At 43.9% G+C, this 543,907-nt stretch overlaps 4 protein-coding genes and 1 long non-coding RNA gene across 13 annotated transcripts; 3 read left to right on the forward strand and 2 right to left on the reverse strand.

Moving 5' to 3' along the window:
• The first annotated feature begins 74,094 nt into the window (after positions 1-74,094).
• On the forward strand, positions 74,095-318,393 carry NFIA (nuclear factor I A). 5 transcript variants are annotated; one of them, XM_050712197.1, is made up of 13 exons: positions 74,289-74,366; positions 79,975-80,506; positions 208,885-208,950; positions 234,020-234,094; positions 243,259-243,376; positions 245,742-245,869; positions 261,769-261,855; positions 262,894-262,932; positions 271,425-271,553; positions 285,208-285,386; positions 287,920-288,085; positions 295,311-295,402; positions 317,743-318,393. In XM_050712197.1, exons 1-13 carry the CDS (start codon positions 74,340-74,342, stop codon positions 317,758-317,760), a joined length of 1,656 nt encoding a protein of 551 aa, XP_050568154.1. In that variant the 5' UTR covers positions 74,289-74,339; the 3' UTR covers positions 317,761-318,393. The 5 variants fall into 5 exon arrangements, with proteins under 5 accessions (XP_035420374.1, XP_050568154.1, XP_035420375.1 ...); XM_035564481.2 differs by lacking the exons at positions 261,769-261,855; positions 262,894-262,932 and having other exon boundaries at positions 74,095-74,366; XM_035564482.2 differs by lacking the exons at positions 261,769-261,855; positions 262,894-262,932; positions 295,311-295,402.
• Positions 318,394-340,037: 21,644 nt separating this feature from the next.
• Positions 340,038-359,807, reverse strand: TM2D1 (TM2 domain containing 1). Of its 2 annotated transcripts, XM_050712204.1 has the most exons (7): positions 359,585-359,807; positions 358,531-358,600; positions 356,543-356,651; positions 352,242-352,333; positions 348,718-348,791; positions 347,388-347,506; positions 340,038-341,273 (listed from the first exon to the last, which is right to left on the reverse strand). In XM_050712204.1, exons 1-6 carry the CDS (start codon positions 359,747-359,749, stop codon positions 347,396-347,398), a joined length of 621 nt encoding a protein of 206 aa, XP_050568161.1. In that variant the 5' UTR covers positions 359,750-359,807; the 3' UTR covers positions 340,038-341,273; positions 347,388-347,395. The 2 variants fall into 2 exon arrangements, with proteins under 2 accessions (XP_050568161.1, XP_050568160.1); XM_050712203.1 differs by lacking the exon at positions 340,038-341,273 and having other exon boundaries at positions 345,725-347,506.
• Positions 359,714-360,952, forward strand: LOC118256930 (uncharacterized). 2 transcript variants are annotated; one of them, XR_007708596.1, is made up of 2 exons: positions 359,714-359,852; positions 360,672-360,952. It is a non-coding gene; the product is annotated as an uncharacterized LOC118256930 (long non-coding RNA). The 2 variants fall into 2 exon arrangements; XR_004781394.2 differs by lacking the exon at positions 359,714-359,852 and adding an exon at positions 359,882-360,386.
• Positions 360,953-367,004: 6,052 nt separating this feature from the next.
• Positions 367,005-507,661, forward strand: PATJ (PATJ crumbs cell polarity complex component). The gene is given in 45 exon segments (XM_035564351.2): positions 367,005-367,134; positions 368,196-368,251; positions 368,334-368,500; positions 369,524-369,715; positions 371,050-371,189; positions 372,974-373,172; positions 374,842-374,970; positions 376,464-376,676; positions 379,995-380,106; positions 381,837-381,925; positions 383,014-383,178; positions 383,461-383,590; positions 389,454-389,530; positions 392,279-392,335; positions 393,729-393,863; positions 396,312-396,497; positions 398,157-398,270; positions 412,390-412,599; positions 413,488-413,601; positions 416,310-416,681; positions 417,824-417,944; positions 419,618-419,774; positions 420,875-420,946; positions 421,827-422,004; positions 422,896-423,006; positions 424,103-424,180; positions 427,178-427,292; positions 450,927-451,123; positions 458,249-458,340; positions 467,414-467,486; positions 470,880-470,972; positions 475,409-475,480; positions 475,958-476,075; positions 476,649-476,782; positions 489,148-489,231; positions 491,202-491,395; positions 493,209-493,356; positions 494,540-494,626; positions 497,359-497,476; positions 498,920-498,957; positions 499,219-499,341; positions 500,434-500,538; positions 503,881-503,984; positions 505,648-505,771; positions 507,515-507,661. Coding segments are annotated over 44 exon segments (5,706 nt in total). The 5' UTR covers positions 367,005-367,134; positions 368,196-368,229.
• Positions 507,662-514,824: 7,163 nt separating this feature from the next.
• Positions 514,825-535,411, reverse strand: KANK4 (KN motif and ankyrin repeat domains 4). Of its 3 annotated transcripts, XM_035564350.2 has the most exons (11): positions 535,344-535,411; positions 526,701-526,783; positions 524,518-526,428; positions 523,467-523,578; positions 521,883-522,113; positions 521,206-521,293; positions 520,023-520,242; positions 518,118-518,260; positions 516,736-516,936; positions 516,252-516,370; positions 514,988-515,658 (listed from the first exon to the last, which is right to left on the reverse strand). In XM_035564350.2, exons 2-10 carry the CDS (start codon positions 526,714-526,716, stop codon positions 516,272-516,274), a joined length of 3,021 nt encoding a protein of 1,006 aa, XP_035420243.1. In that variant the 5' UTR covers positions 526,717-526,783; positions 535,344-535,411; the 3' UTR covers positions 514,988-515,658; positions 516,252-516,271. The 3 variants fall into 3 exon arrangements, with proteins under 3 accessions (XP_035420241.1, XP_035420243.1, XP_035420242.1); XM_035564348.2 differs by having other exon boundaries at positions 514,825-516,370; XM_035564349.2 differs by lacking the exon at positions 535,344-535,411 and adding an exon at positions 530,046-530,064 and having other exon boundaries at positions 514,988-516,370.
• Between the last annotated feature and the right edge of the window lie 8,496 nt (positions 535,412-543,907).

Here is a 543,907-nt window from a genome sequence, read left to right on the forward strand (position 1 = left end):
CTTCCACTTCTTGTAAAGAGAAAGTACTCTAGATTTAACTTTAAAAAAATCATTTTTTCTCCAAAAAATTGTTGCTGGGATATAATCAGCATAAGTTCTCTCTGATAGATTTTAAGATCTGTGCAAGACCTGTTTAATTGCTTTAGCATGTTGTTGGTTACTCGGTCCCTTTCAGTAGTGGGTGAGGTCAAACTGCACTACCACAAAGGTCCATTCTGCTCTTAAAAACCAAAGCCAGTGTTAGAAGGGCTTGACAATCCCTGAATCTGCAGAGAGGGGTGACGTGTGGCCAGCCTCCTGTCCTGCTGCTCCCATCCCTCCTGCAGCGCTGTCCTTACCCCACATACACCCCGGGGCAGGACCAGGCGCAGGATCCCAGTGCTGTCCTTGTCCAGCAACGCCACGTGGACACATCCCTGGCACCAGAGACAAGAGGGAAAACCAGGAGCCCCGTGGAGATCCGGCATGACGGGCATGGCCGATGCTGCCTCACGGGCTGGCAGGGCCAGGTCAGGCCAAGGAATGCTCGGCGTCTCCTCCTGCGGGGGAAAAAGATTGCTCACATTATTTGCTGTAGACTTCGGGCTAAGTCCTGCTCATTTTATTTACAGCCGTCGACTTGAACAAGACTACTCATATGGGTAAAGGAAACAAGGCTTTGGCCTCCTGACAACTTTAAAGTCCTAGGATTTATGTTGCTTGCATCCCTCAGAAATGTTTGCAAATGTTGACGCGCACTCCTAGATTTTCGCTCATAAAAATGCTGCTCGTGTTTTGGGGTTTCTTGGAAAAATATTGTTAAATCACTTTCCACCCTTAAGGTCCATTTGAAATTCACACTCCCAAGGCCATAAAACAGCACTGCAGGTTTGGTTTAAACTGGCAAAAAGCAGGAAGCCGAGTTTTAGTACGCTGCTCTCTCAGCAGTAGGTGATTTTGAAGACGGCTTCGGTGTCAGCTCTGAATATCCCATCTTGCACTGGTCCAAGCAGGACTCTGACAGATTTTGCTTTTTCGCTTTGGCTTTCCAACATTTAATTTTATTAGCTGGGGAAAAAAAATGAAAAAAAGAAGTGGAAATAAACTTTTAATGGAAGTGTATGAGAACTGACATGTCAGGAGCAATTACAAATACACACCGTGCAACGTAAATCTGCAGGCACTCTTTATGGACTGGAGGCTTTAGCTCAGTGCAGTTTAATGGCCTCAAACATTCTTGTCTGGCAGTTAAAAAAAAAAAATTGTCTTCACCATGATGTATACCTAGAAAATATGCATATTTTTCAGCGTGACTCTGTTTGAGTAGAGATTGAACCCAGCACCTCTCCCTGAGAAGCCTGACCTCCTGTTTGAACTTGGTACTTTTGGGCTGGGTCGGTGGGGCTGCCCGCTCCAGGTTGTTCCTGGGGGCTCCATCACACCAGGCTCCAGCACGGGGCACTCAGAGAGTTGGAGCCACTGCTTCCAGCGAGCTGAGAGCATCGGCATGAGTGAGGGGTCAAGATAAAAACACATTTCCAAGGGGCGTACTAAGGCCCAGAAGGATTTGTGTGCTTCCACTTTCCTCTCCCAGTACTTGCACTGACTTCTGTTGTTAGAAGTAGTATTAATTAAGAGCACTGTGATTGCAGTGAAACGCAATTCTGCATGTGTGCCGTGCCATGTGTTAGCAGGGGATTAGGTAAGGGTGCTCTCACAGCTTCTGTAACCACCGTGATGTGTCCTGCTCTGTACGGGGCTGCCATGGGGCTCGCAGCCCCTGCCCCTTTTGGGACCACATTGGGTTGGTCACCAGGGAAGTGGACGAGCTGGATTTGGGGCAGGCTCCTCCTTCTCTTGCAGCTTTAAGAGAGATGCTGTGAGTGTGAGCCGGTGCAGGTATGGTGGTCCTGAACCACCCAGCTAGGAGAAGACAAGGGAAGGGGTTGGGCTGGATGGAGCAGGAAATCCAGAGCTTCAAGTGAGGAAGGGAGAAGTGTCCCAATGCCACGACCACCAGCCTGTGCTGCGTCTTTGAGGGTGGGCTGAAGGCTTGGGTTCCCATCGAGGGGAGGTCAGCTGGGAAATAGGGAATTAATGAGCCTCTGCTCCACCTGCTCCCATGGCCACAGCACCCTGTAGCACCCCTGGAGCCTCGGTGGTGCCGTGATGCTCTCCGCGTGTTGGTGTCGTGAGGGATTGAACTGAATGCTCCTGGCACTTATTATAACATACACTGTTGCCACTTTTCTAGGTGAAGCTTCTCTGCCACTTTGCATACTCCTCTCAAGTGGTAATCACAGTCTTCTAGGCCAAGGAGAGCCTCTCGATTCAATGCGCTTTGTCCTGTCAAGCTGCTATTAAGCAAGACAAAACGGTGCACATCATATTGTGCAACTTCTGTTCTAGCCACAGCTTACAACAGGCCTGGGAGAAGGGAATTGGATCCTGATCTCCTATAGGACGAAGCAGCATTGCTGTAGCCCTTCTGAGCTCAGGGATGTAATTACAAAATGGGTCTATAAACAAAAATTCACCATTATGGAGCAAATAAAACCAAAGGGTAGTTAATCCAGGGATATATCACACATCAAATTAAATCTCACTTTGCCTGCAGTAATAACAGAAATAATTCATTAAGATAAACCTCTAGATTATACACAGCATCTGGAGATAGAATTAAGACCTTAGCTGTGAGTGCATGTGCATGCACACTACCTCCCTGTCCCCGTCCCTGTCCCCCCCCTCCTGAACGCCCCCAAAATGATACCAAAATAAGAGGCGGTTTAGAGTCAACTGTTGAGCTTTTCACATCCATTTATTTCCGGTACTTACAGAGAAAACAAATGTGATTTCCAAAGAGAGCTGTTTGTGGAAGGGTAAGAAATTCCCACATCTTTTTTTCTGCAGAGGAATGTAATGCGATGTAGGGGCCTCTGTGCAGAGCCAGGACCACTCAGAAAAATGTTGACATGCAACCTTGGAACTTGATCTGACTTCTTGTGAAGGCAGTGAGATTTTTTCCATGTATTTCAGTAGAACCTGAAAGTGGTCCTTCCATCCTCTCTGTCTCACTTGCGGAGTGGAAATAATACAGGTAATGAAGATGTTAGTGGGCTGTTTCGAAATGTTAATTATCTTAATGCTAACCGTGGGTTGACAAGTTTCATCCGTAGAAGTTGGGCATGACAACAGAGTTAGAACTGGCTCTGAATATGCATTCAATCTGAATATATCTGTGTTAGGCCAGAATAGTACTGACCTGGCAGACACGATCCTGTTGTGGAACAAGGAAGATCAGCATGTAACTCTGTAGCCCACATTTAACAATTTTCAATAATATCAGCTGTTGTAAAGCACTTCCTTCCTATATTTTTGAGCAGTATTAAAGATAGACAAACTGATAAATAAAATCAAATCATGAAGTCTAAAAAAAAATCTCAAGCAGAAATGGATACAAAAATTTCTTATCCCTAGTGTAAGCTCTTGGGGACAGAAATTCTCTTTTCCATTTGTAATTCAAGTGCAGACCCACTCCTTACTCTGCACCGTCTCTTACAACTGTCAGGAATGTGCCACTGGAAGCTCTCAAATGTTTTCATTCTCAATAGGACGTTATCTCTGTTCCTGTTCTTGTTCCAGACAGTGCTTTCTTGTCTTTCATTCAGAAAAAAAAAAAAAAGACAAAAAAAAAAAAAGACTCCTTCGGACATGCCCTGGACACTGTTGTTTGCTCTAAGAGAGCATGCTAAAGAATACGCTAGACAACCCTCTGGCAGGAACAAGCCTGCTTTTTGGACAGAGCGTCTCACAGGGGATTTCTCAGGGTCCAGACTAACGCTGTTTCCATGAACCCATCAGCAAACCGTATGTTAAAAATGCCTGCTGGCAAGAGTTCTAATGGTGAAATTGGTAGCCCAGAGATAAATCAGCCCTTACCCATTTCTGAAGGCACACTATTACATTCACGCTCATTTTCTTCTGGACCTCTCTAGAAATGCCCTGCCACCTTGTTTCCCATCCGTGCCCTGCACCAGCTGTTACCAGCAAATGGGTTTTCCTATGGCTCACACTGAGTAATGGTGGGCTGTAAATTAGGGCACGCTTGGGAGCTCCCAAGGAATAGCCACCATCATCTAATTACATTTATAATTAAGGTTATAAGGAGACTAAAAAAGTAAAGAATACATGTGTGGACTTCCAGTAAAATGCGTATTTGGAGAGGATTGTCAGGGCTCACAAAATATGCTAGAGAGCATGGGGCAGATTAAGACAGTATGAAGTCCTCAATGAAAGATGACTGTGTACACAAAGGATCTGACAGTAAACCCATGGGAAAGGAGAGCGATGAGTTTGAGATGCAGGCATGAATCCAAAAATGAGGAGAGACATAGCAATGGGCGCCTGAAAGAGCAGATCAAGAAGACGGGATCAGAGGAAGTGGGAAAGCCACAACAAAAGCCAAGGCTGAGAACTGCCAGGTCATAGCATCTGCTGCAACAGAGCTTTAAAATCCCCTGCAAATGGGAATAACTATTAACTTACATGTACCACTGCGTTGAATAGGCTTAAATCAATGTTTTGCCTCCAGAAAAGACCCCTGAAAGGGTCCTCTGCTCAGTCTGGTGACAAATGTCACAGACTTCTATCTTCAGAGAAAAAAAAATCGCTGGATTTGCCACAATTTTTGCTGGAAAAAAGCCTGAGAGGTCAGCCAGCACATTCAGATATCCAAAAGCACAGTCATCTTTCTGATGTTGTCCAGTTCAATCTTTAGGACCTCCAGTGATGAATAATCTGTGACCTCTCAAGACGACCTATTCCAGTGCTTCACAGCTCACGTTCAAACCCCAAAGTCCTTGTCACTCCCATTGCCTCTTACCCACCTTGGGGACTAGGTTCTCGAAAAGGAATTTGCTATAGGAAATAGGAGAAATGCCTGATTTTATGAAAAAAGAAGATGCAGAGAGGAAAGGGATGAATTCTTCTCATGTCCGTAACCAGGTCATGTTATCTACAACTCCAGTCATTCTTGTTTTCCCTTGACATACCTCGAATTAATCTATATCATCCCTGAATCATGGTGCCCAAAACTCATTGTTCAAAGACGAAGTTGCAAAAATAGATTTCCACCACTTTAGCTGCTTGCAAACAGAACATGAAAAGGATGCTGCTAGAATATAAGAAATTCAAGAGCAATTTGTTTGCATGAAACAGAATTAAAAGCAGGTGAAAGAAATGGTGTATGGGTGCTGTGAAGAGAGATTTAGAATTGAGCTGTTTGGCTGAAAAAAACTGAGAACCAGGCTCAGCTTCATTGTAGGCAAATTATTGCAAGCCTATCTGTGGCTGAAAACTACAGAAACCTAGGAAGAGGTTTCTGTTTTGGGAGGTTTCCTCCAGTCTAAACTATTGCCAGGCTGGATGTTAGCAATGAGCCTCTAAGTTAATTCAAAAATAAACCCAAGTCTTCACAACACAGGCTGAATTGTGCAGTTTAGCAGAGAAGCACACACTTAGAGGAGAGGCCTTACTTAGTTCTGGATAAGACCGTGATGGCTTTCAGGTTGGAATATGAAGCAAGCTGCCCGCCAGAAACAGGTGAACTTCCAGGGATGCAAAGTCTGGTGTGAATTAACACACATGAAGTCACCGGAGCCTGGAAATCAAATGAGAAAGTGTGCATCAGGCTTCTCACTCACCATTTTTATGCTTTTACTGCATCTAAGACAGAAGAAATACTACATCACCAGCTTTTTTCTGGCATTACTTTCTGCTTCCACTTTATTTTGCAAGCAAAATCATCAAGTGCAAAAGGATGAGGAAAAGTAATTAAAAAAAGCTAATGGAGTTGGGTTGGGGCTAATTTGATAGATGGGCTTGAGTGGTTCGGTGTCAGAGTGTGGCAGGAAATGCAAGTGAGCGGGGCCAGATGAAGCAGCCATCTAGGCCTGGGGATGGACAAAGCCTTGGAAACAGGGAGCTGTGGCAGTGATGTCAGTTGGAAGGTAAAATAAGGAGAGATCAGATGGACAGCTTGCTTTTCTGTTCCTCAGCTGAAGGCTGGGCTTTGAGGTTTAGCTTTGCTCTCCATGTTCTCCAGCAGGTTCCTTACGTAGAGCCCTGGTACCGCTTGCATGGCACGTGTCCCATGGACCATGTCTGGTCATGTTGGCAGGCCCAAACAAGTGAAAGAGTGACCTGTACACATAGATTCCTCTTCTAAGCCCACAATCAGAAACATTAGTGATTTGCCTCATCCCTCAAAGAGGCCTTGTAGTGTCTGAGATACCCCTGCATCACATCCCAGCCCTTGGACTGCATTTTAGAAAAGGTGCTTGTTCCAGTCCCTTCTGAATATTAAAACTCCTTTTTTTCTTTTCTTTTTTTTTTTTTTTTTGGTTTCCTGTGTGTGCCGGAGCATTCGAATACCAGATTATTCCCCAAACATTCCTCGTTTGTTTATTTGTCCATTCCTATAACTGACTTGCGTCTTCCAGCCTGTTCTGACGGTACCTTTCCGCGTGATCATTCCCTCTGCTACAACGCCAGCTTCAGGGTACTGGTACTTAAACCTCCTGTCCTCTGCAAGGTAACTGAGCTTCCACACTGAGCACTGACACTTGGAGTTTTGAAACTATCACTTGCTTAATAACTCTACATCCGTCATTCTTGGATGAAATCCATGGCAAACAGAATGTGAGAAAGTGAAAACTAATGAGCGTCTTCAAGAAAGGATAGGGAGCTTCTGTTATTTCATTTAGTCCTAAGAGTTTAACTTCTGGCACCTCCATCACATTTCCAAATGGTAACTAAAGGTTGTTACTTTTTCAAGTTGTGCTGTGTAGCACATTTCATCAATTAAAATGCACCCTCAATGTAAAATCACAACAGGGCCAGCCTGGCATGAAGGATGCTATCATGTCAATTTTTTTCTTTTTTTAAAGGATACTTTTGTTTCAAATTGCTGAAATCTTTATAGAGCAGATTCAAATTAAAGAAAACACAGATTTAAATATAACCATGGAAGGAATACAACATGCATTCATCTTAGAGTACTATGCAGTTTACACTCCAAGTAAGCTAACCCTGCTTTGCGTGCTGTAGTTTAATGGTGTTTCTAGTGATTATTATTAACTTTGTGCTAACAGGATATAAATATCTCCTTTATTATGTGCGATCTTGTGCAATGACCCCATATTGGTCCAAAGTTTCCAGAGCAGTGTTATCAAATGACACTTTCAAGCCATTGAAGAGATTTAAGATAAAAGGCTCAGCAATGCACAGCAGGTGGACAGGGAGGGTGAGCGGCAGAGTAGCTGGGGTCCAGCTCCAGCCCTGCTACTGTCCTCCTACATGGTTTCTGGTCAGAAACACAGTCCTGTGCTCAGCTGCCATGAGCAAGCTTCCCTTGCTGCTTCTCACCCTCTTCTATTTACCTGGGATTAATGTTTGTGGGTAAATGTTTCATGGAAGCACCGAGCATTACTGTGTCTGCTTTTTTAATGCTGCATCTCCACAGCATGCCCGTAGTTCTGCATTGGTATGGAAGGGTGGGAACAGCACATCTGAGGCTGCTCAGCAAATCTGAACCACCCTCTCTCCTCTGTCTTCCTTGGTTATTTTCTTTCCCACTGTATTTCTGCTTGTGGTAGCTGGGGAAGGACAGGACGGGTAAAGGAAGAAAGTAGGGAAGCACACTCCAATGTGCAGGTTAAAAAACTCACTACAACTTCAGTCAGCTGACAGAAATTCAAATTGCAAGGTTACAAGTTTAGGCATTTTTTACCAGTAGATTGAAATGAAAAAGAAAGTCCTCTTTTAGATCCAAGACAGCATTTATCTCCTTCCAGGTCCCCACATACCTCTTTAAAACATTGTCTGCCAAATCCTAACTCGAAGAGAAATGAGGTAAAGCACCTTGCTCCGTCCACAAGCAGCATTCTCTGTTTTGCCTCTTATTTGTTCAGGCTGAGCTTTGCATATTTTTGTTGCAGTTGCTATCAGATAACAAACTCTCATGAAAGTCTATACCTAATGAAAGTGATAGATCAGACGTCCACCTGGCAGAGAAGGCCGGTGTATTACTGTGTACCCAAATTAGACTTTGGCCTAAGGCTGCTTTGAGTCAGACTGCAACAGAAGTAGGAGTTTAGCAACCCCTGTCCCTTCACAGTGGTACATCTTCAGTCAGCCCTGGTTTGGTGCTGGCTCAGCTGTCTCATCTGTAAGTGACATTAGGACCAAGGGCACGGATACAAAAGAATTCCCCACACAATCCGAAGGAAATCTTCTGTATGCGAGAGCAGAAATGTAAAGCTGAAATGATGTTCAAATCCTGTGGCATTCACAGAGATTTCTTAGAAGTGCTCTGAAAACAAACTGGGTAATGCTCGGCTTCTGTTGTATTTAAAGTTGTCAATGTTTCCTTTGCTTTCTTTTTACATCAGAAAAAAATGGTATTGTGATGATTTCAGCTGCAAGAGTGATCAATAGGAGAGGTGGGTCAGCCAGCTGAACAACCTCAAACCTTGCTGATCTCCATGGTAATTGTCATAGAGCTGATCTGCACCAGCTTATGCAAGCTAAGAGTATGGTCTTTCACTGCTATTTTAGTAAAGTTTGGGAAAGTTTCAGATACTAATTTAGTGCCACATTTTGCTGTCTCTTTGGTGAAGAGTGATCCTCCACAGAAATACAAAGCACTTCCAAAGCTGATTTACTCAAAAAGTGCATTGATTTTGCTGGAGGAAAAATTTTGCTTGACCTCAGAGTCCCTGAATTTCCCAAGTGCACTGGGTTCAAATGAACACATAAGTGAGACTCTTCCTGAGCCTAGAAGCAGTGCCGGGAATAATTTGTATTCACAACCATTTTCCAGATCAAATACAGGACCAAGATTTAGGTCTGGTGGAACGAGGTGGGGACAGAAGTAGGTCAGACTTGGAATGATGTTTTACCGGACTGTGTGCTTCAGGATGAGTGCAGAACCCGAGTGTCTGTAGGTCTGCTACTGATTTCTGTCTGAATCGCTTCGGAAGATTTCATCAGCAAAAAAGATGCACTGGTTCCATTTTAACAAGTCTGCTCGAGGGCTTGTGAAATAGATTTTTTGGGTTTATATGCATGTCCTCCTTACTGCAAATACTCTGTGCTCAGAAAGAGAAAGAGCAATTTTTCCTATTGATCAAGCGAGTGAACAGCCATTCATTTAGCAGAATATCTGTATGTTCTGTACAATTCAAATGCTGCCTATTCAGCTAGTCAAATATCTTTGTTCTATGTCCAAGTAGGCATTTATTCATCACTACATAGCACTGCAATTCAAAAGCTCAGATGTTTAAAGATATATATAGGCAATATTTGGCTTGCATTGGCATGTCTAAATGACTTGGACAGCTAAGTCCCATTGGGCATCTAAGTCCCTTTGTTAAAGGGAAATAGAAAACTATGTTCTGGTAGGTAACCTGCAGGCACCTACATCACTTCTACTGTATCTCCTGGACGTTTAAAGGATCTATTTTCTGTAACTATCACAAGCATATATAAACACGTCTAGATGAATAGAATAGAGTAGAATAGTTTAGGTTAGTTTAGTTCAGTTGGAAGGGACCTTCAAAGATCGAGTCCAACTGCCTGACTTCTTTGGGGCTAACCAAAAGCTAAAGTATATTATTAAGGTCATTATCCAAATGCCTCTTGAACATTGATGGGATGGGCATGTCCAAAGACTTGGTATTTGCTGGTATAGAACCAAAATACGTATTTAATCAACACGTACAAGAGTTTGACTGAGAAGCTACAGCTGGCATGCTGCAGTTGATGCTTATTAAACATATAATCATTTCAGGCTTACCTTGTGCTTCTCCATCTGTTTGTATCTGTTTGTTTCTACTCTATCTTCTCTTATACTCAAACAACATGAACTGTTTGAGGTAGGGACTGTCCTTTCATTGATTTTATACAGTTCAGCAGAGCCCCAAACCTGCACCTGAACGGAGAGATGGTGACAGTCATCATGGAAACTTTCTGTGTTGTACAAGGGGGCTATTTCCAATACTTCCACGTGATGGATTTACTCAGAGAATTACTTGAAAGGTGTTTCTGTTATGTATTTCAGTCTGGACCTCTAGATCATCTAGTCTGATCTTTTGTATGCCACAGGCTATAGACATTCGTCTTTGTATTCCCAAGTAGAGAAGAGTGGTGTATGTTCAACCAGAGATGATATTCTGGAAAAAACATCCAGCCTTCTTGAGACGAGATCAAAGGGAAGAAAGAGGGGTACTTTTCTAGTCTCCCCAATAGTTTGTTCCAGTGATCTGCTGCCATCACAGCTGGAAGTGTTGTGCCTTGTTTCTAATTCTAGCAATCTCTTACGGGCATGCCTCTGTCTCTGCTGGACAGTTGTATCTTACAGAAGTTAAATAATAATAGTCATAGCAATGAGTAACTACCTGGTGACTACCGACGTGATATCCGCATCCAGTGAGACAGAGCTCCAAGTGACACAGGTGTTAGTATCAAATCGAGACTGGCTCAGTCTCTCTTGGCAATAATAAAAAAGCTGCCGGTCTTCTTGCTTCATCAACATCTACCTCTGGAACACTGTAAGTGTCCTTTGCCTTTATACAAACAGACAAACAGAAGGGACACTGACCTTTCTTAGTCCTGCCTGTGTGACACCTGTACAAGCAGGATTACCTATACATGCCTTATAGTGCAACTTCTGATTTTAACAGGGAATTAAGTTCTCCCTGGGCTCACGGTCACCACCTTTTTCAAAGTCATGCTGCCAAGGAGGAGAGAAAATCATTACATTTATATCACTCGGTTCCATGGGCCTTTCATCTTGCTCTCATTGTGGCAGGGGTTTAACTTTTCACAAGGCTGACACGACAGCCCAGCTTGCAGCAATTATTTCCCGAGTTTGTTTGGAGCAGGGTTTAAAGCATCTCCAGAGGAGCGCCCTTCCCACGAAGCACCCTGTAGACTATACAGTGTGCTGTGCTCCCCAGAGCCTGCCAGCACGGCAGATCAGCCCTCGAGCCATTTTTCCTTCTGTCTCTTTCTTCCCCCCTACAAGGTAGCAGCTTTGCCCAGGGAAGGTGCAGGGAGCAGAGACACACGCCACGGTACTATCTTCAACTTGCTGTTGTGTGTGTGTGGTTTTTTGGAACCGACTCAACATATGTGAAGGAGAGTTTAACCAGAAAAGGAAATATAAGCAAAGTGGTTGCATCCTTTTGCAATCAACTATTTTCAAGGCTGGCCGTCATCTTCTTAATGAGAAGACTTTTTCCAGTTACCAATGAATAGTTTTATTTTACGTAATTGCAACCATTTCAGTATGGCAATTAAGATAGAATGTTACCTTTGGGATGGGATCAATTAAAGGTTTGAAAATTGAATTTGGGATCATGATTAGTCTCTTTTACATCGCTTTAGTATTCTAAAATATATAATTGTATGATTCAACCCTTTTTCATACATATAGTAAATATAACCTTTCAGGGTTTCTTTTTAAGCAAAACCAGATTTTTAGAGGCCTACTGGTAACTAAAACCATAGCATAATGGGGGAAAAGGGTTTCCCTATTTGATTAGAGGAGATTTTAAACTTACAGTACATGAAAATGTTGAATTTAGTGTAATTGGTTGTCGGATTTCTTCAGAATTGAAATCATTATGCCCTGGCCGCATTCCAAGACATCCTTTCTTTATTTTTTTTTTTTTGTAAGTTACAATTCAAACCAGTGTGGAACACGCTATAATGTTGTAGTTGCTCATGTAATGTCACCGAAGCTGACTTCTGAATATAGACAAAGGACTTCATGTACCAAAGTGCTCCACCGGTGGAAAATTGATAGCAGCATGAGATATGCTATTACAGGCTTTTTGTTCTACCTCCAAATTTGTGCTGACTAAAGTGCTTTTGTGCCTGCACAGGAAAAAAATCTGTCTAGAAGAGGCTGGAAGCTTAAAACAAATGCGGCACGGAGGGCATAGATTCTTAAGCAGGACTGTGTGAATTTAGCTGGAGCTCACTAAATAACAACCAAAGTGCTTTATTTTTGTCAATTACAATTTCCTGAAAGGACATGAATCACAAGGAAAATGATCAAGCAGCAAAGAATAAAATTCCCTCCAAGATCAGAAAAGTAAAACGAAATGGAAGAATTAAGCAGTGTTTCCTAACTCTTGTCAGTCCAGCTTGGAGTTATTGCCAGGTTTGTACACACCACAATCTATTCAAGCGTTTCTGAGAGATAGGAACCAGAGATGCAGTTTGAATGCAAATTAAGCACGCACTTTCTTCCAAAGCAGCTTGAAAAAGTCAGCGTGACCATGGATATACGCCCCCTTCCTCCACCCTCCTTCCTAATATAAATAAATCAGCCAAATAGCACCATCGCCACTGCCCCCACACCCAAACTGGAGAGAAGAGGCCAAAATAAACATTGTTGATCATGAGCGATTCATCTAACCTTGCATTAGCGATACTGGTGGAGTGTCTCAGGAGCAGGAGAGTGTGCAGCGAATGGCTCTTGTGTCGTTTGGGTGACTTTGCAGATCTTTGCAGGTGACTTTGCAGTGGAATTGCCCTTGGAGAACCATGATGGCCATGGGACAATCCTTTACCTACTCCAAATAATGATTTTTTGGAATTTGGGCAATGAAACTGGGGCCCTTTTCTGTTCCCATCTGAAGCAAGCAGAGGCAGGCAGCCCCGAGCAGCTGGCCCTTCCTCGCAAGACCCCATGCAGGACTGTGATGTCTCTACCTTTGGTGCTCTGCTCGACATAGCATTTCCTGCTCTTCCCAGCCATCACCCTGACGTTGTCACATGCTCGTTTTCCTTCCCACTTCAAATTAAATAAGTGTGTTCCCTCTCCATTCATTTTCCCATTAGCCCAGGGCATTATGCACTCCGTGTCCCTATATGGTACTCAGCCCCAGCACTGCCGCAACAAGCGAATCTTTTTTCTTAAACACAAGGCTGTGTTAACACAAGGCTTAAACACAACACTCTAACCTGGCAGGGTTTTTGCTTTGAATTTTCATGTGAATCACAAGGTGCAAGGTCACGTAGTTACAGACAAGGTCACTTCCACTCACGGCAGCGACAGTGGGAATGAGTAACCTCCTAACTGCCTGCAATACTTGGTCATATTTATCTATATTTTTATTGGAGAATTCATTCACCTCCACCCTGATAAATTGAGCTGACATCCTGAGGGGTAACTAAATGGCAGTTACAAAACAAATGGACCAATAGTCTATTTAGCCCAGTCAGTGTGATCAGAATATATCCTTCAAAATAAAATACTACTGGATGGGGTATGGGAGTCCTCCAGATGGCCAAGTGGATAGCTTTCTAAGGTCAGCATGAATATTTAAACAGCGTTTTTTACAGTGCAAGCATTAAAGGCACAAAGTTGGAGCTGCTCATGGTATCCATGGAACCCAGATCACTGGCAAGGATACCTCTGTACCAGAGAAGACAAAACAGCCAGGCTTATGTGATTATTGAAGAATATCTGCAATGTATGTAATTATCATTGTATTTTAATCATGCAGGTTTTTCAGCTGTGGGGTTTCTTCATGCTGGCTTTGTTCTAGGTGACAATACATTTGCCACGTGTAGAATTGGTGCTGTAGGGACATTAATGGTAGCAAACTGTTAAAATCTCGGTGCTTACAGTGCTTTCATGAATGGCAGTACCTTCCAGAGAGGCTGCATTAGGCTGTGCAATATCTTTTGTAGACTCCTCAGTCATCACTGCATTTAGCTGACCATGCTTAGCTGAGACTTGCAGTACCTGGGGACATAACCAGTGGGGACATTGTCCAAAACCAGGCATTTGACGGCGTGCTTCCTACTATGAAAACATTTAGTCTCACTCCTTTCCCAGAAAGAAGCATGTGCAAAGGTAGTACAGAACTTGGGAGCTAGGTAACCGCACATCCATTACTCTGAATTTTATACCCAGGTCATTACACCCTTCCTTTCCAATCAAGCGTTGTTCTTCACTTGGATGAGCTCCGTTTCTTTCCTGCCAGGATGTTACTCCCGCGTCCCCTGGGATCCTGACTCTATGTCCCCACTCATGACACCTCAAGCATGGTCTGCTGTCTCCCAAAGAATCCGTGTTCTGAAAATAATCCTGCTTCTATTAATTCCTCCCTTGAAAGACAAACACAATAAGAAATGAGTTAATGCTATTACTAATCTAATAACCACACACTCATCCTAAAATCATACAGCCGTCGTTTACAGACTCTGGGATGAAAGCTCCCGAGGGTTCATGAACTGTTCCTAACAGGTCCGTGAAGGGCAACTAGTAAAGCAAACTTATTCTCTTTAGCCTTAAATTCCTTATGCATGGATCTGCACCTCCACTGGAAAATCTTTTGCAGCAGTCAAAAAAAAAAAAAAAGGAAAAGAAAAGAAAAAAGAAATCTGTCTTCCAGCTATATGCAAGATCTGAATTCATACTGGATTATTACATAAATACACAGCCTCGTTCTAAAGACCTGTCAGTCTGGGTCCATTTGGGGTCTTTTTTTAACCTTTATTTTTAACCTTTATTTTGCAATGAGGTCACTGCTATCCAAAGGCTTTGAGATTTTCCGAGTTGAGGTCAGAATTTTGCACTGTTAGCTACAAATCGACATGGCCCTGGTTGCTATTATCACGTTGTTGATAAGATGATCCTTTTGGAGCCGAGTGATTTGAACAATGTGATTCCAACATTGTTAAAAAGTAGGTGACTAGAATGAGATAAAGGGGAGCTCTGATCCCAGGTTTTCTCAGCATATGTTAGCACTATTTACCAGGGAAAAAAATAAAAAAGACTATTATCTAACAATGATCATTACAATATACATGCTGTTTCTTTTATCTTTTGAATATTACTTTTCTAAACAGACCTCTGGTGATTTCTTCTTTCATTTTATTTCCATCTGTCTTGCTGAGACTAAAACCCACGAACTGTGCATTTTTTCAGTAAACATAGTGTTTTCTGTATTGTGAGATTTATTCCAGATCGTAGCACCCAGAGTTACTGCAAGACAACCAGAAAAGCAATTTCTTTCTTGCCTCCTTGCTTGCTTTCCTACCTTCTCTCTCATAGCTGTAGCAAAGACATGACAAATATGGTGAATTTAAACAGATATATATTTTTAGACAATCTCAGAAAGCTTCTTGGAAAAAAAAAAAAAAAAGAAAGCCTTTAGAAGGCCCCTCGTAGTACCTTTTCTGTTCTCTGTCACTGGATGGCTTGCTGGGTCATTTGTCAACTTTCTCATCCATGATCAGGAGAATTAAACTTTATGCAGAGTTTTATTTTTCGGGTCTGGCTGCTCAGCTCGCAGCAGTGGCCAGAGCCCCGCGTGAGGTGTGCTGGCCATATATACCTGGGTGTACAGCTGTGTGCACGCCTGTTGTTTCTGAAACAGCCCCGGGCACTTGGCGATACCTCTCTGGTACACAACTGCCACCTCGTTTCAGGAAGACGGAGATGAGGAGGAAAGGGATCGCTCCAGTTTCACTCTGAGCTGTGTCAGCAGCAAACATGAGCGACGCCACACCAGCTTGGCCAGCCCAGTTCCACCGTGTCCCTCCAGCTGCTGTCCTGGGTGCCAGAGACCCCCTGTTCACGCAGAGCAGTAAGGAGAAGGCTTTCTTCCTCTTCCTCAGCCCCTGCCTCAGACCTGCATCAGCCCTGCCCGTTTGCCAACGTGCCCAGAAGGCAGCGGGGCCTGCTGGTGAGCTCTATCCTGCTTCCTGACCCCTGTGCCCAGCTGCAGCCCCGGTGCCTTTCCTGGGGCTGCAGGCCGAGCAGGCGGCGCTCCTCACCCCCAGCTGTCCCTCAGCTTCCTGCGCCAGCCTTGGGTGCTACTCAGTGATTGGGACCATCTCTCCTGCTCCAGACACTGATGAGCTACATCTGGGTTAGATTTAAATCTCCCTCGTAGCCAAAATCTTTCCCGACTCAGTTATTTGAAATAACTGTTTCCGTCCCAGACTCCTTCCCATCTTCCCTTCCTGTCCGTGACAGAAAATAAAAATAGAAACAGCAGTAAAACACACTCTCTAGAAGCTGTCTGAGAGGGCAGTTACACATTTTAGTTAGTAAATATGATTGCTTGTGGGAATTACTCCATTCCAACCAAACCAGCAAGAGGAAGGGCTGAATCCGTCTGCCTGGCGCTCGGCAGAAGCGCACCTAGGCCAGGTCAGCCTGTGGCCCCGTTACACTCTGTGGTAAGAAGCAGGCCCTTGGAGGCAGATAAATTACATTCAGGATGTGCAAATTTCTCTCCATGGGCTATCAGAGGATATTAATATGACCACGGTCCTCATGCAGGCACCTTGCTTCAGTATCTCCTTGTAGGTCGGGTGACCGAAGCCAAGCGAAAACCTTGCAGCTAATGCCCAGCGCATGGCACCAGCTTCAAGTTAGCTGTGCTAAACCTCCCGAAACTTGAGCGCTGTGATTCCCAAGCCAGTTGCTTTTCTGGGCTTTGTTTTTTCACGTAGGTTTGTACGAGCCGTCAAAGATCAATATTAAAGTTAAACAAAGTCGTGTTAAGTTTCTAAAGCAGTGGCGTGTCTGGCCTAGCTTCGTGGCAGCTAGCAACATTGGAGCCAGAAGTGTAGTGGCAAGTTTTCTGTTCCAAGCAGGAAAAATTGGGAGGTGATGAAATGAGTATTCGCCTGAGGCTCTGGAAAACTGGAGACAGATGACGGTGCATCATATTAGGCAGGCACTTGCTGAAGAGCAAGAGCATGCACTGATGGATACTAGCAGCAGGGACACTTGCTTTCATATCACAGCAATAGCTAGTGGAAATCATTATAAGCCAGAGTCTGTACAAAAATGACATGCAAAAAATGTTTTGGAGTGGCTACTTTCAACAAGCTGAAGGGAGCAGTTGCCTTCCTGCAAAGCAGGCACCTCCTGACCTACTTCTTAATAGCAGCTGAAATCAAAGCCCCTTTATGCTGCTGAAGGCCTTAAACTGGGAAGCTGTTCCAGCAAGCAAGAAGTCCCGAGGCACTTCTCCTTGTCCCTTATATGTTCTTTCTAGCCTTTGGCTACTCATGGAAAGAAATGCCTTTCTACTTAAACATAGTTTGACTAATTAATCTATTCCATCTGTTCCTTCCTCCCAAAATGTAACCATGACACAGAAGTTTCCGAAACAGATTTGGTTCTCATATTGATAAACAGGTCACAGAAAAACAGGAGAGCGGGGAACGGGGTGAAGGGAAATGTTGGGATTTTAGCTTTTATTTCATCCTGACTAGCTTCTGACTCTCTTTCATGCAGACGGCTGATTTGCACAGTATGCTGCATACATCAGGGCAGTCAACAAAATGCATCTGAGATCATTTGTGCAACTAGATCAGAAAAGCTAATCGCTGCTTGCAGAAAGGCGCCAGAAAGTGCAGTGTGTTAAAACAGGGTTTTGTACAAATTCCAGTGGAATTAAGTAACTTCTTCGGGTATTTCTTGTAACCTGGGAGTTTCCTCTCTAAATAACTACCAGAGTCTGCTTGTCTCTTACACAGACTAGTAAATAGGGATTCAGTTTGATACATTTCTTAAAACACTGAGAAAGAGCCAAATGGGTTAATTTTTAAAAGTTCAAAGTGCACCTGAGTGGCTGTGCTGAGGCTCGCCAGCTCACAGCTGCTGCAGAGCTGAATGCAGCACTGTGTTGCCATGTGCAAGTTTGCTCCTAACAAGTTAGCCCTGCTGTTGTAGATCAAATGCCCTTTATCTGAGCTGACAGCAGGTAACTGATCAAATATTACTGAGTTTGCCTTTAAATTTTAACCTGCAAGAGTTACGCTGCATGCTGTCAGATTTTATGTTTCGTGACATAGGATGCCACAACCAGGCAATGCAGCACAGCATAATGCAACGTGACAGCTAAATTCAAAGGAAAAGACAGTTCTCCTGCAACAATTAAGCACTCCTGATACTCCGAGCACAACTCCAGTGCTTTGTGCTTGCTGCAGCCAGCCAGGTGTCCTCATAACAAGAATGTCACCTGCAGAGCCGCCAGTCTTTTTGAACATACAAAGCTAGACCACTGCCTGCAGGTTTCCTGAACTTTGCTGGGTTATCCTCCACAGTAGGATATGACAACTTTAAATATGCTTTATTATTTTCCTAACATCCTGCTTAGTCTCTATTTTTGTGCAGTGGAGTTCTGTCCATGTTTCTCCAGCAATGCAAAGGTAAATTATCGACAATTTCCAAACTTGAAAGGAAAATAGAAAAAATACATACTTTCTAGCAAAATAACTGTGCTCACTCCAGACTGTATGTAATTTGGATAACCTTGACAACTAACACAATAAACAGTGCCATGATTTTAAGTGAGGATGAGCTAGCACGTTAAAATCTCTCTGCCAAATCTAATACAAGCGCCAAGCCTTCCAGGTGTTTCATTGTGTTATCACACAGAACTAACATAATTTTTTCTTTCAGTTCTGAAGAGGTGGTCCAAAATGTTTAAACTACAGTAGTTGCAACATGTCAAAGAGGGAATTTATTATCTCAGCCCCAATAGGTCTTAATAAGCCTTACACAACTGTTTAGGCATTTATTCTATTAACGGCTGTTCATTCCAGTGGCTTCACCTGAATATTCATGATCTTACTATTCCCAGTGCTTCAGTGTAGCAGCTGTTTGAAATCCACAGCAAATGTTCAAGAGAGTTCCACAAATATAAACACCCTCACAGCTGAATGTTTGGGGCCTGTGCATCGCAGAGGAGAGACATGAAACATTTATGTGGAGTGATTTTTGGAGGACGGCATTTACAAAGCTTAAATAGTCCTTGCACATTTGGGAGCACTTCACTGTGATTGGGACATTACCATGGAGGACAAAGAGTCTGGAAGAGCCTACAGCCCACAAAGATGTTACCCTCGCCTCTATGTGATAATTCAGCGTAACAGAGGATTCCTGCGAAATTCCAGATTCAGAATCAAACCTAGGCAACTGCAATCCAAGGTGGGTTTTTTTCTTGCCTTATTGGCATGGGTTTGCATGAGGATGGAAACGGCACATATAGGAAGAAGGTACCAAGGAGGTAAAAAGAAGCAATGTACTCAAATAAATAAGTTAAGCTAAACACAGAAGGAAACATCATTATACAACAAATCTTTAAAATATTGCTATCACCTTCGCTCATATGTGAACTGAGTGTCTAACTCAAGACTCCACTTACATAAACCATTTGTCTCATATTAAGTAGAAAACATGTTCTGATGGAGTCTAAGCAGATAAGACACTCTAATTAGCAGGCACATGGAGGACATAAAGAATTCAAGCTCCTCTCAGAGGAGTGGGGATGGGAAGCGGAGCTCTCTACCTGGCGTCCCATCTGTTCTGCCTCTGTCTGTGTGGCTGGCGTCTAGAAGTTGTCACTGGCTCAGATTATTGGTGGTCTTTGCAAAATTAATGGATGGATTTAGCCCACTTCTCAGAAGACAGGTGCTCTCCTGCAGGAAAACACTCTTGAGGGCACGAGAGGATGATTTGCTCTGAGAAGATGGAGCAGAGGTGCAGGCAGCAGGACCAGCGCTCACAACTGCTGCTGCTCAGTCAAGGATGCAGCGGGAGCAGGAGCAGCAGTCGTGCAGCTGAGGACACTGTCCCAGGACCTGCAAGACCGAGATCTCTTCCTGCTCCCCCGATCTCCCCACTCATGAGGACTCTGATGCTGGGGATGGTTTTCACCACAGGAACTGGAGAATGGGGCAGGGAAGGGAAGGAGGCAGGACACATCTCCTAACACCAACGTAAAAACATTCCCCTTTCTGTTCGGGACGTGGGTCTACATTTTAGTTATGGAGATTTCCCTGCTTCTCAAACTGACATCCATGTGTGGACAGAGAGACTTCTGATGGAAGAGGAGGAATAGAAAAAATAGAAACTGGGCACACAACAACAACAAAAATTGTTTCCCGTCAGCTAAACTTTCCAAATTGGAGATTTTGGCGTGACTCAGCCCATCCATTTTTCACAGGACTTGTTTTAATACATTGGCAGATTTGTCATAACAGCAACATTAAGTTACAGTTAATTAGATAGTTAAAATGTAGTCAGGTTACAGTAAATGTTAGCCTAGACATTGGAAGTACATATATGCACATATATACATATGCTGTATACACAAACATACTAGTTACGGGATTAGCACCAGTTAAGACCTTCCATAAACTATTGAAAATGACCATATCTCACTTTTGTATAATTCAGAGAGAAGGAATTTCCTTTCAGAGACTATGTGACTATGCTGATTTCACAAAAAAAAAAAATAGAGTTCTAGTGTTTAAAGGAAACCTTACAACAGCCACGGGATTTTCGGTAATGTACTGGGGAAGGCATTGTTCATATACAGACCTGATCTCTGTGAACAGTAACGGTTCCAGGCTAATAATGAAATAATCCATTTTTACTAGATGAAAGAAGAGGGATCAGAAAAGTAACTCGATCTGTGGGTAATAATGGTGCCAAAAGCTTATAATGGAAAATATCTGAAGAATCCGAGACTCTCTTTGAGAGATATGAATGATTTCTTTTTTCTTGCGAAAAGTGTATGAAGAACTTGAGAAGAAGTGCCTGACTGAATTTTATGAGAAAAAGCTCTGTTTGGGGGAGAAAGCGGCAGTGTCGGGTTGCAGCCAAAACACAGCTCGGCCCTACGTAGCAGGAGGCACAGCTGAAAGATGCTCCAGCGCCTGCACTTTATGCACTCACACGTTGACTTCTTTCTTTCTTTCTTCTTCTCCTCCTCTAATTTTTTGTTCTCCAAAAAACAAAGTTTATAAATTAGCAGGAAAAAGTCCCTGTGTCTAATTTTCCGTCTGTTAACAGAGTCCATAATTCACACCATAATGACCTTTCAGCAAAAAGAAAATATGGGGTACAATCACTAAAATCAGCTGAGGACTTGCTGCTTATTACAACAAGGTCAGGGTCCTGCCATTCCTGCCCAGCTGCTTTCATTGGGCAATTAAACCACATTTCATACAGCAACCTCCCCGACATGCAATGTTCAGTTTACCCCACCTGTGCAAAGAATCCTTACTCAGATAACCAGACGTAGTGACATCTCAGGAGCTTCTCGGCTGAGAAAGGCTTGCATGAGCCCTCCATTTATCCAAATATTTTTATGTCCAAACCCTCAAAATAGGGCCACCTAAAGGATAGTGCAAACAGGACTCAAACAGATTCGGGAAGTCTTTTATGAAGGTAAATGGTTCAAGGATTCCCATTTCACAGCTGGGAAAATTGAGGCACCGAGGGACAAAACTTGTCCCTGGTGATGCAGCAGAGCTGTGCTTACCGGGCTCATAGCACAGCGGGCTCTCGGCAGCGCTGTGCTGCCTCCCTGCACGAGGAAAAATCAGAAAAGTAGGTTTAGGGTAGGTATAATGAACCTCTTGGCAGTTCCTTCCATTAAAATTGCCTTTATTTTCTGCAGTTTCATCTTTTGCTTTGCAGGCATGCGTGTACTGGTTACTGGGAAGTAAATAATAAAATTGGGGGCAACTCTCTGGCACGTTAATTTAAAGTACATTGTGAAATCTAGCCCCTCTCTCTCTCTTTCGTATACACATAAAACCTCCTTGCTCTGTAAGCGTGCATGTGAGTGGATGTGTAATGCAGATAAATCATTGGATTTCAATGACTACTGGGCTGAGATTGAAATAAGAAATAGCTTGTTGATTACTAAGGCGATTAAAAGGATCATCTTATTGATTCCCACCCAGCCAGGCACAGACCTCAATAATGAACATCGACTGGTTTAATAAGGGAAAAGGCAAGATTTACTGGACACATGTGCTTTTCATTAGAGAGAGCTGAAAGGAAATAAAAAATGCTGACCTACCAAGTCATGGGCCACTGTGCCTCTTACTCTTACGAGTGCAGCTAGTTCAGGAAAGTGGGTAATAGAAAGCAGTATGCGACGGCACAGGGGCAATGCCTAATAAAATTACTGAGACTGAAGTAACAGAAACAAAATTATTTTTGTCCATATTTTTTTTTGTACTGATTTCCATTCCCCTTGCTTAGAGTACAAGAATTTGGATTTTGTCCATTACCAATGAGAGCTGACTGTGCATTAAAAAGTCCAAGGTGAGATCTCGCTTCCTCCTTAGATCCACTGGGAGATATGAGATACATAGAGGAAATCTATCTATCTAGGTTGGTACTAGGAGGAAATGATTATCTTAAAGATATGCTTGGGATTGAAAAAACATCAGTTTGGGCATTTGTGTTATACAGGAGCCCAGACACGGGTCCTATTTGTTCTTGTAACAGTCACTGGCTCTGTGAAGCTCTCCTTCAGGAAGACTTCCATTTCTAAGTCCATACCACAGGTATAACTGCAGCTACTGGTACACGTGATGGGCAAATTTTTCTTCTTAATAGTCAGCAGCAGAAGCTGGTTGTACAAAATACAAATAACCATACCTTCACGTGCGTCATACCTCAGATAGTTTACACCCCTGCCAGAGGGCTCATACTTGAACCTAACTCCTCAGATAACACCCACCTCACCTACACCCATGTGTAACCTCAGATAACACCCACCTCACCTACACCCAGGTGTAACCTCCTCAGAATCGGAGGCTCGGCGGAGTACAGGAACCAGGCTGTGCAGGAAAGACCTCATTTCTGGGAGAGAGGAAGCAGGTTGCTGAGGATTGGAGACATTGTGGGCTGCTAAGGGAGACAAGACTTTCAAACAAACACCCCTTCCTATCACCCTCTGATTCACCTAGCCCACGGCGCTGCTGAATCACCGGGTTTTCTACAAATAATCAAATACTTTGAATATCATATACATGAAACATGATGTTCTTACTTGCGAGCCCCACAGAGAGTATTCCTTTCTGAAACAGTACAACGTGTGTTTTCTTTGCCCGCTTACACAATGAATGATGAGGAAATGATGAAATTTAGTATTGTGCTCACTTTTGTTCTGTGTGAGAAGTGGAGGTTTTCTTAAAGCATTTAAAACCAGAAGGGCCAAAGTCTGCTTAGACTATAAGGGCAGATCCAAAGCACCTCCACTAACCCTAACGGGGTTACCGAAGGTCTGTCACCATGTCACACTGTAAGGAAAAGAAGGACAGACCTACTTAGTAAATTAATTCTGCTTTAACTTGAGGAATTGGTACAATACTCATAGATATATCCATCTGTGCCCTCTGTGAGGGACTCCCTGTCACTAAATCCTTTGGACATCCTAGGAACTTGGTTGATTTTTTTTTTTTTGTGCTAATGGTCCTGTTAATGACCAGTGGCTGGTACCAAGGCCACTGCATTAGCACGAAATCCCTTCCTGCCCACATTTCCTACCAGTCTTGGTGGCCCAGGAATTAGGAGCGGGGTGCAGGACATTTCTTTCTTTCTCAGATGGAAGCCTTTGGGTAACAGCTCAGTGGGAGTTTAGAGACTCGGCCTCCTAGGGAACCAAGATGCTGATAAGCAGTATCTGCCTCCGGGCAGATGCTCCCAGCTCCCAGGAACTGCTGAGCTCCAAATTCAGCAAGAACCGGTGACACTGATGTGACATTCAGGTGAGAGAGGCCAGTGTTGAGGGCACGAAATATGCCTCATAAGTGATATCTCGCCGGGAGCTGAGAGCCCCTGCCCGAGCAGGGACGTGTCTCCGGCCACCCCGGTGCCTGGCCCAGAGCCAGGCCTGCCACTGCCACTCAAACCCAAAGCATCCAGTCCCACCGCCAGGGAGCAACGCGGGTAGCACCTCCGAGCGTGACTTCCCTCCTGCTTCTGCTGTGTCCCCTGTTCTGCCCAAGGATGGTTTGGATAAGTGGCTGTAGCACGGGCTGACACAAAGGTTGTTTTGGTAGCTCGGAAATATTGCCTGCACAGATAGCCTCTGAGATGCTCATATAAACCAACACGAAGTGCTATGAAGCCCTCTGTGGGCACGTCTCTTTCTGCTTACAAGTGCCCTATTTAAATCTAGCCTATGGTTGAGTCAGAAGTGAAATGCAGCTGAAGGGCTCCAGAAGCACTGAGGAAGGATTTCAACCCAGCAGAAATGGCCAGGCTGCCAGTCACACCAGCCATCTGTCTGCTACCGCTGGCCAAAACCTACCAGGGTCTGCCAAAAAGGACGGGGATGTCTCACCTCGAGTCCCACCACCTTCATCCCCTTCCTGAAACCCAAAGATGGCATTTCTAGTCATGCACAATCTAGTGATTTAAGAAATGTTGGATATTGTGCTGTAGACTGAAAAAACAAACAAAAAAACAACAACAAAAATGCCTTGTCTAGGGAGACTTCTTCCCACAGCTGATTTCCCTCCTCTGCCTGCTTCCACCCGAGAGGTACCGTCAGGCTGAGCTTCCCCTTTCCAAAGCTGGCATTGCCAACTTCCAGCTGAGGTCAGAGTTAAGGCTTGTTCCTCTTGCCAGAGGAATTTGGGCATGTGTTACATTTCTTCGATGCTGGAAATGCAAAGGAGTTTTCTTGTGGAGGCTGTTTCTCGGTGTGATCGCTTGCTATAATGTGTGGGCACAAAGGGGTGTCCAAAAACTCCACTTAGCCAAATATTTCCCTGCATTTTAAGATTTGCATGAGTGGGTTTTGTACTTAAGCAGCCTTTAATGTATTCAAAAAAAGGTTTGGTTGGTGGGTTACATAATAGTGTTGAATCTGACCCAGACGTGTTGTCACAGCACTGCTGTCAGATAGATAGTGAGCTGTCAGATTGAAATATTCGTTAGTAATCTAGGTTATTGGGCCCCTTCCTTCAGCAATGCGCCCAGCAGAAAGCAGCAGTGTTAGGAGCTGGAATTACAAGGTTCCTCAATGGGGCTAAATATTCTTCTCAAATCACTGCCTGATAAAGGGAAAGTTTTCAGACGTACTATGTTCTTTTCCAGGATCAGCTTCCAGCTATTTATTTTTTCACCGTTCTTCTCAGGCTGCAGCATGGTTAGAGGTCGTAACATCACAGATAGAGAGGTCACAGATTTCAAGGTATTTACCAGAAATATGCCCAAATAGGAAGGAAAAGGACTCAAGGACTTGGTTGTCTGCAGTCAGCCCTAGCAGCACATAAAGCACTATGCCATCAGGCACTGTCATTACATAGTTGATCTCTAATTAAAACCTTAAATACAGAGACTAGATAAAGTGCTGACCTTTTCCACTGAGAAAAGACTAATTGTTCTTTGTTGTTAAAGATGCGCTAGGTATCTTTAAAAATGTAATCTTGCTCACTCCAGGACGCTTTTTTTTTTCTGTTAGAAAGGTTCTGCTACAGAGCCATTGATAGGAGAAGCAATTAGCTATAAAAAAACATCTTATGCCACGTAATGACACTTGCGTACATTTGAAAACATTTTATTGCAGAGTTCTTAGCTACTGAAGCTTGAATTCTTATTTTGCACAATCTTCTTTTTTAAATCAATTTGGGTATCAGAGACCAAAAATGCTAGCACTGTCTTGGGGAATATTTCTCAATTAATGAATTTAATGACTTTTCATGGATGAATCTTGCCACTTTGCCATGTCTATTCTTTACTCATAATGCAGTGATCCTAGCGTGCTGTGACTGCTTGATGCAATATATACCACATAATATATCTGCTATCAGTATTCTCATTACAGAGGGAGAGAGAAGTGAGATTGAAAAGTGAGAGTAGAACTGGTCAGATCAAAGTAAAAGAGAAAACAGTGAGGAGTAAAAAAAGACTATGTGGAAAACCCATATTATCAGGACCTTGAATTCTCCCCAGCTTAAAGTGACCCAGGTAGAAAAATGACTTAATTTCTGTCCTATCGAAAGACTACAGCCCTTTGATCAGAGAAAACAGAGACTGGGGAAGGAAGTTGGGTTGTTAGGAAGACAAGGCATCTGTAGAAGATACCAATCTGAACCAAAAAAATATGTGCTTATCCTTGGCTGGAGCGATCTCCCACTTCAGTTCCTCGGGGCACAGGCTGTGGTCGGCTCTCCTGAGTTGTTCCGGCTGCATTTAATGTTCTTTGCACCAACTTCAAGGCAAATAAGCTCCTGTCTCATAGAGAGAGGCACAGGGCTCTCTCCCCTTGTGCACATCACTGACACTCGCCACTTTGAACAAATTTCGCTAATCCAAAGCTTTTTATCTGAAGCTTTCTGCTGACTGCAGTGATGGCTTAGGCAGTTCCACCAAAGGCAGAGAAAGGCTCCCGAGCTTCCCACCAGCACTGCATTGAAAGGACTCCAGGAGGTCCCTCCTGATAAACATCGCCTCTGTTTCACATTTGTGTGTATACATCTGTCTGAGCTTTGTTTCAGCTTGGTACTACTTCTTTTTATTTCATACAGGGAATCTAACTCAACCTATAACAATGTGCTTGATTGTGCTTTGTGTTGGTTTTGCTTGCATGCAACTGAGTAGGAATTAAACATGCTCTGTAGTATCTGCTCCCGCACAGAAGGGTAATACAAACTTTGCCTGAGCCGTTCAGCTCCTTTTCTGCCATGTTTTCCTGGTTGTCTTCACCCTGGGTACCACCAAAGCTCATTTTGCTGATGCAGGTGTACGAACTGACTTACAGGATGGAGAAAGGCAAGGCACCAGCTTCACAGCAGTTCTCTTCTCTGAAGTTTCCCCCACTCGCTCCACTCCATTCATTTTTACTCAGCTCCTCGCTCATCTGAAGTCTGCTTTGAATTATTCTGGGCAGTATGGGCTGATACTGGCCCTCACTTAGAAGACTCAGATTCATCTTCCTTTCTTTAAAAATCCTGCAGGGCAGAACTGATTGTAAATGGTTGAGACCACTTGCATCAGATAATTTACTGGGAACTGCAGTCTCTTAGGACTCATCTCCCCAGGCAGCAGTGTGCGCTGCCGTGAAATGAAGGATGTGTGCACCCCGGTCTCAGCGGTGTCTGCACCGCCAGGGTGTGGGACAGGCCGTACTCCACTGGGGATGAGCTCTCGGGTGGGAAACGGGCAGCCTCTGAGCCCTAGCACAGAGCCCACGGGGAAGATGGAGCAGGATGGGTGCCTGCCTCCGGCCGCAGCACTGTTAGTGGTACAGGGACCGTGCTGCAAACCAGCAGACTGGAGCGTGCTCCCTATTTCCACAACACTGCCAAAGAGAACAAAAAGAGGAAGCAAGAAGAAAAAAAAAAAAGAGAAAGAGAGAAAGAGGCTATAAATCCCCCAAACTGTGCAAGATAAATTAGTGTGAAAAGTCATGAGGAACCTGCCAGGAAAGAGTTACTTTGTGCCATTTTGCAGCGAGGAAAAACAGCCTTAGGTTTTTCTATTGTCTGCAGGTTTTTCTCTGTGAGAACAGAAGGTTGGGCACAAGGTGAACTGTCAGGAGGAAAAATCGAGGGAATCATAGAGAAGATGGGCCTTGTACATAATTGATCTGACAGAGTGCTGCCCACTCCATCATTGTGGCTGAAATATGCTTGGCCTCCTGCGCAATAATGCATGTGAGTTTAGCAGCGCAAGAGTTGGTCTATTAGGGAGTTTGTTTAACCAGGAATGCTCCCAGCCCTGCCAGCACCGAACGTCCCTTAGAAATCACAAAAACTGCTCTCTGACTGGGAGAAAAAATCCTGCCGTGCTAACCACTTTCAACAGCAGGCATAAAAACAGAAAGTGACTTCGGGTGAAATCAAGGGCTTGTAGAAGTAAGAGCAATATCTGCGTTGCCTTCCACAAGGCCAGCATAATGCTGTGCTCCCTGCAGACTTCCCTCATTGTTTCTCCCCATCAGATTTCTTTTTCCTTTCCTAATCTTTTGGTGGAAGATGTTACCATCTCAGTGAATTGTCTCCCAGCTGGCCTGGCAGTGTGCCCTGTGGTCACTCATAACTCATCGTAGGTGCCTTCTGTAGGGGGTGCAAAAGATCTCTGAGGATTTGGGACTTCAGACCTGGAGCATTATTATAATTGTTAAATATTATAGCTTTATAATAATAATACTGACAGGTGAAGAGGCAGAGCTTTATAATAATAAAACTGACAGCTGAAGAGGCAGAGCTTAAAAGACCAAGATACGCCAAGCTAAAAGTTCTGATAAAAGCTGCGATTTCCAGACACAAGCAATGATCGTGTTTTAAAAACTCCAGGTGCTCCAGGTCTGCAGACCTTTTCAAGAGACCTCTCTCATGCTTTGCTTTGAATGAAACCTCGACAAGTGGTTGAATACTCTGAAATGATGACTGTGAGGTAGGTGCTGAGAGCTCCCAGACCGCATGGGGATCTGAGCTCAGGCTGCTCGGGGCATGCAGATCTTGCTCTCTGCTCCTGGCAGTGCAGAGCTGTGGAGGGACCGCTCTGTTTTCCCCTGCACCACGACTTATGCCACCTTCTGCTAAGACCGAGCGCTGAAGTTATCATTTACAGTCCGTCTCACGGTGGATAAATCAAGCCTGCAATGCACCAATGCTGCAGCAGGGTCACAACAAGCAATTTTCTAAAAACTGTGCTGACATCATCAGATTTTTTTTTTTTAATCCTTACCATTTCCAGCTAAAAAAAAATCCATCATAATTATGAAAATGACTTGTATCAGACCTCAGAATAATCTTCCCATAACTAATCGCTACTGATCTTTAAACCAATTGTGATTTATTTTGCCCCTCAGATATTCCCTCTGGCTAATGTTGTTGAGAGCTGTGATCGCCAACTCCAGACTCAGTAATATTGGCTACAAACATTTGACAAAAAAGGGGTTAACAATTTCCATGCAGGGTGAAGCTATAAGGAATTAGTGCTCCAGAGTGTAGAACATTCACTTTTACAGTAGGTGGTGTTCTTGTTACACTTTCATACATGCCAGGCTAATTAACTGTCTTAAAGACCACATCATTAAATTATTTCCCCTGCTTAAAACACTGCAATGTTTAATGTACCCCAGCAATTCAATTACATCTAAAACAATATCCTAAGGATGAACTACTGCAGGGTGGCATTTAGAGGAAGTTTTGTGCTTTACCTCAAATACAGGTAAAATACAAGAGAAAAAATAGAATTCGAATCCAAAACAGTTATGCGAACAAAAAAAAATCTTCCACAAAAACTTGTAAGAGAAGGTAGCTACTGTAGGCTGGGTAATTGATTTTCCCTTTACTCTTCTTAGTAAAAGTTCAGTTGAAGACTCTAAAGAGTTTTATTTTTCCCTCAATACTTGTTAAAAACTGCCCATTCCAACTTATGATGCATTCATATATTTTTGTTGCTTTATCTTCCTTCCCTGATGCTGATTCTCTTAAGAAAAAAAAAAAGCACAGTGAGATTTCACTATTATAACACCCTGGAAAAGGGCAGTGGGTCCTGAAGGCACATTTCAGACCTTGCTAGGGGGTCAATATGCAAAGGTTTCTCGTACACACCTCATCAAAATACCTCGGATTAATTTCTCAGAGGAAAAGCAGGCTGCATTCTGGCTTGGCCACCTCCACGCCAGCATCATTTCCAGGTAGCAGTGATGCATCTCCCGGGGCAGGGAGCCCTGCACAAAGGACGCCGCGGCTGCTCGAGCCTCGCTCCTTGTCAGCAGGAGCTGCAGAGGTTGTCCTCTTTGTGCCGGGGACGTGGAAACACGCTGCTTGCTGCCAAGGGTAGGAGCAGCTTCAGCAGCAGAAGCTTGTGTCACTGGCGGAGAGCACATCATCTACTGGATGTACAGAGAAACAAGGATAGAAGTGACTAGAGGAGTAATTCTGACTGCACACGAGCACAAAAAGCCTTTTGCCAGCCTGTCCTCTGCCATCTCCGTGTGGTATTTGAAGAAATACTGATCCCTAATGTCAGGGAACCAAGCTCCGTGCACTTAAAGCCTCATTGGTATTTGGGGTAGGAAGCTGATGTTCTAAAACTGATTCTTTTCCTCTCAACGCGTGCACAAATTAATCAAATTATTGTTTAAAGACTTACAAGGCACCCTTCAGGTCAGAGCACAGAGTTTAGCGTTACAGATGGGATAGGACCCTGCTAAAATGCAAATTATTACCGCAGTCATTTGGGTGGAGTTCATCTTCAGCTTCACTTCAACAGGAACGCAGTCATCTGAATAGCTTCGGTGACAACCTCTGTGTGGGAGCTGCCGCTTCCTGCCCCAAACCTATCTCATTTTCTAAGGCATTCTGCCAAGCTAGCCGAGAGTAAACGTGATCTCAAAGACAAAACCCGGTGAACCCCAACTCAGGTAGCAAACCACAACAAGGATGTGTGGGAACCAAACCCACAGACAGAAGCCACAAATCAGAATAAAAGCAAGATAACCACGTAATACCGAAAAGGCCTCACTTAGGGCAGAAGAGATATCTTAGCACGTAGAAGAGGATCATGATTTTACTGTCTTTTGGGGGAAGAACACAACAGGATAGTTCTCCTTTTGGCTAACTAAGAAAAGTTAACTCAAGTGACCATATACATTTCTACTTTCCACCATGTAATCGATCGCGTAGGAGAGAATGCAGTCAGGATCTGGCCCTACAGCCCCATTTTCCTGTGTGACGCCATCCCATGGGCAGATGTGTCATTATTATGTGATGGGGAGGGACTTTGCTGGTGGACACTTCTGGTGCTGGAAGGTGGGAAGATGCTCGTGCTCTTGGCATCGGGAAGCAAGGTGGTGTCTCCAAACAGTTCATCCACTTCTCAGAATTCATGATCTTCTCTGGTGGGCTGGGTCCGCCTTTAGGAGACGAACTGACTGTTCCCAGCTTAGGGGAAATGAAACGGAACTGCAGTGTCTGTAGGAGGCTGTGAGCTTAGGATTTTAGCATGGAAGCATCAAGTTGTTCCTAATGCAGCCATACCAATGAGAAAGCCTTTTCAGATTTTAAATGTCTAAATTTAGAGGGTATGTAGCGCCAGGGTTTTGGCTGATTTCAGCTGTAAAGGATTCCCTCACCATGAGGAAAGCTTATGCACGGGCAGTAACTACCAAGTAGCGGCTGCACTGCAAATCCCACAGGGACGTGCTTTTATGGCCAATACTCAGAGCAAGCTGCTTCTTCACCAGCCTGGTGGTGGGTGAAGCGTTCTCCTTGTGCAAGTCTATAAAGAGGTCCACGATCCAGCCAGGCACCAGTGCCTGGATGCTGCTTGAATATCTGCAGTGAACCCAACCGAGGAAATGGCCTGTCAGAAAATCAGGCATTGGGAAAAAAAAAAAAAAAAAGTGGGGGAGTGGGGGCTTAATTTTCCATTTTCACTGAGCTTAGTTTTCTGATCTCTCACTGCATGGTCAGAGAAACACCTGTGCTGGCACAGGGGGAGGGAGTGCAAAGCACCATCTGGAGAGCACGGGGGACAGGAAACCCACGTTGGTTGCACAACGGGCCTCTGCCAGCTTAACTAGGCATGGAGCGCTGGTGTTAATCAAGACCTTGAAACAAGCCTCAAGGCAAACAGAGCATGGCATCCACGGGATTAACCACAGGATGAAATACTTCGCTGACCATATGATGACCCACAAGTCCCTAAAACGTAGATTTACACTGAGATACCTGTGTAAGGATGTCGTCAGTGGCATTATAGGGAGCTGAAGGTGAAATTCCCACTTTGCAGTGGTTTGAAATACATAGTTCGTGGCTGTCTTAATTCACAATAACCAAGTCAGAACATAATTGTGCACCAGAACATCCATAGATACGGTTTCTAAAATTCATACAACCTAATCCCTTTGTCACCTGCTTAAACCTATGCCAAAGGTTTGTGATTAGGTCTGTGCTCTCCTGGTGAATTCTGCAGTGGCAAACCAAGTACAGATGTGCATCACCCTCGGGACTACACTTAAAGCCCATGCATATGCATTTTATATAATGTGCTGCATAGCCTTGCATTTTTTTTCTTTCAAATTATTCTTTATAATTTTTAATTAGTTTTAATATATTTATTTGTCGTATATGTCCCAATTATTTATTTAGTATTTTATTCCAATTTTATGCCATCGTATACTTAGGCAAGTCTAATTTTTTTAACCTTCAGTTTCTGGATCTGTTGAACAAATAAATTGCAAATGTCAAGATCATTTCCTTTCTCAAGAGTTTCCTAAACCCTAACCAGCTCAAGTCACATGTAACATAAAACACACTGCATGAACTGTAAAACATATGCATGCATAACAATCTTTTTTCTAGTGTAGTTATATTTTGTGCATTTATTCCCTTGAAGCAGTCAGTAAAATATTTCCAGTAGGAAAACATATCCTGACAGTAACATTTTTCATTCAACACTTCTCCCTGTCCTTGTTGAAAAGTCTGATCCTTAAAAAAGTGGAGGAAGGGGTTGCCGTATATGTGGAATTGGTATCTCCAAGATCTCAGTTAGGCTCTTGACCCAGACATTATGTATCTGGGCTCTGAGCGTGTCCCAGTACTATGGCTCTCACTCAGACCGACTCATAAACTGCCTTAGGAACCAGTTTCCTGCACTGATTTTAAACCCTCACTTTTACAGCTTAGCTGAATGTCCAAAAGGAGTGCTCAGAGCTTTGTAAACCAGTCTCTTAAAAAAGCGCTGCTATGAAATACCTTTAAATTACACCAAAGCACACTGAAATCTGGAAAATAACTTCTCTACGAAGCGATCATGGTCTGTATGGGTAGGTTACTTCAATCCATTAGGCTGTGGCTGTCCCCTGGCTGAGAACCTGCTGCAATCAGAGATCCTTGCAGTAGCAAAATTACCGATAAAATAAAAATCCTCCTGGTAACAAACGTAACCGTAGCAAACCTAATTCAATGAACTTTGGCTTGCTGTTGTTCCCCTTGCAAGCCACACACCAGTCCCTGAACCACAGCAGTGGAGGGCAATGGGGATGGCCACCAGTCTGTGCGGGTATCACCCTGACCACCCTCCTCTCCCAGGACCAGCATCACGGTAGGGAGGAGTCAAGGACAAGGTGCTCCACACGCCCCAAAGCCACGTAACAACAGCCTGTTGTAAAATCAGTTGTGCCTTGTTTGAGTCCTACGTGTATTTAAAGTTGTTTCAAGTATGCTGGGCTGTTCGGTGCAGAAAATAGGCTTGCTGGGGTTGGAAAATGGGCAGTGAAGCCAGCATGCACGGTGTTTGCGCCTAGCTAATTGAGTATCTCAGTTTAATTTCTGCCTTGAACCTGTAACAGAAGGTTACAATAGTTTCACCACGCTAATTTTACTTTAGATGCATATGAGAGAGATGGAAGGAGGTGCTAGCACACCCCCATTCCTAATTTGCAGTTATAATTATTTTGTAATAAACACAGCTCTGCAGATACGCCTTTGAGTGACAGAGCCGGAGACCAGAGCTTCTCTTCGTTACATGCATTAAAGGTGGTGGCAGTGACAGCGCAGGAATCCCATCCCTGCCTTGCGCTGTCCAAGGGGACGATCATCATCTCAGCCTTCCTAAGAGCAGGAAACATTTTCTTTGCTCTCAGAGCGATGCCCATGGGGTGGGAGCTGCACAGCCCTGTCACTTAGAGAGCGCAGCAAGGCCGTGCTCCCGAACAGTCCTGTTGCAGCCAATTCCTGCAGCACCACCCGGGGGGTTTGGCTGCCGTTCTTCATTGCCTCCACGAGAGGAAAGAACGGAGACAACTGCTGCAGAGGATTCGAGTCTGATGTGCCCCGCTGCTACTCCAGTTTAAATGAGTGTCTCTTGCTTGACGTGTGAGATTCTTCTTCAGAGCGTCAAAATAAGTCAATAATCCATGTCAGCGTGCCTCTGAAGTAGCACAGTTCTGTTGCACCTCAGGGCACAGCGTAGCACTGGGTTTTAGGCTCTTTGCTGAAACTTCACAGGGGTGAACTCGGCAAACCTGCATCTGAACACGCCGAGCCCCCTGCAGATCCTCACACCCAAGCACTTGGGTTCATCTTCAGGTAGTTGCTGGCATTCATCTGGATTTTACCATGGTCTGGAAACTGAGCCCAAGCTCTGTTTGGGTGATGGCACTTCCATGCACAAGGCTTTCTGTTGCAGGGAGCAGACAGCCGCTTATTTGGAGGCAGCCCACAAGGGAAGAGACCAGCCTGTCTGTGCATGATGTGGACAGCAAATGTCATTGTAAGGAATAAAATAAGCAGGTGTATTTGGTCCAAAATGGGGCACACACATATTTTGCTCCAAAGCCTCGGGTGCCATAAATTTCTACAGTTTTGCTGGAGATCACAGCTACACCAAGAAATGGCCAGAATATCATGTGTACAGCTAACCTGACAGCCAACTCACAAACTGCTCCTTTGTCACCTCGGGATGGGTGCACTGAGCATACCCAAGGGAGCCAGGGTACTATCTGACAGTCTCTGAGAGAAACTCCTACCGCGTTGTGTACCCTTTGCAACTCTTTTACGGGCCAATTCAATGCACTCACTTTCACAGGAACGTGGAGCTGTGCTTTAGCAGCGCCAGCAGATTGCATTACCTTGCCTGCCTGTACAGAAATCACACGTTTCTCTCCGCCTGCAATCCCATAGGTTACAGCTAAGGTCAGGAGAGAACAAAAATGATACTTTGCGATCCAACATTTAGACAGTTATCAACTCATAAATCTTGGTCCGACCGTAATGGTGAAGCGTGGGGCACTGCAGTCCCGTATGCACAGAGATGTCTGCGGGAGCAAAAGAAAGGCAAAACTGTGCATAAGACAAAGACTGTATTTAGCACGTGGCAAGCCAGACGTGCCTTTTCCAAACTATTTTTATTTTCCTATTTTGCAGTCTTCATTTTCTGCGTATCTAGGTGGGAATAGAAGACCATGTCACCACTTGGGATTATTTATAGCAGTTAGCTAAGGAGTAATGATCATAAGCAGAATCACTTAAAGAACAACATTGAAATGTTTTTCATACTGAAAATAAATGACTCACTCCTTTGTATTTGGCAGCTTGAAATGGGACCTCTTTCCTTAATGACATTCCTCCTTTGCAGTGTGCTTATATTCATTTGCTATTGTGCATTTGTTCATACTACCAGTAGTACTTGGCACTTACACTCCATACTGTTAATTCAGTGACTTTATGAACACCGATTAGTTAAACCGAACAGTATCCTTAAGAGGTTTAATGTTTGCACCCGTTTTTCAGAGCAGAAAACAGGGAAGGGTTAAGTTTCTTGAGAAAAAAGAAAAAAAAGCCTTCTGCAAGTCACAGGTGAATTGCAATGTTCAGAAGGGGTTTGTTCCCCCTCCTCTGTCACCAGAACTGATGTCAGCATGGCAGGTACTGTGCTAGATTTCTGTCACAGAAGACCAACCTGATTCACAAAGAAACGTTTGGGATTTTGGCCCTGATATGGCTTTGCACCCTCATCCTCAAACTCATCTGGGTAATTTATCTAAACTTCATGAGCCTGAAATTTAAGCATTTGAAGTTGTAGCTACTCTGCAGGACAATCCTTTCTCGTCTGTACCATCTGGATCCATCCATGCTTCTCACAAGCTCTTCCCAAAAAGATGCTGGAGCCACTGGAAGAATTCTGGCCTCACTTGCATTCGCTCAGCTTCCCTGTTAGGCGATTCCGTTTATTTTTCTAGTCACTATTCTTACGTTGGTACAAGGCATTAGCACAGTAAGGACACTGCTGAATCAACCCCCCGGCACAAAAAGTCCTCAGGGAGTCTCCCATTAAACTTGCCAAGTAGCCCAGTCTCTCTGCAAGAACCTCGAGCAGAACCACTTCCCCAAGACCCCTTTCTCGCTCCCTGCTGCAGAGAGCCCTTCGCACTTCTTTGCAGTGAGATGCACCAGTTTGGGGGTAATTCATTCAGCAACTGTCAGATCTTTCTAACTGCTTTATAGCTTGTCCTCCCCGAGCATTCTTTCAGTAATCCCTATACCAAAGCTGAACCAAATGCGTGTTTATGTAAAACAGTCCATGCTATATGCAGCCTGTGCTTTTTGCATGACCTTTAGTGTAAAATGCAATATGTCTGGTCTCAGTTATGTTATTCTGTCAACATGTTCCAGTTTGGGCTAAGCTGGAAGCAGTGCTCCCTACATCTGGCTCAGGAAGAGAGGACATCTGTGCAACTAGTCTAATAAACCAGAGCAATTCAATGAAATATTGTTCTAGTGTTAGGGAATGAAAAGAATTTTTGCATTGCAAAACACAACAAATGCTGACTTCTACCAACAAGAGTGACCTCCAGAAATATGGGAGATAAATCAGCATGAGAGAAAGGCGAAGAGATGTTAAATGATGCTCTTATTTCAAATATAAACATCTCTCAAACACATAAATCATCTCATTTGATTTAAAGTTATTTAGTCCACATGGAGTTAGATAATGTCCTCCTTTTAAAAATATCACTTTGGAAATTTATGGATGAAAAGTGCTAATTATGTATTTTTAAATGCATTTTATAATTTCATTGTATGAATCTCTTTAGGACATAATGCTATCTATAAATCCTTTCCCTTCTCCTACCCAGGATTTTGTGAGGAACGCAATTGCTAATGCAGTCTAAATTAGACAACGGCATTTGGTGAGGTCAGAATACTATTGCCTGGAGGATCCCATTTTATTTTCTTTGGCCATTTTTAAAAGGATAGTACCTTACACTTATTCTAATAACAGTGTACAGCTCTGAAGTAATTCATTCAGCGATTGCTTTTAGCTGCTTTACAGTCTTCATCAGCCCTATTTATCCTCCTTTTCTGAGTACTCTCGTCGAACAGTGAAAAAGTTCAAAGCGAAGTAAGCTCTTGCCATCCTTTATTAAGTAACAACCCCACTTCTAGAAGATACCGGGAGTCACTTACAACTGAGAAAAATCCCTTTTTGCTCTTACATACTGAGTTTCATGCCTGACTTGGGGTAGGAAGAGTACAACAGTGCCAGATTTCTCATGCCGTCCTTCATACTCATCTCCTGTTGATGTAATTCTTGAACTTTCTCCTGGAGTTTCTCTACAAATCTCAGCTTTGCCATCCATTCTGCCCAAGCATACCTTGCCGTCATCTGCCTCATGAAGAAATCCCAGGAGGATAATGCTGCTCTTTTAGTTCAGAAGTAGGTCCAAGAGCCCACCAGGCTGTTTTCCAGCTCCCAGACAGTTTGCCATCAGCAAACTTCTCTGCCCCACAGCCACGACAGTTGGTCTCCACCTCATCTGTCACCCTAAGGCCCACATACAACCAAGTTCATCCTACTCATTGCCTTTTGTAGGACTTACTTCCATCTGTCCCACTCCCATCGATAAACCTTTTTCCAAAGAGAGTGAAGAAGAAAGCCCAGTGTGGTGTCAATGAGCAGGGAATACAAAACGTCTCTGCAGTGGTTGCTTGCAGCATGTGCTGAATAGGCAGTACACCTTCAAGAAAACCAAATACAGTCAGTGGCAAGATAACTGCAAGTACAGTGGGTAATATTTGCAGGATCTCTTTTCTTAAAAGAGACAAAAAGGCTCTTAAAAGTTTCCTTCAGGCAATTTGATTCTCATCCAAGAACTTTGAAGAAAAAAACCTGCCCATATATCTTGCTGCATTCCTGACTATCCCGGGACATACTTCTGACCCAGTGGAGCGTATCAGTCAGGGACAAGGCAACATCGGTGCTGAACCTCTGACAGCGTGCCTTATGTTAGCATACAGGAATGTGGGAAGGGGAGGGGGGTTACATCACATAGCCCTGGTGTATAATTGATGAGTGTATTAATATAGAAGAAATAATGGTCCAGCAGACCAGGCACTCAAGGAATCAACAGTCTCCTTCTCTGAGCCCCTCCACATATCTCTGTGGGTCCCATGTTGGATTGTTTCATCTTTCTGTACATCCTTTTCCCAAAATATGCTTTGTTCTAAGTAGTCTGTGAGGACAGGGACCTTGTGTGTGTTTCCTAACTCATAGAGTGCAAGACAGCTTGGACATGGAGAACCAAGGGGTGTACGTGCATGTCTTAACTGCAGACCTCAGAAGTCTCGTAAAGAGACTAATAACTTGCCTTTTTTTTTCCTAAAAGGAAAATAATATATTTTTCAGCTATAGAAATGCAAAAGTATCCAACTGAAAAAAATGCAGGCAATTTTTCCTCACTGAAATGTACTGGGTTTAAGTTTATATTTTTATTATTTTATTAATAACTTCCAGATGGATCTTTGAACTTTAAAACTTCATTTCAGAGTGAATTATATTGCCTGCCCTAGAAGTACTCAAAAAAGCTCTAATGGAAGTAAAGACAAGGCCAAACTCCCTCTAATTTTCCTAAATTCCAGGGAAATGTATATCTGAGCCTGTATTTCCCACTCCAGAACCACTTCCTCTCCTGGCTCCAGAGAGCAGCCCAAGCTCAAACATATCTGAACTTTGGCAGCATCTACAGGCAAAACTCTGCCTCGTTTCTGGTAATAAATGTCATTGCACGTTTCAAAAGCAACCAGAAAGCTACAGCCCTTGTTGAATATTAGCTTCAAAACGATTTACCCTGAGTGGGTCTGACTGCAATGAACAGCAGTTAGTAACATGTTATGGAAACGAAGGGGGGAAACCACACTGAAGTTCAAACTTAGCAAAGGACCAACAAATCTCTCTCATTTAAGCAGAGCTTAATGACAAGAGTGAAGGAATGGCATGATAAGGCAGTGTGATGCTGGTATTGTGTTTTAGCTGCATAACTGCAGAAACGCCGAGGCATGTAAACACGTCAGTCTGCTTAAAAGCACGTAAACACGTCAGTCTGCTGCAAAACAGTCTGCCTGAAAATCATAAAAACCTGCAGAAGGTCTAACCCCATTACTCCTGCAGCTGTTGGTAAATACAACGGGAGCAGATTGGACTCCAGGTTTTTCAGGATACCTGCTGCACGTTGTGGCACCGAGCCTCAGGAGCGTTCCCACCACATCGGGTTTCCCCATGAACTCTTCCACTCCCTTAAAACTGCTCAAAACAATCGCGCTTTAGCATCATCTACTGGGAGAGACGGGCAACTGACTGGGAGGCTTGAGCAGCGCATTCGTGTGCGTCTGACTCCAGCAGTCCAGGCAGAACAGATCATTTTTCTCTTCAGAAGCTGCAATTTAAGGAATAAAGCAAATGCTTCGGTGCTAGCGCAGTGCAGACCAAAACACAAGCTTTCTACCCTGATGCTGCTCCCTTATTCCAGCCTCTGAGTCGCAGCACCCGAAGCAAAGAAGCCAGGAGGGAGGGAGCAGCCGATCTCACAGATCGGATTGTGCTATAAATTTTGTCACAGAAATGCGAGGTCGGTTGCGGCGGTGCTCAGCGCCGCAGGGCCCGGCGGCTGTGCTGTCTGCAGCACGCCATGTGCAAGACAATCTGAAGCTTGCACTTTTCACCGGCGGCACCAGGCACCCAGCGATCCCAAAGTGCTGCAGGCGGTAATCCTGCCTGGCAGGTAGGTGTTATCCTACATTGCAAACAAGGAGATTTAAGGGCAAGGATCCCAGCAGCACTTAGGTGCCTCTCATTGACCGCAAGCTTGGCTAATCACCTGAAACCAATAGGATTTCATACCTTTAAAAATCCTGTCCAGGGTGATTTCTCCAAGGTTCATAGGACAAGGGTATGAGAAGCAGCATCCAGATCCTAGGAGTTGCAATCCCTTTAATTATTTTGGATTGTGAATCAACGCAATTTCTAAATCTCCCCAAAGGTCTTGACATCAGACATGCCATAACTACCAAAACCAGTATGTCCCGCATGTGGGCATGAAGGGTGGATTCACCTCAGTTACATTTAACTGTCTAAAAACTAGATGTCTATCCTGAAAAAGTTATTAGGATCCCCTGGCAGTCAAGGAAGAGAGAGGCACTTTCAGGAAGCTGTTCATCTTGTTATCACAGGGTTGCTTCCTTGGGGTACAATCTGTTCACCTGGCGTTAGCTCAGCACCTGAAGCAATCCGTTCAGAACAGGAGCTTAGGTTTGTGGTGCATTTTTGTTTGTTTTTTGAGGGTGGGTGGGAGACACGTACATTTTGTCTGCAGATCTCCATTACTGTCTTCCAGTCTGCATTGTCCCGTCTCTGGGGGCTGAGTCGCCATGTCAGTGGTCTCCTCTGGGAGATCTTCCTCCACCACAAGCAGTAGAACCTCGGCTTGGCTCGGCTGCACATCTTCAGCCCCAGATAGCTCAAACAAGGCAGCCAGCTGCAAAACCTCAGCCCCCACAGACTGTTACAGCATGACAATGGAAGTTATTCAGAAGAACAAAGTAACAGTTCTGGTGATAGTCCACGTGTATCAAAAAATACTACATGTGCTTTGGAGTCCAGTTGAGTGACCTGTTGACTAGAGATTAAATGCACTGACTCATCAGACCTCCATAATGAAGGTCAGGTCTTCTAGATGAGGGGTCTGAAAACTCCTGTAGCTACTAAAATACATGGCTTGATTTTTCAAGTTCCTCAGCACACGTGTGATCATTGAAAAAAAAATCTGATTAAAATCCTTTAAAAATTATTTTCCTTCAATTTTAGAGGGAGTTTCTTTGCAGAGTTCTTAGGTGGCTCCTATTCCTTTTTCTTGCCATCCATCACCTGGGTCTCTGTCTGCACATCTCTTCCTAGAAGCATTGGAGGCCAGGTAGCAAAATCATCATAAGCCATTTATGGGAGTTTCAACAAAGTTCTTTGCAAAGTAAGTGCTGAGAATATATGTGGGAACACACAACTCACTCACTTTGGAAAACCTGTAAACTTGCTTCCTAAAATCAGTAGTAGCAACCACATATTTGGTGTACATCTCACTTGAGATACAGAAAAGTTTGCTCTTTCCCTCAAACTGTTTCTAACACCCTGTATAAAAGCCCAGGGCCTGCAGCTACAAAGCTGTTATTCTGAACTTTCTTCACTTCTATCAGTCCCAGCCTGCATCTGCCTTCAGCTCTTGGCTCTGTAGGACACAATGTCATCACCTATCATGTAGAAAAACTCTTTAAAAATGGAAAGCAGGCAAAGATACCACACTGCCACCAACCCAGTAAGTCACAGGGCAGCCCCAGCCCCGTTGGGACAGGGTGACCATGCCTGGAAAGGTGGCTCTGGGTGGTGGCTGCTCCAAGGACGGGCAGGGAGCAGACCCCTTCCTCTCTGCCTGCACAGCTATGCACACAGATTCCTCTCCCAAGATGTTTTGGATTTTTTTGAGCAAGATGTAAGGAATACTCCCCAGCTGCACGCTGGCTTGTATTGAAAGACAACTAACATTTCACAGCTGTTGGTGGCTAGCGTGAAGCGTGACAGTGGGACTCCCACCTCACAAATCCCACTGCAGCTCTTCGAGAAGCCCAGAGCTAGAGGTGCTGGGACTGACTTGTCCTCCTCCATGCAGCCAGCACCTCTACAGACCTGTTCCCTGTATGGATTTTGGGAGGCTTTGGCCTCCCACTGACTCCACTGTCTCTATGTTTACCAATATGGTTGTTTTTAAACTTCAGTGGTGGCCCTTACTGGGTGCTCTCCGTTAGCTGGTGGGTGCATTGGTCCCTCTGCAAAAGGAACTCCAGCGTCCCTGATAGGTCAGAGACACTAAGTAAGTGGATAGGAACTTTGCTGAGATTGCCTGCTTGGTACCCAAAATGTGGAGTATAATTTAGTATTGAATTTGAGAACAGCAGCAAACAGCTTCACCCCCTTTGTTGTCTCTGCTCCTTGCTGGACCTTGGCTCCCGAGGCAGCACATGGACATGGTGACTGCTGCAGGGGAAGATGAAAGAGGGACTAGACCCACCCATACACATCTAAAGTCTTTCTCTGTTAACAAACACTGTGTCAGTCTGGCTCTGTAAGTCTTCTTCGCTCTTCATTAATGTGCATCTGGGCTCGGGGGTTTGTGAGGATGAGGGTGGTCTTCTGCTCCATGCCTCGTCTTGGAGGGCAGGAAGCTGAAACGTCCCCAGTGATGAGCTGCTACCTTGATCCCATTACGGCCTCGGTTGTATTTTGGATACATCCAGTATTTAAGCAGCTCAGTCAGCCTCATCCCTTGAATGCCTGAAACTCTTTGAGGTTTATCTTCCAACTTCACCACGAGTTTCCTCCTCTGCAGTGTCTAATCGATGCTCTGACAACTTTGGGGCAGCCAAAGGTCAACACTGGGAAAGAAAACAAGGAAACAAGCCCATGCACATGGGCAGACACTTGAACTGCTTGTTTTCCTCCACTGTTTTTTTTTACAGGGCTAACTTTAACTCTGTGTCTAAGTTTTTCCATCTGTAGAAAAGTCTCTTTTTGCAAAGCTCTGTACAGATCTCTATTCTTAGTGTTGTTATGCCAATATGTAGTTGATTTGCCTAATTCTGCGGTACTGTTCTGGAGTATTTGGAGATTAAAATTTATACTTCTTGTGACCTGGTTAAGGAGAAACAAACAAGATAAAAATAATGGAGCCTCGGATGCAAATTAATTCCCGGAGTTATTAATACGTACGCACTACTGAAGATAAAATATATAACCATCTGAGTACAAAGATGCCAAAATGTGGCTTACTAAACGGCTAAAAAAAGAAAGGATGACACGGCCAATGATAATTTAACTAGTTCTGACAGTGGCATGGGACCTGATTGCTGCTGCCTGAATACGGTTAGCAGTTTTTGCTGCGTGCACTGGCTGGGTTTGTATCTCCTCATTTACTTGACATCCCATGCTAATGCAGCTAGGATGTTTAATGCTGTTTATTTGCAAGTCAGTTTAGGTGTTGCTACTACGAAGGGACCAAACTATGCATATGGGGCTTACAAGCATCTCCCTGAGCCTGTGAGGGTGGCAAGACGCACTGGGACAGGTCGGCACGCGGCTCTGTGTGCTTTGCCAGCCCCTCAGCACCCCAGCCAGCCTCGCTGGAGTCAGCAGAGACACTCCCAGGGACTTGGAGCCGGATTAAGCCCTAAGAGAGGAGCACAGCCAGGCCTGCTGGCTCAGACACGCAGGCAGAAATGACTTCAGTATGCAAGGTAGATTGAAATAGCAGACTACAGCTTCGTAACAAACATTTGAAATAAGTAAGCCCCAGTTAAGCGATGCCATGTCCGTGTAGGGATCCTGCTAAGTTACAGGTCAGGAGATGTCAGCCACAGGATCCACAGATCTGTGCTTGGCAGAGCTCTAGAGCTCAACACACAGAAACTCACACGACAGCCTAGGGGTTTTATCATGCTGAGAAAAAAGTCAGTTTGGCCCTGACCAGTCTGGTCTTCCAAGAAGCCCCTCCTCGGGTCTTGCTGCCCTTCTAGCTGCCACGGCCTGCTGGGACTCACCTGTGAAGAGACCACCAGTGGTTGCTCCCAACTCTTATGTTTTCAGGACCTAAGTGAGCTGGCACCCAGGTTAATCAGAATTTAAGCCCTGCTGGCTTCCTCTCTCCCCATCATCATTTCAAATTGGCCTTTAGGAAAAAGGAGTGGCAGCACCTCATCCAGGGCACCTGCCCCTGCAAGTCTCTTACCTAGAGGAAATAAATTCCTCCTCCCCAGCCACCAGGGGGTTTACTTTCTCCTCTAACCTCTCCCATCAGCCTCAACTACCAAGTTCAAAGCGTTACTGGTTTTATCCTTCCTCTGAGAAGCAGTGCATAGGACACCTCCTCCCCTACAGGCCTAGAAATATCTGTACCTGGAGCAGTGGTGGAATTTTAATCACCAGATCTCTTTTATTGAACTTCTGCTTCAAACCCCAAAAATGAAGCATGGCTTTAAAAAGCAGGTTCAGTGCCTAATATCAGCACCAAGCCAAGAGTGCTGAGGAGGACAGATGCTGCTCAGTACTGCTCCTCAGTATGACGTGGTGAGACAACAGGGTTACGTGTCCTCCAAGGTTATTCCAACATGGGCACCTCTCCACTGCCTAAGCTAGCGTCTCAGGCCTAGCACGTACTTTAACCATTTGCCAATGGTTATACAAACATACAGAAAGCTCAGTCTTCAGTAGTTTGGTCACAATTCTGCATACAAACCCAACTGAACCTACTAATTCATCTCTGGCCAGCCATAAGAACTGCCGACAGAAGCGTACCTGCTCTCTGTCCCTCCAGCCTGGGAGAGACAAATCCTTCTACCAACCCCAGGAGCTGGCTCCTTATCACCTACAACATTTTACTCTGGTTTATTGAGCATAAAACAGTCACACAATCATTTTTGCTGCAAAACCAAGTGAAACAGTTTTCATCAACTATAACCTATTTTGTGTCCATGGAGAACTAAGAAAATTTACATAGGTGTACACACACACACACTGACAAAAAGTCTTCTCAAACCTGTACAAGGTTTCACACAAAGTCTGGCATTTGGAAGTTGGGTTTTACTTTACATAACTGCTGTGTATGCAAATCACATTTTGGATGATGCTAGTATTCTTCCTAACTTGATCTATATCTTATTTAGTCAGAAATCTCTACATCATTTTTGATGTTATGCATAGAAGCGACTGTACAAAGACAAGAAAAAAATAAAAAGCCTCCAGCTCAAAATGATGGTAGCACAGTTGTGATACAGAAGAAACTGGGAAATATTTTTCTGCTTTTATTTTAAAATTCTGCCCCTCTTGACTCCAAAAAGGTCTTGAGATGTCTAAAGCATTTTAGGAAAAATAAAAAAATGCTTCTTATTTGTGACTTAGATTTGAAGTACTCTTTAAAAACAGGCCTTATTTCTTGCCATTATTATTTCTGTTGTATTTCCAGCATGACAAGAAAATACTTGCCCAAAACACTAAAAAAGAAAAATCTCTCAAGACAGCCTGTTCTTGCAAGATTTCTATCCCAATATTTACAGGCCCAGGAGGTCCAGATAAGCTTTGGATGTGCATCAAAGCTCCTGGATGGTTATCCAAACTGAGCACAAGCCTTGAACCTTTTGAAGTTTGTCCATCACTAGTTATCACATCCAATTTCTCCCCTTTTATAACAAGAATTATAGTCTATGTCTTCAGGAAGTTCTTATGCTCTTCAGTGACTCCTAATTTTCCACAGAGGGATATGCAGAATTTTGATAATGTCTTTCAAAGTCTTGCCCCTATTGTTTTTCAGCATTTACATGTATTTTTCTTATTTAAAACTTGAAACACAACCCGAGTTCATGCTTCTAATGATTACCTTGACAAAGCACCCGCAGCTCTCCCTGCTGCAGAGCCGAGCCTGTAGGTTCAGGGCCTCTCCGTGGTACAGACTCAGCCTTTCACCACTGGGACCAAGGCTCAAGTTCATCCTGCACTCTCAAGTGAAATACGGTCAGCAGTTCCCACTCGGTCCCCGGTGAACAGTAGCTCACACAATAAAACTATCATACCTAAGTCAGCACTACTGGCAAGCTTTTGAGAGAAAGGCCTTGCGTGCTGGCTGATTTACGGGTTAACCCACCAGAAGATACTCCCTGTAGGTCAGGTGTGATGAGGTCATTGACAGGGCAATAGGGATGAAGTTTTTGACTGTAAATTCCCTATGTTTCAAAAGCTGTAACAGACAACTATAAACAATTCGGGTAAGCATCCTCCATAACTCAAGAGAAATATTCCTACTTTACGTACTGCATAAAGGATTGCCATTAGCTTTCTTGTCTTTCTTTTCCCTTACTGCATGTCTAAAGTAAGGTTACAAGAACAGATTTATTCTCCACAAAGAAGTTTGAGACTATCTTCTTAGTACTTTCGAGTTCATTTGCAAAATTTGGTGGAGATTGCTTCAATTAGGGTCATCTGGTCATGTATCCCTTGATCCTTTGATCACCAAAGCAGAAATACCATGTTGGTAATCTCTGGGCTACCATTTGGGTTAATGAATCGGCTTGACTTTAATTCTAGCCTAGATGTAATCCTTTATAGCTTAATGATTTGTTCTAACATGAACTCCAATTTAATGTAAACAGTTTCTTTATTTAGAGTGAAAATTCTTTTTTATAACTTGTTTCTCTTCCTAATTAATTCTAGAGCAATTAAATCAAACCTTGATCTGTGGCAATCAAGATTAAATCATAGTATAGGTTAGGCTGCTAATATCGTCTTTGAGTTCATTATTATCAAGGCTAACAGTAATCAGCAAAGGAAGGAGAAACTGATGTAGTGAGGGTTACGGATCTGAGGACTTGTTCTCATTTTTAATAGCTGATCTGATTTAATATATGATAATACTTGCACTCATTTAGTAACTGTTTCCCAAGGAACTCAACATACTCTCCCAAAGTTAATTTATTCTCACAACACTGATGCGTGGGAGGTAAATATTATCTCCCAGGGACACTGAGAAGTTTTGGGGCACAGAAGAGTTATAGGTTGTGCAAAGTCACAGATTGGGGCTCAGATCTTAACTCCATTAACAAATCATTAGCTAGGAGCCTCATCGTGGAGACTAGTTATAATAAGGAAGGAATAGCATCTCATCCCTAAGCACTCATGAAGCATCCTGCTTAAAATGGATTTGTTGGCCATTGCATCCCGGCAGTCCTCAGAGTTAAAAGCTTCTGTGCTATTAGCTAGCTACCTAAAAAGATGTCCTTACATCACACCTCCTCAAAAGGACCTGCCATTTAGCTCTGCCCTGCAGTTGCCAGGGAGAATTTGCATTCCGAGAGATCAGGAAAATATATTTGTAAATTGTTAACAAGATGGAGGCCGATGTATTTGACTCGTATTACAGTTCTTAGTTCTGCCTAAAGAGCCTGGCCTGACCACGTACCTTCTTTTCAAATCAAGATTAAAAGGACAATGAAAGGGACTCTTCACAGCCCTGCCTGTCCTCAGTCGAGGCATTGAAGTTCCAGACTAGCCCCAGCTGAACCAGTTCTCTGCCTGAATCCCTGTACATAATTATATTATCCCATGCTGTGGCAGATTAATTCTGACTGTGCAGGAAACTCCTACTCATTTGGGTCATTCCTGTGTGGAAGGGACCGAATCACCCAAGTTCAACTCCAAACAAGGAAAACACGGGAAAGCATCACAATGTTGTTTGTACTCCAGTTCTATATTAGCTCGAAAAAAATTACAGCAGTTCCATTTTCAATTCAGTGTTATGCTGGAAAGGTTGCAAATTAATTAGAATTATGCCTTCTTTGTGCCAAGTGATAATTTACTGCAATTAATTATCAAAAGATCTACTGCTGTCAATTACGGTACTTGCTCTTTGGGGGGGAGAAGCTATTTACGTATAGCTGAATTCTGTAACAAAGTTCCATTTTACTTTTATTGTTTTCAATTAAACTATCATCATTTGCTTTCCTTCTGCCAAACACAATAAAGACTCGTTAAGAACTAATCATGCTACTGTGACCTTTTTTTTAATCCAAACACTAGCTAGACCTGCATTGAGTCAACACTCCTATTGTTACACCTGCAAATTGTACATAGAGAGGAGCATACTTCAGAATTAATGAGCACAGCTGTGGTCTCTCTTACATTCAACACTTGTAAAATAGACCTCTTTAAAGTGCCATTATCACAATATTGATAGAGTTATTTATAGTACTGCAAACGTTCCCAGTCATAACAGAGTCCTTGTTATCCCCCACAGCAGTTCATGTTGTTGCCATCTCCTGGACTCATTCCACAGTTTGTGATAAGGCACCAGGTGGACAATCCTTCACAAATGAACTATAAAAGACAGGAGGAAAACTTCTACACAAGCAAGTTTTATAGCTGGGAATAGGTCAAGCTGTCAAGACCCAGCCTGTGTAAGACTTGTCATGTTCCTCTTCTATGTGGTTTCCCGTACTGTGAAGTGATATATATGTGAAGTAAAATTACAGGCGCTACAAGCTGCAAATGATCTGGACGGTATTGTCCAAATTAGAGCCGCTTTTTGTGGTTACTACTACTGTTTTACCATAATTCAGTAAAACAGATGTAAGTTCAAACTCTTGGTGTCAGTCGCTGAAAACAAATATCACAGGTGCCAACTTTGGTTGCTAAGGGAATGCGAGCTTCTTGAGCTCTCAGCGTGTGTGCAAACAGCTAAAGATTGTCCAAGGCAGAGGTTCTGCTGTCAGCAGGAAGGTATTTGCCTTTTTCAGGTGTCTTGCTAGTCAGCTTGGTCTCCTGACACGTTATGGAAGTACCAGCCAATCCAGCCTAAACGGGGTCAGTAGGAGACCTAACCAGGGCAAATCTTCCCATCTTGTAACTCCAGCACTAAGCCTGTACTTATTATATTATTTTATTGTAATATTCTGTATTATTCTGTGTAAAGTTTTGTCTCATTTGGGTCTGTATCCCTCTGAAGATCAGGATACAGCCTTTGTAGGGATACATTCATGAGAATGTCTCCAGAGCCATACCGCAGACCCAGCAAACAAGCGATAGTGAAATTCAGTGCAACTGCTCCAGCCACCTGAGGATCTCCTCATTCTGCAACCAGCTGTGCCTTGAGTTTAATAACAGGGGGTTCAGCTGAGCATAAGGGTCTCTTTTGTAAAGGAGTCTCAAAGTTACATTGCTGTGGGAGCTTTAGAGGTCATAGATGAAGGGTCAGCATGGCCATTTGCATGGATTCTCCCTCATGCTAGTTGGCGAGAAACGAGACCAGGACAAGTCTTGTAACTTGCAGCCATTACCACCAACACTTTTACTCCCTCCTTCTTGTTGCAATGCTTTATTTCTTTTACTATAGGGCAGGAAATAACTTTGCTCCTGAGGCACCGTCCTTTATCCAAGACAAATCATTTTATCGTAATTTACCCTTGATTTTGGAAAGAATTGCAGAAAAACCACAAGTCCCCAAAGAGCAAAAATTCAACAAACACATTGCTACTTACAAATTATTTCCCCAGATCCATCTTTTTCATATCTTAAGTGCTTCATGGCTGAAATGTCAGTTCTAAAATAACCTGATGTTCTATTTTTACTCTGAATTTAAGAGAATACTTACATTGTACAGGACAGCTCAGAGCACTCAGCAAGCAATGCTTATCTCACAGGTGTTGCTGGTTCAAACCTCTTGCAGGCAAACAGACTTGGGTCATGATTTCCAGCTGATGGCTGGCTTACCTGAAATTATTTGTCAGCTGTTCCCATATCCTCGAGGAAGTGAAGATGGTGAGTTTCTGCCCTCTCTGAGGTAATGTAGAACAGCAAAAAGTACTTTACAAAATTTAGAAGTGTCCCATTCCCCCTGGTTTGCATGTGTCTATCTAGATTTTTTCAGTGAGGTTTTGAGTATCTATGGGCTTCATTATTTGTAAGGATTCTTGTTGTATCTGGTTATAGAAAAAAAATAACAAAAAAAATGTCTAGCAACAGCTAATGAGTTTTTGTTTTGTTTTGGTTTGGTTTCTTCTGAAGCACTTCTGTTTCTAGGCTTACTTAATGTCTGTTGCATGTAGCTATGTGTATTCTTGCTAGAACTTGGGGCATCTCTGATTTCATTACTGTGTTTATCCTCAGCTATATTGCTATGGTAGGGGAAAAAAAGCATGAGAGAGAAAGGAAAAAAACATCAAAACTTTCTAGTTACTTGGGATCTGGATGAGCGTTCACATCTTGAGTTGCTTTTCAGGATTTCAGCAGTGTTTCTGTTGTTCACCCAGAGTAAACAAAAGGCCCTTGTACTTTTGTGGAAGTGAAAGAGGGAAGGCTGGTAACGAGGGCAGTCACCTGGGACCCTGCTCTGCCATTTTCCTTTGAATGGGTGACCTTGTTAAAGAAAATGGCTCTTCTAGAACAGTGCTCTTTGGGGAAAAGCTGGAGTTGGGCTGAAGCAAGAGATGGAGTTGTACGTTGATTTTTGTTTCCATAAACTTACTGAGGAACAGCACGCAACTTTGGTGCACATGTGATTAAACTAATCTAGTTAAAATCAGAAAAGGATTTCTCATAATTCAGTTGGAGTTGTTTTTAATGTTTGGACTTTGGTCAAGGACAGCTTTATTGATTGAATTTAATTGCATATATTTTCCTGTCCATTTATTGAAGCCTATTTTTCAAGTCACTTGAGAGGCTGCTAACATTTCAGAAAGGGGATATGCCAAAGCATTGCTTTAATTCATTATCTTTTGGACATACAGTAGTTGCTACTTGGCCTGAATTAAATCCGTTAGAGAATGTGATAGTATAATTACTTACAGGTATCCAAAACTGCTTTTAACCAAATTCTCTAGGAGGTTATACATAAGATATGCTTTGCCCTTACATTGAATGCAAATGTCTGGGATTTCAATGATAAATAAATATTTCAGCAACCGAGGGACAGATTTTTCTTGTTTCCATATGTTGCTGATGGACTAAAAATCTTGTGAGGTCTTATTTTTTCCTTAATATATAAAATAGAATTCTTTTACAAATTAGTTCAGTAACTCTTTCAAAATGTGTAAACACGATGACCCTTGAGGTAAAGAGGAAACCATCTGTGATTCTGACTTGCTTTTTTCTTCCAAACCATGTTCAATCCTCAGAGGCGGTATAGACACAACTGCACATTAGCTAGATTGCCTCACAGCGTGTTCCAGTGGCACAAAGTCTGAACTTCCAGAAGTTAATGTCATCCTGCTTCAAATCCTAGGAAAGGGCTTAATGTTTCCAGACTGGAAGGATGTTCCTACGGACTGGAGAACCCTGCAGAGAGAGGGCAGCATCTGCATTATTCTGCAAGCAGCGCTTGTGGAGGGAGCACTGTTGCTGTTAGCTCTGTCCCTGCTATCCTTACCTAGTTTCTGCAGTCTTCCACTCCCAGTCATATCTTCCTGCCTTTAAGAAGTTCGCCATCTAGCAAAGAAATTGTGTACGTGAGTGTCTTTAAGTACGTGGGAGCTTTTGCTGGCAGTAATGGACCTGTCCGAATGTTGGGCTATAGCTTTCCATAAATGCCATCATCTTGGTGCTAGCAAAAACTGGAAGTAGCAAGAGTTGCAACTGTTATAAATGGTGTTTATCAGTGATGGGCTTAAGTAGAAAATGTGAATCTATCTATAAAACTTATAAGCATAGAGTGTTTTTCAGGTACTGGACTATTTTGTAGGGAGGTATGTAAGGCCAGACTTGGCGTAGTTTCAAAAACTGCAAATCAGACACAATTCAAACTTTAACTCTTCCTTACGTAAGAAAGCACAATGCTTCCTTGACGTGAGGGGAACATTCCCACAAAAAGCCCTGTTTTTATCTCCTTCTTTTAATAGACTTGTAGTTAACAAGCACAGCTGAAATACCTGATGGCTGCAGTGCCTCCCCTTCCCCCAGAACACCTGACATTTAAACGTTGCCTGATTCACAAAACTTTTGCTCAGGAATCCAGTGATCATATCTGATAAAAAGCACAAGGAATTCCTTTCATAAGGAGCTGAACCACAGATGGTGATGTGATTTGAGGGCCACTGAACATCAACAGTTTCACCAACCGAATCTGAATTACAGAAACACCTGCATGACTGCATCTGCAGACTCAGCTAAATTATGCTTCCATCCAGCCACATGACATCTAACACGTAATTCTTCTGCATTTTAATCAAATGCATTGTAATGCCAGTGTAAAATTTCAATATGAATGCACCTTAATGTAAGAGTAACTAATGGCTGCCATCCATTAGTACCAGTTAAGAGACATACTTCCTACTAGGCAATGAGGGCACAGTTATTTTAACTCATTACCTGCTTTGTAAATTACACCCAATTGCACGTGAAGAGGGGATGCTCACAGGACACCACTGGGGATGCGAGATTGAGCACGTGAAAGTTGGGAAGCGTTTGAAAGAAGGCTGTAGAGCGGGCTTCACAACCCCCTTGCAGTGAGATGGATTTTGTGTGTGCTGCCCAGATGGTGCCGGTTCCTTATAAAACTTGCACTGACTTTAGCAGCTTAATGCTTAAAAAAATAAATAAAAAATACTTCTACTGAGCATGTGCAAGCTCTGAACTTGTGAAGGCTTTTCAGATTTGATGGATTTTCAAGGCTACCGTAAAGCATCTCTTAAGAAAGGGCTGATGCAGGCCAATCTCCTGGTTATTGCTTCAAGCCGTGACGTCGATAGGCCTTTTCAAGGACAAACTGCCAGAAACACTGAAACATATTTTTTTTTCCTAGTGCCTTTTTTTAGAGATAGATGAATTGGCTTGGATAAAAAATTTCCAAAAAAGAAATCAGCCTGATGAAAAAATGAAGTGTGGAGAATGTCCTCTGATGGCTAATACCTGGTAAAGTTATAAGTGTTGAAAGTCTGCTTTTTAAACAGGAAGAACTGGTCAACCTTGGGTGACAGATAACACTGCGAGTTACTGCTTGCTGAAATTGCTGAGTGTGCTGGTTGGCTTTGTTGTAAGGTCTGTCTGTGGTTTAGCCTTCAGAAGCAAGTCCCAGTGCCTGTAGGACTGAATTCAGCAGACTTTTGCCATGATATGAGGTTCTGCCCACGGGGTGGCTGCTGGGATGGGGGCAAGATCTTATGAAAATGAGATTTCCTATCACGGTACTCTGTTATTGGCATGTTCATACTTCTAGTGTACCATTAAAGCAAGCCAGAAATCATAGTGTGAGGTAGAAAGTGAAGACTTTAAATAAATTCATTCCTGAGAGGCTGGGTATTGAAACACAGTGCTTCCTGCCTATGTTTGGCTTTAGTTCATTGGTCCCTAGTGCACCCAGAATTATAACTCAGCAAATATCTCCAAGCATCATATATTTAAAACACAAACAAACAAAAAGCCTCCAAAATCTTGAAGTGTGGCTTAAAGGTGGAAAAACTGCTGGCTGGAGAGGCTGGCGGACCACATCTTGATTTGGACATTTCCTCTTTCTGATATGGGCACACATTCATTCCTAATTACTCTGAAATCAGAGTAATTATTTTCATATGGCTAACAAATAATGATGATTCAACATTTGCATGTCCCTGAATTGCAGTGGAGGGGGATTACAGATGGTACAAGATGCATCAGTTTTACAAAACATATTGAATATTTCAACTTCTTGATGGAAAGTGTTCTGTCATCACTTAACTTACACGCATATAAATACTGGTGTAGAGGGTAGTCCGCAGTAATGAGAACCACTAAAGATGCAGAAAACAGGTACACAGAAATAAAAAGCAAGTGTTCAAACCTCAGCTTTCCATTCATTTTCATAAGAACTGATCAGCAAAGCTCCAACTATCGTGCTTAGAAAGTCTGTGGTGGAGCCACAGACAGAACTCAAATGTCCACATTACGATTCATGCCTTAAAAAAACTATTCTTTCTTCAGTGGAGAGGCTTTACTGTATACTGTTGTATGGCAAACAAAAGAGATTATGCAGAATAAAGCCACTTTATTCCATAACCTTGGATTCCTGTTTTTGTCTGTGAACTCTTTACCTTGAGCATGCCAAATGCACCAAGCAGCTCCCATTTGAAAGAGTGAGAAGGAAAGGGAGGTTGTGTTTGGTGGTCCTGGTAAGTGCAGTGATTTCCAGTAACCACAATGTTTGCCATGAGTGAGCTGGATCAACTTAAAAAAATAAAATCTGGTCAAGTGCCCAGCAAGGGGTTATTCTCATGTCTGCACCCATATGTTAAGTCACACTGACAAGCATTAGTGGGAGCCACGCGCATGTGGATATGTGAATAGCCCCAAGGGGAGTTGTGTAAAGTAGTATGCGACTACACAGAGATTGCTTCAGTTGCCACAGTAAAATAATCTACGGAGAGAAACCTTAAAGAATGTTGTAGATAAATAATTTAAATAAATTTGCACATAATGGAGGTAAAAAAATGAAACAAATATAAACAGCATTAGAGTCTACTCATTGAGCTGAACAGTTAACAAAAACTAGCTTTTAGAAATGAAGCTGGCCCACGTTTTCAGAAATGGCTCTTACCTGAGTTCTCTAATTTTTAGAGCCTCAGCATGATGCAACTGAAAGGGGACAGCTTTGGGGAATCCCATTTCAAAATTAAGCTTCCACCAGAGCAAAAGCAGTCACAGCTTGCAGCTCCTCACTTCTGGAAACAGTGACCACTGCAGCTGCATAAATAAATGCTAAGCAATGTCTTTGGCTTACTTAGAACAGGAGAAATAAGGAAGCTATAAAGGGCTAAGATCTTTACCCTAACTCCAAAGAATTCTAAGAATTTTCTTTCTTTGTTTTACTATTACTCTATATTCTAAATAGAAATGAGGGACACAGCAGAAAGGTCTCACTGATGAGACGTGAGTTAAAAAAAAGCACTGCTAAGTATTGCTCTGATGAAGAATACAGGACATGAAATAGTGGCAGCTCCACAATAGGTCAATGGTAATGATGCTCCTGAGGTTATGCAACACTGACAGCCACCCTATAAATGTCAAAGCCTTGCAGAATCTCCCTGAGAAAGGTTTCCTGCTACCTGACAAGCCTCTAGCAGCAAGTCTGCTGGGCAGCAAAAATCTCTGAAGAGTTTCTTCTCTTTCTGCAGGCAATCTTCATTTTTTTTCCCCAAAGCCACTGCCTAGTTCAAAATCCCATTGTGATTTGGAGAGTACTGTCCTCACTCTTAGCTGAAACAAAACCTTTCCTGACAGTTACACATAAATAGGTGTAATGAACAATGAAATCATCAGTTAACAGAGCAGACAGCAATCATTGCTGGAGGGGTGATAAGAGCCCATACAAACAACCTAAATTGGTGGGATATGGAGTGGATGATGAGTAAATAACGTGTATAAATCAGGTGTAATTGTGATCGTGATCAGTGGTTTCCATCCCTTGTTCTGGTGCCCATTGTGGAATTCAGCCACCTGCAAGTTCTTGCAGAGCCCTGTGTGTCTGTGTAGGTCTCACTGGCTTCAGACCCAGGTCCAAATTGCTCCAGCACCATGGCTCTAGAGCATCCCAAGGCGAAGCAATCCGTAAGATTGACAATGAAAGCTCTTATCTCATAAGACATCCTTTTTCAGTGGTCATTTATACCAATAGCCAACTGTTAATCCTGGTAAACCAAACTTGTTGGGTCCATGCTGGTCAAAGCACTTGACAAAAGACCTCGTGTTCCAGCTGACACCTGCAAGTAATTACACGCAGAGATAGGGGTGTGCAAAAGAACAGTTTGAGAGCTGATGCTAAGAAGAGAGGTGCATTTCTTTTTGGAATAGACTGAACTGTTTTCTGATCTCTAAGTGCCTTAGGGTCTTGGAAATCAAAGTAAATACAATCAGTTGCCAGATGTTCATCTGGAAAAGTGACAGATCTTCAGTTATTTTCACCAGTTCTGGGAGCTGATTCCACTTCCCGGATGATACAATATTTTATAAGGCTGTTGTATGAGGCACAGAGCAAACGATCTAAAGACATCAGAAAACAGAATCTGGGGGCCCACCTTTTTCACAAAGCATTTCATCTACCTTCCAACACTTCTTCCAATCTGCCTCCAATGTTTTGGGATATCCGGACGTGCACGATGCATAGCAAAGACAGGCATTCAGTTTTAAAGGAAGCTAAAACATGGCGGGTGACTCCTCCCTGAAAACCTCCTGAAGAAAAGAGGGGAGAAGATGAGAAGATGACTGCTCTGGAAAGTACCAGCCAGCCACAACCAGGTAGGATACTTTCAGTTATGTTCCTGTTTAGTGAATATTTATTGCATTGGCACTATTTGAATGTTTCTGAGTTCTGGTTAGAAAAGGAGCACTGGAAATAGATTCACCTTAAGAAGTATTTATTACTAAGAGTCAGAATGCATGTGATGTTTTAGTACTGTTTCTTAAATCTGCTTTGATAAAATCTATTATCAGAAATTGTTTTAATCTACATTGATATAGTAGGTATCTAAAAATGTTAAGCAGAAAATAATGTGGCAAACAGAAGTGATGTGACAGTCTATTTTGTCTTGTTTTCTAGAGTTCCAGTTCTGGAAGACAACCTGTGCCCATCAGACCGCTTTCTATCCAAAGGCAAGAGGAAGACCAATTTACATTCACAGATTGAGTGATAAGCCTCCTTCATATCATACCACCTCCTCCTGGGTTTACCAGTTCTTTTAAAGATAAAGAAATTCCTCAGATTACGTCCCTCCCAGCAAATCATTTCAGCTTGTGTTTCAATTTAAGCTGCTGAGTCAATGAGTGGGACAATTTTCTGCTTAGAGTTAATTGCCAGCATCACTGCAAGCTCAGAAGGCAGGTCAGCAGCCACTGGATCGATCTCTGCCTAAGTCCCTGAGGCTGTCTAGAGGTCCAGGCTTTGCTATTGCTGACATTTCCGTGTCCTCCCTCCAAACTTTTGGCATCTGAGTTACCGCTTAATAATGCTGCTCAGTGTTTTGTTGGTTTTTTTTTGTTGTTTGTTTGTTTGCTTGTTTTTTAATTTGGCTTGTAATTGAGTTACTGGTACCTCTTGTATGGACAAGTTGTGGCTGTGGTGCATATACACAGACTGAATACTGCCAAAGACATTCTTCACTTATATATGGCTGATGAACAAAATGGGGGCATTTCGTAGAGGCTTGTGCTGAACTCGCCCTAAAGAGAGGTGCTCTGGGACTACCTGGAGGCACGTTTACCTTGCAGCTGGTGGAGAGAGTGAGGGAAGGACAGACCCTGGGTGCTAAACCCCAGCTAGGTAGATGGTTAAGAGACAGCCTCAAAAATAATGAGACGGATACACAAAAAGGTGCCATCTCCTCAGGTATCACAAAAAGATTTGTCATCTCTACTGGCTCTACTTTGTAAGGCTTGCCTCAGTCACCTGTGCTGTAATTTTACAGAGGGTGCTTAGCAGAGACTGAAAATGTTATAACCAGCAGGAATGGCATCTTCCCTGAAGCATCCCTCTCCGGGGAAAATCCTGATCCTCACCAGCTGCGGCTGCCGGTGCCGCTGCCACAAACAAAGGCGGCTGCTGACCGGCAGCAGGGGTGGCTGGAAAGCCCACAGGGAGCGGCAGGGGAAACCCAAGCATGAGAATAGTTAATATCAGATCTGGTCACCTCCATCTGTATAATTAGGAATAACAGCAGACATCTGGTAGTTATTTTTCATGGGTTAGCAAATATGTTTAAGGGCAGAAATGATTGTGCTGAACCTTCACTCTGAGCTCCTGCACAGAATCAGGCGATGCTCTTTGGTTTTGTAGCATTTAGCTCCCGGCTTTTGTCATGGCCCCGCAGGCCCTGGGGCTAGGCCGAGCTGTGCATAGCCCAGGTTTAGGCAGGCCCCCAGGAACATAATCACAGCTGACGGAAATTGGACAAGGCCTCTGCTTCTCTTCCTTCTGCAATACGCTGAGCTGAGACTGGAGGCACCGTGTGGTGGTGTCGTAGTCTCCAAACGTCTTGTGTTTGCTCACAGTTTTGGCAGTTGTTGAACTTTTCGGAGGGGGGAGAGGGGAAGGTGCTGGTAGGATGTAAAGGACAGGTAGTGCACGTGTCTGGGAAGTGCTGTGGCAGGTATGTGAGGTCGCAGAGGCGAGAAGCTGGGCGAGCAGCAGGGCTGGCAGCGTTCCTCAGGGGAATCAATTGCTGAGGCAGAAATGCTTCAGAAAAAAAGAGGTTTGGGGTCAACTCTCAGTCTAGTGTTCTGTCTGTGGCCTGCTCCAATCCTGGGCTGTCTTATTCAGTACATAAAGCAGAATTCCAGGTGCAAGATTCCCTGGGCTGGGGTCACTGCATCTCCTTCCCTGGGAGCAGAGGCACAAGCCCCCGAGGGACCTACTTCTTCTTGCCAGGAGGCAGGCGAGGGGTGGCAGATCTGCCGGTGGGGGGCTCCCACATCGACACAGAAATTCAGTCTCTATTTTTTGAGATCTGTTACTAGAGATTTATAAATGTGTGATATCTGCACACCTGGCGTGGGTCTGTAGAGCCTGTGAAATGTGTTAGGCTTGTTATTACTTGATTATTCCTCCGCACAGGTGTACGTTCCTGCTCTGAAATACTTACGAGACGTTTCTGCTGATGTGTATAGACTCACAGCTTTGAAGGCTAGAGAAAGCCCCTTGATATGCTACAAATCACTGTCTGCTATGGCCCCTGCATTAAATGCATTACCCTGTGTTTGGTTACAGCAGGTCTTCCGGTCTTGCTTTGAAAACACCACAAAAAGGCAGTGCCTACTTTGTCCCTTGAAAGTCAGCCTTCGGCCATTGGTGCTGGTAAAAACATACACCTCAGTTCTCACTTGAATTTGCTCAACTGACTTGCAGATATCCATTTTTCTCTGAAAGATTAAAAATGTCATCAGTATCTAGCAGATAGTTCCAGAGAGATCTCATAGATACTTAAATACTTACACATTATACTCAGGTCACGTCTCAGTCTTCTTTCCAGTAAGCTAGGCAGATTGAGTGCTTTAAGTCTTTCACCATTAAGCACTTCCTTCAGCCCTGAAATCCTCTCTGTGGCTCTTTCTGCACCCTCTCCAGTTTTCCAGCAGTCTTTTAAAACTGCGAGCACCAGAAACTGCATAATCTTATATTGTCTGTATTAAAACCAATTGTGTTTGAATGGGCTCGGCTCATCAAGCAGCCGAGATCGCTTGGAGTGTCATTCTCATCATTGTCTGTCACTCCACCGATGTTCCTGTCATCCTCAAATTTATCAGCTGTGAATTTGCAGTGTTTACATCCAGATCGTTGAAGAAAACATTAACTAGCATCTGACCTGATGCTGATCCTGGTAAAACTCTCCTGTTTGATAACGCTTCCTGATTCATAGCTACTTTTTAACAGGCTGTTAGCCAATTCCTAATCTAATTAGTGCATGCTCTGTTGCTGTTTCTAATGTTTTTTGATCAGAATATCACACAGTGTTAATTCTAATCTCCATAAAAAAAAACGAATATCACATCTCTTCATTGACCTTTATCATTCAGTCTTTACCTTCGTCGTATTATTTGATGTGCCTCATCAAAGAAAGAAATTGGGTTTGTCTGATAAGCCTTATTTCTCCTAAAACTGTATTTACCATCATTAATTATATCTCCATTCTTTATCGTTTCGATCCTGTGGCGGCTTTTCCAATACAGGGTAACAGCTGATGGTGCATTAGAGGCCTGTCTTGGAGGTCAGGACATGGGTTACGAACTCAGCCAAAACAATTTATTTCTTACACCGGCTCCTTGAAAACCAACACGCATCACTGCAGTGCCTCCTTGTTTATTTACATTTATCCATCATCAGGTGATTAAAAATGACTCCTTGCCACGCTGCCTTAAGCGTAAGCTGTGACAAAAATGACAAGGCTGTAGCAGGGCGTACTGGCCACTGTTCTCCACGTGCTTCCCAGTGACCACTGGCATGGAAATCATTACGACCGTAGACTTCCAGGGAGAGCTGCGTGTTCCTGGAGCACACCTTAGAAGAATGCCATGAAAGGGCCGATGATGAAATATCAGCTATCATGTAACTATCTATAAATGTTAGATTTCTACAAAGTGATTCCACTGAATTGTAATTAAGGGTTTGAAAGTCGAATGATTTTAAGTGCTAGTTTTAATTACCGCTTGGTGAACTTTAGTGTGTTAGGATTGTCACAACTTTCCTTTAGAATTAGTGTCAAGCCAGGCAATACAGTGGGAAATTATTAACTCATACTTTGGTTCAGCAATTATCTGCATTACAAGGTTTATGCAATTAGCTGTTTAAGATGTCATTATATTTTGCCATCTGGTACACAGGAGTTTATGCATATGAACAGGCACGTGTTGAAGTGATTTTCACTATATGACTCTTGATCTCAACCCAAATCATCACTATAATGAGTGGAAGACACAGTGTACAGTACATTAGTGGCAGGTGCATACTATCAACTTCATTTTAATAGAAGACTTTCATGTTTCCATTTTTAAAGTATTCTGCACAAGTGCTGAAAAATTAATTGCTCGTTTGCAATTTAGCAAAAACTGAGGACATGTTATTGCTAAATGCTAAGGAACATCAGTTTGCAGGAAAGCGGCCACTAATTTAAGTTCTTCCCATCTGTAAGTTCAGGCCAATTTCTTCTCCAGACAATAAGAAAGTCTCACTGAAGTTGAGCATAAAACCCTCTCTTGTTTCATGGTGAGCACGCTGAATTACCTTTGATAGTCTCACAGCACCGAAAGCCTCTTGAAGCTATTGCAGAGCAAGCTGCAAGGATGCCTTGAAGGATTCCTCGTGCAACAACGTCACGGGGCTCATCTCTGTCCTCCGTCTCCCCTCCGCCTGGCTCACCGCATCCCTTTTACCTGCTGGCTCACGTTTGAGACAGAGATTTTAAAACTGAGTTGGGGGGGGAAAGGTCCTGCTGCCAATAGCACACCACAAGGAGATCCTTGCTTCCAGGCAGGACAGAGTGTAGATATTAATAATGACATCACTGTGTACTTTGATAATACCTGGTGTTTCTGTTGCACGCTCGGTCCGGCGTTCCAAAAATATTTGCAGTCTTTAATTTATTAAATTGCATGCAGATATTAGCCTCGTTTGACACAAGGAGGCTGGGCTCTGCAACTGCGAGAGACCTCCCTGGTCCCGGGAAGGCTGCGCAGAGACTGAGAAAGAGCCACCAGAGGGGACAATACTCACGGAACTGCGGTGCTGAGTCCTGAAACTGGGCTGCAGCTGCAGGGTTGGCATTTAGCTGTAAAGGTGTCCAAAATGGCTTGCGGCAGGGTGAGGGTTTGGGGTTGGGGAGCAGGGGACAGCTCCTGCCACCTCCTCCTCCGAGCTTTGCTGAAGCAGGACTGCTCGTGACACAACACAGATCGTGTGGGTCTGCTGGTAAATCCCATTTCTTGGGATATTTGTTATTTGGGGTTCTGGTGTGCCTCTCTGGATCCCCCCCGTGTCTCGGGGCTGTCTCAAGGGAAGAAGGTGCCGTGCCCAGGACGGCAAAGCATCGGTGCCGCGTCTCCACCTGCAGCCACTGCAGCTTCATTATTGAATTACATTAACAGGCCGCCCTCTAGTGTCATATTTTATTACATGGGTAAAAAAAGAAGGGCCGGGCAGGTAAAAATCCGTGTCTTCGCTCGGTGAACACCAGCCAGCGCGTCACCCACACGAGTGGCCACGGAAGTGCTTTTAGAGAGCATGTCGGGACGCCCTCTGCCAGGTTAGAGTCCCTAAAACTTGGTGTGAAAAGGGTTTTTTTTGTACTGAGGTTCAGGAAATCAGTCCCCAGAAGCCAAAGGAAGGTATGTCTGATCTGCACAGCCCCTTGCTAAGGTGCAGGATTTGCCCGTTCCCTAGAATCGACATTAACGTTTCCATGGCAGGTTGCACCAACACCTGGCACCGATGTCTGTCCGTACCCCTGGTGTGATGCGTTCAACCCTTGTGTACGTGCCTTGGTGTCACTTGGGGGAACACCGGGGATCGTCCGTCACAGCAGCACACCGCGGGGCACGAGTCCCCGAGGGCACCCGGCCGTCCTCCGCGTCCGTCCTGCGGGGCGCAGGGCTTGGGCACGGCCTTCGAGGGGTGGTGCTGGTGGGTGAGGGTGGGGATGGGGATGGGGATGGGCATGATGAAGGTGAGGATGAGGATGAAGGTGAGGAGGGTGAAGATGAGGGTGAGGGTGAGAATGGGGATGAGGATGAAGATGAGGATGACGATGAGGAGGGTGAGGATGAAGATGAGGATGAGGAGGATGAGGATGGGGATGGGGATGGGGATGAAGATGAGGATGAGGAGGATGAGGATGGGGATGGGGATGAGGATGGGGATGGAGATGAGGATGGGCATGAGCATGGGGATGGTGTTGAGGATGAAGATGAGGATGATGAGGGTGAGGATGAAGATGAGGGTGACGATGAAGGTGAGGATGAGGATGAGGACGGACCACCATCTCCCCAGCAAAGCCGGGTTGCCTGCAGCCAGCACCGAGCCGCCCGCTTTCCCTGGGGCCCCCCGTGCTTCCTCCTCCTCCTCCTCCTCCTCAGTCTCCGACGGGGCCCCCGGGCCGGCACCGGCCGGGAGGGGGCAGCGCGGGCCCCGCCGCCACCGGGATGGGACCGGGGGGGACCGGGGGGGGCGGCGGCGGGGTCGCGCCTCCAGGGGGCGCCGCGTGCTCGGCGCGCGGGCACGCGCGGGCGCGCTCGCGAGCACGCCGGCCCCGCGCACGTGAACGGCCACAGCTGCAGGCGTGCGCGGTCGGGCACACGTGCGAGCAGACAGACGTGCACGCGTGTGCACAAGCATGCAGGCAAGTGTGCACACAGATGTGCACACGTGCACGTGCAATCAGGCATGTGCGTGCACAGACTGCACACAGGTGTGCACAGTTATGCCCGTGCATCCACGCAGACTGCACGTGTGCACACAGACCGCACACATGCACATACAGTCATGCCTGTGCACGCACACAGGCATGCACGCAGACTGCACGTGTGCACACAGACTGCACACATGCACATACAGTCACACCCATGAATGCACACAAACTGCACACATGCATGCCCCCATGCTTAGACACGTGCACGTATCAGCACACATGCACATGCCTATCATGCACACGCACATGCATGCATATGCACATGGCACACACATTCTCAACCAGAATTGCAGCCCCACACCCTCACGCAGCATCGGGGCTGGCTGATGGGGCCCCGTGGTGCTGAGTGGGGCTGGTTTAGGAACAGCCCCAGTGTCCCTGGGCCCCGTGGGGTGCCGTAAGCCGTGGGGCACAGGGTGCATGGGGAGGGAGGGCGGCCCTGCTCCGCTGCGCGGTGGTGACGTTTTATCAGGCAAACATCCTGAGCCGTGTTTTGCAACCCCGCAGCAACGCAAATGGAATTATTTATTATTGTTTCTTCTTATTAATTTAATTAAGTTTTGTTGGTGTAGCATTTTTCCCCCATATTAAAGGAAATGAAGTCAACATCATTAAAAGGAGTGGAATAGGCGTATGCCAAAGTATTTGTAAGAGCACGTTAAAAATATTCTAATATGAATTCCAGCTGTCTCGCAGTCCACTGCGAACTTCTGCTGAGAAATCCAGCAACGCCACGGCTCTGCTGCTGCTGTCCTTGGGCTGAATGCAAGTTTGTGGTACCAAGGGGAAGAAACCTTCGCCGTGTCCTACACTCACACTTTTTAAATCAAGTTAGATAGCCATTTACAAGGGCCTTCGGCGTCCCTTTCGGAGCAGATCTCGTGGTGCTTGCAGTTAAACGCCAATTGCACCGCCCTCGTCTGCTCCAGAGGACGGCAGAGAACTTCCTGAGGCCTGGCCAGGGCTGGGGGTGTGTGTGTCCTCGTGTGCTGTGCACGGGGCGGAGGGAACGTGTCCCACGGCACTCTGCTTGTGCAATGGCACCGGGATGCTCCTGCTATCAGGGGGTGCTCTGCCCCCCATGCCTGGGCACAACGCTCCGGCCCTGCTGCACATGCTGCACACTGTGCACACTGCATGGTGCGTGCTGCACATGCCGCGTGCTGCACATGCTGCACATGCTGCACGGTTCATGCTGCACACACTGCACACCTTCGCCCTCCCAGGGCTCTGGCAGAGGGGGCGCAGAGTGAGGGATTGGGAGCAAACTGCAGAAAGCCCCGCGTGCTGCTTTACTTTGGGGGGCTTATCACAAGCTGCAAGAGGTGGGCACTTACAGGGGTGTGCAGTCACCTGCACGTGGCACTGGGCTCTCAGCAGCTCTTGCACGACTTGAGGCAGTCGCATCAGGGGGGCTGGAGGATTCGGGCATTCCCAAAGCTTCTCCCCCTGCAAATGTGCCCAGAACTGTGCACAGCCCCTGGCACGGGCAAAAAAATAAATAAATAAATAAATAAATAAATAAAACAGAGGTTGTGCCAGCCCCTAAGTTACAGGAACAGTGCTGACTGCTTCCCGTAGTGGGTTTCATGTGCTACTGTCCAAGGATGCAAAGGGGAGCACCCACGGCAGGGCCTAATGCGGTGCAGGGGAGCAGCTGCGTGTCCGAGCCCCCCAGACCCTCACCCAGCCCGTGGTTTTTCCCCGTCTGACTCACTCAGTGACACGTGTGTGTGTGTAGACATGTGCCGTACACACGTGTGCATGTGCATGCATGTGCATGTGTGAACATGCATGTGTGCACATGCATGTTTGTGCATGCGTATGTGCGCGCGCGTGCACACGTGCATGCATATGCATGCATGCCTATGTGCATACACGTGTGCGTGCGTGCGTGTGCGTGCACGTGTGCGTGCACCGGCGGTGCTGCAGCTGCGGGCACAGGCTGGGGCCGGGCAGGGGGCGGTAGGGGCGGGCGGGGGGGGCCGCCCCCAGCTCCCCCCCCCCCCCGGTTGCTGCGGGGCTTTGTGCTGCAGGGGGGCCGGGGGGCGCCGGCTCTGGCTTCGCTCTGCCTTTCTGCCTCCAGCCTTTCCGCCTTTATATTTGTATGATTTTTATTTTTTTATTATTTTTTGTAACCGGGGGGGGTGGGGTGGGGGCGGCCCCGGGCTCGCCCCGCATCCCCCCCCTGTGCGCGGCTGGGGGGGGTTGGGGGGGGCGGGAGCTGGAGCCGCCGGCTGCGGGGCCGGAGACTGCGGCAAAAGGAAAAAAAAAAAAAGGAAAAAAAGGAGAGAAAAAAAAAAAAAAAAAGCCCGAGTCGGGGGAACCCCCCCGGCCCGCGGGGCGGCGGCGCTGGGCGGCGCGGAGCGAGCAGCGGGGCTGCGCGGGGCGGCCGGAGCTGCGCGGGGCTGCGCGCCTCTCCCTGGCTTCCTTTTGCTTTTGCTTTTTTCCATTTTATTTTATTTTTTTTTTGGCCTTTTTTCTCTCCTTTTGCTGTACCTTAGATGAAAATGGCTACCGCCGGCTCCGCGAGCGTTTGCGAAGGCAGGAACGGGCAGGTTGCGAGCTTTGCTTCTTTCCCTAAAAATACCCCGAGCCGGCCAAATCCGCGCCGCAAACTTTCAAGGCTTTTTTTTTTTTTTTTAAATTTTTTTAAATTTTTATTATTTTTTTTTTTCTCCCTCACCCCCTTCTTTTCCTTCCCCTTCCTCCCCCGGAGCGGCGGTGCCGGGGGGCCCCGGGGATGGGAGCGGAGCCGCCGCCCGCCCTGGTGCGCACCGGGCACCGAGCACCGGGCACCGGGCATCGGGCATCGGGTACCGGGCACCGAGCACCGGGCACCGAGCACCGAGCACCGGGCAGCGGGCACCGGCGGCGAGCATCCCCGGGCAGCCCCGGGCAGGCGAAGGCAGCAGCGGCGGACACGGCGCTCCCGGGCCGGGATGCTCGCGTTTTTGGGGGTGTCCTTGCAAAAATCCGCAAATAAAAGCGCGAGCTCCCGGATCCCGCATCCCCCGGCAGCGAGGAGCGAGTAGTTAATGCCCTAAGTATATGTACTGCTCGGGCGGGGGGGCGGGGGGAGCCGCTCGTGTGTCGCGATGTATGGAGAATGTACGTGGCTATTAAAGTGACGTGGGAAAAGCTGCTCGGCGAGGGGGCTCCTTCTGTGGCGAGGACAAAGAAGAAACTGGAAGCGATCTTTTAAAATATTTTCCATTCATAAAAATGGCAGAGGGCTTATGCACCAGTCTATTTCTGCGTCTGACTGCACAGCTAATACGTTATTGCCAGCTTCAGAAGATAATTGTAGTGTCGGTGGAGACCTAATAATACAGTAGCACATGTAATTTTAAACAACACCTCATTGTTTATTGGGATGTAACTTTCCCAAAGTTTATTTGTAGCATTAAGAGATTTTAAGTGCAGAACAAATTGCAAATGAGCAGCTGCGGGGCGATGCGCGTTTTGTGTGGCTACAAGAGTTTCTATATTTAGTGACAAGCTGAATCTGAAGAGGATTAAAAAAAAAATAGAATATCTGTAAGGAAATGCTTATTTCCTCCCGGAGGAGAGGGCTGGGGGATCTCTGGGCTCGGCGGTCCCCCTCTCGGAGGGAGGAAGGATGCCTGCGCATCCCTGCAGCGCGCTGAGCTGCGGCGCTTCGTGCCCCTCGTGCACCTGCTCGCCGGGCTCTGAAACACCCTGTCCAGCCAAAAAGCTGCCAGCTGCCTTGGGCACGCTTAGGGAGGTGATTCTGGTGCCGTGATTTCTGTGCTTTTTTTTTTTTTTTTTTTTTTTTCCAGGAGATGGAATAAAAGCATAGCTGAGCGCGTCCCCATGCAGGGGCCACCTGTGCGGCGTGCTGGCTTACCCTATAGAAAGCGTCCGGCACCCTATAGGGGCTGGTGCCGCACGGGGCGAGCTGTGGCTGGGCTCCCTGCTCAGGGTCTGGGCTCCCCCCTCAGGGTCTGCACCTCTCCTTTCCTGTGTTTTTAAGAAAACTCTGCAAAAACAAAGCAGCCTCTCCAGAGAGACCCGGTGGCAGCGCAGGGTGCCCGTCCCAGGGATCTGTGTTGCCAGAGCGTACGATGCGGCAGGTCAGTGAATTACAGTAATGAAGACCTCACAAAATTTCAGGTGCAGAAGCTGAGACGTTTGTTTCGCTGCTGCGGACGAGCCGTAGGCACCGGGCGAGGCAGAGCAAGCAAGCTTTGCGGTTCCCCAGACGACTTTTAGGCAGGAGCATGGGCTCTTACAGGCAGCCCTTGCACACCGGGGGCACACAACTCATGTCTGACCGACCCCTTGCATGTTATGAGTTTGTCTATGAAGTTAGGAAATGCGGGGAAGTGAAAAGTTACTGGTCACGATCGAAGTGTATTGCTTTTTAATCTCTGAAATTTCATTTAGGTTAACTTTTTTATGATAAAAGTGTTTCTTCTGCATTACTTGCATTAGTTCCTCTCTCTCCTTCCTACCAAGAATAAAGACCTGTCCTGTTTTAAAGAACACGTAATTTAAGGCTGGAGAGGGCAATTTTTATATAATTTTTATAAAAGTCAGAGTGGGGAAAAGTTGAGGTGGAAAATTTCCCTGCTCCGCAGCCGCGAGGAAGGCGATCGGCGCTCCTACGTGCTGCGGGTCAGCGGGGCTCCGACTATTTTGAAAAATAGCGGTGGAAGAGATTTGCAGACGAATTATGTGCTCGTGCACAATGCCAGACAAGCCGCGCTAAAGCCTGCACCTGTTAGCACGCTCCCCTCGCCAGACGTGGGGCTAGGTACGAAGTTGGCAGAGGGCTGCTGCGAAAAGGCCACTCTCAGCCTTTTCTTCTCCTCCCAGGACTTGGGCACAGACGAGGAGGGCGAAAAGCGGCTGGGTCCGCGCGTCGCTGCTTTGTTTTGCTTCCCATTGGGGGAAATAATGGCTGGCTCTTCTTTTTAAAAGTTACAGACCCCAGAGACAGGCGTGCAGCACAGGGCAGGAGGGAACGCATGCTAATTAGGGCTGAAGCAGCACTGCGGATCACAAGCCGTGGAGGTGAGCCCGCTGGCAGTTCTGCACTCGATTCCTGCTTCCTCCTAAATGCAGCTTTCCCTTCTCACACACCTCGGTGTGTGTCACCTGGCTGTCACAGTGCCCCGCTAGCAACTTCGTTACGTACAGCTTTATTTTCACACCAAGCGTTCAATCTCAGCTTTTAGGAGTGAGCCCTAAATGTGAAATGTTCCCATAGGAAAAAGAGCAACAAAAGAAACGCGTCCCTTTGGGAAATGCATCGCACGGACACGGCAGTGCGCACGGGTAATACACTGAAATAAGCGTGTGTGCACGCACGTGCAGGATCTGCCTCACCGTGGTTACATAACCCTTGCACAAACTTTCCTAGAGCAAAAAAACTTGCATGGAGGTGCACAAGCTCAGGCCCAGCGTGCATACACCAAAGTGCCCGAGAAAGCAGGGGATGGAGGCGGGCAGCAGGATCGGGGCTGTGCCCAATTCACCCGCTGTCACCACACAGTGGTTTGGTACCACCGAGAGGTGCCCAGCAGCCTCCAGCAGAGACACCCACATGACAAAATATTTCTGGGAGTCCCCTGGACATGCTCACATCCCGTCCCGGGGGCATTAGTAGGGTTTTATGCAATGGGATGGGGACATCGGTGCAGTGCGTGGGGCCATGCCGCAGGGCTGTGCCGCGGGGCGCTGCACGAACCCACCCGGAAATTTCGGCTGGCAAAACCACCCTCCTGTCACAGGGCACTTTCACTTCGTGGTATTTCCACTTTTCCAGCTGAACTCTGCTCGTGCGGTATATTCATGGTAAAGCAGTGTTACAGCTTGTCGTGCTCCCTGTTAGAAGGTCTGCAGCAAAACAAAAGGGAAAGTGCTGCCTCTCCCGCCTCTCCCGATCCTGTTTTCTCCCTTCCCGTGGTCTGCAGGCTTTGCCCGATAACTGATTTCCTCCGCAATGCATCTTGCAACAGGCTCAAGCCCTGTGGAAGAGCATTACGAGTCCGCAGGCGTTTCTGTGGGCTTTTTTCATGTGTGGCCGTGGGGATGAGCAGAGACCCAGGGAAGGCACGGTCAGGGGGAACCTCACAGCGCTGCAGAGAGCACTGACCACCGCGTAATTCCCGTCCCCCTGGCTTCGGAGATCCACCTTGGGCCCACACCCCAAAATCTGGGCCTGTCTGGGGACAGGTCTTGGTGCAGCCGCCCTCGTCCATCGAGCAGGGTTGGCAACGCTCGTCCCACTCACCTGCCGGGAGTCCCGGCAGCGGGCAGAAAACGCAGCAAGCAAAACATTAATATTTGTACGTGTGTGGTGGGGTAAGGTGAGAATGTCCATCAGACACATCGGGCTGCCTATTTAAGCTACCCCCTGAAATTTGGAGATTTCAGCTTCTGCCCAAAGCTTCTCTCGGAGGGTGAGCAGCGTCTGCAGGACGCTGGGCGTGTTGCCCTTCCGTCAGGGCTGGGAGCCCAGGAGCAAACCCCGTGCAGGCACGACCACCACCGGCAGCCTCGCAGGCTGCTCTCAGCGTTGGTATCTGTGTCCGATACAAATTTCAGGAGGGCTGACGGGGCCGGGGGGCAGTGAGGCAGGACACGTCGCTGCCTCCGTCACTGGTCGTGGGACGATGCAGCAAGCACGAGGCTTTGAGCCCCCACTGCCACGGTGGGATTTGGGGCGGCTTTGGGAGGCCAGGGCCAGGCCAGGGGCTCGGCACCGAGCCCCCACTGCCCTCGGGGGGTGTCTGCACCGAGCGGGGCCCAGGGCAGCAATCCCAAAGCCACCGGCGATGCTCAGGGCCCCGCCGGGCCGCGTGGCGCCTGGAAGTCAGGATGAGGCCTCGCCTGCTGGCCGCGGGCTGCTGCCAGGCCGTACGGCGTATAGACCGGCCATTGTCCGCGCTGATCCCTGCCCAGCTGACGGGCTATTCAGAGCGCTCCTCCGGCCTCTCCAAAACCCCAGCTTGTTCTTCGCCGGTGACAGCCATCCCTCCCATTCGGCGTTCCCTTTGTACGCCTGATAACGTGGTGGAAATCCCTTATTATGCTGCTTTTAATAACGCTTTCACCCGGCGGAGGGACATGATGTTTTAATTTATGCAGCACGCATCCATCCTCCGAGAGGAACCCTCGCAAACCCCGAGCCCTGCCGAAGGACACGAGGAGTTTGTGGGGTTCCCCCGTGGTTCCCAACCTGTGCCCCGTCCCGTGGGCTGCTCCGGGGGGGGGGGGGGGGGTCACCACGAGGGGACCGAGGTCACAGCGAGCTGCGCACACACGCCTGGAAACTGAAAATCCTCCGTGAGCTCGCTGCTGTGGGGTTGGCTTGGGGTTTTTTTTGTTGGTTTTTCTTTTTTTTTTTTTTTTTTCCCCTTTTTTTCGCTGTCTGCTCAGCGCGGCGGCAGCCCCGTGTCGGTGACTACCTGCTCGAGCGGATTAAACGCGGTGCGTTGGGAGGGATAACTGCGCCGCTCGTTAGGTTGTGGAAGTTGAAGTCTCACTTTGTTGTAAAAAAAAAAAAAAAAAAAGTGATTAACCTTCAGATCCATTTACTTTTTTTTTTTTTCTCCCCCCAAATTAATTTGCATTATTATCACGCATCTCGGGGCTTCCAGTTTTAAGAATATAATGCTTCTGCTGTTAATGAAGCGGGCATCCACGATCAAGGGGAGCTGAGAGCTACAGACAATTGTTTGTTTGCCTTTATTTCTCACGCCCTTTGAAGGTTTTTCTTTTTTTCTCTCTCTCTTTTTTTTTTTTTTTTTTTTTTTATTAAGTGACTTTAGCAGATTGTACCCTCGGAGCTGTGAATAATAGGGTTATTCTACAAAAATGGCCAAGGCTAGTTAAGACACACAAAGCCAGGAAATCCTTTCAGGGATGAAATCAGGACTATTTTAGGGGTGCTGGGTAAGTTGCAGACTTTGCAGCCCGGCGCTCGGCTGCTGCAGTGCTGCCAGGCACGGCCGCGGCTGGAAGGAAAAGTTCCTCCCCCGCCGAGGGCTTGCCCGGCCGCGGCCGGCGGGGGGGGGGGGCAGAGCGGGGGGGCGCGGAGAGGGGGCTGTGCAAAGCAGAGGGGGTGCAAAACAAAATGGGGGTGCAAAGAGGGGTGCAAAGCAAAGGGGGGTGCAAAGGAAGGGGAAGGAAACGGGGGAGTGCAAAGCAAACTGGGGGGTGCAAAGGGTGGGAAAGCAAAGGGGGGGGTGCAAAGGGGTGCGTAAGGGGTGTGCAAAGCAATGGGGGGGGCGAAGGGGTGTGCAAAGCAAACGGGGTGCGAAGAGGTGCATAGAGAGGCGTGCAAAGCAATGAGGGGTGCAAGGGGGGGTGCAAAGCAAATGGGGGTGCGAAGAGGTGCATAAAGAGGCGTGCAAAGCAATGGGGGGTGCAAAGGGGTGTGCAAAGCAAACGGGGGGGTGCAAAACAAATGGGGGTGCAAAGGGGAGTGCAAAGCAAACGGGGGTGTGCAAAGGGGTGCAAAGCAAAGCAGTGCAAAGCAGACGGGGTGCGCAAAGCCGAAGTCGATGCAGAGCAAACGGGGGGGGCGCAAAGCAAAGTGTGGGGGGGTGCGGAGCAGAGGGGCGCAGAGCAAGGGGCTGAGCAGAGCCGGGGGGGGCCGCCGGGGCCAGGTGAGTTTGCCCGTGCCCGGCTGCCGGTGCCAGAGCAGGGGCACCTCGGGGGGGGGGCGCAGCGCCCCCCAACCCCCCCGGCACTGGGAAGGGGGACGGGGGGGGGTCTCTTGGTTGGCGCCCCCCCTGCTCGGGGCTCCTGTGAGACTGCGGAAATCGGGGGGGGGGGAGGGGGGGGGGGGCAAGGGGAGGGGAGGGTGCGGGAGCTGCCGAGCCGGGCGCAACTTTGGGAAGTGCGGGGCGCGCAGAGCTCGGCCGCGGGAGCGCGCCTCGGCTTTTTTTTTTTTTTTTGGGAGGGGGGGGGAGGGGGGGGGGGGGGGGAGGGGATTTTCTTAAAAAAAGGGGGGGGGAGGGCGGGGGCGGGGAGGGGGGAATTTTTTTTTAAAAAAAAAAAAAAAAAGGGGGGGGGGGGGTGGGGAATTTGTTTTTTGAAAAAAACCACAAACCAACCTTAACGGCAGGCGGCAATTGGCATGCGGATTTCCTTTATTCTCTTCCGGGTTCTAACGGCTTGCAAGTTTATTTAGCTTTAGCTTTAAAAAAAATCGCAATAAATAAATAAATTTTTTTTTTTTTTTTTTAATATTTTTTTTTTTCTTTGATTTTTTTTTTTTTTTTTTTTTTTTTTCTTTTTCCCCTAAATCCTGGACATTGTTGCCTTTTTTACAGGCAGCTTTCCCGCTTTCCCTTACCCTCACTAATTTCCCATTTTAGATCAGTAATGATGTCAGTCACCACATGCTCTTCCGTGAAGCTTTTCGAGGAGAGCACTTTTAATCTTTTTTAGAGTGATGGTTATCGTTTTGCGGGCGAAAGAAGGGCGAAGGGGGGCTTCAGACAGTTTTCTGGTCAGCGGCTCCGCGGAGGCCGCGCGCCGGTTTCGTTTTTTTTTCTTCTTTTCTTCGCTTTTTTTTTATTTTGCCAGGGGGGTTTCGGGAGATCGGGCTGAGGGTTGCGGCGGTTTTGTTATGTTTTTTCTTGGGGGGCCTTCGTTGCGCGGGGCGGCTCGGCGGGCCGCGCGGCGCGAGGGGGGGCGGGCGCGCGGGCTTCGCATACAAAGGGCCTCTAGCTTTTCATGGGCGGGGGGCTTCAGTTTGGAAGCGGCATCGAGGCGGACGAGGCCCGGATAATCTGGAGCGGCGCGGGCGGCGGTCAAGTTGACGCAACGCCACGGACGGGCATCGACACATCATTCCCTGCGGGGCCCGGCGTTGTTTTCTTTTTTGCGTCCGTTTTTGAACTTTCGGGCTGGGGGGCGCGGCGGGGGCCGGGTTTCCTGTTTTTTCGTTTTTTCTATTTTTTTTTTTTTTGTTCTTGTTTGATTTTTTTTTTTTTTTCATTTCGGGGATTTTCTTAGGGACTTTTTTTTGTTTGCTTTTTTTCGGGGCCTGCGAAGGGGCGGGCGCGCGCCCGGCGGGGGGGGGGTTATTTCACGCGGGGTCGGCGGTGCGCGCGCCGGGGGGTTTCTCCGGATTAGCCATTTTTTGGTTTTGCACCCAAAATGTTAAAAACAAGCGTTAGTATTTTTTTTTATGTCTGGCGTAAACGGGTTTTTCAGCAAAACTTTGGCGGGATGTAAAAAAAAAAAAAAGCGACCGATTTTTTTAGTTCCATTTTAAAACACGCGCGGGCTTTCTATCTCTGGCCCGGCTGGGGGCCGCGGGCGGCGTGCCGGTCGCGGAGGCTGGTGCGCGGCGGCGGGGCGCCCGCCACGGGGGGCCCCGCCACAAAGGCCGCGGCACTCGGATAAGCAACGCACCCTAAGGGGGCCAAGGCTCGCCGGAGCGGAGACACAAACGGGGGGTATCCCAAACAAATAAATAGCGGCGCGCTCCCGCTGACTTTTAAAAATTTGCAGTCCAAACTGCAACGGGGGGGCGGGCGGGCGGGGGAGACAGGCGTCTTTCCCATCTGGGGCTCCCCACCGTTGAATCTCTGCCGCGGATCCCAGCGGGGTTTGGGGCGCGGTCTCTCTTCTCCGGGGACGCGCTTGGGGGGCGCCAAAGTTCGCTCCCTTTTCATCCCCTTTAGGAATCGGCCGGGCGCCGCCGGGGGGCGGCGCCGTGGGGCGCGGATTTTTCCGTCGGGGCGCGATCGGGGGCGGCGGGGCTGCAGGTTTTTCTTTATCTCTCTGAGGATCCTTTAAAAGGGCCTGGCAGGCCCGGGCGCGGGATTCGGGGGGCCGGACAGGGGGACCACGGGGATAGGCGGGACGGACTGTTAAACAAATATAACCGCGCTTGGCGGACGGTGGTGTTTGTCCCCATGCCGTTATATGTCATTTTTTTTTTTATTTTCGGCGGGGGGCGCCAAGGGGCCGACTTTGATATTTTTCGGTGGTCCCGGCAAAATCATCATATAGCCGGGCGCCGAGGCACTGTTTATCTTTTCCAATTGTATTCTTTTATTTGTTCGCGCTTGGCCCCGACCCCCGGCGGCCGCCGGTGGCGGCACAAAGCTGGGCGCGGGAGCGCTCCGGGTTTGGGGAGGGGGCTTGTTGGGGAGGGCGGGTTATTAGGGGTGGGTTATATTGCGAGGGGGTTATTGGGGGGGGTGGCTATGGGATGGGGGGGGAGCGAGGTGAGGCACAATTCCTGCCCGTGGCGGTGGATGTGATTTAGTGAAGCGCACAAGCACCGCCAGCAGAGCGCTCGGGTTGAAGTGACAAGTGGCGGGGGCTCGCCAAACTTGGGAAACCGCCGGGGCTCCCCCGGTTCCCCCTAAAACCCTAAAGACCCCCCCCCCCCCCCCCGCAGACCCCCCTAAGCCCCCTTGCCACCCCACCCCCCCCCCACACACTTGCCCCCCATCCTTCCCCAAGCCCGTCCGCCGACCTCCGGCATGCGAGCCTCCCTCGGCGGAGGGGACGGAGGGGCCGACCCAAAATATTAAAAAAAAAAAAAAACCCTAAAAACTAAAAAAAAAAAAAATTAAAATAAATTAAAAATAAATAAATAAATAATAAAAAAAAAAAACAACACGCACACAAAGTTTGCGGCGCCCCCGCGGCTCTCCCCGCGGCCGGGCGCGCTGCGGGGCGGCGGGGCGGAGGGAGGCGGCGGCCGCAGCCCCCTCCCCGCCCCTCCCCGCCCCCGCGGGCGGCGCGGAGCGGGCGGGCGGCGCGGCGCAGAGCGGGCGGCGCGGAGGGGAGCGCAGCGGGCGCGGAGCGCGGGGGCCGCGGCGGCGGCGGCGGCGGCGGCGGCGGAGCGCAGAAAGGGGGGGGGGGGCGCGCAGCGAGCAGCGCGCAGCGGGCAGGCAGCGCTATGCCTCTCAGCCCGAGCCGGGCGGGCGTGCCGAGCGCCTAGTGCGGGGCAAGTCGAGGCGGGGTTAAAGTTCGGCTCATGGAGCGGCTCCGCGCCGGCTGCAGTTTGGCAGAGTTGGAAATGTGAAAGCAAGAAGCAGGCTCGGGGCTCCCCCTCCTCTCTCCTCTTCTCTCTCTCTCTCTCTCTCTCTCTCTCTCTTCTTTTTTTTTTTTTTTTTCTTTTTTTTTTTTTTTTTCCCCTCTCTCTCTCTCCCTCTGTCCCCCCCCTCCCCCCTCCGCCCCCCTCCCCTCCTCTCCCCCTCTGTCTCCCTGTGTCCCCGCACACGCACACCTCCAGCCCGCAGCCCCCCGCAGCAGACATGTATTCTCCGCTCTGTCTCACCCAGGTAAGCGGTGCCGGGGCGCGGTGGGGCCGGCGCTGCTTGGGGGGGGGGGGGGGTAGGGGGGGGTCGGGGGGGGGCGCGTGTGCGCCGGGGCAGGGGCAGGGGGCGGCTCGCCGAAACTTCACTTCGGTGCCTTTCCCTTGCATCTCCCCCCCCACACACACACCCCTCTTCTCTCTCTCCCCTTACCCCCTTTCCCCGCACGGCCATTTGCGGCGGCACATGGCTAATGGCGCCTACTTATTAACGGCTTAATTAATGGGGGGGGGGGGGGAGGTGGGGGGCCGTGCGGGCGCGGGGCTTTGCGGGACGCCCCCCGCACCGCTGCCGCCGCGGCCCCGCCGTGCTTGGTCATCCGCGATCGATGCCGGCGCCGGAGCGCCCCGGCCGCCGCTGCGCCCCGCGGTGCCCCCGCTGCCCTCCTTCCCTCCCTTCCCCTTCCCTCCCTTCCCTTCCCTCCTTCCCTTCTTTCCCCTTCCCTTCTTCCCCCTTTTCCCCTTTTTTTCCCCTTCCCTTCCCTGCCCTCCCCACCCGACACGCCGGCTCCCCCGCCCCGAACTCCGCACTTTTGTTTACGAGCCGGCGGCGGGGGCGGCCGGGGGGGGGGGTGGGGGGTGGGGGTGCGTGGAAAAGGGTTGAGGGGGGGACGACACGCGGGGGGCACCCGCGGGACACGCGGGGCGCGATCGGCCCCGCACGGCCCCGCGGAGCAGCGCGCAGCAGCCGCGCACGGCCCCGGGGCGGCCGCGCTGCGCGGGGAGCTTGGGGAGTTGCGCGCAATTTTGGGGGGGACACCCCCCGCACACCCCCCGCACACCTCCCGCACACCGCCCGCAAACTTGTTTAGGGGTGCGGGTGCGTGTTCTCCCCCCCCCCCCCCCCCCGCCGCCGCCCGCGGGACTCGGCGCAACTTTTGCGCCCCCCCCCCCCCCGCCCCCGGGCCCCGTTTGTGGGGAGCTGCGGCCGGGAATGGGGGGCCCGGGGGGGGGTCCCCGCGGTGCCCCCGGGGTTGCGCGGGCCGCGGAGCGCCGCCCGCCCCCCCCCGCCCGCTCCCTGCTGCAGGACGCTAAATTGCACACCTTCAATTAGCAGGATATAATGGTTTAACGAGGAAACGCTTTGTGGCGGACTCAAACCCCAGATTATTTCCTCCTGCAGGAGATTTTTGCCTACATTATTCTCACTAATTTAATTTGAATGCATATTTTTGAATTTTTTTTTTTTGATTTTTTTTTTTTTTTACATCCCGGTGAGAAAGCCTCTCCGGGCTCTTTCTGGCCAGGAAAAAAAAAAAAAATAAAATAAATAAAGCGAGGAAAGGCAGCGAGAGGGCAGGCGGCTGCCCAAACTTCGGGGGGCCCCCCTCTCCTTGCCCCCCCCCCCCCCCCCCCCCCCCAGGCCGCCCCGTCGGGGCGCCCCGCTCGCAGCGCTCAGCCCGGAGCCGCCGCCGCCCGCCCGGAGCCTCACGGCCGCAGGGGGGGGAACGGGGCCGGGGGGGGGCACTTTGCAGGGCACGGGGGCTGCGGCTCCGAGCAAGGGCCCGGCCAAACTTCGCTCCTCTCCCTGCCAGCTCCGGGCTCCGACAGCCCCGGGGCTGCAGGGGGGGAGCGCAGCGCCCTGCCCGGGGGCACCGAGCATCGCCACCGCTCCCCGGCCCCAGCGGGGCTCCTCGCCCTCGGTAGGCCCAGTTGCACACGAAGGGGAGAAAATAAAAGCCACGGGCCCGTTGCTCGTTGTCTCAGCCCCCCCCCCCCCCTTCCTCTATTTTATTTTTTTTTCCTACCCCCCCCCCCCCCAAAAAAAAAAGCCCAGACAAAAGCCAGCAGCGCTGCTGGTTGTGCAAATCTCGCATTCTTGTTGCACATTTGGAAAAGTGAGGCGAGGATTAGAGGCCTCCTGACAAACTCTTCCCTCGGAAGGATCAGTTAGGTGATTCTGTCATTTTCGGTGGAAAAAGGGGGCAAGTCCCCGCCAATTGCAAGCAATTTGCTATTTTCCCTTTCGGGACTCCTAGGAGCTTTTAGTGATAGGAGTTTCGGAAGGGGGATTTTTTTGTTGCTGTTAAGTTTAGGTTCAGATTTAAAGGGAAAGCTTTAGAAAGTGGGTTAGAAAAGGAAAACAAACAGAAATCATAATTAAGAGTGTATTTATCCAAGCAGTGTAACTGAAATGGCATGAGCATTTTGTAGCAACTGTCAGGAAAATCTAAACATCGTTCCATTTACATATCTGCTGCAGATCTAGGGACGAGTTGGGGAACATATGCACATCTCCTAATAGATTTACAAGCAAATGGATTGTAAAAATATTAACAAGGGTCGCTGTAGCTGGCTTAATTTCAAAAAGATCAGCTCAAATACATTGTTTCAAAAGACTCCTCTGCAGCGTTACATTATGGCGAGCCTCCTCGGTCGGATTTTGGGGCTCTTTTGTCGTGCTTTTTTGCACCTTTCTGCAGAGCAGCCGAGACTTGCGGTGCGAGCAGACGCAGAATCATGCGGCCCAAATTCGAGGTGCTGCTTAGGAACAGGCAGCGCTCTGCGGAGCTCTGTCCTCCAACTTTGGGGAGTATCGCAGTGAAAACTTTCTCTTTATTCTCGCTTTGCCAGTTTTCCCGTGCCTTTTATTTTTAGGTGACCCACCAGGCACCGAGGGGGGAAAGCAAATGTCTTTATCAAATACTCTGAAAGTTTCCCTTAGAGCTTACTTGGGGAAAGGCAAAGATCACCTCCTTTTTGCACGAGTTTCTTAAAATCCGTGTGTTTTGTAGCGAGGCTGCAGACAAGTCTGCACATCTGTTAGCACACTTGCATTGACACATTTCCAAAACTTTTTTTTTTTTTTTTTTGCTATAATAACACTGAAATAAATAATTGTATTGTGCAGGAACCGCTCCCCCCCTCCCCGCTTCCAGCACAATTTGTTTGATCCGTCCTGAGTGCTTTTATTTCCACCTCGCCTCTGCTAATATCTCGACGCCGAGATTTCGGCGGCGCGCTTTTACAGAGGACCGTGTCTAGGAAGACAGTTTGAAAGTTAGTCTGTTTATGAGTCATTAACCTTTTCTCGCCGTACACCATTTTGAAAAGACACATTGGAGCCTGGCACGGACGTGCTCACCTCGAGCCGAGCAGCGCCGCTTCTCATTTACTTCAGCCATGGGACCGCTTCAGAGCAGACCCTGGCTGCACACCGAAGCATACCTTTTTTTTTTTTTTCTTTTCTTTTTTTTTATCCCCAGATCTTTTAAAAGTTTTTTTTCCCTCTCATTTTTTTTTTCCTTCGGGTGTTGCTTTTACCTCCCCGTTCAGGTTCACGCCGTAGAAATCGGCTTTAGCGCAGGTTAAAGCAGCTCGCTCTTGGATAGCATCCAGCGTCGAGCCAAAAAAGTCCCGAGCACATGAGATCAGTCAGGACAAAGCGCTGCTTAACGCAGAAAAGTTAAAATATTTCAGGATATACCCAGACGTGTTCAGAAACCATTAATGCTTAAAGCGATCCCCTGCCTCATTGTAGGTCTGTCCAGCGTCTGCTGTGTGTACCTTAGCAGATAAACTTGGCCTCGACAAAAGGCCTTTTTTCCTTCGTGGCTCCCTCCGAGCGGGGCAGGGGAAGGACAGGAGGGAGCAGAAATGTGGATTTATTATTTTTAATAGCTCGCAGGGACCTGTAGTTTTTATCTTTCTTTCCTGCGAGAGCTCTTTCTCGGGGGGGAGAGCAGCTCCATGTGCTCTGATTGTGCCTTCTCCCACTTCTCGAATCTACCGACTGCAAACTCGCAGCAATCTTTTTTTTCTTTTTTTTTCCCTAAACTTTGCTGAAATTTGAAACTAAGATCTTTTCCAGTAGAGGAGGGGAGTTAAAAGAAAAAAAAAAAGGAATGTGTCAATCATTGGAGTGATTTATTTTATTTTACCTGCTTAGGTTTTAATAGTCATCCATAGTACTTCTGATTGCTGCCGCGCTGCTGCTGTGCTATGATGAAATATATTATGCCATTTGGGGCAGTTTCTAACAATCTGTGTTTAAAATGAAAATAAATGCTGCAAAACTACATATAGATTTAGGTATTTACAATTTTAGGGCCTCTCAGAATAAGTGCAGTGAAACCTTTTGGGAGGCCAATAGAAGCCCTTGAATTACGACAGAATTTTGCTGCTGGGTATTTCTACTATTGATTTCTCAATTTTTCATATTTTTTTGCAAACAAAACGTAAGTTAAAATAATGTATTGAAAGGACGTGAGATGTCTGCTTTAGTAATATTTACAACAACCTGAAATGATTTGGGTAGGAAACGTACTCCATGGGATAATTAAAAAAAAAAAAAGTTAGTTAAGCTGAAAAATCCCCAGTGTTGTCTTGCAAGATTAAGCACTGGTTGGCTTTTGCCATGCTGGGGGAAACGTTGTACAAATTACTTTTATTTTCCCCGCCTGGAGGGCCCAATCCTGAGGTGTGGAGGCGCTCGGCCTCTGGAAGCAGGGCCGGCCCTGCACGCGGCGCTGGATCAGGCCCCACAGGCTCTGTACGGCCCCGCGTGCACCGTGATACGTGTATATGTTTATTGTTTTGCGTTGTATTTATTTTTTTTTTTTACAAAAGAAAGGGGGGTCTTTCTTGCATTTTTTTAACGTCAGCATAATTTTAATCGTGATTACTTTTGTGTCGAGGAAAGGGGGTGATCTCTAACATGTTGTTACACAAAACAAGCAGTGTCTCTGGATGGCAAAAGTAACTTTCCAAGTACGGCATTTTCTTTTTAAATATGTGAAAATGTGACACAGCGTGTTTAAAAAAATAAAAAATAATTCTTGACCTATTTGCACGAGTCACGCTAAGGTTTTCTGTCACCGCAATTTTCGATTTTTCAAGTCTCCTTTTATTTTGTAGAAAGTTTGTTGTGTTTCGATACGCTTTAATATCAGATATTTTTTTTTTCACAGAATATAATCCTAACTATTTTTAAAAAAATAAAACTTTGTGTTTTCTAAGATTTTCACATTAGTGACTGCCAAGCAGGCGGGATAAATGTGTGGACTGGCTGCGGTACTTTCTTCTCCCTGTATGGTTTGGGAAACAGAGAGAAAAGCTCCCTTCATTGTATTCCTATATGCAGCTGTATCGGCAAGTTACTATACCGCGCGCTGCTATTTCCAAATATATCTTAGGGAAAGTTTTACTATACTTTAGACTTCCCCATACAAACATTGATTGGCATCGAAATGTTTAGAATTTGCCAAATTGGCGGGCATATGCTGGCTACACCGCAAGCAGCGGGGTCAGGGAGAGAGCAAAGGGAGATACGCGCTCTGCGAATGGGCTCAGGTCCCCGTGCCGCAGCGTGGCTGTTGGCTTTTAACTCATTCTCCCCTTTTTTAAAGAAACCTGAAGTTCGGGAGGAGGGCCCGATCCTTGCCCCATCGCCACCCCGTCTCGAGTGGCCGCCCGTTTTTCCGAGGGTCGGGGCGAGGAGCGGGGGCAGCCGTCGGTGGGCCGGGAGGAGACGGCTGAGCGCGGCCGTAATTCTTGCCTTCCCCCCGTCTGGAGGCTTTCATCGGGCTTTGTTGGTGGTTTTGCGTGACATTGACGCTTCTCTGTGACTTTTTCAGGATGAATTTCATCCCTTCATCGAAGCACTTCTGCCTCACGTCCGAGCGTTTGCGTACACGTGGTTCAACCTGCAAGCCCGAAAAAGAAAATACTTCAAAAAACATGAGAAACGCATGTCAAAAGAGGAAGAGAGAGCCGTGAAGGACGAACTGCTAAGTGAAAAACCCGAGGTAAAGCAAAAATGGGCATCCAGACTTCTGGCAAAGCTCCGGAAAGATATCAGGCCTGAATTTCGGGAGGATTTTGTTCTCACAGTCACAGGAAAAAAGCCTCCGTGTTGCGTCCTTTCCAATCCAGACCAGAAGGGCAAGATGAGAAGAATTGACTGCCTTCGCCAGGCAGATAAGGTCTGGAGGTTGGACCTCGTTATGGTGATTTTATTTAAAGGTATTCCGCTCGAAAGTACTGATGGCGAGCGCCTTGTAAAGTCCCCACAGTGCTCTAACCCTGGGCTGTGCGTACAGCCCCACCATATAGGAGTTTCTGTTAAGGAACTCGATTTATATTTGGCATACTTTGTGCACGCAGCAGGTAAGTGCGTTTATATACAACTTCTCCAACTCTCGCGTTCCTCCCGGCTTCGGCGGTTTCGGGTGCTGGGCCCTGGCCACGGCTGCATGAGCGGCGCGAGGCGGGAGGGAGCGTGGCCGCCGGCATCGTCCGGCCCCAGATTCGCCCTTTTTCGCTGGCCTTTCTCATGCAGCTGCTTAAAAGCAGCTTCGTTTTTCTGGGGTTAACGGCAGTTGGGCGTTTTGGGGCATCCTTTCTCAGGTGTTATCCAGGCTTCCTATTTTCTGCGGTGGAGGGAACGCAGAACGATCTATTTTTTAATTTTTACTGTATAAATAAACTTTGTATATATCAAGCCTGAAAGGGCTAGGGGTTCCCGAGGTCAGGGCTGCCAGGCATCCTCACCCACATGGGAATGCAAACCCCACACGGGGAAAAAAGGGAGAAGAGTCCCCCAGTAGGCAGCCAAGGCAGCTGAGTCTGGAAGGTGCCGCAAACAAATTTGGGGTCGTCATTTTGGGACAACGACGTCAACAGCACTTAAAAAAAAAAGCCACAACCTGAAACATCAGTTTATACATGAAAAATACATGCAGTTCTTGAAACAAACTCCTCGTTGGGTAACATTGTGCGTGGGGAGGGCTGAAGTGTTTTGATATGTGATGAAACTGAAAATGTTGGGGCCTCCAGCACCAAGCTCAGCCTGCCCGGGGGTTGCCTCGATGTGTTAGAGGATGTGCAATGGGTTGGCGGGATAAAAGAGTGTGCTATTGTATGTCCTTTGAGTGATTGTATTGCAGAAAAATGTGAGCGTGTGGAGTGCTAGGCCCTGGTCTTCCTGTATGGGATGTATGTAGGATGTATGTAGGGCTGACCTGCAAGTGGAGGGGTTGGGCAGGCCGAGACAACAAAGAAGAGGGGCGAGGGTGGGATCATATTTGTGCAGGCCATGTATATATAAATATTTATCTATAAGAAAACTTAGAGAATTGTGGCACTGGGAGTTGGCATTTCCGACACCACGTTTTTTTGAAGGGGAGCATAGAAAGTTTTGAGCATCCCGAAGTTTTCTGCACCGGATCCCTCTGGTGCTCGTGGAGACGTGCAGCTGCAATGTTCTTGACGCAGCCTGCGCTCGGGAAGGACTTCCGAGCATCCTCGTGCCATTTCCCTCCGATAAGCTGCCAGATTTGCTTTGCACTTAGGTGCGACGCGGTTAAATCATAGTGCACGTTTCTGGCAGAAGGGAGCTAGGCAAATACTGTGGAAAGGGATTTATTTGCTCTGCGATTTATTACGTGGCATGCCGGAGCAAGGATTACCGATTGTGGCTAACCAAAGGGAGAAGAGGGTGGCGGGCACAGCCCCAGCCGAGGAGCCCCGGGGGGCTCGCTGCCCTGCTCGCCTCCGTGCCCAGAGCCGTGCTGGCAGCCCGGGCACCGCCACCTTTCTGCTGGTTAGGTTTATTTAGGGCACGGGGCCGGTAAGTGCCGGTCCGTATTGTGTTTCCTAAATGCGGAGCAGCCTGCTGCAAAGGGCAGGAGGTGCCAACAGAAAGCAGCGGTCTGGGGTGAGCCTGCGGGGAAGCTCCCAGGGACACGGGACGGGGAGAAAAGGGAAAATACAGTAGTGTGAGTGCTGCGAGGGACCGGAGGGTTCTCTTCCTGTTGCAGTAGTCAGGCGAGAGACGTTGTAAAAGTTCAATATTGTGATTAGGGATATACCATCTTATCAGCGTGCTGTTGGCAAACACTCGCCTTGATAGCGAACTCTTATTTATTTCTGCGTTCATTGTCAACAGGCAGTGATTGCACTAATTGTTCTCCGGGCTAGCTGTTTGCCGTAGAAAGTTGGTGCGAGGCTTCAGATCTTTCCCCGTGGAGATTCACGGTTTTGTTCAGGCGGCAAACCCGCTTGTGCAGACCACGCCGCTTCATATTTTGGCTGTTGTTTGCTGCTTGTTCGCAGCGCATTGTGCTCGCAGCGCACTGGTGCGTGCTGCGGCTTCGCTGCGGCACCGCGCCGCCGAGGGGGACAGAGCAATTTTTTAGAAAGTAGCACAGGGTAGCCGTCGCCTGTGTCGCTTCACAGAGGTGTGCTGGAAGCATCATCTGTAGGCTACCTTTTCTTTTTTCCCTTTTTCCTCGCTTTTTTCCCCCCTCCGATGTATCCCAGCAGTCTTTGTTACACCTGAACATTGGCCAAGTTGCCAGCCATTGGTTCCCGCAGACCCGCAGTAATGGCAGCTTGTGCCGTGTGCGCAACAGGAAAATTACAAAAGAAAAATATTAAGGGTCCTTTGTCTCAAACTCCATCAGAGCTGCCTCCAGAAATGTATGGACCCGTTAGCTCTGGGGAGGATGTCGCCAGCACAGATATTAGGTAGGCTGGTCAACTTACATATAGCGGATTTGACAAGCATCTGCTATAGTACAGAAGATTTGTAAACACTAAACAATGTTTTTACCTCCTTAAAAGTTTTGAGAAGTTGCCAGTATTGGCAGGAGGCACAGACTCCAAAACGTGCTTGAAGATATGTGCCAAAACCATTGTGACCTTTTCACCCATAGTGCTTGCTTCCCTTTTTCTTCTCCTTTTTTTTTTTTTCCCTCTTCTTCTTTTTGTTGGGGGGAGCATTCTTTTCCAAGATGCCTTATTCGAGATGACTTCAGCAGTGAGATCTCCCTTTCCTTCTAAACATGTACGATAATTATTGCTTTGAATCCACGCTTTTTCTTCAGTAGGCACTATCATCTGTAAGAGAACACATGTGCTCAGATTTAAATGGTGCTTCTTACAAAGCTACTGAAATCAATTATTCTCTTTAAGAACTGGCTAGAAAGAGAAAACAGAAATATGCAAATACACAAACTACATGTCATTTTCGTTAAAGAAAAAAAAAAAGGAGAGGAAAGGAGAGGAAAGGAAAAGAAGATCGGTGTTTTGTGAATTAGAGGTTGACCAAAAAATGTATTGAAATTTAGAGTATTGCTCTCAGTTTGCAGTTTCTAATCTGCTTAACTAAAAGCAGGCGGCATTTTCATACCCTAAACTTGGGTTTGCTTTTTAGTTTTCACTTATTCTGCGCTTGTATCAAATGACAAGTTGGAAACCATTGTGGCAAACCGTTTTCTTTGTGGGAGTCAAACAGTAAAGCTAATTTATGGCCAGTCCTTTACCAGATGATCTGTATCAGAATCTACAATATACTAGGCACGTGGCAAGGTCACAATTTAAGTTGTTAAGGTCACAACCTTAGCCACCAGGCATTTGACCTTTTAGATAAAGTTAACCTTTGTTCATTAGTAGGCACTCAACCGAGAACTTTCTGGAGTTTTTTACTGCTTTGGAGTTCCTTCTGCTAATGTGATCAGATTGGAGGAAAGATTCGCAATGGAAGTAGTTAAATTTTGTGAAAGGTCACAGTTTTTAGAGACTCCATCAGTGGGCAGAGCTGGATGGCAGGCGACAGGAATTGACACTGCGATGCCCGATTTATTTATTTATTTATTTTTATTTTTTTTTGACAGACCTCATTACGTGCTTTGGGAGAGAGTTCAACTAGCCACATATCTGTGGCGGAGAAAATCTCTTAATCTTTTGGACAGGTGTTTAAAAACCTGAAATTTTAGTAAAGTTGGGGAATGGCTTTTTATTTAAATGAGCTATTTTTTCTGATTCTCTTAATATTTAGAACAGGAGTCAGAGAAGAAGCAAGAAGTCAGCCTTATTCCTGCGACTGTGAAAATTTACTTAGGGTCTAAATATGCTCTATGGCCAATTGCCTGGGTAATAGTATATAACACACGACCTTGAACTTTAGGCAGGCCCACTTGATGTTTCAAGTGGCAGATTTAAAATATTTCTACTTGGACCATCACAAAGATGCCCCGGTAGAAATAACGTGAAGATTGGTTAATAAAGCAAACGACTGCAGATAGTCAAAATACCCATGGAGGTATCACTTAGCTCCGCGTCCGAAAGGTACATCACACTTTGCACCGTAATCTTTTAGTACAATTGTTATTGATTGTTGCTGCATTAATCCTGCTAATAGCCGCAGCCGGTCCGGCGCGTTGCAGCGGTGTGAGAGGTGTTCTGACAATACCGTACATCACGGAAAGAGCTATCACAGCGTCTCCAGCTCCTGCGATCTGCTTTGCAAAAGTCTGGCGTTCGGCTGTGGAAACTATTGCCGGCTCACATAGAACGCACACCATATTGTTTACTTAATTACGCCGTAGCGGAGGCTCATTTTTAATTATTTAGATAACTTCCTCGCTTTGCTGTGATAGCACATTTATTATTTAATTTAAAATCAAAAGGGCCGCGCTACTGTTAGTTTTTGATGCATTTTACTTTTGTTTTGGCTACGTTATTGTCATTCCTTCATACAGTAATCCAGATAGCCGTGATATGCAGATTGGCCAGATGGTCATGTTAACAGATTGAGAACCCACTTCCCACTGCTAAAGAGCAGGTGTAAGATCAGTGCTTTTTTTTTTTTTCCCCTTTCCTCCCAAGTTTCAACCAAAATGCTCTTTAGACAGCTCATAATGGTAGTTAAAAAGGGGCACATTTCAAATGATGTTTGTTCTGTGAAGATAATATGTAATACATATGTTGTTTTTACACGTATCTGAAGACTTTTAAAGCATCCGTGACATTTCCTTCTTATAGAAGGCTTTTGAAAGCATAATTCCAATACATGGCTGTTCCAGCATACATCAGAAACGGTCTTTAAAGTTTTGTTTGTGATGTTAATAGTCCCTGTGCATTTCTACAGAACACACGGATTGCATTTACTTTTTCCGAAAAATGTTCAGCCAGCTTTGCAGCAAGTACTTCATACGTGTTCTGTGTGCTGGGCTCCCTGTGCATGTCCAGGGGAACCTGAACAGTTTGGTATTCAGATGAGATTTGGGGCTCATAGGGTGTTTTTTTCCATTCATTTTGGCCATTGTGAGATGTGTATAAATTTAAAGAAAGAAAGTGAAGTGAGGTTGTCTCATAGCTTTTCTGTCCTCAAGGAAAAGGCAGATTTTGCATTATTGCAAAAGGCTGGTAAAAGGTTCCCGTACAATGCCAGTGCTGGAAGCCTGCATCTGTATCCCACTTGGAAGTGGATGGGGGAGATGCAAGCTGCAGCTCCTCGGCACCCCTAGTTCCCTGTACCCACCCATCGCCGGCGCGCATCCAGCTGCACGGCAATTACACACCCTGCGTGGCGCAGAAAGATATCTCCATCTATCGACACGTTCTGTTTCGGGGAGTGGGGCTGATGGCTTTCTGCAGGGCAGGAGATGACAGAAGCAGGATTTAGGTCGGGACAACTGCGCTCCCCGTGCCGTTGTAACCGAGCCGGTGAGTATCCGTGATAATGCGGACACTAACTGGTGCGGCACTCAGGACGGTCTGCTCCATCACGAACCCCTGGCAGGAGTTCAGTCATGTGGTTTAGCTTTCCCCTTTCTCCAACAACAACAACAGCAACAACAAATAAACACTGGATGAAGACGTGTGTAATCTGCCCAGGATGTTTTCCAGGTGATGGGTTAGGCTGGGAACGGCCTGCTGTTTCCGTGCCTTCCTGCCCAGGCGGGGCTGGAGGTGCAGGGCTGGGAGAAGCCCTTGGATGGAAGTCGGCACATACGGAGCAGTGAGGTTTGTGTGTTGGTGAGAGAGTTACCCAATGCTGCTGGCTTGTCTACAAGCGACTGCACTTTTATATTTCCCTTCTTTTCCACCCAATGATGAATAGCATTAATTTAGATCTATTTAAGGCGAGTGTGGGAGAAACCACAATCTTTGTTGTGGTCACTGCTGTACACAGCGGGGCTGAATGTTTCTCTTGGTTGAGGCCTCAAAGCTGAATCTGGAGAACCCAAAACATCATGTCAGCTTTTCAAACCCTTCAAAGAGACACTGGAATCCTAATTGTTCATAAAACCCACTATTTATTATTATGATTATGTATTTTCAATGTTTCTCTCCATTCGGATGTAAAGGAAAGGGCATCCCTCGCGTTGCCTGCCTGGAGCTGCTCTGCAGCTCCTCCTCCCCTCAGCACTTCCACTTCACGTAGCGGCCCAGGCAGCCACAACCAGCAGACAAAACCCAGCTCTCCCAACCCTCAGCCCTCCTCCAAGGGGCTGTGCTTGGCCATGCGCACCCCAGAGCACGGCCCCCCGGGGGTGTCGGCTGTGGGGGCTCAGGGACCGTCCTGTTTGGGGCTGCTGCTGGGGCGTCCTTGCCCAGGGCCGTGGGTCCGGCGCTGCCCCCGCCGCCGCTCAGCCCGGCGTGGGCAGGAGCTTGAGCCGCAGATTAAATTACAGGCTGTAAATTCAGGGCAAATTATTTTAGCCTCCTAACAGCAACCGACCCTGTGTGTTTCCTTATGATGGCGAGGACTCTGGGTAGAGGAGAGTTGTTGGTGGGGCTGAATCGCTTTGGCTTTTCTGTCCATGTGGTGTTCTTTACTTCATGCATTTTATCTGTGGTTATTGTTAATTAATGGTAACCACCAAAAAGATGGCTCGATAACACACGATGTACAGGGGAACTTTGTCCGAGCCACTTCTTATTGGGTGGGAGCATTTTGTGTGACAGTCAGGTGAGTCCCCTCACCACACTGTAGTCCAGCTGGAAGAGATAGCAGTGTATTTATATATTTTTGGGGAGCCTTTCTAGCCCTGTGGCTCCACGTGTGTGTCAGGGAATGGGTTTGGGTGGGCGAGCTCAGCCCCGTGCAGAGGCCTGGCAGTCGGGCACACAGCAGGAGGACATGGCTGTCGCGGGGCAGGTCCATGCCCGCGAGGTGCATGGGGGCCTCCATTTTGTGTGCCAGGCTCGGGTGTGCGAGTGCAAAATGGAGAACGGAGCAGGCTTGCTTTGTTTTTGTCGAGCTGGGCTTTGCCCGCTGGATGGGGAAGGTGGGCTGGGGCTGGCCTGCACACCAAGGCTCTTGGAGCTTAGGGAAACCTTAGATTTTTGAGAAAAGATTGCAAATCTTAGGCTCTTTTTAGAGCTGGGTCTGTCCTGCATGCTCGCGCCTATGGAAAAGGAGCTGGCAGGCTGGTCGCTTGCTTTTTCGCATTCGGGAAAAGTGCCCATAGCCAAGCGTGGAGACTTGTGTTGCCTATGGTCCCTGAACCCCCTCAGGGCACGCAGGTCCTTTGGCAAGGCCCGGGAGGGGTGTCCTGAGGGTGTACCTCCATGGGTTCCTCCTGGGGGTGCCTCTGTCTTCTCCAGGCCCTTCGTGTCCACCCGGCGAGGTGGCCCTCGGGCTGGTGCAGAGGGCCCTGGGCAGGCATTTCTTCTTCCCCGTGGGCTTTGGTGCACATCCGTGCCATCGGATTAGCAAGATAAGATCAAGACAGATTTAATGACATGCTATTCTGAAAGTTTCCTGGACTTCATTGTTCATAACTTGGACCCAGATCAGGTTATTTACACATGAGGATTAAAAAGCTGCAAACAACTGTGTGATTTTGGGGCTGAAAGCAATTAGCATATGTGGGCAGGAGGATATACTGCATGTCTGCGTTCCTTTAAAATATAAATCACAGTTATTTAATTATGTTTTGAGAGGGCAGATTTAAGGATATACTGCAAAATGCATTACCTATTATACCAACATGATAATCTTATTAACCTTGCTTTCTACTTTTTAATTTTATTGTGCACCCTGTATAACTCTTACGATATCAAAAATAATTACTTGGAGAATACATGATGTCAGAGGTCCGATATGACATTTATCTTCACAAGTGAGGAGACGGCTATCTCGTGCATTGCATAACAGCATGGCAGGCATCAGATGGGGCCAACACCACAGAAAGGAAGCAAGATAAATATTGTCAGATGTTATTTCATGTACATGCGTGCTTTTGCAGATTTGTGTTATAGCTGAAGGCCAGCTTGACCAAACTTACTGAAATTTAACGTCCGTGGGCCTCCCCAGGTTCCTTGCAATATAAAGGCTGAACACTGTACTTGCATGTATAACACAACACTCTTAGGTGAGCTGATATTTCAGGGTAGCTCTGTATATTCAGCCCCAATCCACCCAGTTGGATCTGCTGTTAAAACCGTGCTTTCCATCCTATTCCTCCTAAGGGCAGTGCCCGTTTCTCTCTTTTTCTGTCCTTCTCTCCTAATGTGTGATATGTGTTGATATTTCCCCCTTATTTTGTGAGGGAATGGGTGAGGGTGATGGGTGAGGGGAAACAAATGCCATAATAATATCCCTTTTCAGAAGAATATAGTTTAATTTTGTGTGTGCGTGCAGCAGCTGCCATTGGCAAGCTGTCGTCTTTGTTGCCATGGGCTTTTTTTTGCATGCGTGCCAGAACATGATTGGATGTTTCAGCATGTTCATGTTTTGGGGTGAGATATATCTGTAGTGAATCACAGAATTATCATTGGATTGGTGGGTTTCCAAGGCAGGATTATTCAGCCAGGTGAGCTGATGGCGTTGGAGAGAGCTGCGCGAGCCTGGTACCTGATGGCTGTTTGGTCAGGTCAACGGTTTAAAACTTGCTGGTGCTCCAGATTTTTTGATGGTGTAGAAAGGTCATTCAAACCTACCGCTGTGTGAGTGCTTTGTGCACAGGAGGACGTGTCATGGAGGTGTCCTCCAGCAGGACGCCCAGCGGGCACACCAGGAAGGCCACCAGTATTACCTGGGGGGGACCAGGGGGTGGTTTTGCCCTGCCCTTCTCACCTCACTCTGGCCGATGCCGCGGGGCTCTGCATGCCGGGCCAGTGGCACCAGTGACTTTGTGCTCTCTGAGACCCCAGCCAGTGATGCACGGTTCTGCGGCAGGCTCCGGGGCAGGGCTTGCTGTGTGTTTGCGGGTGGATCACACCTTTCCATGGGACGTAAAACCAGTGCCACATTGCCTGCAAGAGCTGCAGGTTGCAGCAAATCCTCCTGACCCTGCCACTGCGGCACTGTGCCGTGACCACAGAGATGTAGTTATTTTTCCTGCTCTTTGGTTCCATCCATTTGTCATATTAATAACGTGCTCATAGCATCAGTATCTAAACGAAGAGTGAAACCCGCTTTGCACCATCCTCTGTGATGCATATATCCCTTTGAGTCCCAGCCGTCATCACCCCACACTAAGGTACATGGGAGTGCAGTAGTGCTCATCAGCCTGGGATGCCTGCAGGCACCATCCCTCGGTGCAAAATGCGATTGCAAGCTCAGGAAATATTGCACAGGGAGACATCTCCATACAGTCCTCTGGGCTTGGGCCAGTCCTGAACTGGGACCGTGGGCAAAAGGGAAGTTTGCAGGGTGAGTGCAGGCGGTTTCCACAGCCTGCTGAAGATTTCAGGGCAAAGAACTGAATGCAAAGTGGGGTGTTGAGACAGCTTTATTCATGTTGTGTTTTTCTGCGTCTACAGATTTAGTCTTGTGTGTGAGGTACAGATAATGAGCTGCATGAGCTTTGTAATAAACAGCGCGTCTGGTTAAATTACCGTCGGAATATTTTTGTGTTTAAAGCCAGTACATGTGTTACAAAATACCTTGTAATGCACTGAATGAACAGGGATGAACCCCTGTGAAGGTATCAAAAGACAAGTTAGATAGTTACTACGTGTATTGTCAAGATGAACACTTACTGGAGATTTTAATACAGAAATACATTGTCAATCAGATTTCATCCTAAGGATATTCACTGAAATTCTTGTCTGATCGTTTTACCCAGTACGGCTTTAATTTGATATGGAAGGAAACAGCCAAATCCCTCAGTGATGCTAGAAACTTAGGGTAAAATTTAAATTTAATTCACTTCTTTTTTTTTTTTTTTTTAAGGCAGTGTAGTTTCAAGTAAATTAGAAGAATGAATTCTTTGTATCAGGATGCTTTTCTAAAGCACAGCTAGTGTAGTGATCCCTTTTAGGGAGAGATAGCCACTGCAATGCTTGTATTGTGTGATGACAAGGACTTTTCCTGACGCGATGAGGACTTCATTTAAAATAGCCAACAAACCAATCTACATTTGTTTCTCTGTTAAAAAGTTAAAAGGAGTTGTTGCAGAGCTAGAAAGTAAATCCTGCAGTGTTTTATTTTAAAACTCCACAAACAGCTTGCCTGGCTGTGGGGGGATCAACCTCGATAGCAGCCAAACCCTCGCAAGTATAGCTTGGGTATTGCTGGAACAGTTAGAAAAAATACAGGGCAGTTGGGTAAGAAGTGGGATTTTTGTGGTCAAGATGTGTGTGTGTTTTTTTTTTTTTTTTTCTCCCGTAGAGAAGGACACCAGCTTCAACAGTTCTGATTTGGGTTGTTCCTAGGCAGATGCAGTTATAAACAGCCAGCCGGGGAGCTCAGTGTAGTTTGGGGATGGACACCCGCACCTCGAAAGTGCATCCTCAAGGCGTCTGCTCTTTCTAGTATCAGTACATGAGCGTGATGTATAGGTGAAATAATCCACTCAAAGCCTGCTTTAAACAGGGACACGGTTTCATTTTCTGGTCAAAAGCTAGAGCTCAAAATCACGATGGAGATTTGAGAGTGAACCAGTTGTTTTCTGCATGCACGGCCTTTAGTAATAAACCCGTCTATAAAAAAGTGAAGTTTTGTGTCCCAGCAGTGTGCAGGCCAGGACACGAAGCCCCGGGAGGGGGACAGCACGAGCAGAGGTCCCTGTCCCGGAGCTAGGCTTGGTTCTCTGTCCTCGTGCCAGCAAGGAGTCCCCAGACGAGCTTCATGCGGGCTCGTTGCCCTTGCTGGGACCTTTCTGCATGCAGGGCTGGGACCTGAGGACAATTTGCCGTGCATGTCTGCACGCCATGGGGTGGGACAGCATGGCAAGAATAGCTATGTGAAGTTTTCACTGGTAAAGCTCAGCGCTGGTGGGGTGTTCGGTGCCCTCGTGCTGCGGCCAGGAGCAGGGCTGGGCGCAGGGAAGCTGCCAGAGCCGGCGGTGCAGAGTCAGGAGTCACGGGGCGTTCGGAAAGGGTGGAAAGATTGGGAGTCCGAAAGGAAAGCGAGATGTTTGTGCACGCCGCTCTGCAATACAGGGCGGCAGTATCTCGGAGTTGGAAAGTCTGCTTCGAGAGCCTCAGGAAACTTTCTGTGGTCACACAAGCAATACTTAACGTTAATAATATTTCCTCGGTAAAAGGGGTGAAGGATTTCCCAGGCCGCCTCGCCTGTGTTTTCACACAAGCTTTGTTTGCCGTAGCAACTTTTCAAGGGAACTTTTCAGCTCCGCGCTGGACGCACGGGGGCCGCCTGCGCGGCTCTCGGCTGGGTCGATGGGCACGAAGGCATTTAACATTTTAATTGCCTTCCTATACTGATTGCCGTGATGACCTGTTTGTTTGGATTATATCTCTTTTTCGTCTTTTTTTTTTTTTAAAAAAAAAAAAAGAAAACAAAGGAAGTACAGTGCTGCGCACAGAACAGTTATTAAAAACAGTTGGGAAGCATATAAAAGGTACTGTTTGTGTGAGAAACGGGACAGCTGTGATGGTCTATTGGGAAAGTGTGTACAGATGGTGGTAGGGAGGGGAATGATGACTACATGGCTGATAAATGAAATACAAAAAGCATTAAATTGGTGATCTTTTTAAGGAGTACATTTTTGGTTAGCATTTTTGGTGCATCATTAGGGCTCTTTGTCTGCCTCTTATTTAGCCAGGAAGTGCGACGATCTTCACACATTTGTGGCTCTGATTTTGTTTACAAATAAGGAGTCTGTTTAATAAATTACATACCACGGAATTATTAAAGAAGATAATTAAGCGCAGGGTTTTCACTACGTTGGGCATGGTGCGGGATCGTCCCAAAGACCTCACAATACCACAAATGCGGTTGGGCGTGAATTAGTTACAGTCACACGTGGGATTTCCTGGAGCTTACACAGATTTCTTTGTTTTGCAAGAAGTGGGACCAGCGGCGCGAGCCGGGCTCAGGGAGCGAGGCTTTGGCGTTTCAAACCTTCCACCAAAGGCAAAGCTTTGCACGTTTTGCCTTGGTTTTACAGTGCCGGACAGTCCTGAAGGTGGTGGCACACGCAGTGACTGGTGCCTGGCAGCAACATCAGGTTTTTTAAACTAATCAGTGAAATAATCTCCGCCGGTGTTGCATCCCTTTTCCAGCTGAAATAATTGCAGGTTTCCCCTTACACATTCTCGCTCACCGTCCGGTACTGAGCTTCTCTGCTCGTTGCTCCTCGGTGCCATCAATGGTGAAAGCATTTTCCTTAATAACAAACAGCCTGCAGTAACGCCGTGCTTTCCCACAAACAAGCCCCGTGTCCGGCCACCCCGCGAGCCCCAGCGATGTCGTTGTCCCTTTCGTTCCCCACGTGCTCGGGGTGCTGGATGCCGGGTCTGCAGACCCAAGCGTCCGCTCCAGGGCTGATGGAGAGGGGCTGCCCCGGCTCGGGGTGGATGAGGATGCAGGAGCCGTGCACGGTGTGCGGGGCTAAAACACCTCCCCAGAGCCCTGCTGGTGAAACACCTTCTAATTTCACTTTATTTTACCTTGTGCCACCAGCACGGCCCTACCCTGGCAAATTCAAAGTGACAGCGGGACGCCAGGGCTGGTGGCCGTGGGTAGAGCACCGGCAACTGCAGCACTGGTGGAGGCACCCGGTGCTGCCAAAAGGGGGTTCAGGAAACCCTCATAAGAGGATCGTGTCCAAAGGGAATTTTTCCAAAGACCTGTTGGCTGCAGGTTCCTCTGCGCTCTCAATTTTGTCGATTTAAAAACCGTCCAAAAGTTTAATGCTGCTACTTCGGGGATTGTTTGCTCTCCTGACATGCTATCACAAACATGTCTTGTTACCAGGCTTGATGAATGACACGTTTCAGTGTGGCTTTTTTTTGGGCCAAGTAAATTTTCTTTCGCGTTTTCTCGAAATGTGGAAAAAAAGAAAGACTTAAAAAGGTTTAACGTGAAGAAAATGTATGACAACTTGATAGATTGCTTGGGACTTCAGTGCAGTAATCGTGCAAAGTAGGTTGTAATTTTTTTACAGATGCAATGTATTAAAAAGAACAATAGACAAAGAGACGTATAGCATGGGGCTGAAGAGACCGTCTTGGCCAACCTCTGCAAATTTGTTCCGTATTTCAATTATTTAATAGCACAAAAACATTTTTATTGCAGCACATTTTTATTGTAACACTGTACATTTTCTCAGCTGATCAGATCTCGAGTCATTTATATTTTTTTTTACGCCTTGCCCCTAAGTTTACTTCACCTCTTTAAAACAGACCAGACCATTTTACTTGCAGTTCATGGTGAAGGGCCAACTTAGAAATACCTGGGCACGCATGAAATGCCTCGAGTTGATTCCTTCTAATAAATGTTTTGTTTTTCACCAGTATGAACTCGTCCTCTTCTATAGCTTCACTAAGTGGAGAAGTCCAGAAGGTCTCCTAAGGGTTGTGCTGGTGGGCACCACGGAGGCAGGAGCAACCAGTCGCTGCTGTAGGTGCCACTGCCATACTTCTTGATGGTCCCAGCCCAGCTTCAGACCTGGCCTTGCTGCCAACAAAACAAGCTCCTCAGCCGGAGACGAGGACTTTCATTTTTCCCACTGCAGGGGACTTGGTCCTGCCCAGCAGAGGACCCCCAGCGTCCTTTCGAGCCGCCCTGTCCCCTCCGGCGGCCCCGGTGGTGCTGCGCCCGCGAGCAGCCGACAGGAAGGGAACAATTAAAAGTGGAAAGCTATTAAGCAGTCAGGTTTTTATTATGCTTTAGTGTTTTGTTTAAGTCTGTTCTTAATTGGTTGATTAATGTAAGCGAAGTCCTTCTCTCCCCCACCATCTCTACAGATGGCAAATGGTAGGTCCCAACTGTCATTGTGCGCAAGAAAGGTTATGGTTCAAAGTCAGAGATACAGAGATACCACCATAATCAATCATAGGAACTTGTCTGGCTGTGCCCGGCCAGGCAAAAGTTAGGCCTGGTAGCAACATTCCCTCCAAACCCATGCAGGGGAATTTCTGTTCTTCGCTCCGTATTTAGGGGAGACGCGTTTCTGCTAGCTTCCCGCGGCCACGTCCACTGAATCAGTCCAAGCGGAGCTGCGTGGCTACAGTGAGGGTTAGCACGGCAGTGGCTTCCCTTCTCCTGGGCATCTGCCTCGCTGGCGAGCTCTGCACGGCATCGGGAGCCTGTGCCCGGCAGGAGCACGAGCCCTGCTCACCGCAGCATCGGGAGCTCCGCGCTCACGGGCTCTAAATCGCGCCCAGAAGGAATCAAAGCGTACCGCCTGCTTTAAAGAAATGCCTTCAAATGCATGTCTTTGAAACTTTTTTTTTTAAACCTAAGAGGATGATTTATTAAGGCTAACTTCCTTCTCAGGATGAAGCTTAGAATTATGTTTCTGGTATTGATCCATAAAGAGGATTTGCATTTTATTCATACTATAAAAGTGCTTTTAATGGAGACATCGCGGTAATTGAATTTATACTGTGTGTAACTATCGAAGTATCTTTTTAATTATTTTATGTTATGTAATACAATAACTAAACCTAAAGCCTGTGAAAGGGGATGTCTGTACTCTGTCCTTAAGAGTAACATATATAGCTTTTAATATTCTAACAGTGGAATGCAGTTAAGGACATTCTTTATTTGAGAAAAAAAAAAAAAAGAGAGGGGAGAGAGAGAGGAGAAAGATTTCATTACATTCAGCACAGTATGAGACTAAGTCAAAGTAGTTTTGCTAATTAAATTCAATTGCTATCCATTAGACCAATGGAATGAGATGAATCTACCATATAGCTGACACAGCACAGGTATGCAATTTGGCTAAATGGCCATTTCTGAACTGCAGCACGCGTTTCTCTCTCTACTTGCTCATTTTTCGAGACTCACAATTTCTGCACAGAAAGAAGTTGAACAGCCACCGACACCTCTCGCTTGGAGAGCACGGCTATGTGTCTAAATGGGCAGTCTCACGGGGTGAGCAGGAGCTGCTGATCAGTTTGGAAATGTACTGGAGTAAGCTTATAAAGCCTGAAGCTGCTGGGGAGATGGGTGGTGCTTCTTTTCTCTCTTTTTTTTTTTCCTGTGTTCATTCACAGATACTTCCTTTCTCTGCCCATCCAGCTGCGTTTGTGAGGCTGCTGGCGATGGGCTGCTTGGTTTCATGTAGGAACGCAGCGGTTGCTGTAGGAGCAGGTCCCTGTCAGTCTAGGAGTTACCAAAATGACTTGAAATTCAGTTAGTAGGGTAAGTTTGCCCGCGTTTTGGCATACCATGCTACTTTGGGAGATTCTGCATGTCAGACTGAGAAGTCTCCTACCCCAGTGAAATGACAAGAATACCACTCAAGCATTGGCTGAGACAAAATTTTGACAGCCAGCAAGCCTGTAATGCTGCTGAGTGCACAGATTTACACTTCCTGCCAAGATTAAAACGGGCTAAACCCAAAAAGGGTATTAGGGATTGTCACTTTAAGAAGAAATAACACATTAGTGCACTGCGCTGATGCGAGAGCTGCGAGGATCTTTGGAACACTTTTGCTTCCTGGGATCCTGCAAAGCTCGTGTGTAGTGGTCAGCGTGGTCGGGAACGTGGCGGACTTGCAGAGTAGGCAGTTAAGAAGTAAACTTAGAGAAACCTGGCTGAAAAATTTTACACCTCCCCTCCTTCGGTGCTGGAGATCAAGTTCCGGTTTTGCCTCTCACCGGATAAAATCTCAGCACAGTCCTGGGGGTTTGGTGTGAATAAAGTGTCCAGGCTGTGCCCCCGAACTTCACTTTCTGCTTCTGATCAACTGTGACAGTGTATTTCCTTCCAGCTATCTCTGTAATTAGTGAAAGGAAAAACAGCTAAGCTGGGCTGAAAAAAGGCTCGGCAAAAAACGTTCATTTAAGCCTCTCTCGCAACATGGTTTCCTTAAATTTTCTTCCAAGCACAATTGGTTATGCTTTTTATGATAAATCTTAGGGGTCGGGGTATTTGCTCAATGGAATCCAGACAAATAAATGTGAAGAAAAGCATCCTGCTTTAAAAGAAGGAAACAATTAAACCTCCTACTTTGTTATTTACAGTAACTACCTTTTTTTAACAATTGTAGAAGTTCAAATGAAAGTAGCAGTGTGAAGAGGGAAATGTGGGAACTTTCATTTGTCGAGACTTTGCATTTCTTCTGCTTTATAGCCATCAGAAAAGAGATTGTTGTGCATTCTATTAAATACTGCCAGTATGATTAATTTAAAGGGTTACATTTTATTGAACCCTGGTGTAGATGTTCTTTGTCAACTCACATTCACTGCTAGTTAGAGTGTGTGTCGCATTTATCAAAACTTTCTGGAGCCCCTCTCACCTCATTAGCATGTGAATCTCTATTGAGCAGTTAATGTCCGTTACAGCGAGAGTGCTCAATTCTTGTTTTCAATAAGCCAGTTGTAAAATGTCAGACTGTCACTTACAATATAAAAAAGCAAAAATGATGGTATTTGTAAAAATGTTATCACCTCATAAAAACAAATTGTAAAGACATGAAAGTGATCTTGGTATGCTTTGCTTTCAGAAGTGAGTTAGTACAGCTGCTTTAAATACCAGTTGTCTGGATTCCCACACTTTCCTACCAATGGAGAGGTTTACACAAGCATAATTTAAGTTACAATTACCCTAATTAACATCTCATTTGCATAAATTGTTGAAGTCAAAACAACAAAGAATTGCTTAAGAAGCTTAACCCTATTTGTCCAAAATAAAGAGATGAGTTTTCACTTTGCAATCAAAATTGGCAGGTTCATTATGTCCAAGCTAGAATACAAACTTGAGTTATACTATTAATTAATACTTTACATTTTTATGATTGGGCTGTGCTACTCCTGTTTGCAAGGTGCAGGATTTCAAAACATCCTCTCCTTGGTACCAGGGATGCCGAGCTGTCAGGTGGGGAGTCCCCAGCACTTGTGCAATTAGCAAAACCCGTCTTGGCTGCTGAAAGCCGTGTCCCTCGTCCCGCTCCTTTGTGCAGACCCTGGGTCCGTGCTGGGGAGGAGGGAGAGTCGCATCCAGTGCTGTCTGAAAGCTCAGCTCCTTGGAAAGAGGGCTTGGAAAGCGATGGAAGGAGGCCAAGGGACGGCAGTGACAATGGCAACGGGAGGCAGAGAGAGCCTCTGTCCTCCCTTGGCAGAGCTGGCCGATCCCTGGAGGTTTTCAAAGTGTTGAAGGCCAACAGCAAGTTTTGACTCTTGTCTTGGAATACAGAAATCCAGAAAAAGATAACTGCAAAATAAAGTTTTGATCCTTTTTTTTTTTTTTTTCTAGTAAACTAGTAAGTAAACTAGTAAGTAAACTTCTGTTTATGGTTTTGGGTCGTTGTTATAGGAACTTTGGGTGCTTGTCGGAAAGTTCTGGTTCTGTGCTCCGACCCGTCCCGTTTGAATGTCTGACTTCTGGTAGCTGTGTGCTACAGGCAAAGCGGATTGTTAGGGCTTAATCCAAAGCTGCTGAAGACAAAGGGAGATTTTCCCTCAGACACTTACTGCCCTGGGTAGATTAAAACTGTTCCACCCGCAAGTCCCGCTACTTTTCTATACCTATTAACTATTTGCTGCAAAAAAAAGACCTTTTACGTGCCCTCTTGCCGCGGTTCACCTTTACAAAAGAGCTCCCTTTGCCTCTGCACGTATGTGGGGATGGCTGTGGGCGATGCCGAGCGATGCTCGCAGTGGCTGTGCCAGTGCTCAGGGTTTTTAGCAGGGATGAGGAAAGCGGAGCGCGGTGGGACGCGGCGGAGTTCATTAGCCCGCGGGGACGGGGACGCGCGGCGGGATGCCGCTGCGTGCGGGTGGCGCGGGGTTTTGATCAGCTGTCAGGTGCCCGTCTGCCACTGCTAATGAAAGCGTTCCCAGACGCCGGGGCCATATTTTCCTTTCCTGTATTATCTCGTTGCAGCTTCATTAGCTAAGTCAGAGTGAATGTGCATTAGCCCAATAAAACTCTTCCCGGATCCCCGTGATTTAACGTCCCCTCCAATCAGTGCCCTGTGGATGGAGATTATCAACCGGCGCCTGGACGTGGGTGCTGATCGATTGAAGCGCGCCGGAGCAAACCGGGGTGTGTGCCGCGCTCGGTTTTAACTCGAGGCTGAGCCTGCGCCGAAAAGCTTTGCAAAGCAAAGATCACAGTGAACTTATAATCATAAAACAGCTGAACCAAAGATGAATCTCGCCTACCGGTTTTGCATATTTTCTTTTTTAAAGATTGCATTATAATTGAGCGGTTGACTTTCGCGTTGCGCTCTTTTTTATGAGCCAGTGATTACACAGTATACAGCGCTTACGCTCTGAACATGAATGAATCTGCCAGTTCTACTACAGTACTCTTTATAAAATAACAAGGCTTACCAGGTGGCAAGAATTGCATAATTGAATTGGACTGAATCCTGGTTTTCCCAACCCAGAGCGGTTACACTTAGAAGTAAATTACAATTAAAAGAGACAGAATGTTTCCATTGTATTAAGAATCCTTAATAGCAAACTTTTCATCCATAAGGCTCTGTTCTCTTCCTGAAGCGTGAGAGAAATTGCTGTATGTGTCTAACTACCATTAACACTAATGGGAGCAACGTACATAAATCCCCACACGACGAAGGCAGAACAGACCCCAGATGCCTTTAAAGAGGAAAGTGCTTGTAGGGGATGAATAGAAGCACGCGAGTCTGTTGGTCCCTGTAACAGCTGCTCTGAAAATGTGCGAGGTCTAAATCTGAGGTGTGGGTTTTTGGTGAGTCTTCTTTAGCTTCGCTCAGTGTCGTTTTGAGACCAGCCCTCTTCTCCTTCGTCTGGGCCCTGTCCTCAGGGTGCAGAAGGAAGCAGATCCCGAAGTGAGGGAAAGATGCTGGGGACAGATTGAATCCCACTAAAACCACTATTCATTTTAGGCCTTTAGAAAGTTTCAAAAAAAAAAGCCCGGCACCGTTGGCCAAGAGTAACCAAGCTGCTCAAGTTCTGCTCACCACTTCCTACCCTTCAGAGCTGGGGATATTGAGAACATCTGTCTGCAGATGTGACGAGAAGAGGAGAGTGTGCCTCCTTCCCCTCCCTTCCAGAGGACCTTTGGGGTTCCCTGCCTCTTTGTTTCTTACCCTCCCTGTCCCCAGAAAGCCTGTCAAGCAACCCTCACCCAGCCACGCAGTTGGGGCAGCAAGGAGAGCAGTTCCTTCACCCATCCCGAATGGCCGGGGACCAGCACCCCCATCCCAGCTGTGCCCTGGCCATTCGGGCATGGGCATCCGTCTGCCATGCACAGTTACCCCTGAGAAGATGTTGATGCAAACCTCCATTTTATTCAAGATCCTGTTCCTCCTGAACTTTCTGATCTGCTCTTCTTGATGGCGATGCAATGCACTGTCACCTTGCCATTAGGGCTAGGTAATTAATAGCTGCATAATAGAAGTGAAAGCAGTTGCTCAGCAAAATGAATGATGTGCACTGCAAGGGAAAGCACTAGAAAGTAAAGCAGAGCTGGGAAGTATTTAGCGGGGGGAATTTCTGCTTGCCCTTCATTAGGAGAAGCTCTGAAGAAATGTAAAGTGTGATCGCATTAATCAGAAGAACTGGCATCACGCTATATTCTTCTTCGTTATTTGGCATAAATTGCAGGGCATTAAATGATTTAAATTATGCTTATACCTGCCATAATTTTTTGCTGATATTTAATGAATACTGGGACTTGTCTTGGAGCATTGGTCACACGCTGACAGGTAAAGGCTGGATGCAACTTCTGTTCTTGCATGGGCTCCCAGCATGGACAGTGAGAAGAGGACAAGTTTTGAGTGAATTTGTTACAATCAAAGCTCTAAAAAGAAAAATTCATTGTGGGCCTGCCTTCCTTCCTTCCATTCTTCTTTCCTTCCTTCTTTCCTTCTTTCCTTCCTTCTGTCCTTCCGTCCTTTTTTTCCTTCTATCCTTTCCTCCTTCCTTAATTTGCTTGTAAATTTTCACAGAGCACGTGTTTGTTTAATCCGGCACTGATTGTCAGAGGTCACTGAAAGCCATTGCAGGTGTCTGTCTCTTGTACCCGTCCCCGCCTCATGCTTGTCCTGTAGCTCGTATTTTTGCAGATGACCCCAGCCCTGTGAAGGACCAGGCAGCTCTTACTGCACCTCCGCTGTTGTCGTGACATGGCCACAAAATGCCTGCGACCAGTCAAAGAACAGCTGTGTTTCTGTACTTTGAACAAGTTGCAATCATTTCTTTTTCTGACTTTTTAGAAGCCCTGACTGACACGAGCATATATAATGTCAGGAATACCTTTATATGATTTTGTCTGTCCTGGTACTGTAGCGTAATTAGCAGATTCAGACTTGTTCCTGCTCTTTCCAAATGCAATTCTTCCTGGGGAAAGAAATTAAACCGAGGGATGATGTAGGTTTTTGCAGCCAGTCAGATGAAAGTAAGTGGTGGTTACAATTATTCAAAAGTACTTGGAAAAGTATTGAATATGGTAATCCTTGATAGGAGAAAGCACTGGGCTGGTTAAAGCACGTGGCTGGAAATGTGCAGAGGTTGGTTCCCCTTCCAGCTCTGCCACAGTCTTTGTGGCCTTGGGCAAATTATTTAACTGGTTCTGTAATAGGAGAGTTTGTCAAGAATAAAAGTGGGAGTGCCTCTGTTCCTTTTTGTTCTCTTTATTTGCCTGGCTAAGATTTTAAACTGTGCAGAACACAGACCTGCGTCGTGTATGTGCACAGCCCAGCTGCAGCACAGATCACGGTGTTACGGGGCTGCGCGGGGCGTAGTTACCAGTCTGCTTCAGACCACATATCAGAGGTGCAGGAACTTAATTAAATGTAGCAAACTATAAAACTGGTATGCTCAAAAACCAATGTAAATGACACGCACTCCTCCACTGCCCATCTGCTCAGATGGACTTAGTGCACCGGGATAATGCTGTCCTTGTTCCCCTTAACCTTCCCCGGTCGCACATTGGCATTGTCTGTGATAAACAGGGCTGGAGCCATTCCTTGTGGTGTTACCACATACACCTGCAAAAAATTAAGAGATTTCTAATGCCTTTTGCCTCTGACACGTCCCTTTAGAAAGGAAGTCTATTAAAAGTCGTGGAAGAAGGATAATTTTTCAGGGCTGAGTGGTAGGATCCTGTCCCGTTGTTTTATCAATCCCACATTGCAGGGTTTAAGAAATGGTCTGAAGCTTTGCTCTCCACTGGCACATGCATCAAAAGTCACCACAGGACTTTTTATTAAAAATGTTGGCTTCACACAACCCAGAGCTCTTTCAGAGCTTTGAAAAGTTAAAAAATCGATGATAAAGGCCTTTTTTTTTGTTTGGTCTTTGGCACGTGTATTTGCAGTCTCTGCTCAAAATCAGGTGCAGCACACAACTGGCGAACGGCTCCTGCAAGTCCTGCCCTTGGTCCGTAGCATGTAGTTGCTTGTGTGTCTTCTACAAAATCTGAAAGGCAAATGTAAAGGAGGCAAATAAAATAATGAAGGGGTTAGCACGCAGAGTAGGAAGAAAGGGTTCAGCTCGTATCCAGCGTCGGGTGAGGAGCTGTGGTCTGGCCCTGCAGCATCAGGATAGCAGCACCCAGAGCTTGTTCATCCTAAAAGACGGATGTGGGACAGTGGCAGGCATGGTACAGTGCAAGAGAGAAATGCAGCAAGGAGGATTCGTGGTGGGACAGTCCCGGAGACCTCAGCGGGGTGGGACTGGATGTTTTTCCTCTGGTTTCAAAATTTCTCATGCATCCCTAGAGCCCTTGTCTGTGCCATTTTCTGTGTTCCCACAGGGCAGCAGACACCTCATTTTGCCTTGGGTACTGTCCCTACAGCACACCCAGAGCAGTTATTGCTTTAAGAGGAAAGAAAAGCAGATCGCTTTTGGATGCCCAAAGAAACCCGCCAGTTAGGAACAACTAGACTTGGAAAATGGCGAGTGGAGCAAGTGGATTTCCTGGGAAATCCATCGAAGAAACACCTAGCCTGGGATTTTGTGGTTTTACTTAAAGTGAAAAGTAAGAGAGGTCTTCTCCTTCTGGATCCATTTTCATGTCCTTATTAACTAACACTTCCCAGCAGCGAGTGCTGCTTGGTGTGAGGAACCTCCCCATAAGAGTAATGCAGTTCTCACAAGCCAAAGAATTTGCATGTCCAAAAGGGATGCGTGTCATAAATAGACTGTTTACAGTAGACTTAAATTATATGATGAGCCATATAACAGCAGTGAATATATCATATCACAAGCCCCTGCCAACCATGCATGACTACTATTTGCTTCTCCTCAGGCGGTAAACAAAGTTTTCAGCTGACCTACTGTTTAGGAGAAGTGCACTGAAACAGAGATAAGCAATGTCGCTTGTAATGCTGTAGTGGAATAAAATCTGGCATAAATTTGCCTAGAAAGTAGAAGGAATGCATGAAATATTATTTCTTAGTTCACATACGACTTTCCTGCCAGCACGACATGTAATATTGCATCGCTAATAAAAGGGAGTTTATTCCTGCTTCTGGAAGAGAGCACCACTTGAACGGCATTGCAGTAGGGAAGGGGTTCGTGTTCTGCTCGGGCGGCTAGCACAACGTATATCATCTGAATATCAAATTATTTAAGGTAAAACATGAATTAAATATTTGAAAATGAAGACCAGGAGGAACGCGAGAGGTTTAAGAAGTGCCCCGTACAGTATTGAAATGCCCTGGGGCTCCTGCTGAGCTCAGCAGCTCTCCGAGCAGCCCTTTCCTAGCTCAGGTTCAGCGGTTTAACGTGAAGGGAGAAAGGCACATCTGGGTTCCCAGGACAGATCTCCACATCACCTATGGTTAGAAATGGGCTGCTAGGGGGTTTGGATGTTGGTGTAACACACCTCGGACTAATCCAGTGCCTAATGAGAACGTTGTGCATGGCAGCTGGTTGTTTGTTTGTCCGCCTGCTCCTAGCCTCTTACCCTATTTATATACCCACACATGCAAAAAATATGAGAGTTAAAGAAAAATGTCAACCATATGTAACATACATGGAGATTAGTGACAGTAACAGTGAATTCATTGTGGTTTTGGCAGTCAGGACACCACACAGGCCATATTTTAGAGTTTTAGACAAATCCACATGTATTCCAGAGATTGCTGTGGATTTTCAATATGTGTGGCTCATTAGATACGCAATCTGCCTGCTATTCTCTCCTGTCACACAAAGCTGATGGCAGCAAACTGGCATCTTGGAGATGTTGGTAGCGCTACAGATTTTAGCATTAATGCCAGACTTGGGCATCCTGGAGCTGTGCGCTCTTCTGCAATGTGAGGGGTGTGTGCCCACGACGCCTCCCGTTGGGGGGATTGCTGACAAGTAGGCAGGAGAGGGCTGGTGTTGGTGCTTTCAAGCAAAATACGACAATTAAAGTCCAGCTTGTGTCCCTGATCACTGTTCTTAAAGAAATTGTAAACAGCTAGCCAGCCCTAAGCTCAGATTTTTCTGAGTCTGTTGTATCACCAAAGCAGAATGAAAAGTTACAGCTTTTGTGTATTGTTTTTCTTTTATCACAGCTTTAAAATTCTTTTTTGGAGGGTTATAAATAAGCATACAAGATAAACTCTTCTTAGAGTCCTAATTTTCCGTTTAAATCTTAGCAGCTCCATATCCCTGTGAATATGTCTGTATAGAGCAATTGCTACCAGCAAAAATCTAATAATCACATATAAAATATACACCAGGCAAGAGTTAATTTTATATAAAAGTACTAAACTCTCGCTTAAAACTGTTTGAGTTCAAGCAAGGCTACGTTCGACGCGGGGCCGAGTGCTTAAATATAGGTGAAGGAAATTCTGGTCTGCTAATTTCAGCAGAATGTTTAAAACAAAGTGTTACTGTTTAATCTGGGCACATGATGGGTGAATGAATGTTTGAATGAAATGACATAATTGTTGGTTAGCCTGTATAATTTGGAGAGCGTTCGCAGAAGTTTAACTCTCTCTGGATGCAGGGCATCCTCAATGCGGGTACGGGAGTGCCTTCCCTAAAGGCAGGGTATGGTGAAATACCGTCTCCCATTGCATTTAACAACCTTTTGAGCTATGGGCTGTGGCCGAGGCTGGCTTAGCAGTGCGCTTCAGTTCAAGAGTGTTATCCTTAACCCCTCTCCTCACGTTGTATATGATATTTAATGCGTCATCTTTGTTTTAAACAAACAATACACAAGCTGTTGCTGGCAGTGGTGGGAAGCTGGTGGTCCATCTGGAAAGCAGGGCGATAGATGAGGGGGGAAAAGAGAATGAAAACTGTTTAGGGGTGTATTTGCATGTGTAAAACCCTGGAATGGGAGCAGAGTATTTAGTAGCTTTTTAAAAAGCAGTTTGAAGACAGGGAAGATTCTTTGTCTGTGGAGGAGTCTATTAATAATAGACATTATTTGCTTAATACAAATGTGGATTTTGATTTAAAAAAAAAAAAAGCTGCGGGCCCATACCTTTAAAAAAGTTGTTTATTCATTATTTCTGCTGTATTAAATCCGTTCCCTCTAAAATTAACCATTTTTCCCTGACAAAAGTTCAGAATGGTATAAAATTAACCAATAATATAGCTTATTAATTAAACCAGTGGCAAAATAACTATTTCAGCTTAACTCTCTCCACAGGATGGTTACAAGTCGGGTTTCTGGCTGATTGCTTCTGTCATTCCCAAAGACAGAGCACCCCACCTCAGTTTACCACTGCCCAGCGTGCATCCAATATGCCATTTAAAACCTTGATTATAACCAGAGAGAGTTCATTGAAACCAGAATAAGTTACAAAATAATTAATCTTCCCTGCCATCTTGGATCCCCTCTCTCCAGCATCCAGCCAGATGTTTCGTATTCACTGTACGCACGGCGCGCTGTAATCCTGGTATTTACACAGCTCGCGTTTTTTCCTCCGTCATTAGCACTCTGCTTCGAGGTTACACATTTTGCCTTTGCTTAGGAGATCACAGTCACTGCTAAATGGTTCCTGGAGGACAGGTCAGCGCGGTATGAATGGCTCTTTCAGCGCAAGTATATTTACAAATTAAACTCCTTTTTGCATGCAGCAGAGTTTTGCTGCTGCGCTCAGGTTCGGGCTGAGCAGTGGACAGGCATCGGGCTCTGCACCGAGCTTTCCCTGCAGCAGCGAGGAACCTCCCCTCCATTTCGGTGCTGCCAGGCCTGGAGATGATCTATCGAGCAGGTGTTTGTAATTTAGGGTTCACTGCTGTTCCTGTGGAAATCAGTGGAAAAAAGGGACGGCGACGGTTGAGAACAAAGTGAAAAGGCAGCACGAACAAGGCTGGCATTATCCGCGCGGCTTCCAGCCCTAGATGCGCTGTGAGCCTGCGCTGTGTGTTTTGTAGAGAGCTGCATCTTCCACTGTTAAAAAGGACTTCAGTAAATGAACAGGCAAAAGACCTGAGCGAGGAAGTTTGAAAAAATATATATATATATATAAAACCTAATTGGGGCTCAGCGAGCAGTCTGACATTGCTGCAAATCCTGCTCAGAAATATATGTGCTCTGCTTTAATGACAGCACATAGAGTACTGCTGAGATAGTGGAAAATTTTACAGGGAGTTTTGCTTAAGGAATGGCTTTAACTCAAGTTACCTGTAGAGTACAGTGTCATATGGAAACACTTAGGGAGCTGTGGAAAACTTTCTGAAATACAGTGGAATTTATCTAGCAAAGCATTTCGCGTACGAGGAAGGAATATGGATTACAATGGAGTCAGTAAAGAGCGGGCTGTTGAGGCTTGGAGGAGGCCGCTTGCAGCACTGCTGCTGCAGATGAAAAGTACATATGTAACTGGGGGGGGTACTCCGGCATGTCCACGTCTGGTATACATTTATACTATTTGCCATGCACGTAACCTTGTTATATAAAACAGAGCCCAATAACCTCAAAAAGACGGACGGTAAAAGAAAGAAAGGTGCGGGGAAGCGGATCTGCTCCCAGCCTTGCAGGCCCGGGAGCAGAGGGGCCCGTGCTGCCCGCAACACCCGGGGGTGAGGGCCTGACCTGCAGCTCGGGCCTGGGGGGCTGGGGTGCGAAGCTGTGAGGAATGAAGCTGAGGGAAGAGCTTAAAAAGACAGAAAGGGGCAGCTTTGGCTGGAAACAGAGCGAACGAAGAGCCGCTTGGCCATGCAGGCGTGGTGCACTGGGTGCACAGGCCCCGCAGCACCCTGAGGGGCCCCAGCAGGCTGGGGGAGAGGGCTGGGGGGAGACCGAAGGTTTTTCAAGTGTGTTTCGTTGGATATTTGCTCCCTAAATGCTCATGGCACTGGTCGCCAGAGCATCTGGGCACTTCACAATAATTAAAACTGACAAATCCATAAACAGTAAACAACAGGCTACCCACTCGGGCAGCCAAAAACCCACTACTGCATAAGCTCAATAGCTGCACCCATCTGCCAAATAAAGCCCTCGCCGCCGCCTCTCACCCACGCAGGCCAGGGCAGTGCCAGTGCCTTCCCTGCCGTGACCCCCTTGCCTGCTTCCCCGCTCACGCCTGGGCTGGGTTCGGGAGGGTAAGGGGTTTATTTTTAGTTTATTTATTTTATTTATTTTTTCCCACCGCAAAGTGGCAACAAGTACCGACACCCTTTTCTCTCTGACTTCTTGGCCTGCTAACCCTTTCGCAACACAATGGGAAGGCAACCGCTTGCACCCAGGGGAGGGGATTTAATGACTGGAAAATAGAGAGAGAGAATTTACTTGGAAAAACTGTGGAATTAAAGTTCTGGACAAAACATGCATCACTGATGCATAACACTTTTGTTAATTGGGTCTTAACAGGTTTGTGACTCAGGCTGTAATTATTTTAGAAATGGGTCACACCAGGCAGCGCCAGCGGAGCTTCCTGAGGTGTAAAGCTGCGGCCGGGCGCGTGTGGCTCGGCCCGGTGGCCGTCCAGCCCCGCCGCCCCCCAAACGGGGCTCCCCGCAGGCTCTGCTGGCCTGGGCCGGCCTGGTGGAGGTGTTTGTCCAGCTCCGTTCCCGGCGCGGGGCCCTCCTGCAGATCTCCGTGTCACGTGCTGTACACGCGATGCCAAGCACGCTCGCCGCTTCTCCTGTGCTATTGTTTTCACTCCTGATTTTTTCATGTGTTTTCCTGACCTGCCAGAGGCACTAAATCTTGCTAATGCCTCCCTGCACTCTAGTCGCAGAATGGGCTGCGTGAAGTTTTTCTTTTTTTTTTGACTAAAGCGAGATTAATTAAAATATAAAAACGCACCCGACTGTGGTAAATCATTTCTTCTTTTTACTAAACAATTGCTCTCTGCTAAATCCACCTCTGCTTTCCACTGCAGAAGTATCTCCACGCAAGCAAAAGTCTTCTAATGCTCATAAAGCAACCGAGATATTATCTCTCTAATTAGCAGCTGGAAAAAAAAAAAAAAGAGAGAGAGATCAATTAATGCTATAATTAAAAACAGTGCCTTTAGATCTGTTGTTTGTGGTGAACGAACGCGGCTGTTACGCTGTTCGCTGGTGGGATGTGCTGGTTTTTTCCCCAAAAAGCTTGGAGCAGCACTTTGCGGCGGGGCCGGGGAGCCCGGTCTCAAGCGGCAGCAGGAGCAGGGACCCCGAAATGTTCCCAGCAGCGTGGCCCACGCCTCCTTCGTGCGGCTCTGGGGAGGTGTTGGGGTCTTGCAGCCAGGCGAGGGGCTCAGCGCGGTTCTGCAGCTCTCGTTTGGCCCTTCCCTGTGCAGGGGTAAGCTGTTTTTCATATATTGTAGCCTGGGAAAGCTGTGTTACTGTTAAAAGAGTAACCATATCCCTTTCTGAGCTGTTGCCAAGCAGATGTAGGGTTTTGGAAAGTTCCCAACAAACTTCCACAGCTGATACTTTACTGACTTGTTCTTTCTCCCTTCCCTCTACTTGCACCTATTTAAATAACCAAAGGACATAATTTGGGGGAGGGAGCGTTGCTCTGCATCTTCTACTTGTTAAATATAATTAATTGAGAGTGACCAGTTAGTCAATTACAGTGTACAGCTTGCAAAAGAAACGCAGAAATATCAAATATTACTGTTTTACCAAAAAGCTCCCTCTTCTGCGCTGAATGCTTTCTTGGAAGAACTAGCCGAGTAATGAGGAAAATTGAGCCCCTTCAGCCCTTTGTGCGATACGGGGCTGCTTCTGCCTCTTGCCAGGGCAAATATCTCATTTACTTTCTTAATGGCAGGGCTAATAATTTGGGAGGTGGATGTGAAGGAGGAAGAAATAACAGCTTTTAAAAGCTAGTGTCGATAAGAAAGCCGGTGTAAATGCAAATCTCCCTTGTGTGTGTGAGTGTGTGCGAGGAGGAAAACGGGGCACTTGAAATGTGGAAAGCTCTGGCAAATCATATATCACAGGAAAGGTTTACAGGAGTTCAGAATATAGCGAGGGGTATAGATGTCAGGTTTTCTTACACAATAGAGGGTCTTTTGTTTCCGCGCTGCCTCTTGGCAGGAGTCTCCGTGCCACTGCTGGCAATTTCCTGTCCATCTTTCACCGTGCAGCAGAGCCGGAGCAGGGGAGTAGTCCCACGTTTTTGTTTAGACTATTTTTTTAATGCTAAGCCTTGTCCTAAGCAGGATATCCCTGTGTATGTTTGGAGTTCCTGAACTTCTCTGCAGCAAATTATCCTTAAAAAGCCCCTTCCATAACACCCAGTCTCTAACTTCTCTCTGAAAAAAAAAAAATAATAAAAACAGCCCTTGTTTAATTGCTTTTGCTTGTGAGAGCTTGTACCTCACTGCTTAATCCGCCTGCTTAGTTTTGAAGAGCAAAACCAAAAAGCGGGGACTCTCCAGTGGTGCCACTGCTGCCGGAGGACCGGGTGCAGGACTCTGTCCCTCGGGCTCTGCATCTGCCAGGGCTTGGGTCTGTCCCTGGTCCCCAACCCTGCTCTCCAAAACACTCCCCATGCACACTCGAGAGTCGATCAGGCTCAAGGGCCCCGTGACAGTGTCTGGCTGCAGTCAGGGCTGTATGGTTCTCAGACACTCTCAAAGCTCACGGGCCAGCAGCTCTTTTTTATAATTACTTTTTTTTTTTTTTTTCTGGCTTTCCCAAATGATCTCCTCGGACGGCCCCATCTGCATTTGTTGACATCACGCAGTAAATCCAAAGTAAAACTAAAACCGGGGCACGGTTGCTAGCTCGCACGGAGGAAGCAGAGCAAGCTCAAACTGCAGACTCGTCAGGCCCAGCAGTGGAGTTAAATACAGAAAAATATACCTGTGAAATACAGCAAAACTGTGAAATACAGGACCCTGCTGTAATGAGCTGAACGGAATTTGGTTTTGAAAATGCTTCCTTTTCTCTAAAACTTCCATTAACTTGGTAGAAGAGCACCAAGAAAGTCGGAAGGAGTGTGTAAACCGGTGCGAATGCCAACTGCTTGCCACGAAGTTTCTCGGGAACGTGACACCCCCGGCAATCCGTTTTTATTTAGGTTTAGAAAACCCTTCAGATTAGCAGGTCGGCAGCGCGTGCATTCCTGGTGACCGCCGCCGTGCTGCACGGACATCGGCTCCGAGGGTTCAGCCCGAGTGGAAAGGGAAATGTGCCGGCTCCTGCAGACCTCGCTGGGGTTAAAGGAAAGCCACGGCTGCGGCGCGAGCGTTGCTGTCCGCGCGCCCCCTGCTCAGGCATTCCTCTTGGTAACATGATCTTATTTCTGTCTGCTTTTAACAGATAGGCGAGGTTAAGTTATGTTAAACATGTTGTACTAAGTTTGATTCGCAATGCTTCAGTCTGGTTTTCTTCCTTGATTAGCTTTAATCAAACCCTCCGCATTACATGACCTTAATAAAGCTATTTTTCCTGACAAGTGAAGACTGTCTTAACAAGCAAAGCTCATCTGGCCTGAAACTAAAGCCAAGTCAAGATGGTGTTTTAGGTCCTCATTAAAGTCCACAGCATGAAGTAAGAGGGGAAATGATGAAATGGTGCTCCACCAAACCATCCCTGCTTTACATTTAATTAGAGGAATTATACGCAACCCAGTAGATGCCTTGGGAAGGCAATCACCATTGGGTTAATAAAGAGTCCGGCAGTATAAAAGGGGGCAGCTAAGGCTTTAGCGAGGAGTAAATTAACACCAGGAGCCGGACGGACTTCAGGATCAGCTGGGAAAAAACCCGTACGGTGTTAATATAAAACGAAAGGAGCTGCTGAGCCACCCGGCCCTGGTCCGGGGCTGATGCACAGCGACCCTGACATGCTTCGGAGGGAAGGCTTGGCATGTTTATTCTCCCTGCAGTCCTTTCCTTCGGTTACTGCTGACTCACGCAGGTTGGGTGAAATATTGACGGCCGTGGCCGGCCAGGCAGCGAGGCGAGGAGGCGAAGGAAAAGCCCCGGCAGTGAGTGATGCCACGGGGCTTGGCAGTGGGTGAGGAAATCAGCCACATGCAGACAAAATGCGGTCAAGCAGCCGCCCCACACAGAGGATGTCCCTTGCACTCATTAGCATTGTGTTTGTAACAGAGCTTATCAAAAAACAGCCAACAGACATAATCTGTGGTTTACGCTTTCTTTCGTTCTCTTTTTTTTTTTTTTTTTTACTCTTGTTTTCCTTTTTTTTTTTTTTCTGAGGGTTTCTAAAGGATGTAATCCGCTCTGTTTTTATTGCCTTTGCCTCTGGACGTGCCGCAGCTCCAGCCAGCAGTTATTTCAGCGTCTCTAGCCTCCCTGTGAAGGTCTGCACTGCTGAGGGCTTGACTGCTACTAAATTGTAAACCGCAGTGCTGCCTTAACCCTTTTCCTTCTGCGCAGCTCCCCAAATTTTGGGTGTTGCAGGCTGTTTCCATTAGAGGAGAAATTGCTTACGGAGTGTGGCAGTGCTTCGGTGCAGACCTGCTTGTTTAGAAGGGCTGTGGAAAGCCCGGCTCCGGCAGCACAGCGGGAAGCAGCCTCGGTTGCTTTCAGCGGGGCCCCTTCCCCAACCTGAGCCCCCGGTGCTTTCTCCCAGCTGCACCAAAATGTATTTTTGCACTTCGAAAGCTCCTTTCTGCACAGCCAGGAACCTGCCATCCACGCGGCCCCTACAGGCATTGCACCCAAAGCCTTCTGCTTCCCTCATCTCCACTATTTCATCCTTAAAGTCCAAGTTTTCCTCTTGGAAACAGAAACTTCTTGCTCTGGTAGTCTCAGAGCCCCCTTTTGAGCACAGTTGAATTTGCAAAGTGATTTCCTGGCTGGGTACATCCCTCCCTTTCCTCCACATCTCCCTGTCTGCGGGGAGAAGCCAGAAACATTTGTCCGCCTGCAAGCTGTGAGCTGAAAGGAGAGCGCCGTCCTTCTCCACACCGGTCCCACTGAAAATCAGTTCTTTGCTTGCTTGTCTAAGATGATATTTGCAAATAATTTCCTAAAAAGGCAATCTAAAAATGGCACTGTTGTTACCCATATTTGTACACAGGCTCGTGTGCGACTGGATTCCTAGGGCTTGTCTACACAGGGACAATTGAAATTAATGTGAAATAACTTTAAAGTGGATTAGCTAAACTGCATTACGTCCTTGTGTAGACACTGTCATTTAGAAATAAAACTGCCTTAATTTGGTTTAGTTTAATTTGCTTTAGCAATTTAATAAAGACACTTTAAGTCTGAGTGAGGAGTTTACATAGGGATTTAATGCAGTTTAATTAATCCACTTTAAATTCACAATTTTAATTAATTAGGATGAACTTTCCTTAAGTGTTCCCCTGTCGAGATAGCGGTGCAGCATTTCCAACCACCTGGCAAGATGACCTGACGATTCCTGACTCTAAAGAGCTGTTGCAATGATGCGTGATCGGTCCTGTCCCCAGAGTTTGGTACATAAAGAAAGTAGTTTCAAAGTCCTCCTGCTCTGGCCACTGCCGGGAAGTCCTTCTCTGCCCTAAATTACCTCTGGAGAGCCCAGGTTCACGCTGTAACGAGCCACCGTCCTCCCAAGTGCTTTGGGTTCTCGTGTTGCCCGCAAAACCATAAGCAGAAGCATCTGTCTCCTGTGAAAGGGAGTTGGAAAGATGTGTCCCGACACAGAAAAAGGCACAACAGCCTACTTCAGCTCTGCACACGAAGCGTCGTGCTTTGCTGACCACTGAAATGGTTTCAGTTTCTCACCCAACTTACGCAGCGGTTTTGTAATATTGGCAAACCCACAAAAAACCCCTTCTGTGTAGGCGGAGCGAAGTCCTGCAAACCTGCGTGCTTCTAGGGTGAGGCTGGCCAGGTCTGCAGAGCTCCCGTTGCCCTTATTTATTTACCGGCAGCAGAAATTCCCTCTCTGCTCGTTGTGCAGATGACCTCTCCTTGAGACGCCGGCGTTGCTCTGAGTGCACATCCTCAGCTTTCCACTTCCCACAGCCCATCAGCAAGCGTGGGTTTCCTGCAGTGCTTTTTATTAAGGGAATTGCGCAAAAGTTTCTTTCCATGAACCGGAATGTGTCCTTGCTCTCCTCCCCCAGCCCCTCGCAGTCTCCTCTTGGCCCCACAGCTCCTTTGGGGTTTGCCTTCCAAGGGGACCCCTTTTGGGGCTGTGGTCTTCCACGTCCCTCTGAGTGAGATTTCAGCCCTCCCTTACAGCAGGTTGTAGGGAATACACGGTGTGTTAGTGCTTGGAGCATCTGATTACTTATTCAGGGATTAAAATATATCAGAATGGTGAAATGTGATCCCCCCTGTGATATGCCCTGCCTGGCAGCTAATCAGTAAATTGTAGTTAAACACAGGGCTTTGCAGAGCTGCGCTCGGTTCCTGAGGTCTCGTTTGGTAGGGAGGGCTTTAGGGGGAAGTAAGGGGCAATCAGTTGCAATTTGCCTTTATGGGGATGACAAGTAAATGTGAGAGATTACTGATGTACCCATCTGCACGTCACTCTCCAAAGGCCAGTGGAGAACAAGGCACTGTTTCACTGGGTGCAGACGGGCAGTCCCTGCCCCAAAAACCTCGCATCAGCTGGAGCAGACAGGGAGGAGAGCTACAAGTCCAGAGCAGAGCCACGGCAGCACCAGGATTTGGGGACTGCAGAGACCATCCAGGGAGCTCTTTAGGAAGCTGTTAGCTAGTGGGAACAGTGAAGGAAATGAAGGGGCAGATGAGCAGGGCTGAAATACCCTGTGTGAAGAGTGAAGAAGCCCAGCAGGTGCCGATGGCAGGTTCAGGACCTTCCCCGAACCCCTCCAGCCTCATGTCAGAGGTAGTGGAGTGGCTGCTGGGTGCTCGCCCACGAACACAAAGCCGGGAGCATCCGCACCTCCCTCCTCGCCGGGGCGTTGGGCACAGCTCGACCTTGGTTGTAAACATTAAAGTGCTTTTTTATGATTGCTCCGCCGGTGCCAAAACCAGACACACGCTTGCTCGCTGCCTCACGTCGCGCTCCCGTGCTGCCATGGCCCAAAGTGACGTAATTTATTGAACAAGGGGTCTGCCACCAACTGCACACTCAGAAGGGCCAATTTTCATTAGAAACCTCTCTTCTGCGGCGCGTGGGTTATATTCATGGCTAAAGGGAGCTGGGGAAGAGTGTTCCTTGGCTTTTCCACTTGGACGTGTCTAGGCTAAACAAAGTAGGGAAAGTTTTCTGTTGCTAAATGCCTAGTAAGCATGTGTTTATCCTAAATTTAGGGCTAGTCCATTTTCTCAGTCATGCAAGGGGAGAAGGGAGTTAAAGCCAAATTGATGGCAAGTGTCTGGATAGAGACGGTCTTTCTAGCCGTCATAAAAAGATTGCCTTTGATAGGGATTTTGTTATTTCACTTTGGAAGTCATTACAAGGGGAGATCTCATATCACTGTAAAGTTAGCCACTAGATTAGCTATTCATATATTTTATTGGTAAAAAATATGACAGGGGGATTATTGTGTGAGAACTTTGTGGAAAATAAAAGAGATAAAAGCAGTTTAACTGTCAGTACATTAAGGCTGTGGTTAGCTCTGCATAGTGTTACTGGATGGAAGGAGACTGGGGCTCTGAGGACTGACGCTGTTCATTTCGGCTGGTCGCGTACCATGGTAGGGGTTGGCGAGAGGAAGGAGCCCAGGTAGCTCAAAGAGGAAACAGCAATTAAAGATGAAGAAGGGGCTTCCCTCTGGGTTGATTTGGCCAAAGTGATGGAGGCCCTGAAGCACACCAGCAAAGGGGCAGCTTGTTCCTGTGTCCATGCGGAGGTCCCCATCCAGCTGGGCTCTTGGCAACGTGAATGAATATGGTGATGGCAATCGCATTTGTGTAGCCCTCCCTGCACATCTACTCTTTTATTTTCACCTCCATTTATTATTTTTTTTTTCATTTGCCCACATTTTTGGCTGCAGACGTTCAGAAGTCCTGGACAAATGGCTGTGGTAAACACACAAATTGGTTGCACAGCGAGCGTGCAGGGAGCACGCACCGGGCTGGCCACAGCCGCGCGCGCCGCGCGTCCATCTGCACAGCACATGTGCGCGGGGGCTGAGGCACCCAGCTGGCTCCTGGGCTGGAGATGGAGCCTGGCCACAGAAGGTTTAAACGGGACAGGAGATTGTCACATGAAGGCCCCTTCCCCAAGGGACCCTGCTCTGGCCATGGCACAGGCTCGAGGCTTGTCCGCTTGGCCGTGATGACGGGAAGGTAAGAGGGATGCAGATGAAGTCTGCGGGATGGAGGCTCTGCTTTGGGTTTCGCTTGGGTGGAGTGCAGAGTGGGAAATGTGATTTAGGAGAGCACTTGGTTTGGAGAGCTTGAGAGGCATGTTTGGGTCCGTGCTCTTCAGCACGGAGCTGAGCTACTGCTTATAGAAAATACAGACGTTGTATTGAACAGATGTCTTCATCGCTGGCTACACGCTAATGGAAATCTGTGTTGTCACTGTCACCAGCAGTGCAGGATTATATTCTTAACATATAGCTGCCTTTATGTGAAACCAAGCTATACAGCACCAGAAACTTAGATGATACTTGGTTTAGAGTCAGACCTTACGGTGTTCCCATCCAGCCGCGCTCTTCCTAAGTTGAACTACAAAGTCCTGTTGTGTTTCGTGGGCTGCACCGTTAGAGTTTGCAGGTTTGGACACTTCATGTCTTGATCCATCCTGCTTTGCATGCCAGAGTGTTTTCATTAGCACAGCATTCATGCATGTGAGATTGTCGCTAACTGATATAATTAACCAGTGTGTCAAAGGCTATTTGTTTATTGCACATGCAACGGCTTTTCTGTAGTAAGAAACCCTTTCTGCTGACACAGTGCGAATGGGAACATGCTAAACTGGAGGAATAGCCCCGAGCTGGATGTGGAAGTTATGAACAATGATTGTACTTAAAAGAAGAGAAAATAATGCCATGGATTTCAATGGGTTTGACTTAAGGTGATCAGTGTCTGAAGAAAGGAAGAAGGGGATGAAGAAAAAAGAGTTTGTCAGATAATTTCTCCTAACCCATGATTATTTTTATTTCCTATAAAGTAAGCTGATCTTTGGTGATCAGGGAAGCCAGATGATGCCTAAAAATAAATCTACTAACTGCGGGGCAGAAACTGTTAGCATCCTTTTTGGAGGCAGCGATAAGGCGCTTGCTCTCCAGCCTTTAAATCAGCCTGTCCTTTGTGATCCCTGTTTCCTTCCCACTTCTTTGCTCTTTTTAGCTCACAAGAATAATGCTATTCAGGAACACAAATGTCTTCTGTGTCAGGTGCCTTCACTATGAACTCTTTGGGCCTGCTGTATATCACGTCTCTGCCCTCATTTTGGACATCTGTGCAGCTTTTAAGGGATCTTTTCAGAAAATCTTTCTTTTTAGTTATTTATAACTAAATATTGCTGGGGTGGGCCTCCCAGCAGGACTTGGCGATTCCTACACTGTGAAGTGTGGACCGTAGTGTCCATGTTTTAAGTACTAAAATGTGTAGTTTGCAATGCAAAGATGGGAAGGCACATCCGTGAAGGTCTGCAGGAAGTTCTGAGGGTTGACACTGGTTTGTGTCCCAACAAACCTGCCAGCTGCTGCTGTGAAGAAACCCAAATGTATGCCTTAGCTCAGTAAATGTCAAAATCTCTCATCCCGTTGTGTTGGAGGTATCCCCAGATCCCCACTTAGGCTCCCTCTTCTTTCGAATCAGCTGTTTCTGCTCCCATGACTTCAGCTCTGGTGATGCGCAGCCCATTGCTCCTGTCCTGCTCTGCCTCCCTTCATTCGCCCCCACGGCTCGGTGCCTCTCCATAGCTACTTCTTCAGAAGTAGTTAAATCATCAGCATTATTTAACACCATCAAAATTGACTTTTTTTTTGCTTCCTCCTCTTCCCATCACTGTTTCTCCTTCCTCCTGTTGCTGGAACCACTGCCAACTGATGGCCAAAACCTGGGCTCCATCTTCAACTTCTTGTTCCGCAAACGTGCAAACAATTTGTACCTCCCCGTCTCTCTCTTGCCTTGCCCGTCCCTCAACATATGATTGCTCTTTTTCACTCGTCCCGGCTGCTACAAAGCTGTAAATTCTGTGGCCTGGATTTTCTCTATCTCTTCCATCCAGGCCGTCCAAAATTCTCTAATGTAGATACCCGATTTTATCCCTGGCCTTTGACCCTGGCTATGCCATCCTGTGTTACGGATCCATTCATTTACTTCTTGCTCCATTGAAGTGTCTCATCTCTGACTCCCAGACACATTCTCCCTTAGCACTTGCACATCTCCTTTGCCCCCTCTCCCTTCCTCCTCCAGCCTCCATTGCCCCTTGATCACGAAGCTGTGTCCTCCTCACCCATCACCTCCCCTGGCCCCATCTGGTCCTTTCTGTCCTAGGTGCAGCCTTGTGGTGCTCACCTCCCGGGTGTCCTCAGGCCACAGGGCTCGGCCATGACACCACACGCTCCTTGTGAAGAAAAACCACATTCACTGCGTGTCTGTGTGTTCCTCCCCTGTTAACTTTTCACCTGCTCCCTCTTAGCACTTTGTTGTTGTCTTTGGCTTATCTCTCATGGTAATCTCTGCAGGGCACAGTGGTCTGTGTGTTCCTATAATTCATACCGTGCCTGGTGCAACGCAGCCTTTATGCTGTTGGGTATATGGGAACATTTCTAATGCAAACAACTCATAGCTAGGAAGGGAGTTAAAAAATTAGAAAGGACTCCAAACCCATGTCACATATTCTCTTGCAAGGAATGGGGAAAAAAATTGTTTATTCTGGCCCCAAATTTTAATCACCCAAGGGCTGTTAAGATAAAAATAGTCAGTTCTGCCTTCTGTTTATGGTATACTTGGTTGAGTGCAAGCCAATTTTGAAGCTGAACATACTGTCTGCTATTTTTGCTTGATTTTAGATTCCACATTTTAAATAGTTTCTTTAACAAGAAGCATATTTTCACTGATACAAACTTAGCTTGAGGAGAAGCATCCTGAAGTTCTAGCCATATTGAAGATCAGTGAAATGTAGTAAACTCTGGTTTTAAGGGTTTTGTTTTCTCCAAGAGCTGAAATGAAGAGTGTGTTCTGGCAACAAGTGCTGGCACGTTGTTCATTAAAAGCTCTCTTCCGAGCTTTGGTTCCCACACACATGTGCCCTCATTCTTCAGCGGAGCTTCCAGGCAAGGGCATTGGCAGTGCTCGAGTCTGATCTTCAGCCATACAATTTGTCTTAATTGTCTACTAGCATCTAGGCAAGACTTAGCTCACGGGTGGCCACAGCAAGGGGCCACATGCAAACCGATGAGCTTCTTAATGTGGCCTGCCCGGCAATCGGATGATTTAATTATCTGTGCCCGTCGTAGGCTGCCTGGCTGCTCCCCGTCCTGCCTGCCCTCAGGCGCGGCGGGCTTAACCACATGCAGCCATGGGGGCAGCTGCATTTGATCTTCCTCGCCAACGCGAGGGTCCGGCCCTGACAACAGCCTCTCTGTTCGGTGCTTTCTTTCCCCTTCTTTCTTTTCTGCTTCGTTTGGCACCGTGCCCCCAGAATCATTTGTGTGTAGGGGAGGATGAGAGAGCTGGATGGCAAAAAACTTCGAACATGGAGTTGGGTGTTGACAATCCCGATGATTAATTGATCCTCCGAGGATCCAAGATGATTTGCTGAAGCATCAATAATAGAAATCCTGTCATTATCCACTATTTACTCGGTCTTTCTGCGGGAAGACATCCTGTCTCAGTGTGTCTGCATCACGCACGCCTCACACGGGGCCGCCTGCCGTTTGGGGGGCACGAGGGCCGGCCTGTCGCCCGCAGACCTTCTTTCGCCACCCAGTGAAAGCTCCTGGAGCTTCTGGAGAACAGCTCGATCCCCTGTAACCAGCATGAGGCACCGAGGTTGGGCCAGGGCTGGGTGGGGGCATGGCCTGGACATGGGGACTTTTCACTGCTGACGGCACCCATACTCGGGCCGAGAAGAGCTGGGCACGGGGCCTGCTCACTGTAGTGACTGCTGCTCTGACCGCATGTCAGGTGAGGTGAGAGAGAAGCAGCAGGAGCAGGAGACCTTGTGCCCGGGGCAGAGATCAGGGGTGTCTCCGAGCGTGACCTCTTGCCATCCTGATCTCCTCTTATCTGCCCCGGTCAAGCGCAGCTCCTCGCCTGTCCGTACCTGTGAAGCAGGCTTGGCTGCCTGCTGTTAGCAGGGGAATGAGAGAGGGTGATGCCCTGGCGGGACAGACTGACCTGAGCTGTGCCACAGGCTTTTCCCCGTGTCACTCTGTGAGTAACGTGTTACCCGTCTGTGAGCTGGAGAAAGGAGAAGCTTTCTGACAGTCATTATTCCTTTGTCAAAGCGTGTATCTTGCTCATGTCCAGGGAGGTGTCTGCTTGAGGGCCTCTAAAGTATTTGTGCTTTCCTCCTTAAATGTGCTCAGGATGAGGCTGGAAAGTGCTGTGCATTGGTGACGCTCTTCATGTAAGCACTTCAAACGGTTTGGGGAACCTCGAATAATCCTTCCAACTTCTAGTCTCTAAAACGATCTGTGTCTTACCCCTCTTCTAACCCTCTGACTCTCCAGATATGTGGTTCCACTGCTGTGGGTGCCTTACACATTTTCGGGTAGGGAGATGTGGGTGAGCTGTGTCTGGCAGCACAGCGCTCACCAGGTGGAGTGCAGTTACACAGATCTACCCCAATCTTACCCAAGGATTTTGTGGTATTTTTCATCTGTGGTAAATGTAGGGGGGTCACCTATTTATAGTTGGTGTAACTCTAACGCTGGGCCAAGACTGACTGTCCTTTGGGTAGTTAGCACATCTCAGACGTGCTGGTAGAAGGTAAAGTATTCAGCGTTACTAGTGCCTTAGCACACACCTTCGGAAGCACTCGTGCTTCTCTCTGCATTTTGCTCTCGTTCACAACGATGCCGGGACTGATGAAGGTATTCCACGGAGTCAGGAAAAGGGTATGGCAGGGCTTGGCTTTGCGAGGCACTGGGATTCCTTCCTTCAGGGTGAGAGCCGAGCTGTGGGCAGTGAGCAGCCTTCGCGATGGAGCTCAGCTCCAGGATCCAGTTCATGGGCTTGTGTTGATGGATTTCACAGCTCCATCTGGAAATGCTAATGTCGTCACCAGACCAGGGGACATACTACCAGCACCACTATGCTTTTTACTCTCCTTGTTACAAAGGTTACCTGCGTGGCAGCCTGGCTGAGGCCATGCCGGGGAGAAGGTGCCTGTGTGTGCCCTGCTCCCTGCTGCGGTCCAGCTGCACCCTACAGCCACCTCCGCTGTGGCTCCAAAATTTCCCCGCTGCACGGCGTGCAAGGCACGAGCAAACCTGCACTGGCGAGATGGTATGGCAGGAGGGGACAGCTGATTTTAATTATTTTATATATAAATAACTTTCGGATAGTTTGCAAGTTTGGCAATGGCTGCCAGCGTAACAATGTGACCTTGTTACTCTTACCCCATTCCTCCGAGTGTTTGTCTCGCTCACTTGTTTTTCCATATCTTAAATTAGCTTGCAAGTGGTCGGGGAAGGGACCGGGGCTGCCCCTGCCCCTGCCCGGCCCTGCGGCTTCCTGGGGCTTGCAGGACACGACCACACAAGGACAGAGAGCGAGGAAGCCGTGGTTTGGGGTCGTTGACGCCTGTGGGGTATAAAACCCAAGCTGCTGGGATTTCCCCTGGGGTTGGTCCCCGTTTGGGCTCTGCAGGGTTTGCTTTGTGCCGGCCCTCGGGGCGCACGGCTAGGACTGGCCCTGCCTGCGAGGGGGCACGGAGGTGCTAGGGGGAGTCCTGGATTTTAGCACTTTGGGGGGTTTATTAGTGTTGACAGTGTGTGAACTTGACATCCTTTGTAATAATGCGGTTTTTAAATCTGCATTATTCATGCGCGCTTCTGAATACCGGCCCACTGTGTAAGTTGGGGGGGGGAAATTAATTAAATAAATGTCGGTATCCTTGAGGAGCACGTGAGACTTCACATCGCAGAACAGCTCCGGCGGCTTTAACCACCAAGGGGAGCAGAGGGTGGGAAGGGGAAAGTATGCACTCACATGTATATCCTTTCCCTCATCCGTAGCTGAATTCCTGATGAAAACTGAAAAGATTAGTTAGACAGAAATGAGTCCAGCCATACAGATCAGTAATATTTCATATTTTTGTTAATAATTGTAGCTTGTTCTCCCGCTCTTTATTTATGGCACAAATGAATATGGTTCTGAATGAATTCATCACAGGAAACACCCTTTTACTCTTAGGTTAATGTTTAAAATTAAACCAGAGAGCAGATGGCTAAGGATGCACTGGCTGGATAAACCAGACAACTGCACCGGTGGAGTGAAATGTAATTACACCCATGAATATTATTTGCAAGGGTAAGAGATAGTTATCAAAGTTGTGTTTCTTCTTCAGCACACAGCGAGGGCAGGATACAACTGAACAAATAACGCCAAGAAGGCTAAATGCAAAAAGTAAACGCATTTTTAAAGTCAATCTCATAGGCGTTTCTGGGGAGGACTTGCCTTTAGCTCCGTAGCTGGAGGCTGCAGCCTCCCAGGCTGGGAGTGATGGCAGGATGGGACAGGGACGCGGGCGCTCCTACGGCATCACCCAGCATGGAAAGAAGAGCAGGAACTGCAAGAGAACACGCTCTGAAGTTAAAAAGTGTGCAAAGAAGTACAAAATTGCTTGATAGGTCAAGTTAGCGTTTTGTTATTATTTCTGTGATTGTTTTCAAAAGTCGGTGCTGTTTTAGAGTGAAGGAAGTGGCCGTGCCTGTGATGGAGGTCACAGAGCTCATGGTCGAAGCACTCGACTGTGTTCGTGCTCGGTGGTTACATTATTCTCCAAATTATTGAGGTGCTTTCTCTAATTTAATACATCTATGCAGGGCCTTCAAAGTAAAGTGTGTTTATGTTAAGTGGCAGAAGCCTTTCTTCCAAAGCAAAGCAGGGGAGGGCAAGACCTGAAGACCCAGACCCCACGTGCTGCAGGCAGGAGGACTGGGAGCTTCTCCTCAGGTGGGTGCAGCGGGCGGCTGGGGAGGTCGGTGCTGCCATACCCGCGGGAGATGCTAAAAAAGGGAGTTGGGAGTATGGCGGTGATGTTGCCCAGGTCTGCACCGCATGCGCTCACTCACAAAGTCAAGTGCACGTACGGTTCTTGCAGCACTCCAGTGATTTTGAATTGCTTGACATTGTGGGAGCACTCAAATCTGAGTCGCTTTGAAACTCAAGAGCCTACGCAATATCTGAAGCACAGCTTCGTTTAAAAACGGAGGCAAACAGCATCCTCACCTCCCGGTCGCAAACACGAGGCTGTGTTGTTACACACACGTTCAGCACAGAGGGAGGGGGGACGGCAGGGAAGTCAGCGCAGGCAGGGGAGCCCGGCAGCCGCCAGCGCGCTTTCCCACTGACGCTGAGAAGCAACGAAATGAGATTGCAGCCCATGAATGTCCCGGCGTTGAGAAAGGGGAGTTTAGAAATAGCCCCAAAGATAAAGGAGGGCATTTATCCCCATGATTGTTTGGCAGAAAAAAAGATTTCCATAGTCTGCTGATGGTCAATCAGGAGCATGCGGCAAGGGGCCTGCTGGTTGTCTCCGACGGAGCTGACGGTTTTACTGGTCGAGTTTTGTTTCAGCTTAATGAAGTAAGTACTTTCCTGCGCCCAGGCGCTGACGGGGAAGGTTTGTAAACTCCTTGCCTTTGTTGGGGTGACTGAAGTATTTTTTCTTCCTTTTACCCAGCCATTTTTGTTTCTTCTCAAATCCATTGCCAGAGACAAAGGGTACGTTTACTGTAAAAAAAAAAAAGAAAAGGAAAAATAAAAAAAAGGCTGCAAACCTGGTTTGCGTCTTGAGTCCTGAAAAGACCATGTTTTATGCAAGGGAAGAAGAGAGCCTGAGAGAAGGCCGGAGGGAGGGCGAGGGGCGGGGAGCCGGAGATTTATGGCCCGGCGAAGGCGAGCGCTTCCGCTGAGCATCCTGCCCGGGTGCTGTGCCCTGCTCACAGCGGGAGCCGAGGTGCAAGGAGCGGGGCAGGGCAGCAGGCACGGGTCCCTCCGCGTCCCCCCGGCCTCTCGCAAAGGCACCGCTCCGGAGCCGATGACCTGGACCTCCCAGTGTCAATTAAATTATAGCGAGCCAACGCGGATGTTTAGTTTGAAACCATCGCACGAACTGAGGTTTCGGGGCTGTTTCTTTTTCGTGATGCGGAGAAGGCTGCCACTTTTTGCTATCAGGCTGCTCAGGAGCCCTGCCTGTGTGCTGTGACCGTGCTCAAAGAGAGCATCGGCAGCCCGAATCCTGCCCGGCAAGGCAATAGTAATTGAAGATATTTAAAAATGTATGTATCTTCCATCTTTCCCATATGGGCTCCTTAGGCAACATGACCTTATGTGGCCATTATCTGACCTCTCTTACACTTGGATTACTCGGTACAAAGCAAATTTATGGTTGTTTATTCTCTCCTCCTATCAGCTATTAGTGCCTAATCATATGGTCTATCGATCATGTGATTAATCGCCTGCCTAAAGAGGCAGCAGGTCCCGGGGAATGCTGCACTGCACCAGCCTGAACTTCAACCCCTTATACAAACCGGCAGAGCGCAGGCATCCGTCACTGCCGGCAGCCCCAGGCTGGAGCGCGGCGGCAGCGCCGGGAGGCAAAGCCCCGGCTTTCTCCGGCAGCGGACTTTGCGTTCCCCTTTCTTAATGGATAAAACTCCACCTACGGTTGTAAATGGGATGATTTCCAATGCATCCTATAAATAATGATCAAAGAGGAAAATATGTGGGCCTTGTTACAACAGTGCCCGCTAGTGCTGCTATAATTAAGGGTCTGTCAGCATTTCTATTATAAACCCTTATTTTCAAGGGTTTATAACTCGGCCATAAAATTTTGCTCTGGCTGAGACTTGGCATAAAACGTCCCAGCATGCGACCAGTTTTTCTTGTTACCAAATTGTTAAAAAAACTACCGATCAGCCCTATTTTACTTGTAACAACACCCATGCACCTTTGTGTTTCCAGAACCGTTCCTACTTCTTAAACAAGCAGCTTGTTATTAAAACGAAATTAGCATTCGAAAACCGAAAGCGTGCACCAAGCCCCTCTACCCTTTATTTTCAGCACCTGAACATGAACACGTCATTCGCTTCCCGTGCTGTTGAGTCGCTGCTCCGCGGGTCCACTGGTGCAAGACACTACGGCCGGCCTCGCGCCGCACTCCCCGCAGACATGTGGCAGGAATTAACACTGGTGGGCTGGCTTCAGCTGCTAGTTATTGTGTGTGAATCCAGGCACTGCGTGGACTTGGGTGCCTGGTGTGCTTTGTTTTAGACAGGGCACTGAGCCACCTTGCTTTCTGTTGGGTTGAGTTATCTACTTAGGGATTTATCCTTCTCTCCGCGCACGTTAACTGCTGCTAATGAGAATTGTGGCTTTGTCGAAGGGGAGGATCTGGAGTTCAGTTTGAGTGAAACTGAGGGAATTTCATGCTAAAAACACATATTAAATTTTTAAAGCGTAAGGTTGCCATACCTGTACAGCTCTGGTTTCAAAGGGAGCATGTTCCATTTCCAGAAACATGTCCTTGATGTGTTAGCAAAGGACAGCAAGTTGGCTCAAAAAGATGCAGCCACTTAAAAACATTGATTCTCCTGGGACAACACGCCAAAATGCAAAAATAAATTAAACATAAGCAGATGCTGTGCCTCCTTTCCATTTTTGGCTAGCACATCCCATTATGGGACTACCAGTGGGACAACTGAGAATGACTGACATTTACTCAAACTTAAGGCCTTATTGGACTGCCCTGGCACTTGTGATAAAAATTCAGGTTTATGCTGGTATTAAATTTGAATGTTTTGCCGACTTGTTAAGGCATGCATTGCATCAATATAGTTCTTTATTCTGTGCCAGTTTTATACCATTTCTGTTTTTTTTTTTTTTAAAAGGACCTTATCAAGTTTATTAACATAGCCTTGGATTTTCAAAGGAGCACGAGGGAAATACAGACCCAGCTCCTACTGGAAATCACAACCTTAGAAAACCAGAGTTCCTTCCCTGGCAGCGATCCCACATATAAGCTCTTTCCATTTCCAGAAAAATCATTGAGCTGAGGCTAAGAACGTTCATCTGGTGCCTGTCGAGTGCATTGCCTGAATATAAACACAACGATTCTGGAGCAGAGAAAGAGCCCGCGACTTAAATGGATTTACACTGGCTAAGAACCTGGCCTTCTACACTCGACTTCTGACATTACTTGAAAGTAAACATTGAGCTGAACTATTCAGTGATTTAAACGGTGGTTTAAGATGCGTGCTGTTACCATGCTGTTGCTCTTACGGTGAATCTCACAACATTTGATGGTTTCCTTAAGGTTGCAGGTATCCAAGATTTACATGTGCATCTCAGCTGTCATGAAAAAAAAAAAAAAGAAAAAAGAAAAAAGGCTGAGTTTCTGACTCTTGAGAAAAGCCTGAAAATGTTCCTTGCCTGCACTTTAATGGAGCAGAAAGCAGAAGGCAAAGAGAAAAAGCGAAGTTTGAAAATGCCATGATTTCTGAGATGTGACATATGCTTTTCCTGTGCTCCGGGTTGGCAGGAGGAGCGGCATGGTGGATGCAGCCCCGCCAGAAAGCAGGTGCGGGAGCCCAGGCGGGCTGCGCTTCCTCCGTTTCAATGGCACCACATCGGCTCAGCGCCTTTTCGTTACTCCTGTGCCTCATTGTGCAGCAGATTGCTACGGTTTGTTTGCAGGAGATGCAATAAATAGTTGTGTGTGTGCCCTAAAATTATAACGTTGCTTGAGTACCGGTGAAGATGAGAGCCCTGAGGCTACTGAAGGGCGCGAGCTGTCAGCCTACGTCGACAGTTCGCACGTACGGGTACATGCTGGGGAGCTGCAGCAGGGCCAGAAGTGAACAAAGTGCTCGCTTGTGGGCCAGAAATCATGGGTGAGCAGTTTTCAGGATGGCAGTGCTGGCCCGGATGCTCCTCCAGGCTGTCCCAGCGTGGCGCTGGGTGGGGACCTGTGTCCCCAAAGGGGCCGTGATAGCCACTGTAGGGCTCTTCCTTCTCCAGCCCAGGGCTTGGCCCTCCCACGGGAGGGCTTTGCAACGAGGCCTTGGAGCCTGGGGCAGGGTTCTCCACACCTCCTGCCGGGGTGCAAAATGTTGGGCACCTCTCGCATCGTCCGAGCGTCACCAAGGGCCCTTCCTGCTTCAGGACAAAGCAGGACGCCTTCTTTGCTCCTCTCCGAGCTTGTTACTGATTTAACTTCAACTGAGGGTACCCTCCCCACGCTACACATTTTGGGGCAGCGTCACAGAGAGCAGCCATCCCTGCTGCACACGTGGGCTCCTGCAAGCAGGGCGCCGGGGCAGGGGCTCCGTGGGCACAAAGTGCTTTTGCAAAGCTGAGCGGGGACTTTTGTGGGTTTATACCAGACTGGGAATTCCCCCCCGAGTCCTGGAAACGCTTTCCTCGCTGTGTGAAAAGTCTCCCCAGAGAGGTTGGGTTGTACAAAAATTGCATCCGGCCCCTTAAACACGATGATTTTAAAAGCTGAGCAGAAGGCCTGAGCTCGGGGCCGGCCGGGGGGATCAGCGTTCGTCCCCCCACCAGGGAATGGCTGGTTTGCAGCAATTTCATCGTCACAGTTTGTCTGGGTACCGTTGGAAGCAGAATTTGTCAGTTCTGAAGTGCACAGATTAGAAAGGAATGTGGAATTTGGAAACGTGGCAGCTTGTAGCACTGTATGGTTTAAATTAAACCTTTTTTTGGAAAGCAGAATCGCTGTAGGCCACATTGAGGGGGAAAGCAACAGCAGAGAGGGCTGGCTGTGGTTTTTGCTTTGCTGTGTAACTGGTCCACTTTCTCTTGTTTTAACACAGATTTAAAAAAAAAAAAAGAGAGAGAGAGGAAAAAAAACGCCTTTGGACTCCTTCCGCCCAACCACACAGCTTCTCTGCTGACCACAAAGAGGAAGCTTGGTGTAGCAGCCGTAGGATTAATACCCACTGTCTCTTAACCCAACAGGGTGTGAAAACATTTTATAAGCTCTCTTTTCCTTTTCGTGTTGATAGCGCGGCGAGCATTTGGGCATCTTGAGACGCGCACGCTCGCCTTTCGTTGTTGCCTTTGGAGGGGGCTGTAAGTCACTGCGGCCAGCGCTGTGGTCTGGGGGCTGCTTGCACCCACCTCCCGAGCCCCTGTGTCGCGAATCACCAGCGACTTTGTTCGTCTTGCTGAAGTGACAGGAAATATAAAAACGCGTCTGCTGCGAGGGCTGCCCGGCGTAGATCTTGATCAGTTGGAATATAATTGTTCTTAATGAAATGGAGACGACTAGCTCTTAACTGAACAGCCTTTTCTTCTTTAGAAATAATAAGATTAAGATTATGGATTCTATTAATCATTTGATCAGCTTTATTCATTCATCTTGTTTCCTTTACATGCAAAAAGCCCTGCTCTGTACATGCCTTTATCTTTTTTGAGATGATGACATTTACATATTTCCTGGTGCGGTAATGTCCCGGGCGTAATATACAGATTGCTCCGTTCCGATATTGTAAACCGACCATTTCCATGTGCTAAGTACTCTCGGCGATGAAGATCTTAATAACGTGATTAACTAACCCGAGCCTCCGCGCTCTCGCAGAGCCTCCCTTCCCCGCCGCAGCCTCGCGGCCGGCTCGCTTACCACAAATGGCATCGGCTGCTGGGACGTGCCGGGACGTGCCGGGTGACCCCGGTGACAAGGAGGTGTCACATAGCACAGAGCAGGGACGTCAAAGGGTAATGCTGATGACCTGCACATTAAGGGAACCTGCTTTCTTGGCGTCGTGCGCCAACGATGCTGGAAGGCTGAGTTCTGAAACGTTTGGGGAATTGTTGGGAGAGAAATTTGCTCCTCCGCAGCACAGCGACAGCATTGTTATTTCTTGCGTGGATGTGCTGTTGGGGAGGTTTTATTTTGTTGTCATTAGAGAAATCTCTCTGTTGTTATAACGCTTTCTATGTGTGAAGAAATACAGACATAATGTGTATCTAGTCCATTAAAACACTCTTTGGGAGCCTCCACCTGTGGCACAGCCTCTCTGCACTGCCAGTATTTTGCTGAGGACTGGTGGTATTTCCTCTCCCTGTGCGTTGGATGGGTTAGGAGTTGCAGGGAATTTAAAAAATAACTAGCAGAAGGTTCTCAGTAACTTCTGCTGGCTGAACTGGAGAAGTTGCACTGTGTCTTGGTCTTTTTCATCTTGGTAGAATTATACTGTAACTAATTGAATCCATTGATCACTGTCTTGTTTTTTTCCATCTTCTTCTCAGAGGATTCATTTCATAGTGTTCCATACATCAGTCAAGAAAATGGCTGCAGTGGAATTACCAGGGTTGATAATAAAGGTAATTTAGCCCTGTTGAAATTATTTTTTATGTATCTAAGTAGGGTAACGCATTCACACATGCTGCCTTAAATCTAGCAATGAAATACCTGCATGAGCCAGACTGCGGCATCCCGACACAGCCCTTCTGATGACCACGGACATCGGAACAGCCGGCTGAGGGACGTTTTGCCCTGTGATAATGACCAGACAATAAAGAGCAACTTTAATTTGATGAAAGAACTGGCCCAGAGCAGGATAAATAACTTCTGTTTTGTGCACTTCATGGGGCAGAGAGTGTTTTTGGATTAGATAGCGAGTGCTTAACAAGCAAGAATAGCAGTAAGTGTCAGGGGAAGCAATGTATGTGGCTGATGGCTAGAACTCTTCTATGATTTAATTCAGATATAGGAGCCAAAGCTGGCCTCAGCCAGGAGGGCTTTATTGTGGATGTCTGGTGGTGGCACTTAGCCCTTACTAAGTAACTGTTTGGAAAAGGATTCTCATACTAGATTAGGGTTGGTCTCGTCAGTAATACACGAGACAGGATGTCAGGAGATCTAAGCTGAGGTCTGCCACAGATTTCCAGTACGATTTAGGTCAAGTTATCTAATCTTGCCTGCTGAGTTTCACCCCGAGACAAGGTGACAGGAGAGTGCATAAAACGTTTACTTAACGAAGAGGCATTTTTACTCTCGTTCTCACCCAGGTCGAGGGCCGAAGGCAGGCGCAGGCGTGCAGAGCCACCGGTGTGCACCCCAAGGGGCAGGAGCAGGGGTGAGGGATGGTGGCTTCCAGTGCCACTGTCACTGCTGCTCCCTGCTGGCTCCCCAAATGTATTTGTGGGACCGGGGCCACCTGTCTGGAAGGTGACCAAGTCCCCGGCCAGCAGAGATCACCCTGGACGGGGCATCCCCTGGCTCACCCGGCAGCAGAGCGGTGGTTACAGATGCTGCAGGGCTGCATGCAAGCACATGCCCTGCGCCTAGATCAGCACTTTTGGGGACAATGTATAGTATTTGCAAATGGGAACTGACAATGGAAGAAATACGGCAGAGTGAAGGGTTTAATATAAAATATTTATACAGTAAAGGTCTTTCATCTTTTGTCAGTCACAGGGTAGGGAAGTGAGGAATGTATTGGGAGTACATTACCAAGAGTATGTTATAAATTAAAATCTCAAATTGAATAATACTGGCTGCTAATGTGTGCCGCGTTGGAAATGAGTCACTTCTGAATCAATGTAATTTACTGTGCCAGCTGAAAGATATTTACAAAAGAAGGTGTCTTCTTGTTGTTTTTTTACTTAGATTTTATTCAACACTTAAGGATAGCCTATACTGTCAACACCAACTCATTTGTCGTGGAGAGAAAGTCACAGCCATTAATAAAGAGCTGATGCAAAACCACGTATAAAAGAGAAAGGTAGACTTCAGGCCACATGAGTGGTCAAACAGTTTATACTCATTGTTTCCTCTCAAATTTAATACTGGTAATTAGTAATACAGCAATTTTGCAGAGATTAGATAGTGGGAGACAGCAGACAGACTATTTTCTTGTAGAACTATTGAGCGCAGTAATGACTGTGTCCTCCTAGCCCACACCCTTTTGGTAGCTTTTGTTTGGGCTCTGTACCCTCAGCAAAGTGACTGTGTGGTCCCACGTTGAGTTCATCAGAAGGTTGTCATTATCTCAGGAGGTTCGTCTGGCTGGTGATATCACTTAGCTGAGGCTGAGATAAGATTTATTACCTACGGTTTAAGGTGCAAAGTGGTGTTATCAACAAGGTAGGACTTATCAACAGGGTAAGACTTTGCAAAACACAGGTTTTGAAAGCTTAGTAGCCAAAACCAGAACAAAGCAGGTTCAGAAGCCAATTTTCAGAAGCCAGAATTTAGATTTCTGCCCCATTCCTCCTGCCATTGATTTCCACTGCTTCTTCAAGAAGGATGCTCTGGGAATCCTGGTCTCTACTAAATCATATTCTTATTCCACCTCTGCTCTGCCCAGAATCTGTGATCCAAATATTTTGCGCTTAGGTTCACCTCATCTAAGTTTGTCTGTCAAAACTTGGGTGCTTGGTCTAAGGAGGTTGTCTAGGCTGGTTCTGTTGTTTGGTGAGATGGGAGAGGCACTCCCCGAGGGCAGGTTCAGCCCAGCAAAATATTTTCGCAACTGCCTGGCTTTCATTGTTGACTTCAGAAAGAGCAGAGACACCTCACTGGGAAGTGCCCAACCAGCAGACAGCCGCATTTAGGTGAGACAAATCTCGCCTTCAGACTCTCTGCCCTTTAGTGTTTTATCAGTGCAATAGAAATAGCTTCAGATAAAGATGGTGAGAGCAAGCAGATTAAAAGATGGGAAAATATCCAAAAGGAGGGGGATGTTCACAGTAGCTCTTACAAAGACTGCTGGAACTTTCTTCTTCCTTTGCTTGTTAAAGATACGTAAAGGTAACTGTAGACACTACCAAATTAGTTGGAAGTGTGGTGATGCAGGTGATCCTCTGATGGATGCGGGGACAGGCTTCTATACATAATAAAATATGTATTAAGGTCATATAACAGCAGCGCAGTAGGGAAACTGGAGTATTCTTATGCTATACTTTTTGGTAGGAATATTTCTGCTGGGTTGCATCACTGTCTGTAAATTTTATTGATTATAATTAAGTCAGTCTGCATTGTCTCTGAGAACCTACATGGGTTTAAAAATCAATACTCCTTATATTCATTAGGGGAACCAGTTTGAAAAGGGATTACAGTGGGAACAAGCAATGCATTTATAGCTCTGTGTTTGTGTTTACAAACCATTAAATGCTAGCCTGCTCGACAGTCCTCGTTTAGGGGTCAGAATTATTTTTTTTCCCCGTCTTTTATCCCATGAACAATAATGAAAATTCTCCCTCCATGGTTACCTGCTGTAGCGTGCACCCGCTGGCTGGAGCTGTGCTGTCTCAGTGACTGCCTCCAGGTTCCTTCCAGGGCCATGGAGACAGCCTTGGACAAGCAAGAACATGAGCAAATGTTCTTTAGTGAATCCACTAAAGTCCTCTCAACTGGGTCGTTTGTGTGGTAGCATCCCGGTGTCTTAAAGGGATTTGTCAGTCCTCTCACTTGACTTGTTCTTTACAGAAAAAAGACGGCATTTGCAGTTACTGGAACCTCTAATGACCATACTCAGGGAAAGTCAGAACAAAGAGAAATTGCAGAGGGTATCTGGTATTACTGATTTATGGATGAAGATTAAGGCCAGATTGCCCTGTCCTTATTCCTTTAACAGCCTGGTCCGTAGATAGACTTCCTCTAAGTCAATGGCTTCCTTATGTACATGCTATTTATTGAAGATAATGTTATCTTAGTCTGGGACACTAAATATGTATAGCTCACCTTAGGGAGAAGACGCGAAGGATCTTTGATGATACGAAGGGTGTGAACACTAAGGAGAGTGAACGATAATTTAGGTTGGGACTTGGGAGTACAACTTAAAAACATAGCATCAAGGAAACGCACTAGATGTGTCGGACTCCCCAAGGGTAACGTTAAATGCCCTTCAGTCTGAGTCATTTGAAGGCAGGAGAAAGGACTACAGATGTCTTTGTAGGGTTCGTTCTGGGCACAGAGGTGGGCTGGATGATGTTCCAGTGCTTTTTCTACCTTCGTGTTTTGTGCAGTGCGTTGATTCATATTTGATTTCGGCATTAATTGATCTGCATAATGCACAACATATTGCACCAGTGATGCTGTTCTAATGTTTCCATACTGTGCCTTAGTACAAACTATTGTGGGCTTTACTATTTTTGATTCAGTTGACTGTATCGGTGATTTCAGTATTAATGACGCTCTAGCATGGTAATGAAATAGCACAAAACGAGGCATACCTTTAGCTCTGGAAACCTTGCAGCACCCCACAAAGAGTCAGATTCATGCATGGCTCCTAACTGTGTTTGAGAAGCCGTTGGTTGGAGCGTGTCACCATCCATCCACATCCCAAAAATAGCCATAGCAAAATCGGCATTTAAGTGGCAATATGAAAATACCACAGGGGCAAGACCAAAGAAATCAGGGCCTAAGCGCGATTCAAAGTGGTTTCAAGATTACATTGCAAACCAACTTTCTCATCCTAGACTCTGCTTTTCTACCTCACCGACATTTTGATTGTCTTAATGCAGGGAAGCTTATAAAGAACAGCCTGAGCTTTGTTTTTGTGCATGGCCATCTGATACTGTTCACTACTACTAAGTGCACACATATGCAAAAATACATAACATAAAATGATCTGAATATTGCTGAAATGTCCAAGACAATCCCATGCAAAACTGGAGAGCTTTTTTTTTTTCTTCTTTTTTTCTCTTTTTTTTCTTTTTTTTTTTTTTTTTCTGGATTCCAGCCTAAGCTGCTGTAAAGATCTGGCCAGAGCTGGCTTTGGGCAACAGCAAAACCTGTAGGCTGGGCTTTAAAAAGCACACAAGGAGTTGCGAGAAATGTTCTTCGGCTGTAGTTCTTTGAGGCTGTCATTTAGATAGAAACCACTGCCCAAAGCTAGAATGCCCCGGAAATTTTTCCGGAAGATTGGAAGGGACCTGAATAGCCAAGCTTACCCCAGGCCACCGACAAGTGAAGGTCTGGTGGTATCTGCCATGACAATATTTTCCAGTGTGTGCACTCAGCTGTAATGATTCATTAGAAAAGAAGTTTAATTGTGGCCAGTAGTCGAGACTCTTTCTTTGTACTCTCTTATCAATGTTTTCCGTTTGCAGCAGGACTTGGCTTGTTTGTTAATACTAAGTTCTCCGTTTGTTTGGAAAACAAGGCTTGACTTATCATAGTGTTTGGCAGGAGAGAAGAAAGCAGAAATGCAACCCCCCTGAAGCCCAAGAGCAAGTAAAAGGAAAAGTTAACTTTCAGGAAAAGTAACTGTCAGTATGAACTGGCACAGCTGCACTGAAGGAGGCAAATGAGTGTCCAGGTCTTGTCTGCATCAAAGCCATGTGCAAGACTGTTATGCAGAGACCTAATCTGACCAGTGACTCAGGGAGATTCAAGGCAGTTTTACTCCAAAGAAATGTTTTAAAAACAAAAACTAGTTTGCTTGCACATTTTTAAAAACCACAGCCTTGCTCAATGTAAAAATTATCACACGTCGTTTTTCTCAAAGTAGCAATCTTGAAGTTCACAACCTGCTGTGCAGCTTGGATTCAGTTATACTACCTGGTGCGTAAGGAATTTTTTTTTTTTAAACTACTGAAATTAGTGACTGTTCATGTGACTCTTGTATATTCAAAATGAAACTTTGAATTGATTTTCTCCAAAACGATCTGCCACAATGGGGGGTGGCATTATTGCCATTTTGCCAGTGAAGAAAGGGCAGTGATAGCTGGAATCTGGATCATGCACAGGGCTGATGCTAGAGCCCACGTCTTCTTAATGGCAAACAATTCGCTTTTAAACTCTTCCCATTGACCTTAATATGGCCAAGGTTTGATTCCAAGTGTTTATTCTTGATTCCAAGCTCAAAGATGCATATTTTTAATCTGAATTTGAATGTACGTTTCATGGCTTATTCATGCTCAGAAATATTTCTTGGCAGAGTCACCTAGACTGAGCAAAATAAGAAGCTTCTTTTAATGCAGAAATATTAAACAATGTGTGCTGGAGCACAGAAAGCTATTTGGACACAGGAAAGCTTTATAAACATAGATTTGATTGTGATTGAACCAAAAATAGTGGTATTAAATTAAGGTCTGTTTAAGGCACTAAAAAAAATCTGCATTTTCCAAACTGTTAAGGACAAAATCAATCTGCAAAAGTATTTTAAGTTTGTAATAAAAATATCATTGACAAAGTAAAGTGAAAATAATAAAATATATTTGAAGTTACTTGGAGGTCTTCTTGAAAATTTATGACCTCTTTCCAATTGGAGCTCGTTTAGTTGAAAAAGCCATTTAAGAGCCTGGAAGTAGATATTCTTGTGCCTTGCAAGAAATGAGCTACAAAGCACGTGTGCACTCGGTAAGAAACACAGGTACCTTTGATTAGGCAAAACCTTGTTTTTTATTATTAATGTGAGCTGTAGTAATACAGTACATATGTGGTAATACAGTATTTATGTTTTTTTTAGTGCAAAAATTGCTGTGCTCAAACTCGCTAGCTTTACAATGCTACAAACAGTTTAAGATCTGTCCTGATGACACCAGACTTGTGTCCTGCCGCCCCGATGCCCTCTACCGCCAGTGGAGGAATGTCGTTTTGAGAATGCCTTTGTTCTAGCCCATCTTCCCAACACCCAGTTAAAGGGCAGCAATGGTTAGAGTCAACCACAGGCTGGTTTGGACCTCAGATTTGAGCTTTTCAGCCAACAGGAACTAGAACTGATAGCAAGGCCACAGCATTTTCCATTACCATAACTGCTGTTTAGCAATGTCTGGTTGATACAAGGATCGTGTGTGATTGAGGCCATGTTCATCTCTTTGCAAGAGGAAGAATTATGACATTCATAGATTGGAAGAGAGTGGGTGATAAATAAAACTGAGGCTATCCAGAAAGCCCCAGGGAGCTTCCTCTCTGCAGAAAGAATAAGAAATTTATAGATGTCTAGAAATTACTGTTGAGCTTCTTGCTTTTTTTTTTTTTTTTTTGTTAGCCTCTTTCAGTCATATGACTGGAGTTCAATTATCAGCACAATAAATATTCTTGTGAATCGGAGCCGTGTGTTGGCAGCAAATTTCTGCTTCTTAGGAAGGGAGGAGCGTTTTGAACTTACTAAAACTAATAGTTTAACATCCAACTTGATTTCAAAGTCAGAAAGAGGCAGAGCCCAAAATATATGTGAACTAAAGGGAAGTGTGTTTTGGAGCAGTCAAATGCCGGCAGGTTAATGCAAACATATTTTTGATATATATATATATATATTAATATGACCTCTTTGAGCTAAAAAATATAATGTAACTGTTATTTTCAAAACAAAGCATAATGGTTTCTAAACGACTCTTCTTGCTCCTTTTTGCAGGAGGCTGCAGGGCAGAACTACTACCTGTAAATCAGTTTAATAGACCAGTCGTTATGTTAGGAAATACCACTGATATTGTATTCTCTGTCACCCAGGGTGGGTTGTGCTTGCCAGATGGGAAACAGGAGAGATTTTCGTTTGTTTTCTCCATCTTGACCCTTCTGGAGTGGTTGCTGGGCTCATTCAGAGTATTCCCTGGAAGCTCTCATTGCTTCTCCAACACAGCACCAATGGGCTGGGGCTGGGCTTAGCCCTGCTCCATCCTGGGCAGGAGATGAAGTGTGTCAACAAAATGTGAAGTTCCAAGATAATTCGGAGTCCTGGAACGTTTTGATTCATTTATCTACCACTTAGGCTTGGCACATGCTAAAAGTTCATGTCTTCCCCAGTATAGTCCACTGCCTGACCCATAGTAACTTGTTTTCAGAGCTGTTCCTGTTTGGCATTAAATTTCTAGATCTGTAAGCAGTTTCTCTTAATTTAAGAGAGCCTTGACTGTTCTGGGCTCAAGAAGGTCTGACAAGAGGGAGCAGAAGTCATCCCAACTGTACACCTTTGGCCAAGGGGACTGTAATTCTTGGATCCAGCTAACGCAGTCTATTTTAAGAGTACAACTTGGCCTCTTTACAGTAAACTTCTTCGGGGGAGAGTTCATTGCACCTAGCAGGCCTCCGCCAGTCTGGATCCGCATCTGACATTTGAACTCTGTTGATGCTCTTAACACATTTGTCAGCTCTACGTGTATGCAGCGAGATGCTAAATGCTTCAATAGCTTCCCATTTCCAGGCAATTCAACGAAACCTGATTAATTAGTAGCTTTTAGATCAGACCCCTGTATATAAGTAATTTATTAATATTTCAGGGACAATAAAAGTCTCCTGTGTTGCAGGAACACAACTGCAGTAGCACTGCAGTCGTGGAAGCAGCTGCTGAAGCTAGAGGCACCCACTGCAACAGACTGGGGAGTATTGGAGTGGAATTTTACCAATGACAGTTTAAAGAGTTATAGTTGTCTACAGAACAAGGCTGGAAAATCTGCAAAAATCTGTTTTCAATTATTGTATTTTTTTTTTGTTCAGCTTTAATTTCTCCAGAGGAATTTCAGTGCAGTACCTTAGTGTTCCTTTGTAATCCTGCATTCCTGTTGCTTTATTAAATACCTGGAGTTATAATCTTGTTTATGAAATCGTTATTATCTCTCCAGTTGCAAATTGCAGCATTACGTAGAGGAGTGATTATGGCATGAGGCATGGAAAAATCGGATATGCAAATGGAGCAAGTTAAGCATGATGATGGTTCAGTCCCATAACGGGCGAAAAAACCTGCACTTTCTTTGCTGTTGAAGTATTCAAATCTATACCAACTTGCAAATGGACCTCAGTTTTTTATATAAATGCTCCAACTAGCTGAAACAAAACAAACAAAAGAAAAGAAAACAAAAACAAGCTGTCCCAGAAAATATATTATAAAAATAGATGAACTTCTATAAATAGAATAGTTTTTCTGTGGCTCCAGAGCAGAAACTGCTTCTTTGGAAGCCATACAGGCAATAGTCGAAGCATTTTCGTTATATATTGTGTAAAGACACAATTTTAGAAAACAGAATCATCAACTTCAGTTTTGAGTACGCAGCATTATTAAATAATAAGTGAAACCTAGCATAGGTTTTGTGATTGAAATTGCTTTAGAGAAGTAAAAACTTAAGAAAATCATTATCATATTGCAGATCTAAAATGCTTGATCCTCAGGAGTAGCTGCCTTGCTGAACTACAGACTGTTGCTGTGTCATATTTTTACGAAGCTGCCGTGCAGTCGAGCTGGCCTTATCCTGGAGTCTCTCTGCCAGCCCTGTAAGCATTCCTGGCTGATCCCAGTAGTGGGCAACCTCATTTGGAGGCTTTTTTCCCCCTTGTTTTTAAGTGTAGGTTTAATGATGGGTTGCTTTGGACTCTTTTATGTCTAGAAGGGGAGTAGGGGAATATAAACAATAAATGAATCTTACTTTCTTGCTAGCGTCTTTCCCTGGCAGTGCTGTTAAAAGTGTGGCTTGTGCTCCCCAGCATTAAGAGGATTGTTGACCAGCTTTCAGAGTTGACAGGGTCACTTGAGGTACTGTGACAGGGCATTTAGGTACAGTAGTTGATCCTGTGTAATGTTAACCCAGGAAGCCGGGGAGAAATTGGGATGATCTTTCTCCTGATTTTTCTTGCCTAATTAAGGGTGTAGAAAAAGCAGGCATTGCAACATAACCAAATGTAATTAAAGAGATGTTGTCTGGCATGTGTCCACTAAGCAATTCCACCTCCCTCCCCCTTGTTTTTAAATATTTTAGCTCGTTTTTTGAGCACTTTAAACCTTTGAACAACTCCAGGGCTCGTGCACATACCAGCTGCCGGCATCAGGGAAGATGTGCAGAGTTTACATGGTGGCTTGCCCGGGATTTCGGCGCTGTGCGGAGTTCCCTCCGTCGCTCACTGGTGCCAGGATCCAGAAATATCGGGCAGGTTGGGCCAAGAGGAAGTCAGAGCTGCATTGCTGAGGGAGGGAGACGTCTGGAATTCCTATTCCACCCTTCACCGCTCTAAAAAGGGATATTTTGTTTATTTTTTATTTTTTTCTAGCGGTGCTCTGTCCCGTATTTTTGCTCTGTCGCCTGAGGGAGAGCCAGAGAAGCGTGTTTTGGGGAAGCCGGTGGGGCCAGCAGATCCAGATGATGTTGGATGCTGACATGGAAGCAGCTGTGGCACTTGGTGCACTCACAGAACACCATAGCTGTTAATTCGATAAAATAGCTTTTCCAATTGAGATATCCATCCTGGGACAGCTGATCTTTTGTACTGCGCAGCCCAATCATGTCTTTAAAGCAGCGGCAGCACCAGAACTTCCTGGAGGGTGCCTGCACTTCACTGAACAGTTTGGCAGCTACAGCAGAGGCCTGAGGGATACTTTCAAATTTCCCTGTAATTAATGAGCACCTCTGCACTTATGGCAAATTACAGTGTCTGATGTAGAATGTTGACCTACAGCTGCCCCATGCCAAGTAGCCTATTTAGACCTATTTATTTCTAAATAGAGCCTGTAAATGATAACGGGAAACTTCACTATTGATTCATTTACTCCTAAATGCTTCCTCTTTCAGGTATTGAAGTTGAAATAATTTTCCATAATCATGTACTTAGGCAGATCCTTAGATTTATTTTATATTTATTATGTAAAAATTCTCAAGCTATTTAACATTCCTGTAAAGCCAAAGAAATTAGAGATGGAAAAGGCTTGTTTGATCTTGTCTTGTCAGTACGCAGCCTTTCCTATAGAGCACTGATTATCTACTTTGCTCCTAAATATCCCAAGTAATGCAAAATCTTCCATTTCCCTAAAACGTTGCGCTCCCAGAAGTTTCACTGACTTTTGCTACAGCCATGTAAGACTGCAAATTCTTGTATAATTGTCTCTTTGCTTTCACTTATGTGCTTACTTTGACATTATATTTCCTCATTTTTTTTTCTGTCCTGATAATTCCTTGGTTTTCTTACTGTGTCTGTCCATTTTTCTGAAATGACATTTATTTCGTGCTCAGGCTGCTTCCAAATTTCTAGCACCTTTCTTTGTTTCTCTGTTCTTCTGGAAGTACATCAAACATCTGTTTCGTGGTTATGTATGATTTCCATTCCCGTACTATTTTTCTTCTAGCAAAGATTTTAAATAAGATGGGGCTCACCTACTGACTCTTTCCTTTCCTGGGAGCATTGCACTAAATGAGCAGGTTCAGCTCAGGAGGTGATTGTTCCTGATTTTCACATGTTGCAAGAAGTTTTCAGTCTATATGATAACTTCAGAAGCCAGACAAAATAATGCTGTGCATGTAGAATTTTATGAGAACTTGCACAAAGTGCTTTGCCAGAATCTAAATATATGCCCTCTATTGTTCTATTAATACTGTAATTCTACTTAATATACACCATAGATATATCGAGTTTGTCAGAAAATATCCTTGCTAAAACAGTAATACTAATTGAGTCAGGCAGCTCAGTTGTCTCCCTTATGTGCTTTGATTTTGTTCTGTTAATTTTTTAACTTGTAAACATCAGTTTGGACTGTTATTGCCAGGATTACTATTCCCTTCTTTCTGGAAGATTTATATCACATTTATATTTTTCCAGTATTCTGATCTCTTGCCATTTTTCCATGAATTTTTGGAAATAATTATTCACGTTTTGGAAGGCTTGTTAGATAATGCAGTAAGAGTTTTTGTACAATTAAGGATGGTAGGTTGTGGATAATAATTTTAAGCTTGATCAAAAGTCCATGGAAGCCAAGTCTTCTAAGGCTTAAACTACTGTATTAATTTAACAGAGATCTGACTTTCTTTCTCTGCTGCTGATTTTTTGTCTCATCTTTCACATAGGGCATGTCACCTTTAACTTGGGATCACAGGTTAAAGCAATATAAATCAGCACAGGTCCACTGAAGGCCATCGTGTCTTTTGAGAAACCAGCCCCTGAGGGTTAGGTGCCTTCCTTTCCCCATATATGCTGCTGGGAGAAGAACTACTTTCCTCACAGGAGTGTTTAAGGCTTAATTTTTTATAGCATATAAAGTGCTTAGAGATGTTTGGATGAGGGATGTTGTGAAAATGCAAAGTAGTATTATTGTTGATAAATTATTTAAAATATTGTGGTCCATTGAGAAAATACTAGTTTGTAGGCAGTGAAGTGGTTAATACGATTGCATCTCTTACAGGTTTCACCAGATACACTCACTCACTTACAATGGATAATTGTTAGCTCTTGTTGTGCAGATGCTGTTGCAGATGGAGCCCTGTACCTGCATGCATAGCAAATGAATTAGACTGGCAATCCCCTTTATAAAGCATAAATATGTAATTTGTTCAGCTGTTGTAATTAAATATGTATGTGTGAAACAGCCACCATTCAGGTCATTAATGATGCGCCATGCCAAATTAGAGCTTACAGACAGTAATGTACATTGTTGTGCAATGAGGGAATTGCAAATAACATAGCTAAGCCTTTCCTAGTAAAGTGATGGATTCAGTGGCTTTAAAAGGAATATTTATATTTCCAGCATTTTGATTGCTTCAGTCTATATTTACATTGATGCTCAATGAAAAAGATACAATTGGATGAATTTTTTTTCTGTATTTGTTTTATAGTCTTTGAACATGATAGAATACCCATTAGGTACGTGTCACACAACATTTATTGGGTGTAACATTTCATACCCGTTGGTAATATGCTGAATATGTTGCTATGATCATTCTTAAATATATAGTCAATTAAGATCTGGTAAGTACCTTTTCTTCTGCATAATGTAGACAAAGACCATATCAAAGCACTTGGACAATTTTAATGCTTTCAGTGTATCTGCTTTTTAATCTCTGGACTTCAAAGATATGACTGGTAAAGAAATCCTCACTGTGGTAAACAATGTACATATTTCCATAGAAATCTGCCTGATAGAATAATTGTTGTAATGAATTAAGCTTGTCAGTTTAGGTTGTTTTTTTTTTTTAATTTTAAATGCATGATTACTTAAACATCAGGCATTCTTTCTTCTGTCCACATTATTTCTTTCTTTATATTTATCAGCGAAAAAAAAAAGAGTAAATGTGCTTAAAAAAAAAGAAAAAACTTGAATCTCCTTGAAATAATAACAAGTTAACAGGCAGCTGTTGTTGTAAAGCAGCTAAGAAGCAGAATGAAAAATCGTAACTCACTACACCTTAAACGCATCGTCAATGATCCTCCCTAAGTGTGTTTCCTTGTCTGTTTAAAGTAGATCAAGGTTTAACATATATTTTGTTTTGATGGTCGGTTCCGAGTATACAAGAGCTAATCGTCTTGACCTTTCAGACAAACAGGGCAGCAGAAGGAAGCATCTCAGAGTTAATTCTGTCTTGTTCGCAGTGGGAACAGAACATTCCTCTGTGATCCTCTTTCACATGATTCGCCTGGGCCTCCTGGAAGCCAGTCCTGATACTATTAGTGCTGGGCTTCTTAGGTCTAAAGGAGATCGAAGGTACTGACATCACCAACTGCTTGTGGGTTGCGTCAGGCTGGACAGGGCAGGCAGAGTTGTGAAGACTTATGTAAAGAAAACAGAATAGAAAATGTGCTTAGTTGATAGGTTATTTGTGGGGTTTTATAGTGAATTTGCAGCTTTTTAAACCTAGACTAAGAAAGGAGTAAGGAGTAAAGATCTTTTCCATATTAGAACTACAGCAAACTATGTAACTTGCTGCATAAAATCTACTTTATATACTGTGTGATAAAAGTCAGATATTTCTGTGGCTTAAATGCAAATATTAAAGGCAACATCAAAATAGTTATTTGTATAACTGTCTTTGCATTTTAGTTAAATTTTAAGAGTAAGACATGCTTTCCTTTTTTTCATTCCTTCCTTCTTTTCTTGCTTCCTTACTAACTCCACTTTCCTTCTTTCCTAGAGACATTTTTCCCAGAATAGACTTTTTCCTGTTCGGTCATAGTAAAGTCTGTTTGAGCTGCAGCATGAATGAGTCAGGTGTGCAGTGGGTTGGTGTGTCCATTTACTGCATTCTAACACTATGATTATTGGTGTATTGGGAAGCTGTTTCACTGATGACCACAGTGTTAACAAACCTGATGATAGTCGGGCTTCCTGTAGGGTCCCTCTGTTTTTTCCTGGGCATTTGTGTAGATTGTGTCAGTTCACCAGAGCCATGCATTTGCCGTTATATTCTTCCTGTAGCTTCGCAATGGCGAATGCTAAACAAAGCAGAGATTCTAGAAGGTATTTTCTCTTTTCCTTACCTTTCTCTAGTGATTTTTTGAGTATCGGAAGCTGCTGATTCATGAGTTGAATTAGTTGGATGTAGCTACCCTTATTTGGTGAAGACTCTAAGTAATGTTTGGTTTGGTGAGAAAATTTATTTTTGTATCCCTTAAACAGCGTTGCATCACCAACTAGCACTGTATATTTCAAAATCTATTAATTTTTGCTGCTGAAAGACATCCCATATGCGACTGCTTTTCTGTTGTATCTTTCCAGCGTGCGCAGGCAGTTGGCTCTGCAGAGGAGTAGCTGTTTGCAAGCTTTTGTGTGCATGCACACGTTCCAGTCCAACATAACATTTCGGCTTCAGAAACGGGGCCGGGCAGAAGGCGCCTGAACTAGCTGGTGGCAGTAGTGAGGCTTATTTAACGAAGGGTTAACGTCTTGGGCCAGCCCGCGGGGAGGCCGCGGTTGTCCTGTGCCACCGCGCTGGCTGGACAGGACAAGGGTGAGCGGGCGTGCTAAATAGCTTCACCAGGGCGAGCGGGCGCGTTAAATAACTTCACCATTTCCTGGGACGGGCGGCAGCGCAGGTGGCGGCTGGCCAGGTGCTCTGTGATAAGCGCCTGAGGGCCAGGCCGAGGCGAGCGCCTTGCTCGCTGGCAGTCGCTGCGTTGGCCAGTGCTGCAGTAAACACTTTCCCTTGGATGTTGGTTTTCTGTTGTGTCTGGCAGCCACAGAGGGCTGCTTGAACTTTAGCCAGAGGCAAATATTTATACATCAGAGCATGCAGTGTTCAACGGGTCCGGCCTGCGAGCGCGAGGCGCGCGGCGTGCTTCGTCGCTGGAGTGGAGGCGTCCCTTTTAATTGCACCCGCGGTGTGGCGAAGCGGGAGCGTCCCGGGGGTCGTGGCAGCGGCGTGGGCTTTGAAACCCCGTGAAAACATCGCCCTCCGCGCCTGGCGGAGGGGACATCCTGACGGGAGCCGCGCGCCTTCAATTCCTGTTGGAAAGTTTACAGTTAATATTTTCCCTGGAACGCTGTCAAGCTTTTGACAGTGCCTGAGTGTATGCTGAGCTGTGAAATTGAGACGCGGAGCAAGTTGTGAGAAATCTGTTTCTACTCAAATCTGCAAAGGTTTATAAAAACTTCAGCGGAGGGGGAAGGAGGGGGGAATAAAAAAAAAAGAATTAAAAAAAAAAAAAAGCCCTGCGGCTGGGGCTGGGGCTGGGGCTGAGGCTGAGGCTGAGGCTGAGGCTGAGGCTGGGGCTGGGGCTGGGGCTGGGCTCGCCTCGCCGGGCGCGCGGCAGGTCCGCCATTTTAAGGCTGCAGCGAGGGGCGAAGCTCTCCGCTCCTTACATGGCGGCTGCCTCGGCGGCGGGGGCCGGCCAATGGGGCGGGCGGTGCCAAGTCACGTGACGTGCCACGACGGCACTGACAGCCATTTCCTCGTCTCTGCAAACTTGGGTACCTCGGCGGAGCGCTTTACCTTGGCGCGGGTGCCAAGCGCTCACCGCCGCGTGTGTCTCGCAGACTGGCATTTGTCCATAAAGTTATTTTAGTAGGTTAAAAAAAAAAAAAAAAAGTCTCCGAGCGCACTTGAGCTCTGCGCGTTCTTTATGTAAAATGGATTTCCCTTGCTGGCCTGGGGCCAGGAGCGCGGAGCACGCGCTGGGCGAGGGGAGCGCTTCTCTGCAGAGGAACTGGTGGACTGACACACTCTAATTTTTTGGCTCCTGACCAGACAAGCTAGATGGATGCCAAAATTCAACAAAATAACACATTATTGTGTAATAGGAACAGTGCTCAAAGTGAGCAAGAGCTCACAGGAACTGAATACCAGCACTTTTTTTTTTTTCTTCCCCCCCTTGTACAGCAGAAGCTCAGAACTGGCACTTTTAATATACGGCTTCAATGGAACAAGGAATAAATATAACTGCAATGTAAAGAATGAGGAATAACGTAGAATCGGGAAGACGAAGGGGGGAAGAAGACGGGGAGGAGGGAGTGAGGGAGGGAGCGAGCGAGCGAGACGGAGAGAGTTAAAATTACTTTTGTGAGACTTCCTTCAAACATGCTCCATAGTGCTCAGGGCTGGTTTAACCCTGTCTTCCCTGCAACAGATCCCTAAACTGCCCAACACATCTCGGTTTCCCATTTAACTCCTCGCCCATCAGAAGACAAACAAACACATGTTACGTGCAGCACCCAGAGCTGCACCGGGGCAATCAGAAAGGTTGGAAACAGTGCAAAAAAGCCTTTCTTGAAAAACTTTTTAAATTTTTCTTCATGTTGCATCTCTGAAAGAAAGGGAATGTATGTAGAAATACTGGTTTTCCTCTTGAAATAACCAGCATTACCTAGGTTTGTTGTTACTTAAACACTTAGTATACTTTACTTGTTACACTTGAGTAGCACCTTCTAGCACCAAGCCAATGTTACAGTAGTAAGTTAATTAAACTTCCCTGAGAAGGTAAGCAGCGTTCAGTAGATTCATCTGTGACATGCAGGTGTCTCCGGGACTGCACATGGCAACTCTTGGAAAGTGCAAAGCAACACAATAGGAAGTGAAAACCAACACAGCCGATGGAAACTCCAAGGGGTCGTTGGGTCAGCAGCATGTAATTACAAGAGTTGGAAGTTGGCCAGGACGAGTATGGGCATTGTGTTGGAGAAACACCATGTTTCCCACACCTACTGAGAACTTTGTGGTTTCAGAGCAGTTCCCGAACATCTCCTGGGCCTCCCACCCTCGGGGAGCCCTGCCTGGGAGAGCATTCCTGGAGGGACCATGAAGGAAGCCAGGGCAGACCACACTCCTGGGGAGACTGTGGTGGACCAAGGGTTGGCTGCAGTTTCCTACTGCATGGTGGTGGACATGCTTACAAAGATTGGGAAACAACCCTCCTCAGCCCTGAAATGACCTCTTGCCAGAGCACAAGATCTAGAGACCATTTCTATCATCATATTTTCCCTAACTCTCTACATCTCATGTAGGCAGCTTGATTTCTCCACTGGCGCAAAGGCTGATTCTTATCCTTTCAGTGCTCCCCTTGGGTTATCCCTCTTATCAACCATGTATATTTGTAAGACAGATACTGCTGCAGCAGATAAACACCGAGACCTAAAACAGAGACCTTCTTGGGATTGCATCTTGAAATCTGTCTAAAGAGGACAAATAAAATAAGATCATGCATAGTTTCCAGGCTGTGTCTCAAATTTGACCTGTCAAAGAGAAATAAAGGGTCTAGGTTGTCTTGCTCCCGCATTAAAAGAAGCCTGCCATTTTTTTTTTTTTTGAGGAATGTGGTTTGTTTGATAGATTTTTCATGTGAGAAATGCAAGTAGTTGCAGAAGGTGCTGTTTTGGGCTGAATCCCCACTGTGCTGTGCACCACTCTTTCCTATTGTCCCTGCTCCGAATTGCTTGCAGGCAAGAATAAACCAACAACTCTGGTTCGGTGTGTTTGTGGCCTTGGGGAAAATAAACTGTATTAATGATATGTTATATTATTTAATTTGGATTTTTTATGCCTTATCAAGTGCAGAATAGAAAATGCAAAATAAATAATAAATTAAAAATAATGATATGGGAGTTAGAGTCATCCTGGTGTGCAATAACATTAAGTGTGGCAGTAATTATGGTTTGGACTTTCCAAGTAAAAAGCAGATTTTTTTTCCTCATAGCTGGTTTTATATCCTTCTGGAACAAAGTAAAAAAATCTTCTGGCAGTTTTTTAATTGAGGTTTTGTAGCTTTAATGGTCTAATACTATAAAGAAGTCAACCCTTCTGCCAGTTTTTTAAGGCCAGATAAGGGTTTGACATCATGTTAAATGCAAGTGTGTCTGTGTATGTGTACCCACACACTCTCTCTCCCTTTCTCTTTCTCTTTCTCTCTCTGTCTTGGGTGGAGGGAATACTTCAGAGCAAATACTATTACAGGATTCAGAAATGTAATAAGTTCTTCTTCCCTACTGTGTTTGGGTTGTTTCTCTCTGGAGCTGGCTGATAGACTTGTGTTATTGTAGAAGTGACCCAAGCTGCAGAGATTACGTTTCTGAGCCTGTTTGCGCAGGTGACGGTGCAAATGCCTGCAGTGTGGAGCCGATGTACAAAGATGGACTCGGACCCCGAGGTGGACATAGTTAGAACTGCATGCTGGCTGTAACCATGCTGGAAATTGAGTATATCTAGCCTGACCAACCCACTCCACGTCCACAGGTAATCGCAGCACTGCTCAGGGTCCTGGGCTGCCCCACAGTTTGCTTTGTAGAGCAAACTTTCCCTGGTGGGCAGGGAAATACTGGGGACTTCTGTATGTTTGCTCTGGAGCTGCGGCTTTGTGGCCAGGAAAGCATTAGAAGTTAATACAAATTGCTTGAGCTTTACACCCAGAGACTTAACTTGCCTTGGGTTACCATTTTGGCACATGGGGCTCAGGAAACATCCAGCTCTGCAACGTATCCTCTCTGTCCTGCGTCCAGCTTTGCAGCACATCCCCCTGTGCGGTATGCCCTTCCCCAGGAAAGGTCTGGCTTTTGTTACTTGAAAAAAATTAGCAAGCTATCAAAAAACCCAACCCAAACCAAAAGGCAATAAATCAGGGGGTGAAAAAAAGTAACTTGCAGGGAAACACAAGGCTATAGGTGGTGTGCCTTGTCTCTGAGCAGCACCCAGGCAGTACGGTGGCACTGTTAAAGCTGCTACGCAGTGTGGGCGTCACAGGAGTATCACTGGACTAGTGAAACTCCATCAGCTTCAGGGATGAGTTTACATGGATATGAGAGGAGAATCTTGCATTGCTTCTCTCTCCCTTCTTTTTTTTTTTTTTTAATGTGTTAATATGTTCTTTTTTATATTAAAAAAATAAGAATGGAAAAAGAGTGCAGGTGCAGTAACAATAGCTGATCCCAAACAAACAGCAATTTGCTCTTACCACTCTGCAAAGATAAAGCATGTCATGTACATTAGCAAAAGATAACTGACATTAACACAGTAGGCAAGGTGATTACGTACCACACTATTGACTCTGTGTGATCATTATTGCTATTTGGTGGGTTGCTTAAGTGGGTACCTGAAGGTTAAGTAATAACTATAGTAAGAATGAGAGGGAAGCAGAGAGAATGGAGAAGGGAAAAAGAAGATAGAAAACATTGACACAAGGTTAAGATGGAGGAAAGTGGATAAGTAGGGGTGTGGATGTCTGAAGGGAAAGGTGAGGTGGCTTTGCGTTGGTAAGTGATATTTAAGGGCTGTGATGGAGCTGGTGGCTGAGTAAATAATGCATCCAGTTCTGCTTTCCTTGAGATTTTTGTTTGCAAAATAACACAAGTAAAACACAACTTTGGGGGAAGCCTGTGATTGTTACAGTAAAAGCCAAAAGAGAATCTAATCCTTTTCTGAATTTTCAAAGAGGTGTTCTCCCTCTTTAGCTTTGAACAAAATCCAAGATGGAGTACAATGTCAAGAGATAGGTGTTGTGCGTTGCTGGTTTGGTTTGTTTTATTTTGGAATAGCCCCTTTCAACTCATCTACATTTGAGGCTTTGAAAATGATTTTTTGTTGTTGTTTTCATACTCGGAGTGTGCACAGCCAGAGAACTGGTGAGCATTGCACGGCTCTGATCCAGCACTTTGATGGGAGTCCATGGCACCACTCTCACAACCTGAAGCTGAGGGTGCTCGTAGGGCTTGTGGGGTAGTGAGCACCTCCTGCTCCTGTGGACTGTCTGCGGCGTTCTGCGGGCACTGCTGCTTTACGGTGAAATAGTAACTGTGCACTGGAATCGATGATTAATGCCAGCTTTTCTTCTGGAATGCATTGCTGACATTATAATATCATGCCACAGAATCAAGTTTAATTTCAAATTGTATTAACCTATTTACGAAACATATCAAGGGGACATTTTTCAAGGGAATAGTTCTCTTCTTTATATAGATTGAGAAATAAAATACATCTTTTAATATTGCGTTCTCCAGGCACCAGGGCTAACTATTTCACTGAAATTAATATCTAAAAGGGAGTCATTGCAAATTTTATATTGACGTGCAGAATGTAGCGTTATGGGTTTTTAGGGTGCATATGCACAAAATATGTATGTGCATTCCAAACTAGCTAATAGTTCTGCAACTGGTGAACATAAATTTTAATATCTATATTTCCCAGCTTGTAGCAGTGTTGTCTGAAGTCTGGGATGACTGATGTTAATCTCCAACTTGTTTGTGGCTTTCCAAAAATGAACTTGAAGTAGAGTAAAATTTGATGTAATTCCCGTTCTTATTTACATTTATAATAGAAAGTGCTACGTGGGATCTGTAGTTTGAGAAAACTTTAAAATGTAGCCCTATTCTTGTATTGCAGAAGGAAGAATATGCAAGTATGCTAGCTGTTAATTGCATCGCTGTTCTTAGAGCTTGCACTCAGGTGCCTCCCATGTCATAAATTCATCCTCTCATGCTCTGAAGTTTGGAGTTTTAAAACATTAAACCAAACAAAAGAAAGGTGGAGGTGATGGTGCCATCTCAGTTCCTTCTTGGAGAGCGGCGTTTGGGGAATGGTGTCTTACAAAGACACAAATGAGAACTGTAGATTCTGATCTTTATTGTTTCTCTGGAGTTAGACTGAAATTACACAAGCCTCGTAGCTGAGAACTTTATAGGTAATCCCTTTGAAGACAAAGTATGAAAGCCTGGCTTCGCTGAAGGGAAGAGGAATTTCTGCTCTTGATCTCAAACTGGCTAGCAGGTCGCTCCCCTGTTCTGTCTGTGGAGTAAGATGTTATGCAGTGCAGCGCTTCCCAGTATACCCGAATCCATGGCTTTTGTTAGGCTAAGGCACGTTTCATGGCAACATAATGATTTGGAGCCAAATTTCAGAGATGCTGCGACCCCCCCAGCCCCTGCAGCTTGCATTCAGGTCAGTGGAGCTGAGTCAAACCCTTCCAAATAAGCGGCGTATCAGATGGGGATGAGGCAACGGCTCGCAACACGCAGGAGTTTATTGAGTGTCTCTCTTGCGCTGTAGTTTAGCCATGAGCACTGGATTTGTTTGAGAGCAAACAGAGACGCACTAATTGATGAGAGTGTTATGCAAATAAAAAAGAGAAATGGGATGGGTAAAATAAAGGAACTGTAAAACACTTTATTATGCCTGGAAAGCCAAGCTAATCCCAGAGGAATTCTGCTAGGATAAAATGTTAGCTGCTTTGACATTTTAAGCCTTTAAGAGTTGTCTTGGAATTTTCTATTTCGTTTGCTTTTGTTACTTTGTTAGATCCGTCTACAGCAATGTGGCTTGCATTTTCCTCCCTCTGCCTTTCTCTTCCCCCTTGGCTGAAGGTAGTGGAGCTGGCGGGGGAGTGAAATGGTTAAGCGAGTTGAACCTCAGGTGCTTTGTTCTTGTGCTGGATGCCTGCTGCTGGGAGGCAGGCAGAAACTACCCGCACTGAACCGCAGTGCTCCTGCCGAGAGCCCAAGACGTTGCTTACCCTACAAGACCACAAAACGAGTGGCTGCAGCTGAGTAACCCGAGCATGCTGCAGAGGCCGAAGCACGGCAGAAAGCGGGTGCATGAGCTCAGCTCCTTTTCTGACCTTTCCTCTCACTGCTTCTTCCACCTTTCATGGACTTGATCCTTCTTTCACCTCAGATGGGTAGGCAGGCAGGCTGCTTTAATGAAAGCAATACTGTGTCAAGAGGGATTGCTGGCAGAACCCTTCCCAGCCAGTCTGACCTAGCACCTCAGCAATGTTCTTGGCTTTGGCCAGCAACAGCTTGAAAACCCAGGTCTGTTTCTGAATCCAGATGGTGGTGCGTTGCCATATGTCAACAACACATGTCATCCTGATTAAAATTTTAACCACATCCATTCTGCCATCCCCATAAACCATCCTCGGCCCACTGCATGGCAAAGGTTCCTTCCACGCTGATGCTGTTCCTCCAGCAGAACCGCGCCGTCGGTGTCGGTGAAGGCGAAGCCATTACTTCTGCGGTGATATCTGCTCCCCGACCAGCTCGGTGCCTCCGTGCTCCACCTGTGGTGGCCCACCGTCCTTATCAGGGCTGCTGGAACAAGCTCCCTGCTTCAACTGATTCTGGAGCATGGGCTTTAAATGTTGGAACCGAAATGGAAAAAAAAAATAAAATAACCCCCAAACCTAACTTATTTTAATCACTTGTTAGGGCCTGTTGAGTTGTCTGTTAGGAAGTGTCCTGCCCAGCCTTGGAAAGGGAAATAACATATTCCTGTTGAAACACAACCTTGTCAGATTGCCACTGAAAGAAATGTTGAAGTTGCCGATCTGTTGAAGACCAGCTGTACGTGGGGTGCATGCGGCTCAGCTTACCTTTATTTCTGAATGCGAAGATGTAGCTCTTCCTAAGCCAGGAACGCAAATCCCCACACCTCCTGAGGCAGGCTTCATCTCTGGCTGGCAGGAAACGTCCTTCAAGGAATTTGGTGTTAAAAAAGCACCTCCCGTGCTTTTCCCTTTGTTTTAGGAGTCAGGTACCAACAGACTGCAGGGGCAGAGCACGCTACAGGCTGCTGAGTGGTTTTGGGGACTGAGATAATTTGCGAAATGGAAGTGTTTTCCCCAGTTGTGCCTCTTTCATATTTTAGCTGGGTTTCTTCAACATCTTCAGCAGAATATTCTGTGATTCTGTGATCTTCCCCCTCTGTAGGTAATGCTCGTGTGACTTGTATCCATTTGGCCAATTTCATTCCAACACGTCAGGCAGATAAAAGCTCTCAAAGACACCAAGTTTCTACTTTCTTTTGTTAAAAATGGTGGCTGAGCGGGGAAGGGGCACCCCCGTCTGTATCCTCCCAGCAGGAGCGTCTGCAGGGTGAGCCTCACCTTTGTCTGTCCGGCACGGCCGTCAGCACGCGGACCCTGGGAGCAGCCACACACAAGCTGCCTCTCGCTCCTCCAGATGTGAGGGCCATAGGTCGGGACGGGAGGAATTGCAGGGAAGGGGAAGATGAATCATAAAGGAGTTGGGGGAGAAGCACAGGATGTTGTCCGGGGAGGAATGAAGACATGTGATACAAATCCACAGGAAATGAGGCTTTGTTTGCTCTGATGGTTGTGGAACAACTTGTCTTTCCGAGAAGAAGAGGAGCGACAGAGTAGGGGAAAGAATCTAAGATGGCTTTTGTTGATTAAATATTTTCTTATATATTTTTTCCACATCTTTATAGTGCGCAGGATTTACATTCCCTTTCTGAGCTATCTTCCAGTAAGGTATGCAAACGTAGCACTGAAGTATCTGGCCCATAGCTTGTAGAAACCAGGATAAATCGATGGTAGACATCAGTTGTCCATAGCTGAACTTCTTTGCAAACTGTGTGGTTTGGGAGAGTTGGTTTAAACACCGCATTGCTCCTGTCCCCGGGGGGAATTTGGAGTGTTCACCTTCTAAACAGAAACACAGCTTGTGTGATTGATCTCCTAAATCACAGCAATTTACCTAAAGGGTGTATTATAAATCTTGTAGGAATTAGCTTCCTAATTTCCTTTGGAGTGGGGTGGGGAAAGATCTTTTGGAAGCCAAGGATGGTGAAGTGCTGAGCTGCTGCAAGGTCTGGGACCACATGCAGCTCTCACTTCCAAGCCTGACTCTCTCCATCACACAAACAAAATCAGTATCCCTGCTCTAGAGAGGAACCCAAAAGCACTTGGAGGTAAGATTTTGGACAGGAACATGTAGGGAATTAACTCCATTTCCTACTTGGTATTGCACGTTTGTGTTTCTAGAGCAGGCACCCCCAGTGGCATTTTCTGTTTTTTATTTTAAGTGTTGGAGCTATAACATACAGCCCACGGTCTTAGTTCTCATGTTGTCACCCTATCTGCAGAATTGATGAGGTACCTGAAAGAAAAAAAAGAAGAAAAAAAAAACAAGAAAAAAAAAAGAACTTTTCTAATACGCCATGCACAACCACCTGCAAAAGGAAAAGAAGATATTTGGATCTCATTTTTCCAGGCAGTCACATTTTTCCAAGACAATGCCAAAAGCGTGCTTTCAGTTCTCTTCCAGTGACCGATTGCTCGTGGGTAGTATGCCAGTGTAGAGAGATGCTATTTATGTAGCAGAGCTCATTACTGTTTTTTATTTAGTATATATTTGTACCAGCTATTGAGTTAGATTCCTGGCTAGCGTAAAACAGCACAGCTCTGTTGGCTTCTGTGATTTCCATAGTTCAGAGTCTGGCATATTTTTTATTTTCAATGTATGTTGACTGTCCAACCTATTAAAACCCTTGCTCCTAAACCTACACTGTTGTCAAATACACTGTTTTTTGCAGTCCTGCTCTGGTTAGCAGTGGAGGAAATTAAGTAGCTGTTGCGATGATTTTTCTTCCACTTTCTAAAGTCAGCTCTAATTTGATACATACAATAAATACACAATTTAAAGGCCTTGCATGAAGTTAGATGTGGAGGCTATGCCTAGTGGAGAGATCAGTGTTTACATTTTGCCTTTGACCTGCTCAGGGATTTGGGGACTTGCCTGTGTCTCAGTTTCCTCTTCCATGAAATGGCAATAATGCCGCTCGGAGCAGCGGTGTGAAGATTAATTAGTCAGTGAATGTCAAACCATAGATTTTGTACAGCCTAGCGTTACTGTTTCAAAAACTTTCTTTTCTGGGTTAAAAGGAAACAAGCCTAAGGATTATTGAAGTCTTAAGCAATATTGTTGGATGTTTTTCCAGTGACGCAAATACAGATATCGTTTTTAAAAAGTTCGAAATGGACATCGATAGTAAATAAAATTGCTGGCCAGTAACCGGCAGCGGTAAAAACAAATTTGATTAAGCATTAACTGTGGAGAAACCTTCTTAGAGACAAGTACACCGTGACTCCTGCTATATTGTTTGTCCACGTCTCCAATGTCTGTATAGACTCACCACCAAGGAGCGTGCTGCCAGGTGGGTCCCTCTGGTTTCCAGCATTCCGGTGCTGCGCAATTAGAATGGGCTCGGGCAGGGTTTTGTTCCTCACGTCCCAGAGCAGGGCACTTGAGAACACGAAAGTCCTGCTGCAACTAAGCGTGTGAGGAATGTTCCCACCTGCAGTGCAAGCACCCACTGGCTCAGTGTTGGATGCCGATGATGATGCCCTGGCAAATGCCACTCAAGTGCCAGTGTCCTTTGGTAGGTTGTTGGTGGCCATGGAGAAAGGTTCTCGGGAGCAGTAAATGGAGAGTAGCTGTGGCTTTCAGTCTCAGCCATAAGCGGTGGGACTGCCTGAAACTGGTTTGAGGGCTCACTTCCTTATGATTAACGTCCAGAAGCGATGTATAAATAATATCCATTGTCCTGCTTAAGCTCACAAAATCTTGTAAACCTGAGGGAAAAGCCACCCCACCCTCAAGCTAGCCCCCGGGGACTTGTTCCTTGCACGTCCACAGCGATAGGTGAAAAATCACGTTATTTGCGCCGTCTGCTTGAATGGGACAATAGCACTTGCAGTCCTGGCATCAGAATTGCGTAACTGATCTCCGAAATTCCTACCTCTTTGCAGGCTTTAGGCTTATCTCCTCTGTTTATTTCAACCACGATATTTGTCCTTTCATTCTTACTGGATTGTTTTCTTTAATGAGATTTATTCTCCAGGTTTGAAAGGGAAATCCTCCTTTAGTTTTCTCAGAGTTAGGTGTTTAGTCAAAACGAGTCACATGGGTGTGTTTTTCATCGATGGAGAGGGACGGATGCAGCTGTAGAGGTTTCCAACCTATGCCGGGAGCTGTGTTTGGGAGAGGAAGGCTGTTTGTCTGCTCTCTGTCCACCAGTGTCCTGGGAAAGCTTGGGTAACTGACTCTGACAAAGGGCCTGACTCGTATAGGTAAAGTGAGGTCAGGGACACCAGCACACATCATAAAGGAGGCAGAGCTGTCGGACCTATCGTGCTTGCAGTTTGTGATACGAAGGAGTTAAGTTTCCTAACCTGACACAGGGGTAGCACCCTGTTACTTGCTTGAAAAGATTTTTGTGTCTGTGTCTTTCTAAACCAGTGTGTTTTAAATTCACTGCAAATAATTCTTTCAGCTGTTTCCTAGACATCCTGTCACGCAAATGGATAAAACAATATAGCCAGCTCAGTGGAAAAAACAATAAATTATACAATAAAAATGTATACAGTGTACTCTTTGTGCTAGGGCCTGATTTGTCACTGTGTTACTCCAGTTTTACACCAGCAGAACTTGGGAATTTGCACGGCACAATAGCGGAGTGAGAGAGTCGTGCATCAGGCCTGCAGCAGCAGGGTATGCTGGAGTTCTAGAAATGATTAAGAACAAAATATCCATGAAATCATGCATATGAAGTTCATTACTTAATAGGAACGGTGACTTTGGTAATGTTAACATTTATGAAAATATTTCTGCTTAGAATGTTTTCATATGCGTGTTTAAAAACTGGAATTCCACCATTTGCACAGGAATGCAATTAACGTAATAAATCAAACTGCACTATTAAAAAATGTACTAAAAACTTGTGGAATTAAGAGAAACGGTCTAATTTTTAATCAATAAGCCAGGGTTAAATTTACTGTCCAGGCAGATACAGTACTACTTCCACAAGCTACCATGCAGGCAACGAATTCGAGCGCTCCCACTTTTGCTGTGGGGCACTTGCCCCTCTCCCATGGTTAGCTTTGGTACTGAGACTCCTAAATGCAGGCCTGGGGGCCTGGGCACCTGGTGGAGCTTGAAGTAGAGGATAATAAAGTAAATAAGATGAAATGCCGACAATTTTATGACAGCAAAGTGCAGGTGAAGTGCGAGGATGAGGTAGGAACACGGAAGTTGGCTGTCTCCCCACGCGGTAGCGGTTTGACTCGGAGCGGGGAGGTGTGCGAAGGGCCGTGTCAGGCTCTGGTGGCACATCACGGCTTATGAAACCCAAGAACAGAGCGCATAATGCAGGGTTTTAATACCTCTTTGTGCCCGTTCCGGTTTCATTTCCTCCCAGCTTGCTTGGCCATCACCCTACGCACACAACCTCTTTCCCACATGATGTGCCTATGAAGAAAGGTGAATTACGTGTGAGGACAGATGAGTAGGCCACGCGGCTGGCATCGCGGCGTCCCTGGGAGGCGTTCTGCAGTCTGTGCTGGGCACCTCTGCGGCAGTGGGAGCGGTGACTTTCTGGCCAAGCTGCGGCCCACTCGGTGCAGAATTGGCCCACGGGGCTCTGGGCCGTGCTAATTACAGAGGTGAATATGAGTTGTGCAACCTCTGTGCCAGGCTCGGGTCTCCGAATACCAAATGCGTTTCATAGAAACCCTGGAGCAGCCACCGAGCCTCGGGTGCCAATCTGCTCGCATTGAAGCGCCGATGTGCTGCGAGGAGTGGGGGATTGGTGGCCCGGTGCCAGACCTGGGCTGCCAGAAGAGCTCAGAAGTTTCCTGATCCTGCTCCCCACCTCCCGTCTCCGAGGGGAGCTGCCGCCTCTTTCCCATGACAGCTTTGTCACCCGTCCAAAACGCAGGCATTTGTCAGGATGTTCTCTCCTTTCCTGTGATGGAAGAGGCTCCATTTCTGCCTTGCGGCAGGGAAGGAGTTGGGCTTTCGTGGCCTTTGCATGCACAGACCCCAACCAGGCACCTCATGTCAGCTGTAGATGAGGATTATTTTAGGGGACAGGCAGCAGAATATCCACATGGGATGGCAGCGTGTTCGTGCACAGACTCCTGGATATGGCTGGGCATTTTCTCTCAGACACATGCCGTGCTGGTGTCCTGCAGGAGTGCCTGTGTGAGCTGCCTCCATCCCCAGCCGCTGGCTCTCCGGGAGCCGATGCGTTTTCAGATACCCACTCCATTGCCTTGCCACGGCACAGGACAACTCATGGTGTTTTCTCAGTCAGCGGTTATTCCCCAAACCCCAAGTGCACATTTCCTCAGTTCCACATTCACATTTTAATGTCAGCCCACCTGGACTCACACAGAATAAACGAGACATGTAAGCCTGCAATAATATAAATCCAAAATAACAAAGAAGAAAATGGTTTAATATTCAGACCAAAGATCCTAGAAATGTGTTTAATGATAATCGGAGCACCTGAGTGGGTATCCCTTGCTCACGCCAGGACCAAATAACAGCCCAAGTGCACAGTGCACAGTTGGGCCCTCATTTACTAAATTACACACCTCTCAGTAATGTTACCAGGTCAGTGGGTGAGGCAGCTGTGGGTTAGGACACTACAAATCTGACAAGAATTAATGTATTAGTAATTCTTTTTAAGCCCGTAATGTATCCACGGCTTCCAGGGGGAGGTATTTTCAGATAAGAAATGTGCAAGTCAGTTGTTGTATTAAGCTGGCTCTCATTAATGGGAGCCTTTTTTTGCCGTTGTTTCCAATTGCATTACCAGCAAATTCTGCTCTTCTGGAGATTAATGGCCTGAGCATAACCTGTGGCGGAAGTGTGGCCCTGTGGCAGAGGCAGTGGCAGGGGATGCCACCAAGCTGCCTTGCACTGGGAGAACGCCAGGACTCGGGTGTGTGACATGGCACCGGAGGGCACGAGTGGGCTTCGGGCGTGTGGGAAGCCCCACTTGCTGCTCGCAGGGTCGGAGGTTTCCTGAGAGCCTGATTCTGGATGTGCGTGCCTCAGTTTCCCTCCCTGCAAACTGGTAGTCAATTGTATCACCAGTTTCCTGCAGGGCGGTCTTGGGGAGTTACATTAATTTCCGCAGTGAGTTGTCCAGATCTGATACTGGTTATACTGGTAAGAGTGTGTGTGCACGTGCATATAACTGACATACACCCTCCCCTTCCATTTTTCAGATCTGAAAATTGCTCTGGCAAAATCCCTGTGGCAAAATTGCATTTCAGACAGCCATTTGGGAATGGTTCTCCGTTTCTAAACTGACCACTGTCCCAGGACTTACAGACCCATCTGGGCACACGGCTGTAGCATGGAGACTCCTTCGAGATTTTTAAATTGTTCACTGGCTGCAGAGATATTCATGGTTTAAATCAATGTGCTTCAGCTGACTGATGAATATTGTCTCCCGAAAAAGCCATTGAATACCAAATATACTTTTAAAACAGGATATAGAAAAATATCTGTATGCAGGCAGTCCCATAATTTTGTTGTAAACAAATTTGTTCTACAGCTCACCTATGCTGTAAGTCAAAGTGCTGTCATATGCAAGGTGTCTAGGCTAAGATGTGTTTGCAAACTCTTATTTCAGCCTGCAGAAGGGCTTCTTAGGTGTCCCCAGATGGTATTCTTACAAATCCCTCTTCAATTAAGCGATTTTTTTGCAGCACCAACTTGTTAGTATGGCTCACTTAGCCGTCCCTTGCATTCAGAGTTCCTGTCTGTTTCCGGAGGTCCCCTCATTTCTACCTTGTCTGTCACAAAGCTGTTTTCTTGCATATGCTGAATAATCAAATTTTTATTTTGTCCCTGAAAGATCATTAAACTAAGAACCGTCACTAGAAATGTATATTTAGAAGAACAGGGGAAGTGCCAACGGAAAAATGTGTCCGTGCAACACATTCTTCATTGTGTTTAAGTACAATAATGCCCCGTCTTCTTCATATAGATACAATGCTTTTGTTAACATTGGGTTTTTATTAAGTTACTGCTTTTATTCGTACTATAGCAGTATGCAGACACAGGGAATGGGACTGCAACCAACTCTTGGGCTCCCCCACAGTTGTCTGAAGGAGCCTTCAAGCGAGGCAAAATGGCTTTTGCCTGGATTTTGTCCCCTTCCTCCCGCAGAGCTGGTGTAAGAGGGCAGCAACCTGCCTGAGAAGCAGCTGGGTGACTTCAGCTGCACCACACCTCTGAGGGGGCGGCCAGGTTTGCTTGTAGAAGTGGGTTGTGTGCGTCGCTCCTTGGGCAGCAGTTCAGCCACGGCATGGTTGGCTTTGTCCATCTTCTGGGGGCGGCATGGATACGGTGGGAGGTGTGGGCAGCAGGAGCTCAGGGTGCTCAGGAGCTCACTTCCTACCTCCAGAAGTGTGTGCAGGGTGGGGATGTGCTTGTGTGGGTGCCATGAGTGGATTCCTATGCCCCAGGGATGCCTGGTGAATGCAGCTGGGCTCCACTGGGGCAGAAGGGAGCAGCAAAGACGGGGCCTTTCACCACATAAAGACGGCAGGCTGGATGTGGTTTGGGTTTCCAGCACAGAGGCTTTCCCTGGTTCTGCACCCGGGTGTCCAGTGCAGCCTGCCTGGGAAGAGGCTGTCCCTCCACGGGTGACACGAAATGTTGTCACGCTTTTATCTGTGTGCAAATTAAATGAGTTAATACGGTATTAAAAAAAAGCTTGTGTTTACATTGTTGTTCTCCTCTAGGGTAACAATCTACAAATTGATCTAAAAAGATTATATTTGCTTCAGGGGAAAAAGAAATTGTATTAAGCCACAATCGCACTAATTATTGACCGGGGGGAGCTGAGCTCTGGGTATCACCGAGATTATAATAATTACAGGGAGCTGTTTTTTTAAAAGCACTGTCCTACGTGGCTCTGAGTATTGAATTAAAGTGAAAGTTTTATAATAGACTTCATCTCAGCTGCTAGTTAAAAGGTCTGGGTGAAGAACAAACAATAAACTGAGAAGTAATAAAAGATAAAAAAGATAAATCCAAAGAAGTGAAGTAAGCATAATCTTTCAAGTTATCATTTAATCCAAACCGTGTCTACAGCAGAAACTTTGGTTCAAGTACCAACAGTATGTATTACTTCTAAATTTGTCATTTTGTGTACAGCATTTGTGTACTGGCAAAAGGCTTAGTGTTAAAGGCATTTCTGTCAAAACAACCCGTTGCTTTGGGGGACCTAGTATGAACTTTATTGGCAAAAGCATTTTTTATTTGTATAAGGTACAGTTACAGTTGAGGAGTTTGCCAGCATAGCTGTACGAGGAATTTCTTTGCCAGGCTGACCGAGCCCAAAGACTTTTTCAAAGTAATTGCTTGTACGTAGGGTTTGCTTTGCTCTTATTAACAGCACAGCTCCTTGTGTTTGTGGAGAGCGCTGGGCGCTGAGGGCAATTGTTGTACTTTACCCGTGGAAAGCCAGCGATGCCAAAGACGTGGGTCTGATCCTTCCCTCCTACTTTGCTGGATGTCGGGTAGCACAGCCGAGCACTGCCCGCGGTGCCAGGGCGGCCGAGCCGCGCACGGTGCTTTGCTGCTGGAACGGCTCCCATCCGAAAGCGTCAGCCAGCCTTGCGCTGCGGTGCTGCACGGAACATGCGCTAGAGAAATCAGAAATAAGCAAGATTTGGAAAAAAAAAAAAAAAAGCTTTAAAAATGGTGTTTTACTATAATCTTGGTAGTTTCAGGTTATAGGCAGGACAGGGATTATGCATAGAGGCAGCATGCCTCCCTAAACCGCCTGGTTTAATGGGTACACAAACACAATGAAAATACATCTATATATCTCACTTTAGCCATTAAAACTTCGACAACTATTGCACTTTTTAATGTGGAACAGTGTCACACATCCATCGCATTCAAACACACAAGCAGTGTTTTCACCGATATGGTTAAGTAACCCAATACTTTCTATAGCTGAAAGATCAGTCGAACAAAGTATCCATCTAATTAAATCTAATCAGTCAGTGCACAAGCTTACATTGTGGTCATCGCCTTGGTATGTACGGGAGTTTTTGAAGCAGTGAAGCAAGGGGCATGAGATTGAATAAGTGTTAGATGATGAAAGGCAAGGGTTAAAAACTTTCAAACTACAGTGTTAACATTTCTTCCCTGTCATCAGCTATCTGATATTTTGGTATTTCAGGGCGGGGGGGGGGGGAGAAAAGGAAAGAAAAGAAAGAACAAACTAAGTATGCATGGCATCTAGATCCTGGGTACAATGAAGCAAATGCTCAGTAAGCTGCACAGTGACTAAGTCAGTCTATATGCAAAGTTAGTTACATCTGAGTGTTTATGGTAGAGATTGCCATGCCTCTGCGATAGCGCTGTTTTAATGATGGAAATTAACACTTCTGTAACTTTTCGGACTTCTGGCCCGAGTGTTTCAGGCAGGAAGGTGGTCTCGTGCAAGACAGAATTTTATGGAAGGTCAAAGCTTTGTTAGGAGCTTCTGCACACAGAGCTGCATCTCTTTATGAATAATAAATACCTCTAATTTCATCCATTAAACCCAGAGAAGCCCTCCTCACAGCAGAATAGCAAGAGGCCCTTCCTAATAATCCTAATTTTGGGGGGAGGATTTTGAGACTTCTTCTAAAAACCCACCTAAAGCCTCAACAGCATGAGGACCGTCCGAGCCAGGAGCGAATTTTTGCTCTTACGTAAGTGGGCAAAGCGGCGCGTCGGGGCAGACTTTGGCCGTAAACTTGTTGCTCATATGAACTCTGATGATACGGCCAAAACAAACCTAAATAATATTCAAGGGGCTGGGGCAGGTTCGTGGTGCAAACTGATGGAGGTCCACGGAGATAAACAGAGCCCTGCCGGTGATCTATGCTGTGGGGCGGCTCGGCCCCAAGTCACGTCTCCCACTGAAAGCCCCGCGAGGCTCAGCCCCGTTGCCTCCCTGCAAATCTGCTTTGTTAGCTCCTTCCTTCTCGTCCCGGCATGAAATGAGCCGGGGCAGCGTGATGCAGAGGGCTGTGCAGGAGATGTTGCAAGGCTGCTTTTTGCTTCACGTCATAAGGACTGTTTGCTGTTTTGCCTCTCCGGGTCATCCTGCTCCAGAGAAGGTAAATAGAAACACCAGACTAATCCCGTTCCACGGGTCCAAAATGAATGGTGTATGTTTAATCCCGTCTCTATCATTCTACCTGTGCAGGAGAATATTTTCCTTACTGCTGGGTAAGCCCAGATGTACACCATCTGCTTGTCTTATGATCTTTGACATGATTGAGAGGCCACCAAAAATACCCAGTGATTGCATAGTTTTCAACTGACTGGTATAAAAGGAGAAGATGTTAATAATCAAGCGAATAATATTTGCTATTTCGAGGCCTCCTGAAATTCTTGTAACATATATTTTGAAAGTAGATGCTAAACATTGCGTGTGCTTAAGCCTTTGCATATATCTCTTCCCTTAGCCATATGTTTGAATACACAGTTTCAGATGAAATATTGCAGAGTCTATTTTAGGTGTGTTTGAAAAACTCAATAGCCTCAGATTCGCTGCCGTAGCCTGCTCTTGAAAGCCGTCTCACTCCTGACTTTCTGTGGAGTCGCAGGGTCTCGAAACCAAATATCTGCAACACAGTTTATACCTCTGGGGTAGAAGTAAAAATATCCTTCTCTGTGCACTTTTGAGCGAAATACTTCATCCATTACCGCTTGGAGAGAGCTTGCCTCTGCAAGGCTCGAGCGCCTGTTGCCAGTGCAGAGATCAATGGGAGCCCGAGTCCCACAGCATCTTGCCAGAGCACCGCTCCAGATGTCCGATAAAACTCCACGGGGCTCTCGTACTTTGAAAATAGCGTGGGCTATGTGAATCGCTGTTGCAGTAATAAAATTGCACCTACTCCAGATCTTGTCTTCTCTGTCCAATTAAAAGAGCATGTTTTCTGCTTATGGTTTTTAAAAGTTGGCTGGCCAGCTGGGTTTCATTCCTTTCTCTTTTTTTTTTCTCCTTTTTATTCTGATATTTTTCCCCCCTTTTTTTTTTAATATATAACATTTGAATAGATGTTCGGTGCCGTTCTCTTTGATAGTTCATATGCTGCTTTATGAGCATGGCAAAAACAAAAAAGGTCAGTTAAAGGTTAGGAAAGACAGTTATCAGGCCCCTGTAAGTGAGGTATTTTTAAGGCTCTGCTAATTGGCAGCACAGTTAAAGCATCATTCATAAAATAGTGTGCATTAAAATGACCATATCCATTTTTAAGTGTATGTAGATTATTCCTTTGCCAAAGGGATTAACTCTACCTTCTCATCACTGCCTTTAGACCGGGGTGTTTTTCCATGGGAGAGAATAATTTTGGGCATTTTGCCTACAGTATCCAGGCTTATACCCCTCGCTATTTAGCTGTTACAGCTGGGAAAATCTGGGACTGAAAATGTAGCCATATAATATGGCAACAGCCAGAACAATAAGACAGGCAAATCTTTTAAATCTGTACTTTATAAAACATCTGTTAAAGAATATTAAGTCAGAAGTTCTGTTCACATATTTGCTGTGTTTCGCTTATTAAACTTGAACATTGCAGCTTGCCTTATTTTTCTTAATAGAATTACTGATCGAGCTTAGTAGAAAGATTTTTTTTTTAAATCCTCATTCTTTTAACCTTCTCCGAAGCCTCTCGAGTAATGACCTGCACAAACTGGCCTGAAACCTCAGCAGCTTTTACAAGGGCTGCTGGTTATATTCACCTGGTTTGGAGGGAACCCTAACAGATTTTTTTTGCTGATCTGTTTGCCCGTGTGCTGAAATGCAGCCATAAAACGCACTCGGTTGGTGTACAGCCTGCATTTCAGCCTGCAGGTCTTTTTCTTTTGTCTTCCAACCGTCTCTCATTCTGGGTCGACAAATTCTGGTTTTCCTGGCAACTTCGGTGTCCAAATCAACATCTCGAACCTCAGTTAAAACAACTGCACGGTTTGACTCGCAGGAATTATGAAACAGAGAGGAGGCAGTCCAAATGTAATCCAAATTATTCCAAATGTTTACAGTATGTTTGGCCAAACCTTGAGAAAAATGTACTCCAAGGCCTTTCCTCCAGGTAGGTTCCTTAAGAACTCCAGTGGTAACAAGAATCCTGACCATACCTGCTGTGGTTAGGAAACCAGAGCCACTCTTGGTTTCCAGCTGAGTCTGATCATAGTGAGGGAGGTGGGAAAGCCCTTACAATTGCACTTGCAGTGGGCATGAGTGAGTGAGGCTTGCCCCGGTGCCGTACACTGGAAAATAATTCTGCAGTTATGGGACTCCAGGACCAGTCTGGCTCTGTGACCCAAGTGCTGGCATGCTGTGCTAATGGATACCGTACAAATTCTTTCGATAGATAGAAAAAAAAATAAAGTGATTATATGAAAAAAGCCTGTCGTTAGTTTTTCTAGCACTAGTTTATAATAATGACTAGACTGTCAGTTGAAATAAAGGCTTCGAGTATATAAGATACACTTACATCCTGTGTACTGCCACAGCTTTTCCTGTAAGCTGATGGTTTACAAACATCTTTTAGTTGTATTACTGTGGAACAGTATTCTAGATTTGATCAATATGCCCACTCATATATTCATATTCTAAATACATATATTTAACATAAGAATTTTACCATATTTTATTCTGCATGAGGACTATATATTTTTCTTACCTGGGCACACTGAAGGGTGACTAGTTTTCTATCCTGATGCAGTTATACTCAGTAACAGCATATATAGACTTTACTAGATGCTTTACTAGTTTACTGTGGCAGTGTGGTATTTAGACCACTGTTTAAGTGAAGTTTGCCAGTACAGTTAAAAGAAATTAGAGACACCATCATTGCTAAATCACTTTACCATTCAAAGAAGAACTGTAAACATATGCATTCATTTAATTATAATAGTACCAATTATAAGAGAAATTGTAATGCTGAGAGTAGTAGCTTTTATGTGATCATAATAATGGCATATATTTATCTTGGTTTGGCAAGTTAGGTCTTTCTTTAATAGTTGGCTTTGCTTAAATAGAATGTGGTTTGTTAAAACCCACACTAACCCCCACACCCTTCCATTTGTTATTGCCCAAATAATGAACAATAATCATGTGGTATAAATGATTAATGTATACATGGCTTAGCAAGTATCTTTGAGGTTTAGAAAGTGTTTTTATTTTCATTCTTGTGCTGGACTAAGCTATAGCACAATTACATGTTATTCTTTGGTATTGGATAGAAAATCTCTTTGCTTCACTAGAAGTGATACGAACTCCGAGACCGAGTCTGCTCCCTTTGAAGTTGATAGGAATTTCACCGCCAGCTTCCACAGAAGCAAGCCCATTGTTCATAAAGCCGTTTGCTTTGTGTGTGTTATCTGTTAATCACAATTTAATGTCAAAGTCAAAATAGCCCACTTATAAAAGCCATAGTCCTGTCTTTGGATTATTTTTTTTTTTGCGATTAATATTTTGTACACTAGGAAAACACCACAAAGGAATATGTAAGAAGTCTTCTGATTGTACTCACAAGCTAAAATAACCTCACTCCGTGTGCACTGTAATGCTTTTACCACGTGTTTGTGGATTCGGGCACTTTCAGACCGGAGTTTAACAAGTTCTGTATCTCTCTTCTGTTTACTTCTGATTTCCTTGGATCCTAATCAGTCCCAGTGATAAAAAAAAAAACAACAAACTCTTCCCTTTCAAGATTAATTTTTAAAGTGTCAGCTATACAAGACTATTTTGAACAAGATTACACCAAACAAATGAAGGGTGCTTTATCTCGTGTGACACAGCGAGCGGCACGGTGTTGTCACCGCGCCACAGACAATGCCGTCCATTTATAAAAGAATTCAAAGAGTTAAAAAATGCATTACTTGAAACTTGATATAAAACCTGTGGCCAAAGCGGGTTATGGGCTGGAGCACTTGATTATTCTTTTATCAATAAATAAGAGTGGCATACAGTTAATTTCAGCACTGTAATTGAGCGGTGCATTCTGGGAAGCTGAAAAGCACTGTAAGATGAGGAAATGTTTTAGAGACTAATCATGAGAAGAAAGGAGCCTTTCATAGCCCTTATGATGCTGTTGTCAGAGCTAAAGGCAGATAATGATTCAGTAATAATGGCACATTGTGAATATTTAAGCTGAAAAGATTGGGACAAAATGAGCAGACATTGTTGGTTTGCTAAACCGAACAGTTGGTCCTTGGGCTCCCAAACTATCTCAACTCAAATTTTGGGCTCAGAAGTTTCAAAATTAAAAAAGAAAGCTATTTTCAGGACAATCGCACGGCTGAGGGGCTCTGTGTGCAGCCCGCACAGGGCCTCTTCATTTACTTTTTTTAATCTGAAATTGATAGTTGAGATTTTTTTTCCTGACTCTGTGAACTGACAAAGTATAATATGCTGCAGACTGTGTAAATCTTCTTCCATTTAGGTGCCAGAAGAAAGCACTTCTAAAGAAAATCAGTTTTAGTAATGACCTAAAATATTAAATATAAAATGGAGAGTGTCATATTGCAAATAAGTAGACTCATTTGCATTTTGTCTCCAGGGCATTGGTAGCGCTATAAAGAGACATGCAGCTGAATTTATGTACATTGTCTTTTTTCCTCATTACTACATTCTGGATCTGTTAGTTGTCTTTCTTTAAACATCTGTTAAATGCAGTTTCATGAAGCCGTACGTTCCCATATGTTTGGGAACGTTATCAAAGCGCAGAGCTTTTGGCCTCCTTTACAACCTTTTGTCTCGGAGAAAAAGGTGGATGAGCTCTGGGGCCGGATTCTGCTCCAGCCAACGGCCAGCAGCGCTGTTGGGCTCAGTAGGAGCCAGATAAGTTTTCTAAAAATGCAAAGACCAGCAGTGGTAGGGACAAAGAATATTTCAGACCTGGACCTCCGTATGTAGACTTTAAAACTTTGTGTTGTTTTTTTTTTCTTAAATATTTTAAAGGAAAAGTGCAAAATTAAAAAAAGAAAAAAAACCTGCTGAAGCTCTTAGGGCAACTTTTACTCTCCATAATTTTCTTCCTTTGTAAATCTCAGAGAATTCACTAAGTTTGCCTGCGTGAGGACAGGCAGGGGAAGCTGTCTCATTCACTTTTACAGGCACAGTAAGCACTAATTTATTATTATCTTTACAGTGACATAAACTATTCCAGCTCTTGTATTTCTTTTATAGAAACACTTTTCATGTGCACTTTCACACAAAGGAGAAGAAGAAACAAACTCCTGCATCTATACATCTGTTTTTCCTTGAGGAAAAGCAATTACTTCTAATAAACAGCTTCAAAACTTTAATCAAAATACAGTTCGAAAAAGTTTATCTTTTGTGCAGAATTCTTTTTAAAAACATGCTTAGTCTTTATGGTAAACAGTCATTTTTATCTTCATGCTTTAAATCTGCTTATTTATTTAGCCAGACAATATTTTTAACTTTTTTTCAAGTCACTATTTTTATTCAAAAGTTCATTTCAGAGTCATTTATATATGAAAAAAAATAATAATAATCACAGGACGAGGTCTTTCTCCGGGGAAAATGAACATTTCTGCACCAGTCCACAGGCGCTGCAGTTGTCTGTAATAAAAAGAGAAACCCAGTTTCTCCATGGTTTCCAGGGCCCCAGTCCTGCATACTTACGCACTTACTTCACTCAACTACTGGAAATGAGATCACCCGCAGCACTCGCGTGTGCCGCTGCAGGGCAGGGCAGGGCGGCTGCCGCACGGCTGCTCCCACCACCGAGCCAGCGCCGCCAGCGCTGCCCTGGTCCCCCGTGCCCTTGGCCAGGTGGACGAAGCCCGGAGCAGCATGGGCAAGACTTTCCTTCTGGTTTGTACGGTGTTGCCCCCTTCCCTTTCCCCTTGACTTCTCGGTTTGCTGCAATTCCCCAGGTAAATTTTGGTCTGAAGCACTGATTTTATTCGGCTTACTTGGGTTACGTCTAAGGGCCGGTAACTCTACTCTTCTCCTAAAGGCTTTCTTTCATTTGCCTTGCAAAACTCGGCAGTCTCCCTGCATCTTGCACATACGTACTGGGCAGGCATTCACCGCGTGGTGTGGAAATGCATCCTTGGATTTCAGCCCCCTCAGCACCAGCAGTAGCGGGATCCAGGGGTTTGGTTTGTCCGTATAACGGGGTCTGAATTATTAAATGAAGCAGTACTACTAAAGTCAGTAAAGATCTGGCCCACAGATCCTTTGCCAAATGTAGTCAGACCTGTATGCAGAGTTTCAATATCCCTGGTGTTTGGGTTTCTTTTGATCTTTCTTACCAAGATAAAAAAGAACAGATTAGTGTTGGTCCATCTGAAAATTTGGGAGCCGCGTTGCAGCTCCAGTACGAACTGCAGTAGCACATACAACCCCTACTGACAGCACGCTGCTGCAGGGACGTCAAGGCTCAAATTTCCCCATTGCTGCCATCTTGGAGCCTCCAGTTCACTCCATCAAGAGAAATTTATAATTGTCCAGTCTCCGGCAACTAAGCCTGCGCAGGACAAACAACAATTCCCCGTTTGTTTGTTCCACACTCTCTCTTCCTCCATCCAGGCCATCTGAGTTGCCTGAGAGCACTTCACGTGTTGCCCTTGGATGAGGACAGCTCTGCCTGGAGCATGTCCAACTTGGCGTGGAGACGTTCTCATAAAGCTCCAAATGATGCTCTTTGCCAGTGAGGAGGGAGATGAGGAAGGTGAAGGAAAAGATGGCGCCAAGGTCATCGTGTTTCGGCCTATAGCAACTTGTTTTTGCAGAAAGACACATTTCTCTCCCAATTTTACTCTTGAACGCCGCTCTTAACAATGGTGATGATAATTTCATCAGTGTCACTGATACTTGATATTTCTCATTTACATTGCATGTTTCATCTTCAAGGCTCTTGAAGTAATGAGCTAATCCTCACAACATCCCTGTAAATATTATTCCCCCCTTAAAGAAACTGAAGCAAGGAAGTTAAGTAAATAATGTACGCTATTTATATTATGATGGCTTATAGGGGTTCTGGTGAAGGTCAGGTCCTCCTTGTATGTAGACATTATATAAATAAGAATCTATATAAGTAAATTACTCCCTGACCTGATGATTTCATAATTCAAACATACAAAACAAGCGAAGAATAGAGGAAAGGGAGCTCTATCAAAAACCCAAAATGACAAGGAGATTAAATGATTAAGCAGAAGTAATGTCTGCAGACTTTGGCTGAAGTCAGATCCAAATCCATATATGCTGGGTATATTTATCCTTTCAGAGATGAGGACTGTAAAGCTGAGATTATTAGAAGTTGCTTTTACTAGCAGGTGACACACTTGCCTTTAAATGTTAACAAGACCTTGATTTTAATTAAAACATATTAATATCAAGGTTTATATTCATTAGGAATGCAGAATTACCTGCGGGAGGCACAGTAACAGTAACTCAGTTTTAGCTGTTAAACAGCTTTTTGAAAAGTTTTTAGCTCTCTCTTTTTGGACTTTTAATTTTTTTTTTAATTTTTTTTTTTTTTACTGCTGAAGATCTGTAGTTAAGAGTCAATTAAAGTGAAACTAAGGTTATTGTCTTAATTTCGCTCACAGCATTCCCATACTTCAGTGCCCTGTTCTTGAAACAGAAAGGGTTTTTAGAGGAATGAGGGTGAGCAAGCACATTTTTTCTAGAACGGAGGAGAATTATTTCTTGGTTCTCATTAACTGAGGCTTCAGTTCAGCAAAACACTTAAGCATTTACTGAGCTTTCAACAGGAGTCCCATTGCTTTTAATTTAGAAGAATTTACCTTTGTCACAACCTCTGCTTAGAGTCAGTGGCGTGTAAGCACCGGCTTAGAGTTCGGCATGTGTTAATTGTTTAAATATGTTTAGCCCTTTCCCCAAAGCTGTTGTGAATGTTTAATGCAGTATTTACACTAGTCTTAGCACAAGGACTTGTGCTGTAGGATTGATGCTTAAACATATACTTGCTCTGGAGTATGTGTCAAGTGCTTCACTTAAATTTTCTGCATTTTTACATTTCTACTGGGACTTGACTGTAAGTTTGTGAGAGAAAGCACTTTTCAAAATACAATGTCATTTAACATGTAATAAAGGCAACTCTCTGACTAAAGCTTAGAGTAACTGGGAGAAACCCTGAACATCTGCCGTGGCTTCTGTGTGGTGGCAGCAGCACAGGACACCGCTAACGTGCATCTCAAGTGCCCGACTTTTCAGTGCAAATGCAAGTTATGGTGTGCTAAGAGCTCAATGCTGCAATGAGTACTTACCTCTCAAAAGGAGAATGTGCTGAAAAAGTAGCATGTTTGGTACTTCAGGAGTTAACAAAAGTAAGGGCAGATCTGCTTAGAAAAGGACCAGAGGGGAGGGGGCCACTTTTTTGTGAGAATACGCTAAAAAATACAATTTGTTTATTTAATATAGCTATCTCTTTATTATTTAAAGGAAAAGGTTACATGCAACGTATTTGGGAGAAGCTTTTATTTAACACTTGGATGCATTTTACTCTAAAATGAATGCTTGCTCAAGAGTCTAAGAAGGCTTCATGGGAAGAGCAAAGCAATCTAAGCCATATGTATTGGGCAGTTTGCCAGTTGTTTGCCAATATGCCCAGGCCACCTGGCTATATATGCAGCCAAGTATGCCATTCTGACTAGCCAGCTTTAACCTTCAGGCTGCTTCTTTTTCAGCTCTTAGGAAACTCAAAAGCCCTCTGAAGTGCGCTGCCTTTCCCCCATGCCAGTAGTTTGTGTGCATCCAGACGCAGGCGGCACGGTCGCACTGACCAGACAGCTCGCAGCACCCATTTTCAATGAGTTTCGTCTTTTGTCTAGAGAGCAGTTCAGTAGTGTTGAACCAGGGCCATAAGATGAGTCTGGAGATAGCAGACTGAAACCTTTACCCATATGCCATAGTTAGACACTTTGACTGACAAGCCACAGTTTTTGTTCCCAATACTGTGGAGACACTGTTTGATGGGTGTGGTTTAGGAAGGATTTTGTTTAATGTAGTTCACCACTATAATTTCTTTCCCCCAGTATTTGCATGAATTGTGAAAGAAGTGAAGCATTTAGCATAGCTTAGGCATTAATAGCATATTGTTTCATTATTGGGGTAATTTATTTAAATGTTTATTCATTAAATTTCACTTGCAGCCAAAAATATCTCAGCATTCTATTAATCTTTAGTTACATTTCGGGTTATGGGCAAAGCCTAAAACAAGTACAGTATCCATGGCAGCAATTTAACATTTAGGAGATATCAGATATAATTAAACTATTCTAAATATTGAAATTAAGGTAGGAAGGAAAAAAAAAAGATTATATTCAATTCAGTAAACACAGCATGGGAAGTTTTGGTGTAGCAGCCAGCAAAATCTTAACTCCATCCAAAGTAAAGGGCATGCAGTCTGCATTAATTGTCTTCTGCTTTAATAGAAAGCAGGCCGGGGACAATATAACGGGGGGCCTTTCCCTCGCTTTATAGCTTTTAATAAATACAGCAGTGATGACTGCGTTGGCAGGCTGGGGAAGGCCAGCATGCTTCTTGGAGCCATGTGCAGCGTGTCTGCTTCGCTTTGCAGAGGTACACACAGTTTTCGGCAAATGTGCGCTGCAAAAAACTTTCCGTGATCGGGGCCCGGGGCCCGTGGCTCAGCTCGGCGTGCTGCCTGCCGAGCCTGCTCAAAATGGCCACACTCGCCCCTGCTCACGCACCGACACTGTAAATCCGACACGGCCTCATTTCCAAGGCCTGCGGACCTGAGGGCCTGATATTTGAAACTCGAGTGCTCTGGATGCAGGTGGGATTATTTGTGGAAGTAAATGAGAGCGCTTCGATGTCCTGCGGCCCCAGCGCCTGGTCAGGTGGCAGCAGACTTTTTTTTTTCTTTTTTTGGCAAAGTAGGGCATGGAAAAACTAACCCCCCCCTTTATTTTTTGGCACAAAATTGAAGGTGAAACAAAGGAAGGGAGGTTGTTCCTTTTGAAAAAGTCGTATCCCGGACTGGGGGGAACTTAGTGGAGTTGGTGGTGAAGCCGCACAGGAGCAGCTGTACAAGGGCAAGCGTCGTGCCCACAGCCCTGAGAGGCCCGGCAGCTCCCACACTGCCACCCACACCTGCTGCAGCATGGCACCACGCAGAGCCATGGGCACCACGGGTCCCTCCAGCTGTGCCGAGTTGCCGTGAGGGGTTCGTCGTCCCTTCGGGGAGCCAGGCGTGTTGAACTGCATTAAGTCAGGGCCCACGCCGGACTGCTCGATGAATCCTTTTGGGCAGGCCCGCCCGGGGTTTCCTCTGCTGAGGACCACCTTGCGGGCCTGTCACTTGTGAGCCCTGCATTCTAGCTGCATCCGTGTGGCATCGGTGACACGTTCAATAAAGGCCCGGGGAAAGGCGCTGTTGCAAATGTGGGCAGACAGACATAAAGGGAGCGGGAAAGTGTCCCGGTGGGCTTCGCAGTCTGTCAGGTGAGAGGCAGCTGCAGCCGCCCCATCTGTGCTACCTTGGCCCACGACGGCTGTCAGCCTAGGTAGCCCGGGCTATGATGGGAGAAGCAGAGCAGAAATTGAGACAGAGAATAAAAATTAAGGTTAAAAGGGGGAGTAATGTTCTACGGGCATTCTGGGGATACTCACAGGTCACAAATTTTCACTTTCAGTGTTCCCTGGTCCCATTTTGTGTATGGCACTAATATCTGCCTGGACAAATACACCCGCTACAGTTTGTATCGTTTGTTTACTCAACCTTGTATCAATCTGTGGTGATTTCCATACAATATTTAATCTAAGTGATGGACTTCGGGTACCATATCAATAGTACTTCATCTATCGCTAACTTCACTATTGTGAATCCATTTAACGTTTTTCAGCGTGGGTGTGCACTGCACACACTCACACTCTTTCTACATTGTTACCCTGTTACCGTCCTTTTATTTGGATCCGGTTTTGTATTCAGCTAAAAAAGATTAGTCATAAATAGAAGGCTTGTCATCGAAAAATTTCCAAGACCTTAAATTTTGAAAGGTTATTCATTAAAAGTTGTTTAAATAGCAGCATTATACCACCGTATAGTATTTATAATATTAAGCCTATGCACTTTAGTTTAATCGTTCTTCACCAAATCTTTTCTGCGAAAAGGACTGAGAAAAATGAAGACTATATATACTTAACAGCAATACTAGCCTCTAAGGACCAGATTTTTTCTTCCACCATTTTTCACCATCTTCCTCTTCCAATAAACCTTCATCCCATCCGAACCACATGCTGTATTGCAAATATGCAAAAACACTAAAGGCTTAGTTCCCCTCTGCTTGTAAACACAGCATTCCCATTAGTGGTGAGTCTGCCCATGCATTTCAGGAGGAAAATGGACTCTGAAATGCTTGGGAGAAATAGCAGAGCTCTCATTCATGTGGCTTGGGTTGAAAAATTGAACCCACTCAGCTTATTTACACCTCCATGCCAAAAAAAAAAATACAAAAAAGCACTGATGTGCTGGCCACGAGTGCAGATGAAGCAAACTAATACGGATTTCCGTGGTCTAATAACAAACAGGGACATTTGGACTCTGTTGCCAATTCTGCATGATTGACTGTTAAGTCCAGAGAGACAACCCTGTCCCATTGAAATCAATAGGATTTTTTGCCGTTGGCTTTCCTGGGACAAAGATTTCATTTCCAATAATCCACCACCTGATTTTAGGCATGTCATTTAGTAACTGATTCATTGCCAATTTGCAGGAGAAACTTGCCCTACTGAAGAAAATACTCTCCTTTTTTCTTTTTTTCTCTCTTTTTTTTTTCTTTTTTTCCACCGGCTCTACATCTAGCAATACTTCTCTTGCAAAAGGTATCCAGTCTCCTTTTAGTTGTTTTTTGTTGTTCTTGTAGTTGCTTCATTTTGTTCTGTTGGTTTTGAGTTTGGTTTTGTGTTTGTATTTTACTACATACCACAATATGGGAAATGGTCCCTCCAGGCATGGCTGTTTTCAGACAAGGATGTGGTAAGTTAAGGATGTATGTTGTTGTGTTGAATTTCATCACGCCTCCACACGTCCTCAAAGCCCTGTGACATGCACTGACTTGGAACAGCTAATCCACACCTGGTGACAGGCTACATCACCGTGGCTCAAAATTTCAGCCTCTTCCCTTGTGTATGGGAAGAGGTCATGTTCCCCTTGCCTGCTACAGGATGCTAACAGATATAATAGTCAGGACAGGGAAACAGAAGGATCTGTTAGAGGGAGTTGTCATGATAAACAGGTGTGATATTCAGGTTGCTACTTCAGGGAGTCTCAGAAAAGGAGGCTGGTTAGCTGAACCCAGGCAGATGGTAGGGTATGCCTCTGCACAAGGCACAGACTGAAACAAATTTTAACTTGGTTATACTGGGGCAAACCAGAACTGACTGCACAGACTGGTTTGGGATGACGTAGTGGAGAACAGCATGAGCTCAGTAATTTGTTAGAATTTTATGTTCAACTTTTATTTCATTATAAAGCTGATCACCTTTGTCTGAATGAATGCAAATGACTGCAGTGTGATAGACAGCACTGTTGTGGTTCAACTGTTTTGGGTGCTGAGGTTTTCCACCTCCCGTAGTGGTAGGCTTACTGCTCATTCTCCAGTTTAGCAATACGTGACTGTTCACGGAGATCTTTAAGCAGGATCAAAAGTCAGTCTTTAAAGTTTGGGATTCACATCTCTGCAAGTAAACCTGCAGAGGATCTGGCCCTGAAAAGCAGTGTTTGGCCATCGTGTCCAGCATAGCATTTTCATGAGTTCAACTCTTCTGATTATGGGAAAGAGGATGCTGCTTAAGATCAGAATGCACAAGCAATAATTTGTCATTGGCCTTTACTTCTGGGCCTTTATAAATTTGAGTATGTCGCCTTGATAGTTTTAAAAATTACAAACTTCCAAAAGTCAGTAACTTGTAGAATATTAAAATAATAATAATACAGGAATGAAGAAACTCTCAGCTGTTTAGTTTTCTTAAATATTTGGATTAGTAAATTAAGACAAACCATTGAATTAATAAGAATTGAAGGCAAAAATACATAGTGAGATAAAATAATAGTTTTGTGCACATACATTTTTTTCATTTACAATTGCATTTTTAGAAGTAGGGTTTCTGTTCATAGTTTTCAGTTACTTCAGTACAGGAAAATGTTGATTTCCTCTAAAATTCTGTCAGCATTGATATCACAGTTTTATCACAGTTATTTATAACCAATACACCAACCTGAATATAATTAACTATATATAATTTGCAGGGCTTGCCAAATAATGAACAGTTATTTGCTAAACAAAGTATTTGTGTAATTAAAAAAATGTCAGCTAATGTATTAGAAACATTTCATACAGCTGGCTAAATAGTTCAGAATGTATCAGTGAATAATATATTAATTCACTGATGTATTACGTACCAAATAAAGTATTTTAATGAGTTAAATTGCATTTGGCCCATTAGAGTTGACTCCAACTCCATGAACTGTGGAGAACCACCTTGACTGGAAGGGAGGGGAGGGCACTCCAGAGGAGGCGTTATCAGGCCGTTCAATATTAGAGCCTGTGAGTAAGGCAATTAGGTGTATGCTTAGGACCGGTACTGAATAAAGAAAGTTCTCCGAGTTACTGTTCTCCCAAGGTCTTCCAAATGTGGTAGCTGGAACCTTTCTTAGGCGTAAAAGTATTTTTGTACTTCTGCATTTGCAAAATCAATATGGTGCCGTTAATGCAAAGTTCACTTTTCCAGTCTGTAATTACTAAGGTCAATATTATACAGTCATTATTAAATAAAAAAAAGTTCACACCCTGTATCAAACCAAATTTCAGTTCCTGCGTTCTGTAAGTCCAGGTTATAACTTTGCCATATTAATGAGGGGTAATTTGTGCAGTACCCCCAGCTAGGCTGTGCAGGTGTATTATGTAAGTGTTCTCCCATATGGTGAGCCTTGTCTCCAGCAGCATACAGCACTTTTGTCTGGTGTAACCACTCTCCTTTACCCAGGTTTTATACACCTCATTCAATATCAAGAGAGGTCTAGCGAAAGGGGAAATCCAGCCTGCGCTTTGTGGCTGTCTCTCTGTCCTTTACCTGTGAAGGTCTTAGGGCAAGATGCCTTGGAAATGAATTTTTGTCAATGATGTTTAAGGTCAGTATCAATTCCATGAGATGCTTAAGGGATTTTGTGGCTGTCTGTTGCGCTTTTACACTGTATTCAGGGCAGGGAAGCAGGAAACATAGAGAAATAACAAGATGGGTTTCTGTACACTCAGTATTCTTAATAAATTCAGTAAATGGCACGCTAAACTCATGTAACAGTGTAGTTTTTACAGTGGGGAATGCCCGTCTGAAGGAGTAGTCCCTGTGGCGGAGGGCTCCCGGATCACTGCTGCGATAAGCAGCAGCGCTGTCTGCTGGGTTACTTATCCGCGGCACCAGGATCGTCTGTTGTTCAGATGTGTGAGCTCCGGCCTCCGTTTCCGTTCACGGTTGCCGTGTATCATCGCAAGAGTGATGATAACGCCTCTTCAAGGTGGCATTATAGTGACAGTTTAACATGGCAAACTTCTGCTTGGCAAACAGACAGCGACTGTTAGCCAATATTGGCTGAGACTCGCTGATGATACCGCGTAGCGTATCCTTAAGGAGGATAGTTCTTTGGACTTGATCCCGCTCCGTTTTCTGCCATGTGCCTCTCAGTCCGAGGAGAAAAAAGAGCAAATACATGCATCCACCCTTTTTTTTATAGGTGCATTCACCCTCCTTTTTACAGGGAGGAATGGCTTCCTATTATATATAGCTCGCTATTTTCTTACCTTCTAGGAAATGGTCTGCAGTTTGCAGATCTAGAAAGCACGCTGCTGTGGTGCTAAACAAGGGTTTTAGCATGAAGCTCATCATTTTGAACACAGGGACTTACTTGCTATTCGTGGGAGAGTCAGAAAGCGCGTCCCAGTGAACCCTGCGAGGCAGGATGAAAACCTCCTCTCACGTTTGTTTTTTTTCAGCTAACTGAGTTCAGGTCATCTCTGGCCTGTGCTCAGTAACTCTGCTGCGAAACTCTGCAGCTGCAGACTTCAAACATTCCGGTTCCTCCGTCCAAACATGCTGTTATATCTTCCTTTGCCACTAGAGTACAAAATCAAACAATCTACATGTACTGCTTATTAATCCGTACTATTAACTTCTACTAAATAATGCATTTACTATTATTTCAGATGGCTACTTTGTTACCAGTTTAACTTCCTTATTATGCTCTCAGAATGCCTCTGTCAGTAAAATAACTTTGCACATGTTTACAAGCACACTTAAATATATTGCTTTTATGTATAATGTAAGCGAACATTTTAACAGGAATTCCATTTTAGTATCTATCGTAATGTTTTGATGATCCCTTCTGATATTTTCTGTGTACTGTGAATCTCATTCCACGGGTAACGCTGCCTTGCTGTAAGGTTGTTCTTATTTTACAACCTCATTTTGTGTGCTTGATGACATAGCTGGAAGTGTACAGGCCCCTTCTAGACAGCAGTCTCTACGATAGCACCTGCAGCGTATGTCCTCAAACAACACAGGGCTGCAGATTTGCAGACACAGTTTGCTAGTTACATTGAAATGTCTGGATCTCAGCTTTTGGACTGCCGTTTGGCATCTGGAGAACTTGGTGTGTGCATTTCCATGTGCTTTGGTCACATGCCTCTGGGCATGTGCATGGGTTACGACGTGGGTGGAAGTGGAGTTGCATCTTGCTCGGTTCAGAAAAACATCGCTTCAGAGAAACTTTGTCTTGGTTTGTTTTGGAAGGAACCCTCTCAGATCTTGGCTTGAGGCAAAGCTGTCAGGGTGAGGGTCATGACGAGCTGTACGATAGGCGTCAAGACTGCATGAAAGCCTGTGTCATGAGCCAGAAAAAGTGCCGGCCTGAAGCCGAGTAGATTTATTTTATCCTCGCTGCAGCTCAAGTCAGATCGCCTTCTCTACAGCTTCAATGGGAATTTACTGTCCCTTCTTATGTGTTAGCCCCTGACTTCTCAGGAAGATGCATCTTGCCACGTGCCCTGTGCTAGCAGGAATGAGCAGGGACTAGTCTCTTCTCCAGAAATACATTGTAAATTGTTGGGCCAAAATAGATGTGTAAGTAAAGCTTAGAGGTAATCTCTTCTTAAGTATTGACCCCAGGCCCTAGATTTATAAGCTTATTCCTGCTGTCCCACCAAAAACTAAAATACTCACTCCAACATGCAGCATTTACATAATAGTTTGGTGTCGGTTTATAAATGCATGCACTTGTATTTTCTCTTTGCTGCAAAGAGGAAAAGAAAAAAGAAAAAGAATATCCTCCTGAGGACTCGATTCAGCCTGGCCGTTCAAGTGCAGCGCAATTTGATCCCTGTATCTCAGAAGGTGGATTCATCGCCCGGGGAGAGGCACATCACTTTCTTGGGAATGCCATGAAGAAAGCAGCTGTAAAGTGTCTGCAGGGCTGCCCAGTGAGCAGCTGCTTGCCGGGTGTCCTGGCCGTGGCCCTGCCACGGCCCAGCAGCTCTGCCTCCTCTGCCTCCTCTGCCTCCTCCGAGGAAGCCGGGGTGCCTCGCACTTCTGCAGCACCCCCTTGGGGCAGGACGGCGGCTGCTGGGCACCTCCACTTCTGTCTTTCGGGGACCTGCAGCTGAGCAGAATCGATTCCTCTTGGGCTGGAGGGAAATAAACAGCTGCAAAGTGAGTTTTGAAATAAAAAATGTAAAATATGTAGTATATAAAAAAGAAAGTTATTAAAAACTTTAGATAAGATCAAAACATTCCAGACGTTATGGTCTGTGTTCCTGCAGAGCTGTGTAAAAAACGCTGGAGCCTTACAAAGGGGAGCAAGCAGAACAGTTCATATATGTCAAATACTTTGGACCTTGCAGCCCATTAACGTAACAAATTAAAAATAACAGATGATGGTCTTACTCTGTTACTGTAGCACCATCATATTTTCGAAGGCAGAAAATGTTTCTGATTTTTGACAACAATCTCATCAGGTTTTTACAGGATATCTTCAGAGGTTTCTTTAGTGCTTTGCTAACATTGCGACTTTCAGTATAAAATATGCTCTAGGATTTACACCCCAGCCATACACTTTATAATTGGAAAAGGGTGTTCCTGTGGCTGAGATTCAGCTGCAAAATCCACAGGATCCAGAATCAAGCTTTCATTTTGAAGTAGATATTTAATATCCAAATTAAATATGAAAATAATAGCTGAGATATGAATATAATGAGTGAAACAGATGATCTGAAGCAAACATGAGATATTTCTTTTTAAATTATAAACGATCAAAATCACACCTATAGTTATTATTTTCCCAGTCTCCACATAAGGTCAAAAGTGCCTTCAGCTACGGTGATGCAAATCTGGAATACTTTCAGCAGAGTTACTGAAAAAGCAGACTGAGTTTGTTGATGAAGAAAAAGGAATGAAGAATATATGGCCTTTTAAACACCTTCTTTCCATACTGTGAATTATTTTAAGGTTATTTAATCCTTGCTATATTTCATATCAGCTGCAGAGAGTTTTTGAAAAAAAAAAAATCTCTTTTAAACCTGTTGCTACAGTATGTGATCAAATATTTTAAAGGCCAGGGCCGGGACTTGCCAGTTGCAAAAAGCACCTCTCTTAATTGCCCAAGTATGAAAGTCAGATGTCCTCAAATACCATTTGAAAAGATAACCATATTTTTTTCAGCTGTGCTGTAGCCTCCATATCTTACTGTCAAGAAGCTTCTTTTGGGACTGAGACAGGTCACGTTGGAAGTCAGTGGCTAATCAGCTCCCACTGCACATTGTCTGCTTTCAGCTTGAATTATCTTAGGCAGACATCCTGGCTAGCTGCAACACAAACCTCTGATGGCTTAAGCCTGAGAAGACCCGAGTTTGGCAGCCAGTAAGTTAGAGATGAGGAGAGGAAAAGAAATCCTATCTCTTCTAGTGCTTTTCCCGTCTTGGTTTCCCCACTAGAAATCAATAGGATGGTCGATAGTTGGTTTTGAGTTGTTCACTACATGCTGGAGTTTTCTGATGTAAACCTTGGGTGTCTGGGTTTCAGATGCTCTAATGTGTCAGAGGAGGTTTGATAGCTGCCACAGTCATCCCAAGTTACACTTTATGTCCAGTGACAGCCCTTGTAACATGAGAAGGGAATTAATTCAACAGTTATAAGCACAGATCAATCTTATACATTTACTGCTTTGGGGAAGGGGACAGGTTAAAATTTTTACAGAAATTGGTTATGGTCTTTTTTGAACCAGTGCTGAAAAAATGCTTTGTGAGATGGGGCTGCATTTCAGTAATGTTTTTTTTTTTTTTTTTTTTTTTTCTGCACCAGTATTTCTGGATTCATTCATAACTCCATGAGTATTGGGTTTTTTGCTCACCTCTGTGTAGATATTATTCAGCACGAAGGTATCATGGACTGGCTGAAAAAAAATCTCATTGATTAAAAATCACCTATTCAGGATTCTTTTGTTACCACTTTCAAAACTGGAAGAGCTAAAATAGTAATAATATTAGATACATAGTAATTTACAACATACGTTTTCTGTTCACGTGAAGAACCTGCATCATGAGGGAAGTTTGAGTTGTGAGAAATGTGTAGGTCTTTTTTGCATTTAATGAGACAGTCTTACCAGCATTGATACAAGAGTCTTCTCCTGTGCATCTGTGTAATACAGATTCCTCTTCTGTGACAGTGGTTTTATGTCTCTCTGACTTACCTACTCCCACCTTTGTTCACATCTCCTCTGCAAGAATACATTTCCTCTCTTGCTTCTTGAGCTAACTTGGTTATTTATTCCTAAAGCATTAGGGTTAGGGTGCTTTTTCTTCAGTGGCATACTTTAAAAAGTTTTTAAAAAGGATTACTGTCTGTATGGATGGCATGACTACCCAGAATTATAGTAAGTTGTGCTAAAAGATTATTGGAAGAGAGACCAAATACAGGGGAGTCATGCAGATGCCTCCACATCTTGTTGGTGAGGAATCCATGCGGGTTACTGTTGTCTTTCTTCTACTGCTGGCAGATTTGGAGACGGGATATATGGCTGTGCACTGTATAGCAGTTCCTCTGCAACAATAAGGCATTATTATAACTCATCTTTGTTTACTTCACCTTCTACGTACTCTTATTCATAGAATTGTAGAATGGTTTGGATTGCAAGGGACCTTAATGATCATCTAATTCTAACCCCCCTGCCATGGGCAGGGACACCTTCCGCTAGACCAGGTTGCTCAAAGCCCCATCCAGCCTGGTCTTAAACAACTCCAGGGACAGGGCATCCACACCTTCTCTGGGCATTCATTCCTATGGTCTTAAGAATAGCCATTTGCAGGGCTGGACACAAATCATTCTTTGGGCTGTCCTTATCTCCACATGGACCTCATCAGTTGGCTTCAATGGGAGTTGACTTCAACAGAGAGCAGCTGAAAACTGAAGCTGGATCATATATATTTGAAAAGCGTAATGCAGGCATCCCAGTCTTTCTCCCAACATAACTGTTGGTAGTTTTGGCAGGGACTTCAGTGAGGGTGCTGATCCCTTAAAGCATTATTTAAGTGAGTTCCTTGGATTTCAGGAGGAATGTTAAAGTTGTCCTGGCTTAAATGAATATTAACTGCAAATGTGATTTTTAGATCTAAGAAAATCAAAACACTTAAAACAGGCCCAGAAAAGTCTTTGAAAATTGTGACGATACATCTTTCATATTACCAAAATGACACTGTTATTTAAAGCACTGAAACTGCTCTTTGAATCCTATTTCAATATTTAACCAATAATGTTTAAAGATGTGCACATGAAGCAAGTATCTTACCCCAGTACACTTTTAGATATCAATCATGCTGTATTAATTGAAAGGATTTGGTCTAATCTCATAAAGAAACAGGCAAACTCTTGGCTTTTCTCTAAAGTAAAAATATATCACTCATGTCATCCATTACTGTGCTATAATTATGGTAAGTGAAGCAGAACAGAATCGATGGAGCAATTTATCAATGCATTCCCAACTATTCTAGCATGGCTGACGTCATGCGGCTGCAGATACTGTCCTTCAATATAAAAGATATCCAGCAGTGTCAAGACTTTATTCTGATCTACTCCAGCATAATATTTTCATATTTAATATTGTCATTTCAATTATGGTTTAATTAATTTATTTCATTCACTATGAAATTACACTTAATTAGTTGGCTTTTAAATTTTTTTTCCCCAAATTAAAATTTCAAAAGGGCAAAAAAAGAGGGAGAATAAAAATCCCAGACATTATTTAATTCAGACTTCAAGGTCAAAAAACCCTTATAGTTTAAACTTTATGCTAATAGAGCATAAACTTGATCTTTTCTGTTCCACTGTAAATTATTTCAAGATAAGAAGCAGAATATAATGTGTGTAGTAAGCATTTCCAATAGACATTTGTCTTCAGATATTAAATACTTCCCCAAAATGTCATTTTAATACTTGGATACTGTTTAGTACCTTCAAATATTTGCCTTTTTACACACTTGCTTTTGCAAGTGTTGAATTTTACCCATATATTATCTTTTAAGTTTTATTCAAATAGGTCTGACAGAGTTAAAGCCCGTGTAGACTAAACTTCAGTAAAGCAGTCCTGGTGATAGCACTGTTTGTTCTGTAAAACACTCACCCCGCATTCCTCCTGAAGTTATTAAATATGTTTACACTACATTAAATATGAAAAATGAACTTCTTCAGTGCAGGGATTGTTTAGAACACTGGGAGAAATACCGCTGGAGCACCTTGCCGTACCCCTCACTGTGGCACAGGATGAGGCGCTTCCCCCGCGTGCCTGTCCTGCCCGCGCTCCCGGCCTCCGTCTGTGAAACGGTTTTCCTACTTCGGGGCCAACGTGGTTTCTAACAACCGTGCCTTTCTTCAACTGGCACAAAGTCCTCCTTGGGATTTTGGCACCACCGAAGTGAAAAGCGCTTGGTCCAAAAACACACTGATCTTGTGGGGTGGGGAGGAGAAGGGAAGTGTTTGTTTACAACTTGCACCAGCGTTGGGCTCTCTTAATAAACCAGGCTTCGTTAAGATGTCTGGCTGCTGGAAGGGATTTTTCTCATCAAACTTTTTTTTTTTCTTTTTTTTTTTTTTCTGGGAGAGGAGCACATGGAAAAGTTCATCAGGAAATTAAAGCTGTGAAAGTAGTTTTTCTCACACAACAGCTGCTGGTTTACGTGGTGTTGTGTGTAGTCTCCCTGAAAATCCCTGTCATCCCCCGACGCGGTGTTTCCTTTGCTCCCCGGTGGGGTTTCCAGGGCTCTGTTAAACGGTGGTAACAGGGAACACGTCCTCTATGTCGTGCCGTCCATGGTCTCCCCGTGTCACTGCTGGCCCTGGGGGAGCATGGCCCCCAAAAGGCCTTATGGAGACCTTGGCTTTGGGGGTCTCTGCTGGGCTTCACCAGCCCTGTGCCCGGAAAGGGTTAAGGCACGCGGCGACCGCGCGGCCTCGATGAAAAGCACAATGTCCCCTGCTCTTTAAAGATGTACTTGTAAACCGTCGTGCTGAGTGGATTTATGAAGGGTGAGTTTACCTGATATTACACGGTATTGTTTAATTTGGACTATATTTAACCAGCGCTGTGTTGAAACAGTGTCGGCGAGCTCTGAGAGCTTGCCAGGCACATTCTCAAAATGGTTGCCAAGCTGTAAGATGGCTGCCAAGGTCTGACTGCACTGAACAGGTCCAAAATGGTGACCAACTTCTCAGAATTTTCCTGACGATTTTTTTTTTTTCCCCCAAAATAAGGAAGATGCTGGACTTGGCACCAGCCTCTTGGCACTACGATTTATAGTGTCATCCAGAGATTCAAGTAGTTACTGTGTTCTTGTTTCACAGCACTTGGCAGAAAGCTGCGTAGGGGAGGACGTGAGGTAAAATAGCCGGTGTAAAATAACATTAGCGTTTTCCTTCCTTGGCTAAAAAGTACCAAACACGTTGGGGGGATTAAAAAAAAAAAAAAAAGAAAGAAAAAAAATAAATGGAAGGTAGGATATTTGAAAAGAAATCGGCAGAGAGCAGCTTCGACCAAAGCTTCAGACTTTCCTTTCGGGCTGTGTGTCTAAAGTGGTGCAAACTTTATCTCCAACAGGTTTAAGATTTTTTTTTTTGATTTTTTTTTTTTTTTTTGCATTTGTTTACTGGAGTTTATAGCAGTTTCTTTCTGGCAGTTGTGCTACTTAGCAGATTGAAATAAAATCATAAGGGTGAATTAAAACACACTGCTGTTAGTGCTGATTAGAATTTTAGCTTAGTGTAAATACCGGATGCAGTGTCCAACTTTTCAGGGACTTGGCATAGACTCAACAGGGATCTCCGGGCTGCACAGGAGACAGTGTGTGCTTGCAAGCTTTTTAAATACTTGGATAGGTGAAACTCACTGCTTCTGCTGGCATGCTAGCTAATTTGGGGTCTGTATAATGCATTACGTAGTCCAAAGTGTCTGTAAAAAAAAAAAAAAAAAGGGGGAAAGGATAAGAATAAAAGGCAAATATTTTGATCTAAAAACTTTAAATGTATGGATTTTTATTTGTGTTCTTAGCATCTTGTGCTAAATGCTTGCCCGTGCATACAAGACGTAAATATATTCCTAGCTAATTTTTGGATTGCACTTGTAAATAAACAAATTGCCTGAGGACATGTTACTTCGAAAATATTAAATGGTTCTTTATGCAGCTGGAAAATATTTGTTGTTAAAATAACAGAACAGTGGAGTTTTTCTATGCAAATACTTGCATTCAGGTGGATTGCATTAGTAAATTCTGCATTCTCATAGTCTCACTCTCAGCCCACAACTTGTCAATTTTCATCTGTTAGCAGTTTTTGGTGTCTCGAGTTACCTCTGCGTATTTTCACCCTGTAACGAAACAACGGAAAAGCAAGCATTATCATCTGGGGGTGATGCAGCAGCTTCCCTCAGTCAGTCATTTTGAAGTTATTAAACCAGCCAAATGATCAACACCTAAGTCCAAATGCTTCATCTCCACTACTGAATATCCTCTACTATTGCTGCGTCAATAGGTCACATCATTTCTTCTGCAGGAGTAGCAAGAAATCTCAACTGTACTTTGCCCTTATCCATTTGCTTGAGGGAATTCACAGGGATGCAGATGTTTTTCTCAACCATATCTGCTGTTTATACCCACATTTCTCCCATAACCTATGCCTTTATGTCTTTGTAGAGTTTATAAACATCCTGCTAGTTCAGATTCACCCTCTTTCACTGGCAACCTATATATCCATAGTACTTCCATGGAGCAGGGTATAATTTTAATGATGAAATTTGAACTCTTGGTTCTTTGGTGAAAAGATTAGATTAAAAACTATTGGATAGTGGTCAGGGCACATGGAGTTTAATTGAGCCCCTTGCATATACTGAGTTATATAGCAGATTCTCTGAAATTTGTTTTCCGGATGTTTCAATGTTATGCATTATCAAAATTTAAAGCAGTTCAAATTCAAGAAAAGTGTAAAAGAAAAAAAAATCTATTAGAGTCTTGCTTATCAATGTGATAAAAAAATGTGGAAACTATAAATGGACTCTGACGTCCTTAGTGAATAAAGATTAGAGCAGGATACTGGTGTCATGGTCTCAGTTTCATCTCTCTTCTGCCACTTTAATAAAAAACCTATGAATTTAAAGGACTCTTTCATCTGCTTTAAATTTAAAAAAAAAAATAGTTTTAGGAAATTCTAAACCTAACTACACTCTGCATACCAGCAGAAAAATCGTGCACCACCACTTTTTTGACTGAATTTAGGTGTTTATTTTGCTATATGATTCCTGCCTTTGTGTTAGAGCTCTAGGTAGACAAACCCTCATCATCTGCTGCAAATATAAATTACTAAAGTTGAATTTGTTTTATTCATATAAATATTCAAACATGCCTAGTTTATGAAAACTGAACATAACCCCCGAACGTGAAAAATTTGGGAACCATTAGGACACTTCTGTGTTATAGTTTGTACTAAATGATCGCTGGGCCATTTTATCCCCTCATATCAGTGTGATTCCTTGATGTAAAAATTTTCTTTTGATTTACGCACCAGTAAGTAGGAGGAGAATTAGGTCTGTGGTACTTTGATTTAAGTAGCCATTAGTAGTTCTAGATTCTCATGTCATTATACACTTGTATAATGAAAATAACTCTGTTGAAACTAATGAAAATGTACAGTGAATATTGTGAAACTGGTAGGAGTGAGAAGAGGATCAGGTCTTTAGTTTACAACTTCTCAGACCTGAGAGTTTTTTCTCCATGAACAGAAATGAAATCTTTCAGAAGCTTTTGGCACTTTTGCTTGTTTGTATATTCTTCATGTACACATCATGTGCATCTGTGTGTGTGTGTACATATATATGATATGTGTAAAAGTACTTTTTATATAGTAACTTTCTGCATAGGGCAACCCAAACAGCTGTTATTCCTTTTTATAGCTTCTTTAATCTATGTGCCAACAAGTCAGTTTACAAAATCTGTTTTGTTGATGACTGCTGCGATAATAATTGTGGTGTTTTGTGGCTTGGCAAAAGCCTGGGGTCTCCTCCGAGGACTCTTGCCAAAGCCTTTGAAGGGGTTGAGGTGGATTCACTGCCAAAATGAGTCACCACTCTCTATTTTATTTAGTGTCCTTCTGCCAAGGCCTTAGACACTTTCTGTTTTCATTCTTTTGTAGGCTTTCCTTCCCACATTGTGGTTTCCTTCACAGCCAGAGTAATGTGTTTGCCAGCATAGGTGAGAGAGTGTGGCTGACTCTCCAAATGCCACTGCTAGACTATGCTTAAGGGTTAGTGGTTTAGCTATTGTGCTTTCTCAAAATGAATGTGCAAGATTTAATTATATGTCTATGAATTATAAATAATAAAGACTGCTGCATCTGATACAGCACAGTGCAATAACCTAGATTAAGGTCAAGGGATTTCAGAGGTCTGTCAGTGTTTACTTCTCCAAGGCTCTGTATTACCGCATCCTTTGAATTATTTCACTTGTGATTGGGTTGGTCAAATCAGAGATGAGTTGCTCCTTTAGAGTAAATCATAATATTTTTTTTTGGTCTGAGGCTGGCCTTTCTATTAAGTTTCTTCTCCATCCAGAAGCACATAATCATTCTGTTCACAGCCAAATAACAGATGCATGGTAGTTATCATAACACTTTGCATGTCCCACCCAGATGTCTCAAAAAATTTGAGAAACCAAGATGAATGGATGTGACATTCTGACATCCTTCATGCAGATGTGAAAACTGAGGCACAGAGAAGTGAAGTGATTCAGTCAAAGTTGCATAGGAAGTCTGCGTGAGGCCTGGAAACAGAACCCACATCATCTGACTCATTGGCCTTTGCTTTAACCACAAAAACTTCCTTTTTCCCGCTGTACTTAAAGTGATATGTTTTGGCCTTATTCTAGATAAAATGTTAGATGTAGAGATGGCCTAGATATCCTTACAGTAAAATGTGTAATTCCTACTCGGGTGATGTTGGATGATATGAGTCATGACTTATTACAGTATCTGTGGCTTTCTTAATGCTGTGAGGTTTTGGTATGAATGAGGAAAGCAATATGGGGATTTCAGTTAACTGTTAAATAAAATTAGAATGGAAAAAAACACGTGGTGCTCTGAAGAGTAACGGCAGTATTAGCTTTTCAAACAGATTTTCTCCTCATCAATAAAATGCTATGCAGTGAGGTAGGCAGATGGATAGTTCAGTACTGACGTCTGAACCTTGGTTTTAAAGGGCCTAAAGGAATTAGTCATGTTCCCAAAAATCATGCCCTTAACTGACTCTATATGCACAGAGTGGCGTATATAGGTGATCCTGCAGGATTTTGAGTGGCACACCTGTTTCTCCAGAAGGGATCTATGTGAGAGCTTGCTGTTGCTCCTCAGTGTTTGCTATCAAGCAAAATTTTTCTAAGTGCCTATTTTTGAACATAAAAAAAATACAAATGTTATCAAACAGCGTAGTCCTTTGTGTAGTTATGGCTCAGAGCCAAATCAGGAGAAGTGCTTTCATCTGTCCTTTCTTGTGTCTTTTTGCTGTGTGTTTCACTCTTCCTTGATCGCCTTCTCCCCTTCTTGGGAGATCAGCACAAAGGCCGCGGAGCCCTCTGTCCTGTTCAAGTCTGTAAATGTCTTGGCCTGGCAGTCTGGTTTGGGCTGAACTTTACTCAGAAAACAAGTCCCAGAGATTTTCTGTGTCCTTATCAATGCATAGATCTTATATCCCCTCCATGCAGGGAAACATTCTCGTCTTCATTCTTACACCTCTGCAGCTTCATTGTTTGTTTGTTTGCTTTTTTATTTCATACTGTTTCCCCCCCTCCCTTTGTCTCCTCGTGCATCCCTCCTTTATTTGCTTCATATATCCATTTGCCAGCTGCCTGTTTTTACTTCGTTTTGACTATCCCTATTTGTGCTCTACATTTTAAACCCTTCTTTCTTCCCTCATTTTTGATGTTTTGTTTTCCAGGCACAAGAAAGCGAGTCGTTGTGTCTTGCTCTACCTAAACTGTCTTCAAAGAGAGACAGTGGCAAAAACGATGAGTCCTAGCTAAGTTCACTTAGCAGGAGTCCACACAGACAAAATTCTTCTGCCTGGAAGCACATTATTCACCAAGCCATTTGTCATTGCCAATTAGTAGTGAATGTTCAGGTTGGGTCATTCGCTATCTGCGGTTAGAGAGCGAAGGATAAGGCTGTACATCCTTTGGAGACAGAGCCCAGGTCCCACCTAGGGAAACCTTGATACACCTGTCCAAAGTTCACTTAGGATTGGTTTTCAGATTTCAAACATAGATTTTAATTGGAAAGAAGAGACTGGTCTCTGATCTACAGTACAAATTAAACTAGTAGTAAACTGATTAGGCCATTCTCTTTTTTATGTTACACGACATCAGAAGATAGCTACAGCTCTTTAAATAGTTACCTACTACTAAGATCCAGTGCAAATAATGATGCAGCTATCACAAAACTAATTGAATAAAGGAAGAAAAAAAAAAAGAGAGAGTATCTGTGACTTCGGGAGATTTCCAGAGACAGATTTTATCCCTCTTCTTGGGCACAGTATCAGGAACAGGTTTGCTGCCATTCCCTGTATCAGACGCCTTCTTACTTTTAATGAAGCTTTCTAGTAATTTTAATTTTCTTTTAAGAGCTGTGTCCTTTCTTCTCTAGAAAATATGTGACGTTCTTTACTCAGGTACTCAACTTTACGTGCTGTCTGGCTGATTGTGACTGAAACCAGTTCTGAGTAAAAGTTAGAGATGATTTGTAAAATTCATCAGCTTGCACGGGTAGTCTGTGTGCTGTAGGTTATAGAATTTGCTTCACCAGTGACAGCATTAACAATGCAGGCTTTATTTACAAGAGGTTTATAGTGTTACCACAACTGATAGAAATCTCTGTAGTTCCACTGCTTTTAATGGAATTATTCCAGATCTAGCTGAGGATCTGATCTGTAACACAAAACTCTACATTTTAAATTACCACTGCAGTTTAGAAGAGTTTAAGTAAATTCCGGGATGGAGCACATAGCTATAACTGGGAGAACTTATTATAACTAAAAGGCAAAGCAACTTTGCTGTATAGTTAAATTAGGATTTTTCACTCACTGATCTGTTAGAAGCAGCTAGACTGAATTAGCCTGACCTGGGAAGACTTAAAGACATCATATAAATTTAGTCCCTTCCCCCTGCCCTGCTATTGTTTTTATAGCATTTACAGGGTACAGTAGCTCTAATTCAAAAGGAGAGAAGTTAGGAGACAGGAAAAATCTAAGAGCATGTGGTATATTCTCCATTCTGTAAATACACTAGCTAAAGAAATTATTTCTTTACCTACAGATAAGTAGCAATATGAGTAGAACAGGAAGAAGACTTCAGTTCAGTAAAAACTTATAAAACACAGTAACAGAGCCTGCACTATATCATATTAGAGAATATATTGCTTACCTCACAGAAGTAGATTGAGGGTATTCATGACCACTGGTGAATTCCCTCATGTGTAGTAATCTCTGATTATTTGCACCTGAAATTCTTCACCAGCATAATGCTCTGTAGCTGAGGCTTATATAAAGTTCAGTTTTTATTAATTCAACCTTACAAGCACAGTACTTGGTTCACGTTCATGACTGCAATTATTTATTTAAGTAGAAAGAGATATCTAGGAAACATTTTGTGGATTATTCAGAATCTCAGAGGGCTCTTTTATATACAATATTTAATGAGCAATTTACTTTGGAAAATAACGAGATTTATTGTGGGTAGCTATCGTTTACCCAAGTGATGTGGTATAAATAAAGTGGAAGCCACTTTTGAAACTATTGTAATAATTGGAACACTGAAAGAAATAAAAAAGAAAAGATTTTTTTTTTTTTGGTGTGGCAAGCCATAAAATGTACAATGGTGTATCAGAATGAATGAGTGGCTGTTCAGAAAGGAAACTTTCTGTGCAACAGAAGGCTAACTGCTGAAATAATGGAGCCATTCACAAACATATTTTTCTGTGTAACAAGTAATAAGATAGTTGGACAATAAAGTCTCCTCAAGTACGTAAAAGATTTTTAAAAAATTAACTGAAAAAAAAAATAAAGTAAAATTCCATCTTCAAGACCGCGGTTGGATCAATTAGAAAATATTTGTAAAAGCCGATCTGGAAGTCACTGTGTGCTCTAAAGCCTGCTGATGCTCACAGGATATGTTGCTTTCTGCACTCCTGCAAGAAGCTGATCCCCACAGACACCTCCGGCCTGCGTGGCACGTTTTGGCTCCAAGTCTGTCCCTTCCCTTCACGTCCAGAGCTCTCGGACATGGCGAGGTACCTGCGTGTGGCCGGGGCAGACAGCCACCTGCCCTGGGGGCTGCCGGCACGCGCAGGGAGGCCAGAGCACTGAAACGAGGGACCTGGAGATTGCCAGAGGTACGGCCTGATCCGTCAGGCCTGAGCTTCACTTAGGGGTAGTCTGTGAGAAAGGCTGAGAGGTTCGACCCTGTCAGTCCTGAGCACATAAATATTCAGCCCCCAATGGCTTGTTCTGCTGTTCTTTAAGCTCAGCGTTACTTTTAGGCTCTCTTCAGATGTGCTCCATTATCTATGTCTAAAACAGGGGGGCCAGTAAACTACATTCCTTATCATATTACATTATTGACATTTTCGTTAGAGCTGAGGCAGTATTTTAAGTCTAAATCATATTTTTCTGTGGTTTATATATTTATTAAAGTTACATTTGGGACTTGGATGCATATAATACACTCTTTCCTTCAAGGGTTTGAAATAAACAAAGTGAATAACAGAATTACCTCATACCTGTTCGTATTTACGACTGGTTGAGGCCGGAGCTCTGAAGATTTACACTTGGCGGTAGAGTAAGATACTGTGCTTGTCCTGCTCTCCTGGTAGGCCTAGTAAATCCTAAGCTCTTTGAGCCGAGGGCTCTCTTTGTACCATGTTTATACAGAGTTTAGCAAAGTGGGGATCTCAGGGTGGCAGTCCTTATTACCAGGTGCAGGACTGATAATTAGCAATACTTACACCTGGCAGCAAGGTCCCAGTACAAGGTTAAAGGATAAGAGCCCTCTCCTAGATTATGTGAAGCAGGGGCAGTCTGTAGTTACAGGAAGAGTTTCTGACTGGGTTATGGTACCTCTGTAAGGCTGATAAACCTGCAAAGTCAGACACTTGGTGCATTCACCGCTCCAGTGTCCTTGTGTCTTCAATAGCACATGGCAAATTGTACTGGAATAAATACTGGTTATTGCTTTTGAATAAAGAGTGGAGAAAAATCAGACAAGGCTTTTGCCTAGTGGTGGAGATTAAGACAGCCATAATTTATTGCAAGCTTGCCTGTCATGACTAATGGATTCAGCCCCTATTAACTGCGCTGTGACACTTAAACTGACTATTTTTCTTCAGCTTCTTCCCTCAATTTTGACCAAAATGCATACCTACAAAGAAAAGACATTCATTCTTCTTTTCTCTAAGGCAGATTTTTGATGTGTGAGATTAAGGGGAACTTCGGTGGCAAAGCACACCACAGCACACATACTTGACCCAGCCTTTGTCACACGAATGCTGTCTTTTCAGGTGCTCTGCACAGGGCCAAGGGATCATAACAGAACCAGCTATCACCAAAGACTCTGCTCTCACGCAGTACATGGGCCCCGTTTGACATTTTGAATCTCACCTTAAAAATAGGTGATACAGCAATTACTGGATGCAGTAATTGGGGTGCCATTGCACCATTGCATCTGCCCAGAAGTTTGCATTTCAAGGCAAATATATCAAAATATATATGACTGTGTAAACTTCTGTAATTTCTCTGGCTGTCTTCCCTCTGTCACCTTTCCCCCTCTCCTGCTATTCCTGTTTTATTTATCCTGCCATAATAAAATCCGTCTCTCACAGAGAACAAGCAAACAAGAGACGTGCAATAGTATGCTGACTTAGGACTGAAGATGGCAACAGGATGAGAACTCCCACCTTCCTCTTTGGGGTGAGCGTGGTGCATCCCTAACACCATAGTGATACCAGCACGAAGTGACACGGGGGGAAGTCCAGCTGCTTCCAGCTAGTGCCCAGCGCAGAGCCAGGCAGAGAAACGAGCTCACGTCTAGCAAGCCTGTAGCGCCAGGAGGTGTAGAGGTGGTTGCTTTTGGAGCTACAAGCTCTTTGGAGGAAGGATCTGTATTTTTACAGAGAATTGATGGATTGATTTTATCACAGAGATTATTTTCTAAACTTCTTCAGGGTGAGAAAACTGTTTTAGGAAGATGGGCCAAATTCTTCTAAGCCTTGGAGTGTTGTTGGGCACTGCAGAGCAATGAGGAGTTGGGTTTTATCGCTGACTTTGGACACTTATTTTTAGACTTAAATTTGCTAAATGGAGAAATTCTTTTCTTGGCATAACCACAAAATAACTTATTTCTGAACATGTTAAAATAATTATTTACTTTTGATAGGAATTTGAAGGGGACGGAAGAGCAAACTATTTTAAAGTCTTGCATGTACTTTTCTAACTAGATCATGGCTTCATAGTAATTTGAGAAGGCGAACACAGTTCACAATTGAGGAGTAAGTTAAAAAAACCTGAGTTTGAAATTCATAGGAGGAGAGAGACTTCCTGCTTTGTTCTTATGGTTTGGCATCAAACCAGTCATATGCAAATTTTAAATTGTGCTGCTAAATAGTTAAATAAGCAGATCTAAAGGGTGTAAGGTTCCCAGATCCTTTGTAATATCCACACACAGCCCATTTTATATCTTCTACCAGTACATTCCGAATCACTTTTCTGATTTTATTGAAGAAAATGTCTGGAATTTTGATAGGAAGGACTTGAAAAAGATAGTCGAATCTGGATAAAATATTCATAGATATAAGAAGTTCTAGTACCAGGAAAAGGCTGCTGCGTGCCTTCATGACTGTTCTTCTAATTTCGTAATTTCTGTTTTCCCTGTTTTCTGTGCTGTTTGTTTAAATAAACTCTACTGGTTCTGTCTTTCACACATCATTGCTTTTTGCTTCAAAGGCTCCTTTTAATAACTCATTCTTTGGTTTAATTTTCTTTTGAACATGAATTGGGCTTCACCAAACACTCTGTATACAGCTCACACCCACAGATGCTGAGAGCAGGGTTGATTCAGTGTACATGTAATTGTGTACGGAGTTACTCTTTGCTGGGCTGGCCGATAGAGTTAAGTTTTCAAACTAGTTTCCATCATAGCTCTTTATTTTACCAATCCCATGTTTGGGGCTGCAACTTTTCCTCCCTCTTTGTGAAGAACAGACCACACTCCGATTTTGTACAAAATCTTTTCCACCATATGTTTTTAGTAATTGTATAGTAGGGAAAAATCACTTTTCCCTTGTCAGACATTTCTAGTAACACTTTTTTTGTAAAGGCCTTCGTCAGAAGTCAGAAGTGGCTGAAATTTGAGACTATTCATAGAAATAGTCCTTTGAGGAGGTTAAGTTTGAGAAAGAAAATAGAAAATATGGTTAAACTGTGATTGAAAAATCACTCCTGAGCGTGTTCCTAGGAGCCGTGCCCTGTGCTAACAGCAGTCTTTGTGTTTGTGGCGCTGGGCAGGAGTCCGAGCGCTCACCCAGGAGCAGCGGAGGCCGCGTGCTGCCCGTGCAGGACGGCTTGCAGAGGGTGCTGGGCATCGGCCAGCACAGTGCGAGCCTGGCTTTGGCTGCGTTACGTGTCTGCTGCTGCACCTGCGCCCTTCGGTGGGCCGTGGCTGTGAATAGAGTATAGACAGAGTGGTCACACGGTACTCGGCGTGGCTGTTTCCCAGTTTTTCATTTGCTTTTTAGGTTTTTATACCTTGTATGCCATCAAATACATGTCTCTTGCTGCTGTTCCTCATTTCTTGCACTGGACCTGCACTGTACAAACTACCATTGGTGGCAACTTCGTGGTGGGGAAGACAGAGGAAGAAAATCACGTTAAAAATGCACATTTTGACACTCGGTAGGCAGAGGCAAATCGGGGCATAGAGAGGAGGTGGGGGAACCACAGGCAATCCCAAAAGACCGGGAGCAGTGCTCTGGGATGATGAGGTCATTGCAGCACGTCAGGACTTGGGGCCAGGTAACTGAGGCACCTGGGTGATGATGGGAATTAGTAATAGTCTTTGTGTCATTAATAATTTCTGTTTTCCAAAGGCTTTGCAGGCTATGGGAATAAGTGGTTAAGTAAAAGGTAATGCTGGTTCTTTTCAGTGTTCCCAGGGTCTGTAATGGGACCGGCCCGAGGCCCTATAAATAGCTTAGAACATTTTCATCTGTAACATTTGGTGTAAATTGTAACTTTCAGAAACTTATCTTTTATGTGGCACAGTTTGCTTTTATGTTCCTACTGTCTAATCTTATCTTCCCATGTGCTGAAATATAAAAATTCATTGCAATTATCTTTCCTATAGTAAGATATCAAGGAGTTGGTACATTGTAAGGGGACCGAGTCGAAGTACAATCAACACACATTTTTTGGGTCTAAAAATATCGGTGCTTCAAAGGTCGGCTAAATGATAAATCCTGTCCTGAGTGTATATATAATACATACGAATGCACACTATAAATTTGTTTTATAGATTTTCATTGAAGCGCTTCACAGGCTGATGATAATTTCAAAACGCTGTGAGTTTATCTGAGGTCGCTGGTACAGCGTGCGAGGAGGCAGCGAGGCGTCGGGAAGGGCTGCAGGACAAGCCGCACGTAGGCGGAGGGGTTGCAGCCCTTTCGGCCGAGGGGGAGGCAGCGGCTTGCCAGCATTTGGCTCTTTGAACATGGCAAAAACCCATCAGGCTTTTTCTCTAAGAAGTCAGCCAGACAGCAGCAGCCTTCTCCCGTGGCCAAAGTCACTCCTGTGGGTTTCAATGGGAACGGGCCCTCGTGTCGCGCTATTGACTTCTCCTTTGTTCAGCTGCGGGAGCGCGGGGTGAGCGAGTCGGAGCGCAGCTGCTGGAAGTTGTGCTGCCACGGGGAAGCTGGAACGCAATCCGTGCGGGCAGCGGGATCCGCAGGCACCGGGAGCCAGCAGCGTTTCGAGCAGAGAGCGGGCAGAAATTCTTCCAGAAGGACTCGCCATCGCACGTCCCCCCATGCTCTTTTTCTTTCCATGGGAAAGGAGGGGTTGGACCAAGGCATTGTAAATAATACAACAAACCAGAGGCATTTTTAGATGCTCTAACGCTAAACTGGATTTTCTCTAACATACATCCTGTACTCCTCTCGGGATGGTATAATTTATATAAGTTAGTGCTCTTGGTATGTCTTTATTAGGAGTAGGAGCAACAGTCAAAAAAGAGGTAGCGGTCAAGGAAGCTGAAGGACTCTCATCTCTTTCTCAAAATAATAAGTATTTTTAAGTAGACCCAGTGTTTCTTCTACCGGACTAAATAAAGCATTCCAGAATAAAACAAACACGTCTTCCCATTTAGGCTTTCATTGCACAAGTCCTGTTGAAATTCATACTAAGAGGGCTTGAGAATTTCCCTCCCATAGACGATCCCAGTGTTCGGCATTGTGTCCTGCCCGCCTCGCGCTCGGGGACAAACACAGCTGGGTGCTCAGGTCTGTGCTCGCCGGAGCTACGGGGAGAGCTGCCGGTGGTGGGAGCTCATCAAATGGAAACGTCTCACGTGCATTGTCTGCGTGACTGTGAGAAGCACGTCTGGTTTTAACTACACTTTCTGAAGTGTTACAGGCAATACAGTTGCTCTTTTCACTGGATATTGCTTACTTTTCTTCGGGATCACAAATATTTGAATACAATTATTCAGTCAGCTGGACATCTTTTTCCTCCCATTTCTGCTCAAACAGTAGTAGAATTTGGTGTTGATTTAAAAGACTGTCTGCCTTAAAGCAGATTGCAGAGTTTGCACACTGTGAATTGTAATTAAAGTGTAAGGGGTGCTTATTATGTCAACAACTGGCATGAGAACCCCCGAGCAGCAGGTGACCCCAAACATGTGACGTTTGTGACAGCTAGGATCCTTCTTTCACTGGTTTAGCAATCTGAAAGACCAAATTGAAAGAAGCCCAGAGGCTGTATATTTCATTAAGTCCCAAGGGAAGTGTGGGATACAGCTTCCTTCTGCTTTGCTGGGACGTAGCCAAAAACTTTCTAGAGGCTCTGTTTTTGACAGAGGCTTGCTGAAGGGGGGGGGAAAAACCTTCCACCAATCACCCATAGGACCATAAATTTGACATTTCCCACAGTTTCTTTGAGGCACTGATGTTGCTGTGTCAGCAGTATGTCCCAAATCTTGTGTTGTATTGTTTGAAAAGGAACAGTCAAACTTTCAGGGGAGCTGAAATGTTTTTCTTCATTGTCCAACAGCTCCTCTGCTGCAAAACCACAAAGGATTATAAAACACACCTCTCAAACCGAGGGCTGCTTTTATCCAAAGTAGGTGCCGCGCACATTCACAGAGCCTACATCGTTTTCTGAGGCAGCAGAACACAGACGCTAACATTTCATCCGCGTTACAAAGCAGGCAGTAGAATATCATTTATAGACACATCAGACCCAATTGCAGCATTGATAAGGAAAGGAGCCTTATGAAAATACTGCGCTAAATTTAGCTCCAGCGTAATTCCAGTTGGGTTATGTAAAGAATAAGCTCAGCCCAAAGACTGAATTATGGGTCGTAGCGCAGCCTGTAATTTATTTTAAAATAATCCTAAATTCCGTGTTGGACAAATTCTTCATCCTCAGCCCCTGCGCCGCATCCCTCCGGTCCTCTGTGAGCGGCCTGCGGTGCAGCCAGCAACCCTGGGGGCGGCCGGCCTTCCCTCAGCCGCTGCTCCACGCTGGGAAGACTTCTCATCTGCGTCACTGAGTTCAACTGAGTTCTTTCCAAAAGGTTTTAAGCAGGAAAATGGCGAATACTGTGCTCATTGTGTTGCTGCATGTTTTCTTGCCCTCACACAGGGATCTCTCTGCCTTTCTATCCCACTGTACTGCAGCGTTTCCTCTCAGCTCTTTCACGTGCCTTCTGATTCTAGATACTTCCCTTTCTGTGAAAGCACCTTATCCCATGACAGGAGAGGGCATTTTTGTCCTCCTTGAGTCAGTTTGCATATATATGTTTTCAGTTAGTCTCAGAAGGAAGAAGGGTTTAGGATTCTTGACTCCTGAACACGATCGTCGTCAGTTCTGCCACTGATCTAGTAAGTAGCTCCAGTCAAGTTACTTAACCTATTGAGTCATGCTCCCTCTAGATACTACAGTAGCTAATATTTTATGAAGAAAATAGATCAAGTTAGATAAAGATAAAATAGCTTTAATAGTACTTCTATTTCAAAGGGGTATTTTGAGAATTAATGTTGACGAAATTCTTTGATCTTGGATGAAAGATGCTTTAGAAATGTAAAATATCTTTGTTATTTGTCATCTTTGGCTGTGCAATTTTTCTCAGAAATTAAATTTTCGAAAACGCGCGGAAGGTTTCAGTGTAGCTCTGATTGTTCAATTTTTTTTAGAAGAGTTTCAGAAAAAGTGACAGGGTTGTTTATGATTACACATAGTACAATATGTTAGTTTAGATGCGAGCAATCCGGAGTTGTTAATGTAACTTCCCGTGGCACTCCTGAATTTGGCTCCATAGTTTGATGCTATAAATAATAAAATAACCAAAATGCTGAGATTGTGAAAGTAGTTTCTGAGCCCTTTCTGCATAGTTTCCCTCATATAAAACCGTGTGCTGTTACCAATCGCACAGGATTGCATCATTATTTCTAACCCTACATGCAGCGCGTGGTCAGACTGCCACCGACACAGAGCTGGGTCCCAAGAATTACTTGAGCAGAATCTCAGCTCGGGCCGCAGCAGATGTCTTTGCATTTTCTTTCAGTGCAAAATGGTAAAGACCTGCAAACAACCTCTGCCCTGCCAGAAAACAAATGTACGAAAATACTGTTAAAAATGGCAGAGGAAATAGTTGTAAGTCAATGAGGTGGTTACGTTTGGTCTATTTTTAATTTTTGGACAACTGCTTTATTTCTTTTGAGCGGTCAGCTTCTAAGTGAACCCTTTTCCAAATGTAACATTGTACCTTTAACTTTTTGGAAGGTTTGTTTCTGAGAAAACATTAATAATATTTTTATCTGGGAACAGTTAGCTTTTTAGTCCATCTGAAGTTTTCAGCCTCTATAACGTACTGCTTGCTAAAAGGCACACTCAACAATGCATTAAGTGCAATAGAATATTCCTTTGCAGGATTCCCTTTGTTGCAGACATTATTTATGACATTTTAGTCAATATTTGCATGGCAGACTGTCCAAAATTATTTTGTTTTAGGCACATCACTGATAACTGGACCCATATTCTTTATCATTCTTTTACATTCATTAGTCACTCTGTAGTGTTTTTAACATTTTAAAACACTCATGCAATTCAAAGGAAAATAGATTTCAGCCAAAACGCCTTCAAAATTATCTTTTTTCCTTTGAGTTATTCAGCGATTTTTAACACTTCGTATGTTTGATGTTTTTTTCTTTAGTCTCAGCAAGGCAAAGTTTTTGCAGGCTTTGACTACACTAAAGATAGGATTTTGATAGAAAAAATGTGAGGTAAACTGAACTTAATGTGAAAATGTTATCAGACATGGTGTAAGGTGTAGCCAGCCAAAAAAACTGGCTATTTGCCTTCTGTGTAAAAGGTAATTTAAAAAAAAAAATTACAACAAAACTAATTAGCAGATATTCTAATGCAAGAAAATGTTGCTGTTAGTAAAGTTTCTTCAATATGCCAGAAAGCAGATGGTGGCAATGGAATAGCGTTTTCTTTTGCCAGCTTTTCTATATGCTTTCTAAACCTGCAAGAGCTTTTGCTATTCAGTATTCAAATTTCTGACACTCTATGATCTTTTTCATCTTAAAACAGAAATAGAAACTGAAACTTAAAAATGTAATCAAGTCAAGCTGTCTGTTCATTGGATCATAACCATGGCTTTAAAAGTTTGATTAAAATTTTGTCTACACAGTGTAGTTACAGGTTCTGAGAGCTCTGGGCTTTTCTGTTTTTAATTTTCTCCCTCAAAATTCAGTTTTTCAGCACTGGGACCAAGTGAACAAGGATTTTAGGTGGTATTTTCAGAGTCAACACTTCCATCTTAATCTTTTTCAGTGTGTGTGTGGAGGAGGGAATCCTACCTTTTATATCTATATACCGTATTCTTTCATATATTTGTAATGATCCACCGTCCTTTGAGATGGAGATACAGTTCCATTTCTCCATTATTTATGGCCGTTGTACCTTAGATTTTGCTGTAACTCAGTGTGGTATCAAGCCTGCAGGATGTTACTTCTCTCTGAGTTTTAACTTTATCTTCTACTTGCGTGGCTTACAAATACAGGAGAAACACAGAACAAGTAGGCTGCCTACCAAAAGGCTGCTTTTTTTCTGCCCGAGTCTGTGTTGTTGATGCCAACATGATACTGATGCAACAAAACACGTCCTGATTTTTATGGTAATTCTCTGTTCTTCTTTGCAGTCTGCAATATTGTGAGAGTAGAAACATATCCATGGAGCAGCAATCAGTGGCAATTCTTTGTGGGCAAAATCCTATGACTTTTCAGTTGGAGAAAGGCTTTGGGTTGATGGCAATATTTCTGCAATTATTTTCAGAAACAAGGCAAGAGAGGGCAAGGTGGGTAGGGAGGAAAGGGAGCTATCAAGCAGTTTTTTCTGCTGTATAATTTTATATATACGGATGTTTTTTTGCCAGCAGTTTAATTTTGCATAAAGCTTAAGAAAACCTGAAATGGAAATTTTTCACATGCCACGTTGAACTCCTCAGAGTGCACAAAACAAGGAAAAGACATCTGCCAGAAAAAAATAAAACAATAAAAAATAAAAATTGGCCACTATAACCAAATATGTACTTAGCAGGGGCTGAAATGGGAGCCAAGAGGAAAGGTGTCAGGTACATCAAAATGAAAGAGGGTTGTGAAAACGGAGCAGCTAGTGTAGATCCATAATAAAAAATAAATGCATGAACTCTGTTCAGATTGCCCCTTCTGTAACTTGGTATTCATGCTATTGACAAAAACTCCATGAAATATTAGTTCACCCTTTCATTATTACTTAAATAATCACACATATTTTTATTATCAACATTATTTTTCCTTGCGTGAAACAGAATAATCCTTAATAGGAAAAATGGGCCAATTTCTCCAGGAGTTAGCTTTTTTTAAGTATTTTTTATTCTGTTTGAGGTATGGATTCTTACTTAAATTTTATGGTTAAGAGTAGGAAAACGTTACACCTGTCCTTTAGGAGAACGAGGAGAGGGAGAGGTTGACGGAGGAGGAGGTTGTTGACGGAGGAGGAGGTTGGGGGTTTTGCCCAGTGTGTTTATTTGGTGAGGGTTTTTCTTTGTTTTTGCCGGCTGATGAAGTCTTGGACGGCTCCGGCAGTGGAGAGAACTTAGCAAGAGGCACAGGCTGAAATATGTGAATGCTCTGATGGTCTCCAGAAACAGCTAGTTTATTAGTGTGATGTTGAAAAGGCGAGCCTCGGAAAGCAGGTTCAGAAGGCTCCGCTCATTGTCAGGAGTACTTTTATTTGGCCTTTTGATGGAGGGCAGGTTTGGACAATTCTTTATTCCTGCCCGCTATGGAAAATCTGGACAGCCTCCTTGGTCGTGACCTTGCAGCAGTGCGCGTCGTGGCCCAGGGAGAGGCACCGCACCGCGCTACTGCCCGGGCAGCGAGGATAAAGGATGAGGATGGGCACTGCAGAGAATAGCCTGGGAATATGCATCTCCCTGCCTCGGGTCCCATAAGGATGAGTTTGTCACAATAAATAAATAGCAAGAGGGTGGGGGGGGATAAAGATTAATTGGGTGACTGTACTACAGCCAATGGAGTCTCACCATATGGTGGACATAATCCTGCTTTGCTAATGTTAGTTTACTCACCAGTGTAAAATTGCACAAAAGCAGAGCTGGAGACTTTTACCAAAGCGACCAGATCTGCTCATCACTCAGTTTCATCTTCACTTGCCTTTGTACGTGATGTAAGGCATTGCAAAAACTGCAATTTAGCCACCTTAACTATTGCTGTTGTTATTGAGTTAGAATCTACTCCAGAGAGAAATGCAGAAACAATTTCTTATTCCTCAAAATATCCAGAAAAAAAATGCAAGAGAAAGATAACCCGAGAGTGACTGGAAATATCCCTTCTAGGTGACTTTGGATTCACTCTAGCAAGTAATTTTCTAGATAATGTAGTTGAAGGCTTTCTAAGCCAGCGTTGCCGTTGCCATTGTAATGGCTGTATCGGTGGGAATGATACTTTATTATCAGCAGCGGCGGCTTGATTGCTCGGCTCCTGGCTTTTTACTCCTTTTGGTAACTGTGCTTCTGAAGGTAAATCACTTAACCTCTATGTGCCTCCTTCATCCCTTCGTAAAGCGGGCACAGTAATGCTCACCTTTCCCACAGAGGTATTGTAAAGTTTAGTTTAATGTTAATAAGATGTTTTAATTTCCAGGATAAAAGGATGTTCTATAAATACACATTAGAAGTAATAATACTTTTAATGTATACCATTATTTTATAACAGTGCTTTTCTAGTTTTAGAAATTTTTTATTGGTTTGCAATTATTACAGAATCCGTTTTTGTTAATTAAAGATTGACATTCGGGCAAAATTCGTTGAATTGTTCTATAAATTCCGTTCTGCGTGCGCTGCGCATGCCCAGAGCCGTGCTCACCTGCACTTTGGGATCATCAGTACGGCCCTTCGGCTTTTAAAACAACTCTTCGATGCATGTGCTCAGAAGTTTGATGGCTCCTAAATAGAATGGTTCAAATATTTCAAAGCACTTGAGATTCGTATAGTGTGAAGCAATTTAAAATTATTGTACTGCAATTAATTTTAAATAACTGAGCACTGCATATGTCTAGAAACCCATACAGATCCAAATGGAAGCTCTCTAAAAATTGAAATGATTCAATAAATTTAAATCACTCTGAAGAAATGGATGTAAGTACTGTAAATCATTTTGTGAGGGGGATAGGCAAATTTTGTAGAACTGAATCTGAGGGTAGAGACTCTAATTAGATTTTTTATTTTGGGGTTTATGATGGTGAAATGTAGGTTAATTTATATTTCCTAGGGATATGAGGGCAGCTCTTGTTGATCCATATGGTTCCTTGTAGCTCTTACATAGGCTGCTTTTTTTTTTTTTTCATTTCCCAAGATTACAGAAACTTAGCAATCCAACTTTGCACATATTTTTTTTCCATTACAAATATCTTTCCCTCCAAATCTGTATAAAAAGACATGAGAAAAATATTGGTCCACAGCTAGAAATGCCAAGTGTATTTTTAAATGCAGCTAAAAAAGTACTGCAGAATTAAACGTTGTACAGCATGGAAGCTAACATTTTGTGGAGCTGGGCTGCTCAATGAATATGAATTTCCATCAGCCTAAGCCACCGGCTCAGGTAGGGCCTGTATCTGCAGATACCAACGCGGATTACTGTCTGATGGTGCTCTGTGAGCCTACAGCATGCTCCCGCTCCTTTCCCCACAGGCGTATTAGAAGGATGCTATCTGATGGAGGAAGGCTGGTGAAAATACTGACGCGAGACCTATCGAGAGCGGTGCCGTTGGCTGTAGATCAGCTCCAGGAGAACGGGCGCGTGGGATCCTCCACCCCGGCTCTCGCTGTAGGGCTTCGGTTCCTCCCGAGCACCAGAGCCAGGAAGTGGGGCCGCGCACGGCCCTCGCCAGGCCCTTCCATCCCACCGCTCCCCTGCCACCTGCGGAGGGTCGGGACGACGCGGCCTCGCTCCTGGCACGCGCGCTTTCCCCGGGGACGTTCCCTCGCCATGGCCTGGCCACCGGCCTCACGGGTTGGCCAAGGCCCGTGGCGGCCAGGGGGCCGCTCCGACGGCCCCTGTCACTGCCGGCAGGGAGGAACATTTTGCGTGGGGTTTGCTCCAGGGCTGGTGGGCTCCTCGGGGCCGAGGAAGCACGGAACGCGAGAGGGGCCCCTCTTCAGGGTCTTCCTTAAGGCCTTACCTTACTTTTAGACAGTTGTCATTATCTTTGTCTAAAGGTCATGGCTAAATTGAATAAAAGGAAAGCTGTGTGTTCCTGTCGATGCACAATGGCAGTATTGACTTTCCTAATCCAGTTTGCTGAGGGGTGAGAGAATTAAATTAGATATCTAAGCACAGAAATTGAGAGCCTTTGAAAACAAAGATAAGGAGACAGCCTGTATTTTCCTTTTCCTGGGAGCTCTGGGCTCAAGATTTTGCAGGTGTGTCATCTGATCCATGGCTTGCATCGATCAAAACTGTGCCAATGCATATTTAATTAGCAAGGGGACCCTGGATGCATTATGGCCATCATCCCTATATTGAATGGACTGTCAGACTTTCTGAATGCCTCCCCACCCCCCCGCTTCGTTGTTTGGGGAGCTTCTGCATTTTGTCTGAGCAGCTAAAAGTTTCTTTGTTTTTAGCTGGTGATGCATACAGCACCACTGAGGAGAATACAAACAAGTAAAGTCCTAAAGTGTTTATTTTGTCTAGGAAAAAGGGCTGAACCAATTTGAATCCTCTGGGTAACGGATTTTTGTATCTCTTGGAATTAAAAAAACAGAGTCGCATGATGTTTACTTTAAGAATATTTTATTATAACAAATAAAATCTGTGCTGTGGGATTTCTTAAGGAAGCCTTTGATGACAATTTGAATTAAGTCAAAATTAACGTTTGCTACTGCAAAGGAATAAATAGAAAATGTTCCAGAAATGAATCAGTAAGCAGGAATCAAAGGCTGTAAACTGTTTTAAAAACAAACGTTTAGAAGTGAATCAAATACTTGTTTGTAATATCAAGGAACAAATATGGGAATACACAGATTCCCCGCATTCTAGGCTATCACACGATAGCAGTAAATCATTTATGGGCTAGTGAGAACAAAGAAAGTTGATTTAAAATGAAACCATTCTGATACAGCTCTTGGGTCTCATACCCTTCTGGTTAAGTTGCGTGCTTTTCTTCTTGCCGATGACGAGGGAGGTAACCCGAAATTTTCGCGTCCTGAGAAGTTAGCCCTGGAGTTGGGGAGATCTTTGTTTGCATCCACCTTGTTACAAAGCCGCCCCGGCAGACAGTGTTGCCTGATAAACAGATGTAATACACAAAGTCTGCTCACAATAAAGAGCAACAGACTGTGGGCACATGTTTTGGTCTCATTCAAACTCATCAGCATAGTCTAGCTAGCTGTTTTGTTGCTAGTCTACTTACGGGGTAGCTTAGTAGCGTCTTACTGGTGAAGTAACAAGGAGGTTTTTTGCCACAAAAGTTTTGTGGCAAGGGCTCATGGGAAAATCATTTGCATACATCTTGTTACAAAGGCTGACTACTTCCTGGCTTAGACAAAGTGTTGCCTGATAAACAGACTTAACACACAAATGTCTGTCTGGAATAAACAACAGCAAGCTTCGATTTACATTTCCATTATCAAAGATAATCTCTTTCCCAGTGTACAGGAATTAAGAGTCCTTGCCTGATAAAAAACCAGGCTGGCATGGCGGGGATTTTACCACTGCAGAACCCGTCTTCGTCAGCTGAGGGGCTGTGGCGTACTGTATTGGGGGGTATAAAAGAAAACTGGAAATCTGGTATGGATATATGTACGTGTGACGGTGAGGTGGATGATAATGAAGCACTTTGAACTCCCTATAAAAGTTGACTTGAAAGCGATGGCTAGAGTTAAACAGAGACCCAGGCCTTCCTTAAATGAAATAGTAGTAGCCACCAAAATAGCCATAAATAATAATTGTAGCATATATAGAGCAATGCATATGTGTTTACATTATAATGTGTAATGAAGGGAAAGTGAGTGTAAAAAGCCTCAGTCCTGTTGCTGGTTTCTGTTTGTAAATCCCTTAAGCTCACCACGTAAGGTTGTGTATAAAGGAGCATGATTTAGATTTTTTTAAACATATATAAATCTTTGGTAGAATCCATGCCCAAAATTATAGATGAAAAATTTATTGCATGAACACAACCCAGCCATATAAATATTTTATTACAAATAGGACTCTGAAACTTGAATAAAATATGTCAGTTTATTATACGGTATTTCCCCCCCTAAAACATGATATGAATGGAAAATTTAACTTGTGCACTTCCCCGGTGCGCCGAGGAGGTGCGGGGCTGGCAGAATCGGACAAGGAGCCCGCTCTCCTTGGCCGCAGAGCAGGCTCGGCATGGGCAGCGGCAGCGCCGGCTGTTTGTTTCGGCACGACGTGGCCATCGCCCGCGTGCCCGTCTGCTGGCGAGGGCTCGGCTTCGCTTGGGGCTGCCTCTTCCTGGGTCGGAATAATCTGTCACCCGGTGAGGCGCTTTGTCCAGCAGGCGACGAGGCTGGCCCCGGACTGCCACCCGAGGCTGGAGTCTGCAAAGCGCGGCGTGTCGAGGAAGTGCGAGTGTCCAAGAAAACGTCCCGTTTTTCCCAAGTCGCGTAGCCAAGGAGTAGTTTAACGCTGGGAAGTGCCATGACGCTCGGCGCGGGGTTTTTTTTTGCAGAGGAGCGTAACAGCTCTTCACCGTCTGTGTCGTGGTCTACGAAAAAGAACAACATTGTCAGTCTGTTGACATTGGTCCTGTCCACGGGCCAGACTTTCCTGGGAATGTTTTATTCTCTCCAAACAATGGAGCGCTCCCTTCCAGAGCAGCGAGCCTTGCCTCCACGCAGCCGTCGTGCAGCCGGGCTGTAACCCACTCCTGCTGCAGCCGAAAATTAAAATTACATCCTGAAAAGTCCCGAGCTTTGGCTGGGGCTGAAGGTCCCTGCCTGCGTGTGGCTGGAGGCCGTGCAGACCTAGGGCTCGGGCGCCACTGCCTTGATTGCACTGGGGAGCCAGAGAGGAACGGAAAATAGAGGTAGAGAGTGCTACTTCAGGAAAACTAGCCTGTTTTGTTGCTGTTTTCCTTTTTTTTTTTTTTTTTCCTTTACCCCTTAATCGTAGTTGATTCTTGGAAGTAGAGGGTAGAATTTCTTTGACATTATTTTCATTTCATGGTTGCGGCTGGTGCCAGGTCTGCTCGAGCTTCTCCTGGCCGGTAACCTGGACTCAAGTGTCCGTACTCGTGCTAACTCCAGCAAGTTGAGGGTTAAAAATCCCAACCACTAACTTTTCTTTAACTAAAAAAGCCCCCAAATAAAACCCATTGTGCTATTCAAGGTTAAGCTTCCTTAAATATAAAACTAGATTCCTGGGTGATTTTTTATTTTTTTTTAAATCAGCAATCTTAATAGTGGTTCCTCACTATAATATTTCCAACTCCATCTGAAATCATTTAAATCCTCCCCTTAATAACATGCACTTTATTGTAATATACAGATTCTTTGGCTTCCTACCAGCCTTAGCTTAAGGCACCAATGAAACTCGTTGCCGCAGGGGGCCATGGATTCAAGAGGGGCTCGCATCTACTGTATATTTTGTTTTGTATGTTTTCCAATGGCTCTAATTATTGCAGGTGGTAGAATTTAACTGGCGGTGTTGTTGCTAAAGAAAATAGGCATAAAGTGTATACTGTTTTGCAGAGTGGCTATCAAATATATAGAAAAGAGAAAATCAAATGAATTGTTAAACTGCTCTATAGTAAGTGATTTTATTGATTTAATGCAAATGCTTATGAAAACGATCTTCCATTTATATCAATTATGTATGGGCAAAAATTAATTTATTCCTCCGGTCACCTGTTTGGCTAACTGACTCAGCAGGACACGCTTTCCCCCTCCTGTTGTATCCCAGCCCGCAAAAGAATAAACATTCAGAAAACTGGAATTTTAAAGTTTCCATGTGCAAAACAACAAAAAAGCCCTGACAGGAGTTACTGCCAACTGCTGAAAAAGCAGAGAGCGAGCTGGGGAGGGTGAGCAAGACTCGTCCTAGGCAAGACTGTAAAATACAACGGCTCTGATTTTGCCAATCCCTTAACCATGTGGCGGCACATTTATATGTACCGGATCATCTGCGGCATCTGAATAAAATCAGGGAAGCAAAATTCTGCATATAAACATTTTGGCTAAGTGCCTTAACTCAGTCTTCTTATCTGGGGTTTCCACAAGATGCCACCTTGCATAACAATGCCGAGCGTACGCTTGCCCAGTGCACATTTTCGGTAGCCTTCCGTGCTCTCTGCCGCAGTGCATATTGTTTTTAATTCTGCCTCCTCCTGCTTTTTATTGCCCCATGCCTCTCTGCGAAGAATACTGCTGAAAGCTTTCGTTGTCTTTTTTTTTTAGAAATTAGTATTTAATTTCAGCAGAAGGGGTGGGCTGCAGGAAAACAGAATTTAGCAAAATGTATCACAGTAGCCAGGGTAATAAAAGAAGAAAGTTAAGATTCAGTGTGCAAACAAATGCCCTGTGGTCAGTAGAGGCTCCCTTTTGCGCCTAGTCCTGGTGTTGGAAAAGCAGCCCCGAGTGCAAACAAAAGTACTTTGTGTCTCAAAACCCAGGAGCAGTTCCCGACGTGCGCGCTGCTCACGGGCTGCCGAGCTTTGCTGGGCGAAGGTGCCAGGCAGGGGGCTGGAGAGCGTCAGCTCCAAGCCCGGCTCCGGCGTGTGCCACCGTGCCCTCGTCCCTCGTGCTGCTTCACCGGCTTCGGTACCATTTCGGGAGGAAAACAGGCTTTGAGTCCCATATTTGTGCAGCAACTTTTTCAAATGCATCAGTTGTTGTGGGATTGTAACCCTACTTGGAGCATAAAGCCCAAACGCTGATTGAGCTGGGGCTTCTCGAAGGAAAACAAAATCCTGGAGAGTAAGCGAAAGCCTCGTGCATGCCCTGTAAAATGAAATACATCGGATGTGGGTTTTGAATGTTAACTCAATATTTTACATTTCTGATATGTTACCTTTGTGGCTACCTTTGTGCCATCGGAAACGTGAAACTTCCTGCCAAAATCTAGTGTCCAGAATATAACAGCAGTGTGCCTCTGACCCGGTAGCCTATCTGCTGTCACTGATTTCAGCTTCGTTAAAGATAGCCCCAAAAATGAATATTTAAAACAAAATTGCAGAAGTAAATTATTTCATTGGATTTCATTGTAGAAATTTTTAAAAAATTGTAAAAGAGAGGAAACAGGCTCTGGACACATGGGGAAGCATACAAATTTTTAGCAGAACTTCATTTATTTTAAATAGAAATATCAGGATTTAAGCTTTTTTTGCGAAGTATTCTGAATATTCATATTTTGAAATTTATCAAAATCTGTTTTGCGAGCACATTTTTTTACATGTAGTTTTTAATTTATACAAGATTGTCCTCTAAGCTTCTGAATGATACCTAATGCATACAGTCAGCAGGTAAAAAAAAAATTTGAATATTTAAAATAGGCATTTTCTTTATAGTGCTCTGCGGTAATTAAAATCTTCATTTGCTTAAAAGCAAGGAACCTTTTTAAAGCAATAAATTAGCATTGCTTGACCCAAGGTCACTAGTAGTACTGCTTCTTCCAGCGCTATTAATACCTCAAAGAAAAAGAAGGGGTGGTGTTATCACTCTGTTGCAATAGAAGTAAGATTTTCAATTTAATCACAGTTAAGTGTCATGACCTTTTGATCTTGCATTGACTTCTCACTGAAATGTGGTCAAATTTCAGACAGCTAATTCTAAACTCTGCAAAGTCAAGGTGAAGTCAGAAAATAGGTTCGCCATGAATTGAGGTGTTTTTGATGCAGTAGCTAGCAAGTGGTTTCGTTTCCTAAGTTTTGTTTCACTGCAAAAAACTTTTTTTTATGGGCTCAATAAATTACAAAACAATTTCTGGAGGAAAAAAATGAACTTCTCTGTTTTTATGAATTGAAAAAACAGTAATTTGAATTTGCTGGTTTTATATATATTTTTTAAATTTATATATTTTTTTTCTCCCATAGGTAAAGACTCATTTTTTCCAGTTCTTAGTGTTAGAAATAATTAAGAAGGAAAACAGTATTTGACTAAAGCTTCTACTAAGAATAATTTTCAAAGTGAAGAGCAATCATCTTCACATAGAGTTAATAATGTGTAAAAAAAAGCAAAACATTCATATTTACACACATCCTTTTATAGGTCATTTTATTATTTCAGGCAAATATATTGTGTTCATTGGAGACTGTTAGCTGGGAGTTTGTAGGACCCATTATTTGTACAAGTTCTAAAGCAGTTCGTCGAGTGTCTGATCTCATTTATAGCACTGCAAATCAGGGTAATACCGTTCATTTCAGTGGTCTTGGAGCACCGTAACCACTGCGAAAGTATGGCAAAAATCATCTCTTCTATCAGTTTTGCAGATTTTGTTTCAGAACTGTGTAGACAACAATCTCCACGACTTTGTAGTGTTGCTTAGTTACCTTTATATGCAAGCTTCAAAATCTGTTTTGAGACTTTACTATGTGTTGGATTAAGGCTCTGGCTTGTATACAACATAGAGGCTGCATTATAAAAAACATGTAGGAGAGTAGTTTAAATATGCCTTCTCTAAAAAGAAGGATTCTCAAAGCTTAATTTATGCAAACACACACACCAAGCACTCTGTGTAGTGCCGTAAACAAGATTCCCTTTTTTTTCTAGCAAAAAATCTTACCTAGGCACGGGACTTTTGCATTATCATGTCCTGGTGCAACATTCTTGTCCTTAGTTTGTACTCTCAGCCTTTTGAGGAAGTCTGGCGCCTCTGATCTATTTTCCACAGCAGACCCTGTAATTTTTGGCTGTATTTTATGTTTTTCAGATTCAAGTCAATCTGAAAGTCCCAGCCAGCCAAGTGAAGCTGATATTAAGGACCAGCCAGAAAATGGTAAGTTCTTACCTGCTGCTCCTGCTTTGGGATATTAAAACAGCCCATATTTATTAAGAATTTTTCCTATGTCTAATATAAAAGGACTATTCAGAATAATTGACATGGGTTAGGTGCAGATAGGTTGTATACTCTCCTCATAGTTCAAATGCTGCTTTTTCACTAATCTAAGTAGCATTTGTTTCTCCAGTCCTGGAGAGAGACATTTTTTCCTTTAAAAATCATTTTAATTAGGGAGATGCCATTAAAGAGCCTGCTGTATGCAACCCTTATCCTTATTCCTCCGTAGCAAAGGCTTTCAATCCCTGGGCCGTGAGTCATGACCCCCTAGGGGTGTGTACTTCATCGCTTTCATTTTTATCTATGTGCTTTTAACTTCATTTTGTTTATTGATGCTCTCACATGACACACTGAAGTACCTAACTTTCGGTACGTGGCCAGCCATCATTTTAGAGTGTAGGATCTCAGACAGTCCCGTGAAACAAAATGGTTGCTTTGAAATATGTTTCTGCAGACCCATTCTCTGCTGCAGAAACCTGCTAAGCAAATCTGAGCAGCAACACTCCAAACATTACAGTTTCAGGGCAGGAATGCACACCTATGAACATACCAGCTGCTCAGGCAGGTACCCACTGCAGGAATGATACAGGTGCCACCAGCGTCGTCTGTATTAGCTATGAGTGTGCTTTAAAGGCTGTAGATACTAGGGGTAAGCAGCACCGGGAGGCTCGAGGATAGCTTGTCGCGCCGTTTTCTCTGTGTGTTTGCAGTAGTAGTGCTTCAGGTTGTAGGCGCTCGATCTTATTTGGAGGTAGCAGTGGGACTGTGAATTTGGGGAACACTAATATTCTGTGAATGGGGACAGCTTTAAATTAGAAGCAATAGCTTCTACTGAATCGATGGCTTCCATTGTAAAACAGCATGAAAAAAATAATAATAGCAAATTTATGTAGGGAATGTATGTGAAAGGATAGGCACGTGTGTGAGGGAACAGCTTCTTGTTCTTTTTATGTTTAAATAAGATAGAACTCAACAGGTTCTGTTCACCCATAGGCAACTCAGGTTTTCTTTACTACTACTTATAGTTAGGACTTAGAAGTATCGTCTCCCAAAGTGAAACTGAGCTAAGCAACTATTATTCATAGTTTTTCTTGACATTTTATTTGTAAACAGATTTATTTATTTTTTTATAAGACTTATATGTAGAAGGGAAATCCAGTGTTCTGGAGTGTACTGCTTATACACAGAAAAGAAGAACTTTGCTGAATGATTTGAGTCTCTGAAACCTGTCACCATTTTGGGGACACTTAAATCCACCTATTGTAGAACTATTTTATCTGTAATAATAGAGATGTGACTGCCTTTTCACAGAGCAACTATCTGCTTTTGCCTCAAATCTTCACAGAGCATCCCTACAGCTGTGTGAGTGGTGAGTGTGTGTTTTGAGGACTTTATTAGTAACCGGCCAAGCTGCGAGCTGAAATGAGGTTGAAGGGCTGCGTTCAGATCGGGACTGCATTTGGATCGGGGCTTAAGTGGCAGATAGAATTCACAGAAGAAGAGGTTCAGGTACATGAACACTTAAAAGCACGAGTGTATATTATAGGGCACAGGGCCAGCTGGGCTGGTAAGATTTTGGCTTTGGGGGATTCCTGTATTTTCCTCCCACTGAAATCTGAAAGATTTCGTGTTTTGATGGGTTTCGTACTGCTCATCTCTAAGTATACCATCTTAAAACATTTTTGTTGTTTTTGAAAGACAGTGCCTAATTTCTCTTATCAATCCTGTTCACAGAAATTCTAATTTGTAGCCAAAGGATTGCGAGGTTAAGAGAAGAACTGACTAAACTGTGATTTTTTTTCTGCCAATTCTTGGATTTTTTTGTGTGTGGAATATGTTGCCTATGTTTATTAAATCATATTTTAATTTAGAATGTATTAGGCACCAAGCATGTTATTATTTCATGTTTAGATAATATTCTTTCACAGCTATTAAACCACAGTTCTTCTTACCCTGCAGTTTCTCAGTCTTAAGGAAGCTCGTTACTCAACAACCACCACGAAAAGCAGCAATGTCAGTGTTTAATAATGTAAAATCTGTAAAAGCCTAGTGAAATGAAATGTCTCTGATTTGGAGCCTGAGTCTTCCTTGTAAAACAAGCTTTTAGTGAATTCTTGGAACTTCGCTGGTGACCTGTTAAAGGTACTTTTTTTTAATAAACAGGAAAAAGATTTTTCTTTTTCTCATTTTTACTAAAGGGTATTTTTTCCCACCACAGCAGAATCCTCCTAACTAATTACGCACCTTTTGCAGTGCCTGTGTGGGAGATTTTCTTTACAAATGCATCTAACGCAGGCTGTTGGCCCTAAAGGGGCTGCTCCCCCTGGGCAGACGCTGAGCTCATTCTCAGCACACACAGCCCCCAACTTGCAGTGTACCCAGCCTGTAGATCAACACAGATCTGCAGCTCTTATCTACTGAACGTGAGGATGAAAGCAAAACTGCAGGCTTTAGAAAATGAAAAACTGCACGCACAGAAACGGACACAATAAATCATATTAACTGCGTTGTTCTACACTTGCTGTAGACCCACTTCCACAGGGCCTGATCCAACTCCCTCTGGAGTCGATGGGAGTCTCATAATTGATTTTACCGAGAGTGGGAATGAGCCCACACAGGGAGGATTTTTTTTTTTAAATCAAAGAAAAATAGCATTATGAATAATCTTATTCCCACTGATGCTAACAGCAGAATGACCAGATTGAGGGCAGGTTTGGAATCATTCTGCATGTGTTTCTGTAAGGCACAAAAACGCATATCGATTAAGTACTACCTTTTACATGCATGCATTCCTTCATTTTAAAAAAATAAATCTTTAAAGGCCTTGTGAGGGTTATACAGCCTCTCTACTTGCCTGTTAATATCCTTTCTGTTCCACTCCATAAATTCTAGAGCTATTTATTATACACATATATTTTGCATACCTTGAGTAATGTAGGTTCAAAAGGGTCAACTATACAGCCCTGAAAAAGAAGGCCTCCTACTACAGATTTTAATTTATCATTTTAATTTGTATGTGTTATTTAGAAAAACCTGTATGTCTAACCTTCATTAAAGTGAAGTTCATGGGAAAAAAAGCTTTTATTTTTTAGAGCCACCCCTCTTTTCTAGCGGGCTTTACAGTTGCATTTTATGGAGCAGAATCATCTCGGAGAGAGAAGATGGTGACATCTTCTGCTCTCAGTGGTGGCTCTAACACAAACTTTAACCTGTACTTCGGCCTTCATTAAGCCAGAATCATTTTCAGGCACTTAACTGACCGCTACTGCAAGAATTTACAGAAATACTAAGAATTTTGTTTTTTCAAAAGAGAGAGGGAGAGAGAATTCAGCATGATGGTCATGAAAGGCAAGCATGCAGGCAAGACGAGGCTTATTCCTGCATGCTTGGTCCACGGTCCAGATGTCTTGTCCTGAAACTGGGGAGAAAGCTAACCTGTAAGCAGTGTGCATGGTGCTGCTGTCCCCCAGTCCTTTACCACAGAAAAGAGCTTCTCAGGGAGAGGAAGAAAACCCAGAACGTGTCTGTTTGTTACGTGGGTGAGGAAATTTGCAGGAGGGATGTTGAAAGAAGCACGCAACTTCATTTGAAAGGCAGGAGCGTGTTCAGATGTCCTGATATTTTGCTCAAATGAGTGTTTTTTTTTCTGACCAGCTGGGTGGAACACCCGCGTGGAAAATTCCCCACTTTTGTAGTTGCCTAATGGTATGTAAAAGCTTCATTTCAGTTGGCACCGCAAAGCGATTTTGCAATTCACCCAATCAAAAAAAAAAAAAAAAAAAAAAAGATTATTGATTTTAAGAGCTTGTTAAACGCACTGGTTCGGTGTTGATTTTTATAAACAAACTAGTTTTCAGCGAACTGAGGGTGACAAAATGGCTAGTCTGATGTAGTGAAGGGACTGCGTGCCTGGGGATCAGCAACAACTGAATTCCAGGCTCAGCACTGCCGTGGACTCTCTCTAGGGCTTTTATTCTTTCTTTCAGTCATGGAAACGGCTATCGGATAGGTTTTCTGTTTGTAAATGGGATTATTTTAAACTTTTGCAGGAAAACTTTTCAGTCTTTTTGTCTGCAAAGTGGGGATGGTTGTGATGCTAGCTTTCGGAGATTCACCGAGCATTGAAAGCCAAATCCTGCTCTACTTTGGCAGGAGTTTAACTCCGGAGAAAGGCAGAGCACAACCTGGTTAATAGCGGTGGTGCAGGGCCGTGATAGTGCTGCCAGACCTCCATCGGGCGAGGTGTGTGCTTGATGTGGTAGCACTGGAGGATCACTGACTGCAGCATGAAGGTAGGGGCGAAGCGTGCTGCTTAAAGCCGGGGAACGCCGTGTCACTTCTGCAGACAACTGATGGCTCTCGAGCATGTGTTCCCGCGATTCGATCACTCGAGTCGGTAGCACACCACTTTAATTGTAGATTAGCGAGTTCTTTTTAAAGAAGTTGATAAATTCTCCCGTTTCAAGTGAGCGAGACAGCAGTCATTATTACAGCTGATTACAAACGTGTGCCAAATTCATTGCTCAAACAAATTATATGGAGGGAGAGGCATTTATCTGAAAAATAAAAATGTTTAATGCCCAAACCAAATGCTTTTTGCTTTTAATGTATTCTTGCTGCTTTGAGCTGCAAGTACCTTAACAGCACTGCAGGAAATGAAAGGCACATTGTTCTTTGTAACATTAAAAAAAAAAAAAGAAAAAAGAAAAACAATGATGTACCGTAACTCACAGAACTCGTTTTTCAGCCCCGCAGTAATTACACTGGACTTGTAAATATCATCCGTGAATTCTTCGCTTAAGTAGGGCCGGACTGGGGCATAAAACCTTACCAAAAAAAAAAAAAAAGTTTTAAGTATATGCTTACTTTTTCATGCCTAAAAGCATAAAGGAAGGAATTCTGGTCCTCAAGCTCTGGGGGAAGGCAGGTTCCTCTCTTCCCCTGGCACGGCCAGTTGTGGCAGGCGAAACGCGGCTCGGGCTGCAGGGAAGGAGGGGGCTAGGTGGCTACGTGCAGCCTGGCAAAACGCAAAAGCAACTTGTGGAAGTACCTCTCTGCCTTAACTACCCCTCTGCAGAGTTCAGCCCCTTTCCGTGTGCTCTCTTTCAGGCCCCAGGCCTGGTGTTCTGGTTCTGTGCAGTGAGAGGGCTTCTGCCAGGGCACGTGGAGCCCGTCCGGCCCCTGGGCTGGGCACTCCATGCAAAACCGTGCAAAGTTGCTGTTCAAACCATCCTCTCAAGCTGCCACGGGCAGAAAACACAACTATTCTTTGTGGTTACCCCAACCACTCATCTGCATTATAAGTTAAATGGTAGCTGAGAGACCTCCAATTCCTTCTACAGCCACATTTGTAGCTAGGAGGAGCTTACTGCCTTCCGGGGCCATTCATTCCCTGTTCTCAGGCTATGCATCACCCCGATCCCCTCTAGCCCAGGTGGAGCACAGCTCGCCCTGTCTTCAAGTGCTGCAAAACTCGAGGTTTCTGTAGGTCATTGTGTCAGCCCCCAAATTTCCACCCGGGTAGGGCCGGGGCTTGAGCGGTTTGCTGAGCACAGGATGCTGAAGCCGGTCGTGTTAGAGGTGCCTTGTCTCAGGTGACTAGCATCCCTGAAGCACCTCATTTGCAGCAGGTAGCTCAGCCTCGCAGAGAAAGTTTTCCACCAGCTAGAGCTGCAAACAGGGTAGTGCAGTAATGGCAGCCTTTATTAGCGCTCTCCTTCATGGGATCATTTGCATCCGAATCTTATAAATGCAGGAAGACTCTCCTCTCTTGTTTACAGAGCAACACTGGAGAGTTATCACAGCCTGAGGGACTAATCTAAAATTAACTTCGCTTCAGAAAAAAAAGCTTTAAAAAAAAAGCCCTTAGCATTTTCAATAAGGAATCTCATAGCTGGCGACGAAGTCAGAGCTTCTGGTGATGTCAGCTTGTTTGCACCTTTGTAACATGCCAGGGCCAAATTCTGAGCGGATTTGCACCCTTGGAGATCACAGTGCCTGCCGGGAACAGCGGTGGGGAACTTTGTCCAGGCTCGAAAGCCCTGGCCGAGCAGGGGAGCCTCGGTGGGATTGGTCTCTCCTGCCTTGCCGCGGGCTGGACGGGGTCAGCCGTTCGCTCCGACCACTCACGCCAGCTGACGAAGGTCTGGTTAGGTCCAACCTGTATTTCGTCACCACGGGGAGATACTGCGGGCGGGCAGGCGGTTCTCAGCACCGGCATTTCCCGAGGAAACAAAAGCAGATACGCCTGGTTATAAAACCACCTTACGTGTGATTTAGTCTTGCATTCTTTTCATCCTGTTTCTTTACAGATAGACTCCAACAAGAACTGGAAATACAGTGTTATAATAGCCTAGGACTGAAACTTCGCTGCATTCAGCTGTGTTTTCCAGCTAGTTTCACGACTTTCGGGGACAGGCATCTGAATAATTAGGAAAGAAAACACCGTTTTTTTCGCTGCATTGCCATATTTTCATTGAGATTCACGCTCAAAGTCAAACGATTTTGTGGCCCAGATTGTCAGGCGCTGCTTCACCATTTGCAGGATTCAGCGGGTGCTCGGCTGGGCTCAGGCTTGAGCCTGCTTATCAGTAGCTGGCACTCTCTTGAGGGGACCCTGTGATGGCAACAGCGAAGGGTGTTGACTGTCAATCGGGCGAGATAGGCGGTAGTCAGCCGGGGTCAGTGTTGAAGCCTCTGCTGGGGCCGAGCGGAGAGGCTCCTCGTCGGTGACCCGCAGGGTCTGAGGCTCGGGGATTGACAGAGGACTTCAGTTTTCACTGCTGCTAACCATTAACCTTCGCGAGCAAAGCATTCCCACAAAAAATTCATCCAAGGCGAGTATGACAGGAAATATTCAAAGCATGAAATGAATGCTTATAGCATGACAAAGCAGTGCTTGAAAGACATGAAACGTTCATTACGCTTGGAGTGGCTGAATGCTGCAAAGGAAAGGAGGAATAGAAATGTGGCTAGGGTATATGTTTTTATTTCAACATATGTGTGTACAGGAAAGAGGCAATGAACCTTTCCAGTGGATAAGGTGCATAAATACAGCTGCAATTATTCTAAGTCGTTTCAAAATATATTTATATTCTGTTGCTCTGTTCCATTCCTTTCTGCGTATATTTATCCATGAGATAACAGCAAGGGCCACGGAGAGGGCAGCGTGGAAGTGGGCTGGCCAGGAGCCCCTCCTGGGAAGCTCCGGTGCCTTTCCCCTCCCGGCTCTGCAGGGCCGAGGCGATTTGTGCCAGCGGCAGCACCGGGCTGCTCCGCGCCCCCGGCACCCCGCGCTACGGCTACGCGCGGTCCCACCGCCGAGCGCTGCCCCGGGGCTGGCTTCAGCCAGTCCTCCTGGGGCGGCCGGAGCTGCGAGCAAGCTCCGGTTTTCAGTACAGCTGGCTTTTTCATCCGTCTTCTGGAGAGACTTGCTGTTTAATTAGCAGCTGAGAGTGGCGTTGGGTCGGAGTAATTGCTACCGCCTGAGCGGACCGCAGGCTGAAGGGTGCTTTTGAATTCCACGCTTGCCCACCAAGAAGCCGGGCACTTAGGGGAAGAAGTTTATTTGTGGTGTGGGCCTCGCTTTAATTTTCTGTCCAGTAGAGAGGGGAGTTTATTAGTGGGAAGAGACAGAGCGTGCGATGCCAAGGCCTAACTAGCAAAACAAAACCCCAAACCTATCTATTTGTCTTTCGATGTAAGAATTTCCTAATGCCTGTAATGTAAGACAAAGGGAAAATTTTACTTGCAGGAAAATTGCCTTCCACAATAACCAAGAAAAAAACCATAAAACGCCCACACCAGAGCAGCATGATCCAAAATGTGAACTTTTTACGCCTCCCCAGCCTTCTAGGTTAGGCTTCCAACCAAGTGATCTTTTATTATCAACATGATATACCCTTGACATAATTTGGCGCAGTAAAGCTTCTTCGGCTGAACTCGTGATTTCATTTACTAGATCTGATGAAAGTTCTGTGAACCACGGTAAAATGTGATAATTAGTAGTTTAATTCTTTTAGGGTGTGCGTATTAATTGAAAAGGCTTGAACTATAAATACAGGGCCTGTGGATAAAAGCACACTCTGAAATCAGTCGCTTATCCGAAGTATTCATTACTTGACATCTATTTAGGTAGCGTCTCTTTGCAGCAGTGCCAGTCGGCTGCTGGAGCGAGCGGGAGCCCTGCACGCAGGGATCACAGCCCCAAATCCACCGCTTGCGGCTGCTCTCCCGACATCGGAAGGGCTCCCTGGCCAAAATTTTACCCTCTGTGGTCAAACCGCTGGATGTTAAAAGCGTGTGCTTGGAGCTGTTCGCGAGTTAGCGCGGGGCTGGCTCTTTCTCCTTGAAATTTGCAGAAGGGGCCGAGCGTGGCATCGGGCGGCCAGCTCTCTGTGTCCTCGCCCAAGGGTGGGTGTCTTGCTGGGGCTCGGTGAGGGTCCCAGCTGGCCTGGCACTTGGTGACAAACTGTGCCTTCCTCCCTTCCTACACACTTACCTTAATCATAGCTGGGACCATCAGCACCTCCCGGAGGCCCCTGCTGCTGCAGGCACAGCTGAGTTCATGCAGCCGTGAATGTCAGCGTGGCACGGGGCCGCCAAGAGCTGCGATAAGTGATCGCGCTTTCTCGCTCCGGTGTTCTTTGTTCTGACTTCCTGACCGAAGCAGGAGGTATTCTATTGACTCTAGGCCTTTCCAAATACATATATTCGCTATGAAAATGCACGTCATTATTTCACACCTTCCTCTGGTTTCTGCGTGTGGTGCAATGCCTGGATGAATCATACCTGTTTTTAAGGTAGTGTGATTTTCCCTCATAAGGATCCCGACATTTGTGCTCATATAAGGTTTGTGCACTCACAAAAAAATCTGTATGCATGCACTACAGATTCATGGGTTATTCAGGTGGTTTCCAAGTAGCCTTAATTTTATTAATCTTAAATTGTCTACGCAAGCAAAGACGTCCAGGTGAAGAGCAACACACAGCTACAAAAGTGAAGCTGTAAGTTGTGTTGCTGCAAGCTGGATCGTTGTTTTTGTCATGGGGGGGGGGGGGGGGGGGGCACTTCTGTGCGACCAGGCTCCCAGGAAGGGCCTAGCCTCTTCTGTAGCTAATCAGATACCACTCTTTAATTGCAGATGCTACTTTTTAATTGCAATATTTGCTAGATAGAAAGTGGAGAAAAAGTTTAGGGTGACTCTGACAGAGCTGCGAGAATAAAATCCCCTCCGAAGCCTGGCTGTAGTGCAACTGAAATGGAAAAGTACCAGCTCCGTTTCTTGGAAAGTGAGAAGGAGACTTTTATTTGCAATGGTTCACAAATATTTTCCCAGGAGCAACGTAGCGAGTATGGCAAAAGGGGGGGCAGGAGGAAGGTGAGGTGAGCGAGCCACACTTGTAACCATACTCCTTTAATTCTGCTATTGTGATCTGCACACAAAGGGCACTGCAAGTTGTTTACAGCACTTCGTGTTATTCATTTCTGCTCTGTTTTTTTCCCGTCAGTGCCGTATCTTCAGTTATACAACTTTTTTTTTCTGAGTTGTGATAGTGTCCGGATAGGTTTTGGTGAAGGGGTGGTAGAAAGGTGCCAGCTGATTAAACGTGCTGCTTACTATGTGCATTTCATGTCTGCTCTTACATTTTTTCGTTAACCACTGTTGCAACTGAAGAAAATGCTGAAGTTTGACAGTTGGGAGTTACTGCTGAGTATGTGCTGTAAACTATATCATCCCTCTGCCTTCTCCCCTTCTCCCCCTCCTGCTGAAACCAAATGATTTATAAAATGCCTTCACATTCTTGAGTGAGTTCACACTATCACCTCCAGGCACTGCACTGAGGAGTCTTAGGAGTGGATGGGAAGCACAGATCTGATAGCTGGTATTTTTCTCTGAAAGGGAAAAAAAAAAAAAAAAAGCTGATTAAATTTAAAGGAGAAAAGTTTCCTGCTGTGCCCTGGAGTAAATCTGTAGTCAGCAAAGCACTTTTTAGTAAACAAGAGATGTACATGGTTATAGTGTTTTTTTATTATTGCACACTGCCATTGTTTTCCATTTTCATAATATTCAATTAATGTAATCATTTTAGAGTGTCTCTCATCATTACCTCCCATCCTCCCTCACTCGTACTTGAAGCAAGGGGATCTTCTGCAAGACACGCGCTGGGATGAGGAGCCGGCACCTCGCTCCTGGTGCTGGCAAAAGGAGGCAATAGAAAAAGACAGGGCAGCTAGAGAGGATCCAATTTTTTTTTGTTGGCCTTTGGTCTCTGGACTTTGCAGAGCAGGAGGTCGGCACCCTGCTGGGTCACCCCTGGGCCCTCCTCTCCTCACGCTGCCCCTGGCCCCAGCCCGCTGCAGCGCTGGGTGACAACGGGTGCTGGTGGCACAGCGTCTTGCTGGGTGACCTGGGATATGGGGAGACGGGGATACGGGGATATGGGGGTATGGGCTGGCAGTTTGCTGCCAGCCATAACCAGGCACAGGGGTGGCGACACCATCCTTCAGGCTGCAGAGGGCCAAGCCCTTTGCTGGCATTTCTTCTAAGATCAAAGGGGAGGAAAGCTTCTTACATAGCTTTAATACTCTTTCACAGAGAGTCACGTCCTCTGCCCCTGTTAGTTTTCTACTTCTGTTCCTTACTCTTAAAACTGTAACAGAAGGCTCTTGGACAGCTGCATCCCCATCTGAAAGCCTGCTGGAGTTTGGGGGTGTCCCCACCTGACCAGCTTTGCAGCGCAGACCACCTGCAATTTTCCCACATGTTATACCTCAAAGCCCTCAAAAAGCAGGGGATTTGCTCTTCGGAAATTTCCAATAGCAGAATGCAGAGAGCTAGTCCTGTCCCCACGCCGTACAGAGGGGAGCCAATTTTCCTGTACGGCAGAGCATGCCGTACTTCAAGCCGCAGGAGGAAGGCGAGAGGGAAGAAGCCAGAGAGGACGGGCAGCGTGACGGACTGGGGTGGCTGGTGTTTTGAGGCAGGAAGGGAACCCCACAGATCTTGGTGAGGGAAGACTTACAGCAGCAGGCATGGTAGTGGTCCACAGCTCAGTTTAAAACAATTCCAAAACTGGGAATTAAAGGGGCTGGAGAGGATATGAACCTGAGCAAACAGCTGCGGAATGAGGCAGCCCAGTATTAGTGGATGCAGCTCTGTGTCTGTCAGGGCCATGAATGATGCATTTGCAGCAGGACGGGGAGCCGTCCACTGTTAGAAGGAGACAGAAGTAAAGATCATCCCGTGTACAATATAAATGTAAGTTGTTATTACTACTATTGCTATGTCAGCCGTAAACTGTTCCCACGAGAACAGAGATGCAACATCATTGAGAAAGAATGTCTTACTGTGAAATGGGCAGCAGAAACACTGTGGCATTATCTGCTGGGTAATGAATTTACCTTGGTGACAGATCATTATTCCCTCCTGCAAATGAACCAGATGAAGGACAGGAACACAAGGATAACTCAGCAATACTTGTATTTCACAGCCTTCTGAAATAAAAACAGAAACAAAAAACAAACAAACAAAAAACATCAACAAAACAAACAAACAAAAAAAATAACAGATTTAAATGTAAGGATACAGAAGCATGGCATGTCAAGAGACCCGTGGCAGGAGGTTGGAAATAGATGATCTTTAAGGTCCCTTCCAACCCAAGCCATTCTATGCTTCTCTGATTGCTTGTGGCAAGATATGAGGGGAAAGCAATTTTTTTAGGCCTATGCTGACATTATATATGAACTTCAAAGGCTTGGATTTCACCCCTCCTAATGTTAAGCATTAAAATGAGGCAGCAGCTATGAACCTAAAATCCTAACTCTCCCTCTATAATCAGTGGAGATACCAGGTCTTCTGGGAATTCATCTCTTTCTGTGTTGAACCTCTGGGAGGTTTAGAACAGAGATGTTTCAGGTTAATGCTGTAATTTCTCTGGACTTGAGATTCTGCTGCTAGGGGAAGTCATCCTCCCCTCTCCCACTCATCCTGATAAGCCGGGAGGAGACAAAGAAAGACTTAGGCTGCAAGAGCAAAGGAGGGTCTAACAGGGCATGTTGAATGGTTTCTGCAGGGTAGAAGAGTGGACAGCGTAAATACCACCCACTTGTATTTTCTTCCCATTCTGTTTTTCCCTTCACATCTACAAAATGGGAGTTACTTAGATAAATTATCTTTTTAGAGCAGTGTTTATGTGCTCTGTGGAAGAATGTGTCTAGGGATGGGCATACTGGCAGGAAGAACTTCCTCCTCAACTCTTCCAGTGAAGTTTTGTGCTAAACGGCCCAAATGCAACCATTATTCAAAAGTAAAAATGTTCTGTTCCATTTCTTGTTTTCATTCTTTCGTGTGTCTGGGGACTAAACTGCTGTGAAAAAGAGCCCATTCTCACAGGATGTCTTGCCTAATTTTGCAGACGAGAGAGGTTCAGCTTTTCCAATTACGATGAGATAAGAATCTGAAATGTTGGGATCCCATCCATCCTGAATTGAACTCTGAGTCTTCCAAAATCCATCCATCATTATTTTTTTCCTTTATTTCTGTATTTCAGTAATGCAGGCAAAGAAAGAACGGAGAAGAAATGGATGTTTATGCATTACAAACCATAATTGATGGGTTTCTTTTTACCTGAGTTGCTTTAGTTTAATGTAAAGGTCCCTGTGAGTGGAATTCCTTTTCCATTTTCGTTCTTTCTGCCTGCTTGACTGCCACTCGTCAGCAAAAGATCTGTCTTTCACGTAAAGTCAGTCGTGGTACAAAGTTTACACGTGGAGTACTGTTAAAACACACCTGATGGCTGTCACAGGGAGGATGATCCAGGCTGGTTAGCATGGTCCAGATCTGAAGTTCTAGCCCCTGTGCTGTCTTCAGATTGTCCAAAATACATCCTGATGGGACATTGGACATAGAGACTCCACCCCACTGCCATGTTTCTGCGTTCCTGAACATCACACCACACCACACCACACGAGACTGCTGAGCTAGAGTAAGAGGGTCTAGAGAGACAAGCCTTCTACTGCAGAAAGAGGACAGTGTAGGCTCAGCTGAGCCACGTGACCTCTAGCAGCAGATTCATCTCAGTTTCTCACCTTGATACCTACCAGGATTGTGTCAGAGTTGCTGGAGGCAGCCTCCTGGGGCAAGATGTCCCATCATTGTCACATCAGCTCCTTAAGGCATCTCCCCTGGAACCTCTGTATCTGCCACACATGGGATGAGCACATGAAATCAGATACGGACTGAGAAGGTCCTTTTCCACCCCTTCTGTTTACTGTCTTAGTCTTGAACCTCTCAAAATACACACAGTTAGTGAACTCAGGGGCCCTTTTTGGGCTACAGCCTGAGCATTTTACACAGAGAGACAGAGAAAATAGATTTGGTCCATGTTCTGGCCTGACCTTGGCCTGAACCTGAGAAAGTGAATGCCCCTATCACACCAACATGTGTCTGTAGAAGTACAGTAAACACAGATGGGGGTCACTGGCCCTCTCTGTCGTATAGTCCCAGGCCAGGAGTCTAGAGTTTTGGGCTGTCCGCCCAAGTACTTGTTAATAAATGTCCATTCTTAGCCTGTAAAGGAATGTAGACAGGGCATCCTGCCCTACAAAACACAAACTTAGAATAAAATAGAAAGAGTCTCAGTCATCATGCAGAGACTCCTCATCCACCAGTCTCTTCCCACTGGACTTCAGCAGCTAGTCTGGGACTTGGCTCGGAGTTATCCACTGCTGCCCTGGGCGTTCTCCCCCGCTGTCTGAAAGTGTAGTTGCCTGCCTAAAACCAAGTCCAGGGCTTCATTTTGGAGCCTTGTCTTGGTACCTGAGGTGAGACTGCCCAGGCGCGAGGGGAGAAGTTTGTGAGGTTCCCCCCACTTTCAGCAGGGATCTCTCAGGGCGGCCCTGACAGAAATTCACCTTCCCAGTGATGTGCACAGTCAAGAACACAAAGACTGTACAGGGACTAGGCAACATCTTAGGCTTCCTCGAGTGCCTAGGACTTGACGGTATTTGAGAAGAAGACAGTCAGCCTGCCTCGGACTAAAAGATATCGCAGATAGGAGATCGTTGTTCTGTGTAAGGAACAGAGGAGTAACAGCCTTCTGCAGAGAAAGCTCTGAGCGATAAAAGGGAAAGAACAATAAGTAAATGGAGCAATACGATTTGCATAGGTTTTATTGTGAAGGAAAGTTTGCTCACTGGTGTTGTCAGCAGATAAGGTGCAAGAAGCAGTTCTGAGGGAGAGGAAAGCCCATGCGGAAAGGTGGAGCTGGCTGATCCTGGGACTTAGCTTCCATGCCCCGAGTCCTGATTTTCGAGTGCATTTACGCTATCTAATCTTCAGCAGATATTTCTACAGCTTCCATTATCGTGGTGTCCAGCCGCAGTCTATTCAAAGAGTGTTGGTGTGAAGAGAGAGGGGTGCCAGGAAGGCAGAACGAGAGGAAACAGCTGATGGAGTCACCGGGGTTTGTGCCTGCATCGCCCAGCAGACAGGCAGGAAAGCTGCCGCCCTCGCCTGACCCGGCCCCGCCGGCTCATCCTGGACGCTGGGCTTTTTCTAGAGAATTCTGCCACATACTGTGAATATGTGGATTATTCCTTTAACTAGAAACTGACATGTAAATCTAAAAAAAAAATCACAGGGGTTCGGACTTTGTCGGCGCAGCTCCAAGCCGTGTAAGTCTGTGGAGTGGCCTTGGAGGATACAGTTAGCTTCCCCCAGCCGAGGGAGGGGTTTTATGGCTCCTAAAATAATTACAGCATCACTGAGTCGAGTTGTATAATTTCTTGGCAATATACTAATTAAAACTAGGTATTTACACACACTGCTTATTTAAACTTAAGACTTATTTAAAAGAACCTGCATACTTACACTAACTATATTTCATGGCGTTACTGAGGACCACATTTTTCATGCAGATTGAATTCTCAACGTTGTTATTAACATAAATGAGCCCACGGTTTTATGCTCAGGACTGAATACTTCCAGTGCATCTGAATCATCCTGGTATTTCATTTCACCATCTAATATTGTTTTTAAAATTCTACATTTTTTTCCTCACCGTATTATGGCAATTAGAAATGGCTCTGTGTTTACTAGGAACAGAGAGTCCAGCCGAGCTGAGTGTTTATGTGATGAATAGTGCTAAAAGAAAAGTCAGATGCATGTCGGCACTTATCAAAGCTGTTCTGCTGCTCAGAATGACTGTTCGTGATACTTGTTTCATGATAAACTTCCTCAGAACATGATGTTACTGGAAAAAAAAAAATCCACTCTGAGAAATACGCAGGTGACACAGTTGAGTCAGCAGCTTGCAACAGTGACACAGGCTTACGTTTATAAAAATCCCCACTGAACTTTTGTCTTCTGCATGAGTATATTGCTGCCTTAAAAACTGTCGCCGCAAAAGTGTCCCGTTTCTTGTGTTCACTTGGTAGCTGCTTAACAAAAATCTTCCCACCGCCCTGATGAAGAGATAGATTCCTGGGCTTAAAAGTCTTGATAGTCACAAAACTTTCCTCTCGCACATGTAAATCACCATATAAGTGTTAGTATGTTCAGTGACCACTGATACCGCTGGGGGAAATGATAAACATGGAAAAATAGCAGGCCACTATGGAAACCAGAAAATCCTACCTCCCGGACGAGAGGGTTTAATTATTGAAGTTGCAAGCATTTCCCCATGCCCAAGCATCTCAGCATTCATAGGTGGAAAGTACCTCACGCTGTGTTTGAAATATCAACTGGATTTAAAAGAAGGCTTTGTGCTTTGCTGTGGACCTTTCTTAGCCTCCTGCAGATGGTCCCTATTGCTGAAAAGAGACATGACTTGTGAGACACGTAGACCTCCATGCTGTTTGTCGTGCTGCTCTAATCCTGCTTTCCACCCATAAAGGGCTTCACTCCTTAAGCCCTTACCCTCTTTCTCCTAAATATTAAAATTATTTTCCTGAGTGTCATACCGTATTAAAGCAGAATGAAAATGGGTTTAACAATTGCTGGCATGGGGCTTCTGTACAGCATGTGTGTCACAAATCATGTCACTTTTCAGCAATAGGGCTGCTGCCAGCGGGAGGCTCAGAAATGCTCATGTTAATCAAAAATTTTAATTTCAAATCAAATTGACAGTTTACACATGGTGAGAAATGCTTCTCACCATGTGATATTTCAGTATGCTACACTGGGCAAAATGGGTGCACTTTCCTGTTAAGAATTTTGACTGCAGTATCTGCAAATTTATGGGTTTCAGTGTATTGGGTATGGTGAGTGGTTGATCTAAGGGAGCCCCTTGGAGAATAGGAGACAGAAGGGTTTTCATGCAACCTGGCACTGGTGAGCCGCTGTTGGCACATGCTGCTGGAGAAATGACAGGTATTCAATAAACATCAGTATGGTTAAGAGGAAGATTTAAAGGAGGGAGGGGCTGCAGTGCTATAAACAGGATTTGAAACAAATGTGCTTATTTCAGTCCGTGATTAGTCTGAATACCTAAGTATTCCACACCAGTTTCTAAATATCTTTACATTTATTTTCACACTGATGTTCTACACACAACATCAACAATAATATTTATGGCATTAACACTCTGGGCTAAATTCTAGTTTGAACTGGTGTAAAACTAAGTAGGCTCTGCATGTCGAGGCACACTCCATCGGCGTGAAGACCAGAGCATGGGCTGTGCTGATGGCATGCATGCATTCGCAGTGTCATCTCCTACAAGCCCTTCATTCTGCAAGCAGCTATCTTGAAAGTCCATGGATAAGATCTGGAGGCAAAATTTCAGTTGATCCATGAGTAGGAGTGAGAGGAGTAAGGACAGTTGACAGAGCGTGCGCAGTCTGCCTCAGACAAACTATCCATAGAAACCAACATTTTCAGACTGTACCAGAAATATGATGCTGACATCAAAATATGACCAGCCGAGGAGAAACTATCATTGCATTATTCTCTGTCGGAGGATTTTCTGGTCTCTGGGGGGTCCTGAGGTTAAATGGGATGCCTATCTATCTCATGACATTGGACCTTTCGTTTAAAAAGGGCCTTACAGGGGAAGAGGAACTGGGATGGCAATAACCACCTCCTTGCACCTCCAGTGCCCGCATTACGGCTCACCTGCCAGGGCAGCACGTGCCATCAGTGTCCTCGGGAAGCTCGGGAGCACCGGGTGCTGTCCATGTGCTCCTTTGGACATGGAGTCATGCTTCAAGCTGAGAAGCCGAACTGGCAATATTGCCGCAGACCTTGGAGATCACTGCTGTCATTGCTCTTGTTACCAGGGTTGATATGAAAATATGAAGATAAATAACTCCTTCATATTATTATTTTCAGGGAGGCAGGCTTTTCCTTTTATTACTCTTTTTATTGTTGGATGCCATAAATATTCCATAATGATTATCCCAGTATAGATTTCATCTTTCTTACTCTGAAAGGCTTTTGAGGAGCACATTATTTATAAGCTGCCAAATGAGTATGACCATTTATAATGATTTTTCTTCTTTTCTTTAGTATTTGCTTTTTGGATTGAAGACCTGAAACAGAAATATGCTAATTTAAGACATCTGTTGTTTTTCAAACTATAGGCCCCTATCAGTATTAATGCAGTTAATTTATTTATCTTATTGTGTATATGGTAGAGAGGGAGATTCTTCGTTTTTATCGTTATATCAAAAAATTGCATTTAACTGGTTTCTCACCCACATCAGTATTGAAAAGTACCCTACAATGCTAGAAGTCATCAGAAATGAAAAACCACACCAGATATTGTAGATCTTGGAATGGTTTCCGTTGCACAAGGTCCTTAAACATGAACTTAAAGGGCTTTCAGTGTTTCAAGAAGACCTTTGTCTTCAAGGGAAAGGAGCTATCCATGTGTCCTCTGCTTGGACAAAACCTGACATGATTGATTCCGATCTGTGATCGGTTCATTAAGAGTAATAAGTTGCCATTAATTCCACTGTCTCTGAACTTAGATATAAAATGAGCTGTGTCTCCTAAGAGCTGAAGCTGCTGTGGATCCGTGCAGGTTGTGTTGGTGACACAGCCAGTCTGGTACCACATTTCCTCTGGTCCGCGCTTATTAACTTGCAACCCAGACTCTGGAGCTCCATATGACACATATTGAAATAATAACGAGGCGTTGCTTTTATTAGGGACTCTAAATTGCTGTGAGTGAAAGGCTACGCGCAGGGAGATGTTACCTGCATATTTCTGTTCTGATTCACCTGTGGATAATGCCCGTCATCGTGGGCAGGTGGACTCCCCAGTGAAGGCATCTCCCAGCACCCCCAGGTCTTGGTCCCAGGTGGCCCCGGAGAGAATACAAGCTGTAGGAACAGGACTGAGCTGGAGCACAAGCACCAGAGGTGTGTCCACAAAAGCTAGAAGGGGCTCACAGTTTTACTGTCTGCTACCTACAGACCTTTTAGCTTTAAAAAGGCAAATAATTTAGCAGTGGTTTTGCATATTGTGAAGGGTTAACAAAACTTTCATTATCACACCCTATTAAGCCAGGACCAGGAAACAATTTCTAATCAACACTCTGATCTGGGCAGGGATTGTGCAGTCTTTTGTAGGAGGCCTCAGATCTGTGTTCTCTATTCTCACATGCTCACTTCCAGCTGTTGTCATTGAAATCCCACATAATCTCCCCGGGTCAAAGGGCAGTCATCCATGACTGCCGCTGTTAGGAGGTTATGCTGATTTCTGTTGTCAAATATTGGCCCTTTTCTCTTTCAATCACTCCCATTCTACTTTTTTTAACAAGAAAGATCCAGCCTAGAATTGTATTACATGACTTTAAAGTCTTAAAAGTGTTCCTCTATTGTACTGACACAACATGCCCTGGACGGTCTAATCCATTGCTGTGGGCCACAAAGAAAGTTTGGGTGCTTCTTAAAACCTCTGCCAAAGCCAGGTAGGCGAGCTTGAAAGAATAGCAGCGTATGTGACATGTGGCACGGCATTTATTTCATAAGAAAACGTGTGATTTGTCTAAGGTGAGCTATTGCTGTGGCATTAAAATTAAATTGGAAATAACAAGCCAAAATACAAGTGGGAGCATTTGTCAGGGAAAAAAAAAAAAGAGAGAGGTTTCTATATCACTATTGATGCATAATATCTTGTTTAACTCTTCTATAAAAAGCCCATGAAATAAAAATGTGGTATAATTTACCATTCAAGGTTTATCGTGTACGAATTTGAGGAATGCATTTTGTACAAAGCAATTAAACTGAAGCCATTGTGCCGGCTCTGGAGATCTATATTTGGGGTCTGTTAGTAAATGCAGATTTCATTACAGTTACCCGTAATATCGAAGGAGCCTGTGGCCTGTGTACAACTTCGCGGTGTCTTCCATCTAACTGGAGACACGCTCGCTTGGACAGGGCATTGCAGGCTGGGATCGACAGCCTCCTCAATCCTCACATGGGTTTTAAATACAAAGTGAGCAGGCACAGGCGCTCGGGCAGCGGCTGGTCGCCGCCCGGGGTGTCCCCGGCCACCCACGCTTGCCCTGGAGGAAACAGGGAGGTGGACGCTTCCCAAAAGTGAGGTGCATCTTCCTCCCTGTGCGTGCACATGGCACGCGAGCACCGTGCCAGTTTGCCTGCGGGACGCGGGGTTGGGAAGCGTGCTTCGTCCCGTATGCCCGTCACCACATCCGTGCTGTGCTGCTGGAAGGGAATGCAGCCCCTGTGGCTGCAGGGGCTGGGTCAGCCCAGGCTGGAGAGCCTCACCTTCCAATTAAGCAGAGCGTTAATGTTAGGAAGGTCTTGATTGAAGCATGCATATTCTGTCTTTTTTCCTTTTGCTGGAGAATGCAGATTAGGGCTAACTCTGTCGCTCACGTGCTCCTCCCCAGTGCAGCCGTGGAACAGCTAATCTTTTGGGAGTCCTCGGGGTGATCCGGGTTCCCTCTGATAACGTCCTCTCTCTCAAGGCCTGCGTGTGCTGTGTGATACAGACATTAATTTTCAAATCAATATTATTGCTCCACATTGTTTGTGAAACATGGGATTATCTAGATAGAGGATAAAACCGAAAGGAATCAAGTTGCACTTTGAGCAGAGAGGGCTTTTCTTTTAATCAGGCATTTGGTTAAGATAATAGGCTTGAGACCCTAATTGATTATTACTATTTTAAGGTTTTAAGATGGCTATATATAGTGAGATGCTGAACATGAAAAAGGCTTCAGAAATGGTTTCAGTGCTAGTTTGGGGGACCTGTCCTGTTATTTCAAAAGACTGAAAATTAATCAGTCTCTCCCCCCCCCAAAAAAAAAGTGTTCTCCAAAGCTTAATACTTTGTCACTTGGACTGTAGTGGAAGAGAAATAACTGGATTTGGACTTTTTCATCTTCAAAGGTTTAATTCTTCCCCATTATTATTTAATTTTGGATTTCAGGAAAACAGCTGTATCTCTCTTTAGAAAATACCTTGCATATTTATGGTGCAATCTAATTATATTATCATAAAAATAACACTGCTGGATTACACAAGGAAACCTGCTGATTAAAGAACAATAATACCTTGAGCACCTTGAAAATACCTTCTGATATTCAATTAAAGAACAATAACCCAATGAACTTTAACCTATAGACCATATTCAGACTTTCTACATAAAAGTAATTGCATCAGTCATGATTTTCTCAAGCTACAACACAAGTGGTTGATTGGTAGATCAACGTCTGAGACTCCTTTTTACAGCATTAATTGGGAAAGCAGACAATACTCTCCCTGTAAACTAGATTTTAGGACGAAGGTTAGTTGCCTTTGTACACGTTTACTCATTGAAATAGGAATGTTTGCTTAATAATTCAAAACAAATAGCATTAGACAACAAGTCCTAATCCTGATTTCTCCTCTGCCAGTGTAAATTAGGAGAAAATTAGGTGAAACTTTATTTGATCAGTGTAGAAAGACTTGTTTAAAATTTCTTTGAGATCAGAATTAGGCTCCAGCAATTCAAGCCTTTTCTTCTTGTTTCTTTACTGGGATCTAAAAGAAGAATATGTAAATCACATTATGAATTTTCTTCCCAATTAAAGCGGTCATCAAGTTGTAGAAAGACGTTTTTCATGTTTTATGTGTTACGGTAGTATTGCATCATACTTGTACACTATATTAGATGTGTTCTCCAGTAATGGTATGTGTTTATTATTTAGTATCCTGATCTGCTTTATTCCATTTGGTCTTATTAGCTTGTTTTATTTTCCCTCTTGGAGGAAAAAAGGTCATCCTCATGAGGCAAAGTGAGGTCTTGTGTAATGACATGACTCCTAGCGGGACCTAGACTTGGGCTGAAAGCAAAGATTCAACAATATATTTAAATACCTGCTTCACTTTGTCAGCCCATCTTTCTTTGTCAGCCCAAATAAACATGTGCTTTAGTCAAGCACGTGAATAAAATTAAGCACGTGCTGTAGCTGCTTTGCTGAGTCAGGGCCTGCCTTAGCTATCCAGGTGTCTTAATTTATACCCAGAATTTCAGTGAATGGGCTCTGTTAGTTTTTTATAACGCGAGTAAAAATTCTCTCATCCTCATTTTGAACACCTGCTTTACTACCAAAATGTGACTGTCGCACAAAGCTGTAGAGATAACCAGATCATATACAGCAATTTCAATGTCCTATCTTTGGGATATTTAGCAAAACTATCACAGTACACATATTTCAGTAAAGTGCTGTATGAAAAGTAAATCTTGCAAGCTTTCAAGATGTTTAATCATCTTTTCAGTATAGGAGGTTTTTAATGCTAACATCTGCATATGTAATTGCTCAACTTTACCTATTTTCTTCTCATTCGGAATTAAGCGGCACAACCGAATTGATATGTTTTTGCATTTTGCCCCTTGTTAATAGGCATAAAATGTTTACTTTACATATTTTGTCAGTCTTGCTAGTGCCCAGCCATTCTTCTTTTACTTTACCTCTTTATCATGGTTCTCTCATTTTCTTCTGGCACTGTTATCTCTGCTCAGCAAAAACTGCGGTCTTAGGCCTGGATTTTGCAATCTGAGCCATACAGTCAAATCTTTAAACTTTCATGGAGTTCTACTGAACTGCAAATTCGGAGACCAACCATACATCAAAATGAGCTCAAGATGCAAATCTTAGCCAAGGGCACCGCTTTTGTGGGTATCAAGGTATTATTAATGATTGGTGAGACTGGTCCCTGATTTCCTAATGTTTATAAGTAAATAACAAGTGGGAGAATTGTGAAATTCCCCTTTCATTTGTGAAATGTTTATTTTCAGTATTGAAGGATGAAAATCTAATCACTCTAGTTGCGTGCTGTTGTTTAATGATTACTATTACATGAACACACAAAAGAAATGTTCCTACAGAAGTAAGTGGATGTTTCAGGTATACCCAGCAAAATAAGATTTTATGAATAATAAAGTTACCAAGCCCAAGCCAACTTAATCAACTTTTCTCATACATGGGGAGAACCTGAGAGCTAGACTGTATTGAAAATCATTCTACTGCATTTTCATGTCCGGTTTTACGTGGGTTTGCTGGGTTAAGGGAACGTGGTTAGCCATGCTACGATCATGTTTTTATTGCATGATTACAAAGGGCTCTAGACTTTCCCTTTAAAAACAAGCCAAATGTCTTACCGTAGCTGGGATTTATTTTTCACTTACATACTTAAATTTCACCTTCACTCTGAGTGCGGTAGGAACCTGCCTGAGCAATGCAGGTGGAAGTGGACACCGGAGCAGAGCCGGTATGGTGCGCTGTGAAAAAACAGCACGTGACAGATGTTCGTAGTATTGCTGAATGCACTTCTGGAAGTTGCTCAGATACTGTCATGATGAGCACAGTATGAGAAGTTATATAGCATGGACTGGCTTCCCTACGAAGGGCTCTGCGGAGTAGTAAGCATCCTGGCCCCGATCCAGCACGGCACTTAAGCATATGCTTAATTTTAGGCACATGAGTGGTTTCAGTGAAGACCTAAGAGAATTATTTTTAATTCACAGATCATTTAATTCAATAGGCAGGTCTGCTGCAGCATATGAAAAGTAGATCTTCATATTAAAAATACTTGGGAAATTGTCAATGAACAAACATTGTGTATGGCCAGCAACCATTTCTAAAAAGCAGAATGATGTAGTCATCACCTTTATTACGGTAAAATACAAAGCAGATGAGGCAAAAGCGTCTACAATTATCTGAGAGGTATTTCTAACTGGAAAATAAGGAAAAATAAAAGCTTGTAGGAACATTTTTTCATTTGAAGTAGAGAAAAATTTATTCTCTTGCTGTAAATAAAAACCTTGTTTGCAGATTGAGGAATTTGTGTTGAATTTCAGCATCAATTTCAATATTTTATAGTACATTTATCTACAGCTGGAGCATGACAGATTTGTGTATATTTATATGTTTGTGTACATAATACATATGTATATACACATACACAAGGATGCCCAGAGATATACATATACACAGTTTGAAAACTCATCATTATTGCTGAAGTATAAAAACATGCCTGATGCAGAAACTTGTCTCGAGTCTGTTAGCTTAGCAACTGCGTTCATCTGGCACCATCGGATCCTCTCGGAAGCAGGGAACTTTGTCCATGCAGGGTGCAGAGCTTAGCGAGGGCTTGGCTGGAGATGGAGAGCTGACCTCCCTCCAGCCCTCGTCCAGCCCCCTCCCCAAAACCTTCCCTGTCGCCCGCTGCCCCCCAAGATGCGTCTCTTTGACTTCACGTTGTGTGAGCAGAAATGGCAGTGGGCTAAGTTGCTTTTGAAGCAACTCCAAAAGAAAGGCGAGAGGACAAACGGGCAGCTTGTGTTAGTCCTATGGCTCAGTCCGTTGTGGGAAGGTGCGCAGGTATTGCTGGGGTGAGCAGGCTGTACGGTACAATACACCAAACGTAAGGAAATCGTACTGCACCTGACAAACAGTTAACAGCGGAGCAGATGGTGCCCCTGCAAAACATTCAATAATATATGTGCGCGTGCTGGAATCGGTGGCTCTAAGTAGGACAACCTTAAAAGGTACGCCACTTATCCTGCAGGCAAGCAGGACTTTACGGTTCTTTTAATAATCTCTTTATCCCGCGATTTCTCCTTTGACCCTGATTTCAAAAGCGGGAGGTCAGCCTGGCCTAAGTGCAGCCCGCGAATTGAAGGCCAGGCATGTCCCGCGTGAACCGCGACAGCCCACTCTGCGCACTTACACTGGGTGGCAGCCTGAACGCTGCTCCTTTTGTAACTGATCATACCCGTGAAAATTAAATGAACATTTGGTGGTAGACATGTTTTCAGAGAAGAAGGAAAATACTGTTATGCAAAGTGTAATAACATTTTGATGTGTAGAAGTATTCCTTGCACAAGGGAGGCAAGCGTGGAAGTGCACGCCCTGGTTCCTAAAGACAGTCCGAAGCTCAAAGTTAATGCTTTTCCTATGCAGAGATTTATTTTTCTTTTCAAAAGCTTGTTTTAAATGTTAGATTGATTTTTTTTTAGTGGGAATGGCACTAATTTAATTTTTTTAACCGCCATCTATTTTAAGATTTCCCTAGCGTAACCTTAGAAAATGAAGAGTATATCTTTAAATCTTGTTTTGTTTGAATGAATGGGTAGATAATCCTGATCAGATGTTTCTTTAGAGAATAATGTTTAAAACGATTATGGAACTTAGCTGTCCTGTCTGTTTCCTAGGTACAGTATTTTCATTTCAATTGTGAAGTCATTAGGGGTCATCCAAGGTACCCGTTTATTAAAATAGTCCTCTTTTGTTTCAGATTTCCTGTTGAGATGCTTTAACATGTAAAAATCTCCCTGCTGATGTGTCATGTTAGCTTTCCTAACCTCTAGATAGAAACCACAAAGCAGCCTACATAGCTGTATGACTAGTTACCCACCTACATAAACAATAATTACTGCTAAGTGGGAAATTAGACGTCACATTTTAAGTCTAAATGCAAGTAAAGTATTTGAGAATACTGTCATTAAATGCTTAAAGCTAATCGCAGTTCTCTCACTCTGTTTGTTTTGTAGGACATTTGGGCTTCCAGGACAGTTTTGTCACATCAGGTGTTTTCAGTGTGACTGAGCTAGTAAGAGTCTCACAAAGTAAGTATCGTCTTGTGGCTGGTTTATGTGGTTTCTGCAATCCCATTTTTTTTTCTTTGATTCTTATCATGCCCCTTCCCCAATTCAGAAACAGCGTCTTGAAAATTGAGAGTCTCTTCTCCCTGCTTCTCTCCAGGGGACAGTGTTTATGTGCCACATCTTTTACTATGGGAAAATTAAAACATATAATGAAAAAGTAAATTAAAAAAATAATAATAATTCTGCAAACCTGTGTGTGCAAGCTGATAAGCTTATCTGGTACCCTGCTGAAAATGGGCAGACTCTATATCAGAGTGCAGAGATACACCTATACAGGTCAGCTTGCCAGTGGATATCCTACAGGATCCAAGGACTGCAGTTCTACCAGACCTGTAGAAATAACATCATCCGTGTGCTTAAGCCAGGAATTTTCCATGCTGCTTTTGCACACTGTGTTCATCTGTGCCGTGTGTACATGTGCCTGTACAACTGCAATTTGATGAACTTGTAAATAATGCCAACAACTATACCAGCTTCAGCTGTGATACCTCATTGCTCAGGGGCATACATCCTAAACTTCACAAGGCCTATGTTTTCCCTTAACTGGGTGGAATTCTGTCTTGTAGAGGGATTTGTTTTTTGACCTTTAAAGAATGCTAATACCCCAGCATGAATGACACACTGCAGCATGATCATTACAGGCTTGTCAATACTCACTAACAACAGTGAATTAAGAGTACCTGTCACCACCCTGTTCCATTGATCAAAGGTGCATTGATTGTATTTTGCTATGGCATAATCTGGATAGTCCAAGGAGAGAATATGGACATCTCTTGTAGAGAGACTCCTGCTAAAGCAGAGCCCTAGGAACTAGTCCTCTGGGGATCTTCTCTGCAGCCATGCAGTAACATTACATCGTCACCAATTACCACTGCTCCAAGAAAGCTACTCAGCTATGTGTCCCTTTCAAGCCTTAGGTTTGTAACCCATCCATTTAGTACAACCAGTGATAAAAATGGGCATAGCAGGAATGTTTGGTTGTATATTGGCTCTCAGCATCCAGTTAAAGTTCTGGGGCTGGAATCTAACTGGCACAACCCAGCAGAGAAGCTCTGTTTCTGAGTCAGAACACAGTTTCTTGTAAGGATTTTCCTATTTTATTTCCTCTTTGGAAAGGCTGCACTTTATAGTCAAAAATCAGCTGGTAAATTGGCTTTATAGTCAAATATAGGATGCTACAAGAAAAGCATGGACAAGGGAGATGTGGATATCAGGGGTATGTGCACAGGAGAGAGAGACAGAAAAAGCTTGAGGCAGATGTTTCTCCTGAGTTTCCTTCCCTGACGACTGGTGGGAGTTTTGTCAGAAGGACAAAGTCGGGAGGACTCAGAAGCCAAGCAGAGCTGCTAAGCGCGCAGCACATTTGTAAATCAGCTCACTTACTGAAGTGCTCAAATAGGGGCTTTGACATCTAACTCACTGCACTACATATGCTGCCTTGCTGGTACCTGCAGCCATGGTGGGCAAAACCAAGCTATCTCCAGCCTTTGAAAGTCTCCGTGTCATGTCACTTTATTTCGGTGTGACAACAAAAGGCTTTTGAAGCCTAAAGGATTCTCCCTCCCCCTCTGTAAGGCATCCCACTGCACCACAATCTTATCTTCACTGTAGGAGCACTACACAGCAGAACTGCCTCTGGACTTTGTCAGCCGTGGTTCATGTGTGCAGAGAGAGGACAGGGCTGCTAGAAAAGTGCACCGGTTCAGGACTAACAGCCTTCCCAGCCATCCTGGTCCCAGCCTCCCCGCGAGTTTGGCATTGACCTCAGGAGCGTCATGTTTCATGCTTGTTAGTTTTCCATGATATTTTGTTGTAGCTAAACTAAAACGTCATGCAGCAAAAATCCTAGCATTCAACATATTTTGCAAACAAAGTATGAACTGTGTCTGAGACATTCCCTCTGCTTGCCATTGAAATGCACCACCTCCGTCGGTTAGGGTAATTGCACGCAGGAAGAGCAGGACAGACATAAACTTCATCTAAAATAAGCAAGGAGGTGTTGGTAGGCAAAACACAAAGATTCAGCTTTCATCTGTTGTAGACGTGGGGGTTTGCACTCTTTTTCACGGGATCTTTAATAATCCTGGAAGGTCAAGACCTCAGTTTTATATCCTGTCCACAAGCCAGCACCTCTACCAAAAATAGTGTCCCCAAAGCATATCGGGATATCACTTCAGAACTGACTCAGAGGGAAGAGTGCCAGCAACTGATTTAGCTACACTGCTTTTGATAGCACCCTGGATTTTCCTTGGAGATGCCCCAGACATGTACTGACCAGCCGTAACTTTGTTTACTTTGTGAGGTCTGAGAAGTCCGCAGCCTGACATGCCGTGGCTACCCAGTAGGATATGTTTAGTGTAGAGTCTAGCAACAAATTCCCAGCAAAGTCAGTATGAATTTGCACGCTAATATTCAGAGGATAATTTAACATAACAGAGCGACAAAGTAATTGCTGCATATTTGCCTAAATTGGCATGTAAGGGCTTTTAAAGAGTGTGCTTTTCAATATAACCCTTGCTGGGTGGTTTATGTATTCCCGTGTCTTGACTTGAGACCAGTCCATGGGTTGCCTTCGTGCTGGGGATCTCAGCTTATGAGCAGCCATTATCCAGACTCACCGGCAGCTATTAAGTATGCAGTTTGAGCAATCAAAATGTCCTCGGCCCATTCTCTTGTTTTTACTTTTGAAAAAGTCATTGCATCTTTAGAAGCCACCATGGCTGGGGATGCAGCAAACCTGCCTGTCTGTAGTGGCTCTCATGTTTAATCTCTGCTGTCTTCCCGTGTGCTCCCTGTTTGTTTGCTTTACAAAGAGGTTATCTTTGTGTATGCCCACTGCCATTTTTCTTTCCATGCTTGTTTTTGATAATATAATGATAGAAAAATGTGATTTCCCACAGTTTTAACTGGCCTGTGGCTTGCTGCTGTTATCTAAAGTTACGATATGAAATATTGTTTGGAGCAGTTATGTGCCAGGTTTATTTAGTAAAGTTCCCAGAGTTCTGCATGACAAGAAGTCTCAAGTAATAGGCAGTTGTCTCAGTCATGCAAATTTGGGGAATGAATTAATCAAGCAAAAGGTCAGCTGTTACCATTGTCTATCTTATCTATCAGTGCTGATCGTCACAGTTTCTATGAGCTATTGAACCAGTCTAGACTACTGTGGTAATAGAAACCTGTTTTCTTCAGTCCCACAGATGGAGATTTGCTTTCAAAATGCTACCCAGCTACAGAATCTTGCAGAGCCTAGTAAAATAGAAAAAGTAGATCATACGTGTTCATCTGAAAAGCAGCTAGTTCCCTCTCCACCCAGTCTGATGTGGATGTTGCAGACCAAGCTGTCAGTTCTCTTATGTTATTAGCAGACAAAAGGTGTGAGCTTCTTTGTAGCTGCTTGTTCACCCCAGATACTGAGGAGACCCCTTCAGATAATGGAGGCTTCATTCTTCCCTTTCCAGGGAAGTTTGGGCTGATACCAGAGGAAGAAGAGTTGGAGCTGTACAGGTTCTGTGAACTGAACAGCCAGCTGTTGACCAAGCAAAACCTTCTCCCTGACCACCCTTGCTAGGAAAATATTCCACTTGCTGGGTGCAGATACTGCATGGCACTGGGGAATGCCCTCTGCAGGAGGTGCTGGCCTGGGACTCGACTGCTGCTGTTAGCTTACAGCCTGGTTGAGCAAGAGCCCATGCTTGGCACAAGCTGGAGCAGAGAGAGAGGCACGGGGGACATTATTCCCCTGTTAGACTGAGTCTGCACCATGTGCTCTTGTGCAGAGAGCTGCTGGGAAGATCTCCTCCCTTGGAGGTCCTTCAGGCAGCCAGATAAACTGCACTGCCCAGGATGTGAAGAAAGATTTAGGATTTATGAACATTCGCTAAAGCCAAATGAAACATATTTGTTTTGTGCTGTGTTATTTGTCAAAATGACATCATTCTTCATGCTGATAAACAAGGGAATTCTGACTGCACCCTGGACAGAAAATGCCACGCTTTGAGTTTTAAGACGTTAACTGCGTGCAGTAAGGAGCTGTACAGAGCAAGTGGGGTGACTTTTAATCCTTCTAATGAGCCAGTGAAACCACAAGCACACAAGCGTACATGCAGTTGCTTACCACTTCTGTATAAACACAGAAATGGTTCCACTAATTATCCTTGAAAGTTATGCTAATTCCACAGGTAAGAGGTGATTTTGTGGCCAAAGCATTTTGAAAAGCTCGGGATCCTGCAGCACGGAGGATGCTGGCTGCAGCAAGTGCCAGGCTTGCAGGCAGTCTCTCGCTGTGGTTAGCAGCTGCTTTAGCAGCACCCGAGCACTTACCCAGGGCACTGCCAGCCCTGGCACGCAGCAAGGTAGGAGCCAGGTGAGCTCCCGGGCTGCCTTGTGGTCGCAGGGGCCCAAGCTGTCCTTGCTGCCACACAGGCACACAAATGCTAGAAATGAAAGTAACTGCTGCCGCTCCGGGCACAGTGTGGGTGCGATGGAGGAAACATGACTTCCTCACACTTCTCGTCGAGTGGCCAGGCACAGCCAAAACAAATTGCAGGGAAAGTCCTGCCAGCCCCACCGTGCACGGCGTGCCGGCTGCAAGGTGTGGGGGCCTGGGCCAGGCAGTGGCTGCAAGGGGCCGGGAGGACGCTGCTGCCTTCCCGTAGGCTGGCAGAGGAGAAGAGGCTCTCCTCCGCAGACCTTCCCGGTGCAGAGCACGTGTGGGAAAGCTGGGGCATCATAAAACAGCTTTTTCTTAAACAGCAGCCTGTATGTTTTCTGCTATACTAAGCATTACAGTAGTGAAGGTAGTTAAAGTCAGCAGCATGAAAATTAACATTCAAAAAGGTACTCTATATTCCTTAGCAAAGCACTGCTATCCAAAACACTCTGTTTGGGCTTGGTATGAGAGGAAGAAAAAAAGATTATAATAAAAAATAGACTGCAGGCATAGAGTGAACAGTTGCCGTGACCTTGCCTTTTGTATGCCATTACACAATTCAATGGCAGTCCACTCAAACCTTGCTCTCGATCAATATCCTATTAAAGCAGCACAAAAAGTCTCTATAAACTTAGTGGTTAGCTATGTTTATAAATGGAACTCAGCATAATTAGATGGTCAATAGCAGGCTGTACTTGTAATTTTAAAATGAACATCACACATTTCATATCTGTTGTATTCAGCTAAGCCTCTTTGCATCTAACGATACAGTGTGTAGGAGACAAAGGCCTTGCAAAAAAAAAAAAAAGGAAGAAAACAGATCCCCTTTCCTCTCTGCATCAGCAGTGCAGTGTGTTTCCCTTTGTTTATGGAGTCACAACACAGGAAAAAGTTTATTAGTCAAATGTCACGTTTCTCCCGTTTAACCTTAAACACATTATCACTTTGCAGCAATGTTACACATGTAATGATCTTAGTCATATCCCAGCCCCTTTGTAAAAATAAATACATAAAAATGGAAAATGAGAAGCTAAATATTAACATGACTGAAAGAGAGTGCCATATTCCAAGGAAGACAAATGCCAGCCTGACTGGTTTTATTTAGTGGGTTTCCTGTTCTCTAATTCAATAAATTTTTCAAAATAAATATTCCAATTGAGTTAAGTCAGAGGGCTTTTTGTTAATTTCTCTGTTATTTTTCTTGACATTTCGGGTGAAGATCTGGGCTAACGAGCTGGCAACAGGGGAGGCTCTGCCCGCGTCCCCAGGCCTGGAGCTGCTGCTCGGCCTGGTGTGGCCGCTTCCCTCCTGGCTGTGTGGTAGCCCAGGGCGAGGGACATTCTGCCCACACCAGTCACCTCGTCCTGCCCCTTCAGAGCAAGCTACACCCGTCCCCTGCACACGAGGGCTTTTTGAGATGCCCACAGCTGGAGTCAGAACCAGGCCCAGCATCAGTCTGTTTGTGCAGACCCCTGTGCACGTCCCCAGGTGTGAAGAGCAGAGGGGGTCCTTCCTCCGCCAGCCCCCACCCCCCACCACATCGTGGTGTCAGCACATAGGTGGAGACCCTTGTTTTGAGTCAGAACTGAAATTTCTGACATCCTTTCCTGTTCAGGAGATATTCTGGAGCTATCGGAAGGTGGTCACCTTGCTGCAGAGCATTTGTTAGGCGGGAAAACGGCGTGTTTTTAACATCAGCGGCCTGGAGTTTCTGCAGGCTGCAGTGTGTGAACAGCCAGCTGTGCTGGATGGTGAGCTTCCCAGCCGTACTGCTGCTTCGTGTAGGGCCCCAGCACGTTCCCAGGAACAGGACAGTCCTGGTCATAGGCCAAAGGTGGTGTGAAAAGCCATTAGAAGCAGGCCGAGATGCCTCCTGGAGGTGCCTCATACCACAAACCACGGGAGCTACCGGAGCAGCCAGGCAGCCTGCAGCTGAAACCCCTTGCAGAAGGCACAAGGTACGGCTCAGCTCCTCCAAGGCTGAAAGACAGGGATCCAATATGCAGGAGAAGGGATTCTAGAACAGCTTGACCCTGTGCAAAGCTTGTCACGGCACTTCTAGGGTCAGTGGCCTCGAGTTGGTTGTGGCAGGATCGCAGTTCATCTAGGAACTGCCATGGGACTTTCCAACATTCAGCTGCTGTGGGCCATCTAGCCACTTCAGCCACTGCTGGGGACATCTGTTGCTGTTTGGTAGAGGTGGGGTTCATTCTGTAACCGTCTTGTTGCAAACAGGCTCCTGCTGTGGCGAGGTGGTTTGGCCTGTAACAAAGAAAGCATCCTTTGTGTTTGCTGCAGGGGCAGAAATTAGTCTCTGATTAGCACTTGCTACTTTGTGCTGAGTTTATACAGGATTAGCAATACCCATTTCTTCTTCCACCCCTGTTCTGGAGGTACATTTCATTTTCATACAGGGCTAATTCAAATGCTTGAGCAGAAATGTCCTGGATTTGGGGAGAGGGGGAGTAACAGTGAGGCAAGAGGATGAACAGAAGCATTATCCATATATTATTTTTTCTTCCATATCTGTTTGGAATAAAGCTGCTTCATAAATCTTGTGGTGGTTAGGAAATTCATTGTGCCTCAGAAAGAAAAGAAATAGTGCTTTAATTTGGTGCTTGCCTTTTTATGTTCCTGATTGGAAAATAGCGTGCTTAACCTGTAAGTTAGGCTTTGGTAGGTAGAGGGTGCAGAGGAACTGATCAGCAAAGGGTTTGCAGAGCAGAAATCTGTTTGGCAAGGAAGTTGCTGAAAACTGTGGAGTAGATGCTGCAGAGAGTACCTTTATGATTGATTTCCATTCAAGTCAGACTGACTGCAGTGTGGTCATTTTTCTAACCCATAACTGCTCACACTGCAGCAGTCTGCTATCTGCAGGGTGTCTGAATTATAGCAGTCCATGTCCGTGTTACCTTTTACACAAATTACTTACACCGTTTTCTTTTTCCATGCAAATTCATCAGTTTTACAGCCTCTTGTAGTTGCTGTCAGGAAACTGTTGCAGAAAGCACAAATTGATAAAACAAGTTAATTTTACTGTGCTTAATTTTTCTTTCTTTGTGTTAACACACCCTCTCATATACCCAGTGTACAGGAAGCATATGATAGTTAAGGGAAGATAACAAAGGATTTGAGCATTTTTGTCATAAATTACTTCCCAGCTTCGTTCCTTTTAATGATCATTCCAGATTTTCTCAAGTTTTAATAGTGTTGTGTATTTTCCGTCCCATGCTTTTAAAAGTCCATGGCTATCCTGGCTGTTCCCTTTCTGTCTCAATGACGTTCTTAAAAGATCCTTGCCAAACAACAACTAATTGTCTTGTGGGGATGATGAGGCAGCTGCAAAGCTACATTATTCCTCTGTCAGATCTGACACTGTGAGCTCCTTAAGTCTTGGGGTGAAATACTGGCCCCATTACAGTCAATGGCAGCACTCCCAGAAGGCCTGCATTTCAGCCCAGACATGTTAGCTGGGCGATATGAGCTATCCTGTCTTCATTTCCTCACTCCTGCCCCGTTGGAGTGAAAGATTTTTTCGTCTTTGAAAAAGGGCCAGATTCTCAGACCAAAGATTAAACTTGGCTCAGCATCCTTGTGTGGCATTGAGACTGCTTCGCCTTTGTTGCTGTGAATCGGGGCTCTCAGACAATACGTTCCAGGCCAAACTTGTGCTTTTTATTGTGTAGTATGTTCTTTTTCAGATGTCTCTGAAATGTGAGAGAAAATCATGATCTGTAATTGTCAGCTCCCTAAGTTGCTTTGTCCTGCAAATAGCACTGTAACAGCAACAGTGGCTACGGGACCACATGCCATATAGTTGCATGTTTTTGTGAAATGCATTATCTTTTAATGCATTTAACTTTAGCGTTAAGCCGCTCGGTTCCCAGAAGAATACAGCACATGGAGTTCATAGGTTTGTGCCTGAAAACTTTAGGGCGTGCAGGAACTCATAATATTTTAATGTAAAACCAAGGCTTTAGGACATGGAAATTAATGCTATTCATATCCCTTACAATAAAATTTAGGTGTTTGGTAAGGTAGTGAGAGGTGAGCAGTGAAAAGTAATTGCTGGATAACATTTTTTGAGACAAATGTCTCTAGCTGTGATTTAGCTGGAGGAGAGGCCAGAGGAAAATTCAGATGCTTACAGGCAGAAGAGAACTTGGGTTTTTCATCTGTGTTTGTACTTTCTCCAAGGAGCATTTGTAACCTCTGTGCTTGGGGATGTACATCACGTACATACCAGAGGTCCTGAGGTGTGTATTTCCCTGCCTATACTGCTTATAGATTATGCCAAGCACACTACAGGGATGATGCAGCCTATTTGTAGCTATGCCAGTAAATGCAATGTTGTCCTAAAAGCAGACGCAACAAGTTTCATTAAGTGTTAGACTGATATTAATAGAAAAGCAGTGCTTAATTAAATTGAATAAAAGTGTGTCATAATCATTTGATTTTTTAAAGAAAGAATATCTTTGGAGAAATATAAGAGTCTATGGAACACTGTATTCTTGATAAAATTTACATTTGCTTGATTGCAATGCCCGTTTCCATTAGCATTTCTCAATTTCCACATCCCACCTATTCTCATTGTGAAAATAAATACATTATTGAGGAATAAGAAAGTGATTTTGAAGTGCAATTCATGCCTTATTCACTTGAGTTACTGACTTCAATTTTTTTTTTGTTTCCCCAGCACCAATAGCTGCAGGAACAGGCCCTAATTTCTCCCTCTCAGATTTGGAAAGTTCTTCATACTACAGCATGAGCCCAGGAGCAATGAGGAGGTCTTTACCTAGCACATCCTCTACCAGGTAATTTAATCTTTGCCTACTGCCAAGTTACTTGGAAACCCAGGCAAGCATCATTACTCATCTGGGAAAGTAACCACTAAATTATTTGACAAGTTGTTTGGGGGCCTCAGGATGGGGAGCTGTTTCAGATTCACAGAGCTGAATGTTCAACTGGATTGCTGTTAAAGTTCTTTTTATATATACAAACTTTGAAGAAAATCAGTTGCATTGCCTTGTGTAACTTCTGGCTCATGTCTTGGTGTATCAGGAGAAGTTCCACGGGAACTGTTGGAGTTTTAGTGGTGGCAGAAGACAATTGGGAACTTATCGAGATGAGCTACTTTGTCCAGGCAGGAAAATCTTAAAATAGACTTACATGCATTCTTTATCTTAGTAAGTGTTATCTGTGAGACTAATACAGTTTTAGGATCTTAGTCTTTAATGCATTCTGGTGTTCATATAGCATTTAGAAATTTGTGACAACGATTTGAAAACTGTGAGTTGTTAATGCAGATGACTACCCAGTTTCATTTTGATTTTGGCTTAGATACCAACTGCCAGACAAGGATATTTTTTATTTTTTACCCTATCATTTTACTTTAAGCATCCATGAGATTAGATTTATAAACAAGCCCAGTCACTCTGGTAGTTTTGAATGCTATTAAAGAAACGGACTGATTTTTCTTCCCCCACGGCCAAAATAGATCACTTATTTCAAAGACATGACAAGAAAGTCTAACTTCAGCCCAGGGTTGTTTGACATTTTTATCTCAGTCTGCAGTGCCATCAGCTTTGCAGTAAGCAAGTACACATGTAAAAAGACTACAGTTTGAATATGGCTGTGTTTTTTTATTTTCTAAAAAGAAAATCTTTAGAGGGAGGCTCTTAGCCATAGCTTCTCAGAGCTGGCAGTAACTGGAAGAACATTCTACATCTTGCAGTTAGTGTACATTATGAAGTTTGGTGACTACAGTTCCCATTACACATCAGTTATAAACTTTGTCCTCTTTCTTCTTTGCATATAAACTGTGCACCCCATTTACAGTGCCCATCACTAGCACCATTCTCGGGTAGAGTTTGGTTGTGGGTCCAGAAGCAAAAAAGTGAGGTTATCAGTTACTTAAGAGCTCAGTTGTTACTCTTCTGTTCTTCTGCAAATAGCTAGCAGTGATAAGGACACAATTATAAACAGCATGGGTAGTTAATAACTTGGTGATATGTTTGTTTTCCTCTCATTAGGCTGTTCCCAGTCAGAAAAAAAAATATTCCTTAAATACACAGAGTCAGCGGAATTATCAGGCGGTAATTATATTGTATGCACACAATTTCCCCTATTGACACATAACAATTCTCTGAATTACGGAATGGCCAAACCTGCATTCCACACATACCACAAAAATTATTCTTCCTGTTTCTCACAAACTGATTTCGTATACCTGCGCAGAGCTTCGGGTGAAGAGCTGCACAGAGACTGCAAGTTCTAGACCAGCAGAAATTGGAATATTTGATGTCTTTTAAATATGTTCCCCCTGTACAGAGGAGCCTGTTCTTGAATGCCTTAAATCTTAATAGAATACAGATTTGGGGTAAAAAGTGAGCTGACCCAGCCTTGGAAAAGTACTTAAAAGAGAAATTCTCAGTAATGTCCCCACGCAGTCTGTACAACTCATTATAGAAAACAGAGCCAACCTGTGTGTCTTTGGCTTTGGGATCCTCTCCCTACCAAACTGCTGGAGTCTGAGTCACTGACCATCAGAGACCACTGGAAGGGCTCTTCTGTCTCCTGAGCTGTTGGTAATGGAGGTGTGGTAGATTACAAGGGAGTCCTTTAGTACTGACACTGTGCAGAGGTACCTGGTGGGGGCTTTTTTATACAGTTATAGGGTAAAATGTTTGTACTTTTATGATAATGTGAACATTTGAACCACGAATGGATTCTTCCATCTTTTATTTGTCTACGCTTCTTATGGGACTGAAGTCTGGATTAATTTAACAGCTACAGTTAAAAGACTGAAAATACAAGTTTGAACTGATAAATAATATGTCTTTCAGACTAAGCTGTGCAAAAATCTGACAGTTAAAATGTCTTGCATGTTATTACCGTATTCATTCAAATTGCAAAAAAAATGCAACACAAATTAAATTATTTTATTGACCTCTGTGTGCTTTGAAAAATATCCTACTTTTTGCCCAATAAAAGCCTAAATGTTAAACTGTCTTCTAGTTAAATTAAGATGTGTTTAGGGGTTCAGTTTGGACTCCTTGAGAGGCTGTAGTTTCCATAAGCAGGTTAGTTTCAAGCAGTGCTAGCAAGGTATGTCCCAAAAGACGTGCCTTTGTTCCTTTCCATATATATAGTAGTTATTATGTGTTTTTACTTCTTCAGCTCTACAAAACGTCTCAAATCTGTGGAGGATGAAATGGACAGTCCTGGTGAGGAACCGTTTTATACAAGCCAAGGGCGCTCTCCAGGAAGTGGCAGCCAGTCAAGTGGATGGCATGAAGTGGAGCCAGGTAAGCCACGGCTTTCAGGAGCCTGAGAAAATTATCTCCAGTTGCTCATTTTGTTATCAGAGTACACTGAATGCTGTATAGAAAGGTGCTCTATTATAAAAATCTTGTAACTTCTTCTGAGAAAAGGTCAGTCTAATGAAAATACTGTAGAGGTTTTATTGCTCCTGCAGCTGTAAATGTTTCTGTAGTGTGTCACTTCTGTATTTTTGCCAAATATCTTAAGTATTTAAATAATGCAGCAAAAGATACACTGTCTGTTTCTGTCAAAATGTCCAGATTCAGTTCTGGGATAGCAGTGACATTCGCTTAGCAAAAAGCAGTACCTGTTTGGGGTGTTCCCCACAGTTATACTATTTAAATAAATATCCCTAAACTTATGTAAGGTAGAAGGACTTTTCAAGCATTCTACAACACTCGAGATCACTTAGTAATGACTTTTAAGAGACTTACAACGTCATCTGAAGTGTGATTGGAGGTTTCTATCAAAATAGCTATCACTGGGTATTAAACTTCATAAGCTTTAGGAAGCAGCTCTTCTGCCCCTTCTCAGTTAATTTTTATGTGTGATCTTTCTTGCTGATTATCTTTTGGGTTATGTTACGTTATGTATTTAACTGTCCGTTGGTCACTTATCTTGAGATCATCTGGGTGCTTAATACTATTGAAAATATTTTTCTGGGTCAGTGCTACATATAGAGGTAAAGCTAGTGGCTTGATTTTGGTTACAGCTAAATATTCATGTATTTATTGCCAATAAAAATAACAAAAATCGTATTTGTTAGATAAACACAGTCAGTACTTTCATCTCCCAGTGTTTGAGAAGCCTCCCAGTGTTTGGGAAGGCCCTCTAAACAGCCCAAAGGGTCTTTCGCAATACGTGCTTTTTTCCTTTCTTGTTTGTTTGGATTTAAATTAGTATGTTTTTGGTTTGTTCTGAAACAACACATGCTTGTCCAGGGCACTGTGTATAATGAACTGTACAGCATAGAAAAGTAAATTCAACCTGAACAGCATTAAAATCAGTTCTGTGGGCACTTGGCCAGCCACCTATAGCCTTCATCATGTAGGAAACATACCCACAGCTTTCTCTGGAGACCCTGTCAAACAGCTGTCCTTTACAGCATGCCCAGAAAGTCACCAAATTTGGGCTATTCCAGACTGGGAGGGGACTGATTCCCGCGCCTGGGAGCCCTTGGAGGATCCCCTGCCAGCTGCCCTCTCTCCTCTAATGAGGAGGAGCCAGCTTGTGGGCCCTTATTGAGTGCAGATGTGGCACTTTGGCAGGAGGAGAGGGTGGACCTGCAGGCAGACAAGTGCCAGGCTCCCTGTGACTGCCTTGCCACCGTGGTCCCCAGGGCTCTGGTGTTTTCAGCGAGGTGTCCTGCTCCGTAGATGCTGGGGGCTGTTTCCTCCATCCGCTCCAGTCTCCAGATGATGTAAGGCAGAGCTTCACCTTGTACTGAGCTACTCTGCTCATGGAGTGGCAGAAGCACAAACAAAAGCTCAGCGCCCATCGGAAGGAGAGATCACAACCTCCTCTCAGGCACAGATGGCTAAAAGCTGACCGGTTCACTGCTTCGACATCATGATCAGACTGAAGGCTAGCTCCCCACAAAGTTTGGGGTCCTCTTTATTAATGACAAATGTTCTTCATTTATACAGCAGCCAGAGGCTAGCTATTAATTTTGCTGTCACTTCTGGTGATACTCCCCACATGTTTTCATAACCTTGGTCTCATCCAAGTCGTGTCTAGAGAATGGCACTGGAGTGCTAAGCTGGGCAAGAGAAGTACCTAAAGCCCTACGTGGACAAGTGGGATGGGGGATTTAAGCAGAACTGCCCGTGTCAAACTTCCTGAGGTTCTCAGATAGGGAAAGGAGTGAAGAGGAGAGGAGAGGAATGAAGAGGAGAGGAGTGAAGAGCAGAGTGAAGAGAAAAAAAAGAGAAGAGGAAGAGGAAGAGGAAGAGATGAGAGAAGAGAAAGAGAAGAGAAGAGAAGAGAAGAGAAGAGAAGAGAAGAGAGAAGGAGAAGGAGAAGGAGAAGGAGAAGGAGAAGGAGAAGGAGAAGGAGAAGGAGAAGGAGAAGGAGAAGGAGAAGGAGAAGGAGGGTACATCCTTCCTCAAGACCTTGCTCTTTTATTATGAAAAATCCCCGGTTCTGCCTAGGTTTGCCTGTAAAATGGCAGAAAATCACCTTGCAACATGAGGGACTCAAGCCAGGTACCAACTAGATATAGCTCAGATTCATCAAGCTATCTATCACTGTTGCAGTGGAGAAGAAAAAGAGCTTTATCCTGCTTGCGTGGGATGCACTTTCAATCTTCATGCTATAGCCACTCAGCCCCACCCTGAGCCTTCTGCTGTGGCTTTCCAGCAGCCTCTCCTGTGAATTCATTGCCTCAGCTTCTCTGCAAAACCTGCAAGAGCACGGCTGGCAGGAAGATTACCCAAACCCCCAGCTCATCAGTGGTGGTATCTCATCAGTACCTCATCAGGTACTCAAACAGTACTGGTGTCCTTTCATGCCAAGGCGACAGTGGTATGTCACTGGAACAAAGTGCTCCCCCCTGAGTAACAGAGAGGGACACATCCTGCCTGGATGCTGTGCACAGTGCCATGCCTTACCTCGGCAACCACACCCGGGTCGGATGCTAACGTCTGATCCTTTGTATTTGACATGGGTGCTTTATTTCCATAAGTATAAAATGTGTTATGATGTTCAGTGGGGCGTCTGCCTAGAAATACTGGTCATCTGAAAGCCTTACAAACGGTGTTAACATCCTATTACCTGGTGTCTTGCCACAGTGCTCCATTCTGAGAGGGGTGAAGCCCCTGCTCTGTTTCAGATCCGTCCTTTCCAATGTCTCTCCTGTCCAGAGAAAGGCCTTGCCGTTTATTTAATCTACAATCAGGAATGATGGCACAGTTTTAACATACAGTAATCTCCAAGTTTCTTCTGTATCTTGTTTTGTTTTTCTCTCAGTGAAATTCACAGAAGTTTAAAGACTAAAACCATGCTTTTGTTCCACTTGGCATTTCTTCTCTGTGGTTCACTCTATGCTGCGTGGGATAATGCAGGTATCAGCAGCGCAGAAGGATGCTGCTTCTGATGGCAAGCTAGAATTTTTGTCCTGTGCTGGCAGAGCAGCGTAAGCCAGGTTCCTAAACTCCATAATTGAACCCTGTCCTTTGGGTTACCAGCCAAACAACAGGAGGAGGAAATCAGAGCAAGGAAAGGAAGCTTAGACGTGTCTGTGGGCTAGCTGCTCTGGCGGGGAAGGGAAGTTCAGTGCAAGGAGCCAGCAGCCAACCTCCCAGCCCAATAGGATCCACACCAAAGATAATAATATATCCTTTGGCTTTATTACCTCTGAGTAGATTGCTTCCTCGCAGGAGATTTAGATTTATGCAGAGATAGCTTCTTGGCCTATGTGCCTTGACAGGTTTATGGGAGTGAGAGGATGAATATTCTGTCGATGTGTCTTGCATTTGCTTAATTCTGAGGTGTGCACGTGAGAAAAAGTGGGGACTGTAATGCAGGAGCAGGGGTGGAGACCTCTCTACGTTGGTGCACGTATAGAGGAAGAGGGCAGTGCTCAAGGCACAGAGGGTAGGAGAGGTTTATAGCAGAAAATGTTGCCTGGGACAGTGCAGGGAAATGAGGTCTGCATGAGAGGGTGGCTGGAGAAATGTCACACTTGAAAGAGAACGCAGCATAGAAACGAGACGGAAAAGGAGAAAACAATTTCACACTGTACAGCAGGGAAAAATATATAGGGAAAGAAAAAAAGGAACAAATGCCAGGAAAACAAAGATTTGACTTCCTAGAAAGGAAATATGAAATGGAATATGTGAACTCCTCTTAGAGAGCACTCCAGGCAGAGGGTTATTTACCGCCAGCCGTGACTAGTCACTCTACATCTGTCTCCATTTTTTTCTCTTGAACAAATTCCCTTTTTGGATACTTTCTTCCTGCTTTGCTTCCCTGTGATTGCCCCTGTAAGTGGTCTTTGGAGGGCAGGCTGTATACTCAGAACATATGTGCAAACTGGCAGGAGAACAGAAGAGGACAAAACCACTCTGTGTGCTATTTAGATTAGGCAGTGGATGCTTCCCCTGTGCCTACTCTCGGGGTCTCCGCTGCGTGCAGAATACAAGCTGCACCTATTGTCCAGCCACAGCCCTTCCTCTGAGCTCTTACTTGGTAGGGCCCCGGGCTCAGGGCACCCTGACATCTGCCTCATGTGGAGACTTTACGGGGCATAAGTCCTCTATGCTTCACCCACCAGCAACATGACCTTTCCATTCTTGGCATTTCAGACCCATGGTAATGAGCAGAGGACTCAGCCTTGTGTTTTTTACATCTAGATACTTCTTGCAAGCGATCTAGCACTCTCCTTGTACGTCAGACGTGACAGCCAAAGCAAAAACCAACATTAATTCCATGTTCTTGTACTGTACTCCTTGAGTCTCACATCCATTTACCTGCACTCGAAAGCTCCTGGGGAGCTCTCAGGCCTAAAAAGGCTGGAGTCTGCCAGAAAAGATGAATTTCCTCTCACAACAGGAAGGCTTAGGAAGTAAAACAAAGCAGACATGTAGTAAATTACTTCTGCTTTTCAAATACCTTTTGCGGTATCCTCCTTACCATTACTTTATCTCAGCACTTTCAGTACATAACTCTTGTTAACTGAGAAGAAGTGCAAGAGAGGATAAAGATGATGTTAGTAAGAAAATAAGGCAACATCATACTGGCTTTGAACTCTGGTATAAAGCTGGCCTCTGTTCAGTTCTGTGGCAGGTCTGCTGGTAAAGGGGGTAAGCCATAATTACAGGTATAAGCTTTTTAATTCCATAATAAGATTGAGTTAATATATATCAGTATCCTACTTATGCATTTTTTAATGCATTCTCTGATTCAGTCCAGGAGTAATATTCACATTGTGCTCTGTCAGTCCTTTTGTAGGGTAGCATATGGATGGTATTTGCCAATTTCACTGCCGTTGTATTTCTACAGTGTGGCATGGAAAAAATGTTTAAAATGTAAATTCAGAGTATCCTCTTAGTTTCTTTACTTAGATCTTCCTGGTACTTGTATTTCCTCAAGTTAGTTTGGTCTCTGCAGGACAGTAATCCCAAGAGAGGTAGGTGTTCGTACTCCTTGAGACTTCTGAGGGGACAATTAGCTCTGCTTCAGTTGTGGTCTTGACCAGCTTACAGCACTGCACCCATCTTCAGAATGGGCTGAGCTCTGTGGTCCTTCCACAGAAGGATGGATGTGGCTTTTCGTGCCGTGGGAACCCACCTTCTCCCACCCCAGCTGCACCCTGCTGCTCTGCCCTGAGCTCTTGCATGTCTTCGCCTTGAAAACCCCAGGAACCAAATGAGTCTTTCAGTGCAAAAAACCTTAAGGAGTTAATAATCACACTTGCACTGCATGCCTGAAAGACATATTTACAGTTCCAGGGTCTCATGGAGTTGATAATATTATATGAACCTACAGTAAGCTAGAGAGTTCCCTGTTAGACTGCTGGACACGTCTTTGATAGTAAAGATGCTATTAAAGTCAGCCTCATGATTGCTTACTACACCACTCAGGCTAGCACTGTTCATTCTCATGCCACTATCTATGGGACTGTCTGCAAATAATTTCTGAGCAATTTCTATGCAGCTGTGGAGCTGAGATCCTATTCTGGAGCCTTCTCCTTGCAGTGGCAGTGACCTCTAACTTACTAGTACCACGTCTCTCCCCAGTGCTGGTTAGGAAAGGACCATATGCAGGCAACTGGTCCAAGCTGTTTCAATAACTGCCTTAGTAAATCTGGAATGGGCTGTTTTTTTAAAAGATTCTCAACATGCAAGAAAACTTCTCCATATTCACTAACCTTTTCTTTATGCCTTGCAAGTCAGAAAGACTCATTCAGGCATAGATCAGATGAGTTTAATTTCAGAGTCTGTTCAGAATTGTATCTTGGAAATGCCAGAGAAGCGGTATAGGGGAGATCCTAGACTGTGTTCTTTATGTGTTCTTCATGCCCTGAACACTGTTGCTGTCTGGCACTACCTAGAAAAGAAAATCTGTGCAGTATGTCCCAGCATCAGTGATGCAGAGTACATCCGATCTGTCCTCAGGCAAAAGGTCTATGGGCTCATCAAATTCAACATCACACACTAAGCCAGAGCGCAGAGAAGTTTGCAATGACTGTGCTACATTACTGCCAACGATTCAAAGTATTGACTGTAGAAAATATGAAAAACATGAGAACCATGTTTCATACAAAATAAAGAAAAAAAAATCATTTTTTTCTGGGAAAACATTCAATTTCAGACCTGGAGTAATCAATATCAAATAAAACTCCAGCATTACTTTTCTGTGACTTGCTGTAGTGGGCAGCTTTCACTGACTGGATCGTAAGTAGGCACAGGAGTTTCATGATCTTTGTTAACTTCCTTAAGCTGAATTGGTTGGATACTCATATACCCACTTACGAAAGACAAAAACAAGGAAACGTCTCAATTTCTTAGAACTAGAGGAGGTCTGCATCCAGGATCCCTGCCAATTATATTTACTCAGTATTTCCCAGATGTGACATTGTGTTGCCCTCCAATTCTCAGTGTGTAAAGAAAAAAACAGACAGCCCACTCACATAGCCATGAAGATTGTACCTGCCTTGTGTGGCAGCTTCATTACATACCTTGACACTTCTATCAGCAGGCACCAGTGCCTTTTTTTCCTCCATTGAACTTAATATCTGCAGACAGCAGGAACATTGCACAAGCAGACAAACCTCCAGCCACGGCATAGTTTGGCTTTTCTAACAGGAGGTCAGAAGCGGATCCAGTTTCTCTGATGGCCAGAACATGTTGGTTTACAGCACAGAGAACTTCAGCAGGCTGATTTGTGCCGTTCAGCTGAAGACATACCACGAGCAGTACAGCAGACAGAACCTCTTGCCTCCCAGGTCCATGCTAACGTCCACTGCTTATTTTCTCTAAAGAACTCTTTCTGAGCTGTGTTAGACCATGCACTGTGCCTAGGATTCCTGCTCCCATGCACCTCGTTTCCCCATCCCTGTTCAGACACGTCTCATCTCCAAGGCATTATACACAGCTCCCCACATTTCTCCCACTCATACAGAGTCTACAACAACCTCGTTCTGCCACAGGTGAGAAGCAGAGCATGTCTGGCCTGTGCTGCCTTTCTTGCTTCCATCAGTGGTACATGGAGTTAAACGTGCCCTGTGTGGGTGCTGCTGGTTTCAGGTGAACAGGCAGATGCCCAAAGTCAAATGCAGAATCAGAGCATACTTAAGGAACTTCAGCTCCAGTAAAATATGGAACTGTCCTTAAATGTTTCTTACTTCCATAGAATCCACGTGTTCCCTTATTCCTGCTCTCTGAATTGCAGTATCCCATCAAAACACAAGCTGCCCAGTGGTTTTTAAGAACGTAAGAGTTTTCTTTTCTTCTTAGAGAAATAACAGTTATCAACTTTTACTGAAATACCGTATCAGCTCCTTGTCACTGGCAGTCTACAGTTCCTGCCGCTAAAAGTTTAATGCATTTACAGGAGCACTTAGGCATCAAGACTTTGATATCACAATCTGTTAGTCACAGGTGCTACATGATAGGTTTGTGTTAGCACATTATAGATCTTCTATCAGATACAGCACAAAATGTGTGTGTTTCTCTGCCAGGCACTCAGAATCAGCCTGCCGCATAGTTGATGAGTTACTCACCAATATAAGTTGTTGTTTATTTTAAACAGAACTTTTCCAGAGCTGCACCTTAATGGATAACTTAAACGCTAATTGGTAGGCCAGCAAAGATCAAGAACGTAACGTGAGCCAGGAGAAATGCAGGAGGTCAGCTGTGGTGCTTTGAGCATTGTCACTTCTTCCCAATAATATTCATCAAGTCAAATGATTAACACTACTCATTTGCTATAATAGGCATCGTCATTTTGACAGCAAATTACTACTGGATCAATAGCTCAGCTTTTCTTTGGCAATTCACACAGTGGCATGAGGCCTGTGACAACATGCCATGCTGCTGGCGTTACTGTTTCAACAACAAGGAAGGAAGTGAGAGATGGGAAAAGAAGTACTGATTGAAAAGTCCATTCAGATTGAAAAGTTCTAGATGTTTTCACACCTCTCAAAGGCTCTTTTTTTTTTTTTTTTTTTTTTTTTTCCCCCAGAAACCAGGCAATACAACAGATTGGGCCCCGAGATTCACCCTAAACTGTACGTTTCATTTTTACTAAAATCAGTGGTCCCATGCAAGTGTTGGAGCACATACCTCAGCTGTGCTGTAATCCCCTGAGAAAGACACCCCTTCATTACGGTCCCAGAGAAGTCAGTCACTCAGTGTCACAGCCCTGCTCTTTGCACCTAATTCCAGACGTCAGGAAATCCATCATTTGAGAAGGGGTACAGACCTGTAGGAGTTCTGAGTTAGAAACTGCAGAAAGTGCTTCACTTCAGGTATCAAATTAAAGCTGTGTTTTCAGCTGCCCTAGTGCTGCCATCATGCACACATACCGTTTTCACTGACTTTAATGACCAACTTAAAAGCAGATCTTCTGCGTGCCGTGACCACCATAAGACCACCTGAGCTGATCTTCGGCTCCACACACAGGTGGCCTCATCTGAGTCATTTTTCAGATTGATAAGAAAGATTTAGTGCATAGAAAATTGTTCCCTGACAAAGACTGGAGAAATGCTTCCTGGAGATAAAGGGATTGCTGGGACAGGAGTGCTGCATCAATAGTCCATGTACCTAATGTTCTTCAGATGTCCTTGCGGGCTGAGCCGTATTCCGCCACCTATCCTCTTTAACATATACAAATGAAGCAAAGAGATGATTTATGCTTCACCGTTGTCACCAAGTGAAACCTGTAAGCTTCTTCATTACTGGGACACTTTCTACACTTTCTACATGCTTTCAGCAGTAATCGCTGAAAGCTCAAGTACAAAGCTGCTGAAGGACAGAAGCACCCTCTGTCTGAACATCGCTGCGCATTGCTTGCTGTCAGACATGAATCTCTGAGAGCTCCAGACGGGTCTGCTCTGATGCAGTTATCCTTGAAGATCATCTGATAGTGCAGCATGGGACTGTTTAATTGCAAAATGGGATTAAACACATTGAGAGTATTGTACCTGTCTTCCAAAAGTTGAACTAGTTTCTTTTTTTTTTATTTGCTTCTGGGACCAATTCAGGATGTTGACTTGGATCTATAAACTCTTCTATAGATTAGATCTTGGTTAGGAAATGGACTGCATTCCTTTCATGTGCTGTCTTAGCAGTTGAGATCAGCAGACTTGCTTTTTCTAATGTGTTTGGGAAGCAGGAGCAATATTTTATCTTCTAGTATGCTGGTACAGAAATGTTCAGGTTTATTAATTCTTCAGGACACAGGAAAAGTCTTCATCACCTGTGTAGGCAGTCATGGGAAAGGACCCACTGCAAAGACTGCACTGAACTCTGGTTTTGGAGGCAGCTGGAAAATATTAGTAGTCTTCAGAGCCAATATACAGTACACATTGAGAGCCAGTAAATGATGCATATTATTGCAAATTCCTGTGCACTTCTGCATTTTATAAAACAGATAACTAAAATACTCACCTAGCCAGATCAGTCCCCAAGGGATGTGCATTTCTAAGCAGAGGACAAACCAAAAACACAGAACAGGACACAAATTAGCCAAACAGAATGGCTAAGTGGTTGAAACAAATGGTTTTAGGATCACTGAGCAAGGACCATGACCTCCTTTTGCATCAGTCAAGGCAACTGTGAAACTTTGTGAAAGAAGCTCACCACAAAACAGATGCTGGGCTATCTTAGGTAAATAAATTACCAAAAAATAATAACAAAAAACTCCCCTACACATTTTACAAAGCACAGCTGTGTAAATACTGCATGAAACGGGGGAGAGGAGGAGAGATGTAACATACACCCTTTTTTATGCAGAAGTTCTGCTCTCGGCACTGTTTATTAACATTCCCAGTACAACCATCACTACGCTGCATAACACAGTGCAGCTACTGTACACATTTTGATCTTTGTTTTAAAGGAGAAAACAGGCTTCGTTTTAAAGCAAACATTCTCACCCGAGTTGAAATGTGCAAGGAGAGGTGTTAGGGGACAGAGAGATGATGGTGCAGGAACGGGAAGGGGAAGCAGACTGTGTTACATTTCTCTCTTTTTTTTTTTTTTTTTTTGTTTCCTTTCCCACACTGTGATTGTTGCGCTGACTCTAGATGTTCCTCATCCACTGCTTCTGCACAAAACCAGGAGCATTCCTGAGCTCTTAACTTCACTGAGCTGGATACCTACTGCAGTTTTCCTGCTTCTCAGCTGCTAAGTGCAGCACATGCCAGCCTCCAAATGCTCACATCAAAAACTGTGGATCTGCCCACAGAGAGGAGGAAAATGGTTCTTCCCAACTGGGCTGAAGGCTCACTTCGTCCAATATGCTACCTCTGACAAGGTACCAACTTCTTCAGAGTTAGTTGCTGCCCCAACACTTTGACCACAGCAGTCAGCATAGGAAAGCAGAGAAATCTGTCTAGTGGCCTTTTAGCTCAGGTAATGATTTGGCTCAGTGGCTGCAGAGCCATCCTATACCCCCAGGAACATATATGTGCTATTATGGCAGCTGTGTTATTTCCCTGGAGTGGGTAGTCTGTAACCTTGACCCATAACTCCACAGCTTATGGCATGAATGTAGTGCTACCCCTCAGCTCATCCCCATACAGCCAAGCCCCACTGGAGTGACAGTAATGAGGACATTGCAGCCCAAGTAAGGGATACTGTTTAAATAATCCTATTTTTCTTATGTTTTCCGGCTCCACGAAGACTTAAAGTACATCAGTGTCTTCCTCTAGCACGTACACTGGCTGTAGCTTCATTCTGAGTTCATTGGTGTCTTGCTTGGAGGCGAGCAGGTAATCCACAGCATCTTCCACCTCGGCTTGCCCACGCTGCTCTTGCACGGCTGGCAGCCCTAGTGAGCTCATTCCTTCTGCTCTTCTCTTACATCACTGGTTGCAGCTATTATTAGTGCGATATACACCAAAAAGCATAACATATCCTGTAGCTAAAATTAGCTGGAAAATTATAGGCTGTGTTTTGCTGTTTTGTGCACAGTCTTCATTTCCCTCGCTGATTTGCCTGAAGATCTTTGATCCCTCAAAAGCCAGCAAAATGAAATGGTCCCTCCAGTCCTCGTGTCCAAGAGCAGTGCTCTCAAAAAGAGGGGGGCCATTTTATCAGCAAAAGTCTTAGGTTCCACCTAAGTAGGAAGGAAATAGCTTTTATTTTAAAAGTAAGGATTTATAGTCAATGAGATTGGAAAAAAATATAAACGTATGGATTATCTTTCTTTGTACTTAGTGTAACATCCCATTTTATTACAGCAGCCCACGTTTGTCTCCAGGAGTTTTATCTGTGATGTAGTACGCTAATGCACTACTGTGCTCTGAACAGGAGAAAGCACTTTGGACGTAGTCCAGATTTAACCCTGTCTTAGGGCTCGCCGTTACTCTTTGCTGAAATAGCGACAAATGAAAGTAAGGCATCATCTTCACTCTTCCTCTGAACTTCTCCAATGCTCGATGTGAGGGGTATGTTTGAAGCAAAGTGTGGTGGTCATTGCCACTTCCTTCACAACTTGTCTGTCTCTCCCTGCTCTTTCAGTCCTTACAACCTATGTCCCTTTGCCGTTTCTTGAGTGAAAACCACTTGGCCACACCTAGTCTGAACGTGCTGTGCAAGAAACTGCTTCGGACTCTCGAAAGCTCAACGTTTGACATCAAAATGAGTCCCGAAAGCAGTCCTGTAATCCAGGCAGAATTGCCAGTTTGGGCCAGTTAGAGCTTTTAAAAATTAAAAGGTCCCCAAAACAGCTGTATTTCTTATGCAAATCCTTAGCCAAATGGGAACTTGTAGGTATTAAATAAATTGTTTGCCTTCTGTTAAAAAATGATCTAGAAACCCAGTAATTTTGGGGGGCCAGGTTGTAAGAGGGCAAAGCAGTCTTGCAAAGAGCATTTCTCCCATGTTGTGAGAACTGTAGTGCTGTTGTGATTTTACAGTACTCTTTCTCTACTGTTACAGAATTTTTCTCTTTAATGTTATTGTGGAAAACCCTGAACAAAAACTGGCACTTAATTCAGAGTAAACAGTGGCAGTGACTGAATAGAAACCTGATGTCAAATATACAACTACCGCGGGAAAGTGAGAATCCATTGCTTTCTCATCTCTGCCAGTTGTTGCCTTCTTAAGTGTGTTATTCATAAAATTAGCAATTTAAAAATGCATAGAAACATTATTTTTTATATTCATAGCGTCACTCTAAAAAAAAAAAAAAAGGTTAAAAATCGATTTGCTGGCCTCTTGGGGAAATGCTGTAATGTTTTTGGCTGTCTCCTACTTTCTGCTGCCAGCTAAAAGTACCATCTGGCTTGTTTAGGGCCCTTTTCCATATCAGGTGCTTCCAAAATTCTCCCCAACCAGAGGATTGTTTCATTGGGTTGCTTTGCCTGCTGAGGCATGTGTCCTGGGCTGGGAATCCTACTGCTTCTGTTCTCTGCCATCTTGCTGACGGTGGTGTGTGTATGTTTGGGCACAGATCTTGCTGCCTCTCTCCCGAGGACATTTGCATCATTGTCAGCTGCACATATTAAATTGATATGCAGAGCTCAGAAACACGTATCCCGTCTTTTGTCCCTTTGTTTGTGCAATTGTTGTGGTTTTAATTCTTCTTTGACACCTGGAATATCACAAAGCTGCTGATAATCTGTTGGCTACTAAGGGAAATGACATTGATAGAAGCATAATGTGTGTCAGACTTATATCTAGATAATTGCAGACACACCCCAAACCCTCGCAGCTCAGGGAACTAAATCCTAAATCCATTATTAATTTGGAGAGTCATATGTGGCAGTTGGCTGCGGTGTCATCCTCTCGCTGCAAGAGTCACTTGTACGGGATTTGAAAGCCGGCGCTGGTTAATTCTGCCTCGCCGTACCGAGTCCTGCCGAATGGGAGTCACTTGGGGTACACGCTTGCTGCCATTTTGTGGCACCGTGAGGAGCTGTAACAAAATGGTGTTGACGTCCTTACTCCTCATGGAACGAAGCTTCCCACGTGCCTTCCTCTGCACACACATAAAACCCCAAGGTGGGAACCTGGGGACTGCACATGGCACCATTCGACTGTGGCACCTCCTCCTTGGGGTTATTTGTTTTCTCAAATTCACCCTTTTACTTATAAATAGAAATCTACCCATCGGAAGATTTACGAGTAGATTTGAAGTATTGTAGTTGCTAAGTATAGACTTTTGATGTGATCTTATGGAAAGATGGAGCACGTTTTGAAATAGATACTGCAGTAAGCTGTCTTGTCCTATTTCTAAAATGATCTGTGCCATACACTGCTGACTTTTCCTGTCCATCCATTAAAAAGTGAATTATGAAGAGTGCTGAGACAAACAGATAGTAGTTTAACCTTGTTAGTAAATATCAGGTAGCTGATATATACTGCTAGGATGTTACATCACAGCCTTTCTTTTCAATATAGGTTTATGAAATTATCTTGTTACTATATAAACTGCCTTTGCTGTGTACATTCTTCCAGAGGTTTATTGTTCTTTGTATGTTGGCACAGTAGCATGACTACGAAGAGTCAGTTCATGATGTGGTGAATTTTAAATACTTGGGAGATGGCCATATCTATTCTTCAGCAAAGGAATGAAACCGTTTTTTTTTTCGTCTAAGGTTCTAAAAGTTTCAAAAGATGTGCTAAAATGAAAAGGAAGTAGTAACTAAAGACTGGATGGAAAGTAGTACATCAGAGCACCTATTTTGTTTGTTTCCTTGTTTCCCTCCGAATCCTAATGTGTTAAGTACAAGTTAGCATTTTAAATTAAATAAACCCGTTCTGTGAACTAGTAAGATACTTGAAGTATATCACACATTATTCATTTATTTTTGTGAGTGCAATAAAAATTTTACAAGCTGTAATCTTGTTCTTTTAATAGAGAGAAAACTATGCAGAATATGTTGCTTAGAGTATTAGATAAGCTACAGTGTGTTAATCAAATATTTTCGTGATATGAGGGCAGTTGAGAAAACAGTACAATTTTTGCTAATGGCACTGGTAAGTAAACGGATCTATCATTACATTGTCATGAAAAGTGACATTGAGCAGAAACACCCTGCCAATCCCTAGAAGATAAGTATTTAATGTAATTAGACAGACACTGTCTCCTTTGTTGAACGTAGCATTAATCACCCAGAGAAGTCCAACTTTATATGAAATGGCTTTTTCTGATATGTCTTTGTATTAGAAAGCTTCTTGCATGGTTTTGTCATGATGATATATTTGAAGAAATGACTGCTATACGGTTTTCCTCATGACCTATCTTGTTGTTCTGTGTTCCATATGATATATATATATATATATTTTTTATTTAGCAATGTTGCAGTGAGTAGCCATGACTTGTTTCTAAGTCCAGAAAAGTACACACATTTGGAGCTGAACCTCCTTGAAATAGCTACTGCATTCAACTTCTGCAATATAAAAGAAACACAAATAGCTTCCATTATATTCTTTAATTCTTCATATGTGGTGTTAGCATAGGTTCATTGTTATGGCATAAGCAAAATGTTTCTTGCTCCAAATGCTAGTTCATAATATCACACACAAAAAGTACTTCTTTCTATGAAAATCTCATTGTTAAAATGATGAAAAATGTTGCCCCCTTCCAGAATTCATTGGCACTACATTTTTTTTTCTCCTCCGTTGCTTGTAATTTGTACTGTGAAATGCTGTCTGGTTATGAACTGGTATCCACTTGAATCAGCGCACAGCTGCATCTTCCCACCTTCTCAGTGGTGCAGAGGGCTTTGAAGGGGAAGAAAAGGGTTTAGTCAAAGATGACAGCAGACTTCGCCAAGTAACAGGTGGAGGTCAAGCCGGTTTATTTGTTGGGCTGAACAGAGTGCAGAGATGAAAAATCTTCGTCATAATAAGGTTTAGGAAGAAAATGCTGACTAGTCTAAGCTTTGATTCCAGCTGACAGATCCTTTTCTAGTGTTCATTACTTGATTTCACAGTTCAGGCAATTTTAAGAGGCTTAAAATTATATTTCTGCTCTCCTCTATAAAACTTTTCGATCACTTTCTAATTTTTGCTTTAAGTAAAGTTATAGGGACTCCCTAATATATCACTCATGCCTTTACAATCTTATAAAGTCAATATGCCATCAAAAAATGAAAGGATGAACCTTTTTAAAGGGCCTTACTTTTACTCATTATTTTTATAAATGAAGTAAAAAATTGACACGTAGGTGCCAATTTGATTAGAAAATTAATACCAACTTCAGAAAACTCCCCTGAAAAGTGGGTAGTAAAATAAGCATGATGTTCAAGAAGTCACTTTTCCTGCCCAGGCATATGGAATTTTTATAAGCAACTGGTGACAACGTGAATGAGGCTGTGCCATGCCAGAGCGTTAAGTTTCAGTCCCCAAGTGCCATCATGAAAGGGAGTCACAGCAAGACCCGGGCAATCAGAGCAGAACATCCTGACATTGTGTGGCAGTGCTGGGACTGCGATGACCTGGCGGCATCACTGCATGTCAATGCAGCACCACAAAGGGATTTTAGAGGGCTGAACTGCAAGTGTGTGAGTCTCTCCTAGTTTAGTCTCCTGCCCTTTCCCTCTGCTAACTGCTGGGAGGAGAAGGTAGGCGTTTCTCCTCTCCCACCCTTTTTTCTTCCACCACCACCTGCTTCCTACCTGCTGAAGTTAGCAGAATAGGAGTATCTTTAGCCATTTGCTAAAATCTTCCCCCCTCAGACTTTCTATTACTTCTGCATTCATTCTTTGCAGGAAGAGGAAACTCACTGGTCAAACCCTTGGACACCAGAATAGTTGCATGCAGTTTCCCAGGGAGCCAGATAGCTCTAAAGCTTCCCAGTGAGTGACAGTTTCTCTCTTCTATTCTTCTGAAACATGTGTTTTACACATATACTGGAAAATGTTAATATCAATTTACAGCCAGATTCTTGCTTTTTGAAAAAAAAATCTCCTGAAGTATATATACACTTAGAGCACCTCAGTACACATATCACTTTTTTATGTAGGAGAAAGTGTTGGATGCTCTTATTCACATAACATCATTGGGCTTGAAAGCTGTGAGCTCATTCAGAGTTAGTGGCAAGAACACTGGACTTGCCAGCACCAAACTGTGAAACCTTTTCTATGTGACTAGTAGAAATCTCATGGGGGTTGAAATCCAAAAAGGGGAGGAGGGGGGGGGGTGTAAATTTGTGCATTTGGATTCGAGTACCTTCAATACTATGATTTCAACTTTGTCTTAGAAGTCCTTGAATCACAAATCATTGGAGGCTGGGAGAGTATTTTGGAGAATTACCACTGTGTATGCTTTCCCTGGTCTTTTACTCTTTTCTAGGCATCCATTACTTACCACTGTCAGAGAGAGGATACTGGGCTAGGTGGATCCCTGTAATCTGATTTGGCATGGCTATTTTTCTGTGTTCCTAAGCTCATGAGATCAAGTTTTGTAGGATTATTTCATAATGCCAGAGCAGCAGTTTCTGAGGTTCGACAAAGCTATCTAGCAAAGTGTCTAATAAAAGAAAAATCCTGTCCCATACTGTAGCTTTCTTGGTCCAGTGAAGCAACATCCCCATGCATACAAATCTTGTAAAGTTACTTTTGATAGCTCCCTCTGTCCCTTCACTTTTTGTAAGCTAAAGTGCCATTTTCCTTTTTACAGCTTAATTGAACCTAAATGCACCCATTTTCTGCAATGTGGTATTTTGGTAATTTTACTATTTCCTCGTAAGTTTTCCGTTAAGCAAACTGAAAGCTTCCCCTTTATCACTTCACTGGGCCAAGATTTCACACAGTATCCTGCTTGCTACAAAATATGATAGTGTTCTCTCTCACCTTGTTTCTTTTTTCTTCTTTTACTTTCTTTTATAAAATTAGGATATCTAAGAAACCCCGAACACCGCGGAGCACTACATGGTGGGTGTGCTTATTCAAACAATGCCAATGCTCTTGTTCTCGGTGCATAGACATTTTGTGGTGGTTGGGGGGATGTACCAGCTGTCCCTCTTGTGTGGGTTCTCCAGTGTCTAGTAGGAGGGCTCATGCTAAGCACTTTGCCAGAGTGACAGCCCTGGAGGGAGCACTTACATGTTACCTCTGCCCTTTCCATGCCTGTTTTCATGAAACTTAGGGACTTTTTCCCTGCGAGCCCTCTGCCTCCCTGTCTGATGTGTTTAAAATTGCACAGGAGATGAGAGAGGTGTTGGGCAGACCACACAGGCAGACAGAGCTCCTCTGGAAATGAAGCCAAAGCCAAACTGCTGCGCTCTTGCCTGCTCTGCAATGGGAACATTTTATTTTTTCCAGGAGGATTCTTTGTTCCTCCAGAAAACTACAGCTATTGGGAATGCCGAAAAATGAGGCTGATTTCGCCTGTCTGATATCACCTCTCTGAGAGGCGATCTGTTGGAAAGCCATTAAAGTTCTCGCTGACTGGGAGCTGCCAAGACTTGCTCAGGAGTTGCTGGTGGCAGGTCCACAGTGCCATTGCAGCAGCCGCTCACCAGCGTACAACTAGCAATGGACACTTTCCAGGAAAAGAGCACAGCAGCTGTAGATCAGCTACAAATGATTTTTTGTGTTACGGAGAAATGAGATGACTGTTCAGTCCTGTGACTGTCAAACCGAGGCAGTCATATCATAAAAATACCAAGAACCACTGGATAGCAATACATAACAGTTCCATGAGTACACTCTTGACCTGTCAAATTATAAATCCATTTCAGTTTGGTACGATGCACATGAATTCAGCTTGCAACTCTTTCTTTCTTTGGAATAATGTATAAACTCTTCACCTCAAATTGTGTAGAAATCAGGTGACTTTACAGTACATGTTAAATTACCTGAGTTATTTTCACTCCTGTCTACAGTCATTTTATTAATTAAAGCATATGTTCAATGGCTGTGTATACCGATTAAGTCTTCAAAACCAATATTAGCACCAAACTTAGTCTTGTCATCATAAAAGTAATTTAAAAACATTACCATGCAGTAACTGAGGTCACAAGTCTAAAAAATTTGCATATTTACCCATCTCCATCTCATGCCTTTGGCATTTAACAGCCATCTTTGTTATATATAGCTTGGATAGCCAGTGGTTTTTGATGGCATGCAAATAATGAGCAAATGATTTTTGAGAAAAAAAATAAAAAATAAAAAAATAAAACAGAAAATTTGACTCCATCCTCTTCAGTTACTAAAATTCCCTTTAGTATTACTTGCAATTTAGCATCCATATGCATCTCAGGAAGATATAGTTGAAACATAAATCTATTCTGGGTCTTTTACTTGCAAAAATATCATACCTCAGCTATAATCATATGCAAAGACTTTTTAGAGGGCTTTGTAAATGCCATCCAAATTTATGATGGCATTTTTTGCCTAACAGCTATAGATGTTCCATCCCCAAAGCACCCACATAAAGGTATATTCTCCTATGGATGGCTGCAGCTTGTTCCTGCTGCTATATCTAATCTGCCAAGTATGCCGAAAAACTCTCAGATAACATTTGAAATGAAACAAATGTAATAATGAATTTTAAATGACTGGATGTTTAAAGACGTCATTAGAAAAAAATATTCTTATTAAAATATATATTTATACAATGCAAAATGACACTGAAACTAACATTAGATCAGAGAGAAAATTGAACTATCTTGCTGTTTATTACACCTCTCATTAAAGTTTTCAAATATAAAATTCTAATTATATTTTAAAGAAATTGCCAATATGTTGGTTACCACTTTATTAGTTATTGAAAGAATCACTTGGACAACAGAGCAGGGATGAAGGCTAATTTACAAGGCTAAAACAATCCAGATGATGCTGTAAACATAGATATTAGCAGACGAGATAATACGCTGTATAGAAACATCACACCAAAATATTTAAGGTAGATTTTAATGGGGTAGAGTTTTAAAATAATAATGAAGATTGTGTCATGCAGTTTTAAGAACCTGTAGAGAAGATTTTCCTCTGGTAAAACTGATACTTCTCTTTTGTAAATGGAGCAGTACTCATTTACAAAGCAGAAATTTCAACCGTCTCTATCCTAAGTGGCATCAGAATCCTGATTCTAACCCGAATGATCATTTTTGGCTAAAAATTGCTGAGGAGTCCAAAAGCATTTAAAACCTAAAGCCATTGAATCCATTTAATGCACCTTTGGCACCTCTCTCTCTTAGTCCTTTTTGAACATTCTGGTCCTCATTTTAATCAATCTCTTTTTATTAAGTTCTTTGGCTCATTTACTTGTACGTGCATTTGCTTTATTTTATTTGGAACATTTCTTTTGTAGTGTCTTGAAAAAGAGTTGTGACATTTCTTTTGGATAGCTTCTTAAGTATCTGGCAGTCACCTATGATACGATGTTGATGGGTATGGATAGATTAGCTCTGTTTTCCTGATGATCCGTCAGATGTCGAGTTCTGAGGAAACTGGTTGTGTGTGTTGGTGATGCATATGCAGTAGTTTGATAAGTGGATAGATGGGGAGCTTTCATTTTACTTCTGTAAAATCACTGTTCATTAAGCTGGATTTTGTTTTGTGAAGTGAGGTGCTCACTGGCAGGTAGTTAATCAGTGATCATGGTAAATCAGAACGTGATCAGAGGAGCGAGCACACATCCAAAACGCAGAAACTAAAGAGCGCTTCATTAGGATGAGTGAATTTCCATCTGCATTGTATTTTGCGCATACTGGAGCAACTAGTACAGTAAGCTGACGGATGGCAGCTAGTGTGATCATATCTCAGCAGAAGATAAATAAAGTTTGCTCAGCAATAAGTAGAGCAGACTTACTATGACTGACAGTAGCGTAGCCATCAAAACTTCAAGAAACTTGAAATTAAGGCTTCCCCAGAAAAAAAAGCAGCTGATCAGCATTTCTGTTGATATTGATTTCAGTGATATTGCTGGAATAATTTTCACATAAGGATGAAAAATCCTTGGAAAAAGTCATCCCACATACCAGTTTTTTATTCAACAGCCAACTTGTTTTTATGCATCATCTATTTGTTTTGCATGTTGTTGAGTTCATGGTCCACCTGGTAATATCTGAGCTTCCGTGATTCCTTTTTATAGTGTCCCTTGGGAATGAAGACCTAAACCATATTTCATTCATAGCTTTTGTTATTTACAAAATCTTCATCAAGAGCCTAGTGACAGAGAGCGACCGGGAATATTGGGGTGATTATCCAAAAGTCATCTTTGGAGATGAATATAAGCTGGTCTACCAATGTGACTGACTTGATATGGAGTTACTGTGTAAGATGTGTGTAGTCAGAATAATGTTAGTAATTAACAAGTGAAATTGGATGAACATATAGATATGGATATAGCTGTAAATTTGGAGAAGAGGGGAATTGTTCTCCTCTTATACTGCTGTGACTGCATTCGCTTCATCAAAGTTAATCATAATTTTAGTAAGGTGCATAGCTATGGAAGTTGGTTAATAGATATTTATTTGCTCTGGGAAGGATTGGTGCATTCAATTCTCACACATCATTTTCTGGTCCATTTAAATATATATCAGCCTCATACATGAAAATTTGAAGATCTTTAGCTGTACTCAAGGAAGACTCTTATGTGGTGCGTTTCTAGTACTAGCAGACATAAGGAGGTAGAGGAATTAAAAACGTCACAATGCTCCAGTGCCCCTTAGAAGATGAGGAACATGAAGTATCCCTGTGCATTCACTGGTTAAACTTGGGCTGGAGGTTTGCGAAGTGCAGAGTTTTGGAAAGTCTTACTGCGGGACTTCAACATCCGTGCAATGGCTCCAGTAACCAGAGTCTCTCAAGGACAAGGATCCCATTTACGCTTGCATTATGCATTGAGCAAAAGGGTGTGATGCATGATGTGGAATGAACAAAATAACGTGTGTGTTTAGGGAAATGCCAAATTAATGAAAATTCAGAAAGCTCTAATGTTGAAAAAAGCACTCAAATTCCTTGATAGAAATATAACGCTGCTAACAGTTTCAAGATTATTGTTGTCTGAATTTTCTGCTTATTGTGTACTGCAATTAAAATTCTTTTCAACTGAAAAACCAATGTCAAATTAATATTTCCTTTTGGAAAAAAATACGAAAGTATACATCTTGTTCCATTTAGCACCATCAGGATCTTTGATCTGGTTCCCTCTGTCCAGTGAAAAAAAACTGATTCATGTTAATGGGAGCAGGCGAAGACCATATATGTTTGGCATATATATACTTATACAGACACATGAATACAAGTACAGTAAATTAAACTAACACACCCACTCAGACTTCCATCTGTGTTTTATGCCACAAGTCCCTTTATTTTCTTTTTTATTTAGCAATTAACTTTTCCACTTATTCTGTATTTAAAAGCTGCCATAAGATGAAAATAGATGAAGTCTGATTTTCTTCTGTTGCGCTCTAAATAACATTTAGAGGAGAATCAGACCTGGATTATGAAATCTGTGTTTCCTAAAAACGCCAGGTATGACTGTGATTTGGGCCACAGTCCGACGCGCAGAATAGTAAGGAACACTTTAAAACCCCACCTGGGTTACCCAGCCGTTGTGTTCTGGCTGTTCTTGTTTATTCCTTGCTCGGAGCAGATGGATAGAAAGAGGCAGGGAACGGGGAGGATCCTTGGCTCCATTCCCTATTCACCGGCCAGCACAGCTGAGACAGGCTGGGGGACAGAGTAATTTGTTGCTGCCCTGCACCACGGAGGAAGCAGAGGAGAGCTGGGACTCCGAGGTGTCCTTAAAGGTTGGCACTGCCACACAAAGTGCTGAAATCTGGTGCTCAGTGCAGCGGTCCCCGATATTCATTCCCTCATGGGAGCAATGCTGAGGAAAGCCGTGCAAGGCAGCAGCATCCTCCCTGGGCTCTGCCCGTGGTAGCTTCAGCTTTAACTTTTTAATTTCCTGCATCCCTGAGCAACACAGGAGGGGAAGCTGAGGACTGGGGACCACTAAATGTGTTAAAACTCATTAGGTATGAAACAGAAGACCTTTAAAACTAGCCAAGAGCCTCAAACATGGGTGCCAAAAATTAAACACCTAATTCTATACTTAGTCATTTAGTTCCTGCCTCACAGTAGTGCATATACAACATGCTATCTCATAGGTGGCCTGATTTTCGCAGGCACCGGGCACCTACAATGCTAACTGAAGTGTTGAGATTGCTTACCTAAGAGTGAGAGCTGTAGAGTCGGATGTAAATTTTTCTGGGTGATTAAACCCGAGTTCCTTTGCTTTCACTCTCGGCTCCTGAAAGGAACTTCAATAGAATGACCAGCGTTGTAACATATGGCTTAGCGAGGGGGAAAAAAGAAAAATGAGTATTAGAAATGGATGGACTAAAGAATACGCAGGATATATCAGGCACATTAACCAAACATATGGTGCTAAATGAGATATTTTTTTTTTTAAATTGCAAAAAAATTGACATTCCTGGCAGTCTCAAGGATAATGTGACATGGCTGTGATAAATTTAGAAGAATGGGACATATTTTGGCTTGTTCTTGGAAACCTTTCTCTTGCATGCTGACTGTATTTCTTCTTTTATTAACCCATTCAAAGAATGTTTGAATTTTGCTGCTAGAGCACCATGCTAGCGCAACATAAAATGTGAATGATGCTAATTGCTTTGCACTGCCTAACTTTCTGTCATACCCTCCCCTCTTAAAGGACAAAACATGCTTTGGAAATGAGCTGGCAAGCTCATCTCATTCTTTCTCTTGGTCAATATTAAGTGATGTAATTAAGCTCCTGTTTGCATATTCTTCTGAACTAGGAGGCAGCCATTTTTTTCTTGAGATCTGATGGATATGATCACTCACGATAAAATGTGTCATTACAAACCTCAAACAAAATAAAAACATGGTAGAGTTGGACTGTTCCAAACCAACACATTTCAGAATATACTGAAATAAAAAAATTAGCAGTAGTAATAATGATGGTAATCAGAACAATAACAAACGAATATAATAAAAGTAGCAACCAATTATCAGTGCTTCGATTTGGCTTTCCACTCAATTCTACACATAGCGTTACGTCAAAATCTCTACTTTAACATGCCAACAGCTGTCTCAACTTCACAAAATCCATCCCCGTGCAAGCGTGGCACTGCTCAGCACTGCCGCAGTTCAAGGTCATGCACCAGTTTTGTTGCAGCACCTCGAGTTTCAGTGCTTAGACACAACCACACGAACTCGCTGCAGCTTTAAACCACATCCCACTGGTCTCTCTACCCCTTCCCCAAGCCCTACATCCATGAGCTCCATTCGGGTCCTCCTGTGCCCTGCTGGCACCCTGCTGGCAGGCTCTGCAGTCCTCCCCGTCAGCCTCATGCCGCCATGCAGGAGCGCTGCACGACGTCGCCGCTCGAGCAGCTAGCAGCAGGCATCTTTTACTGGGGTAATCCCTCCGCACAAACGGCGGCTTGTTCTGTCCGTGATATTTCGCACTCAGAGGGATGGAGCGTGCTACATTAAAACTGCCCTGGAGGCATCCCTAGCCTTCCACAACCCAACTCATCAGAGATGTATCCATGGCCTTGCTGCCAGCAACATAGCTCCTCCACCACCAGGAACACAAATGGTGGCACTGGCCCTTGATTTCGTGCCTAGGGCTGGGGGTCACACTCATTTGGTGTTTCCCTCCCCAGTTCCTCCATCATAAGGACATCTGGGGCAACAGCACCTTTACTTCTGAGTATCCTTGTTCTGGTATGGCCACTGGAACAAAGAGCAGTAATAAAATTACATCCCAGCAAGCTGTTGAGCAGAAATACAGCAGGCTGTATTGGAGTATTTCATTGAAATACCTTAGTTCAACCTCAACCCTCATGCTTTTGTCTGTACCCCAAAATCTTTCAGAGCAATACAGAAAAAAAACAAACAAACAAACATTTTTCTTATGCAATATTATGTCAGTTCCAAACTATTATTTTTAAAAGATTATGTATGTAGCTTTTCTGGGTATTAGGAAACAACCATCACAACAGCAAACCCGTGTAGCCAACAATTTCAAGACAGAAAGCTGTAACTACAGCACTGTACCTCTAACCATTCTCTTACTTTATTTAACTTTCTGAAATATAAACTGCAAAACCTCACTGAAACCATTAAGACCCCAGCAGTATAGTGTATAAAGTACAAGAAGGCTCCTGCTTATTGCAATCAACATCCCAGGGACTATAAAACTAGTGTTATTAAATATAAAGTTAATAATATTGTCTAGAGATAATATTGTCCAGACCCTTCTCTTCCATTTTTAACAATTAAATTCTATAAAATACAGAGTTGGAAATAAGATTGAATGACTTTGCTGGTGGAAGTTTAACTTCCACATTATCTTAGTTTTTGCTTTCTCACCTGAAACCTCAGCAATTCTGCAACTTTGTTTTGCTATATCCCTACGGATATGCAAAATGTGTGATGTACTGTATATATTGGAAATTACATATTTTCCGGGTATGTGCAGATAATCAGAACATCCATATGCCTCTACATCTATAAAAATATAGTTAATAATACAGGCACATACATCATCATCTATGTGCTGCAGTATCCTTTTATCTAAGCATAAATCATACATAATAAAAACTCTGATTTTAAGAGCCTATGTATTCATTCCTTTAATTTCTTTGATACCACGTAGAAGCTCAAAGGACCACGGGCTTGATAGGATATCAACAAGAGTTATTCGCTTAGAATGTAACAAAATGGCCATATCGGCATTACACCATTTCTGCCTGTCCATGGGAGAGGTTTCACCCAATGGCAACTTAACTCTGATTTTCATTGGAAGCCTTTGATATAGTTCAAGGGCATAATAACAACTCTGAAATAATTCCACTGTGGCTTCTAATATAAAGACAAAAATACCATTCACCCTTTAAAAATTTTTGAAAGCAAAAGGGAACCACATAAATGTATTACTTTCAAATACCTTTGAAGTCAAGAGAGTAAGGAAGGGCAGAGTTTGGACTCTGCAAACTTCATTCTCTAGTTGTGCCTTGAGTCTTGCAGCACATTTAAAAGATCCATTTTCAACAATCTACTGAACCAGTAAGTGAAAGACAGAATTCATAAAAAGCCTGTAAAAATCCAAATGCTCCAGCTATTACACATTCCTAAAAATAAAGCAGAGTAGGTTTCAGTAGCAATAATAAGCTGCATCTTATCCATATTTCAGATTTAAAAGAAAAATATGGCTGCCTTCTAGTACTCATTGCTCACAGCAAACCATGGCCACTTCTGCCTCAAAAAAGACCGTAAATAAAAGTGAGCTTTCAGCTTGCTGTTGTATTCAATTTCATTTGTCCTTTAAGTTTATCTAGCTGCTTCTGCACCCACTTTCACAATGCATAGGCTGTCGTTCCATGACCTAGCATTATTAAATTGCACTTATCAATCATTCTTGCCAGGAATGCCATCGCCAACTACATTAAAGAAGTCAGAGAAGTCTGGTTTCAGCAGTCCCTCGCCTTCGCAGACCTCCTCCCTTGGAACGGCTTTCACACAGCACCATCGACCTGTCATTACAGGACCCAGAGGTGAGGCTTAACCCAAGAGCCCCCAGGCAGCTTAAACGTTAGCTCCAGCACCCACTGCCCCAGCGCTTTTCCACGGAAAGTCATCACCACGTGTGACACATCCCGTGAGAGGCCGTGCTTCAAAAGCTCAATAACCTGGAGGTTTTAGTTGTCAAGACCTGTGTTTGGTTTTGCGAGGCTGGGCTGTTTGGTAAAACTCCTGATGACAATTCAGCAGTTGCTAAGGTGGAAATGCTGGTTTTTGGGGGCTTGGGGTTTTATTTGAAGAGGGTTGGGAAAGGGACAGAATATATTACATAGAGTGTCATAGAGTGCTTGTATCAATGCATAACATAGATTCAGTCTAACTGCTTGAGACAGGGACTCATCATTCACTTCTGAACCATGCCTGTCTTTCAACACTGTTGCTTTGTTTCTGCGAGTCATTTAGTGCTCGTGTTGTTGGTATTGGTGTGCTGAAGAACCACCTTGTTATTGGACTCCTTTGAAGTTGGTTCCTGCAATGCTTTGGCTGGTTTTCTTCACAGTACTCTTCCAACTGGCTTTCCAAGTAACAGAGATGTTCTTTGGGTCTAGATGTGCTTATAAATTTTTGTTAGAAAAAATGCACTTGCATTAACCTAGAAAACTAAATGCAGTACTCAGTTCTCATTTGAAAAGGAACACACTTGGGCATAGTAACATACAACAACGAATGAATCATCTTACAAACCTCTTTGGAAGACATAAAGATAAGGATGAATCTTTGTGACATGTTTCTGCTATGAAATTTTGTTTTATTTAAAGAAGATTGTTAAGAAATTTGTCAAATGGTGAAGAATAAAAAGACATTAGCAATTTACGCTAGAAATTATTTTGAAATATCTGCTTGGCATAAGTGTGGTTTTACTGAGAGCAACATAAACCACGAGTAGCCTCTTCACACAGTGCCAGGTGATGTGGTGTGAAGTAGTGGGATTGCACTAAGTTGAAGTGAGGTCAGAATTGGACTTCATGGTTATTTGAGCTTTGTTAAATCTACTAAATGTATTTTGATTTGTTGTGGTTAATCCCATAAAAATTATTTATTACCTTGAGAGAGACACACCTAGATCCTCAGAAGATATTTAGGCATCTAAGTTCTGTGCTTATTTCCATTGGATTTTGGATCTGAGCTATCTGGCAAATATATCATCTTTTAAAAGCCTTGATAATTGATGATATAAGTAGGAATAATATGAATGTTCCATTAACATTATATGCAGGGCACATCAGCTGACACTGAATTCCTCTCTTTTAGAAGTTTAGCCTTTCAGATTTGAATTGTCGATTGATTAGTTAATAGGTCCTTTCTTTATTTAGCTGTTTTACCTCACATCATTTTTAAGACCATTAAACACCTTTGTCTGCCCCTATTTAGACCCTCTTTATTTTGGATTTTTGTGTGATTTAGACAGGAAATGTGTCACTATTGAGATCTTGTTTAAATCCCATCTACAGTCTGTTTTCACAAGACTTTTTCTGTGCACCTGGAGTTACCAATCATCCGTGTGAGAAGAACATTCAAAGACTGACAGAATTTGAAAGAGCAAATACAACGATTCCTTTTCCCAAATTTTGTTTGTTTGGATGTCTCCATAAAAAAGTAACATATTTTCTAATTGTCATGGTATCTAATAGGTTAAGCAAAAACTGTTCTTCTGCAACATCTGTTAGGAGTGTCTTCTCTTTTATACTTGTTCACAAACAAAGTCTTAAAGACTTTCACGAAAAATCCCTCTGAATCCATCCGTGGATTCTTAAGTGTCATCATCCTTGAAAAATTTTGTTCCAGACTTCATTCTTTGTTCTTTGCTGGACATGCCTCTTCAGTATTCTTATTCCACAGCACATTGGCTGTGTTTATTTCTCTTCTACAACACTCATTGTGTTAGTAAAGGGTAATATGCTGAGACAGATTATTTTCTGCAAATCCAGCTTTGTTCTATTCTGTTGTCCTATTCCCTTCAGTGTACTATAGGAGAGTAAGCAGAAGAGAGAAGCTTTTCAGGTACGTGGCAAAGTAAAGAGCATAATGCAATCATATAAGAAGATACAACCTTTGAGCAATTCATATACACCCTTAGTTATTGGAACTTGTAGCTTTTTGCAGAAATAACGGATATAATGTAGTACACACATGTTGCATTCTCTTTGGATACATATGCATTATGTAAATGGTTGATGGCAGGTCATTCTGAATGGTCTTCAGAAAGGTAAAAGCTGGATTTGATCCTCATTCTGCAGAGATTCTCTGCATTTTGGAGAAAGGAAAGTCATGAATAAGTAGGTCACCATCAGAGTAAGCTCCTGAGCCAACTGAATGATTACAAGAAAGTTCAGTCTCCTTCTGATGTTCGTATGTGCAAGTTTATCACTTGGATGTGTACATGGAATGCATTTGTAAAGCATGATCAAAATAGACAGTAGAGAAGAAGCTGTAGACTATTCATGGCAGGTGTTGTCATTGACAACCAGTGATTTATAACTTCTGAGGAATACTCCTGAATCTTTCCCACACTTCCAAACATTCTTTAGAACACGGTACATGTCTTAAACTGGGGATATCCCATGATACTGAATGCTCTTCCCAATGATACCCACATTGAGTCGCTTTGGAAACAAAACTTTCTTGGAGAAGGAGTAGATCCTTAAGAGGATTTCTTTGCTATAAGGTGCTCCATTCAATGAACCAGTTGGAAAACCTCTGTTCTCATGAAATTGTCTGTGCTGTACTATGTTGTGGAGGGCTGTGCACTAGTTTCCTATCTGCGTTGGTGCTGCTGCCAGTACCCAACCCAGCTGGGCAGTAGCCAGCAGAGAGGATCTGAGCTGGCTGACCAAAGCACCAGATGTGCAGTGAGTGCTGGCACATGGATGCCAATGCTTCAGTGACTCCTCAGTAGTTCCAACAGATGGTGGTAAGATCCAAGTTTCTTTGGTTTTAAGCTAGCAAAGTGATTCATGGAGCCTCACTTGATGATGGCAGTTTTTTTGGGCATGACTCTATGAATGCACCATATGTCTTCTCTGGACCAGTGTGGTTAGGATTCAGCGCCTGGCAGATGGTAAATTGATCACCTATAGGGTGGCTTTAGCACTACTATCAGTTTTAGAATGTATTTCAAAGCCTTGAAAATTCAAGCAGTTAGATCTCTGTCTCCTACACAGCATACTTTTGATACCTTCAAGACAGATTACTTGGTGGTCAGTTTCTCACCACAGTATTCTAGTATTGCAAAGCCATCATGTATTGCTGGCACCTTACAAAGTTTCCCAGACATTAGCTTGCTTGAACTCTTTACCAGACAGTGAAGGATTTAAATACTATGGGTGACAGCAGTATTTACATAAGTGGTTTTAGGTTTCCATGTATTGCTACTTACACTCTAGTGACTTTATATCTGGAGCTGGCTGAAACGTTAAATTGACCACGATCTTGTAAACCCAGGATATACAGCAGCCTGTGCTGCAGAGCATTCATGCATTTCCACAGAATATGACAACATAGATCCTGCAAGCCAAAAAGCAAGGAAGAAAAGGCAAGGAAAGAAAAAAAAAAAAGAATGAGATGGTATGTTAGGAAGATAAATGAAGGAGAAACACTATTACAAAGCACAGAAATAAAGCACAAAGTGAAGAACCCGAGGAACTGAGAGTATCAGCAGAATGAGAAGGGATGAAAGTCAACTAGTAGACTAGTTCCCATTATATTAATTTCCTCCATAATAAGCATTGCTGTTGAGATTTTTATCAAGATGAGGCCTACCTGGGAAATTGGACAGGATGGTTCTCTCTGTTAGTGCTTAAGTGGCAAAAACTTGATGCCACATATCTGGGAAGACATTGTGCCCTTCGAAATTCTCCTAGGGTCACCAAAATATCAGTGTCTGTTAGCTGTCCTGTCGGGCAACTTCAGGTGAATAAAAGTGATAATTCCTGCTAATTCCAGAGCTAGACAGTGTGAAAGGATGTTTTGTAACATACTATTCTGTTCAACTATCCATGGTTGCACCTCGAAGCTGTCAGCTGTCAAACCACATAACATACATAACCTCCTACTTCCCTTTGAATTTTGACAAAAACAAAGCGGTGGAAGTTCATTCTGAGACAGACACCTCAGATCAAGGGATGTTAATGTTAATATAAGACAGCCAAGAGAGGGAGAGCCACACCACAAGGGTAGGAATGTATATGACAGTTGGGTAGAAACCAAAATAGCATCACACTGACCAACAGATGAGGCAACCCAGCCACAGTGCAAAGCAACACTCCCGATTTACAGTGTCAGGAGGGAGGGCTCACCTGTCACCTAGCTGACTGCGTAGGTGAAGATTTTGATTTTTTCCTTTCATTTGCTTTGAAATGATATGAATCTTAAGGAACAGCAGTTTCCTAACAGATGGCCTCAAGGTCAGGGTTAGTAATTACCAGATGCCCTACCCAAACTTCCATCTACTCCCATATCCTACGCAGGGGAGGACAGAGAGGAAGGCTTGCAAATGGTTAAAGCTTCAGCTAAACAAAAGTCAGGAACCGTGTAATTAAAACTCTACCTTTGTTGTATTGTAAAGAGTTAGCCTGTGACATAGGAAATATTTAAAGGAGCAGGCTGTTCAGCTAATTTGTGTGTGAGTGAACTGCTTAGACAGTCCTATCCTAAATTAACTGTAAGGCCACCCACTGAGATTGCCTCATAAAGGGCCATGATTGCTCAGCTTCGTTTTGTATAACCGTTCAATAATTACTAGATAAATGCATAACTAAAAGCTCTATTACACTAATAATTTGTACTGAGATAGATGTGTGGGACACCATGCTGGGTTAATTTGTCATCCCTGCAGCAAACTTCTAAAGAGGGCTCTTTTGCAGAGGAATTGTGTTAATATGTTGCTCCAGTGAGGACATGTTAGAGCAACAAGATGACTTGGTCGCTTAATCTCCTAAAGAGGCAAAATGCCTGGAGGGTAAGTGCCAGAAAGAAGAATGGGGGGTGATTAACACAGTGGACCCAGATTTAAACTCATCCTGACAAAAGGAGCTGATCTAACTGAGCAAAAGAATGAGAAAAGGGGAGTGTTAAAAATACTAATAGGATTTCATGCATCCCTAAAAAATAATATAAAAATAAAGTGCTGCGGGACCAAAGTATTTTACCCATGCTTTTACTGATTCAGTGTTCAGTTTCTTTGCTCTCTTTGATGTTATCCATGAAGTTAAACTATATGCTTTAAACAGTGCAGTGAACTATAATATTTTTATCTCTGCTTTATGCTGAATTCTTTTAGCTTCAGACACACACAAAAAGCACATTATTGCTTTAAATATGGAACCCATGTTTAAGCATGAGAGCTCTGGATTTTCAACCTCCTCTATTGACAGAACCATAAATCATGTTAAAGTTAAGTGAATTACTGTAGCGTGGAACTATAGCTTTAACAATGTTTATGTAGTATCAGCTTACCATCTACAGAATGAAAGGGGAAAAAAACACTGATATTAGAAATGGGAATGTGGAGTCCTATTAACTTAACAGCAATATATCACTCCAAAGTCACAGATTCTATTACCATGCCCTTTTTAGTATCAAAGCAGAATTATATCATCACACACATAAAGGTTGTGGTTTTTAACAGAATTTACATTTCTATTGTAAACTTATCAACTGCATTTCATTATAAGAGAGACATGATATATTCTCCTAGCAGTAGTTTTTATCATATATATGTGAATACATCGTATGTATTAAAAACAATAACAATATGCAAAAGTTGCCAGAATTTGATGTGAAATAGGAATTCTACAAATAGGTTAAATATATATTTTTTTCACCTCAACCTTCCATATTGGAAGAGAGGAATGCTTTCTATAGGTACGATTTTTATTTCTATACCTGTGATCAGTTCTGCAGTACTGTGATCACCCAAAGGTAGAAGAATTTTAACATGTTTTAAAAGAATCTGCTCAAAATAGCAAAGTTAACAGGCCCTCTTCCTGTGCCAGAATCTGAAACCAGCACTCAGTTCAGCTCTACAGGTTTTCGAAAGCAGCTTATAATACTCACAATCCAGAGTAATACTCACAATAAACCCCGAGCCCAAACACAGTTTTAAGCATATTTTCCTTTTGCTAGGAACTCCGTGGGCAAAATGTCCTTCTGCTTCCCACTTGCTACTGCAAAATCTCTTACAGAGAGAGTATTTCCTGAGCAACAGGCCCAGGTGCCTTACACCATTCTGGTCTTCAGAGCAACAAAAAGGGGCTGACAGCCAGCCCTGACTTGGAGTTACCATGGATCTGTTTTTTCAGCAGTGCTTAGCCGCCCACCTGCACTTGACTTCAGGAGCTGAGAGATGAACATTCTGCAATTCAGTCCCTCTTCTTGATGTCCATGGGCAGGAACAGATCCTCCATCCATCACATTTAGGGTATTTGAATCTCTCTTGCGTTGGTCAGCTAATTATATTTTGAATATTTCAGCTATGTCTACCGACACAACGTGGAAGTAATTGTCAGTGATACCTCAATCTTACCCATGCTCAGAGGGTAAGGCCTATTTTCATCCTCATTCCTCATGATTTCTGAGTGTTGTCACTGCAAATATGGGCATGCAAGACAGGATCTGTTTGAATTTAGCTTACCCATTGTCCTGATAGACATGTTACTAAAAAGCCACTTTGCAGTATTACAGGACTTAAGTCATACATAAGTTTTCCACTGATCTGAATTCCCTTCGAAGGTCTGGTCCTAGACTGGTCAGTCTTACCCTCAGCATCTCAGTATGTAAGTAGAGGCAAGTCCTTGCTACACTGAATACAAGATTGCTCTACATTTATCACCCTAAAGTCTATTCCTAATGGGCAGTAAGAAAAATGGGGACTTTCAGAAACCTTTGAAAGAGTTACGGGGACACAGCTCCCATTGAAATTGAAAAGCAGTTAATGAATTCTCCCAGGACCTCTGCAAATCCCAGCCCAAGTTTCTTAATTATTTTTTACTTGTTTGGGTAACTGCTTTCATCACAAAAATCTCTGGGCTTAAAGCTATTGTTTTAGGCTTCCATTCTTTACCTCTTGTATTGTATTATACACAGAAGTGTAAGTTCCTTTCAACAAATTTGGATTATTGCCAGATCTCCTTATTAAAAAGTCACTCTTCATATTTCCGATAAACACAGCTGTTTCATGGTGTTTGAAAGCATTTCACATCAGCCAGCATGGTGGCTTAGCCAATTAGTACTCTAATATGGTCAATTTTGAGAATAAGTACCTTTGGGGTACAAAGGGTGGGATACATCTTGCATAATTTGAACTGGCACTTGCATCACTTAAATGCTAGGAGAAGGCTTACAGCATGCAGGGAGTTAAAGCAACCTAGAAGCCTGAAGTAGAAATCTCTAGCAGAACAAACTGTTCTATAACATTTCCAGGGAAATGACTTTTAAAAAAATACTTTCTTAATTGTAATGAAGCCAATTATAATGGACTCAAAAACAACCTGATAAAAATGATCCTGTTTCATTATGATTATAATGTTACTATTTCTAGGAAGATTGATCAATGTTTAATGAGCTATTAGTAAACTTAATTATCACTTTATGCAGGAGGTATCAGAGCATTGTGCCCTAGCGAAGCCAATCCACTGTCAGTCTGATCTGATGGACTAGCCCTTGTGCCTGGGAAGGAGCAGTGGTTTTGCTTCCCCAGACCACTAATTCCTTGGACAGGTGAGGAGTGCAGGGTCTTTTCCTGAGTGAGAAAAGAGCGACACGAAATGACCCTTTTAAAGACTTCAAACAACTTTATGAAGAAAGAAATTTCATCCAATCATCTGGGCTTGAAGGGGCTGGCAAGGCTTTTTGGAAGAGGAGCTGGAAGGCGGATGGATTGATACCTCTCTCCCATATGTTGGGCTGGTGGGGAAATCTGAGCACTGCAGGTGTGACCACAAAGTCCCTTTACCACATCAGTGAGTGCTCCCAGGAAGAAAGGATCACTTGTGTCTTTACTAGAACTGCTCTTTTGTTCCAGGGGAAGGGCCTGAGTACTGTATATCTGAAGAAAACTACAAGCTGTTTAAAATCAGCTGATTCTTTATTACCTGATCATTCACTTGAATACAATATATAACTTTGTCTCTTATTCTTTTGCTTTATACACATGAAGAACTAGCCTAATCAATGAATGTGACTTAATTTATAAGTTAGTTAGTTTGTTATTGGCTACTACAAGAAGGGGAAAGACAAGACTGGCCTTCATAATCAAATGTTAGAATTCAGCTTTCTGAAAAATCCTCTTACTTCTATGCTGCACAGCACCACAAACTCATAAAACACCCAGAAATCCAGTATAGCATGCAACAGCTGTACTGCATAATTACTTGGCCCAATAGCAGTAGTTTTAAAATACTGGTATATCTGTTGCAGGCCACCATACATTATCATCTCATTTCCAATAAAAGGTCTGGGATGTTTCAGATGAGCTTCAATGGAATTAGAATCATGTGTGCTCTGAAATATTTATTCTTGCCTTGAGATGGAAGGATAATTCCTGCCACCTCGCCCTCCCCCTCCAATAACAGATTTAATAACACCCGGTAGTCTGACTCCTCCATACCTACAGCAGGTAGAAGTGAACTTGTGATTTGGAATAGGCATATTTTCATAGGCAGTAGAACTTGTATTTTATGTCATTTAGTGAGGTCAATAATAAAATATAAATGTCACAGGCTGAAAGACGCCATGAGAAATATGGTTTGGCAGCATGGAGCTGCTTAGCAACACATAAATAATAAGTCAATAAGTAAATAAATAATGGACAAAGACCCGTTTTATCTTCCATTTGAAGATCTCAAAGAATTTACAGTCACTGATTGAGACTTGTAATATCCCATCAGAAACACATAAAGTAGCTGTAGCCCCTTCCTACATGCAGAAAAACTTGCATCACTCCAGGCATGATTATCAGAAGCACTTTATAATGTTTATTACACATTCCTGTATTTGTGACTAAAGTGTCTTGACTATGATCACTTGCCCCTTTTAGAGGTAAATACACTTCAACAAAGAGATGACGCTGTAGTTAAGAAGTGGGTCTGTCAGTTGAACCAGTCTGATATGTTTGGGTAAAGTTCTGAGAAATGTTAGATAGGTAAAATGTTCCCAGGAAATGAGGATTTTTTGAGACTTTACATGTAGTCCTTTACTTCTTTGGGATCACATTAGTAAATGTCAAACTTCTCTTCTGAAAACTAAGCATAAGATATAGGAATTTCGAATTTACCACTGATTAATAGGCATCATTTAAATGAACCCCTGATGTTTCAGGATGTAGGGATGTTTCTTTAACACTAACTCTGAGCAAGCCCTACCTGAAAGCAGATCAGGTTTTGGTTTTCTGCTTTCTCATTTCTTGGGATCCTCTCACAGAATTAGATGAAAGCTGATGCCAATAGCCACAATCATATGCTTTCATGAAATCTCTGATGGGGTTGTGTGAGCCATGGCAATTAAATTAAGATTGCAAAGCCAAATACCTGGCAAATACAGAAGGGCTGGAAAAAAAAAAAAGGCATATAGAAATGACTTACGAAGAGTCAGATGGTATAATGGGGACAGTAGGAAACGAGAGAAAAATGTGGACTTCTGGAGAACGCTTTAAGAGGAGCAGGGGAAATAGCAACCTGAATGTGAAGTCTCCACTACCTCACATTGTTTAACTGATTAAAAATATTTGTGAGGATCCATGCATTTGGAAACATAGTTTTCTTATGCACCCAGAACTTGTTTGAAAGGCTGTTTTTACATACATTGCAGTTAGTGACAACAACCCAGCTATCAGAGTAATGGTGTATATAAAGACCAGCAGTTCCTAGACTTCAGCATTTAATTCCCTTTCTCTAGTATAAGGCAGGCCCACTTGCAGCGTTGATCAGTTTAATAGTAGTACATTCTTCCTCTTACCAAGCATCCCTTCCTATGGCCACTTGAGAAACTTGGTATTTCCCAGTCAGAGACTGCAAAAATGAACCTGTTGGAGATCCTTGTTCCATTAGTCACTTATGTCAATCCATCTATGTTGAGAAAATGAACCCTAGATGTCATTACATGGCACATGCTGATGCCTATTCAGTCTTGTTTCCTTCCCCTAGTCTTTCCTATGATCATCAGGAAGCCCTTTGAGGCTGTGCTGAGGAGCTGGCCAAGACTCAGAAGAGGAACTACTTTCTCCTTCTTGCGGCACCTTACCTTCCTGAATTATTGTTAATATTTCTGCATTCATTTTGCTTCTCTCTGTCTTTGGGAATATCACTGAAAAATGCTTTCCACTCTGTTTTCTACCCTGACATGCTGAACAGGTCAAAGGCACCAAATACTCACTACTTATATGCCTACAAAGACTTCTACTTTCTAAATTATCTTGTGCAAAACCATACCTTGGAAAAGTTAGATACAGTGTAGTCTCAGGCCTAGTTTTGAATTTCCACATATTCCCTGGTACAATTTTTTAATCCTTCTTGTTTGATAGAACATAGTACTTCTATCTCCTTTTCACCCAGCAGAAGAAAGGGAATGAGTTTGTTCCCAGATGTGTACAAAGTACAGGGCAGTTACTTAACAATTTTATGTAGTATTGACAGACCTGATGCTAAAATGATTTTTCTTTTTAATAAATGGTAAAAAAACCTGATATATTTTTTACTTAATTATATGTTCTCCACAGAAACCTTCCCTCCTCACTTTTATCTTCATCCTTCATCTTTCATTTGGCACAGAAGAAAAGGGGAAATATGAAAGGAGATATGAGGGAAGAGAAGAAAATTTTGTTTTGTATCAAACAAAGAGCAGAAATGTACACTCATGAAAATGTTGTTGTAATCATCAAAATGCTTACCACCAACTTCTGTTGGATAAATATTCATGGCAAAATATTTTGACAAGCTCTAAAATTACAGTTGCTACTGGGAGAAGATGATGATGCATTCATATCTGTAAAATGGTTATGACATAAGTGTCATTAAAGCAGTTACGCCTCAGGGGGGTGGTGTGAGTGAGATCAGAGGCTGGCACTTCGGGTGGAAACCATCTTATTGAAGGGAAGCACTTGGCCTGGAGATACCTACCTCCGAGGCAGCTCCAGTGAGCTCCCATACCACTGGAGAGCCAGGCAGGATGGGCACTGAAGTCTAGGAGCAGCTCCTCTAACCAAAGGCAGTGGTCTACCTCTGGTTGAGAAGAACGGCTCCTTAGAGTCCATTACTTCTGCTTAGTTCTGCACTGGTCCTAAGATAATTAGCTTAGATTAGCCCCATGGTAGATACCTATATTTAATAAGGTGAATCCCACGTTGTTTTTACCCTTAACAGAAAAATTCAAAGTTACAGCATCTCTGGGGCTTGGGGAGAGGAAAATAACCTTCATTTCTTCCTTTGAGGGTTTGGATTCTTTTTCTGAAGAGTTGTTAAATACACTATAATTTAAGGTGCGAACTCTTAACAAAACATGTTTGTCTTAAAGTGAGTAAGAAGTAATTCATTGTGTTTGCAAAAAAAAAAAAAAGAGAGAGATAGAGATAAGCACAGATGTGCAGACAGACTGAGCAGGCTGGGCACACAGGTGTTTGCCTTGGCCATGGAGCAGCTCTGAACATTTCCCTAGCGAGGAGCACAGGATGTGCTTCTTCACGTTGCCTTCTCCTGAGTGCAGCACTGCAGCGCTACGGCGGCTGTGGGAAGATGCTTCCAGCCCGCACGCCGCAGAACCTAGCTGTTGCAGGACAGGTACGGCCCATGCTATCAGCGAGTTTCACTGGGCACACATCTTCTGTGGTCAGCCAGCTGGAGGCTGTGTGCTTACTTTCAGTTCCTCATCTTTACGCCTTCTCTTAGCGACATTTTCCTGTTGCACGAGACGCGGCTCACACCGCTCGTTCCTGTGTTTCTCTTTCTGTTTTAAACAGTCTTCAGGGGAGCAGGCTGGGAGGGCTCATGGGGCTAACAGTGTTACAGGGGGGCTTTCCACGGCAGGGATGAGAGCTTCGCATTCATCCCATATCAGCATCCCAGGCATGAGAGAAGCTCTTTTTGGTGGTCGTGTCAAAGCAATCATTCCTGTGCAGTTGGGGATAAAGAAGTACAGAGAAGTGCTGCCCAGCCAACCCTTAATGAATGTTTATAGGATAATGCAGCAGGATTCCTTGCTGCTGTCTCTGAGGACGTGTTTTATCCACATCTTCAGGCTCTGATTTTGCTAATGGTTTAATAATGCTTAGAGCAAAATTATAGTAAAGTGTCATGTTATTAAACTGGTGATGAGCAAGACTAAGAAGCAGATTTCAGTTTTTATTTATCTGAGGCTTTTTCATAACATTCATTGTGAAATGAGTGTTTGCTTGTTTATATTTGATTTTGGTTAACTTTCCTGCATCTCTCCAATTTTTCCAGAAGTGCCAAAGGCTTTTGTTTTCCACTTGTATATTTAACTTACTTCAAAGCCAACAAAAGAGTTTCTATAGGATATTACATGCCTTGCTTAGCCTTTATCTAATCAGGTGTGTGTGGTGTACAAGTATAGTAAATGCACGTGGACACCCCTGAAAGACTACTAGGATAGCATGCAAGGGAGCAACAGGGATACAATGATCGCTGTTTGGTGAGAAATAAGCAGTGATTTACAGATGAGCTTGTGCTCAGCCAGATCAATTGGCCATTCTAAAGAAAAAGCAAATTCTCATTTTAGAGGCTAGAGGGAGAGCAGTTGCTACCTCACAGTGACAACTAACAGTGGAAAGTACTGTGAGCTAACAAGGGTCCAGCCCAATCTATCTTGAATGGCAAAGGTGTCACGTAAGGTAGGAGAGCATAAGTCTGTCTTCAGCTGCACTTACAGTACTGCTGGAATCGACTGAAGTAAAATTTGTCATTGCCAATGAGCTTGTATGCATTACACCTTTACACCTTCACTCCAGTACATTTCCAGCTATCTTTTTCACAGCCGGCTCGTTGGCCTATAAATTCACCAAATTAAACACCATCCGTGAATGCAAGCAGGAGGCTTGTTGAAGATTTGAGCCTAACATTATTCAGGAGAAATGTAAATGTAATTTTCAAAACGATCTTGCCACTTTGTGCATGTTCATTAGATGAAAACAGATTACTTAAAATAAATGTTCCTAAACTGAGGTAGAAAAAAACCAACAACAAGAAGTGTTAGTGCATCTTTAAATTACCAGCCATTTATAGTACAATATAAAATGGATTCATATGTGCAAATCCAAGCTACACAAAATGTCAATTAAATCAACCCTAATTTCCCAAATACATTTTTTATTGCCTGATTGATCAGGGCTGCTCCTAAGGTGATGAATAGTTTTCGCTTCACAAAGGACTGCTGATTCCTCTATACACGTCCACTGAAAACAGAGAAAATCCTTTAAAATGTCTAGCTTCATTTGCTTTCATGATCTAGATGAAGTGAGTGTAGGACACAATGTGGTCTAATATATTAATTGTGAAGATCAGATGTATAAACAATACTGTACATTTAAAAAAAGACTAAAAGTAAAACTACAGTAGATTTAAACTGTTTTCTTTTCCAAAGGCAAAACTCTATATAACTTCTTTGTTTTCTTTCTTATAGCAAGTCCACATGCAACACCATCGACTCTTCATTTTCCAACATCACCCATTATTCAACAGCCTGGGCCATACTTCTCACACCCAGCAATCCGCTATCATCCTCAGGAGACTCTGAAAGAGTTTGTCCAACTTGTCTGCCCCGACGCTGGTCAGCAGGCTGGACAGGTGGGGTTCCTAAATGTAAGGAAGCTGTTTTTATTTCTTCAGAAGTGTTTGTCCTATGTAAAATTAACCATGGGCTTATGGGATTATTTTAACAGCATGTTGCTCACAGGAACACACCTTGAATAGCGGTTGGAAGAAAAAAAAATGCTGCTTTTGCAAAAATATTTAAAAAACCAACAAAAACCTCCCCAAAAAACCACTCAACCGCATTGTGGTGAAATCAACTTAAACTGTCAGAGAAGGCAGTGATACAGTGACCTTTTGGGTCCCTCCACAAATGACTTTGCTGCATGCATTGTAACCCTAGTAGAACGAGGGTTAACAAAATATGAAGGCAGAATAATTTTTATTAATTATTTTTGAAGTTCAGGGGAGAGCGGGGGGGAAGGAGCAGGAAAAGGGAGGGTGAGAAACAGATGTTTCAGATCAGCTAAGTTCATTAAAAAAAAAAATACTGCCTTATAGCACTTTAGATCAAGTTGACCAGTACTTGAACTCAAGATGTTAAAAGTACAGTTTATTATGGTTTGTTATTTCTGTAAGCAGTTATCTTTTCCCCTTATCTCTATGAAAAATTAAGCAGAGTTCCAAAGCTTCAAATAACCATTTTCATTTTTTTAATCAAATAAAGTGAATCATCTTGCTATTATTGAAATAGCATTCCGGTCAAATACAGAATTTATAAATTTTATGTAAATCATATCTAAAATAATGCTCTGAATATTTCATGAAATGTAATGCCTGTAACTTCTTCCAGCCAATGAAGTAATAACTGGCAAAATTACTGTTTCCTTCCTGACATACATACGATTGAAAGTGTTAATGAGAATTAGTTTAATTATTAGCATCTAATTTATTACACTTATTTAATAAGCTATATTGTCCTCAGTGCTTTCCTTTCCCTAGCAGAAAAACTGGCTCTACTTATTCCAGCCAGTACTGGCTTTGAATAATGTCTGCAATATGTTAGCAGATACATTTATGTCTAGACAACAAATCAATATAGTGCTTTTCTTTTTCCTTGAGTATTCATTTGCTTAATTTATCCCAAACCATTCAGCATTATGAACTGTTAGCACACTCACAATGAACATACAGCAGGGGTCTTCTTGGCAGGAAAGGGACCTAATTGTGAGACAAGATAGTGTTTGAGAGATGTCACTAATATATTAGTTTATTAATGGTACTGGATGTTGGAAAAATAAATATCCCTGAAGGATTGCTTCTTACTGCAAACACTAGTAACTGCAGTCTTTGAAGTCGGTGGGAGTGCTGTTAAGTTAAATGCAGATGAAGTTGAGTCTTATTTATGCCCTAAACCATTTTTGCTCTAGCACGAGTGTGATTTGCACCTACACGACTTTAAGGCTTTTTGTCAGTGCCAAAGCAGGTGAAATGAAAGTAAGGTCCCAAGTGTTTGCCAGTATGAGTATTTTGTCCCCAGTAATTCAGGCTAATGGAAACCCTAACAGGAATTAAAATATTATTTTCTTTAGCAGTACTTAGAATATGGATCTCTATTTAAAGCTGAGCTTTTATCATCAATGGAAAAGCAAATGCTCAGTGCCAGAAGAACTGCAGTGAGATCAATTTGTAGAGTGCTGTCGAAAGTGATCTCATCATTTTTGTCACTAAAATGGAACACCTGATTCACAGGCTGTCCTATTTTCTCTTTATGATGGCATTTGGCATCTCTCTGTATGGTTTTCAAGTGTCCAGGCTGTATTAAAATGTAAACTTAACAAGTTGGAAGGGGGAAGGGGGGCATTGTTTTTTAAGCCTGTTTCTTGATTTTGTGATACTTGAAAATGTTTTTACATATGGACAGTTTTTTCTGGTGATGAATTGAAAGACAACACCTGTGTAGCTAGGCCTCTTCCACCTGTGACTGACCACATCCCAGACTAAATACCTGGAGGGATTTTTCCTAATATGCAAAATGAAGCAGCTCTAAGTTCAGCTGCTTCTCCACAGAATTGTAATGGCAACTAAACTGAGCTACACCATTGCTAACTCAAAAGGGATGTGGGAGTGCAGTTACTTTAATATATACTCATTCATTTTTCCTGTAATAAGATATCAGCATGACTTTTAAGACCACCAGAAATGCTTATTTTTTCTTTTAATGAGCAGTATCTTTAAGAAATTTACACTCAAGTCCTAGGCACTGATATCCTAAGGGTATAGCAGAGTCACGAATCTGGGACATGCAAGGGATTGAAAATACTGCTTAAATCCTCACTGAGCATGAGTTAGTGGCTGCAGGAAATGTAAAGAATGGTAGAATTTAATCCAGAACAACCCAGACCAGTTGCAGGAGGATAAATGTTTAAAAATGAAAATTTCCTTAGTTTCACAAGATTCACAGGGCTTGAAACAAAATTCCTTGAAACCAACGGAAAATTAGACACAGCACTTTCTTTGCCATCTCTTTTCTTAAGTAATTGTAAATATAGTGCACATAGTGTGAAACTGGACTGTTATTACCAGAGGTTCCTAATAGCTGGTTTTTAGTATAATTTTTGTCTGTTTGCTTGTTTTTTGGCAGCCCAATGGTAGCAGCCAAGGCAAGGTGCACAATCCATTCCTTCCTACCCCAATGTTGCCACCACCACCTCCGCCACCAATGGCTAGGCCTGTGCCTCTGCCAGTGCCAGACACAAAACCTCCAACTACATCAACAGAAGGAGGGGCCACCTCTCCCACTTCTCCAAGTAAGTATAGATGCAGCGGGAACCAAGGGTTACCAGCAGTGCACAATGTGCTGCTTCATCGTGTATTTCCTGGTCAGAGATGAGGACTGGACTAGTGCTGAGGACATAGGAGAGCTCTGATCTGTATAGGATTGACAAAATTCTTAGCGTGTTTTATATTAATGAGAGTTAGCCGAAGGTTATAGCTTTATTTCTTATTTTCTTGGCATTTCACATAACTACATATACGAGAAATCAAGGCCAGTAGCTAGGTTTTGACACAGACCTGGGACCTTTGGGATCTTCTCTGCTGTCATGAGGAGGCAATTTGGTATCTCAAGACAGCCTTTTGAGGATAGATTCTGCATGGACGTCAGACAGATAGCCTCACAGAAAGCAACGCTGCTTATACATACTGGGCTAAACTAACAACTCTTTTGAGTTCTCTTCATTTATAGTTCTTTTGGGAATAAGTCTTCTTAGATTAACCCAGACGTCTTTCCCGTATTACTTGGTTCCCGAGCCCTGCATTTTGGGCAAGAAGCTATGGTATTTCTTAGGCCCAGGGAGAAAGCTTTCATCCTCTCTCCACCACCCACACGGCTCCCATATGTATTTTGTGTAGCCACAAGTCAAATATACAAATTCCTGGATACACACTTGGGGATACCACTTTGGACTCACTCTGCTGGGAAACAAATGTGATTCAGCTGGGTTTGATGCTTTAAAAAAGTCTGGATGTTCAGGGAGTTAATTGTGAAATGATTTAATGAAGCTATGCTCAAACTGACATTTAAAAACAAAAGGGAAGCTTTCAATGCTTTAATGGCAACTGTAGGGGACTTGTTCCACAGTGAAGGGAGTCCAAATAACATCCACAAACAAAAATCAATCTAATCGAAAGAGCAAATCCCTTTGTGTGCTTTTCAAGCTTATTATTTAAATGCTATATGCAACCGCTGCTTGATGTGCAAAGAGGTATTGGCTATTCAGACCATGTGAAGCCAAAAACTTCTAAATCTTTATATACTATTCAGGAGATTTGCACAGGTTCCATGGGGCATTTTTAAAATCTGGTAGTTCTTAGAGTTTTGCATTTCCTTCTGCTATGTGAAAGTACACAATTGCAAACTAAGCAAGATGCTTCAGCTTGCTTAGATATTAAACGGGGTTTTAGTATGAGACAGTCTGGTAAGATTGTGAATGTGATCTTCTAGAATTAGGACTTCTAGAATTGATCAGCAAATTTTTGTTGAACCAAGAAGTTGATTCATTCCCTCCCCTCCACTTCTCTTTCTGACCTAAGCCCAACACTTGTGCTATCAGGAAGTTTTGACGCTTTCTGATGGGAGATATCATCTTTTAAGTCCTATCAATAAGATTCAGCAGTGGAATCTAAAAGGTTAATGTTTAGTCATAGTTATCAGTGAATATAGTCAGCAATGCCTTACTATTTCCTGGTCTTCAGAACTGGGAAAAACGAAACTAGGTCAATGTATATGTGTCATCACAGTTGTGACTCAGTTTACTGGCAGCGTGTGGTGTCTAAACGAAAAAAATTCCCAACATCATTTCAGCAGTAATCTTAATACTTATATTTTGTGGTACTGTGATCATGTAAACAAGCTAAATACGTGTTTGGCCTGATTTTCAGCTGGCATCGCACTTGGCATTTGTCCACAGAAGTTAGCAGAACACCACCGATCGGTATCGGCTCCGGCTGGTCACTGTGGCTGAGTGTTCAGCAGACAGCTGCCACATTAATTGGGAATCAAGGTTTCTCAAGAGCAGCTAGTTAATGGTATTTAAACAAAAGATTAGGAAAATAATTACTGTTTGTTAATTAGCTATGCTGATATCTAAACATATAGCTCTGTACATATTCAAGCGTGCATCTTCCTTTTGGTAAGAAACAAGGGTTTTGAATAACAGTGAATTGAGTTGTAAAGAAGCATATAATTTAATTTAGGGACAAATTTTACAGAAAAGTAGATTGCAGGGAATGCTTTCTAAGAAAGGAATCGCATATATACTAAAGCCAGTGGAAGTGGCTGGCCACATAAAGAGTAAGACAAAGTGAAGTTCCTAGCATTTCAGTGAAAGTTTACCAGAAGGGTCCACTGGACATCGCTTAGTATGTCAGTCAGTACCAACCTCCCGTTTGTGTCAGTGTTTATTTTTTTCTTAACTAAATATTAGTCTACAAATAGCAAGTGCAGATTCACCAGAGTTTCATAAAAGCTGCACAAAAAGGTACCTTCCATGGTGACGAACTGCTTGAGTGCACTGTTTCGGGGAGTGTCGCTGGGTTATGGCTGACTGCCCTGCAGAGCTTTAGGATATTGGAAAGTCACTTATGCAACAAAGACAGGAGTGATGTTAGATTTTGGCCAGACTCTTTCCTTAGCTGTGTGGAGGCGAATGAACCCCCCCACACCCCCCAAGGAAATGGAGTTAAAGGGGTTGGCATTTGCTCCATGCTCCTTCCCTTTTTTGGTCGAGCAGAAAGCCCTTTGCAGAAACAAAATGCAGTTACGGCCCTACCAAAAATTGGAATATGGCCCTCCTGAGGGGTGCAGGAGCCAGGAGCAGCTGTTCAATACAGCGTGGCCTCCTGGGAACGAGAGCTAAAAATCACAACAAGGTGGTTAATGATTCTCAGAGCAATAGTGAAACTCTCCAGCTGTGACATTAACCAAAACATGAACATTAGTGCTGTCCAAGGAAGGAAGAGCCCCTGGAGATGCACCCCGGGGATTTGCCACTACTGGGTGGCCAGGCATGCTCTGGGAGTTGAAAATTTCAGCTGCAGATCCTATCCCTTTGGAAAGCCAGCATTTTGCTCAGTGAGATGACACAATGGAGATGGGATTCATGAAGTCTAGGAGGGTTCGGTTTTCCTCCATAAAAAGACTTTTCAATAGAATACATCCTTGATATCAGACACAGCCCCAAAATTGCTATCTTATTTCAGATCTTGTCTCAATTTTGTTCTGTTGGTAACCCATAACAAAAACAAAACAATATTTTTCTCAAACTAGACAGTTTTCTGGGCTTAATATCTCATTGCCCAAAGAAAACACCACCTCCACTATATGCCAGTTGGACTTTATCATAACTGAATCTGAATGTTAGAATCTGTGGCCTTCATTCAGATGCAGAGTCTAAGATATTGTCATCCTGTACACCATCATTTCTAAAAAGCATTTTCTGACTAAATGTTATTTTCTCAGGTTTACAGCTCAGCATGGGGGAAAACTTTGCTATTTTCCCTTGTTGGGCAAGATTGTTATCGGTTAATGTCCCTTTGCACAAAGGAGTTTTCATGTTAAACAGCATTTGTGTCAGGATGAGAAGGATGATCTGGTGGCTGCAATGCTGGATTCATAATCAGATTGGATTTCTCTCCCCTTCTCTGCTATGCATTGACTAAGCACCCTCTGGGCAAGCCATTTCAGCTTTCTGTTCGCTCCTTTCCCCTTCCATAAAAAAGAGGGTGATGACTATATCATTTAATTTGTTAGAATTTGCAGTTCTCTCTAAGATACTCAGCTGCAGAGTGCATTGCGGTAGGCACTGCTGTATTGCACCGTGTTCCTCCAGTTAATTCTCTTGCTAAACTGACTTCTAGTCCTCTGAAAAAAAAGTACAGCTTTTCGTATCAAGCACATGTACCTGTTGATTTGGTCTGTAAAAGAGAGAACTAGTGGTACATTAGATTATTGCTCATCCAGATTATCTTTATCAACCAAAAGTTTTTCTTTTTCAATCCAGAACTGGTAACTAAAACACTCCTATACTTAATAGATATTATTTCAGGAAAGTATATTTTAAATTAGCATTCTGCTACTGCTGACAATTTTAAAATACATGACATTGCAAAACTGTTTGTTTGTCTTGTCTTTCATACAATTTCTTGCCATTTTGGCTAAATATCAAAGCTGTCTGTGTGAGCAAATGTTCTTTCCCTGCCAGCTCCTGTTTCGCTTGTTCCTGAAGTGAAGCATCATAGCAAATTTGTGGCATCACATTCGTTTCCTTGGCTATGGGCTATGATGTTGCAAACAACCCTTAGTGAATTCCAGTAGCATAAAGACTAGGCTGGGCAGGAAGATGTTCCTGTGCAAGCCCAGCAGGCCAGCTGTCAGCTAGTGTAAAGTACCCTAGTTCTATGCAATTCCCATAGAGCAAAGCTGATAAAGATCAGATCTGCCTCAGAGACCTAGCTTCTGTTCCCTTCCATGCTTTGGCTTTTCCCTTTCATAAAAAGAAGTGTGAAGATCCCATGGCAGGCCTAGCATACATATGTATACTAAAACTTAATGCAAGTAAACTTTAAATTAACATTGTGAGTGGTTTGCACCATCCTAATCTCAGGACAGAGTGCAGAGATCATAAGTGGTAGGACTTCCAGGAATCCCACCCTGATGTCAGACAAGGATGTATACATGAGGACACTAAGAATTGGCAAGAAACCACATTGGTGATCGCCTAAGCAGTACTTGGTATTGCTCTGTTTTCTGAACAAAGTTTCCTGTGCTGTAACAGGAGTCACTACTAATATGTATCCCATATCAATTTAATACTCTGAGTCAAAATGGCCGGTTACAATCCTCAAACATCTCATGACATTTTACAGCAAAGTGGGATTAGCATCTTGGGAGAGTCCGGTGTAAAGCCTGCTCTGCATACACATTCCCTGTAGTTTTGGTACTCTTCACTTCTTGGCTGTAGCAATGTAGTTATATGCCCTTAAGGAAATACCAAGCTGACATCCGAATATTTTCAGAAAGTAAGTTAAACATAGTTTGGAGCATTACGGAAGAAAGGTATACATAGTAATTCACCCAGAAAGGTTTGAGGGGACTTTTGTGCAGATTACACAGTTTTTGAAATGCTTCAAAATCTGTTTGAACGCAGAAGACATTTAAGACAGTGTTCTGATGGTTTCCCTTTGATTTTCTACCAAATATAACAGCATAAGTATCTGCCAACAGGGAACTGTAAACAAGATCTTGAGTTCCTTCCCCTCTGAGTGGAACTTACCTTCTCCAAGGGATTAAATGGCCTCTCCACTCATTTTGTTCCCTAAAAGTAGACCAGAAGAACCAAACAACAAATGTTTGGTTTTTGAGCTTTTAGTTAATTTTCCCAACTGTAGAAGGAATTTTTATTCTTGTAGGCTCAGTAGTTAAATTAAAAAAAAAATAAATCTCACTATAAAACAGTGCAGAAAAAATCTTTATACATGATACCAGCAACGGAGATGTATCCTTTGCAAAGCTGTGGCTTGTTTGAATTATTAAGCAAATGAACACAGAAAAAAGGCAAGGAGAACATCTCACTAAATCTACTCAGTTCACTTCTTCCTTGATTTGCAGATAGGAATAACAACCAACGTAGCTGTTTGTACTCTACTATGCACGCTGCATTGCAATTTGTAAAATCATCTTGGAAAGATGAATTCATGCACTTAAAAATTCCTTTAAATCTTTGTGATGGAAAGGTGTTCCTTGCATGATTTTTGCAAGTACTAGCAAAGTGTTTTTGAAAGAAAAGCTCACCTCACCAGAAACAACTGGGAAAATTTCATACTTAGATGTTAGGAGTGCCTTATCTCCCCTCAGATCAGAAAGAAATGAAGATATGCAGTTCCTGGGGTGACTTCAGGGGAATGCTGTGTGAGAAAGAGAAGCTGTCTCACTTAATTGTACGAAAGAGGCATCAGGAATGTTTGTCAGATTCAGGTAGAGAGCAAAGGGAAGGATGCACTTCTGCATTCCTGTAGACTTGGGAACTCCTCACCAAAGGGTTTTGTGGGATGCAAAAAGTTTGCACAGGCAGGAAAAAAAGTTTGCACCAGTGAGAAATCCCTTGCAGGCTGTTAAGTACAGGGCTATCCCTCAGCTGAGAATACTCAGAGAGTAGGAAAGACTGTGGGAAAGTAAGTTATGTGATTATGCATCTGCTTACGGTCCCTGCAAGAGAGAGGACACTGGATGAGATGGACCATTGGTTTGTTTCCATACAGTCTTAAGCCAGACTCCTCCGATGTAATGCCTCCTCACCAAACATTTTGCCTTAAGAAAGGCAACAGGCTTCATCTACTCAGACAACTCAGTGTCTTCTCTGACTCTAACTCACTTTATTTTTCTGTAACGTTGAGGCCTGAACATTATATTTAGCCTGACTGGAATTTGGCAAGTAACTTTCCTTCTAACATTGTTTTTTGTCTCTTCATTGGATAGTTAGATTGTCTGGGGATTTTATTCAGCAGAATGCATTCCCATAAATATATTTAAAATAGACAGAATCACTGTTTGTATTAAGGCATCTATTCAGGTTATTTGAATTTAGATCTGAATGTGCAAAAACTGCACAAAGGTGAAGATTGCAGGGGGGATTCTCAAATGAGAGGAAGACTGAAAATGCATTGAAAGCTTTTGAATTTGGAAGTACGTGGCATTGTGTATGGTTTCAGTGGAGAATATAATGCAACAACAAAATCATTAAAGTACTTCAAGTTTGGAAGTAATCTGGGTTCTTGGCTTGCATTGCATTTAATAGCTTTACATTTATGGGAGCCATTCCAGTTTTTAAAGGCAGCTTCAGCCTTCAGACTGATTGCACTTACCACCCCAGTGAAACTGCAACCCATTAATTTTTTACCGAAAGGATCTTCCTAGTTTGTCAAACACATCAAGTGAACATTTTAGAGAGTGCAGACCACAGCAGTATGAAAAACAAAACTTTATATTGAGAGGGAATGCTGGATTAGCATGAACTAGGGGTCCGATTCTGTTAATAAGCACTTCAGTAAGCTCGCTGCTGTACAAACCCCGTTAAAGCCAGCGATACCACATGTCCAGGTGAAAATAGTCAGGGACACGTGCACTACCAGGAGCTATACAGGTCTCTTGTACTGTCTGTTGTAGCACCCAGAGGCCTGCAGCAGGTCTCTGAGATGGGGAACGGCACAGAGCAGCTGAGCACCTTTCTCCCAATGCATGGCATTGCCTTGTTGTGCCAGCGGCCAGCTCCCAGCAGCCCAGCTCCCTACACGTCTATACCCCACCACTAGGACCAAGCCTCTCCAGTGTCTAAAACCAAACTCTCGCTCTCTAAAACGTTTTGCACATTTCTATGTTAAACATCTGCTTAGGTGGCTCTGAGACGGTGTGTTTTGGTGTTGTTCGTGTGCAATCTAGTGCCGCTTCCTCAACGCATGTGTCCCTTCCCTTCACAGCCTACTCGACACCCAGCACCTCCCCCGCAAACCGATTCGTCAGTGTTGGACCACGGGATCCAAGCTTTGTAAATATCCCTCAACAGACTCAGGTGGGCCGCTTTCGACTTCTCTGTATGCCTGCAGCCTCTTCTTCTTCAGTGTACTCTAACGTGTCCCTCCGGAGCCAGCTGCATTGCCGCTGTCACTTCACCCACATGGTCTCAGTAACTACAGTGAAATGTCACTTGCAGTTTGTTTGTCTGTTGTGTTTTTTTGGGCTTATGTAGTAATAACGCTGCTTTCGTAACTGGAAAGATCTCTCTTGCTTTCTAAGATATTGCTTCTAGTGCACATTTTGTTCCCCTGGGACTGAGTTTTCAGACTTTGACTCCAAGCTGTACCCTAGGCAGTTGCATTTAATTGCAAATGCAAAAGGAGCTGAGAGAGACCCATCAGGTAACAGTGCACCTTAGTCCCCCGCCGAATCCAACGGGAGATTTTGCCAAGGACTTCCACATAAAAAAAATAGACTCGAATTCCTGGCTGGCTGTTTGCATGGTGGGTTTTGAGCGAGCAGGCGATTTTGTAATTGCAAGCACATCTGTTTCCCTACACAAAGAGAAAAAAGTCCAGTTGAGGCAGGCCTATAAAGCTGGGTTAACTGAATTCATAGACCTGCTATGGTCGAATCAGAAGCTCAAGTAAACATTTGTGTTTCTTTAGGAGAAGGACAAGGTTTAAATGTGCTTTTTCCAAGCTGTATCAAATTCCCAGGGTCGATTAAGAAAATAGTCGTTGGCAGTTTTGTTAGCAGCTAATTTGAGCCAGATGTTGAAAAAATTAAGTCTGTGCTTAATATCACGTTATCATGGGGGAGAAGGTATAAAAAAAGTGAGTAGAAGTAGTGTTTTAGGACAACTTTGGTTAGTAGTTTTAAGTGATTGCTTAACTATGTTACAATTCTTTCAAAGGCTAACATCAAGAAATATTTGTAGTTTTGTTCTTAGCTGTCTGTGATGACTAAAAAGTAGTAATTTAAGTAACTAACAAACTGCGGGGTACTACTTCTAGCTCTTAAAAGTTCTTTCAAATCAGTTATATACATCTGCATAATTAGTGTGGAGATTCCTGGCTAGCACTTGCCACAGTCCAGTGTATCCATGAAGACAGACTCTTCCTCGTGACAGCTCCAGCACCTATGCTGTCGATGAAACACACACGTCACTCATTACCAAAGATTTTCAGGCTGCAGCCAAATGCCTGTGAACACAATGTGTTTTCTTGCTATCTGTTCTTTGTGTACAATTTGTTAGGGGCTTTAGTTTATAGCTCTGTCGACAGCACAGGTTAAACTGCATTGGATCTCAAACCTCTACATGAAATAGGGTCACAGAAAGTACACCAGCAGCGCAGAGCAGGGTTTTAACTCATCAGGTTCTGATTTTTTCACACATTACCAAAACGCAACCTGCACCCCCACTTTTCAGGCCTCTTCCTTTATTTGGTTCATTTACATGACAAGTTTTAATGTGCCTTCACATTTAAATCATATTTCTCCAGTCATGGTGGAAACACACAAATACACTGAAAGCAGGAAACGGGAATGTTAAGGTATACTGTTAAAGTCCTTAAGCATTTGGTCTTTTTCTTCATAGCTCAGGAAACTTGAAACCCTTTGGAGAATGCTACATTACCTTTTCTAAAAGACTTGCAAAACAGCTAGTTGGTAAATTGATTATGTAGTAAGACGCAACAGTATTGAGTCTCCAAAATATTTTAAACTTATTTGCATCCTGCAGCCTAGGTTTCCCAGATAAGTTTGTTGACTGTAAACTTTTATCCTCCTTATTTATGACTTAAATCATTTTAAAGTGCTCTAGCCTTACTTTAAGTGCTTCTATGTAATGCAGTGTAGTGAATAACAATGCTGTACAGTGAAAAACAATACTCGAGCATGGCTTTCAATTAAAGTCAAACATGCTGCAGTGGGTAAGGAGACTGACTTCTAGTCTCTGGCTCCAGCTGCATCTCCATGCTTCTATACATCATTACACCACCACAACCCACTTGATACTAAATATATAATTTATCAGTAAAGCTCACTACTTATTCATGAAACAACTCTGAAGTTGACCATGTTTTAAATCATAGGAGTGAGGTAAAAATACGAACTGCAATGATTTGGGATTTACTTAGCATTCCTCTAAACAAAGACGTGCTTTTGTAATTTTTTTGCAGGACATTAGTGTATAAATTAGGAGGATCACTTAGGATATTTTCAAAATGAAAATATAAAAACAAATAGGACTGTGTTATTAAAAGCAGCTGGGATGGCTGCTTTCCATCAGGATTTTTATAGCACATTCAGACTCAGGCTAAGATATGGGTCCTGAGGACCACTAACAGTCAGGACACACGGCTCCCTTAGACAAGAGGAAGCAGGGAACACTGAAGGCTTCTGAAAATCAAGCTGGTAGCTAAAATATAAGGGTTAAACAACTCCTTACTGCTGCAACAACAAAAAAAAATAAAATGAAGACCATATCTGAATGTTTTTTTTTTATGATCAGCGATTTGGTTGCTCTGATTTTCTCTTTCAGTTGGTGGGTCATTTGACTACAGGCACCAGTTATAGATTGTGGTTATTAGACTTAAAATGCTGCAAAGGCGTGTCTGTGCACAGGGATGTGACAGTGGCGTTGTGCAGAAGTCACATTTCCCATACATGGGCATTCGCGGGCTTTCACAGAACATTGGAATAAAATCACAGATGAATGTACAACAGCATGGCTGGGTTTGAGCAAGGATCGTTCTGTCCTGTGCTGTTTTTAAACAACCAAAACCAGTACATGCCTTTCTTAATGGGCATTATAAAAATTAGCAGTAGACATTTCCATTAGTAGCGTGTTCTAATTTATGTCAGATTGCTTCAAACATAATCCCTTAAAGGAATTTTTTTACTATTTATATAATATTTTACTTAGAGAAAGGCTGTATCAACAAATGTTGTAGCCAGACTACATCTCCGTGACACAAGAGACCAGGAAATAAACTGATTTAAGTCAGTACTTCTGATTCAGTAATGAAAGCCCCAAAAGGGCTGTCGGGTTTGCCTGTTCTTAGCCACTTCAAAACTTTTCAGTTGGTTTGCTTTTTCAGATGCTGCCTTTGCTTACCCTCTCCGTCACTCTGCCACTCCAGTGGCTCACCACATAATTGTCCTATCTGGGGGGTTATTTGAATCTAAATTTCTGTTTGAGCTATTAGAAGAAACACTTGACTTGGCATCCTCCGTGTATGTTGACATAAAGGCACAGGTGTTGTAACCTTTGCTTGATAAATCATTTACTTTTGCTACTTGACTTGCAAGCAATATGGGGGCATCAGCTTTTTAACTGTCTTTTCCATATGCAAATCAGAAATACAGTATGCCTGGGGTACACAGGCTTTAGTTTCAAAAGCAAGCTGGTCTAGATACCTCATGACTAAGTAATAGATCCGCCTCTCATATTGCCAGGGACTTGTAATAAGGAGAGCGCTAGAGGAATGGGAAAGTACCATCACATTAATTAGGGACTAACCTATCAGTATCAACAATACTAATAGAGAATAAAGGGGTCTGAGTTTGTTGTTTTTCTTTTTTCTTTTTTCCCTAACCAAGCGATAAAAGCAATTGTGTAACACAGGATATGTGCTCACAGCTTGCGCAGCAAGTAACACTAAACTAGAAACCTGCTCTTCGTAACCGGTTTGCGTTGTCACTCGCTGCTCTAAACGGCCCTGGTCAATCTCTAATGCCCTCACTTTGCTCTGTAGTATGAAATTCCTCTAGGGATTATAAGTACTCTGTGTGCTGCAGCTCCACTTCCACTAAACATCGTTTACTAGACTGAGTCCTGTTTGCCACCTACTTACTCTGCATCTTCCTGGAAATTGTACTTTGGATGCTAAAAACAGCTCCCGAGCAACACATGCCTATTCCATCCAATCCCTCCTACCTGACGGGAGCTGTGTGCCCTGCAGGGTAAGGTTACTGGGATGCACAGAACAAAAACTGCCTCCCACTGCAGCCACCTAGGCAGAGGATCAACTGTTTTACCACCTGTAAGAAACTGAATGCTTTTCTTCTCTGCTTAAGAAAGAAAATGCATCGTATACCCTCTTGATCAGCTGCTTCAGGAAAAATCCCTCTCTAATATAAACATACTTTATATCAGATTCATCTCAGATGGTTTCTAGAACTTAGTTAAGCACCAAAACAAAAAAAAAAATCCCATACATTTCTCTAGGAAAGGATAAAACCATTTGCTAGAAGAACAGAAGTAGCAGCTCTTCCTAATTCTGCCTTTGCAGGATCTCAGAGTTAGAGCCAAGGAAACCAAGGTCTTGTCTGTTCAGACTTCCCCTGATGGGGCCCTACAGCCACCCAGCCACAGTAGCGCTCTAGACAGAACTAATCCTTTCTAATGGAAACAATTAAAACAAAAAGCCCATAACTTTACCTAGCACACCACAATAAAGTATAAGAAAAGAAAAAAAAAAAGAAAAAAAAACAAGCTTTGCTGTTTGGACAACAGCAAGCTCGGAAGAACAGCCCCACTTTTGCCTTATAGCCTTAAAATGACCAGGTACTGAAACACTTCTCTGAAGAGTAATGCTGCTTTATTAAGTTAGGGGGGAAATCACTGAAGTTCAGCAAAAGGGGTACTATGGTGATAGTGTAAGGAAATTGCTAACTTATCCAGATCTGCTCCTGTTCTCTGCATTTCCTGAATTAGACAGTGGTATCTTTGTAGCTTCTTTTTTCAAGCTTTTATTTATCTCTAAAAAAGCCACCTTATGCCTCAGGTGCATATACAAATCTAATTGTGCAATTACTTTCTTTTCTAGTGACAAGGGAAAGACTGTTTTACTTCCCCATAATCCTTTTAGAAAACAAACTGCAACCTGCAATTTTTCACTGGCAGCACTTTAAAACAAAGGGCACGCGAAAAAAAATGAGCTTTATGCTGTGTCCTGTAGGTTAGCAGATGTGAGCTCTGTCAGGCAAGGGAGGGAGGCAAATTCCAGAGTAGATGGTCCTTCTGTGATAACAGCCAGTCCGCGCTGCCTAGACACTTAATTCGGAGGAATGCGGTGCAGGTGATGCCCCTTGCTGCGGCTGGAGGCGGCGTGGGCAGGGGGGAGGCAGGGAGGCAGCCTCGCAGGTAGCAAGGGCCGAAACGGTATAGGATTCATAGATCAAAGTCAGCACCTCGAGTGGGAAGCTAATGCAGCTCCTCCAGAGCTACCGCTCCTGCGGCTGAAACTGCACGGCTGTTCTGTGCCCAGGTTCCATTGCCACCCTATGGAAGAAAGAAACCAGTGCACACATTTTTCTTCTGACAAATAAAACGTGCTTTGCTTCGCGGGGATTTTCCTTTTTTTGCTTCTCACTGAACCTCTGCCACGGCGCCCTGCCCTTTGCACTGTCAGAAAGGGATGCCGAGCTGCCAGCCTCGTGCACAGCTCGTGTTGATGGGCTTTATTAATGAGTACCACAAGCTGCCTGTCCTTTTCTGCCTCTGCACCCTTCCCTCTGTCTCCCGTTTCCCAGAGCCCAGGAATTGCGCTGGGCAGACACGTAGCACCTGCTGGCCCGCGGGGAGGAAGGGCAAGGTCAGGATTTCGTGGTATTGCTGCAGTGTGCTAACAGCTGAGCCACCGCTTCGCTGCACCAAGCAGTTCGTGTCCAGAAGTGTAAGGGGTGTGTGTGGTTCGTACATGGCAGCGGACGTGCAGAGAACATGAGAGGCCGCAGGAACAAGATCAGGCCTTTTATTTTGGGGGTTCTGAGCAGAACTATTTATAAGCCAGGCCAGCGCTACTTGTTGCTCAGGTGACTGTTCCTCCCCTGGATAGGAACACTTATCCCGAGGGCTGAAAGCACCACTTGTGTTTGAGCATGAATGAAGATGAAGAACACTAATTTAGAAGCATTTGTTTTAATCAGCTCAGTCCCCCGAGGACTACATATTCCATAGGGTAACCTCACTAGGCAAACACGTGTGGCTTTGGAGGAAACTTAAAGTACAAAGCACTTTAAGCAGGGCCTCGACTACCCCTCACCTTTTCTTGGCCCGTAGCAGCAAATGTAGTGGCAGCTTCACAACGTGATTGGAGCACAGGAATAACGTTTGTCCTGGGTGGAGAACAGAAATTTGAAGAGACCAGCTCTAACCACATTTGCGGTGTGTGGGACTGCTTCTTTCCAGAGCTGCTGAAGTTAGAAGGGTCGCTATCCTCCCAAAGCTAGCAGAGATCTGTAACTTTCCGTATCGGAGTGGGAAGCACGGGCTGCTCTCCTCTGGCTCTCCCAGCAGAGCTGCAGTGTCCGAAGCAGCAGCTGAGTTTTAGATTGCTCCGGGACGTCTGTGGGCCCTATGCCCTTGTGGATTGCTTACCTACTGGAGATTTGTCGTACATATGAAATGAGAGACCCAAAATGGAGATCAGAGGCAGAAACATTATAACGAACAGTTGGGTGTGTGAAGAGAAAGCTGTATGTGTGACCACTTAACTTACACCAATTGCCTGGGCTGAAGGGCACTGAAAGAGGATGGGTTCTTGTGGGTTTAAGCCCTACCGTGGCCACTGGAAGTTACAGTGCCTGATCAAAAACTGTCCTGCTGCAGAACCAATGGCACCAAGCTACTGATACATGACCTGAATGCTGTTGATGTCTTTGACTTTCCACCCTCCAAGCAGCTGTAGAGGCCTGACCCTGAGGGTGGTCTGGAGATGGCTTTAAAAATGTGACACAGGTCTACAGAGCGCGAGCACAGCAAAACCAGTGTCAGTCTCTGCCAAGCACCAACAGGTCTCAGACCCTGGGAAGCTGAAAGAAGATTTCAGATTCTGCCTTTGCTTTGTGCTTAGCCGTATTAAACTCGCTCTTCTCTTTTGTGGAAATTAGTCAAGGAATTGTGGGCTGACTCCTTTGCTGAGTTAAAATTGAGATGGTTCCACCATGATGGGAGCAAAGAGCCTGCATGCAGTCATGGTGCTCTTGATGTGCCCCTGATCACATAATAGCTCTGTAGCCACAAGTCCCCAGCGCTGCACAAGTGTGAACGTGCTGCTCTGATCACAGCTGCTAATGACAGTCCAGTGTGTGCTCCACAGAGAGGAGATACAAAGGTGACCAGAAATCAGGGTCACTTCCCAATTCCCATTCCCTTCAGTGTCTGTTCAGCTCAGTGCACAAAGCCCATTTAATTGAGCTCTCGCGCAGAGGGGCAGTATGAAATTTCACTCTCAAATCAGTTCTTAAAAAGCAGCAGAGAACAGTATGCCTCAGGAAGAAAGCACGTGTTGCACTATAAAGGTAAAGGTTCGTAGAAGACTTAGTACCGTCATGTGGCCTTATCTTCAAAGTGGGTTGGAGCCCAATCAGTTCAGAAATGCCTGGGTTACTCCTCGGCAGGGGTGATCCTTTTTCCCCTGCTTTTTCTTCCTCCTCCTTGCAGGCTCCAGTGAGCAGTTCAGACTTTTTTTTTAGAAACTAACACTAAGCATCCTATTTCCAATAGATATAGCATGCAATTATTTACAATGGACATAGACGAATTTCCCAAACTAAGCTATTAAACTTACTGCATTTTTCCCCTCTTTACAATAAACAGGAAGCCTGTGCGTAAGGCACCCTTTCTGTGGGTTTTATGGCCATTACTTATGCTCCACAGTAGGGGAGAAGAGAGAGAAGAAGTAAGTGTGGGCCTGGTGGGAAGAGTTGGCAAATGCAGAAATATGATGAATGAGCTGGAGAGATTTAATTTCTTACTAAATTCTCTACAAGCTGTGTAACCTTTCTTTAGCTAAACAATTACTCTAAAAGGCAATGATTTTCTGCATTTTCATTGAAAAGTCTTCATAATAACAATGGCCTATGTTCTCCTTCTTGAAGAACTTCTGCCAAAAAAACAGTTTTCTTTTTTCCATTCAGCAGGAAACTGTCTTATTTTTTCAGTCTCCTATTCCCCACTAACATGTATTTACAAGGCCTACCGCTTACTGCATGGGGTGGGAAGAAGCTTCCCCTCTGGCCAAATCATTTTGGCCTGTCTCCTCCACAGGGACTCTTGCATCTTGTTTGGAAGAGGAGTGTAGCCACTGTCAGAGACACAATACCAGACCCCAGTGACCATTTAGTCTGACAAAAAGTGACAGTTCCTCTGCTCACAGGTACGGAGTGCATGGCAGGGGACTCCCAGATTTGTTTGTCAGTGGCCAAGTGGCAGTGCTCGCTGCTGTAGTGGAGGTCACGCTCCAAGACGGGAGCAGGTTTTGACCTTTGTGTGGTGGGGCAGACACACATCGGTTCTTTCAAATCCAGGATGCTCAAACCGTGGCCAGGTTGTACACCTTGTGGCTGCGTGCCATCAGCCACACTGCCCCAATCAGTAACTCAGATGGGGTGCTGGTCCTAGCTGAACCACACGCTCCTGTGACCACGCGCTTTCCTCCTGCAGAGTTACACATTTCCTCAGATACCCACATGCAAATGTACACACACAGACCAAACATACAAGTATAAAGCCAGATTATAGTTACGTACCTCTTACTGCTTTTACTTGACGTAGCTGATTTCCTGCCACCCCATGCCCGCCCCCAGCCTCCATTGCAGATAATGCTGTATTGGATTAGTCTGCCTCAGTGCTGCATCAGGTCCCGGGTCGATTTATTGACTCTGTCAGAGTGGCTAGTACAGTAATTGTTACAAGAGCAGAACGGAAAGCAAGAATGTGTCCACATAAAATATAAAAATGACGTTTTGTTCTTTCTTTCCTCTTTTGCCCTATAGATCTTTATGTGTTTACACAGCGGAGGGCACTTTACTTAAGTTAATCAGTTCCTTCTACATTATTAATTGCGACAGTTAGGGTGCTACATGGCGGCAAACGTATTATTGAAAACATTGATCTCACACTCACAGTGTGGACTTGAGTAGGTTTTGTATTCCTTCCCTTCTTTTGCAACTGCTTTAGGGTACTATCAAATCATATTTCTTTGACTGACAATACACCATCAATACAATTGATTTCAGGGAGGGGTGGAGAGGTGCTCGTGAGAAAGAAAGAAAGAAGTGTGCAGACCTTTAGGGTATTCTGCAGGCTTGGAGAAGGTCTGATGGAAGTTGGTAATCACAGTAATTACATGCCTGGCCTGATCTCTCTATTTTGTAAAGAGTATTAATTTAAGAGCTGAAGTTTCATGAGTGTTGAAGATTTGCAGAGATGGCATGATGAGACCTTTTAAAATCCATGTAGAAAGTATACACTTAAAAAAAGACATACTGACTTTTTACAAGGGTTTTGGAAGTGCCTTTGAAAGACATTTCATGAAAGTTCAGCTTTCGCAGCTGATACCTATATGAGCTCTATAAATTCCACACAGCCTGACAAACTCCAGTAGGTGTCACATGTGACCTGGATGGAAAAGGTCAGCAGCTGAATTTATGGCTTTTGCATTTACTGGAACATTAAGATTTTTGCCAACTGCCATATATACTTTTTAACAATTCTGCAGTCAAAGGATTAGGACCACAATGTACAGTGAAGGTCAAAAATTAAAGGCCACAATCCCTACAAGCTTCCAGTGAGTAGGCATTAAGTTTCCTCTGTTCTAAGAACCACCTTTGCTTAATGGTCTTAACAGAGAGGTCAAGGAATAAACAAGCTTCAGAAGTGAACACCTTACAAAGTAGACTATCTTGCTCTGAAATTAATAGGAAGTTCCATAAGAAGGGACCAAAAGATGAGAAGCAGTTTCTTAATGGAGAAGGACTCTCCAGTTTGCAGCAGATTCATGTTTGCAAGACAGCGAGCATCACTTCTCCTAGTGCTGGACCATCCTAGACAAATGTGAATAGCATGCAGAGAAAGATTTGGGCTTCAAAAGGAGTAGAACAAAATGATATGGCAAAGTTACTGTAATTTTATTAAAACTTGTTTATATTTTAAATTTAACAAAGATGTCTGTTCTTAGTGAGGATTACTAACAGTGTGCCAAGATTTAGCTTTCAAGTTTTACCTGGTTTTAGTGTGACCAGTTCAGAACAGCTAAGTGTATTGGTTTTTTAGGTAGTTTTTTTTTTTTATAACATATTCTACTTGAACAGAGGTGGAACTGGAAAAGTTTAATCCAATAAAAAAGATCTTCTTAAAAAAAATCTAATATTAAGAAATCAAGAGGCTAAACCTGAACATATCTTGTTGACTTAACTATGTAGCCTTTAGTTGCTTTGATTATTAATATCCAGTCTTGAAAACAGTATTGACATTGTAATCATAATATTTTTAGGCATCTTCACTCACATGAACCAACTCTCACATTGTCTATACAAATACTAGTTATTACACATGAAGAGATGCAGATAAATATATTTCAGAAGTCAATCAAATGTAATTTTAGTTATGAGATAAAACTAACAAAAATCACTACCAATAAAATGCAGACTGAACACAAAAATTTCTGCATTGCTTGGAGCATCTTTATACAACTTTAGATACCCTTTTGTGCATTTGCTATAACTCCATCTTTTTAAGTGTGGCAATAGAGAAGGTATCTTCCTAAAAAAAAAAAAAAAAAGATACCAAATTTGCATGTGGGATTTGTTTTCTGTTCATCCTTGCATGTGCTAAACAATGAGTTTTGAGATCTTTCAAGAACATTTTTACATATAACATTTATTGTTTGGCTCTCTTTCCTTTTTTTTTAAACAAAAACAAACAAAAAAAAAGTACTTTCTTGTAGTCTTTTGGGTTAAAGATCACATCTGTAAATCTATGGTATTGGACCTGACTGTACATTCGTTGAAGTTGATGAGAGCAGGAGATGGAAGATTTGCTATTGGCAAGAGTTTGTTTTAGAAGTACAATAATCTTTTTGTTTGATTGTATTTATATTTTGCTTATAGCTATGCACAATAGAGTAAATCTAGTCTTTTTCAAGTAAATGAGATAAGGGTTAAAATTCACAATCACTTTATAGGGGGAAAGCTTGCACTGTGGTAATCATGTATCTCTAAAATTTTCATTTTGTGGCTGCAGGGTAGTATCTCTCAGTGATTCCAAAGCAATATTCCTTGATGTAGAGATGGGTTTAGTTTGGGTATTTCCCCAATTTATTGGTCTCATCAGCTCTATCTGAAAGTATACGACAGGTTACATTTTGCCCGGTTCGTTCCTGGTAAGAGGGGAGGCTCCACAGGCACTTGATAAACTCTTTGTGCTGGTAACAGCAGTGACGAGGGCAGAATCTGTCCCAGGAACTGTAGCTGCTTTATCACTTCGGATGATGTTGTGTGAGTCAAAACAGAGCTCACATCCTCCTGCAGTGGCTGGAGACTTTTCAGGAATATGAGGAGTAAAAGTAGTAACATTTAAGAAAATATATGGGGGGAGAGCTGCAGTTCTCAGTACAATGGAGCAGCTTACTTACTGAGCACAAAGAGCCACTTCTACACAGTCTGTTTTCAGAGAAAAGCCCCAGATTCAGTGACTCATAAAAGCGAAGAGCCACCTTTTGATTTTAAGTTCAAGGTTTACATTAGTAATTTTGTCTGTTTTCTCTGTTAGTATTAATTAAATTGAGATAGTTTAATTAGTATTACTAAATTTGATCATTAGTAGCAATCCATTCTGCCCGCCATACTGCACAAATATGATGAAGCAGAAATAACTAAATTGTTTAATTTCATCTCACTTAATGACTTTACACTCCACCAGGACTTTCACTGGCATCTCACAGTATGTGTGAAAATCAATCCCCGCGAGGCCAAGACCCAACTCCCTTTCGCCAGCCACGTCTCATACGTCCCCCCCTCGGTTGGAGGCAGATAACGGAGTTATCTGCGTCCTTTCTGAGCCCCGGTCACCCAGATCTTGTGTCATCCCCACCCCGCCGGCTCACATGGAGCTGGACGGGGCTGCTGGGCTACCACGTCCTGTCCCTGGCCACCGGGTCACCGCCGTGTAATGTGAGAAGCCCCGGCATCGCCGCCGCCGCGCACCCGGGCCCGAGGATTGTGCACGGCCTTGAACTTTCCTCAGAGCAGTTTGTTGAGTTTAGCGAGGTACAAAGCATCAGGAGAAATGCAGACATCAAAAGTTCTCGCATTCAGGAGGCTTTTTTTTGTTGTTGTTCGGCTCAATGCCCTCTCAGTTTTCTTTTTTTTAAGGGGAGATTTGGGAAGGGGGGGGGTTCACTGCTGAATTGATTCGTTATTCCTCCAGCTCAGTGTCTAATTTTAAGGTCAATGTGGCAAAAACTCCAGACTTTCCCTCATGCCCCGATTCCTGGCCATGTTAATTTGGGGATGGTTTGGGTCTCCTTGCCTAGTACACCTAGGACTGCAGAAATCCTGGTCCCTCTTCCCTTCCTGAGGTCTCTCCAATTCAGCCTTTCTCTGCCCACCTCAGACAACACCCTGTCGCCTCGACCCCCTTGTCCCCAGCTCCCAGGCTGTCCGTCTGTCAGTCCGCACAGCCCCATCCCTCCTGCCCTGCTGCCCCTTGCCCGGGTGTCCCCCCCGTTCCTGCCCTGCCTTTATCGGCTCGCTCGTGCTGCCTTTGCCTTCCCGGCGGCGCGGCGTGACTGCTCATTTGTCTGCTTCACCCATAGCCATTCGGTGCCGGGCAGAGACCAGGCACCAAAGCCTTTTGGGAGGATTTCGGAGCCTGGTGCGGAGCACTCTCTCTCTCCCTCCAGTTCAGGTTATTAGTTCCCCTCCCCGCATTTTCCTCTTTCTCTAATAGGACTCTCAGGGCAAGCCAGAAAAACAGCTCAAAACTCCCCTTTGTGCCCCAAAACTATCCCAAGAGCGGAGCTTTCGCTGCAGCTCAGCCCTGTCCCCTGGGCCACCCCATGCAGGCAGCTCCCTGCAGCAGGCAGGGGCTGGGGGCAGTGTGTCTGTGTGTCTGTGTCCGTGTGTCTGTGTCCGTGTGTCTGTGTCCGTGTCTGCGTGTCTGTCTGTGTGTCTGTGTGTGTGCGTGCGCGCGCTCAGGCTGTCTCGCTGCAAATGGAGCTTGGGAGGCCCAGGCCGGGGGTTGATTTTTTTTGGATGACTTTCCCTGATTGTCTAAAGCAATAAAAGTAAAGAAATTTTCGGGGGAAATGGTGGTTGTGGGGAGATTATTTTTGCAGTCCTGATGCAGGCAAAACTCCTGAGGCTTCGGGAGAGTTTCGCTTGCCTGAGGACTGCAGGAACTGGCTTAAATTGAATAAAACTGTAAGTACAGTATGGGGGACTCGGTAACAAGGAGTTCTGCAAAAGCAACAAAACCAGAGAGCACAATGAAGAATGGAGCGGGTTACGCCGCGGTGAAAGTATGTACTGGTTGTTATAACACCGTGCCGCTAGAATAAATTATGTCCCTTTAAAAAGTAATACTTTAACTGTGGAGCTATATAGAGACAATTAAGACGATATTGTTCTCCTCATTTCCCTGCCCCCCTCCTTCCTCCCTCTCTCTGCAGTAGCTCTGTGGAAACTTTTAATGCTGCAGCTTGAAACTTGGGCCTCTGGGTCTAAAATGCCTGAGAAAGCACTGCGGGCTCTAACTGTAAAACATTCCTTCGGCGGGCCCTGGAAACAGGGCGCGCTGGCGCAGGCGAAGTTCAGAGGGATCACATGTAAATGAGGGCTGGCTATAGACTCCCGAGGAGCGTTTTATTTCGCTTAAACCTGAACTTGAACTTGCGAACGCGCTGCCGGAGCGGGGCCGGGCAGCAGGCGGCCGTGAGGGGCCGGGAGCTGCGGGGCTGGGGGCTCCAGGCTTTGTGCCGCGTCCGGAGGCGCTGGGCAAGGAGGGGGCCCCGGCCACCACAGCGTGGGGACGGGGGAACGGCGGGCGAGGGTGTTGGGGAACGGGCTCCCTGAGGCTCCCGAGCGGCTCGTTTCTCCACGCAGAAGGGTGGAAAGTGGCAGCGGGGCACGTTTGCCGTCCCAGCCTGCGCCGAGGGCTCTGGTGGGAGCCCCTTGCGTGAAGTTATAAGCGGATCTCAATCCGGATGTGCACTTTATTTCACGGAGGGAAAGAAATGTGAGATTTAACTGTTGAACTGTTGGCACTTCTGAGTAAATTTAACCGTGCTTCTAGAGGATAAAATACAGGGCGGTCTCAAAAGTGTGGCAGAAGGAGTGCAGAAATTAAAACCCCTTTGCAGCGTATTTACTTTTAAATCACAATAGCAAATGCAAACCACAGAGCAGCTTTTAAGGCCTTTTTTTGCTCCTTCGATAAAACGTGCACTGATATTTCCTCTTCCCCTTGCACAAGACCGGGGAGGCGAGGAGCAGCTCACGGCCCCGCCAGCAGCCCCAGGTGAGGTGGGGACAGTGCGGCCACCACCAGGCTCTGCCCGCAGCTGGCACGGCCGCTGGGCACGGGGGCACCTTCCCCCCAGCTGCTTTTGGCCGGTGGGACATATTTGGGTCATTTCTGGTGACTCCCAAACAATTTTGGCTGTGTCTGTAGCAAAACTTTGAAAGGATGAATGGGTGAAAAAAAAAAATCTTTTTGGCAGTTACTCAGGAAATATCTACAAAGATGTCCTTTCTGGAGCAAGATATTATTTCAGGGTTTGTGTTAGGATCATTTTTATTCTGTGACAGCGCATAAAGAGACTGGGACAGAGCAATGAGGTCTGGCATAGCTAAAATCCCTTCTGTGTGTGTGAGGTTATATAGTTTATCAATGCAGAAACCACCACGGGCTTTGCAAAGTAAACAGCTGGCTTGATTCTGTGTGCTGCACTTTGGAGTCATCTGTGGGATTTAAATGGCTAGCCTGCGATTTTTGGAGTAGGGCAAATATATATTTTTTTTCTTTTAAACATGTCAAAAGGGTTTTGCAGCCATTTGTTTTCTTAGTTCCTTTATTTGTTAGGATTTTCCTTTCTGTTTCATTTTGGTTTATTTTGCTTTTGCAAACGTCTTCGCTGCCACCAGCGAGACTCCAAATAAAATTAAAAAAGTTTCTATCCCAGTCAGAAAACCTTATGGCAGCGACAAATATCACAGAAAGCCATCGTCTCTCTCAAAGATTTCATCTCACCATCCACTTAATCCGCTTGCTGTACCTCAGATCTCAAGTAACTTTCATACTGTGGGCTCACTTTAATGGATAGAATCTATTTTTCATGAAAAAGCAGGAAATAAGCTGTCTTTCGTACAAAGATTTACAAAATGTAATCATTGTTGAAATATTCTCTTTGAACTGCCTTGTCCGCAGGGGTGTCTGGCTCCCAATACCCCCGTTTCTTTAGAACACCCTTACAAGTTCTTCTGGTAGATCAGGTACACTGGTGGTTCTGGTCTTTGATGTCTTGAATGAATGAAAGAAAAGCATAATAAAAGAGAGCTGTTGATCAAGCATAAAATACTCTTTAAGCTGACAGAATGGCAGAGTTAACACATTCTAAGCTGCTTTTAGGTTTTTCCTTTTTTCCTCACATTTTCCTGTGCTTTGTGTACAGTGGGGGTTTTTATTTTTTGAAAAGTCTCTGATCTATGTAGTATGCCGTCCTCTAACAAAAAACCGAAATGGGATTGTTTCTCTCTCTTTCTCCCCTTCTTTTTTTTTTCCTCGCTCTTTCACTCAACTATCTTTTTTTTTTTTTTTAACAGCAAGGGTTACGGTTTAGCATTACTGCAGTGAGCTTTCAGAGTATGACGAAGTTTAGCAGTTATTTTGAAGATTTCAAAGTCAATTTACTAATAAACAAACTTGTTCACTTAACTGTTTAGAAAAGCGGGGGCAAAACTTTAACTCGCAAATTGTTTCCAAAGTAAAATGAAGATCCTCTGTCCAAAAGCACAATTGTAAACTGAAAGAGCGACATAAAAAATGACCTCACTGTGAGAGAACTTTCTTTTAGAGTCAGAGAAAAGGGAAAGTTTTCTTCCTGTAGATCTAATTTAGATCTTAAGTTCCCATACATTATTTATACATCATATTCAAAGTGCCAGCCTACTCTGCTTGCTGGATTACATTTCAAACATTTGCCATTGATAAGTCTTTGCTGTATTATATTCAGACTAAATGTGAATATGTCATAGCGCAGTCAATCTTTAATCCGCTGAGCTTCAGGTTCAGGCGGCAGGGGGTCCAGCACTCAGAGCATTGCTTTATACTTGAGAAACATCTGGGGCCAGCTGGGACACTTTACTGGAACATTCAGATGTCTGGAACAACAGCAGGAGTTGCTGTATGAGTATGTTTTCATAGGTTTGGGAGGGTTTGGGGTGACTTAGTTAAAAACACGAGCTATTCCCAACTTGAGGTTTGAACCCAAGCAGAAATCTTGCCTGAAGTGAGCTTGTTGGTCCCAGGAGAGAAGTGGTTTGGACTACTATACATTTTTAATAGTCAGCAGGCAGAAGTCCATATTACAGAATTATTGCACATAATTTAATGCAGTTTGCCACAATTGGCATTCTCGCAAAAGCTATTGGATGCAGAGCTACTGTACACATCGCCTGGAGACTAGTGTCCCTCCCGGGACAGGTTTTATCTTCCTCGAGACAGTATAAATATGCTCGTAGTGGGGCGTGTGACTCTCCTGGGTTTGGATTTTGGACAACCAGAAGATTCACTCACTGTTTTATGTCCCTTTGGGGATGACCAACATGCTACTTATGTCCCTTTTGGTATTCCATTTTGGAAAATATAATTACTAAATAATTAATCCCAGCTCTAAGAAAATAACTTGCATAGGCACAAAGGTGACCTTGTCTTCAATATTCACCTTTCGGTTTACACAGTAGGATCAAATTTCATGCCTGGAGAAACTCTGGAGAAACCAATAGAAAAGTGGGACGAGTGCAGGCACGGGTGAAGTGGATGTGGTTGCTCTAAGGGCAGGAGCCCTTGCTCCAGTTGCACCAGAAGCCGAATTACCACAAACTTCACTCACCCTGGCAGCCTTTTTGAAACCATATCAAAGCCCAAGTTCTGGCCTCTTACTTTCAAATGACCTGTCATAGGGAATAGCCTTGCCGGCACCTTCCACAAGGTGATGTCTAACGGACCAGCTTGCTACCTAGCTGTTTACATTCTCACTTTATCTTTAAAACCAGAAGGGCTCGTTACCCCGATGCGCCATCCCAGGGTTAATGTTTCTGATTGCCTTGAAGTTCTTGCAATGACCGAAATGTCATCCCCAAACAAAACAAATGAACTGATGCGCCGTGATGAATCCTTGCAGGTGCCTGGCGGTCGTGGTTCAGGTTCAGCTCTGCTGCTCAAACAGCCTCTTTGCCGGCAAGCTCTAAAGCTGCAAGGTTGTTGTTTTTTTTAATTCAGGCTCTTATCAAAGGTGGATTTCCCCGCCCAGGACGGAGCAGTGATAACTTGCTGCAGCCGTGCCAGGGGCAGCAACGGCCGTGGTGCAGCGGCAGACGTGTTTGAAGTCCCGACAGCTGCCAGCGCTCTGCCGGCACCGCGCACCAACCCGGCCAAACCAGGCTAAATCGTAAAGAAAATGGCCGGAGCGGAGCAGGTCTTAGCCCTAAATGGATGAGGTGAAGAAAAATCTCCTGTGTGTGGAGTTTGTCAGAGTTTCAAATGTGTGAATGTCCTTAAATAACCTACATCGCCCGGAGAAATAAGCCAACTGTCACACCCAGTTCTGGATTCCACATTAACAACCTCCTTCCGCAGCGTTAAACTTTGCCCTTGAGGACTTTTGTTTAACTTCTTAATTTGAAAAACAGATAGGGCTGCTTTACAACCTTCACTTTTTGCGCGAACTGAAAGGCCTCATTGTTAGCACAGGGGATGTGCAGGTAGAAGTAAATTTAACAAGTTTTCGTTTGATTGTCTTTCTGTTTGAAAACGCATGAGCCGTGTTCATGGCTAGGCCTGGGAGCCGGGGATAAAACATGTCGCACAGGAAGGCTGTTTTAAGAAGGTTTTTATAAACAATGGGCCAGTTTCTGCGTTCCTGACACAGGCAGAAACTGCTACCGAAGTCAATGAGGCACTTTCAGCCTTTCTCCTTTTAAATATCCTGAATCGCGGAGCGCTTCCTCGCTGTTCTTCCAATACAAAGGACCCGATTGTCAGAAGTTGCTGAAGGATTTTTGTGTGTCTGTGCTGTCTTCAGAACAGCATAAGAAATAAATAGACTCCCGCTATCAAAGACACATAATTGCCATTTCAGACTTCCTGTTTAGGATTCAGTCAAGTAGATATTGTTTATGGTTCATAAAACCTTACTACTGTGAGGATTCTCAGATACTGGCAGTATAGAGTTTCAACTTTCATGGTGCTGTAAATTAGAAAAAAAAAAGTGTGATAATACTCCTCCGAGAACAGTAAAATAGAGCTCTGCAATGGTTAAATGGAATTTTATAAGCACATTCGGTGTGGAACTGTTTTGCATTACATGAGTTGAATACCTTAGAGATGACACACATCTGCAGGCACTTTATTAAATCCTTAGTCAGCACTTTTCGACCTGATGAGATTACTTCTTCATTTGACTGGAGAAAGGGAAGCGAAGATCTCGTGCCGGACTGCAGAATTCTTTCTGATGTTTCACCTTGAGCGCCAGGGAAGGACAGCAGGATGCTCCGCAGGACAATACAGACCTGTGGTGGCACTGACAGCGGTGCGGCAGTAATTGCACTGAGTAGGACCTTTAGCTCCAGTGGATTCATTTAGCTCTAAACTTGCTGGTAGAATAGTACTGCAAAGTAAATAGAGAGGAAATAAAATACTGGCTCTTTTATGAAAACGCAAGGAGATCATATCGGCCTGACTGTACTGTGATAGTGCACATGATTTAAATGGAGATTTTAAATTAAGAAAGGCAATACACTGTTCTCCAGCTGGGTGTAGTTGGATAGATTACAGGACGTGAAGGGATAAAACGCATGAGGGGGTTCGACAGGAAAGCCCCGCTCGCACCATGTTGTGCAGCACCCTGAAAGAAAGCAAAAAATAAGTCAGCAGTCCCAAGGTACAGACCTGGGCTTCTCCTCCCCCTGCCCCGAGCCCCCTAACCGTGCAAAACACTCGGCAGATCACAACTATCAGAGCTCCCGACACTTAATATGCTTCCCGGACGTGTTCATTTGAGGCGCTGAGGTCTCCTCTCCCCTTGCAGGAAAGTTTCACAGGTGCTTCAGAAGGACAATGGAGTTCTTCAGACATAATCCGGGAAGACTTAGACATGTATAGGAGGCTTGAGGGGGATATGAGATCTTAATATTAGAATGATTAGTAGAAAAGGAGGATCATTCTGTGTGTGCATTTCAGCTGTAAGACGCTCTAAATTAAAACGGTATCCTGAGAGCAGTGCTGGTGGGATCTGATGAGTAAATGCACTCTCTGTCTTGCTGTTCTGCTGCCTCAGCCCATAAAACATTTCATCAAAGCCGGGCTGCAGGAACAGCCAGCGCGCGGTGCAGCTGTTTGCGAGGTACTTGGAGTTTGGCTCCTTTAAAAGCAGCTTTTCAGTAAAGTCAGTCCGGAGCCCCTGCACGGGAGTTTAAAAAATATCCGTGCAGTTCGGTTTGATCCCGTAAGGGTTAATTAAGTTTTGCATCGGTATTAAGGCTGAGCAGTGTCTGCAGGAGTCATATTGACACCCTGGTGCATGGTAACTCTACTCCTTTATTGACATGTTGCTAGTCAAGAGCACAATAGCACTCTGTGTCTGCAAATCATTGCTAAAATCATCTCAAGAAAAAAAAAGTTTGAAAGCCTAACGCTAGACAAAGGCCCCAGAGCTGCACTGCGCAGCGAAAAACTCCAGAGTCAGCAACTTCTATTGATTAAAAACTAACCTTTAAAGTAACTCTCAGAGTGTGTGGTTAGCATTTAAATTTAAACATGTCATGAGTTGATTTGTGTTACTGAATACCAACTCAGAAGGAGTTACATTCACATCAGATTTTTTTTTCTAATTCCCTTAAGCAGCTAAAGTATTTCATGAAATGTCAATAGGGCAGGGGAGAAAAAAAAGGTGTTTTGGAGGGAGGGGACTCGCGCGGAGCCTCGCCGCTTCTTTTCCCATGCAAATAGTCACCCCAAAAAGAAAAGTGTGGGGAGCGAAACACAATAATTAGACCTTTGTCTAACTTTCCCAAGTGCCAGAGAAAGACAGATTAATTAAATACACAACAGTGTTGGTTTTTGGAGTGGGGGTCTCTCTCGCTGTGTAGGTCATAAATTAGGCAGAATAAATACTTCAATGTGTTTGCAGCGGGCTGCTACGTCAGAGCGGCTGGCGGGCGGTGGGAGGGCGCAGCGCGGCTCTTGCTAATGACAGTCACGTCTGGGGCTGTCTGGTTGCTCGTAGCAACGAGACATGATGTAACACCGGGATGAACTTGAACTTGGGGGACTTGAAAAGGGAACAATAGACCAGAGCAATCAATAAAGCCTATTTCAGTGAAGGATTACAGAGCCGCTCTGGGGTAACCTTGTCTGCGAGGCGCAGGCTGAATAGCAAGACGCGTGAAGGAGCGCCGGGCCGTGGGGGAGCGCGGCCGCGCGGGACGGACGGGGCGGATGGACGGACGGACGGACGGGCGGATGGACAGACGGACGGACGGGCCCAGGGCATCCCCAAGGCGGGGGCCAGCAGCGGGAAGGCAGCCTTCGTCCCACCCGGAGCTGGTGGGGAGCAGCCGGCCTCCGCAGCGCGGCAGCTCCCTTCCCGTCCTCCTCTCTATTATTTTTTTTTGAGTAATCTGCTGCGAAGTCAGAGGGGCCTTGCGAGGCCAGGGCAGCTCCCGCTGCCGTCACCCGGCTGCCGAGCCATGTGGCCGAGCCGGCGGTGACGGGAGCCAATTGGACATCTGCGATATAGATTTGAAATGATCAGCGCTGAATTTTTAACCCCTTTGCTCCCCGCTGCGGCCTTTCCACGGCTGCAGGCCTGGCCAAAGGCTGCTGGAGACGCTCCTGCCAGGCCCGGGAGGGCCCGCGGCCCCCGCTCCGCTCCCCCGCAAAACCAGGGGGCCGGGACTCGGCACCGCCTCCTGAATCCTGCAGGAACTCCTCTCTGTTTATGAACTTTACATATGAGAGCTATTTCGCTTAATTACAGCCCGCTTAAGTCTAAATAGAAAATCTGTAGGCAATAGATGGAGCCGATATGGGAATGGCAATGGCGTGTTTGTATTCAGAAGGGTGAGTGAAGGAAGAGTTCGTTAATGAGGTGTATTGGAAGTGGGACAACTCCTGCGATCGTGCTATTTATTTTACCGGTTCCTACCTCCATGGCAAGACCACATAATCTTGAAGTCCCACACAAAACTTGCCTCAGAGTTTTCTGTAAATGTTCATAAATCCTCCCTGGGTTGATTGTACTATCAATCAAGTCAGACGCTGAAAAGGAATAGAGGAAAAAGTTGGTAAAACTTGTCGTCAGTTTATACCTGCACACGTATGCACCTCATACATTACAGGGCCCAGACTAAAAACACGGGGTGTCAGCAGCAGCTCTCTAATACCTGGGCCTTTCTGCTCGTTTTGTTTTACTTTGGGCTAAATCGCTGCTGCTCGTTGGCGTGCTCCCACCGCGACGTGTCGCTGCCCCTGCGCATGGTCCCCGGGCCTTACACTGCCCTCATTCATCTGGGGTTCGGGTTGGCACGGCCCATCGGGGTCTCCCCGGCACTGTCCCAGCCTCTCAGCCCCACGTGTTGTCCTGCCAGGGAGTGGAACTGCTTTCTGTGCCCCGGCATCTGCGCCTTTGGGTTAAGGACGGTATTGTTGTGTGCTCCGCAGAGCTAAAATCCCAGGCAATTTCCTCTCTTTGGAAAGGAAAAAAAAAAAATTTCCCCCAGAAAAAAGCTATTAGTTGAGGTTTGCATTTTGTTTTGAAACACAAGTATGCCCAGAGATACGGGACATTTTCGCTGATCCACTTTCCCCCAGATTTGCTTTATCCTTGCTTTTCTCTAGCGATCCACTTTCTCCTAAGAAAACAGCCCTGTTGTTGAATTTCTGTGCATCTGTTCCAGTGAGACAGTTGAAGCAGGGCAGTATAAAGCAACAGATGCTTATGCTGGCACATGCCTAAATACCCAAGAAAACCCCGACTGCAGGGTGATAAATGGCACCGAGACGCGAATGTGTATCGCCTTTTCAGAGGATTAGACAAAAGTGAGCTAGAGGGATCTTCAAGCCATAATCTATTAAAAAGATTGATAACTTGTAACATGACATGACCCCCGTGTTCGTCTGTAGCTATGTCCAGCGACTGTCGCTGAAAAAAAATATATTGATTTGTACAGTATTTTTAATTAAGCTTTGTAATTAGGTCGATTCGTCACAGCCTCAATTAGCCCCCCTCTTGGCGGCTGAGGATCGCCGCAGCGCTCGGAGCCCTTCCCGCGGCAGCGAAAGCGAGCAGCCGGGCTGACGAAGTCTCCTCTTCTCTTTTGCAGTCCTGGTACCTGGGATAAAAGTCTCCGCTTCCCACCACCCACCGGACAGACCACCTGACCCCTTCCCACCTCTGTAACACGAAGCAGCAGCAACGCAGCGCAGCGACTTCACATCGGCGGAAGGGGAGGCGAGCAGACACCGACAGCAAACTCGTACATGGAAATGGCAAACGTTATGGTTGAATGGCAAAGGCCGTAACTTTTTCGAGATTTTTTTTTTTTTAGACAACTTTAGGACTGTTGTAATTTCTCCTATGGTGCTGGAAATGGTTGGGCTTCATAACTTTTGAAGTGTTTCATTGGTAGTGTAAGCATTAGGTGACACTGAGTAGAACTAGCCTCTGCTGCTGCTTACCAACTCGCTGTTGTAACACACTTTCCATATGGAGCCTAACTGTTTTACAGTATCCTCATCGATTTTTTCCCATACAGGTGTGAGACTTCTTGAGAAATCATGAAACACACTTAAACTATAACTTTTGTAGTAGCTGAATTCTGCAATATATAACTTACCGGACAGACATAGAGCATGTTTTTCTGTAACATATCGGAAAAAAAATGCAGGTTTTTTTTGTTGTTCTTTTTTTTTTTTTTTACAGTCGGCACTTAGATACGTAACATGAACCATAAGAGCATTGTCAACAATTTTTTTCCACTCAATTGCAGAGCGATTTAAAACATCGAACTACTACTATTCACTAAAAAAAAAAAAAAAGAAAAAAAAGAAAAAAAAGTTTGAAATGCTGCACTTACATTAAAAAAAACATTTTTCAACAATTTTCAACAATTACACAAAAATTCACGCAGAAATGGGGAAGTTGGTCTGTTTTGACAGAAACTGACAGGAATCAATCAAAACAATCGAATTTTGAATTGAGTAAAGTGCAATTTCATTGGATAGCTAAATATCTTTGTAAGATAGAGATTGTTGAAAATTCTATTTTTGTTTTCCAAGTCCTTCCACCCCAGGACTCTAAATTATTGGGGTAAAAAACAGCCTTGCAAGAAAAAGGGGAGCTATTTTTGCTTTTTATGTTTTTTATTGTTGAACTTGTATCCCTTTAAAACTGAAGGAAAATTAAAAAAAAAAAAAAAAACAAATCTAATGGTGCTTTTACCACAATATGTTAACTACATTAAATGCTAATTAATCATTTTCTGTTATCAAAGCACATAACTAAAATTAAATCATAATATCTGTTAATTTTATAAGCTAAAAGTCACTATAATGGATTATGCCAATTCTGACAAATTTTACGTGTTTCCGGCAATATAGGGTTTATCAGTTCTCAAACACCTTGGGAATAATATAGAACGGTCCAGAAATTAAAACACCTTTGTGTCCCTGAACTGGTACATTTTCTGGACTGCGAAGAAAACAATACAGAAACAAATGCTGATATTACAACTTATGCCAGTTCAAAGCAAGGGCACTTGCTGAAGAAGAAAAAAAAAAAAAAAGTTTGGACCCCAAACGTCCTGTATCTTATGTACAAAAAAAAGGAAAAAAAAAGAAAAAAAAAAAGAGTGCAAGTGATTTTTTCTATCAGACAGCGGAGCACCCCTTTGCTTCACATGCAACTTTAAGAAGGTTTCCTATACTATACATATATATACGTTCTGGTTGGCAAGTCCAGCTAATCAGAGAAAGTCTCTGCATGTTCTAGTGTTAGTAACTAATTTTTATATAGTTAATGTAGGGTAAAGTAGAGTGCATTAAGACACAATATTGTAATCCCTATTCCAGGCACTTGCCTTTAAACTATGTTTGTTCGACCCTTCAGAAGGGTTTCTACTACTGTCCTATACAATCAAGTAACTGAAATTCTTGGGAAGACACTTTGCTCCTCATCTTTTCCCTGAAACAATGTTTTGTTTTGTTTTCTTAATTTGCACGAAACAAAAAAAAAATTCCATATCAATGTGCCTTGCCCTGGATAGCGATTATTTGTGGAATTGTTGCACATGTTCCTATATTGAAAGGGGTTTTTCCCTAGTCAAGCATTTGGAGACACTTTTTGTAAATGTGACTTTTATGTCAGCCATTGTCAGTTTCAACATCTAGAATTAAATAGGATGTTAGTTGTTCCGCAGATAGGAGTAGTGTTTATTGTCCTGTATGGTCAGTGGCAGTGCTATTCTGAGATCTGTAGATGCTAGATTATCAGTATTTTTGGATGTTGCTGCATTTTACATTTTATTTGGAGTCTTCCTTTTGTTTTGTTTTTTTTTCCCAGATATATGAAAATATGCAATACCTGCTTATATCATGTAGAAAAGCTTAGCAATTATTAATTTTTCTTTTAATTTTTTTTTATTTGACCAAAGTTGGTGCTGCACTTGACGCAGTGTGTTTTAGGTGTTTGTCTTTGTACTTTTGTGATTTTGAATGCACATGCAGGAAGGGCTCTTCTTAGAGAAGCAGTCAAACTGTGAAGCACTAAGCTGAACCCTGCTTCAAGCAATTTTTGTTTTACAACTGTTCCTTTCACAAGCAAGCCTTAAAAAAAAAAAAAAAACTTCCTTTTTCTTCAGATCCCACACCCATTTTTATTAGCAGACTGCAATCAATCCACATTCAATAAAAGTATATAATGCCCATTTTTATATGCACGTTTTTAAACTTCCAAGTTCTGAAAATTGTTTACTGGTTATTCTCTATTTAAGGAAAAAATAAAATGTTTTGGATTTTCATATGTGTCTGATAAGTGGTTGAGTAGTCATTTTGCTCTATTGTATTGTGTGATTGTTAGTATATGGTATCACATCCTCTAGCCAGCATCCTTTGCCTTCCCTATAGCACTTAGCTGGGCATTACTTTATTAAGACATATGTGCACTAAAAAAAATAGCAGCTTTCAGTGCTTCACAGTGAAGGGAAAAAAGCCTAGACAAACATTTTGTCAGAACCTTGCTATGAGACAAGGTATTACCAGTAAATTGGTTGTATATACAATAAAATTGCACCCTTTTTTAAACAAAACAAACTAAGCAATAGTTTGGGCAGTTAGTTGTTTTTAGTGAGCATGTTGTAGTCATGGCTGCAAAGAGAGAGAATTAAACTGCCCACTCAGAAGATATGTAATTTGTATGTTGTATAGTTTTATTGATTACACTGATTTATTCTACCCTATTTTATAATGCAGGACTTTTGTAATGTTGTTTAAATGAGGAAAAATTTCTGTCAAATTAGCTTAGTGGAATTTCTGATTGTTCGTTATAAAGGCAGCGTTCATAGAATTGCTTTTTTTTTTTTTTTTTCCTTTGGGAACTGGATTTAAGTTAAAAACTTTCCTGTTTCCTTTTTGTATGTATTTAAATACAGTTATTTTTCTTCTCTCAATGGTATAGCATATTCCTATGCTTGAGAAGTATAGGCTACTGAAGAACCATTGTAAATGGACATTACAGGTATGCTGTATTTTTGAAGGTATTTTGTCATATTAAGTTTGATGACGCTAAAGTTAGGGAATTCTGAGCAGAATTGCGAGAAAAAAAAAATGTTTTAAAGGCTTTAAAACATTAGGTAGGCGGTCGAGGGTGTTAACCAACAGGGGTTATAAAGCATTACACACTAAATCCAGTTTTTTGTTCACCTTGCTGTCACACAGCCACCGCGGCAGCAGGGCGAGGAGCGGAGGCCTGGCAGGGCAGCGCCGTGCCCGCGCCCCGGCCCTGGCTCAGCAGCAGGTTTCGGGCCCTCTTCCCTCCAGGTTGCTCTAGCAGTTATTTTTTTCGTCACGCGAACGACTTTTTTCTCCCCTCCCCGTCTCCTTCTCTCCAGAAGTTGTCAGACGCACAAATTCTCTGACCTGCAGTCACCCACCCACCCATCCAAATTGAAAGGCCTAGAAAAGTGCTTAGCGCGAACTGACTTTGCCAGTTAATTCCTTTCTTTTTCCTCTTTTTGAACTAGGGCACTTGCTTTTATCATGCCGCACACCCCAGCAATGCCATTATTTATTCCTCTTCCTTTATAATAAAAACTTACGGGCTTAAAGTTAGGCAGCCATGGTACACTTTGTCTCTGCTGTTTTTTCCCCCTCCCCCTTAAGGCCGAAGGGGAACAGAAACACAAAGTTTTCTCAACTCCACAGTATTCAGTCAGCCCACAGGAATATGCAAAATCCCTCTAACATTTTTTTTTTCTTTCTCTATTCCTCTTTGTTCCGTATATTTGCAGCTTTGTAGTAACAGTGTTATAAAATATTTACTGTACAAAAATACAAAAAACCCAGATACATAGCCTAAAACAGTTTTTTTTTCCTTGTGGTGAATTTTTTTTAAGAATGTCAGTTAATATTGTACTTTGCATTGTGTCTCTGGAAATATCTTTTTTTTTTTTTTTTTGGTAGAAGGCCTCCATCGAACAAAATTAAAACCATAACCGGCATGACAATGTAAGGAGAGCTTCAATGGCACCTAAACAATAAATAAATAACAAAATAAACCTCATGAGGTCTGTTGGAGGCAGGTCTTGTGAAGTTAACACTGCCTGCTAGGCAGGATTTTCATTAAATCAAGCTTACAATGCCAATTTTGTCTTGAAGTCAATGCATGTATTACTGTTTGACAGTAAACCCAGCTATGCCATCATCAAGTCCAAGGCTGCGCAATAGTCTAATTAGTATCGAGTACATTTTCCTTTTATTTTTTCCAATAAAAAAGCAGTGGGATGAAAATTGCTTTGATATATAGCAGGTAACATTGAAGCTATTCCATAGCACTTAACTGTAGTGAATACTGTGTCACCAATTCTGAAATCAATTTAATGTTTAATGCAAATCCATTACATGGTGCTATTACAGGCTGGCAAAATGATTTACAAAAATGTGACAACTTGGGCTCAATTCACTCTGCTTTCCAACAATGTAAATGCATAGCAGTGTTTATCTGCATGAAAACTATGCACTAATCTATCTGAAAAAAAAAAAAAAAAAAAAAGAAAAGAATATATCAACTTTGGTATCTACTTTCCGTTTACTTCAATCCTTGCCTTTTTGGCCATTGTTATAATGCCAGCTTTAGGACAGAAAGAGTTATAAGAAAACCAGCATAATACCTGATATATTAAAATGTAGTGCCTGTGAAATCTGTATTATATTGCTCTTCTGAAGTAAGATTTTTCTACACCGGTAGCCTTCGCTGTCTGTCAGAACCTTCTGATATAGGTGATGTAAAATAACCGTACAATATTAATGCATGCTATTCCATAATGCTTAGTAGCTGTATGAATATTACTCAAAGTTATGTTAGTCTTTTTTTCTGACTTGGTTCTTGTCAGATAGGTTTAAAGATATTTCACTGAGAACGCAAATTCTGTCTTTTCTTGATTTGGGGTGTTTTCAGTATTTTGGAGGTATACATTTACTTAAATTCAGTATTACTTGTGTTTTGGGTTTTTTTTTCTTTTTTTTCTTTTTTTTTTTCCTTTTTTTTTTCCTTTTTTTTTTTTTTTTTTTCTAGAGGGCAGGACATGGTGTTTGAGACCAGAAATCCGTGCCTGGTAAGATTTTTGTCTCAAAAAGCTACCCTAAGAATTCAAAGAGCTTGCTCTGAAGAACATACCATAAAGTTCAAATTTTAAGGGACAGTCCTTTAAACCCATAAACGAGATTGAGCTCGTCTTGCAAGAGATTTCTTAATGGGCAGCGGTTAACCAGGTACCCATGCTTGACCCTTCTTCACACCAGACTTCCTCATATAGAAGAAAAACCCTTAAAAAAAAAAAAAAAAAAGAAAAAAAGAAAAAAAAAACCTCATGTGGTTGTTTAGTTTCATGCACAGTTGCAATATTTTTCTTCAGACAAACTCTGTACAAACTTTGGGCCCGATTCATAAAAGCTCATTTGCTATTAACACGGGACTCTGGTGGGCTTTTCTCATCCAAATTTCGGATCACTTTCTGTCCAAGGACACGCTCTGGCCGGTCCTTCTTTCCCCAGCACGCGCGCCTGCTCGCTTTCCTCTCCCTCCCCTTCCTCTCCCCACCTCCCCTAACTCCAAACGAGAACAAAAATCGATGGGACGCGGGGCCGCGGAGGCAGGAGGGGAGGAAGCGCAGGCCCATGCTCCGACACCTCGAACGCACAGGCGTGCGAGAGAAAAGGGGGAGGCAGCGGACGGGGACGACCCCGAGCCGCGCTCCGGCCCTTGCGAGGTTTTGTAACGTTGAGGTACACGCTGCTCGATTACAAAAGAGATTCTGTTTGTACCAGAAAAACGCGCTAGATTGCTACCTCTGAGCTCTAGAGAAAACCTTCGTAAAGGAGAACACCTGTATACAATGTGAACTTTTGTACTTTGTACGCTTTTTTTTAGGGAAGACTATTTTCCACTTAGTTAATCTTCTATGCTCGAGCATGAACAAAAACAATTGTGTTCAGTGAAATCCCCCCCTTTTATCTACATCCACAAATTAATATGAGGGAAAAAAAAAAGAAGATGCGTTTGTAGACGGAGCATGGTAGGAAGAGATTCCCCGGCTTGGCATCTCTGCCTTGGCCGCTGCTTGCTCTCGCTGCGGGCGTCCCTTGGGGGAAAGGGCTGCAAAATTCCTTGCTTTGGAAACACAATCAAGGAGAAAGCCCCGCTTTGGATGGCTCAGCGGTTTCTCTGCACAGTTGAGCTTTGACCTAGCCCTGGCCTGCTTTCCGAGACTGGTCCAGCCAAGTCCCTCGGTGTTGCTTTTAAATCCGGGGCACTAAAATTTCCACTGGCCGCGTGAAAGATCTGCTGCAAATTCACTTGACACCCGTGTTAATACCATGTCGTGTTCATTTTTTTATGAGTCAGGCCCCTCGTGCCTCTAGTATACTTGTATTGACTCTCATAGTTACCATTTTAGTTTTACTGTGTTCTGTGAAAAAAATTGTAATTGGTTGAGAATCACTGTGGGCATCCATTCTTATTCAACTAAGTCTCCGCAGGTTTTTTGAGCTGGTGTGGATTAGTTTAACTCTTGTATTCAACCATTAGTGCTACCACCTTCTCACATTACAATACAATTACTGGAAGCAAGTACTGCATTTCCTATGCAACAAAAAAGGAAAATAAAAAATTGCTAATGCTAACGGGCCGTGTTGTTATTTACTTGCACAGGGTATCTGCGCGCTCGCGGCACCGCGGGACTCGCTGCGAGGCCGAGTGCTCCGGGTACGATACACGGGGCCGGCACCAGCCCGCCCGCCTCGCTGCTCCGGGGTCCCCAAACTGCAGGAATTTGGTTAAATCGAACCGCAGCCGGCGCATCAGCTGTGCTGTCGGTGTCCCCTGCACACAAAATCGCTCCTGCCGTGGTAACCAGCTGCATCCCAGCGAACCTCTGAAGGTTAAATCGCTCACAGTCGAGACATGAAGCACGTCGAGTAAAAATTAAACGAGATTAATTAATTCTGCAAATGCCACGATGTATCTTTAAAGGGAGCTAAGCGCTAAAAACGCCACCACGTTGGCCAAGCGCCGCGGTGCCGGCTGCGTTTCAGCCGCTGATGATGATGGAGACCTCGCAGCCAGCCCGGGCCGTGCTGTCCTGCACCTCCCTGCGGGGCTTCTGGGGTGCGGGGCAGAAAGCGCAGCTTTCTTCACTGCACTTTGAGGTTTTTCCTCATGTGATGCCTTTTTCCCAAAAGAAACACGCAGAAGTTAAGATCTGCAGAAGGCAATTTTTTGCATTTAAGCAATTCTGCCTGCTTTCCACATAAAAGCTGGCACAAGGCTGGGGCAGCTGTGCTGGTGGCCCTGCAGGGACAGGAGGTGGGGACCCTTGGGTGCACACCCCTTCCCTGGGCAGCACCAGCTGTGAAACAGCTCTTCCTTTTTCTTTTGGGGAAAATTAGTGTTTTCCAATAACTAAGTGCCCGAAGCTCACAAAGCGCGGGTATTTCTTTTCTGACACCCCCCCACACCTGTTTCATTTCGGGCTTCGAGGCCAGGATGGGAGGTTTGGGCCGTGCACAGATCTAATGTCACTGTCCTCTGGTGCCTCCTCCATGCCCCTCACCATGCCTCTGGCCTCATCTGGCCAGTGGCAGCTCTGTGCCTGGTCACTACTCCAGACACGGCACCAGCATTTGGGAAGAAAACTCGTCCCGGGGCTGCAGGAGAGAGCCCGAACACTGGCGGTGCTCAAAGGGAACCAGGAGGGGCTCCAGGAGGTCGGCCGGGTCCTGCCCCACACAGGGCAAAAGCTGTAGGGGAGCAGCCACCCATAGGGCCTGGCCTTGGTCACCCTCTCCCTCTTGCTTGCTGCTTGTCTTGCACTCTTTCCTTCTCGCTTTCTCCTTCTTTCTTCCTGCAGGAAAAAAAAGGTCTCCATCAGCACCTAAGGAAATAAATCCCATTCATTATTTATCGCTATGAAAAAGTGTCAGCTGGGATCGGAGTGCAAGAAGAATACACAATAGCCCGACAATAAAAAAATAAAAATTTTGGGTGGGAGAATCACCGAGTGGTGTTCAGGCAGAGAAAAATTTCGCTGCCCTGACCTGGGGGGAGAAGCAACGGAGGTGTTGAGGGGCCTGCGGGGCACAAAGCCCATCGGCGCAGGCACATTGCAGGGCACAGGCGACACGTGCACACACCCCGGCTTATCCCGCGCGTGCACATGCACGCGGGTGGGATTGCACATGCACACACACGCACACACATGAGGTTTCATTTATCACCATTTGATCACGCCTCTCCCCTCCCGCGCAGCCAGGCAGCGGCACCTCGGGTGGAGCAGTGGTGGTTATCACGCCGAGTTTCGACCTTTGGCTTTTTCACCTTTCCTTCGCCAAATCCGGGCCGTGCCCAGTTGCGTTTGCGTCAATGCTATATAACATTCAGAAATGCTCACACTTCTCTCAAGCTTATTGTTATTACAAAGATATCCCGAAGGTATTACTTACACGTCACGAAGCAACGGCCCTTTAAACTCATATTAGTGGCGGATCTGGCTACTTAATCTCTTCCTTAAAAGTAAAAGTTCCCGATGATATGGAAAGGAAGAGGCTCGGGAGCGTGAGCGAGGCAGCGGGTTCGTCTGATGTCTTTTATCTGCCGCAGACAAGCTGAGCCTGGAAATATTTATTGGTTCAGTCCTTCAGCAACATGGTATTAATTGCCGCCGAGTGTTTTGATAGGTAGTTAGCACAAGGGTATTAATGAAAATAGCACCACTTCATTTTAAAATTAACAACTTGGCCATTCAGCAACATGAGCTGATAAATTATGGCAATAAATTCGCGACTGAGATTTATGCAATGGCACCACACACTCCCACGGCACGGGGGGCCAGGGGCCCTCATCGCCCCCATGCCTCCACGCAGCTTTGTGGGTGCCTTAAATCCCAGCAGACGCTCGGGCCCAGGAGTTTCACGACCTCTCGGGTCAGTTCTGGTGCTCTTTAAAACCGACGGTGCTGGGGGCAGCTACACCAGAGCCCCCAGCAGAGTGGGGAGCCCCGCAGGACTGAAACCACCACATGCCCCACGTTGTTGGTTTGATTACACCAGGTCCCCGACCTGCCCATGCCACAGCACCCAAATAAATCCTCCCATGCTCCCCAAAACCTTAGAAACGGGGAGCTAGGCTGCTGTTGCTGCAGACCTGCAGGATCTGTTGTTGTTGTTGTTGTTGTTGGCTGGTGAATGGCCTCTCACTTGCCAACGACAGACCAGCGTCTGCTGATTCCCATCCCTCTCTTCCCTTCCAAGAGGCAGAAGCAAACCAGGGCTGTGATCGAGGTCAAACCCAAGCCCACCCCTTTCTCTGGGCTATTTTCCAACATTTTCTTTCGCTCAGGTGGGGTTTTTCTGCATCCCATCTCTCAGAGGCCAGAGGATGTGCCAGGTTTTGGCTGCACGCGGCCATCAATGCACAAGCCGAGAGCAAACCCGCTCTGCCTGCGGCACCTGCGGCACCAAAGCAGCCCTGGCCCTGGCACAAACCCTGCTCGCCCAGGACATAAAGCCTCTCGTGAGCGCCGTCCATAACCCGCCTTTTTGACAAAGAAATATTAATCTGTGAAAAATGAATGGCAACTCCCTGCCTTAGGCAGAGAAGAAATTGGAAAATGTTCCTATAAATGTGATTCATATGACATAATACCTGCCCCCATATTGCATTAGCCAAACCTATTAGAATGGAGATGCAGCCAACTATTTTGTTATATGGGGTTTAATCTTTTTCCCCATTGTTCATTATTACCCTACAGAAATTTCATAACCTGGCATCTTTTTTTTTTTTTTTTTCCCCTTCTAGTTGTGGCTTTTCCCTTGTGCCATCCCAGTGGGTTGAAATGAGTGCAAAACACCCCAAAAAGTGCCCAACATCTGCGTGCTGTGGGCAGAGGGCACAAACCTGCTGGGGGGGTGTCAGCAGCAGGGTGCTGAACGGGGGCATGGGGGGGGGGGGGGGGGGGGGGGCTGGCCTCAGGGTGGCACCCCCAGCTCTGGAGCAGCCACATGGGCAGCGGGCTGGGGGGGGGCACTGCAGGTCCCCCGGGATGTCTCCGCTCTTTAGACAAACACAAGCGATGTGCTCTCCTTCCAAAATAGTGCATTTTGTTACCAGGCGGGAGATGCACCCGTTTCATAGAAAATTCAGCTAAATGTTGCATTTATTTATAAATGTGACAAATTTAATAGGGTAGGAAAGGTATTTGAATTATTGATTGTTAAATATTTAAGCTCCGAGTACCCATCCATCAGCATGTGTGAGAAAGCTTGGGACAGATTTATGATGTTGGAGTTTTCCTGGTTAGCTGGCACTTGGCATTTCTATTAATTATATCCCACACACTCCTTTTTTTTGTATGTGTGTGTGTGTTTTTTTTTTTTCCCTGGGATTTGTTAGAAGTATTTATAAAAGATGTCCCTATTATACCATTTAAATATTGTTTGTGCAACTGGAACATGTTTTCTATCGGGGTTTAATACACTGTTTGATTTAGGAGAAAATTAAATTAGAAGGTGTAAGTCTCAGGAGACGAGTGCTTTATTTGAAAAGGGTTTCCACCACTGGAAAGCACAAAGTTTTTCTTTTACATATAAATATTTTGCTCCCGGTGTCCCCGGTGTGTGGGTGGGAAGGAAGCAGAAGACTCAGCCTGTTTCTCTGCAGCCCGATGCTGGGGCAGGTGGGAGGCTTTTGGCAAAGGTTTCTTTGACGTTAAATCACTCAGAGTCTAAAAAGTGCCTCGGTTTTGCCCAGCGTGGTGCCAAAACTCCTGTTGCAGTGTGAGTAAAAGCTCCTGGTTCCCAGTCCGGGGGTGAAGCCTCTGCCATCACATGGGGATGGGGCGCCAGGAGGTGGCACCTCCTGTGCCCAACTGTGGTCCGGCAGGGAAGTGCTGATGATGCTTGTCCTCGCTCATCCCCAAACTGCGTTTGTGGCAGCGGGAGGGGATTTTGTCCTGTCATGAGCCTGGCTCTGTCACCACCAAGCGTCCTCCCTGCTTGCTCTGCTCCCGAGTGCACACTTGGCTTGGGGTCGGTCCTTTCTTTCCTGGGGGCATGGAGGCTTTGGGGAGGAAAAGGCTCAGGGTTGGCCGCAGGGCGAGGCTGTGCCCTGGTCCCCAGCTGGACCCTGTGCACTATCCAAAAAGTGTCCCAAAGTCCTACTCGTACCAAGACTTCGTCTTCACCCTGTAACCACACTGATGATGGGGAGGGGGCATGATGCGTTGCATGATGTTTGTTATGTTCATTAATAACCCCCCTCCAGCCCCTGTTACTTCCCTGGGCGGGGGAAGGATGCGAATGCCCGCGTCGCGGCCCCAGCGCCACGGAAGGGTTCGTGCAATGGGAGGAAACCGCCGAGGAGCAGCGGGTCAATAATGCACCTCCTAAAAACCAGCTCCCTGAGTGTGTATTGCTATGATAGATTGTAATTGCTCAAGAAGAGCCATTATGGCCTGTTAGGTCAATACTCTGCATTTCCAAAGTGCTTTAATTAATACATATTTACATCAGGTAATAGCAAGGATTTCTCTGAGCCGTGGTATGAGGCCAAGAGAGGCTCCTAACTTTCATAATTTGGGGGGGTGGGCATGATTTAGTCTCTCCGTGCTTTGTTGCAAATTACAGAAATGCATCTGTTGTCACGAGCAGCGAGAAAATCTCCGTCCTCCTCCAGGCGGCCCTGTGCTTCGGGAACAGGCACGGGGGCACACAGGGAGCAACCCCCAGCACTTTGCCAGCCGCAGCCCCTCGTCCTTCCCCTCGCTGTTCAGGGCCATAAATAAGGTAACGGCAGATATATTGCTGCTGCTGTTACTTGCACGGGCAGGCACCATCAGGAGAAAGGCTGCGGGTGCTGGGGAGGCAAGCTCCCAGCTCCGCCACGTTCCTGGGCCCCACCACACAGCAAAGCCCTCATTTTGCCAGGTTTTCACCCGTTTCCTTGCCCTGGGAGCATGCAGCCCTCCAGGAGGGGCCAAGGCTGAGTTCGAGGTGCTCAGCCCACACCAGGCACAGAGGTGAGCGCTGGGACCACCTGGTGCCCCAGGTAACACTGAAACACAAACAGGGCAAGGTTATTGATTTTTTTCTCCTTCTTCTTTCCCCGAGACCACAAATTAGAAACGGCGCTGCTAAAACTCACTGGCCTCTCCGCAAATTTTAATTAAAGCATAAATAAATCATTTTGGGTGCTGCACTTGCCTATAAACAATGAGGGAGATGGCACCCTTACAACTGCTTGTCAACATTTGGTGACTAATGAGTCACTGTGAAAATACAATCTGAAGCGACCGAATTGAAACCAGACCCCGGCGCTAACGAACGGCACATGCCCGCCCGCCGCAGCACGGCGGCCGAGGGCCCCCAAACCGCCCCTGGGGGCGGGGGGTGCTCAGCCGCGCAGCCCCGGCCTTTATTGAATAAAGCGCAGCGCTGTAATGCGATATTGCAGCTGCAGCCTTTTTGCCACGTTGTGGAGTAATGTTTTCCCCTGTCCTTGCAGCAAACAATAACCATATGCTGCGTGTGTTACCAAATGTTTATTTTATTTCTTCGTCAGGACTGGAGGCGGGCTCTGAAGAAGGGCTCGCGCTGTTCCAAGTGGTTTCCAGCCAGCTCTGCACGGACCGCGGCATCCCACGCCACGCCTCACCGCACGGCCCCGCGTGGCCCTGGATGCTGACCTGAAGGGTGTCCCCATGCAGCATATCACCCCACACACCACATCTCACCCCCCCACACCATATCGCAGCCCACCACACCGTATCACACCCCATCACACCGCACCATGCCATGCCACACCAGCCTGCAGCAACACAGCCCCAGATGTCCTCCCAAGGCCACGAGTCGCGCTCGCACCAGGCAGCTTCCACCACAGTCTTCAGTTCAACAAGACACCAAGCTGGTTTGGTTTTCTCCACCAAACATGTAAAGCAGGCCTAATTTTCAAGGTTTTTATCCCCCACAAGGGACCAAGGGGCTTTACCCAGACAAGGGCTGCACGTCCCATGCACACACACAGCCCTGCATTTCTCTGATACACCCATAAGCGCCATGCTTGCTGCGGCTCCATGACTGCCGGCACTCCACAAGCTGCAGCCAAGTGTCTCCACACTGTCTTGCTCCTAAAACACCCCAGGACCTATGCCATTTCCACCCCAGCACCCTGCTGAGCCCACCCGACCCCACAACGCTTTGCTCTTCGTCTTAATTAATGAGTGAAATGTTCAGGATCCTGTGGGCGTAGCAGTCATTCAGGCCCGAGGAGCCTGAGCAAGGAGCTGTGCCCTCAGGCGCAGGCAAGTGGCTGCTTTTCTCTCACACCCCTGTCATTCAGCTGAAACAGCAGCAGCAGACGGACAGACAGACAGACGGACAGACAGCCTGCGTCCAGCACGTCCAATATATGCCAATATCCACAGCCCGATTCCCAGCGGTTCTCCTCTGGGGTCAGAGCCCAGCCCCTGGTGCCATGGCAATGGGAATTAGGCCTGCTTAGCTTGCCTTTTTTTCATTATTATTCCCCTGAACGCAGGCTCGTGAAAAGAAAGAAAAATATTATGTTCCGTGTGTCACTTCTGCGAGTCAGAAACCAGTCTTGACAGGGGAAAAAAAGAAGGGGGGAAAAAAAAAATCCAAAAGCTCCCAACTGCAGCACATGCTCATGGAAACAAGATGTGGAGCACATGAGGCTGTCCCAGGGAGAAAGTTTTCTAAAAATAACATATGCAGATTATGTACATAAAATGTCATGAAATATCAGCACATAAAAACGTGTGGTAGTTCAGGCTGTTGCAATTACAGCTAAAATGTGCCAGATGAACGACACGCAGCATTTGGTGCTGTCTGCAGCGAAAGCCAGGCACGGGGCCAGCGGCCGCGGGTGCTCAGCCCCACGGCACCGCCACGCCACGACCCACGAGTTGCCCAGCCCGCCCCAAAGCCGCCGCTGAACACTTCCTAGCTGCCCGTTTTCATAAAACATCCATCTCTGGATTTCATTTCTGGGCCTGCTTTGCTCCTCGTTGGGTGACGGCTCTCGGCCTTGTCAGCAGGAACACAGCGGGGAAGGGGGGGGGGGGTCCCCGGCCACGTAGCTGTGTGTACACACGAACACGATTTGGTTCACGATTTGTCCTCATGCAATGATGATCAGAAAGTGCCTCGCACACAAGGGGACCCCCACACACCCCAAGGGTCACCTCTTTCCCCTGGGCTTTGTGCTCGCTGCAGGGCACTCTCAACAGAGCAGCGCAAATGGAACAGTGTCAGCTCTTTGGCTTCACTAAACCACATTTCTCAGGTAACGTCGCTGCTTAGGGCAGGGCAAAATTCACCTCAGTGGGCCCAGGCTGGATTTTGGGCAGCACCAAGCACAGGCGGCTGTGGGGACTGGCCCCACTGGCAGCTCTGAGGCCTGCAGCACTGTGCTGAGGGGCCCTGCCTCACGGGGTGTGATAGCCTGTTAGGTTGCACTTTTTAACCGCTTTTCTAGCAAACAGGGGCTTTGTCCGTCGAGTCGGCCAGAATTAAATTACTTCGCAAGAGATTTCTTTTTTTCCCCCAAGGATACTTTTTATTTCGTGCCACAAAACGCACGCTGCTGGCGGCTCTTGGGGAGAACAAGGCCTTTTGTATCAAAGTCCAGAAAAGCAACATGATTCATTGCTTTCTCATTATTTTGTCCTCTTGCTGGATATTGCCGGGGAAATTCCGCCCCCCACCCCCCCTTTCTTTCTTTCTTTCCAGCCCGTTTGAAAGCAGCTGATGGAAGGAGAGGAATATTCATCTCCCCGCTTCGCTCACGTGGCCGGCGGAGCCTCGGCAAACTTCGATGGCCGGCATCCCGGTGCTGAGAAGCCCGAGCGCAGGGAGGGCAGAGGGAAGGCTCGCGCCCTCGGCTCGCCTCGAGAGCCTTCCTGCACCGTGGCTCGTTCCCCTGCAGTGCGGGGAAGGCTGTCTGCGGGAGCGAATTGTGTACTGCGGCAGACGGGGCTCTTTTTATTTCCATTGATTTCCGGTTAATCGCTTTTGCCCTCCCGAGCCGACGCGCCAGCTCGCACGCTGGGCTGTGCCGCGGCCGCCGGGGCTGGGGGTGGCAGCAGGACCCCCGTGAGGGCCGGTAGAGGTCCAGAGACAGTGGGGAGGTTTGAGGATGGAGGTGTCTGCTTGGGAAATGAGCCACAGCATAGTGCATGTTCATGGGGAAAACTTGTGCCAGCCCTGGTGGGTGCTGAGCAGCCTCAGTTTCTCCAGGCAGGGAAATGGGTTGATTTTCCTCATTGCTAAAGGACAGGAGGGATAACACCAAGATCCTGCGTAAATCTTCCTGAGGGGCCCCTCCTGCCTCAGCACCATGGTTCTGAGCCCTCCCAAGCGCCGCCTGCCCCAAGGAAAAGCCCTTCTCCCAGCATTTTCCCATCTGGGATGCTCCACTGGTAGAGATCCCAACTCACTGCACTGCGCCCCCTCCTTTACAGCCTCCCTGTTGGTTTTTGGGAGGATATTCTTCTCATTTTTAAATAACATCTTTGCACTACTTGGGAGTAGGCAGGGTGTTCTCGTTTTCTTTCCCAAGAGGATCTGGAAGGGGGGCAGATGCTTGGCCTGCACCCACACACCTGTCCTGTCGTGGTGTCAGGCCCCTGCAATGCTCTCCTCCATGCTGCTGTCTCACGAAACCGGGCCTTCTGTCTCACCACAAGACATGGTGAACAGCAAAATTCAGCATGACGACATTCATGGGGAGGTGGCACGCGGTCCCACTGAGTGGGGTCAGCCCAGACGAAGGGAAAGAAAAGGGCTGAGGTAGTTGTTGTCTGACACAATGGAGGAGAAAATGGCCGGGGCAGCGTGGAGTGGACAGCTCTCCTCCCAGCACAGACAGGATCCGGACAGGGAATGTCCCACCAGAGCAGCTGTGGAAGCAAGGCTGGAAAATGAAAGCTCCGGAGCCAGGAGGAAGAGGAAGAAGCAGATAAAATACACTTCTGAAAAGGATTTTGAGGTGAGACTCGTGACTTTTTAGTGCACAGGACTGACTTCACACCCTCTGTGGCAGGACATAGCCCGGCCTCGGCTCAGCCAAACGCCAGTGGGAAGGGAAGGGAAGGGAAGGGATGGGAAGGGAAGGGAAGGGAAGGGAAGGGAAGGGACACATCTGGACATGTGAAACATGACAGAGGGCAGCCCGGCCCACTCCAAGCCCTTGAGGCAGCAGTTCAGCACTGCGCTGCTACACCCGTCTCAGAGAATTTCAACTCCTGCACACTGAGGCAGAAGGCAGAGGGACGGCTGCCCCACGACATGGGGGTGTCTGGTCACAAGAAACTGCTGGAGAAGGGAATGTAAAGGCTGCCAGGTCACCGTGCTGGCAGAGGGTTTTGCTGGGCTGGGCTCGGTTTGCTCACCCCGTGAGGGCCGGCATGCACATGGGAGTCTGAACAGCACTGGTGGGAGCAGCAGCTCAGGCCACCCCCAGCACTCCCTCAAAGTCAGCTTCTTAAAACAAACACCGCCCTGGGACAGCAGCTGCTGGAGATAACCAGTGGGTTTGGGTGCTGGAGGCGTTTGGCCTTCATGTTTTTCTCACTCCGGGCACAAAATGTGCCGTTATCTGCCGTCCAGCACACCACTGTGGTGCCGTGGGCACAATGGCTTCTGAGCGTAGTCTCAGTTTTGTTCACCTCAAAGTCATTGGTCAAATTTAATTCAAACAGGGATCAATTAGAAAAGGTTGTGACAGACAGTTAAAGTCACCAGCAACTCCTATAAATTGTGGGTAGAATTTCCTCCTTTGCCATATACTGGTTTAACGTAGGAAATGGCTCATTTGCAAGCTAAAGGTTTAATTAGGAGAAAATAAAAGGTCAGCAGAGATCAGATGTGAATTGCAAAGTGCCAAAGAAGTTTACTGCAGCATCATATTTATTGAGAGGCATGCTATAGATCTGCTCTCTCTCTGCCCAGAATGCTAATAGCATCCCTTTGAATTCTTAATATCAACAGAAAAATCATCGATGATACATGGGATGCTTTAAAACTATTTGGCACCCGCTTTCCCTTTATGATAATCAGAGGGCTCTGCTAAGACCCAGAGACTCCTTTACCCATCTTGTTAATTGTGGATCGCTCTTTCCAGGTCAGGTTTCCAGAACGTGACACCTTTCAGCTTGCTGTTTCCTCTCCCAGCCATCGCAATATGAGCTTTGCACAAGATATTTATTGCTCCTACTGATCAGGGACACAGTCACGAAAGCAGCGTAATTTGTGCCAGAAATACCAGTGTGATGAAAATTCACGGGGATTCTTCCTCACCTCACTGTATTCCGAGTGGTTCTTGGGGGCGTACGAGCTGCAGAAATAACGAGTGCTGTAAAACCTCTCTCCAAAGCCCCGGCAGCAGCAGAAGTGTGAATGCAGGAGGGCTTGGTCAGGGGGGAGGCAGCACAAGCCTCCTCCAGCCACCTTTTGGGCCAGTGATGGGTGAGCAGAGCCACGGCTGGCCCCGTGGAATTGCACCTGGCACACCGCTGCTCCAGCAGACAGAGGAGAAGCGCCGGCGTCTCACCCTGAGACCTGAGGAGCTGCCCCCCAGCCACCACACCTTTGGGGATGCTCCCACCAGGATTCATTTCGGTGCTGCAGCAACTTCCCTCCTGCTGGGACCTTGCCAGCAGGCACAGGTGCTGTTTCCAGACCAGTCTGCGCCGCAGCTGGGGCTGGGCGGCTTCCACACCGCGAGGCCAGGGCTGAGTGGGGCTCTGAGCGCGCTGCATCACCACTGAGTGCGATGAACACTGCAAAGGTGCAGAGACTGCGAGCTAGGTGGAGTGAAATCAAAATGGCAGCTGGACCTGGCCAGGAGAACAATGGCAATTTTTACAGTCACTTTCATTTGTTCCAGTATCACTCAGCCCAAATCCAGTTTGATTTGATGCTGCGATTTTGCTTTAAGTAGCGCTGTATGAAACAGGACAAACAGCAGAGCAGATTGCAAACCGATGTCAGTAATTTCAGCAGGCGATGCTAATTCCCAGCACCTGAGACTCACGTCCTCCGTGCAGCGTTGATAACACTGATTTCAATAATTTCGGCAAAGCAAACTTTCTGACCAGCAGGCTGAGGATGGAGAAGGCTCTTCACTCTTGTGGTGCATCAGGAACACAGCAATTATTGGCTGGCAGTTCCAACTGCCTGGTAAAGTATGAAGAGTAAAATAAACATGTTGTGGCTCTAAGCTCAGAACAGAAGAGCTGTAATTGTTTTGAAGTTTGACTACTGCCTCATCTCACCGCACGGGGGGAACGACGCAGACCTCAGCGCATCTCTCTTATGGCAAAGGTGCATGGCGCTCTGTGATTCCAGCACGTGTAAGATTCAGCTGTGATCCATGTAAAGCATCGACCATTTTCCCTCGACACCACCCAAAAGCAGCACTACCTTGGGCAAACCCCACTGCTGTTACAAAGCTGGCTTCTGTAAACGTCTGAAGAGGTGCAAGAGCCTCGCTCGTCTTTGCTGGGTGCACAGGGGCAATTCGGCAGCTCCGACAGCCACATCGTGTCTGGGATCATCTAAGCTGACTCGATAGAGATGTCAAGTTTGAAAAGATAGCAGAAGTCTGCCTTGCAATTTAATTGGCTTACACTTCTGTATATCCTATTTTAAAAGTAAGGCCTTTAAAATGCGATTTGGACGAGAAACTTGTGCAGGGCTTTACCCTGGGCAGTCTCACAGACCTCTCAGCGACAAAAACAGAATGGCTCTTAATACGAGCTGCATATACGGCTGGATTTATGGACTATTCATTATTTTAATAGCACTTATTGACTTAGGGTCAAATATCTTTTTCCAACATTTTTTTATTTAAGGAAAGAGCCCGTATGTCACAATCTCATGCCTCATCTAATTGGATAAGTGTTTCCTTTGTCCTTGAAACCGAAAAGTAGAATGCGTATCCAGGAGCTACAGAATGAAAAAGCATCTGCCTTTGGTATTTGGCATGCCTCAATTAAAAAACCCGCTGCCTGCGCTATAATTTTTTGAATTCTGACCAGCGCACTTCTGCTCAGATTCAAACAGACAGTCCTGAAGGTCGAGCTAGGGGTATTTAAAACGAAATCCTTTGGAACAATGCTTAGAACATTAATGTTTTACATACAACAGAAAAGAGGCCCGGAACCAGCAGAGCTAAGCTCGTGGTCATGCCGAAATCCAGGGACCGATTCACATGCTCGTTCGTCTTGGAGTGTTTCTGCAGGCTCCTGCTGGACTGCAGTTTAAGTCTGTTTTCACAACGTGGCTCCCCTCCCTCCCATTCCCACGAAGCCAGTGCTCAATATGCACAAAACACTTCCATCTTTAAAAAATAATTGAAAAGGTGCACCCTGAAGTTCACTGGATCGATCCCTCTGAATTATTTTATTTAGAAGACACTTCATTGTGTCAAAGATTTAATGGAGAGGTTACGATGCCCAGCCTTCGGAATGTCAATGCATTAAACTGGAGCATTGCAGGGAATGTTAAAATCCCCGTAACGTACGCCCAAGCAAAACTGTCAGATTTTTGAAATATGAAAATTCTTACACAGTTTAGATAAGATCCAGACTGCTGAGGAAAAGGAATACAGCGGCCAGAATCCTTCTGTGTGTGTCTTACAAGTACAGGGGTGAAATTTAGCAGCCTCTCCCCAGACTCCTTTGCCTTTCCCTTACATCCCTTCGAGTGCTCACTTCCCCGCCTGTACCTTTGGAAACGCATGCATTTTTACACGAGCACTATTTCCCGGCATACTTGATTAAATACCTTCCCCTGATATTTATTGCCTATTAAACAACATATCTTCGGCATGTACCTTCACCAGACAAAGATCTTCGCTATCAAATGCAGACCTCAGCATGTCTTAGGCCAGAGCAGTTTACTGCAATGGTCTCTGCGTGGGGCTGCAGCTGAGAGCACTGAGAGAACTCCAGCACTGCAGAGCAGGGTTATCTGCTTAGTAAGCGGCACCGCCGGTGTCTGAGAATTACCCGGCTTTGCCCCATTTTACATTTCTTGGTACATGTGATAAGGCCATAATACAGAAGATGTCCAACGGATTTTTATTTCTCTCCTTAGGGAATGTCTCTCTTCGGTGCTGCTGGAACAACTGCGATCCACCAAAGTACTTCGAGGCTGTAAAGTTTCAAGTGAAACGGAAGGGCGGGGGAAGGAATGACAAGTCCTTTTTACTGAAATTCTCTCCCCAAATGGATTTGGCAGAGCCCGACTCTGCTGATCTTAAAGCAAGGTTTATCATTTGTGCAGGCTGCTGCCTGAAGGGGGAAAAGATCTTTGAAGTTTCTGAATGATGGAAGGGGGTCTCCCCCTGCTCTCGCTCACACACATTTTTTAAGGGTGGAGACTGGGAGATGCTCAACTGCCCTGAGTCAGGAAATTACACGACAAATTAAACAATTATGTGTTTTAGTGCTGAGCGTCTATTTAGACACTCAGCGCCAAACATGCATTTAACATGAGTTCCACGGGCATTTACAGCTCCCCATTACCTGTAGCTCTGCATTGCATGGTTTTCCTGCACGTTAAGAGCCCCCCACCACAGCATCTACACCTTGGAGAGATTTCTTTATCATTTATTACAGAAGGCACTGCCTGGACACTGTTGGAGTGACAAGGACTATTTCCTTAATTACTGTACATTGATAATAGCATTTACTCTGGCAGCTCCAGTGCTATTCAATCAAGCAAGATTCAATACAAAAAAGCTGATTTGCCAAAAAAGAGATTAGCATAAGTGCCTACAGTCACATTCTATTTTTGAAGGTAACACTACTGTGTCTGTGAGCTTGCTTGTGGGAACTTTATAAAGACAGATTAATCTAGTTTATCTCCTTCAAAAGATATTTGGGGAAATGACAGAATCAGTGTTTAGGTTCGTGATAATATTTTTTTTATAAACACATAAAATAAAGAACTGCACAGAAAGTGCTTATCAGGAGCAGGAAGGTGTATTTTTTCTCTTAGGCGAATGTAGATACTTGTTGTGAAAAATTCCGTGTTCCCTGGTTTGCCGTTGCTGTTCTTTGTCATTTGATCAAGTGGTGACTGTAGCTGTTGCACTTTAAAATTAAATGCTATTATTTATGGTAGAACTTGTGCTAGTTAAAAATGCAGACCTCAGCACTATGTACGTTTGTAAGCAGAAGGTTAAGCAGGACATTTTAAATGGTAAAGCAAAGGGCTTAATCAAGGCTGAAGAGCAAAATGCAGTGGGATAACAGATACAGTAAACAGGCATTAATCACCATACAGGCTTAATCCAGGTATTAGGCAGTCTTGGGGCTAATATGAAGACTCACTTGCATAAGGACTCATTCTATCAACTCTTAAATATGTGGATAACTTTATTCTTGGGAGAAATTTCGTCAAAGTTAAAGGCACTTGCAAGACCAGGCCCATAGTGTGCCTTTGTAAAATGGTCATCACACAATTATTTTGCCCGCAGGGGATTTCTGAATTAGAAGACACGTGTAGGGGTGTGGCTCAAGAAAGGAAAAAATTGACCAGCCGCAGCATCGGGAGCCACTTTTCCAGGCTTTTTCCCTCGACACTGTCTGTTACTGTGACATCAAAATCCAAGCTAAGCACTTCTTGCCAAGGATGGACCAAATAACACCATGGAGCCAGTATCATCTCAGGGGAGACAGCTCACTGTCTTATTGACAAATTTAGTCACTACAAATCCAGGCTTAGAACACAGTCCTTCCCTAGCCATAATCCAGCGCTTGCAAACTGTGTTTAACCACTGATGAACTAAAACTTCAGTTTCCAGAAGATAATAGCACATCCATAAGCATGAAATTCACTTTTATTAGATGTTTAGAAAGATTCAAGTGCTTCCACATTTAACTTAACATCAGAAATTCCCAATCTTTGTATGAACATACACAGCACGTGCATTGACACCCTGGCACGCAAACCCCATCCTCCAGCCCAAGGTGGGTTTTGGCGTCCTGGTCAAGTTCCCCTTACCCCTGAAACAGAACCTGTAGGCTCATGGCAAGCCCAACATGAGCTAACCTGAGGAAAGGGGAAGGAGATGGAAGTGGGGAACGGGGTAGATGGCCACAGTTTATCTATTCAAGGAACAGCAAGATGAAAAAAAAATCCACAAACCTTTAATTGTGAATGTAGAAGAGGGACAGTGATGTAACTGTTCCCAGGGAACACTATTCTTATTTTGTAGAGGGAGGTGAGCCAAGATACTTAAGCTCTAGAGAACCTTTAACACAGGAAGCTATTTATCATAACAAGCTTGGTTGATACTGCTCCCATACTGAACCAATTAGATTAGCCTATTTCGTCATACTTCATAACTTGGGATGATAGGTTTCCAAGCATGGTACAGTGCAGTAATTGAATTTTGATCAAACACACATGGCCCATAACCCAGTATGTGAAACTTTCAGAACAGTTCACAGCTTTTAAATATCCAGTCAACATGTTGCCAAAAGTACAGGATGTACTTGATGCAAGTGGGAGAGGAGGGGGGAGCACGAGTCCACGCCGTAACTTGGTACAGCTGTAAAACAAACATTTTTTTGTTCCGATTCTGTTCCTACTTTAGCAAAGGAGCTGGGAGGAAGACAGTGAATGTCAAGTAAGTCGTTTTTCTCCCCAACCCCCACGCCCCCCAGGCACACATTTCCCTTTTAACATTCTTAGATTACCACAACCTTTTAAATTCACTATACTGTACTTTCATACTGTATTAGACACACCAGCAATTATGTTTGTTAGCATGACACATCCATTGCTTACACTTAGTTAACAAAATAACTTAAAAGTCGCATGCATCATCCTCTTAATAGGGTTATAATCAATGGGACCATGGAATGAAAGCCCTAAAAATTACCCCCCACCTCTGCATTCCCCAGGCTTCTGCCTCTGCCAACACAATCCATATGTTGGGCAGTCTCTTCGGGCTCAAGGCGAACACCCAGTCAGTTCTTTGCAGTCAGCGGTCTCCTCTTACACGTTCTTGCTGTTTTCCCCACAGTAAATCCAAGGAACTTTGAAGAAGGTTCTGTGTAAAGGAAACAGAACGCATTAATAATTTCATTCCCACCACTCTCCTGACTCGGGGGCAAAGCACCCACTGCAGAACAGGTTCAAGACAAGGAGCCTTGTGCTAGGCTTTATTCTGAGCGAGTCGTGGCCAGCCGTACCAGAGCTGCTCTCTGGCCCACACCTGGCAGCCTGGCACACTTGAGCAGTGGGGCAGGATAACCCCAGCCGCTGCATGGGGCGCTGCCAACTTCCGTGTCTTTCGAATGCTTCGACCTGAAAGGCAGTCGGAGGCTGTGCAGCTCTCCCAGCACCTCGGGCATCTCAGCTCCCCAAAAGGGAAGCACCAGGGCAGCCAGCACCTTGGCTTTAGCTGAGGTGGTGCAAATGACATAAAAGCTGGCAATTACTGCGACAGCCCTCCGAAGAACGTAGGTTTACCCGAGTGCTTCTGGTTGCACTCCGTGGATCAGCTGCCTCCAAGACGTCTCACACACCTGCTCTGGAGTACAGCTGTGTAAGAGAAGCAGCCACAGGTTCCAAGGGGAGAAATGGTGCTTTCCAGAGGTAACAAAACGTGCATCTTGCTCAGTCCTGCCACTGGTTGGGGACAGGTACATTGCACAATTACAGCCCCCCCATCTGAGACAGAGTGCAGGAGGATGCACTGGAATCCTTCTCCCTCCCCGCCCCATGCCTGACTAAGTTATGATGCTGCAGAGAAAATAAAAAGAAAAGAAGAAAAAGAATTCAGTGTTAAACTTATCAAACTTGGTCCAAGTTTCAGCTCAAACCAAGGTTAAATAGGCCTGTTCTAAGCCTCTTAGAGATAGGATTTATATAGTAATTACAGTAATGGAAACTGATCTTTATAATTTTTATACTGCCTAAAATTCTGCTGTGTCATATACATCTGCAGAGCCCGAGAACTGTGCTTCTCGGAGAGAAGCACTGCAGTCTTGAAAGCAGCCATTCAAATGTATAATGGAGAATTATCAGAGCATGAGGACGTCTGAGATATAATGAACCACGAAGAAGCTGCAATCCTGGAAAAGCAAGGAGCACATAGTTGAGAAAAGCAGCATTTTTAAACAGTTCATTTTGTTGAAAGTTTACAGAACTAGATCTTCATCGCCCATACTACAAACAGTTTTGGGAATGCCCCTTTTATTTTTATATTTCCTTTATTTTCCTTTGGTACAGTTTCGGGTCTAGAGTGAGACCACAGTGCAAAATGCACCTTGGTCAGACACAATCCCCATGCTCTTTCCAGTTTTCTCTGTCGTGCAAGGAAAAATGCAGGAGTGCTAAGTCTTTGCTGTGCGGTAAAGAACAACTTCAGGAGATTTGGAGATCTGATAGGGGGTTTGGCTCCACCTTCAGGAAGCAGAAGGCAAAGAGACAACATAGTTTTAAGTTTCAGACATACTTTCTGCTGAAACTAAAGCCTACAACCCCCTCTTATAAACATCTATTCCTCCCCAACGTGTTTTTGTTTCATACATATAAAAGATTCCCTGATCTGATGCCCTGACATTTCCACACATCTGATTCAGCTCTGAAGAGCCCAGCTCCTCCTACAGCTTCTTGAGAACTTGTGGAAGGATGTCCAAAAACAGCCAATACGTGAACAAATAGAGCTGAGATATGAACAAAGGACAAAGAAAAGCTGCTTTGAGGTGAAAAAAAAGTTGCCACACACAGGATGTTGTAGTCCTGTTTCAAATATTATCAGCCATTTACACTCTCGGTGCTAAGGTTTCCATGGAGCATGAAGTTTTCTCTGAGAATTCACAGAGATTGGAAAGGTTCTCTGGGTAACACAGACGGACTGAGAGGAAGAAAGCTGGAAGAGTTGATCACATTTCAGTCTAGCAAAACACATAAGCATATGCCTAAAGTTAAGCTTTTTTCTCCCCAGATTCTGGCAGCAATTGCAGAAGATGCAAACAGACTAATCTCTTGTATTTCACCATCAGCAGACTGATGCAGCTTGAAATAACAAACACCCAGAACACAGTAGCTGGTTAAAAAGTGTGATTTAAATGAATTAAAATGCCACATTTTTTTAAAAAGCCACATAGTGACCATTTATAATGACGAAAATGGCAAAGTAGTTAGAGATGAGGCTACACTGAGTTTGAAAGACTATGATGTTATCAGTGAAATAACAAGAAATCACCCAATTAGTGACAGGCAATGGAAATGTACAGTTGCTTGCAAAATCTTGCCTTTGGCATTTCCCCAAAGGGGTGCGCAAGTACCCAACCCAACCTTATTGTAGCCAACATCATTTTCTGGAGGAAACACGTTCCAAAACTGCAGAGCAAGCAACAGGAATGGCTCTCAAATGGAATAAACACCTAATGAATCTAAAAATAATAATAATAAAAAACAAAAACACTGAGAAGAGATGGGAGAAGACTGAATAGACAGAGCCGTGTAAGCAAATACAACTGAATATACTCCTGAGGAACAAAGGAAACAATTCTTGATGGGGTGACAACAGATGTTCTCCAAAAAAATTCTAACGGAGCATTTCAAACACAAAGACCTTCCTGTGGAGCTGAGAAGTTTTACTGGCAGACATGCAGCAATACATCTTCGGAAACATAACAAACCCTACCATTTGAGGTGCTATCAGGTCCTGAAAGCAGCAGTGACATCTTCATGTAGTAAGTGGTGGGCGGTGGTAGAGAGGGAAACAGTTAAGATAACAAAATACTGTCACGGGAAGTTGCTATAGCAGAGTCTTGATTTAAACGGCTGTAGGAAGAGCTAATCAGAGAACTTGGTCTAGAATAGCCTTTTGAAAATGCGCTCTGTACTCAAGTGAAAGATACACAGATCGACCTAATGGAATAACTACAATGCAGCGTAATTTATGAATCATGTAGTTTCACCTAAGTACAACCACTTGTACTGTGTGAGTGTAGTACACAAAGTGCCCAAGGCCAAACGTTCCTACTAGCTGCTGCCTCTCCACATCATGGTTAAGCATATTGCAGAAAATCCTAAAACTTAGACTGAGTAAAAAAAAAAAAAAAAGGTTTATGGAGCCATTTTTGCAATGACTGAACTGCACTGGTACTTTGGGAAGATTTGGATTTAATTCCTAGCTTGGATCTGCAGCATCTTCACTGAATGGCTTTATATAGGTTTTTAAATGTGAGGCACTTCAAAATTCTTTTTTTAAACTCTGGCCTTTACTTTTTATCTTAAAAAAAAAAGAAAAAGAGCATAAAGAATAATACTTCTTTGTCTTGTTGGAATGTTGAAAAGATTCCTGAATATCTGCAAGGCAAGCAGATACCATTTTATCTGGGAACAAGGCAGGAGGATGACATAGTACATTGTCTAATTGCTTTCAGTGCTTTGCAACTGTTTTTAAGGAAAAGCTACAAAAGAGAGATTATTCCAGTGCAGTAAGAGCAATCGGAACCACAGAAACACTAAGATGGACAACTTGATTGACAGGTGAACACTAAAGCAGGCAGCAACACAGGAAATCATCATAGGACAGACATTTTGATAAATATTACTGTAGCCAATTTATTATTAACACAGTGGGACAGCTTTACATCTTGCATCACACTTTTCACAGTCCTTATGGTAAACATGCCATATCTGACAATTACAAGATGAAAACAAAAACCTCACTAACTCTCTACTGGCCCTGCAGCACTATCTACTCGCTCAGTTAACCCTCTCTAAACTTCAGCTGTGCAACGAAACGAGGGTGTTCAGATACACAACATAATTCGTATCGGATCCAATCCAAGTTGCAAAGCTCGTGCCATCTGTGACACTGATTTCTAAGACTTCACATAAAATGGAGATGGTTGTGAAAGAAGTGGAAAGGTGTTAGTACAGGACGGAGGACCAAGTGGAATGCCATCTAAAGGGAATTAAAATAAAATCTTGCTAAGGCTTAAAATACTGTTCTGTCTGGTCACCCTTGGCTCCATTCTTACTGCTATGACCAAACAGGGCAGTCCGGAGCAGAACGGGCACTGGTAGCTCTAGCAAAGGATTGGGATGAAAGAAGCCCACAGTTTTTTATTCCCTAGATTGGTTGTGGATACATGTTCTGTTTCTACAGAAACACTGTAAATTAACTTGGAATAACCACTCCTCTCTCTGCTGGTCACTTTGTTTCTGGAATTAACAAACTATCCAATGGACCTCCTAACTAATCATATTTTCATCTGATTCTCACAAAATAGCCCCCACATTCTTTTACGGATAACGAAGCACAAGATGGACTGCTGCAGTCACTAAGTCAAGCCCTCTACTACTTGTACACATGGAGATGCATTTTAAAATGAAATCTTGTGTGACGAGTTCCCCAAGGGTTGTTTTTTTTGTTGTTGTTTGTTTTTTAATTGAATTGCATAGTGTCTTCCTATTTTCAGAGCTATATTATCAGCTTCAGGGTTAAAAAACAAAAAGCAGACGAGTCACAGGATGATCTGTGCCATGGGATTTTATTTGATTCAAACATTTATTTTCCATCCATTTCCTGTCTGTTTTTGCAAGTGCATATTTCAGGAAACAAATCTGACATGCACAAAGAGCATTCAGTGAAAGACAAAAAGGGAGATGTGACAAATATCAGGCAAGCGAACAAAGCTAACAGAGTATTCTTGTCTCTCTGAGTCCACAAGCAGAATTCACGTTAGCAAGTGTTCCAAAACTATGTCTGAGTGAAGGAAAGAATTAATGTTAAGCAGAAAGTACTGCAAGTGGTTGATTCTCATTATGTGATGTGTCAGATTACACTGATTTGCAAAAAAAACTTGATTTCTTTACAAAGCTTTCAATGCACCAAGTCTTAATGTAGGTTTAAAAGAGATTGAGAACATGAACTGCACTTTAAAAAAAAAAACGATTTAGCAATCTGATTTTTGTATTCCCTCAGAAATACTTGTTGTGGACACATTAACATTTCATCAGAAAACCAAAAGAATAGCCCAAATTATTGAAAAAAATCAACACTAAAGTTTATATAACATGGATTTCTCGTTCAGTTACTGCCAGTTTCCGTAAGAAGATGAAGGCAATGTTTAAAGTTGGTCAAATAGCATCAAGATTCTGTTGACATACTTCCTGTCGCTTTTATTTGAAGGAACATTCATGTAAACCTTAGTTGTCCTAAAGAATTTAGTTTAAATGCTTTAAGAATTTATTCTTTATTAAGAAATTACTTAAGAATAACAAAGTTTATTTCACTGGAACACAACCGATTAAAAAGAAGAATATTTTAAGGACTTTATTAACACAAAGAACTCATTTTTTGACATTCCGTAAACCATACATACCAATTTCTTTTCAAGAAAAAGAAGGTATGTCTTTCACTGCGGATGGTTGCAAGGGAGTAGAACAAACAAATCAAAATAATCAGAGCATTTATGTCCTATTCTAACCTCTGTGCAGCCCAACATTCATTCACCTTCCTATTTTGAGATGTGTGACCCATGGTTCTATTTTTTACGTCCACTTATTCGTACTGGTCATCAGCATTGACCAGATTTTTCAGCTTCACCAAAATTTATCTTCAAGCTTTACAGAAAGAATACTTTCAATTAATAGGATTTCACTGGATGTGCTGGCGCAAATTTTAGGGCCACTTGGATTTTAACTAACAGGGTACAAAGAAAGGCAGTTTCTGTGGTTTGGGATATTTCGGTTCACTTCCAAACCGCTACACACAGTTCCAAAAACAACCCCCAAGTGTAATCCTGGCCCGTCCATGCTAAAACTCTCATCAGTTTCAATGGAGTAAAGATCAGCATAGTTGTTCTGAACAATCTTTTGCCTCACTATAACCCTCTAAATTATACTGACTGAGACACAGAACAACACTAGCGCAAATTGCCCAAGTCTGCGCATTTCCCAGTGGTACAACTTCGCAACCTCGTACACGCTCACAGAAATAGAGCGGTCAAAGAAACTTGGCGCCTTTGTGGTAAACTCATTCACTTGATGAATTTTCATCTTTTGTCATCTTTGTTCAATGGACATTTAATATTCAGTTCTGATGAAGTGTAATTAATAAGTCATCAGCGACTTCAGTGGACGACTGGATCCATCTGTAAAATAAAATGTACTTATGCATACACGAGACACTTACTGCCGGGGTTAAGGGTAGCTCTGCATTTTCCTGAATGTTGCGTTGGTAATCGTGAGCCGCGTGAGCCTTGCTCCGTAGTAGTCTATAATGTAACTAGAGCCATCAGAAGGTCCAACAATCTATAAGAGAAAAAGAACCAAGACTTTTCAATATAAAGTAAAATATACACTTTGTGCTAATGTCTCAATTACTGCTAATTTTCCCATCATAAAATTAGTCATGCTTAATTAGTCAAACAGAAACTAGATTTATTTTGAAGTTATGCTGTAGTTTAACTATTTTAGAGAGCGCTGTCTCAGACTGAGCATTTCCCTGGGGCTTCTAATCAACCAAATTACACAGCCAGGCGCTGGTACTAGGTTAAGCTGATGAGGATTTGAGTCACAAAATCAGGCTTACAAATGAATGGGCTCCAAACCGCTTTTCTTGAACAAAGAAGGTAGGTAGGAGATAATTAGGTTGATGACAAGTATCTTTGAAGTACTGCACAGGTAAGAAAGAGAGACGGAGAGAAGATCATGGCTTTTTTGTTCTAGGAATGTTAAATTGATATAGAGTCACTAGGGAGATGAATAAGGGGAGATGAACGATACTCTCAATTGTGTCTGTAAGCGACATGAGGCAAAATCACAATGATAGTGTAAAAGGGAACTTGTGGATACATTTATTTTAAAAGTTAAATATTTTTCTGTAAACCCATATAAACAATTTCTATATCCTCAATGCATTTTGAGTTCATCATGGGAAATGCATCGTTTGTGCTATATGGATGCATTGTAAAGCAAGACAATTTGGCAATTTCATGATGTCACAAGAGGTCACCCCAGCCAGGGATTTAGCCTCCAAAAATCCTACAGTAACAGCTCTTGGGTGACACAGGACTTATATTTGAAGAGGCAGGGGGAAAAAAGTGGCAATGTCTTCTTTCCTGCACACTGTCTTGAAACCCCAACAACGGGCTCCATCAGCCCATGCAAACGCAGAACTTCAGGATTCTCGGAACACCAGGACACCTCTCCTGAGAAGTCTAACACTGTCTCTCACAAAAAGAGCCCACAGGCTCTGACAAAGTCAATTTACGGTGAAACAGCTTCCAAACTATTCGTTATAAGTATTGAGAGATAGCTAATCTATCTAATTTTTAATACAAACAACAAATATATTTTGTATCTGTATTTTACAACATCAGTCTATAACCACAGCTAAAATAAACACCTTGATTTTTCAAGGCACAAAAGTTCTTAAGGCTAAAATGCTAACAAAGAATTAGTAATCAATCAAAACTTTAGCAAACGCAGATTTGTATCTTGCTTTGAAAGCACTGACTTACCTGCATTGAAATAAGTATGAAATCAATTAGGCTACCAATTCCACAAAATCCTACTGTGCAGAACTTTAACAAACCTAAAAAAAAAAAAATGAAGTCTGTATGTCGCTGGTTGCAACCACCTTCCAACCCTCCATTATATATACAGGTCTAGAAATAGAACTGAAGTTAAAGATCATTAATTATCAGGGAATTATGAATATACTTTTTTTTTTTTATTTCTGTATCCTGAATACACTTGAAAGATTTTAAACTAACAACAATTCCTAAAACAGATAAATATTCTTAAACAAGGCAAGAGTTGATAACCAAGTTACTGGAAAATTTCCCTTCTTTGATCAAACAGAAAGAGAGAAAAGAATCTCAACTTGAGCCACAAAATTTACTTATGAATAGAGGGAGACTTTTTATCACCTCATGAGTTGCTGTACACAGTGATTTGATTTCAGAACATGCTACTCTGGCAAACCATTTTAGTATCACTTTCATATTTTTGCTGAAATAGGAATTTATTTTGAATTTATTTATACACATATATACAGAAACACTTTTTAAGCAGTATTCAAAAAAGTTTGTTTTTTTTGTGCAAATAAATGAAAGATTCATAGAAAATATAAGGGAATAGCAACTAACAGATAAATGTTTCATGGGAAGTTGCAATGAAAGGCAGACTACTTTTGGTGTTTTCAGAAGACAACTGATTTAACTTTTTTTTTTATTTAGTATCAGTAGTTTCTTGTACACTGAGTATAACACATTGAGTACTGTATATATTACAAGATAACACTTAGCTGAGCTAGGCAAACATTGATGTTACTTAGAGATTAAAAGGCATTCGTCTCTGTACCTAGGAACAGCCAGTATGAAGAGGAATGCCTATCTGTTGCACTTCAGTCAGTTCTAGGCTACACTATTCAGGGGAAACACAGTTCCCTACTAAAAAGGGTATCCTTACTGTGCTTATAGGGACCAGCACACTTCTGAGGCAAGAAAGAAGCATGTTGGTACCATCGGCCAGCATAGCATCTCATGGCACCTCTTCCCCAAGGGAGCTGGCACAGCAACAAGTTGTGTTGTGCTGCATAGTGCCTGACAATGAAAAAGCACAGCAGTTTTCCAAAGGATGAGCCTGCTGTTGCTCAAATACCCGAAGGTCTCCTGACTTCTGTCTCTTCTTCTTGGTTCCCCCTCTCTCAGAAGCAGCAATCTGCCCAGCACACCACCTCCGCTCCCCGGTGCCCTGTCTGCGTGGCTGCATGTGGAGGAGAGGGGTGGGGTAGCTGCTTGCACACTGTGGGAAGAGCATCCTGCTGTCTGGAGATAGCTCCCATATTTGACAAGATGAAGCTGGCTGATTTATAAACTCTAAGGAGGCCATTTACCATCATTCCATGGACCGACGGTACAGTCAGAACAGTGAACATACATCTAATGACCAAGAGGATGAAGGAGTAATAGCAGGATGGTCTTCCAGCTGATTAAAAGAAAAGCCTACGTGCTTTTTTTCATATTACAACTGAAGTCATGTCACTTAACTGTGCAAAACCTCAGTGTATCAATGTTTAAAATACCTCATTCCCAGAGGCTGACGTGTGAGACTTGCAGCAGCCAGACACGGTTTGCCTGGCTATCAGTACTGGCATAGCGTAACAAAACAGAAGGGAAACAGCCAGCTAAATAAATACTAGCCTTAGGAAACGGCAGTTAAGACAATTAAATAATATCAAATCTTTGGTGAACACGTTTACTTTGTTGTTATTATCTCTGAATCAAGCGCAGTCAGCATTTAAAATACTTATTTGTGATGCTTATTCTGCCACCTCCTCTCAAGCTTCGGTCCTGGACCTCACCCTCAGCTGGCACTTTAGGAACCCAGCAGACCTCCCTCCACTGCTGGTCCCAGCTGCTCCAGTTTACTTGAGGAACTGGCTGCATCCCGCGGAGCCATTCTGCAGTACGTTACTGGATGCAGAACTGTTTCTGAACTTGGCATACATTTCTGGAGTGCAGGGTAAAGTTGATTTTTTTCTTCCTCCTCACCTTCCTCCCCACAAGCAGATCACACTGTGAAAATAAACTGCTCTAAAGCACGGAGGGAAAAAGTAGTGCTCTTAGGCAGTAATAACTTCTGGTTTAGTTCACAGTGTGTGGGAGAGGAAGAGGTTGCCTTCCTGGCTTCTTCACGCTCAGTATTTTTGTATTGTGTTTGTATTTGTGCTCTCTTTAACCAGAAGAGAAGGAAAAAAAAAATGAAGGAGCATTTACAGTCTTCATTATTCTTGCACAAAATATTTCAATGTTATTCCCTTTCTTCATCATTTTTGCCAAAGTATGGACGACCTACAGAAATATTTACTACAGTCAAGGAATCCAATCTACTGATTTTATTTCTCTTTTCTGCTCTGACCTATTTGCTTTTTTCTTCTTTGGCTTTCAAAAGCTTGAAAACTTTTCTTTAGAGGAGTTTAATTTTATGTCTATTAACTCTGGTTACTGGTTACAGTGTATGCCAGCGGAGTTAGCAAACATGAGCCATACAGAACTTCTATATAGGAACAGAGTATTTATAAATCTACAGTACCGGAGTATATTACAAAAATAATTACTGCTAATTATTATTCCAAATCCAGTGATATAACAAAAGGTGCACCTGAGTGACTGATTCCCAAAATATACCTCTTTGTGAAACAGACGGACAAAATAAGTGCTAATTATAGAATTTCAAGGAAAAAAAGACACAGGTGTTAACACAAGATTAACTGGAAAGACAGATAATGGTATTAAAAAACACAAGGGTTTCTATTGGACGGGCAGAAACTCAAATCTCCCAGCTGACAGTAACATGTATAGTTTTGTCCAATTCACTGCTCCACGCTATCTAGACTTTAAATTTACTCCATTTGTCAGGCTCAGAAACAAAGAAAATCCAAGACAGTAAAAGTAGTTCTAACATACTAAGATATTTGCATTATTTAAAAGCTATTGGCACCATCACCCTGAGAATCAGGTCCTAAAAGCAGTAAGCAGAGGTAGTTCTTATTAAAGGTCCCAGCTTCTGCAGAACTATTATTAATACTATGAGCTACCTTGAAGGTATGCATTTGCCAGAACAAATTCCATATCCCAAAACACTAGCTTTACTGTAAAGTTCGTCCTCTATTTTCCTGTTAAAATCAAGCACCATTAAGTAGCTGACACATCAGTCAAAACCACTACCGTTGCAGTGGCTCACAGAGAATGCAGCGCTGAACATCAGTGTCAAGCAAACGTAAAGCAAAATGAATGACAATAATCATGTTTGCTTGTGAGGCAACTCTATATCCATTTGTCACCACTCACTCCAACAGCACGGGAGGCAGAGGTATATAATCCAGGACTTCATCTTATTTGCAATGAACTAAGGATTCTAGTTGTAAATACAAAAACTATGTCAGTCAGCACTTTTTATTCAAAATGTAAGTATACACAAATAACTCAGTCATTACAATACGCTTTAACTCAAAGAAAAAAACAAGAAATAAACTTACCTAAGGCAGGATAGCCTAGATAAAATCTATCTGCTCCCAACCATCCAAGAAATAAGGACAGAGCCACTGCCACTTTGTAGGAGTATCCATTTCTGCCAAAAGAAACAAGGAATGTAGACAGTAACTGCAAGATATATTCACTCATAGTTTTGAGAATTAAAGCAGTGACTCACTTGCCTGCTGCTTCAGTTAAAAAAACCAGATTTGTTATTTATCTTTAATTAACAGAGGCAGAATTGATAATGTTACGCTTTCAAACTTGCTAGGCATCCTCCATAAAGCAACCTCAGCTGTCACAACTCAAGTACGCTCTTGCAGAATACCGATTCTTATGACTCTTATTCTGAAATTAAATCATCATTTCTTGTCAAGAAAGACATAATTCAGTTGCTGATCCATTCCCAGTTTTACAGAGCACTTCCCAATCATTCAGCCCTGGAAAGCTGAGAGATGCGCGCGTACTGTCTGTAGGCATTAGTCCCACACCCAGCCAAATAGAGAGGAACAGGGTAGACAGGTGAGATGTCAGCAGAGACAGTAATTGCAATGAGATTTGAAGGAGAAATGAACCATGGCCACCGGCTGAAGAAGCCAGAAGGATTCAACAAAGAGGGTAAGACATGTAACTATCCCTGTGCTACACACTGAGGGCAGTAAATGGCACGCACTCGTGAATGAAAAGAACTGCGAACTGCTCAGAGATGCACGGTAGTAGACAGACACCTTGAAGTTAAACGTCCCGTGGTTAGCCATCCACAACACACAGACACAACAGGCTTCCTGAGATTTGTACTGACTGGCACCATTCTTGCCACCGGTTGGAGGGACGTGGCCACCTAACCATTAGTAATCTTCAGTCGCTACTGATCGGGGCTTTGCACTAATAAGCAAGCTAGGAACATCGAGCTACCAATTCCAGAGCCATCCTTTGCTGCACTGGTGAAAAGCTAGCTTGTGAAAAGAACAGAAACCCAAATCTAATTAGAACTTAAAAAAAATAATCAATAATTCACTGCTCTGATATGTGCACTAATATGTGCCAGCAATTACTTAATAAGCCCAAATTAAACTCTCAGTTGACAGCTGAATAAAACAGTTTCACAAAAGACAGTAGCTGAGAACGCTCCAAGCACCTTTATTAAGCACTTTCAATGCCAAATAAAGATCTACATTTTTGCTTATTATCTAGATTTACTGACTTTAAAACTTAATGGCAACATTAAGTGATTAAACCGTGACTCTTACCTCAATATTTGTTACTTACTGCTTATTAGCAACACAGAACATACCAGGCATTTCTGGAACCTGATGTAATGCAAATTATCAGCTTTAGAACTGCCATGTTTCCACTGTAAAGAACACTAATTGTTTTATGTAGAAGTTGAGGTAAACTGTTGGGAAATGTTTATCAACCAAAAAGTGTCAACAAACCTTTCAAGGACACTAAAGCCTAGAAACAGCTTTTGCATAAAAGGTGGGAACGCAATTTAATCTGAGAAGCTTCTGCTCAAAAACAGTCAGAAAGTAAACTTAGCACTTGCGTCTGCATTGAGATGCTGTTAGAGGGAGAGCAGTCTGCAACTCCAACAACACCAACCTGAGGGGCAGAAGAGATCTAGTGTGAAGTGGAAGCACGTTAACACTGTAACAAGGCTGCCTCCACTCTCGTCCTTTGTCTTACTCATTCTTTCAGATAAAAATATGTTCTGAAGAACTAACCAGCAAGCAGGAAAATAACGCTTCCTGCTAATCTAAAGGGATTTCTACAACTGGGTAAAAGGTGCAATTTCTTTTCAGTTGCTCCTTGATTTTTCTCTTGCTTACCAGCCTCATCCAGCCTTTTTCTGTACATTTCTCGCATTTGACACGTAAACACCTTTTCCTCCTGCTCGCTATGCCAGTTGAAACTACGCGTAGTACTGCTACACGTGCCAGTGGCCTCTGTGCTCTCTCAGGGTCTCAGCACTGCTCAAAGACCTGTCCACACAGAACTTCAGGGCTTCCGCAGACTGCCATTTTATGGACTCCTTGCTTGGAATAATGCTGCTGGAACAGGGGACATTTCAAGCCTGCAGAATCAGGGCCTGTGCATATTAAGCAAAATGCACGACAGAGTGACAATTTGGGAAATTCTAGAACCTGGCAAAAATCTACCTCCAAAACACTAAATTAAAACCCAACGAATCCCAAACCCCAGTCCTTTGCTGTTGCAACCTCAGTAGTAATTACAAGCTTTTCCTTGAACAAATACCAGGAGCAACTGAGGAGCAAATAAACTTGAACACATCCTCATACACAGACAGAGCAGGATCCTAGACCTGCAACCTAGACTGCTGCTAAATTAGCTTGTTGGCTAAGGACAACATGCTGATTTGCCCCTTCCTAAAGCTAGGGATAGAAATTAACCTGCTGTCCCTACACATGGGCAATCCTGCTGCAGGAAAATGCCTACTTAAACCAATTTTCTGGTTAAATGACGTGCAGTCATTTTTGACAGAAGACTGATAGTTTTCATCAAAACCCAGATGTTGGAAAAATCTCCAAAATGCAAAAGCGCAGGCTTATTGGTGTAATATCAGGGTAGATATTCTTGCTTTAAATAACATTTCTGAGACTTAGGTAACATTCAAAATACTTTATAAAATGCTGTTATATTGAACAGTGATTAGACTTTTTAAACACAAATACATATGAAAGGTGGTAATATTAAAATATTAATCTTGCTGCCACTTTTACCTGGCTTTGGTGGTTTATCAACAGCATGCCTGCATAACTCCTCCTACGTTCTCAGCTGAACTTTACTAGAGGTTTCAGCGAGCCCACAAAGGGTCCTCTTACCCCTGTGCCACACAAACAGTCATGGGACTGGAAAAGCCATGGCAAGTTATTTTGGTAGTTTAACCACTGGTGATTTCATCACAAATAATAGCCACCATAAAGTAATAGACAACACAAGAATAACATTTTTCTGCCTACATAGATCTGTGTGTTGTTTTTTTCTTTTACTTCATAAAGAAAACACAAATTTTAAAATGTTTCTAAAAAGTACGTTAAACCAAAAATATATACAAAAAAATCCAAACACAAGAATAACTTTCTATTTTAAAGAGGAGGCAATTTTATTAAACTAGTGTAGCTCATCTTATTCTCAGTCCCCATCACAGATGGGACTGAAACGCAATTGTTTCTGGACAAAAATGTGACTGAAGTCTAGTTTGCTAGCATTTAAATTTGATTAGATGTAATAATATGTTTTCTTCAATTTGCTGAGCTTTGACTGTAGAGAAGACAAAATACAAAGAAAATATTTATGAAACTAAGAGGCAGAGCTGCACTTCTGAGCTAGGCAAATTATTGAGCAGTAAGTACCGCATCACTAGGGTGATAAGGAATACTCAGCAAACATTACAACTAGAGCTGTAATTTCCAAAGATTCCTCAGTTGGACAAAAGGAAAAGGCTCCTGTGTGAATGCCACAATAAGCAGAGACAAATGGTACTGACAGGTGTTCATTGATCATTAGCACTGGCCAGTTGGAACATCTATTGGTGTCCAGAGCTTTCCATCGCTCACAACATGCTCAGAAAAAACAGGTCCATCATTTTCAAGTTACAGAAACAGGCTCTTAAAAGACATGCTGGACTTGATTAAATACAAAAGTTATTTAAAAATAGAGAACAATTCCTGTAAAAGAGATTTTCAGGGTACTGAAGAGAGACTTATGCTCCCCCAGTATTTATGCATACTACAGCTTAGGGTGCAGCTACAGGCACACTTTAATTGGCGTGAACCAGTGCTGCTGCTGAGCAGTGCAGCCCCTTCCAGCCCTCCTCCATCCATCTCTTATCCTTGAGTCGCCCTCATCCCTGTGCTGGCACAAGCACGTGAAGGGACTGTACTGTGACTCAACCTGGGGAACCGATCCAATCTAGTTCAAACCCACATCAGTTCTCTGATTTGGTGTACAGGAGGGGATGTCAGGGAGAGGGATGGAGAGGAGTCCCCCTGCTGATCTTAAGCATGTGTGAAGTGTGGCCTTAGAATTTGGGGCAAATCTTTGCTGGGGTACACACTAAGGTAAAGTGAAGACAGAAACATAACTAAACAAACAAAAGTTTCCAGCACAGAGACAGATTTACTTACAAACATGCATGCTGTATCTTTATAATATTTATTTGAGGATGAAGTAACACACGTACGGAACTCTATCTTCCTCCTTCAGCCAACACACCGTACCATTTTAGAAAAAATTCAATGTGAAAACAAAGATAAATTATTACAAAAAATAACAGTGTACTTACACATTGCGGCATGCAATAGGCTTGTAAAATCCAACTTCATGTCCAGTAAAGACTTTTTCTACGCCAAGGTGATCTTTACAGGTTATATTTGGTGCTGGCAGACACTGAACTGAGGACAAAAAAAATTATTTGCAATTAAGCAGTAGCCGACCGGATATTGTGGCATTTTCCCGACAACACAGGTAAAATAAACAAATGAAGTTATACTGTGCAACAGTCTTGAGACACAGCACAGTGCACACAGGAATGATACTTTAAGTATATTACTAAATACATCTAGTAAAAGCCTGCGATGTATTACCACAATATTAGTCACTCTCTACTGTTTTAGTGAGTTGTTTTAAAGGGGAGAATTCCAGTCCTTTATACACTTTGTAGTAGCTTTCAGTACTTGTGAGACCTGTTGATTAGTTCTAACTGAACTGCTAGATGGGCTCAACATTTCTTTCCTGATTTTCCAGTAATACCCAAAGGAAAGAAGATGAGGATTTGGATTTATTTATTTTTTAAAATATCTATCCACATTGCGTAGGACCATCCCAAAAATTAAGTTAAAAATTAAGTTCAGATGGTCAGTATCTGTAACAGGGGGAAAAAAAAAAAAAAAAAAAAAGCTATGTCTGGACTTAATTGTCATAAAGTCATACATGGATGTTACTGATCAACATGCCTCATCTAACACAACTACAGAAAGCAACATTCTTTCTCTTCCAAAAATTAAGCAAAGAAAGCAGTGCTTTCTATTTAGAAGAAGCCCACAGCAGTTAAAATATTGACACAGGGAAGGACACTGTTTTCTTGTCAAAGTCATGCCAGTACGGCTCCAAACCCGCTACTCTATGAGACTACTTGGATGCTTTGAATTAAACCCTTACTTGTTTGGATGATGAAATCCAGAAAGATGTTTAGAGACTGTAGTGCTTCAAGCATGAGCTTTAAGACCAACTTTTTATTACTTAGATAATACTGATAGAGGAAATGACTCATACTGTGAGGACAATCTAAAGACTGCTGTATGTGTAAAAATTCTATACAGATATAGAAATGAACACGTTAATAAATTCAGCAACCTCCCCCACTCTGAAGCAAACGTATGGTATATTAAATACAATCATATGGTTAGACGCAACTACCAATGTGAGTTGTGATCAAACTACAGAATATTCTTTGGCTCACTGACTGCCTGTCTATAATCAGGGACACTATATCAAAGATGATGTAAAGGACTGAATAACTTACAGGGGGATGTATTTTGGAAAGTACTTTCATCCAGTCTCTGAAAAGTACTTGGAAAACCTCCACTATCCCTAAGCATCCCAATAAAGAAAATTATTTAGTGTTTATACACAGTAAAATCTGAAAGACAACAAGCATACGCGTGCATTTTAAACGAGTGTACATAAAGCAAATTAGCTAACAAAGAGACCATTTACTTCAATGCCTGCGAACACCAGAAAAACTAAACGTATGTAATAAAGCAAGCGACCAATTTAACTGCGTTTCTGTTGTACTCCAAAGAAAATCTGAATTTAACATCAAAATAAGCGTAACTGCTTTCAAAAGAGACCCTCACGTCACCAAAAACTCTTGATGATGGAAGGCACCATCCTTCCTTAAAAGAATTTTTAAGATTTTGAAGGTTTTGAGGTTGCTCTGCCATATGTCAATTCTTCTAAGTATATGCAAAACTGAGTAGGACAGGAATGGTTTGCTCTAATCACAGTAGTGAAGGACAGGGCCTAGAAGATAACATACTTTGAAGAGGTTTACCAGAAACCTCACTTAAAAAGGTACTAATGAGAAACAACGTATTTATTCATTTTCAGTGAAGTATCCAATGTACGCAAATGTTTCAGGCTTTCACACTAATGACATTACTAATCCCATGTTTTAAAAGCTCATCTAGCAGATACATAAATGCATGAATTAAATACTTCCTTGGAAAATGTAATTACTGTCAATATATGTTAGAAATTAGAAATCCTTACCATACGCCGTGTGATTTGTACAATTCATTGGTTCTTGTGTACTATTGTCTATTTTAGGCTCATCACACATATATGTTCAGGTAATTGAGGAAAACATTTTTCATATCAAACACTACAACACGTTTAACATTAATTTATTCCACCCTCTTTAACCTCTGAGGATTAAAGATGTACCTTGATGTCAGTTTTCCTCCCTCCCCATCCCCCAAAATAGGAACAGCACATTACCATAGAGCAAATCTGCTAATCCAATTTAATACATCAATATATTGCATAAGCTCCACGTTTAATTAGTGCTGCAGTCAGCACTACCTAAGGGAACTACAATATTTATCAGTCACAGTCTCTGTATTTGAAGGCGACAAGGTAGAACCCCAGCCTATGCTTCCTTCCTTATTTTGATACCGGAGTACCTTTAAACCAAGGCATTTGGTTGAGAAGATTAAAGCTACAATAACAAACAAAATTCAAAGAACACCTAAAAACGAACATCGGAAATGCCAGGAATTTGGACTAAAGAAAACGTGAGCAGGAACAAATTTTCTGAGGTCTGAACTCCCACGCTCAAGTAATGCAGGAGATGAAGTTTGCTTTTTTTCCAAGCTTTGCTTTCCTGACATTTTTGATCTGCAGCCACATCACCAACGGCCAGCTGCCCTCACCAGCCATTTCCTCGGGAAGGCCTGACGCGCCTCTGGAAACAACTTGCAGCTTGGGCTAACACCTGAGACCTTCTCGCTTGGCTGGGGGAGGCAGACCCGATATTTTGGGAAGCCACTGGCTCTCACTTGAGTGTCCTGAAAACGAACACAAGAAGGCGAAGGGGCAGGAGGGTCTCCCATCCCACGGGATCTTCTCGTTGAAAACCAGGCGCACCCCGACCTGCACACAGCCACACGCTACGCCAGCCCCAAATAAACCTGTGCCACCACACACATCCTCCCTGCCGCTCCTTCCAGCTCGGGACCCGAGGGTGTCCCTGCCCCCGGTGCCCCACAGCCGCCAGCCCCATCATCCCCACAGCCTCTGTCCCCCCGCCGCGGCCGCGCTCAGGATATTGCCCCAGCCGCAGCTCGTCGCACTTGAGCGGCGGCTCCGAGCTCGCTGCTGCCCTCACGGCTGCGAACCAGAGGAAGAGGAGGAAAGGGAACGGGGCCTCGGCCACCCCTCGCCACCGGCGCCCCATTCCCACCGGCCACCGCCCCGGCCGGGCGGCCATCTTGGGAGCCGCGGCTGCCGTCAGTGACGCCGCGGGGAGGAGCGGCCCCGCCGCCCTGCCTCCGGGGGAGCCGGCTCTGCGAGCAGCCCTCAGGATGCCGCAGGTGCCGCTTTTATTTATTTATTTATTTATTTATTTGGCTCTTTCAGGGGTTGACCTCAGCAAATATGGCTCCTGAGGCAGCTCGGGGCGGCGGTGAGGGCACAGCGTGCCCCTACCCAAGATGGCGCCCGTGCAGGCCTGCTGGGCTCGTACCCTGAACAAAGATGGCCGCCGGCGAGGACGGTGCCTACCTGCCCTTACCCAAGATGTCGGCCCCGCCTCAGCGGGGCGGTGCGGGGCGACATGGGGCGGTGAAGGGCCGTGAAGGGCCGTGAGGGGAGCCGGGGCTACTCTCTGGGGGCGTCTTCCACTCCGGGAGTCGCCTGGAAAAGGCTGGCGAGGGCTGGGCTCGGCCGGGTGAGAGCGGCGTGGGCAGGCGGCTGGAGGACAAGTACGGGGCCGGGGTGCGATCACCGGCGTGAGGGCCGGGTATGGCAGGCCTAACCTCCCGCCTGGTGCCCGGGAGCGTCCCGGACGCTGTCCTGGGAGCTGTGGGTGCTTCGAGAGTGTCAGAGAAAATTCCTCAAGGTGTGAGGTAAAGCGGCTGGCCTGTGCCCGCCTGTCTCTGCCAGGCCCGGCTAGGAGAGCCCTTGAGCCAGCCTGTGTTTTCATGTGAAATTGTGATTGTATACTGTTAGAGTACTTTCACTTTCTTCTTTTTTCTTTTTCTCTACTCTTTCTTTCTCTCTCTTTTTTTTTTTTTTTTTTGAAATATGTGCAAAATACCTGGAGCAGGTGAGCTTTATCTTCATCAGTGTTTGCTCCTTGTAAGGTATTTTGTGGTGATTACCAACCTTTGTTTTTTCTCACTTTTTTAAAGGTTATTCCATATTTTTCTAGTGCTTGTTTCTGAAAGCATCAGTTTTCAGCTGTGAGCTGCTGGGGATCGCAGACTGTTTGAGATGAAGAGACCATTCAGTGGTGAACGAACTTGGGAAAGGCAGCACTACTGTCAGAAGTTTTCATCTGCTCTAGAAGCATTTCCTGAAAACCAAATGGGGACCTAGAAACTTTAAAAGATTGGAAACAACTCCCAGGTGGTATTTAAGAGAATGTCATTATTAACCAGCCTTTCCTAAAGTCTTCTGGTTTCACCAGTGATTATTTTTGTGGATGAATGGTGACTTATGTATGAGTCTGTCAGTACCAATGAAAGGTCTGTTATGGCCCCAGGTGCTCAAAGAATCAGTAAAAATGTTGATTTAAAATATATGGATGTCTGACAAAGATCTCAGCAATATTTCACATCACTGGCTGTCTAACAGCTTTTGGGAGATTTGTGTAAACTAAATTGGCAGTCTAGAATTCAGCAGATAAAGTATGCAAATGAAAATTGACATTCCTTTCAGCAATTGGAAAAGAAAGGCCAGGGACAGAGTGCACTCTGTAATGAACCCAGCCCTCCGAGAGATCGAGACTGAGGTGCACTGATGAGAAAAGTGCTTAGCTCTTTTGTCTACGTTGTATATCTTGGATGGATAAATACCCCACTTGCTGTTCATCACTGTCAAAAACATTGTCACTTCTCACAAGCACTACATTAATTAAAATTGAGAGTAAGGACTGGGAAGTTAGGCATTTGGAATCTTTTTTTTTTTAAGGATGAAATGATATGTCCTTAGCATGTTATATGCTTTAGTGCAACTGCTATTGTTTTTTTGTTTTTTTTTTTTGGGGGGGGGCATTAGGAAGAAGGGAAGTTGATTCCTAGTTAGGAGGTGAAAATTAATTTCAGTACCTTTTGTACTGCCTATCCTATGCAACCAGCAGGGTTGTGTGAGATTTGTTCCACGTGAGCTACTGGAAGTGGGTAGCAAAATAAAAAGTTTTTTGGGGGGTATTTCTTTTGATATTTTTGGTGTTTATATGTGTGTATATAAAACAAATATTACATAAAATAACTGAAACAGACTAACGTACACTAGTCAGAGGTGGAGAGCAGCCGCAGTCCCCTTTAACTTCAGTGAGTGGTGCACGTTCAGGATTTTGAGACTGGCGGTACAAAAACCTCTTTTGCTTTTATCGCCTTCCATCTTACTGCCTCTGCAGGGACTCAAGCCGCTGCTGCCACACACAAAGCCATTGCCACCACCTCTCCGTAGCCACAGGTAACAGTGTGGCTCGGAGCGCTGTTGGAGCAGTTCTGGTTGTGGTGAATGTGGTGATAGGCAGTTGTGTTCTGCTGCTTTGGTGCTCCCCAGGGGAAGTGTCACAACTGCTAAACTCCATCCAAGTCCTGGTCCTCCCGAGGCTTTTGCCTTCTCTGTCAGCGGAAGTGGCAGTGCCCGTACTGCTGAGGCCGAGCAGAGCTCGCTTCCTCTCTGCAGGAGATAACAGATAACGGCTCAGAACAACTCTGGTGCACAGCAGACAGCCTGAATTCATGTTTGGATGCTGATTTACTGCAAAGAAGCACAAATAAAGTTGTTTTTTTTTTACAAGTTTCACAGCTACATTTTACTCTCATTGGGGAGTTTGGTGGCTGGGTTGACAGCTGTGCCACACAGGCTGTGACACAAACACTGCCAGGTCAGGATTACCTGAAAGCTTTCTTGCCTCTTAAGCCGTGCGTGTCACAGGGTGGCCACCTCTAATCTCCGCGACCAGACCGAAGGTCACATCTCCATGAGTAACACCCCAGCCCAGGGCCTTTCCCCTCAGGCCCCGATCCTGCACTCCACGTCCCCGCTGCCAGCGCTGCGAAATCAGCCCCTCAGCGCCGTGTCCCCCCCGCTGGATGCCCCCAGGTGCCCGCAGCTCGACGACACCCGCTCAGCCCCACAACCCCCAGGGTTCACCCCCGAGCTGAGGGAGGCTGCGGGCTGAGGGGACGCCAGCGAAGCTTCTCCACCCCCCACCCCACGGCCGCCGGCTCCGGGCCACCCCCGGCGCGGCGCGGCCCGTCCGTCCCCCGGGAGGCCGGCTCTCCCGCCGCGCCGCCCCGGCTTCCTTTGCCGCAGGTGAGCCGCCTTCGTCCCCCCCGCTTCCCTTTTCCGCCCAGGTGAGAGCCGGCGGCAGCCATCATCGCTCCGGCCCCGGCCGCAGGTACCGGCGGGCGGCGGGGCCCCGGCGCTGAGCGGCTGCGGGGGGCTGAGGGGAGGCCCCGAGGGGTGGGAGGGAAGGGGGGCGCCTCCCCGAGCGGCGACAGCCGGCTTTGGGGGCGCAGCCGCCGCCCCACAGCCGCCCTGTGCGGGTGTCGTCTTCAAGGGGAGCGTGTGGAGCCCCCTCTGGGTGTTGTTCCTTAGGGGCTGGTTGATGGGCAAGCGGCTCTTTGGCGTGCCTCGCAGGGTTGGAAGCTCAGGAATCGAGCTGCTGCCAGGTTTAGGAGCGCTCCTCCACCATGAAGGGGGCTGCTGGGCGGGTGTGCTGTCGTCATCATAACTTTAGGACTTGGTGGCTAACGTGAGCAGGGCAGGACGCCGTGCGTGTCTCGGAAGCAAGTCTCCCACAGGTTTTGTGAGAAGAGGTTTCCGAGTGGAGACCACCTGCTGCTCCTCTGAGAGAGGCTTCGGTGTGAGCACAACATCAGAGAGCCCACAGCGCTCCCCTCCAGGCTCCAGCCCACAGGAATTCAGGTTCTGCTTGTTGGAAGTTAGCATGCCTTCAGAGTGAGTAAGGCTGCTCTCGATCAGTGTGGAGACTGGTAATCACAGGTAAATGGGGTTCTTCTGCTTTCCTCATCTCGCAGACACTAATGGTATGCTGCAGCACACTCAGTTGGTCCCCGGAGTAGATTTTTGGATGTTTAACAATGTTTAGCTTTGACCTGGTTTCCCCTGGAGATGTATGGTGCATTTTTATTTAGGTACTCACAGCGCTGTTCAATTGTTTCCTTCTTACAAGTGCCTGGAGCAGTCAGCACGCACGCTACAGCACTTTTGTAAAAACTGTAACACGACGCAGAACAGCAGTTTTTGGTGGTCTCGTCTGAAAGGCGTGTACACGCTAGGCTTGGTTGGACTGAATTTTTCTGTGCGTTACTAGGGTGGAAAACCAAGTAGAACAGCAAAGTACATGCAAAATACTGTTGTTTTTAACAGTACATAGCTGCTCAATGTCTTGTAAATTGTATTATTTTTAATACCACAAGTCAGAAGTGATGCTGCATTAGGACCGTTTTAGGATTAAGATCACACTAACAAATGCTGTTTTCTTTTGCTTTCGCCTTTTAATAAATTTTAAGTGGTTTGGACTGAAGTTTTCCAAGTCAGAGAACTCTCCTGGAGTGATGAAGGAAAAACATGTGCCGTACCAGTCGCTCCTGGTAACAGGGCTAGGGGAAATTACAACTGCAGTAGTGCAGAAAGGTGACTTTGGATGGGGAAGTACCCTTGGCTGTTCCCACAGCAGCCGGCTCAGCTGGCCCTGTTAGCAGCCTTTGGAAAACAGCAGCAGTTAGCAGTTGCACAGTGAGGACTTGCAGCATTTAATGTCCCAAATGGCTGTACCACCACTGAGCGGGGAGAGCCACGGTCGAGGCAGGGCTTTCCCTACGAGCATGGCTCTTGGAAGGGTACAGGTTTTTGGAGGTCGAGTTGAAGGACGCAGGGCACAAGCAGTTGTAGTTAGGGCAAGGGGGCGCATGTGCAGAAGAAACTGCTGGCTAAACCATGCCCTCTTCCCAATCCCGGCAGAAACCCCCTTATTTTTGTCTTTCAGCAGCTCTTCGCGGAGGGTGAGTGCTTGTCAAGGCCGCTGCCAGAGGTGTCGTGTTCCTCCCTGGGTCTGGGACGTGCTGGGGATGAGCACCCCGTGTCTCATGCAAGTGGCAGGCAGCTGGGGGGCCATGGCAATAGAAGACTTAAACCTTTCAGCTCTTCTGATGACCTCTGCTGGCATCAGCATGGGGGAATTCCTGTTTTCTTAGTCTGCTTTTGAAGAAGATCCAAGTCTTAGGATCTCATACAAAACCTTATGAAACTTTCCCGCTCCCTATGATGCGTTGAGTTCAGCTCTTCAAAAGTGAAGACAGTAAAAACCCAGATGCATGCTGTGCTGAAGTGTTTTGTTTGTTTTGTTTTTTCCTGGTATTGGAAAACATTACGCTTCCTGAAATTCATGATTTTCACAATGATTTTACGATTATATTGAGAGTTGGGACATGAATTTTGAACTTTGAGGTTTGCAGTTTTGTCTACCAGTAGGATAATTAAGTGGCTGTAGAAATCGGAGAATGGAGCTAAGGAAATTGAACGCAGAGTGGGGGAACTGCTTCTAACGAGACAAGCCGTAGTGTTTTGGGATCGCCCTTCAAAATTATCGTCTAAGAATGGACCTCCTAATTTAGCAACAGTCTGCTGACACCCTGCTCAGACTCGAGCATCAGTGTTTGGAAATGGATTAAGGATAACCTATTTGGGTCCCCAAACATAAACAGATTGCTGGTATATGGAGTTGTGTGTTTCCCCGGAGTCCAAAAGCCAGTCATAGGGACTTGTCCTCAATTATATGATACTTGAAAACTTGAAGTTAGTTTACGTTCTCAGGGGTGCCCTCACACCAGAAGGAGCTGTCTACTTTAAAATAAAACACAGTTTTTTTCTCCTACTCTTTTTGTGAAAGATCGGAGAACAAAGAAACACTGGGGGTGGTTTTAATGTACTGCACAAAAATTAAATCATTAAAACCATTGCAAGCTGGCTGGAAGCCAGGTGTGATCACGAGGAATCCCGAAGTGCTGTGTAAACTTTCACTTTTATACGAACTGTACCTGAGGTCCACTCCAGCATCTGCTGGAGCAGAGAGGTCTCCAGTGGCTCTTGGCAGCACTTTGGAACAGCTCGAGCAGGAAGCTGAGGCTTTCTTTAATTTATTTATTTTTTCTTCACCTCCTTCTCCAGGGGACTTCTGCATGTTAGATGGAGCCTAGATGTCCTACCTACATTTTTCTGCTCTTAATTTTTCTTTCTTGGATCTGTACCCATTGTCATAATTGCTATTGTTACAGCCGCCGTAATGGAAAAAAGATTCATCTTGGAGACTGTCAGCGCGGCTCTTTGAGGCTGCTTTTGAGTGACGCAGGCTATTGCTCGCGGTGCGGTTTGCCAGTGCAGCTGAGCTGCTGCAGCCGCTAGCTGCTGCTGCAAGGTGTGGTCCCGGCCCCATCCCGCGTGCTGCTGCTGGCACTCGAGCCCTAACTGGGCAGAAAGCTCACCCCACCAAAACGGGAAGGGGTTTTTGTGTGCTCAGCTCCCCGTTCCAGTTCGCTGTGGGATCAGATGAATGAGTGAGTGCAAGCCCAGATGGAAGGGAAGAGGAACAAAACGCGTGAAAGATGGCTGGAGAGCTGGACCAGCCTCTTGGCTCCAGCTCTTAGACGTGCAGAGTGCTGTCAGGTTGTCATTATTTCCTGCCATACTGGATTTCTTTTCTGGGTTTAATCTTTCCTTCACCCTACTGCTGGTTTTAAGGTGTTTCAAGTCACTTTTCCTCGTAGGAGTTAATTTGCATCTCGTTCTGTCGAGGGTTTGCTTTGTTGTTTTAACTGCTGATGTGAAGTGGGAAAACAGGGAAGTTAAAGTGGGAAGAAAGAAAACATTTCTGTATTCCTGTTTTGTTAAGGCTCATGCCATATTTTTAGTCGAGGAGGTGAAGTTTTGTCTTTTCGGTTTAGATGAAGACTCAGGAATGTGCAAGGAAATGGTATTTTCGTCTGTTCTTCGGAATCAGATCTCAGCCCAGAATCAAAGGCTGCTGTGCTCTTAGAAGTGTTTTATTTCAAATGGAAAAGAAAATAAAGTTGCAGCCCTTACACGAGTTCAGATGCATTCCTGAAAATCTTTCAGGGGTCGGACGCTGCCTCAACCCTTGCTATGGGTTTGATTTTAAAATGACCTCCTAAATGTGTTAATAGTCTTGCAGAGCTGCTCATTTTGCTTGGCCCTGGGTGGAAACCATGCTAACCCACCGGGTTCTGCAGGAATTCCTACAGGAGCCAAAACTGTTTAGATACAGAGAAGTGTGCATAAATCAGACATTGTGGTTTCTGACATACTTCCTCTTTTTTCCCTTTTTTTGCATTAGGTAAATTGGCTTAACCTGACTCTTCAGGAGAAGAGAAGCTATAATACTGCTGCGTTTTCACCCGCTTAATTAATATTCTCTTAAACATTGCAGTGTCCTCCCAGAACTCGAGACGTTTTCAGTTGGAGCGCAGACGGCGTCAGAGGCAGAGCTGAAAGGAGCAGAGGTTCTGCTAGGAGGGGGCCCCGGGATGCGCTTACCCTGGTGCTGCATTCAGGAGCATACGACCATTCCTGCCCTTGCATTGCAAGATTAACAAAGTAAATAGACCTTATTTTTTTTTTTTACATATGGCTATTTTTGTTCCAGAGTATTTCCAAATTTATATTATTCTGAAGCTACGCAGTTATATACAGGGCAGAGCTGAAATTGTGTAAATTGAGCTTTTAAATGGCTGACTTCTTTCAGAGGAGCTTGTACAAAGCGAGGAAATCTCGTTTCTCGTGTGTGTTTTGGTATAACTGCCTTGGTAGATTTCAGAATGACAAGTTCCACATCAATGTAATAACACACAAGTGACAGCATGAATTTATCATCGCTGTTAATTGCAAGTCTGTTGTTTTTATACTGCCATCTAGGCCTCAGCCTCAGTTGGAGACCTGTTCTCTTTGGCACTGTAGTGAGGGTGATAAAGGATGTTGTGTTCCTTCAAAGCCTGTCTTGTACGCAGGAAAGAGAAAGGCAAGCACGTGTAGGAGAAGGGAGCAGGTTTCTTTCACCTGTTTGGCACCAGAGCTGTGATTAAGCTGTTGGACAAGGGATTGATTTGGCCAGTTTGGGACCTTAATGCTGTGCTGTCTTGTGAGGGGGGTGAACCTCATCACTGTTTTATAGGAAGATACAAGGTTTCACCTATATTGCCATATGGCAGGGCTGAGCTCTTGTGATAAGAACACCATCTACAAATAATTAAAGTAATTGGGGGAAAAGTACATATTAAATAACAGGAAGATTTTAAGTATATGTGTGTTTGAAAAGATTATCACAACTTTAATGCCCACATTCAAAGTAATTTGGTTGAACGCAGCTGCCTTTCAGTTTCCGTGGCAAATATGTGTTTTTATAACCTGCATTATTCCTCATATTTGGAAGAGTTGTTCTTCTTGTGTGTGAAAGAAAAAACACACAGAACAAGGACAATTTTCTGGATGTGATGGGGCTGCTGTGCAACAGGCTATATTGAGAAGGGAATATTAGTGGTTTTTTATTGATTTAGTTATAGTTAACTTAGCATTTTATTAGCGCATTTATTGATGGTGTACCTTTTAGCATCCTGCTCAAAGATATAATTTATTCCTTTGTTTTTTAAAACCTCATCCAGGTCTTTCTGAGTAATTCCAAAAATACTATCCAACATGCCTGAAAATCCGGCTGCAGGTACGTAGTCTGAAAGTGATTACTTCTGTTAAGCAGTGAGAAATGAAGCTCCATTCCTGACTTGTACTACTTTGTGGTGCAGATAAACAGCAGGTGCTGCAGATCCTTGATCGTCTGCAAGCAAAACTGCGTGAGAAACGAGATGCCCAGCATAATGAAAACCTGACTGTTTTGCGTAACACACTCAGGAGCCCTTTGTTTAACCAGATACTGACCCTCCAGCAATCCATCAAGCAACTGAAGGAGCAAGTGAGTGTAAAATTACAATTGTTGATGTGATGATAACAATGCTGCGCTTGGAACTTAGAACAGGGTATGTAGGCATGTGTTAATGAGGACGCTCATTAATAAGCTGTGACTTGGTATGAGTGAATGTTGGCCTTTTTCTTTTCTTGTCAAGCTGGTATCTGCGCAGTCACTACTGAAATGATAAGTGGTCTTGCAACAAACCAGTCATGGGGCAGAACACTTTGAAAGGGATGCAGAAGAGTCAGGCACTGAGAACGACATCAGTCTGAGAAAAGCTTCTGCAAAAGACATCAGCTCTAGTACTTTGATATCTGAACACAGTTGGAACTAGGACTCACTGCTTTTCCCAGAAGCTAAATGCTGTTTATGAGCTGACTGGCAGCATCTTTTCTCCCTTAAAAGACACCATCACTTAGCTCCTGCTGACTTGCACAACAATGGTTACCCTACACTGGGAAATAAAATCTAGAAAATCACCCTGAAGATTTGCCAAGCTCCGATACAGACGAACCCAAGCTAGATTTGAAGTGAGTTAGCTCCGGCAGTGAAATGGACTTGTGTGGATTGGTTTATAATGCCAGTTGACACTTAGATTTTGGACGTGGGTGTCGATGACACCTGTACACAAAGAGTTTTCATCCCATAGCTTGCTAAGCCATTATATGTCAAGACTAGAAATTGAACTGCAAATTCTAGCAATGGTAGCACGTTAAACTGTAGGTAGCTTGTGCCCTAGGACAACAAAGCACAGACTAGACATTTGGCTCCTCTGTGGCTAAGTGACTCTTAAAATTTTGGATACTTCTGCGAAAATTGTCCAGGTTTGTCCTGACAGTTGCACCAGTGTTTGAGCGCCTCTTTAATATTTGGTGCTTTTGTGTGTCTTGTCTCTGGAATGTCATGGTGAAGAGAGAAACTTGATATGGTAGCTTGCTTCTTTGGCAGTCTTCATACAAGAGGGAAGTGTAGAAATCCGTGTTTATGTTTTAGTAGTTTTACTACATCTTTGTTCATTTTCAACAGCTCAATTATATGCCTCCTGACTGGTCAGTAGATTTTGATTTTACCAAGAGAGGACTACTAGTGTTTGCTGACAAATCAGTTGCTGCTGGAAGCGTGTGTATGCCTCGCAGTTCACCTGAACCCAGAGCATCTACCTTCATTCCCAACCTGGGAGTTAATGAATTTAACGCAATCATCCAACAGATGGCAAAGGTAAGGCTCTCAGGTTCGGCGAACCAAACTTGAATGTCAAACCTTTTCTTGCATGCTTTTTTTTTAAAAAACTTTTTCAAACAAACACGTTTGTTTTGTATCTTGGAGTATGATGCCACCTAAGCCACTAAGAGAGCAGAGTTACTGAGGATCAGTTTTCCCTGTGAAACATAAGTAATATGGAAAGTATTTTCTTTGCCTTTTTTTTTTTTTATTTTCTACCAAGCACACTGATGTAGAAATGAAATGTCAGTTGCCAGAAAACTTTTTTTTTTTGGTATTTGTTGACACTTAATTGAAAATGGATGTTTTCTGCAGAAACTTGTTTTGATGGAAAGACACTTTTATCAAGTACATTTTGAATTGGAAATGTACCAGCTTTGTTGATATATGAACAGTGCAAATGATTAAAAGAGCTGGCATGTAATATTTTATTTAACTCTTCTTTTAATATGTCTTAACTTTGCCAGCCAGATGCTGATTTCATTAACGTGATATAGCATGTACCAGATGCTTATGGAAGTTGTACAGGTGCAGACATCCACCCATGTGCAATTGGCATTTATACCATGAATGCATTGTTCTGTATTACTTTGAACCATTAATTTAATTGGTTGGTTGTGCCTTTCTATATTAAGTAACTGTTGCTAATTGACTACCTTAATGTAGCTGTAATATTTTGAGCATAACTCTTCTCGTTAGTGTGTCATTAACTCATCTGATAAAAGATTTAATAGTAAAGGCTGCCCATTATTTTGGATAAAACAGCTGTGATAGAAGCGCTTTCTCTAAGTAATACTTCCCAGTAAACAACCCCAGAAATTCAGTGTTGGAGCCGAGAAGCAGGGAGTTGCAAAAGCAAACTTTCTGGCATTCAGTGTGAGGTTGCAGGAACGGGAAGGAAATTAATTTCTTTATTTAAAAGCTGCAGTCTTTTGAACATGCACCTAAAAATCAGCATTAAAAGCAAAAGGAGCCAAAAGACAAGTAATTTAGTTTAGCTATGCAGCATTTCCAGAAACCCCAAATATATTGCTCTAGACAGCACTTCGTTCATAGTTTTCATCCAGTTTGGAATTCATCTCATAATGTGAATGAAGTGTGAAAGCAGCTCTTAAATTCCCTGAGGTTTCAGAACCTCAGAGTGCTTGCATAGCCAATACTCTGTTATATTAAAAATAATAAATGGAGGAGCTTTTATAGAAATAACATATTCAGTATTTTGCCTTTGTTTAGTCTTAGGAGGAGAGTAATTCTCCCGCTGTTCATAAATTTTGAAGTAGCTCATTCTATTGCATTAAAAATTAGTAAATCAATGTTTTCTCTTTTACTAGGGGAGACAAATAGAATCGATAAAGATTGAAAAGCCTTCTGTTGGAGGTCTTGGATTTAGTGTCGTTGCCCTTAAAAATCACAGCTTGGGAGAAGTTGGTATCTTTGTCAAGGAAGTCCAGCCAGGAAGCATAGCTGACAGGTGAGATCTTTATAATTGTATCGGAAAATTGCAGCAATTCCGTGACGGGAAAAGTCATGATTTCCGCATTGAAAACTCTGTCAGGCTAACATGTTTGTCTGGGTTTTCTGGTGGGATGTTTTGGTGGTGGTGGTATCTTGAGTTCTGGCTTTTCAACTAAACGGACTCGTTCTGAGGATCAGATTTTCAGATGAGTTTCAAATATCCAAGCTGTTCACAAATGGAATTTCCAGAAATCATGACTCACTTAAGAGAATCTTGAGTACTGATTGAAAAACAAAGACAACTCAGAAAAGAATACAAGGAAAATAAAAATTAGCCTCTGTTTGAATATTTATCCATTGTGTCCCTGCAAGATTTTTTCCCCTTGTTTCTTTATTTATGTGCCTATGACAATGCTCTATTTATAGTTGGGTTTACTGTTTGTTTCCTGTGTAAATTTAGATCCAGTCCTCCCAACAGATCCCTGCACAGATGTCATCATTGAATCAAGGCTTCAGGCAGTTTTTTCCCCGTATTGTCTGTGGGTTTTCACCCAACAACAAAAGACAGAGCAATCATTTAAAAATAAAATGTGATTGTAAAACCACAAGAGTTGGCATGAGACAAATGCAGAGCTTGGAATTATGTTTAAAGAAAATGTGTCTAGATTTCAAGTCATTGGTGTCACTTTTTAAATAACACATGTCAGGAAGTGCCAACGCAGGATGACAAAAAGAGTGGGGAGAGGTTGGAATGATAATGGCGATGGGCCCACAGAGAACACACCAGAGAACACTTAAAGAGAAGCATATTAGGCTCTTTCAAAGTGGAGACAGATGGACTGATCCGGATGTCAAAGGAGGGTGAATATCTCACTTTAGGATTTGATGACCTGCTGCTCACTTTCTTTGATGAGAGAATCTAAAATATGGCTAATGCCTGAAGAAAGAGATTTCAGGAAAACATCTTAAATATCGCATGATAAAAATGAAATGTAGAATGCATTAGTGGAGATGTACAGCTATATTGTTTGGGAGTTTTTATAAATTTCCTCAGCATGCGTCGCGTTTTGCTTCTGAGACAGGATCTCCTGGAGACTTTTTTGGATTCCTACAGAGCTTTGAAGGCAGTGTCTGTCTATGTAACAGTTTGGTCTCGTGCTCAGAATGAATATTGAACAAAGCAGATGAGTGATAGTTTCTCCCTTGTCACAAATCTAAATTCATCACTGGGATGAATTAACTATGAGATTTGTTATCTTAAGGTATAATATAAATTGAACTGTGTATTGCCTGAAGAAAGTTTGATGTCTGAGGTTTGATAATATAAATTTTGAGTGAAGTATAAGTGTGCAGCTTGACCATCTTTAGATCAGTTGATGATACGAAACAATATTGTAGCCTGAGTTTTGGGTACTTGGAGGTGATGTCACGTAGTGCTAAAAACAATTGAAGACTAGTTCCTAGTTGACTGTATAACTACAAAAATGTTTTTTTCTTGTCCTATGATTCAATATAATCAAGAAGGAATGAGGGAATTTCATTGAATTTTGAATAGTGGAAGGAAGAAATTGAGTAAACACAAACTGTGATAAAGTTGGAACAAAACTTGGTTGGGCAGTTCAGTACAATGTGCACTGCATGTAATTTGTAAGGTGGTGAAGACAGTCTAATGAGCAGATTTCTTTTGTATAAATCATTTAACCTTACGTAACTATTTTGCATGTTCGTGTTTAAATTACCCAAGCCTGTTATGAAGTCACTATGCTGCATTTTAAAAATTTCTTTTAATGTTTTGTTAAGGGATCAAAGACTAAAGGAAAATGACCACATACTGGCCATTAATTGCACCCCATTGGATCAGAACATTTCCCATCAGCACGCTATTGCACTCCTCCAGCAAGCCACAGGATCTTTACATCTGGTTGTTGCTAGGGAGCCAGTTCAAGGAAACAGCAGAACTTCGTCTCTCTTAATAAGTGATATAAATCCACCTGAGACCGTGAGTGTTGTAATGCTGTCAAAATCTGATTTTGAACTATGCTGGATACTTTTTTGTACTTGTAAGTGTTTGTATTAGCTAGCTTTATGTATAGGGATTTTTTTTAATCAGGTTTTATCTGCAGTGACATTTGATTTAGACTGATCATGCAGTAAGTATAATGCTTCCATTGCAAAGCTGCATGAAGTTGTTATAAAATAGATCCTGGGTTTTTATGGGCTAGCAGAAGCTTTAGTAAATCAACATATTCCTAGCAGCAGGGTCTGTTCAGGGTAGGCTGGGTAAAGTGTTTTACGAGTATACCCAGCTGAAAACTACTTGTGCTCAGCAATTAAAGATGCTCTGATTACATCTTAAATGACTGTAAACATAACCTATCATGAGCACTGTTTGAAATATCCCAAGCAATTTAAACTTAAGCTACTCAAAACAAAAAGTCTTGCTTTCAAAAGCAAGTTTTCAAAAAATAAGTTAAAAAAAAAAATCTGTTAACCACTCAATCCATGTTTATCAGTTGTTGTTTTTTAAACTGCAGATTTCATTCATTGTGAACCCTTTTGTTTTCTTTAACAAGGAGAGATTGTCACTCAGATGTAATAGGCTAGGGCTGAACTCGCATCTGTGTTCAAACTATGTGGTCCAGGTGGCTTCGCTGAATTTGGTTGAACTGCACACCTAAATTCAGGGTTTGCAATATTGGAATCTTAATTTATTATGCGAGTAGGTTTTGATGAAAATCTGGTTAAGAGCAGTGCTTTTCTTTATACTCAGTAATTATTTCCCTTATGATTATTACAGAGCTAGTGAAATCTGAAGGTTTTAGTGGATAATCAATATTGTTTATTGCTCTGAAAATTTTAAAGAATTAAACTTTAACTGCTTTTTCATTGAAAGATCTGCACTGAACAGACTAACAAAATAAAATACAAATATATATCTCTACAGGGGGTCTTTAAACTTCTTTTATGATATTTAACTGGCTTTGGCAAAGACTTTCAGTATGCTAATAAATCCTTTACTCACAGAAGACTTAAATCTGCCTACTTTGCTCCATTTTGGTTTCTATGAGATATTAATCTGACAGAAACATTGGCTGGGTTTGGGTTACTTAACAGCTTTGTTATTTTCAGATTGTCTTGTAGAACATAAGGTCATAGTACAGTGTAGCTTAGAAACATACTTCCAATTCAGTATGGCAAAATTTTATACTGCGCTATTAATTCAGCATGTACTGGTGGTGTTTAGAGTGTGTAAGTGACATAACAGATAGAAGAATTTGGGCAATGCTAAGTGAAAACTAGGCCAGTGCAAGCTTCCTGGCTGTTTTTCTCTGTTGTTTGCCTTAGTCTTGATTTCTGAAAAACTAGAAGGATAGTTTTCATTTTGGCAAGAAAATCTTAAAATCTCTTTTTCTTAGTCAAGCTTTTTCCTAGTATCCTGTTATGAAAGTAAAAGACAAAATGTATGTTTGAAAACAGATGAGAAATCCCACTGAGCCTTTATAAGGAAATGAAGCTGATGGAGCAAAATCCACCAGATCTTTAATATGTGGCAGAGAGAGAGAGAAAAAAACTTGCACTGATTAATTCTTGTCATTCCTGGTACAGGTGAAAGTGAGAAACATTAAAGATGGACTGAAATTAAAACCTCCTGTTTTTATTAATTGCAGATTCACTGGGGCCATGTTGAAGACGTTGAGCTGATTAACGATGGCTCGGGATTAGGCTTTGGAATTGTAGGAGGAAAGACGAGTGGTGTAGTTGTAAGAACGATTGTTCCTGGGGGATTAGCAGATCGGGTAATTTGTTATATTTTGTCACTTCTTGTTTGATTGTAAAGTATAATTAACTGCTTTTGACAGTCTTAAAATAAACTAATATACTTAAACAAAAGGAAGCCGATAGCATCAAAGGCTGAATCCCAATGTGTACTTTATAAATAAATATGCTGAAGGTATGATTGAGGAAAAAGTCAGCACCTGATACGAATTAAGTTGTTTCTCAGACGCACTTTGGCTTTTAGAACATTGTTAAACATGCAGAAATTTTGAAAAGTTGTGGAACTTAATATTCAGCCCTTCTGATACTTTCAGCAAGACTTTTTGAAGTTTCTGATATCCTTTAAAGTTGTGCATGTTCTGTTTGCAACTTGTCTGCCGCTCTTTAAAGAATCATCACTACATTTCATTGCTGCTACGTTTCAGGGGCAGAGCACATGCAATTGCATGCAGAGTTTGGATTTTTAATGTGAATTTGGTCGTAACAAGTTACTGCATCTGAGGTCTGGAACCCATGCAGACAAGATCCAGTAACATACAAAAGAGACAGGCTAAGGTACTTCCTCTAGTGAAGGATGGAAACAAAAACTGGAGATTCAGAGAGCTTTAATGGAAAATGTTGGCTCTTGCTTGACTGCCCCCCTCTGAACCTGTCATGTGTAAATGAGTATTTTTTAATTATTGTGTAACACCTGTTTTGCTGTAAGGAATAAAGTGTCTTGGCTACAAATGAAGCATATAAGTTAAGAACTCACCACATCATTCTTAGCTGAATGAGACATCATTAAGAACATGTGAAATAATGAGGGCATATATATGTTAAAATGGATGAATTTGTAAATGAGTTTGAGTCAGTCCTGGGAATAATTCCACCGTGATTGCTGTATAAATCAGTGCACCTAAGGTGGTAGGACTGTGCTGATCAATACCAGCTGAAGATTTGGTCCTATGAATGCTAGCTTATATTAGAAATGGTGATGTAGACCATGAATTATAATTATCAGGTTAAAAATGGTTTGTGTGTGTGGAGTCTTGTTACCTTCAGTGGAGTTTCTCGGAGTTGGAGCTAGGCATGTAAGAAAGTAATTGCCAGGTTAATATAGAAGTATTCTGGGAAACTAAGTAGTCCTAAATCAAAGTGCTGTGATTTTTATTCTAATCCCTGTTCTATGTGGATTATTCTGTGAAAATTCAGTACATAACAGCCCACGAGATTCTAAAATGATGTCCTTTATTTTCTCCTGAATGAGAAAAGTAACCAGTTTCTTAGGAACAGTGCTTTTCAGCCTGTGTATCTTAGTTTTGGAAAGGCTGATTTATCACTGTTTACTGCTGTGGAAAAAACAGTGTTTAATTATGTGAACACTTATTTAATATGTTGTGGTAGTGGTCAATTTTACAGTATCCTCCTGCATTGGCTGTCAGGAAAATACCAGCCATTTTCAGTTTTGTAATGGAAAAGATTTTATTTACAGCCTGGAAAATTTTTTTTACAATGTTATTTGCGTTTCAAGGATGGGAGGCTCCGAACGGGAGATCACATCTTACAGATTGGAGGGACCAACGTGCAGGGAATGACCAGCGAACAAGTTGCACAAGTGCTGAGAAACTGTGGGAATTCTGTTAGGATGATAGTTGCAAGAGACCCCAAGTGTGAAATTACGGACAGTCCGCCAGCTCCTGTGAGCTGGCCCGTTAGTACGTTACCTCCCTTTCAGAATGGAAACGTAAGTATCTGATGTTTACTTATGGCGATTTTAAGTATGTTTGTGGCTTGTGATTAGAAGGGAGGAGAAAAGAGCAAGCTTGGCACTTCCAGGTGTGAAGACACTCATGCTTCTCCTCTTTTGAGTTCCCAGACATCATATGTGTGTATTTAAGTGATCGTTATTTTAGGCCTGCTTTCTCTAATTTTCCCCTTTTTCTTATATGTTGTTAATACCTGTAATTTTGGGATCAGAATGACCAGCTTTATGGAATTTATTTCAAAGTGGCTGATTTAATTACAAAGACCATGACCATTATCGATAAATGGCACTTCTAGTTCTCCTTCTTAGCTCGTTACATTTTTGCTAATCAATCATTTGTAAGTGGATTTAAAACCTGAATATGAATTTCCCTAGTCTGAAATCCAGAGTGCCATGGCCAAACCAGAATTATTCAGCACTATCATCTTTTTATGAAACATAAGTGTAATGTTTTCATAGTCTACACTACTGTCTGTGATAGGAAATATATCTAAAAATTTTGAAACTTGTTTTAGCAAATCTTAACATGGTCATATCAAAGTCTCTTGTTTTTGAAGTCATTCTTTTCAGTTTTGAGTAATTAAAATCAACAAATGCTACACTAAGTGTACAGTAGGTCTTGAAACATAAACAAAGCTGTGCTTGTGCGCCATCTGCTACTACTGTGCTGCTTAGATTTAGGTGTAGAATCTGAGTAGCCTTTTCTCTCTTATCTAGTCTCTTGAATATGAGTGAAGAGAGCTGCTTTTTTTTTTTTTTTTTTTTTAAACACCATCTTTAAATGTCAGACTAGCAGTCATTGTTACAAATTCACCTTCTTGCTTACTGGGCAGTCACTGTAAAGGCAGCCATCAGCTTTGGGAAGAGCACGTCTTGCATCTCTGATACACTATTGTGGCTGAAGCTGTCGTGAAAGTATTTGGGTCCTTCTCAAACTTATCAGAAGTGTAGTAGGAAACTTGAGTGGCAGAGAAATGAAAGAGAGGTAATCTACATAATTTAAGGTCAGAGTCTTAGAAGTGGGCTTGTTTAATAATCTGAACGTATTTATTAATTTACTGATGATTTTTATGGTCTACCTTTCAGTTTCTGTTAATTCACAGTAGAACTTTCTCCTATAATCTAATTTCTCTCTTGTTTCTGAGTACTTTCACTAGCCGTGAGCTTTGAAATAGAAAAGATTTTCCATTTCTGTTTTACAAACCAAAAGAAAGGCTTTTTTTAATACATGATATGTTGTGCTTTTGTTTTTCCCTAGTTCTGTATTAAAATTTGATTTCCTTTAAGTCTCCTGCAGGAGAGAGTAACTGAAACTACTAATGTCTGTGCATTGATAGGAGAAAACTGTTATTATCTATATTCTCAAAGATACTGAAGGCAATATTAGCAGCCTACCGGAGCTGATTGTATTTACCACTCTGCACTTTGATTTTCCAGATTACACTCCGATGTTTTGTGTTCTGTCAGTAACATGAGTTAGGGAAAATTTCTGTAGCACCAGAGCAATGACCATGAAGGACTTCTGATTGCCAAAACAGCAGGACTCTCAAGACTCTAGTTCCATTTCAGATGTTGCTGTAGGCTCATTTGCTGATTTGATTCCCTCTCCTAAAGATAAGGGACAGAGCACCAAAACTTATCTTCATCCCCATCAGTGTCTTATGGAGCAAGAGAGTTGGAAAGCAGTTAATAAGTTGGCTAGTGAAGGTGTGTGATAAGAAAGGAGATAGCAGTTTATTAACTTCAGTGAAAGGTGAAATACGTGCAGCTGTAACTTCGGCCTACTTTTAACATAGGTCCTTCCAGAGCTGACATTTGGCAAGTATTTGATTAAGTTTATTTCGTTCGTTCTCTTAAGAAATGGTTTCTGATTTCCAGGTCCATTTTTTGTTGTTAGCAATGGTACTGTCCCTATTGACTTCATCACTTTAACAGACCTGCCTATGATCATCTCCTTATTTTTGGTCCCATTGCACTGTAACTAGTACTTGAAAACAAACAGTTTTATGTATTTTGATTTGTCACTTGCAATCGCAGATCTATGCGCTTGAGTATTTTTCTCTTTGGTATCACCAATGTCTTTGGTGTGGCCTCTTCCTGTTTGAATGCTATCCTGCAGTTTTGATTTTCACTTGTCAGTGAAGAGTAGGACTTAAGCCAGCTCTGGAGGGGGCTTTCTCCATACCCTTCTCTACTGTAAGACCAAATCACATTCTAATCGTAGGTAGTGCCTCTTAGGGTTTTTTTGGTAACTGCAGTAAGCAGAGTGTTCAGAGAACAGATCATGTTATGTGCTTCTCTTTTTAAGTATTGTTTGTTATGAGAAGTCTTCTCATCAGTTCAACAACAAAGCATTTACAAATTAATATTCTCTTCAGTTAGGTCTTTAAAATAATTTTCAGTGAATGCAAATGAATATTTTGCTTCTCATTTCGTTTAGGTAGTTGGAGGCTTCTAGTGCTCTTTGCAGTTTGGTGGTGTTCAAATTGGAGTAAGATCAAATCAAACTTGTTAAACTGATGTGTGCAAGATTGACTTCTGGTATGGTTTTGTGGTTTAGGAAGTAGCATAAAAACCATGAATAAGCTCAGGCACCTACGTGGTCTCACATATTTGCACTTAAGTAGGCAGCTGCTGCTGCAGTAGAAATTTGACTGCTGCGTACACACGTGAGTTCCTTCGTGTCAGGGCATCAAACCTGTCTGCTTTGAGATCCCTTTCCTGCTGCCCCTCGCTTCCTTAGTAGGCAACGACAAGGAGAGACGAGCATCGCTTTTTCTGACAGGAATGTGCGATGTGATAAGCCCGTGTATTTGTACCCGTTTTCTGGCTTCTTAACTGTCCAGCAGGAGCAGCGTGGGCAAGTGGATTCATGATGCTGTTTATCTGGACTAACACATGAAAGGGAGAGGTGAAATTTGGAGGGCACTCAGGATCTGTTGTCTTTTGGGATTGTCTGGGAAGTATGTTGTTACCAAATGGCAGCGGAATCCAAGGGGAAATGGCCCCTGAGCAGCGTAATAAAAACTTTTGTTTTCCATGAAATATGAATATGATACCTCTGACAGTTATGTGGAGAAAATAGTAGCCAAGAATTTTGAAAGCAATTGATGACTTTGGATGACACCATATTTTCAGAAAATCTCAGATGCATCTCCTTCGCAAATTTGATGCCTTCTGAAATAGGAAAATTGAAACCACTGCTTACTTACAAAGATCTTAACCTGCAATATTGTAGTGGTACCAAGAAATGATGAGAGAGATATATATTTTAATTGTCTTGTGTTTTATTTATAGGATAATGCCAACCTTTTTGAGACCTATGATGTTGAACTTATAAAAAAGAATGGGCAAAGCCTGGGGATAACAATTGTTGGATATGCTGGCACATGTGATGTAGGTGAGTTCTGTGGGATTTAGTCAAGTCCAGGACAGAGGCTTTTCAAATACTCTTTATTCGCTACAGAGAAAACAGAGAGCACAGTATAACCTACAAACTCAGAAGATTTTTGAAGAACTTGCTTCAAAGTGAAATTGACCCTCAAAATGTTTTTAAAGAGTTGTAATTACGTTATAAAATGATTCTCACATGTAAAATGTGAATTTTACATACTTGTGCTGTTATTGTGCAAGACATTAAACTGTACCAGGTAGTTCTTGCACGTACAGACACTAACGTAGTCAGGTTCCTGCCTACACTGTTCCTTATTTTGCCCTGTGGTACATAACATAATTCAGATGGAACGTTTTAAGAAGAGTATCAAAACCAGTGTCTCACGTTCCCGGTTTGCATCCAGTTTCAAATGGCATCGTTACAAAATAGCTCAATATGCACTTTCATTTATTTAATGAATTGTAGGTGCTAGAATGGAAATGATCAATCAGATTAAATAGTCCATCCCTCTGCCAGGCAGATGCAGAGAATCTCAGATGTGTGTGATGTGTATGCCGCCTTCACAAGGTGATTTACCGCTCTTTGGTGGATGACTGCTCCAGTCTCTAAACTCAGGGAACAGATGAAAATACCTGTGCTAGGATATTGGAACGCGGAATTATTATTTTTTTTTTTTTTGTAAATCCACTTTAAATTAGAGCTGTTCACTCATCTTTCAATTACTGGTTCCACAAATGATACTATCTTCAGAATTGACTCACTAATGTGTGGTTTAAGACGAAGGGGTGTCGCTTTTTCTTCCTTCCCCTTCCTCATGGGACTCAAGAAGGTATCCTGGGAATGCGACACAGCTGGGGTTGCGTTGCTGCCCTCTTAATTCCCGGGAGATCCTGTTGGCTTGCCACTCAGGAATCTCGGTGTGGTGAGAACTGGGAAGTAGGTCAGGGAGGTGCATGTGTGAGGCAAAGAGAAAAGGTGGCCTTGGAGCACCAGCAGAGGAGCTTCCTGAGCACGGACAAACCATGCTGGGCAGGTGTCTGAGTGTTCAGTGTTCCCAAAAGGATGGATGAAGTGTCAAGATTCGCTAGGATTAAAGATCACTGTTATTTATTTGGGGATGGGGAGGGGAGTGGTGGTGCTGGTGGTGGAAGGGAAGGGTTACTGTTTCAACTGATGATTGGTTTTACTGTTTTTTTTATTTCCTACTTAGAAGTTATAATAATCAAACTTCAAACATGACAAAGGACAGCTTTCCTGATTGCCATGTTTCTCTTTTTTTTTAAATCCTTTTTCATTAAGATTTAAAGGACTAAATTCTTTAGCTAGAAGAGGATGATTGAAGTGTTGATCAAAGTACTTAAGCAAGTACTTTACTTTTAGCTTAGGTAGTCCTGTTGAAGTCAAATGCAGCATGGAATTCAGGTGATTGTGGCTTAAAGCTTTGTAAGCACAAGGATGAATCCATGGAGGAGGTGGCCTTTTGCGAGCCCCTTTAAAGAAAAATTACTGAGGTTGATGTATTATAGGTGCTGGTACCGGAGCTGGTTTTTTTTCCCATCAGAGATCCTCAGTTATTCTGTGTCAAGCTGTGTAAAGTGGTAACATGCAGATGTCAGTTGTTTGCAGGATCATAACTGTGGACAAAAGTGCGTGAAAAATGCTGAAAGTAAAAAAAAAAACTTAATTAGAAAAGGAACAGGTTAGCTTAGTGACTTGTTTCTCTTCTCCATTTCCACCCGCAACAGAACCTTCAGGGATTTTTGTGAAAAATATAATTCCTGGTAGTGCTGCTGACCACAACGGCCAAATTCACGTTCATGACAAAATTGTTGCGGTAAGTAATTGGTGCTGTAAACATTCTGCTTATGTATTGTGGAACTGATAGTTCATTACGTGTCTCAGTATTAGAAGAACAACTTAGTAAAGACTTTCTAAAGTTAATTAAACTTCCTCCGCTTTGCAGAGGACAGAATTTGGTAATTCATATTTGTTTAGGTAGAATAGATGAAAAATCTTGAAGAGTTCTATTTGAATTATTACAGAAATTAGTCACTTTTTTTTTGGTTTTGGTTAAAATACTGTTTTTTCTGTTCAAAGAAGTATTAAGCAGTAGTTAACTATGAAAGAGGCAAGCATTTGGATTAAAATGTTTGAGTGGAGAATCTTGGCTTTTGGCCTAAAGTAAAGAAGAGAAGCATTAGCTTCTATTGAATTCAGTGGGACTTGAGGGTGGTTAAGATTTTGCGAGATGTGGCAGGCTGTTTATGGTCCTTAATTAGAGCGTAGCATAGTGTGGATACAATCAAAATATTAATAGTCACAATTTAGGTTTCAAAACCCAAGCTTTATATGTAGAAAAATTAAAAACCTTTGAATAGGAATAAATTGAATAATGGCCAATTTTTGCATTCACAGTACAAACAGGAATGAACCGCACCATCTTTTTGTTTTAAGAAATAATATAGAGATAACATAAAAAGTAGTTTAAAATCATAGGTGCTGTGCTGGACCTTCCAAAGTCAGCTTCACCTTTATGAGAGCAAAATTTGATAAAACCTTCTGCTTTTATCTGCAGCTTTGCAGGAGAAACCCCTATTGATGTATGATCTAGCGGCGTGGGTAAACAGATTATTTTGGGTGTAAATTAAAACATCTGAGTTCATTTAAGAATTAGCCTATTCACTTTTTTACTTTTCTAATGATGGCCCATGAACACAGAAGTGACTGTTGTTTCCTTTTAAAATGCATTTTGAAAATTTTATCTGATTATTGAAATGTAAGAGATTTTAATAAGATTGGTTTGCAAATACTAACGTCTTGGGTGAATAGCCTTATAACTCCTGCACAAAATGTGGACATTGCTTATGGTGTATGGTACAGCATAGGAATGTAACACAATTACTGTTATATGATATGATTTAGGTTGATGGAGTTAATATACAGGATTATACCAACCAAGAAGTGGTGGAGGCGTTGCGTAACACAGGACAGGTTGTACGCCTTACCTTGCTTAGAAGGAAACCTTCTACCATTTCTTCAGAAAGATGCTCAGATAAAGGTAATTCTCATTTTTTAGCCACCCCTTCGGTTTTTCAGTAATAAATTTTATTTTCTGCTCCATTTACAATGACCTGATTTAATAATTAGGGCTAAATTTCGCGTGATCCTAGATTTCATAAGGGCATGCTGTAGAAGATGACACTTCAGGAAGAATGAGAGAGAAACGAGGGCTGCTCGAAAACTGCATGCCAAACTCCTGCGTAGCCAAAACAAGCAAACAAAAAAGCAGTTAGTGAGGTGTTGTTACTACTTCCTATATTTTGCAACATCTGTCTGATTTATTTTTTCCCATCTATTTTCACAGTGCAGCCAACTGTTCCAGCCTTAGTATCCCCTGGAGCTGTAGGGACTGAAACTAGTGTGGACAGTAAGAATGAGGAAATCCAAAAACAGAAGGATAATTTTCAGACTGAAAAGAAGCAGAGCCTACATAAATCAGGTGGATAGAATATCTTGCAGCATCTCTTCTGATTCTTTGGAATTGCCTTTAATCCAGTGTGTATTTATATACATATACATTTGCAAGATTATATGCAGTGGTGTTGGAGCCCTTTCGGTACTCTGGAATGAATCTCATCAGCTCTGCAGAGCTGACTTCCTCCAGTTCACCAATTCTTTCTATCCCTTGTCCCTCTCTGCTGACGTGAGGTGTTCTGCCTGCAATTTTCTGTCGTCCTCCTCTGCTGTCAGGCCCCTGAACCAAATTACAAGGTGAACAGCATGGCAACGAAGCATTTCTCCTTCTGCCAGAAGTCAGAGTCAGCTTCTACCCTCTTGGGAATTCACATTTGCTTTGTGATTCAGTGTTGCCTCAGTCGTATCTTCCTTCTAGCCCTCGCAGATCTTAGGCTTCCACCTCTGCAGAGTCTTTTCAAAATATTCTTTTGGTTTCCTGTACATCATCTCTGATGCCCACTTGCTCCCTGTTCTGGCACTGCAGCAACTTGATCAGAACCCACCTCCTGAGCTTCTTGACCTGGCCTCCTGCTGCCTGTGACCTGGGCTGCAGCAGCATCTCTCAGGAGATTTGACTGAGTAGGGCTTGCTGAAGGACTGCAGCAGCAGGGATGGGGAATCACATCTTGTGACATCTCCGTTCGTAAGTCATTTTCGATGAGGAGCATGAGTTTCAACGATGTACCAAGTGCCACATAACTGCCTCGCTCCTTTTTGCTTATCCTGCTTGTAGTGCTGCTGGTCGCTGATATTTCCTGGAGTGCTGGAGAAGCAGGAAGCCTAGCACAAGTTATGTCCACCTCCTGTGAGATTTCCCACTCGGCAGTGAGCCTCTCCTTGCTGTCTGCTCGTTCTGAGACCCAACTGATTTATCTGGTAGTACCGATATTGTTGCGTTCTGCCTCCTCCCATGCTACTGTTGGAAACTAGAGTTCAGTCTTCAGACATGCAATTTCTGGCTTGCTTGTCCCCACCTTTTTAGCTGAACTGGGAAGTTTCTGACTATGTACCTATGGAGGAGGATGAGAATCTCTGGTCTGGCAAAGGCATAATAAAACCTTATAGCTGGAATTGGAGGCCGGATAGGTGTTGAAATTAGGCATGCGTTTTTAGCAGTAAAAGGCAGTTGGGCGTAGCGACAGATCACAAAGGCATGGCTTGCTTTGGTTTTTAGCTGACTTGGGAATCAAGGCTGGAGGTCTTTCCAGAAGGCATACTTCAAATCCTCTACAGATTTCTGGCCTCATCTACAGGAACTTCTGGGTGAATTTCTACAGCTTGTGTTGAAGTCAGCATAAATTATCCTTATGCCTTGTTTCTTAGATATGTAGATGCAATAGAGGAGTCTAAATTATGGCTGTCAATGAATAACAATTTTGCTATGACTGTGGAAGATCTGTCAGTATTAAAGACAACCTGGAAATGAGAGAAATGTTAGCAGTTCCTGTGCTCCATTCTGTTTTGCTTTTCTGTCCAAGCCTTATAACCAGACATCCTTTGTTGTGACTTCTGTGTGTTCCCAGAAATAGGAAGCCAAAACAGAGGTGACTGAGTAGCTAAGATTTAAGGTTATCAAAGCATTGTTTTAGCTGCATGAGTGGAAAAGCATATATTGATTTGTGTTTATACTGGAGGAAAAACTTAAGGACTTAGAAGTAGGATGTATTTAGGGGCAAAAGAGCCAGGAGGACTTAGGCTCACTATGCCAGAGACTAGAAGAGGAACACACTGTCCTGTGTCACTTACCCAGTCTTTTTCTTGCTTCAAATACAGGGGAACTTTCTGTGCATAAAGTCTTTTCTTTTTCTACTGGAGTGAGCAGTATCTCTGTAGTCAGTTCCTGATGACTTGTGGTTGGGTTATCTTGTGTCACAGGCGGCAGATGTCTGCCCTGATGCAAAGAGAACTTTCGGAGGAATTTGTTACCTAATACCTTGCGCTGTGCAAATATGGTCTATCAATGCCAGGATCAGTTTAAGTGGGGAACTGAAATTGCTTTTACCTGGCTTAAAGCTAACAAACTCTCTTAGTCTCAAGGTACGTTATCTAGACATGCCTTAGTGATCTCTGTGCTCCTAATAGTCAGCTTGGATCTAACTGTAGTTTTGAGCCTTTTCCATAGCATACCCAGGCTTTTTTGATATGGATCCGATACGGATCCATTGCCTCTCCATAAATACTCCGAAGCCCCTGATTTTTAAAGGTATTTGTAACCAAGTTATATGTATATGCGTGGCGCCCCCTTATTTCTAACATTGTGCCAGTCTCATAATCCCTTTTCTTGGAGCACTCTGGAGTATGGTGCAGATGCACCCGCGTCTGGCAGGGACTTCGCTGCCTGGAATTCATGGCTCCTGGCTGGGCCCTTGCTGATTGCTTGCAGAGGCAGCGTGGTGTATGTGCACTGCATCCCAGTGTGTCACGCAGCAAGGATACTACGGATTTTTCTATTCTCCTGTGTGCCCGAGCTCCCCTTACCCTGGGTAATACAGGTTAAGGTGTTCATATGTAGAATGTGTCTTGGGATACCAACACTTAAATGTTGCAGATACTGTTGGTTTGCAGTTGGATATTGCCCTTGATACCATCTGGTAGTGCTGGTCCTCCTTGGACCTACAGGGTGTGAAAGGGGCATGGTTTTCAAACCAAGTAAGGAATCAGTGGCCTTTAATGAAACAATATGCAAGTATCGTTGTTTGATTAAACTGATTTTTCATAGGGGAAAAAACCCTTAAAGTAACAAAGTACTGCAAAAGCTTTTTGCAGCTATAAAATAGGTGTGTGTATATCTTTGTTAAAACGTTGAAATACTTAGTTGCAAATTTTATTCATACTGAAATACGATGTATAAGATTTCACTTCCGAGTAGAATATAGTGGCCAAGTTTAAATTCCAAAGATAGGTGCTTATTTTGGACATGGTGATGGACACTTCATTATAGTGGTGCTAAAGTAAATACTGCTAATTTAAGGCTCTGACTAAACTCTGGAAATGCTTTTAAAAGTTTAATGTAAAAGGTATGTTTTATAAAAATATGTATTACTTCCTTTTAAGCCCAGTTGTGTGAAATTCTTATTAAATTGTGTTTCCTGGAGAGGTATTAAATAGTAATTCTGGCCAGGCAAAACCATGATTAAACAGTGCTGTTACAAAGGCAACATGGTTTAGGATGCAGTGTGCATGAGGCCTGAAACTTTCTGCTAGCAGACTACAGGCAATTAACTTAACAGCTGCATCTGCAAGACTGCAGACTGGGCAGAACTGCTTCCCTTTGCCTTGCAGCAGTACTCAAAACCAGAAGATATGATGATGCTAGCCAAGAGCTTAAAGATGTCTGGAGAAAAACGTCCAATGGTAGGGAAGATAAAGGTGATGCATTAGTGAAGGGTGGTAGAGCACAGGACACACCCTTGTGAGTTTGTGAAATCTGGAAGAGATTGCGAGAAGAAAATATTCCAGTTTTGAAGATGCCAGGAATTTTGACCAGTAAAGAAGATTTTTACAATACGCTTATGTTTTATTCTTGACACTATCTAACAAGAAGGGAAAAACTGTATGGAAGTGCAGGCAGAGGGACAGGACTGTAATTATGTTGAAAGTTGTTGCGAATGAAAGCTGTCTCTGGGAAGCGTTTTAATTTTTGAAGCCTTATACATTCCAGAAGATGTACATATCTCAGGTCATGAGAAATCCAGCTGGATGAGGGACTAAAAAAGCAACTTGCTACTAACTGCCATGTGGAAAAAGCTGTTTGGGGGGAAAAAGGAGCATTTGAAGTGACTTGGGTGATACCATTGAAATTAAGTATATCTAATCCAAGTCCCTTCATCCAACGTTACACAGTTCAGAGGAGGTTACAAGCAAAGACTTCAGAGTGTGTTTGAAGGAAAGAAAAGGGGAAACTTCAGATGGGGATGTGCATCAACAGCTGCTCTGAACAACTTGTAGATTTTGGTATCGTGTTTAGGAAGTGACAGAGAAATCTGTATTCAGCCAATTGAACACAGCTTACAGTTGTTGAACTGAACTGTGAGCCTGACCCTAAGGTTCATTACTTCTGGTGAACCTGAAAATCCATATCTGATTACACAGGGGACTGCAGGTGCTTAGGTGCTGTGCTTCCATGTGATAGCTTTGTAAGAGCAGCAAAAGAAATCAATGATTTTTTGTCCCTATGTATTTTTGCAAATAGAAGGAGTAGAAAGATGTGCTGGTGCTCAGTCTTTGCTACAGTTGGGAAGTAAAGATAGTGATCAGCCTGTGCTTGGTAACAGCTCACAAAGATGACTTCCCTTTAGAAACTTCAATTAAGTTCAAATGGAGGAAAAAGCCTCAAGTCACAGCCCAGAATTTCAGGACAGCTCGTCATTTCCTTTTTAAAGGAGATAATTTATTTCAAAGAGAACTGTGGTTTGTATTTAAAAGCCCAAGGTTTTATTATTGGTGCGCTTTGGTTTTGGTGACAGCAAATAGTTATTTGAATTGCTGGAAATCTTGGATATCTGAATCTCCTTGAGCCTAATGTTTAAAGGTGCACTGGATATTTCCAAGAGAAATCTGACTTGTTAGGCTCTTTGCAAAGTAGTTTCTCAGCACAGATCAAACAGAATTTGCCTATCTGGCATGACAGAAAGTGATGGAAGAGATATAATTATGTTGTATAAGTTAACTTAAATCCTTATTTTTAATGAGTGGAAAAACTTCAAAGTTATAAAATGATGTAATGAGGATTCTATTGCAAAGCTCACGTGTTTTATCTTTGCAATCTACGAAGGTGTTGAAAGCAAAGGCAGTTAGGCATCCCGTTTGTCTTGGCTTTTCCTCGTGGGTAGGCTCCGAGCTTCTTGGTGTCTTCAGAATCCCCCCCGAGCTATTTTGCTTGCTAGTTTGTGTGCAAAATGTGAGGTGGTGATTTAAATCCGAAATTTCAGTGACCCATCAGCAATACTGAGTGGTCTGTGCCTCGTCTAGACATCTGACAAACTATTACAGCCATTCGGGGGGAAAGAAAAAAAAAAACAGTTTTCAGTAATTCAGACCCCAGTTGCTGCTGCTGTGGCTGCTAGCTGGAATTTGTTTTAAAGTTTGATTCTTACCAGTTAAATATTGCTTCAGCGTGGAACTTTATATGTGTGCTGAGCTTCTGGATGAGGTCAAATGCGGGGCAGCCAGTCATTTTCTGCTGTCTAGCTCTGTCAAATTGTCTTACATGAATGTAATACTGCCTTGGTTGCATAAGTAAGAAAGCTGAAAAGATATAAATGTCAAGATAGCCAAGTTCCCACGGAAGACTGGTTTAGAACTGGAGCTTATATTAAAGCTCATGTTACTTACTGGCCTAATTAAACTAGACATACCTGCCAAATGTATAAATAAAGTGTATGAATGCATTGTGCTTACGCAGCTCCTTGATACCCGCAGTATCTTGTCAGGTGTTTTACTTCTTAAGGGGCTTCGTTTTGGTGGGAGATAATGCTCCCTTGGGGTGGCAAGCAGTTCTGTAGCAACAAATTATGCAGTTGTGTGAAATTTATTTTGCAGCCTGAAAGAATGATTTATTTACAGTACTATATGGTACAGAACTCACATCTCATCAACGCAAGCATCACCTCTTCTGCCACTCAGTTGAATAAATCACACTTTAGCACTAGCTGACATTTTGCATTGTTTTCCTAAGAGCGTCATTTTTGATTTGCACTGATAGACTCAGCTTAATGCAATTTCCTTTTTGTGATTATTCCCTGTAATCTTTTATTTACACTGAATTTTTATTGAAGTATTTAGAAGCAAATGTACTTCTGAATGTAAAATGTGCTAGTAAATTTAATACTTGCTTTCATATTTAGGAAGAGTCCCATTTCCTCCAGCATATGAGCTGAAATCCAAGTGGGAAAACCTGCTGGGACCTGAATATGAAGTTATGGTATGTTATCTTTCAATGAACTACACTCATGTATGTGTTGCTTTTTTGTGTTTTTTCTTTTTTTTTTTTTAATTACACATCTGTGAGCTTATCATTACAGGCTGTTTATAGAACAGCTCAGTGTTTGGAACAGATCAGTAACATCAAATTTTGCTTCCATTAACATCAAGGCTGAAATACAGAAATTGTAAAATTAATATATTTTTAAAATCTGTTTATATGGATACTATTGTTATATAGAAACTAGACAGAAACAGGGGTATAAAAAATCAGCTGTCCTTTTAAATCTACATCACAGCAGCCACTTAAAAGATGTGTTATTTTTGTGATTTCATTTATGATCTGTTTGTTTTATTGTGCACTGGGAAAAAAAGGCTCAGAACAGAGCTCCCATGTTTCATGAAGAATCTTACGATTTTATTAGAAGAATGAAAGAATGATTTTCAAACATACTGGGAAAATAGGAAGTAATTCAAGGTAGTGTAACTTTATGGTGCCAGTGCCTATTAGATATTTCTTCACCTTGTATTAAATGATTGCCAAGCAAAAGATTATTTTGATGAACTGTCATAAGGAGTTGACTGAAATTGTAATTCAGTACTGCTTTTCAGGGCTGCGTTAGTCAGGGAGTACAGATAGAAGTCTGCAGCCAATGCTCTTTCTGAAGCCTTAAGAAATTCTCACTGCCACCACCAAAATGCCCTGTTTGTCTTCGCATGGCTTGTCCAATTGATTTAGAGACACTTATTTTTACTACTTGGAGTAGCCATCATTCCAATTGCTCGCTGGAAGATTTAAAGGAGCTTTAAGAATTGTCTTGAGAAACTTGCTTCTCTCCTTTCCATTAGCACTCCTTTAAGATCTGAAGTTCGTATAAGATTATGTACATGATGTAATAAATCTGTTTGGCTGCCCACTTCAGTTGCTTGATATTCCCATCCTTGCATTTCAAGAGTCTGATATTTCTTCCCTTAGCGCTATCGTGCTTCCCACAGAGGACGAAAACCTGCTTAGTGTGTGAAACTGTCTGTTTCTAATTCTTCTTGAGCTGCCGCCAGTGAAATGGCAGGAGTGAGAATCATAGCATCGTTTCTGTTGGAAAAGACCCTGTAGCTCAAGTTCAGCTATCACCCGGACGCTGCCAAGTCCGCCGTGACACCGTGGCCCTGAGGAGCCACCTCCATGCCCCTCTTAAATCCCTTCAGGGTCCGTGACTCTACCGCTTCCCCGGGCAGCCTGTTCCAGCCCCTAACCACCCCCTCTGTGAAGAAATGCTTGCTAATATCCATTCTGGACCTCCCCTGGCAGGAGTTGAGGCCATTTAATGTTAACGGTTGTTAAAATGTTAATAGTTGGGCCTGTTAAATAATAGAAGGAAACTGTTATGGCAGCCTGGTTGGAAAGTCGGTTTTTGGTTCTTCCGGTTTTTGTTACCTGAGCCTCCCTCTGGTCGTGCTTGGCTGTGTTCGTAACAGTGTTTAGCTTGAGTTCAGCCTGCTCAGCCCCTGTTCACACTGCTTCGCCCCTACACTCAGCTCCCCGAACCTCCCCTGAAGGTGACCGCAAGTTGGAGTCCTTTCCCCAGTATTCCCCAGTTGTTTGACGAGAGGATTTAGTGTCACTCGTGGCCTCCGTGTTTCCGATCCTCTGTGGCACCAACTCAGGGAACGAAACTGAGATCCTGCAGAAATGGAAGGAGGCCCTAGGAGCCTGTGTGGGGATTTATGGCCGTGTGGTATTTGTTGCCAAGTACCTAACCGTGAAGAGTCAAACTGAGGAGTTATCAGTCATAGATTCATTTAGTTACAACTGAACGGACACCAAATGGATTCTGTCTGTTGGGAAAAACACCCTAGGTAGTGGAAAACAAGATGCTGGGAGCCTTGTTTAAAGTCAAGCTGAAAGAAAAAGCCGAGACTTAACAAAGTATCTACAAAACAATGTTAAATTAGAAATTTCAACAGGAGCCTGAAGGAAAACAGTTACCTGATTTTTGCAAGGCTATATATGTTTCCAGTTCTAACAAGTGTAGCAATCATCCCAGACATGCTCCATTTCAGTGTCCCAAGCTCCAACCTTGGGCCATGGATCACTATAGATTTCATCTTATTACAATTTAAATTTGAATAAATAACCTTCTAAGGTTACAGATAAATTCTGTTAAGGAAGAGCATTACAAGAAAATTGGTGGTAAACGTTATGGTTATTTTATTAAAATAAATAAACTAAAGGTATACTGAAGGGATTTCTTGTCCCTGTTCTAAATGATCCATTTTCCATTCAAATTTGGTAATTAAACTCATGTATTTCAAGCCATGTTAGAAACATGCTGCAAGAGATTGTGGTTTAGTCTAGATGTTAGATGGCTGTACTGTAGCCTGAAGTAATAACTTTAGCTATCATACTTTTTAAATTCTGATTGGCAAGTCACTGTGGGTATTTGTGTCAAACATAATGGCATTTTGTGCTTATACAAGATTACTGGACTTGGCTAAAATCGTCGTTCAGGCTTCAAGAATAGGATAATGTTGGAGTCTGCTAATAGTGCATAATCACAACATTCCTAGATGTAAACTTTTGTGCATCTAAAAGACTTATCTGACACTTATTTAAAATTATTTTGCATCAATGTGATTGTTTAAATACAGCTTATTTTGCCTTTTTTTTTTTTTTTGGTCCAGAATTGATAATTCTGGTAAAGTCTGTATTGTCCTGCTGTTGAAAATTGTTGTGCTGTACAATTTTTAGGTTGTGAATGTGGATATGCCCATCACGGATGACTCAGAACTCCAGAAGTACTCAAAGGTATGACTTGCATGATTTTCTTCATGGTATACGTTGGCAGAGTAATTCCAGGAGGGCATGATTCAAAATTCCACACTTGTGTATTTCAGAAATTTTGAGAGATTCCAGCTTTCTGGCTCTCTTGCTTTTCCGAAAGAGGCTGCCCATGTCCTGCATATTTTCTGGACTGGTCCAATACTTTTTCATAGCATGGGCAAATGCACCTTTAAAAAAAAAAAAAAAAGAAAAGGAAAAATTAAGATGAAGCTTAAGGAAAGGCATAAAAGAGATGTACGCATGTAAGACTCAAATTGTCGGGCACTTAATTGTATTAAAATTCATTTATGGAATAATTGTTGAAAGTCACTACAGAATGGAGCAGAGATGGTAACTCTGCTAAACAGTGTTGTGGTCCTGCAGAGGGATTTGCCGTAATGATCCTATCTTAGGCTGGGGCATCCTTTAGTTGGAATGGTCAAAGCTGAAATTAATTTCTGTCTTCTGAAGTTTTTGATGAACATTCCTGATATGTGTGTTAATATTGTACAAAACAAATTTTTATAAGTGATGTATTTGTATGCTCGTGGAGATGTCTTAGTGAAGAAAGGCCACAAACTCATAATCAAGCGTGGTTGTGAGGAAATGCCAAGGATCAATGGCTTACTCATTTGACTTGAATATTCAAAATAAACTGGGGAAACCGAAGGAGAGTCAGTGTTTCAACTTCAGTAATAAAAAGTCAGAAAATTGCCAACCTGAAGGAGCAGATGCTGCTGATTATTTTTACCTCCTCTCCCCAGATTGCCATGATTCCTGCTGTCTTTTCTGGATAATGCATCACTTTTATGCTAGTCTTCCTAATACTATCACAAAGACACTCATGATTGGAGGCTTCCTGGAGGGGAAAAAAAAAAACTGAGAAAAGGCTAACACAAAGTGATTGATTTTTACATTGCAGAAATAAGGATGCCAGTACTGTTAGATGTTTGCAGGGGGCTCTTCATGGATACTTTTTCTACCTCAAAAGTAGTGTAGATCCTCAAGGAACAAGACAGCTGATCCTGTTATTATTGATCTAGTATAAAATGGTGATGACAGAATTTCTGTCAGCTTTGTTGAAACTCACCTTTTGGGTAGGATAGACTTTAGGTGGTACTTGTCTTCCCTGCAGTTTTTCAGTATGCTAACATTATTTAAGAGTACAGTGCAAATTGCCTTTTCCCCCAAAGGACTGACCGGTTGTTTTGACTTGTGCAAATGGTTTACAAAGAGAAATGATAGACCCTTGTGGTGTAACACAAATGATGTCAGTTGAAGATTTAATCATTTTTTTGTTTCATTTGCTGAGCTGTTGCATGCTAAATGTGTTTATATTATGGTAGATACAGATACGTATTGTCTCATTTTTTGACAGCTATTACCCATCCACACTTTGAGATTAGGAGTTGAGCTTGACACGTTTGATGGGCATCATTACATATCATCAATTGCTTCAGATGGTCCTGCTGCAACACTTGGTCTTCTGCAACTGGAAGATGAACTTCTAGAGGTAAAAAAAACAAAAACAAAAAAACCTCCGATATATTCTTTAATCCTTCTTTAAAAGGCTCATATTAATTTTTAGTTTGCAGTGTGTGAAATAGTTGTATTAAAGAGTTGATTGTGGAAGCAGAGCAGTGCTTTGGAAATCTCACAGTCGTTTTCTTCACCATTTCATTCCTCCTTTATGGACAAAACGGTGACTTCCTGTGACCTCTTTTCTGAAGAGTTTAATATGATTATCAAGAGTCATAAGGGTAGAGATAATGTATTGAATGTACTTGTATCTGTGATCCTTCAGTCTTTTGAGCAGTTTAGCATTAGCTTTTACACTCTACATGATGGCTAATCTTTTTTAATATTTGTCACTTCTAAAAAAATTACAGCAGTCTCAGAAAGAATGATTCCTGTTAAGCATTATAACTTGGTGGTTGAGTGTTGAAAGACAATCATGTTCAAGGTAGTACATTGCTTTGTTTAAATATGTATAAAGAGGTATTGGGACAGCTTTGAAGTTATCAGAATCAGGCTGGACCCATCAGCTCAGGAAAAATATGAAATTAGTAGTATTAAAAATATTATGTTTTGTGTGTGTATGTATATCTATCAACGTCTCAGACTGCAAATAGTCATTAACATTTCCTGTTGAACACTGTCTCTTAGTGGAATATTTTGAATTTGAGTTTTTTTAATGGATGCAAAGAACATTTAATTGACATCAGTGGGAACAGAATTAGGCCTTCTGAAAGATTAATTTGGTAGCTGCACCGCTCTATTGCCTTTACTTGTTGTTCACCATTTAACATCAAAAATTTATACTGATATAAGACCTAAAACATTTTTTTTCAGTTATCACTTAATGGAGGAAATCTTGATTCCTGAAGGAAGGGATTAATGGAATGCTGAAAGTGTTGTTTAAATTTCTTGGCCGCTAAACAAAAAATTGTATACTAAAAGCAATATGCTAAAGAGTGCTGCAGAGTAACTTAGGAAACATTAATTGTAGATATTTTAAACAATTTTACTTATTACTGTGTGTTTACAATTAAGTTCACAGATATGTTCAGACCTAGTGAGCATACATTTTTTTTCTACTCTGTAGCTGGAAAAAAAATAACCAACAAAATAAAAATGTGCTCCAGGGCTAAAGCTATGTACGCCAGGTTTAGCCCAGAGTGTGTTTTTGCAGCCAAGTTATAAATCCCTTTAAGTACGGGTTTGCAATGGAAAAAGTGACAGCCACATTCCCCAAACAAGCAGCTCTACCTGGGCCTGATACAGTCGGGATTAAAATGTGATCAGTACAGGAATTTTCTTTAATATGCAGAAGGTTGAATGCTGATTATTTTTAATGATGTGTTTGAATTATGATAGAAAGCATGGTATTTTCTTTTTTTCTCTAATTTTAGCTAATTTCATGGTGTTCTTTTTTAGGAGTAAATTGCTTCCTTGTGTCCTAGTTTTGCTAGTTGGAATTTCACCGACTCCTATTTGATAGTGCAAGTAACTACAGGGCTGTGGTAACTGAATGGGGTATTTGGCACCTTGTGTGTTTAGAGGCTTATTTCTGGCAGCTTGAAAAGGAGAAATGGGAGTCCCCAAGTCTGCTTGGGAGTGCACAGTAGCTCTTCTCCATCAATCACAATATGCTGAGAAACGCTGGTAACTTTCCACCACACTGCCACTCTCATGCATTAAAAAATCCTTACGCGTAGATACTTCTGTTTAAATAATTAACTAATGGATTAGCCTGATAGCTCAGCAGTTGCTGCAATTCTTACAGGAAAAAAACGTGGCAGTTCGTCTTACCATGTTGGAGGTGAGCTACACCACTTTGAATTTTCTCCTTAGCTGGCTTTTAGGAGGAGAGGAACTCCGTGTTCCTCAGCAGTATAAGCTACATTTACACTGTAAAAAGTAGGAAGAAAAGATGGAAAAAAAAGAATATGAAAAACGAAGTCTAAAGTGAGACTGCTGTGTGGTCTTGCACAAAACTGAGCCCATCTAAAGCATAGGGAGATCTGTGGTTTCTTGGAAATTTGGAAAATTGAATTTTTCTTTTTAAAGTCCAACAAATGAGCCTAATGCTAAAAAGAAAAAAAAAAAAAAAAAAGAAGCCCATCAGAGAAACAGGTGAAAATGAAATTACAATGCCAGGAAAGGTTTGGAGTAGGAAATGTGGTGAGCAGAAGAGGAGTTGTAGGAAGCTGAAGAGAGCAGAGACATGATGTAGCAGTAGTCACAAGATCTTGCAGATGAAGTTCAACGTTTATAGTAATGCACGTGTACTTAAGAAGCAAGTGTTAATAACACTATGCAAGCTTTGCTGTAATTCCTCGGTAAAAGTAGATTTTCATATGCAGTTGGGAAAGACAAATACACAAAAAATTAATAAAAGAATCTGGTTGACATCCTTTTAAATAACTTAGTGTGGATGTGTGTTTTCCCTTCTGTGCAGGTAAATGGAGTTCAGCTGTATGGAAAGTCACGCCGTGAGGCAATCACTTTTCTGAAAGAAGTGCCACCTCCATTTACGATGGTTTGCTGTCGGCGACTTTTTGATGATGGCAATGAGTCTCTTTTGGATGAACCCATTGTGGGAGTTTCACCTCCAGAACAAAAGGTAGACTTCTCATGTCATTCAGTTGGGTGTAAGGACAACAACTTTTGTTTTGGGAAAGTGTGTTTCTGTTTTCCTTTTGTTGTTTGATCCAGACTTTTCAACAGTCTTAAACAACATTTCCTAAAGTATATTTGTAGTTATACAAGTCATTTTTGTACTCAGTTGTCATATACAGCTACCTTTGGGCTTGTAAGTGACTGCTGGTGTTTGGGTGAAAGATGGTTCATGTTTGCAACAGTGTTACTTTTACTGCAGTTTATACAGGTTGGTCATGAGAAACTTCATTGTACTATAAATACAAGGTAGGTAAATCACCAAGCTAACATGCTGACTGTGTACATCCCATTCATCATTCTTTCACCTAATAGGTGAGTGAGAGCTTTGAATTATACTCAATCACATCCTTGCCACCATTAGCTGATTACTTCCATGTTCTGAGTAGTTTTTTTATGGAACTGGAAAAATATTAAATTTAATGTTTCTTTCCATTGCAGAAGCTTTAAAGTCTCAAACTAAAGCTTGACGCTTGTAATGGTTGTTCCTATTTATAAAAAGTATTTACACCTTGATTTCTCATCTTTTCTGATGTAATTTCCCGTAAGCTAGGATTTCTGGGAGGAGAGTTAAACATGAAATATGGATGTTTCATGGAAGAGTAGGGTGCACAGTGTCATGCTTTTTTTGTAAAAGGCCCTTTCCATTGCAAATAGAACTTGATCCATCGCAGTTTTTTGACCATGCATGTTAAAAAACATTTTCTATGCGCAGACTATCAGTTGCATATCTTTGCCATAAGGCAATACTGGATGAACAGAGGTCGCGTTTTCCATAGAGTAGTTTCACAATATTTCTGCTTTCTTTGACAAAATAACAAGAAAGAGTGCATGTGTGGGGGAAATTCCTTCCTTTTGCCTCATAGTAGTGCTCTGTGTGCTAGGCATATCTGTCCAAAGAAATGAAGTTAAATGCGTGAAGTTACGACTGTAACATTTTTCTCGTGACATACATTGATAATTTGTAAAGATTATATTGGTAAAATATCACTTAAGTTAAAACATGCATTTTAAGTTAGACAAAAAAGATGTCTTTTTGGAAGATGTGTTTATGAAGCTCTCCTTAAACAGTGAAACTGTGTAACTATACCTCTTTCTCAATTTCTGTGATGAGGTGTAAAAGAAACTTTTTTTCATACTAAATACTACTTGTATAGTTACAATTTAAGAGATTGTTGTCTACATATTTATTGCCACAAGTGTCCGATCATCTCTCTAACATCTGGTCTTTCCATAAGCTGACTGTGACTGGTTAAATCTTTTATGCTAAGACATTTATTTTTCCTTTATGCATCTAATGGGACAGCTGAGGTTCATCAACATGTAACAGGTTAGTAGTATTGCTACAACTAGTTTGTCTAATACGTAGGTATTCATATGCCAGGTTGGGCTCCAGTGCTCAGAACACGTAGGCATAGGAGCAAGGGAGTGTGCAAGGCAGCAAGTTGCAGAAGGTACCACTATCTAAAACTAGATTTGGTGTTCAAAGAAGTTGTAATTCAATAAAAGGTCATATTTTAGGGCATGTATGAGCCATTAATAATAATCAAACTTTTAATAGTGCTTGTAAAGAACTCCAAAGCATAGTATTTGAACTAGAGTTTTTATTTTACAGGTGAAACCTGAGGAAGACATTAATCCTGAAGAAGAAGGGGAATTAGCGTTATGGTCTCCTGATGTGAAGGTTATTGAACTAGAGAAAGACAAAAATGGCTTAGGATTCAGCATTTTAGACTATCAGGTATACTTTCTATATCACTAAATATTAAAAATTCCGTTGATCCTTTGTCTTCTATGGTGCCTTAAAGTGTTTTGTGATGTTGGTTATTGGGTCAAGTAAGTCATCAGCTTGGTGCTTGGGCCCCGAAACTCTGTAGGGAAAAGTAATTTATTTCTAGGCCAACTCTAAGCTGTACACTATAGTTTATATTCAAAACTAGTCTGATTATTGACTGTGATAAAGTGCAAAATTTCTAATCAAACTTTACCTCATAACTCTGAGTTTGATGGCTAAATGTTGGGGGGGATGATTTTTAGTTTATTTTGTTTTAACTTGGAATGACTTCTCAGGTGTAGTGCAAAAAAACTTTCTTAGATATTGCAATATCACCTATGTACCATATTTAATTAGTCTTTTTCTTTCTGCCCTTGCTGCCCCAAATCACTTTTATTTATAAATGCAGTGCTAGTCTGCAATCTGTGGTCCTACTCAAGTCATGGAAAGATTCACCATTTCAGATATTGAATCAAGCCATAAAAGCAAAACTATCTGATTTCTCAGGAGAGTTTATGAAGTTAAAGTTTTACCATGACTGCCCTTCACAGTCAAAAGGGAATGTCGGGGCTCACAGGTGAATTTGTGTTGCAAACTCAAGTTTCTGTAAAATATAAATTTGCTTTAATGAATTGCTTTAATGTATTAGTGTAAGAATAGAGATCGAAGAACCTAATTAACAAATTTTTCAATTGTGCCTCCTTGCTTAAACTATTAAACTGGCATGCTGGAGATGAAGGTAGAATTTTCAGTATTTAAAAAAAAAAAAAGACTTTCAATAGCCATTTATAGCTTAAAAGTGATTTCTCCGAGAAGAAACATTTTTTGGCAGGTTATATGCTTAATTGTTAAATTCTTTAGAAATCAACAGAAAAGTGTTTAATTGGGGGAAAATTCTTCCAAAGTTAGTTAATTATTCTTTCCAAAATATTGGCTTCAATTGAATGTATAGAAACTCAAAATCTGAAGTCAGAATGAAATGTTCTTAATTTTTCTAGTCAACAGGATATATTTTTTAACTTCTAACCATCATACTTGTAAGGAAATAAAACATTTGGATCGCTCTTCATAATAATATACACATCACATCTGAGTGCTGCCTTAACATTGTAGTTCAATAAAATGTATTCAACTGTTCTGCATAAATGTCAAGTGATATAAAATTCAATTATATTTTTGATACAATAGGACATGAATTGGGGGTGAATTAAAATAAAAAAAAATATCTGAAGTATTATGCAAAACCATTAATTCTATATTTTACCAGTGCGATTTAAGATTACTGAAAATAGATCCTGTTAATCATTTTCACTGACACATGTTGTGTTACAGTGCCAGCTTTACTGGAGAGTTGCTAGGAGTCTTTACAGAGCAGTAATACACAGATTTGCTTTTAAGTTCTCATATAATCAGAATTAATGAAGGCTTTAATAACAGGCTTTTTATTTACTTATTCACAGATGCAAATACATGAGCAATGTTGTGATACTTTCAGCTAAATTTAAATATATTCTAATCAATTCTAAATGAGTGGTAAACCACTTAATCTCAGATCTTTATAATTTCAAGACAAGATATTTGTGTATAAAGTATGCTCTTTTGTTTGGGATTTGCCTCTTAGATCTTTTACACTTTTCATCATCTGCAGATTAATTTTTATATAGATATCTGTGGTTGTGTGTGCATTTATGTAAATATATCCATCATATTCTTGAGTGCAGGGCAAAGAAAACAAGTAATTGTCCATGCTAGATTAGAGGGGAGGAAAAATTTGTGTGGTTACTGGGAGACTGTTCAGAATTGCTAAAGCAAGTTTGCTGAGAAGCACAAAATTACAGTGAAGTTTATAACTGTGGTTTAAAGGATTTGGATATCCAACTCTGTTTTTGACTTTTTGTTTTAATTACCCTTTTAAAAAATAATGAAAGCTTTGAGCCACATACTCTTTGTTTTGTGAAAGGAGATTCAAGACTTATAGTGGCAAGTACGCTGTTTGCACGTATATCCACTGTTCATCTAAAAAAAATCATCGGATTACTCGATGAGCAAATCCAAGATGAATATGTACACGGCTTAGCTTCATGCGTCTAAATGAGGTACATCAGTGACAAACCAACCCTTCTAGGCTCCCATTAGTGTTGGTGGAGGCAGGGTTGGGAGGGAACGACTTTCTGAGAGGTGAGTCTGAGCAGAAGGGCTGTTCTTGGTGCGGAGAATTACACTCATAGTGATTCTCTCAGTCCGTTACAAAAGCTTAAGGAAACTTTGGTGTTGGGTACCCAGCTCGGAGGGGGTGTGAATATTCTGGGTTTTAAGATCAAAATATTTCTGTAGCTGTTGGTCAAAATGGAACTTCAGAAATAGCAGTAGGACTTCAGAAACATAGGTAGGAATGTTTAAAGTAGCATTACAGGAGAAAAACTGATGCACTATTATTCTGCCTTACTTCTCACTCCCATCAAGTCATGATGATGCCATCTCTGAAATGCTGTTGCAGTACCGCTGTATACCGGCCCATTTCAGTCGCTGCTTGTGAGGGACTGGTGACTGTTACCTGCAGTATTTAAGAACCCCTGAAGCCTGCTCCTCCAGACGTGCTTGTGCTGGGAACTGCTCTGCCAGTGAGCAATGCCAGATGTGCTGCAGAAGTGGAAGAATGCTAATTAGACACTGGGGTGCTCAGGGTGCCCTGCAAGTATTTTACTACTGCGTTCTCTGAAGCATTTTGAAGCACAAGGCTTTTTACCTTTCCATCTTAATTTTGATTATAGAACATGATGTGGTGCTGAATGTTCTCCTGGTATACCATTTATACTCTGTTGTCTGTTTTCTCAAAACGGGCGGCATGCTTGGTGTAAAGGATATCGTGCTTCAGTTGTGTGAAACGCTGCAGTTCCCACGTCATGCTCCGAACAAACAGTATTAATGAAAACTCTTAGTGAGGTAGAAGAGGCATCTGAGTACTTAGAAAACTGAGTGCTGAGATCGAGAAATTATTACTCTAGTATATGAATTTTTAATGGGCTGTCTTTCTAATAATGTTTCATCTATCAAACAAATGATAAGCATGTCCCAAATGGCTTACAGGATATTCCCAGAAATGCACAAGCATAATTCCAATGCCTATATATTTTAATGAACTAATTACAAATTAATTATACCAATTATGCTAAATCAATGGTATTGCTACTTTGTCCTGTGTTTTCTTTTGTCCGTGTTGAGCGATTTAGGTGCTCAAAACAGAGCTTTCTCCGTTATTTATTTATTAATTAAGGCCCTCTTCAGAGGACTGTTCAGGTGTTCCTAAAACTTTGGGATGCCGTTAGGGACCTAGAGTAGACGTAGCCTTTTTGTCATGACAGGGTTGTATTTGTGCTGTTCAGCTTCACAGGATCACTGGGTATAAAAAGATCTCTTTTCCTTTTTGCTGTATGTCCGAATTTCTAAATACTTAGCAGGAAGTGTTAAAATGTTTGAAATTGGCGTCCTGCTAGCGAGGCTAATACTTGCTGAGGGGGGGAGGTAGATGGGAAGGGCTGATCTCGGGCTGTGTTTCTTGAAATGATTGCTTTCAATGGATTTTTTTTTTTTCCTTCCCACCGTGATGGCTTATTTAAATAACGAGCGTCAAAGAGGTATTAGAATGAAACCTTCTGTGTATTTTTCTATTGTCACCGCTGTGTTGGGATCTTGTCAAAGCTCTCAGGCAGGGCATTGCTTTTCCTTGATAAAGCCTGGCTGCTGAGCCCGCTGAGGGAGGCCCTGCCGGCAGGCTCGGCCTGCAGCCCGCTTTCTGTGGTGATAAGGCCTCGCATCGTGCCGCTGGGGACCGAGCAGCAGCCTCCTGGTACGGCTCCACCTCGAGCAGGGACCTGCCCCCCCCCCCCGGCCATTAAAAAGGTGTGCTGTTCGGTTCTCGGGCCAACTTCTCTCTGAAGTAATATACTCTACCTCCCTTAATTTCCTTGTAATTTCACTTGGAGAAGTTGCTCTCTTTTTCACCTCTTAACTAACTTTTATGTAGTGTTGCTGGCACAGTTAGCGGCAAGCGGGTTTTGATGGTGAGTGAGGGACCCAGTGCGCAGCTTGTAGAGCGCTTTGGGATCATCTGTGATGCAGAGGGCTACGCCAGCGGGTTTGAAAGCTTCCAGCTTGTTGGTAACTTTGTCTAGCCTGGAGCTAAACCTCCGAGCCTGCAAGTCAGGAGCTGAGCTGTTGTTATTGAGACCAACCCCTTTTTGTAGAAAGAAGTGAAAATGGAAGAGGGCACGGTGTGTTGGCAGGTTAAATGCAGGAGAAATGCCGGATAAAAATGGCTGCGGTCCCAGGGGGTTAGAGTGAGAGGGAAGAAAAATCACACAAGATGAAGACTTTAAGAGAGAAAAGCGATCCCATTAGTATAAAGGGTACTTTGTGTAGCCCTGAAATAGTGTTTAGCAAAGACCTGGTGCATGCAGGCAAACGGTTTCTGTCAGTGATGTTTTACAGAAATATTGGAAAAACCACAGGTAGCTGAGTCACAGATTTCTTGAGGCAGTATTGACCAGAAGGCAACTTGAATGGTCTGATGACCTTTTATCAAATTAAACAAAAAGCTGAATGGACTGTATGTGGAGCTTAATTTACTGTGCTTTGAAGTCAGAGTATTTTAAAGCAGCTGTTTTAGAAGTGTGTGAAACTAGAGAGAACGAGGTTCAGAGTGGAGAGGGCTGACATTTGACGTGGCTTGTAGGATCACTTGGGAGATGCTGTGCTTGGAGGGCAAGTCCCCGAGTACCCGGCTGCCCCAGAGACCTGGTGGTCAGGAGCTCACGGGGTCACCTGTGCTGAGGTGGGTGTAAATATCTGCACATCCATGCCGGCAGTAACAGGCACGTCCACACCATGGGCTTCGTGCTACCCAGACCTGAAGCAGCATGAAGTGTGCCTGCCTTCACCTCCCGGGTCAGTGCTTACCGGGTTTTTACTGTGATCTGACTACAGGGACTCCACAGCTGCCTTATTCCTGGGGTTGTCTTCATTATCGTGTTTTTTTTCGTACTGTCGAACTGAAGTCTATCTCGCTGCACATTCAGCAGGTTCTGTTCTGCCCTTTTCCCAGGGAGCATGGGAAACGATCGTTTTCTTTTTACAACAAAATCGCTGCGCAGTCATTCACAACAGGAAGTGAAGCAATTTAAGTGTCTCTAAATATCTTTTTTTGCTTCTTATACCCCAAACAAACAGACTCCAGATGTAGAGTTACAAAAAAGCAAACTGATTTATTTGTGGAAGGTGGTATCCAACCAGATTTTTTTTCCTATTTTGGACCGTCCAACAGCGAGATGCAGGCTGGAATGTTTGGACAAGTCGCTGCCTAAACATTTGCCCTCTTGTGATAATTTGAGCTTTGTCTGTCTTGTGATAAGTTTGTCATGAACAAAGCAGCATATTCATGTCCTTGTTAAGCACATTTTCACCTGATCATGTGATGGAAACCTGTGGCTCACTTGCAAAAGCTGCACAGCTGTATTAAAAAGCAGTTTTACAATGGCTATCAGCTTGGTACTGGGGAAACTGATAAAGGCAGCTTTTCTCCCATCTCTACAACCCATCCACATTCATTAACATCAAAGTTCTGTAAGCCTCAGTACCAACTGTGTTGGTACTCATCTCACGGAGGATTTGCTTCTCTCCCCCTATGGGAAAGTTCTGCATCCTTTAAATCATATTAAGCTGCTTCATTTGTAAAATGATTCTTAATAGTGTGCCATGTATTGAATTCAATGTAGCTTTTTGAAAAATTCTCTTGGAGTTCAGCTTAAATACTACTTTTCAGGACTGAAGAGTTGGTGAATGCAGCTGAGCACATTCCTGGTGAAGTTTCTAGGATGTTCGTGATTAGTGGTTTCCAAACCTCAGTACAGCAGCACTGAAGGCGTTGGGAGAGCAGAAACCACGTTAATAAGAAATCAAAGAGACTGTGTATCTCAGCGTGAGATACAGACAGATGCGCAGGAATACATTGCTTAGGTAGGTAGAGAAGCTGAAGAACTGGGATGCAGGAAGGCGTGTTAGGGCTTGGGCATGCCCTGAAGTTGGGCTGGAGGGAATCATCAGTCTGATTTTGGGTGAGAAGGTAGGAAGGGATCCCGTGCACGGAGCGGCGTGGCGTGTCCTAGGGGTGACGCTCCTGCACTGAGCCTGTCTGTTGTGAGCTGCAACAGCCACTGCTGGGAACAATACCTGAGTGTGCAGAGAGAGCAGAGTGTTACTTAGAACATCTGTTTTTCTTTGGGTTGTCACATATCCTTGAAGTAAATACTGAGCAGTATTATTATTAACCTTTAGAAATGTTTTCCCTGTTCCCCCGAATTCTACCAATCTGGTTGTTCTTTTTCATTTCCTGCTAGAAAGAATAGCGTTTAATAAAACAAAAAACCCCAAACCAAAGAAATTCATTATTATTCCACAGATGTCTTCTGCCTGCAAGAGAAGCAGAGTATTTAAAGGGCCAAAACTGTAGTTAAAGTTTCTATAAAACACTTAGCAAATCTCACCAAGGGTAAGGTAGTGTAGATGAAACTAGGGGAAACTATGTGATGGAGGGCTGCTTAACTAAAAGCTGTGCTAGCCTTTAAGTAAGCATGTGGAGATGGTGGAGCAGCGGGCACGTAAAAGCTCAACCCAGCCAGCTCAGAGTCTCGCTCTGAACTTCTGAGATCGAGGTGTGTGTTGGTGCCGATGGATAAGCGTGAAGAACTCTGAAAGCTCATGGAAGCTGTGAGGTATTCTGTTTTCTTAATGCCTCACCCTTCTGGGAGGTGCTGCTCCACAAATCCAAATAGTACTGTTGCGCTTAGAGTTTTTCCTGTCCTCCCCTGGTTTTCTCAGTAGCCTTAAAATTCCCTGCAGCCTTTTTCCCACCCTTCTGTCTTCTCCACCATCCATGCTGTCGCAAGTCGTCTTTGGCCACTGTCACTGTCCGCAACCCCTTGTTGGAGGAAAAAATCAAACAAACAAAAAACTGCAAACAAAGCCTACCACCATCAGCTTGTCCTCTCTCCCTACTTTTCTTTTGAAGCTCTTTCTGTAGCACATTTTCCATAATTCATGTTTTTTGCTCTCTAGGTTGCAAGGTCTCCATGTGGAGAGCTCTGCTTGGTTTGACAAGACGTGTTGCGCTGCCACGGGCTGTTAGCGGAGCTGAGGTCACTGTGCCTACCTGTGGAGCTGCCTGCTTGGCTGTCTGGGTGGATTTTTAGACTATCCAGGTGGATTTTTAGTTCAGGGATTGTTTGAATCCAAAAGCTGGTCAAGCTCAGAGCGTGCATTAAGTCCGTTGGCTGCAGGTTATGCAGGTTACGACTCTTTCCCTTGGCACGGTGGTATTTTTCTTTATTCCCACACATCTCTCTCCCTTTTATCTCATCACACAGTGGCTTTCTTCCATTTCCTTATGAGTTCAGGGTTTTTTTTCCCTTATCTCAATGGCTTTTCCCTGTAGTCAGCATTCAGTGTGTTTTTTGTTTTTTTTCTGGAGATGGAAGTCTGAAAGTCTGAGGTATTAGGAGACTAATGAATGTAATCCCTGTGACTTTAGCTGTGTTGAGAGCAAGTATGAAAGGTGGATGAAACCCCAGGTTGATTGAAAAGTTTGATATATTAAAAGATAGCGACGTGCACGTGAGCCCACCGCACAGTGCCGCTTTCAAAACTGCCGTAGTCAGTGCCTATCTTTCATCTTTTCTATTCGAGAAGAACAGCAGTGAGCAAGCTCTCTTTCTTCTGGCCGTTCCCCGGGACACTCGTCCTGGCTGCCTGCAACGCAGCCTGGGTGAACTGCCGAGGAGCTCTGGCTGCGCCGTGCCCGCTGGCCCCAACGGATGGATGGACAGACGGACGGACGTGCTGAGCAGTCCCTGGCCACCGTGCTCGTTCTTGCTGCAGAGCACCTGGACGACTTCAGGTCACTGATGGTGAAAGCCCGCTGTGGGAAACCCCTGGAGCCACCTACTCCTATTTTCCTGTTCTCTCTTCTCCTTTGGGTGTGGCTCGGGTTTGCTTTTTGTTTTTTCCCCCTCTGTGGATTCCTGCTTCCTTGCTGACACTTCCCACAACGGAGGTTTTGATTAATGCTGGCTGTCCCCTAGAGCTTCTGCAATACTTTGCCTTATTCCCTCTCTGCAGATCAATAAACACTTACGTTTTATTTCCAGTGCTTTGCCTTACATCACAACAAAGTTCAGTCTTCTTCCTTGGCTGCCTTTCTGTGTCGGTGTGAGCACAGCACGCCAGCTTGTGTTCCTGTGGCACAGCCAGCGGCCGCTCGCGCTGCGTGGGCCTCTCCCGAAGCAGTCCTGCTCGATTCAGTCACATGTGAGTGGAAGTGGCAGAAACAAGTCTTAAACACTTTGTGTTTCCGTGTGCTTGCCCACGGTATCTTGAATTCAATGGTTGTTGGCCGCAGTGTGAAGCACGGTGGGTGTAACGAAAACTAGCTGAGCACTTACTCAGGGATGGTTTGGGGTTTTTTTAGGCTTTGAGTACCTTTGGCAGTTCTGAAGACCAGCTCCTGTAAATCTGCAGGAGTGAACGAACAGAAGGTTTGAACTGCGGGTCTCAAGCCCAAATTGAGGCCACGTTAAGGAGGGGATTGGACCTCACTCACACCTGGTTCCACCTCTTCTCTGTTCCAGTATGGAAGTACTTAAAGGCTTGGAGAAAGGTGCAGGTTGGTTCTTTCTGGACTCCTGCACCCAGCTGACTGTCGGTGTGTGTTTGTGGAGGGGGTTCTGCAGTGCAGTGAGTGGCACTTGGCAAAATGAGGGCCTGGATGAGTACCGGGAGTAGTTTCATTACACTGAGCGTACAGGTAAATGATTTCATGCACTTCGTTCTGCCTGATAGTAAGATGAACATCGAAGGCACTCGTCTGGTCCTCGTGGTTGTTGATGTCTGTGTGTTCCTCATGCAGCATGCTGCACTGCTGTGCTGCGGAGTCTTTCAGTCTGCTATCGTACTCAAGTGCAGACTGGAGAGTTTTAAATATGTATATGTATGTTAGACCTGGAAGTGGTCCCATGCAAAATGTAATGAAGCTGGGTTGCTCTGACCTCTGAGCTCTAACATGTGTTTGTTTTGGCTCTCTCGCAAAAACCTGCAGTATACAAATTGGCACTTGTAAAATTGTTCAGATAAATCAAAATTGGTACAGGGAAAAAAAGTTTCAAACTGTTTCTTTTGGGATTCTTTGCCATGCTATTTTTGATGTGTGTTTTCAGAGGAGTGTTTGTGTGGCAGCAGGCAGTTTGTTGCTTGAAGAAAGCTAAAATATTCTAGGAAGTCAGGCGAGCTGAATTTAGATCTTGCACGGTGCCAAAACTAATATAGCCTGCAAGTGAGTGAGAGTGACTTGGTGCAGTAAATGTCAGTCACCCGCGGCTTTGTCTTACATTTTCATATGAGCCTTTAAAGAGGAAAAACACAAACAAAACCCCAGAAAATGTGGTAGCTGCTTACATCCAGTCGAGTCGCAGCACAGCCGGCCCCCGGCGCCCTGCTCCTGGCTGGGTGCTCGGGGTGGGCGCCCTGGGCTGGGCCGGCCTGCAGTGCCCTCTGGGGGCTGCTGCAGAAACCTCTGCTGTCGGAGATGGGTATCATTTTAATTTTCCGGTGTGATGGACAGAGGTAATCCGTGTTGGTTGTATTTCCAGACTTGTTTCCGAAGGATAGCTCACGGAGCGTGGATGCTGGGTGCTGGCGGCGAGCGTCACCGGTGGGACCCTGACTTGGAGCCGCAGCGGGGTTACGCACCGGCAGCGGTGCACGTAGGACTCTGTTAACTCCGTCCTCCTGGGACTCCTAACGTTTTAGCAGATCTCAGGTTTTTAAGAGACTTCGTACTGCTCCAGTACGAAGGAGCAGTACAGGGATCCCAGAGGCAGCAACTGCAGTGGCCCCTGCCTGACTCTTTGCACTGCTAAATGAAGCCAGAACAAATGAGGCTCTGAAAAGGAGGAGAAAAATTTGACACCTGGCCTCCAGGAAACATTGGTGGATTTTGATGAGGAGCGGTAGGGGGGAAGGGAAGAACTCCGGTTCAGTGCAGTTAAATATACGGTGTGCTAAGTGTGAATAAATTGTGACTATTTTGAACAAGTTCATATACTCCGTGGCTGGCTCCAGCACAAAGGGAAAGACAACAGCCGCAACGTACTGCCTTCTCCAAGGGTAACCTGGAGGCCAGCATCCAGGGCTGCTGCTGATGCACAGCAGTGGTCAGCTTTCATTATTCATACAAGTTGCAGGGTTTTTTGTGTGTAATCCTTTTTTTTCTTTCTTTTGAATTTGTATCAGTGCCTTGCGAGTGAGGAGTTTTTTCGCACAGCCTTACTTTCCAGTGCGATTCCTTCTCCTCATTGTTCACGACGGGTTCCTTCGTGCAGTACGCTGAGGTTACAAGTTCCTTGCTAAAGGTACCAGCCCTGGTTCGGCGTGCACAGGGCTGTCCTGTGCACACTCCCTCCTTGCTGTAACACAGGGTTTTGTGGGAATATAACAACTGCTTCAGCTATCCACCTGGAGTCCCTGCTGTATCCCAGCAATGTGCCATTACTGCAACATCTCAGCGCTGGGCTTGGGGACAGGGGTTCTTCCCTGCCTGGAAACTGCGTCCAAGTAAACGGGCTCTTTGCTGTAAAGCAGACTGAAGTGCAGACCTTGACTGCTAGTGACTAAAAATCGCTATTATCTGGCTTAACAGAAGGCAAGTGAATCAAGAGCCTCAGGGTAGGTGCGTACAGTCGCAGTCAGCGTCGTTCAGTGACCTCGAATGGCTCTGGCGGGTCTCTTACTGTGGAGGTGGCCCCAAAGCCCGTCAGGGCACTCCAGGGCGAGCTTGTCTCTTGCACTTAGTACAGAAAGTGAGAATCTGGTTTTCAGCTGGCTGCTAGCACTGCTTGTCCAGTTGTACTCACTGTTTACAAGAGATGAATGTGAATTTAACGGCTGCTGTCTTGTTTTAGCAGGTGGTGTTCCTTAGGGTGCGTTTGAGTTGAAATTGTAAGGCAAGGTTCCCAAAAACCATTGCTGCTTTTGTTTTCGTAAGAAAAGCACGGTGCGACCCACAGTGGCAGTCACCCTCACGTTAAGTCATAGAGATGTGTATCAGTAATTGCACCTCGAAATTCGGTAGGTCTCTGTCTCCACATGTGGCTTTTGTTGCATTCCTCTCGGCAGTCGCGTTGTGATTCATGGTGCTGGTAACGAACACGTGGGGCTGTTACAGCACTGCCCGCATTACGGGCTTAACCCTGTCACCGTGCAGCCTACATTGCTCTTCTCTTCCTGTACAATAGCTCCCTCTGCTTGAAACCAGCAGTGGAGTTATAACCTTTGTTTTGTATTTGCCTGATCAATGGGTTTTGATACAGTTCCCTTTCTTGAGCAGATTTCTTTTGCTGCTTTTTGTGAAGCAGTTCTGATACCCGACTTAGGCTCTCCGTGAGATGTTGCGCGGCTGAGCTGCTAACCCTGCTGCTCTCAGACCTTTACTGCACGGGAGCTGCATCTGTTTGCAGGAGCTCTTACCGTTCTCCTTGATAACATCAGGATTACACTTGGTTGGAACATTTTGTCAGCTAGACTAAATCTTATCAAAACACGCTGATTTATTCATGCCAAAATATTTTGATTTCAGTGAAAATTTGCATTGAAACAGGACTGTTTGTCATCAGAAAAGGGGTGGCTCGGCCACTGGCCTTGAATATCTGTATAGGAGAAGCTAATGGTGGGATTCCCATGTCCTGCTTCAGTGCCTCTGATCTGGAACCAAAAGGAGAGAAGCTTTGGATCAGATAGAGCAGGGAGTTGAGCTTGGTTCTCCTACGTTCTCAGCCAGTGCCATAATTACCGGGCCAGCCATTCGCTTGCAAACCTTTGTCAGCTTATGTGCATCAGTAAAGATGAGTGCTGGTTTTGTTTTGTTCAGGTTTTTTAATCAATATAGCCAAGCCAGCAGAAGTTATAGTATGAAAGCTGCTGTGTCAGCAAAGGTGCAGCTTTGCTGAGAGAGCGTTCACCCATTTAGGGAGCCAGCATAAACCTTGCTTGCCATGGCAAGATGAGCCGATGATAAGAAAACTTGCTGGTTTGGTTCTATCAGCAAAGCCTTCCTAGTGCAAGCAGTGCCTTCCTTGCTTCAAAACGGCTGTCCTAACATGATCCTGGTTTTGCAAAGAAGTCCAAAAGGTTATTTATGTGTTGGAGCAAACCCCAGAATTGAAAACCTCTCAAGATTCTGTGTCAAACGGAGTATTTCTTCTGTGCTCAGCCATCCTCAGGATGGTTGGGCACGTGGTTTTCTTGGTAAGGCCAGGCAAAGCTGCCTCTGGACACAAAGGGCAGCAGTAACTTTACATTTTCAAAATTCAGCTCTTTTAAAGCAAACTTTGTTGTTGTTGTTTTTACTTCTCGGAATCCTTTTGTACTTTTCTGGACTTCCTGCATTTGTTGGGGTTTATTTTTTGCCTTCTAGTAATTCCTGAACTGTACACAATGCGAATAGCTTGGTGTTTGAAACACATGAAATCCTTTCCACTCTGCGTTGTACGAGGTACAAGCCGTCGGACAGCCGAGCAAACTGGCACTCGTTCAGTAGGCAGAACAGCGATGTGCAGCAGAGGGAAGTTCCTAGGCTTGGTTATCGGGGCATGATGCTAGCAAGGAAGTCTCTTCCTACGATGCTGACACCCAGTGTTTGTGAAGTTTATAAAATGATGGGGTTAAGCATTAGAACAACAGAGAATTATTACTAGTAGGTATTACTTGAATCCATCCTCAGCATGGCTCTTCCTGCTGAACTCTAATTTCACTCCTCTGATTTCAGCCGCTTGCAGATATTATGTTCATTGCCTCATATGTTTGTACATACCTTAAAAAATGTTCTCTTGGAAAGTAGTGTATGGTTGTATAAAAATAAGGAGTGAAAAAAAACATTCCTGTTTTCAAATTAACACTGAGGTGTGAATTCATGGTGGTCTTTATGATTGGGATTCTGCATTTTTTGGTCCCTCCCATGCCCTGAATACGATGCAGGTCCTGAGGGAATAATAGTTCGTGGTTATGCTTTTGAAGACACAGTGCATACATACAAGGAACTTTTCTGAACTTTATGAGCACTTAGGGGGAGGAGAAGGAGGGTTTCTGATCTAAAAAGAAAAACAGACTTCTGAGTGTCTTTCTGCCATATTGTAATAATTTTTGATTGTTTCATTGGATTGAGGATGAAATTTTAAATGGCTGAATGTGTCATAGAAATGACATAATTATGATAGAAGTAACAATGCAAAGGTAAATACTGGAAAAAACGTGATGAAGTGAATTTCTTTTCATCAGTTTAGTTTCTCCAATGTGTATGATGCTGTCTGCTTCACAGTGCTCTGTCTGTATTCATCACTGCAGTGCTGTGTCCTCAGTAAAGAGCTTAGTTGCTTTTCTGGTGCTGATCCTCTGCTCTTTCTTAAGGAAGCTTCATGAGTGGAGAAAATTTCTGGAAGTTGTCCTGTAGATTTCACAAAGCACCAATACAGCAGTAGTTCGGTAAATGCATAGTGCTGTTTCTTGTATGTTGTAATTTTAATTCTTAAATTTAATAAACTAATATTTTAAACTAAGTTTCTAATCTTATAGTGATCTTTAAAACCATTTTTGCTGCTATGAAGCTCTCGAATAGCATGCAGAATGGTTATTTTATGTAACACTAGCGCATAGCAGGCTGGATGGAGGGTTGTGGAAGAGTGCCAGTGTTGTTTCTTTATTTGCAGGTTGGCCTGGCTGTTTCTCCGTATGTAAGAAGAGGGCAGGCAGGGCATCAGTCAGCTTTAGAATTAAAAATTTCTTAATGGATTAGGCAAGTGACAGAATATCTCCCTACTGCAAACCTTTCTTTTTGCAATCTGCAAGCCATGACTGTATTAGTAGACAGTCCTTTTTAATGTCTTAGCAAACTTCTATTGTGTAGAATAAGATGAGGAGCATGCTTAACTGCTCTTTACCTGTTCAAAATAAGCATTGCCTTTCTGGGGATTTTTTTTTTTTTTTTCAGGATCCCTTAGATCCAACAAGAACAGCCATTGTGATCAGCTCTTTGGTGGCAGGTGGAGTAGCTGAACGTGGTGGTGAGCTTTTACCGGGTGACCGCTTGGTGTTTGTCAATGAGAAGTATTTGGACAGTGCAACTTTGGCAGAGGCAGTGGAAGTTTTGAAATCTGTGCCGCCAGGAAGAGTTTCTCTTGGAATCTGCAAACCTTTGGTGGTAAGAACTGCAATTTTTTTCTGTCTCATTCTGTGACATGTAGATCAGGTTGCTGTATTTTGGGGGAGAAATTCATATGCAGGTGGAAAGCTGCTTATTTGCTGTGTGTGCACCTCGGATATGTGTTGGGTAGCTGGCAAATGGGCAGCTCTAAGGCCTGAAGGTCTGATGGGGAAACTGGTGTTGTCAAATTCGTCTGAAAGACCATCCAAATGAAATCAGAAGACATGTCTGGGCAAACCTGGGTGTGAACTGGCCTTATGCATAGGCGTAATGTGGTTCAAGGAATTTGGCAAATTAATCAAATATGTGCTAAAGTCCATTTCACTCTGAGACACTGCTAAGTGCTTGCTTGAGCTCCAATCGCATCAGAGAAACTTAATCTGTTTGGAGTCCAGACTGTAAATTTAAGTAGAATTTCCTTTTTTTCTGAAATCAGGGCTTTGGAATAGGCAGTAGTTTACTTGTGAACACTGCGGTATTGTTGATCAAGGGCAAGCAGGCAAAATTAGTTAAAGTAAAGCACAATCCAATAGAAAGCACTTGTAATTCAAACTGGTAGCGGAGGGGTGAAATAAAAATGTAGGAAGGTTGTTAAGTAAATTCTTTCCTTTTCTAAAAAAAAAAAAAAAGTGCTATGTCATTGTTCTTATCTTTGTCTTTCCTCTGCATCTTTTTTTTAACTGTATGCGGACTAATATCCTGAAGAGAACAGGTATTATTCTATCATCTTCTCCAGTGGTGACTTTCCCTTTTATCATTCTGTTACTTTTTTCGCCCTCTTTTCCAACAGCTGTCTATCCTTCTTCCCTTTTGTTTATTGAGAAATGTGAGCTTTTAGTTCTTTGTTTTGTCTTACTGACTTACTGTTTTGATCACCTTTCTTAGGGAGAAAGCAAAGAGGAACAGAACATGCACGGTGTGGATACCAGAAGCGTTAAACCCAGCCCTGGATCTCCAGAGCCAACAGATAATTTCTCAATAATACTTGAAGCACCACAGGTATTTGGTTATTCTTTTGGTTCAGCTGAAGTTTATAGGACAGGAAATAACATTTTAAAGTCAGAAGATAGCGTGCCCTTCAGATAAGATTTCAGTGTTGGATATGCTTCAGGTTAGTTTCCCTCTAGATTCTAACAGCTAACTGTATGCTAATTGTGCTGTGAACACCAGGCATATACGTTGTACTTCCCAATGCAGTTCCTGGACTGCCCTATCAAATCTACTGTATGATTAAAATACCTTGGGATACCTTGGATATGAAATAGGAATGCTATATTACTAGTAGTTTTTGTATTACAATGAAGCAAAACAAAGAATTAGTCTGCTGTACAGGGCAAGCTTGAGATTTCTCCTTCATAGACTTCCTGTATTGTCTTGAGTAATTTCTTTAGTCTCTTCTTCAGTTCTTCCTTTTTTTTTTTCTGAGAAGTAACTTGATTGTGGGAGGATGAAGCACTAAAGACAGTGAGAGAAACTCAGATACCATGGTCATAGGCAATCGTATTGCAGTACTGACTTGTAGAGAGGGGGAGAGATTTTGTCATTTGTTTCCAAATGCTCCACAAATGTGAATTAATTCACATTGGTAAATGCGTTCTTTTTAGACTGAAAAAGAGAGTATGTAAAGGATCATCTTGAACTACAACACCCTGATAAAAATAAATTCTAGATTTTCATACTGTTAAACCTGTCTACCTCTCTGTGGACACAAACCTAACTTTAATGCTGAAATAATGTTTTAGGACCACCAAAAGGAGCACTATTATGGGGTAGATGTAGGTGTACTACGTAGAAATTATCTTGGACGTGTTACTGATTTTCATGAGGCAAAATGGAATTTATTGCTCATGAGGTGTATAGGAAGAGTTCCTGGCAGAGAAATTAGTCCTCTGCCAGCTCAGATTGTTTCCCTACTTCCCAAATAAAGGTAATGTTATTAAGTATCTGTACATAGAGTATTGAATCTCAGTCCTGGTGAATATAGGAACTGTAATAATCAGTTCGTACAAAATACAAGCAGGGGTATTTGCTTGTGTTTGGTTTTGTTTTATGTGTGACAGAATCGATGGTAGCATGGAGAAGTGTTATAAAAATGCCATCCATTTATTACCTTATCTGCTCATATGAGAGCCAAGAGTGGTGTGCCATGATGGCTTGTGCTCTGGTGTTCTAGCATAGTGCTGACGAAGCTGGCTCAAAACAAAAATCTTAAACATTTTATAGGCTCCAACAGTAGACTTCACTATTGTGCTAGCAGGATTCCCTGTTCCGTTGGTAGAGCCTGGTACTGCAGTGCAGCAGTGTGTGGTTATACGTACCTACGTGCTGTACTGGGAGATGGCAATACAAATCGCTGCCTTGTTTCTGAGCAAAGTCAGCTGCTTTAGATTGTGATGAAGCTGGTGCCTCTTACAAGCCTACAGTGTTCGGAGAACGATGCTGCAGAAGCAAAATGAAAAGAAGTAATGTTGAAGAGAATCAGAATCTCTTCAGATCAGGTATTTAGTGAGATCAAGGTACACAGGGCAAAAAGGAACACTTAACGCCTATGAATATGGGGTAATTTCTAGACTATTAATGTGGTGCATTCGTGCCAGCTAGCCTTACTGTGTTGTTTCCTTATGCTCTTGTCTGTCTCTTGCTTTCTTTCCTGACTCTCATTTGAATTATGAGCACTTTCTGGCAGTGTCTGAGGCTTTTTCTAACAACACAGAATTCTGACATTAAGGGTCAGAAATAGTGAAGTACCTTGGGGAGCATGGTAAGGGGAAGGAAGCAGAAAGAAAAATATTTTGAGTCAGGACCCCTGAATCTGTAGATTGGTTTCAGTATTTGGGGTCTCGGTGCCCTGAAGATCAGGTTTGGGCGTACGTGCTTGGTAGCCTGAGGAGAGCTTTCAATGTGTGGCAAGCTTTCTGGTCACTCTGCAAGGTGTAAAATTTTGGAGACACCTGTGCAGGCTCAAGCTGTAGTCAGACTCACCCCATGAGCCACTGAGTAGCTCCCCATTCAATTTAGGAGAAACACAGAGCACTGGAAACTGGGGGGCACATTACAAGTGACAGAAAAAGAAGTGTTGAGCAAGATCTTTTGGTGCAGGGTTGAATGTATTTTTGGTTTTGTTGCACCTTGCTCTGTGGTTTGAACTCAGTAGAAAACTGAGTTCTCTACTGTTTTAAACAGCAAATTATTTATTAGAGTGTGAGCAGCCAATTATGTCTTTTTTTTTTGAGTATATGGTCATCTGTCCTACTGTCAGCCAGCTCTCAGGCTCTTCTTGTATTTAACTGCTGCAGTTGTTTTGTAAGAAATGTGCGTGCATCCACAGAGTAATGACAATAATTCGAGCCACAAAGACACTTCAGCTGGATTTGTATGTGCTTTTTCCTGTAGTTTTTAGTGAAATTTAATAATCCTCGTTCCCTAACTTGAGTCTAGATTGGTTAGCTGATTGATATTGCTGCAGCAATATCTGAGCTGTCCAACTTACATTTCGTTATATTTAAAGGAAATTGCAATGCCTACTTTTGCTATTAAAATCATAAGTCAGAGAGTGCATTTTCTTTGAGAAAAAAATGCATAAGGTAGAAGATTTTCACGTTAAAAATCAGGATGTAATTTTAATACAGTTCTAACATAAAACAGCTTTAAAAGAGTTAGCAAGAAACCAAATGTAAAAATCTATATTCCTGTAATGTTTTATGCAGGGCTTCAGAGATGAAACACCTTTTAAAGAAGAAGCTGTTGATGAACCAATTTTGGACTTGGGAAGGTCATTCCAGCTTTCTAAAAATGACAATGAGTACGAGAAGGAGTCCTGGGAGATGCGTGAATTTTGGAAACCCAGAACAGAAGACGTGGATGAGGAACGGGAGATGTTGGTAGATGATGTGTATGAAGACCATTTAGACTTCCTGAAATACAGTGCCTCGTATCGGCAGGAAGCAGGCTCAGAGAAGAACCTCAATACAGACCAATGGGCTGAGAAACTTGAGGCAGCTAAAACACAAGACTTCAGATCTAGTGTTAACTTAAGTCCTGAGCAGTCCCTGGAATACCCATTCAGTAAGGAGCAAATGGTAAGTAGTGCTGCGCAGGGCTCAGTGCTGTACCCTGACCGTGAGGCCTGTACACCTCAAGGAAAATTCCAGATCTGAACTCTGTAAGGAATCTTTCTTGTTTTAATTACTAGATGAGATCTGGGTACCTCTAGTGGACACCATCTATCCTTTTGTATACTTGGGAAGGTTCTGTTGAGTTCCTTAGTGTCTGTACGTTGACCTGCTTGAATAAGGCACACGCTCTGGTTAGTCCATTTACAGGCATCTTGTACTTGGGTCTTCTTTCCCATCTCAGACACCTGGGCTCACTTCTTTTTTTGTAAGCTCTAGTAACCTGATGCATTTCAGTAACAGCTGGAGTCAGGTTATGGTTTTAGTAGGCCAGGCTCCTCAGCAGCAATGTCAGTGAAAGGAACTCCATCTTTTCCTCATTAGTTGTAGACCCAATCAGTTCCTTGAGCTAGATGATGATGGAGTTGAGTGAAAAATGATATGGCAGAAGCAATGGTAAAAAGATACCTTTTATATCTATTTCTGGTAGATAAAGGAGTAGGAGGAGACAGGGTTTTGGGTAAATTGCAAAACTCATATGACTACTTCAAGTATTCTTGAGAATATCTTTTCCTTCTGAGTTGTTGTTCATTCACTCGCTAATGAAAAAAGTGATAACCTCAGTCTTCCGTGCACCAGCTTCTAAGCTCCATGCTTTTATAGGAAGAAACTAAAGTGGAAAAGGATTTAATGTCACAGCAACAGAGCGTTTCAGGTTTTGTCTGACTTATCTCCTTATGCGCTATGTACATAAACAGGCTAACATTGTAGCTTCTGCTGGCAGTTTTATGCCACAGTGCACAATGTTCAGTCTATACATTTGTCACTAAAAACAACAAATGAACAAGAAGTAAACAACTTTCTGCCTGGATTGCAGGCAGGTAGATGCAATTGCTTATATCGCAACCGCGTAATATATTTTTCACACCTCTCCTTAATATAGTGCCTAGATGAACGGTTAGTATTTCATAGTTATCTGAATACGGAAATATGAATGTAGTTGAGGAAATGTGAACGTTTGCTGTAAAATCAATGCTCACGTTAAATATCTCTATGTAAGTTGCTGCTATTGCCTTCTAACTTTAATTACTTTTTTCTCCTCTGTGAAGTATGAAGAAAATGCTAGCGTAAGTTCGCTGTCTTCTGGAACTACAGCACGCAGCAGCCATCAAAAAGGCAGATTGGATACTGAAGCTACCCAGTCAGGAACAGAAAAACAGATGGATTTAGGTTCGTAAAAAGTTTTTTCATTTGTTGTAATTTTGTATTTAGAAATTTCACTTTTATACCAAAGCGCAAATTTGTTTTCAGTCTTTCAAATGATAAAATATTCAAATGAAGAGCTCTGCAGGCTCAAGGCAGTCTGGCTTTTAATAGGCTGCAGCTTCGTTTTCTTGCTGCTTCTTCAAATGTTTACCTACAGTTGTCGCAAGTAATATTGAAAGTGGCTGCAGCTTTGTCCTGTCTGCGAAGAATCACTTTCCTCTGTCTAGCTACATCCCCAGGAGGACTCCAGGCTTGAGCTATTTTGTTTACGCATGTAATTTCTGTCAGGAATTTGTCTCAGTTACTGTTGACTGCTGATTCTATGGATCTTCACACTTAACAATAATAATAATGATAGATGTGACAGACTTCAGAGGTAACTTTGCCACAACCAACATATGCAAATGAACTCTATGGTACATGATTGCATTTTGGTTTTGTAATCTGTACTCAGGAGCAAAGTTTCTCCTTGCCAGATGGCTGGAGACCTTGTACTCAGCAACAGCTCTGAATATAGTTTTGTAGTTCAGTGGAGCCTGCTCTTTGGAGGAGATTTCCTGGAGCAGCTCATGGGCCTGTTTGCAGTACAAGAAGCTGTAGCAACCTTTTTAGTTTCCCAGCAGCCCAACAAACTGTGACTCTGGTCTATTTTTTCTGATGGCTTCATGTGCATTGGAATGGACATGGAAATTTGCCTTTCCAGTCTCCATACTGTGTCTCAAATGAGTGAGGTGGTTGTCCCTGCATGTGAGGATTTTCCCCTATTGGGTTTATGTGTGGTCTCCAGACTCTTGCTGGCAGAACTCTTACCTTCTCCAGGCTGCCTCAGAGCAGCAGTGAGGAACTCAGGAAATACGAGTGGTAATGGATGCACTGAAATGAATGAAGTGATTTCTTGGAGGGAGAAGGATTGGGGTGAAAATTTCAGCAAGCATTTTCTTCAGATTTAATCTGAATTGCTGCTTTTTCATCGCGTCAGTATGTACGATTTGAGGTACCTCTTCAAGGCCAAATTAATTTTCAATTCTCCCTCACCCTCCCAATCAATGGTTAGGATTTGGTATGTCAACAGCAAACTAATTTATCAGCCTGCCTGAGAAAGCACTCACTGGGTGAAAGGAGGTTCTTTCCTTTCTTTGTCACCTGCATCACGTACAGCAGGAGCTGTGTTAACCACAATGGCAGACTAATGACTCTGGCAAGGAGCTCTGGTGGTTTAATTAACGTTGATATTTATGGCACCAAATTGACATCAGTCATCCGTGCTGGAGCAGGGCTTTGCAATGCTCTCCCTGCATGAAGGATGGATTCACTGTTCCTAATCGTGTTTTTGTGAGAAACATCTGTCACATAAGTTGTACCTAAGCATGTCTCAGTTCCACAAAGATCTGGCATTTCCTGTTATTGCCTTACAGAAGGTACATCAGAAGCCAGCTGCTATAAAAAAGAGTTTAGTGTGGTTTAAATTTCCTTCAAAATAAATGTTCTGTATTGTGTTCTGTATCACTGAGTCTCTTGATCATCACACACCATCCACATTTGGAACATGGTGAGCTAAGGGGTTTATTTCTGAAGGTGACAAGAAGATGCAGAGACAGAGGAAGCAAAAGTTTACATCTACACCTTTACTTCTTCAGGTACAAAGCTTTGGATCGACTCTAAAGTAACTGGGCTTGCTGTTGACCTAGAAGCTATTGAAAAGGAAGAACTAAAAGGGGAGGATTTTGTTTTTTGCAACAACCAGCAATCTGGGAGAGTTACCACCTTAGCTCAGCCCAGAACAGTGTCATACAGGTATGGAGAAACACTTCAGGTTTCAGATGACTTTTGCTTAATACTCATAACTTTTTTCCTTCTTTGCTTTGACTGATTGTTGAAATCTTTGTGCTGCTCTGAGATGTACTTTGGTAGGGGCCAGTTCTGTGACTTAAAACCTTACTGAATCCTTACTTCCCATATTTCTTCCTGAGTACTGGGCCACCTACTTCACTTCTCCCACAGAGAGGGGAGAGCCAGAAGAACGGATGTGACCTGGAGGAGAGGGATGTAGCCTTCACTGGCAGCATTGGTCTTTACTTCTTAAAGAGCTTTCCCTTTAGTTCCTTGCCAGATCTCCGTCCTCTTGCTTTTTCTTCTCCTTTGTTCTTCTCCCTCTTCCTTTTGGGAAGAGCAGTTCAGCCATGGTCCTCAGGCCTGTGCAGGAAAAGTTTAATCTTGCCAGTGCTGCTGGGAAGCCTTGAGCTGGGACTGGTCACAGGCAGTTGCTACACCTGTAAATTGTCCCCTGCTTCCCCCACTAGTTTTGGGTGAGTGGGTCTACGGGACAACTCTCAGGTCTACCAAAAAGACGTGCAAGGATGGATTGTTTCAACCGTTCTGTGGGGACATGCAATTTGATACTCGCATTCCTCTTCCGTGAAGAGATGAGTCATATGTAGTATAAAAGTTTAATTACACCCTGTTTGGGGTGTTTAATGGAACGCCCAGGATCTGTTCTCTCAGTTGCATCACACTAAGATTTCTGGTAAGCTAGACTGGCTTTATCATGTTTATATCCTTCTGTAAGTATCACAGCATATGAATCAGAAAGTAAATGTTAACTGCCTAAACAGCCATTTAGAATAAGGTACAGCAGTGGAAGTGTGTGTATCGCAGAACAGCTAATAAATTTGGCCTGCCCATCATGTTTATTTCTGGTGCATTCCTTAAGTACATTTAAACCTAAATACAAAAATTCCTGTCTAGTCTTTTGACTGTGCACATTTGATTTAAACTGGACACTCTGCGAAGGCGTTGCTGTCACACTGCCAGATACAAAATATGCAAGGAATTGTGACCTGGCATAGCTGATGTGTTTTTTTTTTTTATTCTCCCTTCCCTCTGCCCCCAATTAGTGAACTGCCTGAGAGAGAAGAAGGAGAAGGAGAAGAAACTCCAAACTTCAGCCACTGGGGACCACCACGGACGTATGTTGATATGTTTACATCATTTCTCCCCATTTACCTTATGTCTTTATTTCTGTGAGCCTGATTATTTCTTATGTTTTTCTTTTTCTTCCCTCCTCTCTCGGTAACTTAGGGTACTTGTGTACCTTGGGCTTTCTTAGATACAGTGGATTTTTAACAGATGTTCAACAGAATTACACCTTCTATTTATAGAGCTGACTTGGGAAAGCTTGGTGGTTTTACATAGTGGATGTTCTACAAGTTTGTGTTCATTCAGTACCTACTAGGTGTGAACAATGCACATAATGCTGCCGGCTCCTTTTCCGTGGGTCTTCTACTAAACTTTGAGGCATAACCTGAATTGTCATCCAGCTCTTACCACGTTCTCATTGTATTGTTAACATTTTTAGGTAAATTGACTTTATGGTCTTAAGTACAATATTAAATAAATTCTGCTTTAGCTGATGAATATGCAACTAATACACAGAAGCCAGTGTTCGGAAAGTTGCATGAAACTTTTTGTTTGTTTATTTTATCATTTGTTTAGCATACCACTTGCAGTTTTTGCCATTTCCAGTCAATTTCCTCAAACTAAAGGAGGCTGAGTTTGTTTACTTGAAGACCTGCCTGTTTTACCATGACTTTCTCTAAACTAAAAGCCTATTGGAAGCACAGTGGGCGTGGACAGGCAGCAGTGTTTTTTTTTTTTCTTTTTGTGGGGTGAAGACTGCTTGAGGGTAAAAAGCCACCTCTGCTGAGAGCATTCTGAGGCTATTGGCTTCATCCCTTTGCTCTATTACACATCCTTGAAAGACCAAAAGCTTACATTTATTTAACGCTTTGCATTTAATAGCTTAAAGAACTGTTTCAAGCTGTTAGACTTCTGCGTGTATTTTTTCAGTGTTGAGATCTTCAGAGACCCACATGTGTCTCTTGGAATCAGTATTGTTGGTGGACAAACTGTCATAAAGCGCCTGAAGAATGGAGAGGAACTTAAAGGGATCTTTATCAAACAAGTTTTGGAAGACAGCCCAGCAGGAAGAACAAGGGCTTTAAAAACTGGAGATAAAATACTAGAGGTAAATGCAGATAAACCTACCTTTTCAATTTAAGAAATAAAGTTTGTCTCGGCTTTGGGAGAATGGAGGGAAGAACAAAACACAGCCACCGTTTACGCGAAGTATTGATGACACTGCGTTTTGAAAACCAAAAAAAGATATATCCCTAGTGTCATCTTTTCTTTTTTAAATGTCAAGCTGTGGAGATCTTTTAACATTCTTCCGTATATTTAAGAAAAGATAGCTATCTGATGGGGAAATGAGAAAGGGAAAAAAGCTTATATAAATGAATAATAACTAATAATTTATGCCCTAACTTGTAGGCCTAAATTATAAATATAGACGTGCATACTGAAATTCGGGCTGTTATTTTGTCCATTAATTTGGGGTAGTTAACAGTCTGGTTAACCACAGTTTAAGGGAAAATCCTGGTTATGGGAAGTGGCTTAGGTGTGAATGGCATTATCGCCTTGGGGAGCCCAGATTCAGAAGTATTCATTTGGAGAAAAATAAGTGAAAATCAACACAGTCAGAGATGACAGTCGGGAATGCCATTTTTGTATGCGCTTCAGGGTTGTGTGTGGTGTTTTGAAAATCCGTTTCAAAACACATTTAGTTCACAAACAAGTAGAATCTGAAAGAGTTGTACTATACCCAGCATTCTGTGAGAGTCTTACTCATTATGTTTTTGTCTAGAATTACTTTGCGAAACATATGGCCGTCTTTATTATGAGTAAATTCTAAGCAATATGCTTTTCCTTGAAGTATCATGGAAAAATCCTTCAAAAATAATTTCTGTTGACTGATTTTGGTACCTTCCTCATACACACTAACCTGTGAATGTTTGTGATCCCTTGTAAAGGCTCAGTGCAACAGACAAGCTACCTAATGAAAATAAACAATATTTTTTAGGTTTCTGGGATAGACCTACAGAATGCCACACACGAGGAAGCAGTAGAAGCTATCAAGAATGCGGGAAACCCTGTTGTGTTCGTAGTTCAGAGTCTGTCTAACTTACCAAAAGTGAGTTTATTCCTACTTTTTATTCCAAAAATTAATAAATGTGTATTATACATCTTCTTTTAAACTTGGATAAATTTCTTTTTGCAAGATCTGTCAATTTTTATGTCTATCCTTCCTGCCAGAGTTTCTGCTTATAGACCATATGATCACTTATCTGGCCCGATTCAAAACCATGTTCTTCTGATGTAAGTTGGGTAGATACAAATTTGTTGACTAGGTGTTAATTCGGTTCTCCCATATGTGCAATTGATTCTGGCCCTGTGTGCTTTAATTTGTTTGCATTTCATCATCTAAAAATGTGGTCTGTTATCCAAAAGAACAAAAGCATGATGAAAAGTAGCCAGATTCCCTCTAGCAGCTCCATGTAAAATGTATCACCACAGAAACCTCAAGCAGTTCTTTCAGAGCAAGTTAAATTACAAGAGATTTAGGCGTCTCCTCATCTTCAAGGCAAGAAACCTCTTAAAGCCTGTCTAAGAAAAGGCATACAATTCTATATGCCTTGAAGTACATGCAAAAAAAATAAATAAATACAAGACTCCTATATACTTTCGATATAATATGAGATATTACTTGGGTATTTTGGTGGCACTTAAACTGTGTTCCTGCCACCAGCTGTAACCAAACTACCCTAAATGTTTCCCCTTGTAAGAAAAAAGAACAGCAAGGAGGAATATTATGTAGTGGCTAAATGTATTCTTTTATAAGGTGTCTATGTGCACGGACGCTGGTCTCTATTTCCTGACTCCCTGGGCAAACATATTAATCAGCTTTGAATAATTAACAACTGATATTTTAAGAACTGACTCCATACTGAGGTTTATATCAAGTGTGTACGTTCATGTTGTTGACTTCAGAGTAATACTTAATTGAATGGAGAGATGGGGCTAGGTATCAAACAGTGAGCACTGAAAAAACAGAGCATGTTTATAACTTCAGTAAAAGCATGTAACTCAAAACTGCACTGCAATGTACTTCTGCATGGGACAAAACGAAGAGAGTGCGCTGGATAGAGCTTTATTGGTGTCATTACCTTCGATGTGTGTTTTGCAACTATAATGCTAATTGTATATAATATATATGTTGTTTTTTTCAGGTGGTTTCTGCTGTACAGCCTAAGGGAGTCAAAGTCAGCAAAGATCAGGATGCAAACAAAGAAAATAAGAGTGAAAAGGTATGTATTTCATTTAATGCTACACCCAAATTTTACGAAATAGCACGTGTTATAACTGTATGATGAGCCCCAGTGAAGTCTGAAGTGAAATTTGAAGTGCTTTGTTGAAATATCTTTGATTCAAGTACCTTTTGCCAAATTTCTGCCAAATGCGCGGCAGGATTCTGATTAATGTTCTGTGGTCTCCCCTGGTGCTGAAACCCTGCACTTATTACAGCTCTTCGTTGGCATTTTTCTGGAAGTACCTGTCTTGCTCCGTAGGGAGGCAAATTGATTCTCCTTGTGCAGTGGAAATAGAGAAATAATAACATGTAACAAATAATATCCTTAATGTGAGGCTGCCTGAAATTCAGTAAAATCATGTTATAGGATAATTAAATCAGCCAGGTCTCTTATGTTTCCTATTGCTGTGTAAAACAAGGAAATGACCAAGTGATCTGTAGCTGGGCTGCTAATTGTGAAGCGATTACTGCACAGGAACTTTTGAAAAACCTCACAGCAGATTTTTTAAAAGGGAAAAAAAAATATGTTTAATATAAACCAGTGGATTTGTTTTAGTCACTAGAAAAAGGGGAAAGAATATTTTTTCATTCCCAGCCAGGTTGCTCTAATGGCCAAAGTATTTTCCTCAATGCCTTGTTCCTGGGAACTGTGCTTACGAGTGTAGGTCAGGTACGACTTTGAGGGTATCCGGACTGGAGGAGCAGAGACACAGTGTGGACAATAACTTTTGCTTGGTGCGGTTTAAATGTCAACGATGAATATGGTGAAGTTTTGGTTTGATCCAAATCTGTCTAGTGTTCGTTGTACAACCGAGAAGGCCCTCTGTCTCTGAAAGCGTTTGTATGACTTGTTTCAGATCCTGTCAGATACAGATGCTGCGAGGCTCAGCTATTCCAAAAAATCAAGAAAGGTGTTGAAGTTGTTCTTTCATGCCAGTGAATAATAGTTATAATGAAGCAGTTACAGTCCATTTTTTGTGGTTTTATTATCTGTATTTCTAATCTGAGAAATGCTCATCCACTTGCAATGTGTTACCTTTAATCTCTAGGACTCCAGCGTGTCGCATTCTATAGCGTTTGGAGGTTAAAGAGGGAACCTAATCTTTTTCAGACCTTTTTAGTCTACTGGTCCTGTAAACTGGTGGGTGGAATATAGAAGAGTTTCATTGCCTAAATACGCAGCTCCTCTTTAGCTTTGAACATTAATTCACAAAGCATTCACACTGTGCTGCAGTAAGGGCATCTCTGAGTTGGAAAGATTTGCTGTTAGTGGATTACTAGTCTGCTTCCCTATGGGAAATCACTGATATTTCCAGTCCTGTCTTCAAAGTGGCACAAAAGAGTTGGGTTTGAAAGCGACCATATCGAGCTGAAAAAACTGCCTGTTCCAGCGTGATGAATTATCTTTTCAATACTGAAGGTTTTTCTGTTTAAACACTTAAAACAGTTGAGCTTCTTATTGACAAATCAGATACTGAAGTTATTTTGCTGTTTGGCTGTTTTAAGCTGTGCTTTTGCGTTTGTGCTGGAAGGAGCTGTGCTAATTCAAAAACATGGTGTAACAGGGTGCTTCAGCACAATTTACACACCTGTGTTTTCAGTGGGATGAGAGAAGCTTGACTTTCTGAGCCATGGCAAGCTAATGGATAAGCTTGGGTGTCTTGTGTAATTCCACACAGATTTTCTACCAAACGTTTAAGGTCTTACAAAGACAAAGGGTCAAATTTTAGACTCTGAGTTGTTATTAAATTGCAGTGGTACTGGTTCATCATAGGCAGCTGGAAGTAGGGCTGCAGGTTTTCCGTCTTTACCTGCTGGTAACACAGAACAGGAGTCCTCTGAGATTTCTTAGGCCTTCTGGATTTTGTACAGTTCTGCCTCTACTGGGATCAAACAAAAAGCAGAAGGCTTGTTTGGTGTATTGTGTACTTCGGGGAAACAGCTGTCATGTCTCCAAGTGCTCTTATTATACACTTTAACTACCATTGGATAGAAATCATTTCATTTATTAATGTTATGCTGTCTTCAGTGCAGCATTTTTCTGTAATGCCTTTTTTAAACCAATGGGACGATGCCAGTCTTAGTAGCTCAGAAAATGCACTATATAGCTGGTATTGCAGCTGGCTAGTTAGACTATTCTGTACAAGTTTAGGCTCAGGATTTTAGAAATCTATATGCAGGTTTACGTTTCATCGTACACAATGGAAAATTTGATTGTAGGTTTGGTGTTTGGGTGTTGAGATGTAATTCCTGGCTATAGCAGAAATTCATTACAGCGTTCTGGCTGCCCTAATGGCGTAACGTACTCGGTGTTCCCTTTCTAAAGTGCATCCTGCTATTAGTAGTGGGGTTGCATGGGATACACTTGAATGTAATTTAGTGAAACCGTATAGCAAACTAAGGCAATCTCCAGTTACCCTGAGCTATAAAAACACTTGTTCGGGCGAACAAGCGGCTGTTTTCATTAGATTCAGAGCCTATTCCTTACGCCTGTTATGCGCCGCTATATGCATCATTATCGGAGCTGCCTGTATTTATGTGAGGTAATAGAATTTTATTGTAAGTTATAATTCAAATTGTTTTAAATTTTAGCTAAAATGGAGGTGAAATATGTCTAAATATTCTTGTAGCTGCATGGAGTTCTTGCTTTGTATTTAAAAGTGTGATGGCTTCAAGCAGTACCGGGATATTTTGTTGTCAAGCATCTCTAATGAAAAATGGGGTATAATTTAATGTTTATTTTTAACCCTTGATTAATGTTCATACTTTCATGTTTATGGTACACAAGTGTTCTGTCAACAACTGTGCATGCATGGCTGTATTTTCTTTCTTCAGGTTCAGTGTCACTTCTTGTTCTGATTTCTTGCATAGAAAGCCTATGCTGCAGATTTTAGCTTTGTAATTAAGTGCTGTGAATGTACACATGTAGCTAGGACTTCTTTTGTTGTGCACGGAAGATACAAAGCATGTAATTATTTTATTTTGAATCCATTAGAGAAAGTATGGGGCTCCACCTCCGATGAAATTGCCGCCTCCTTATAGAGCACGTGAAAGACTGCCCTCGGAGGAAGCTAACGTGGATGAAGAGGAGGAAGAGCCTTCTGCAGAGAGTGAGTAGTGCTGCAATCATTACATCAGATTGCTTGTGGGATACAGTTGGATTATGTGATAAACTTATCTGCCATTTTCTGCTTGTGTTATGGAAGTAGTGCTGTGTGGCAATAGGCTCTAATCCTCAAAGCTGTTCTTACCAAGGGCTACTGATTTGTAACTTAGATGGTCTTCTCTTACCAGCCAGGCTCCTGTAGCTCTCTTCTGTAACGAGATGTAATCTGTTTGCAGTCTAAAAGTTTCTAGGTGAGGTCTAGAGGGCTTGCTTTGGCAGTGGTGTCAGCGGTGGAAGTCAAAAGTTATGCTTTGCTATTAGGATTGGGGTGGCAGTTGGTCAGGCCTAGGCTGAGAACCACAGGTGCATAGTCCTCACCCTTAAAAGCTTGCAGTTGATTTCTGGCATTGCTGTTCATATTAAATATTTCCCTTTAAAAAGGAAAATCTGCTAATTTATTGATTCAGTGCTGTTCTGAGAGAAACTCCCATTTTTGTAGTGTCTTTTATGGGAAAGGTTCTGCAGCTCTTCAGCCTGTTTTGTTTATGCAGAGAATCGCAATGATTATCACTCTGCAACTATTTAGGGACCTAAAAAGTAGGATGTAGTGCAATTTGAGAGCTTCCCGCAGCATGAGTGAGATTCCAGGATACTGCTTTGTTAATTCCAGCTTTGGATAAATGGGATATTATTATCTATAGCTTGTCTTCCAATGAAATATTTAGGGATATTAAAGTTGCAGCTAGGAATCCTAAATTAGTTTTTAATGAGTCACTTTGATTTTTTGATTTTTCTATTTTTTTACACATTATTGTACCAAAACAGCATACGTACGTGCTTGGTTTTTTTGTTTGTTTTTTTTTTTCAACGGTGATGTTTCTCCTCATCTTGTGCCTTGGACTGTTTTTTATTTGCCCCAGTATGGGCAAGACAAAGCAGAGGGATGCTGTGGTAGCTTTTGACCTTGAAGCAACTGTGGCTCCCACTCAGAGTGGGATTTCTTCTTCCTTGCTGGCAATGGTGTGCCATTGAAGCAGGGGTGATTAATGAGATTGGTTAGTTTGTCGCTCTTAAGGTTTTATTGGTGGGAGTGAAAAGGATTTTGAAAGGTTTTTCTCATGGAAACTGTAATGAGGGCACAGACGCAGGGTTTTCATCTCAGCCTCTGTTAGTTTAAGGGAAAGTTGATAGTTCTTGAACTAATGGAGGTTTTTCCAGAATGTTTTTACTGAGTTTGCCATCCCATCTGCTGTTAGTTACCTCAAGAAGGTTTTTTTTGTTTTGGGGTGTAAATGATAGTCACGAGGAGCATTTGACTACAAACTCTGTGAATGTCAGGTTGAATGTATCCTGTACTTCCAAACCAACTCCGTTTCTTAAACACCAATTGTAGCAAACTGATTTCAGCTTGTTATTAATTATTTATAATTCCCAGTTTAAGATTATATTTGATAACTAGCCTCATACCCAGTTATGTAATTAGGATCTTCCTCTGTCAGTGTGCTTGATAGACCTAAGTTAATACTTTGCACAGAAGTAATTTCTTATTAATGGGCTTGATCATTTTTAGCTGTTCTGCAGTTCCTAATGATCTTGCCAGCTGAGACCAGCAGCTGAAAAGGTAAAGCTACTACTGATACTAAATTCATCAATCTTAGCAGATTTGGCAGCAGCAAGCAGATCTGTTCAGATGACTCTCCTTCTCTCTACCTTTTTTACTCACTGAAGTTGAATGTTATGCTGTAACTGACTTTGCCATGAATCCTGGAAAACCAAGATGTGCATTTACCACTTTATTTGTCCCCATCTCATTCTCTGTTTCTTTAAAATAAATAACAGACTACGGAGTCTTCAACTGAATTTGTACCTCAGCCTTCGAAGCACGTTAGAAACAATCTAACTGTGCTTAGCAATGATATTAAGCATCTTGGCAGCTGTGGAATGGGTTTTACAGGGTCTCTTTTCTGTGATCACTTGAAAAAGTCCTCTCTCTAAATTCCAGTACAGTGGTATTTTTGTGAGTGACTTAATGTTGCTGAATTTTGTCCAGATTCTTGAGCACCATTCCCAGAAATCTCAGTCCAGGCTTGTACCTGCCCTTCTAACAATGTCCATTTGCATGTTCATATTGGTCTATTCCTTACCCATTTAATCTACTAGCTCTACTGTTTTTGTACATTTAACTAATAATTTACTGAGCTTCACTGAACAACAGGTGAATTACATCTATTGTCTTCCGTATTTAGAAGATCAGGTATCTTAAAAGGCATAAGTGTTGTCTCAGGTAAATTCACATCATAGTCCCTCCTTCCTTCATTTACTTTCCATGGTTCTCAGTCTGTGCCAATAGTGTAGAAGGTCTTAGGAGGAATTTTGAGGTGGGACAGCTGTTAAAGCTTTGTACTCTGGTTGTTCTCCTCATGGATATTTTATTTTTAGCATTCTTATTAATGTAACTTCAGTGTTGTGAACCTACTCATCAATTTCTTTCATACTCTGGAAGTAGTTTACTTGGTACACTGGACGTTTTTTTCCTTGCTTGTCATTTGTTCCATCCCATCCTCCCATCTTTTGCCTCATGTTCTTCATCATTCCCCATGCTGAAAACGAAAACAAGTCACTAAGTCTTCCTGCCATAACAGAGAAAATTTTTCTTTCCTTTCTGTCCTGTCCATATGGCATCGCAGTCTCCGTGTTTTGTCTGTTTTCCCTTTAAGGTGGCTGAATAACCTTTTGGTATTGATTTAATTTCCCCTGTGGGATCTAAATCCACTTGCCTTTTGGCAGTGCTTCCTTTTACTTCTGCTTTTCCAGCGCTGAAACTGTAGCGTTCACTGCTGACTTGTAACAAACGGTCATTTCTTGTAAATGTTCTGCCTTTTCTTTTCGAAGGAGGTTTCTGATCCAAATAGGGTGAATCCTTGCTGGATATAGAACTACTACATAGTTCTTGGTTTAGAGAAACCCCATACATCTTCCATGTTTCCGTGGTTTAATTGCTGAACTCTGCTAACTTTGCAAAGACGCTCCAGCATTTTATTTATTTTCAAATGTCTTCTTGTATCCAAGGCCCGTAGCTTCAGACCTGCTTCTCCTTACATCTCAAATTAATTTGAGCCACCATTACCTTCAAGATCATTATAAGTTCCTAAATAGTGTTTTTCCAGATTTTGAGGGCAAGTTGAAAATATCATTTCCTCTTGTCTTATTTTTCTTTCTAGTGATACTGTTGAATCTTTGTCAGCATTCAGCTCCAACTGGGTAGCGTGCTTCTTGTTTACTTTTTCCTTTGACTATGCTGTATTGAAATGTTAACTGGAAGCCTTAAAATAGTTTTGTAAAACTTGAAGCATGTCAGCAGGAATGGTAGTTACATTGGTAATAGCTGGAGAAGGAAGACTAAGCTTGCGGGACTTGTAGAAGACAGAATTTGTTTCCTTGCTTTCTTATTTAACTCTTGGTCAGATCAGCTTATTAATTCTTCATCCTGCTGAAAAAAAGAGCCTTCAAAATGCTTCATCCTATAGACCTGGAAATATTACAATGTAAGTTTAGAGTTTTTTCCTCCCCATATTAGAAACTCTGTAAGGAACAGTTAATAACAGTTAATAAGAGTTAATAACAGAGGTTATTTTGGAGGAGGCCACTTCCCAAGAAGATCTTTTTTTCAGGTTTCCTAAACCTTAAAAACATCACGTTTTGAATAGGATTAAAAAAAAAATGAAAACAAGTGAAGGAGGGAAGAGCACACAAAGGAGCTATTTGTACTGGCAAGCAGCTGTGCTCCAGGCTGTGTCAATAGGCAGTGGTGTGCTTTCCTTCGGCGGCGGATGGCTGTAGGTGTGTGCTAAGGCTCTGCTAATAGACTAATGTGCACCCTGGTGCGGCTTATTGCTGTAATGAGGGGTTAGCTGTAAAAAGAAGCGGAGGAAATGGATGGGCAGAGGAGTTGGTAATGGAATGTTTTGTAAGCTTTTCTTTGGGGCATTCCTAACTGTACAATTTAGATATATTTTTGTGATAGAGTTGAAGCAATCGTAGGTAAAGACCCTAAAAATATATAGAAAACTAAAAAGACAACTGCTGAAAGGACTTGGACCCCGTAATTTCAATTGATATTTTATTTTTTGGTAAAACTCCTTGTCTAGTTAAGAGACTGAGATCGATCTGGTTGGTTTCAAATAAGTTTAAAATAATAAAAATAGATAAAAATTTGTGAAAGGTGACTTAGATAATGGACTAGATGCTTCTATGCTCAGACTTCCTGTCTGCAGGGCTATTTAACTGTATCTAATAAGGGGATAATAATGCCCCCCTCCTTCTATTTTGTCTGTAGATAATGCAAAAATCAGTGAAGCTGTAAGAAAGCATAATGATTAATCTTCCTGAAACACTTTTGAGGAACGGTGGCTTCTCTACCAAAACAACAGGTTTTAAAATTTCTCTAGTGTTTTGACTCTGCATTTCCCATTGTGATAAATCTGTGGCTGCTTAGGGTGAAACGGGTGAGTAGTGCGTGGGTGGGTTCACACAAATCCACTCTGCCCATTTCACACTTGGGGTTGGGTTGGGATTAGAGAGCACGTGGGTATGTCAGCAGGGCACCCTCACCAGTCAGACCCAAGGCTTTTAGCAGCTTCCACAGTGTCACGGATGCCCGTGCTCCTGCGTGAGGATGAGGGCTTTCATTAAAAACAGCAGATAAAGAAGTGCAATAGAGCTCAGCTGAGACGTGATGGAGAGTATGGTCAAGTATGTGGGGTGCTTTAGGTGCAAAAATACAACCTCAGGAAGTCTCCGTGTCCTGTTGTGGGTGAAGATGACAAAACTATCATCGTCACTTTGGAAAAATTACAGAGTTATTAACAGTAACTAAATAAAAACAAAAAAAATCAATCAATTTAAGTCTTGAGAATCTGGCATTATGTAAAGCAGTGCTACAACAGAGCGGAAGCAATTTTTAATTTCATTTTAATTTTGGGGGGAGGGTGAAGAAAACAACCCCAAACCTGGGATCTTCAGGTGAGGCAGCTTGTGTAGCCAAACACTGCCTCTCCAATAGATGTCACTGCAATCAACAGCAAATAGAGATGATGCTCAAAGAGCAAGAGGTAGCCTGGAAAAATGCTTCAAGCTTTATGAAAATAAAATATTGAAAACATGATAATTGCAATTTTTAATTTTCTGAAATCTAGAAACAAGGATATTTAGTACACTGCATTTCCAAAGATCATGCAAGAGCCAGGATTAGACAAATAGAGCGGTGACATTTTTTGCTTCGTGTTAATCTCTGTTTAATATGACTCTGTACTGCTAATCTTCTTTTCCCATACTTATTCTGACCCCTAATTAGATAAAATATTGAAGTTTTGTAACCAGGCCTAAGTAGCATCCAGAAGGGCTTTGCATTCCAGGCAGACTCGCAAGCCGTTGTGCCACATGAGGATAGATCAGTTTTGGTGTCACTGTAGTTAGAGATTGGGGGTGAGTTTGGGCTTTTGTTATTGGGCTCTTTTTTCTTTTTTTTTTTTTTTTAAACTCTATTTGTGAATCACATGCACAGTTTTCAGCATCTGATGAAGTATTGCAAAAGGAAATTACATTTTTGATGAATTAATAGTAAAATTGCAGCTGGGACTTCTTGTATTTTTTTTTTTTACTGTGTGCTTGTACATAATGCACTGAACAGATGGCTTTGTGTGTGCTGTGATACATATTCTAAAGAAAGGACAATGAACTTTAAAAATGAACAAATTAATGGTATTAACAAAATAACTATTAGAGTATTTTGAGTTGTTCAAATGTACCATTTGGCACAGAGAATTAGTAAGGATTTCCCCAAATGAATAAGTATGTTTATAAATTGAGAGAGATCTTTATCTTTTTTTAATTACTAAATGAGGAATTTTGCTTCTCTTCAATATTTTGGTTCAACACACTCATTGCTGTAAAACTGATATTGCTTATTCAGAGTTGCAGCAAAATGCAAGTTATGATGAAGTTTGAATTTTTCTTAGGCTTCTAATAACAGATTGGTTTTGTTTTCTGACACGTTAAAAAACAACAACAACAACAACAAAAATTCATGAATGCATATCAGTGTTGGGAAACTGCAAGATTTGCAGCGTTGGAAAACAACACATTTAGTGAAGCCATTTGACTGAGAAATTCATTTTTTTAACCCCTGTATTTGCATGAAAAGGATGCTTAGATAAATACTGTTTATTAACTGTTACTTCGCCGTGCAGTGGGTCATTAAGCATGGCAGTACCTGCAGCGAACAGTGACATAAACAAACGTTTGAGGTGACTCGTGTTTGGGGACAGAGATGTAATTCGAATGCTAGCAGAGCAAGGCAGTGCACAAACAGCAGCCGTAGAGCATCAGTGGGTCAGATGTGGGAAACCAGGGATCTGCTTCTCCCTGCATACTTTCATAGGCAGCTTTCATCTGCTGGCAGATGTAACTGTTAGCTTGTGGGTAGCTTGAAATTAATATAATTGATGGCATCTCATAATAGAAACAGACAGACGGTTTGCCCTTAAGGAGAGAAAAATCTCAGAAAAATAGGCCCAAGGTCGTCAGAAGAAAGACAAGCACTGAGTCTGTGTATGATGAGGATTTGAGCTGCTTACAGCATTGAATGTTTGTCAGGAATGCAGATATCTTGAAGTACATGCTGGTACAGCAATGGTACAAGGGGGTTTCCCAGGTAAGGATTCGGATCTATCTCTATATTGTATTTGTTTCCGGCAAGTCATTTTAAGCATTTTTAGTAATATTTTAGAACTAGTGAAGTGCTGGTGATTAGAAAATAATAGCACAGATCTTATTTTTTTTTTCCTCAGTTTAAAGCGTGGACATTTAGCATGATTAGAATATTGAATGCATTTAATGTCTTTAAAATATTTTGTCTTGTTTCCTTATAAATCACTGTTTCATTGTAGGTGGGTGTTCAACATTGTTATATACAAAACTGATGCGAGCATGCCAGTGCTTAAAGTATAAGAATTCCTAGCATTAAATTTCTTGCTGTATAGAATAATCTACTCTTCCATAACTGTTATTGTAATGTAGAGACAGATGGCTGAATTTTCTTCACTTTGCTTGTTAAGAATGTGTTAGGTAAATGTTTTTAGACTAAAATAAAAAGCTGCTGGGGAATCTAAACTGAATATTCAGCATTTTCATGGTATAAGGAGGGAAAACAAGAATAAAGCAATGTGGTAGTAAACAAATGAGCTATTTGCAATGAAGGATAATCTAATCTTTAAATATTGCCTTAGATTGCATTTGTTCTTAGGTATGATCTTTTCTACCAACACAAGCCAGGTATCCAGAGAATAGCATTAAAATGCTGGGCATGAAATATACTGATTTGATATTTTAAGGTTATTAAATTGTTTCAGGCTTGGTGCAGGTAGCTTATGTTTTTTGGGGTCTTTGATCTTATGCAGGTGGTACAGATAAGCAATTTCATCTAACTCCCATCATAGATAGAAGATGATGTCTGTGGTATAAATCTGCATACACAAGTATCACTGTACAAACTTGCTAAGAGAGGGTAATAATACAGGTAGATGTTTATATTACTCTCATTGAAGAACAATATCACTGCAATGACTTGCAACTAAAGATATATAAAAAAAGAATGCAAATATTTAAAGAAATAAATGAAAGACAAATACTAGCCCATAAAAGGTGGTTGTGTGTTTATCTTCTTGAACGTCTGGTTTTGAGATAGGAAGATACCTTTCATCATTACCATCATAAATTATGTTGCTCCACTGCACACACACACAAAAAAAAAACCTCTGCTTGTGCATCGTGTCTTGTCCAGACTAGCAAAGAATGGCTTTTAGTTGGAATACAGAATAGATTATTTGCATAATAGCTCTGTTCCAAAATGGTCTGTTTGGTTTAAACAGTAACTCCTCCAAATATGTAGTGGAAGCAAGCCTCTAACAGAAGGGAAAGTAAAAATGTGAAATGACAATAATTTTATTCTTTACAGATGTTACTTAATTTTCTGCAATATTATACTAATTGAGACAGCTGTCCAGAATAACTTCTTTAACTGTTTGAGAAAGTTGAAGTTTTTTTCCTCCTCGGTCTTAAGTCTTGATTCTCTCTTATTCAACATAGTGGCTTAGGGGCTAGTCATCAATTTGCCTTCTGCTTTGTACAGATATATAATTGCTCTTTATCAGACTAGCTGGCATTTAAAGAGCGATCCAGAATATTTATCTGTAGGTATGCTAGCTATAGTACACCACAAGACTACCAAACTGTTTTATGGCATGTAGTGGCTACATGCATGTTGAAAACCAGTTGCAAGCTAATGACATGAGGAAGGATATACACACACACACACACACACGTATGCACGTGTGGGTGTGCATGAAAGCCTTTAGTATCTGCATCAGCTGAACATCTCTATTTTATTAGCAAATTCGAAATATTTCTGCTATATTGAAATTAGAAGAGATGTTCTGGTGATGGGCTAAAGGGCAGGTAGTTCTTTCCGCTATCCTAGAAGTAATAATGAGCCTTTTATTAGTGGTATATTTATAGGCATGTCTGTTTGCCTTGTCAGTGTTTAGAGATTGCAGCTTGAGCTTTTCACTCTCTGTCTCATAACAAAAAGTTATTAGGGGCAATGTTAAAGCATCGATCTTTTGGGAATCATCAAGGAAGCAACAGGTTTCTGTTGCTGTGAACGTAAAAAGTGAGTGTCTGCTGAGCAGAGGTGGAGAGGAGGTCTGAGGAGCATAGCCCTCTGAAGCTGAGGACCCAGGGCTGTGCTGGCATCCCTCTGCAGAGAGCTGTGTGCGTGGGCAGCATCTGTGGCTGCTGGCTCCCATTCTGCATGGGCCTGCAAGTGCTTGCTGGCAGAGAGGGGTGAGTGCCTCCATCGAGAGACCCATCAGTGCCGTTGTGAGCTGATAGGTGCCTGCACACGAGGAGCCCAATCTACCAGTGTGCTTTTTACCTTTGGAAAGCGTTTCCAATGGGTGGGTGGCACATCAGGTATGCTGACCAGCGGCTTCTTGGTGCTGTGTGCTCCCTGCTCTCCCACTGCCCTGCCTGCGGCCAGTGCTGTGGGAGCCAGCCAGTGCGAGGATCCACAACTGTAATTCAAGATCCAGGAGCAGAGTCAGCGTTGGCGTCATATGCTGGGGTCGTTTTGAGAAGGTAAGGAGGAAGGGGGATCAAGGGGGAGGAATGGGGTTTGTTGGGTAGAGAATGCAACAGGAGAATAGGGTGGGTAAGGGGACTGTTTGGGTCTTCATCTGGGGGAGGGACAAGGCTTAAGTGTGGAGGAGGACCCCAGTCTTCTGCACGTCTTTGTGTGCACATAGTCCAGCACAGAGCCAGCAGCCCCTGCTGTTCCTAACAGCAGTGCCTGAGCAAACTGAATTTGGGAATTCCTGTTCAGGTAATGAGAGTAGTACTGCCAGGTGACAGAGCTACGGGTGGATTACGTATGTGGTAAACCTTGACTTCATTGTACCATTTTGTGGTTGTTCTGTAGATACCAGATTCTTTCAACTTTTTTTGTTTAATGCCTTAGGTATTTTCAGAGGTTTTTTGTATCACTCACCTGAGAACCAAGTGCATTAGCTATCATGTGTATATAAATATTTTGTCTTTTATCTGAAAATTCAGAACCATAAGCTTAAACTGTGTTTTTTGACCTGTCAGTGTTAAACTTATGTATTATACTGAACCAGGTGCTCTGTAAAGTGGGGTGGGAAGTTGCCATTTCCGTGACATGATGATCCTGGGAATATTATGAGATATTGAACATAAGTCTCGTATCTGTAACACTTGGTTGCTTAGGGCGGAACCACATACCGAAATTAGGAGTAATTCGGAGGGAAATGCCATAGAGTGTGTAGGCACAAGGCATTCGTTTGTGTGTGCACGTGGCATTCAGTTGTGCCTGTTTACGTGCTTGTGAGAGCAGAGAGGTTTTACTCCATCTAAATGATTCCCCAAGATACTATGTTATGTAGTTTCCATCCCGTGCAGTGCTTTGGCGGTAAATAGCAAGCAGTAGCACTTTCTGTACCTTAAAATGACACCAGAGCGTACGTCCCATAGCGCTGCGGCCTGCAGCTGGCCTGGCAGAGCCCTGGGGGCCCGGCCTGTGGGGCTGCGCAGCTGCAGCCATTGTTGGGAAGGAGCAGGGAGGAGATCCTGAGGAGATCCCTCAGCCCCTGCCACTCGGCCCTTCAAACCTGGGTGTCTGCCCTGTGCTGGATTGTAAACCTTACTGCATACTGTGTTCTGAACCAACAAGTATGTTTCTTTCAGGTGTTCGGCAATAAAATCAATTTGAAACCACGCAGAAGTCTGCCTGTAATTTCCTCCATTTTGTAACCTGTTATTCTCTTAGGGATATGACAGGTTATTTGAGGATTATCACAGTGTCGTTTTGTTGTGTATCATTAATGTATTTGAATAGGCAATGCAGCAATTTTACAGCGAGACCTCATTTCGGGATTGAGTTGTTAGGTGCAGAAGATGTGATTTTTTGAAATACTGTTTTTCAAGGGAAGAAATCCATTAAGTGAACAGCCTGACAGAGTGGCAAGTAGTCAGTGAGGTGTCATTGGAGGGGTGAGAGAAGAGTGGAAGGGAAAGAAATGAGATGAGACCAGGACTTGATGGACGAGGGAGTAAAGTAGAGCCGTATGCAAGGATGAGCACGGGCAGCCTATGAGCAAGGGCCAAGAATGCCATTGCAAGGGATTTCGTGAGGAATGGGGAGTGCAGCAAAGCCTGTCGGCCACAGAATGATGCAGTCATGCTTTTGTGCATGCAGGAGGCACGTTGTGGCGTTGTAAATGGGAAGGACTCGCACAGTGACACAAGGCAGGGAGACAGCCTCCTCCGAGGGCTGAGCCAGCGGCAGCTGCCGGCAGCGCGGGCAGATGGCTCTTGGCATCGGAGCAAACCGAAGGGCTAACCCTTTTGGCATCCCTTGCTGGGTCGTTACAGCAGCCAGTCGGTACATCTGCTCTGGCCCTTCCTCCCCGTCCCCGAAGAGCTGTGGCGGCAGACCCCTCCTTTTCCAGTTCAGCTGCTGTCTGCCCCCTGCGCAGAGGGGTTGAGGACGGAGTACCCGTTGGGTGCTCTCCGTGCTGCCTGCAGGGAGGAGTTGAGTGCGGAGTTGTGAAGAGTTTAACGAGTACTTCTGTGGGTACTGCAGCTAATGAAGTTGGATTCCTACGGATTTGTGTCTCCTGCTCGACTGACTTGGGTTTCGAGGAAGGTGTGAGCTCTGATTTAAGCTTTTCCTGCAATTGGAGCATTTCTAAGGCCTTTCTCTCATGTGAATTCTTCGGTGCTTTAATAAAGTGTGATCTCACACTGAAGCCTTTCCCTCAGTCAGGGAATTTATCAGCGTTCTCTCCTCTGCACAGCTGCCTATTTTCACGAACCTTTTATAGTACCTTTGAGACCTTTAGTCCACCATCAGAATTGCATCAAATTGGCTAGCAGGTTCAAAAGTTGTGGGACAGGAGCTTGGATGTACAAGGTGTGATTGCATAAGTTTCCTTTCTATAGGAAAGCAGAATAAAATGATTTACCATCTTAGAATTTAACTTAGTGTAAATTAAGAGATTAAAATATAATGAATAAACACTGGACCATAACCCTTGGACTGCAGTTGGGAAGACCCTCCATCTGTTCTAGCTTGGTTAATGTGTTAGCTGTCTTGGTTGGCCATGTGTAGTAAGATACACAAAGCATCTTGATCCATCCGGAGCATCATGCCACAGGTTCTGGAGGCTAGATGGCCATTTAAATTTTAAAAATAGATAAAAGGCGGGATCCATGGAGTTCCAGCTTACCTGAAAGACACTGTTTATTTGTGGGGACCAAGATTTGGAAGCCTCTGGATCATCCCTTTTGAAGGCTAAATTCATGCAAATGAAAAAATCAGTTGAGTATAAACTAAAAAAAAAAAATGGTAAAAACTACCATACCCCACTCTTATTTTTCCCTGGAGTGCTTGTTTTTTTACCTCTCTCACTGAGTTGATTTCTTCCTCCAGTCAGAGTGGAAAAAGTAAGTCTATTTCATATGGTCAAGTTTATCCGTTTAGTTCTTCTCCTTTGGATAAATCCTTGGAGGTGGATTTCTTTTTTCTTTTTCTTTTTCTTTTTCTTTTTTTTTTTTTGCCAGGAGGAAAAGAAAGTGCTTGACACGTTGATGTATTGCAAGCATTTTTGAAATCCATCATCGATTTCGTGATTATAATTACTCTTTTTTTAAAATGCCCAAGAATTAATGCATTAATATCTTCATTTCTTTAAATACATTGAAGTGAAGCTATTTGTTACCTAATGGCATATTTTAACACTGAAAAAAAAAGTTAAAATACTCTGTTCATTTGTTTGCAATTTTATTTTTCTTCTGCAGAGAAGTGAATGCTGTGCTCAACTCTGCTTATGTGAAATGTGGTATAAGCAAAGATGTCTGCTAATCCTTCACTTCATTTTACTCCTTGAGGAACAGAAAATAGGTCTGCCATACTCTGTCCTTTGGAGAGATTAAAAAAGTCAGAATAGAATTTCTGATTCAAAATATTCTCTTATTTAATCAAGTTATTAAGTTGTATGATGTCATAAGTGTAGCTTAAACCTGATTAACTGCTTGAATAGACTCTCAAGACAGCTGATTAACTAAGATGTATGGTTTGTTTGGGGAGAGTATACAACTTTCATCATTTCACAGTGATTTTAAATAGTTGTGTTTTTTTGTGTGGTGAGGAATTGTTATCTATTCATCTGTCCAGGTCCCCTCACCTTTACCTTGTCATTCTCCTTTAATGTTCTGTTATTTCTCAGGGTGAATCTCCACCACATGAGGTGATATGACTGCAGGCAAAAAGGGGGATTGCTGTTCGCATGTCCCCACTCCCACCTTCTCCAGTTGTTTACGGTGTTGGGGTGATCGTTGCCCTCCCCTTCCCCAGCCTGTTCAGCTCACTCACCCAGCAGAAAACTGCGCCACCATTAAGCAGGACTGGTTTTCTGGTGGGTTAGTGACCTGTGCTGTCTCAGCCCTCCCGAAACAGGAGGGGAGAGAGCCGCTGTGTTCAACATGGGAGCACAGCAGGCACCAACGCTTGCTTTTGGCCAAGCCTTGTAGCTCTGTGGCTGGCTCAGGAAGGGGATCCTGTGGAGTAAGATCACTCACCACAGGACAGTTGAGTGGGGTATTAAAAATCTCGTTCAGAAATATGGAAGTAGGTAAGTGGGTCCCTGTCTTTGCGTGCCTCTCCTGGACTTGAAGCTTTATGTAAGGAGCCAGTAGCTGCCAGCTGCTGGCTATGCCGTCAGCTTGTGTCTCTGTTTTACACCGAGTGCTGTGATGAATACATTAGACATCACGAGCAGGATATACACATCGTAGCTGAAGACAGGAAAGATATAGTAGAATAATTATTAGTGGGTAATTTCGTTTACAGAAGAGGTTTTAGAGTGAAGTTATGGCTGTGCATCTGTTTTGTTCTAAGGCACACAAATCGGAAGTCTCCAGCACAGTCAGATGTTGCAGTCAGTCATTTTTCGTCTTTATTCTTCATTTTACCTTGGCAATCAAAGGCAAGCCGCGACATTGGGAAACTCTACGTTGTGCTTAAAAGACAAACAAACAAAAACTCTGAGCATTCCTTGGTGTTGTAAAAACCTTGAAAATGTGACTCAAGTGCAGTTCGATAGCTCAAAGACCCAGGACCTAGAACTGACCCAGGTTTACTCTTCTGAAATTTCTGGGCTCTGTGGGGGCACTGCTTGACGTGGGGAGGTGCGGGGTGGGCTGTCTCTACTGCTTATCGAACACGTTGCTTCCTGGCTGCGTACCCAGAAGTGTGCAGTGATGAGATGGACACATAGCACATCAAAACACAGTGCATGGACGGCTTTAAGTAGCTGAGAGGCCTCTCAGAAAGAAAGGGGAATGGGAGACCATAGTTTCAGTGCCCTTTGCAAAAGCAGGGGATCCTAAAAGTCATCAGATAGTTTGGGAGTGTTTGAGCAGTCGTAATCATCTTGATGGAAGACTTACCATGTGTGAGCCTAGCAAAGTGCTGTTTCTTAATAGCTCCCTGAATCATAGAAATTGAGGAGACAAATAATACTAAGAAGTGTTGTGGAGATGGTCGGATCTGCTTGTCTGCTCTGTCTGCAAGGACGCCGTATCCCATTAAGTCCTCTCAAAGCTGGATATGCATCTTATTAATATTAAGCTGGTTTTTATTTAAATTGTATTTGAACTTGTTTTCTGCTATTAAATGCACATTGTAAGTTTTTAATAGCAACTTCCATAAAGATCTGAGCATACTCGAATCGATTAACGTAACCTAAATGACAAAAGTACGTATTTGGGAAATGTATGCGTTCACCCAGAGAATTAGGAGAAATCTGGACCCAGAGTTGACTGTAAGAAGCCAGCTCTTGACTTTTTCTTCAGCTGCCTGAAACAAAGACCTATTCTCTCCACAGCTCATTCAGCTAATTCAGTGGGAATAAAAATAGCTTATCGACCTTGAACAAATTGTTAGAAGCTGGAAAAGGATATTTTTCTTTTCAAGTCTGTGAATAAAAACCAAGAGTGTGAAGTTGCAAGTTGTCAGTCTGAAAATTATGGAAGTGTTTGTGGCCACGGCGTGATGGCAGAACCTCCTCTGAGGTCCCTGCGTGAAAGTGTTGGTGAAGGCCCAAAGACAGACAAAAGGAAATCTTTGACAAAGTGGGAATTGGACCATTTAAAAATGTTTTTTATCACCATGGAACCTTTGGTGCAATTCGGTCTCTGCTGTGGGCAACAATACATTTGTTTAATACTCCAATTTTAAATGACTATGTATTTTAGTAAATAAATAATCTTATTAGTCAAAATCGGCATATTTGTATGTAATATTTTTATTACAAAGCTGTTGCTTGTATTTTAATAGCATTCTAATTCCTGTCCGAATACAAATGGTGTATATCACTAGGAAATACATATACTGTAGAAGAAATGTAGTTCAAAATATCTGACGTACATGATAAATATTGAGCATCAACAGATGTATATTAAGTTGTTTCCTTAAGTACTCATGTAGTATTTTATCTCCGTAGTTGGCATAAAGAAGGCACAGACTATGTAAATACCATCTTTTGTCACAGATAAATGTATCCTAGTGGTAAATAACCAGTAACAATCATTCTTTAGCAAAGAAGAATGAAAAGTTAAAGAAAAAAAAAGAAAAAAAGAAAATGCTAAACAGGTTTAAAACTTGTTGTTAAGATCACTGCATTAAATCACATCTAAAATATCTGATCATTTTCTGTCTTCCTTGGGTCTTCTCACTGTTCAGGCTCTCACCCTATTTTCTGTCATAGAGCCGTGTGGGTATTTTCCATGGCTTTACGCTCCTAGATGACTCATCCAACTTTAATCTTTTCTAATCATTGTCACAGCATATTTAAAAATTGCTATACAAACAGATTTAGACTACTGTGGTGTATTTTTTTATACATATAAAAATTTAATTTAGCCTATGTCAAGTCTGTTACCTAGCATTGCTGCCTTGCCAGGCTGTGCTTCCCCAGCAGAGCAAGCGATCGTGTCAGGGTCATCCCTCTCCAGCCTGCTCTTTCCACAGCCAGGTCTTTCTTTATTTTTTTCTCCCTCTGTCCTTTTCCTAGTATCAGTTTTCAGCCAGTTCAGTGAGTGGGTGGTATTGTGGCTTGCTATTGCAACAGCTTTTATGGAAGCTTTATGTTTTTTGGTCTACATTTCACCAGTTGTGTCACTTCCTCTGAAGGAAGCTCTTCCTTTAGATCTTCAGGCTCATCAGTACAGATTGTGTATTCTGGTCAAAGAGTCTTTATTGTAAGTCCAAAAGTTTTTTTTTTTTTTTATCCCGTCCACCTCTAGATAGAAGAGGTTCAGGACCCCATTGCAGGTTCATAAATTCAGAGTGAATCACTGTGTGAGAGAAGTCTCGTTGTCTTGGCTTCTGAGAGGTGTTCTCTGTGCTTCCTTTTCCAGTTACTTACGGCTGGGAAAGTAGGGGCTCAGCCCATGGGAGCCTTCATTAGGTAACAAACTTCCAGGTTTTGACCATACTGTGATGCCATTCGCTTTAATGAGACTTGGTGCAGAAAGATTCTGAGATAATGACTGTGCTGATCTTTTTGTGGGAACATCATTATTTAAAGATGAAACACTGTCAGATCAAGTTACTCTGTTGCTGTCAGGAGAGGAAGAATTTAAATTTCACAATATTAATTTGTTAATGTGGAGACCAAGCAGAAAAGCAGTGGATTAGAGCTCTCCCAGTATTTCTTGTTCAGACTCACACACACTTGATCTTCCTTCTAACGAGCAAGCAGCTTTCAGATACAGGCGTAGAGAAAAATGGACCGCGCAACGTGAGCAGGAGCAAAATGGGAGCCGAGCTATGTGAGCAGGAGCAAAACAGAAAGCCTGCTCCTACTAAAAAGTTGCTTAGAAAAGAGATTTCTGTCCAAGTTGTGAGGTTTTTTTTCCAAAACCCCATTGTAAAATGGGTCATTGAAACATCCTCTATCACAGCGTCTGTGAATCTCATTGTCTGTGCACGTCGTGCACCCTTCCAGGTCACTCTGACGATCGGGTGCAACAGCCACAGTGCAGAGGCCAGAAGAATAAGCAACGTGTGTAGAGGTATTTCAAATTTCCGTGAGACTTAGCAGATGGAAATCAGTATTTCTGAGTGTTCTGACACTGTTAACATGTCCTGGCTCCCAGAGAACTGTGTTAGGTAAGCCTCAGCTCTCCTCTCAGGAGGTGAAGCGTGCGAGCCCGCTGGCTCCAACAACCGAGCCTTATCTCCGGGCTGCTCGGTGCTATCACCGCTGGCTCAGCTGTCAGCTCTGGTATTTTGGCCTTAAATGACTGATGGAACAACATAATGTAGTGTAATATTATACAGCAGAGTATTTTTCTGTGGGATTTCTTCAGCTACCTCTTCAACAGCCTAAAAATGGTGTCTGCGTCAGCTGTCTTTTGAGGCTATACCATGGTTTAAGGCTGTAGTTAGATGAAAATGTCTACGCCTTTTGTGGGCCCGAGCATCAACTGTGCTGTGATATATTTCTGTGCATAACTGTTTGCATGCTCAAAGAGGATTTTATCAAAGGGAAAATGTCTTTGTTGCTGTTTGACTGCATGTAATCAACCGGGTGGCAGTACGAAGCTCAAGCAGCTACCCGTTCTGTGCGTCTCCTAGCCAGATAAAACAGTTCTCAGACATGAGGAGTAGGCAAGAAACACGCGGGCAGCTTTTGCCAGTCCCTTCCACCACAGTCTGTAAGGTGGTGGCATCGTCAGCTGGAGCTCAGCAGTCAGCGCTCCGCGGGAGTGACTGATTGCTAGATCACAGCACCCAGAGGAGGTCACTTCTGAGTAAACCCGAGCGCTTTGATGAGGGTTAATGCATAATTTGAAAGGCAAATGAGTGGAAGTGTTGTGTGCAGGGGAGAGGAGATTCCCTTATAATCAGCAGTTATTAGCATCAGGATGTTGTGTTTAGCGTGCTTTTGCTAAATCTTCTTTTTAAGCGTTCAGGATCTCACATCAGTATGAACGGTCTCGTCACGTCCCTCTCATCTAACTAAAACCGCAGAAAAAGATGCAATATCCCTTCCTCCCTGCTCAGAGAACTTAAATGCTGTATAAAGAAACTGCAGCTTCCAGAAGGAAGCTTTGGGCCTGAAATGGGGGAAAAGTAGATGGCAGAAGTCTGTTTGTTCAAAATAAGGTGGTGATGCAGGTCCATGGTGGTATGGGCTGCAGCTGACCTGTTTTTTCAGCCAGGGCTAAATGCCATTTTAGATATCCTGTTCTCTTGGGTGTGATGGCTCCTTGGTTGTAGGAAGAAAAAAAAAAAAAAAAGAGATAACTATCTAAATGCCACCTGCTCCTGGGAACAAAACAAAATGGTATTGAAGTGGATTATGGAGATTCTCATTATACCCTTGTTCCTGGATTAGTAAGAGATTACTAGGAGAAACTTTTACCTTCTCTTGTAGAAAGGGTGATGCGAGGGACAAGTAGGATTTAAGGAAAGCGTTGAAGGAGGCAGGAAGTTTTCTTGGTGAGCTGCAAAGCAGTGCAAGCATTTGCCTGGCATGAGAGGAGCAAACCCGAATGGGAACCTGAGCTGAAGGCAGCGGTTATATGGGAGCGATCCGAGGTACCAAATAATTGCCTGAGTCCCTTCACACACAAAAGAAAAGAGGCAGCCTTCAAGCTAGGGTAAGGATACTGTTTTGGGAGAGTGTAACTTGTTTTTCGCTTGTGCTTGAGCGAGTTGCATTTGTGAGGGTAGGAAAGCCCACGCTAGCTGCTCGATCAGAGAAGGCTTCGCCTGCCTGGCACCTTGTGCACGCTCCCTCCCCTATACGTTTAAAAGTAATGCTGTGCCATTGTGCCATTGGCTCATGGTTGTTTTGGGGTGGAAGGAGAGAGGTACAGCCATGAAAGTCTTTTTTAATTCCCTGTATGTGTATGAGTGTTAAGTAGAAGTGTTTGCCAAAGAATGATAGAAATGCTGGGCTTCGTTCTGCTCTGAAAGTCATCACTTCGTTTTGGTAAATGACTTCTGAACGGTGTACCTGAAGCAAAGTGTTACCAAAGGGATGCTGTGGCTTTCCGTGGGAGATTGTCAGAGCTGCTGAGCTTCGGGATACGAAGGGAACCCCACAGCTGCCCCATCCCACCCCCAGGTGCTCCCTGCCTGCCTGGTTGGAGATAAGAGCACCTACAAAGGTACGAGCTCCAGCAGCCACCATCGTCTCCTCTCGCCACCCCAGGGAGGGGGACGGGGCATAGCGAGAGTCTGGCTCTTCCATTTAGGGTTGCCAGCGTTGAATATAACTGCCCTATTTTTCTCTTGTGTGCTGGTCACTGAGAGAAGAATGCAAATTATGTTACGGAATTTAAGAAAGCATTACAGAAATCATTTTCCCTCTATCGGTTTAAAGCTTATGAAAACAGACAAGTGCATCGCTTCTGAGATAAGGTTTGGAGAACTGCTTGCCTCCTTGGAGCTGAATAGAGAGCTAGCGGGAAGATTAAAACAATAAGCTTATTATATTATTAGTAGTGGGAGAATTCTAAACCCCGCTTGTTCAATTATGGTCCCTTAAATATGCTTATTTAGGTTCTTGTAAATTGTGATCAGTAAATTAGACACGCTGCCCTCGCAGCTCGAGGGTTAGCTTTCAAGGGACTTCCTACTCTTTTTGAAAAAATGTTTAGAGTGAAATCAAGAAGCGAATTAGTTGTTTGATATGCAAGGTTGGCTCCGGGTGGTGGATGCTGGCTGCATCCTGATAGCTATCTGCTGAAGGCAAAGCAGCGCTGGCGGTGCTGCAGCACTGCTGGCGGAGCGGAGGAGTCTCGGAAAAGGCGAAGGCTGTACCCGTGCTCTGTGCCACGCGATGGAAACGGGAGCTAACGCCATTACAGTGAACCCGGGCTGATAAATGGGACCATTGTCGAGTCTTCAGAAGCCAGCGTATGTTGCTAATAGTTGTCTGAGGCGGCGCAAGAGGAGTGGAAAATCCTCACTGTCACCTCTTATACACAACTATCGGCTGTCGTTTATTTCTGTAGTGTTTTGCCTCCCCCCCCTCTTTTTGTTTTGCATTGGCAGTTTTAATACCGGGTATTTGATCCCAACACCAGTCAGGTGGCTGAGTCCAGGGCTGCTTCTGCCCTCTTCTTACTTTCCTGGACGGGCTCTGATTTGCATCCTGCAGAGGCACTGTTCAGAGAGAAATCCCTCTTCCCTTTCAGCTCCTGGAGCGGGAGGTTTCAGCAGGTGTGGGAAGCGGGCTCCTTAGCCTTTTGCAAGTGTTTTGTGTGGCTTTGCAATGTAAAGAGCCTCTTGCCTTCCTGGGAAGTGGTCTGTTTTTTCAGCGCAGATAAATTGTGTGTTTGTTGCAATGCTATATCATGCAAGCTCAATGTCCTGACCATACCTTCCCCATTTATTTCCTTTATCTCTCCCTTTAATATAGTAGGGATAGCGGCTGAGGCAGGGAGACATACGCAGCAGCATAATAGTGCGTTGTTTGAAAGCGGTTGTCTTCCTTTTCCAGGGTTTCTCTTTTGAAATGTAATTGTCTGCTAATGTAACTGGGAAACGTTACTGCAGGAGCGATGGCTGAAGTGCATGCCTCTGCTTTTGGTTCACGTTGCATCCGGATAGTATTTTTAAAAGCAACTGCCTACAACCCTGGCTAATTAAATGCCACTGACGAGCTATGTTTGCAGAAGTTGCGATGGGCGCATTGTCACCGAGCGGGGAAACTGCTCCGCGTAGCGCCAGCACAAAAAGCGCCGTGTCCCATGGGCACGGCAGTAACAACCAAATTACAATTGCCTTGTGTAAAGGATCTGGTAATGAAGGCAGATAATGGAATTCTTTGCAAAAGCAGATGCTAACTGGCTCCCCGATGCTAGGCAGGGAACTGGAAAGTGAGACCAGCTGGGGGCAGGGGGAACAGCTGAAAAAGGCATTAAAAAGCAGACGCCTTGGATCCACGTTTGTTTAAGCAGTAAATACTTGTTTAAAATAATCTTACGAGATTCTTATTAAGAGGCAAACTGAGAACAGGATTACGCCATTATAGGAAGTCAGCGGGATGCCCAGAGGAAAGCTGTGTGCAGATCGGAGGAGGAAGGCACCGACAGCAGTGGGAATAGCGCCTTGCCGCTCACACCACCAGGCGGGCGGCTGAGGACAGCCCTTGGAAGCGTGTAATCGTGGGAGGTGGCGCTTGTGCCAGCCACAACCTTCTGCTGCTCCAGGAGGAGACGGCGTGCTGGCTAGGGGAGCCCTGGTTTTAAGGGTAGGGCGGTCTCCTCTCGTCCCTCGGTGCGTGAACGCGCACACGCCTGCGGCTCCTGCGGCCACATGCACTGGCGGTGCCCTCCTGCCCCGCTGGAACGGGTGTGCTCGCGGCATCGCCTCGGCTGTTCCAAATAATTGCTTCGTAAATGAATGTGATGATTCAGTGAAAGGCTTCGTACAGGCAGAGGTTTCCCTCTAAGTATGGATTTTCCAAACAAAAACACACGGCGGGGCACCCCTTAAAAAAATAAAAATAAAAATAAAGCAAGGCTGTGTCGCACCCCGGCAATGGCTCCACCTGCTAATTTTTGGAGGGCTAACACTTCCTCTTAGATTCAGCCCAAGGTGGAACAGGAACACGCGTGTACTTGTGAACAGCTGGCGTTCTTCCCACGTGAGAAGAGCAGCAGGAGGAAGCCCTGCAGAGCTCACAGACTTACAGGTGCCGAGGTCCCTGTCTGCGGGTTGGGGCTGCAGCGAGGGGTCCGTGCACCGTGCCACCACGCTGCTCCTGGCCTCAGGCTCGTGTGGGGCAATGTCAGGGAGTTTTTCTGTCAAAAGAGAAATCTCTTTTGAAGCAAAATCTCTTTCGAAGCAGTCCCTAAAGATGTGCTGCTTCATCTGCATGGCGTTGAAGTGTGCGTGTTCTCCTTTTCTTTTCTGATTTTCACTCTAACAAGTTCGGTTTGCTGTCAGGTTGAGGTAGGCAGAAAATGGTGGTCTTGGTGGTCTTCAAGTCTGGACTTCGTCTAATGGGGAAAAAAAGAACATTAAACCCTGGTGCTGTGTGAAACGTGCGCAGCTGCGGTGCTGCTCGCGCCCGCTGTACCTCAGGAGCACCACTTTCAGGACCTTCCTCGCTTGGTGCTTTTTGGCAGGAGGCATCCCGCATACCAAGCAGAAAAATCACACTTCCCAAATTCAAGTAGCAAATCACACCACTAATTACTTTTTGACCCCATTAGTTAGGAAATATATTACAGAGCTGCGCAGCTACACGGGTTGCCATTTAATTCACTTGTATGAACTTTTGGCATGTAATTGATGGTAACGAGCAAGGTTTCTAATTTGTCATGATACCCTGAGTTTGTGCAGACCTCTGTAGGGCTTTACAAGCTCAGCTCTCCGGGGAAAGTGTCTAACCCTTAATGTAACCCTCCCAGGCTTTTAGGCTTAGGCTTCGGGCCACCAGGGGTTTGGGGCAAGGCAGGAAAATGCCAGCCTGGAAATACAGCGAGGGGGGAGCTGGCTGCTGCTCTGACTGTGGGTTTTGCCCTTGGGTGCCTCTGGGGCCGGAGATGGGGGCTGCTTGGGTGTCCCTGCCAAATCGTGAGGGGCTGCTGAGCCTGGAGAAGGACGTCGGAGAAGGGCCAGGGCTGGCGCTGTCACCCTGGCAGCCCACGCGTGGGCTGCCTGACGCACGCCTCCGCTTCGGCCAGCCCTTGCAGCCCTTTTTGTTCACTTTTTGGTGCTTCCCTCTCACCTTCCCCAGCTCCTTTCCCCTCTTCGTTGTTGTCATGGAAACACACTACGGTGGTTAAATCGTGCTATCGAAATACACTTCCCGTGGTGGAATGGTAATAGCTAATATTGATCTAGCTGCCGCTGACTCAGGGATATGGCTGAGCATATAACATCTCCTCTCGCTCTTCTTAATGCATAATGCAGCAGTTTCTTTCACCTTGGGCTCTGCACTGAAGGTGATACCCAGGCACAGCAAAACACCACGATCTGCTTTTTTAATACATGGCCCAGCTGTAATGGGGGATGCAGCTGGTGTTACAGGGCTGGCTGCAAAAACCACAGAGGACAAACAGACAAAAATTACCCTTGCTGCATTTGACCTTTGTAAGCCAAAGTTACAGATGTCTGTATGCCGGTGGTGAAAAGACAGTCAGGTTAAACTGTCAGCATGCTCTGTTCCACTACGTGCAATGTGCTCCAAATAACTTTGTGGGTATATTGCATTCTGTCACAGAAATGCTTGAAATGTAGACGAAAGACAAATAACGGCCTTAATATAAAATGAAGCTGAGTTTAAAGCCGTAATCATTCACGTGCATTGTCACTGACATCTGCTTTGAGTAATCATCTGCACAGTAGCACGTAACGCTAAATAGAGCATCGTAACTGTATGCCTGAAGCACCGGAAAGAATCAAAATAAAAGATTTTATCTCGAGATGTGAGTTTGCAGTACGTTCGTAATGTAAGCTTTTCAGTTTCCTACAAGGGTTAGTTAACCAGCTCCAACTTTACGAGGGTTTCCTGAAATTGGTAGTTTTTGTAAGGTAAGATAGAGGTACCTCTAGAATTCCCTTGTTTACCCTCTTTTCAAAACATTTCTGTTTTAGAAACAGTCTATTTTATAAATAATTGAAATAATGCAGTTCTCATGTGAGCAGAACTTGCAGCTGATACTGCATTTTGTTCTGTTAGTGCTACAGGGACAGCCGGATGGCTTGCAGTGGTCCAGAGATGCCCAGGGTAAAGATGTATCACTCTGAGCAGTGTCCTGTCTCTCTTTGTGGCCTTAGCTTTTTGAAAAGCGAGTGGAGGGAATGCAGGGGTTAGGTACAACACGTCATCTCAGATTCTCTGCTGGAAAGACCTCTATTAATAAAATACAGATTATACAAAGTCATCTATCTCTAGCACGTTTGTGCGTGTCCGTGAGCATTTGCCTGTAAGTTATCTTGTATTACAACTTATTTTATGTTTCTTTGTAGAAAAAATCAGGCAAAGATATGCAGATCTACCGGGAGAGTTGCACATTATTGAGCTCGAGAAAGACAAAAATGGGCTTGGACTGAGCCTTGCTGGCAACAAGGACCGATCTCGTATGAGCATCTTTGTGGTTGGGATCAATCCAGACGGACCTGCAGGACGAGATGGGAGGATGCATATTGGCGATGAGCTTCTAGAGGTAAGTGTCTTCCCTAACTACTAAATAAGGTTCATATGGAGAGAGGGAGAGGCATATGTGAGGCTATCGTTTGAACCTTAAATAAAGCCTTCGAGTGGAATTGGGTGACTGAGGCAAGGAACTGCACTGATTTATGCCAACTGAGAACTTGCCCTTTGGCAGGTAAATGTGTTTTCAGTGAAACAAAAATCATCGGCCTGTGAAAACTAATGTCTTGTCAGTGAGGTCTGTGCTCTCAGCATGTTCACAAGCTATGCTCAGGGAGGGACTGTTGAAAGGCAGGAAGGGAATAGTAAATCTGTCCTTGTAGCCTGTATGTGGTTTTGCAGGGAAATTCACACCTTACATTAAAAAAGAAAAAAACCTAAACCCCCTCAAAGTTACCATATGTGTTTTTACAGATGACAGGGGTATCCCCCATCCTGAAAATAAAATCTCATGCTGTAATCTGTTTTGATTTGTTGTAACTTAAAATACTTATTTTCTTTAGTCGTGTCTGGCACAAGTTCACCGACAAGGGAAAAGAGCTCATCAGCAAGCAGCGTATTTTGTCTTCTCTTTTTCTGCTTTCTCCTTGCTTCACCTTCGGATAGCAAACACACATTTCCTGCACTTCATCTGATTTTTGGCTGCTGCAAAATGCCGCTTTTCTGCAGTACCTGCAGCGGTTCCCCATGTCATGATTGCTTCAGCAGTTTAAAAAATCAGCTGTCCCTGGGAATCTTTCCTTTAGAAAGAAGCTTTCTCAGAAGAGCAGGTATACAGCGACCGACTGCTCTCCATGGGTGGTGATTTTTGATCTTTCAGCAACTCGCTGTGGCATCAGAGAGCGAACTATTTTCTCATGTTTCTTGACTTGAGAAAAAGCAATTTGACTGCCTGGGGATACCTTGGGAGTACTCAGAATTTTCTAAGCATTTGTCATTGTCTACCAGTTCTATAATTACAGGTTTTCAATGCACGTGGTACAAGAAAGGTTTGTTTTGCTAGAATAACAGCACCATCTGAAGCTTATTATTTTCTTCTTAAGTGTGATAAATGGCATGAAGGTCTGTACCTTGCTGAAGTCGTGTAGGTAAATGACTTTTTCCTTCAAATTTGCTTCCTTTCCCTGGCACCAGATTCTAATGGTAGAAAAAAAAAATTTAAATTGTTGAGTATTGGCGTATACCAGTTGAAAGGACTTGTCTGTTTTTCTGTATGTTATAGGCCAGGTAGTTAAAGAGAAACTTGAAAGAATCTTTTGTATTGGTATGCTTCCCTACAAAGAAGGATTCATGGAGGTTTTCATGTATCTCATGAGTAATTCCTTCTGGTGATTGTTTGATCTAACGTTAAACGTTGCTGTACATGAAGGATGTACCATCTGTGATTAATCACATGTATCTCAAGGCTTGGGATTTACATGCACGCACTATGTTATGAGCAGCAGTTTCAAAACTGTTGCGTTGCCCTAATTCCTCTCCCTGTCAAGTTGGAGACGAAATGTTTTTTTTTCCTTCAGTGGAAGAAAAGTGATGTTTGTTATCTCAAAAATGCAGTATTTCAAATAAACTAAGTTCAAAGGGCCTTCAGTAACTACCTCTCGTGTTTACCTTTGCAGTCAAATTAAAGGTGTGTCACTAGCGGGCAGAAGTGTGAGCACTTCTGAAAGGATGTGGTGATCTCATTCCAGTCCCCAGTGAGCATGTATCCCGTGTCAAAACATCCTGCATTACAAAGGAGCGGGTTGTGTATTAGCCATGTACAGATGTCTTATGTTCACACCAGCGGTCAATTATTCAGAGCTCTGTTTTTTGCCTTTTAAAAGCATTTCAGTGTTATATGTGAGCAGCATTGAGATGGAACTAATGGGCATTTACACTGGCAGGTTTGTTCAGTAAGCATTAGGTTCAGTATCCATTTCAGTAACCGTTAGGAATCCCCATATCTGAGAAATATGCAGGTCACGGAGGTAGGAATATGACTTCGTGCTTCTTCCCTGCCAGTCGTGCAGGGGTCAGGGCAGTCAGCTGGCTTCACTTGCAGAGGCAGTTGAACCATCAAAGGCTGCTGGAGGAGCACTAACAGCAAACTTAAAGTGTTCAGAAGTTAGGATGTGACAGGAACCAGATTGTTTGGGTTTTTTTTCTGCTTAAAGACTTAAAATTAGACCGTTAGTACAGAAGCACTCGTGTCCCCCATGGGACCCTCACCTCATTCAGGGCCCTGGACAGTCTGGTACTGAGGAAGCAGCCTCTGGTCCTTTGGGTGGTGCTGCCCTGCAGGCAAGGTTTCCATCGCTCTGCCTGCAGGCTGAGCTGCTGCTTGTTGCCCACTAATAAAAAAAAGTTATTGGAATTCGCATCAACCTCATAAGCATTTGAAGCCAGTATCCTCGGTGTTCTCATCTGTTTGGCAGCAGATAGACCACCCTCAATTCTCTTCTCACTGAATGTTTTAAATGCGTTTGCATCTGCAACCTTGTTTGCTCGTCAGATTTGAATATTTGAACACATCGGCAAGGGAAGAATTCACATCTTAGGAAGCCTCTAGAGTGACTCCTGTTGGCCAGTGTTGCTCCATTAAAGCAGCAGATGCTGTTGCGGCGTGTGCAGGTTATTCCTTTTGGCTACCGGGGGAAGGTTAACTGGTACCTGTGTATGGATCTTATCTCTTGGTTTTTTCTTCGAACTGGAGTTTGACTGAACTTAGCTGAAGGTTATGGGATGCTGCCAAACCGCCTCTGCTCCTTATTCATGAAATCCGCTGTCACTGAACTAAAGACATATTATCTTACTTTTAGCTTCTCCAAACAAGCCTAGTCTTTTAGGGGCATGATCCTGACTCATTTTCAAAGTCAGTCCGGCCTATATATTGGGTGAAATGCAGGTCAAAATAATAATTTAAAAAAAAAAAAAAAAAGGTACATGATCTCCCTTTTTTATTTTTTAATAAGTCTTCTGTGATGTATTTTGGATGGATAAGTGGCTGGAGAGAGCAGCCATTTGAAGGAGAAGGTCCTTTCATCCTACTCTCATACCCTTCATGGAGGAAAAGTATTTGGGGCAGAATTTGGTCCCTGCACAGAAGGATGTATTTTTACCGTGGCACAAGCTGTGCTTTTCTGTTCTTTTTCCAAGTAAAGAAGCCATCTGTGGTGTTCCTGCCTGGCAGTCGTGCTGTTCTAGTGCAGGTGCCTGCCCTGCTTCGTGTCTTATTACTTCAGGCTCCGTCCTGCCGCTGACGGTGCCCAGCATGGCCTGTGGCGCGTCCCCGTGGTGCTGGACCCGCGCTGTTCAGCCCCGCTGCTCCTGAGCACTGTGTGGCTCTGTCCTTCTGGTATGTTTTATGCACACTGACTAATCCCTCTATTATTGTTATTCTCGTTGTCACTCCGTAAGGGAGCCGACTGGTCTATTAACGGAGCGAGCTGTACAGAGCCCTGCCGGGCTGAGTTACCCACGCTGGGATTTTCTGCTGGCTGTCCTTGGTTGTCTTGCTGGAAGTGTGGTAGGAGATAGAAGGGAGCTTCTTTTCGGCTTATTTGCACAAGGAGGCCACAGCACTGCTTGAAGGACCGAGAGAGCCTTCACAGTCCAGCAGCAGCGTGCGAGTTACCCAATGTCCCTGCTGGGCAGCGAGAGGCAGTTCGTGCTCCTCTCGTGTTTGTCGTTCCCCAGTGCTGGGGGCCTTCGTGCTAAACGTGGCTTTACTGGGATTTTGTTTGAGACTCTTAGGGAAATGCAAGTGACGCTATAATAACATACCAGATAAGTCAGTATTTTGCCCAAGTAAATGAACGACTCAGCCAAAATCACGTCACGTCTGTCTTAAAATTGGGGGAATTAGTGCTTTGCTCTCGGTTTTTGTTGGGGGATTATTGTTTTTGTCCTCTTCCAAAATTGTGACTCTGGATTAGGCAAGTAGCATTACCCCTCCAGCACAGCAATGACTTTAACATAGAAAGAAGGGTTTCCACGTGAAAAAAATCATCTTAAATGATTAATCCCAGTAGTGGTAATTTTTTTTTAATTCCTACTTCCAGCATAATACTCATTTTTTCATGTACTTAGTATACAGGTTATCAGTTAAGGTTAGTGTTAGGAGGTAATTTCTGAAGCTGTGATCTGAAAGCGTGGTGTTCCTGAGGGCAGCACCGACCTGCAGCTCTGCCTCCTCCCGTCTTTTCCCCCGCAGGAGGCAGCCGGGGCTGAGGCAGAGCCACCAGGGCAGCAGGGCAGGAGGCTGTCCGTACACAGTCATTCTGTACATCCAGATGAGGCACATGTTTGAGCCTGTGCTACGTGAGAAATCTGGGCAGGAAAGAAGAATTTGCATTCAAATTAATTAATTAATCTTTTCTCTGTTTTCCTCTTGCTTATTAGTTTGGGTTTTGGTGCATTTTGTGGGTTTTCAGTTTATGCAGTTTGACCAAAAACTTTTGGAAACTTTTCAGAGAATCTGATTAAATCTCAAAACGTTACAATTCCTGTGATTAGAAGAAAATTTACGCATTGTTACAAAAAATAGTTATAGAAAGCTGTGCTGCTTTTTTGGGATAACATTTGACTTGATTTTCATAAAAATCAGATGATACTAATTTTACAGATTTACATTATTGCCCCATTGTTTAAAAAAAAAAAAGTGTTATTTTGGAAATTATCCAAATGTAATGTGTCTCTTCGACAAATTAAAGTTTGAGAAACAAACGATCCTTTTTAATGTTTTTCTCTTAATTTAGGAATTCAGATTTCATTGAGTTTATACTTTGATACTTTAGTGTGTGAAACTGTAAAACAAAACTTTTGTATGCGAAGGCAACGATAAGTTTGGCATTATGTGATGCAGTCCGCAATAAGGCAGTGTGGAGTTGTATCAAGGATCCAACTTCAGTGTGCTGACCTGACCTCACACCTATCGCTTGCTTTTAGCTTTCTCCTTGCTCTTTTGTCTTCCCAAGATGTTTTACAAAGAGGCACTCAAAGAAGAGTTGAGGCTGGCTTAGGTCTCTTCATTTCTTTTGTTTGGTCAAAGCTTTGTTTTGCTCTTCTAATCTTTAACGAGAGAAGTAAAGCGCAGATTTACAGGTTTTGACTCCTGGAGTATTATGTGGTTAATGTGACATATTCCTTTATTTAATCTGAAAGATATAAAATGACGTTGCTTATGAAATCCTAAACGTACTTTCTTGGTTTATATAAGTAGGCTTTCGTGCTTTGCTCATCACTTTGGTATCTGAAGCCAAAGTAACATTAATTTACTTTGCAAAAGAAAGTAACCTTTTTTTTAAAAAATAATAATACTGGCTGTAATAACTGTGTGGGACAGTCCAAAATTGTAGAGATATATTACTTTGATTACCCATTCATTTTGGTATAATTAAATAATTATAACTTACAGACTTAGCTCAGAGTTAATTAAATTTTGGACTATTTGATACATCTACTGAAGAGAATTAATTTAGCCAGAGCAAAGACTATAAATTTTCATCTAAGTCTGCTGTTTAGAAAAATTGATGGTAATTTAACTAAATCCAAACAATTTGTAAGGCATCCAGTACTCCCAGTGAACAAGTTATTTTTGAACCTAGAGGAATTAAGTCAACAAACCTACTGAAAGTTGTAAGTCTGGCCTGAAGCAGAATGCGAGCAGGTATTCAGTTTTGGCACCAGATGTTAAATTTGCCCTTGATGGTCGGAGCGAGGCCGGGGATGCTGCCCCTGCCCTGCCTTTGCAGCCTCCAGGCCCAAGCAGCGCCTCAGGAAGGCCTCACGAAGGGTTCAATGCTGCTGCCTCGGCGTCGACCGCTTTGTGCCAGCCCAGGCTCTCATGCACCTCTCTTGGTTCTGCCTGCTTACAGCAGGCAAACGGGTAGGTAAACTCTCTGCGTGTCCACCCTCATGAGTAATCAAACGTTGGCGTTTTTATTCTTGTGCTTGTCTTGCTTACTTAACTGATGAACAAGCTGTTGTGCTGCTTGGAGGCATCTGATGCTCGCTTAGATGCCAGGACACTGCGCGAGCTGAACTGTGAACCTGAACTAACATCTCAGCTCCAAATGCTAGTCCTTTTGATTTCGTGTTATTCAAAGAAATGCTTTGCCTTGGGTTTGGTGGCAAACGCCAGAGCAAGCAGAGGTGTTCGTGGGTGCAGGTAAATAATTGCTCTTCCACAGATCATTGTTTTCTTGATGTTTATTCAGCTTGGAAGAGTCAACGCTGAAGACAGACCTGGTAGTCTGTCTAAAGAATGCTTTCCTTCACCACCTTTCTGTGTGTTTAGTTCAGCATTTTAAACTCTTCAAGTCTAAGAGTTTTAAACCTGAAAATCATCAGGGTATGGCTAATAGACTGCTCAAGGGTTTTGGCAATCTCCTTGACATAATCTTCTTTCTGCCATGGTACTCAGCACAGCTTTCCCTTTGTTTAAATTGTTGTGGTATGCCTGTCTGCCTTATCTTCTGCGTGCGATCATTGTGGTTGCAGCTTGTGCAAGCCTGAGCTGAAAAGCGAGCATCCTCTTGGGGTACCTCTGAGGCAAGGGCAGTAGAAGGTGGGCTGAAGCCCAGAATATTGCAGTCACTGAGGTGCAGCAGGGTGTTAAACACCAGAGCTGCCTGTGAAATGCTTTAAATTTTACCCTGCGGGTTATTTTTGTGATAGGTTACTGAGTATGCTTTTGGTTGGCTTGAGAGTAGGTACTCTATTGATCTCAGAGGTCCTGTTGTGCTTGTTAAGGTCCCACTCACTGAGCGTGGCACTGGGAGGCATCAGGCATCGTATTTTCCTCTAACTGGGAAAGGACTTCTGGTACCTACAGACAGAAAATTCCTGGAGCATGTACTGCGTTAAAGCCGTGCTGTTTCCCTCTGAAAACTACAGGATTGCCTTGCACTCAGAAAACATGTCCAAAGTAGTACCTGGTGTTTCTTGCTGTGATTAAGTGTTTGATCCTTCACAGGCAAAGTAATGTGGTATGTCCTGACGTTGCCTTCTCTGTCTCATCTCCTTTGCTGTCAGTTTTGTTTCCTTCAGAGGAATTGAGGAGTCAGCACAATATGGAAGTCTTGGTGGTGTGAATTAGAACAATGCATACTTCATTTTGAACTTCATTTAAATGAAAATCTCTTTTTCGTTTTAACAGATAAACAATCAGATATTGTATGGAAGAAGTCATCAGAATGCTTCTGCAATAATTAAGACTGCCCCATCAAAGGTCAAGCTAGTTTTCATACGGTAAGAACAGTTCTCATCAAAACATTTGTTCATAATTTTGCCTATTTTGTTACATATTTACATATGTAATTTACACATTTAGCCTGTTCTGAAAATGCCAAACTTACTCAGTTCTTTGTGGAGTGATATAATCCTCTTCCTTGACTATTCATCTTAGGACTGCTCGAGAATTCTTCTTAATGTTATGTGTGCATATATATATATATATAAAATCATTTGTTTATTTTGGGGTACCTGCTGAAGGCTTGAGATGACCCTGACGGATGAGGCCTTTCCCCTTCCAGCTTCCTGAAGTGCTTTGGGTTAGTTCTGTCAGCACAAAGACGGGTGGGCAACTTGCTTCAGCCGGGCTTTCAGAAGGGAGTGAAAACGGGGCAGAGGCTGGGAGCTGGAGAGGGAGCTGCTGTGGGGGAGCAGGCAAGTGTGGATGGAGTATGTGGAGCAGCTGCGGCACGGACACGTGAAGGATGGCTTTGCATTGGTGTTAAAAGAGGATTTAAAAGGTGAGATGGGGCTTATTATTTGTACAGAGGGGAAACCTGATTTTGGCAAGGAGCACTGGGGTGGCTTATGTAGCAGGGAATATGCTAAAACATTTACAATCTTTCATCTGCATAAAAATTACATGTGGGCATCTTTTCTTTTACTCCACGTATGAAAATTTTTAAGGATACCTCAATTCATTCACTGTAGTTCAGGAGACGTTACTGCTATGACCCTTGACAGGGGGTTGGGAAGAAGCTGCCCCTTTCCCAGAATTCATATATCCACTGATGAGCTGGAACTTCATAGGTGCCGGTGTTCCTGCTGGGACTTCTGTTGGCACTTACAACCATGCCAGTTTATTAATGTGGTCTTCTGACCAGCATATACATCATGCTTGATATTGTTTTATATTCTCTGCTCATACTCAACTTACCTGTGAACAATGTAATAATCTGTGGGTGAATGCATATAAATGTGTACATTTACTCTCATGGCTCTGTCTGGTACAGCACACGCAGAAATGATGGAAGAGCAGCATTAGCTCCGTGAAGAATGAGTTGCTATACTTGGCAGCACATAGGATCTGGAGGAGATTAATGGTCTTGCCTGCAGCTCCCGTGTTACTTTTCCCAGCTATTGAAAATTAAATGTCATGTACGACAACTCACTCACCGTTACTTAATTGCATGTGGAAAATGTGCCTGGTATGGAAGCTCCAGAGGCAGAAGCAGAATGTATGAAACCAAAACCCAGGGCTCAATTTAGTGCTGTCAGGCAGCACTGAGAGCATGGGCTTCTGGCGAGCCTGTCCTGCTGCCCCGAGCACCACAACTGGCTGCCGAGGACCAGATTCTGCGGGGCTGTAACAGTGTGTGCTTGTTAGCTCGAGTCTCCATGGGTATGGAAGGGAATAAAAGCTGTGTGAGTTCTTACCTGTATTTCCCATTTTTCAGGTTATTTGTGTAGAAGTGGATTTCAAGGCAAAAAGTTGTCATGATGATCGTAACTAATAGATACTGGAAATATCATTGGATGATTCTTGTCATTCCCTCTAGGGCTTAAAAACAAAAAGTCTGGTTTATATGCTGCTGTTTAGGTTATGAGCTTGTCTTTGCACTTCCAAAGAGAACACATCTTGTCCCTGCTCTCTGCCATGCATTGAAGTGTACTGACAACTGATGCGTCTGTTCTCTTGATCCAAGCAGTCGTTCAAACCGCAAAGAAAAGAAATTCTCCCACCGAGAAAATGTTATCAGCAACTAGGACGCTGTCTATAATGCTGGGAAAAACAAATGTTGCTTTCTCTTCTTTTTTTTTTGAGATCAACTGCTTTTAGTAAGAAGGGCGTTTCAAAGTTTTACCAAAGCCAGATTAGGCTGTCTCTTAAAGGAGAAATTAGAGTAATATTCCCATGCAAAATATATTCCATTAGCCCATTCTGTGTTGGTGCTTCCAGTTCCTACACTTTAGACCTCAAAATCAGTGGATGTGATTGAATGCACAAGCCAAGAGCCTGTGCCAATCCCAGAAGTCTTGTCCACAGTGCAGTTTAGTAGGAAAAGTTTTCGCTTGCTTTATCAGTTATTTTAAAACCATAATATAAGATGGAGGTACTGAAATGGCACTGCTTAATGCATTGTGGTGCCAGCTCTACCAAATATGAAGAGTTACGGGCATCTTGAATCTCCATCCATCTCCTGTGTGCACGTACAGTAGCTTTTCCAGACGAGAACAGAGCGCTGAGCATAGCAGACTGAGAGCTCTCCTGCTAGGTTTGCTGCTTGGCTGATCTCACATAGTGCCTCTCGGCTGTCCGACGTGGAAGGAGCAGGGTACCGTTACGTCTGCTGTGCACTGAAGAAGCAGAGGAGCCAGTTGCAACAGAAATACCTCCCTCCTCCTGAGCACTGTTACTGATGCAACCTCCTTGTGCAGGCAGAAGGCCGATAGCGTGGCATAGCCACAGTGCGTCCCGGAGCACGCGGGAAAGTAGGTTATGGTTTTCCAGAAAGTCATTATTCTGCAGCCTAAAATGTTCCTCTGTGCTTGCCTGAGCCGATCTAGGACATAAAAGCAAAACTGGTGGGACTCTTGGACTCTGTTACTAAGTGTCCTCTTTGATATCCTGGGGCCTTATTTTCTCAAATGAAGGATGCTCGGTGATGGGCATGCTGCTGCTTTGCTTTGAAGCAGGAAACTACATCAAGGTTTTCCTATTCCTGGTGTTTTGGTTCACGTGCAGGGCAGGGGGATGTTTCCATAAAGTCTTTAATCAGTTAGAAAAGAAGCCCAGGAATTCCTGGCCACAAGAAAGTTTCTTTGAGATGCGTAATATGGGTCATTAAATAACTTGGTGTTTTGTGAATTTATTTTGGGGGGTGGAACAGAAAATAGGTGTCCTCCTCAGTCTGTTTTACTTTTTAGTAAAATCCTAACTGATGATCTGCACTATAAATATCTGCTCTTTTTTTTTTTTTTTGATATCCTGCTAGTGTTACAATTTAATTCCCACACTTTCCTGAAATTTTTGCTGATGTGACAGTGCAGTAAACGCCGTGAGAATCACAGTCCCCTTGTATCTGAAGGCTTCTTGCTCTGCTTCGTGAGCATCTTTTCTTCGACTAAATTGACAATGATTATTTAAAAGAGTTGATCTTGGCTGGTTTCCAAAATATAGGTCTTAACACAGCACCATTTCCCAGTGCTCTCATTAATCACATAAGCTTGTAATAGCATCTAAAAGATTTGCAGTTGTAGTGTCACTTTTTTTTTTTTTTTTTTTAAGATTCAGTGCATCTTCTGCTTTGTGGCTTTCTACAGTAACAAATTTGAAACATTTAACCTGCTTACACAGTTAAGCAGACAAACCAATCACCCAAGCACAGCACGGTCTTCACGAGACGAAATGGCTCAGTCCACGTGCTTCCTCTGACCAGTGTCTGGTAGCATTTTACCTGACCTCATAGGCCTACAGATGCTACTTCCAAGCTACTATGGCTAATACAGGCTGCAATAATCAGACAGAGACTTGTTTCTTGTAGGAATCTCTATGCCCTAGTTCCCAAAATAGAATGAGTTTTGTCCATTGTATTTTTGGTTCATGCATTAAATGTTCATCCTTTTAAGAAGCAAAATAAGACACTTGGGTTTTACATTTGTAGGAGGAAATCCAGTTTATATCAGAATGTTCTTATACAGGGAGAATTCTGTGATTCAGCACATTCAATGATTTTTCCATGCTCAATTAACTGCCTTTAATCTGTTTTGGTGCTCCAGTGTTGGTATAATAAGTAGATCAAACATAGTTTGAAGGCTTGAATCCAAGTGAATGCCGCTGATTTCAAACCCTCGTCCTATTGTGCTTAGTTCTTTGATTCATTTGGTATACCTTTTTTTCCTTAAAAGAAGGTTGTCTTATGCTGCAATAAAATATGACAACGCTGTAAGAATACAGTACTGTAGGTGTTTGCCTATTTCAGTAGCATCTGTTGACGGTCCAGAGTCATTTTCCCACACCGCGGGCATTCGTCCCATGACCCTCGCTTTCTGATGATGGGATTGCAGCTTCTCAGGGAAGCCCACAAATCTGTCGGCTTACCACTCCTTCCCTTTCCAGGGGCAATTGTGAAGACGAATCTCTTGTTATTTATGGTGACATGCAAGAGAGAGGGATCTCTGCTTGGTCTGAGGATTGGTAATGCGAGGGCAGTGACTGGGTTGGCCCATTCTCGGTGCTGTTTAACGCTTGCTGTCGCTGCACCTTTGTCACTGAATCTTTGCTCTTCTTTCAGAGCTCTGTAGGTACCGTTGCGTACTGTACACCAGTCAGTCTAGACATTTTCATCCTTTAGAAATAATTTTTGCTGTCTTTTTTTTTTCTAGATTACATATTTGCTCATATTTTAGTAATATACATTTGTTTTTTAGTTGCTTTAATTGTTTAGATTCTTCTGTTTGGGAAAACTCAAATAAGCTGTCAAATGCTGTGTGTGCAAGTTTGAACTGTCCTGTGTTTTTTCATAGCTTTTTCCTCCTTGCTGTTGTACACAGATGTGAACAAGTACACAGTTGAGGAAGTTATGTAGTTTGGTCTCTTTCAAACCTCTCATCACCTAACCTGCCATTAAAATGAGGAGTTACTCACTTAAAATAGCAGTGTGCATTTGGATCTCACCTAGCTAAGAGTAGATGGAGAGGAAATGGAGAATAAGACTGCTCTTGTTTCTAGTAGGAGAGATCTTTTCAAGATGATGCACAATAGAAAGGTCTTGCCTTGACCTATCTGAAGGAAACACTCAGTGTGTCTTTTCAGCATTCAACTCTCCTGCAGCTCGTCTTCTCCCAAGGAGTTTCTGGATGAAAACAAAGATGAGAAAATACGAGATCCTGGACTGATATCATTTTCCTTTGAACAAGTAGGATGTGAACAGTTGTTCATCAGACACAGAAAGATGTGTTCAATAACCTGCAGGAGTTCGTGCACCCAGCTGCTACAGCCAGTGGGAGTCCTAAGGCTATGGGGCAAACAGCATTCACTTGCTTGCTCTCCAGATCTCTTCCAACTAAGGTGTCATGCAACTGTGTACAAGTTACTGATTTTTGCCCTGATCCTCGGAATTCTTTATGCTCCTGAAGAGCATCCCCAACCCCCTACAGAGCTTTTGTGAAGTGATCGTTTTAGTGTTGACAAACTCTGTAGTTGCAGGTGGATTGGCAAGAGGTTCATCTCCCTTCATTGAGATATCTAGAAGTCACCTGAACCTCTGTGGTAAGTGAGCAGTTGTCAGGAACCTGTGGAGAGGAATTGAGTTCTTCCCAGCCTATATCAGGTCATTCAGTGCTTGGATGATTGCACTTCTGAGTGGGTCTGGGTTTGGAATAGTCCTGTTTTGTTGCTGACTATAGGGGAGGTTTGGACATGAGATGCTCAGCTTTAGACAGGTGATGAATCTCATTCAGCATGCTCACCAAGTATTTCCTTAGTATTAGGTGACAGTGAGCTGTACTATCACAAGTCTGGGAGACGTACGAGTAGTCACAATGAAAAAGAGCAAATGTCCTTGAATGAAGGCAGGGAACCTGAATACAAAAATTACAGATATGAAACATGGCTGAGCAAATAAAGAAACCTGCGTTTCAGCCTGTAGCTTCTGGTTACCATCTTTAGAAAGATAACTGTCTGCAATGCTTCACAGACCACTCCATCCGTGTGTGACATTCCTCCGAAGTGCCAGAGACAGCTTCTGATAAGTGCAGCACAGCGTCCAGAGCAGCTGTGGAGCCGCACAGCGCCAGCTTCCCTTCAGGCTTGCCTTCAGCTGTGTGGAATGAATCGTCCCTAAAGGGATGATAAACCTAAAGGTTTATATTTGCATATTGATCTCTTTAGGTTTTTTATGTGCCACGTGTTTATGGTAGTTAACCATTAGTCAATAATGACATCATTTGTCTTTGCTTAAGCCCCAACATCTCCCCCTTCACCAGAGGTGCAGATGTTGGAGCAAAACTTCCCAAGTTCTGCTCGTCGGCCGGTGAGGAAGGACGGCGAGTGTCCAGGGGTCTATTTAGACTAGCAAGGAAGAAAAATGTAGTGAAATATGACAATTTAATCAAATAAATCTGAAAGCGTATAAGCTTTGCTAAACTTTAAAGGGTCTTTGCCACTTATGCATTGCTTTGATCTTGCTTCCTGCGACCTCTTGCAATAAAGACAACTTGTTTCGTCGGTGCTGAGCGAGGCTGGTGCAAGCAGTCGGCACTTAACGTCCAACCAGATCCAATTCTGGTTTTCACTCAAACTCATCCGTAGGGGTTAGAAGCAATAAAAGTATTTGCGGGAGGAGTGAGGAATTCCTTTCCCGCTCAGTTTCTGTGTAGCTGATGAGATACAAACAGCTCTCTGGTACGCAGGCTCGGCAAGGAGGCGTCTTCCACAAACCCGGGTGGCGCTGGAGCGAGAGCAGTGGCTGTTTATCCTTCCTGCAGATAACAGAGGGGGAGCGATGGAGCCTCCCTGCCCTACGAATTGCGTCGTGCATGGCTTTGACCCTGCGAGTACGAAGCCGTGTCTTGACTGCGAGGGGCTCAGACATGTTAACCCCGAGCAATCTCGAGTGCTGGTAACTGAGAACAGCTTTCTCGGAGGTGGTTCTGTAGCAGCTATTGGCAAATAAATTGGATGTTCATTTGCAGTTACTGTAATTTGAATATGATGTTCAGGCTTCTAAGCTGTCTGCTCCAGCATCAAAAGAAAATGATTGCTCCTTTTAGTTGTAAATAAATTCATGTTTTAGTTGAGGACACTTATGGAAGTGGAGAGCAGAAAGAGCAATTTATTATTAGATCTGACACTTTAAAATATGTTCCCTCTTTGATTCTGCTTTGAAGCATTCTCTTTTGAAGCAGCATTAAAGTATTTAAATATGTACGAGCCCTAGCAGGGGGAGATTACAAGTTGAGACATTTCTTAACCTTGTTTTTATTATTATTATTATTGCTTTTTTTTCAGGAGAATAACCGTAAGGCGTTTTGTTACTGCTTGGAATAAAATTGCCCATCCATTTAAAAATGCATAAAAATGTTATCCCAGTGATGGGAGGAAAAAAACCACAAACCTTTTTGTGTGTATATACTAAAGAGAAACTGATTTGTATAATTAATTACACCGCCACCCCCCCTTTGTAATGCAGTTCACGAAGCTTGTGTCTAGCACTTCTTGGAGTGGTATTTCTTACAAAGGTTTATACATCACTTATTATTTCCAAGTTTACTCCTAATTGCAAGGTATACAGCCTGCATTGTAAGCTACACAAGGGTTGGTTTTCACCCTGTTTGTGCTTCACGTAAAACACTGTCTGAAAAATTTCTATGGTTAAGCCAAAATTGCTAGGTTTCACAGACACCTTACGTTTGGTGATTTATTCGTATAGGTTAGAACAGCAATGTGATCAAATTGGTATCTTACGAAGATAAGAGGAGGAAAAATGTCCTTGTCTAATGTGTTTTATAAAGCAAACTTGAAAATTGGGAAATGATTATAAAATTCACATTCTGGGTTCTGTGCATTCCTCGGATTTCTTTCTGTCTTGGTCCTTCATGCGCGTTTTCTGTGTAACAGGGCACTCTGATTCTGCTCGTAGCAGGGCTTCTTGCTCTTGCAAAGCTTCAAGCAGGGCCAGGCGGAGAGGCTGGGAGCAAGCACAAAAATGAGTGGCATAGAACCAGTTCCTTGGAATTGGCTGTTTGGTTGAAGATAAGTAAATGAGTTCACCAACATTTGCCTGTAGGATTTGTCATGTCAAAAGCCTGTGACTGAATTTCCCACGTGCTGCTCAGCTGAGAGCTGTTGATTTATGGTGTTGTCCTTCAGCAATCAAAATGTACTGGCTTCATGTATTTAACTCCTAAGAGATAAAATGAGACTTTTTTACAGGCATTTCTATGAAGTGCTTCTAAGCATGTACTGGTTGAATACTTTATTTTAGAGGTTAGAGGGAAAAGTTGTGCTTGTGTTACATTAACCTGGAAGATGGAACCAGAAATCAAACCCTGAAGATGCACTGCCTGGAATGTCATAACTCGAGATGAAAGGCATTGTATCTGCAGAGCACCAGGATTACTGATTCCTCCTGTCTTGTTTTGGCAAGCAGTCTGTGTGTTGTTACTGAATCTTTGGCAAAATAGCGTTTGCATCATGCTCCTGACTTCTGTGTTCTGTGAGAGGCGTTCAACCCAAAGATAAAAAGGCGTGCTAGAAAAGTTTTTGAAGCAAACTTTGGAGTCTTTTTTTTTTAATATGCCCCATATTTGCCTTTAAAAATATATATCACTGAAGTCATATTTTACTTGATTCAGTTTTACAGAGGCTAAAAAAATGCAGAGCTAATTTCAAGAGCCAAATAATTTAAAAGACATTTGAGGAAAAACATCAGTAATGCAGAATGCTCTTTAATAAGAAAGGCTTTTGAAAGTTAGAGTAATTGAATGTCAACTTAAGAATGAGTTTTAAAGAGGACAGAATAAAAGATGCCATACATGATAAGCATCTTTGGAAAAATAACGTGCTTGTGCATAGAGGGAATCAGTGTTCATCTTTCTTTTTCTCCTGCTTTTTCTAAAAATTCATCCAAGTTTTTATATTGAATTTTGTACAAAAGACCACTGCAAATGTGGACAAAAAAGCAAAAGCAATGTATTTCGTCAAAAGCAGGTTTCATAGTTCAGCAATGTGAATGTTAGACAAGTCTAAATAAGCAGTTAACAAGTATAGACATTATTAGAAGAGGCTAACAAAGTATTAACACGTCTATTGGTGTGTAGGGGGCATAAACTCCAACTGCATCCTCTGATAATCCACATTAAATTAGATTTCCGAAGTATGTAATGTCAAGATCTCCCAGATGAAACTACTGCGGTCCCAGGAAGGGATGTAATCTGCTAGCAGAAAACACAAGCAAAGATGAAGTGCTTTTCTAAGCTCTGACTTCTGATAAGAAGCAATTCTTTTGCCAGTAATAATATTTTCCTAACGGACAGAAGTTGGGTCATTGTGGTTAACTGTGTAATACATTGTTTATTTGTTTTGCAGAAATGAAGATGCCGTCAATCAGATGGCTGTTACTCCTTTCCCATTGCCTTCCAGCTCCCACTCTTCTATTGAGGTAAGGTTTGTGGGTTGTTGGTTTCTTGATTTTGCTTTTAATTTGGGGTTGCTAGATTAGACTAATCATCATTAGCAGTTCGTTATAAATTCAAGCGTCTTCTGTAATGAAACTCTGAATCATGAAATGCATTGGGTAGGAGTTTGACCTAATAGTTGTATTTCACTGTCACTTTTCTTTGTTCTCATCATCACTGAAAGGGCTGGCATGGCATTAATGACAGAGATTAAACAGGTTACTGCTGTACAGGAGAAAAAGTCTCTGCATGCAAACTTTGCTGTCTCCTATCCTGCGCCTTTTTCAACAGGTTAGAATCGTCATGGTCTTTTGCCTGGAATGTGGATGTCCTCCTAGCGAAAATAAACATTTTTCAGAGAAAAGCTCACTCCCTCTAAGTTTCACTTCCCCCAAAATATTGTTTGCATGTCTAAAAATGAAGTAGGGGTGCCAGCAACTAGCAGTAGTAAGGAGGTCACTGTATATGTGGCTCCATGACAAGAGCATCTTGAGGCAATCCCAGCTTCACCGAGAGCCTTGGCCACATCTCCGTCCTGTGTTACCCCAGCATGGGTATCGCATGTTCCTGCTCATTTTTTCTGTAGGAGCAGATGAGAGCTGTTTGGGCGGGGAGCTCTTGTAGATGGTGTTGTAACGTGCAATCTAATGCAAAACCTTCCTTAGTCCAGTAACGTTACCAGTGTTCTTTACTCTGCTTGCTGTCTCAGCCCCAGTGTAGGCTGTCACGGTGTCACCATGCTGGTAGCATTTTGACGTCTCAATACAGTGTAACTACATTTTCTAGATAAAGCACATGGTTAGCCTTGTTGTTGCTTCTCAACTCTATTTCTATTTGAGCTAGTAAAGCAAAAGATGTTTTATAATTCATTTGGGGTTTGGTCTTGCCTTGAACTGACGAATTCAGGTGCATTAAACTGGTGATATTTCAGTAGGCATCGCTGTGATCCTGCAGCACTGGGCCACCCTGGTTAGTGCTGGATGCATTTCCTGGCCACACGCTTGCTATTTCTGTTGGATTATATTGCCACTGCTGGCTGCTTCCGTCCAGGCCTAGCTCTGGTCAAGAGTTGCACTGTGCTGGGTGAGAGCTGCTTGGTTTTTGTTTGGATCTGAGTCACCTGGGGGCAGTGCTTTGGCTTTTCTTTTTCTCCCCCATCGAAGCAGCATGCTCTAGGTGCAGCTCAGGGATTGCAAATTACAATTAACAGAGCCCAAGTTCATTCTGTTTTTGTTGGCTCTTTAATACCTGCATTTGTTCCTAGCTTTGTTTAATATTTGTGTCTTTGGGTCGTACTAAGCTTTGTTTAGTCACATTTTGGTCTGTGGTCAAATGACCGTAACTAGACTCCACCAGCACGTGGAAACCCAAAAGTTCGGTCTCATGTGCAACGTTCGCCTTTCAAGGTAGATGCTCTTGAGTTGAGTTTCATGCTGTACTGGCAAGCTCTTATTATTTACATTGTGTCTGGTTTTAGAAGTAAATGCTGGGTTTTACTTCTAGTCTAGTACCTTTTTATTCCATAACACAAATGTAACCAAAAGATGTTGTATAGAACTTGACATTGCTTTCCTTTGTCAGCTATTTGTGTGCTTAAAAAAAAACAACTGTGCTTTATATCTTGAAATACCAAATAAATATTTAACATTGTGATTCATATACTGTACATGAATCTTGTCAGATCGTATTAAATAGCCTAGCTAAAGTAACAGAATATCAGGGAGCCATAGTTACCATATGCTATTGTGTTAATCTTCATCTTATCTTTCTCTCTTCATCAAGGCATTTTAATACAGAACATGATAAACAGTAAATATGCCTTAAAACAAGGTCTTGCTTCATTGCCTGGAGTTGCAAGACAGGATAAGGTTACATTGTGGTGTGATGTTGCAGGCATACCACCAAAAGCAGAGTAACGATTCGATGTGCTAAAAGATCAGTTTGAAAAATGTTTCATCGATCAGAAAGCCACCCCACCGTAACCTGTTTAGTTGAGGGGGCAACACGTTCTGCTGCTGTCCTGAACAGAGTAAGCCTTGTAAGGACAGAGGGTGGTTTACTCCTCATGCAGTGGTCGAGACATTTGCATAATTGCAATTGTGCACTATAAGGTAAAATGTCTCATGACAGTTCAGCAATAATTTTTCTTCGGAAGATCTTAAAAATTGATTTGTTGTATGTAGTTTATCTTGCATTGGAAGAGAGAGCAGCTCCAAAGTTGGATCAAAGGCTTGAGTGTATTGAAACTACTTTAAGATAAAGTAAATCAAAATAATATATCAAAAATAGCAGATTCAGGACCTGGTCAGTTTTCAAAAGGGAAGGAAAATTACCACCTTACATTTTGCATGTGGCTAAATTAGTGATAATTTAAACTTTAAATTCTATCTCAATCTTTTCATGAAAAGATGCCATTTCTTCTCTATCTAAACTTTATTATTGGTACGGGAAAGATATTTTTTCTTGCAAATACATGCTTCTTAACTACATGCTTCTTATATAGAGAAAATAGCAGAAAGTCCTGATCAGAAAAGCTTTTCCACCTAGTATGGTGCTATTTTATGTTCTAAAGGCCATTTTTGTTTGGAATCCTCTTCAGAAAGAGAGAAACTTGTTATACCTTGGGTGCAGTGTAGGCGTGTGGCACAGGTTCAAAGCCAGAGCTCATGTAGGAGGTGGTTCTGGAGCACATCTTGGTGAAAATACTGATGTCTTTTGGTCCACTAACTTCAATAATTTGTTCTCCATTAGTTGAATTTGAATGCTATTTGCAGTATTCTTGCCGTAATATGCAGAAGAAACTGAGTCCTGAGGTCCCATTTGCAGTTGAGGTTGGAGGCTGTGCTCCAGTGCTGGCTTCAGCCTGCAGAGCTTGGTGGCCACACGCTCTGTCTAGAGGAGCTTTGGCTTCGGTGATTCCCCGAGGGCAGAGCCCTCAGTCCCGCTGGTACCAACCCGCTTGGACTGCACGAAGGAAAACTTAGATTCCTTTGTAATGCATTGAACATTTGTGAAACTCACTCCCTCTGCAGAAGTCTGGCGGGGGTCCCTTAATCCAAACTCAATGGTTTTCACACTCAATGTGGTTTGGTCTGGCTTTGAAAATTGACCCAGATCTGCTCCAAAGTGCTACCTCATGGTATTGGACCACCTCCTGGTACTTGGGGATGGCTGGAGACTGAGGTCTGTCTTTCAAAACTTGTATCGCTTATTTGTCTCCTGACAGTAGGATGCTTTAATTGTGGATCTTTTTACTTTTTCATGCTGCTACTTGTTTAGAAAAACAAAAGAAAAGGTAAAATTGTCTATTTTTTCTCTTTAGCTGTTATGGGGGATCATAGCTCTGTTTAAAAAGTGTTATCAATCCTTTCTACCAGGATCATGGTGGCGCCGAAACTGGAAGCAGTGAAGAAGACCCAAGTCTGGATGTTGTCATGAAAAGCCTGACTGATGAGGAATCCAATAAAGCTGTAAGTGAATACTTACCGCATTGCTTAGTAACAATCACAGCTTAGAAAATGCCAGCTCATTGGCTTGATTTTCTTTTTACCTGTGTTTCAGTTGGCGTATTACAGCATACTTTTGTTGAATAATATCCAGAGCATGTAAGAGCAGAATCCAGCTTCCTGCTTTACATACATAAGTTCTCTTCATGTATTTTCATGAATTAAGACCTCAGTATAATTAGTAAAAATACTGAGTTTAAGTGTTTTTATGTAGCATTTTGTCTCTCTCTTGATTGCTTTCTCAGTTAGGCGGATTCAGTTTCTACTCTTGCTATCCATGTGTGACAAACTTCAGAAAAAAGCATGGTCTGTAAATCATTTTCTTCTTTATATTCATAGCTTCATAAATTCTAAGGCCAAAATGACTATTATCATAATCTAGTCTTGCCTCCTGAATAACATAGCTATAGAGTTACTTTCAGTAATTTCTACATCAAGCCCATAACTTCTGGTTTAATGTGTTACTGTCAGTATGCACTGTAATAAATACTGAACTTCTCGTTGATACAAATAGGGTTTTTGTTGTTTAGTATGTCAGGATCGTGCGTTATCAGAAATCAAAGTCCTTCAGGGTTCAGCTTTAATCTCTTTTTTTGGACTCTGTATTAAAAGTTTGAAATGGAAAACTACTAAACGTGCCGAAGGGTGACTAACCTAGAGGTACATAAAATTTGCTGAGACAATCTTTTTGCCCAACAGTCCACTCTTTTTTCAAGGAGTGCGTTCACTGAGATTTGCTGTGTGCGCAGTTTGTGTGCAGGCCTTCACGAAGGAAATCTGATACTTGTTTTCCCAATTTCTTCTTCCTGCTCCATCATGGTTTTTTGCAAATATGAGTTGAATATATATGATGTCCTGCAACTAGTAAATATTTAATTAATGAGTCCATGAACTCTAAGAGTTAGGAAGTAGTACATGGTATTCAAGCATCAGAATTAACCAAACATGTAAAATGGATTTGTGTTCCTAATGAGTTACAAAGTTTAATTATTTGTGTTCATATTCGTTTGCCTTGTTCAGAGTTCTCCCTTAATGGGCTGGAACATAAATGTATCAAGGGTTTTCTTGTATTTGTTTACGGGTGTAATTCACTTTTTCTTATTGCTGCTCTTGCTCAACTTGGCAAAAAAAAATGATGGGTTACAAAGGAGTGAGAACAACTGCACAAAAGTGGATAAAAAGATACAAAATATGTTGTAAAGAATGAACTTGGTATAGGATATGTGCTGTATAGTTTTTTGGAAGCTAATAGAGGGAGCATGAATTTAATGCAAAAAATAAAAATGGGAAGAAGAAATGCAGCAATCCAAGATAGGCACAGAGGGAAGATGCCACTGGGACAACAGAGGACAAAATATATTGGCAGCGTCTTTTCAAATGTGATGAATCAAGAAAGAAGTGAACTGTTGAGCCAAACAGTAGCAGTTCCAGTATTTTAGACTGAAAGATAAAAATAAAATGAAAAAGTGTTGGTGGTAAGAGTGGTCCTGTATAAGACAGCAGAAAAGTAAGAGAAGACAAAGGGATATGTTTGTGGAGAGCATCAGCATAGTACTTTATTTAGTTTTTTGTTTTGACTCTCTGTACCAGCTTATCTTTCCACTTAAATTTTTCACATAACAGCAACCAGCTGCTACAATTTGCCATTTATCTTTGGAATGCAAAACACAGTGTCCAGCAGGCCCATAGTATTATCCCTGCTGAGGTGCAGAGGGGAGGCAACCTGTCCCAGCTCAGTGGCGGTACCAGGAGGCAGTGAATGCATCAGTCCTCTGGCTGCTGCATTGCCCTGCCCCTATTCAGTGGCTATTCGCTTAGAGGGATCTTCCTGATTTTTTTTCCATTAGATAAATAACTACTGAAAAGTTAAGTACTAGGAGGTGGAATTAGAAAAGTATTTGAATGCCTGCAGATCCAACTGCTCAGTTCCATGTGGCTTCAGTTGGGCCAGCCCTCAAAATGGAGGCACAAATGGATGAAAAATGCTTGAGGCTAGCTTCAGAATTTCAGATATTGCTTTCGATCAAGATTTTAAAGTTACATGGCAAGTATTTTTAAGAATGGTATCTTATTTTTGTAAATGGTGCTATTATTTGGTTGTAATCAGTCCCTTCAGTGGATATGGGTCGTACTGGCATTAAAGCTTCAACACTGCAGTGCAACATTCAGCAGCTCGTTATTTTGAGAAGAGATTTCTGTTGCAATCTTTTAGTGACCGAGGCAAAAGAAAATAATGCCTTATTTTCCACAGTGTGTTGCTATCAGAGCCTAACATTAGTTCACCATTGTTACTGAATTTCTCAGGCATATGTCAGGAGAAATCAGGAATGTGAAACTCAACATGTAAGATCAAGTTCACTGAGTAAATAAAATGTATGTGCTTATCAGCAGATCTTCTGCAAGTGCACACAGCTCAAAGCACGGACAGGACGGCTCACCAAATGACAGCAGGAATAAAAAATTCAAGTCACTTTGTGTTGCTGATAAATTTGTCAGTCTCTCCCAAGATACTTTTTGTTGTCACTTCATCACTTTAAAAGTATGAAGTTGTATAATGAACATCATTGTAGACTTGGATGATAAGACGGGGAAAGAAAACAACTTTATTTCTGGACTGGAGCCAACGGAAGTGCTAGGCAAAGTCGGCACGCTCATTAGCTGCCACGTTGAGATGTCCTGATGGCAGGTGGTGGTTTTCTGAGGATGGTTGCTGTCCTGGCCTCTACAAGGTGTTGCTGGAAAAGAATTGATAGATGGGGGCTTTGGGGGAGACTCAACACTTTTAACTTTACAGAGGTGAAAAATGGCTTGAAGAGTCATTGGATGTGCTCTGAAGCACCTCACATCATCAATGTCCTGGCAGTGTATGCGTAGTTTGCTGTCCTGTAGGTAGATACTTAATAATTATAGTATTCTTGTTAATAATAATAAATACTTAAACTGATGTTAGGTGAGAACGGATTCACTTTGCCTACAAGATTTGAACTTGGAACAATGATCTGTCTTTAATACAAACAGAAAAGATGTCCTTGAATTATTGGCAAAGAGGAGGAGCTTCACAAAAATGCTTCTGGATGTGCTTGGGGGAATTGAATTAAATTAAGTCAGTTGGGTCACAGGCCTATGACGAAAGCTGAGTGCACAATTCAGCGTTTGAGGGGCTGCAAATATTCTCATTTTATCAAGACACCTCCATCATAGAAAGGATTAAAGGGCTTTAAAGGTGATGTACAATGCTTACTTGATGTGCAGGTTGAAGTTTTAGGCACATATCAGAATGGAAAAGGAAAGTATGGAATTTTTTATTGCTCATCAAAACACTATCTCATAAGGTGACAAAGCAATCTTCCCACTTCTCCCCTGACACTTCTGATAATACAATGAGATCACTTTATCATATTTTCTTGTTATCCGTTTGGATAATAGTTTCAATTGTATGCTTAGAGCAAGAAAAAAATGCAGAAAAAAAGCCTGTGGGGCTTGGCATGTTTCAGTGTAATAAAACTTCAGGAAACAAGGCCAGTATTTTCAAGCTTGATTACCTAAATTTTGATTTATGTTTTCTTTTGTATGAATTGTCATCTTAATTAGACATTCTTCTGAGGTGCAGAATATCTCTGTCTTTTGAAGTTGGTAATCAGCTTTTTTGAAATTAGGCTGTTTATCTTTTTTTTTTTTAACATGAAGTAAGATAACTAAATCTAATGCGGTGATCAAAGTGGCCTAAGTTTGGTATAGAGGTTAAAAAAAAAAAAAAAAAGAGACACTAACTATCTGGAGGCAGTTGTAGGAGAAAAATATTCTTTAGTGCATTGTAGAGGTATGGAAAGAAATTAGGATACAAGTGAAGCCCAGGATTGAAGTGCCATTGTTTGAGATGCTTATAATGAGGCTGGGTGGTACATTTAAGCAGTTACTTGAAGTGCAGGCAGCGCGCTCAGTGCTGCTGAGGACTACCACGAAAGGTGTGTCAGAAGATAGACAGACGAGTACCTGTCTGTTTCCACATAGTATGGGAATTGCCGTCCTGGTCACCCTGGAGAATGGCCTTCCATCTTCTTTATCACTTCATATTTTTAGGAGCTATATAAACAATACATAATAGTCTCCTCCCAGAAAATCTCTTCCTTAAATTGTATGCTTTCAGTAATTCCTGGTAATTTCTGTATTCATACTAATTTTTAGTAATTCTAAGTTCTGTTCTAAGTAACTCTCCGTTTTTCTCTAAGTAACTCTAAGTAATTCTCAGTTTTGGAATTCAACTTCGTGTGCTAGAAGTGTACTTGTATGATGAAATGTCACTGTTTAACCAGACCAGTAATTTCTGGTTTTGGAGGATATTTTATTAAAGCTAGTATAACATTTTCAATACACCTCGCTTTCTTTTTTTGACCTTTTAGGATGTGAAATGTAAAGCTGACAAACCAATATTGGTGGATCTGTCGGAAGCAGAGGAGCAGCTCCCAGAAAATGTTTGTGTATTTTTGTTGACCATTAAGGGGGTTGTATTTAGTTGAAGGTTGTGTGATTTATGGGGGAGAGGGGCTAACTGGAGAAATACTAAAATAATTTTCTTGGGGGTAAACTTCAAAAATTACTTCTCTTTAAGTATATCAAAATAGTCCTACAGGCTAATGTCAAGGATGTTCTTTGCTCTTTAGAAGAAAAAAATGTTGTTTGGCATGAGAGGCACCACTGACAAAAGGTGAAGTTCTGTTCCTACTTCCTACGCATGATTGCTGGAAGCACAGTTATTCAGACTTCTGATTTGCTATTTATTTTCAAAGTGAATGTTTTCAGTTCATCACCTATGCTTCTTACATGTTTCCCTTCTATTGACTTAGTAGATTTAGTAGGGTGCACTAATTGACAACTAATGCTGATTGACAACTAATGCATAATATGCTCGATAACTGATCTGTTTTGCTTCTGCTGTGCTTCAATTTTAGGTTCTCAACCAGATCAAGCAATCTAAATCTTCAACAAATGTACCCGTCAACTTGCAGGAGATACCCCTGGTGTCAGCACCTACTTATCTTCCTCCAGACACAGAAGTCACCAGCCGCAGTATGAACCAGTTTTTATTTTTTCAACATTATTGTGTGAATTAAGTACCCTAATCCAGGATATTTTTTGTGTGTGTGGATAACTTTTGCTGAGATTTTTTACCATGAGCATCCAGTGTACTATTTTAATTTATTTTATAAAATGTTTGTACTTTTCTCTCATTTTTATAATTTTTGAGAGCCTGAAGATGTCTTTGCATGCTTCTCATGACTTTTGTATACAGAGGGCTTTTGCTCCTCTTTTTAATTAAAATAAAGACAGAAATAAAGGCAATCTGGGACATGACCTTATCTACCCTGAATGGAATACACATTGCCATCGTGATCTGAATTGTATAGGTTGTATCTGAATTCAGTGTCCTACCAGACATTTACTCTGAGTATTTACTCCTAGAGCTTTGGAGATGGTCTAATTTAGAGATTTCAGAAGTGACTCGGAGTAATTGTCAAGTTTGGTTTAGGTTTGTAAAGATGAAGAGCAAAATAAGAGAGCTTAATTAGTTACTGTCATATGATTCCTTTTTTTTTCTCATGTGATGGTGTGACTTATTTCTTTCCTTTTCCACATTCTTAGGTGTCTTTCCACCTCTGTTGCCTGTGGATCCAGCAACATGTCCTATTGTTCCTGGGCAAGAGATGACTATAGAGATATCTAAGGGTCGGTCAGGGCTTGGACTCAGCATTGTCGGAGGGAAAGATACTCCCCTGGTGAGCTTCTTTTAAACTAATATATTAATGTCTCTGATAAAGAATAGGAGGTAAAGAAACTAATTATGCCACTAGTCTGTTACTACCCTACTGCATTGGTCAGTATGGGGAGGAGAAACCAGAAACCACAATCTTCAATAACACTTGGTTAATTTTGCCTCGTATCTCGTCAGTCATTTTCTATTGCATTTAAATTGAAAGGTCTGTGTTTCAGAAGTGCTTTCTGCTATGGTCAGAGTTTACAAATATATGTTATGTTTTTAACCAGTGTGAATTCAGAGTTTCATGCAGGTAAGTTACCAGAACGATTAGACTAAAAGAGAGTGTCACAGAGGTAGAACTACTTCAGCAAGGTTACACCTACATCTTCAGAATATAAATGTTTAGTAGATATTTAAACAAAATGTGATACATCTCCCATCCAGCTTAAGAGAGGTAAATCAAAGGCAATCTTTTATTGTTTTCTGTGTCTTTTAGTTTAATCTGCCCTTGGCTATGTTGTTTAAAGAAATTAATTTCAGCTACCTTAAAATATATCAGTTCAAGTGTAAACTCAGCAAGTTAGTTATGCTAACGCCATTTCTACCTCTGCTGTTGCTGTTTTCACTCCTCTACATTTAAGAGATGCTGTATTACAGTATAAGAGAATGTCAGCTTATTTTTTAAATGTCAACTTCAGTTCTTTCAGTAAACTAGTCTGTTGCAGAGGTGACTTTACTGCATTCTCCTGAATCCACTGCAGCAGAGAGATGTAAGACAACAGAGCCTGCTCTGTTACGTGCAATTGTTCTGTTCCCAAAAATATCATGGTTGTTCATCATTAAACAATAAAGCGCTGTGAGTGTCAGCAGCCAGAGATTTTAAACAGTTGCAATGTAGCAATCTTTTTCCAGACCAAGAAAAAAAGTGGAAGTAATAAGGTGGTTTTATTTTGCAAAGCACAGGCTGTATCTTTTACAGCATTAAAGCTGAAATTGGAAAAGGTTCAGCTTTCTATCCCACTTATCCAAGTCTCTGGATGTGTGGAGTTTGGATGAATTGCTCTGTTTCACATGGAGATAGATCTGAGTTATGCCAAAGGTTAAATCAGCCTATATGGTTTTCACTATGTCCAGCCATGCACTGGTTTGTGTCTAGTCCTTTTTTTTTTCCGAGCTTCTCAGTGTTGAGTAAATTCAAATAGGAATTTCAGTATTAGTCATCTCTCTGCTTTTTCATTTAACTGGAACTTGGAAATAATACATGGCAGTCTGTCAGACACAATCTGGTACATGTCTTTCATGAGATTTTCATATAAATAAATGAAAATTATAAATATCTACTTTACAGAGCAGATGAGAAAAACGCAGAGGATTTTGTTCTTTAAATTGAGTAAATGGTTTTGGTTAAGTATTGCACTTTCATTACTTTATTCATTAAAGTGTCTTTGTAGGAGTTTATGATCTATGCAGTTGATTGCAGTAACCGTGAAATTCATGGAGGGAGGGAGGTCTGATTTCCAACATTTCTAATCCTTGCATTTTGGACCTACCAAAATGAGTCCCTGTTTCTTGTCATATTTCTTAATCTGCTCATTCAAAGGCAAGCAATGTTATTTCATAGGAAACAAGTTACATTTGTGAGACCACAGTCTAATCTAATAATTCACCATGTGCAGAGACCCTCTCTGGGATTCTCCATAACTTGCTTATCCAACCAAAACAGTGCATGCACACTGTTCTCCTTACAGCAGGTAGCCAGCGAAGTGTCTTCAGCCGGTAGGATCAACATCACTCTGTCTTGTAGTAGTGATCTCCCTCAAATTATTCCCAAATTATTTTGATGCTTTTTTTTACCATGAAGGCAAAAAGGAAAAAAAAATGAAAGAAAAAAGCCCTTCAGTAAAGATCTGAAATAGTTTACATAACAGAATGAGGACAAGTGAAAGAAGATGCTACTCAGGACTGTAAGAAAATGCCTGTCTTTTGGGGTTTCTTGGACTAGAGGAGAAATAAAATACCTATATACCTGGAGCACAGTGATATATTGTTTTTTTCTTACTCTCCATCATCTGTTTTTAACTATGATATAGATGGACATATTTCAAAAAAGGCTGACTTACGGCTTCACTGCTTATGCATGTATTATGCCCAGATGCCACAGAAGTTTATCACTTCCAAAGGTCTGCTCACGTGGCAGAAGTTGAGTATCCATGAGCCACTGTTTTCTCCAGTGCAGTGAAGTTATATTAATTAAGCTGTAATTAATAATTATTAATTAATTCAATATTAAGATGTGATTGGTTTCAGCAGTTTTGTGTTTGTTTGTTTTTCTGAGATGTTTTTTGTTTCTTTTTAAAGCTGTTTTTCGAATGGGAGTTGTCAAATCCAAGTCAGAGGAATGGGAATAGAACCACTCATAGCTTATTTCTGCAGGCATGAGATAGGAATTTACTGCCTTCCGTGCTCATGCAGTTGAGGTAGCATGCACAGACCACAGAGGTGAGATGCTGTGATGAGACCATGGAAATGTGTTCCCCCGGAGACAAAAGTCAATGCAGGAGCAACTCCGTGGCTTGGTGCCTGTGTGCGCCACATGGCTGCGGAAACTTGTTCTTCTGCCTGGTTGTCCTGTGAGAAAACAGGACACTCACACCTGTGTCTTTGTCCTTTCCTACTGTGCTATTTATTTCATACCTGCAGAGGTGTGCAAGTGGCTGCTAAAAGCGAAGGCCCTGAACCCCAGTCCCTAGTAGCTCAGAAGTCATTTATCAGCCCTGGGGCCGGAGGGAGGCTGTGGTAATAAAATGCACTTCATCTAAAAATGCTGAACTGGCTGCTGGTAGTCAACGCTGATACACAGCAGCAGTTCGCATGTGATGGGAAGGCTCACTTCAGAATATTTTGGATCTTTTTTTAATTAGTCCCAGCTTTTTGGAATAAACTTGGCAGGCTGCTAACGAGACGCTTCCTAATGAAACACGGAGTGTGGCTTTTAAATCGTAACCTTGGGAATCCCATCAGAAATCACCAAGTAAAGGTTGTTCAGGAGGTGGGAAAGTGATGTCTTACCCCCCGGTAAAATGTTTTTTTTTGTTGTTGTTGAGAAGATGACCATCCCATTAAACTTGCAAAACGTTTCGAGTTGCCTGTATTTGCAAGCAAGGATTGTGGCTGCATACTTATGGGAGCTGGAGAGCATCAGCTGGAAGGATGTGCTCCTAGAAAAGGCACAGGGAAGAAAGGACTGGCCTGGTTAGTTGTCTTCATGTTGTTGGGATCTAGACTGCTGTAGCTCTTAAGCTGTCCTATTTCCTTTTGTTCTGAGGGTTGATTATTTTTTTCTCCAGCGTCTTTCATTTCACCTTCTCCTGCACCCCAGGGAGAACACAACACATGGCCTCTCCTTTAAAGCAATTAAACTGCGGAGCGGAGCTGGCTGGGGTACAGGGCTTTCAATTTGTGAGAAGATTTTTTTTTTGGTTGTAGTCCAATCAAACTTGTAAAAGTAACTCTCAGAGTGGGAATTAAAAAAATAAAAAATAAAAAAACAAAACAAAAACAGTGTTTTCAGTAACATCCCAAAATGAGGTTTTGGGGCTCTAACTCCGCTCCCCAGGACACCATCCTGCCCGCCCGCCCCCCTGCTTGCTGAACGACCCTATAAAAGCTTGTCAGCCCCGCCACTGCTAATGGCAGCCATAAACCTGACAGGAGTGTCATTGTCACTCGGCAGCTGCCAGCGCTCCCAGGGCACCTGCACAGCTCCAGCCGCGGGACGCCCGCTGCTCGGGCCCCATGAATGCAGCAGGCCTGCCGGAGCGTCAGGGGGGCTCCGGGAGCTGGGCAGGGCTCTCCTCGTGCCTGGGCGTCCAGCTCCGAGCCCGAGCATGCCGGGACTCTTGGCTGGATGTAGAGTTGAGCTCTCAGGCGTCGACAGTCGCGGCAGCCAGCCAGTCTCCGTGGCTGGCTGCCCTGGGACAGAGGGGCAGCCCTGGGGCACAGCACCAGCGGCACCGCACCGTCCGGGTGCTCACCATGGAGCTAGGAGCCCTTCCTTAGCTATCCCGCTTTTGTTTCGGGGCGCTCTGCACAAGTTGTTTCCAGGCGAATGGTTTGGTTTCAAGTAATGGGCTTTTTCCTCTGAAACTCTTTTTCCAGAAAGTTTTTAGGAGGTTTTCATTTTAAATCATCTGAGAGCGGGGCATCAAGGAATTGTTTGAAAAAGTTGTCTGTGTGCTCCTGCAGATGGCGTGTAGGTTTAATTCATCCTAACCCCATCATCACCACACAGTGGGCAAATACTGTGATGCTTGGATGTGCCAGAGGGCATTTGAGGATTTCGGGGTCGGTGGAGGCTGGTGCGTGGATACTCCCTCTGGATTGAGTTACAAAACCTCGGGAGGGGAGGAGAGCGCAGGGACTCAGGTGGGGCCTGAGACCACAGCTAAGTGCTGAAGAGGCACCTACAATATAAAAGGGAAAAAAACACATTGTGGGAGCAGTAACCTGGGGGCTCTTTGGAGCTAGAGTGGCTAGGAAGGCAGTCAAGTGTGAGATGTGAACATTAGAGAAAGAACGAAAAGAAGCATCCTGTATCCTGTGTCTTTTGTATTGAAAATGACAACAAACCTCTTGTGTAGAATTTTTGTGCTGGGCTGTCTACTTTGAATGGGATATATAAAAATGTTTTACTTTTGCTTTCAGCTGGCTTTAATAAAAAGCATTTCTAAGGCAATTAACAAACCTTAAGGTACTCCATCTGTAAATTAAAGTGATCCACAAAGCCAGGGAACTGGAAAACTCAAGCAGTGCTCCAAAAAGTAACAGAATATGCCTGCGCTCAGCTCTAACGCTGGTTGGTGCAAGAGCTGGTCGCACAGGAGCGAGAGGAAAATCTTTCCTAATCACCTCTGCTAGCCCAGAAGGCTTTCTGGCTTACAGCGGGGCAGGGGGGCTTCGTGGTGGTTGGGATGCAGTTTGACAGCAGCATATTTAGATTTATTCTGTCAGTCCAGGTGAGTCAGACCTTGCATAAACCCCATCTGTTATGGAGGGGCAAGGGAATAATCAAGAAAACTGTGACTTGAAATTGCAGCTGTTAGGACCCGCTGTTTGCCCCTGGAGCTGTGAGGGCTAATTACCCTGCGAGGATCTCGGCGCTGCCAAAGCCAGGCTGGTGCTAACACCGAAGCCAAGTGAGCTGTCTGTGCTTTGTGCCGTGCTGCACGTTCAGCAGGGGGGGCACACCTGAACGTGAGGGCTGGTGCGGCTCCTGCCTTCCTAAACAAACAGGTTCTCCCTCGGCGGAGCTTTCTCCCACCTCAGTTATATTTAGATTCAGGCAAGAAATAACTCCATCAGTTACAGACAGCTGAGGTCTGAGCAACTTTTTATACGGTCATCAAGTACAGCTAAGACTGCAACTGTTTTAGTGGAATATGCTTACCTTGTAACTACAAATGAAAAGCAAGCTATTGGCCTCAGGAGGGTTTTAGCAGTATATTGGCTATAGATACTGATGCTGTTAAATCTATTGCACAATGAATGGAACAATAGAAGAAAAAATGGTAATAGAAGTCCGAAGTTTTTAATCATGACTTGGGTATTGTAGGGGAAAAGCTTGTGGTTGGGAGGGAAAAACATTCAATCACTTGTTAAGCATCACTGACGTTTATAAAAGAGAAGGCAACTTAATGACAGTGGTAAACGTAGTTAGCTCGAAATTGTGAGGAATTGCTTTGACTCCTGGTTGCATAATGTAAAAATGAAGCTGGTGGATTCATCATAATTCCAAAAGGACATTAGCTCGCAACAGCATGAAAAAGCAAACCGCTTTGTACATGAGTTATCGCAAATGGGAATTAAAGCAGTAAGTTTTGCAAATCGTATATTTGATAGATCTTTGGCAAAGGTTTAGCTGACTGTATGGTTAGCAATGTCTTGCTTGAAGAAACTGGTGTCTTCCAGGAGTGTAAATCAACCATAAAATTTAAGCTAACAGTACACAAAAGCAGTAGGACATATCAAAATGGACTTCACGGGTATCTTGCTTGCTGGTAGTTGAAACCACCGGCTTTTGGCTTCGTATCTCAAATGCGTTCAGGATCTTGTGCATTCTTTATATCTCGTGTTACGCACTGTGCACTGTAAATTTTCATATTTTTTTTATTTAATAAAATAATGAGAGTGAGAGAGTTAACATTTTAATATGTAGCTCTGTGTTTTATTATTCCCTCTAAAATGAGCATGTATACTTTTTGAAAAACTTTGGTTTGCTTTGGCATGTGATTCATAGAAACATAGCTCTTTCTATCATTCTAACTTAAGTCATATATTTTTACACTAAACATCTTATTACCTTAGTTTTATTATTTCAGAATCAAAGGAGAGCTTGCAAATGTCTATGACTGCAGACCGAAGGAATGTTAATGAATAGTGCCATTGAATTTTCAGGTTTGAGCTTTTCTGATCTTAGAGAATATAACTGTAAGCAAAAATATTATGCAAGCCGAATAAAATTTAAATAAATAAGGACCAGATGTAACTATAGGGGCCTATAAAATGTAATACAAATATTATCCACTTCCTTAAAATAAATCTGTATTTTAGTATGAAAAATTATATTCATATTGATGTTGTGGATTAATCTTTTTTATGAAAGTTGGCAAGTGAACACCATCTCTTGCAAAGGCTTGTTCTTAAATGGGAAACAGACCTTTTGTTTTGACCTTGAGTAGAGAAGTTTTTCAGTATCATGCAATGGTAAAACATTTTTACATTAACACAGTAATACATTTTTACATTATATAGCCTGTTTTATTACAGTAGTGTTTGGCTTGGGATTTTGGGTGCCTGTTAATGGTTTGTGAACGATAGCAATTGCAAAATATTTGAGTGTTAGAAGGAGGTACATGCAGCATGATGCATTAGGTAAACTTCTGTAAGAAGTCAAGTGATTTGCTTTGAGTTGGCCTTCGGATTTTGTTGCTGAACTGTTATCTTTTAGGTTCCATTTAGAACTGCAAATGGAAGATCATAACAGAACCGTTGTAATTTCCTCTGCCTACAAGGAACCAGCAGCTGGATTTATTTTAACTACTGAAAGATTCTTATATGGGACTAATGCTTCAGCGAAACACACTGTGCAACTAGTTGATTTCTACTTTATCTGTGAACCAGCCTGTAAAAATGAAATGACAATTTTACTACTCCGGACAAAGTATTGTAAAAGTTAAAAAGGAAATAACTAATGATATTTTACTTGCCCTGGGAAAGAGATAAGTCTGTAATCCTGCAGTCAGCAAAAAGCCTTGTAGCTTTATTATCTATACTAAACGTTAATTTAGTGTAACGTTTGTGGCTGTGTAGGAAAGTTGTTGGAAACGTGTAATATTATCTTAGGAAAACACAACTTGTCAACTAACTCCAAAAACATATTTTCCTGAATGTTTTTTTTATATGCAGCTTACTTTTTTGCTTCCTCAGGAAAGTACTCTGATTCTTGCGGAAGGCCTCGTTTCTTACACCACATACATAACTATGGTAGCAGTAAGATTGCATCCACCTAACAACAGACAAAATTGTGATATAGCCACTTAAAATTCATATAATTCCAACAGTTTGCTGTCTCCTTTCTATCACTGCTCGACCATATAGGTTCCTAAAAATCTGTTCTCTCTGTGTTCTGACCTGGACGTTCAGCATTACCTGTCCGTACTGCTCAGAAGTGTCCGTTCAGGGAGACAGGTAGCTCTTCCCCATGTAATACTCTCCTCATCTGTCTGGCGGTGTCTATGGGGCTAGAGAGAGCCTTATAGCTGTAGGGGACAGAGCTACGGATCTGGCTTCTACTCCCAGGACTGTTCTGGTTTTTGTCTGATGTTTACAGCTTTAAAACTCACATCTTGGAAAACGCACTTGGGGATTTTGAAACAACTTATTTCCAATGGAGTACTCAGTGTTGTTTTGTGCTGGTGGCTATTGCAGTCCTCCCTGTGCAGTGGTTCACCTCACTCCTGTGAAGTGCCTTTGATCCTGTCAAAATAATGGCTGGGTGTTGTAGGCTGAAGTAGCACAGCAAAGATGAACACAAATTTAATATCAGTTCAGTTAAAGGAATAGTTCGATGTGAATGATCTGCAGTAGCTATTCACTGCTATGGCAAGAAGCCTCTTTACCAGAATTCAGGCCTTTTTCCTTTCAGATGTAGTCAATACCAGGTGTGTGGGGATTCCTCTGTTCCAGTTATTCTGAAATCTCCCCTGTGGCATGCTCCTCCACCTTTTATCAGATGATACAACTTCATCAAAATATCCACGGTGTTTAATGTTGAGCCTTCTTGCTGTCTTGTGTCCATTTAATCCCTCTGCTTCCAGTGTTTGCAAATAACATAGTAGTCTAGGGTTTGATTTTCAGTGGAAAAGGGCACCTGCACAGAAAACTGCAGCTTGTCCTTCTGAAGAACAGCTGCGTAGAAGAAAATAAACTGGCTCAGATGCTATAAACTTGCAGCAAAAGTGTGAGCAGTCCCAGCCTAAAGCCAGACAGCTTGTGAGCCTTTCTCAACACTGTTTATAGTCCTGCAGGCTTTTAAGGTTTGCTTGGTCAGTGATTTTCCTGAATAGGAAGCTGACATCGCCACCTTTCTCCCAAAGGTTCAAGTAAGACAGTGCTATGTGGTCATTGCCTGAGGTCTCTGCCTTAGCAGTTCTTGACATTTAAGATAGAGGGATTAAGCTGTCACTCTTACTGAATGTAATTCTTAATGGGAGCATTTCTATTTGTGCTCTCTGCTGATGGGTGAGTTGATATGCTTCCCCTGCCGGGTCTCTGAAGTTGTTATAAATCAAGCAGAAAAAATATTCACAGTTGGGGTGGAGTTGAGATCCAGTTTCCCGAGAGTTCAGGGCTATTCCCCTCCCTTAAAAGAAAACACAATGTAGATCACACTTAGCCTGTTTTACAAGCTGTATTTCCCGTACATAGATTTAGCTAAGCAGTGGCAGACGGCTTCCTTTCTACTTTGACTGAAATTTTCTTGGTCAGATGTTCACACCCGTGAGCATGGATTTTGTTTAGCATAGAATTGTGCTGGTTTTAAGCCCTAGCTTGTATTCTGCATCCTGCCTTCATGTACAGGAGATGTTAAACTTTGCATTAATTCCTGATTAATGGTGCCAGACTGATGGAGTAGTCAAAATATACAAAGAAGAAAGCTTTAAGTTTTTTAATGTTTCTGTAAACCTTATGAAGTGTGTGCTTTCAGCAACAAGATATCTTTCTTTAAATAGCTGTGTTCTTGATATGGTGAGTGTTTTTATTTTCCCCTTCTGTGCTGATAGTTTTTGTGGACTGCCATTATCTGTACGAAACTAACAGTGAGAGGAGGCTGTGAGGGATGGGAATGAAAATCTGTCCACAGCCACCATTAATTCACAGCCTGTAGTTGGACATTGACACCATTTTCCCTCCCTCTCTGTTTTATTGATTGACTGTTTTTTTTTGAACTATTAAGGATGTGACTTCTCAAGATGCTGAGCACAAAACTGAATTTGAAGCTAGTGAGTAGGAGCTGCAGATGTCCAGTAACCAAAACCCATCCTTTAAATAAATGTTCTGTATTGGTTTAGTCGTGATAGATCCCAGGTTGTTTTCTAATGCACTGAGATGAGTGTTACAGCTTAAATCTGTCATTACAGATCGGGGCTTAGTTGTTAGATGGCTGGAATAATACATTAAATCTCTTTACTGCATGTTCAAGCTCCTTTTAAAATATAGGTATCAATAAAAATATTTAATAATGTCAGTAATTTCTAGTGATTTGTCATGGATGATCGAAACTAATAGGGCCTTACCCAGATCCCACTAGGTTCAATGGAAAAAGATTACTTCTGGGTTAAATGTATATTGAGCTAATGCCAGAAATAACAGAGGTGAGATGCCTTTTGTCACAGTTTATAGGCTAAGGAAGGTAAGACTTATGCTATGGACTATTTAAAAATCTTGAGAGTACATTGTGGGCACATTTCTTCATTCTGTTTTTAATTGATTTGATAAGCCTCTTTCAACTATGCTGCTTTAAAAAAAAAAAAAGCTCAGAAAACAGTGTTTTGGCAGGTCAGATGGATGTTTCCTTCTTCAGGGAAGGCTCAGACTGAACAGGAATGTACGTTTTCATGCCCTATGTATTTTCAGTTGTAGGTCTGGCTTCTAACACCTGCAGGAACTACAGAGTAGTACTGAATTGTTACCTTTGCAAATCGATGATGCAGGTTATTCAACTGATAACACTTGGTAATTCCTGAATCTAAGCCTTAAGTATATGTGGTTTTACATTCAATAATGCAGTACTGGGAGAAGCTGGTAGCTGTTATCAATGTCACATGCAATTTTTCTTCTGAACCTCTTATTCATCCACTGCCCTCGTGTGCCCTACTTGGATGTTGCTGTTTTAGCAAACTGGTCAATATTGTGTGTTATCCTGTTGGCGATTTCTAAATGTCTTCCATTACAAAAGTGTTTAGAAAAGTAAAAGTGAAGTGTGCTATTGAAGTTCTAAAACCAAAGACTCAGCTTTTTCTCAAATTCACCCATGATCAGCCTTAGGTGAAAAAATATACATAAAAATATACATCACTGTCACCGTATTGGCTTCCACCCAGACAAAAGTTTCTTGTGTTGATTAGAGTTAAACGATCGTTTTTAAAACAGAGGTAACAAAAGAAGAAAAAAAAAAGGAAGATCTCAGATGTGTAGCAGAGAAGTTCAGCAGTGCTGAGACAGACGTGAATGTGTTACTTGGTCCCACTGGTAATTGCTGCTCCAGTTATTTCAAGCAAACCCTGCAGTTGCCAATGGTATATTTTTTTAAATCAAAATGTTCTTTTGATTTTCTTAATTACCATGGTACACAGCTCATAGTATTTTGCCTTCATTTATGTAGATTGAAATCTCTCTTTCCCCATCTGGGACGCTTGTATCAGCTGTAATCCATTTGTGATTAAAATCCTTCAGGCTTTTTTCAATGACTGGTGTACATGTATCAAAGATGAAGCTTATGACAGTGGTGCTGTGCTGCAGCGGCAGCAGAGCGGCTGTAGATACAAGTCCACATCATTAAATAAGGTGTAGTGGGAATGAAAGAGAATAATGCTCTCAGTGTTGTCTTGATCAGAGCGTTAGCTTTAGGGCATCCACACTCTCTTTCTGTTCAACATACACCATGTGCGCCGGGGAAGTATCACAAGGCAACGTGGGGGGAGTTAACTTGGTGATGAGAGATGTAGTATCTCACAGTGTTTGCAAAGCACGAGCGTGCTTTGTTCTGCCACAGCAGCTATTTCCTGCTCCTGCTCCAGGAAGGCCGCGCACAGCGGGCTCGCACCCTGCTCACCTCGCAGGCTTCTGTTGCACACACCGCGGAAAGACGCGTGTTTGACTGCTGTGTCAAACTGACGAAGGGACTTCGCACCGCAGCCTTTTTGTTGGTTGCATTTGTCTGAGAATGGGTTATCCGATAACCTGCCTAGCTAAACTAATCACGGAGTATTTATCCAGAGCAGTTTTAAAGTTCTTCCTGACATCGGGGATGCCTTTGGAGAGGGCAGCAGCCTGTGCATGGTGCAGCGGCCCATCTTTTTGCAAGTGCTGGTGGTTGTCAGAACCACAGATGAAGTGCTGTAACAGGATGTTCACCTATTTGTTTCAGGGAAGAAAAAAAAAAAAAAGAACAATGCAAAAGGAAAGCACCAGCAAGAGAACAGTATGTTCTTTGTAATGCTTTTTCTTCGGGGACATCTATTGCTGGCAATAAGATTAAATCACTGAAACCTTCCCTGAAGCTACATCTGCCACTGACTACATTTTCCAACCTCAGTAATAAACTAACATTTGCCATTGTTCGTTTCTTCTGGATTTCATTTCTTACAGATTTAACCAGCACTATTTACCACAAGGCATTCAGCGCTTGCTTAAAGCTGAGTTCTATGCCAAGTCCCTAAAAATATTCATAGCTCCAAAGAATCTGGTTTTAAATAATATCATAAAAAGTAGATGATATTAATACCCCGGTTCACACTGAGTTCACGTATTGCTGATGCCAATGTATAAAAATGATAGAAGCCCAAGAAGCTCTAGACGAGCCTACCCTGAAGTGGGGAACAAAATCCTTTTTACCCTCTTATTAGCTCTCCGTATTTTGATTGTGGCAGTCATTTTCTTATTGGAAACTCTTAGAAGTGTCTATGTATCTACATTAGTGCGTTTTCTCCTCACGCACTGTGCCCTCGGCACAGAGCCATCGATGGGCTGTGGCCCGGGCCCGGCACTGCCAGCGCATGGACAAGGTGTTGATGGGGGAACTGACGCAGCCCTCTCTTCCCTCAGGATGCCATCGTGATCCACGAAGTTTATGAAGAAGGGGCAGCAGCCAGAGATGGCAGGCTTTGGGCCGGCGATCAAATCCTTGAGGTAAACGCATCTCGTCATTGCATGCGCTTGCTCATGTCTTTCTGGTGTAGATTTGTGTTCGGTTCAGCACAGGTTTCCTTGCAGGATCTGTACTTGAAGCTGCTTTTCTGCCACTAAGACCATCCCGACAAATTCACGTTTCCTTATATATTCATATAAACTGAAGGGACAAATTGAGAATGTATTAAATTTAATTGAGCACGGCAGTTCTCGAATTACATAGTTCAGCTGTCATGTCCAATAGCTCGGCGTTATTCATCTGTTTAATCTTGCATTCGGAGGCCTTTCGTTCGCTGCGGCCGGAGCTGTGACATCTGCTCTGCCCATGTGCGAGGCTCGGGGCAGGCCCAAGTGCCAGGCAGGAAGGCGATGGCGGCCACAGGGCCTCAGGGCCGCCGCCAGCCGCGGCCAGGAGCGCTGCCGGCTCCCTCAGGCCAGGCCTCCTCACGCACGGCGCTGCTTTTTGCGAATAAACGTGGTGTTCCTGCAGCAAGGATGGAAGTCGAGGTGGGAAGGGGTTAAGAAAGAAGTGCTGGTCCGCAAATGAAACTTGCGTCAGGCAGCGGGTGCGCAGCTGTTTACAGTGCCTCGCTGTCAGATCAGGACAAATTCCCAGCATGGCCATTAAGGCGTTAGTGTGTAGGGTTAGAAAAATAGTGAGGGGCACTTGGGGAGCTGTCTTTACAGCTCTTGCACAGAAAATGTTTTTTTTAGCGTTAAGGCTGACTGTTATTTTCATTTTATAAATAACTGTGTATTAACAGAGTACGATAATTAGCCAGGGGATAAAAATGGGGAAGGTTAATTAATTCTTCGCTGGCCAAACAGGAAAGTGCTAATGTTTGTGTGCCATAATATTGTTATTATTTCAGCTTTTAAAAGCTGTACTAATGAAGCAGAAGGATGACTCTGAATGAGTTTCAGAGTAGTGTGATAAAGCACACATAGATGCCATGTCAAGGAAACAATACTGAGGCAGTGTATAAATAAATGTCTACAGAGTTAGTATAAAAAAAATACAATTACTGTAGATTAGGCTTAATTATCGTAATGCAAAATCAAGTATGATTATAACTTTGCATATTTAGAACTACAGAGAAATATTTCCATTGCCTTAAAACTTATTATGTTACATAAGTAGATTACCATTGTATTGTTATTCAGCTACAGTCCTTGCTGCTTCCTAACCAGACTTGGAAAACATTTATGCGTTGATACTTGAAGAAAAGAGATTTTTGCCCAACAGAGTATGGGCAAACACCTTACAGGGCATCTCTGTATCAGGTTTGGCAAAGTTAGGAGATCAGATTTCAAGTTTCGATAGTTTTTTCAGGTACTTAAGCATTCAATCAGAACTTCGTGTTCGATTTGATAATACTGAAACATTTCCACGTTTCCTGTAAGAGAAATGTAATCGAATGCTACAGGAGTGGTCTTGTGTGCCATCTATTGGAATAAAGCAAAATAACCATTTAACATGTCCTGCCTCGGCTTCACCGTGTGCTAATGCTTCTGATTAAAGCAGCTAACTAAAGCGTGCTAATGTTTCTGATTCTTTGTGTTGTTGGCTGGACAGTGTTACCTAGCCAGGGGAGGAGGAATTCGAGCACTGGTACCTGTAAGGAAGAGCAGCAGAGGTACAGGAAGTTTGAAGGGAGCACGTCGTGTGTTGTCTAGTTGTAAGCATGCAAGCACTGTTCAAGGTTCCAGCATTTAAAAAGAAGGACAGAATGCCCACAAAACTTATAAGCCACAATGTTTTGATTGTTTGGATCTAATCTAGATGGTGGCAGAACGCACACAATCTCATTCAGCAGGAAAGCAGATGCTCAGCCCTCTGCAAATCGGAGCACTAAATTAGAGTGCCAAGAGGTGTCAATTTGACAAATTTGTCCTGTCACACAAGGGTAGGATGTGATGAAAGGATCATTCGCATATGTCATTTGGAAAGAAAACACTGATTATTTCAGGTGAACGGGATCGATTTGCGGAACGCCAACCACGAAGAAGCTATCACTGCGCTGAGACAGACGCCTCAGAAGGTGCAATTGGTTGTTTATAGAGATGAAGCTCATTACAAAGATGAAGAAAACTTAGAGATTTTCCATGTAGATATTCAAAAGAAAACAGGCCGGGGACTAGGGCTCAGCATAGCTGGAAAACGGTAAGAGCTTCTCTTTGATCAGACTGCACTACAAACAAGGAATACTTTGCTTTTTGCCATGTGAACAGCTGTAGCCATTAAATGGAGTATGAAATAAAGGAAAAAGTCCATGAGCAACAAGATTTTGTATCTGATTATCTTCAAGGATGTCATGGGGTTGTGATCCTTACTTCTCTTAACAGAACAACAGCAGAGCTGTGTAATAAAGGCTGCTCTTTCCCTGGGAAAACTCCCAGTCTGTGGCACTGTGTCCCACTTTGTGCGTGCCCAGGTGAGCACATGCAGAACTGGGGAAAGTTCTGGTGGCTTAAACAGAGCTGTGGCTGAGTTTGGGAGCCCTAACCGTGCCTTTTCTGATTTCAACATGGGGGAAAAAAAAGCTTTCCTATTTCAAAATACGAGGTTGTGCCTTTGAAAATTGATTCATTTGTTAGATCTACAGCCTGCTCAGTTTCAAAATGACCAGTTTTGGTGGAAGGTAAGAGGCTGGTAAAGATTTAGACCCAAATCATGTAAGATATCTTAGTGACCAGACAACACTACAGACAGTGGTTCTGTGAGTAAGGAGCAGAATCCGAGATACTGTGGTAGGTAACAGCTGCTTAATAAAATCTGACTTCTTGCTGATATATTTCTAAACCAGTGCTATTAGATCATTCAAACTAGAGCACTGATAGATTTAATCTTTCATTGCTAGAAGAGATTTACAGCACGACACAGGCGAGCACTCATTCAGCTCTGGTGGGTACGAATCATATGGTTGCTCTTCTGCATTGCCAAAAAGAATTTTTCCCAATTACAAATCATCATGTCATTATCCTGACTGCGTATGGTCAGTGAAGTTTCCACAGCAGTTTTTTTTTTTTTTCTTTTACAAGAGTGGCGATGTTTAACCCAGGTGTTGTGAGCAGATTGCAGGTTGGGTAATTAATATAGCTTATGTAAATTATCCTACAGATGGTAATACAGACTCCAGCCTTCCCTCAATTGCTTCTGTGCAAAACTTCCTGTACTGTTGCTAACTGCTTGCCTTGTGGGGGTTCCCACTGTCGAGGCAACCTCTGTTCTGAAGTTGATCCAATGATGGCCAGCGATCAGCCAGTGAAACCTTGTGTCCTGCAGGGTGAAGGATCCCAAGCGCGTGCATCTCAGCCTGAACCAGCTCCACAGTGCGCCCTGGTAGCTAGGACCAGGCACATAAGGGTCCTGCAGCATGGGAAGGGAGCCTCCTGCCGAGGCTGCAGCTTGGGAATCTGTTCAGATGCCCCTCGTCTGCCCAACTGCTGCTTTCCGGCTCTCACAAGCCTCGCTGCAGGCAGACAGCCACAAAGCTGGATTTTCTGCTGCATAACTCAGTGCAAACTTAAAAGTCTTCTTTGCAAACTTCTCTCCATTTGGGGCCTCCAGGGTTTTAGAGAAGAAACCAAGCTGAACCTTTAGAGGGAATATAAAAAGTAAAATAAAAAAATCTGAGGCTGCATAATTCAGATCAGGCACATGCAGGGATGGTTTAACTCCCTCTTAGTCTGATCCTTGGCTTTTTATTTGTACAAATGGTATTTTTCATGAATCTTTATGGATTAAACAGAACTAACAGAAAAAGGGGAAAGACAGCATTAAACGCAGCAAAACATGCCTCAATTTTTAAATTCAGATTTTTTTTTTTTACACTCAAATAGTTGAATGGGGTATAAAACTTGTTCTTGCTCTTCTCACAGGTTTCTTTTAATGTCTCTTAAATGCAAGTAATCTAAATTGGTCTCCCAAAGAATATTGGATTGTGTAATTAGCCATATGCTTCTTGCATTGTTAGAAATGGAAGTGGAGTGTTTATCTCTGACATTGTTAAAGGAGGAGCTGCAGACCTAGATGGAAGATTAATTCAAGGAGATCAGATTTTGTCTGTTAATGGAGAGGATATGAGAAATGCCTCACAAGAGACTGTTGCCACTATACTTAAGGTGAGTACATAATACATTTAAGATATGGAATTGCAGTTACTGACACTGTGCGAGGTAATTATCCTGAAGTGCTATTTACTCATACACAGGACAGCTCAGACTGATTACAAAGACAGGAATTTCATCTGAAATTACTGCGAGAGATTCATTTAAAATCACTTCATGTGTATTTAGAAGTGGAATGGCATGAAATGAGAAAACAAAGACATGTATAATATTTAGACATTTATTTGAAAGTGCAACTGTATATTTCATAAGCTAGAAAAATATTTTGAAACCTGAGAGGCATACAAATGAGAGCTGCCCTGAAGGAAAATGCCTTTGGCTTTGCTGTGCTAACCTGCAACTATAAAATTGCAACTTCAATCCGTTTCTGCACAGCTTTTCATCTTGCAGGAGTGGTTGTATACTTTGAAGTTGTGTGGTCTGGGAGAATTTGCCTTTTTCCGTTAGAAAGCATGTGGCTGCTGTCTGGGCTTGAGAGGGAGGAGAGGACCCGGGATGCCCTGACCACAAATTCCTGTTGTCAGCTCCTTCGTCAGGCTCCCAGGGCCTACAGCCTGGACCAAGGGTGAAATGAAGGGTGGGAGCGCTGCTGCGGACCCACCTGTATACAAAACTGCATCTGGAGGCGAGGGCTTTTTCCCTGCCATCTCCAGCAGTGTTCCTGCATATGATTCCTTTCTTTCTGGAAAGGGAATTATTTCCTTGTTTTCTCCATTCAGGATTGGTACTTAGCCAAAAGTACTTTACCTATTTAAGAATTGGAAATTGGTGATATGAGGGTGTAATTGAAGCTGAGTCCATATGTGTTAAATTCACCCTTTTCTGTGGCTTTTTCCTCTGAAGTTTGTTTCACGAGTATTGTTTGTGACAGACTTCCATGGAAGAGTCGGGGGCTTTTTATTTGTTTTAATTGTGTAATTGGCCATCTGCAGTGTGACCTAAGAACCATTTGCCACTAGAAACATTCATACTGACTTCAGCAACCGGGATAAACCCCAGTCCAGGGACAGGTACTTCTTATGTAGTCCAAATGAAAGTGTTAATATTTTTAGTATTCAGTGCATTGTGGTTTTCTTCCTGGGGTTGTGGTGCTGAATATAAACACAGTTCTCTCCAGGACAGCGTGAAATATTATATGTCTACTTAAATGCTGTACACTGTGGTTCTTTTTCCCAAGTGTGCCCAAGGCCTAGTGCATCTCGAGCTTGGGAGGTTGCGAGCTGGATCGTGGCTGTCAGCACGGAAAACATCCCAAAACAGTCAGGTTAGTGACAAATTCATACATATAAAATGAAGTTGTGAAGGGCAAGGAATGGGAACAGTGCACGGGGTTGCACACGAGGCTCAGTTCTTCTATCGACATTTACTGCTGAGGATGTGGAACAAAATACTTTATCACAATAATTTTATTTGCTCAACTGCAGAAAAAGCATCGTGCTGAAATGCTGAATAAGTGGAAGAATTGGTTAATGATTTTTTTGTTTGTTAGAGTGTCTTCCCGAAACGCATCAGAAATATGTAATATCTTTCTCAAATGATGATGCCCAGAAGTTTTTAGACCTGCAAAAAACGCTGAATGCATTTGCTGCAGCTGTTTTGTCAATCAAAATGAGTTAATGAAACTGAACTGTATCTTTGCCTATCTTATGGCAGAACCACATGAGAGCTGCTTTGCTCTCAAAGAAAACACAGAGCAATTTCCTGCTTCACTTGCTTTTTACCTGAAGCGAGGACAACAATTCATTTTTCAATCAGTGCAGGGCTTTCCCCCTCTTCTGACTCCCCGCAATCCACTCAGACATTGATACTATTAGTATTAAAGTCTAAGTACAGCGAGGAGGAGAAGCAAGGCTTAGATGACTTAGAAAACTGGTTTTTAATGGATTTTTCCTTCTGAAGACTGACTGTTTTGCCATGATATTGAAGTTGCAAATGTCCCAGAGAGAGATGAGCTGTGGTTCACAGCAATGCAATTGCTATGGAGTGTTTTGCCCCCTCTCTGCACGGGGGCAGCTGTTGGGGACATGGAAGATGTTGCCAGCACGCCTCCCTCTCCTTGGCACGCAGAGAGCAGGCAGCAGAGGCTGAGCACCAGTGGGATCCAGCCCAACCTCCACAAATGCTAAGAGAAGGGCTTGATTTTGGAAGTGGCGAGGAGCAATAGAAGGCTTAGGGATGTAATTTAAAATAGGAATGTTTTTAAGGGAAAAAAAAAACAATCCTAGTGATCAGGTCGGTAGGAGAAGAGGCTCGTCCTTGATTTCGTGCATGAACAATCCAAAAGGGTGCCAAAAATCATAGTCATGTGGCATGATTTCTTAGCTTTATAAAGGTCAGCAGTGATCCAGTCTGCTGACTGTGTGGGTGAAGTGTCGGGAAGGGCTAAGGAACCTGTAGCCATGTGGGAACAGCTGTGCTAAGCCCGGCTTTAAAAATAATGCCTAAATATTGTTGGAGAAACATCTGCATTCAGGCAAGGAAAAATGAAGCAACAGAGGAAAATGATACTGATTGCATTAAGTAAAGACAGCAGTCATGATTATTACTTTTTGGGTTGTTTTATCAACAGCTAGCATAAGCAAGAGCTTTGTAATCAAAAAGTGATAGTTAAAAATGATTACATATTGCAATGTAAACTCATAGCTGAAGCAAAATGCCATAGTAGCTGACGTGATTCTAGGTAGGAAGTAAAATCAAGTGCTAACGATGCCATCCCCTTTCCTTCTAGCATTTTGTAGCTTTTTCAGGAACCTGTTAATTTCTGTATTTCTTTAATACGAGAAGTCTTAGTTGCTGCGCTTAATGCAGAGTCATTGGAGAGCCTTCATCTCTCTGCTCTGAAGTGACTTGGTGATTTTGAAAACGGAATAAATGTTTCTCAGCAAAACAGTTCCAAGAGTTATAAAAATCTTGGCAGATAATACGGCAAATCAGCTTGAATGATTTGCACAACTGTGAGCGATGTGTTAGAAGCTGCTGGCCAAGAGCATCCAGAACTTTTGTCCTCACTTGGCTTTTTTTTGGTCTGTTGCATACCTTTAACAGTAGACACATAAGCCTCGTGGTGCAGGACAGTGATTTCTTTCACGCACATTGCAAATTGTGTTAACTGACCCATGAATTGGCAACTAGACATGGAAATTGTGCTCTGCCTGTTGTTCGTCACTGACAGCTGCACACTGGTCAGTTAGGATGAATGCTGCCAGAGCTTTTGATTCGCCGCCTAATGCATTTAGAGGAAGAAAGCTCTGCTGTGCGCCCAGAAGTGTGGAGCAGATCTTTGTTTTGTATAAGCCAGCTTAGCTGAAAAGGTCTGGCCGCAGTGAAACCTGTTGTTCAGACACATTTCCTAAACTGATAACGATGTTTCCTCCGAGGGGGAGCAGAGTCTGAAGATAAGGCCAGATATGGAGATAGGGAAAAGCAGCGTTGGAAGGGAGCAGTGCAGAATCGATAGCGTGCACGAGCAGCTGTCTGCCAGCTTGTCCCTCCTGTTGGCAGTAAGACACGGGCATCCTGTGCTGTACCTCTGTTGTTATTCTGGAAATAGGGGGAGCTTCCTGGTTAAATGGTCGCGGGGAAGATGCCCACCAGATTTATCAGCAACCATTATTCCCCCTTGTCCTTAGGTTTGGAGCCAAACTGGGAGTAAGCAGTGGAGGAGGTTAATCCTGCTTCTGTATGACCTCTAGAGCAGATCACAGAATCACAGAGTGGTTGAGGTTGGAAGGGACCTCTGGAGGTCATCTGCCCCCAAAACCCCCAAGTGCCATTCTGTAGTACCATTGAGCAACTCTACACGTGTGCCCACAACGCAGAGACAGATTGTGGTAGGCTCCATCCGTGGAAATGAAGCTGGGGGTTTCCACTCGTGTGGCTGATGTGGCATTTCCAGTCTGATTTCCCAGAGGACAGCTGCGCCCGTATGTCGCAGGAGCTGGTTTGAAGCTAACGTTTGGGTTTGACTCTCAGGTTCTGATTTATGTTTAATTTCAGGCGAGCCAACAGAGTGCCCACAGCCATTTCCACCCCGCACTCGCTCCGGTCCTCTCTACCTTGCAGAATTTTGTCAGCACAAAAAGGTCTTCAGCAGATGTGTCTCAGAGAAACTCAGGTATTTTCTGGACAGCTGTCAGAATAGCTGCATGTTGCTTGCACTGTTGCTCTTTTTGTACAAAAGCAAAATTGGATACTTGAGTCTGGTTTTCCTACACAGCCTCCCAGAAGACGTACCACTGATGTTTTAAGACCCTTAACACTTTCCAGCAGATGACATTGCTTTCATGTCTCGTAGTAGAGTAATGGCTCCTCTACTTTAAATGCAGAATTCTTGCACCCCGCTATTCCCCAGCGCCCTTGTCGGAGGCTTAGCACAGGCAAGGTTCTTGTAGAATAGTTTTTTTCAGGGAATAAAGCTGCCACCACTTCATTTATATCTTTGTTGCTCTTGAGCGTATAAAAGGGTGTTTTGTAATGAGAAAGTCACAATGCCCAGATTGCAATTTGCAGATTTAGCAAGTGCTGAATCTACAACCTGCAGGAACTTGTAGAGGGCCTGCGCGTTCGTGTGTTCTGACCTGGGTCAGAAATTTGTAACCTTGGCTTGTGGCTGACCATGGGCAGAAGACATTTCTTCTGGCTTTTGGCATGCACTGGAGGAGGCACGTGTGGCTTTTTGGGCAGCCTTCCTTGCACCATTTTGATGAAGGGCCCTGCAGCTCTAACAGTGCATGTCTGCGTGTCCTGGGTCAGCGTCCCCAAGGCTGGGCTTCCTGCGGTGTCGGTCCTCACTGCACCTCAGCAGTCCTGCCTTGAGCACTCATAACAGATAGCTGCACAAGCACACATGTGGCAGTAAGAAATACTGATACGTGTTAACATAAATCTTCTATAAGATTCTTTAAACAGGTTAATTAAAGCTGGTGCAATTAGGGATTATTACAGCAGAGCCCAGGACCTGACTCCACCGTCAGCTTTTAAGCTATTTAGTCCCAGTCAAATGATTCATTTGCAGTGTCCCTTTTTTCTTCTATTTTTTGAATGTTTTGAGTACTTTTAAATGTCCTGTGGCTAGATACATGCCAGCCAGACTTCCTGGTTGTCTATTATTTACAAATACAGCACAAATTAGAACAGGAAATCAATGGAACCTCAACAGTCTCAGACCAGCCGTGTGCCCTACCCTTTGTGGTGGGGACACTGATTTATGAATAATAAGGCAATCTTTAATTGAGTGAAATGCACAATAGGGCTTTTCTTCAGGCCAGCAGAGTGCTGCTATTCAAGAGATTGTGGTGAGCAGTGGCTGTGCGACAATGGGCATCACAGTGGCATCCGTCAGGCAGAGTGATTGCATCCGTATTCATCTCTTGGTGAAACAGCAATCCTGTCCTCCTCACGTGAGCAGTGCTGCCTGATTTGGCACAGGAAGGGCTGTGCTTCTGCTTGGTGATAACTCTGACTAGGCAGCAAGGGACCATTGTCACCTGACAGTGTTATCTCTTAATTATATTATCTCTTAATTACAGAAGCTAATTGTTTGTTTCTTTATTAGTAGGAGCGGATACGGGCCCAAGGACTGTGGAGATAACAAGGGTCAGTGAGTTATTTTCTATCAATTCAAAAAGCTGACACCTTTGACTGAAGTTGTTAATTTTTATAGTGTTCCTCAGAAGTAAAATTGCATTGTTTGTTTGCAATAGGTTGCCCAATGTATGTCTGTGTAATGGGACCTGTATGTGCATGTCAAACTTACCTATTTTCACTATGTTGCATAAATCAGATGGGTTATACCCTAAACATTGACCTCTGTAAGCAGCCCCAGTTGAAAATGTTTTTTTTTTTGCTTTCTTTTAGGGACCAAACGATGCGCTTGGTATCAGTATAGCAGGAGGGAAGGGGAGTCCTTTGGGAGATATTCCCATCTTCATTGCTATGATTCAAGCCAGTGGTGTGGCTGCACGTACCCAAAGACTCAGAGTGAGTAGAGGAGTCTTCTCAACACTTTCCATTTCATCTGTTGTGTCTCCCTCAGAGAAGAAGGAGCCTCAGGTGCTTCTGTATATGCCCTCACTTTGATAATGTCTCATAGGCTACTCTGTCCCTGTTTAAAAACAAATGTGCAAAAAAGCCCTGTCTCTCCCTTCCCCTTTTGATTATATTGCATCTGGGGATAATTGTGATTGCCTACATGGCGAAGATACGTTAAGAGAACATAAATGCATTTGCAGTAGTCTTTGAATGTGTTTGAACAAAAATGAATAAGCTGGAAGATCTACAGCATATGTTCATCCAGACCCAGGGAGGACAGCAACAAGCTCTCTGGAAGCGGCAGACGTTCTGGAGACTTCAGATTGGGCATTGTTTTAGAGCTCAAACAAGACAAACGACATCAGAAATTAGTTGTTTGATCTCAAAGCCCTGATAAAGGAATGCAAAAATAAAATGCTTATATCAGACCCACAAGATATGTGGGTATTTCTAGGAATGACCTCGGTGATCATTTACCAAGTTTGGAGAGCATTTCAGGGAGTCATTAGTATTAAAGAGAACTTAATGTGCAGTTAGTTACATAGGAAAACTTTGGCCCCTGAGGTTCAGTAGCAAACAGTGCTATATTCATGCTGTGTCTCTAGTAGAAATACACAGTAGTGTTAAGTGCCAGGGTCAAAATCAGGGTTTTTGTATAAAGAGAGGTGCCTGCTTTCCTATAGTGCTTTCATCATGTGCCTACATAATCCATAAGAAAAGAACTTCTCTGCACAAACGGACACAAATAAGCCCTTTTTGTATGGGAGAACAGCAGTCAATCTCACCCTCTCTGTTTGCAAATGGAAACAATAAAATACAACCCACCTTTGTTTCTCTGATCACATTGTTATTTTAAAAAAATTCGTATTGTACTTGCTCTGAAGAATGGTAGATGATCACTGGCAATGTAGAATTCTCACAAAAGCGATCCTGCAAAAGAGAAGCATGACTGTGCAGTGCCAAGTTCATGAGGAATTTTAAGCATTCTTAATTTTAATTTTCCTTAATGCTAGTAATTTTCCATTACTGTTGTACTTTTAGGTTGGAGATCGGATTGTCAGTATTAATGGGCAACCTTTGGATGGGCTGTCTCATGCAGATGCTGTTAATCTACTAAAGAATGCTTATGGGAGCATTATCCTGCAGGTATGGTGATAAATTGAACATGCAGCTGCATGAGGGTAGATAAATGGCATTCAGGAAAAAAAAACCTAAGCATCACTGGCACAAGGCATCACAGAATTGCAGGGTGCTTGCTGATGGGAATTACACTGAATGAAAGCAAGAAATAATTTTCATTCAAAAATTATTTATTGCCACTCGTACAGGCTGTGAGCATGATTATATAAAAGCGTAACAAAGAGAACAAAATAACTTGTTGCTACACATGATAAATCAACAAGCTTCCAAGGTTTTTTTCATCTGAAGTTAGCAGGAACAAGAAATTGTGTGTGTGTACATGTGCATGCATGCCACTAGACTGTGACCAAACTGTCCACAGTGTTAATTTCCTTGCTCTTGAAAGGGGGAGAAGAAAGAATGTTAGCAGCACTTAGTAAGAATGATAGCATCATCATCAAGACAGTGCTGTCTAGAATTAATTATTCTACAGGTAATGAATAATAACACTCAAGAGAGAAGAAGAGGTTTATCACTGCCACATTTATATGAAAAGAAGACATGTTCTACCACTTTGGTTCTAATTGCTGCTTGCTGGTATATTCGTCTTTAGTTTATTTTTACGTTTACACGAAGAAATAGGAAAAATACTTGCCAGAGAGAATTCAAAATACTACTCATTTGCAGAATTATTGTAACAATTGGAAAATAAGCTTAAGACATGCCACTAAAATCTACTCTAATTTTATCATCAACATATTGGACTCGAACACATCTTGAGAGATTTTTGCAGGCTTCTTACTTTCATTACAACTTAAACGTTACTATAAAAAAGGCAAAAATGTGAGGGGGGGGGGGGGGGAAGAAGAAAAGACATGATAATAAACTTAGTTTTAGACTCGTTTATTCTTTGTTTTGTCTGTCCATGAACTGCTGACCCCCTAAGTGATGAGCCAGTTCCAGAGCAGATGGTGTATTTGTGTAGTTCCATTGAAGTCAGAGGAACTACACAGATACACACCAGCTGAGGATTTTCTGTTAAATTATAGTTATCATATTGTTACTAACGTTGAGTAATTTCACTTTTCATGTCAACAGTATTCCCTGAATAGAAAATGAAAGCTTGCTGCAGAACCCCAAATTGCTAATCTTGAAAGCTGTAATACAGCGTATCCCACCTCATCATGCATTTAAAAATATTCCTGATGAAGCACGCTGTCAGTTGTTCGCTCACATAAACAGAGAGGTTGTTCTAGAAATGTCTTTGGTTTTGTCACTTGACAGTTTTTCTTCCACAATTTCGCTGTCTAGCTCAAAATGTGTTGAATACTTTTACAGATGATACAGGGTTTTCTGATCGAAGGGAGTCTATTTTCCCCTGTGCAAAATCTGCTCTGGCAGGCTGTATTTTGATAGCAGCAGGGAGGTAGCGGAGAAGCCCTGCCGTCAGCGTGGCGATACGGTCAGGTTACATGCTAACTGCAGGTACTTCTCAATCGCCGGGCTCCTTTTTTATTAAAACAATCTAAATGAAATAATCCTATCGATGCGATAATCATGACTGATGTGTCATTAAGTAATTCTGTTTATTATCGGGTTAGACCACTTCATGGCAAACTGCTCTGAAAGGTCAGATAATTGCGTTCAGTGGTGTGGAAAGGCTTATTATCAGTACGTCCTGGGAAGGATGGTAAAGGAGTTTGCAAATGCTGTTTGCAAATGGGAGATTAGGGTCTCAGGGGAACAATCATCCCTTCCGGCTGTTTTGATGCTTTGGTTTAATTTAATTTCTTTTCTGCAGGTGTAGTAATGAGATAAGGAGAAGCTTTTTTACAAGGTTGTTGAACTCTGATACATTCTTACTGCCAACTGAAGATTTTTGAATATAGATTTATTTTACTCTATTTTATTTAACAACAAAATATGACAAATACTGGCTGGCACTCTTTCCCCTTCTGCATTGGGAAGGAAAACTTAATGGCGCCTTTGCTGCCTGAGCCAGGTGCAGCTGTCTCCTCTGTGGACCCTTTCATTAAGGGCATCTGGGAACCTTAGTCCTGGGATGTGAAATTTGCACTAGAACTAAGCTTTTTTTCCTAGAAAATGCTACCACCCTCTTGGTTCCAAATGATTAGAGAGAGGGAAATACTGTTGTGGCAGAATTGTGAACGTTCATTTAAAATGGGAGATTTATATAATGGATTTTTTTTTAATTTCAGGAAGGTATGTTTAAACCATGTTCCCAGCAAGGAGTGGAAAAAGTCCCTGTTAATTTCGATAAAATAAAGCCACAAAAAGCTAGAGAAAGTACTGAAAATGAACTTACTGGCTACTTGTCACTGTCACTGAACCAAACCCCTGTACAATAAACATCAAGCAGAGATGAGCATCTCATCAGAGGGAGATGTTCTAAGTGGCTTCCTCAAACGTTTTCCAGAAAAAAGAAAAAAACAACAACAACAACAACAAAAACTAGCATACAGGGGAAGGTTGAAAAAATCTAGAGTGGGTCTTGACACTTTGTCTTTAATGAACCCCATTGGGCCTGCGTCCTGCAAGCTATTTATTCCTTGTGAGACCAGCTCTGGGACCAGCAGACCCCAAACCTTGGAGTTTAAGTCACCTCTTTCTCAGCATGTCTGAGTACATCTCAGTACCAGCCAGGCTTTGTACCTACCCTATGAAACGTCAATATGGTTGTTTTAAAAAGCCTGAGTGAGCTTGCTGCCTCATATCCCATCAAATGTTGTTAGCTCTGTTAATTAGCGTGTCGTGGTAATTCCTGGTGATTTCAGAATGATGCAGGGCCATAACTGGGCAGTTTTCAGAATCGTGTTTGTTGCGTTTAGTGGAAATGCTGGAGAAACTGCAGAGAAGTTGAAACCAAGGATTCATTTCTCCCCCACTCAGCAAACAAATCGATCTGAGGTGTTTCAGGACCTTTGCCCAGTAGGCCTTTGGATCTCTGTATTTGGACCTTTACGTTGAAGCACCTTGCCAATCCTCAGCACCTCCTGTTGGCTCTGAGACACACCTCCTTCTTTGACAGACGAACCTCCTTCTCTCCATTATCCAGAAAGCCCATTTCCCTCTGCTGGGCACCTGAGTGCTGGTCATGTAAAGGCAACAGAGAGCTCCAGAGCAAGGTTTGCATTTAACCCCAGAAAGGTGGCTCTCAATGATTTTTCACACTGTTATTTGAAAATGTCAAATTAGTAGGAAATTTAAGAAAGTAGGACTTGTATTTGAAATTTGACTGAAAAACATAAACATCCGTTTTTCCTATTAGCTGTTTTCTATGTAATTAGCTAAAGTGTCTCTGGTATTAAGTGAGCGCACACAGCATTTCATTGCCTCCTTTCTGCTTAGGTTGTGGCTGATACCAACATCAGTGCTATCGCTACCCAGCTGGAGAGCATGTCTGCAGGATGTAACCTCAACTCTTCTTCTGAGCATGCTTCTGAAGATCCTGAGTAAGTTTGTAATAGTCTGCATAAGTGAGATGGATTTCTGTGCCCCATGCAAGGGAAAAGCCAGGGTGGTGAAGGAGGTCTCTTCCCATTGCTTTTCTCTCTAATTTTCCATCACCTTTAAAGTGGTAACTGTGACGTTCTCCAAGCTGATTACGCACCTGTGTCCATCTCTACCTGGTGACAGAAACTGTCTAAGTAAGGACACAAAATGTGTTTCCAAACACTTGCCTTATCTTGTCCTTTCTAATGGTTATGCTGACATGGTAGTTCTGCATTTGTCTGCTGGCCTCTGTGCCTGAGAGGAGTTCTGATTATAGCAATGCAAAATCATTTGTCATTGGCAGACCAAGACGAGGTATTAAAAAAAATGGTATTGGAGACAAATCTTTCAAAACATGTCCAAGAACTTTCTTTGTCTTTTTTTAGATGTACAGTTCTTAAAAAGTCTCACTGAATTTTTTTCTACCTATAGCACTTTTATACGGTGATAAAAGTTAGAGACCGAGCCCTCCCATGGCCACGCATCATTACCCATCACGTGCTTTTTAGGGCGGCTCATAGCATTCTAGTTAGCATTTTGAAATTCATTTCATTTTCATTTTGGTTTATTAGCTTCATTATGTTCTTCATTTTCATTCTTTGATTCATTATATTTACTTTAAGAAGCTGAGATGCAAGTTGCTGCCCTACCTCAGGGGGATTTTGAGTATAAAACTTGAGCTATTTATGCTGCATTCACTAGTCTTACAGTGTAAGGAACTGTTTTTATTGCTGCTCTCAAAGGAGAATTGCTTACTTCACAAAAAGATCTGTATTCTCGTTTTATATCAAAATAGTAAGGAAATTTAAATTTGAAAATAGGAAGCAGAATTAGGTAGGCGCATGCATTCAGTCCGTCCTAAAGAAATGGCTAGGTACGACTCTTTATGAGCTGCGCCTTTAATTAGGCAGATGCCAAACAGCATTTGTCCAGAATAGTTCTTTCTAAATATGTAGAGATTATTTTTTCTGATTTAAGGTAGATATATAGATAGAGTGGTCTGGACTCCACCAAAAACCTTGCGATGCAGACAGTAAAAGCCCTGAAGGGCAGTCCAGGGTCTAAGCAAGGCGCTGAGTGAGGGGCTCTCTGAAGTCAGCCCCTGGGGTTAGGAGGCGCAGGGATGGAGTGGGATAAAAGTTCTTAGAAACTGCCCAAAGAGCTTGCAGTAGAGCTGAGACTACAAACACGAGTGTTCCTGGCTGCAGCCTGTCTATTAGCCTCATCCCAGTGGAATCATAAAATCAAATGACGCTGTAAGGAAGCTGCTGCAGTTGTCGCTTTCCCAGACTGAAGATGACAGCCTGGCTGGTAAGAAAGCAAACGCTCCTTTATGTATGCGCAGCAACTGCAGATTAGAGAAGCAGCACTCCTGCATCAGAGAGAAGTGCTCTTGGTGAGCTCTTTAAAAGTAAGTATTTTCAAAGGGAGGAGCTGAAGCCTGCGCGAGCTGAAGCGAGCTCAGGGCTGTGCAGGAGTGTGTTTGAGCCCAAGGCCGAGAATCCTGCTCGGTGACTGTATGAAAAACTTGTTGGTAGATCAATATCTCTGTAAGCGTTCCTTCTGCAGGAAGTCCCCAGAGACAGACGTTGTTATTCTAAGTGATATTTATTGTGTTTTCAGAGCACCTCAGCCTAAGATTATTACTTTGGAGAAAGGCTCTGATGGACTGGGATTTAGTATTGTAGGGGGGTATGGAAGTCCCCATGGAGACCTGCCCATTTATGTCAAGACTATATTTGCCAAGGTATCTCTTCTTGTTTTGTTTTCTCCCTTTTTCTTTATTATCTTTTAAAATAAACGTAAGATTTGGCTTGGATAATATATATGGAGTTGAAAGCAAAATGTACTGTCTAGGTACGTTGATGTGAGCGGCCCCAGAACGCACAGCTGGCTTCTCAGTTTATATTTCACGTTGCTGATGGCTGAAACAAGATACTTTATCTCAGCAAAATTGGTCTGTGTTCTTTGGAAACTTGGTTTTATACATTAAAATATTTATAGAGCGGTTTTCTATCTGCAAATCTCGGTGCCTTCCAAGCAGTGTGGAGGCATCATTTTTCCTGCTGTCCACGAGAGGAGGCAGTTGCAGAGATGTTGTGTCCTTGTGGCTGAGCTTCAGCTGCAAAGCCCTGTGCTCAGACGGTCAGCTCAATGAGAAAACCACCGAAAGAACAAAACGCCATACCACGTGGCTCGATGATGAATTGGCTTCCACATCAGTCCTGGCTTTAGTTATTCTCCCCCGCTTCCAGCTTTGCTCTCAATCCCTCTTTGAGTGCTCCCCTCTCTGTGCTGGCTGGTTGCTGCCTGAGCTGCTCGCGGTGCGGCTGCCGCAGCTGGTCCCTGGCCCAGAACGTCAGGGGAGGACTGCCAGGTACAGCAGTGGCTCCGGCCACCAAGGAACTGGTACTTTACAGCCTTGTCTTGAGGAAAATTGCCCCAAAATGGCCACAGATGTGGAAGGAGAGGTGCCCCCTTCCTCCCCCCATCCTGCTGCTGAGAATGCTCTCTGCATGTGCCAGCAACATCCTCTCATGGAACCAGGACTGGTGTAATTCTGGAAACGGGGGGAGAAAGCAGTGGGAATTAGGGATAGTTTACATAAAGAGACTTGAAGTCAGTCACACAAAATTGTTTGTCCTGTGCCCACTTGCTGTCAGTTGTGTCAGCATTTCTGACAGGGTAGGTGATATTAAAAAATAAAATTAAATTAAACCTTCAACCTTGTGTTGAAGTTCAAACCACAGATACCTGGTCTTTTCACCACTTGCAATTATTCTCATGAGAAGATACTGTGCCTTTACATGGATGCTCAGATTTACAGGCTCATAGAGGTGAGCACAGCTGAGAAACCCCCAAATCACAGCTGGGATCCACCGCAGCCACTGATGGGGCCGCGGGACAGAGCCAGACACCATGAGCCAGCCTCTGGGCAGGGCAGGATTTGGGCAAAGGAGCCATGTTCAGGAGCTCAGGAGAACAGCCATTTCTAAAGCTCTGCTCTAAAGCTTCCCAGGACCTTCAGTCGAGCCCAGCTCTGTCTGGGGCTTGGGGCAGTGCCCAGGCTGTTGTCTCGCACGAGCTCTGCATCTCCCTTCCCACATTTTAACCTATTTCTCAGCGCTAGGTGCAGAATACATTGACATACTGCTCTAACAAGTGTCTGCAGAATTATAAAGGACAGAACCAAACTTTACACTGTGGTGTTTCCAGGGACTGAGCTGATTCCCCTTTTCCCTGGGGTGTAATTCCTCCCCGTGCTGCCCCAGACCATCAGGGGCTGGGTGAGCAGTGTCAGAAGATGGCAATGTCCAAGCATTCCAGGAGATTTGGGCACTGCACAACAACTCTCTCCTTTTCTGTGTCCCCCACCCAGCTATGGTGGGATTTCCAGAGCTGCATCCCTCCTCATTTCATCCATCAGCATTAGGAGAGGCGGGAGGGCTCCGTGCTACCAGCCGCTAACGTTTCCTTTTGCCATTTGCAGGGAGCAGCTGCGGACGATGGCAGACTGAAGCGTGGCGATCAGATTTTAGCAGTTAATGGGGAAGCTTTGGAAGGTGTTACTCATGAGCAAGCTGTAGCTATTCTGAAGCGCCAGAAAGGAACTGTGACATTAACGGTGTTATCATGAATGTCATTGCACTTGCAGAGATAAATACAATTATTTTAGAACATCAGTAGAGCTATAATAATACCGTTCAGCCCTGAGCCGGATGTAAAGCAAACTCTGGCGAAAATTAATCAGTATTCACCCCATTGCCAGAATGGGTAGTGTGCATCTTGAGCTTCATTTAGCCTTCCCCATCGATCAGCCTTTCACCCCACCCTCCCCTACTTCTGGTGGCTTTTAAGTTTCCCCTGGACAAGTCTAATTAAGAAACTTCAAAGAATAATATCAGTTTTACGTTCTGCATCAGTTTATCCCCACCGGTCTGAACCCAGATACAACTGCTGAACCTGGGCTCTGTTCGCATACAAAAGAGAATTTAGATCATCAGCTGATCTCATCTGATGAGCAGAAATAAACGCTGAGTGACTTGTCATCTCACTCATGATTTACTTATGCTAATTGTCCTTTCAAGTATGCCAGAAAACATTAGCAATGTAATTAAATTACCACTGTTCCAAATGATGAAATATCAAATTCTCCTCTGGGAAATTATTTGTGCTCGGCACAGTAAGTCTGATAGTCAAATGTGAACTTCTCATGTTTATCTCTTTGGGTAGGTCTATGGAAGTTAGTCAGAGGTAATTACTGTGATGTGTCAATTTGCAGCCTTTAGCATGAAAAATAAACTAGAGGAGAGGCGAGGTTTTTTTTTAGGCTTTTAAAACATTTGAGCCTTTTCAGATATTTAAGCAGCATGAACAACAACGTATCTCGTTCTAATTATATTTTTAAAGAAGAAATGTGCTGATATACGCCAGGCATGTTGCATACAAAGACAGTTGTTGTGCCAAGTTGCAGCATAATTGTTCATCCTGAAACTTTAATGAAGACAAAAGTTTGCTTCGGCAACGTGATCCAATAATTCTGGTAATGATGACGAGCTGTCCCTCTGCACATTGTCTTTAAGGCTAGAAGAAGTTAATCCAAACCAGCAAACCATTTCCAGGAGGCTCCTCGGGAACAGATAGCGCAGGAGGAGGTTTTCATGGATCACAGAGGATGGCTCTCTCCTGGGGGTGCCGGAGCTCAGGTTTGGGTAATGCCACGTAACACCAGGCAGCCGTGAGCTGGTCGCTGCAGAGAACTGCCGGGGCAGGGTGAGGAGCTGTCCTCCCCGGGGCAGAGCACGCAGCGGGTGGGGGGGTTCCCAGCCTTGCCCCCCAGGTCAGACGGTGCAGTCGAAGCCCCTGACTTCTTTGCTTTGACCTTGGCCAGGAGGGAGCACACTGAAACCCACAAGGAGCCCTCCCGGGGCTCCCTGTGTGGCAGAGGTGGGGTGCAGCAGCGTTCAGACAAAATTCGGTAACTGGGTTACGTGCCGCAGCCGTTCCTGCAGTGATTATACGGCTGCGGCCTTGGCGATTTAGAAAATGAGTTTGGCAGGCAGATTAATGGCAGTGCCAGTCATTGTGGTTTAATCTTCCCATGCAGAGGAACGGTGGGGTTTTGGAGGAAGCAGCCCAGTCTGATTCGGGCTATTTGGTGTAATTTATAATGATGATGTAGCTGGGAGAAATGAAAAAGGGGGGGGAGGGATCAAAACTGGCTGTTTGATGTGAAAAATCCTTAGAAATAAATGGAAAGAGAATTCAGAAGCTGTACTGTAATAACTGAGTAGCCCAGGCTTAGCATTAAGTGCAGTTGGTCTGTGCGCTGTAGCTGGGTGGCTCTTCTCTCGTTTTATGGAAAGCACATACACTGACGCGAGATGAACTACGCTGAAATAAGCAAGCTGCGATTAGCTCTCACTGCAAAGGTTTTCCTTAGTTCATTTAAAAGTTTTCCTTAGGAAATCACAAAGTGCATTTAGCCTGCTGGAGCAGTTAGCGGGTGTTGTGTTAATGGTATTGAACCGAGGAATTCTTAACAGACTGCTTTTGGTGGCAGAAGTGTCCAAGGCATGCAGAAGTTGAGGCAGGCAGGTCAGATGTGAAGAGGTACCCTCAGAAATAGCGTGTGGAATTTATGAGCAAAATGTAATGATTCCTCTGATCGTTTTTATAGCCGTTGCATTCCTACTCTAAGATGTTGCTGCATTTAATCGATGAAGTTTTACATGGCTATTTGTTAGCCTGTTATGCACATACTGTTCATACTGCACATAAAGAATAGGATTTATGGGCTGGGATATTTTGCACTTCTCATTGCTCAGAATGAGATAACAACATTTTCTGCTTCTTGTAATTTGCACTTTGTGTCTTGAATATATTACTGCCAAAAATCATATTGCAACTAATTGATAAACCAGTGACCATGCGGAGAAGCGTGTGCTGTTGTACAGGACCAAGTTAGATAATTAAATTTGCATTACGCTTGTCTGGGTCGAGGTGTTCTGGTTTGTTTAAAACTTTATTTCTGTGCAAGGGAAAAGCAATTAAACCTCCTGATTGTATGTTTACATATATCAGTAAAATAAGACATTTTATGACTTCAAAGATTCTAAATAAATCTCGGTTACATAAGTAGCTGTGCATTATTTTTTTAAGGCATTGTAAAATTGTATTGCATGAGATGTCTTTGTTTGCTCATTATTGCCTTCCTAGGGGAGCAGGAGCCGCCGCAGCTGCAGGAGCGACCAGAGGCCGTGGTGCCAGCTGGGGGCTCCTGCCCAGGTCACCGGCTCGCTCTGGAGCGAGACCCTCACGGGGAGGGAGCCCTCCTTTGTGCGTCTGTGCTCCGTCAGAGGGCTACTGCTGCCTTGCAGGTGGCTCCTGCCTGGTAAAGGTTTTGAATCAGGGGAACTTCACAAAAGGTGGCTCACGTGAGAGACCAAGGGCGTAGTGTGCAGGCAGCAAAAACTGGGGGGAGAAAAGAGGAGTGAAGGCGAAGGCCCAAAGCGACTGGGTTGTGACGGGAGGGATCAGACTTGACGAGAAGGGTGCCTGCAGCAGGAACATCTCTGCTGTAGGTGTGCTCACAGCCTTTTGGAGGTGCTACAACACTGCTGCTCGAACTCGTCTGTGCTGGTGGAAGGGCTGTCCTGCCTTGGTCTGAGGACTCCCTTGTCAGAGCCTTTTCTTTTAGCAGGTTCAGTCCCTCCTTTCAGCATCAAGCACACCCTTAACAGTACCAGGAGCCACGTCAGGGCTGTTTGCATTTCCAGGCTGATTCTGCCAAGAAAAGTACAAGTTACATCTCCTGTTAGATTCTGGGACTTGTCATCCCCCAGGTGAGCTCCCTGCATGCCAGGGCGCAGAGTCTGTCCAGGCATCACCCCGCTGCCACGCGCTGAGACGAGGCTCGGGCAGCCCCATGCATCGCGGCGGGGAGGGCAGGGCCAGGCAGCCAGCAGAGGGGTAGCAAGGGGCCTGTGTCAAACTGTACTGCGGCGTAAGGAATAGCTGTAATGCCTCTAAATTCCCTGTAATTAATCAAAGGGCGATTACCACCCTCGTAGTACGACACGTAGAGAGCCCGTTGAGGTAACATGATTACGCTGAGATGGAGCAGTTAATGTACCTTCGCCTGGAAGAGCTGGAATGGATTAATTTAACGTTACACACGTATAAAACATTAGTTTTTACAGTTGTGCTGAGCATTGATATATAATTCCATTATCACTTTTTCCACGGTTTCGTACTTCCATATCCATAACTTAGCTGTATTTACATTCTGTTTAAGCATTGCTGTGGTCATTGTTTCCATCTCAGCAGCAGTGGGCCTTTTTGTTCTCTAAGGCTCACAGCCCTGCGATGCCCGCACCTCCTCGGGTGGTGACAGCGGAGATGCCCCGGTTCTGCAGCACCCCAGGCTGAAAGGGGAGCAGAAGCACCTCCTCTTCGCCTTCAGCCTCGTCGCAATGGGCCCCTGAGCTCTCTGCTCCCTGCACAAACGTGGCAAAGCAAAGGGCTTCAAGCAGTTTGTTCCTGAGTCCTGCACAGAAAGGCGCAGCGGCAGCACGAGCACTTCTCATCCCTGGCACCACGGCCTCTGCTGGAGGTGGTGTGCCTCTGTAAGCGCTCGCTCAAAATTAAAAATTACATCCTTATCAAAGTAATTGTGCCAATTAAAACCACATTTACGTGTGTTATTCTGCTGTGCTTCCCATCCAGGCTGCCCTGGGCTGCCTGCATGCAGGCTGAGCACGGCACGCGCTCTCTGCCGTGCCCGACGAGCTCTGTTCTCTCCTGACACGATGTGATGCAGGGCTCAGCTGCTGTTAGAGGCTCACCAGCGAGCTGCCACAAGGAGGAGTTAGAACAAAAAAGAAGAGGGCCGTGAAGGCCCGGCGATAGGTTTCTTCGGAAGAAAACGTGTTTTTTGGGGAGGGCTGCTTGTTTGCACTTCGAGTACGAGTGGTCTCTCCAGTCTCATGAGGCTTTCTGGCTTTTTTTCTTCCTTTTTAGCACTTTGATGTGCTTAACATAAAAACTCAGTAAGGCTACAAGCCGGATTTGGGGTTTCTCCTCGCATCCTGGGAGCTGTTTTGCTGCAGGTCCTGGTTTATTTGTGCGTAGCAAAGCAGAAGCTCCAACTGTCTCCCACTGTAAAGCAACAAAAGCCTGAAGCTGCATGGATTTGGGGGAGGGAGGGCTGTCTGTGTGTGTTTTGCAGTTTTCTCCAAGCTGCGTTTGGGCTTGAGTGGGGCGAGTGGCAGCAGTCCCTGCCCCGCTTCCTTTGCAGGATTTTGGGGTCCTGGCTTGGTGGCTGCAGCTTCAGGCGGGGAGTTTGGAAAGCCAGCCTTACCCTGCTGACCTGTGCACCAGGTGTCGTACCTGTCTCAACGTGGGGCCGCAACCCTCACAAAGAAACATCAATCCTTGAAAACTACTCCCTGGGAGCATTTTTAAGTTTTAAGAAATCATTTGGTGTTTTTGCTGCGTGTTCCTGGCCGCTTTGTGCGCTGCTGGGCTCAGGTGTAGGGGGACGCATCCACACTGAACCCCTGGGGAAAGCTGTGTCTGTCCCTGCTGCAGGGTCCTGCGGTCCTGCAGCTTTTTCTGCCGGAATGTCACTAGATGGAGCAATTGACAAAATATTTAATTTCCGCTGCCTTCAGCCCCGGGGGCGCCCGCTGGGTGGCCCTGGGATGCTCCTGGCCTCTCGCTGCGGCAGCGCCTTCCCCTGCAGCAAATAAATCTGCCTGTGCCGAGAGGCTCATCTCCCTGCAAATATTAAACCCGAAATTCTCCTGCCAGTCACCAAGCTACCAACATCCCGCCTGCTGACCAGGCAGTTTCTGCGTGATAAATGGGGAGGTTTGGATTTCCTCCGGGTGCGGAGGAGGAAGCAGCGCCCGGTGTCTGCGCCACGTGCTCAGCTCGGCCTCGCCCCAGCACCCAGCTGCTGCCCGCAGATGTTGAAGGAGCTGAGCCAAGGCACGGCCCGCAAGCTGCCCAGTAATTTAATTAATGGCACTGAGCCCTGCGTGGGGGTCAGGGCGAGGTGCTCGGCGCTCCCCGAGCTGCCCGGGCCCCTTTTGGGGGCCGGTGGCCGCCCTCGCCCCGTGCTGCCTGTGCCAGGAGGGAGGTGGAGAGCTGGCGGGCGCAGCACCAGAAATGAGCTAACCTCTAACAACAGCCAACCGCAACGTTTCAGGCAGCCTGGACAATGTTAGCAAATTACTGCAATCATTTCACCCCCTTTCCTGCAATTTATGGTCTCGAGGCGATAGCAAGCAGTGTCGGTGCCCCCGCGGGACGAACGGAGCCTGAGTCGGTCGCAGCGGCCGCGCTTTGCTGGGGCAATTCCATTCCTCGCATATCTCGGGGCTGATGTCACGGCGGTGCGGGGGCCTCCCACCTCCACCAGCCCCCCACAGGCTTGGATGTCGCCTCACAACCCCAGCAGGAGCCCTGGCAGCCCCATGCGTTGGTCCCCGAGCCCCCGGGGGGCTTTGTTGCCCCCCTGGCATTTCCCCATCCCGTACTGCCACTCACCCGCTCCATGCCTAGTGCACGGATGGACAGCCCTGGTGCCCCCAGGACTCCTGACGGGATCGTGCTCGTGGGGCTGGGGGACAAAGTCTGTGTGCCAGAGGGCTTCCTGTGAAGGTTATCCATGAGCAAGAGGAAAAAACAGCAAATCCTTGGCAGCCATCCCAGTTTCATCCCTACTGCGACGCTGAGGACTGCGCGGAGCGACGCGGTTCCCACGGCCGTGGAGATGCTCCAGATGGGGCCGTCGGGTTCCCTGCTCCCCTGCGTGCCACCAAGGGAAGGGACACGCTCGAAATGACCGTAAGGAGAGTGGAAAAAGCACGTGCAGTTGAGTTTCTCACCATTCTTCCCCTTTGGAGCTACTCAGGCTCGCTGGTGAGCCTGTGAAGATCATTAGATTAATTTCTTTCCTTGCTGTGACTTAATTGTCTCCATTTGTACTGCTCAGAGCTCGTGCTGGGGATGTGTTTTTGCTTGGCTATATTTAGTTCGATTTCCACCATGCTATCAAAATACAGAAATTTGGGCTGGCTCTCGGGTGCTTTGTGACATTGAGATCCTGGGGATGATTTTCCAAATGGGAGCTGCTCCAAGGGCCCCCCTGGGTCGCATGCTGCTTTTATGAGTTTTGCCTTATTTTACGTAGCACCTGGGCTGCTCCTGCCCTGGGAGCATCTCGCAGGCTGAGAAATCCCCCGGGGAGAAAGTTTGAGGGGAAAGGAGGAAATATGAGGCCGAGGAATGAAAATAAACATCCGGGGGCTGCATGCGTTGAGCAGCCCGGGCTGCGGGGACAGAAATGCGAGGGAAGAGGGGAGGCAGGGGAAAGGCTGCAACCACTGCGTCTCCTCGGCGCAGAGCCACAGCACGCCTCAAATCAGGTGTTCTGTCCCCAAATTGTGCGGGGGTGAGCTCAGCGTCCCGAGGGGTCCTGCAGGCAGGCAGCTCTTCCAAAGCGACCCCGCTCCCCTGCGGAGGTTCTCCCATGTTCCTCACTGGAAGCCGGGAACTTCAGCTCCCGCTGGGGGGCAATGGGGTCAGTGCTGGATCCCTCCCGCGCCCTCAGCACCAGAGCCACAGGGAAAACTGGGTGGAAATGGTCACAAAATGGGGATTGCGGCTTTTTGTTTGCGGCTGGGGCCAGTGGTGAAGCTGCATGGAGGGGCAATGGGTGCTCAGCGCCCAGGAAGGTAAATAGGGTAAATGAAAAAGGTAAAGGAAAAAAAAAAAACTGTCTGTGCCTGAAGACACTGAAAAGTGAGAGATTTAATGAAGTGTGTGTATGTGCAGTGCGCCAGGGGCTCCCTTCTCGGCCCTTTTGCTTTTGGAGGTCTGCCTGTACGTCTGTCCATCCCTTCTGCCTCACAGCCGGCGAGTGCTGCCCCGAGGGTAACAGGTACAGGAGCAACCACAGGTGAAGTTTAACTCGGGTTTATTCGTACAGGAAGAAGGTAACTCCACTGAGGATGGGGTAAAAAAAGGCAAATGGACATTCTGTGTGGCGAGCGCTTCTTCCTTAAAAAAATGATGGAAGCAGAGAGAATGGAGCAGACACCAGATGTCAGCTGAAAGAAGATCTGCTTTCAGCAGAGGAGATCCACCGTCAGGGAGCTGTACTATGTGCTGTCAGCTAGGGGCCAGTGACCACAGCCAGGCCCTACAGGGAGCATCCAGTGGGTGCTGACCCACGACACGGCGCCGCGACATGACATGGCACCATGACACAGCACTGCGACATGCAGAGACCCACGGCAGCGTGGAGCTGGTTGGAAAGCAGGGGCTGAGCCCTCCCTCGCTCTCTGTCAGCAGGATTTAAGAAAAAAGCCTGCCCTACGTGTTAGCGGGGGTGAGGCTGGACCAGACCCCTCCATCCAACCCCACCTCCTGGGCTGAGGTGGGCACCCAGCAGCCCAGGGCGAGGGGAAGCACGGCACGGCGCGGCTGTTTGCCCGCTCATCACTGTGTCGCCCCACGCAGCTGCTGGGTGATGCCAGCAGGGACCTGGCTGGGATCGCTGCTCCTCACACTGCGCCCAGGCTCCGTGCATGCCGATGGGTGACGTTTCCCTGTCGGCTCGAGCTTAATTAGAAAAAAATTAGAGCCATATGGTTATTATGAATCCAGGCAAAACAATGTCTGTGTGTTTGGGTCTGCTGTACTCAAATATTTTCCTACAGCATTAATTTTTAATTCTTACATCAGGCCTGCATGAGCAAACATGAACGGGATTTTATGTCTCCCATAATCCATCCAGCTCGTGTTTGTTGTTACCTACACTGACTAATCACCGCCACCTTCTACATGGGGAAGAGCTAATAATAAATATTAGGACACAAACTTACAAGTTAAATGCGATACAGGTAAGTGCTTGATTAAAAGGCCAGCCGCCACCTAAGGCTACCACGACTAAGTGTTGCTTTCTAATGGGCTTTCCTCCTTCGATTCGGCCGCCGGAGCCGTGCGGAGAGCAGAGCACGGTGAGCATTAACACAAGGCAATCTGGAAATCGAACTCTCCAAACCACCATTTGAGCCACTTGTGGCAACAGGCATGGCTAAGGCTACACAAGCAGGTTAATGAGGAGAATTAGGCTTCAGGCATGGCTGCGGGTCATCAACCCCCATGTGCTGCAAGACCCTCGGTGCCGTGAGGCTGAGCCTCTCCGTCCTGACCTCCTCCTCCTCGCTCGGCGTCAGGTGGAGGCACTGGGGCCGTGCTGGGCGCGACGCAGCAGCGCGGCGATGTCCCCGCGAGCGTTCCTCTGGGCGAGGGACAGCGCCGAGTCTCCGTCCTAAGGGAGGGACAGGTGGGCAGCACTCAGATGGGCAACCCGTGTGGCTGCGGCCCACCCAAAGTCAATTAACCCCGGCCAAAATCAATCAGCACAACCAAAATAATCAGCCGACAAGTGATGCGGCCCTGGGGCTGTTCCGAGGGCACTGCGCCAGGCTGGGCCCCTTGCCCCAGGGCTCTGGCTGGGATGTGAGGTGCTGCTGTGCCCCAGCCAGGGGCATGCCGCTAAAAGCAGTGCCCTCAGTAGAAAGTGGGCTGAAATTGTCGTTTCCCACTTAAAACGTATCACTTAGGATGTCAAACCCACATGAGCCCTCCCGACGTGAGGCACTGAGACTGTGCCGGGGGCCGCGCGCGCCTCACCTTGTCCGTCAGCGCGAGCTGGCAGCCGGGCTGGGCCAGCAGCAGCCTGACCATGTCGGCGTTGCCCTGCCGGCAGGCCACCATCAGCGCCGTGGTGCCCTGCTCGTCCTGCAGGTTGACGTCGGCCTGGCAGGACAGCAGGGCTCGCACCATGTCCTCCCGCTCGTGGCTCACCCCCAGCATGAGGGCGGTCTGGCCTCCCTGTGAACGCACCCGCAGCTCAGCACCACTTGCCCCATGCCTATTGCCTGCCCGCTCACACAGGTGTTATAACAGTGCATATTCCTACTGCATATATAACAATATCGCCTGTTATTACCACATATATATTATTATAACACACATTCCTGTTGCATATATGATAGCAGTGCATGTTATTGCATACAGCCTATGGTATTTATATTATAAGCGCGCATATTCTTATTGCATACCATGTATTGTTACAGTCTTGTTACATGTTGTTATTATTGCACGTTATTGTATATTATTCCATACTACTGTTAAATAACACTGGGGCTGTCAGAGGTACTGGCAACACACCTCTCCTTGTTAGCAGCACAGCTGCACCGAGGCTCTTTGCAGCAGCAAAAAATCACCCAGCTCCCAGCTTGTCCCAGCCACGGGTCCCCCTCACCCCACTGGACGCTTCACCTTAGATCCAGACTAACTTTTAGGGCTGTTTGAAAACAGAGCTGGATGAAGGCATTGCCACTGCTGAGACCCAAAGGTGTGACTCTACAACAAAATGGCTGCCTGCCAGGAAAGCAGGCCCAGCTCCCGTACCTGAGGTCCACCCCGAACCTGGTACCGCTTCTGCAGATGTTAAATTTCTAGCTCCAGAAAACTATTTTGCAAAATTTTCAACCTTTTTTTTTGTTTGTTTGTTTCTTAATATTTATCTAGCTCTCACCTCACTTCGCAGGGAGCTGTGGGGTGGCCACTGAGCAATTTCGCTGGGGTTGCTTTCGTAATTTTTGGGAAACAGCAACTCCTACCCAACATCTACCTCTGAGCCTCAGCCTGCGGTTCATGCAGTACAAGCCACTGGAATTACACCCCCCGGAGATGTGCCTGGGGACACGATGTTGAGGGGGGTTATTCCCTCACTAGCGTGTTTTGCTCAGCCACAGTCTGAATTTATGCCGCACCCGCCCCCTGCGCTGCCCACCCACTCAGATTTCACCAAACCCTCAGCAAACATCTCCCAGGGCCACCTCCTCCGGCCAAACCTCCTGGCTCTCCTTCCAGCCCAGCCGACTGTGGGAACAACAGGAATTTGGCCATTGTGGTCGTAAACAAACGAGCAGGAGCTCGGCCGGCTTTGGTTTGGGAACATTTTTGCCAACCACGCGAGCCCTGCAGACCCCCTGCACCCCACGCACCTGGGCGGCTCGCACGTTGACGTCCCCCTCCTTCAGCAGCCTCATCACCACGGCCATATCCTCGCCCGTCTCGGCAGCCGCCAGCGGGGTGAGCATCACGGCCGTGTAGCCCGCTCGGTTCGGCAGGTCCAGGCGGCAGACCCCTGGCAGGGGGGGCACAGCGGGGACAAGCAGGGTTCAGCCCCGCCAGGAACCACCCAGAGGAGGGAGCCGAGGGAAGGGAGAGCAAAAGGGAGACATGCGATGTGCGGCGTGGAAGGGAAGGTGGCTGTGGCCGCAAGGCCAGCAGTGTTGCCTGCACTGGGGGGGAAGGATCCGACCGAGAACCGAAGCTCGGTCAGCAGCAATTTTCATAGTTATACAGGATTGAGCCTTATCTGCATTGCATATCCATTCATTAAGGGTCTTGTGAGCACAGCATTAAACGACCTTTATGTATGTTGCTACATTTAATTATAATTCCTGAGGTCAACTCAATTAACTTTGATGACCAAATTATAGCCTAAAACAGAAATGATAGTGGATAATTTATGCCCTGGGCACCCACCAGGTGTGGAGCTGTTTGTTTTACCTCCTCAAAGGAGGAAGCAGCAGAAAGGTGAAGGTCACCTAAGGGCGCTGCACACCTCATCTTGCCACGCTTTGCTCATCACTGGGGTTTAGCACTGCTGCCTCAGAGGAGCTCTGGAAGTATTTTCTAAGCTCTGTCCTGGTGGCTGGCACATCCACAGGGGATTTGGGAGCTCAGCACCATCGTGTGCATTGCCACCAAGAGTGTCCCGACAAGGAGCACTCTCTGCTGAGCCTCTCGGCACCAAAAATCTTAGAGTGTTTTATACTCTGGGATTTCAGGCCTGGTTTTTAATCTGTTTAATTTCCAGGCGAGGCTCTTATGCTGGCAGTCTGACCACCGGATATCTCCACAGCTAATCACTGAAGACATGGATGAATTTCACAGCAAAATGCAGTTTTTACTCTGAGGCCTTTCTCGTGCTGTTCTCAAGGACTTTATTTATTATTTTTTTTCAAATTGAAGGGCCTATTTCCAGCTACAAGGATCCCACTGGCACATGCTCTCCAGAAGCACGCTGTTTCCCGTGTTTTGGGTCAGGGCAAGCTCCTGTGACAACAAGCCAGCAAGCCTGTGACAACAATGGGCACATAGATGTGTATGATAATATGCCATTTCCCTAACATTTAACGGATTGTCTTGCCCATGAAAAGAGGCCAAAGTGTCTCTATTCTTTCTGAAAGCGCGTACATTTTTTTTCCCCCAGTACACTCTCAGCTGAAAGTCTCTTTCTTTGCAATGCGAGCTGAAAGTTCAATAGTTTAAAATGCAATTTTTCTGCAGTGCTGCGGGCTTTGTTACACTCGGGTCTGAGCCCCCAGCTCCAAGCCACAACATGGCACTGGCTGCTACAAGATGCTGGGGGAGCCCCTGGAGGGACCAAGCAGTGCAACCATCCCATCCGTTCCCCTTGCCCACAGCAACCCTGAGCCATTTCCAAAGCCCTCAACACTAATGAGCCTTAATGCTCTTGATGGGCCTCAGCTGGGACCCTCACACACACCCATGAGCTATGCAGGAGGGTGCTGGTCTCCAGCTCACGCACATCTCCTGGACAGACCATGGATGGCCCCATGCTTGTCTGCTGGAAGGTTCCCAGGCATGTAGGTTATAGTTGGTCCCCAGCCCACCTCCCTTTGCTCCTGACTGGACTCCCCGGGGGGACCTGAGACCTCATTCACCATTTGCCATGTGTCGATGGACCCCGCTACCTGGCTCTGCCCACCACGGTCAGGCCCAGTGGGACCATGCCCTGTCAGTGAGAGCAACACAAAATGTCCTCCACACCCGTAGCCAACAAAAGCCATTGCCAAGCAGAGCGCTGCTGCTCCTACCTGTGTCCAGCAGGAGCTTTGCAATCGGGAAGTTGGAGTGGGAGACGCTGTAGTGAAGAGCTGTGTTGCCGTTCCTGTCAGCCAGGTTGACCACCGCCTCCAGGAGCTGCGGCTGGATGGCCCCCAGCGCCTGGAGGTAGGCTGCGACCGCCTCGGGGCTGGAGGACTTGCGACTCGACACCCGGAACCACTCCTGGCAGATGGTGCTGAGGACATGCCGCTGCAAACGCCACCGTCACCTTACCCCCAGGCTCTGGGTGAGCCAACACCCGCTCCCCGCCTGCCCTGGTGTCTCACGTGCTGACTGTGTGGTGAAGCACCTACCTGTGACCCAGCCTAGCTCTTAAATTAATTCCTTTTATCAAAATAACAGCAATAAAACACCCCAAAATTGCTCCACCACCTGAAATCCACGGTGACCACTGGCCCTCCAGGGGCGGGTCAGGGCTGTCCTGCCCCAGGAGCAGCCAGGCCGCAGTTTGGGGCCTGCACCCCACATGGCACAGACCAGGCTCCGGACAGTCTCCTTCTCCACCTGATACAGCAAAGCACCTCATGAGAGAACCACCCTTAAAAAAAATAAAGTCCAAAATATGTTAAAGCTTAATGAGCAGCCACTGGAACCAATTAGTCACGGGGAGTCTCCCTGTAACTGTGTGTACTGCCAGTGCCATCACTTCTCAGAGGGGCTGAGCAAATTGCTTGCTGTCCAGATGGAGAAAAATGGGGGAGAAAATGGTGCTGTGAGTGGATTTGGAAGCATGGTGCTAAAAATCCCTTCCCAGCAGAGCAGAGGGGTTGTCATCCTGCAAACCTGCCGCTGCCCCAGCTCCTCGCCCTGCACCACTTTGTCCTATGCTCTGGCATCCTCCAGCCAGTATTTAGCTTGTGGTTCTGTGATTGCTGTTATAACTTAAGGGGGAAAGGAATTTCCTGTGGTAACATGAATGAGTAATCAGAGAAAGCTTTCATCTTCTTCTTCTTCTTTTTTTCTTTTTCCCCCCTTTTCCTTTCTTTTTGGCTATTCTAAACCAACTCAGAGGTTATCCTGTCCCATCTCCTTACCAAGCTGTCCATGGCATGGTAGGGCACAGCCTATAATGCACCGTTAGGATAATCTTATCCATTAAACATAACAGAGAGTGGGAACTGCATTTGAAATTTGATTGAAAAATATCTATACCAGATGCTTGTCGCTTGTGGTCCTTATTTCTGAGAGGTGCTGGCTGAGCAGCTGGCAGTCAGCAAGGAAATCTTCAGAGGGTTTGCATCTAGAGGGAAAATACTTTTGTAAGCCCAACATGAAGCAGAACTTGCAAGTGGCATTGAGGCAGGAAGGATAATGTGCAGTTTAGGTCAGAATACTTTAAACGCTTATTTAAGCACTTAACTTTAGGGACACAGGTTGTCCCATTGACCTGAATCAGATTTTAGATACAAAGCCAAGCACTTTTTAAAGTCTTTAAGTCCAGAGTCTCATATCTGTACGAAATTCATCTTTTACAAGAATCCTTAAGCTGGAAAAAGAAATTTTATCCCTGAATCTGCAAAGCACTTGACTTAGAAAGTTTACTTGAGGAGGGAGAAATGAGCTAATTCTCACCAAATATGACTCACTCCGCCTTTTCCACAATCAACTGTTGGGCCTGAATCAATCCCCACTAGATTGTGTAGTAACTCAGAAAATATTTAGCTCTTTAAAAGCCTTTTCCCGTGTCTCCAGAAGCCAACAACTGCCTTTCCACTGAGGACATGAAGCACCATCCCCAGCCCTGCAGGAGTGACCAGACAAAGTGCCGTACCTCCTGGGGGTTTAGAAATGCCGTGGAAACCATGCTCACTCCTTGGCTTCCTGGTTACCTGTCAGCCTTGTGCTCAGTGCCAGGCGTTGCTTCTGCCACAGGCTCCTCCAGGTCATCATCTTCACGTCTCTCCTCCGAGGAGGTGCCTGATGAAGCCCCCTTGCTTTCACCTCCACCTTCCTCCTGTGTGGGCTCCAAACCACCAGCTCTTCTCTCAGTCTCGCTCTCCGCGTCCCCCTCCGATGGGCTGTCTTCGCAACTTGTGTCTTCGCTTGAAGTCGTTTCGTAGCTATTTGAGGACACCACATGTTACTCACTCCTCTCCCATCGGCAACCACAGGGCCTGACCAAGACTCATTGAAGACACCCCCTGACTCCAATGGGCCTTGGATGAAGCCCGGTGTGATACACAAGTTAGAAGGTTAGAGCCACAAACCTGGGGTTAGTCTTTTTTTGTCTTCTTAAGGCAGCAGGAGCACAATAGATGCAGTTAATTAGCAGCAGGCAAGGTTACTTCAGGGACTGCTTGGTTGGTTTGAAGGGATGGCCACCACACCAGCCCCACCATGGCCAGGCAAGGGCTCCATGCCACTCACCCACCACCAGAAATATGGGCAGGTGGCATGTTTAAGGGTGGCAAACTTGAGGACCACCAGGCAAAAACCTTGCTTGCTCCTCCAGCAGGGACTTGAGTCCACCTTTCAAGTAGCCCTGCTAGAGACATCTCTCATATGATTGTCCAAAAGTATTAATAACAATAGTATTTTCCATGAGACAGAACATTTAACTCTGATGGATCCTTCTCAAACTTGTCAGGATTCCTCTACTTACTACACATTTTACCCCTACATTTCAGTGACTGTTAGTAGAAGCTCTACTCAACAAGAGTGAGTAAAACCTGATGAAGCCAAGAGCAGTAGCCACTGAGCTGGAAACTGGGTGGGGAAGTACCTGTGAGCAGAAACCAGCATTTAAATTTGCACACATAGCTGTGTGCTCAGCAAAGGGAAAGTGAAATTTCTGCCCTCTCCAATGCCAGCACAAGTGTTTCTTGGTAGAAGAGGTGCCCGTGCTGCAATCAGAGCTGCATCTACAGCACATGTTGTTGGATCCGGTTATCTCAAAGGCCAAAGCGAATTCGGTACTGGATACACAGGGAACTGCTTATTGGAGCACAAACTAAAATACAGATCTCCTTCACCCCAGGACAATTCCTCGTTTACTGAAATCATTTTTTCTCTCTCCCAGAACCAACTTTTGTTGGCCGTTGCTGGAGTGCAGGGGTAGGTTAGTGGCAGCGTGCCCACCCAGGCAATGCAGACCTCCTCCAAACCCACCCAAGTTAGTGGGCATTGTCCCATGGACCCAGCTGGGTTTTGGATGAAGCCCGAAAAGATTGGTGTGCAGAGTATCGGTCCGCAGGGGTGTCTCTCAGTGCCCTGAAAACACCAACATCCTGGTCTTTTCTACAGGGTTACTTACAGGTTATCGGGTTAAAGAAGGGATAAAAGAGGCTCCATTTCAAATGGCCTTTTAATCAAGAGGTTTGGAGAGGAAAAGAGGAGAAAAAGAATGACTTCTTCAGCGATACAGAGGACGTTACATGTTAAAAGGCAGTTTTATCTTCTCAGCGGATGCTTACCCACCATTTACCCCAACAAACTGAAGATTCTTTTTGGTCCCATTGCCTCCTGCACGGAAACCATAACCTTTCTTTTTCATGATAGATTTAAGACTTGTGGTTGGAGAGATTTCTAGCAAAATACAAAATAACAGATTAATTAAGCAGATGTGCTGTAATTATCAATGATTATTCCCAACCTGTAGCAACAAACTACAAATCATAACCGTAGGCATCTTAGTACTTCATCTTACAAGATTCCTTTTACACCTTGCAAAAAAGCTGATACAACTGGCCACAATCTGAATCTGCCTTGACACCTTAAAAGTACAGGTCTCAAACATCTTCAAGTGGCTGGGAATAGAAAGTGACTGGGAATTATATATGTGTTCTGCGAATATAAGTAGGCTTTACTCTTGTAATATTTTTCTCCCAATATTTATGTTACAGCCCCGCCCATAATACTATATGGATGAATCTTTCCATCGGAGTTTGAATCGTCTCACTATGTATTGCTGTTACAGGTCACAGCTATTTGTGAGGTCCTTCTGACAGTGAACAGGGAGCCTTCAGTTTTGGATTCTCAGCTTTATAAAGCTAAAATTATTCTATTTGAACAGCTGTGTGACTGGGACAGGTCTGTTCCCAGCCTAGCTGCTCAGTTAGCTTGAACTGGTTCTGTTTCTGGTGAACTCCTGATTTACCCCAGAGCATCTGATCCCTGCATGCTTGCAAATTGAGGTGTCCAGTTGAGAAAATGGCAAGCAGGGTTATTTGATGGAACAGCCACAAGGATGGCCACTTTTGGAAGTGATCCTATGTATGACTGAGTCACAGCTTTTATCAGCTTTTACACATTTTTGTTTGCTTTTTAATTTATTTATTTTAAGGTCACATGGCTTATGAAGAGAGATTTGCCTTCCTCAAACACACATTTTTAGGAGGGGCTATTTCTGATCTCTTGCATACTTGTTACAACTCTAAGCTCCACTGCATTGCACCTGCCTGACGCTCCATTAAATGGGGAGAGATTCAGCCCGGACACGTTGAAACCTATGCCAATGTTATTTACCCAACTGTTGATAGTGCGTGTTCGAATTCTCCTTATCTGCTGGCCTCTGCGTAGAGTAGGCAGACAGCAACGAGTTTAAGGAATTAACTAATTGGTTCTGGATGGAGCTGAGCTTGGAGGCCGGCTGTTTGATAGCACTTGCTAGCTCGGGGTAGCCATGCTCCAAACACATCCACTGCTCCTGCAGCAGCTCCTGGATTTTCTTTACATATTGGCCTATGGGGTCAACAGCAGGGAAATCTTTGTGGTCAGGGTGACCGTCATCTTCCATCCCATCTTCAGTTTTGTCTTCATCGAAGCCTGCCTTGGTTTTGCCTGTGTTTGAGTCAGTTTTTGTTGCTCGATAGCTTGCCGCAGTCGCTGCATGAGCAGCGAGACTCTGGGTATCGTAGTTATTTCTCTGGTTTTGGTTGTCATCGCTGAATTGCTCGTCAATCTTCAGCTCAGTTAAGCATGGGGCATGAAGGCCAGGCTCCAGGTCAGCTTCGGTCTCTGTGAGCTCAGCAAAATGTCCAGGTCCCTCTGTGCCACCACCTGCCCATCCCTGCTCTCCCTGAGCACTCACCTCCACCGCCCATGAGTTCATGTTGTCCGCTCTGTGCACACCGCACCCGATGGATTTGGTGCAGAGGGGGATATTTACATTCACACCCTTGTCATGGGCTTCCTTGGAGCCATTCACGTGTGAGGGTTCGGTGTTCACCGCAGCATCGTAGTACTGCAACGTGCTGCTGCGCCGCCCAGACGGTGCCGTGGCCACTTGCGTGTTCTCCCGGCACAGCTGCTCTTCCAGCTGGGCTTTGGAGCTGGCCAGTAACTTGATGCTCTTCTCCTTTTCCTTGATCTCATGATCCTGCTGCTCCAACACTGCTCTAATCTGCTCCAGCTCTTCTTTCTTCTTGCTCAGCTGCTCCTCCAGCGCGGCAATCTGCTGCTTCAGAGCGGCGATCCCACCAGGCTCGCCTGCATCTCCTCCCTCCTCCTCATCCTCTTGAGTGCGGGCACCCCCGTATTCATCTTTCTTCAGCACATTTGGAGCGATTTCACTTATGCTTTCCTCCACTCTCCCAGGGCTCACGCTTCCCTCTGCGAGCTGGGGGGCACCCGGCGAGGCTGACACCGCGTCAGCAGCATCGCCCTCCTCGGCCCCGCTCTCCACCACCACCTGCAGCTGCTGCACTGCGGCGTGCTGGCCCTGCCATGGGGGCTGTGTGGGTGCCCTCTCCTTGGGGACCTCCCCGTGCCAGCCCTCCCGCACGGGGCTGCCTTTCCCTGGCTGCTCCTGCTGCTGCAGGAACGAGTCCTGGGGCAGGCTCGAGGTGATGCCGTCGGGTGAACGCAGCGCGGGACGAAACGTGCTTTCAGGGCAGCTCTCATTGTCACCAGGCTGGGAGGGTGACCGGAGGGGACACAGCCCGCACCCATCCCCAGCCAGGGGCTGGCCGGGCGGCAGCGCCGCGGGCATGCTGGAGGCTCGCAGCAGCTGCGGCCGCCCCTGGAGCTCGTCCTCACAGCGCACCAGCTCGGCGTGCCGCCGCGTCTCGGCCAGGAGGGCTTTCCTGCGGTAGCTGGGCTCCTCGCCGGGCACGGGGGACCGCGGCGTCTCCTCCGCCCCCAGCGAAGCCTTGCGCTGTGCGCGGCACGAGGTGGCCAGCCAGCCTGGGCCAGCAGTGGCCGCATACCCGCGGGAGCCGTTCTCGGGCAGGCTGAAGTTTCGGGGCAGCGTGCTGAATTTCGGCTGCTTGGCTTTGCGGTGGATGTGGACCCTCCTGATGGTGTTCCCTTTCTCAATGTCGTCCACGTACTTCAGGAAGTCCAGGTCCAGGTGGAAGCCGTACGGCGTCTCCACGGAGTAGGGGAGGCTTCGGGGCTGCTGCCCATCCCCGTCGGGCTGGGGCGGCTGGCCAGTTGCTGAAACAACCACGGGGAAAAGAAAAAAGATTGAATTTTGGAAAGCTGCTAGATCAAAAATAACATGAATTAAGTAGGTGTTCAGAGCAGGAGGGAAATGACCACGACAAGTTCCGCTTTGACACTCCTGGCCCTAGTGTGCATCTACAGAAAACAGTTAATCTACGGTATTTCTGGTAAGAAAATTACTTCCGGGCTTTTTTTTTTTTTTTTTTTTGGTGTGGGTTTTTCAAGAAACAAACGAGGAAACAAACATCCCATGGCGGCCGTACCATCTGTCTTCTCCATGATGTGGTCTGGTCAGGCTGTCAGTGCCCCATCCTCTGACAAGCTGCAGCAGATGAGCTGGTTCGCCCTTGAAAAAAAGAAACAATTTTAATGTAAAAAAGCCCCATCATCTGAACTTAATCCATCCTTAAAGCCTTCCATTTCTTTACAGGACCCCCCTCGCTTCCTGTGCTCTGCAGCCCGGCTGTGCCTGCTCAGCACTTCCGAGCGTGCTCGAATCAATAGCTCCTTCGCCAGCGGGAACCACTCACAGCCACATCCCAGGGAGCTCCTTCTGATGAAATATCCCTGCATTATGGGTGGTTTTTACTGTGAAAGAGAATGGAGAGGTGTTCAGGAGAATTTCTGTTGGGTTTGAGAGATGGCACAGGGACTCTTTGCTGATTGCTGTAAGCTGGATGTAGTCTGCAACAGATATCCTACATAAAATATCATCTCCTCTGAAAACAGCAAGGGACATAAACGACACACAGAAGTGACTGGATTGCCATCTTAAAAAGAAATGCTTAACAACCAAAGATTTAAAGTAATGTTATAACAAAATAAAAAAAAAAAAGAGCATGAGACCTCACCACATTGCACTGAAACACAGACAAATTACGCTCCCATCAGGGAGGATCTTCAGGTGGAGATCTGCCTTTATTCCTGCTATGGGGCAAAAAGTGAGTTTTTCTGTTGGAGATTTTCCTTCGAGCATCTAACACGGTTCCAGGCCAGCGACGGTCTCCCAGCAGCCGGAAAGCTTCTTGTCCAAGTGCATCCCTGGCCCCAGGGGAATGGCAGGGCAGGGCCACGCGGCCCCCAGCCCACGCCAGGCTGGCCAGGCAGCTGGGAAGGTCGCCGGGGCTGCTCATTTCAGAGCCCCGCTCACATTCACCTCACTGACCAAACTCACAGGGTCTGAATTCATTTTCTGCTTTTCGTGTTCTGCCTCCATAACCTCTAGCATTTGGCCAACCTTCCCGGGCTCCCCATAAATGGGCTCAGGCTGCCTTTGCCCCTCGCTTCGCCTGATGCCGCACGTGTCTGGCCCCGGTCTCGTTCGTTTTCCTGGTTTGGAACTGTCTTTCAAGACCTCTGGCTCATTCCCCATCCCAGGAGAAGCTCTGCCTTGCTGGCCTTCTCCAGCCTGCGTCTTCCCAATTCTCTTTTTCTTACACGATCTTTTTTGCATTTTGTAACTCCTTTTGTAGCTTTCTTCTGATGGAAACGGCGAGGTAAATGGGTAAGGGTATACAGAGCACAGAGGTGCTGCTGTTATTCTCTTCTGGAAGCACTGAAATGACTTTTTAACTGCAATGTGTTTTAATGATGTTTTAACTACAACGGCGACCAGCCGGGAAAACGCCTTCACATCCCGCTGCGTTGTTAGCGTGGGATGGATGCTTGGAGAGATCAGAACCTGTCAGAGGAACCATCAGTTCTGTCCTTACGCCAGACAAGTTCATGGCCAGTTTATGGCCCAAATGGAAAGCTCGGAGGGTCCCCAAGGCAAGGAGACCACCAGTGCTCTCAGGAACACCTCCGGGGCCGGCACCTCCTGCCCCGTGGAGCCAGCGCCGCACGGACCGACAGATGCCTGGTGCGTTCCTGAATTAACGGCGCTTTCACTGTGAAAGGCAACGTCTTCTGTCTCCTGCCAATAAATAGCAGGCGCCAAAACGAGCACTAATCTCTTCCTCAAATGTTTTTTTTTTTTAAGTTTTCTGATTACAGTCAATTACGGAGCGATTAGGAATCCCAGCTATGGTCCGACCAGCCACATTTCACTCCTCTAGGTCGTTTACTTAGAGGGAGGGGAAAAAAAAAAAAAGCCAAGCAATAGGACGCTTCTTAATATCTAGATAATTACACCTAATTGGTTCCTTTATGAACTGGCTGGGTCCCAACTCTGCAGTCCAAATTGCTGCTACGACTTTTCTCTTTTGACCGATCTACTCCAAAATCGCCTCATAACAGGATGTGGAGCATCCCCGGCCAGCTCGTTGGTGCTCCTGTGTCCCCCTTGAGCCATCCAGGAGCAGCAGCAGCAGCACCTTGGCCCTCATGGGTGCACTCGGTACCTGTCCTGGTGCATGGCAATGTCCTCGTGCATGGTGATATCCTCGTGCATGGATGCGTCCTCATGCACGGCGGTGTCCTCACCCACTCTCCTCACCCCCTTGGCTCTGGGAGCGCTCGTCCTCACTGCCACCCATCCAGCAGGAGGGGCTGGCCAAGACTCGAGGAAGGACAGCACTTTCTAGTAAGTCTCCATCCTGCTACGCTGAGCTTGGGCCAGGTTTTGGGTTTTGCTGGCTCTCCCCCTGAAGGACACCGCTTTGCTCTCCGGGCAGGCAGCATCGCACACGCTGCAGCGGTGAATTTCAGCTTTACTGGGCAGGAAGGCAGCGGGGACGGCCAGCCCAGGTATGAGTGGCGTTCCCTTTCTCAAGGCAGCACAAATATATACACAAAAAGGGAAATCAAGAAGGCAACAGCACTGACCGAAGGCATCTCATTGCTGCGGGCAGCCGCTCGCAGTGGCAGTGTGCTGCCTTTTACACAGCCGTGCCTGATGCTGCTTCTTTGCAGCCACATTTAACCCTTCCTTCCCCTGCACCCCTCCCTCGCTGTTCAGCCCCCCACCCCCCGTGCCAGCAGAGACGAGAGCAGCATCGCAGCCTGCAAGATTTACAGAGCAAATTAACTGACCCGCAGAGACGAATAGATACAGATTTCATTCGCTGTGAGCATCTTGCTGGCGGTTTGAAATGAGAACCATTTAACCCTGCGACTACAGCAAGCAGATAACTCACCCCCGCTGAGCAGCGCATTAACACAGCCTCATTAGCTCTAACACAACACATTTTTTTTTTTTAGCTCTGCTTGTCGTTTTCTCCTGCACTGCAGCAACCGGCGTTCACACCTTGTTGCAGAAGGAGAATGTCCCGTTACCTGCTCGTGCTGCCCCTACCACGCGTGCCGCCCTCCGAGGGCTCCGTCCCCGCGCTGCAGGCAGCGGCTGAGCGCGCCGTGCCGCAGCCGCGCGGCTCCAGTTGTTAGAAAGTTGGTCAGCTGACCGGTGACCTTGCTGGAAAAGCAAATACAAGTTTACGACAAGGAGCACAAAAGAGGGATTAATTTTCCAGCAAGCCAGCGCATCGATCTCGCGTGACCTTCCTGAGGACAGCTCAAGCCTGCTGCATCAAATTAGCCACTTTTCACGGCGCGTTTATCTGTTCCACAAAAACACCGAGTGGTGCTTGGGCTACCACCGGCTTGTCCCCCTTATCAGGAAAAATAATGTATAAAAAGGTCAATTATTAACGAAACCCCTCCTATTATACCTGATGCTGCAGGCTGCGCCCCAGGCTGGCTCTCCGCCGGCTGCGCTTCGCAGGCTGCAGGCATTAGTTATTCTGCTCGGCGCCGGGCGCGGAAACGCAAGCAGCTGCCACAATTAAAAGGCAGCCTCTTGATTAGCAGCCGCAGCGGGCTTGGCGTTGCGATCAGTCCTGCTGCAGCCCCGCTCCCAGGCACTGCCGACCGGAGCAGGACGGGGCGAGCAGCGGCTGCCCTGCTGCAGAGAGGCAGGGGCACAGCCCCGTGCTGCCGGGGCCAGATGAACCAAGCCACCCTTTTGCTTCGGGGGTACTGGTGCCAGCTTAGATTTCGGGTGGGGAGCCAGCCCACGGGGCAGACACGGCGTGCTTTTGCCTGCTCGTGATAGTGCACATCCCACAGCTCCTGCCCCGGGGTTTCTGTAGGGCTTTGCAGAATTGCTGGCACCCCCAGGCTGGCAACAGAGAAATAAAGTCAGCTTCTGCTCTGAAGTTCCCCAAACTTGGCGCTTTCCAAGGCGGAGTTTCGGGCAGCAGTGCCCGCTGATGCCAGCTGTGCCCGCACCCACGTGGACCCAGGGTGCGAACGGGCCGGGACGGAGGATGCTCGGAGCGGGGCTGCTCCACGTGCTGGCTTTCGCCAAGGACTGGCAGCACGAAGCGGGGCCAGTGCCCTTCCCTAGGGCATGACACAGTGTAACCAAAGCAGTCGTGTGAGCAGGGAAAATGCCTGGAGGCACTGCAAGGCAGCGCTGCCGGCGCTCCGTCTGCTTGTTCTTACGCGACTGCAAAGCGGGACTTTGCCAGCCGCAGCTTCAAGAAAAGCAGAGCTCTGCCTTTGCAGGAAGCCAAACAGCCAGGAAACGTGCAGAAACGGAAGCAGCGCGGCCTTGCGAGCGCTGCCCGAGGCACGGACGGGTTAACTGGTACTGAAGAACCGCGGGACAAGCCCCGGAGCCTGCCAAGCGCCGTCCTTCCCACGCCGCCACCGTCGGCACCCATGGGTCAAAGCGAGCTTCGGAGCACGCTGGCTTGTTGAGTGCTTTCTGCAAGTATTTTGGGGCGGATTCCTCTGGTTTAGTTACGCTTGCACATCTTTTCTGAGCATATTGACGGGGGTTTCACCATACAGAGCAGCAGGACGGAAAAATAAACGCATTTCTGTACGGCACCGACTTTAAAGTAACACTCATAGAATTGTTTTTTTTCCACTGAAAAAACCTAGCAAGGAACTTTGGTTTGTAGCATTTCCTCGTTGCAGTCACACACATCAGACCTACGTTTTCTGCCAGATTCAATCCCCATGGGACTGGAGAAGGTCTTCAGGCCTGCGTCCCCATATGTAAGCGGCAACTGCGACTGAACGGAGTCAAAAATGCAAATGAATTAACGACGGACTGGCACTTGATGGACCTAGGGCACCCAGCCCTGCCTGCTTGCATGCGCCATCCTGCTGAATACGTTGCTCAGAACAGGAGATGGGAGCATTTCTCCCGGGCCATGGTCCCGACAGCCCCGCCAGAGCGAGCGTGGGGCTGCCGTGTGTTCGGACACCCAGAGGGCTTCCGCGTGCCGCGCTCGGCCGCCTCTCACCTTGTGCTCACTCAGGACAGGGGACGGCGGTCTCAAACCGCTGCTGCCTCACGTTACGGGGTTTGCTCCGCAGGCTGCTCCCGCGGATGACAGGAACCAGACGTCCCCGAAACACCCCCCCGGTCCCTCCCCGTCCCCGCCGGGCCCGCTGCAGCCCCGGGGTGCCGGATGCTGCGGCGGGGAGCTCTGCGACCGCTCGGCACCGCCGGGAAGCGCTGCACCCAGGCGGTCTGCGGGGTTGCACAGCGCCTGGCGGGCACACCGAGCACGGACACGGCCTCCCTCCCGGGGAATTGCTCCCGGAGGGATTTTCAGTTCGGTTTCACCACACGGGAGGAAAAGCGGCGCGCTGCCAGTCGGCCGGGGGCACCCGCACGGGTGGGAGCTCCGGCACGGGAAGGAGTTTCCTTCCAGGTGGAGAAATACAAGTCTGAAAACTCCGTGGGACTAACTAAATGTAAGCAGTCTGAAGGCCTGGCTTGCCTTGCTTGTTGGTGTAATTAAAAAGGGTCGCACAAAGGGCGAGAAAGCAGGATTCCAGTGTAAGCCATTTGCAGCCTCAGCGGCCAGAAGGTGGCTTGTGAAGGTCCCCGTGCCTTCCGCTTTCACAACAGAAGCAGCGATGGACGTGCCTGCAGGAATGCTGGCAGCCAAATAATTCGCCCAGCACCACTTATTGAACATCCCGATCGCTTCCAGGGTAACTGTGCAGCCCTCTGAGTCCGGCGGCACTCAAATGGCCGCCCCAGGCGTCCTGTCAAACAGCGCGCTGAAGGTGCGGATATCCCGATTTTATTAAGCTGCTTATTGCTGTTTAATAACAGCAGCGAGCTCCCTGCCAGCACGTCCATTAGGGACGGTTCAGGACAAGACGGGGAGTATCAGATGTCCTGGCTCCCCCTCTTTTATGGCTCACTGGCAGGGGAAAATGATCACATCCATCCTCTGCTCTGATAACCTCTGCTAGCTGACCTTCAGCTCGCTCCAGCTACGGTCTCAGAAAGGCTTTGGTCTGTTCTCATGGTTTTATCACGTTCCTTGAACCTGTGGCATTCTCCCTGAGGTCTCCTTTCCCAGAGCCAGGTAACCCCCCCGCCAAAAAAAAAAGAAATCCACCTGAAAACATGAATCCAAAGCGCTCCAAAGTCAGAAGGCAAAGAAATTCGGAAGTTTCTCATTTCTCATGTTTCCTCTTTCTGCCTCAATCCCCCCACTTTGGAGGCTTCTGGCCCTGCCCAAGCTGCTGATTTCCTTCTCCTTGACCGGGGACATGTCGTCCTTCGCTGCCCTGTTACCAGGTGTGGCCATCCATGGGGTCAGAGAAGCTGGCAGCGACTCAAGGACAGCGGGGGCTGTCCTCGGCTTGGCCAGGATTTGGTGCCCCCCGAATTTGGTGGAGGAGGAAGGGAAGGGAGGGTGCCCTGCTGCGTCCGCTCCCCTCGGTGCTTAGCCAGAGATGAAAACTCTGCGTTTGTGGAACTGGACAAACCCGCAGTGATACATAAATAACACTTCCTAACCCCACAGCCTGAGAAAGCTCAAAAAAAAAGCGCGCTTGTGGTTGCCCAAAGCGAGCTGTGGAGCCGGGCTCTGTTGTGGCTGGCGCTGATAAAGGTCCCTCCATCAGCATGTCCCATCAGCTTCAGGGTGATTAAACCCAGAGCAGTCTTAAAACCCCTTCTGCAGCTACACAGGACCCCAGCCACTGGAAACCCCTCTGCAGGCTGATGGGGGCAGCAGGGGACGGACGTGCCACCGCCCCGCAGTGCCGGTGGGCAGGGGGGCAGCAGTCGGGGCTCTGCGCTGAGATTTTTGTCCCAGCTCACACTGCCGCTCCCCTCGCTGGTGCTGAGGCTCGTGTTCAATGGAGGAATGGGCTGAAATTATAGATTTAAACCAAGCTAATTCAGAAGACCGGAGCCACCCCATGTTTCACATTTCTGACTCCAGCAACCCTTCATTTTGGCAGCGTATTATCGTAATAACTTGGTCCAGCTTCGTTTTCATGTGAAACCTCAGATGCGTAGGACTTGCAGACTCCGGAAACATTAATTCCACCGAGGCCTAAAATAAATACGGATTAAGAAGGAGCTCTCTGCATCTGGTTCCTCCCCGTCGCTTTGTCTCGGAGACGGCCGCGTGCGAAAAGTTGGAGCTGGGACTCCTCGCTCCCGCGCCCCAGCCAGGCTCACGTGTTCTTCAGGACCGACCGAAACCTGCACCTCGCTGCTCCCAGCATCGCTCGGGTGCCAAAATCGGGTGGTGTGCAGGGCGAGTCCCTGCCCCTCGTCCCTGGGGGCTGGCCGATCCCTTTGCTTTGGACCCAGAGCCACAAAGACGTGCTGTGAGCCAGGAGCATCCCCGGCACCGCGACGTGCCAGGGGGAATCTGTACGAAACCTCCACGGCCGAAGCAGCGGGGCATGGCCCAGGTTCTCCCAGCTGTGGGGTTTGTCGCTGCTCTTTCTGTTCACAAATAATTTGGAAACTCTCAAAGCGGGGAATGGGAGGGCCCCCGTGAGCACAGCACCAGGCTCACTCGCTTTCGTATTCCGGTTTCAGGATTATTTTAATTTATCCGCCACCTGATCGCTCCTCAACCACAAATTCTCATGCAGCGACCTGCTCATCACTCAGGCTGTCATTCTGGCAGATGTATTTATTTCTGAAGTATTGCAGCCAAAGCGACAGCTAATCAATCACGGACCTGAGGGCACAGGCTCCCCACTCTGAGTTGCCGTTTCGAGGAAGAGATCAGATTTTTCCACCAAGTCCATCCCAAATCGAACGCGAGACACTGGGAGCACTACAAAACGGGCGCGAAGGCGGACGCTGGTATTTCCCCCGGGGCTGCCCTTCGCCCTGCCCTCTGCTGCAGTCCCTGCGCTGCCCGTGATGGAGTTTCGGATGCTCAACTTTTCACTCGGACCTAAATATTTTATTTCTGGGTTAGCCGGCGGACAAAGGAAACGCTTCCCAGCAGTGCCATGTCCCATAGCTGTGTGCTGAGGGTTATGTCTGCGTGTCCTGAACGGAGGCACCGGAGACAGCCCCTGGGGAGGTGCACATCACGCAGGGCAGCTGCTGACCGCCTCGAGCCCACTCGCGTGGCTCTTGCAGTCATTCCACCCTCTTGCTGCCACCACCTCATGCCTCCCCGAGGCACTTGGGGGATCTGAGCGCCTGGCCTCTGCCACACGGACCTCAGTGACCCAACCGCGGTCCAGCCCCGCACGGCAGCGCCCTGCTCACGCTCGGCGGTGGGAGCCAGGCGTCTCGGCGAGCTGAGCACCCCGAAGCGAGTGCTGGGGTGGTCGCTGCGGGGAGGCTGTGCCCGTGCCTCCGCTCGCTGTGGGGTGCAACGAGCGGGACCCCGCTCTCGGCCCCCCCAAGGATGCGATGCCTGCGGCGGTACCGGACCTACGGCCAAGCCCCGCGGGACAGGAGGCTCGTGGAACCGGAGGCAGCCAGGAGTTACGGTGCCAGGAGTTGCTGTGGGGAACGGGGAGAGGCTGGAGGACACCGGAGGCCCCCCCCCCCCCGCACCCCAACACCCCCCGGCAGCATCCCCGCGCGCTGCGTATCCCCCTGCGCGCCCCCAAAAAGTACCCCAGGCACTTCTCCCCGCCCCTCCCCGGCCCCAAACACGGCCCCCCCGGGACCACGACCCCCCGATCGCCCCCCTAAACCCCAACCCCGGCCCCGGCCCTACCTGGCAGCGGCCGTGCCGCGGCCCCGCTGCCTCCTGCGGGCGGCCCCGGGCGCGGGGGGAGGCGGAGCGGGGCGGGCCGGGGGCGGGCACCGGGGGGGGCCGGGGGGAGCAGGACAGAAACGCACTTTTTTTTTCTTTTCCTCTTTTTTTTTTCTTTTTTCCTCCTTTTTTTCCCCCCCTTTTCCCTCTTTTTTCCTTTTTTCCTTTTTTTTCCCCGTCTTTTTTTTTTTTTTTCCCTTCTGAATGTGTTATTGTGCTGGGTTCCTTTTTTTTTTTTTTTTTTTTTTTTTATGTTTTATTTATACTTTTCTAGCCCAGCAACCCATCCTGTTTGCACAGATGCAGATCAAAAGCAGCGGGAAGGGGAACCGGGGGCCAGGCTGCATCTGCGCGCACTGCACCCATCCAGCACCGCCCACCCCAACTGGGTCCCACAGCGACACCCTAACGGGGTAACACGGAGAAAACCTAAAGGCAGCACGACATGAGCTCTGAGCCTCCTCAGGCATTTATCTCACTCCATGTGATCTCCCTGCTTGTCAGCTGCTCGTCCTCAGCTGGCCACTGGGCCAAGGTGCTGGGCCCTACGGAGCTGGGCCCTATGGTGCTGGGCCCTATGGTGCTGGGCCTTATGGTGCTGGGCCCTATGATGCTGGGCCCTATGGAGCTGGACTCTATGGAGCTGGGCCCTACAGAGCTGGGCCTTACAAAGCTGCGCCCTGCAAAGCTGGGCCCTACAGAGCTGGGCCCTACGGAGCTGGGCCCTATGGAACTGGGCCCTATGGAGCTGGGCTCCACAGTGCTGGGCCCTATGGTGCTGGGCCCCACAGTGCTGGAGCTATGGGCTGCAGAATATGGCCCCTGGCCCTCACGACACCTCCATGGAAAAGGGAGAGGGGACGAGAGCCAGCACCCAGGGCAAGGCGTCTGCAGGCGAGCGGCATGGTCAGGGCTTCCCAAGCCAAGCTGGCAATAGTGCTCCCATCTCCCCATAGCTGCAAAGAGGTTTTTTTTTTCACCAGCATCGCCGTCTGTGGAGGTGGGAGATGACTCCCACACCACTTTCTCCTCCTGTTCCCAAACAAACACATCCCGGCAGTGCAGCGGGGCCCTGAGTTTGCTCGGCCATCGCCCAGCCCCGGGCTCGTGCCCAGAGCCCTGGCGGGTCCCCGAGCCGTGCTGAGAGCGATGAGGCTCGTGCAGCAGGCACTTTGGGCACCTACAGGAAGCTCTTGTGGTTGCTGGCATTCGGCTGAGCTTGTGTTTTGTTCTCTTTTCCTAGGGGTTAGATTAAAATGCTAAAAAGTCGGGGGGGAGCTGGGTGAAGAAGTACAGCGGTGGCAGTTTGCAGCTCTGCACGCATCTGCGAGCGTGCCCCGCGAGGCCGGCAGGTTGACAGCAGATACCCAAAAAAGTGCTTTTGAGCAAACCAAATAAAAATGAGTTCCCCTTTTCAGTCATTTAGGTTTTACTCGCCCGATATCTCGGAAACAAAGAACCTCTCTTCCATGTATGCAATCAAAAGTGGAAATGTATGCGTGTAAAACTTAGTTTTAAAAAAAACCCTGTCCCGTGTGTCTTGGACAGGCCGCCCACTCCTAGGAAAGGTTGGGAGCCATTCAGGGCTTTCGGGATGTTTATTTGTCAAAGCCCCGGGCCCTTCACGTTACTTCTGGAGCCAGACAAGCCTCTCAGAGGATTTTTTTTCCTGCTGCAGAAAATGCTGGGTGAAATTCCACGGGAAGAGGTCAGCCCGGCCCCTGCCGGCCCTGCTGCCCCAAACCCTGCGGCTGGATCCTGCCCAAGGGCTGGCACCAGCCCATGTTTTTAGCAGCCCCCCTCTCAAAGGTTGATCTAAGAGGGGAAAACACCACCAACCAAACCGTGCGTCCCTAGGGTCTTTCAAGTCCCGGCTATGCTTTTGTTAGGTGTGTTTTTTAAGGGCTTGGCCATATCCCCTGCGGGTGGGGAGCGAGCAGGCGGGGCAGGAGCAGCGGAGGTCAGAGGTGGGGAAGCTGTGGGCGAGCTCCAAGCTCTTTAATAGCTTTCGGATGCTCATAGCGGTGTTTTTCAGCATGAGCAGTGCTAACATCTGAACCCGGTGTGCAGCATGTGCCACGCAGAAATTGCACATCCTTTGCCTGTATGGAAGCCGTGGCTCGCAATTTTCTTTAAAAGCAGCAGCGGTTTGGATGCTAGGGAAGGGGTTCCTCAGGGAAATTGTTTTCCCTCGGGTGGTGGGATTCATTCCTCCAGGAGACCTGCCCTTGCCCGCTTTGCAGTGGGCTTTTCTGTGGCAGCTCTGAAGTGCAAACGGACAGGAGCGGGCTGAGGCTGGGAGGAAGAGCTTTTCTCCATGCGGCTTCTACCGTCTGTAACGACAGGACCAGGGGCTGATGTGATTGAGTCCTCTTGGCAAGGCAGTCCCAAATCACTGTTCTATAGCATGCTGCACTTGTGCCAACATCCATTTTTGTAGTAAAAATGCAAACTGCTCCCCCTCGCCTGTGCGCACGAGCTCTGCCTTTTATGGTCTGGGGAGAAGCTTGGTGGGCAGCTGTGACCTCCATGGCTGGTAGGAGAAGGTGAAACCACCAGGAACCAACCTCGTGCTCCGTCAAACGCCGACAGCCCAGTGCTCGGCTGTGCACGTCTGCTGATCCCCCAGGCCGGGATGGAGAAGGCTCCTTTTCCTCACGGCACATGGGTGACTCTTGCACTGTTCAAACCGAAACACGTGAGCCGGCCTGTCAAATCAATTCGCTGCAGCCCTAAAAGAAATTGCTTTGTCTTTGCAAGCATAGCCAATAAATGGCATTGCGCAGAGCATGGTCAGCATCAGTGCAGCTGGAAAACATCCATTTGCAGACCCCAAATCTACTTAGGGAAAGGGAAATTTTTATTTCAGTTAAACATGTATCTTGTAAAGTACAACAATCATTTTTTTTTCATAAATCTACTTTTATGGTTGTTTTCTGTTCCTGTTTTCTATCAGTCTGAATCTCTGAACGCTGCTTGTCTCTTAGGGAGTGATTGCCTTTCACGTTTCTGCACTAAAACAAGGGTAGAAAATACAGAAATATATACCCAATAACTGGATTTAGATGACTTGAGCAGGAAACGTCTGCTGTGAGGCACAGGGAATGTCAGCAGGGCAGCTGGGTGGGACGCCCAGGCAGGGGACAGCACCAGCTGGCTCGGCTGTGCTGGAGACAGTGACCAAGTGGGAGAGGCATTTAGTGCGTGGGCACATGTGTGTGGCCATGGCCCCAGGTTTTGGGGTGAAGCCAATCCAGCTTCACATGTGTGCACTCTTCATGTGAAAGAGACCACACAGGTTGGGTACCTGGAGGCTCGGGGGCCGTTTTCCCATAAGAGCGTTTCCTCCTGCCCCCTGTGTTTCCATCCTCCACCCCAAAGGATGACACGCAAGCCCATGTCATCGAGCCCATGCCATCACCACCGAGCTGCTCCTACGTCCCTTCCCATCACAAATGCTTTAATAAAGTTCCTCTTTTACCGGGGTGATTCATCTCACCTCACTCAAGCGTGGCGTCTTTGGCAGTAACACCGTGCTGTGCTGTGTTTTAATGTACCTGAAGTGTCCGCGATGGGCAAGGAGCCCAACGAGCATCACTGCATCCCACCCCGGCTGCAAGATTCCTGCAGGAATCGTTTGGGAGGGATTTGCATGGGGAAGGGGACCAGACCTGGCCCAGCACTTTCTCAGACCGCAGGCTTTGCCCGCCTCTGTGGTCTCCTCCGTGGTGCGGCCGTGCTGCGTTCCTGGAGGGCCTGCCGTGGTTTCCTCACAAACTGCAGAAATGGCTCTCAACAAACTGAGTGCCTGCAGTTTGCTTTTTTACAAACAAACCAACAAATCCAGCTCACCTGGATGTCTCACACCTCCGCGTGTGGATGTACCACCCAGGTTTGAGACGAGCGATGGCATCTGGTCGAGGTGGGTCCGTGCGCGGAGACGCTGCCAGCAGATGGTGCAAGAACGCTCGGGTTTGTGTTCTGCAGGGTTTATTTCCTCCTGCTTCGGCTTCCCGAAACGAGTTACAGCTCGGGGAAACGCTATCCCGACTTATAAAAAAGAGACAAGGAGAGATTTTATTTTTATTCTATTTTAATGACGGTTTGCAATACAGCACCTGGCTTCTCATTTGTATTCCAGCCCATAACGGAGAACGGCACTTCTGCTACCAGCGGAGCTGTGGAGCCAGATGTTACATTCATCTGAGCAGCAGCCTGCAAGTTGTGAAATAAAATATGCCTAGGTAGACAAAAGATGGGGGAAATACTCCTAACAGTGCAACGGGACTGCTTATAGGACATATTTTCTGTTTTTTCCCTGCAGTACAGGACTTAGCGTTCAGAAAGACTCAGGGCGAGGGGATCTGTCTGGGACCTGCTCACAAAACCCTCCTGCGTTTGGCAGATTTTCAGTGCACAGAACCCCACATGCGTGTTAGTATGATGTAACCTGCTTTATCTCTATGTTATGGGTGTCAACGCTGTTATTTTCTTAGGTATAATGGATGCACATGCGACTCGAGGACGTTCACAGATCTCATCCAACTATGTTTTCTCCTAAGAGACAAACAAGAGCTATGGCCGCGTACTGCCTGTGCTATCAGGAGCAATGGATCCTGATCTCAGCGACGACAAACTGCAGCACGGAGGAGCACATTACTGAAAAGCTGATGTTTGTGTACAGAAAAGCTGATGTTTTGCGGCTCAAGCCTCCAGCTGAAGTTCGCCGTTTGGCAGCTGAAACAAACAGGAGCTCGCTGCAGGCTTTACTGTGGAGTTTACAGAACCGTGGCAAGTTCTGATTTATGATTTCCTGCGTTTCCTAAAGTCTGTATCTTTAAGGGTGCCTAATCTGAAGCTCTTTAGGCAACAGCTGGCCACACTCAGGTCAAACTTTCTGGGTAGGTTTTAAATAGAAGGGACTGGAGCTGGTGTAACTCCTGCTTCCCTCCCTGTGCCTATGCCCTGCACAAGCGGCTCTGCCCTCAGCATCAGCCAGATCTGCTGGGGAAAATCCCATCGCCAGGATGAGACGGTAGCTCTGCTCCTGCAGACACCAAGCTGCACAAACTGGACCTCCTGAGTTACTGGAAACTGGGCAAAGCCCTGGTGAGTCTCCTCTTTTAAAGGCTCTGTGTTTCTACAGCAGCCAGATTGTTCCCATGTGTACCCACGTGGTATTTTCTGGTCAGTATTCTCATTCTTGTGAATGGTTTCTTATTTTTCCAGCCATAGGGCATTTATCTAAGAGTTGTATTCCTCAAGAATGAAATAGATTTTGCGATCATGACCGCTGGAGAGCCAAGGGCAGGAGATGCCGGACCTCTAATTCATGTAGCTCAGCAACAACTCGAGGTCGTGGGGCTTTTCCCCTGTGGGGGACAGTGCTTTGTAACGGAGCCTTCCTCCAGGAGTCCCCCAGATCCCATCCCCTGGGAATCTGTTCTTTCCAGGCATTTCATCTGGTTATTTTTGGCTGTGTCTGTGGAGATTTCTAGTTTCCCAGTGCAGTCGTTTTTATAACACACGGCTGCAAAGTCGATAGCACTAGACATAATTTAATCTTGCCTATTTGAGTGTCTCAGGACCATACGCACGCAGTTACTACCTCTTGCACCTGCTCCCTCGTTGGGCCCTGTTCGAAACACTCCTTCACTGTAAGAAGCCTGAGCTGTGGAGGCTCTAGACAACAGCTCCTTTATTGAGCTTGCTAAGCCGCCATAAATATTTAATTAGGTGTTGCTCTATTTTTGGAGAGATACAGAAAAGAAACCAATTTTCTTACATTTAAACAGAACACCACCCTGCTGGAGAGACTTCCCCGCATTAACTGGTGACAGCGAGCCATATATTAAGAGGGTGCATAAAAATTTGTGCGAAAGGCTGGCGAAGAGGAGGTTTCTCCCAAGCGTGGTGGTGTTGTAGTTGGTCTGATCACCTGGTGCGGATAGCCCACCTCCGCTGTGTCCTTAATTTCTTGTCCTTGGCTTCCCACCCAAAAAAACTCATCTCCGTGACATCTCTCTTCCTCTTGCTCAAGATCCATCTGAACATTCCCTTGTCCTTTTTCATGGTTAAAAATAAATAAATAAAGAGATTAAAGAAGCAAATCCTAAAATGCAGTAACTGCACTGACCTCAAATCATCATTTGATGTCATAGAATTAAAATTAAATGCACTAAAATCAATAGTAATTAATGTTTTAATGAATACAAAATTTAGTTTAAAAGATGCTCTTTGTATCATGAACAGTGAGGGAAACTTAAAGATAATTCATCCAGAATATCTCTTTTAATTATATTGACTTTAGAAACCAGAACTAACTTACAAGTAAAGATTAAAAATTATGTTTGGTTTGGTCGAAATAATGATGATGGGGAATTAGCTAGCAGTTTGTAAGCATGTTAAGGGAGAGAAATTATTTAGGGCAGGAGAAGGTTTATAAATGATGGAGTGGAATTACCACTAAAAAAGTCCAATGCATTCAGGAGGAGACCTGACACCGAGATCTACCAGGCTGCACTTCAGACTCATCAAAGCATGACACAGAAGCATCCTTGAATGGGAGTGTTTGAAAACAGAGCATGCACTGGGAAATAAATGATTGGTAAAGTTGTTCTAAAGGTGTGCTGACTAAATATCTGGAGAGGTACCTTATTTCTTGTACTCAGCAGATAATACTGGCTGTGTGACAGATGCACTTGTTGATTAAGATAACCGTTATACTCATTAAAATTGAATTGACAACTTCATCAGCCAAATAAAATGTAATACATAAAACAAAAGCCCAGAATTACCATGGGCAAAACTGTGGATACTTCCGGTCTCTGCAAAAAAAATACTTTCTGCTAATGTCTCCTCCCTTCCCTGTTTCACTCAGTTACTGCACCTGAAATGAAAACAATGTAAATGTTCACAAGCCTACCTTTAGGCCCAAAGCTAAGCCTCCTGAAGTCACTGATGCTATTTGTATTCACAAGTGGGCCTAAAACTCACCTAAACACTGGTACATGTGGATCAGGCTGTCAGATTGTAAAATCTTTGGACGTAAATGGTCTTGTATCGTGTTCGTTAAAGCAGATAGCAAACCACGCACTTGACAGGGTAGACTTTTATTGAAATGCAATACAAATAAGTAATAAACTGCCTCAGTCGTGCCATTTGACAGAGATGTGCCAGGAGCGCTGCCATATCAAACCCAAGGCTGCCTGGAACGACCGGACTCCTGCCCTTGGAGTTTACTCCAGCCCAGGATTGATTCAAGGTCCAAACGCTGACAGATTTCACCCCGTCCCAGTCGCATGGCCCTGTTACTACCATGGTCCTAATTGTCCAACAGCTCCCAGCTCTTGTTGAAGGGGCTGCTCAGCTGGCCACTCAAACAGGTAGCATGAAGCAGATTTAATGAAACACGTTATTAAGGAACCAAGCAGTAACGTGGCTTTTGGGCACCACCCACCTGGACAAGACTTCCTAACACTTCTTGTCTCATACGAGAGAACCTCTGCAGAGCTGGGTGTCTATTAGCTGGTGGGGTCAACAGAACCCATACAGGATCTGCCCACGGGTGCAGTGCAGGGCAGCAGACCCCAGATCCCTGAGGCACTTGGACAAATGCGAAATCCATTTAACTTCCACTGGGAGTTTGCTATCCAGCCAGCTTTGAGGCTTTGTAAGTCCCACTGGACAGGTAAATAAGATTTTAGCTCAATATGTACCTTGAGACTCTGAACCTTGGTTCCTCAGGTGATGGGCCTGTCCGTATGCAGGCATATGAGTGTATTTTGCCCTGTAAGTGATAGCCAAATACGTGTAGCAAGTGTGTGCATGACTGTCAGAGTATCTATCGCTTCTGCCATAATTCAAATGTATATTTAAGGAAATTGATTTACAGTAATAATTAATTCATGTAGCGAGGTAAAAAAATCCAAAAAGATCGCCAAGAACTTTTCAAAATTAAACTGCTTTAAAAACACTCTTTAGTCTAAGAGCCAGGCTTCCAATTTTGTCCTATCACTTACACATCTGACACAGCAAATTGCAAAGTTATACATTGCTGCGCAGGAAACCAAAGACATAAACATGAGCGACTGCAGAGCTGCCTGAAGGGATGGGAGTAAAACAGGCACGTGGCGAGGACGGGGTCAGCACTAACAGCTTTCGGAAAATGGTGTGGAGCTAAGGCCAATGCCTGGGCATGGCTGAAAGTCAGTTATGAAGCTAAATGGGTAAAATATCTTAGTGAGTAGGCTGGAATTTTTTTACCGAATTTTTCCCGTGAGTCACAGATGTGATCTCAATGAACAAGTGTCCTGGCTTACCAGGCTTTTCTCGTAACGCAACTGGTAATACCAGTGCCTAAAAACTTTGCCTGCCACACAGAACTCCTTAGTTCTCAGATAAAAGGTGAACCTTTAAAAGATTTCTGACATTTTGGAGCAATATTCAATTACATAGCATTGTAGTGTACAGACCTAATATAGCCAATTTATGCTTCATAAGAAGTATTTACTGTGGTGACATTG

This window comes from Cygnus atratus, chromosome 8 (assembly GCF_013377495.2).
Source record: "Cygnus atratus isolate AKBS03 ecotype Queensland, Australia chromosome 8, CAtr_DNAZoo_HiC_assembly, whole genome shotgun sequence".
Taxonomy (NCBI): domain Eukaryota; kingdom Metazoa; phylum Chordata; class Aves; order Anseriformes; family Anatidae; genus Cygnus; species Cygnus atratus.

Coding starts and splice junctions, on each gene's coding strand:
- NFIA (XM_050712197.1), top strand. CDS start 74,340: ATGTATTCTCCGCTCTGTCTCACCCAG. Junction 243,377..245,741: donor CCTAGCACATCCTCTACCAG/GTAATTTAATCT, acceptor TTACTTCTTCAG/CTCTACAAAACGTCTCAAAT. Junction 261,856..262,893: donor GATAGCTCTAAAGCTTCCCA/GTGAGTGACAGT, acceptor TTATAAAATTAG/GATATCTAAGAAACCCCGAA.
- TM2D1 (XM_050712204.1), bottom strand. CDS start 359,749: ATGGCCGCCCGGCCGGGGCGGTGGCCGGTGGGAATGGGGCGCCGGTGG. Junction 358,601..359,584: donor AGCTGCGGCTGGGGCAATAT/CCTGAGCGCGGC, acceptor ACCTGAACATAT/ATGTGTGATGAGCCTAAAAT. Junction 352,334..356,542: donor CCTATTGCATGCCGCAATGT/GTAAGTACACTG, acceptor TTCTTTTGGCAG/AAATGGATACTCCTACAAAG.
- KANK4 (XM_035564348.2), bottom strand. Junction 518,261..520,022: donor AAAGCTCCTGCTGGACACAG/GTAGGAGCAGCA, acceptor CCCCCCTGCCAG/GGGTCTGCCGCCTGGACCTG. Junction 516,371..516,735: donor AGCTCGCGCTGACGGACAAG/GTGAGGCGCGCG, acceptor TCCCTCCCTTAG/GACGGAGACTCGGCGCTGTC.